Here is a 576716-nt window from a genome sequence, read left to right on the forward strand (position 1 = left end):
GCTGTGTACTTTTTATTAGACTACTTCATAAAGCTTGTTATGTGATTGTCTCAATTTTATTGATGCTAAAATTGATTAGTAGATTGTTATTAATCTGCTCACTTGATTATAAAGTTCCTCATTAACCTTTCATCTATTACTTTTAGTCTCCAATTATGATTTTTGCATAGCTCCATCATTTTATTAGAATTTGCAAAAATTGTGATTATTCTAAAGTTTTTTTTTTCTGTCTCATTTATTCATTTCAATTCTCATGAATAAGAACTTTATTAACTATTAAGTTATATTGAAATGCAGTTTGTACTGCGAGAGCGGAATAAATGCTTACATTTTTTTCTTTTTCGATGTTCAGACAGATTTGGTGCCATAGTAAGTCCTAGTGTGATTAATGTTTCTTTTTTAAAAATGCCATTACAAACTCAGATTTTAATGTGTTTTAGTGTGTGTCAGTCTACTCTAGATTTTTTTTTTCTGATTCTTAGTATTTTCCATCTTAGACTAGTGAGAGTTCCTAGAAGTTCACTTCTATGTCCTCATTAATCTCTGACAACTTCAACATTGCAGGCATAAGCTATCTTAGGCTTACCTTTTACATTTCCTGCCACAAACTTGGACCAGCTACCTTCCCTCCCTATCTTTCACATAGGAAAATAATCTAATGCATCCCCCCTTCAACATGGTAGATGTTCTTGTTTCTATGATACACCAATTCTGTAATTAGAGGTTCTAAAGCTTTATAATAAAGAACTCTAATCTCTAATGGTTACCTTCTTTGTTTTCTACTTCTTTTCCAAGATCATGACTGAGAGATTGTTAATAAAAGCATTAAGTGGTGGTAAAAACACTAAGATCATTACTTTGAATGGGAGGAAGATAACAAAGATGCCCTCAGCATTAGGAAAACTGCCTGGCCTGAAGACTCTAGCCCTTCAGAATAACCTAATCCCCAAAGTGTGCCCAGAGTTATGCAACTTAACCCAGGTGAGGAACAGTGTGTGTTTTGTTTTATTTTGTTTTGTTTTGTGATTGAAGATGGAAAACAGGAAGAGAGAAAAAAGGGGTAAGAAACAGAAAAATAACACTTTGATCTATGGAGACTTAGGTCTCTGGAGGCTTAATATGGAGTGTTGTTGGAAAGGCATCAGAAGGCTTTCTCCCTTAGGGAATTCCATGTGTTAGGGAGAGATGTTTCAATTTATTCATATGCTCTTTGGCCCATGTCTGGAATCAGGGGACTAGGTCTCGCCACACTCATCTTTCTGGAGGCTGTCATCTGGAAAGGGGTTGGAAGCCTGGATCTGCTAGTCTACCTTGAGGGCTCACATCTGGAAGTAGTTTTGAGGATCCAGGAGATGCTGTTCACCCTGGGGACTGTCCTGAAGCTTTTTGATATAGAATGAAGAGACATTTAGGATGTAGGAAGGGAGTTCCTTTTCAATTTCTTAGGGCAGGCTTAAACTTTGAAATAGAGTGTTGGCAGGGAATATGAGGAGTGGACATTTATTTCTTCTGAAATAGTCTTTAAAGGAAGGTTAATATTTTAAATAGAAAAAATTCTTTTTTAAAGAGCAATAGTTGACATGAATGAATCCCAGATGCTTGTGTTAAACCTTTCTGCCTAACAATGTGAAACTCTAGCTGCCAAAAATCTTGAAGTTGAAAGATGGCAAGGGATATTAACTTTGTAATTTTTTTTTTTTGTTCACTTCTGAATTGTCATCAGCACAGGAAGAACCTCTAAGCAGCTAAGGTATTATAGCTGATTAATTTTGAGTTTACAATTCCAAAAAATAAATTTGTATTTTCTTACTTTCACCCTACATCATTTCCTTTTAGGTTTAAGAAATTGAATTTGTAATCTGTAGTTGTATCTTTATAAGAAATAGGGTAACATTTACAAATTCCCCCCTTCTTAGTAATTTCAGAAAGTACACTTACAGTTACAGGACAACAAGGACTTGGAATTTTCTAGTAGGAAAGAGGAGTCTCTAGGCAAAAGAATTTGGGACTTGACTGAGTCATGAACCTATTCTCTCTGTCTACTTGAATTTATTTCCATTAAAGTAATACTAACCATTGGTTACAGAGAATTAAATATTAACAAAAAGCTTATAGCAAGAAGCTATCTTCTATCCCACTTACCCTCATCCCCAATCCTGATCTCCATATATAACCACTTTTAACTCATCTTTTTTCTTGATTTGTCTATTTCAGACATTATTTTTCTTCCTCTTCTAGATACAGTTATATTAATTTATCTATTGTATATTGACCCACATCTGGAAGCAGTGGATTAGGTCTACAGCTATCTTTTACAGATAATATTATTACACCTTTATTTCTTCCTTCATCAACTGTAGTCTCTTTTGACTCCCCACTTCATAAGATGACAGTATCACTCTCTGTAATCTGCCTTTAGCTGTCCTTTCCTCTCCCCCTTCACAAACTCTAAAGTTTTTACTTTTTTAAGACTTATAGCTTTTATATCCATTTCAGTTATAACCATAATTAAATTTTTGTTTTGTGTCTTGGGTAACTCTAAAGTTCTAAAAATGTTTATTGCTACTAAATATTCACATGGAGTCAATCAATCTATGATTATATTTTCTTTCTTGTATGCAATTTGTGTTCCCTTGGAGTTTCTAATCACCTTTCCTTTGTTCTTGTGCCTTAGCTTTATGGTGACATCATTTTATTTCAAACTTGACCATATTAATTTTTCTGTCAAATGTACTTTTCCTTGAGAGACTTCCCTCTAAGACCCTTCATCCTTTTGCCCCAATCTAAGTTGATTGCTATCTAGGTTTGCTGGATACTGTCAGCCAAAGACATTCTCTTTGCTGCTGTCTTAAATTGGACCCACTGTTTCCTGTATCCCATATTTTCCTTTCTTGGCTTGCTCTCTTAGTTTTCAGGAGTCTCCAGAAATCATCCTACTCTGGGTATGTGGTAGTTAAATTGTTTGATCCCTTGCATATCTGAAAATGTCTGTGTTCTTCTCTCACACTTAGTGAATAGTTGCTTAGTAAAAATTTACAGATTCCAAAATATATTTCCATAGGAAAAAGCCCCACGGGTCTGATTATCATTACATTGTTTTCTTCTTGTGGCTCCCTTCATTACTTCCCTTCTCATTCTTCTATTTAAGGGTAACCTACATGTTGACTTCTGTTTGTTCACTCTCAGTTCCTTCAACAGGGAGCTGGCTCAGCCCAGTGCTTACTTTTAAAAAAGACATTGCACTATTAAGAATTCAACTGATTTGAAACTAGGCTGCTTAGAGTTTAGTCTATCTTTAAAGTACTTTACAAGTCAGATTCAGGCCAATGGCATTATGTTTAGCTGTTCATGAGCTAGTAATTTTTCCTATACAGAGTCTTGGAGAAATTGTGGAATTTGGGGAAAAAAACCACCTATTTTCCCTATATAATGGGAGTTCTAGGAGCAAGCTAGAAACCCTCAAAGAATGGTTGTAGATTATCACACAGCTTAGATCTATAGCTCCATCCCTCTCACTGTTGGTAATAAAGATGGCCTGGTACGGTGGCTCACACCTGTAATCACAACAGTATGGGAGGCCAAGGTGGGCAGATTGATTGGGCTCAGTAGTTTGAAACCAGTCTGGGCAACATAGTGAGACCTCATCTCTACAAAAATAAAAATAAAAATTAACATGCCTGTAGTCCCAGAGGATTGTCTGAGCCTGAAGTGTAGCTGAGATCACTCCACTGTACTCCAGCCTGGTCTGCAGAGCAAATCTGTCTCAAATAAATAAATAAATAAATAAAGGAAAGGCAGATGAAGGTTTTAAAGAAAAAGACAGCTTAGGGAATTGAAAAGAGCCCTAGATGAGAGTTTAAAAGTGCTGGCACAACTTAACTGGTTCAGCAGTTACCCGCTACATACAAGGCACTTAGTTTCTTTGGACCTCAATTTCTGCCTTCATTTATTTAATTCACAAATAAATATTGACAACCATCTGTGTCTCAGGCACTCAGAACTGGTGATTCAGCAATGAGTAAAACAGATGGAAATTTCTGCCCTCATAGAGTTTATATTCTAGTCAGGAGTGATATAAGAAACAAATAAGCAAAATAGGACGTGAGGCGGTGATTAGTGTTAAGGAGAAAAAGCAGGGAGAAGGGGCAGAGTATGTTGTGACATCCAGCTGATATGACTGATACCATAGAGTGTCCTGTGGGCTTTATAACTTGGTAATGTGTATGTCAAAATTCAGTGATCATAATTCTTATTCTAACAGTTTTCTCTACAATTCCCATGTATTTTTAAAGTTAATTTGAACTCTTTCTTATGTTGCTATATGTCATACCCTTTATCAATAATGTTTAAAGCTATCTATCTACCTATGACAATTGTTTCATTTTGTTTTACTTGTACTGTGTTTACCTTTTGAAGTAACCTTTTATTATCATACAAAGTCCAGTTTCCCCAATATACTGATTTTTTGGTAATATTTTCCACAGAATGCAAAGTATTAAAATAGTCTTGATTTTTTCTTAAGTTCCTAAAACAAAAATACTACTTATAAATTTCTTCACTCACAAAATGGTAACAGAATAACAACATTAACCATTTATTGGGAGCCAGCCATAGTATCAGGAACTCATCATTCATTTTCTACAACCTTACAAGGAATGAGGTCTCCTTGGAGGTTGCGCTCAGCTGTATTATTCTATATATTTAGCATGAAATTTATCAGAGTATAGTGTTCAATTTATGGTTCTTAAAAACTGAATTACCTAAAGATGGCTGCTTTGAACACTACATGTATTGTCCGCTCCTCCCGTTTGTTTGCATATTTTTTTTTCTTTTAAGAGATGGGTATTGCTCTGTCACCCAGGCTGGAGTGTATTGGTGTGATCATAGCTCACTGCAACTTCGAACTCCTGTGCTCGAGTGATCCTTCTACTTCAGCTTCACATGTAGTTGGGGCTACAGGCATGTGCCACTACTCCTGGCTAATTAATTTTTGCGTGTGTGTGTATATGTGGAGACAGAGTCTTATTTTGTCACCCATCCTGGTTTTGAACTTCTGGCTTCAAGCAATCCTTCCACCTCAGTCTCCCAAAGTGCTGGATTATAGGTGTGAGCCAACCCACCTAGCCTAGAGTGATTCTTTTAATAAATATTTACCATTCATTGTCCTGCATCTATGCTGTTCTCAAGGTTACAGATGTGCACAAAGTACGGTCCCTGCCTTCATGTTTGGGGATTAAATTAAATGTTAATATATTTAAAGCTCCATGGCTGGCATGTAGAAGTTTTAAATACATTTTAGCTATTGTGCTTAGTGTTACCATTATGATATAACTAGCAACAATTATAAAATGAGGGGGTAGGTGTTCTTTAGTAAATATAGATCCTACTTCTGTTTTTCTTTGCTAATTTAACTAGTGAAGCTCTGGAAAATTTCAGTCACTTCTAATGACAATGAAAAAGTGGGTTAATGTCCTATAATTTATGATGAGTGCATTTGGGCTGTGACTCTTGAAATATGGGGATGTCAACAATTTTCAAAAAAGCCCTTAATGAATTTTAAGGGCAAAGATCTTGTCTTGTCTCTGTTGCTTTTTACTTACTAAACCACATAATGTCAACATGAGTGAAATGGAAGTAATTTGCAAAGTCCAGCTTAACCTAACACATGTAGGAATAAAGGTTCCTCATAGGTAAAACAAATAGCCATAACCTCTAATTGTGTGCAGCATTGTTGACATGCATCATGAAGGCCAGTGGCAGTGTGGCAAAGTTCCCCTTAAGCTGCTCATGTGTGCAGCTGCCCGGGACAAAGACATGGACTGCCATAGCTTTTTATTTGCCCTTAAACAATTGACAGTAAATAAGACCAACTCTAACCAGATTTGAGTAGTTTGTAAACGTATTGTGTCCCTAGTTTCTCCTTTTCATACTTTTGCTGTCCTTAATGACCCTCTACACATAACTAGTTGTTGAATATATGAATGAATGAAGTTGAATGAACCCAATCAACTTCATTCATTCATATATTCAACAACTAGTTATGTGTGCCTGCAGTGGAGTAGACACTCTGCTAGGTGATAGCAGTATAAAAAGCAACAAAATCATTCATACGTCTCTATTAGGTTTAGTGGGGAAAGGTAATGGAACATACAAATAAATATAATATTACAGTTGTGAAGTATTACAATTTTGCTGTAGGAGAATTGCAAAAAATGAAAAGTGCTGTGAAGGAGAATTGTGTTGTAGTATGAGCCTCTAGCCAGACAAATCTTGTGCTATGAGAGTCTCTAGTCAGAGAAGTCAGAGAAAGTGATGTGAGGAGATGCAACTTATCTAAGATCTAAAGCAAGCTTGTTCAATCTGCGGCTTGGGGGCTGCATGTGTCCCAGGACAGCTTTGAATGTGGCCCAACACAAATTCATAAACGTTTTTAAAACATTATGAGATTTTTCTGCAATTTTCTTTTTTTAGCTCATCAGCTATCATTAGTGTTAGTGCATTTCATGTGCAGCCTAAGATACTTCTTCTTCCATTGTGGCCCAGGGAAGCCAAAAGACTGGACACCCCTGATAAACAATAGTTATGCAGAGGAACAGGAAAGGAATGACCATGAGCAAAGACTTCCCCTAACTCATCCTCCCTGGGCATTCTGGTCCCATTTTCTAAACCAAGCAGAACAGAGAAGATCCATGTCATTTATACTGTTTGTCAGCCTCAAGCCTTTCTCTTTTCCTGTTCCATCCACTGGAAATCTCTTCTTCCTCCATCAATTAGGTAATGCCTCTTATTTTCTAAGCCTGGCTATCAAAATAGGGATTCATTATCCTGTTTTGTTGTGTCCTGTCCTGGTACAGGGTCATATAATGAGTACCTTCTCTCCAGGAGCCATTCATGTCTCCTTTGCCTCTGCTTTCATGCCGAGGCCTGTATTAGGTCTCCTGGACCCCTGCTGGAAATCCAGCTTCCTTCTCTGCTGGCAGGCATCTAGAAAATACCCAGCCCTCTTTTTCCCTTCACCAGTGATGTGAAACAATTCATATACTCTATCTGTACCTGCCTTGACTCATCTGAAAAGTGGGCCTCATCATTCTTAGGTCCTAAAGTTGCCATCACCATTATTTACCTAATATAGAATGCCTTGTCCATATTGGTTACATAGAAAATTCTAGCCAAACCTTCATTCAAACTTCCAAACACAAGATTTTACATTTTAATTGGATGTCATTCTGATAATTTAAAACTCTTGTCCTTCCTTCTTATTCTTTCCTTATGAAGTTTCTGATGGGATGTTAAAAGGTAATGCCTTGATAATCTTTTTACTGTTAATGCTAGTAGAGAATTCTCCTTATATTTCATGACACTGAGCTTAATTTTGGGATTTAAAGGGCCAGCACTAAGAGGTTGTGGGGGTCTCCATGAAATATCTAGAGATTAGGTACTATGCTGGCCCATGGAAACTTTCCCTCAATTTCCAGTGAAATTATAATTGTTTTGAGAAATATGACTTTGTTAGCAAGTTACTGCAACCTTAAATAGTAGCTTTGAAATTGTTAGTTATTCATATAAATAAATTCCTTCAGGAACAGCTGGACTCAGAAGCAGTGTGGCAGTTACACTAAGCAGCGGTTTTAAGAATGCCACAGATTTCTTTTAAAAAAGGTATTGATAAGAATTAGTAGATTGAACCATAAATTGAACCTTCCCCCACACCTTGGCCATATACATGCTAATTCAAAAGTATAAAAATCAGTTATTATTTTCTCATTAATTTGATTCAATTATTTTTGCAAAATAGTTTATAGAACGTTACACATATATTGTATTTGATTATAGTAAATGTGAATATTCACTCTTCTCAAGGAAGTTAAAGATTTATAATTCACATAGTAGTTCAAAGATATTTATACATCTTATAGACAAATAATCTAATAGTTTATTCCAAAATGGTATAACCATGGTTTAGTTTAGGAAGACAGTCTTCCCGATAAAGATGGACATTTGGTCATTTTTTAAATACTTAAAACAGTTTTATCTGGCCAGGCGTGGTGGCTGATGCCTGTAATCCCAGCACTTTGGGAGACTGAAGAGGTGGGTGGATCACCTGAGGTCAGGAGTTCAAGACCAGCCTGACCAACATGGTGAAACCACATCTCTACTAAAAATACAAAATTAGCTGGGCATGGTGGTGCATGCCTGTAATCCCAGCTACTTGGGAGGCTGAGGCAGGAGAATCACTTGAACTTGGGAGGTATAGTTTACAGTGATCTGAGATTGTGCCATTGCACACCAGCCTGGGCATCAAGAGCAAAACTCTGTCTAAAATAAGGGGGGAGGTTTATCTAAGTTAGTCAAAACTAAGTAATTAAGATATATAATAAATAGCTTAGAGTTGTCTAGTGATAATTAATAGCTGTAAGTGTAGAATAATTAAATATTAAGAGAGGTTGTCTGGTCCAAGTTCTAGGATTACATATAATAGGCACTACATTGAATTGAATATAGGGGTTAGTAAGAATGAGCAGAAGGCTAGAATAAAGATACCATGCAGCTCATCAGAAGGAAATAAATCAAGCTGGGCAAATTAGAACAGATTGAGCTCAAAAGATATTTGATTAAAAAAAATGTGAAGCCATAATTAATATTCCACAGTTTATTACCTTACAGAAATGATCTAAGCAGGCAGTATTCAACTAATATTTATTGAGCAACTATTCTATTCCAGATGTTGTTCTTTCAATACTAGATGAATGATACATAGACCCTGTCATTGCAAATTTTCCAATTTAATAGTAGAGGTAAAATATACACATGAATCATGAAATCAACATAAATGTCCATAAGTGATAGACTGGATTAAAAAAATGTGGTACATATATAGCATGGATTACTATGTAGTCATAGAAAAAATGAGATCATGTCCTTTGCAGGAACATGGATAAAGCTGAAGGCCATTATCCTTAGCAAACTAATGCAGGAACGGAAAACCAAATACCACATGTTGTCACTTATAAGTGGCAGCTAAATGATAAGAACACATGGATACATAGAAGAGAGTAACACACTGGGGTCTATCAGAGAGTGGAGGCTGAGAAGAGGGAGAGGAGCAGGAAAAATACCTAATGGCTACTAGTTTTGGTACCTGGGTGATGAAATAATCTGTACAACAAACCCCCATGACACAAGTTTACCTATGTAACAAACCTGAACATGTATGTACCCCTGAACTTAAAAAAAATTTTAAAAATATATGAGTCATTATAATATAAATAATAATGATAATTGATAATTGATAATAGAAAGTACACCATACTATGCACATGCAAAAGGAGGATGCCTTCATGGGGAAGATGGTAAATGTCAAGGGGAAGCATTAAACATGGAAATCCATTATATCTATTGGAGAACCAAGATATTATTAGTATTTAATGAAAACAGAATCCTGAACACATTACTACCACAGAAATGATAAATAATTTTTATCCAGCAAAACTAACAGTCCTTCTCTGGCCATTTTTCTTGTTCCATGAAAATGTCATTCAGAAGTGGCTGTGACCTGGGACCCCACAGCTGTGATCACTCTGCATGTACCTGAGCTCCAGACCCAGCTCTGTGGCTGCTCTGCATGCACTTGCATCTCAGACAGTGGCACCTCTGTGGCCCAAATACGCCCACGTGCTGAACTTAGCACCAAGGGTCATCCCCTTGGCCACAACATTCCCCATAGAGGGAAAAGAGATCAGCACTACTCCAGCACTGTTTACCACCAAGAACTCCAATATATGCAAATCAACCAATGTAATGCAACACATTAACAAAAGGAACGAAAAAAAAACCCAGATCATCATCACAATAGATGCAGAAAAAGTATTTGACAAAGTTCAGCATCCATTCATGATTAAAACTCTCAACAAAATAGGTATAGAAGAAATTTACCTTAACACAATATAGGCCACATATGAAACTCCCACAGCTAACATTATAATAATGGGGAAAAGCTGCAAGATTTTTCTCTAAGATCTGGTACAAGGGAAGAATATTTAGTCTTTTCACTTCTTTTCAACATAGTACTGGACATCCTAATCAGAGCAATTAAATAAGAAAAAAAGAAAAGGCAACCAAATCAGAAAAGAAGTAATGTTATTTCTGATTGCAGATGACATGATGGCATACATAGAAAACTCTGAAAACTCAATAAAAACCTGTTAGAACTAATAAATGAATTCAGTCAAGTTGCAGGTTATAAAAAACATACTAAAATCAATCATCTTTCTATACACACAGAAGAAAGTATCTGAAAAGGGAATTTAAAAAAATCAATCCACTTACAATAGCAATAAAAAGAATAAAATACTTATGAATAAACAACCAAAGAGGTCAGAGGTTTATACATGAAAAATTGTAAGACATTAATAAAGGAAGCTGAAGAAGATACATGTAAATGGAAAGACATTCCTTCTTCATAGACAGGAAGAATTAATATTGTTAAAATGTCTATATTACTGGAAGTAATCTACATATTCAACACAGTTCCTATAAAAATCCTAATGGTATTCTTTACAGAAATAGAAAAAACAATTCTAAAATACATAGGAACTACAAAAGAACCTGAATAGCCAAAACAATGTTGAGCAATGACATAAAAGCTAGAAGCATCATACTTCCTAATTTCAAAATATACTACAAAGCCACAGTAATCAAAACAATGTGGTTTAGGCATAAAAACAGACACATAGACCAATGGGACAGACTGGAGAGCCCAGAAATAAATCCACATGTGTATGATCAACTAATTTTGGAAAAGGGTGCCAAGAACACACATTGGGGAAGAATAATGTCTTCAATAAATGTTGTTGGGAAAATTAGACATCCACATAGTAAAGAATTAAATTGGACCCTTATCTCATATGGTATACAAAAATCAACTTAAAATGGATTAAACATAAGACTTGAAAATGGATTAACATAAGACTTGAAACTGTGAAACTACTAGAAGGAAACATAGCGAAAAATCTTCTTGACATTGATCTGGGCAATGATTTTTTGGATATGACACCAAAAGCAAAGTCAGCAACATAAAAAATGAACAAATGTGATTATATCAAACTAAAAATCTGCATAGCAAAGGAAACACTCATCAGAATAAAAAGGCATCCTACCGAATGAGAGAAAATATTTGCAAACCATATATATGGTAAGTGGTTGAAATATAAAATATATAAGGAACTCATGCAATCAATAGCAAGAAATAAACAACCTGATTTATAAATGGCTAAAGGGGACAATAGGAGGATCATTTGAGACCAGGAATTCAAGACCAGCCTATACAACATAGCAAGACCTGTCTAAAAAAAAAAAAAAGAAGAAAAAAAAAAAGAAAATGGTAAAGGACCTAAATAGCCATTTTTCAAAAGAAAACATGTAAATAGCCAATAGGTATATGAAAAGGTAGTCAACTTCACTAGTCATCAATGAAATGCAAATCAAAACGAAAATGAAATACTACTTTACACCTGTTAGAATGGTTATCAGAAAGACAAAAAGTAAGTATTCGCAAGGATGTGGCTAAAAAGAAATGTTTGCACATTGTTGGTAGGAATGTAAGTTGGTATAATCATTATGGAAAGCAGTATGAAGATTCCTCAAAAAATTAAAATAGTATGATCCAGCAATCCCACTCTGGGTATATATCCAAAGGAAAGGAAATCAGTATGTTGAAGAGCTATCTGCACTCCCAGCATTAGTCACAATAGCCAAGATGAACCACATATATGACAGTGGTCCCATAAGATTATAATATGGTATTCTTACTGTACCTTTTCTATGTTTAGATACTTTTTGATACACAAATACTTACCATTATGCTTTAATTGCCTATAGTGTTCAGTACAGTAACATGCTGTATTGCATAGGTTTGTAGCCTAAGAGCAATAGACAATACCAAATAGCATAGTAGGCTTATAGTAGGTGATTGGTAGGCTTATACCATCTAGATTTGTGTAAGTACTGTGATGTTTACACAATGACAAAATTGCCTAACGATGCATTTCTCAGAATGTGTCCCCATAGTAAAGTGACACATGACTATATACAATGGAATATTAAATTTAAAAAAGAAAATTCTGTCATTTGCAGCAACATGGATAAGCCTGTCAAACATTATACTAAGTGAAATAAACCAGATGCAGAAAGACAAATACTATGTGATTTCATTTATACATGGAATATAAAAATGTCAAACTCAGAATCAGAGAGTAGAATAGTGGCTACAAGGGTCTAGGGAGAGGGAGATAAGGGGAGATGTAGGTCAAAGGGTACAAAGTTTCAGTTATGCAAGATAAGTTTTGGAGAGCTAATGCACAATGATGTGACTAGTTAATATTGTATAATATACTTGAAATTTGCTGAAGGGGTAGATCTGAAGTGTTCTGATCATACACACACACAGAAGTTACAAGAAACAGTTTAAGATAAATGAATAAGGGAAACTGTTAAATAATAGGATGAGATTTTCTTTTGTGGAGTATCTATTTTATTCAGAGGTTGAAAACTCACATGCCTCCAGGCAGGTAACATATGAGAAAAAGGGACCAGGAAGGAACTGTGGTGAACTGGTAGCTCATATATGCATAGTCAACAGTGGCGGTCCAGCCAGTCCCCAGCACTGGTGGGTTTTTGTCACAGCAGGACTGTGTATTTAAAAGTTCTGTGGAAACAAATACTATTTTTTAAAATACTGTGTCTATTAGTCATACCCAATTTCTGAGCTAAGAGTTTAGACTTAATTCAACAAATGGGATGCATTGCTCTCTAAGCACTAAAGTATGCAGGAATATTTCTTCAAATTTTTCCAGTCTAAATGTTACTTAAATTTTTGCCCAAACATCTGGGAAGATATACCAGTTTCTTGGTTTCTATTAGATATCTCCCTTTTTGCAATTTGTAAATCAAAGTGATTTTCTAAATGCCTTCAAATAGGAGGGGACAATAGAATTGCTTTTAGTAACTGTACCTCCTCACTATGGTTAGAGAGTTCTGGGGGAAAAAACAAAGGTGACCCTGGAGTTGCTCCTTGGCACTGCCAGCAAGGCTGCTTCAGGTTCCTTGCCCATGGCTGTCCCTGCACGTGGAGATCCTGCCAATCCCACCCATATTTACGGGTATCACTCCTGCAGGTATCCTCCATGCATGACTCTTCACTGTGAGCTTGGTAATGAATATTTGTGTGTAATTTAATCATGGTTTTTAACCTATTAAATTTAGTATCCCATGCCTAATGTAAGAGTGTCTGTGAATTTAGAAATATTTGAAAAAATGAGTAAGAAATTGAGAAAATAAACAGGTTTAATTTGAAAACCAGTAAAGTGTCAATATGTATGTATGTATGTATGTATGTGTGTATGTATGTGTGTGTGTGTATCAAGTGTTTACCACATTTGTATCACCATATATGGCTAACATTTTGCCCTACAGTGTTTTCCTGGGCCTAAAAGATTAGGATTTTATAACATATGCTATTGGCCAGGCACTTTATTAAACTGTCTCTAATTCTTAGACAACCCTAAGAAGTAAATACTAGTATCCCAATTTTTATAAAGAAATAGAGGCTTAGGAATTTGAGTGAGTTGTCCAAGATCACATATCTGGACATTGCATAGCAGACAGCCTGTGCTTTGCCTCCTGCACAATACAGACTCAAGAGTGTACACATGATAGGACAAGGATATTTAAAATGAGAAATCCATGTGTTGTATTCCATTTCATTGTCTGTGTGAGCATGTGTATGTGTGTGAACATATGTGTCTGTATAGATATATATGTATCATGTGCATATGTATGACCATCTGAGCAATAGTAAATTCTTTTTAAAGATATGTAGTATGTTATTGAAGACAGCAGAGAGTAGAAGTTATGAATATAGGCCATAGAGTGAACTTATATCATTTCACCATAAATCATAACCTGGACTTCAGATCCCTTTTCTGTAAGATCAGGGTTATTGTGAGGTCCACATCAGACAGTGTTCAGCTTGGTACAGTGTTTTGTATGTTTGGCACATAATTTAAATTTAATTTAAATGTAAGTCATTAGTATTGTCATAAATAGATTAGTCAGTATATTTTCTTCTTAAATTTCTTGTCATCTTCTCTCATACTTACAAAAAATCATGTACATTGAACATAGATTCTATAATCCAAAGGCATCAGTAGACATTGAGATGCTTGCCTCATATTTAAGATGTAAGAGAAAGTGCACAGGCCTATTTTAAGGCATGCCACAGATAGACTGTAACTTTCAGGTATGAGTGGGTCAATACAATCAAACAAATGAAATAAAATTTAGTGGAGAGAGATCCAAGATGGCTGATCACTAGCAGCTTGGGCTCGTAATTCCCAGTGAAAGCGCAGAGAATGAGAGGACGTCACACTTTCAGACGAATATTTGTTGCTCATGGACTAGGAGATTCCCAGCAGAGGAGCCCCACGGGTCGCCAGGGCGACTCTTGTGGCCGGCGTGGGTTTTGCTGGCACCTTAGCGCGCCAGTTCTTGGTGCAGAATCCGGAGATTCCCGGGCAGAAAAGCACCATCAATCTTAACATCGCTGTTTTGGCCAGCACAGTGGATTGCTCAGATTTCGGCGCTGGGAATCAACAAGTTGGACGTCAGCTCAGAGACCTAGTTAGAAAGTCGGTAATTACAAAGACGACAGACGGATAAATATATAATGAAGAGAAGAAACCAGCGTAAAAAGGCAGAGAATACTCAAAATCAGAATGCCTCTCCCTCACAGGGGATCGCAATTCCTCATCAGTAATGGAACAAGGCTTAATAGATTACGAGTGTGTTCCAATAACAGAAGCAGGTTTCAAAACGTGGGTGATAAGAAACTTCTGTGAATTAAAAGAACTTGTTCTAACCCAATGCAAAGAAACTAAGAACCTTGAAAAAAGGTTTGACGAAATGTTAACGAGAATGGACAATTTAGAGAAGAATGTAAGTAAATTGATGGAGCTGAAAAACACAACATGAGAACTTCGTGAAGCATGCACAAGTTTTAACAGTCGAATTGATCAAGCAGAAGAAAGGATATCAGAAGTCGAGGACCAGCTCAGTGAAATGAAACGAGAAGACAAGAATGGAGAAAAAAGGATGAAAAGGAATGAGCAAAGTCTCCAGAAAATATGGGACTATGTGAAAAGACCTAATTTACATTTGATAGGTGTACCTGAATGTGACGAAGAGAATGAATCCAAGTTGGAAAATACTCTTCAGGATATCATTCAGGAAAACTTTCCCAACCTGGCAAGGCAGGGTAATATTCAACTCCAGGTAATACAGAGAACACCACAAAGATATTCTTCAAGAAGACCAACCCCAAGGCACATAATTGCCAGATTTATTAGGGTTGAAATGAAGGAGAAAATACTAAGGGCAGCCAGAGAGAAAGGTCAGGTTACCCATAAAGGGAAACCTATCAGACTTACAGCAGATCTCTCAGCAGAAACCCTACAAGCCAGAAAGGAGTGGGGACCAATATTTAACATCCTTAAAGAAAAGAACTTTCAACCCAGAATTTCATATCCAGCCAAACTAAGCTTTATAATCGAAGGAAAAATTAAATGTTTTGCGAACAAACAAGTACTTAGAGACTTCACCACCACCAGGCCTGCTTTACAAGAGCTTCTGAAAGAAGCACTATACATATAAAGGAACAACCAATATCAGCCTTTCCAAAAATATATCAAAAAGCAAAGAGCATTAACACAATGAAAAATTTACACTAACTAATGGGCAAAACAGCCAGCTAGCATCAAATACCAGTATTAGACCTATATATATATTCTAATTGGATAAAAAGCCAAAACCCATTGGTATGCTGCATCCAGACCCATCTCACATGCAACGATACACAAAGACTCAAAACAAAGAGAAGGAGGAAGATTTATCAGCCAATCAGAGAGTAAAAATAAACAAATAAACAAAAAGCAGGAGATGCAATTCTCGCCTCTGATAAAGTAGACTTTAAAGCAACAAAGAGCAAAAGAGGCAAAGAAGGACATTATATAATGGCAAAAGGATCAATGTAACAAGGGATTAATGTAACAAGAAGAGCTAACGATTTCATAGATCCACGAGACAGAAAATTAACAAGGACATTCAGGACTTGAACTCAGACCCGGAACGAGTAAACTTAATAAACATTTACAGAACTCTCCACTTCAAATACACAAAACATACATTACCCCCTCACACCTATTCCAAAAGTGACTACACAATTGGAAGTAAATCACTCCTCAGTAATCGCATAGCATTTCATAGGTTTAAATGAAATATTGGATAGCTGCTTGTTTGTTATTTTCTTCCCTTATTCCTTCCTGTCTACATCAAGTATAATTATTGGTATAAAAGAGGTTTTCAATACCATTACTAAACTGCATTCTAGCCTGGGCAAGAAAGCAATACTCCCATTCTCTCTTTCTCTTTCTCTTCCTTTTTCTTCCTCTTCTTCATTTTTTTCTTTCTTTCTTTCAAAAAAAAAAAAATTCTACCTTGTGAGTTTCTTTCTTTCTTTCTTCCTTTCTTTCTTTCACTTAGGAGGATCCTAAAAAAAAAAAAATTATTTAGTAAGGATAGACAGACAATATTTGGAGCAAGTATACAAAGACATAGAAAAGGCTATCTACAGCGAGGTTGGAAACATTTAGGACATATTGACTAAAGAAATTATGGGTTCATCTTTTGGGCACCTGTTTAGATATAATCTAGTAGTATTGAATAAAGGGAATTTAAGTCGTAATACATCCATTCTTTGCATCTTTTGCTATGTAATGCTATAGGCAGGCAGCAATAAGTACTAGGTTGATGAGAAAGAAATGAAAAAGGTACATCTAAAAGGATTTTTAAGACTAAAATTTGGTGACAGATTGAATTTAGGTGGAGGGAGAGAAAGAAGTTCTAGATAGCTCCAAAGTTTGGCTACCTTAGGTTTATGAGAAGTGGGAGAAGCAGAACTAGTTTGTCCAGGGGGCATTGTCCAGTTTTATGCTTTGAATTTAGAGAGATCCACTGGAGATATCTTAGAAGCCAAAACTAACAATAATTTTTTTTTTTTTTTTTACAAGGATAAATGTAAATTCCTACATTTAGGTTAAGAAAAGAATTCAATTGCACAAGTCCAGGATGTGGGATATCTGCTTGACAGTTAACTTAGGGGTTTTTATTGGCCACAGACAAAACTAATTATGCACCAACAATGTGCCCTGTTGCTGAAAGAGTACATGCCATGTTAGGCTGCATAATAGAAGTGTAATCATCTGTCTAAGGGAGACCCATGGTCCCACCAGCATATGTGCTATGAGATCTCATTTCCTGTTTCACCATAGGCCCAATGTTTTCAGAGAGGGGTGCTCACAAAAATTAGAGAGTGGTCAGGATGGTCAGGGGTCTGGAAATTACGTCCTGAGGGAAATAGTTAAGGGGAAAATGGAACAAATTTAGAGGGAATATGATAGCAGTCTTCAAAAAATTTGAAAAATTGTTATGTGAGAGAGAAGGATTACAAATATTTATTATGATTGCTGTGAGAATTGGGTAGAAATTTCAGAGAGCCTAAACATTAAAAAATTAGACAGATGGATAGATAGACAGATTTTCCTAACAAGATAAAAGTTCTACCTATTACTGGGTGTGCTCGTGGGGAAGGTATGTAATTGCCCACCTGCATTCTGTATGTTGGCCTAGGTAACTTGCAAATTTCCTTCTAGGCCGGGTGCGGTGACTCAAGCCTGTAATCCCAGCACTTTGGGAGGCTGAGGCAGGTGGATCACTTGAAGCCAGGAATTTGAGACCAGCCTGGCCAACATGGCAAAATCCCATCTCAACTGAAAATACAAAAAAAAAAAAAAAAAAAAAAAAAATTAGCCACGCATGGTAGCTCATGCCTGTAATCCCAGGTGCTTGGGAAGCTGAGACATGAGAATCGCTTGAACCCAAGAGGCAGAGGTTGCAATGAGCCAAGATTGTGCCACTGCCCTCTAGCCCAGGTGACAAAGTGAAACTGTCTCAAAAAAAAAATTCTTCTAATGGTAAGATGCTATGATTCCCTGGCTCATGGGTGTATCAGTGGCAATGGTGTCTTTCAATCTATAACCATACCAATTTCCAAGGGACAAAGAATATCAATAGAACTTGATTCAATGTAAAATTATTGAAGATATGCAAGCTTTAAAGCTTATCAAATAGTTGTCTGTCATATGACTAAAGCCTTCCTTCAGTAAGTACACATAACCATAGAGACTGTTACTAATGAAACACTGTGTACGCTTTTTCTGGATATCTGCTATTTCTGCAGCTCTTTGTTAGTAAAACACCATTTGAAAAAACTTTATCAAAGCATCCCAATTATCTTACATCAAATGTCATCTTCTCAGAGAGTCTTTCTCTAATGACTCAATCTAGCCCTGAGTTACTTTTCTTCACATTATCTTGTTTTCTGTCTTTCAGATTTCAGACTAACTACTAACAAACTATTTGTTTACTTATTTGTTGTCTGTCTCACTTCCCAACATAGAAGCATTGTAGAGAGGAAACTTGGGTGTCTTGTTCACTCTTCCTCTAGCATTCAAAATAGTACCAGGCACATAATAGACATGTCATAAACATAATTGAATTAATGAAACATTTAGGTTGGGGCTTGAGGTATTTCTCAAAGGTAACTCTTGGTACAGTGTTTCTAGACCTTTCTGTATAATTTAAGTAATCTACACTGAAGCTCTGACGTATTTGCCATGGTGACAGAGTATAAATGCTATTACCTAGTCTTTAAGAGACTTTTATGAATTTAAAGGCAATCAGTGAATCTTCCTTTGGTTATCCTGTGCTATGAAGAATAATCCCAGTCCTACTCACTTCATCTTAGTTTTGACTTTGAAATCCTTAACAATTTGAGGTTTTTATATGAACCCTTTTCCTTTTCTCCAAGCTACATTCTTTGTTGCCAAGCTCAGAATTTCATATGGTAGCCTTTTCTAGCCAAAGGGCCATATTCTTAATGCATTTTCCAGATAAAATGTCTTTTCCTAGCTCATCTATCCATTTTACAACATCTTGGGGGCTAAGTTGGATGAGATAACCAACTGTGGTTGCCAGTCACCCTACTACATTCCCCTAGATTGCCTTTCAAAGTGACTTTTTTCTTTTCCTCAGGCCTCCTAATCTCCTCCTCTCAGCAGATGACTTTGTTTCATATTTTCCTTGAGAAAACAGAAATCAGCTTTCAGGAACTCTCCCATATTTTAATCAGGAATTCATCTACTTAGCTGATCCTCACTCACCCATTCCTACCTTCCTTCCTACTACCCTTGATGAAAACCCCTTATTCTTACCTAAGGCCAGGACTCACTTGTACTTTGGACCTATCTTATCTTCTAAAGGATTTTGATTCTGTGGATGTCCCTGTATTTAGGGCATTAGTTTGCAATCCCTACAGGATTATTTCCATCAGCACATAAATAAGCTATACTATCATTTGTCTGAGGGGGGAAAAAACTCCAGTTTCTTCTTCATTTTCTAGTTTCCATTCATAGCAAAAGTTCTTATTAGAATTGTCTATTCATCATTGTCTTTTCTTTCTTACATTTTCTGCAAAGCCCACTTCAATCAGACTTTCTTCCCCAATGCTTCACCCCTATTTTCAGGGTCACTAATGACTTTCTAGTTGCTAAATCCAGTGGTTATTTCTATGCTTTAATTTTATTTAACCTTCCCCTGGGATGTGTCCCACATCTTCCTTCTTAAAATATTTTTTGTTTCTTTTTCTTTTCCCTTGGATTCTGTTACATTATGTATCTTGGAAATCCTGAAACATAGATTTTTGTAATTTATTAAGACAGTTCTCTCAGAAGAAACCTGTCTGGGAGTGAGGGAATCTGGACAGGGCAGGGAAGGAATCTGGGTAAAGAGGTGGTTCCAGGAGAAATATAGTTTCAGACCAATCCCTCCAGAGCTCTGGAAATGCCCTGCAGCACAGAGGCAAAGGGGTTGGGCAGTTATGTCCTGGCATCTGTCGTGGTCTAGGTGCTGTGTGGGAGGATGGAGCAGAGGCACGACCTTCCAGGTAAAGCCCGGAATTCCTTGCAGTTAAAGGAAATTCTTCTGAGAAGGGTGCAGGAGAAAGTCCTCACAGGAAAAATGATAGCTGAGGATGGAGCACTCCTCAGCTGTGGGATGTGGTGTCTCAGATGCTTTAAGTGGCCTGTCTTTCCCTTCTACTTCAGCCACTCCTCAGTTGTTTCCTCTGCTGGACTCACGTTCCCATATGTTACAATCCCAAATGATGCCTTTTACTTACTGAAGGCTCAAAAATTTATCCTGTGGTCTTGATTACTCTGGAGAACCCTAGAATTGCATTTACAACTCCTACTATTTTCATTTGAAGATCTAAAGGGCATCTTAATTTTAACATGGATAAAACGAAACTCTTGATTCCTTGTCCCTCCTCCAAACCTGTCCTTGTCCCGGTTTCCCCATCTCAGGTGCTTAAGTTCCAAAGTTAGATGTTATTCATGATTCTTCTATTTCTCTTACATCTTACAACCTTCTGGCTCTTCATGCAAAGCATATCCCAAACCCATCCACCTCTCTCCAGGTCCACGACCCACTTCCTAGCTCAAGCCATTGCCTCTTGCCTGTACCATTGCAGTATTGCCTCTTTAACCTCTTTGTGTTTCACTTCTTGCTGCCCCTGAAGATTCTGCTGTACAGATGCCAGAATGATCCTTTTAAAACATATGTCAAATAATGTTAACATATATGCTTAAAACCCTACCGTCATTTCTCACTGAACTTAGAGTAACATCTCAACTCCTTACCCCAGTTTATGAAACCATATGTAATCTGGCCCAAGTATACCTTTCCAACCTCTTTTTTTGCTAAGTGTTCCTCTGCCTACAGTGCTCAGCCACATCAGCTGCATCTCCTGGCCTCTTCAACCTCACCAAGAATGTGCTTGCTTTGGAGTCTTTATTTTGACCGTTTCTTCTTCTTTATTGTCACTCAGATTCAGTCTATATATCAACTTCTAAGACAGGTTTCCCTGATCAACAAATCACTTTCTTCTCACTCTTTAAATTGTCTCTAGAACACTTAATACTGTCTATTATTTTTATATTAATTGGTTTAGCCATTTATTCATTGGATCATTGCTTTCTTACTGTATAAGTACCTTAAGGGCAAAGATGTTACATGTCTTATGCATACAATGAATATTTTTAAATGAGTGAATAAATGAATGGTGACCCACCTGCTTTAAGAGATATGTATCTACTTAGAAGATGTACAGTTTAGACTGGATTTTTAAAACAATTTGTTTATGGATATATTTCTAAGCATCAAAAAACTCACACACAAAAAAAACAAAAACAAAAACTAAACCAAAACTAAAACACACCCTTCTTTACAGTCAAGATTGATTATAATCTGTGATTTCCCTTTGACATACCATGAAATCTAGTTATTATGTACCTTCATGATCTGGGCCAGTCTCTTATATTCTGTAAAACAGTGACAAAAAATGTATCTAACTCATACATAAGAACTTACCACATAACATGGAAAATGAGCACTGTACAGTATGTACCCTTAGAAATATACAGAAAAACATTGATAGTGTGGGAAATTACAAGCCGTTTCTTGTTTATTTTAAAAGTGTATGTTACCGTTTCTTCTTTTTTGGGTGATTATTCACCATGAGTCTCACACTTCTGCACATCCTGTAAACAGAGGCACTGGCTGGCTTTGTTTTGGATTAATTTTTCCAGTATAATTACGTAGCAGATAGCCTTGGAAATTAGTGTCTCCCTCTGGAGCAAAGGGCAAGGCATGGTTACTGCCCATCATAAAAGATTCAGGGTTCCTAAGCTCATTGTTCCTTTTCAGTAACACAGCCTACTTCACGTCCAGGTTATCTCTTGCATTCTTTGTATCTCCAATGCAAAAAATAGTAATATTATGGACACTTCTATTGGTCTAAGTAATAAACTGTCCCTTGTATCTTTCCCAGAGGTCTCATGTTTTCCACCAGCATTCATGAAACTGTGGCAGGTTCACTTGTTAGCTTGTAAACTGGGTAAAATCTTAGACCTTTCACAAGCCTGACACACTTTCTTGCAAGTCCTCATGGAGCTTTTGTTGGACTCTCAGCACTGCTAGGCTGCTGCACATGTTTCACCAAATTTTGGCAAAAGAATGAAATCTACCTCAATTTTGGAAAAGAGATTTTAAATAGTCACTTTGATAGGGAAATAATAAACCCCCAAAGATGCCCACACCTAATCCCCAGATCCTCTGAATGTATTAGATTATATGACAGAGGGGAATTAAGGGTGCAGCTAGAAGTAAGGTGGATAGTCAGCTGACGTGAAGATTGAGAGGTTACCCTAGAGTATACAGGTGGACCCAGTGTCCTTGAATCCTTGAACACGAGGGTTTTTAAATATGGAAGAGTCAGCATTAGTGTGATGTGATTTGAAAAAGACTCAACCGCCATTGCTGGCTTTAAAAGTGATAGGGAGGTCTACAAGCCAAGGAATGGAGACTGACTCTGAAAGTTAGGAAAGGCAAGCAAATAGATCATCCCCTGGAGTTTCCAGAAAGGAACACAGCTCTACCAGCAGCTTGATTTTAGTCAGTGAGACTGTTTCTGATTTCTGATTTCCAGAAATATAAGATGAATTTGTGTTGTTCTAAGCCACAAAGTTTGTGGTAATTTTTTATAGCAGTTATAGGAAACTAATAAAGTTACAGACCGGATAAAATTGCTACATGAATGTATTTTAACTTCACATTTACAATAGAAGAAGGCCTCCAATATGGTAGTAGATGTATTATACTTTTATAAATTAGGATAATGGTAATTCTCAGATCAAAGCACATATGCAAGTGAAATCTTTACCATGAATTCTTAGGATAAGGAATTTCATTGTAAGCATATAAATGTATATTTCTTTGTATTAACTTAAAACATTGTCTTACATCCATAACAAGTAATAGGTGACATTTAAATATAAATTGTGAATGGCTTAAATTTTCTTCTTAATTTTTTTTTTTTTAGACGGAGTTTTGCTCTTCTTGCCCCTGCTAGAGTGCAATGACGCAATCTCAGCTCACCGCAACCTCCCGGGTTCAAGCGACTTTTCTGCCTCAGCCGCCCGAGTAGCTGGGATTACAGGCATGTGTCATCATGCCTAGCTAATTTTGTATTTAGTAGAGACGGGGTTTCTCCACGTTGGTCAGGCTGATCTCGAACTCCCAACCTCAGGTGATATGCCCACCTCGACCGGCCTCCCAAAGTGCTGGGATTACAGGCATGAGCCACTGTGCCCAGCCTACTTCTTTTGGTTTTATGTAAATTCATTAGTTTGTTAAAACTTCCATGATTCCTTTTATTTTGCCCTCACTATTAAAAGTATGTAATTGGTAATTAAACCTGAATAGTAAATTATGTTTGGGAGTAAAATAAAAGACTCTGTATTTTGGAAAGTACAATTATATTTTGCAACAAAGAAAATTACTACCATTTTCTGGAACAATTCTGTATCACTGATTTATTGGATTACAACATCAAGGAGGAACTTTTTAACTTCTCTTATGTGCAGTTCTTCCTAGGCCTAACCAATCTGTCATCAGCAGGACAGATACCTATAGAGTAGATCTTTTCTACCCTCATTATACCATTTCAGTAGTTTCTTTTCTAAATTTTGTCATCACATAGAGTGACATCAAAGTTAATGCCCCCCCAGGCTGTAAACATGTAATAGAGCAGTCTTATTGGCCTACATGAGAGCTCATTTGGAAGTCGTATGTCAGGAGGACCTCAGATCTTTGGCTCTGTTTCTGTTTTCAGGAACTTATTCCCTTTGCTGAGTGTTTAATAGTTTGATTCTATGGGTCATGATGTTCGGATACTCTTAAGTTGCTCAAATGATTTATAAATGGATCATAGGTTGTGTTTTTACATATCCTTGGAATGGTTTGTAATACAATTTTAATGAACTTAAGTGCTCTAATTAAAAATTAAATTGTGCTTTAATTAACATAAAGTGAGCATGAAGCTCAAATGAGCTTTATTTATAAAGATAATTTCAGGTATAAGTGAAATCATTGTTTAAGAACATTTTGAAGTTTTATTACGTTACATAGATCTGAGCAAGGGGCTTAAATTTTTTTTTTTTTTCATTTGAAAGTGGATAAGTATGGGTCCATTAAACCTCTATATGTTTGCAGTTGACAACACTAAATCTGGGAAACAACCTTTTAGTAGAAGTTCCGGAAGAGATGAAATATCTTATATCTCTGAAGAATCTCCATTTATCTGGAAATAGGATCTGTAGATTTGCACCTGGAGCATGTGGTAAGTTAGTCAACAAGGAGCAATGTTATAGCATCAAATTTAATCTCTCATATTTAATAAGATGAGACTGAAATGAAAAAGAATTTTGCATGCTTAATCTTTTTTTTGGTTGGAGATATTTACATACTATTCTTGAAATATAGGAGGAGTTAACACTTTTATAAAGTATTGTATCATATGTTTATTTACATTTAGACCAAAGGAAATAAGTAAGAATCAGTGTAAATGAATTTTCCCCTTTGCAGAATCAGTATAAAGTCAGACTCGTGAATCTGGGGACCCTTTTCCAGAGCCAGAGAAATTCTATTTGAAAGTCAAATCGAGTAAAGCTCTACTGTAGCTTCGTTCTTTTCACTTTTTATTCTTAGATATTAAGTCACATTTTTTGATCAAAATACTAAATTTAAATCAATTTGGAAAGAATTTTAAAGAAAAGATATGAGATCCAATAAATGACACATTTTTCTTTCTTTTTCCCAGTAACTAATAATTTCTCCATTCAAGATGAGACTATTCTTATTTAATATTCCTAGAGTAAGCTTAAGGACAAATGTATGACAAGAGATCTAGATGGCTTTTATAGCTTTATCGACTAATGTAAGGTACTTCACCATTTCTATGTTGGTCCTTAGTAGTAAAATTAGAGAAATATTATAAAATTTATAAATTTCTATGAACTTTTGATGCACAGGTGCTATATATAATCATTTTCATCTTCACACAGAATTTATTAACGGCATTACTGAATGCAGCATTAAATTTGGGGTTATATTTGGCAAATAACACAAGAAGGCTCTAGTACTGTCTTTTTAAAGGTACTTTAAAATCTTAGGTCATGTATCTTGGAAAAATATTCTTTTCCAAAACAATAGATGTGACAAACAGTTATTGATACTTGAACACATTATGTATGGAAAGCCATAGATCAGAGTTCAGTTACAATTTACCTTGGAAGAAAACAGTTTATACTCAAAAAAGTTAAGGTTATGCAAATCAATAGATAATAATATTTTATGACCTATACTGAGGATACAAATTTAAGTACAACCTGATGTACATAAACAATATTGAGCATACTAATTTATACTAATTTAAGGCTCTATAAGGAACTTTTTATCATGTTGCCTTTAAATTTGAGATAGTAAGTTAGGTATATATATATATATCGTTTCTATATTTACATAGATATATTTTATATATGTATATAAAATTTGTTCAACGTGCTCTTGAATGTCTTTAGTTTTTATATTTCTTTTTAAAAATAATTATTTTTAAAAATTGACGTAACAATTGTATATACTCATGGAGTACATAGTGATATTTTGATACATATAATATATAGTGATCAGATCAGGGTAATTAGCATAGCCATCATTTCAAACTCTTATCATTTCTTTGTATTGTGAACATTCTTGATTTGGAGTTGTTGAACTTTGAAAATTCCACGATTGACATACGTTATGGTCTATGTTAGGTCCTGATGATTCAGTCAGAAGTAGTTTGATGTCAGGGAGTTTAATGCTGCCCAGCATGGATCTGAACAACCTTGCTGCATTACATGACCCTGTTTCCATGACCAGAGCATACTGATCAGGGCTGGACTTGGGTCCCAAGCTAAGTTTGTCGTATTTTCTCTTTTTTGGGGCTTGCAATAGAGTCAAAACAGTTAAATTGGTTTGAGATAATTACATGACCTGAGGCAGAAGTTGCAAACTGGTGGCCCATGGGCTGAATCTGATTAATAAGTAAGTTGATTCTATTTTGTTGACCTTTAAACAACTTTGGATTAAGTACCCACATTTTCAAATCAGGAGAGTTCACACAGAAGTCTGGATCTCTGGCTCTTTTTAAAAATCTGTTTCAAAAAAGAAAGATGTAGCAACACTGCAGTTGCATTCCCATGTGGCAATTGTTAGAGCTGGCTGAATGGTGGTGGCTCTGTCTGACCTGGCATGAGGATATCATCTTGATTCCTGTAGGCATGTGAGTTTGAAAGCTCTGTCTTCCCTGTCTGTGAACATTCAAATTCAGAAGTTATGATATGGTTATGAGTACATAGAAAAAGAGAGCAAACATGTTTAAAACAGAAAGAATGGAGGGAGGAAAGAGAGAGCAGGTAAGAGAATATAAATGTGAAAATGAGAGAAGCTGTAATGAAGAACTAACCTATATTTTCTGCAGAGATACTCGAATACGTTCTTAGGTTCTGGGTGCCTTTTAGCTTCTGATTTCAGTTTGTGATTAGCCTGGTTGCATCCTCTTTCCTCAGGCACAGTGACTTAGATATGTAACTTTGTGATAAATTACTCCTTTTTACTTGAGGTAGTTTAAGAGGGTTTCTGTTACCACCACCAAAAGACCCTTAGCCAATGCAAGAACTAGAGGGAAAACAAATGTATGTAGAAAAGTGATGAAAAATTATCTAACAGATGGCTAAAGTGACTAAAATTATTTTCTAACAGATGGCTTACAAAATTTAATCCTGCTTAATCTGAACAACAATCATCTTACGCAGCTTCCCCAAGAAGTCAGCAGGTAATTTTGTTTATAGCAAGACTTGCTTAACAATCACGCCCCCTCTCTATCCCCACCCTGGTCATCTGAAAGCATAATGCCTAACATCAAGTCTCTGTGGGGTTTATAAATAGCAAAGAGGGATCTGAAGGACTGAGGCAAGCCACTAATTTTAAGCAGATGATTCCTTAAACACTTTGGAGAAATGAGAAACAGCATGACTTGGTAGTCTTAGTGTAAACATGGGGCTTTGAAACATAAAGATCTAAAGCTGATGGTATCATTAATTTCCCAACTCTGAGGTTCTTGGAGCTTGGTCAGCCACCAAATTGGGTATATTAAATGTTATTTCACATGTGTATTGTAAACCATTTTGAGCTTGATGGAAAAGGTAATATAAAAACTAAGGATTTAAAACTGCAATGTCATTTTCATTTTTAAAAACCCCACATTTTGTTGTCAGTAACCAAAAAAAAAAAAATGCTGTTTTTCCTTATCCTGCACATCTGCATAGGCAGAATGCCTTTCTGGAGCCAGCTGAGGGCCTTGTCCTTCTGTAGGCAAAACACCTTCTTGGTCTTTTCCTCTGACAGATGGAGAGAGAACTCTGTTCAGGTTTACTTTGGAGACTCCCTTTATTGCCTGTTGAACAGAAACAGATGTATCACAGAGCAAGAGCATCCAGAGTTTTAAAAGAGAATACCAAACTTTGAAGAGTCCTCAACAAAGGGCTCTCTGCAGCACCTGTCTATTCCAATTTACTTGTCTATAACTCTAGGCAATGCATTATTTTCCCCAAATATATGGCTGTAGTGCAGTAGCACGATCTTGTCTCACTGTAATCTCTGCCTCCTGAGTTAAAGCAATTCTCCTGCCTCAGCCTCCTGAGTATCTGGGACTACAGGCGTGTGCCACCATGCCCAGCTAATTTTTTTTGTATTTAAAAATGGGGTTTCACCATGTTGACCAGGGTGGTCTTGATTCCCTGACCTCTTGATTCACCCGCCTCGGCCTCCCAAAATCCAGGGATTATAGGTATGAGCCACTACACCCAGCCTCCCAGATATATTTTTACAAGAAATCAATATTTTGAGTAAGCGTGACTAGAAAAGAATTGACTCAATCTAATTTCTTTAGAAGATAAATATTTGCAGCAGTGAAAATGCCATGCTAATAGTTGTTGGCTTGTTTTTTTACTTATTCAACTTATCAATTGATTTATGTATTGATGATGATATAATTTAAAAAAATCCCTTGGGAGATCTCATGAATGAGGTTCAGGGCATATCTCTGTGCAACTAGATTTATGCATTTGGGCAAATAATTTAACTGCTTAGGACTGCTGCTTTCTCATCTCTAAAGGAATAATTTTGAATAGATGGACCTCAAAGTTTTTGCAGCTATAACATGATTTCATAATTTCATACACTTATCTCTGTTTGGAATACACAGTACAATATTCAAGGAATCATATAAATCTAATGGAATATGTTAGAAAGATGAAAGAATGCTTTCACTGAAGTAGATTGCAAAGTGTATAGGTCTATTCCGTTTTATAGTTAATTCTGGGTTGTCTCTATTCTGGCCATATCCTAGGTGTCAACTGATTGGTAATCTCTCTAAGCAGAATTCCATTTTCTGATACTGGGAAAGTTTCTTCGCCTTCCTATGTTTTAACATTTTCATCTGCAAAATAAATATGATGATAATACTTTCTTTATTGGATCGATTTGACGGTTAAATAAGCAAATTCATACAAGATATTTAGGGTTGAGCCTGGGACATAAAAGGTATTAGGGTTGAGTAAGTGCTCAATCGATGTTAGCTTTTATTATTATTGGTTGTTATTTTTATTCTAGCTTCTTTCCGTTCTCTTTGTTCACTCATTTCCAGAGGCAAAAGAATAACTTCTCGGTGGATTTAAGCAAAGCATTGAGCACATGTAGCTTGGCATTCTCCTCTTGTCCTGCCATGAAGTAAGCAGCTGCTCAGAAGGAAAGGTTGTGAAGAGGTGGTATATTTAATTCAGAGGAGGGCTAGCAGGGACTCAGAGTGATCATGTCAGCTCTGTGCTGATGTTTGATTTCCTTCTCTCTAAATCCCATATCTTATTTCACAATTTGTTTAAAACTTAGGAGAGGGAAAAAGGAGTTTTGTTTTTTGGCTTGTTTAAACTCCAGAATATCAGTTCATGGACTTGGAGCCAAACCTGGATAGGTAAGAGTTTTACCACTAAACAACTCTGTCATGGGCAGTGCTGCCCAGGCACCGGAAGAGGAGAGCATAGGCATCCTGGTGACAGAAAGAGTCTGGAAGAAAGAGAGAGAGTAAAGGACTAGTCAGCAGGCTCAGTTCTTTTTCCAAATTTGCCAATCAGTAAAGTTGTTATTCAGTGTTCTGGGGAAGACAGATGTCAGGGAGAAGCTGCAAGTATATTTCCTGTAGATTCTCTTTGGAAAAGTAGAACATCTCCCCGCTTTGTGGAAACAGGAACAATGGCAGATACTCATTTCTCTCCCTCCTCTTTACTCAGACAAATGAATGACAGACAAATGAATGATAGGATCTGAGCTCATTTTATTGCCTTGAAATAATAAAAAAATGAAAAGCCAACTCCCATAATGTAGTAAATCAGAGTAGAGTAAATAAAAATAATGATTATGAAAATTATTAATGAGGAAAATTTCCCAACCCATTCCCCACAGGACCTGCTCCACACATTTTCACTCCATTTCAATGCTGGGTTGTCCTTCTTTGACCCACTGTACTGCAAAGGACTTTACTTCCTATTTTCCTGAAAATTTGAGCTCCCTCAATTCTCTTCTTTTCTGTCTCTTTCTCTCCATTGGTCTATTTCTTTCCTTTCTCTCTTGCTTCTTTGTTATCTCTCTCTAAAGTACCCTCTGTCTATTGCTTTTGCTTCCTGTGTAAGACACTAAATTTTTCTTCTCTCTTCTCCATTCTACCGTAGATCATTTTCAAAGGATGTTACTGTCCTTTACATCGTCAAATATAATGGCCTTTTTTTCCTGCTGAATAAAAATTACATAAAACTAATGAGCATACAATTCAATGCATTTTGATAAATGTATACACACCAATAACATGTAGAACATTTTCTTTAGCCTAGAAATTTCCTTATGCACCCTTCCAGTGAATTCTTACCTTTCATAAGCAGTCAATATTCTGATTTCTGTCTTCTTTACAAATTAGTTTTACTAGTCCTAGAACTAAATAAATGGAATCATATAGTATATACATTTTTGTGTCTGTCTTCTTTTGCTTAGCATATTTTTTGAGACTCACTTAACTGTTGCATTTATTAGCTTCACATGGTAGAAGGGGAAGGAAGCTCTCTGGGGCCTTTTGTAAGGAAATTAATCCCATTTATGAGGGTTTACCCCCTCATTATGACCTAATCATCTCCCAAAGGCCTCAGCTCCTAATATCTATCACATTGGGGATTAGATTTTAACATATGGATTTTAAGGGAACACAAATACTCAGACCATAGCACTATCATTTCTCTAGTACCATTGATCTTGATTACTGTAGCTGCATTATAAGCTTTGAAATCAGGTAATGTGAGTCTTTCGATTTTATTCCTCTTCATAATAGTTTGACTCTTCTAGGTCCTTTGAATTTCTGTATCAATTTTAAAATTGATTTTTTTTTTTAAGATGGGTTCTCACTATGTTTCCCAGGCTGGTCTCGAACTCTGGGCTCAAGCATTCCTCCTACCTTATCCTTCCAAAGTTCTGGGTTTACAGGCATGAGCCACTGCACCCAGCCCAAGTCAAGTTTTATATAAAAAAAGCTGTTGGAATTTTTATTTGACTCTATTGCTGAATCTATAGATCAGTATTAAAAAGTTGGTACTTAGCAATATTTTTCTTTTCTATACCTGAATATTATATATCTCTATTTTATTTAGAGCCCCTTTACATTCTCTCAGTCACAATTTATAGTTTTCAGTGTAGCGGTCCCTCATGTCTTTTGTTATATGTACTCATAACTACTTCATGAAGGGTTTTCTATACATTACTATAAACAAAATTCTTAAACATTTATTTTCCAGTTGTTTGTGGCTACAATATGGAAATACAATAGATACAATAGATTATTTTAAAAATCTGTTGGAGTTTGTGACCCTGCTTTTAGTTCTACTAATTTTGTTTGTTAGTTTGAATTATCTCTCTTTAACATTTAAACTTTTGACCATCTTTTTAATTTTGAAATTTTCTTCTCTTACACCTTCAGAGATTCCTTGCTAATCTGGTTCTTTTTCTACTTCTATGCTTATAACTTTGCTGGGTGCCTTTAATTTTTAATGGTCAGGTGTTTATATTTCTCAAGAATCCTTCTATTGGCATCCTCTTTCTTCTCTCTGCCCATTTTCTTTTGTTGTTCTTCCTGTCCGTCCCATGTATTCATATGGCTTATACTATGTACAGAGAAATCTGTAGAGTCCTCACAATTCCCTTTGCTAGCACTGATCACTTTCTAACCTCCAGTCTCCCATTTTAAACTAACCTAAAAATTTAGTTCCCTCATTCTGACATTACTTCAATCTTAATACACTTAAGCCTTGAGATCATTACATCTTAGCTTTGCAAAGGGACACACCTGCATTAGAATTTTGATATTGTTACCTACTAGATAGGTGACTTGGACAATTTATTTACTACCTCTGATGCTTTATTTTCCTCATTTTAAAAATAAGAGTAGTAATTCCAACCTCAGAGTTATGCTGACAATTAAATTTAATGCACAGGCATGTAGTTGTGCTTAGTAATGTTAATTCCCTTCTGCTTCCTTATTCATAATATTTTTCTTAGCTTACTATTCCCTCTTATTGCCCTATTTTATAAGTTCTTTTATTCAGGGCCAAATTCAAAATGTCAATTCTTTAGAAAAGCTTGCAATGTACTTCTGGTACCATATCTGCAATTACAGACTCAAATTTCCTTAAGCTTTTTCTCTTAGCCAATGGCAATTTCTGTTCTCAGTTTATGGCTCTTTTTAATATTTTCTTCTAAACCATGGTATCCAAAAGGGCAGAATTTGTGTCTGATTCATCTTTGAACTTCCAAAGCAATTGAGCAGTACTCATATATATGTGGTCCCGGGTGTGTTTATATCTATATGGGCTTATGCCTGTACATATATTGATCTGTATCCATGTGTGCGTATACATAGGTATGTCAGTGTCCTCCTTGTCCTCTAGCTTTCTCTTAGATATGGCCAATGAATATGTATAAAGAAAGGAAATAGAATTTTCTTTTTCTTAAATCTAACTTTTGATTACCTAACATACTTTTAACATAAGCCATCTGATTATGAAAGATCTTTAAAAATTAAATTTCAGCAAAAACTTTTTATACTTATGATTCACGATAGTTGTAAACACTTGACTGAAGTAAGCTCAGGTGAGCTACAAAAAACAAATTCACACATGGCTTCTGATAATTTGGGCCTATACAGTAGACTCTGTTATTCTTGTGTGTTTCATTTATATATTTTGGTGGTTTTTTTTAGATTAAAAAGTCTTACTTATATGAGTATAAATTATAACCAACTAGCCAGCATTCCTAGAGAACTTTATTTTCTTGAGAATCTTTCTGAACTTCAACTTAACTACAATCAGCTAATATGCATACCTGAAGAGATTAAGTTCTTGAAGAAGCTTCAGAAACTTTTGCTAGCCAGAAACAACATTGGAGTTTTGCCAAAGGGGAGCAAAACATGGAACCACACTATTGTGTTGTTGGAGAAGAACTCAACATGATGGGAGGTGGTTATAGATTAGATTTTGGTATCTGAGTATAAGCCATCACTTGCTTTTCCTCAGATTAAATGTAGTCATTTCCCAAATCCCTATGAAGGAAGGCTGTAATTTGAATTATCCCACCCAGCTAGGGCTGCCAGATTTAATAAATACAAATATAGAATGCTCACTTAAATTTGAATTCCAGATAAGCAATGATTAATTTTTTTACTGTAAATATGTTGCTAATATTACATGGAATATACTAAAAAACCTATTTATTGTTTGATATTTAAGTTTAATTGAGCATTATATCTGGTAACCAGATATACAGAACAAAATACAAGTTCATTTTGGCTTTGAAGTATGTACTGGCTCTCTTCACTTTTTCCTTCATATTCACTGTCCATCCTGCCTTCTGCTTGGGAGATTGACCTGTGTGGGCATCAGTGAACCCCTTTGTTCTCTGGTTTCCTCTTGGATATGGCAGATGAGAGACACTGGCAGGAAGTGACAGGGCAGGAGGATTGTAAGTAGTTGATGATATTCCCATGGTACCTTCTCTGACAGGGTGCTGTGGGTTGGCTGTGTGCCTTTCTGGAAGGCCACAACTAGTGAACTAATAATGTATTTAGATAGATAGATAGATAGATAACATGGGATTTATTAGGGGAATTGGCACACATAATTTTGGAGACTGAGAAGTTCTATAGCAGGCTATCTGCAAGCTGAAGACCCTGGAGTGCTGGTAGTGTGGCTGAGTCCAACTCTAAAAGCCTCAGAACCAGGGAAGCCAATGGTGTAATTCTTAGTTGGAGGTCAAAGGCCTGAGAACAGGGAGGTTCTGGTGGTGGTACTGGTGTAAATCTTAAAGTCTAAAGGCTGGAGAGCCTGGAGTTCTGAGGTCCAAGGGTAGGAGAAGTGTCCCAGCTCCAGGTGAGAGAGAAAATCACTTTTTTTTTTTTCTATCCTGGTCACTAACTGATAGGATGGTACGCAACAACACTGAAGACTAATCTTTCCCACTCCTTCTACTGACTCACATTACCCATCTCCTCTAGAAACACCCTCACAGACACACCCAAAACAAAGGGTTACCGGCATTCTAGGTATTAGTTAATCCAATCAGGTTGACACCTAAAATTAACCATCACACTAGACTTCTTATAGTTCTATCCCAAACAACTGTTTGCTCTTAATGGAACATTATTTGTTCTAAAGAACTAAGAATCTTAGCTTAAACTTCACTTTTTCCAGGAAGCCTTTTCTGACTTCCTAATATCAAATTTTCCATGTATCACCATTTCCCTAACCCTTCATAACACTTTTAATTCTCTTAGCACAACTTTGTCTTTGCCTATTTGTGAATTTTTAAATCTTCATTGAATATTTGTGAGGGGTATACACATGCAAAGATTAGAAAAAGACAGCAACAGGTATCAACAGCAATAATAGTGGCAGTCATGGCAGCAAAAACAAATGAAAACAAAAGAGTCGACAGCAACAGAAGTAATACAATCGAGTGTTTTCAAGTAGGGTGAGAGGCCCTTATATCATAACATGAGATACTGAAGGAACACATTGGAGTCTGCAAATCTCTGTAGCTCATATAATACAAAGGAGAGTATCATGGCAATGGAAGACTATGTAGGACTTAGGAAGAGGACTACGTGCATGGTAGAGGGCTCCCTTCAAGCACTTGCTGCCTAGCTGTAGGGAATGGGGATTTTAGACAGCCTTCAGCTGTTGGCTCTTTCAGAGTCTGCCTTAGCTGCAGAGAGCCTCTTTTCTCGTCCAAAGTCACATGCTCTTCCTAAAGCATTCTGGATCCTGTGACCAAACAAGGGAGGGATATAAAGGCTTGGCCATTTCTGCCTGATGGAGAATAATTTGGATGGGCAATAACCCTCTGGAGCTCCCCACCCACCCACACAAGATTCTATTGTGTCTGAATTCTACCTCAACTTCCCCATCTGCTCAGTCCTGCTTCTTGATCATGCCTTTTACAGGGGTGATCCTTAATAAATATTTAGCACCTTAAGTTCCATCTCAGCATCTGCTTCCAGAGAATGAAACCTGTGATAACATGTGATAAAACTGAGGAGGAAGAGTATTGGCATGACTGAAGAGGCATATTATCTCCCTAGGGAGAAGTTTGATTATCAATATATGAGTGACATTTTAGATATATCACTATAAGTGGTTGGGACTGTTTAGTAAGTCATACCTCTAGTTTTTAATTAAAAAAATTTTTTTTTGTTTCTACTTAAAGAGAAATACTACTTATCCTTTGCTTGCTAGTAGAAATACCAGAACCCGGATGCATCATAACAACTGTGTGGTTACCATGGTAATGAACAGTCACATTGGACATGTAGATAAAGACAGTAACAGATTTCATTTATTTTGTAGGGAAAGGGTTGTGTTAGCATAGGGCTAAGCAAAAGGTAGTTGCTTAGTAAATCCTGGCCATATGATGGCCATATGATGGCCAACAACCATATGATGTAAGGGCTTCTATTAGCATTTTCATTTTACAAATGAAGAAATTGAAGTACAAAGAAATTAAAAAATTTGCCCATAGTTGTAGTACCTGCCAGAGTTGAGATTTGAATCTAGAAGTAGCGTAACTCACAGTGGCCACATTATGTTGCTCTGGAGTGGTCAGAGGAAATGAAGAATTCAAAGATGTCTGGCAGTCCAGAATATGGGGATCTGCTTGGGAAGATGTACTGAGTAATTGGTCAGGTGATTGGAAAAGATAGCCACCTTTATCATGTTTGAGTTTTAAAAAGAAATTATGATTTTCTTTATGATTTTAATATTAGATTTTAAAAAGTATCTCTCCCTTCTGTTTTCTGACACAGGAACTTTGTGATCTTAAAAAACTCAAAATCCTAGACATAGCGGGAAATATTATTCAGATAGTTCCATCAGGAGTAAGTAGAATCAACTTCTATTATAATTGAAAAATAATTTTGTTTATGCTATTGGGAATGGAAAAAAATATGGGCAGATGGTAAAACCTGTAGTAATTGGAACCTTAAGTTATACAAATGACTCAAAGATTTGCTTTGTTTTAGAATTTCAAAACCTGTTCTCTCCTGTTTCTTTGTGTTCTGTGCCTGCTGAACTTGTTTGAACTAAGTGAACTCTGATTTCTATCATAAATATTTTAATATATCAGCTATGATTAAATTTTTTGGTTATTATATACTACTTTTGGTCACCTCTGACTTTTTGAAAATACTGCTTTTCAGAGCATAAATTTTTATCACTTGTAATTAATCCAAAGGTGACACTTTTGTTAGTTGTTTTTAAGCCATAATCAATGAAAAATGCACTTTTTTCTCATTTGAAAATGAATTTTGACCTCGTTTTATTTCAAATACTGAGCAAGAGTTTGTCTTGGCAACTCCCAACTTTTGAGAAAGAAATGTCACTTTTTCCTATTGCATTTTTATATCCAAGTGAACATGCTTGAACATTCAAGGTAATAATTAGAAATCTATCTATCCAGAAGGTATTCAATGAATAGTTGTTGACCCACTAATTATTTTTCCTGACTGATCAGTACTCTAAATTGAGGTTTCAGTCTTTTTTACTCCTAGAGCAATATTTTATACTGAAGGTAATTCAAATATAAAAAAGTGAGTATAAAGTCTATGTTTTAGAAAAATGTATACAGTTTTTAAATTGTGGCAAAATATACACAACATAAAATTTACATTCTCCCACTGAAACTCTCTATCCATTCAACTCTAGCTCCCCATTCCCTTTGTACACCTATTTTAGAAGTTTCTGTAAATACCTTGAAATAAGATATTTCCCCCCTCCATGGCAACCTACTATATGTCTCTGAATTTGACTACTCTAGGTACCTAGAGTAGTGTAAGTGGAACCAGAGATTTGTCCTTTATTACTGACTTATTTCACTTAGTAAAATACCATTAACATTCATCCATCTTATAGCATGTGTCAGAGTTTCTTTCCTTTCAAAGGCTAAATAATATTCAGTTACATGTATATATCACATTTTGTCTATCCACAGGTATCTGCCCACCTATGGGACCTTGGGCTGTTTTCTCATTTTGGCTATTGCTGCTATGAGCATGGGTATACAAACATTTGTTCTTTACTTTCAGTTCCTCTGGGAATATACTCAGATAAAATTCTTGAGTCATATGGTAATTCTATGTTTAATTTTTTAAGGAATCACCACAGTGTTTCCAAAAATGTATAGATTTGAATGTTTAGTACAAATTGGATATTGCTAATATTGACCTTGAAAATGTGACATGATTTTACTTATCCTCTGGGTCTTAATTTAACTCTCTATGTCCTGTGATGCCTCCTTGACTTCCAAAACAGCCTTTTGGTGCCACTTCTTCTATGATACCACTGGTGCCACTGCTACTTCTATGGTACCTTCTTGTGCCACTTTTTCTATGGTATTTCGATGATATGCTTGGGCAACATAATGGAGTAATTCTTTTCAAGTCTTTCTTGCCTTTGGATGGTAAGCTTCCAGAGAAAGAATACTCTTTTTTACAAATTAGTAGTTTTTTTTTTTTTTTGAAATTCACATGGCTTTTGAACATTTGAAACTATATTTTCACCAGGACTTTTCTCTAAACACTTTCCTTAAATGAATATTCTTCAATTATGTGATTTTTAATCATTGGATGTTCTTCTACCTTTTCTTTATAATATGTTCACTTTTTCTAACATTTTTATTTATTGCCAGAATTAGAATTGGATTTTGAATGAACAAGCTTTTGAGAACAATATTGATCTGAAATAAAATGTCTTTTATTTGTATCTCTCTTTAAGAGAATAATATTTCTGAAGTATGGCCTTTAGCGAACAGTGGACAATCTATGGTAACACTGCTGGTTGTTCAGTTAGTGCACGAAACACTGATGCTTGTTATATTAGTTTCCTGGGGTTGCTATAGCAAAGTATTATAAACTGGGGCTTAAAGGAGCATATCTTTGTTTTCTCTTCTTAGAATGATACCAATCCTTGGATTGTGGACCACTGTAATCCAGTATGACCTCATTTTAACTAATAATATCTGCAAAGATTCTGTTTCCAAATAAATTCATACTCTAAGGTTTAGAGTGGATATGACTCTTGGAGGACACTATTTAACCCATTATACTTTGATAGAACATTGAGTTTGTTACTCTATTTAGTGTCTGCTAGGGCAATTGATACAAATATCACTGATGAGGTTTATATGACATTTCAATTTCATAAACACTTACTGAGTACCTTCTCTGTCGCCAAGCTTTCTTCTAATCTGGGGAAGCAGGTGAACAAATATGGATGTTGCTGTCTAGAAACTTTGGAATTTGTGTTTGAAGAAATCTCTAAACATTAAAGTGGACCCTGGAGACATCATAAGAACAAGATAAATATATGATTTTTAATGACTGACAGAAATTTAAAATTAGAAAAATCAAAGAAACTGCCATTAATTAGCTTGAACAAAGAAGCAAGTCAGGTAGGTGGTTAATTTCATTGTTGAGTTCAAAATACTAAGGAGAAAGTGGCCTGTTGCCTTCATAACTTTTGACAATGGGTCAAGAAAAAACTTATTATTATTTGCTGCTAAAGGGATAGACTATCATCATGGGATTTCCGGGAAGAAAGGATTACTAATCTCTTTCTTTAGGGCAGAAAACTTGGTCTCTTAAGTAGTTGTGATTCAGTCTTTTCAACAGAAAAAAAAGCAAATTACTGAAATTTTATAGTTCCTTTGAAACAATTTTTAAAAAATCTTTTTATCACGGATCTTCTTTCTCTGGCACCTCTTTCTCTCAGGAGCCCAGTTATTTTTCAAACTGCAATCATTTGAAGAGAAAGATGACCTGACAAAAGTGAGAAAAAGTTTTAATGATCATCACCAGGGGGCATCATGAGGTTTGCCTTTGATGTGAAGTTTATAGCAAGATATCATATATAAAACATTGCAGACCAAACAGAAAACTTCACATTTCAGTAAGCTCTTGGTTAGAATCCTCCATTAGCAATCTATCTGAGGACCTGTAGTATTATATCTACTTTTCAAATTCACGAATAGTGTTCAAAGTTATCTTTCTGGATCAATACTTTGCCATTATCTAGAAATTTGCAAGTTACCAAATCTATCTGATATTGAATAATCCCTTGAAGAAGACAGATTTGTTATCATTATTCGCATTTGGAGCTGAGGATATTGAGACTCCAGAGAAGCAGTTTATCTGTAGCAGTGACCCTCAAATTTGAGTGTGCATCTGAATCCCCCGGATGGCTTTTTAAAACCCAGAAGGCTAGGCCCTCCCTCTAGGGTTCTGAGTCAGTAGGTTGGGGATCCCACAGGTTTGCATTTCTATTATGTTCTTGGGTAATGCTGAGGCTGTAAGTCTGGGAACCACACTTGGAAAACCATTGCCCTGAAGGATGGAACAGTAGCAGAGCTTGAACTTGCACTCAAGACTTTTGGCTACACTCTAAGGACTCCCACTGTCTCTGAGGAATCCATTCTTTGTCTCAGGTTGGGACAGTCCCTGTTATGCTATATAAATAAGGCCTTTCTTTAAGCTCCCTGGGAGTCTGGGTTCTGAGAATTTCACTGTGCCTTGACTAAAATGATACTCAAGGAACATTCTTTGGGCAATAGAATTCTCATATACTCTGAAAAATATTTCACATAGAAACTAGGATTTTGGTATGTGAACACAAGGAATGCCTATATGGTTGGGGGCTGAGTTTTATATGTTGTTTAATTTGGTTAGCCTTACTTCTTTTTGGTCACACTGTGGTTGTACTTGGTGCATATATGCCATTAACAAAACTTCTCGAACATTTATTCATTAGCCAATCTAAAAATTAGCATATGAATTTAACACTAAATTTTATTTCGGAGAAATTTGGGGAAGGCCAAATCTTTACCGTGTTACTTTCATTTCTGAGTTTTGTCTTTATAAAGTTTCCCCTTTGCATCAGGTGGTTATAGTTTGGAAGTGAAACTCAAGTGTAGCTAAAACATTTACAAGGATACAGATAAATGTGACAGCTTATGAGAAAGTGCTTTCTTAAGAGTAGACACTTAAGAAATATGCTTAAAAAGATGTAAATTATACCCAATGCTACATTTTCCACAGTTGCTGCTTTCTTTCAGTTTCAAAGTCATGATATTAACATTCATGTGAATCTGTAGCTTCCATAAACACATTCTGTGTCAAAGTTAAGAATCTTAAGTATTTGTATATCCCTAAGGTTTGTAGGCACACACTGTTTTTGTAAGAAAAAAAAAATATAAAGAGAGAAAGCCTCATGCAGTGATGTTGTCATAAGAAAAATTATGCTTGGACTATTTATGGGAAATCATAGTTATAACACCTATTCCATTTCATCAATGCCCCTTTTTTCCTTCAAGAGTTCTTTAGAGTTATCATAAATCAAATTTGAGAATAGTGGAAGCAGTTTCCTCTTTTACAGTATGAAAAACATAGGAGGAAAAAAAAGGAAGCAACTTTCCCAGAAACACAAATCATTTGAATAGTGAGGAGAAGATTTGAATCCATTGTTCCCAAACAAAAATTAAATATGCCTAGCTTAGCAGTGTACCCATTATGTGACATTGGACAGGTCTTGTATCATCACATTGCTAGGAAAGTGTCTCACACAACAGTTAGTGGTTAGTAATGATAGAATGAGTGAATGATTAAATGAGATAATGTATATGAATTATTATTAGTGTTTGGCACATGATAGATATTGAATGTTGTTTTCTTGTCATTTTAAGGTTTGGTCTGAGATACGTCCCCTTCAATCCACCCCAAATTTAGGGTTATGTCTGAAGGCTTTCAAAGCCATGAGATCACCCGAATGATTCTAACTTGCAACTGTTAAGGTAACCAACTGATCTTTACCCAAGGGTGTACAAGAGTGGCTGGTTTCAGCAGTACACACACACTGCTTCCTATTCCCCAGGTTGTCTTTGCCCTGTTCCAGGTTATTTTCTTCTGCAGATTCCTTTACATTCTTTAGGCTTACCTTCTTTGGGCAACAAAACAGAACCAATAAACTATCTCCCTGAAGGGGTCTCTTTTCCCTGGCTCTTTGCCTTTGGTTTTCTGTTTATTTATGTCTTATCCTTTCCTTCTCCCTCTTGGTTCATTTGGTTTCTGTTTGCCAGACCAGACCAGATTCCTCTGGAAATAGGACCTCTCATTACTGAAATCCCTGTTTCTTAGACACTTCACTTAACTTGTTGCCTACTACTTATCCTGATGTCTCTTCTTTCCTTGGATTTTTAATTTAAAAGGATTTCTCTTTTCATAGCCAATGCTGAATGATTTTGATCCACACCAGTGTAAGCTTATCTTGCTATAATGTCCTTGGGTCCAGACACTTGCCTGATGTCTAGCATGGTACATACCCTGGTTTGCTGTCACTCTCTGTCTGATACTTGTCTAATTCAAATACTCCCAGTACTCCCAGTATCATATATATATATATATCTGTGTTTGTGTGTATATATATATAATATAATATGTATACATTTGTGATTAATACAAAGTCAAGTGAAGAAAGCCATTTTATTTTTAAATGATTCTCATCATTTCCAAATGAACTCACCTGCCTTAGATAGAATGATTTCCATATATGAGCAGTAACACACAAATATGTGCACATGCAGACAAGCATTCCTAGGGAAACCATTTAGTTTTGCATTAACAAAAATATTTCTGTGAGATTGATTGAACACTTGGAGAATATCTGTTTCAAATTTAAACATGTCTATGATAAAAAAAATGTCCCTAAGTGGTCTAGAAAGTGCAATACAATTGTGGGAAAGAAACTGCTTGGGAAAGTAAAATTGTGATGTTTGCCTTCTGTCAAAACTTTTGAAACTCTTTTGCAAAATGGTAGAAAACAACCTACAAGTTTAAAAGTGATACACAGGGAAATGTCCATAAAGCTGTGGTCCAGAATATCCCTGAATATCTCCACAATCTAGTGATTTGCTTGGAAGTATCCACTTTGCTCAAATAGCATGAGAAATTCCAGTTGGCTGCCTCATCCCCTTTGTTGTTCTGCCTCTTTCAATTAGCAACATTAAAGATCCACTTTATTTTTGTTCCCATGTGAATAGTTTATTTTCTCTCTCGGTTTAAGATTAAGGAAAAGTATGCCCTATTCTTAAAGCTCATTAAATGCCTCTCTAAAATTTGACCTTGATTTGAAAATAGTATAATTTTCTTTGGTTGTCAATGCTGCCTTCAGTGGCTCAGTTTATTAGGAGACATACATTTAAAACAACATTCACTGACCTTTTAAAAAATGGGACACAAGCCAATGCTTTTCTAATGGAAACCCCTTGTGGGTTCTGTGGTTTTATGTAAGTGATGTAAGCTTAGCTAATATAGAATTCATGAGTTCCAAAACTTGACTAAATGCTTTCCCTGTCACTACTTTTATGAGAATGAGATCATGTTTTCTGCTGTTTCTTATATGGGGGTGGGCGAAGAGGAGGGTATTGAATTATATGTTATTGCTTCTTTTACCATTCTAATTCTAAAATTTCATGGGGTAGACTTTTGGAAATGAAAAGCAGAGAGAAAAAAATTATAAAATATCTTAGATGCAATAGTGATTTTGTTCAAACTCTGTTTTAAAAATTGAAGGCCTAATTAAATTAGAGAATATAACTATCTCTGTTTAAATTACATAATTTGAGTTCTGACTTTCTACTTCTATATGTGATTTTGTTAGAATTAAAGATAGGCTGGTCCTGAATGCGTATAAAGTGTATGTGCTGCAAAGGATCATGTTTCACATGGTATAGTGGTTGGTGAACACCATTTCACCAACCACTATCACTAGCTACTCTTAAAAATTTTATTCTTCTAGCCAAGTACCTGATGAAAGTGATTCAGGAGATAAAAGGGATGCCTTGCTTACCTTCAAAATGGAGATCCTCAAATTTCAGGAGCATTCACCTCTCTTGTTAAGAGGTAGGAAGGACAGGATCATAAGGTCAGAGAGCTAGAACTTCTGTGTTTTCTGGTCTTGCAGTAAAAGTGGAGTTCAAATGATTTCAAAATCAGGGCCGGTATTTTTCAGAAAGTAAACTTAAATAATTAGCAATATTATAAAGAGAGACTGATTGAAATCAAATGTGGCTCTTGTACAGACTGTTTAAACATTGATTTTCATTTAGATTATTTCTCTCTCTCTCCCTTCCCTCTCCAAGTAATCTCTATGGAGGTGGGGGACTTTGTTCCCTTTCACTGATGCATTCTAAATTTATAACAGTGCTTGGCACAGAGTAGGCACCCAATAAATAGTTGCAGAAAGGATGGGTAGACGGATAGATGGATGGGTGGGTGGATATGGATTTTACATAACAAACGTGATTGCTTTGCTCTTCTGAGAAATCAAAACTAATTTGTGACAATTAATAACAAAGTTGTTCTAAGGCAGTGATTTTCAGCTAGGGAAGATTTAGCCCTCCCTCCATGTCCCCGGGATATTTGGAAATGTCTGGAGTTATTTTTTGTTGTGAAAACTGAGAAGTGGTTCTACTGGCATTTAGTGAGTAGAGGCCAGAGATCCTGCTAAATGTTCTGTAATGCATAGGACAGTCCCCCATAACAAAGTATTACCTGGCCCAAAATGTCCATGTTGAGATTGAAAAACCTTGATTTAAGGGATTGACTATTTCTTTATGTTCTCTATGCCTTAATCCCAATAAAACATATTCTTATCAAATAGATTTTAGAATGTATAAGAATCAGCAATGTGCTTGTTAAAATGTTGATCCCTGGACCCCATGCTCATATATTGTAAATTATTGCTGATAATGCTTTTGGATTTAAAGTTTAATTTTTTTCTGATATGAATATAGCTATATTATATATAAATATATATTATATATTTTGATTCATGTTTACATGATATGTGTTTTCACTGCCTACTTTTAACCTTTCTATATCCTTATATTTTACATGTATCTTTTATAAATACCATATAATACTCCATTTAAAAAATCCATCTAACTATTCTTTCTTTCTCTTTGTTTGAGATGAGGTCTTGCTATTTTGCCCAGGCTGGTCTTGAACTCCTGAGCTCAAGCTCTCTCCCCACTTCAGCCTCCTGAGTAGTTGGGACTATAGGCATGTGCCACTTTGCCCAGCCTGCTGGGTATATGTAATTTGTTTTACTTGTTCTGTACTCCTTTTCTCTTTTTTTCTTGCCTTCTTTTGAAATAATTGGATACTTTTTATGACTCATTTTTTAAAATCTTATGAAATTTTATACCATTTTACTATTCTTTTTTAGAAAAATTCTTTTATTTTAGGTTCCGGGGTACATGTGCAGAATGTGCTGGTTTGTTACATAGGTAAACCTGTGCCATGGTGGTTTGCTGCACCTATCAACCCATCACCTAGGTATTAAGCTCCACATGCATTAGCTATTTGTTCTGATGCTCTCCCCTGCGCCATGCTCCCAATAGGCCCCAGTGTGTGTTGTTCCCTTCCCTGTGTCCATGTGTTCTCATTGTTCAGCTCCCACTTACGAGTGAGAACATATGGTGTTTGGTTTTCTGTTCCTGTGTTAGTTTGCTGAGGATGATGACTTTCAGCTTCATCTAGGTCCCTGCAAAGGACATGATCTCATTCCGTTTTATGGCTGCTTAGTATTCCGTGGTGTATATGTGCTACATTTTTTTTTTTATCCAGTCTATTATTGATCGGCATTTGGGTAGGTTCCAAGTCTTTGCTATTGGGAATAGTGTGCCAGTAAACATATGTGTGCATGTGTCTTTATAACAGAATGATTTATATCTCTTTGGGTATTATACCCAGTAATGGGATTGCTGGGTCAAATAATATTTAAGGTTCTAAATCCCTGAAGAATCACCACACTGTCTGCTACAGTGTACAGTGGTTGAACTAATTTACATTCCTACAAACAGTGTAAAAGCCCTGTTTCTCTGCAGCCTCACCAGCATCTGTTGTTTCTTGACTTTTTAATAATTGCCATTCTGACTTGTATGAAATTGTATCTCATGGTTTTGATTTGCATTTCTTTAATGATCAGTGATGCTGAGCTGGTTTTGCATATGTTTCTTGGCCACACAAATGTGTTCTTTTGAGAAGTGTCTGTTCATGTCCTTTGCCCACTTTTTGATTTTTTTTCTTGTAAATTTGTTTAAGTTCCTTGTAAATTCTGGATATTAGACCTTTGTCAGATAGGTAGTTTGCAAAAATTTTCTCCTGTTCTGTAGGTTGCCTGTTCACTCTGGTGATAGTTTCTTTTGCTGTGCAGAAACTCAGTTTAATTAGATCCTATTCGTCAATTTTTGCTTTTATTGTTATTACTTTTGGTGATTTCATTATAAAATCTTTGTTCATGCCTATTTTCTGCATAATATTGCCTAGGTTTTCTTCTAGGGTTTTTATGGTTTGGGGGTTTACATTGAAGTCTTTAATCCATCTTGAGTTAATTTTTGTATAAGGTGTAAGGAAGGGGTCCAGTTTCAGTTTTCTGCATATGGCTAGCCAGTTTTCCTAGCACCGTTTATTAAATAGGGAATTCTTTTCTCATTGCTTGTTTTGTCAGATTTGTTGAAGATCAGATGATTGTCAATTTGCAGTCTTATTTCTGAGATGCCTATTCTGTTCCTTTGGTCTGTGTTTCTGTTTTGTTACCAGTGCCATGCTGTTTTGGTTACTGTAGCCTTGTGGTACAGTTTGAAGTCAGGTAGCATGATATCTACAGCTTTGTTCTTTTTGCTTAGGATTGTCTTGGCTATTAGAGTTCTTTTTCGGCTCCATATGAATTTTAAAGTACTTTTTTTCTAATTCTGTGAAGAATGTCAATGGTAGTTTGATGGGAACAGGATTTAATCTATAAATTACTTTGGGCAGTATGGCCATTTTCACAATATTGATTCTTCCTATCCCCAAGGATGGAATGTTTTTCCAATTGTTTGTGCAGTTGGAATTTCCTTGAGCAGTGGTTTGTGAGTGTGCAAAATAAGCAGCTAGTATCATGATGACATGATCAAATTCACAGATAACAATATTAACCTTAAATGTAGATGGGTTAAATGCCCCAATTAAAAGATACATATTGGCAAACTGGATAGAGTCAAGACCCTTCATGTGCAAAGACACGCATAGGCTCAAAATAAAGAGATGGAAGACAATTTACCAAGCCAATGGAAAGCAGAAAAAAGCAAAGGTTGCAATTCTAGTTTCTGACAAAACAGACTTTAAACCAACAAAAAACAAAAAAAGACAAATAAGGGTAGTATATAATGGTAAAGGAATCAATTCAACAAGAATAGCTAACTATCCTAAATATATATGCACCCAACACAGGAGCACCCAGATTCATAAAGCAAGTCTTAGAGAACTACAAAGAAATTTAGACTCCTACACAATAATAGTGGGAGACTTTAACACCCCATTGGCAGTATTTGACAGATCATTTAGCAGAAAATTGACAAGGATATTCAGGACTTGAACTCAGCTCTGGATCAAGTGAACCTGATAGATATGTATAAAACTCTCTACCTCCAAACAACAGAATATACAGTCTTCTCAGTGCCACTTGGCACTTACTCTAAAATTGATCACATAATTAGAAGTAAAGGACTCCTCAGCAAGTGCAAAACAACTGAAATCATAGCAGTCTCTCAGACCCCTGTGCAATCAAATTAGAACTCAACATTAAGAAACTCACTCAAAACTACACAACTACATGGAAATTGAACAACCTGCTCCTGAATGACTCCTAGGTAAATAATGAAATTAAGGCAGAAATCAAAATATTCTTTGAAACCAATGAGACCAAAGAGGCAATGTACCAGAATCTCTGGGATGCAGCTAAAGCAGTGTTAAACGGGAAATTAGTAGTGCTCAATGCTCACATCGGAAAGCTATAAAGATCTCAAATTGACACGCCAACGTCACAACTAAAAGAACTAGAGAAGCAAGAGCAAACAAATCCAAAACCTAGCAGAAGACAAGAAATAACTAGATCAGAGTGGAACTGAAGGAGATAGAGACATGAAAATCCTTCAATAAAATCCATGAATCCAGGAGCCAGTTTTTTGAAAAAATTAATAAAATAGATAGACCACTAGCTAGACTAATAAAGAAGAAAATAGCGAAGAATCAAATAGGCACACTGAAAAACAATAAAGGGCATATCACCTCTGACCCCAAATAAATAGAAACTACCATCAGAGAATACTACAAATATTTCTATGCAAATAAACTAGAAAATCTAGAAAAAGTTCCTAAATTCCTAGACACATACACCCTTCCAAGACTAAACCAGGAAAAAGTCAAATCTTTGAATAGACCCATAACAAGTTTTAAAATTGAGGCAGCAATAAATAACCTACCAACCAAAAAAAAAAAGAAAAGAAAAAAAAGCCCAGGACCGGATGAATTCACAGCTGAATTCTACCAGAAGTACAAAGAGGAGCTGGTACTATTCTTTCTGAAACTATTCCAAATAATTGAAAAGGAGAGACTCTCCGCTAACTCATTTTATGAGGCAAGCATCATTCTGATGCCAAAACCTGGCAGAGACACAGTAAAGTAAGAAAACTCGAGGCCAATATCTCTGATTAATATTGATGCAAAAATCCCCAATAAAATACTGGCAAACTGAATTCAACAGCACATCACAAAGCTTATCCACTATGGTTAAGTTGTCTTCATCCCTGGGATGCAAGGCTGGTACAACATATGCAAATCAATAAACATAATTCATCACATAAATAGAACCAATGACAAAAACCCCATGATTATCTCAATAGATGCAGACAAGGTCTTTGATAAAATTCAACATCCCTTCATGTTAAAAACTCTCAAGAAACTATATATTGATGAAATATATCTCAAAATAATAAGAACTATTTACGACAAACCCACAGCCAATATCACACTGAATGGGCAAAAGCTGGAAGCATTTCCTTTGGAAACTGGCACGAGACAATCATGCCTTCTCTCACCACTCCTGTTCAACATAGTATTGAAAGTTCTGGCCAGGGCAATCAGGTAAGAGAAAGAAATAAAGGGTTTTCAAATATGAAGAAATCAAATTGTCTCTGTTTGCAGATGACATGATCCTGTATCCAGAAGACCCCATCATCTCAACCCAAAAGATCCTTAAGCTGATAAGCAACTTCAGCAAAGTTTCAAGATAGAAAATCAATGTGCAAAAAATATTACAAGCATTCTTATACACCAACAATAGACAAGCAGAGAGCCAAATCATTAATGAACTTCCATTCACAATTGCTACAAAGATAATACAATATGTAGGAATACAGCTAACAAGGGATGTGAAAAACCTCTTCAAGGAGAACCATTTTTCTATTCTTTTAACAGACTACCCTAAAAATTAAAAACTCTTGCTTGCTTATGAAAATTATTTATTGGTACTTATTCTCTCCTCTTAGACAATGCAAGAACTTTATGTTTACATACCTCCATCTTTTTTTTTTATTTTTAAGCAACACATAATAATTGTACATATTTATGGGATACAGAGTGAGATTTTTATGCATATAAACAATGTGTATTGATTGAATCAGAGTAATTAGCATACACATCACCTCAAACATTCATTATTTCTTTGTGTAGGAAACATTCAATAACTTATCTATTTGAAATTCAGCTTTTTGAAAATATACAATAAATTATTAACTATAGTCACCCTATAGTACTATAGAACTCTAGAACTTATTTCTCCTATCTAGCTGTAATTTTATATTTGTTAACTAATGTTTTTCTATCCTCACCTCTTCCCTACTCTTCCCAGCCTCTATAACCTCAATTCTATTCTCTACTTCTATGAACTCAACATTTTTAGCTCACACATGAGTGATAACATGCAGTATTTATCTTTCTATGCCTGCCTGACTTATTTTACTTAACACAATGTTCTCCAGGTTCATCCATATTGCATCAACTAACAGGATTTCATTTTTTTATGATTGAATAATGTTCTTTTTTTGTGTATATATATATGCAATATATATATATGCAATAATTTTCTTTTTGTTGCATGTATATATGCAACATTTTCTTTATTCTTTAATCTGTTGATGGATACTTCAGTTGACTAATGGGGGTGCAGATGTCTCTTTGATATACTGATTTCTTTTCCTTTGAAAATAGTAGTGGTATTGCCAGATCATATGGTATTTCTATTTATAGATTTTTGAGGAAACTTCACACTGTTTTTCATAATGGATGTGCTAATTTATGTTTCCATGACACAGTGTATGAGTGTTCTGTGTGTCCTCATCAGCATTTATTTATTTTTGTCTTTTAGACAAGAGCAATACTAACTGGGTTGAAATATGTCTTAACTGTGGTTTTGATTTGCATTTTCCTGGATGGTTAGTGATGTTGGACATGTCTTTCAGATACTTGTTGACCATTTGTGTGTCTTCATTTGAGAAAGTTCTATTCAGATCCTTCACCCATTTTTAAATCAAATTATTTGGGGTTTCCTTTTCCTGTTAAGTTCTTTTTTATTCTGTACATTAATCACTTGTAGTATGAATAGTTTGGAAATATTTTCTGCCTTTCTACAAGTTATTTCTTCACTCAGCTGATTGTTTCCTTTAATATGCAGAAACTTTTAAGTGTGATGTAATCTTGTCTGTTTTTGCTTTTGTTGTCTTTAGTTTTGAGTCTTTTTTTAATTCTGTTTTTTAAAATTATTCTTTCTATTTTGATTTTGAGTCTTACCCATAAAGTCTTTGCCCATACCAATTCCAGAAGTGCTTCCCTTATGTTTTCTTGTAGTAATTTTATAGTTTTAGGTCTTACATCTAAGTCTTTAATTCATCTTGAGTTGATTTTTATTTATGAGTCTAGTTTCAATCTTCTGTGTATGGATATTCAATTTTCCCAGCACCATTTATTGAAGAGGCTGTTCTTTCAGTATGTTCTTGGCACCTTTGTCAAAAATCAGTTGACTGTAATTATGTGGATGTATTTCTGGGTTCTCTATTCTGTTCCATTGGTCTAAGTGTCTTTTTAAAACCAGTTCTGTGCTGTTTTGGTTACTATAGCTTTGTAGTATATTTTGAAGTCAGGTAGTTTGATGACTCTAGATTTGTTCCTTTTGCTCAGAATTGCTTTGGCTATTTGGGATCTTCTGTGGTTCCATATGAATTTTAGAATTGCTTTCTCTGTTTCTGTGAAGAATGTCATTGGTATTTTGATAGGGATTGCATTGAATCTGTAGATTGCTTTGTGTAATATTATCACTTTAACAATATGAATTCTTCCAATCCATGAACATGAGATGTCTTTCCATTTTTTTGTGTGTGTTCTCTTTAATTTGTTTTATCAGTATTTTGTAAGTTTCATTGTGGAAATGTTTCACCTTTTGGGTAAATTTATTTTTAGCTTCACAAAAACTTTTGTAGCTACTGTAAATGGGATGAATTTTTTCTTGATGATTTTTTTATTACTGGTATATAGAATTACTACTTATTTTTGTTTAGTTGATTTTGTATCCTTAAATTTTATTGAATTTGTTAATTAGTTCAAACAGGTTTTTTGGTGGAATCTTTCATTTTTTTAAAATATAAGATCATGTCATCTGCAAATAGGGACAATTTGACTTCCTGTATTTTTAATTTCATTGCTTCCTATTTCTTTGTCTTGCTTAATTCCTCTCTTAGGAACTCCAGTGCTGATGTGGTTTGGCTCTGTGTCCCCACCTAAATTTGATGTTGAATTGTAATCTCCAATGTTGGAGAAGGGATGTGGTGGGAGGTGACTGGATTATAGGTACAGATTTCCCCCATACTGTTCTTGTGATAGTGAGTTTTCATGAGATCTGGTTGATTGTTTAAAAGTGCAGAGCACTTCCTCCTTCACTCTCTCTCCTGCTGGCCATGTGAAGATACACCTTGTTTCCCTTTCATCTTTTGCCGTGATTGTAAGTTTCCTGAGGACTCCCCAGCCATGCCTCATGTACAGCCTGTGGAACCATGAGTCAATTAAACTTCTTTTCTTCATATATTACCCAGCCTCAGGCAGTTCTTTATAGCAGTGTGAGAATGGACTAATATGAGTATTATACTATGTTGAATAAGAGTAGTAAAAATATAGGCATCCTTGTCTTTCTTCAGATTTCAAAATCTGTCTTCAAAAACCAAGACAGATTTTGAAATCTATCTTGCTTCAGATTTCAAAAAGTGATCTTCTTTTCCCTGCTGAAAGCTTTTCCTCACTCACTATGATTTCACTGTGGGTTTATCATATATGGCCTTTACTGTGTTGAGGCATATTCATTTAATATCTAATTTGTTGAGAATTTTTATCATGATGAGGTGTAGAATTTTATTAATTTTTTTCTGCATCTATTGAGATGATTCTGTGATTTATTTTCTTCATTCTGTTGATAGGATGTATCATATATTTACTTATCAGCATATATTGAACCATCCTTGTATCCATATCATAAATCCACTTGATCATGGTGTATAATCATTTTGATGTACTGTTCGACTCCACTTGCTAGTATTTCGTTAAGGTTTTTGCATCTATGTTCATCTGTAGTTTTTCTTGTTGTTGTGTCCTTATGTGGTTTTGGTATAAAGGAAATGCTAGCCTTGAAAAATGAGTTAGGAAGAATTTCCTCCTCTTCAATTTTTTGGAATGGTTTGAGAAAAGTGGGTGTTAGTTTATTAAAAGTTTAATAGAATTTAGCAGTGAAGCCATCCAGTCCTGGGCTTTGTTTGCTTATTTTGGGAGATTCATTACTGAGTCAATCTCATTGCTCATTATTGATCTGTTTAGGTTTTCTATTTCTTCTTGGTTCAATCTTGTTAGATTATATGTGTGCAGAAACTTACCTGTTTTCTCTAGGTTTTCTAAATTTTTTGGTGTATAGTTGTTCATAATAATCTCTAACAATCCTTTGTATTTCTGTGATATCAGTTTTAATGTGTATCCTTTTTCATTTCTAATTTTATGTATTTAAATCTTCTTTTTTTAGTCTAATGCCTTGTTGATTTTATCTTTTCAAACAACTTTTTAAATTTGCTTTTTATTCTCTATTTTGTTTATTCTGCTCTAATTTTATTTCTTTCTACTAATTTTGGGTTTAATTTGTTCTTGCTTTTCTAGATCCTTGAGGTGTATTGTTAGATTGTTTATTTAAACTCTTTCTAATTTTTGTTGTAGGTATTTATTGCTATGAACGTCTAAGTAATGCTTTTACTGTATTTAATAGGTTTTGGTATGCTGGGTGTCTATTTTCATTTGTTTTAAGAAATTTTAAAATTTTATTCATATTTATACACCCATTGGTAACTCAGGAGCACATTGTTTCAGTTCCATATATTTGTACAGTTTCCAAAGTTCCTCTTGTTATTGATTCATAGTTTTATTCCATTGTGATCTGAAAGAAACTTATGATTTTGATATTTTAACATTTGTTGAGACTTGTTTTGTGTCCTAACATATGGTTTATCCTAGAGAAAATGTTGCATCCTAGAGAATGTTCCATGTGCTCAGGAGAAGAATGTGTATTCTGCAGCTGTTGGATGAAATGTTCTACAAATATCTGTTAGGTCCATTTGATTTTGTAGTGCAGTTTAAGTCTGATGTTTCTGCATTGATTTTCTGTCTAGATAATCTGTTGAATGCTGAGAGTGGAGTGTTGAGTCCCCAACTATTATTGTCCTAGAGTCTATCTCTCCCTTCAGTTCTACTGATATTTGCTTTATATATCTGGCTGTTCCAGTGTTGGGTGCATATACATTGACAAATGTTATATCCTCTTGCTGAATTGATCACTTTATCATTATACAATGACTTTCTTTGTTCTATTTTATATTTTTTGACTTGAAGTCTATTTCATCTAATATAAGTATAGTTACTCCTGCTCACTTTTGGTTTCCAAAAGTGTTATGGAATATCTTTTTCCATCCCTTTACTTTCAGTCTATGTGTGTCAATGCAGGTGAGTGAGTTTTTGTAGGCAGAATGTAGTTGGGTCTTATGTTTTTATTCATTCAGCCTGTTTAAATCTTTTAATTGGGGAAATTTAAAATGTTTACATTCAACATTGTTATTGATAGGTGAGTACTTATCTTTTTGCATCTTATCTCCTCACCTCTGTTTTCCATTCTTTTGTCTCCTTGTGCTTTATTCTAGATATGTTCTCCCTATATATTTAACAAATTTAACAATGTTTTTAGCTTTGTCTACATGTTATCAAACCTAGCCATTAAATTATGTATTTCAGTTTTATCTATTGGTACAATTTCTTGTTGGTTCTTTTTCAGATCTACTATGTTACCTTTTGCATTTTTCATTTACCTCCTGAAAATATTAAACTTGACTTTTATTTCCCAGATTATATTAAGTGTAGTTGTTTCTATCTTATCTTCCCATGGTTAGCTCTTTTGTATCATATATATCTCAGCTTAGATATCAGCTCCTCAGGAAAGCTTTTCCTCACCACTCAGTCAAAATAGCCACTACTCTATGACATCAAATTTTAAAATTTTCCTTATGGCCCTTACTACTTTAATAAATACATGTTTATATTTGTTTACTTACGGTTTATATGTACCCACCCTCCATTTTTTTTATTCTCAATATAATGCAAATTTCCATGAAAAAAGCATCTTTGCCTGTTTATTCATTTCTATATTTTTATTGCCTTAGAGCAGTGCTTGGCAAATAATAGGCAGACAGTATATATTTATTCAATGACTGAATGACTGAATGGCCTGTCATGGCTGTTGTCTGATTTCCCTACACTTCATCTAATGTTCACAAGTCACAAACTTTGGGAGGTTCTCAAAAATCTCTGACCTTGATGTCAGAACTTGTTTCTATCTTGATCCTACCTCTCTCAACTTCCACTTTATTTGATTGCTTGTATATTACTTTCCTGTTCCACTTATTTTTCAGAAGACTTTGTGTTCTTTCTTCTAAGACCACTTTAAGGTAAATGTCTTTAATAGCCGCATTACATTCTATTAAAGTTATATTTCCTTTGAAATTTTATCAGATAGTTAAAATTATATAAACCCCTAAAAATTCTTACTGCTATGGCTGCCAAGTTAGAAAAGAATTAAAAGATTATAGTTTTAGAATCATTATTTTTTCTGTATTTTGAGCTCTAATTTTATAGGCCACAATTTTCATATCTTCTATTATAAATCACATAAAATTCTTAGAGGATAATATAATATATATTAAAATACAAGCCAAATCAAAAATAAAAACCCAACTCTTGACTGAGAAGGTATCTCAAGAGACTTCCAAAGCTCCCTATATAAAATTTAAGGGTATTTTAGTGTATTCGATTTGTTGTCAACAGTGAGAGTATAAGGCAGGGCAATCAATTTTTTCATTATTCTTAGGCTTTTTATGAGTTAGGATCAAATAAATTTATAGAAAACTACCTACAGTTTTATAAATGTTAGCTTTTACTTGCTTTTTTCTTCAAGTGCCCATATACAAAAAATCACATTGTAAATTGGGATTGTGGAGAAGAGTATTGTGAGATAGGTACAAGGAGTAGAGGCTGTAAATATGGAAGGTTCTAGAACATAATGAGGGTAAAAACTAACATCTGTGTCAAAGAAGACAACTACCCAGAGGTGTCTGGAAACTAGGCTCAGAAAATAAATAGTTCATTCTTTTGTTAGAGCCGGGGCAGCTTTCCTTTAGGAGAAGCTGGCAAGGAAATTCCATGGATTAGAAGTCTGATGATTAAGGTCAGAACCATCAAAGATGGTCAAAGTCCATTGTAGGAGGGCTTCTTTTCAGTCTGGGATATACTCAGGATGGTTAGGTATGGTTTCATCTATCTAGGTAACAGATGCTTGCTGGAAACAGTAACATGCCAAGAAACGATATGTAAAGTTGCTATATAAAAACAAACAATGCTTGGTTTTATGCTAAACACTTTAAAAAGTATCCTTTTATTTAATTTGCGTTATTGCTTTATGAGCTAGGAATCATTACCATTTTCATTTCCTCAGATGAGAAAACTGAGGCTTTCAGAAAAGATTAAGGTGTTTTTCTCAATTTCAGAGCTGAAATTCAAACCTAAATTGCTTCAAAACCAAAATTACTGGCCAGGCATGGTGGCTCACACCCGTAATCCCAGAATTTAGGGAGGTTGAGGCAGGCGGATCATGAGGTCAGGAGTTCGAGACCAGCCTGACCAACATAGTGAAACCCAGTCTCTACTAAAAATACAAAAATTAGCCAGGTGTGGTGGTGCATGCCTGTAATCCTAGCTACTCAGGAGACTGAGGCGGGAGAATTGCCTGAACCCGAAGGCAGAGGTTGCAGTGAGTTGAGATTGTGCCACTGTACTCCGGCCTGGGCGACACAGCAAGATTCCATCTCAAAAAACAGAACAAAACAAAACACAAAAACCAAACAAACAAAAATAGTCTTAATTACTAGTAGTGATTTATATAAATATGTTATGCCTGATTATCATGTATTGTTCTTGACTGTGTCAATATTGCATGTTCTTTTAATTGTTGAGGAAGACTTGGCTGAGTTGAACTAGCCAGAGAAAGTACTGATCTGTGAATTCCTTCCCTGCTGCTACATGCCTCCCTAACTTCTATAGGCTCACTTTAGAAAATATAAGTCAAGACTCCTACAAAGGTTCATTTGTAGAAAGAAGTTGGGAAGTTGGTTAATGGACATTTTGTGCCTGGTAATTAGGAGGAACAATTGGCAGCTTCTGTAGTTCCCCCACAAAAGGATATTTTTGCCTAATTTTTGAGAGGAAGAAAGGATGTTCTCAGGCACCATATCTTAGAGTCTTTACTGGCATTCCTGTAGTCCAGGATAAAATGGGAATGTCAAAGAAATTGCAGGTGTGGTTTTATAGGAGGATACAAGAAAGGAAAAGCAGAGCTGTAAGTCAAGGAAATAATTCCGAACAGAAGACACTGGGTTAGTAGAAGACTTAGGCAACTTAGCTGTGCAGTGGATGTTATGCAACAGAATCACAAAAGGGGACACACTAGAGGATGCTGAGAAAAGCTGATTGTGTCACTGTGGGGAGACCATGAGGTTTTTCTTATTGTAGTTGCTTGTTTTAGAATGCAAAAGTTTTGCTTACTTTTCCTTTCTTATGCTTGAAAGAAGGGAGTTAGTGCTAATATATTAAAATCATTCAGTGGCAAGATTTCTCAGGTGGTTTGGTGCATATGCAGACCTGAGACTTTTTTCATGTGCATCTCTGTCATGAGAATTATAACTGCTTCAAATTATATGCACAACTCTAATAAAGACATGCAGTTAATGGGTTTTCCATTTTTATGTAATAGATATATTTTAAATTTTTTCATTAATGGAAGAAGTATTTTGGGTGAAAACATCAGAGTCTGGAATCAGGAAAACTTGGGTTTCAATTCTGACTCTGACACTTATGGTTGATGTTTTATGATTCTTGCAGATAAAAGCCATTGCAAGAGATCTCTGAGTTGGCTGTAGAAGACGGCAGGTTTTTCTTGGTAGATTTATGTACAAATTAGCTTTTCCAGGGAGATCTAGTGAGCAAGATTTTGGTAGTAACCTCTTTTCTAGGTCATAATAGAATGAAGGGCAGCCAGAGTGCTGACTTAGTTAGGGCAGCATTATGTATGTAGTAGAACACACATGAATTTTCACGGCCTGCATATGAATTCCAGTTTTGCAACTTTCTAGCTGTGTGACTTCGAGAAATCAGTTGGAGGGATGAGATCCAAGATGGCCGATTAGGAGGAACTCGTGATTGCAGCTCCGAGAGAAAGCGCAGAGGGTGAGTGGACGCCGCATTTCCAGACGGATTTTTACTGCCCAGGACCAGGAGATTCACAGGGGGAAGAGCACCACAGGTTGCCAGCGCTGCTGGTTTGAGTGGCGCGGCCGCTAGGCATGCACCCTGAGGCAGGGAGCAGCGGCTCCTTCTGCAGAGTGAGTGCGACCGAGTCCCCTGTAAGCCAGCAAGGGGAGCTGAAACAGGGAGTCAAACCAGGAGATTCCCCGGGCAAAAACACGCCATGAATCTCAGAGCCACCGCTTCAACTGACGCAACGGCTTACAGGGCAGCGGATTTTTACTGCCCACAGACCAGGAGATTCACAGGCAGAAGAGCCCCATGGGTCGCCAGCGCCACTCGTTTGACTGGCGCAGTCACTTGACCTGTGCCCTGAGGCAGGGGGTGGCAGCTCCTTCTGCAGAGTGAGTGAAACCGAGTCCCATATAAGCCAGCAAGGGGAGCTGAAACAGGGAGTCAAGCCAGGAGATTCCTGGGCAAAGAAAGCACCACAGGAAACACAACTGAACCCAGGTCGGTCCAGCTCTGTGGGGGAGGGGCGTCCTCCATTAGGACACACCCTGCAGTTCCCAGGGCAATTTGCATAACCAAGGCAACCCGCCACTACAGAGACTCCGTCACTACAGGGGCGGGCCAACATAGCAGAAGCAGTTCTAACTACACCCATATAAACAGGACTGCAGGGAAGTTCACAAGGAAGCTGGGCGGAGCCCACAGCAGCTCAGTGAAGCCTCTGCAGGCTGAGTGCGACTAGGCTGCCACCTTGTGGGCAGGAAAAGCAACAACAAGACAGCAGAAAATCATAAAGCCCTAACTCCCTGGGACAGAACACCGGGAGGGAAGAAAAAGGGGGTTTATGAGTTCTGCTGCTGCAGACTTAAAATTACCAAAATCAGAAAGACAGCAACTACAAAGTCGATAGGCGGATAAATCCACAAAGATGGGAAGAAACCAGTGCAAAAAGGATGAAAACACCCAAAATCAGAACACTTCTCCTCCTACAAGGGAGCACAACTCCCCACCAGCAAGGGAACAAGACTGGATGGAAAATGAGTGTGATGAAATGACAGAATCAGCTTTCAGAAAGTGGATAATAAGAAACTTTCGTGAGCTAAAAGAACATGTTCTAACCCAATGTGAAGAAACTAAGAACCTTGAAAAAAGACTTGATGAAATGCTAACGAGAATGGACAGCTTAGAGAGGAATATGAGTGAATATCTGATGGAGCTGAAAAACACAACACGAGAACTTCGCGAAGCATGCACAAGTTTCAACAGCCGAATTGACCAAGCAGAAGAAAGGATATCAGAGGTAGAAGATCAACTCAATGAAATAAAATGAGAAGGCAAGATTAGAGAAAACAGGGTAAAAAGGAATGAACAAAGCCAACAAGAAATATGGGACTATGTGAAAAGACCTAATCTACGTTTGATAGGTGTACCTGAATGTGACGAAGAGAATGCATCCAAGCTTGAAAATACTCTCCAGGATATTATCCAGGAAAACCTCCCCAACATAGCAAGGCAGGCCAATATTCAAGTCCAGAAAATACAGAGAACACCACAAAGATATTCCTCTAGAAGAGCAACCCCAAGGCACATAATCATCAGATTCACCAGGGTTGAAATGAAGGAGAAAATACTAAGGGCAGCCAGAGAGAAAGGTCGGGTTACCCACAAAGGGAAGCCCATCAGACTCACAGCAGATCTCTCAGCAGAAACCCTACAGGCCAGAAGAGAGTGGGGGCTGATATTCAACATCCTTAAAGAAAAGAACTTTCAACCCAGAATTTCATATCCAGCCAAACTAAGCTTCATAAGTGAAGGAAAAATAAAATCCTTTGTGAACAAGCAAGCACTCAGAGAGTTCATCACCACCAGACCAGCTTTACAAGAGCTCCTGAAGGAGGCACTGCACATAGAAAAGAACAACCAGAACCAGCCACTCCAAAAACACACGAAATGGTAAAGAGCATCAACACAATGAAGAATCTGCATCAACCAATGGGCAAAACAGCCAGCTAGCATCAAAATGACAGGATCAAATTCACACAAAACAATATTAACCCTAAATGTAAACGGACTAAATGCCCCAATTAAAAGACACAGACTGGCAAATTGGATAAAAAGCCAAAACCCATCAGTGTGCTGTATCCAGGAAACCCACCTCACATGCAAGGATACACAAAGACTCAAAATAATGGAATGGAGGAAGATTTACCAAGCAAACGGAGAGCAAAAAAAAAGCAGGAGTTGCAATTCTCATCTCTGATAAAATAGACTTTAAAGCAACAAAGATCAAAAGAGACAAAGAAGGACATTACATAATGGTAAAGGGATCAATGCAACAAGAAAAGCTAACAATCCTAAATATATATGCACCTAATACAGGAGCACCCAAATACATAAGGCAAGTTCTTAAAGAATTACAAAGAGACCTAGATTCCCACACAATAATAGTGGGAGACTTCAACACCCCATTGTCAATATTAGACAGATCAACGAGACAGAAAATTAACAAGGATATCCAGGACTTGAACTCGGACCTGGAACAAGCAAACCTAATAGACATTTACAGAACTCTCCAGCCCAAATCCACAGAATATACATTCTTCTCAGCACCACATCACACCTACTCTAAAATTGACCACATAATTGGAAGTAAATCACTCCTCAGCAAATGCAAAAGAACGGAAACATAACAAACAGTCTCTCAGACCACAGTGCAATCAAGTTAGAACTCAGAATTCAGAAACCAACCCAGAACCGCACAGCTTCATGGAAAATGAACAACTTTCTCCTGAATGTAGACTGGATAAACACTGAAATGAAGGCAGAAATAAAGATGTTCTTCGAAACCAACGAGAATGAAGACACCACATACCAGAATCTCTGGGACACATTTAAAGCAGTCTCTAGAGGAAAATATATAGCAATAAGTGCCCACATGAGAAGAAAGGAGAGATCTAAAATTGACACCCTATCGTCAAAATTGAAAGAGCTAGAGGAGCAAGATCAAAAAAACTCAAAACCAAGCAGAAGACAAGAAATAACTAAGATCAAAGCAGAATTGAAGGAGATAGAGACACGAAAAACCCTACAAAAAATCAGTAAATCCAGGAGCTGGTTTTTTGAAAAGATCAACAAAATAGGCCACTAGCCAGACTAATAAAAAAGAAAAGAGAGAATAACCAAATAGATGCAATAAAAAATGATAAAGGGGATATCACCACAGATGCCACAGAAATTCAAACCATCATCGGAGATTATTACAAGCAACTCTATGCACATAAACTAGAAAACCGGGAAGAAATGGATAAATTCCTGGACAGTTGCCTCCTCCCAAGCCTAAACCAGAATGAAATTGAAACCCTGAATAGACCAATAACAAGGTCTGAAGTCGAAGCAGCAATTAAGAGCCTACCACCCAAAAAAAGCCCAGGTCCAGATGGGTTCACAGCCGAATTCTACCAGACATACAAAGAGGAACTGGTACCATTCCTACTGAAACTATTCCAAATAATCCAAAATGAGGGAATCCTTCCCAAATCATTTTATGAGACCAACATCATCCTAATACCAAAACCCGGCAGAGACTCAACAAGAAAAGAAAACTACAGGCCAATATCCATGATGAACATAGATGCAAAAATCTTCAATAAAATACTGGCAAGCTGATTGCAACAGCACATCAAAAAGCTTATCAACCATGATCAAGTAGGATTCATCCCGGGGATGCAAGGATGGTTCAATATATACAAGTCTATAAATGTAATTCACCACATAAACAGAACCAAAGACAAAAACCACATGATTATCTCAATTGATGCAGAGAAGGCCTTCGACAAAATTCAACAGCCCTTTATGCTAAAAACTCTCAATAAACTAGGTATCGACGGAACGTATCTCAAAATAATAAAAGCTATTTACGACAAACCAACAGCCAATATCATACTGAATGGGCAAAAACTGGAAGCATTCCCTTTGAAATCTGGCACTAGACAAGGATGCCCTCTCTCACCACTCCTATTCAATATAGTACTGGAAGTTCTAGCCAGAGCAATCAGGCAAGAAAAAGAAATAAAGGGTATTCAATTAGGAAAGGAGGAAGTCAAATTGTCTCTATTTGCAGACGACATGATTGTATATCTAGAAGACCCCATCATCTCAGCCCAAAATCTCCTGAAACTGATAAGCAACTTCCGCAAAGTCTCAGGATACAAAATCAATGTGCAAAAATCACAAGCATTTCTATACACCAATAACAGACTAACAGAGAGCCAAATCAAGAATGAACTGCCATTCACAATTGCTACAAAGAAAATAAAATATCTAGGAATACAACTAACAAGGAATGTAAAGGACCTCTTCAAGGAAAACTACAAACCACTGCTCAACGAAATAAGAGAGGACACAAACAGATGGAGAAACATTCCATGTTCATGGTTAGGAAGAATCAATATCGTGAAAATGGCTATACAGCCCAAAGTAATTTACAGATTCAACGCTATACCCATCAAGCTACCAATGACCTTCTTCACAGAACTGGAAAAAACCACCTTAAACTTCATATGGAACCAAAAGAGAGCCCGCATAGCCAAGTCAATTCTAAGCAAAAAGAACAAAGCGGGAGGCATCACACTACCGGACATCAAACTCTACTACAAGGCTACAGTAATCGAAACAGCATGGTACTGGTACCAAAACAGAGATATAGACCAATGGAACAGAACAGAGGCGTCGGAAGCAACACAACATATCTACAACCACCCGATCTTTGACAAACCCGACAAAAACAAGCAATGGGGAAAGGAATCCCTGTTCAATAAGTGGTGTTGGGAAAACTGGCTAGCCATATGCAGAAAGCAGAAACTCGACCCCTTCCTGACACCTTACACTAAAATTGACTCCAGATGGATTAAAGACTTAAACATAAGACCTAACACCATAAAAACCCTAGAAGAAAACCTAGGCAAAACCATTCAGGACATAGGCATGGGCACGGACTTTATGACCAAAACTCCAAAAGCATTGGCAACAAAAGCCAAAATAGACAAATGGGACCTGATCAAACTCCACAGCTTCTGCACGGCGAAAGAAACAGTCAATAGAGTGAATCAGCAACCAACAGAATGGGAAAAAATTTTTGCAGCCTACCCATCTGACAAAGGGCTGATATCCAGAATTTACAACGAGCTAAAACAGATTTACAAGAAAAAAACAAACAAGCCCATTCAAAAATGGGCGAAGGATATGAACAGGTGCTTTACAAAAGAAGACATACATGAGGCCAACAAGCATATGAAAAAATGCTCATCATCACTGGTCATTAGGGAAATGCAAATCAAAACTACATTGAGATACCATCTCACGGCAGTTAGAATGGCGATCATTAAAAAATCTGGAGACAACAGATGCTGGAGAGGATGTGGAGAAATAGGAACACTTTTACACTGTTGGTGGGAGTGTAAATTAGTTCAACCATTGTGGAAAACAGTGTGGCGATTCCTCAAGGACCTAGAAATAGAAATTCCATTTGACCCAGCAATCCCATTACTGGGTATATATCCAAAGATTATAAATCGTTCTACTATAAGGACACATGCACACGAATGTTCATTGCAGCACAGTTTACAATAGCAAAGACCTGGAACCAACCCAAATGCCCATCGATGATAGACTGGACAGGAAAAATGTGGCACATATACACCATGGAATATTATGCAGCCATCAAAAACGATGAGTTCGTGTCCTTTGTAGGGACATGGATGAACCTGGAAACCATCATTCTCAGCAAACTGACACAATAACACAAAATCAAACACCACATGTTCTCACTCATAGGTGGGTGTTGAACAATGAGAACACATGGACACAGGGAGGGGAGCACTATACACTGGGGTCTGTTGGGGGCGAGTGGGAGGGACAGAGGCGGGGTGGGGAGTTGGGGAGGGATAGCATGGGGACAAATGCCAGATATAGGTGAAGGGGAGGAAGGCAGCAAATCACACTGCCACGTATGCACCTATGCAACAACCTTGCATGATTTTCACATGTACCCCAAAACCTAAAATGCAATTAAAAATATATATATATTATCCTGTTTAGAACTGGAGGCCATCATCCTAAGCTAACTAACCCGGGAACAGAAAACTAAATACTGCATGTTCTTACTTAGAAGTAGGCACTAAACATCAAATACACATGGACACAAAGTAGGGAACAACACACATGGGCCTATTTGAGGGCAGAAAGTGGTAGGAGGGAGAGGATTTAAAAACTTACTATCAAGTACTATGCTTATTACCTGGGTGATGAAATAATCTGTATACCAACCCCCATGAAATGCAATTTACCTATTTAACAAACCTGCACATGTACCCTTGAACCTAAAATAAAAGTTAAATTTAGAAAATAATATCCTTTTTGGTATAGAAATTTCAATATAGAAGCAAATTAGGAAGAGTTTCCTGACACAAAGGAACGTGCGTACATGTACGTATGCATGTATAGTCAATTCTGAGGCACTAAGCAATGTAACAAAAACAGAATGTATGAAAAAAAGAATTTAGTTTTTTGTTCCTAAGCTGAACCGTGTTTCTCAACCATTTTTTCATTATTGTTTCCCTCCACCCAGGACACTTTTTAGACTAATAATATCCTCTAATAACCTTCTTCTATCCCCCCATGACATTTTAATATTAGAGTTATTCCATATATATATATTTATATTTATATTGTCAGGATTGAGCTTTGAAGGGTCATAAACCATTATAATATCTAAGATTTTTTCACCTCCCTCATAAACCAATTTTTACATCCTTGAGGATGATATCACCCTCTCCTGGTGTCCAATTAAAATGCATTAGCTGAACCAGCATTGAACTTGAAAAAATATTTCTTACTTTTTTACCTCATGGGCCAGATATGTGGGAGAGTTTTCAAACTTCTGAGAAAATCTTAGAATCAGCACAGATGTTGATATAGCTTATTTGAAACCCTTGAAATATTTTTAGCCCTGGGAAAATTGTTTCCATGTTGGGAAGCTGTATTTTCAGTCTTTTGAGCAAGTTTAGGAGGAGTCTATCGCCTAGTGTTCTCATTCTCAAAAATATGTCTTTAGAAAGTTATGGATTGGTAATCAGAATAAGGATGATGTACATTTAATGATTCCTGGAAAAACTTTGAAAAATGTCTTTTCACTGTAGATTATTTGGAAAATATAGATAAACAAAAAATAAAAGCCAAATTACCGATGGTCTGACCAAGGAGGTGTGAACAACATATTGGCTTATTTCTTTACTATTTTTCCATTTAAGTAACGTGTATATGAGTATAAGTGCATGTATAAACATGCACATGGAAGTTTTTTTTTCAAAAATGGAATAGTCAGACATGTTAATGTGTTACTATTATTAGTATTATTCATACATATTAATGTATTATTTATACATGTTTCATAATATATCTTTTACATTTTTTATTGTAAACATTTCCTCATGGTTTAGAGTATTTTCCTACATTGCTATTTCTACTGGCTATTTAGCCTTGATGTATGTATATATATAATTAAACAGTTCCTTATTTTTTGACAAGTAGGATTTTTCAGACTTCTTACCACAGTAAAAATGCCTCCATAAATTTCAGTGTGGCTACTCTGTACATACCATTATTTATTCCCTTAGGAAATATTTCTAGAAGTGTAATTGCTATGTCAAAAATTATGCAAACTTCTACTGATTTGATAAAGATTGTCAAATTATGCTTCAGAAAGCTTCTATGAGTCAACATTTCCAGGTTTTCTAATTGGTTATTATTTATCTCTTCTTTTTCTTGCTTTATGTAAGCAATACTTGATGTATTTCTTTGAAGATATTAATTATAGTAATTATTTTATATTCCTGTTTTATCAGCTCTATTTCCTCTGGTATAAACTCTTCCATCAATTATCTTGAATGGTTTTCATCTATTATCTTGAATGGTGTTGGCACTCAGTAATTCTCAGATCATTTCATTTTTAAATTTTCAGCTTTTTTTGAATTCTGGGCACATGAGAGTCTCTGAAAAACTGATGGCTGTATTTTCAGTTCACTTTAAAATAGAGAGGAAGATGTCTGACAGGAGATTGCTTTGGTCAGTGAGTGTGTGGAAGCAAGTATAATGCATTCTGATTCTTCTCTTGTGTTGCCAGCTACTCAGGGCTTCGTTTAATCTCTCTATGTTTCAAACACATCTCCTAACCAGGCTATAGTTGTGTAGGATGTAGGGGAAGGGGGTGAGGGATAGGAGGAATAGTATGGCTATGGGGTAGAGTAGGTGGTTGAGTCCACAGAGCTGCTTGATCCTGAGAGAGTATAGTAATTCCTGTCTATTGTTCCCTGATCCCATTATTCTCTGAAGGACTCTACTACTTCTGTGTTTGAATTCTCTTAATTATTTTTGGTGAAAGCTCTTCCTTGGCCTTCCATATTCATCCTGGGTCAATGCTTTCTTCCCCATTTGGTACTATCGATATGTGGTTTCCATTCCTATAAGAATTTATCATCCTCTATTTACATGACTATGTATTCGTTTAGAAGTTATCCTCATATGATTTCTAAGTTTTGGCATGGGAGAGACACTAAGTGTGCCAGTTTTGCCATCTTAAAACTGAAAATACTTGTATCAATTTACTAATACACTTGCGGTATATATAAACATCTTTACCTTTATCTGTTAGAGATTAATGGAACCAAGTAATTGTCTTAATCCATTTGGACTGCTAAAACAAAATACCTTAGATTGGGTAATTTATAAACAACAGAAATTGTTTATAAATTTAGGACGTTCAAGATCAAGGTGCCAGCAGATTTGATGTATGTTCAGGGCTTGCACTCTGCTTTAAAGATAGTGCCTTCTAGCTATGCCGTCATATGGTAGAAGGGTAGACAAGGTTCCTTGGGACTCTTTTATAAGGGCACTAATCTCATTTATGAGGGCTCCACCCTCACAAATTAATGGTCTTCCAAAGGCCCTACCTTGATACTATCATATTGGGGATTGTTTCAACATATGAATTTTCAGGGGACACAAATATTAAGACCATTGCGGTAATGAAAAAAAGGAAGAAAAAATAAAAGCTGATCCTAACAAGCCCTTTTTATTGAAATAAACCAAGAAATATGACTTGCCTACTTTGGAATGAACTACATGTTGGTATAGTACCTTATTTTTCTGCAATGCCTTGAAGTTATTTAAACATCGGTCATTTGATCTTCACAATTCAATGAGATGGATATTATTATTTCTATTTATACGATAAGAAACAGGCTTAGATACTCTAAATGATATGTTTAGAGAGGCTGTGTGGAAGAAATGAATTGAATCCATTCCCCAGCCTGCAAGTCCAGTGCTTTATCTAGTCTACTATTAAGTACAGATAACGTTATATGAAAAGCTAAAAAACAGTGTTCTTCTAGTTAAAATCGTGACTTTAGGAAGGTAAGCATTCAAGAACCCCTTGAAACATATAGTCTAATACAGAAGAAATACACTAAGTAAAATTAAAGGTTCTATGCCTTTGAAAGGCTTTGTTTAAAACCACACTGGGTCTTGCATGGAAACCAAGCTATAAGCTTCAAGTGACATTCTTTCTGCAATCCCCATCAAAAATCTGACCGCTCAATTTTTAATTTCCTGTCAGATAAGATAAATGGAAGACAAGATCTCACAATTAGTTTTCAAACTATAAACAGCCTTCACAAAATCTTTGAATAGCTTTTGTCTAATTCACTGCTATGACTTGTTTCCTGGTCCGAATATATTTTAAAATGGAATTCTGTAGTTTAAATCATAGACTATCCCAGGGCAGAAGTTGGGAGCTTTTATGTCTTTGGTATTCCCTAAGGAAAGTGCCTTTTGTAGAGTCTGTTAACTGCTCATTCCTGCTTTTCTTTGTAACCAGTGCTTCAAGGTTTACAAGTATGGTTGAAAGAGCATCTCTAGGTATAACCTTTCCTATCCAGTGGAGAGGTATTAATTGTATAACTGGCTTTTAAAACCTGAAAAGATTGTTTTCAAGGAAAAATGACTAAGGATTGGGAGTCTTAGACTGGGAGAAGAGAGAAGTAGAATTTGACATTTTGCAAAGGAGAATTCACTGAAAAGTACCCATGAAGGTTTTTTGGAGGAATTTAGAAACATTGGACTGACTTGTCTGTCTGCCGAAGGTGGAGCGGGAGAATTCTATGGCATGTTGAAATTGCTGTGCATGTTTTCTTTTAGTTCTTTGATCAGAACATAAATGGAATTTAGTTAAAGTTACACAGGGAGGACTAGGGAAAAGCTCATGGACACTCACACAGGAGATATGGTAAGGATGGGCAGAGCTCAGAGGTACTGGAGTTAGCATGTGGTTCTCAGTTCATGGAGGGTCAGGAATCCTCAGTTGGATAAAAATTTAAGTTATCACATCTATTAAATGCAACATATCTTATCTATATTCCAAATGCTTCTTTTGCTTATATCTTGTTTCTACCCTTTTATAACTTCAACGTGTACATAGGCTGCTATGCACTCTCTGGCCCCTGACATAATACCTGTTGTATTTCAGCTTCCAGAATGAAATGTCAAATTATTTCCATATTTATTGGTTTAAATTCCCAAAGTGTATATGATTAGGTCAGCCCTTTCACAGCTAGGTGATTGAATCAGAGTTTGTGGCCAGGCTATGTTGGCTTTCTTTGGCTCAGGAGTCAAGCTCTTGTTCTGTTATTTCAGTTCTCCAGCAGTAGAATTATATGGTGTAAAATCTGCAGGTGACAGGGTCTCTAGGTGGGTGGTTGCACTTAGAAAGGGGGGCATCAACGGAGCAGGAAAATTTGGTGGTTTCATTGTATGTTGAATGGTATTCTGGACTGATTTTTAACTATCTTGGAAAGGACTAAGTTCTGAATGAGATGTGACAACACTGGCATTTATTTATTTATTTTTTGAGCAGAGGAGTGATATAATTGGACATGCTTTAAAGAACCACTTTAGATGCTCCCTGCAGATGATCACTATTCACATTTTGCTGTATTTCCTTCTTGTACAGTATAACAACATTTCTTTCATTGAATCTTCTCTTTTCTCTCACATAAGATTACTTAACATTTTCTAGGTAATCTGTATTACTGAATTTATTTCATGGCATCCTCTATTTCATCTGCAATTGCTGTCAGATTTCCATTGCCTCTTTTCTTAGTAATTTCTTTGGCTTATGGTTTCAGGCACTATCTGTCTCTATGATATATTTTAAATAGACATATTAGGGTCTGCCAGAGAAACAGAACCAACAGGATATCTCTCTTTCTTTCTTTCTCAATATATTTATTATAATAAATTGGCTTACATGATTATGGGAGTTGAGCAGTCTCACTTCACTAACTGCTGTTCACAAGCTGAAGGCCCAGGAAAGCCAGCCATATCCTTTCAGTTCAATCATGAACGCTTTAGAAGCAAGAGAGCTGATGGCATAAGCCTCAGTCCCAGTACAGAAGGAAACTGATGTTCTAGTTCAGTCAGACAGAGTGAATTCTCCCTTCCGCCACCTTTTTGTTCTAGTCATGCCTTCAACAGATTGGATAATGGCCAATCACACTGGGGAGGGCAATCTTCTTCATTCAGTTCATCAGTTCCCTAATTTCATCTAGAAACACCCTTAAGACCCACCAAGAAATAATGTTGAGCCAAATATCTAGATACTCCATGGCCCAGTGAAGTTGACACATAAAATTAATCATCACAGTAAGTAAGTTTAAATATATTTGAAATATTATTATATTGTTCTATTTAATTAATTTATTTATGTTAATATTTAGTTAACTGGCCATTTTATTAAAAATAGGTAATCATAGTCTTTTTCAGGGGAGGAATCAGATCTGAATTACTTTATTAATAATTACAATATCCTTTAGTCAAGGACTGATTAGCACATAAAGAATGTACAGTTTAGAACCATAGATGGTAATTTTGAATGGATCATCTCAAAATTATGGTGCATATGTTTATATATAATATTTGAACATCAAGTCATTCAGGAATAGTATTAATTCTAAAAAAGGGTAAATGTTAGCAGATTTTTAAGAGACATTTTGGTGTTCTCTGCTAATTTATTTGTGAAGGTATTCTAGGAAGGATCTGACAATCAATTACTGTACTCTGTACTTTTCATCTCACCTGATTCTTAGATATAATCTCAGGCAAATATTCAATAGACTGTTCATTCTATTTTACTTTATTTCTATCAAATATGACAAGAATCAGCGATATATGTTGAAATATGTTTAAGAAGAAGTATGGTTCAACATAATTATTTAAAGGTTGTTTATTTTGTTACATTCACTTTAATATAACAAGCAAAAATGACTCTTTTGATGCCAATAATATTAGGCTCCTATATAGGTATGCCTGAGCCCTGTGCTGAAATGCTGCTGCACATGGTACTCAATAAATGATAACCAATCCATTTGGAATGCAGAAAATTTTCTTTTTAAAAGCAGAAAGGGAACGACGTGAAATGAAAATAAATAGTATCAGCTATTCTGGAGAAACAAAAGTCTGTAGGTTCTAGCAATAGAATTGTAGGGTTAAAAACCTATATTTCTTTCTCTTTTCATCTCGGTCTCTTTCCAAACCTCCTAGGTTTTATTCTCTAACAGTAAATGTTTTCTGCTTTTCAACTCCAATTCTCGTGCTATATGTTTATCAGATTTCTGTGATGGATAAAATGTGATGATATATGATAGATGATAGAGTAATAGGCTGCAGAGAGTCCAGGCCTGGAGGCCTATTTAATTTCTGTTTGCAACAGCTGAAAACTTGTGTGCTACAATTGATATGGCCCCTCTTCTTTCTGGGCCACTTAAAACAACAACTTTGATAACTTGTTATGAGTTATCTTTTATTCTATGTAATTAACTTAGATGACTTTCTTCCTAATAGATGGAAGAGCTTCAAGGGCAATCCAACAAAAAGGAAAATGTTCCTAAATGTTCAGACAATACAATTAATATATAAAGTTGAGGCAAATATTTTGTTAAGCAGGGAACTAGCATTTTGCTTTTATCTTCCTGTTTCCCTTTGTCATGTATTAGACAACATTAGGTTGGTGCTCACAAGTTTTATAGACTCCTGGTAAAGATAACAAAAGTTTCTGAAAAATGTTTGCAGAATGTTATCCTCTGATGTAAGTCTTTACATTTCAAGGAACATTCAGAAATTTCAGGGTATACATGAATCAAGACATGAGAAGTTTGTCAGCGGAGTCCTTTCACATTATTTGAAGGGACCTTAGGAACTGGCTTCTAGCAACAGATCTTTCCTTAATTGGTGCTCCTAGAAAGCAGGATTACCTGAGAGGTGATCCTCGGACAAGATTGGCAGGGGGCCATGGTAGTCTCATTCCTGGATGTCTATGGGTACACTACCCTGAATGCTTTTGCTTCTCCTCTGTGATTTCTCCTTGACTTTTAAGATTCAGATGAAGCATTTTCTCCATGTAAAGTTGGTAGAGTTCTTGTAATTCACCTAGGTCTTATATTCTGTATCTGTAAACAGAAGCTAATAATACCTTCATTGAGGATTAAATGAGACCTGGGATTGGAACCCAGGTCTAGCTAACTCCAAAGTCATTGCACTTAACACTGTATTAGGCCGTTCTTGCATTGCTATAAATAAATACCTGAAACTGGGTAATTTATAAAGAAAAGAGGTGTTATTGGCTTGCAGTTCAGCAGGCTGTACAGGAAGCATAGTGGCTTCTGTTTCTGGGGAGGCCTCAGAAAGCTTTCAATTGTGGTGGAAGGCAAAGGGGGAGCAAGTTGTCTCATGTGGTGGGAGCAGAAGCAAGAGAGAGAGAGAGCAAGAAGGAAGGTACAACATACTTTTAAACAACCAGATGTCATGAGAACTCACTATCATGAGAACAATACCAAGGGAGATGGTGCTAAACCATTCATGAGAAACATCTCCATAATCCAATCACCTCTCACCAAGTCCCACCTCCAACACTGGGGATTACAATTCTACATGAGATTTGGTCAGAGACACAGATCCATAACATATCAAACACAATGCTCAAGATGTTTTAAGCTACTACCTACTTTCTTTCTTTTTTTTTTTTGAGACAGAGTTTCGCTCTTGTTACCCAGGCTGGAGTGCAATGGCGCGATCTCGGCTCACCGCAACCTCCGCCTCCTGGGTTCAGGCAATTCTCCTGCCTCAGCCTCCTGAGTAGCTGGGATTACAGGCATGCGCCACCATGCCCAGCTAATTTTTTGTATTTATAGTAGAGACGGGGTTTCACCATGTTGACCAGGATGGTCTCGATCTCTTGACCTCGTGATCCACCCGCCTCGGCCTTCCAAAGTGCTGGGATTACAGGCGTGAGCCACCGTTGATTATTTTAAAGAAAATATCTGGAGGAAAAAAGGATAAGAATTGCTACAAGGGTTTTTTTTTATTTTTTTGTATAAATGATTCAGAAATAAAGTGGTTATCAGAGATAATTATATAACTGAAGAGTCATTTCTGGGCAAATTATGAACATATTTAGGCTATGAAAATTGAAATATAAACGTGTGATGAAATCAAGGCAAGGCAGAATTAAAATTCCATCCTCCCTCATTCCCCTCCTAATTACTTAGTGGGGAGAGAGAAAGTATTGTGGTCATTCACCTTTTTGACATACAGATATAAGGAAATTTTATTATAAACTTGTGGCATGTTTAGATATCAGAGACATAATATGTGGATCTGACATAACATACATGCAAATTAAGTGGTCAGACAGATTTAGTGCTTTAGTTGTGTAAAAGAAAGTACCTCAAGATGTTTTAAGCTACTACGCAAAGTGTGTCAATTACATAAAGACAATTTATATGACTAGGATGTTATTTAGAAGGAAAAGAGATAAAACTCATACAAATAAACTGTCAAGACTTAGTTAAGTATGAAGAGAGACATTGTAGGGTTTAGATAATGCAAAGAGGTAATAGGAAGAGGAGTACCTTAGAAATATTGATAGGAGAAAGAAGCAACTGATGGATGGAACTAGGCATATGATTTAACTTGGCAGCAATGGTCCTTATGAGAAAGGAGTGTTCAAAATAAGGAAAGTTCAGGCAATGTAACTAGATCATTAAAAAGCAGAGTACAGACTTTAAAGAGTCAGTGGAGGCCCAAAATGGAGATTTTTGTCTTATTCTTAAGCATTAACTTACCTAAGCAGGAAGAATGATGATCACCTGTAACATAAAAGATGAAAAAATAAAAGACTACCAGCTTTGATATCGACAGGCACATTTTTCTGTACATTATGAGGCCCAATTTTGGTCTATTTCCTAACACTTAAACAGGCACATTTTTCTGTACATTATGAGGCCCAATTTTGGTCTATTTCCTAACACTTAAATGAAGAAAGGGTTTTCTGGTATTTCTTTTGGTTACAAAAATAATTTTCTGAATTAGAAAATTTAGGAAAATATAAAAGTGCATAAAAAATAAATTACAACTATACAACCCATTGACAACTGTTAATATTTTAGCACATTTCTATGCTTTGTTTTAATATTTATGATTTAAAAGATATTTTTTAAAAACAGTTTTGCATACTGCTTACTTTACTCAATATAATATCAAGACAATTTTGTCATTAAAAATCTCTTGTAAACATCATTAAATTTATTACCTTTTAAATTTTGAATATATTTTATGGGCCACAGGATATTTAATCCTAATATTTACTAAAACATTATAATAAAAAATAGAAAGTAAATGATACATGTTTAAATTATTAATGGTTGAACCTGTGGACTACCTACTGTGATAATAACAGCTAATATTAATTATTTACTCTGTCATAGGAACTGTTCTAAGTACTTTATATGGATTATATCATTTAATAATCATATTAACCATTATGAGGAACCTATAATTATTAGTCCCATTTTACTTAAAGAGACTCAGTATTGTGGCTCAGGTTCTCACAGCTAGTAAGTATGGAGCTGAAATTCAAACAAGGCAATTTTACTCACAAGTCCATCTTTCTAAATCCATACATTTTGCATTTTATGTTAAGCTTTGCATTAGGAACTGGAGATAGAATAAGGGAACCATAGAGGGTCTGCTCTTTCTGAGCTGTAGTGTGTAGAGAAACAATTATTACCAAATGATTAACATCATAAATGTATAATTACAAACTGAAATCAGCACACTAAAAGAAAGGAACATAGATCCATGATAGACAGCAGGAGCCCGACTAAACAAGTAAGCTGGGGAAGGCTTCCTGGAGGAGGTGACACAAATTGAGAGCTGAAGAATGAACAACAATCAGTTAGGTAAAGGGGAAAGACACGTTCCAGACAGAGGGAATAGCACGTGGAAAGGCCCTGTGGTGGTAGGGAACATAAATGTTCAGAAAACTGGAAGAAATTCAGTGTGACTGGGGCCCAGAGATTGTGTGGGAGCAGGCTGTGGCCAAGGAATGTAGGGCATGCTAAGAATTTTGAACTATAAGGACCATGGAAATCTGGAAGAGTTTTATGTAGATGGTGACATAATCAGATTTGTTTTGAAAAGATCTTTTCATCTGAAGAATGGCAGACATACTGGTGGGAGGCCGGAGGGAATGTGGGATGGATTTCTGATAGACTTTTGGTGAAGTCAAATAAGAAATGAAGATAACCTGGTCTAAGGCAGTGCAGGAAGAGTGGAAAGACATGAACAGATTTAAGAGATATTTAACACGTAAATTTAAAAATGGTGATGGAGTCAGTATGTTTTCTATGGGCTGAGATAGACAATACTAGAAGAAGACCAAATTTTAGGAAGGCAGATCATGGGTTCAATATTGGACACAGTGAGTGAGTTTGACATGTGAAGATTTTGAGTATGTAGTTGCCTATTGAGTGTGGAACCATAGTCTTTGCCATGGAGATTTAATCAATTTCATGAATATGGCTAAAATTGGCCAGAGAAAAGAAGATAAAAGTGAAAAGAGAATGTAGTGGGCTCTGGGGAGCACCATTTCATGACTGAGCAAAGAATTATGAGCTAGCAAGAAAAATTTAGTTAGGAGACCCTGTTAACTAGATTGGAATTGTTGGCAACCACTGAGGGTATACTGGAAGCTGCTAATGATGAATTTATGGTGATTCTTGTCTGCCCTGAGGTGTGACTCTGCAAACAGCACCACAGAGGCAAGGAAACCTAGTGGCAAGAATGACCCAAAAGGTTTTGTAAGATATATGAAATGAAAAGGTTGAGTGTCAGAGGATTCAGGCATATGATAACATAATTTACCATGCATTTTTTTTAACATAGAAAAACGTTTTTTTTAAAAAAAAATTTAGGCTTGGCACAGTGGTTCATACCTGTAACCTCATCACTTTGGGAAGCCAAATTGGGTGAATCACTTGAGCTCAGGAGTTCGAGACCAGTCTGGGCAACATGACGAAACCCCATCTCTGCCAAAAATACAAAAAATTAGCTGGGCATGGTGGCATGTGCCTGTAGTTCCAACTACTCAGGAGGCTGAGGTGGGAGGATAGCTTGAGCCCAGGAGGTGGAGGCTGCAGTGAGCTAAGACTGTGCCATTGCACTCCAGCCTGAATGACAGAGTAAGACCCCACCCGCCCATCCCTCTGAAATTTAAATAATTCTGAGAAATACCTTTTATGCATAAATATTTGTCTTTGTTTTAAATACTTTTTTTTGGAGAAATTCCTATAAGAATTACTCAAAGAGTAAGAATAACTTTCAGCCTTTCAAATGGCATTGCCAATTTGTTTCTAGATTGTCCTAATCTTGTTTGCATGGGGGAAGTGGGTGTTCTAATTTTTATTCTTAGTGTTTTGACAGGCTAAAAGAATGTATCCTTCAAATTCTTGTTTCTTTCTTACTCTCTTTCAGCTGCTGGCCATAAGTAATTTTCTTTGGTTAAGTTGCATGTCTCATGAACAAATGAGAAGGTTTTTTATGTTGCTTTGGAATAACAAAGAAAACTTTCTGGTTATTGAATCTTTGGGTCATAAGCACTTCCTCTCTGAAACCACTAAAGATCTTATTCCATTTTGTTGTGATGTTTTATGATATGGCAAAACTGAGACCAAATTGTTCCTAGAAAAGGGAAATGCAAAGGCCCCAAGGTGGAGAATGCTTGTGAAGAAAACCAGTGTTACCATGGTGGGGAGAGAGAGAGAGAGAGATAGAGAAAGAGTGAGAGAGCAAGTGCTAGGAGATGAGACCAAAGAGATAGTACAGAATCCAAATCATAACCAAGTCCTATAAGCCAGGGTAGGAGTGTGCATTTCATTTTGAGTGAGATGAGAAACCACTGAGTGGTTGTGAGTGGGGGAGTGAATAGGTGTGATTTACTCTGTAAAGCAATTGCTTGGTTAAGGTTGGCACACCCAGGCAGAATGGAGGCAGAGAGACCTCTTTGGGCTACTGGTTCTCAGGTAGTTCAAAGGAAGAAGTGGGGTCTAAAACAGGCATGGGGTGGGGACTGTGTGGTGACGCAAATAAGCCCTCCCAGATCAATTATTTCTATGCTGATGTTTAAATGGAAAAGCCTGAAGAGGACTCTCCTTTCATTCTCCCTTCAGCTTTAAGGCCCAGTGTACAAAAGGCAGGGAAGGGCCTGCGCCTGGGTTTGGGGGACCTTCAACTTCTTCTCCCTGACTAGAATGAGGAAGGTCTCTCTCTCTCTGTCTCTCTCTCTCTCTGTCTCTCTGTCTCTCTGTCTCTCTCTCTCTCTCTCTCTGTGTATGTGTGTATGTGTGTGTGTGTGTGTGTGTGTGTGTGTGTGTGTGTGTGTATAGCCTGGGAGTTTAGTTATCTACTCCCCCCAGGGTTGGCTCTTAGCCTCCTCTCATCAACTCCCTCTAAGGATCTTTTCTTGGGACAAATATTCAGCAGATACTGAAGGATTATGACTCTATGTCACTTTCTGATTATTTTCCTTCCTCTTCATGCAGGGTGTGTGAGAGAGGGATTCCCAGTACAGATTTTTTGGCTTTCTTATGTTCAAATGATATTATCAGCCTAATTGCTCCACAATTCTGATTAGATATCAAGTTTATCATACAGTTTCTTGAATTTCCCATTGGTCACAAATAGTACTCATATCTTTTTTTAGAGTTATTAATTAAATCTAATTTTTGGATGCCTCAGCCCCTTATTCCTGCTCCTCAAAACATGACCTTAAGCCTATTTAGAGATCCCAGTTCTCACTAAAGAGTAACCCTCTGCGTTTTGAGCTGCTCAGAGTTCCTTGAAGAATGTACAGTAATTTGTCATACTCTACTTATTGGTTCTATTTTTGAATCCATGTGAAATCTCAGCTTCCTCCCTCACCCCTAGTTTACTTTATAAATGCTCCTGCTAAACTAGCCCCCTTCTGATTTCTCTCATTCCTTCAGACTACTTTAATCTAGTCTGAAGCAACAGAAGGACTTGCTAAATTTGTATATTCTTTCTGAGGCCTGGGGCTTTGTGGGAACAATTATAACAATTTATCAAATATGGAGAAGAAGGTCATTGCAAATCTTGAGTGTGCAGGGAGAACCGAATGTGTCTGGGTTTTCTGAGAAGATATTTGTTTATTCATAAATTATTTATTGAACATCAGCTGTGTACTAGGCATTGAAATTTAAGCTTCTGTTCGTCACTTAAGTCATAGTTTTAAAGAGACCAAAACCTAATAGATGAAGATAGACTTTTCAACCATGATTGTCTCAGAGTATTTATAGATAATACAATTAATTTATATACCAGGCCCAATGAAAAGACAAGGAAACATTACAGGCTGGGGAAGCTTAGAAGGGTGACATTTTAGTTTTGAAGAGATGATCCAGGTGTAGCATGAGTTAAAAGGGTATGGCATGAGTCATACCGGTGAGATAAGACACAGGCATGTCATGAGATCTCTAAGTACCTCTGAAAGCTAAAAGGGTAAAGATGGGGCTTACTAGGATATATGGTTGGAGAGTCAGCCAAGGAGAGCCAAGAATGACATATGAGGGGCTTTGAATTTATCCTATGAACAAAAGAGAGCATTGAAAAGTTTTTTTATTTTTTTTTGCTTGTTTGTTTTAACTTTCAGTTCCGGGGGACATGTGCAGATTATGTCTTGAAAAGTTTTAAGCAAGGTTGTTATATGACCAGATTTTCCTTTCAGAAAACCATTTCTTCAGCAAAAAGTTTGCACTGAAACTAAGTCAAGTACCATTGCTATAACTCACATAAGCAAAGACCTTATTCCATTGAAGGTGGGGTGGGTCATGGGTGGGGCCAGGAGTAGAAGATTGTGTCAGGGTGGTGAGGAGGTGGATGGGATGGAGGGTGGAAAGAGAGGTTTCCAAAAGTTTTAAGAAGGTAGACTTGACAGGACATGATGAGAGATTTTGAAGTGAGTGATGACAAAAATGAAAAAGCGGGCAGGGCACTGTGGCTCACACCTGTAATCCCAGCATTTTGAGAGGCAGAGGCAGGTGAATCACAGGGTCTGGCATTTGAGACCAGCCTGACCAACATGGTGAAACCCTGTCTCTACTAAAAATACTTAAATTAGCTGGGCAAGTTGACGCGCCTGTAATCCTAGCTGCTCCAGAGGCTAAGGCAGGAGAATCGCTTGAAGCCGGAAGGTGGAGGTTGCAGTGAGCCAAGATCACACCACTGTACTCCAGTTTGGGAAACTGAATGAGACTCCGTCTCAAAAAAAAAAAAAAAAAAAAAGAGAAAAGAAAAGAAAGGAAAAAGTGTAATTTGGGAGAAACATGAGTTTAGGCTTAGAATTTAGAAGTTTAGGTACCCATGGAACTTCCAGCTGGAGAGGTCCAGTGGACAGTAAATATTTGAGACCATCACTCAAGAAGGCAGTTAAGAAAGACATCTTAGCCTCAGAGTTCCTTGAATCCTTCATTTTAATGAGCTTCCTCAGTCTTCACTTCAGCAAACCATATCTACAGTCAAGTCTAGATCTTGACATCACCTTCACCTGCTCTAAATTTGAAGAATTAAGATCTGGTATGGCAATGTGACCACTGGTTTCTTGTATGTTCAAGCTCTCGTATGGCTTTATGTCCATATCTTTTCACTTAATGACTCGATGACATGAAGTCACTCAATGAGTCGTTAAGTCAAAGTCATTGAGACTTTATGTCCTGCCACATCTTCTTTTCTCCAAGTCCATCAGAGCTAGTATTGTTATTCCTTTCTGTAACCAGACTAGACCCTAAAGGAGCAGTCCTTCCCTTTAATATTTAGTACACACAAAGTGCTCATTCTTTTACTTTCTGACATACTCATGCTGCAAACTCTTTATATTGCATCTGGGAAGCTGAATGCTGAAGGGAAGCACATAATTGTGCAGACAGGGGCCACCACCAATGTATAGATTACAGTGCGTCTCTCAACACTTCTGTACAATATATTTGTGTGGTTCTTTTCAGATTCCTTTAGTGAAAACTGCGGGACATTTCAAACCTTCACTGCTTTCTTCCTGTCTCCATTCACACTGATACCCTGCCTCCAAACTCAACTGACATATGGTCTTATTCTCTGCTTCAAACAGTTGAAGGTACCGTGTCTGACTCTTTTAACCATCCAGTGTCTTCAAACTTATCCAGGGGTTCACTTAAATGCCTTTTCCTCTGGTCACAAAGGAGAAGATAAGTGAAAGGTATTAATGTTCTAAGATCATTCTGTGTTCTTCACCTGCTCGTTTCTGCTTTACTTATTCCTTCCTTCTCCTCTATATTAATCTCTCTGTATTGATGTTTTCTGAGAGTACTATGAGTTTAGCATAAATTATGTAATGATATCCTTTAGGACAGAAAGAAAAGAATGGTGGTTATATAGAATGAAGTGCAGGGACTACCCCTTCTCATTTCAGCCTACCAAGTACTGACTTGGAGCTAATGTTGGATTCAACTCCCTAGGTTGTGCCCTTGAGATCGTTAACATAGAAAACTGAATTAAGAAAATTAGAATGTCTGTTTTGAGACCAGGACTCAAGGTGATACTAACATAGACTTGAGCTTTGTATTTTATTTAAACATCTGCCTATGTTGTATAAGCTTTCCTGTACTTTTGAAACCTAATGACATGATATCCCAGATGTTTAAAATAAATTATTTTTAATTTGTTACATACTTGCTACATTTCAAATTCTAGGCTCAAATTATGGAAATATCTCTAATTTCCCTATAAATGTTGTGAGATGCAGTGGTTTGGAGCCACCTCACCCAAGCTAATAAGAGCTAATTTTGCACATCTCTTCACAAACTCTGTTCAGTGACTTGAATCAGCCGTAGCAGGAGTATTTACACTGTGGGGTCAACACTAACTGCAAATTTTCATTTCAGGGACCTGGTTTACCAGCTTACTACTTAAGATAGGACATATGTATCCATTTTACAGCTGAAACTTAGGCTCAGATAAATAACTCCCTAAATTAAATTTACTGTGAAACCTACATGGGTTTTTGGGAGGCAAGGCAAATATTAATAATGTCTTATTCTTTTCTCTTATTCTCTTCTTAATCTCTTCTTTTTCTACTGAAGTTGTAGAGTCCAACTGGATTTAGATTTTCTCCATAGAAGTTTAAATATCCTTGTGATCTGTGTGTGTATGTGTGTGTGTATATATATATTTTATATATATATATATTTTTGTTTGTTTGTTTGTTTGTTTTGTTTGAGACAGAGCCTCACTCTGTCGCCCAGGCTGGAGTGTAGTGGCACGATCTCGGCTTACTCCAATCTCTGCCTCTGGGTTCAAGTGATTCTTCTGCCTCAGTATCCCGAGTAGCTGAGATAATGGGCATGCACCACCACGACTGGCTAATTTTTGTATTTTTAGTAGTATTTTCACTGTCTCTAATAGGTTATAATGCTAACATTTTGATGTTCTTATATTTCTTTTACTTTCCTCATGAAACATAAACGGATCATAAGACAGTCTTTGAGATCTAGAGGTTGGTGTATGTTAGGATGTTATTTTTCATTATGCTTTGTTCTCTAACAAATATATTTGCAAAATGTTCCTAGCACTCAATTTATTAGTTCCTATTATATTACTAACCAGTTCTATAACTCTGAACAAGTTTTCTGAGTTGTTTAGGATGAGGATGTGACCAGTGACCTCTAAGGTCATGGTCATTCAGGCCAGCTTTAAAATTCTTATGTTTCTGGTAAGTAGAATATGCCCCAGTGTGCCCCTAAGTTACTTTATTTAGGACTTAAATCCACACTAATATTGACTGTGGATTTTAAGTCCTAAATAAAGTAATTTCCATTTAATTTTATTAAAGATGTAGCTTCAGAGGTAAGTTTCATTATTTTGTTATGCAATAAGGATTTTATTTTGTTTGAAAAGTTTCAGGATCTGAAGCTGAGGGAATTCTACTGTGAGGGAAACCCACTGTTCCTGCAGTGGCCAGAGATTGCTAAACAACAGGAGAATGTCTGAAGTCTACAGGTGAAGGCTTACCTCATTCACTTAAGTATTTAAACTAAAGCCACAGTTTAAGTTTTAAAGAGTTTCTTTCTTTTTTTTTTTTTTGATTCATTAGTCTCATATCTGTAGAAATATTTATTAGTTAAAAATGAGCCATATGTTCATAATATTGGCAAATAATTCTACTTGAGTTCACATTTTTTTTATTGTATTTTAAGTTCTGGGGTACATGTGCAGGTTTGTTATGTAGGTATACACGTGCAATGGTGGTTTGCTGCATTCATCCTCCATCATCTACGTTAGGTATTTCTTCTTATGCTATCTTGCCAAGCCAGCAAATAATTAATGTAACCCAACTCCATTGGCAATGTGGATCCTATACATAATCTTTTTGACTTGTTTATAGAATCCAATGTAATCCTCTACTCCCTTTTTACTTGTCTCTATCCCTAGTGGATGAATGAATGTGATCCAGAAACTACATTCACTTCAGCAAAACAAGTTAATGGTATGAAAAGAAGGAAGAGGAAAGCATATTAGAGGACTCTTTGGTAATAGACAAGTCAGAGATCACAGATCCTCCCACATTTGACTATGATTCTCCATCATGAATTTAGATTTCCAAGGTCTATTTGGGTCTATAGCTAATGTGCAGGGTTGTCATAAGACTTTTGGGATTTGTATGGAACTCAACTATCAGTCTTGTCCAGTGGCTTACTTTGTTTTTTTTTTTAATTAAATTATTATATGAGTTACCTGTTTAATTATAGAAAACTAGAAAATACAGATAAGCAATGAAGAAAATAAAAATTTCTTTATACTGACTTTTAAAAAGTTTCTTACTACAAAAGTAATACAAGCTCCTTTAGAGAAATTAGGGGGAAAAGCCAATAGAATTAATAAAAATACTAAGAAATCTAATTAATACTTATCTCTCTGACATTTATTCTTTTAGAATTTTTTATGCATTCAGAATATTTTTGTAATTAAAGATGAGTTCAAACTCTATATACTATATAGACTTGTTCTCAGTTATTGTGAATAGCTTTCCAATCAGTGAAACAAAACAAACAAACAAAACCAGGCCGTGACATCTTTTTTGATGAATACATGGTATTCTGTATATGATGATATCATGATATTTTTAACTGCTTCCCCACTGTTGGATGTTTAAAGTATTAATAGTTTTCTGGCCTTTTAGCCTTTATAAACAAAGATACAAGGCTGGGCACAGCCTGAAACCCCAGCACTTTGGCATTGTATAGCAGGAGAATTGCTTGAGCCCAGGAGTTTGAGACTTACCTGGCCAACAGAGTGAGACCTCATCTCTACAAAATTTAAAATCCTTAGCCAGGCTCAGCTACTCACGAGACTGAGGTAAGAGGATCCCTTGAACCCAGTAGGTTGAGTCTGCAATGACTTGGGATCATGCTACTGCACTCCAGCCTGGGTGACAGAGCAAGATCCCGTCTCAAAAAAACCCCCAAAGTCGAAAAACAAGAACAACAAAAAGCAAAGTGACAGTGACCATTCTCATAGTAAATTTCTAGCACTTGTGCATATTATCCCTAAAAATGAAACTGCTGGGTCAAAGAACTGGCATCTTGTAAAGTTTAATTTTGGTTTTCAAATTTTCTTTCACAGAATATTTTCACAAACATCATTATTTCCTACTCTTCTGTAACAGAAAAACATCTCATTTGAAATTTAATTGTAAATAATTTGAATAACTGTTGTATTTAATTTTATTCCTTTATAACTTATTTTTTCTCCTTTCTTCAAGTATTTCAGTATAATAGTAGTAGCTAGCACTTATTTTATGCTTATGATGGACAAGATACTATTCTAAGCACTTAATAGGAATAAACTAACTTAGTTCTCTACTAACCCTATAAAGATAGGTATCATTATTGGCCACTTTTAATAGATAAAGAAATGGAGACCCAGAGAGGTCAAATAACTTATCTGAGGTCACAGAGCTACCAAGTGTTGGGACAATGATGCTATCTTAAGCAGTTGGGTCCCAGACTCCTGGCTACAATATTGGTTCAGAAAGGGGATGTAGGGAGCTGAGGGAAATGGAGACAGGATTGCCCGGGGTTGGAGGAGATTCTGGTTTGTGGAGGAGGCTGGATGAGCAGTTAATCCAATCTGATAGCTGTCTTACATAGAGCCTTCCAGGGTAAGAACCTTGCCCTGTGACTGTTAATGAGAGAGAAATTGTTCTGATTTTCAAAACTGTAGGGTCCAGGTGCACAAAAGTTAATTTTTACAATGTATTTAGTGGAAGTAGCTATTTTTGCCTGTAATATGTAAATGATTTGGGTAGTTTTAAGAGTACTTCTTAGAATTTTTCTCAGAAAAATGGCTTAAGTTGATTTGTATTTAAGAGTTATTTATACTGGGCATTTAGTCAATGTTGCTGATTAAGCTACTTGCTATGTCAAAGAATTCTAGTAACTATGATATGAGTTATGCCTTGGTAATGATTTTTAAAACATTACCTCATCTCAGAGATTTATGAAGTAAAATGTAATGCTAACAACTATATTATAGCAAAATATTAGCCAGAATATACTTCATTAGTAGATGCCAGGCTAAATGGTTTACCATTGTTATATAATTTAATTCTCTTTGTGATAGTATTGGAAAAATCTCTATTTTACAGATGAGGTATTCAAGATAAGGGAAGTTAAGGATTCACCCAAATATGATCACACAGCAAATAAGTCATAGAGCCAGAATTTACACTTATGTATATATTTGTCTCTGACTTTGAATTTTTGCCATTAATACTATTTTTTAGTGCCTATTGTACATATAATAACACCTATTATGCAATAGTTCCAAAATGTATCACTCCTAAGGATTCATATTTGTTTTTGTATTTAATTTTTTTATATTATACAATTTTTATGTATATAATTTAATAACTCAAAAATTATATGTAAGGAAAGATAGGATATATATAAAATTAATTTCAATTTGTGATTAATTATAATATAATTAACTTATAAGTATTCTAAGAAAATAGCATATAAGCTATCTAAGAGGAGCAATTTGAATATTTTGAAATATTTTTATAGACCACTTTGGTCTATAAAAGATTTTTTGACTTTTAAATAACACTGGTATATTCTCAAAAATTGCATTGAATGTATCTCTAAGAGGTCTCCTAAAAGATACTGTTGATCATGCCAATAGTATTTTATATATACTCACATTTCCAAGTAATAACTTTATATTTTAATGACATATGTTATCCTTCCAAAGTAACACACTGGCAACAAGTAGGAGAAAAATATAAATAATGGGTGATGTAAGAGCTGTCAAATATACTGAGTGCAACAAACATGTTTGGGTCCAGAAATCATAAATGGAAAAGGTGATCTGCGTGACCTATTTTTAGGTCCCTTGTATTTCAACAAATGCTTCTATCATCTGCTGTTTTGGGTAGTGAATCCTTATCCATGAGTTTTCCACAACTTTATAATAAGACTTGGCCATTGAATTCATGTAGCTAAAAGCCTACCTATTAAATCAATATTTCTTTAAGAATCACAAGCTATGCTCTGCTTAAGTAGTTGGAGAAAGGGTGATAATAAACATCTGATTTAGGAGCCCTGGTAATATTAGTGTTAAAGCATGACCTCAGTCATGCAACTATCCAGGAGAATGAGCTTAAGTGGATAGGAGGTTGTGCTGTTGAAGGATCGGACATAAAAGAAATCCATGCTCAGGGCTGTTTATTGTATAATAGCAGCTTTCTCGGGTGCTTGTTAACTGGAAGGGATAGAGTAATAGGGAACAGAGGCACAGCAATTTATAAGATATTGCTTTTTTTTTTTTTAAGTTTTTAAAAGTTTTAATTGGGGTGAATGAGTGAAAGATTATATGTGTATATATGTATTTTCAAAAATTCCTGTCAGAGCTTTATGTGAACTGTTTTAATACTGCAGGGAAATCTTTCACTTCGGTCAGGAAAAAAATGTACCAAATAAATTATCCCCAAACGCTATTAAAATCTCAAGCAGTGTTTGTGTAACATTTATACAGGGCTTCCATGCTACTGACACAAACAATGGAGAACATTTAATGGATTCAGGCAAAAGTTTATTTATTTTCCTTGCTTGGTCAGTGAAGATTTAATTTTATGTATTATGTAATATGTTTTTATTAAGATTATGATAGCCCTAGTGAAAGGCAACTTCCATTTCCTCACTACCTCCCTTTATTATTTAGTATTTTACTATTATTATTGCAAGTCAATTTTCTGAACATATCTAGGTAGATAGGTGTAACAAAGATTAAATTCAGAGATTTGGTTCATAGAAATCGTTGCTTTTTTTTCAAGATGGCACTATTCAGGTCCTCAGTGCAGCAAGGAATTTAGACCAATGCTTCTCAAATTTCAGTATGCATGTAGATTACCCGAGGACCTTGTTAAATTGCAGATTTTGATTCAGTGGGTCTGGAGTGTGTCTGACATTCTGCATATCTAAGAAGCTCCCATGTGACGCAGTCTGTGAACCACAGTTTAAGTAGTGAGGATTTAGATCTTAGTGAGTATGACAAAATTCATTTTTGAGTCCAGTCTGAATGTTTGCAGTCTTTGCTTATTGTAATGAGAGGTACCAGCTTTAAACCTAAACTATATCTAACTTTATAAAATGTGTAATGCAAATGTATTATGACTTGGATTCCAATATGTAAGAGATATAGAATTATGACAATGTAAGAAACTTATTTTTATAATGATGAAAACCAAACTTATTTGCAATGCCAGTCATTTACAACACAATTCATTAGATGTACTGCAGAATCTTAATCTAACAGAATCTAGATAATAAGCCAAACATTTTATCTAGTGAAATGGAAATAAATGTGATGTAAAATAGTTTTGAAAATAATCTGAGGAATTATATTCCTTTTTTTTTTCAATTTAGGAAATAACATCAAGATTCGTAATTAATCATCTAGCAGAAAATAACCCTTTCCTAATGGATGCCATGGAATGATACCCAGAAATCAGAAGCATAATCTCTCAGAGAAAAACATGTGCAATATGTGGACAGTACTTTATAACTATATGACTGGAATGTGTTCAGTTTGTTCCTCCACCAAAGGTAAATGATGCTTTTTGTGTGAATACCAGCATGAGACCTATTCCTATCCTTTGTTCTTATCTAAATCTTTCAATACTAACTAGATTTGTACCTATGATTGGCTTATGGATAGTATACTGTTGATTTAGGATAGACAGATTTGGATAAGTGTCTGTAATAATCATTGTCACCTATTCTATTTATATTCATAGGCTCCCAGATTTATCAGAATACATGCATTCTAGCAAAATTTCATGGAAGTTAAAAAATTTTAATCAGCAAATCATTAAATCCTGTTTGTTTATCAATCTTAATAATAAAACCAGAACTGTATTTTGCTCAGAAGAAGAACTGGTCAGCAGTCTGTTGTGGAATTCCTGGTATAGAAAAGGTGAATGTGCTGGCTAGTTTATATAATGATGGTGTTCTAGAAAGCTAAATATGCATAAATGTGCACCTGCAACATTATGTCACCGAGGAGTTGTGAATCCCAGGGCAGTTCACAGAGCTCAGCAAACTCCCTTTTCTCTAAGTGGCCAGATAGTAAATACTTTAGGCTTTGTAGATGGTGTGAGCTGTGTGACTACTACTTGACTCTCCTTTGTAGCATGAATGCAGCTCTAGATACGTAAATGAGTGTAGCTGTGTTCTAGTAAAAATTTATTTGTGAATTTGAATATCATATGTTAACATGTCATGAAATATTTTATTTTTATTTTGTTCAACCATTTAAAAATGTGAAAACCCTTCTTAGCTTACAAGTCTTAAGAAAACAGGAGGTGGGCCAAATTCAGCCCGGGGACTATAATTTTTCTACACCTGTTCTAGACTATCCAACATTTGCTTTTAATACCAGAATTCCTTTCTGTTCTTAGTGAGCCCTTGGCCTTCCTTGGCTAGCATAATATAATATTGGAGGATAATTTTAAATAAATTACTAAAAACAGCTGCAGTTTCTGCCATTCTGAAAATTATCATCTGGTAAAGGAGACAAATAAGTAAACACAAATGTAACATAAATTGTAACTAACATGACATAAAAGAATGGTATACTGGTTTGCTAAGGCTGATATAACAAAGTACTACAAACTAGGTGGCTTAAAACAAGAGAAATGTATTGTCCCACAGTTGTAGAAGCTAGAAGTTTAAAATCAGATGTCATTTGTTGATCATCTTGGCAAAGGTCCTATTTCCAAACCAGGTGACTTCCGGAGGCACTAGATGTTAGAACTTCAACATATGAATTTTGGCAGAAACACAGTTCAGCCCATAACCAATGGGTTTCACAGGAAGAGTATCAGGGAAACCCCTCTTTAAATCTGGGATAAGGGAAGTCTTCATGGAGGAAAGGATATTTTAAAATGACGCCTCAAAGGAAAAGAAGGTCAGGTAAAATTGGAGAAGAGTGTTTCCAGGAAGCTGTTCCAGTAGGAACAGTATGTATTAATAGGAAATCACTTTCTGATTTCAGGAACTGAAAAATGGTTTGGTATGATTAGAAAGTATTAATTGACTAGGAGAGAGATACGCAGGAGATTGATCACAAAATATCATGTAGTTTCCATTGGGAATTTGGCTTTTATTCAATGTGTGATGAGACATATTTGGAGGAATTTTAAGTTAAAGAGTGACATGTCCTCATTTACATTTTAAAAAGATAACATCTGCATAGAGAATGAATTAGAGGGCAAGGAAGTGAGATTAGACAGTAGACTATTTGCACTAGACCAGCTGAGAGATGATGATTGCAGTGGCAGTGGAGAGAAATGGATGGACTGGAGATGCATCTTGGAGAAAGAAGTAATGAGACTTAGATTTCTAGGTATGTTTGGCTGACAGAACTGTGTGGAAGCAGATTTTTTTTTTTTTTTCTAAATTAGGGAAGACTAAGGGAGAATTAGGTTTGTTGGGAGGAGATAGGACTTCTGTTTTTGGATATGGTTAAATGTGAGACTCCTGCAAAATCTGGGAGCCTGGGCAACCAGAAGCCATAGACTCCTATCTAGTTTGTTAGGCGTGCTGGGAAGTCTAGGACTCAATGTTAGCTGTGAGTGTGTGTGCGGGTGGGTGGGAAGGTTTTAATAGGGAACTAGACATATAACTTCTAACATCGTATCTATCTCTAAAGAGTTTGATTCTGAGTCCTGTTGTTCGAGTGATTTAGTGTGTCATTATACTCCAGTAGTCTTTGTGCCAATAAAGGACCTGAGTTGTGAATCTGCTTAACCTATCTTAGCGTATCTTTTTTTTTTTTTTTCTCAAGACAGAGTCTGGCTCTCTCACCCAGCCTGGATCACAGGGGTGGTAATCTTGGCTTGCTGCAACCTCCACCTCCCTGGTTCAAGCAATTCTCCAGCCTCAGCATCTCAAGTAGCTGGAATTACAGGTGCCCACCACCACACCTGGCTATTTTTTTTTTTTTTATTTCTAGTAGAGATGCAGTTTTACCATGTTGACCAGGCTTGTCTCAAACTCCTGACCTCAGGTGATCTGCCCGCTTCAGCCTCCCAAAGTGCTAGGATTACAAGTGTGAGCCACTGTGCCCGGCCTCACTGTATCTTATCACCAGCCACTCACTAAATTTACCAAAGAAGCTTTTGGAAGTATACAGAATGGCTGGACACGGTGGCTCATGCCCATAATCTCAGCACTTCGGGAGGCTAAGGTGGGTGGATCACAAGGTCAGGAGTTCAAGACCAGCCTGACCAATATGGTGAAAACTTGTCTCTACTGAAAATACAAAAATTAGCTGGGTGTGCTGGTAGGTGCCTGTAATCCCAGCTACTCAGGAGGCTGAGGCAGAGAATTGCTTGAACCCGGGAGGCGGTGGTTGCAATGAGCCGAGATCACGCCATTGCACTCCAGCCTGGGCAACCAGAGTGAAACTCCATCTCAAATGACAACAACAACAACAACTAAAGGATTATCCTACCCTAGACCTACTAAATCAGTTTGTAGCAGTAGGATCCTGAGCATCCACATTTTTATAAAGATTCCTAGTTGGTTTTCATGTGCAGTCAGGCAGGCCTGGGAATCTCTGCTCTCCTTGTTTAGGGCTGTCCCAGTACCAGAGAGCAATGGCCGTGTCTTACCCACCTTAGTAAGCAAGGCCTCCTTGGTTCCTTATATATAACAAAAAGTTGAATATAGAAAAAGTTGAATGAATATTCATTGGTTGAATATATGAATTAATGAATTGTTAGTGACAAAAGTGTGGTATAGCTAATAGTAAAAAAAGAAAAGGAGGCGTTGGTGAAGGGATCAATCCACTATGGAGTATTGGAAGATGACAAACACCTTAATATGGCCTCAATGCTGGGGAGAATTCTTACTATGGCTGCTTTCAGGCACACTGTGGAGTTTGCTTTGTCAGTCTGCTTCTTGGACCCTATGCTGAAAGTCTTTCACTTTATTCCACTGCAAGCAGAGCAAAGGCTCCTGCACACAAGTATGCCACGTTCCCAAGAATCTGCAGAGCCTGGATAGGACTTTTCACAGCCCGTGGCTTCCCCAGGGACAATCGATGAGTGCATGTGAATGCTGATAATGTATTCTTACTAGCATTATTAATCACTTCGTCAGTTTACATTTCTAACTGCTGGATGAGATCATCACTACTTATGTTTCAGAGATACGTTATCTTTCTCAAAACTGTAATTGTGAAACTTTATTTCATGAACTTCACTATGTGTGTTGTTCATGATGAGGTTCAATAAGGACAACTTTTTTTTTCCACCAACTTTTTATTTTGAGAAATTGGAAGCAACACATAACTTCAATGAATAATACATTGAATATTTGCATACCCTTTACCTAGAGTTGCCAATTTTTAGTATTTTGTTCCACTGGCCTTATCTCTTACTATTTTTTGCCTTTAAGGATGCATTGTGTCTAAAACAAATTTGATATTGACACAAGTCCAGAATGTAGCCTACCTAGAAAGATTATATTAAACCTTTGTAGGAAAAAAAATAAAAGAATACATTCTAATTATTAAAAATATGAATGAATGGATAAATAAATCTATCTTTCATAGCAAGTAGAGAGCTTTTATCGAGAGTTACAATGGATAACACTATTTTTATGGGCCAGAAAATATGTAGGCTATTTTAGCTATACTATTCCATGCTTAGGACATGGAGGTTCACACTACTGGCCTGTTTACTTTCCAAGAAGGAGAGTATAGATTTTACAACAGCCACTTTCTGTAAGTCATTTATAATCCTGTAGAATGAAATCCGGAAACAGTTATCAGAGTTCACGTCACCTGTTGTCAGGTATTTACATATTACCTGATGTCAGGTATTCACACATCACCTGATGTCAGGTATTCACATCACCTGATGCCAGGCATTTACTCTGGTAGACAGGATCCATAGAGCTAGTCCATGGTAAAAGATCTAAGTCAGCTATGGTTGTGGTGTAGAGCTACTACAATTTTTCTCATAATGTCCTTTACCAGAGTTTTTGACACTGCCAAGTATTGTAAAATGATGCATGTGAATTGGGAGACTAAAAGTGTTTTTCTCTTGATCCAGTCATTTACAAATTATATTGGTACTAGACATACCCATATGTGTGCTTAAGACAAAAACTAAATGAGGAGAAAGAATCTAATCAGAGAGATTATTCTCAACTCAGTTACATGTATATTAGGCTCTAGTGTAGAGGTTGTCTATAAAAGTTCCCTATGAATAAGAAACAGCTATTTCAGTTGTTCAGCCTTTTAATACCTTGATGCTCTTGCTGTGGAAATGTCTTTGTCCAAGATGAGTTGGTGTTTATATCAGAAAGTTTTGAAGTCTTCATGACAGTTGAGTCAGTGTTTATATCAGAAAGTTTTGAAGTCTTCATGACATTTAGCAAAATTTGCAGTAATGGATTTACTTGGTGTTTGGTGTCTGTCTCTATCATTGGCTACTAAGCTTGAGGAATTTAAGGACCATTTTGGTTTTGTTCATGATTATATATAGAGAGAGCTTGGGACAATGCCTGGTAAATATTTCATTTCTATAGAATGATAAATCAGATCTAGATTTGAATACAAGCTCTTCCTTTAATTAGTTTGTCAACATATTACATCTCTGTGTATCATAAGAAAAATCTGGCAGAGGTGCTGCTAAGGAGAGCTAATGTTAGGATTTTAAGAAGCCCAGAATCTAGAACTAGCCAGGTAGCCAAAGAGAACATCAAAATAGTGGTTGAGGAGGAATTTGAAAACCAAAACCAGCTGGACCTTAAACACAAAGAGAAAAGAGACACCTCATTGGTGGGAAAATGAAGATAGAAATGTATGTTGGTCCTCAAGACGGGAGTAAATATGTAATCTTGATAACATATTTAGCTATCTGTGAATTGTTCACATTATCATCTTTAATGGATTGTTATATTCAAGAGATATTTAATGAGTACAGCATGTCAGATTACTTGGAAACGGGTTTTCAAAACATTCTGCTTTCCACTGGAGGTGTTCTGAACACCTTGGACAAGTTTTCATGTTTAATTGTGCTCTGACAGATTCCCTCTCAAAGTCATCTCATGTGCTGTTCCTCTTATTTCATGTCTCTCTTTCGGAAACTACAACCTAATACAAGTAGCCACAGCCACAATTTATTTGTTACTGTGTGTGTGTCTGGTGTTCTGCTAAATATGTCACCTGGAATACCTCAATTAATGTCCAAAGTAACCCCATGACACCAATAAGAAATCCCAGGCAAGGAGAAATCAAGTAATTTTGCCAATTTCAGAAAGCTGCCAAGTAGAGGATCTGGGCAGGGAACTCATACATGTTATTCCTGATCCTTAGCCAGAGAGTATGGGCTATGCTTCCTATGCTTTTCCAACCCAGTTATTCCCCATTTACTTCAGCTGAACTTAAGATGTTTATGTGAAAGAGTCTTCTTCTGTCATCATTTATTTATCCACTGAAACTTACTTATTTTTTTCTAACTATGTGTCAGGTTATTTGCCAGGGCTGGGAATATAGAACCCAGACCCTTGAGAAACTCACATGTTCCCCAGAGAAGTGGGATAATAAGGATTGGAATCTGAAAAGTTAGGTTTGATGTCCAGCCCTGCCACTTGCCACCTGTGTCCTCTTACTTTCCTCTTCAAGGTTAAGCTTCCTCATCTGTCAAATGGCAATAATAATAATGCCCATCTCACAGAACTGTGGTTAGGGATCATGAGGTAACGCATAAACAGTGCTTAGCACAGTGAATGCTCAACAAAGGTAGCAAATAAATAGTGCTTAATAAGTATAGTTTGTGAGTGTGTGTGTGTGCGCATGTGTGTGTGTGTGTTGTAAACCAAGGCTTTCAAACAAGAAAGAGAGAATGATTGCATTCTTGTGATAAGTAGATGTGAGGCTGCACAGGATGTTATGAGAAGAAGGCATCACCAGGAAGTGGGATATTCCCTGGTTTAACCCTGGTGCCTACCACAGTGATTGTGTTTGGAAAATCCATAATAAATGTCAAATTATTTTAAGAGGCATTTCTTAGAAATGTGCCTTGAAGGCTAGGGAGGCATTTAGAATATGTAAAGAACTAGTGGATAGGCATTTCAAGCTAGGCAATTACTTCTGCAGAGGTAATATTGTGCAAATATAAATTGCACAATGAGTACAGGGAACTCACGGAAGGTCAGGTATGCAAGATGAGGTTGGAGAGAACAGCAGTGTTGGAGAGGTTACAATGGCTCTTTTGTGTGAAGTTTGAACGTAATTTCAAAAACTACTGTATAAGTTTCTAGGGCTGCAAAACAAAGTATCACAGACTGGGTGACTTACGCAACAGAAATTGATTTATTAACAGTTCTAGAGGCTAGACGTTTGAGAGCAAGGTGCCAGAAGGGGTTGGCTTCTCCTCCAGCCTCTTTTTTTGGTTTTTACATGGCTGCCTCTTTCCTGTGTCTTCATATGGTCTTCCTTTGGTATGTGTCTGTGTCCAAATTTCCTCTTCTCATAAGGATGTCAGTCATATTGGATTAGAGCTCACTTTACTTAACTTCATTTTAACCTAAGTACCACTTTAAAGACCCTATCTCCAAATACAGTCACATTCAGAGATACTGGGGTTTAAGACACATGGATTTTGCGGGGAAACAGTTTAGCCCATAACAGCTACTTAGAGTTGTTGAAGCAGTGGAGTAGCAAGATGACATTTTTACTTGACAAAGAGAGGTTAGACCTGGTGGTGTGGATTTAGAGATTGTTTATGTAAGTGTGACACTTAAAGCCTTGGGAATAAAGATTGTGCAAGGAGACCTACCCAGTAGGATGAGAAGACCAGAAGGACAGAACCTTGGAGGACAATATCATTAAAAGGGGGCAAAAGCAGGAGTCAGCAAAGGAGAATGAAAAGAAATAATGAGGGACAGAAGGCAAAACAGGGAGAGTGGCACAAATTCTTCAGCTATAAAACACAGATGCACAATAAACAGGGCTTTCTTGCTTTTTCTTCTGCTGAACGTAGCTTTTATGTGGGCCCCCATTCTACTGGAAAGTTTACCTGGTTAATTCAAGACTTATGTGGTAATTTTAGGATTTTGTAAGTCATTTCAGATTTCATCTTGATCACTGAGAATTTGTTTCCCCTCCTTTCTCTCTATACTATCTAACTCATGGTATTAGGAGGTAGGAGCCATACATTGTGCCAGCGTGGGCAATGCGTTTCATGTGGGGCATCCTCTGGTTTATGATCTTCCTAGCTAGACCAAAGCTCCATGATGGTTTCTGATGAGTGATTTACTTCCCATTGGTCATGCTTCTCCTTCCATATACCCTGTGTTTCCTTGTGCTAACGTTTCAATCACTTCTGCACTATTCTCTGGGCATAAGAAAATTTTAGCTGCTCTCTTACTCTAATATGGGCTCAAGAATGAGCTGACTAAAGATGCCATGTTGACAGATCCGGGGCTGAGGAGAAGAAACAGCACTGAAAAATCGAAAGAGGAAGGTGTTGTCCTTTGTGTCATTAAGTGGCAGGGTTGGAAGCAGGTTGCATTGATAAGAAGCCTGATAGGGCCAGGCATGGTGGTTCCAGCCTGTAATCCCAGCACTTTGGGAGGCCGAAGCAGGCAGATCACCTGAGGTCAGGAGTTGGAGACCAGCCTGGCCAACATGGTGAAACCTTGCCTCTACTAAAAATACAAAAAATTAGCCGGGTGTGGTGGCGGACACCTGTAATCCCAGCTACTCGGGAGGCTGAGAAGGCAGGAGAATCACTTGAACCCAGGAGACGGAGGTTGCAGTGAGCCGAGATCATGCCATTGCGTTGCACTGCAGCCTGGGCAACAAGAACGAAACTATATCTCAACAACAACAACAACAAAAAAAAGCCTGATAAGAACACGGAAGTGAAGCCAGCAAGTCTTGACTAATCTCCAAGAAATGTAGTGGTAAAGGTAGGAGTGCTATAAACTATTCTTTGGAGGGTCAGGAAGGCTTGCAGAAAGATTTTGAAAATGGAAAGATATGTGCATGATTGTAGACTGTGGAAGGAGCTAGTAAGGAGGAAATGTAAAATTAGTCTGGATTGTACACCAATTCAGGAAGAATTTAATGCTGTGATTAGGTACTGCTACTTTAAAAAATAGAATTTTTTATTAGAATTTGTTACTGTGTGATGAGCCTTATCTAATCCATAATCTTAAGGGAATGAATATATCAAGAAGAGGAGATATGAAAAGTTTTAAACAACTAGAAAATGGGTAATGGTAGTGCTTTTCCACTTGATATATATTTGCTTTATATATATTTTTTTTCCTTCAACATCTTTATTGAGTTTTTACTATATTCAAGGTACTATGCTAAGCTCTGTGAATCCAAATATGAATAAGATGTGGTTCATGTCATTGAGAAGATCACAGACTATTAAAATGTAATGTTAGAAGCATTATCTTAAAGCATTATATACCCATGCTATGGAGTCACAGACAGAACAAACAACTACTTTGGTGGAGTCTTATAGGTAACTTTCCTCAGGAGGTTACATTTGAGTAATAGGAGTTCCTGGTTCTCATATTGACTTTGTGACTCAGTTTCCATTGTCTCTATTCGCAGTTGAGGTAACTAAGACTAAGCAAAGTTAAGTGGTTTGTTCACAAGTTTCAAATCTATCAAATAATAGAATTAGGACTTTAGCTTACCTGACACCTCCTGAGACCACCTTCTTCTCTTTTTGCGGCAATAGAACATGCACATTTTTATTTTGAATCATAAGAGAAAGTGCAAACAAATTTATTGATTGATAATAATACAATTACTCCCAATAGCTACCTTCATGTATTTGAAACACTGTCATATGTAAGAGAGATGAAGCTTTTCTTCTGTTGACTTGCAGAGTAGAAAACAGAACCACTGGCCATTCAGGTCAGATAGATAGAGCTCTCTTAGAGGATTTTAAACACACACACGCGCACACAGAGATTAACATCAATCATCACTGAAGAAACAACAAGCTTAGAAACAAGAGTAGGAAAATAAGGAGATTTGCTATCTACATAATTTCACTTTAAAAATTAAAAGAGAAGAATACATTTTAAATATGCCTGAAGGCATTATTTAAAAAGCAACATAATGGCATAAGAATACAGCCTGGATTGAAAACATGATGGTTAAAAGAAAAACCCATTAGCTAGGATCTGCACCCTTTAAGTGTCCTAGCTAATGGCAGAAAATGTTCAAATACTGAAAAAAGCCAATTTCAGATTTAAAAAGCACATTGAGTGCCAAGCAGAATACATAAGAACAAATCCATACATAGACATCTTTTGGTAAAACTGTATACCACCAAAGTTGAAGCATTAAGACCTAAAGAGGAAATGTTAAGAAAGGATAGATCATCTACATAGAAGCAGCAATGAATTGACATCAGATTTCTCATTGACAGTAATAGATGCCAGAAAAAACAATGGCATACCATTTTCAAAGCACTAAGGGAAAATAACTCAAAATGTAGACTTATCTGTATAGATACACTGATAAGCAAAAGGCATGGGAGTGTCAGAAAATTGTAACAAGAAAAAATTTTTAAAGGAAAATTGCTTTGAAAAGACCATTGATTCTAGCTTTATTATAATTATTTAAAAAGCTAAATTAATAATATTTAGTAAGTATATGATCATGAAAAAGTACATGACAATGGAATTAGAATAAGTGTATACAATTTGCTAGACATGCTAAATAAATTTAAGGATGCTTAAAATAGTTAAAAATTGATAAAGAAAAATGAGATTTGAATATACATTACTAGGTGTTAGCAATTAAGTTTTTTTAAATGACATTTGTAAGTTCCTTGTTTCTAGAGTTGAAACAGAGGGAAAACATGCACAGAATAAAAACATGCACAGAATACTCGGGGATGATAATCAGATTAACCACACTGGTAAACAATTGCTTTCATATATCTCTAGAGTTTTATGTTAAGTAGACAGCAATTGTACAAAAAAAATAATTTGCCTTGAAGCCTCTCTTCTGTTAAAAATTTTTTAATTTGTTAATTATCTCTTCAGAAACTAAACTTAGAGACTGCTGACCTTTATAGCAAATACTTTAACAGGAAGGGAGAACACATTTGATAATGCCAACGTCTGGTTGCCCCTGTTGTGCTTTACACCGTGTTCTGCTTCTTAACGGGGTTTACACTCGAAGGAGAGAGACACTGAATGATAAATGGGTCTTTATTCTCAACATAAAACACAGAACAACCAAATATTAAATTGTAATTGCTTCTATTCAGGTGAATGTAAAATTATGTCATGCTTGCCTTATGAAATAATGAGATGAGGATTGGAAAATAGTCAAACAATTTTCCTCAGTCTCAAATATCAACCTTGATCATAATTCATACAGATGCTTTTGTCTTTTTCTAAATGGTATAGTTCTGCCATCAAAGTTGAGTTAGTCTTTAGAAATTACAAAATGATCAATAATTTCAATGTAGTTGATATTTCATCCTCTCTTAGCTACTAATGATATAAATCTTTGAAACAGCAACAAAAAAATTATCCTTTTTAGTTACTACTAACTTGAGCCATATTTGAACGATGACTTAGACGTAACCTAAATAGTCTCATAAAGTTCTTTCCAAGCACTTGAGTGATCCTGTGCCCACGATATGCATCTGATAGTTTTCATTTCTTATAGTTTCGTTAGTTGAACTTAACATTTCCCCAGATTCCCTTAAAGTTGAATAGTTTAGGGAGGGAACAGTTTGGAACATGAACTCTCAACCCTGTATTGAATGATGTAATGTAATTAAAACTACCCTCAAAAGAGATTAGACTGAGTAGGTCTCCCTATAAATGAGTGAAAACATTCATCTACTTTATGAAAATTTGTAACTTTAATTCCTTTTTTATGACAAGCTGCCAGTAATGAAACATAAGATTACATTTAATAATTTTACTCATTACTTATAAAGTAAAATCTTACTTTGCAGTAAAAAGTTATTACTGTTAAGATACCACTGACATTCATTTATGAAACTGATCATTTCAACCAGTCAACTGTGAAAATGAATGTAGGTCTTAAAACATTTATGCCGTGGTTAGTCAATTTAACGTACATTTGGTACTAAGAGGATCAGAAAGCATCACATTTCTAATTCTAAACAGTCATGAAAGTCATAAGTATTTATTGTTTAGACAAATTAAAATGTATATATATTTCTTATTGTTTTATTCCAAAAATGGCAAAACAATTATAGTATAAATGAGCTCATATACTGTGTCTTGATTACTTTTACTCCTATGAGAACTCCTCGAGTCCTCTTACCCTTTTGGAGAACTCTCCCTTTTGTTCTTAAACTACTGGATAGAGTACCAGTTGTATTCCGTATCTATACCTTTTTTCTTCTAAATAATCTTAAATTGTGTTCGGTGTTAGTCTATTTTTCGGAAGCTGTATATATCAAAACGTTGAACATTCTTTGTGAAATTCCGAGGATATTGATTATGCAGAGGGTGCTCTGGGAGAGCAGGACCACTGTGTGGGGGAGAGAATGCTGCTTAGCTGGATGGCTGGCTGGAACATGAGTGGGATTTTCTTTCTGGTTTCTGTCCTTATCACAGTCCAAATTGCCCTAAGGGTGGAATGACCATGTAATATATCATCTAAGCCAAGATGCTTTTGAGAGTAAAAGTGGATTTTATTAATAGCTGGAAAAACAACAGGAAACCAGAACTGTCCTTGGCAAATCCCAATGTATGGCTACCCTTCCTAAATGGAGTGGTTAACATCAGAGCAGTGCTGATGTCATTTATCACTGTGGCATGACAGTGATAAATTATATTTAGTTACTCCATAAATTTTTGAGAGCCTGCTTTTTAAAGCAGGGAACTGAGTGCTAAGTACAATTCAAATAAGTAGGGTTTAAAATGTCCCAAATGGTTTAAAATCTGAGTTTAGATGCTAAAGATGTAAAAGGTATTAGCAATAAAATCTCGATGTTAAATGAATGATAGAGACCAATTGCTTTAGGATTCAAAGTGGAAGATAAGATCACTGCAGGTTGTCTGGTCTGGGAAGTGCCCAGAAAGATGCTGGGACTTGTTTATAGCCTTGAAATAGGTGGAATTCATATACATGGAGAAGGAAGCAAAGAGGAAATTTTAGGAGAAGAGAATATCAGGGAGGAGAATAAATCATGTTCATAGGGCAGTGAATCAGTTAGGTTGGTTTGTGGATGGGAGTGGTTGAAGGAGACATTATTTAAAAATTGAGGTCACATGCCATGAACCTGTCAAAGGATAAGACTAAATAAGGAGTTTGAATTTGATCTTGTTTGGAAACAGAACCCTACAGAACATGTGGGGAAAAGCTGGTTATATCAAAAAAATAAAAATAAAAATAAAGTATGTTTTAGAAAGAGTCACTTGCAATAGTGTGCTGGCTTAATTGAAGTTTGAAGAGAAGAAAAGCTGAAAGTAAGAGGCCAGATAGAGTGGTTGCCTACTGTGGGTGTAAGTTCTGGTGGTAGAAAGGCAAAGAAGGACCATATAAATTGTTGATTGATTAAGGATGGGAAACCTCTGAGGGGTATGAAGCAGAAAGAAAGAGGAGTCCAGAAACGAGCTTGTCTGAGAGGCAAGACCCCAAGTTTTATCTTAGACATGTTGAGTTTCAAGTGATGCCTGGATAATTCAAGTGAATATATTTAACCCTCAGTTGGGGACAGATTGGCATAGAAAAGAAATATACCTCTTTAGTGTGTTATTTGAAAACATATGCACTTTGCAACAACTGTTCATTCTTCCAAACCATTCTGTTGTGGTTACTAAACTATAATAGAAATCTTCATTAATGAAAGAGCCCGGAAATCAGACAATGACTAACACTAATCTATAATTTAGTAAACTTGGATTCTAATCTTGTCTCTACCTTGAACTATGAGGCCTAAGGTAAGTCATCTACCTTCTCACTATATCAGGACTAATTTCCTCATTTGGACAATGAAAGAATTAGACCAGTCTCTTCCAGCATGAAACTGCCTTGATTCCATAAACAGGAAGGGCTGCCATTGTTATGCTTTTCAAGTCCTGCTAATTTGGAACATGATGCCAGTATTAGTTTTCCTTTGAAATTGTTAACAAATTCGTCCAAACCTGGGGACTCAGCAGAAATTTTTTTTTTTTTAAGTCAAGTAGATCAGAAATTCAACATGAGTCTCACTGGGCTAAAATCAACATTTTGAAGGCTGGGTTTCATCTGGAGGCTCCTGGGGAAAACCATTTTCTGGCCCTTGACGGTTTCTAGAGGCCCCCCATATTCCTTGGCTCATGGTTGCTTTCTTCCACCTTAAAAGTCAGTATTGGCAGACCTAGGCCTTCTCACATCACTTCACTTGGGCCTTCTCTTCTGTTTCCCTCTTCCACTATAACAACTCTTGTGATTACATGGGGCCCACTGTGTAGTCCAGCATAACTTCCCTATCTCAAGGTCCTTAACATTACCCAACCTGCAGTGTCTGTTTTGCTATGTGAGGTGATATGCATATTCATAGTTTTAGGAATTGGGATGTGGACATCTTGGGGGAACATTATTTTTGCCTACCAAGATACCTTTTTCCTGAGAAAACAGGACTCCATCTTATGTTCTTTTTCTATTCCTTTTGCTTCATATAATATTGAAATCTTATCCAGACTTTTTACTGTGTCATATAAATATATATTTCAATAATTTTTAATCTCTCAAAGTTTAAAATATGGCAGTGATTGTTACCAAGTTATATGTTGAATGATTTTTAAAAATTTCTTAATCCTGCCATTCAACAAACATAAAACTTAGCAAAAAGTAATATTTGAATTTAAAGTGGAAAACTTTTTTTAAAATATGGAGAGAATATTATCATGTGTTTGCTTTAGAAAATAATGCAAATATTAATGAGTGAAAAAGTAAACTGTATTATAGCATTTTACTTTTTAAAGCTTTTTTGCTAGCATTATATTTTTTCAAAATAAAAGCATATCTAATCTTAGACCAACTCCTTTTCCTATTCACTGACTTTGGCTTGACAGAAAGAATATTACACTGAGTGTTTTGATTTCTATCTATAAACAATGACAAAAGCAGTATTTATCTTTGACAGAATCATGAGGTTTTGTTAATTGAGATTTGTGAAAAGAGGTCCTCTAGAAGAGGAAGTGTCTTTATTTCTTTGTGACATGCTCATTTCAAAGTACCAGTAGAAACAGTTGCAATAATGTCACAAATAGAAATACAAATTTAAAAGGGCAGCAAGTGGTAAGGTGGTACAAGAATTTCATTGTCACGCAAACATTACTAGAGATGATGAATCTAGATGCAAAAGTGTATTACCAAGGAATTATGCTCAGTTGTTTTTCTCAGTTGAATTTCCAGAAAACAATTCAGAGTCCTGAAAAATATTGTATAAGAAATAAAAATTATTAAGTTAGAGAATAATCACCCTCAAAGCTTCATGTTCACCATAAAACTAACAATGGGCCTTTTGTTAAATAGACTCTTAAAAATCTCACCAAAATATTCACTTTATTCTAATTAACTAAACAATGTTTCCCTCAAGAAGGGGAAAGAGGGACACAGACACTTTGCATTCCTGCTTGCAAGAAGAGCCAACCTAAACTCTGCCCATGCAATGTCTTAATGACACAAGGGAAATGGGTAAAACCACACTGAAGTAGAAAATGCCTTTAATACTTTCTTCACCTCCTGAAGAAACTGTACAAAGCAAATCAGATGTCCCACTTGTTTCTTTGGTTTATATTTGTTTCTTTCTCTAACTTCCTCCTCTTGGTTCCTGGCTCTATTAATTGTTTGGGTTTCTTAAACAGGAGCTGAGGAAAATGTATGTAGCATCGTTTATTTTCAATAGTTATTTAATTTCAGCTGAGATATGTTGCAGAAGTAGGCAGGATGGACTGGTTGGGTGAGATGGTTGTCTAATATATGGAAAAGGAAAGACCACATTTAGCTTCCGTCTTTTGTCATTTGTTCTCCAACCACAATTTCATCACTTAATCATTATAATCTAGTTAGGGAATCAATATTATATCTTACAGAGTAGATTTAAAATATTATATGTGTCTGTTATTCAAAAATACTTATGAAATCTTTTTACTTCTGGACTAATGTATTTATTGTTTATATCCCATGATTTAATATTTTATGGTCTATTTATAGTTTATACTGTATTGTTTCCCCAATACAATGTGCACATTCTTGAATTTTTGTTCACCATCCCAGAAATGTCCTTTTGCCTTCTCCCAGGCAGACACATTCCGGTCAACCTTCAAAACCCAGCTCTCCTTTTTCTTGTATTACGCAACCTTGCATAATATGCAGCCTATGGTGTCTCCTTTTTCTGCATTCATATAGAACCTATCTTTGGGCTGAGCCGTATGTTTCTATTTGTGTGTGTGTGTGTGTGTGTGTGTGTGTGTGTGTGTGTGTGTGATTATTGTCTTTCCAACTAGATGCTAAGAAGATTCTTAGAGGCAGGGATTGTTTGCGGTATATCTTTGTAACCTGACACTTTGCCTAATGTTGTGCAGATTTTAGGTTACTTATAATTTGTCAGGACTCTTGTTAAAGAAACCCAACTCATATACCAACTTAAGCAATGAAGAGGGTCCAGGGATGAATCTGGCTGAATATTTTGTCATATCTAAATTAGGTTTCCAAATTTATCATTAGAAATCTGTCCATTATTTATTATCTCTGCATTCCTTTGTTTTGGCTTTGTTTTCTAGTAGCAGCTGCCTAAATTGTGCCTTTTGGGAGTAAAGGGAGAGCTTCCTTCTCTCAATAGATGCAGAGAAAGTGCTGGGGCCAATGCTTATTGGCTCCCTTGGACTGTCTTGCATTATGTGCTTACCCCAGACTAATAATCACCATTGTCAAAGGGAAGCAATTGAGTCATTGTCTTGGCCTGAGTTACATGGTCCTATAATGAGCCAGGGAGTGAGAACAGTTGCTCTCTCATTCCCCTAACATAGGCACTAAGATTGGAGGAGCAGTAGTTGCCCAAAGGAAAAACAGGGCTTTTGTGCCAACACAATGGGAAATGGATGCCAGATAGGAAAAACCAAGATGTCCACTGAGGAGTTCAGTACCTGTTTGCTGATTGATGAACTAAACATCTTTGTAGGAAAGAAGTCAGGTTTGTAGATATTCTGTACCATTTTTCACATTCATCCAAAGTATTTTACAGTTATGATAGTGCTGTGTATCCTCTAAGTGCTTCACAGCCACTGTTGGAGGTGGATGTGAGGGGATATGACTTATGACTTTGACTCCCTCCTGATATATCACTAGGGTTAGAAAGCTGTTACTCTCTCAAGGGTGGATTAACAACTGTGCTTGCCTGTTTGAACCTTTCAATAGGATCTCTGAGTTCTTTTTGGAAGAGTGAACAGAACAGCAATCAGTCTCTCATTGTGAGTTGTGATGGTGTTGGCCAAATGGCTTCATGATAAAACTTAGCATTATCAACTAATAATATTTCTCAGTTACCAGTTGTGAGACTCTTTTGGATTCTCTCACTGAGAGCTGTGTTGATTTCAGAAGATGATTATAAAACATAGAAATGTTAAGTTTTCCAAGTTACCATTATTTCAAACATAAATTGTCAATACATGTAAACTAAATTAGCTAACAGGGTTTTTGATTGCTTATTTTGTACACTGAGAAGTAAGATCAGAGATATTTGATGTACAAAAATTTAATTCATGTATTAGGGAACCTGCCTGAGACCCAGCCAGTGAATATCTTAATGAATAGTGCAGACAGTAAACAAAGAATTTTAGGAAGATTAATTTCCATGGGAACTGCATGCTGGGCAGGTAAAACCAAGATGCCCATTAGGAAGTTCAGTAAATATTTGCTGATTGATCAATTTAATACACCTGAAGGACAAAGGTCAGGTTCATGTAGATTCTGTATCATTTCTTTCACCTTCATTTCTAACACTTTATGGTTAGACTACATAATGATATGTTTGAATAAAAGCACACGTAGTCTTCCATCATTTGAGTTTTGTTTAGCATTTGAGCATGACTTTCTTAGCTAGTTGTTTGTGTTTTTATGTGTGAGAAAAGAGCAACTCAAGCATAAATAGAATAGTGTGTCCTTTAAAAATCAATGTTCTGAAACCTCTGAGAAAGCGAATATTTATTTTAATCAAAAATATTTATTGAACACTGCCTTTTTAAAATTTTTATTGGAATATTCCTTTTATATAAAATAGCCAGAATAGGCAAATTCATCAAGACAGAAAGTAGACTAGTGGTTAACAGGGGATTTAATTATTTGGGGTGAATTTCATGGATATAGGTTGTTCTTCTGGGGTGGTGAAAACGTTTTGAAACTAGAGAGAGGTAGTTTTATTTTTAATCTTTACTTTTTAGGACTGGAAGATAAGCAAGAATCTGCAACTGGTGCCTGTCCAAGTATTAGTTTGTTCTTACAAATGTTTTACTCAGCATGACCTTAACCTCTTTGGAATTGCTTGGGTGTAGAACAGGTGAGGTGCTCATTCACAGCCTCACTCGACTTGCCCTGTCAGCTCTGCAAACACAGTCAGATTATGCCCTACTTAGGATACCATGCTGTGTCTGTTCCCTTTGACAAGGCATTAAATAAAGGAAGAAAAATAATTCTATTATAATATTCTCAATTTAATCACTATAGTCTGCCTTTAGCTTGTTTAGATTCTAGTTGTGCTTTTTTTTTTTATTGGCTTAAAAATAAAAAATAAAAAAAGGAAAAATAAGATCTGTGTGGCAAGTGAGTTATTTCTTCCTACTGTTTTATGACCACCACTCCCCTTTTTCTAGATGAGTATTGAGAGACTTTGATGGGGAAAAGTATTTATTTTATGAATGTTTTGCCATTGAAGAGGAATCACTGTTTAGTGCTAGATAATCATGTTACATTTATGTGATTTCATCTGAGGCACTATTATCTATTGACCACACAAAAAATGAGAAGAAACCTGAAAAGTCAGGTTTGGTAACTCCTAATATCACTTTGTGACTGTTTTTAATTTTTTTTTCTCTTTTTAAAACAATTTTTTACATGATAAACTGTTGAGGCAGTAATGCTGAAATGATAATTTGGCTCATTTTCTTTGAAGGACAACAGAAAAGTAGAAAAATAAGTTATGAAAATATATGGTACACTTTGCACAGACCAGTACTTCTTGAAAGTGTGTTCTATTCAGCACCATCCACATCAATTGAGAACATATTAGAAATAAAAATTATCTGGCCCCACCCCAGAACCACTGAATTAGAAACTTTGAGAGTGTGGCCCAGCAATCGCTATTTTAACAAACCCTCCACGTGATCTCTTTGCGTGCTCAAGCTTGAGAACCACAGGATAGACTCAGAAAAAGCTGCTGCATGTTCAGAAAAGTAAGAAATGTGATTATAATTTATATTTAAAACCGACCAGAAATCTATTTCTTCTTGTCACTACCTGTGATTCTTCTGGTGGAAAGCTGAGTGGAGTCTCATCTTCCAGGTAGTTACTATCAGGTTACCTTCCTAGCAAGGCCTTTTATGAGTTTAGTGCAGGTTCTTTATGCATCAGAGTTGCCTCTGGCATAACTGAGAAATAAAATCAATGAAGCACAGCAAAGAGATCCTCAACTCCAGAGAGCAAAGTTCAGGCCCCACTGAGACAGAGATGGGGCCTCAAGGTAACTTTCTAAAGGCTCCATTAAACAAGAATGCATTTTTAACAAAAATAAAAAACCAAGTACAAATAAAAGACATAGGAGCTCATCAAAAATGTATTACAGGGGTAAAGTATGTATGCTTATTGAGGGAAAATTGCTCAGTAAATTGATTTTGATTAGGAAAATAATTTCTTATAACCTAAGCTGTAGAAAAAGTATTTTCACTTTTTTTTCTTTATTTCTTCGAAAACAAAAAAAACCCAGGATACATGTGCAGATCATGCAGGTTTGTTACATAGGTATACGTGTACCATGGTGGTTTCCTGCACCTATTGATCCATCCTCTAAGTTCCCTCCCCTCATCCTCTATCCCCAACAGGCCCTGGTGTGTAATGTTCCCCTCTCTGTGTCCATGTGTTCTCAATGTTCAACTCCCACTTATGAGTGAGAACATGTGGTGTTTGGTTTTCTGTTCCTGTGTTAGTTTGCTGAGAATGATGGTTTCCAGCTTCATCCATGTCCCTGCAGAGGACATGATCTTATTCATTTTATGGCTGCATAGTATTGCATGATGTATATGTGCCACATTTTCTTTATCCAGTCTATCACTGATGGGCATTTTGGTTGGTTGCATGTCTTTGCTATTGTAAATAGTGCTGCAATAAACATACCTGTGCATGTGTCTTTATAGTAAAATGATTTATATTCCTTTGGGTATATACCCAGTAATGGGATTGCTGGGTTAGATGGTATTTTAGGTTCTAGATCCAAGAGGAATCACCACACTGTCTTCCACAGTGGTTGAACTAACTTACTTTCTCACTAACAGTGTAAAAGCATTCCGATTTTCCGGACCCTTGCCAGCATCTATTATTTCCTGACTTTTTAATAGTTGCCATTCTAAGTGGCGTGAGATGGTATCTCATTGTGGTTTTGATTTGCATTTATCTGATGATCACTGATATTGAGCTTTTCTTCATATGTTTATTGGCCACATAAATGTCTTCTTTTAAGTGTCTGTTCATATCCTTTGCCCACTTTCTGATGGATTGTTAGTCTTTTTCTTGTAAATTTGTTTAAGTTCCTTGTAAATTCTGGATATTAGCCCTTTGTGAGGTGGATAGATTACAAAAATTACTTCCCATTCTGTAGGTTGCCTGTTTACTCTGATAATAGTTACTTTTGCTATGCAGAAGCTCTTTAGTTTAATTAGATCCTGTTTGTGAATTTTGGCTTTTGTTGCACTTGCTTTTGGTGTTTTAGTTATGAAGTCCTTGCCCATGCCTATGTTCTGAATTGTACTGGCTTGGCTTTTTTCTAAGGTTTTTATGGTTTGGGGTTTTACATTTAGTTTTTAATTTATCTTGAGTTAATTTTTGTATAAGGTGTCAGGAAGGGGTTCAGTTTTAGTTTTCTGCATATGGCTACCCAGTTTTCCCAGCACCACTTACTGAATAAGAGATCTCGCTCCATTGCTTGTTTTTGTCAGGTTTGTCGAAGATCAGATGGTTGTAGATGTGTGGTGTTATTTCTGAGGTCTCTGTTCTGCTCCAGTGTTCTATATGTCTGTTTTAGTACCAGTACCATGCTGTTTTGATAACTGTAGCCTTGTAGTATTGTTTGAAGTCAGGTAGCGTGATGCCTGTAGTTTTGTTCTTTTTGTTTAGGATTGTCTTGGCTGTACAGGGTCTTCTGTGATTCCATATGAAATTAAAATTGTTTTTATAATTCTGTGAAAAATGTCAATGGTAGTTTGATGGGAATAGCATCAAATCTATAAATTACTTTAGGTAGTATGGCCATTTTCATGATTTTGATTCTTCCTGTTCATGAGGATGGAATGTTTTTCCATTTGTTTATGTCCTCTCTTTTTTCCTTGAACAGTGGTTTGTAATTCTCCTTGAAGAGGCCCTTCATGTCCCTTGTAAGTTGTATTCCTAGGTATTTTATTCTCTTTGTAGCCATTATGAATGGGAATTGACTCATGATTTGGCTCTCTGCTTGCCTATTATTGGTGTATAGGAATGCTTGTGATTTTTGCGCATTGGTTTTGTATCCTGAGACTTTCTTGAAGTTGCTTGTCAGTTCAAGAAGTTTTTGGGCTGAGATGATGGGGTTTTCTAAATATAAAATCATGTCATCTACCAACAGAGACAACTTGACTTCCTCTCTTCCTAGAATACCCTTTCTTTCTCTCTCTTTCTTTTCTTTTCTTTCTTTTTTCTTGATTGCCCTGGTCAGAACTTCTAATACTATGTTGAATAGGAGGGGTGAGAGAGGGCGTCCTTGTCTTGTACCAGTTTTCAAAGGAAATGCTTCCAGCTTTTGCTTATTCAATATGATAATTTGCTGTGGGTTTGTCATAAATAGCTCTTATTATTTTGAGATATGTTTCATGAATATCTAGTTTATTGAGAGTTTTTAACATGAAGAGATGTTGAATTTTACCAAAGGCCTTTTCTGCATCTATTGAGATAATCATGTGGTTTTTTCCATTGGTTCTGTTTATGTGATGGATTATGTTTATTGATTTGCATTTGTTTATTGATATGTTTATTGAACCAGCCTTGCATCCCAGGGATGAAGCTGATTTGATCATGGTGGATAAGTTTTTTGATGTGCTGCTGGATTCATTTTGCCAGTATTTTATTGATGATTTTCGCATCAGTGTTCATCAGGGTTATTGCTGAAGTTTTCTTTTTTTGTTGTGTCTCTTCCTGGTTTTGGTATAAAAATGATGCTGGCTTTATAAAATGAGGGAGGATTTCCTCCTTGTCAATTGTTTGGAATAGTTTCTGAAGGAATGATACCAGCTCCTCTTTGTATTTTTGGTAGAATTCAGCTGTGAATCCATTTGGTCATGGATTTTTTTTGGTTGGTAGGCTCTTAATTACTGCTTCAATTTCAGAGCTTGTCATTGGTCTATTCACGGATTCAACTTCTTTCTGGTTTAGTCTTGGTAGGGTGTATACATCCAGGAGTTTATCAAATTCTTATAGACTATTTTATTTGTGTATAGGTGTTTATAATATTCTCTAATTATAGTTTGTATTTCTGTGGGGTCAGTGGTGATATCCCCTTTATTATTTTTATTGTGTATATTTGATTCTTTTCTCTCTTCTTCTTTATTAGCCTAGCTAGTGGTCTATTTGCTTTTTTAATTTTTTAAAAAAATCAGCTCCTGGATTCATTGATTTTTTTGAAGGGTTTTTCATGTCTCTATCTCTTTCAATTCTTCTCTGATCTTAGTTATTTCTTGTCTTCTGCTAGCTTTCGGATTAGTTTGCCTTTGCCTCTCTAGCTCTTTTAATTGTGATGTTAGGGTGCCGATTTGAGATCTTTCTAGCTTTCTGATGTGGGAAGTTAGTGCTATAAATTTCCCTCTTAACACTGCTTTAGCTGTGTTCCAGAGATTCTGGTACATTGTCTCCTTATTCTCATTGGCTTTAAAGAACTGATGGACTTCCCTTTGTAAGGTGACCTGGCCTTTCTCTCTGGCTGCCCTTAACAGTTTCTCCTTCGACCTTGGAGAATCTGATGATTATGTGTCTTGGGGTTAATCTTCTCGTGGAGTATCTCAATGGTGTTCTCTGTATTTCCTGTATTTACACGTTGGCCTGTGTTGCTAGGTTGGGGAAGTTCTCCTGGATAATATTCTGAAGTGTGTTTTCCAGCTTGTTTCCATTCTCCCCGTCTCCTTCCGGTACTCAAATCAATCATAGGTTCGGTGTTTTTATGAAGCCTCATATTTCTTGAAGGCATTATTCATTCCTTTTTATTCTTTTTTCTCTATTCTTGCCTGCATGTGTTATATTAGTAAGGTGGTCTTCAAACTCTGATATCCTTTCTTCTGCTTGGTCGATTTGGCTGTTGGTAGTTATGCATGCTTCAAGAAGTTCTTGTGTTGTGTTTTTTAGCTCCATCAGGTTGTTTATGTCCTCTCTGAACTGGTTATTCTAGTTAGTAATTCCTATAACCTTTTATCAAGGTTCTTAGCTTCTTTGTAGTGGGTTAGAACATGCTTCTTTAGCTCATTGTAGTTTTTTATTACTCATCTTCTGAAGCCTACTTTTGTCAATTCATCCATCTGATCCTCCTTCCAGTTCTGTGCCCTTGATGGAGAGACGTTGCAATCATTTGGAGGAGAATGGGCACTCTGGCCTTTGAGTTTTCAGCATTTTTTCATTGATTCTCATCTTTGTGAGTTTGTCTAGTTTCAGTTTTGAAGCTGCTGACTCTTGGATGGGGTTTTTGTGGGAGATGACTTGTTGTTGTAAATGCTGCTATTGTCACTTTCTGCTTGTTTGTTTTTCTTTCAGTAGTCAAGTCTCTCTTCTGTAGGGCTGCTGCAGTTGACTGGGGGTTAACTTCAGGCCCTATTTATCTGATTCACTCCCATGCCTGGAGAGGTCACTCAAGGAGGCTGGAGAGAACCAAAGGTGGGTGCCTCCTCCTTCTTCTGGGACCTCTGACCCCGAGGGTCACCAACCCCTGATGCCAGTAGGATTGTTCCTGTATAGCATGTCTGACAACTCCTGTTGGAGGGTCTCACCCAGTTTGGTGGCACAGGGAGCAGGATCCATTTAACAAAGTACTTTGTCCCTTGGTGGAGAGGGTGTGTTTTGCTGTGGGGAAACCCATTCATTTAAGTTGCCCAGATTCCTCAGAACTGCCAGGAGGAGAGGCTAAGTCTGCTGGTCATTAGAGACTGCAAACACCCCTCCCTCTAGGGGCTCAGGCCCAGGAAGATCTGAATTCTGTCCCTGAGCCTCTGGCTGGAGGTATTGGAGATCCTCCAGGGAAGCCCCGCCCACTGAGGAAGGATGGGTCAGGGTTAGACCTGAAGAGGCATTCTGACCACAGACTGCCACAGCCCTACAACCAGTGGGCTGGACTGTGCGGACAAGCCTTGGGACAAAGCCATCCAGCTTCCCTGGCTCCAGAAGGAAAAAAGCACAGCTGGAGCTATAGAAATGGGTGTCGCCCTTCCCCCACCTAGGGAGCTTAGCATGTTAGGCAGTTGTGAGTCCCAGTGCTGACTGCTGCTCCTCCCCCAAGGAGCTCAAGCGGCTTAGACAACAGCAGGCAGTGGCAACAGGTGCTGGTTGCTCCTCCTCCTGGGAGTTGTTAGGCTTAAACAGATTCCAGCTGTGAGGTTATAAGAATCTTCGCGTTCCAGGGTTGGGACGCTAGGCTCCTGTGGCATGGGTTTGTGAGTGGGATCTTCCAATCTGTGAGTTGCACAGTTCCATGGAAAAAGCACGGTCTCCCTGACTGAGTAGCATACTCACTCACTACCTCCCTTCTCTGGGGGGATGGGATTCCGCTTCCCTGTGTGGCTCTCAGGTGGGCTGCCGCACAAACTGCTCTTCCTTCTCTCCTTGGGTCCTGCCAGCCTTCTGGTCAATTTTGATGAGAGAATCTGGATACCTTTGTTGCCAGTGAAGGATTCACATGCCTTTTATGTTTTTTTTTTTGTTTTTTTTTTTTTTTGACGGGAGCCCTCTGAACCATGCTGCTTCTAGTAAGCCACCTCCCAGAAAAGTGTTTTGTTTACCATTTTAACCCTATCATCTCAGCTACAATGTATGTGCCATCTTGGTCTTGAAGAGAAAATTCTATCCATATATTTATCTCAGGTGACACAAAAGAAAATATTGGCTCCCTAACTTCTCCTTTCTACTCCTATCCTTGTCGTATTCCAAGGTACCGCAACTTGGTTTTTGTCCCGCCATGCCATGGCAACTGGCCTTTCAGAAGTCATCAGTGACTTACCCCCAGTCCAGCTGCTCCTCCTCTGACTGGTACTCTGTGAAGGGTTGGGCTAGATTGGCTGCTTCTGCCTCTTGGAACTATATGCCTGAAGTCCAGTCCTTTACCCCATCCCTTTAATTGAATCTTCTTCTACGTAAACAAAATCTTCTTCTCAAAACCATGTGTTGAGGGAAATAAAAAATAAACAATGGGCTAACAATATAATGATAAGTACTTTGGTGAGAAGTAAAAGATGATCCAGAAAATAGAGAATTGTGGGAGTACTTTTTATATAGGGCCTGAATCCAATAAGGTAATATTTGATCAGCGATCTGAAGCAAGTGAATGAGTGACTCCTACAGATATAATGAATAGGAACCAGTTGAATATTTGAAAAGCTAAAAGCCCAGGCTAAATGCGTGCTAAAATAAATCCATGACTCTGATGGTCGGAAATTTAGTGTTACGGGTTACATGGTCATGTATTGAGTGTCACCATGGTAACCAGACTCTGGAAGGATGCATCTGCTTCTGCCCTTGGGGTCAACTCCTGTTCTGAATCACTGACTAATTAAATTTGAAACAGTCAATCTCGCTCCACCTATACATGTATGTGTTTGTGTATGATAGTGTGGTTATCTTGTCCATGTATAATCCATCTGAAACTCTCTTTTTGGGATCTGAAACTGCAAACTATTTTCTAACAATTACCACCAACTTTTTTATTCTGATGAAGTTAAAGCAACCGGAGAAATAACTTTTTGTGAATTATCTAGCTTCAGTTTTTCTCCTCTTATTGTCTCTTCTGTGGCTGCTCTTTGGAATTTTTGTTTTTCACTCACATTTGCCTCAGAAAGAGAGTAAGATGGAGAAACTGAAGTCTCTTTTACTGTTTGTTATAAACTCTTAACATCTATGTTATGGGGAAGTAGCTTCAAACAGAAGAATATATGTTATTTTAGGATTATTAATGAATTATATTTATGTCCTCAGTTATTAAGAGTAATTTAAGTATGGTCTCTGATTCTTTATATTTGTGTATCCTATTTGTAAATGCAATCAAAATGGATTTTCTCATTTAATTACTCAATATTTCTAACAACGTTTCACAATGGTTAGTTGAATCCAGTGGATAAAGAGTTGCTAAAACTAAAATATTGATATTATTTTTCTATAATGAAAGCAATAAACTATTGTGTATGTTACCTATTTTAGGACTTTTATATTAAAAAGCATTGTTTTCTTTCTTAACATATTTATTGATGGAGAATACCAAGAAAGTTTTTAATGAAGCTGGACTTAATTTTTTCATTTGAGGAAGCTTCTAACATCTCCAGAATAACATTTGAAACTCTCATTGGTATGTCTTCATAAAATATTTCTGCATATTCCTTGTTGTCTAGGTTATTTTATGGACTGCAGCTATTAGAAAATAAGTGGCTGGAAGTCACTTGCTCTTGCTAAACAACTGTTTTGCCTCGTGGCCTTGAGAATGTCCCTAGGCAGCTTAAGCTGCAAATTCACTGCTGGTACTTTGGGAGCTTTCTGTAGGCCACAGGGCTCCAAACTGCATGCAACTTCCTGACCTAAAGTTCGAAAGGAATCTGGCGACTCATAGAGCAGCCATGGCATACCAGAATTTAAGAGGGGCCTTTTAAAAGGTCCTAGTCTCATTGGAATCAGTGCTGTGAGGGGCTAGAGAAATCAGCTGAGCTGATGGGAGACAGGTGCCTTGTTTCTAGATGCATCGTTGGAATGAGTGAAGATGGTTAATACGGCAAAACAATAGTAAACATGGGTGTTGGCGAGTGAGAAAATGAGCTACAAAAACTAGAAGAGCAAGGCTGCTTTAGAAGGTGGGATGGGGAAGACAAAAGATCTAGAATCTCTTGGATTCAGGCCATCCATGGGCAGCTGAGAGTTCTGACACATTCAAAGGCAGGTGTTTGGGCCTTAAGTGAGGTGGGGCTCATCAATATCACGCAGATGGAAAGTGAGCAAGCTGGTTGGTATTAAGCCTGGATCATGAGTTGTAGGCAGACAGCCTCGGGCAGGGGCTGCATGGGCCAGGAGCTTCGCAAGGACCACTTTATGGGAAGTTACTGGCTTTTATTTCTGTAAGTAATTTGATACATATTTGAAGAGAGAGGAAGAAAGTGAGTGTATTGGAAAGTAGGGAAGCTGGATCATGGCCATCCCTCCCCTAGTAAAATTAGAAAAAGCCTCCAGTCACTTTAATTTTAACCAAAGCCTGTGATTTCTTTCTGGTGTGACTGAAGACACTGGGGGTTACTTGTGGTTTATTATTTTATCTTTCCAAACAGAGGACAAAAAAGTGCATTTAAAATGTTTTAAAACTGAACAATTAAAATGCCTCATTCAAGTAAGTAACGGTTTGAAAAAGAAAGTACTACCTCAAGGAAGAAAATATCCATATCTCATTGAAAGATTTTCGTTTTATGTTTCTAATTGCTCATCCAACAAATATTCATTGCTACTTCTCATAAGGAAGATGTTATTCAAACTTAGCAGTGGATGGACAAAGCTTCAAAGAGCTTTTATCTGTCCCTAGCACCATGACCAGAAAGGGATTCCTTTAAAATGTCAGACCAGGCTCTTTCCTGTTCGAATCTTGCCAGTCTCACTCTCCACATTCTATTTCCTCTGCTGGATCCCTGTTCCCTCAGATCTTCTGGCTCATTTCCCACAACCTTTAGGAAGTCCCTCTCTAGCCACCGTATTTAAAATTATGATGCCCACCCCAACATGCACAAAGGCCCTTCACTTATGTTTCTCATTCCTCAACACCTTCTATTTCACTCTACAATTTACTTATTTATTTATTGTCTGTCTTACTCCACTATAGTGTAAACTCCATGAGGGTAGGGCAGGAATTTTTCCCTCTAACATTTTATTATGAAAATTTTCAAACATAAAGAAAAGTTGGAAGAACTTTGCAATGAACACCCATATGCCTACCACCTAGGTTCTATAATTAACATTTTATTATATTTACCTTATTAAATAGCTGTTTATTCCTCTATTCAGTCATCAATCTTCTTTTTTATGCATTTTGAAGTTGAAAACATCAGTATATTTCCCTTCTAATATTTCAGTGTGCATATCACTAACTAGATTTAAATACTTATCTTTTTATCTTTTTTACATGAACATTCTTATGCACAAATTTATAAGACTTTGGCAAATGCTTTCCCAAACCTTTATCAAGATATGGAGCATTGCCACCACCCCCAAAAATGTTCTCATGTCCCTTCCCTGTAAGGTTGCTGTAATTTACAAATAAAAATATAGGATGCCCTGGTAAATATGAATGTTAGCAAACAATGGATGCCTTTTTATGTAATAATGTCATAAATATTGCATGGGACACATTTGTACTAAAAAATTCTTTGTTTATCTAAAATTCAAAATTCATCTGGCAACCCTGCTTTCTGGTGAATTTCATGCTTCCCCTTCACCCTTGACAAGCAATCATTTTTCTGATTTTTTTTCCACCGTAGATTTTGCCTGTTTGAGAACTTCCTGTGAAAGGAATCATACAGTTTGTATTCTTTTCTGTAAGGCTTTTTTTCCACTTAGTATAATGGTTTCAAGATTCATCCATATTGTTGCATATATCATGATTTTGTTCTTTTTTGTTACTGAATAGTATTCCATAATATAATTATAATATACTTTGTTCATCCATTCTCCAACTTGGGCTTGTCCAATTTTTGTTTAATATGAATAAGCCACTATGAACAAAAGCATACATAGAAACATTTGTTGGGTGCCAGTTATGTTCTAGACAACTCCTTGACTTGCCTCATAAGCACTTTGTGATTTAACTTTTTTTTTTAACCTCTTCCCTCTTCTCACCTCTCGCCACTCATTACTTAAGCTCAATTTCCTCCAACCTTCTTTCTTTCATTGCTCTGAAGTTCCCATGCTGTCCCCACCTGGGGTTTTCTATGCAGTTCCCTCTAATTGGAACATGGTTTCTCCCTGATGGTTCCTGGCACATTTTGCTTAGTTTCCTGTATTTACCACAGTGGGATCAGAAGCAAGTTTCCTCACTTCTCAGGGCCTCTATCAGTGACCTCTCTACCTGTAACATAAAAAAAAAAACCAAAACAGTCCCTTCTCAGGGGGTTGTTATAAATATTAAATGAATCAATTTATGAAAAGCACATGGCCTGGCATCATAGTACATGTTCAGTCAATGTTTGTAATAGATGTCATGGAAGACCTTGAATTTCTAGAAGCTTATGCTTTGCATATACTCAATACTACACAACAGAGAATGGCAAAAGGTGATGACAACAGTGCGGAAGATAAGAGGGTACAAGCAAGCAAGGAGAAAAAAGACCAAATTGAGTTTATAAAACTGGTCTGCATGAGTACACTAAATGACAGTTGAGATTACGGCAGTGGGAACTGAACATGAAATAGATTTAGAAGACCTTTATCTTAGAGACAGAATCAACTTACTATACATTAAAGAGCAAAGGAGAGGGTGGAAACATGGATAGCTTGGAGCTTTCTATCTTATCTGGGTCTTATCTGGGTATTTGGAAGAATGTAGTCTGGGCATGGTGGCTCATGCCTGTAATCCCAGGGAGGTGGGCGGATCACGAGGTCAGAATTTCAAGACCAGCCTGGGCAACACAGTGAAACCCTGTCTCTACTAAAATACAAAAACTTATCTGGGCATGGTGGCAGATGCCTGTAATCCCAGCTACTCAGGAGGCTGAGGCAGGAGAATCTCTTGAACCTGGGAGGCAGGCAGAAGTGGCAGTGAGCCAAGATTGTGCTACTGCACTCCAGCTTGGGCAACAAAGCGAGACTCCATCTCCAAAAAAAAAAGAATGCGGGTGCCAAGTAGCAAGGTAAGAGATTTGCAAAGGGGGTCTGGATGTGATGGGAAAGGATGAGTTTGATTTTACGATAGACATGAGAAATTAAGGATGCTAACTGGACATTAGTGGAAATGCTCAGCATGCCATTGGAAAGAAAAATACAAGCAAAGGCATGCATTCTGATGAGGAATGAATTATATCCTTATATCATCGGATGACTATGATTTCATTGCTGTTCCTCTACAAATTTAATTCTTCTTTTAGACTAGTCTTACATGCAGTTTTAACAAGTGAACAGTTATTTCCTTAGATGTTGTAGTCTCAGATAGCAAAGACGCAGGGACATGGATAGAAGGTTCTTGTAATGGGGAGAAGGCCAAAATCACATATGGGGAGGCTGTTGCAAAGTCAGAAGGAACACTCTTGGAAGGGGACTGACCACTTAATAAGGTGTGACTGTGTCAGCGATGAAATGCTTTTCTTTTTTTTTTCTCCTGAAGGATTAAGAGTCTGGCACTTTGAATCACTGCGTTCCAATTTGCAGCTTAGGGTGGATTATTTTAAATCCTAAAACTGTAAGGAAAAAAATAGAACCAGTAGGTTTGGTTTCTGATCTCCAGGCAAGAGGCAAATGCTGTACGACACAGGGAACTCTGTGTGTGTATGTGTATGCGTGTGTGTGTGCGCACATGTGTGTGAGTGTGCATTTGTGAGCATTGTCTTTCTTCCCTGTTTTGATTCTTTACCACTGCTAGGGAGGAACTGGAGGTCAGAGAATTAGCTGACATTACTACAATGGCTTTCCTTTGATATAATACGAACTTCATAGTCACAGTGATGGGTCTTCATGTCATTTTTTAGAAACGTAGATATATGAAGTCTTCATCTATTATTTTGTATAATGTTGGTAGTGTGTAATATAACAAAAACTACCCAAGATTTTCAACCTGACAAGTTCTTCTAAGACCAGAATGACTCATTAAGAGAAACAAAATGAATCTGAAATTAAGTTGTTTCTCTGAATGTATTTTTAAAGTACATATGCGATAAATAAAGGGTTACTTTCCTGATAGAAATTTTCATGGAACTCAATTCTTTCAATATAAGCATTTTCAAATTTCTAACCAAATAAATTTATTTCTAACCAAAATATGCTATTTTTTATTTCCCTACATATAGGGTCTGTATTATCAGAAAGATAATTCTGATATATTATGTTTTTAGAGGAATATTTACAGAAACTGAGAGAATCTGTGATGAAATGATACCAGGTATTTTACTGATGATTCCAAACTTCACTTTTCATGAAAGGGATAATTTATTGTTAAAAACAAAAAAAGTCCTTTTCCACTACACCATACTATGTTCCTTACAATATTAAGGATATTCCCGTTTGCATTTTACCAGTAGATTTTCCAGGGCATGTGCCCCATAATCAGTTTTTTGGGTTAAACATGTCTTGCTGAATTTTAGAAGCACCTAAGAAAATCCCATTGGTTTGATTTGGGGAAATCAGAGTGCCAGGATGCTTGAATAGGTGACAAGGAGTGGGTAGACCTAGTGATGATGTTTTCAGACATCCTAAATTGGCCTATTTCATGGAGCTAGTGTTTGTTGACAGACATCCAGAAGGCTGAAAGCATTATATAAAAGAGTCAGACACTGCCTATGCCTAACATGCTTGTAATACACCTCCATGAAGCTTCAAGTTAAACAAAATGTTGATTTTACTAGGGGAAAAGCATTTAGAGAATACAGATGATTGAATGAGTTGATCTCTTGGGGCTCCTGTGATTTCAAGAAAGGCTATGCATTTTTGAAAGCTGGTGATTACTGACAAATTAAGGTTTGACAATTCTAGCCAAGAATGTGCTTAATGTTCATTGGGAGAACTGAATTATATTAGGAATACTTCCAAGTTGGTGGAGAATGTGGTTCGTTTTTAAAGATGCTTCCACAGTCTTGCCTGATTCTATTTAAATTGTACTTTTTGATATCCTGGTGCGACCCTAATGAAAAAGAAACCCTCAAACAGAGGAAAATTTATTTCAGCCTAATTAAGATGCATCAGATTGATCCTTTCAATAAGGCAAAGCAGGATAAGTGCAGAAGAGAAGAGGAAACATCAGGAGAAAAAGGAGGGAAGTAGGCCACTGAAGAGACAGTGTGGAAGAACAGTAGACAGCTTTCCCCTTAGAAAATATGGCAGAGGGGCCCGGTGCTGTGGCTCATGCCTGTAATCCCAGCACTTTGGGAGGCCAAGGCAGGCAGACCACCTCAAGTCAGGAGTTTGAAACCAGCCTGGCCAACATGGCAAAACCCCATCTCTACTAAAAATAGAAAAATTATCTGGGCATGGTGGCACATGCCTGTAATCCCAGCTACTCAGGAGGCTGAGACAGGAGAATCACTTGAACCCAGGAAGCAGGGATTGTAGTGAGTGAAGATCCCACCACTGCACTCCAGCCTGGGCAGCAGAAAAGGCTCTGTCTCAAAAAAAAAAAAAAAAAAAAAAATAGAGAAAGAGCATATAGGGAAAGAAAGAAAAAGAAAATGCAGGAAAGGGGCATGGAACCCAAAAATCTCACCTTTCTGGCAAATATGTTCCTCAAAGCTGAAAAGATAAAGCAACTTGTCCCAAACCACACCTAAAACTCTCACCTACCTCTGTATAGTTCAATGTGTTTTATTTTCAGTCCACCTATGCTTTGGTCATACAGTCCTCCAGAAAGCCAGAATTGCTGCAACAATCTTTTGAACTCCCTTGTTGCTTCAGACATACTACTTTTTAGACATGTGAATGAGTTACTGTCCTCCAACCCCCGGAACAGCCTTCCATTCTCTTTACCGCCTTCACTCTGTCCCTGGGTTCTTCTCTTCTCCAAAAGTTTAAGGATGCGATTCTAATCTGGGTTTCCAAAAACATCAGCTTATTTCAAATTGATCAGGGCAGATGTAGAAAATGGAAACAAGAAGAATAGATTTAATACCAGTTTATGTGAATCTTGAAATCATTTTCCTAATTAGCTTAGTTTAATTTCTTTTTAACTAGTATAATCTTCAATTCTCTGAAAGTTCTTGTATCTGTTTTTTTTCATGCCCTTCAATGGATGACTGCCATCTTTCTGGGTGTGAAATGTTGGTTAGGAATATATTTTGGAGCTCACGAGCTCTATAATTTAATTGGCTTTAAGCAAGTCTATTGGACATATCACAAACTTTTCTTCTTAATTCTGCTCAAAATGTTAAAGCTGTTATTTTTCAGGGTGGGCCACTAACCCCTCCATTAATTAGTACATTAGGAAGTTCTTCCAGGTCTCTTAAGAGGTTGAGTAGTTGCCTACCAGTTAGCCATTACTAAAGCAATGACACGTAGTCATTGTTACTGCATGTATTAAAATGGAGTGGCCCTCTTTTTTTTTTTTTTTTTTTTTTAATGAAAGTGGGGCAGAGATTGGCAGTGAAAGACACCTGTCTTTGCCTTCTTTTCAGCTTCATAAAATACTTACTTCATTCTCAAGTCCTATGAAGGAATTCAGATATTAAATGTTGAAGTATTTGATGCTGTTAAATAAAACAGCCAAATGAGAATGAAAACCCTATATTTTTTGCAAATGGAAAAATTGAAAACAATATTCTCATTCAATGAATAGGCTTGTCATTGTTGCTAAACAGTCTTCCTTCCTTCCTTCCTTCCCTCCTTCCTTCCCTCCTTCCTTCCTCCCCTTCTCCCCTTCCCTTCCCTTCCCTTCCTTCCCTTCCTTCCTTTGCTTTCTCTCTTTCTTTCTCTCTTTCTTTTTCTTTCTTTCCTTCCTCCCTCCCTTCCTTCCTTCTTTCTCTCTCTCTCTTCTCTTCCCTCCCTTTTCTCCCTCTCCCTCCCTCTCTCCCTCTCCCTCCTTCCCTCTTTTTCTCTCTCTCCCTCCCTCCTTTTCTCCCTCTCCCCTCCCTCCCTCTTTTTCTTTCCCTCTGTCTCTTCTTCCCCCTCCTTCCCTCCCTCCTTCCTTCCTTCCTTCCTTTCTTCCTTCCTTCCTTCTCTCTGTCTGTCTTTCTTTCTTTCTCTTTTTCTTTCTTTCCTTTTTTTCGAGATAGCGTTTTCCTCTGTCACCCAGGCTGTAGTGCAGTGGTGTGATTTTGGCTCACTGCAAACCTCTGCCTCCTGGGCTCGAGTTATCATTCCACCTCAACCTCCTGACTAGCTGAGACTGCAAGTGTAAGCCACCATGTCAGGCTAATATTTTTATTTTTTATTTTTTTTTGTAGAAACTGGGTTTACCATAATGCCCAGGTCTCAAGTGATCCCTTCACCTCAGCCTCCCAAAGTGCTTAGATTACTGGCGTGAACCACCATGCCCAGTGCAAATGCCTGGAATTTCTGCAAGGTAGAATTATGTCTAAGCTCTATTCATTGAGGGCTTGAAAATAAACAGCAAGAGGAAAAGGAGAACTAGAGGAGATGGAAAGAAATATTACTGGAGGTAAATTCTCACTCATATTTAGGACTGACTTTAAGGAATCTGGCATGCAGTTTCTAATAAATTATCCATGTTCATATCTTTACTCATTCCTATCAAGAGGAAAAGAGAAAATTAAATTCCCACCAGTCTAGGAATACTGTGAAACAGTGTCAACTATGAAATATTTGAGAGATTTTGGGTGAAGGGGAGTCTGGGGGAAGAAAAAACTGAAAGGTCTGGGAGCCACAGAAATATTTGGTAATTGAAAATTATTGTCTGGGGACTTAAAAAATATACCTAAAAAAGATTGGTTCTTTAAAAGGACTGATTTCAAACTGATGTTTAAAATATATGTATTTCTCACAAACTCAGGAAATACTCCCAACAGTCATTGATTAATAACTCTTGAGCCATATCTGAGTTGATATATTACCAGTTTTAATGCCAAGTTTACTTAATTTAACCATCTTTTGACCATTAGGCCATGGGATTCTAGTTTGTGACTTCTATAATCTCATATAACAAATAGATTAAATGGGGGCAGAGTGAAATCTCCCCTAAAAGCTATTTGGGATTCTTAACTTAATTTTTCTTGACATTTCTGGAAGTGAACAAACACTGCCCTATTCATTACTTTCTGAAAATTTTACTTACATGCATAACTTTGGGAACTATAAATCTCTCATCTCTTTCAAAAGCCCTCAAGACAGAAGCTATGTAATATATCTGGAATAGACACTGGTCTCCAATTAATACAGAAACAAAAATTGTAACCAAATATTTATATCCTAATTTGTGTTTGGGGAAAATTTCTTTTCCAAAAGCAAAGCATAGATATTCTTAACTACATGAGAAAGAAAATAGAACCCTCTAACCTAAATAGAATGAAAAGCAATTTGAAGCTGGTAATTGAGAAAGCCTCAAGCTTCATATTTCCAGCTTTGCTCACTTTTCCTCCCCTTCTGCCAAAGTTCTCAGGGAATAATAGAATTAGGAGAAGGCCCGGGAAGTCCAAAGTCCATCTGAATAATTTCATAATTAAACCCTCCTGGTATGCTTCTTTAATAGAGGTAGGTAAGGACAGAAGATATCCAATGCCCTAATGTTGTAGAGCGTGCATCATTTTAATGAGACAAAATAAGATGAGTTGATGTAATAGGTTATAGAAAATATTATGATCAACATTCATCACTGGTACAAATTCAATAAATTCTGTGCAGATAAAAACGTCACAAGTTTTATCCAGGTGTTCTTAATTGTTCGTTATTGCCTTCACAGCCACTAGATGACACTGTTGCTTTAAGAGTTAGTACAAGAAGGGCCATTTAAATGTGAGTGTCCAACTTATCAGTTCTGAAACCCAACTAATACTGATTGTCATTATTATTACAAATAGTTCTGATGTTACTATTTACTACATAGAATTTATATATATGCAGAATAAAACAAACAACTACAGCCTCTACTCCCAGTGCCATTCCTCACCACACCAATGTCTACTATTTATCAATTGCTTACTCTGGGACAACCTTTGTGCTTTGTACTTTAGGTAAATTATTTCATTTAATCCTTCTGTCAACCAAACTTGCAGAAGAATACAAAGCTAAATGGCAGAATTGGAATTCAAACCCCATTTGACTGTTACTACTACCCGCCTTCATTGACAGATATGCTCCCTGGTAACACAGCAAGCTGGTGGCCAGGGGTAGAACCTGCCCTGAGCTCTGTTATGGTATTCCCAATCCAATTCACTACACCAAAATCTGCAGGATGCCCATTAAATTTATGTGTCTGATGAATGACTTTTTTGCTGTATGTCTCATGCAAAACTGTGAATTTCAGATGAACAACAACATCATTTATTATGTAAGTATATTCCAAATATTGTGTGGGACATAGTTACACTAAAATTTTTTCTTGTGTATCTGAAATTCAAATTTTACTAGGTGACCTATATTTTTATTTGCTGAATCTGGCAATGCTTAACTATTACTTCAATTAAGTTGGGGCGGTTTAACAAAACAACTCAATTTCTTTTCTCTCTCAGATTCTCTCCTTACTCGATACTTCTCTCTGAGGAATATACATTTATCTTTTTAAAGGATACTCTTGTAATTGGTGCCCTTTATCCTTTTGCTTCTTGCCTCTTCCAGACTTGCTCCATCTGGCATCATCCTGCCTGCCTCATTTTCACTCTTTTTCTCTCTACCATGTCTTTTCCTCCTCTATAGACATGATTAGGGATTGCTACCTTTAAAAACTTCAAGCTTTCTCTGCACCCTGTTTGGTTATACTTCTTGAAAGCATATCCCCTATTTCATTATCACTCATTCACTCTTCAACTGCAATCTGGTTTCTGCACCCAACATTCTAATAAAGCTCCTCTTCCAAAGGTCACTCAGCAACTTTCTAATAGCTAGATTCCATACTTTCCTAAGCCCTCAGCTTCCTTTGTTTTCTCTGTATTTGATGTTTTTCCATCTTTAATCCCATACTTTACTCTATCGGTATTATTTCCTAGGGTTTAATCATCACCTTATTGTGGTGAATTCCAAGATTCTCATTCTCTGTCTCTCTTGTAATAGTGTTAATAGTATCACTATATATGTAGTCACATGAAAACATTCCTCTGACATTTTTGGGCCCCCAGATTTTTGCTATGTTGCCTTTACCACTGCTATATTCTTGAATCTATCCATTTGATTTTCAATCTAATTACATTATCAACAAAAATAAGAGGAGTCTGTAAAGGAATTAAAAATTCATAGGAGATATATTATATTCCCTTTCTTTTTCTATTTCACTTTCCTTATCTGATGATCATCCTGGGGCTGGAAGAAATAAAAGGCATATTCTTGGTGGCATTCTTTATTTTCTTCACTATGGATAAGCTGACGAGCTCTCTGTCTTCCACTGGTTGCCATTTGACAGTGCTCATGAGAATGGAGGTGGGATATAAAAATAACCTTTATTCCATAGCCAAAGTGGCTCATCAGGTTCAGAGATTGCTTTATTAATATATATAATATAGTCACTTCTGTTACATTCACTTTTTTGTTCATTATCTACACAAGATTTGATTAGAATGTGGGAAAGGTCATATATACAATTTGCCTTATTACTGACATCAAGAATACAGTCAGGAAGGGCAGTTTAGACCTGGAACTCTTGTCTTTGCTCCTTGGTTTTAAAGACTCCTACAATCCCAGTTAAGTATCTCAAAGTATGTCTCCCCCTCAAGGAAGACCTAAGAACTCGGGTCTTCCTCGGGTATAGAAAATGTGTCAAAAAAAAATCTGATCATCCTGCATAATTTTTAAAGCAACCTATTAAGAGAGTGACTACAAATAATAAGAACATTTATAGGGTAGAAAACTTTGGACATATATATTAAATTAGATTTTATTTTAAATACAAGTTAGTAGACGACCCATAAAAATAATTTCTTCTTCATGGACATCTAAAAGGATTGATAGGCATAAGTACTGTGTACTACTAAGTATATTTATTACTTCTTATTTTGGCCCTAGTTTTAAGAGCAATAAAATTTTGTTTTTATAGATTATAACCAGAGTCAGTTTGTTTAAAATGATATATAGATGAAAATATAAGAAAATATTTCTGCTAGCTCTCATAAGGAATTGTCTTAGACTAAAAATTCCTAGAGCAGTAATGATACATTCACACTATGTTGTGGTTACATCCACTAATGCCTGTGGCAGGTATGGGTTTATGCAAACTTTCTTACTGAATGTAATGCTTCAGAATTCTTCTCAACTCTGCATTTCAGTATTTTAATTCAAGAACTAATTCATCTGTGTTGACACAGGATTGACAAGGATGGATTTGAGTTGTTTTTCTTTATATATATATATACACACACACACACACATATATATATTATTGCATTTTAGGTTTTGGGGTACATGTGAAGAACATGCAGGATTGTTGCATAGGTACATACATGGCAATGTGATTTGCTGCCTTCCTCCCCATCACCTATATCTGACATTTCTCCCCATGTTAGCCCTCACCAACTCCCAAGCCCTCACTGTCCCTCCCCTAGTTCCCCCCAACAGACCTCAGTGTGTGATGCTCCCCTCCCTGTGCTAATGTGTTCTCATTGTTCAGCGCCCGCCTATGAATGAGAACATGTGGTGTTTGGTTTTCTGTTCTTGTGTCAGTTTGCTGAGAATTATGGTTTCCAGGTTCATCCACGTCCCTACAAAGGACACAAACTCATCGTTTTTTAAGGCTGCATAGTGTTCCATGGTGTATATGTGCCACATTTTCCCTGTCCAGTCTATCATCGATGGGCATTTGGGTTGGTTGAGTTGTTTTTCAATTCAGGGGCTAAGTAGACAGGTTTGAAAGGAATTACAAAGTGGGTAAGATTGTCCATCCCAGGAAAAAGGAAAACATTCCATTCAAATTGAATAATGGCAGGAAGTAAGATATATATGGTATTATTCCTTTATGTTTTTAATGTATTAAGGCATATTAAAAACAACTCAAAGCTGCTGAAAGATTCAAACATTATAAAAATTATCTTAGCAACTAATGAATTTATGGAAGCTAACAACTAACATTTATCAGCACCTCTCCTGTGTGCCAAGCATTGTCCTTGGTACTCTACTTATCTCAATTCTTCCCTCGAAGACCTTGAAAAGTTGGCATTGAGTTTTGGCTTTGTTGGGATTGAATTTCAGCTTTGCTTGCCAATGTGCTCGTTGGTTGTCTGGTTCCATATTACTACACTTCAAATATTTATTTTTTGTTATGTTCCTTTTGACATGAATAAAAAATAAAGTTCCATAAGGATTGGTTTATCTACTCTAGTATATGTATTTTACTGCTAGTAATATACTGAATATGGTGCAAAATATCATCTCAATCTGTGTGCAATGTAAACTTTGAAACTTCTAGAGTAAATTTCAATTGTGTTACTAATTAATGGGGAGAATGAGAACTCTGGATTCCCTATATGCTATTTCTTGAAGTGAAAGAAATGCTTTGTGGGAGAGTCTAAAAAGTTTCTTAAAATTTTGAATTTTCAAGAAACTAAAATGGCTTATAAACTTGTTCTGCATCTTTCAATAAATGAGAAACTTATAATTATTCACTGTCCCTTTTCCTACAATAGTATTTTGACCCCACTGTCTGAGTTATACTTGGCCATTCAATTTGACCTCCTGAGACAAATAAGCTTGAGCACTGCAAATTTCTGAATATTATTATGTACTCTTTGGGAACAAGGCATTAACAGTAACCCATATTTAAATTAGGTTTTCAGTTGTGGAATGTCAATTATCAAGAGAAAACAAGCGCAAAAGAAAAATATATTCCCTGGCTTTAAGATCCTGGGAAAGCATGAATGCACTAAATTCTTACTGGAAATTCAGTTGATCCAGAAAACTAGACATCAGTTAAGTGTTGTGGAAGTCAATACACAACAGTGTTGAGTGAGGCCCTTAAAAGATGAGTTTTTTATAGGTCCAGGGGCATGTAAAACAGTGACCCAGAAAAGCCTCATTGGCACATAGAAACAAAAATAACATCATTAGCAATAATTGTGTAACACTTGGACCCTAATAGTTCTACTTCTAAGGAAACAATCAGAAATCTGGATAAAGATTTATTCCCAGAGATGCTTACCCTAGTGTTATCTGTAATAATAAAAAAAATTGGGAGTAACCAGTTTCTACTCCTTGGGTAAGTGAACTATGGTACATTTTTGTGAAGAAATATTGTACAGTCATTAAAAACTATTTTCTCTAAGAGTTTTTGATGATATGACAAAAGCTTATGATATAAATCTCAGTGAAATAAAAAATTGCATGTATAGTAATGCCTCAACTACATAAAGAAAGATGTTTCACATTAAAAAGCTAGAACAAATTATACCAAAATTTAAATCAACAGTGTGATTATGGAACATATTTTCTTTGTCTTTTAAAATGCTTTTCTATACGTTCTCAGATTGTCTACTTTATAACAGTAATTTGATTATTTAATCGGAAAAATGAAGAAAAATATTGAGAAAAATAAATAGCATCTGGATTCTTCTCAAAGTATGTTGTGCATTTTGCTCTATTGATCTTTGACACAGAATACAAAGCCATAAAGCTTGAAAGTAAAAGCAAAATTATAAAGTCAACTTTAAAAGTTGAGTTTTAATGTCCAATTAATATACATGAGAGTAGTTTGGTTATTTTTTAACTTTGTACATTTACTCATATTTATATGGATGCAATAATTGTCTTAAAAAACATTCCTTGTAAGGAAGAGGGAACCCTAAAATAATTATAAGCCCTCCATCTTAGAATAATTCCCCACTTTGCACATAAAAAGCTGAATGACTGTATCTTAGAACTACTGTAAAAATGATTTTCACATTACTTGCCTCCTTTTAATTAGGAATGACCTTTTGATACTATTTCAACTTGAAGAAATTTAATGAGGCGAACATTACAAGATAGAGGCTAGTTTTGAAATTTCCCCCTACATGTCAAACACTATTTGACAGTGTTCATTAAATTTGCTTGTTTGTTGTTTGTTTTTTGGGTCTTATCCCTTTGGAACAATACAGGCTCTATGGAGTATTTTAGCCATTTTTCTTCTGAGTAACACAATAGTTTTGAGTAGTCCATTTTTCCCTGCAATTATTATCCTTTCAGGTAGGAACTCGCTATCCAGGGACAGAGACTAATGAAGTTTTTAGACAGACTTCAATATCTTTTAATAGAAGTACTATATGGAAAATTTACATGATTGCTGAAGACATAATATATTTGATTTCAGTAATTAGTCTGATATGAGCTTCCATATGTTTTTGGACAACACGAAAAAATTCCATTTGATTGTTCTCAAACAATGCCTACTAAGGAATAAATTTTGATATGAAGTACAGGGACTAGAAAATATATCCGGTTTTTCTTTTTCATGAATGATTTTAATAAAGGCTTATATATAGCATTCTTAATCAGTTTTTTAGTAATGCCATGGATTAAATTGTATTCCTCCAAAATTAACATGTTGAAGGCTTAGCCCCCAGTGTGGTGGAATCTAGAGACAGGGCCTGTGGGAGGCAGTTAGACTTAGATAAGGTCATGAGAATAAGGTTATTATGGTGGCAGTCATACCCGTATAAGAGGAAGCACCAGAGAGCTTTCTTCCTCTTTCTCTCTGCCATGTGAGAATGCACAGAAACAGTGGCCATTTGCAAGCCAGTAAGAGGGCCCTCACCAGGGAGCTGAATCAGGTGACACTTTGATCTGGAACTTCTCAGCCTCCAAAACCATGAGTGATAAATTATTGTTTAAGCTACCCAGTCTATAGTATTTTGTTATAACCACCTCAGCTGACTAGTACAGATAACAGTGTTGAGAGGAATAGCTAATAGGTTAAGTGAAAAGCATAATTATCAGTATTGATAATAACAGAATCAGATTTAAAAAATTTTGATACAGTGAATTAATTGGCTAGATTCAAAATATCAGACAAAGTTTAGTAGAAAATGTTATGCTTAAATATTTATGAAAATCTACATAAAAAAGTATAGAGAATTTATCACTTAAACAGCGGTGGATATGGAAAAAGTTAAAATTTAATTATGTGGCACTGTTTATGCTTTTAAAGTCAGAACACAGCTAAAAATTGTGTTAAATTTTGGTATCACATTCTAAAATGAAAATTGGCAAGCTGTAGCAGGTCATGGGGAAGGTGATAATGTTGGACAGTTTAAAAGCCATATTATACAATGGATAGCTTCCATCTCTAGCTGATTTTGAGTAATTGGGACTAGATTTAACCTTCTGCTTGAAACAAATAAAAATAACCTGATACAATATATAAAACAATGGTGTCAAGATTTTGGACATCAGACAGTGGAGGACAGTAATCTTGGAAAGATGGAAAATAAACAAAATAAGCATTAAGACTGTTCATCTTCTTTTAGAAAAGTTTGCAGCCATGGTGCAGAAGAGTAGGGGTGGAGGAGAACTCAGGAGGAGGCTGGCAGTCTTCATAGGTTGAAGAGAAGGAGCTGAGTCTGGAGACTCCAAAGCAGCTAGATTTCACATGGCAGAGTACCAGAGAGAGGAGAGACACACCGACAGAGAGCCTCAGAAATCTGCACATGCAGAATGTTCAACTAAGTAATAATGTGTACATGAATGGGAGGAATCCGTGGACACTGGGGAATGATTAAATGTGTAATCTTTGGAACTCACATAGTTTCCATGTTTTTATCACAGTTCATGTTTAAAAAATCTCACAATCCACATGCAAAGAGGTAGCAAGATGGTAGATTTAAACCCAACCACATAAATAGTTAAATTAAGTGTAAATGGTATAAATAAGGCACAGATTGTCACAATGGACTAAAAAAGCAAGACCCAACTATACACCACTTAAACCTGCTTTAAATATAAAGACATAAATACAAGTAAAAAGATGAAAAATGTATCATATTATGAATAACTGAAGGAACTTAGTACGTGTAGTTGCAAAATGAGAATACAAAAGAGAGGCAGAATGATAGTCTTCGAATATGCGCATATTTCCTTTAGCACAGAGGTTAATGTTTTTAGAAATAGGATTGCTAAAGCAAGTTACAGACACACAATTATGTAGTCCTTAGGGAGATGAATTTCCTGCATGTCTATTGGGTAAATCTCTTTTTAAGCATCTTCAAATCTTCATAAGCCATGATGTGGCCATAGTTTATTTTACTTATTGTTTATCAGTTGTTAGTCAGAAATGAGAAAAGGCTTTTATGAATCCTCAATTAATTAATTATTTTTTACTGCTTTCTCTTTTGCTTTACCTTTTCTTCCCTGCCTTTCTCCTCTTTTTTTCTTCTTTTCCTTTTTTCTTCTTTCTCTTCTTCCTTTCCCTTTTTCAGTGTCCTCTTCTTAGAAATGCTATATATCAACTTCCTGAGGTAGGTATGAGTTTGGGGTCGATAATTTCCAATGTCTGATCCATATTTTTCATTGGAACCGGGATATAAATCAGTACCTTAGGTGTCCCAGTCTCCACAGATACCACATTCAAAGAAGCCTCATGTCAAAATCAAAAGTATTCAAAAGTGTTGTGAAAAGAATTTCACTCTTTACTTATGTCTCTCAGAAACCATTAAACATGATTCAATTTATAACCTGCACAACATTTCTTAAAAGTCTCTTTCTTCACTTAAGCCTGGCCAAATTCCCTCACACTTCATAATTGCCCAAGAGACCCTCACATGCCAACCCTCTAAAAATTCTCTCTGAAGCTCCAACCCATGAGGGCTTCTATCTGCCCTTTGTCTCCTCTGTTTCTTCTGCACTTCCCATCTGGTTTTTCTTCCCTCCATACTCCAGATTTTATAATATTAGAAAAAAGAAATGTGTTGAAAAAAGAACTTTCCTTAGATTGTAAGAGATCTGGGAGAAGTTGAGCAAAGATAAAATTTCATCTTATTTTTCTCCTAGAACATCTTTTCTCATTTTCTCTCCACCTGGTTACCTGATTCTTTAACAGCACAACCTGGAAACCAGGATGAGATAGACTAAATGATTTTTGGGTACTTTTGGGAGTAGGAACATTTGTATGTTAGTACTTACTGAGTGAATCCAATGTCTTCAGCTCCTTCTACTAGATTCTAAAAAAGAAGCAAAGAAAATTGTGTGAATAATCCTTACTCAAAAGGAATGTACAATCTCATGAGTCAGACTGGATAAAAATCACATGAAATAGATTTAAAGGAAGAAAACCAATAAATATTGAAAATGACTGCAGCTCTATACCCACAAATAAACTGAGAGTTACCTGAATGTTTATTATATAGCATGAAAAAAACTGGAGAAACCAGGGAAAGTTTCACGGAAGAGATAAACATTGAATAAATGTGCAGAAGATGTAAAAGACCATGTAACTGAGGAAATTAGTGTAGTAATAGACTAGTGTGCCTGTAATCCCAGCTACTGGGGAAGCTGAAGCAGAAGAATCACTTGAACCCAGGAGGTGGAGGTTGCAGTGAGCCGACATTGTGCCACTGCACTCCAGTCCAGCCTGGGCGATAAGAGCGAGACTACACCTCAAAAAAAAAAAAAAAAAAAAAGGAAAGAGTAAAAATAATGGGCAGGAGATCATGAGCATACTTACCTGCTGCAAGAGAGTCTTGGCAGGCTGAAATGCCTTTTTTTTCCTCAAAGGGCATGCAACGCTCCATCTTCTGAACACCTGTATGACTTATTAGGTGACTTGACTGTTATTTATCACACTCTGCCTGGAGTTAGTTATTGATTTTCTTCATAAAATAGTAACTCCTAGAATATAGAGATGCTATCTACTGCTTTCCCTTCCCTCTTCTGTAGCACTTCATACAGAGTCTATCAAATTAACATTGTTCAATAAAAACTTGCTGAATTACGATTAATGAGAAGCTAGTGGGTAGAAGGTGGGTAGGGGAGCAGAGAAGGACTGCATTTCTTCCGCTAATGAGTTTGAGTTTGATATTGGAGATAACTGAAATTCAAACATATCAGTGATGTAATAGAAATGAAGTGGAAGATAGATAACAAGTTCATCTTTTTATTTGGATAGGTATTCTCCCAGATGATTAGGAGGAGCTATTCCATATAGATGGTACATAGTATTGAACTGTAAGCTACTTTTAGTCATTGAAACTTTTGAATGAATACACTTATCCTTCTTGAATTTTACAGGCTGTTCAAGTTACTCTGAGAATCTTATGTGTGTGAATAAATTTTTTCATAATGTTTTTTCTTTCTTTCTGGCATTGTTGATTATAAATAGGAGTGATCTATGATCTGGAGTGAGATTTTTGGCATTTTTTTAAATAATACATGTGCACATGGAATTTGAAAAAAAATCTGGAATTGGAATTCTAGATTTAAGCTTCAAAAAATATTTTTAGGAAAGGTTTATTCTAATGTTAAGAAATTTTTAAATTGAGAGACTTCAGAACTATTTTATTAAACTAATTTCTACCCTTTCCTGATCTTAAAATATTTTAGAACGATTGCCGATACTATATGATTTAGGTACCTCTATACACCTTCAATTCATAAAATCCTGTTCATGTGAATTTTTTGTTACTGGAATTTAACACAAATCTTAAAATGACTGAAATTGCACATATAATAGATGTTGATTGGTTATTTCAGTTAGGCTTTCAATTATTTTTCTCATTTTGTTAACATACATTTGAATTTATGACCTAGATAGGGTTAAAAAAATCTTTAGTGCTTATTTTTATTATAAAGGTAATACATAATCAATGTATGTATAGCTTCTGAATTTATTTGAGTATATACTAAATGGAGTATATTAAACAAAAGTAAAGATTGCTTTTTGTGAAGGAAAAGCAATATAGTGTTTCAAGAGTGAATTTACAATTATTTGGTGAGTCCATCTCTCGTGCCAAGAGGATAGGATTAAAATGCTATAACTTAGTCTCTAAATGGGGCTCTCTCTACAGGCCCCAAACCTTAACTACTGAATAGTTTAGAAATTTAATATAATGTAAACAGTTGTACAAACAAAGCAGTTTCTATTTTGTAAGTACAAACAAAGCCCCCCCACCCCCCAAGTCTCTTCATTCGATTTAAAAAGAAAGGTTTTTTTTTTGCATAGATACAAAGCCAGAGATGTCATCTTTAGAAGATGGAGAGTAACTCTTCACTTTAATTTAAAAACAATAGGAAAAAGTACAGCAGGGGACCTTAGAAGTAGCCAAGGGATCCAAGTACTTTGTTATTATAAAGGCTTCCAGAAATCAGATTTCTATTCTCCAAATGGATGGGCATTAAAAAGGGCTCAACAAACTATATACATGGGATTCTTTTCCTTGGCTCCACAATTTTAGTTAGTATATTGGCTTTTTGGTTTAATTCCAATGGCACAGTTCATAGATTTAAGTCTTTTATTTTTTTCTTTTGGAGGGTAAGTGAAGTGATCATAAAAAAAGTTGTTGACTGTGTTCTATTATAAAATGTAGCACCCCTTCTTAAAAAGAGAACCCCTACCCCCAAAAGTTATGCAAAAAGAAGGCAGCACCATAAAAAAAAGCTAAGGACACTTCAAACAATAGTTTGAACCATATGCCATTCCTCAGTAAGTTTCGGTTACAATAGCATGAATTATAGGACTTAGAGAAACCACTGGAGAAAACTGAATGAACAGTTTCAGAGACAGAGAAAATCTCCCATCACAAATATTTATTCATTGTTATTCTTATTTTCTTAGCCCATGAGAGGAAATTTCAGTTTGTTTATGAGAACTAGTTACTCCTTTCCCAGACTGGGCAGTAGCTATCTTAATGTTTCTGTATGAATGAAAACCTCATCTGCCTGGGAATAAAAACGATAAGGACCTTTAGCAATGCCCTGTTATGTTTCTGAATTTTGTAGAACTGCCAGTCATCTGATAATGTGGAATATATATAGCTCCCAAAGAAATAGGGCTGGATTCTCTGAATACGTTTTGCACAACAGATCCCTCTGGCAGTTTTATGATTTTGCATAGCTTGTAGGGAGAGACTGGACTAGCTGGATGTTTCCTGGTTTCATTAGCATAGCCCAGCCCACTTCCAACACACGCCCAGAACTACCTCATTAACCATTGGGATTGCAGCCAAAAACATAAGACTACAGTGAATATAAGGGGAATTACTGGCGAGAGAGCTGTAGACCAACTTAACACTGAACCCATTACTTTTCCAAGACCAGAAAAAATATTACATGAACAGGAACTACTTCTCCTTCAGATAAGAATTCAAGGTTTTAATCTATAGTTTTTAAATCTAGAATAATTAGCTGTATTATAAAAAGACATACAGCCCAGCTGCATATATTGAAGTGCTTCTGTTAATCTCTCTCTGCCTCTCTCTCTCTCTTTTATTTACTTATTTTCTGGGTAATTTTGACATTGTAAACCACAGACGAATTGGAGCTTGGCCTTGAAAGGAGGTGTTCCGCAATGATTTTTTTTTCTTGTTTAGAGAAGTTTACTTCTTCAAGAGGAAATCTGAAAAATGACAGGAGCAAAGAGGAAAAAGAAAACCATGATTTGGAGCAAGATACATAACCCCCAGTGTGAAGATATTATACAGTGGTGTAGAAGGCGACTACCCATTTTGGATTGGGCACCGAATTACAATCTGAAAGAAAATTTGCTTCCAGACACTGTGTCTGGGATAATGTTGGCAGTTCAACAGGTGACCCAAGGTAATGTATTGCCTTTGATTTTCCTCTGTTATGCAGAGTAGATGTCACTTTGCTTTCTTGGAAGAATATTGTGACCTGAAATAAACAATTTAGATAAAGAAATGGATATTAGCTTTGGGAAGTAAGCATATTGGGTATCTTTGGACAAGAGTTTTCCTAATTGTCTTTTTTTCTCTATATTTTGATAGCTATTAAGCATTGAATGAACTTCTGAATGACATTACGTTTTCTCAGTGTTAAAATCCATACTTTTTTAGAGTGAAAGATCAGTAATTGTGGGAGAATGAGTTTTTATAACATGATCTTGCTAATATAGTTTCCTACTTTCACTGAATCAAGCTATAAAATATTCCTGGCTTGAGCACAATCGTTTTGGAACCTAATTAGCTGCACACAATTACCTGTTGTAGCCTTGAGAGTTGCTATAAACAAGGAACAAAGCTTTCTGTACATAAAGGAGGCTCTTTGCCAAGACCGGTATTTGCAAAGAGAATCCTGTGTGTCCTTAGAGCTTATGTTTTACTGTGTATGCTGATTTACTTCTGAATCACATTACCTACTACATCTATTTTCTTAATAAGAAATTTAAACTGGTAAGAAGTCTGATTTTAACTTTCCCCAAACAGACTAAGTGATATTCTGGATTTAGATAGGTGTTTTTATTGGCAAAAGCTACTGACCTAGCATGCATGTGTGTGTATGTTTGCCTTAAAGATATATCCATTGCAGGTCTTGGCTAATTCAAATAAATTTCTACCTGTAGCAAGGAAAGGAATTAATTTCTGAACCTTAAGAATTTAGAACAGTTTCCTTGGCATAGACACTGTAGGTTTATATTTCCTCTCAGTTTCACTACCTCCTTGGCTTTAACTATTATTCACACTGTTAAATTATAACCACTCTTTCAATTAAATTATTCTGTAGCTGGAACAAACTGGTTTGTGAATTTGTGTTTTTAGTATGATTAGGAACATCTGCACTAGTGGCTTTACTTTAAGATCCATAATACTGTCATACTTTATGGGATTCCATTTCACTGAATAGTCTTATATTACATTTTTAATGACCATTTTGCCAATAGCAAAGCATAGTAATCTTTCAAAAAAATGCAAAGTAAATAACAGGTTTGGGCATTTTTGGCCTTTTTTAAAATTCAGTTTTATATTCAAAATGAAACACCACCAATGTATTTTCAAAACTTAGGTGATGAACTTTTATTTTAACCAGATAGTTTCAGCATGTTATAAATTTATTTTGCTTTAATTTAATGTAAAATGAAAGAGAATTGTGTTTTAAATAATAATTCCATTTTTTAAACCTTTGGAAAGTATCAAGTTAATAAGAAAATTTGAGGATAAGGTAAAGTTATCTATGGTATATGATTAGTGATATTATTTATGCATAAGTTTTAGTAGTTAATTATATGGCTTTTATTTGGGTATAGATTTTGAGGGATTTTGTTTTATGAGTCATGTGTTTCACTGGTTATGAAGGGACACATTGGCCAGCCCCAAGACTGATGAGAAGCACAGAACACACCCAGCCCTTGTGTCTTGAGGAGTTATGAATCTGGCTGCTGGTTCTCTTGGAAGGATACCAGTGAATAGATAAGGCTACACTGTAAAAACTTAAAGGTTTTTGTTTGTGAATGATAAGTCTAATTTTTAAAAAATGTCTATTCATTTAAAAACAATTTTCTCAAACTTTTTCATGCTCATCTACTATGTATAGAGAGTTAAGAAGTGAAATGCCATAAGCTACCATGTGTTTTAAGAGACACTTCCCTAAACCCCTTACATACAAGATCTCCTGCTATCCTAACAGAATCCTGAGAGACAGCAGTCTCCTCTCCATCTTTCACAAGAGAAAATGGAGGCTTTGAAGAGTTAGAAATTTTCCCTGGACCTCATACCTGACAAGTAGTGGAGTCAGGACTTGATTCCAAAGCCAACACCCTTAACATTTTCACTTTATACTCCACACTGCCAAAATAACCAGACTTTTCATAACACCATTGTTATTAGTAATAGAAGACATTTCTTTGGAAAGGTGTGACTATTCTTCCCTTCAAATTACTTTTGCATTCAGGTTTTATCCCTGCAGTTTTTAGATTCAAAGGCAAAGTGACAAGAAAAATAACTAGAGAGGGATACAAAGTAAGGAAGGCATTTAGATATCATTACCGCTTATTTGTATGAATACAATATTGGCAGTTATTATCAACTAATTTTCTAAGGAAAATTAGAAAAGAGAAGGATAATTTTTGTTCTTGCATCATAACACAAACAATAGGATCAAGTACCTTTTTTAACTTGAAGCAGCTTTTCAGTTACTCAGCAGTTGAATTATATAAAATTGTCCAATTTAATATTTTTTTGACCTACAAAGATAGATTGTTTATATGTTTCAATCTAGTAGTTGTTTTTCATTCTTCTTTCTCAAGAACTCCATTTAAATTAAGAAGGATAATGGAAACTCATTTGTGTTTTCTATATGTCAAATATCAAGCAACTGTTTTAAATTTATTTTAATAAAGTAAATCTTTACTTTATTAAAGATTTTCTAATTGTTAAATATAGATGTTTTTCTATTATCAGTAGCATTTTCTGTGTTGACTACAGTCTTTCTAAAATCCTTTATTCTCTTGGTTTTCAGACACCACTCTTGTTTTTCTCCTGCTACCTGTATGTCCTTCCCTTCTTATGATTCTCTGCAGTTTTTTTTTTTTTGCCTCCCACTAAACAATGGTGTCCTGGAGACTCAAACCCTGGCCTTTTCTAAAAGTATAAAAGATCATAATCATCCTCTTCCTGCTAATGAAACTTTCTTCTCGACTTGAGATCTATATGTTTATTTATTAATTTTTTAAAAACCAGCCAGATTATCATTAAAATGTGATGTGTACACACTGCAAGACTACCTTTTCCAGCTTTCTTTGAGGTTAGGTGTTAACCCTGTGATTATATTTTGGCCAAGGGAAAATGAGCAGAAGTATCCTAGTCCATAAAAGTCATGTATGATCCTCATATCCCCTATGTCTTGGCAGGTATTAATGCCCAGGGAAAATTTGGAAGCTATGTATTGCAGGTAGCATTGACTCTATCAGCCTTGGTCCCTGAGTGACCTTGGAGATCCACATATTTATCTTTGCTAACTCAGGATGTTCTAAATGTACTTCAAATGCAGTGTCTTCTAAAACAAACTGAATAAAACCTCCATGTTAACCAGAATTATAATAATTAATAACAGTAATTTTTAGACACAAATGCAAGCACTATTGTAAGAACACTTGACATATATACAAAACTGAAGCTGGGAGAGGACAAAAAACTTGCCTAAAGTCACACAGCCAATGAGTGGAAGAGGTAGGATTTGAACTCAGGTACTATCTGGCTCCTGAGACTATGCCCTCACCTTTATACTAGACGACCCCTCTTAGAAAGTCCTGCACATCATTCTCAACTCTTTCCTCTCTTTTGGCACCCTGTCCATTAGCATACGATCAGCTGCCAGGTTCCTTTGTTTCTATCCCCCATCTTTTTAACCTCGTAGTCTTGTTTCATGGGCCCTGCAGCTGTTCTAATTCTCTGTCTGAACTATTGATATCATTATCATCTTGTGGGTCTTCATTCCTTATTCTGTCTCCGCCTGTAGGCCATATTCCATACTGCAGTCAGAATAATCATAAAAATCTGAATGTATTGATCCTGAATTGTTTAAAGAACCTCTATTTTCTCCAGAATAGAAGTCCAATTCTTCATCATGTCCTATTAGATTATTAAATAAACTGGGCTTCTTGATACAAAGCTCTACTCAAAGAGATCTCTCCTCTGAGAATCTCTCCCCATCTCCTGGGAAGATGTTTTATTCTCGCCTACTCCCTTTGTACTTTTTACATATCTCTTTGATAGGCCTTAACACATTGTATTATAATATCTTGCTACAACTCTTTCCACCCTAGTCTGTAAGCTCTGGAAACAAGACAGTGTCTTAATCTGCATATTATTTCCAGCTTGTGTATTGCCTGGGACATAAATGTTTGTTGGAAGAATTAAAACATTCTAGAAGCCACCAATTGTTCCATTGTAGCATGTGATCACTCTAGAGAGGAAACTGAATTTAAATTAATTCTTGTGTTTTATTATACAAACAAATGTAATAAAGATACTGATAGTAAAAACATACATTAAAATAAATGTAATTTATTTTTTCCAATTTCTCATACTTTCTTGAAGTTTACCTCCTGACAAATCTAGTAAAAGATGTTTCCTTTGTCCCAAACAATGTTAATTTTTTTCTTCAACCAATATTAACAGATATGAATAGTTTATATAAAAGTCCAGATGCCTGGCTTCTCTTGAAAAATCTAAGGAGACATGGCCATACAGGGCCCACATTCCCATGCAACAAAATCTGCAGGCCCTTAAGAGAGGCTGCTCGCTTTTGCCACAGCCCCCACCACTCACAGGTTCATGGCCACCCTTCCTGCTGGTGTGCCCGTTATCTACCTATGAATACCTACATTTGTTTCCCCTGCCAAGACACTTTCTAACATATTTTGTTTAAATGCCTCAAATTTGCCTTTGAATAAAACTTTTATAGGGAGATGACATAAGATTAGCTTCTTCACCTAGAACCACAGAACCTTCAGGTGAACCTTCATGAGTTCCACCTGGACTCATGTGTTCTAATATACTTTATTTCTTTATAATAGTATGCATTGTCTGTTACTGATTTTTACAATGTGTTCTGAGAAGGAGTCCAGCAGCTTTACCAGACTGCCAAAGGGGTGATTATCCCTCTCCAGAGTAAACAGATATAATATATAGATGTATATAATTACATATAGTTGTGTTAATTTCAAGAAAGAAAGATAAAAGAAACTTCAGGTCCTTCTTTTACTCAGTTCAAATATTTCCTAGAAAACACTTGTATTTTTTAAAATATTTTTAAAATTTTGCACTTCTCATTGGTAACATCAGGTAAGAGCCTTTATATTTAGTATCTACCATGATGTTCTTTAACTGATATCTTGAAGACCTTCACTGTCAAATATATTTTGTAGATAAGCAAACATTTGTAGAGAATGTCATTGATTTAAAACATGTCACCAACATGGATGACAAGCTAAGCAGTATTAGACTCTTGTTTCTGAAGCATTTAGTGTGCATTGCAGCCAGAATGACCACTTAGGGGAAAGAGTTTCTCTGTTTCCAACATGAAAACTCAAGCACTGAGACAGGGTGGAGACCCGAAATGCATGACTTGCCATATAAGAACCAAATCCACTGGGGTGGAATATAAGAATGTTTGGCCTTGTACTCCAAGGGATCACCTAGAATTTTTCTTCCCAAACCATGCAAATTTTAAGCTGCCATAGGGTTGGCTGGATGTTCAAACCACAAGGTTTTGGGCTGCAAACAAAAGATGGATGTTCCTTATAATTATGCAGAATGTGTGGCATTACTGGCATCAAAACTTGTGTGTGAAAGCTGAGCTTCATTGCACTTCTGAGGACAGCTTAGTGACATGCAGAACAATAAGTGGAAATTCCTGAAGCATACTGCATTGCAAAGATTAAAGGTTTGTCTGGGAATGTTTCCCTGTATGTTCTCAGCCTTGGGGATGTGGAATCCTAGCATTAGCCACATATCTTGAACTCAATTCCCTTAATCACTGTATCTTCCTGCTAGTAACTATTCTCCAAGAACAATGGCATCTAAATATTCCTAAATGAGTCTAAAGTATATTTTCCTTACCCCCAGGAAAATGTAGAGGAGCTGTGACACATTCCTGTCTTTTCCTTCTCTGCTTCCCCTCATCCCATGATCCATCCCCTCACTACAGCGCCAAGCTTCATTTGGTACTTTTCACTCCCTTTATATTTTTCTTTAATGAAAAACAATGATGGTTTAGATATTAAAGGACCCTGTATTTATTTATGCAGTTAGCATAATGCTCCATGTGACATTTAGAGCTGTCCATATGGAAGCACCATGACCTAATTTTAGATCGTTGAAAACATGGCAAGGTTTGCAACAAAATACATTGGTAGTGAGTGTCAGGATGAGGTATGTGGTCTATCTCCTGTTTTTACCTGCTATGACCCATCCCTGCTGTTTTTAGGAACTGTATCTCAGGTTAGTTTGGGGAAACAACCCCTCTTCCATATCTAGTACAAGTGATTTAGGTGAGCGTCTAGTCCTGGCACAGTGGATGGTGTCCAGGCTGATCAGGGAACCGAATGCCCCTAGACCAGGATTCTTAAACTGGAGGCCTATTGGAACCACCTTGGAGCTTAAAAGAATGCTAATACTAGGGTTCCATCTCTAACAATGAAACCAGATTTTCTGGAAATTGCGCCCAGGCGTTGAGGCATTGTCTTTCTTCTATTCTTTTAACAAATGTTGCAGTTTCTAATGCGAAACAGGTGAGAGCAGAATCTAGCTATAATGATTGGTCCAGGTGAAGTTTTGTGGGCCAAGATGTGATAATTAGCTTAATTCCATATACCTGGCCAGTGACTGATTCAAAAGTAAGATCTGACCTCTAGGCATAAGGATATGGGTTTACTATACAAGGGGCCAGCTATTTATTATTAAAATGGTAATGGCAATCTAAATGACCTGAGTGATCAGTCTGGGTCCCAGTACATGTATGAGACCTTTTAGGAAGCCAAAACTTCTTTTGTGCTGAAACTGATGACAGTAGAGATAATGTTCCTCTGTAGTTTCCCAGGACTGCCACAGCCTGAGAATGAAGCCAACCCAGCAAAATGCACAGCAAAGAGAAACTGAGTCCTAATGACAACTATTACAGCCCTGACTCTTCATTTGCATGTGCAAACACTTTTTTACTGTGCTTATATTTAAGTTGGGTTTCTTCTAGTCATCTAATGACACATTTGAGTGCTATTACAGGGTAAATGTTTCATAAATTATTTTCTTTTTCTTTTTTCTTTTTTTTTTTTGAGACGGTGTTTCACTCTTGTTGCCCAGGTTGGAGTTCAATGGAGCAATCTTGGTTCACTGCAACCTCCACCTACTGGGTTCAAGCAATTCTCCTGCCTCAGCCTCCTGAGTAGCTGGGATTACAGGCATGTACCACCATGTCCAGCTATTTTTTTGTATTTTTATTAGAGACAGGGTTTCACCATGTTGACCAGGGTGGTCTTGAACTCCTGACCTCAGGTGATCCATCCACCTCAGCCTCCCAAAGTGCTGGGATTACAGGTGTGAGCCACTGTGACTAGCATACATAAATTATTTCTGACCTTATGAAATACAGAAAGATAGATATTATTCTACTGAAGAGCGTCTCTTGAAAATAGGAGCTCTGAACATTAGATGAATTGACCCCACTTCTAGGACTGCTAAGACGGATTCAAACCTAAAACTGCACTGCTCCATTCCTCACTCTTCATTGGTATCTGTTCCCCAGCTTGCTTCTAGTGTGACAGAAATAGCCTGTGTGGGACTGGGGCTGACTTTGAGTCTTCCTTCACATCTACCCCTCAGGCTGCCCCTTCCCATGATGACATGTCACCTGCCTTGATAAAATAAAACCCAGGGTTTCTCACCAAAAGAGAGCTTTGCTGGTAAGAAGCAATACAAGGAGCTATTGCTCTTTCCCCTGAGGTCCCCTCACTGCCCCCTGCTACATAGAGTAGCTTAGGAGAGAGAGAGGGGAGACGTGCTTGAATACTGGCCTGAGCATCCATGAACACTAGATTTTACCATATAGCAGAGGTGACACACAGATGATATGTTTGAATGAAACTTTACTAAAGGCTAGAAAGCAATGAAAAGGAAAAATAACCAGGCTTACTACTGTCTACTTGATTTGATCCCTCTTGTCTCAGCTCTGTTTCTTCTATCAGGACAGGTGCCATCTCTAATGCTTACCAGTTCAGAGCACCACTGTGGACATTTAACCTCTCCCATTCTGAGTCCAAGAGGAAGGCCTGCTTTGGGCTCTTCTAACCATTTTAACATTGGAGACATCTGCACAAAGGCAAGACTTGCCTCCTATCCATAGCCTCAGCAGCGTAGTTTCTTCTCATTTAACACAATTTTTCTAAATAAAAACAGAAACAGAAAACATTTTTCCCCTTCATTCTTTGTGCTTGACTGTCTTTTCTTTCTATACAGTTTGTTTTGCATGAGCTAATCCATTTTCTTTTTTATTTTAGGTTTGGAGGTACGTGTGAAGGTTTGTTACATAGGTAAAACATATGTTATGGGGGTTTGTTGTACATATTATTAGTATGTATTAGTCCAGCACTGTATTAGTCCATTCTCATGCTGCTATGAAGAAATACCCAAGACAGGGTAATTTATTTACAAAAGAGGTTTTATTGACTCAACAGTTCCACATGGCTGGGGAGGCCTCAGGAAACTTACAGTCACAGGGGAAGGCACTTCTTCACAGGGTGGCAGGAGAGAGAATGAATGCAAGCAGGGGAAAGGCCAGACACTTATAAAACTATCAGCTCTCATGAGACTCACTCATTATCACGAGAAAGGCATGGGGGAAACTGCCCCCATGATTCAGTTACCTCCTCCTGGTCCTTCCTGCACGTGGGGATTATAGGGATTACAATTCAAGGTGAGATTTCAGTGGGGACACAGAGCCAAGCCGTATCACCCAGCTATTGATCTAATCCATTTTCAAGGCTTTACTTGCCACTTTTCTACTGGTTAATTGTAGGAATATATTTCCATCTTAAATCTTCCTTCCTAGCTCTAGATACCAATAGGCAGCTGCCTATTGGGCACAATCTCAATGTCTCCCAGGGACAAATTTTATAACTGACACATCATTTTTCCTACCAAAAGTAGTCCTTGTCCTCCATTTTTTATTATAATTAAAGTCATCCCCCACCTACCCAGTTGTTCATGCCAGAAATATGGGAGTGATCCTTCTTCCCTTGTCTCCTCAACAACTGTATTCAATTAACCGAGTTCTATAAATTCTTCCCTCTTAATGTCTGTCCAATCCACCTGATGTCCATTGTCCTCATGGCCACTTTCCTGATAATGGTAGATATAACCAACAGTTGTTAAATGTTTAAAGTGTGCCATAAACTGTACTAAACCTTCATTGTCTATTATATCAATTAATCTTCATAATAACCCTAAGAGTTTGATACTGTTATCTGTATTTAACAGACAAAGGAAAGTAGATTAATTTGCTAAGGTAATCCAGTTAACATAAGGCAGAATGAGTGTTTAAATGCAAATCTGACTCCTGAGCCTGTGCTTCTGCCTTAAGAGCCACCAAAATTTATCTTGCTGGTTAGGATGTCTCTCACATACAGTTTTGTTCCTCTATTACCTATCTTAAACTGTAACAAAACTGAATTTTGAGTTAGATAGTGGAAACCTTGTTCTTAAAATTCCTTCAGCAACACTGCGAATACTTTTCTACCTTCTCTTTCACTCTGTGTTGTTTCCCTGTTTAACATGATCTCCTTGGCCTCTCTCACATTCCTTACTGTCTTTTTCCTCATCCTTTTCTATTTCTAGCTCCTTGCTGAAACTCCAAATATTTCCCTGGGACTGAAACCACAGGCGTGCATTGACTGGCTTGTACAGCACTGGGAATCAATATTTAAATACTGGAAGACTTAATTTAAAATTAAAGGATTTCCCTCCCTTCATTTAAATATAATCATCTAACCACATTCCATATTCCCAAATGGCAACAATATGCTGAAGTTGACTTTTGCCTGCACCCTTTACATGAACATGAACTTTCTACTTTCCCATACCCCTCCACACTCCCATTTTTTGGTATATCAGCACTCCTTAACACCTGCTGTTCATTCTGCTCAGCTCTAGAACAGATGTTCTCAAACTCAGCTCAAGGACAACTTGACTGTCCAAGGTCATCAAAGCATTCAGAAGAACAACGTATTTAATATAAAAGTAAACAATATGTAGAAGGCAGTTCTGGCTATCAATTGCCAACTTTCCTCTCATTACACAGGATTAGACTTCTGAAAATGCTTTTCAAGGCCCTTTGGTATCTGAATCTCACTTACCTTTCCAGCCACACCTTTTATTATATTCCCTTCAGCATCATATGTTCTGTCTATACTGGACTGCACTTCATATTCTAAAGGATCATGCTTCTTTGCCTCAGGATATTTCCATATGCTATTTCCTTTAAAATGAATCATCATTCCCTGCCTTGTCTGTTTTACCTGATTATAACCTTCCATATTTCAGGGATGGGCTTAGTTCAGTAACTCTCAACAATGGCTATATATTAGAGTCTCTTGTGACACTGAAAAAAAAATACTCATGTCCAATCACCACCCTAGATTAATTAAATCAGAATCTCTGGGGAATTTAGGGCAAATAATTTTATGTTCTGTGCCTCAGCTTACTCAACTAATAAAAAAATAAATAAAAATGAGCAGCCAGTATTGAGAACTATAGGCTTTCAGAAAGTACTCTCGATATATCTATTTTGTTTTTCCATAGTACTTACAACCATAACTAACTTTATAGCATTTGTTTTTTATTCATATTTAATTTATCACTGTATTAGTCCATTTTCACACTGCTATAAGTACCTTAGACTGGGTAATTTATACAGGAAAGAGGTTTACTTGACTCACAGTTCCATATGACCGGGGAGGCCTCAGAAAACTTACAATCATGGCAGAAGGGGAAACAAGCACCTTCTTCACAAGGCAATATGAGAGAGAAGAGAGCAGGGGAAACTGCTACTTAGAAAACCATTAAATCTCATGAGAACCCACGAGATGGTTGTGGGGCAAACCACCACAGTGATCCAATCACCTTCCACCAGATCCCTCCCTTGACACATGGGGATTATGGAGATTATGATTTGAGATGAGATTTTGGTGAGGACACAGAGCCAAGCCATATCAATTGCCTAAGCCATCTGTTCCTTGCGGGCAGAGATTATTTATAGTCTAGGAATACCAATCACTTTGGCTTTAGCACTGAAAGTCTTGAGTTCCAGGAAACCCTTTCAGTTCCTATCCACAGTATTTGGCACAGAGTAAGTACTCAAGTATTTGTTGACAGTGAACAATCACACTTGAGGTAGCTGGATGGGGTTTTCCTATGCCCATGCTCCTTTTGGTGCCTCCTCTCTTCATGGGAACTTTGTCTCTTTCTGTTTCTATTACATAAGCTCCTGGGTATGTTGGACTTGAGGTTTCTTGATCATGGTGATTCTTTAAGTTCATGCTTGTGAGATCTCACCTTATAGCAAGTCACAGGAGGAAAGTATGATGCAATTGGCCTCAACCTCTCTGATGATTAGAAAAACTGACCTTGGATTAATAATGTTTGTCTATGAAGTAAAAGAATGTGTGTTTATAGAAGTTTGTTTTCACACAATTGTGGTTGTTGAATATATGTAAATTTACTCCGGGAGACCCACTTGTAATAACACTTAATCCTGAGCCCACTGATATTGTAAACTAGATAGCTGGTTATACTGTGGTTTGCTAATAACTATTCTAAGACCACCACAAACCAGTTACCAGAAGGAAATAACTTTCATCATTGTCCACACAATTTGGGTTGGATTTTTTTTTGTGTGTAATTCTTGGAAGTGCCTACAGCCACCTTATTATTTTGTTTTTAAGAATACTAATCCATTTTGCTAGGATTCTTTATTCATTTCTATTCAAAAATATTTGAAAGAATACAGCCTTTTTCTATGTTCTTGGAAAGTGATAGAGGAGTATAAGACAACAATCCAGCCCACAAGGGGCTTATTATTTTTTCCGTCTTCAGAAATGTGTACACGAGTATATGAGAATATGTTCTTGTTATTTTAACCTTGAAGATATCATTCTGATGTGGGTATGTAAGGGTGGGAACATTTTCTTGATGAAAGTTTGTAGAGTATTGCTTTCAGCCACTTTTTGCCTTGAGTGGATTGTATAACCCAGTTGCCAAAGAATTCTGTGTTTTTATTAAGGAACATGAAGACTAGTACAATCTCATCTACATCACATAACATGAAATGAATATTTGGTGGTGAAAATTGGATCAACAAAGTGGCAGTCTTAAAAAGCTCTCAAGGTTTGATTTGCTACAGATATATACTATATAATGTGGAATTTTAAGAAATCAGGTTCTGCTAACCACTCCTTCCCTAGAAAGGATCTCAAGGGAACTGCATACACAGGTAACATCTAGGGAAGGGCAACCATTGTCCCATTTTATCAGCTGAGTTAGTCTGCAAAGCATAGCTCTAGCAAAGCTGGAATGGAACAAAGCAGTTTAGACCTGATATCCAAGAGGAGTTTCTTTCTTTCTTTTAAAGCTAAAGTTTGAATGCACTTGTGGGAGGAAAAAAAAAAGAGAAACTTACAGCTTACTTTGAGGCAGGCCCTGGTCCTTTTATTATGCCAGTACCATGGATTAGGAAATAGTAGAAGAGAGTAAAACACCATTAAATATGAACTCCTCCTACCAGGAAATGTATCCTCTTCAGAGTGTTCGATTTTGACCCCTCCACTTAGCAGCATTCCTCTTGGAAGAGGTGGTGGACAGAAGAGGTCTGAGAATTCTTGTTCTACAGATTGAGCTGAGGTTGTGGCACTGTGCCTGGAGATGGCTGGATAGAATCAAGACATCGCTGAAGGCAGGATTTAGGCCAGGTTCAGGGAGCTTAGCTAAGACATACAAACTCAGCCTGGTGAGTGTGAAGTTAAACACCTGAATGTCAACCAGTAGGATCGGAACACAAAAAGTAAAACTGGAGAATCAAGTATCCAAGCTTAGGCAAGATGGAGAAACTAGTCAGAATTAGAACCAAGGGTCAAAGTTCTGGGTAGAAAGGGGTCTGAATTACAGTCTAGGAAGCCAGCAGCAATCACAGATCTCAGGCTTTCCTAATTCTCTACCCAGCATCTGAACAGTATTCAGATTTTGGTGGGCAAACCTGAGCCCATGGAAGGCGGGAGTTTTATTGATATTGACTTTAAGAATTACCTCGTTATTAAAAATTTATGGACTGCTGGGCGCGGTGGCTCATGCCTTTAATCCCAGCACTTTGGGAGGCCAATGCGGGCGGATCACGAGGTCAAGACATCGAGACCAGCCTAGCCAACATGGTGAAACCCTGTCTCTACTAAAATTACAAAAATTAGCTGGGCATGGTGACACACACCTGTAGTCCCAGCTACTGGGGAGACTGAGGCAGGAGAATTGCTTGAACCCGGGAGGCAGAGGTTGCAGTGAGCCGAGATCGGGCCACTGCCCTCCAGCCTGGCACCTGGCGATGGAGCGAGACTCTATCTCAAAAAAAAAAAAAATTTATGGACTACAAAATGTTTAATATTTTAATAATATATTATAAATCTTGAAGGGTGTTGAATAACATGCTTAATTTCTTAAATATTTTTATAATTTAACAATTACTAATGCTACAAAATGTTTAATATTTTAATAATACACTATAAATCTTGAAGGGTGTTAAATAACATGCTTAATTTCTTAAATATTTTTATAATTTAACAATTACTAATGTAAAACCAATATTTCAGCATTTAATAAGTAAACAAATCATTATTTAAGATAATTCTAAATAATTCTTCATAATGTAACCATGTACCACTATGCATAAATTTCACCTTGTGTGCTGTGAATCTCCTTAACTTATGAACATTATCTGTATTCAAACCAATTCTATCTTAAGTTTTTTCAATTGCAACAAAGCGATCAATAGTAATTTTAGGACTACAATTTTACAGAAAGGAAATTGGCTCTGAATGGTGATTCTCTGGTCCCAATTAGATTAATGATATATGCATCTCAGCTAAAAGTTATTTCAGTTCTACAAGTCTCTGAAGTAAAAATTGAACTATAAAGGGACAACTGTCAGGCAGATATGGATGATATCGGAAGGCAGATATTGGAAATCTGTTATTATGGTTTCTTTTCTGTACTCATCATTTTTGCTGCTTTGACTATTTATGAACATGCTACCTTGATTTTATAGCCTTGGTTCTTTATATTAATCATAGGTACAAGCACTTGCAACATTGAATCATTTCATAAAAAACTGAATAGGGGATTTCAGTGTATCTCCAATTTAAAAGAAAACACTTCTTGACTGAAAGTAACTGTAAGTGCAAATTTCTCTTAAATGTCAAATATGGCATTTAAGCCTTGAAGATACCATATTAAGAGGATGATAATGATATCTAAACCTATACAAATACTGATACTTACTTAATTCTTTCTTTCTGCCCTGTATTGGGCCATAAGCTGTTTTTCTTCTGGACTTTGTCTGGAATATCCTCTTAGTTCCCTTCCTTCCTTCCTGTCACCTTTATAAGGTTCCTCCTCCAAGAAACAACACTACCCTAATCCTTCTGAAATAGATTAAGTCTTTCATGTGATCCTGTAACTTCCAATACTTCTTTTTAAAAACTTCACATGTAAATATTTATTTACTCTGGGTATTTTCTGTTAAACTCTGAGATCTGTAGGTGCAGGGATAGTATCATGTCTACTTCATTTATCACTAAATTTCTTGTACCTAGTTAAGTGATTAGCACAAAGGAGGTATTCAATAGTTGAATAAAGGAATCATTGATAGGGATTATCACTCCATTTTTTTTAACAGTAGAAGACTAAAGTTCAGAGAGGTTAAATAACTTGTAGAAGGTCTCAGACAAAAAGCGATGAAGCTGAGATCCAAATCCATGTAGCTCTGCTTTCCTCAATGTAACTACCTCTAGAGTTTGTCCACAGTACATTTAGTTAGTACCAGATGCATTTGGCTTGGTGCTGCAAGACCAAGTAAAAGAACATGTGGAAATCCGCTTATCAGAGGAAAAGTTCCTCCCTGCTGAGATGCATGTGTCTAAAACTTTCCCTGGAATTGAAACACATGTCTCCAACAAGCCCAAGCAAATTAATTCTAACATTTTCCCCCAGCAACACCGGGAGAAAAATCAGAATCATTTAATTGAAGCACGCCTAAATGTCACATACAAGGAGGGAGGCTGTGATGTCAGGACAGATGTATTCCCAGATAGACAATGGCCCTGCCAGCCTGACACTTCAAAACAAAATAGAAACTTCATGGGAACATACAGAACAAAAGCTAGGGAAAAAGAATAAACCTGGAAAACCAAAATACTACTCACCCCACTCCTTATACCTGAGCATCCTGGAAGATCACCACGCTAGATTTGCCTACAGTCTCTCTCCAGTCCTCCCCATGATGTTTCTATTGTTGATAGCTCTCTATTATAGGTCACTTATTCTCCCAGACTAGCCCTGTCTTAGGTTCCAACACTTCCAGATTGCTTCTTTAAGAGTATTTTCTTTCATGGTTTTCCAAACCTCATTAAGTACTGTATATCTCTTCAGGAGATTACCTTCCAAAAATTTTTTTTGTTTATAATTGGCACAAAATTGTACATATTTATGAAGTACAGTGTGATGTTTTAATACATATAAACATTGTATAATGTTCAAATCAGGAGAGTTATCATGTCTATAACTTCAGATCTTTATTATTTCTTTGTCTTAATAACTTTTAGAATCGTCTTTCCCAGCTATCTTGAAACATACAGTACATTGTAGTAGCTGCATGCTACTATGTAATTGAACACCAGAATTTATTCTCCTGTCTAACTGTAACTTTGTGCCTGTTGACCAATTTCTCCCCATTCCCTCTCCATCACCCCCTCCACAGCCTCTAGTAACCACTATTTTACTCCCTACTTCTATCAACCTTTTTAGAGATCAACCTTTTTAGATTTCGCATCTAAGTGAGATTATATGGTATTTATCTTTCTGTTTCTGGCTTATTTTACTTAACATTATATCCTCCAGGTTCATCCATGTTTGTACAAATGACAAGATTTTATTCTCTTTTTCTAGATGAATAGTATTCCATAGTTTATACTGCAGTTCTTTATCCATTTGTCAGTTGATAAATACTTAGGTTGATTTCATCTCTTGGCTATTGTGAATAGTGCTACAATAAATATGGGAATGCAGATATCTCTTCAACATACTGCTTTCAGTTCCTTTGGATATATACCCACTAGTAGAATTGGTGGATCAAATGGTAGTTCTGTTTTTTTATTTTCTGAGGAAGCTCCATACAATTTTCCATAATGGCTATACTAGTTTACATTCCCACCAACAGTATCTTTCATCATCCCCACTAGCATTTGTTATTTGTTTATTTTTTGTCTTTTTGATGACAGCCATTCTAATTCAGGTAAGGTGCATCATTGTGGTTTTGATTTGCATTTCCCTGAATATCATTGATGTTAAGCATTTGTCATATACCTGCTGGCCATTTGTATGTCTTTGGAAAAATGTTTATTTAGATTTTTTGCCTATTCCTTGACTAGATTATTTGGATTTTCTTTGGGGTGTGTGTGTGTGGAGGGGTGTGTGTGTGTGCGTGCATTTCTAGTTTTTTTTTGTTGTTGTTTTTGCTATTAAGTTGTTTGAGTTCCTTTTATATTCTGAATATTAACTTCTAGTTGGATGCATGGTTTGCAAATTCTCCCTTTATGTAGGTTGTCTCTTCACTCTGTTGATTGTTTCCTTTGCTCTACAGAAGCTTTTTAGTTTGATATAATCCCATTTGTCTATTTTTGCTTGTGTTACCTGTGCTTTTGAGATCCTATCCCAAAAATCCTTCCCCAGACTGATGTCCTGAAGCATTTTATCTATGTTATTTTATAGTAGTTGTATAGTTTTGGGTATTACATTTAAGTTGTGAATTCATTTTGAGTTGATTTTTGTATATCATGTTGTTTTGGTTAGTATGGCTCTGTAGTATATTTTGAAGTTAGGTAGTGTGATGTCTCCAGATTTGTTCTTTTTGCTCAAGATTGCTTTGGCTATTCAAGGTCTTTTATGACTCCGTACACATTTTAGACTTTTTTTTTTTCTATTTCTGTGAAGAATGTCATGGATATTTTGATAGGGATTGCATTTAATCTGTAAATTTCTTTGGATAGTGTGGAATTTTAATTATACTAATTATTCTGATTTATGAACATGGGGTACCTTCTTTTTGTGTCTTCTTCAATTTATTTAATCTATGTTCTATAGTTTCCATTGTAGACATCTTTTATTCTTTGTTATATTTATTCCTCAGTATTTTATTTTATTTTTGTAGCTATTGTAAATGAGATTGCCTTCTTGAATTCTTTTTTGGATAATTATTGACATATAAAATTCTTTTGATTTTTTTGGATTAATATATATTGATTTTGTATACTGAAACTTCAATGAATTGATTTATTAATTCTAACAATTTTTTGGTGGAGACTTTAGGATTTTCTAGATATATGATCATGTCATGTGAAAATAGAGGCAATTTGACTTTTTCCTTTCCAATTTGAATGCCCTTTATTTCCTTCTCTTGCCTAATTGCTGTAGCTAGGACTATCAGTGCCATGCTGAATAAAAGTGAAAATGGGCATCCTTGTCTTGTTCCAGATTTTTGAGGAAAAGTTTTCAACTTTTGCCCATTCAGTATGATGTTAGCTGTGGGTCTGTAATATATGGCCTTTATTGTGTTGAGATATGTTTCTTCCATACCTAAATTGTTAAGAGTTTTTATCATGAAGTGATGTTGAATTTTATCGAATGCGTTTTCTGCATCTATTGAAGTGACTATTTGGTTATTTTTCTTGATTCTCGTAATGTGATGTATTCTGTTTATTGATTTGTGTATCCTCAACCTTCCTTGCATCCCTGGGATGAATCCTAATTGATCATGGTGAATGATTTTTTTTTTTTTTTTTTGGTGTGTTGTTCAATTCAGTTTGCTACTATTTTGTTGAGGACTTTTGTATTTAACTCCATTAGGCGTACTGGCCCACCTCTTTTTGTTGTTGTTGTTGCGTTCTTGTCTTATTTCGGTTTCAGGGTAATGCTAGTCTCATAGAATGAATTTGGAAGTATTCTCTCCCCTCGTTTGTTTTGGAAGACATTGAGAAGAATTGACATTTTCTTTAAATGTTTGGTAGAATTCAGCAGTGAAGCCATCAGGTCCTTGGCTTTTCCTTGATGAAAAGTGTCTTTATTATTGCTTTAATTTCATTACTAATTATTGGTCTGTTTGGGTTTTTGATTTTTTCGTGATTCAATCTTGGCAGGTTCTATGTGTTTAAAAATTTATCAATTTCTTCTAGATTTCCCAATTCATTGGTTAACAGTTGTTTACAATAGTCTGTTGTGACCCTTTGTATTTCTGTGCTGTTGATTGTTATGCCTTCTTTTTCATATCTGATTTTATTTGTTTCTCTTTTTTGCTTGGTTAGTCTAGCTAAATGTTTGTCTATCTTAAAAAAACTCTTTCTTTTGTTGATCTTTTATATTTAACAAATATATTTTTAAAAATTATTTCTGTTCTCATCTTGATTTTCTTTTACTAATTTGTGTTTTAGCTGTTTTTCTAGTTTGTTCAGGTATAACATTAGGTTGTTTACTAGTGATCTTTCTGCTTCTTGGATGTAGGGATTTATTGGTATAAACTTCTCTCTTAGAACTGCTTTTGCTGTATCCTATAGGTTTTGGTATATTGTACTTCCATTTTCATTTATCTCAAGGAATTTTTAATTACCTTTTCAATTTCTTCATTCATGCATTATTATTCGGGAGAATGTTGTTTAATTTCCCTGTATTTCTAGAGTTTCCAATATTCCTTCTGACATTGACTTCTGTTTTTATTTCAGTAGGTCAGAAAAGATACATGATACATGATTTCATTTTAAAAAATTTGTAAAGACTTGTTTTCTGTCATAATAAATGGTCTATCCTGGAGAACATTCCATGTTCTGTTGAGAAGATCTGTCTATTACTGAAAGTGAGGTGTCGAAGTCCCCCCCATCACTATATTGGAACTGATTCTCCTTTTAGATCTATTAATATTTGGTTTATATGTTTGGGTACTCCAGTATTGGGTGCATATTTATTTGAAATGGTTATATTCTCTTGGTATATTGACTCCTTTATCATTGTATAATGTCCTTGTCTTTGTTTAAACCATTCTTGTCATAATGCCTATTTTGTTTAAAATAAGTATAGCTACTCCTGCTTGCTTTGGGTTTCCATTTGCAGAGAGTATCTTTTTCTATCTTTTCACTTACAGTATATGTATGCTTTTAAAGATGTAGTGAGTTTTTTGTAGGCAAGATGTAGTTGGACCTTATTTTATTTTAATTCATTTAGCCACATTCAAAGTGTCACTAATAGTGACACACTATCTGTGTGTCTTTTCATTTGATAATTTAATCCATTTACATTTTATGTTATTATTGATGGGTAAGGATTTACTACTATCATTTTGTTTTTTGTTTCTAGTTGTTTTGTAGATTATCTTTTTTTCCTTTTGATGTTTTCATTTGTGGTTAAGTGACTTTCTCTAGTAATATGTTCTGTTTCTGTGCTATTTATTTTTAGCGTATCCATTATAGATTTTTTTCTTTGTGGTTATTATGATGCTTACAAAAATGTTTTATAGTTATAACAGGCTATTTTAAACTGATACCAACTTAATCTTCATCACAAAAAAAACTAAAAAAATGAACTTTTTACTTTTATACCATTTCCTTTCATTCTTATTTTTTGATGTTTCAGTTTACAGATTTTATGTTGTCCATCTCTTAACCCATTGTTGTAGTGATTATTGTCTTTAATAATTTGGTTTTTTTAGTTTTCATACTGAAGATATAAGTGGTTTATACACCACAATTACAGTATTAGAGTATTCTGAATTTTTTGTATGCTGACTTTTACCAGTGAGTTTTATACTTTTTGATGTTTTCTTGTTACATGTCAGCATACTTTTCTTTAAGCCTGAAGCACTTTCTTTATCATTTTGTGTAAGACAGGTTTGGTGTTGATGAATTTCCTCAGATCTTGTTTGTCTGGTAAAGTCTTTTTCTTTCATGTTTGAAGGTTAACTTTGATTGGTATAGTATTCTTGGATAACAGATTTTTGTTGTGCTTTCCTTTAGCACTTTGAATATATCATTCTACTGTCTCCTGACTTATAAGGTTTCTGCCAAAAAATCTTCTGAAAGCCATATTGAGACTCTGTTCAATGTGATATATTTCTTTTCCTGCTTTGAGTATTCTTTATTTGTCTTTGGTTTTTGCTAATTTGACCATAATTTGCCTTGGGAATTTTTTCTTTGGATTGATTTTTATTGGTTACTTCTAAGCTTCCTGTTCCTAAATGCTGCCATCTTTCTGCTGATTTGATAAATTTTCAGGCATTAATTTCTTAAATATGCTTCCCAGTCCTTTTGCTCTCTTTTTCAAGAGTGTCTAGTACATGGAGATTAGTTCACTTAATGGTTTCCCATTTTTCTTTTTCTCTTTTGATTGGGTAATTTCATATGTTCTGTTTTTGAGCTGACTTATTCTTTCCTCTGTTTCATCAGATCTATGGTTGAAGTTTTGTACTGAGATTTTCAGTTTAGTTCTTGTATTTTTGACTTCAAAGATTTCTCTTTTTTTAATTGTTTGTATTTATTTGTCAAGTTTCTCATTTTCTTTCTGGATTGTTTTCTAAATTTATTTTTTTATCCTTTTTTGTGATTTTTCTAAACTTAAAAAAATATTATTCTGAATTCTTTGTCAGTCATTTCATAAATCATCAATTTTTCTGGGTCCATTATTGGAGCTTTGTTTATTTCTTTTTGTGATCTCATATTTCCATGAGTTTTCACAGTCTTTGTATCTTTACATTGATTCCTGCACATTTGAGAAGATAATCACTTCTTCCAGCTTTTGCAGGTACTCTTTGGTGGAACTTAATCGCAGGCCTGCTATTCCTTTCCATTCTGGGGAGAACTTGTAGTGAGCAACAGAACTTAAATACTGTATCCAAACTAAATCAGTGCCTTGCCATCGTTTCCTGGTCTGGGGAAAATTTACTATGATCTCTGGAACTTAACTTAAACACTGCACTAGAACTAAAACACAGAGCTGCAGTGGTTTCCAGGCCTGGGAAAGACTTGACGCACCAGCACTTAATTGCCAGTGTTTTTGTTGTTTCCAGGACAGGGGACAGCTCCACTTGAACACCTGCAATTTGGGGGAAATGCAGCCAGGGGTTCAGGCCTCAGGTGGTTATTTTTTAAAGCTCTCAATGAACAAATACTCTTGCCTCCCACCAATCTGGTAGCCATTGACCATGTAGGATGGGTAAACTGAGTGCTTCAGGAGTCTCTCTATGGAATATCTCTTGCAGAAGAAGTTACTAAGAAACATCTGAGAAATTCAAATTTTCTAAAAATTGAGTTCCCATTCTTGGTCAAATAAATTGTTCTTTTTCTTAGTTTTAAGGACCTTTACCCTTCATGATCCCCCTGAATTTGCCAGCATTATCTTAACTTGGTAGTTGGTTAAAATAAGATGGTATTACTGGTTACCCAAAAGGTTTCTAAAGTACTAAGGATCATGGTAAGGTTTCTGCTAACCAGTACCACTGTCTGCAAGTACCATCAAGGAGAAAATCTGATATGGCTCTTCCCGGTCAAGATCTGAACCACTCAATTTTGCTGTAATCATAATGACTGTTTCCGAGGTCCACTATAACTAAGGTATTATAATTTCTTTTGCTTTGTACCACTAGCTTTTCCTGTTCTTCCATGTGCACTTCTCATCTTTAAGTTAATGCCCAAATATCATTTTCTCACTGGAGCCTACCCCAACCATCTCATTCTACATTTTGTCCCTGCTTTGCTTTCCAAACTTTCCTCACCTCTTTCATTCTGCTCTGTTTTTTTGTAGTACTAAATAATTTATATAGTTTTACATCTATTGTTTATTGTAGTATGCTGCATATTCTCTTGTATACACTATGAATGCAGGGATTGTGGCCTATTTTTAAAAAAAGATTTATCATAAGTGGCTAGAACAGTTCTGGAAAATAGTAGATAATTCTACTAGTGTTTGCTAAATGAATAAATATTGTTTTAGTTGCTTCTTACTAAGTTCAGACAACTTGGAGACCACCGTTTTCTTATATACTTTTTTCATCTGAATGCAAAGTTAGAGACAAAGGGAGAAAAATTTTTGTCCTCTGCTGCTTCCAGGGTAGGGGGTGTTCAAGAGAAATGTTATAGAAAGTTAATCCTTTAAAAAAAACACTGATACAGGACAGGAGATAATTCCTGTTTACCTTTACCTACTTATGGGTGTTCATGGGAAAAGAATGTCGGGATCTACAAGGAGCTTTTAATCCCCTAATCATGCTTTGTCCTTTGTGCTTAGTACTTCCTAAAAAACTAGCCTTCAACACTGTTGAGTTGTTACTGGCCCATGTAATGAACTTTTTAGTTTCATTCTATGTCTCATTCATGATCCTCTTGTTGGTGACTGCTTGGCCTTGCTTACACATTCATCTACCTGATAATCATGACCTTCCTTTTGTCTTTGATCCTTTTCTGCTCTCCTCATTTTATCTGTTACTCTAGGTAAATATATAATTTTCAGAATCCTTTCTGTGTTCACCTGAACTTCTTGGAAGAGACCCTGGTACTTTTCTTGATATACAATAGTTTACTGATAAATTGAAGTAATTCTTAGTATACTCTTCCTTAATAATAGATGTTTGCAATGTAATTGTACCTCTGGACATAAAAGCAACCAATTAAAATCATTTTGGTAGGTACTGCAAATGAAGACTATGTAGCATGGACTAACATCATTAAAAATACTATCAACTCTTCCTGGAATGGGGATGAAGTCAGTAGTCAGTAAAGGTTTCAAGAGAAAATTATGTTTTTACCTGATTTTGAAGACTATATGAAAGTTTACTAGATAGACCACTAAAAAAGGGCAGTATAGACAGAGGAAAAACATACAATGACAAGAAGAATGAAATTTTGTTTAAATACTTTCTAGTAATATAATTTGGTGAGAATTGAAACTGGAGAAGTTAACATAGTCTAGGTCATAAAAGTCTTGTATGACACGGAAAAAGAGTTTGGGTTGATTTTAGAAGGCAATGGAGAGCCACTGGTAGATCTTAAGGAGTGCTATGGAGGGACATGTGTTTTACAATAATTTCTCTGGCAACAGCTTACATTACATTCTTGGAATAGGCAAGAAGCTAGTTAGTAGAGACTAATTAGGATAAATTATCTCTGGAAAATAAAGCATTGCTATCTCAACAGACGAAGGCAGAAATAGTGACAGTAGGAATAGAAAAGAGGGACAAATTCCATCCGTATTAAGTGGAATAGATACATTTGGATCAGTGTTTCATGTAATACAAGGGTGAAAAAAAGAATATTTTGGTGACTTCCATGTTTCTGAATTGGGTGACTCAGAAAATGGGTTGTGATGCCATTTTCTGAGATACAGCATAAATAAACAAAACAACCGGTATTCATTTTTATTTTTAATGCATATTGTTTTCTTGTTATTGGAGGAGTTGGTGGTGAGAGGGACCAAAAACAATTTCCATTTTGTATTTGTCATGTAAGTTCCCATAGGACCTCTTGTTATCTATTTGGGTCTAGACCTTAGAAGGGATATCATTAAGATGTATATATTGTGGTTACGGTTATGGGATTGGATCAGATAATTAATGGATAGTTTGTAGAACATAAAGAGAAATCAGGATGGAAGCAACCTTGGGAATACTGACATTTAAGAGTGGTAAGGCCAGGCACAGTGGCTCACACCTGTAATCTCAGCACTTTGAGAGGCTGCAGCGAGGGGAATCACAAGGTCAGGAGATCGAGATCATCTTGGCTTACATGGTGAAACCCTGTCTCTACTAAAAATACAAAAAATTGGCCGGACATAGTGGCATGCACCTGTCATTCCAGCTACTCAGGAGGCTAAGGCAGAAGAATCACTTGACCCTAGGGGTCGGAGGTTGCAGTGAGCCGAGATTGTGCTAATGCAACAGAGCGAGACTCTGTCTCAAAAAAAGAAAAAAGAAAAAACAACAGAAAATCAAAAAAGAATGGTAAGTGGCTGCAGAGGGAGGTAAGAAGAGATGGTCTATGAATATCAGCGTGCTCAGGGAGCCAAGTGCTGAAATAGTTTAAACAAAGGTGTAGGTGACAGGGCCAAATGTAGCAGACTTAAAAAATATATATATGAAACATATAGTTCTCAGGACAGAAAAAATTAATAATTAGAAACCCAAAGAATGAAATTTAAGAAAAAGGTAACACTGAAAGATATGCTTAGTGACAAAATCAGATGTAACCAAATAAAATGCTTCATGAATATTCAGGAAGGTAGGCAACTTGGAAAGGCCATTCATTTGTGAAAGTTTGTTCACCCTTCAACCCCCAGTTCAAGTCTTACCTTCCAATAACACTTTTTGTGATTATGTTTCTCATAATTTTTCTACTTTCTTTGAATTTTGGTTACATTAATTATCCTATAAATTGCACATGTAATTGTGGAATGTTGGATGAGACTCTATGTTAGTTGAGGACCTTATAATTCATATCTTATGTCCCTTTGTATCTCTCAAGGAATTTGATATGGATTTGGAGACACAGTTAAGAGTTTTATAAGTAATTAAGAAGAATTGTCAGAAAGACCTCAGTTTTGAACTCTGGACATATCACTTGAACAAGTTCTTCAGCTGCTCTAACATTTAGTATTCCAATATGAAAAATATGGACAATAATGCCTAGTACACCAAGTTGCTTTGAAAAACAAATGAGAGAATATAAGGTGCTCAGGGCAGAATCTAGTACAAAGGAAGTGTTCCATGAGTGCTATTATTGTAACCTTATTATTATCATCTATTCCCCACTAGAACATAAACCAAGATATGACATTTATAAACACAAACTCCACAAAAACATAGATTTTTATTTGGATTTGTCTTAGTCCATTTTGTGCTGCTATAATAGAATGCTTGAGACTGGATAAATTACAATGAACAGAAATTTATTGGCTGAGAAGTCCAAGGCTGAACAGCTGTCATTTGGCAAGGGTCTTCTTTCTGTCTTATAACATGGTGATAGACAGAGAGAGAGAGAGAGCGAGAGAGAAAGAACAAGCAAGAGAATGAGAGAGAGAGAAGGAGAAAGAGAGATAGCACCAGTGAATGCAAGAGTGTGTGCAAGAGAGGGTGAACTCATTCCCTCAATAATGGCATTAGTCCATTCACAAGGGTGAAGCCCTTATAAAATTCTTAAAGGACTCACCTCTTAATATTGTTATAATGACAACTAAATTTCAACGTGAATTTGGAAGAAGCAAACATTCAAACCATAGCAGTTGTTAATTAATGTATCTCAAGTGCCTGGCACATAACTAGGTGAATTAAACATATAAGATGCTTAATTCTAGACACTTACAGAATTTTTTCTACTACTAGATTTTAGTTTTGCTACTGGAAGGCAAGAAGATAAGGAGGTGGAGAATATTAGTTTTGCAAGAAATATTTCAAAAACAATTAGGTTAGACAAATTCTAGACATCTTTTTTTAAGGCACTCTCTCACCCCAAATTTGCCAAGGATGGGTACTTTGAAACTTACTTCTAAATATTACTGATATTAATTATTTGATAGATACCATTTAACATTTGTCTATGCATAAATGTGTGCATATTCTGTCTCTCTTCCACTTCTCTAATCTCCCAACCCTCGTCTATCTAGTTAAAAAATAGAAATGGAAAAAGAAAACAAACAAATCCAAAACAGAATAGGAAGAGATGCCAGATGGCTTAATTAGCATTTTAGACTCACTCTTTAGAATACATAATTGAATATATAATTGTAATATATAACATCATAGAATATAGAAGTTTGGGTCTCTGGGAATGTGAGCCAGCACTTACACGATAACTGGGTAAAATATCATTTTTTTGAGACAGTGTCTTTTCTGTTGCTCATGTTGGAATGTAGAGGCATGTTCACAGTTCACTGCAGCCTTGACCTTCCAGTCTCAAGTGATCCTCCCACTTCAGTCTCCTGAGTAGCTGAAACTACAGGCATGCATCCTTGGCTGATTTTTTATTTTTTATTTTTTTGTAGAGATGGTGTCTCATTGTATTGCTCAGGCTGGTCTTGAAATCCTGGGCTCAAGTGATCTACCCTCCTTGATCTCTCAAGAGCTGGAACTACACTTGTGAACCACCATGCCTGGCCTAAAAGAATATTTTAATGACATTTTATATTCTTACATGATACATGTGGGTCCATGATTATTCTCTTTTAGCTTATTGTGCATACACTTTGGGAAATTGCTGGGGAAGGCACTGTGCAAAGAGAAACATCATTATTGCTTTGGTATAATATTGGGTATCTAAGCCATTTCTTCCTCTAACGGTAATTGTGTGAGAAGGGAGTGCTGGCCTGGACCATGACTGTATGCACTTGTCTGAATAGACAATTGCCTCTTGGTCTTGCTTAGAGTCAGAGATTAGTGCTGTGTGCCTCTTCCCCCGCTTGGTATTTCCTCATTTTCACGTGGGCCTTACTGTTTGCTATTGCACATTTATCCTCTTGAAGCCGTTGAGCTAACTAATCCTCTCCGAAAGTAGCTGGATTATCTGTAAGTAGTAAATTAACGCTTTCAGAGCATGACGGCTATATATAATCAATTTTGAATTGATTAAACAATCATAATCTGAAAAGTGGTATCATCCTACATGTATAGTCTGATGTTTACTTACATAGTTCTGTTGCTTTATGGCCAAGTTCCTATTGCTTATTTTTTTCCTCTCAAATTTTGAATATAGCTAAGTAATATCTCTTTTACTAAAATATCAAAAGACAGAAGTCACAAAAGAAAGACGTCATTTTGATTAGTGATCTTAAAAAAAAATTCATAGAATTTCAAAGTGTAGTTGGAGAAAACAAATTCGCTACTAACTTGAATTTGTATATTATTTTATTATTACTATTATCTTGCATTCATTTGACATTTTTTTTTTACTTTTCAAAGAAGTCATTGATTTTTAGTGTGGTACTGTGGGCCTCCTTTTTGTTTATAAATCCTTGATTCTATTAAATATTACTACAGTGAAAATTCTAGCAGATACTAGGAATAGGAGATGATGGTGTTCATAAAAATTTGCCAAATCAGGCCTCCTTGTAGCCAAGATCATTTCTTCCTTCTGGGCTGAACTGGACCTGAAGTGATCATTCTTCTTTCCTTCCTCTAAGAATTGGGCTTTATGGAGGTTAGAAACCATGTTAGGACTCTCATCAGGACTCACACTTGACTATCCCTCTTTCTACTTGGGTTAAAATTTGCTGAAGCAGAAATAATTCTTTGGCCAACAATCTATTTAAAGCTCTCAGACAAAGCCATAAATCGCTGATTTTTTTATAATGCACTTTACCTTATCATCATATCCCACAAACTTTTGGTTTTCTTCCATTTGACATCGAGACCCAGAAAACCAGGAACCACTGTTGCTGTCTCTTTCTCTTCCTAAGCTGGGGGTCTCAGAGTCTGAAGTACATATGGTAAGAAGAAACAAAGAAATGATATATTTCATATATATTTGCATTTCTGCACACATGGATGCCTCTGCTTCCTGTCATCCTTGGAATTCTTGACATGGAATCAGGTCCTTTCTCAATGAGCCCTTCTTTCCCTTGATTTCCTTCTAGTACTGTGATATGTGTCCTCCCTTGTTTCAACATCCAGTGATTTCTTCATTGCCAGTCTTTACCATTGCAATGGTAACCTTGGGAACCCCTCTTTCTTTGAGAATAAACTCCACACTTTCAAAATGTTCACATACTATTCTCTCTACCTGTTTGCCCTTCTTAAAACCTGGTTCTCTCATACAAAGGCAATATCTCCTGAGCATCTCTCTCAAGTGAAGGCTAATCATTCTCCCACTGCCTTTGGTAATTCATGTATAAAACTGCTATTTGCATGTTAATTATCTGCCCTGTTCAATACTGCATCCTCATTTTCATGTGCTCCTTTTAAAGTCAATATTTTTTCATGCTCAAATATTTTTGAAAAATTTAAAAGTAATATATTTTAACATAAATTGAGAACACTGTCTCTTCTCAACTCAACTTCATACATCTTATGTCCAGTGGGATCGAAGTGGCTGCAGATATGTTTACGATTTGGCTAAGAAAAAGTTGCCACAAAATACTAACTTTGATGGAAATAAAATAGAACTCATATAATATGACACTATAACAAGAACATTGTCAATAAACTTGTTAATTTTGGCAATTCAAATATTTATGTTTCTGTACAAGAAAACTTAAAATGCCCTAAAACTATATAGCTATCAAGAATCTTGATGGAGAGTTTTTCAATTTTATAGTCTAATTTCACATAATATTATTAACTAGGTTAAAAGCTAAAATAAAAAATTTTAATATATCAATATTAAAAAACAAATAAATAATGCTATCTGAGGCTTACTCACCCCTACCCCCCAATTAGTGACTGAGTCAGGATTTATGTGCTGCTACCATATATCATTAGGGAGTGTAAATCAAGAGGGCAGGACCTAGGAATCAGGAGGGAGAGATGAGAGGATGCTTGTCACGGAGCTGACTACTGCCAAGAGTGGCTGACTGCTATATCATTGGGATCATGACCCCCCAAAGCTATCAGTGTCACTTCTAGATCATTTTTCAGTGACAGGGAGAGGGGGGAAGTGTAAACATTTATTCTCTAGCTCACTCTCTTCTTGGTCAAAGTTTTATTCCTTGGGTGCTTCTCTGAGTTGGCATGTATGAGTCTGGGCATTAACAGAATCCCAGAGCAGGTGTCAACGGGGAAGCCCCAGGGTTCTAGAGAAAAAAAAAGGACCAATTAGATTGCATCACAGGAAGTCAGACAGAGCCCTTGCAGAGCTACAAGAGGCAGGTGAGGCCAAGAACATCTGAACTGATGCATAAGAGCTGTATGATATACAAAAGGAAAGCCAACATTATCTCTGTTCTCTCTGTAGAAAATATTACACAAATCGTTATCATATGCAGAAGTGTTCAAAGACTACACAGCCTAAAATCATAGTATATAGACATACATTATATATATATATATGTATTTATCATAGAGTAAAAGTATTATAGAGGTATATAATGCAATTAAAACAAAAATGTTATTTTTTCTGAATCATGGAATTTGTTAGCTTCTTACAATGTATAATTTGGTGTGATTTCTCATTCTAAATAAATATTTACCTTTGTAACTAATTTTATTTTTTTTTATTGAAAACAATTGTATATACTTATGAAGTACATGATATTTTGATATTTTAGCCATCATGAAATGGCTAAATCAAGCTAATTAACATATGCATTTCCTCACACTTTTTTGTGGTGAGAACACTTAAAATCTAATCTCTTAGCAATTTTCAAGTGTGCAATATATTGTTACTAACTATCATCAACATTGTGTACAATAGGTCTTTTAAACTTACTTCTCCTAAATGAAAATTTTTGCCTTTTGACCACATATCTCCATCCTCCTCCAAACTCCAAACCCTATCAGCTTCTGCTAACTATCATTTTACTTTTTACTTCAGCTTCTTTAGATTCCCTATATAATTAAGATTAGGTGGTAATTGTCTTTCTGTGCCTGGCTTGTTTCATTTAGTATGTCCTTCAAATTCATCTATGGTGTCACAAATGATAGGATCCCCTTATTTTAAGGCTGAACAGTATTCCATGGTCTATATATACAAAAGATTTTTAAAAGTTCAGTTGCCCTTTGATGGACACTCAGGTTGATACACTGTCTTGGCAATTGTGAATAGTGCTGCAATGAAAGTGAGAGTGCAGATATCTTTTTGATATACTGATTTCATTTTCTTTGGATATATACCCAGTAGTAGAATTGCTGAATCATATAGCTGTTCTATTTTTAACTTATTGAGGAACCTCCATACTGTTTTCCATAATGACTATACTAATTTACATTACCACCAACAGTATACATGGCTTCACTTTTCTTCATATCCTCATCAACACTTATCTTTTGCCTTTTTGGTAATATTCATTCTAATTGAGGTGAGGTAATATCTCATCGTGGCTTTAATTTGTATTTCCCTAATGATTAGTATAATCGAGTATTTTTAATTTTAATATACCTGTTGGTCCTTTGTGTGTCGTCTTCTGAGAAACTTCTATTCAGGTTCTCTGCCCATTTAAAAAAAATCAGGTTACTTATTTTCTTGCTCTTGAGTTGAGTTCCTTACATATTTTGAATATTGCCCTCATATTAGATGTATGGTTTGCAAATATTTTATTCCAATCTGTAGGTTGTCACTTCCCTCTGTTGATTGTTTCCTTTGCTGTGTAGAAGCTTTTTAGTTTGATGTAATGCCATTAGTCTATTTTTTTTCTTTTTTTACCTGTGCCTTTGGCATCATATAAAAAATAAATCAGTGCCCAGACCAATGTCATGGAGCTTTTCCACAATATTTTCTTCTAGTAGTTTTATAGTTTCACCTTTTATGTGGAAGGTAACTAATTCTATGTGCAATTTTATCTTTCCTGTAGGAAGTCTCCCAACATATGTACAATTTGGAACTTACAAAACCTCTGTCTGCCCCTTGACTCAAGTTTCTTCTACCTTAAAACTAGTAAGAAAACAAACGCAACTTTACTTGATCTCATGTCCCCGTTTAGCACCAAGCCTTTCTCTCCTCTTCCAAACAGGACTTTTCAAAGATGAGTTCATATTTTCTGCTGCTTCTTCCACTGAGATCCATTCAATCCTCCTTGTTCCCTACATCCTCTGTTCCCTGGGAAGCACTCTTTCTAAGGCCACCAGTAGCCTCTATTGTCAGATTCAAAGGGCGTTTCTGTTATTTGCCAGGAGTGCCATTTCAGTGGAATTACCACAGATTCTTGATCCTGGCTTTTTAAATGCTCCTCTATTTCTTTTTCTCTGTATCTGGCAATTCCCATTAGTCTATTTTTCCTTCTTTTCATCTGATCAGTCTCTTCACAGGACCTAATTCAGGGCTTTGGATCCAGTCAGCCACCTTTGGCCCTGTGGCGTATTCCGGAAAGAAAGTGTTCTGTACTCAAGCCTCAGGCAGTGACACCAGTTAGTTTTTAAAATATGTTTGTGTAACACCTATTTATATATGATGAGCTATATTTTTTTTGGAAATGCTGTCCCTTTCTTCACTGCCACCACCTGGATATCTAGGGTAGTTTTCTAACTGTTCTTTCTATCAATCTTGCTTTTCTTTTATATAACTTCTGTAGTGATCACCTAAAAAGTAAACCTCATAATTTCTCCCCTTAGAAAAAAAATTTCCTAATGGCTTCCATAAAATTCAGGATAATGTTCAGATTGCTTTAAAAAGTCTTAACCAAAAATATTTAAATTGCATAGGTTTTATAAACTCATTATACAAAGTGACAAAGATTCAAAGATATATAAAAAGCACCAGTAGCCCTCTTTTTAGATTTTTACATAAAAGTATCATAACAAAACAAATGTATAAGACTTGTTTTTCATGTGTAACCATATATAATGGACATGTCTTCCAGTTAATGGGTATAGTTCTAACTCAGTCTTTTAAAGAGCTATATAATATACCATAGTACAGTTGTGTAGAAGTGTGTCTAATGATCTTTATATTGATACAGGCATTGAATTTACAGTCAGCCCTCCATATCCATAAGCATCAAAACCCCTGAATATTGAGGGCTGCTATACTATGTCATTTTCTATAAGTGACTTGAAAATCTGCAGATTTTGGTGTCCTGGGGTGTTCTGGAAACAATTGCTGGCAAATACAAAAGGCTGCCTGGATTTTCATGTTCAATCAGTACATAAACAATTTTAAATTCATAGTATTAGGTATATATTCCTATAGGACTGTTAGACAGTTTCCCAGGCCACTGTATCAAGGTATATATGTATGTGGAGATGTTTCTTACCCACATCTTTTCTTTCTTTTTCTGGTACCTTGAAGAATCATCCCGTCCCAATCTTGGACCATTGGTTCCTATACACCAACATTATCTGCCATGAGGGATAGGAAGTTCCTCTGGCCTAATTAGAGACTGCATTTCTCTGGCCACAATGATAGTAGTATTTTGCTTTTCAGAATATTAGGCATACCTTTTCAGCTTTTTATTGATATTTTACATTGGAAAGTTGTACATCTTTTGTTGATATTCACTAGCTGATATCTCTGAGAATTCTTATTTTTTAAGTCACACTTATTAAGGTAAAATTTGCACATCACTCCTTTTTTCAACTTCTCAGTTACCTGAGGTCATCATTTTTCGTTCAAGTGTAGTCACTCTTAGATTCAGTTTGATCTTCACCCTTTGGTTATTTTGAGAACCAAAATAGAACTAACCACTTAAGTTAGTTCTAATCAGGGTATATGTTTTCTCAGCACCTACATCAACCTGGCCATTAGGCTCTCTCAAGCAGAAATGAACAAGAAGCTGTGCAAGGCAAGGCTGTTTCTGTCTTTGTGGGCAGAGGACAGTCAGCTGAGGTTTGAGAAGACCTTTTCAGGATTGAGTAGAAAACTTCTCTGACTACGGAAGTTCTATGAACTGCTGCAGTGCCTCTCTAGAGTCGCAGGATGGAACAAGCCCTCTCAGAGCCACAACAGGTCAATGGGGCAGGAATTCTCTGAGGTTCTATGCTTCTGCTGGCCAAAATCTTCCTCCTCCCCAAGCAATGCTAAAATCCTCGTTTTTGCTCAGCTCTTGAGGAGGCGCAAGCTCTTTCTTCTGTCATTAGGTCTGTTGGATTTCCTCTGGAACCAAAGAGAATGCAGCTAAGCACTTGTGATTGTGGCATCAACTTTGACTTCAGATGATCCTTCCTGGCCCTGTCTAACCTGACTGTTGTATTACAACACAGAGGAATTTGGGGAAAACAGGAGCTCTTGTATCATCTTGAATCTCAGGTAAGTTCTTAACACTGAATACAGAAGACTTTACCATCTAATTTCATCTCCTGGAACTTTGTCACATGTGTCCCTTTTGCTCAGCATACCAAATGGTTTTACATCCCAGGTGAACTGAGCAAACATTTTCAGAACTCTGTGCCTTTGAACATATTTCTTCTACCTAAATTTATCTCCTCCTCAAGCATCTACTCCTCATGCTTTTTTGTTCATCTGTTACTCCTCATTCAGTACTCAGTGTAAGCATTGCCCCTTTTTGTGAGACTACTTGGGATCCAGTCATTCATTTCCATCTTATTGTTTAGTTATCTTTAGTAGCAGAAAATTAAAAAAAAAATCATTCTTGTTTCCATGACACCATAAATGTGAGCTAAAACATTCTAGAACTTTTGTGTAAGGAAACCTCAAATTTTTTGTAGAAGATAGGGGAAATTTATCATTGTTTTTCTGAGTGGTAGTTCCTCAGTCATTGGTCACAAATAAGGTTGGTTTGATTATCTGGGAAGAGGCACTGTTATCTTATTCCCCAAAAATGTGAATACCCTAACAGCAACTCTGGTTAGAAGCAGGCTGGGAGTAGAGGCCAGGAGACTTTAGGGTTTTACATGAGCTAGTCAGCCTGGGTTCAGTCATCTTGATATTTTGCAAATATTTTCTTTCTTGTGTATCAGAAATTGGAGAGACGAATAAGACAATTAAATTGTGTTCCTTTTTGTGGAAACTTAAATCTACAAAGCTTTAAAAGACTAACCACAGTTCCAAATGTGGTTGGCCCATCTTTACTCTCATTTGTTTTAAGACATTGAACAGGCTCCGTCTCCTTAAAGTTATAGACACTGAGTCCTGAGAATATTGCCTTGAGAATCTTGTGAACACAATTTCTAGTGGTGATACTTACACCTGAGTATTAAGCAGTTCTTTAAAAGGCTGTCTTTACATTTAGCAACATAATCTCATAACCTTCTGTAGAAACTAAATTTCTTAGGTGCTACTTTTGATGATTCCTAATACAAAATTTAAATGATATTATAGATACTCATGGACTATGAATTAGAAGTATAAAAGTTGTAATATTTTTTAATCTTTATTAAGGACAAGTGATTTGATCCTGTAAAGAATGTGAGGTTGAACTCTTCAGCATCAAATGAACTCTTACTTTCTGTCTCCCTCTAAAAATTGTCACCTAAATTAGTTGGGTAGTGTGGCCATAATAAAGTACTACAAACAGGGTGGCTTACACAACAGGAACTTATTCTTGAGGCTAGAAGTCCAAAATCAAGGTGTTGACAGGTTTGGTTTCTTCCAAAGGCTATGAGGGGAGAATCTGTTCCATGCCTCTTCCCTAGCTTCTGGTGGTTTGCTGGCAACCTTTGACATTTTTTTGCATCTGGAAACAGCACCTCAGTCTTCACATGATGTTCACATGCCTGCCTCCATCCTCATGTGACACTCCATGCCTCCATCCTCACGTGACACTCCATGCCTCCATCCTCACGTGACACTCCATGCCTCCATCCTCACGTGGCACTCCATGCCTCCATCCTCACGTGGCACTCACATGCCTCCATCCTCACGTGGCACTCACATGCCTCCATCATCATGTGACTCTCCATGCCTCCATCCTCACGTGGCACTCCATGCCTTCATTCTCACGTGGTGCTCACATGCCTTCATCTTCACGTGGCATTCACATGCCTTCATCTTCACGTGGCATTCACATGCCTTCATCTTCACGTGGTGTTCACATGCCTTCATCATCACATGATGTTCTTCCTGTGTGCTTGCATGTCTCTTTGCATGGTCTTCTTTTATAAAGACACCAGTTATGTTGCGTTAGGGGCCTACTCTATTCCATTATGAGCTCATCCTAACTAATTGTATAATATATGACCTTATTTCAAATAAGATCACATTCTGAGGTACTGGGGGTTAGCACACGGTTAGTTCAACATATAAATTTTAGGGGAACACAACTCAACCTATAACAGTACTCAAAGGTGCTCTATGAAGAAAATAGACCTTCTTGGGGCAGTAAATTCTACTGTAATAGCTGCTCCATTGGGTTGTGTTAGCTGTAGTTTTCTGGATCATATTTGAAGCTCCATAACCAATGGCTATAAGTCTATAAAATATTGTTGGCCTCGTATTTACATCTGCGGGGAGCAAAACTAGTACTTCTGGGTCCTAGCTGCCCAACCTTACAATAAAAAGGTAAGGCGACTAGGCCAAGAAAACATAAAGTATCTAACAGAGGGGTTTTCTATGTGTAATTCTAGCATCTATTTTTAACTTTGGATACATTACTCAATTTCTAAACTCCATATGTGTTTCTTTGGTTTTCTGAATACTTGCTATAATATCATGTAAATATAAATAAACTAGTCTGAAACTAAAATAAAAATCTGAATCATAATATAGAAATCTTAACTGTGATAGATATCTCTCTTCTCATCACTAGTGACTGAGTCACTTTCTAGTGATCTCAGCCAAAATATTATAATAGGAGCAGAGACAGAGACTGAGCTACTTACTTGCTTTCATGGTCCTTCCTGGTCAGGGGTCAGGCACTGTGCCTAAGGAAGCCAATCTCACCGCAGTGTGGTTGGAGGGACAAGGCATACTGGTGGCAAACATTCAGGTTCACATTAAGAGCTTCTTGAAAAGTTGGTAGTGTTCACAAACCCAGAGACTACTGGTGATTTTGACATGGAAATCTAGAATCTCTTCCCCTATAACAATTATCACACCTACAAAGCATGTTTTCTTACAAATTCCATCTTTCAAAGTATTCTCATGACCATTCTTTTGTGACCATATCAGCCTAACATTACTGTTAAATAATTTTCCATCTAAAATTAATCAGCCATCTAAATATTTCAATTTTTTTTATTGTACTTTAGGTTCTGGGGTACATGTGCAGATCATGCAGGATTGTTGCATAGGTACACACACGGCAATGTGGTTTGCAGCCTCTATCGCCCCGTCTCCTACATCTGGCCTTTCTCCTCATGTTATCCCTCCCCAACCTCCCCACCCTGCCCCTGCTGTCACTCCCTTGGCCCCCCCAACAGACCCCAGTGTATGACGCTCCCCTCCCTGTGTTCATGTGTTCTCATTGTTCATCACCCGCCTATGAGTGAGAACATGCGGTGTTTGATTTTCTGTTCTTGTGTCAGTTTGCTGAGAATAATGGTTTCCAGATTCATCCATGGCCCTACAAGGGACGCAAACTCATCATTTTTTATGGCTGCATAGTATTCCATGGTGTATATGTACCACATTTTCCTTGTCCAGTCTATCATCGATGGGCATTTGGGTTGTTCTATTGTAAACAGTGCCACTATGAACATATGTGTGCATGTGTCATTATAATTGAATGATTTATAATCCTTTGGGTATATACCCAGTAATGAGATTGCTGGGTCACATGGAATTCTATTTCTAGGTCCTTGAGGAATTGCCACACTGTCTTTCACAATGGATGAACTAGTTTACACTCCCAACAGTGTAAAAGTGTTCCTATTTCTCCACATCCTTTCCAGCATCTGTTGTCTCCAGATTTTAATGATTGCCATTCTAACTGGCATGAGATGGTATCTCAGTGTGGTTTTGATTTGCATTTCTCTAATAATCAGTGATGATGACTATTTTTTCATGTGTTTGTTGGCCTCATATATGTCTTCTTTTGAAAAGTGTCTGTTCATATCCTTCACCTCTATTTTGGCTTTTGTTGCCAATGCTTTTGGTGTTTTAGTCATGAAGTCCTTGTCTATGCCTATGTCCTGAATGGTTTTGCCTAGGTTTTCTTCTAGGGTTTTTATGGTGTTAGGTTTTATGTTTAAGTCTTTAATCTATCTGGAGTTAATTTTAGTGTAAGGTGTCAGGAAGGGGTCCAGTTTCTGCTTTCTGCACACTGCTAGTTTTCCCAACACCATTTATTAAACAGGGAATCCTTTCCCCATTGCTTGTTTTTGTCAGGTTTGTCAAAGATCAGATGGTTTTAGGTGTGTGGCATTGCCTCCAAGGCCTCTGTTCTGTTCCATTGGTCTATATCTCTGTTTTGGTACCAGTATCATGGTGTTTTGATTACTGTAGCCTTGTAGTATAGTTTGAAATCAGGTATCATGATGCCTCCGGCTTTGTTCTTTTTGCTTAGGATTGTCTTGGCTATGAGGGCTCTCTTTTGGTTCCATATGAAGTTTAAGGTGGTTTTTTCTAGTTCTGTGAAGAAGATCATTGGTAGCTTGATGGGGATAGCCTTGAATCTATAAATTACTTTGGGCAGTATGGCCATGTTCACGATATTGATTCTTCCTAACGATGAGCATGGAATGTTTCTCCATCTGTTTGTGTCCTCTCTTATTTCATTGAGCAGTGGTTTGTAGTTCTCCTTGAAGAGGTCCTTTACATCCTCTGTTAGTTGCATTCCTAGGTATTTTATTCTCTTTGTAGCAATTGTGAATGAGAGTTTGCTCATGATTTGGCTCTCTGTTAGTCTGTTACTGGTGTATAGGAATGCTTGTGATTTTTGCACATTGATTTTGTATCCTGAGGCTTTGTTGAAGTTGCTTATCAGTTTAAGGTGATTTTGGACTGCAATGATAGGGTCTTCTAAATATACAATTGTGTCATCTGCAAATAGAGACAATTTGACTTCCTCTTTTCCTAATTGAATACCCTTTTTTTCTCTTGCCTAATTGCTGTGGCTAGAACTTCCAATACTATATTGAATAGGAGTGGTGAGAGAGGGCATCCTTGTGCAGTGTTGGATTTCAAAGGAAATGCTTCCAGTTTTTGCCCATTCAGTATGATATTGTCTGTAGGTTTGTCATAAATAACTTTTATTGTTTTGAGATATGTTCCTTCGATACCTAGTTTATTGAGAGTTTTTAGCATAAAGGGATGTTGAATTTTGTCAAAGGCCTTCTCTGCATCTATTGAGATAATCATGCGGTTTTTGTCTTTGGTTCTGTTTATGTGGTGAATTACATTTATAGACTTGTATATATTGAACCATCCTTGCATCCCCGGGATGAATCCTACTTGATCATGGTTGATAAGCTTTTTGATGTGCTGTTGCAATCGGTTTGCCCGTATTTTATTGAAGATTTTTGCATCTATGTTCATCATGGATATTGGCCTGAATTTTTCTTTTTTCGTTGAGTCTCTGCCGGGTTTCGGTATCAGGATGATGTTGGTCTCATAAAATGATTTGGGAAGGATACCCTCCTTTTGTATTGTTTGTAATAGTTTCAGAAGGAATGGTACCAGCTCCTCTTTGTACATCTGGTAGAAATCAGCTGTGAACCCGTCAAGATCTGTATTTTTTTTTGGTTGGTAGGCTATTAATTGCTGCCTCAACTTAAGTCCTTGTTATTGGTCTATTCAAGGTTTCAGTTTCTTCCTGGTTTAGGCTTGGGAGGCTGCAAGTGTCCAGGAATTTATCCGTTTCTTCTAGGTTTACTGGTTTATGTGCATAGAGTTGTTGGTAGTAATCTCTGATTGTAGTTTGTATTTCTGTGGAATTGGTGGTGATATCCCCTTTATCGTTTTTTATTGCATCTATTTGATTCTTCTCCCTTGTCTTTTTTATTAATCTGGCTACTGGTGTGTCTATTTTGTTGATCTTTTCAAAAAACCAACTCCTGGATTTATTGATTTTTTGAAGGATTTTTTGTGTCTCTATCTCCTTCAGTTCTGCTCTGATCTTAGTTATTTCTTGTCTTCTGCTAGCTTTTGAGTTTTTTAAATGTTGCTCCTGTAGCTCTTTCAATTTTGATGATAAGGTGTAGATTTTAGATCTTTCCTTGCTTCTCAGGTGGGCATTTTTTGCTATAAATTTCCCTCTAGAAACTGCTTTAAATGTGTCCAAGAGATTCTAGTACATTGTGTCTTCTTTCTCGTTGGTTTTGAAGCACGTTTATTTTTGCCTTCATTTCATTGTTTATCCAGTCGACATGCAGGAGCCAGTTGTTCAGTTTCAATGAAGTTTTACAGTTCTGAGTTAGTTTCTTAATCCTGAGTTCTAATTTGATTGCACTATGGTCTCAGAGACTGTTTGTTATGATTTCTGTTCTTTTGCATTTGCTGAGGAGTGATTTACTTCCAATTATGTGGTCAGTTTTAGAGTAGGTCCAATGTGGTGCTGAGAAGAATGTATATTCTGTGGATTTGGGGTGGAGAGTTCTGTAGATGTGTATTAGGTCTCCTTGGTCCAGATCTGAGTTCAAGTCCTGGATATCCTTGTTAATTTTGTGTCTCGTTGATCTGTCTAATATTGACAGTGGAGTGTTAAAGTCTCCCACTATTATTGTGTGGGAGTCTAAGTCTCTTTGTAGGTCGTTAAGAACTTGCTTTATGTATCTGGGTGCTCCTGTGTTGGGTGCATATATATTTAGGATTGTTAGCTCTTCTTGTTGCATTGATCCTTTTACCATTATGTAATGTCCTTATTTGTCTCTTTTGATCTTTGTTGGTTTAAAGTCCATTTTATCAGAGACTAGGGTTGCAACACATGCATTTTTTTGCTCTCTGTTTGCTTGGTAAATCTTCCTCCTTCCCTTTATTTTAAGCCTATATGTGTCCTTGCACATGAGATGGGTTTCCTGAATACAGCACACTGATGGGTCTTGACTTTTTGTCCAATTTGCCACTCTGTCTTTTGATTGGGGCATTTATCCCATTTACATTTAAGGTTAATATTGTTATGTGTGAATTTGATCCTGTCATCTTGATGGTAGTTGGATGTTTTGCCCGTTAGTTGATGCATTTTTTTCATTGTGTCGATGGTCTTTACCATTTGGTACATTTTTGGGGTGGCTGGAACTGTTTGTTTCTTTCCTTGTTTAGTGCTTCTTTCAGGAGCTCTTGTAAGGCAGGCCTGGTGGTGACGAAATCTCTCAGCAGTTGCTTGTCCATAAAAAATTTTCTTTCTCCTTTGCTTATGAAGCTTTGCTTGGCTGGATATGAAATTCTAGGTTGAAAGTTCTTTTCTTGAAGGATATTGAATATTGGCCGTCACTCTCTTCTGGTTTGTAGGGTTTCTGCTAAGAGATCTGCTGTGAGTCTGATGAGCTTCCCTTTGTGGGTAACCCGACCTTTCTCTCTGGCTGCCCTTAGCATTTTCTCCTTCATTTCAACCCTGGTGACTCTGAGGATTAGGTGCCTTGGAGTTGCTCTTCTTGAGGAATATCTTTGTGGTGTTCTCTGTATTTCCTGGACTTGAATATTGGCCTGGCTTGCTAGGTTGGGGAAGTTCTCCTGGATAATATCCTGAAGAGTGTTTTCCAGCTTGGATTCATTCTCTGTCTCACATTCAGGTACACCTATCAAACGTAGATTAGGTCTTTTCACATAATCCCATATTTCTTGGAGGCTTTGTTCATTTCTTTTCACTCTTTTTTCTCTAATCTTGCCTTCTCGTTTTATTTTATTGAGTTGATCTTCAATCTCTGATATCCTTTCTTCTGCTTGGTTGATTCAGCTATTGAAACTTGTGTATGCTTCTCAAAGTTCTCATGCTGTTTTTCAGCTCCATCAAGTTGTTTATATTCTTCTCTAAGATGTTTATTCTAGTTAGCATCTCATGTAACCTTTTTTCTAGGTTCTTAGTTTCTTTGCATTGGGTTAGCACATGTTCTTTTAGCTCCAAGAAGTTTATTACCCACCTTCTGAAGTCTGTTTCTGTCAATTCATTAGATTCATTCTCCATCTATCCATCTCTAGCTGGTGAGGAGTTGTGATCCTTTGGAGGAGGAGAGGCATTCTTGTTTTTGGTGTTTTCATTCTTTTTGGGCTGGTTTCTTCCCATCTTAGTGGCTTTATCTACCTGTGGTGTTTGTAGTTGGTGACTTTTGGGGTCTTTGAGTGGACATCCTTTTTGTTGATGATGAAGTTATTTTTTCTGTTTCTTACTTTTCCTTCTAACAGTCAGGCCCCTCTGCTGTAGGAGTGCTTGGGGTCCACTCCAGACCCTGCTTGCCTGAGGATCACCTGCAGGGGCTGCAGAACAGTAAGGGTTGCTGCTGGTTTCTTCTTCTGTTATCTTTGTCCCAAAAGGGTACCTGCCAGATGTCGGCCTGAGCTTTCCTTATATGGGGGTCAGAGAGCTGCTTGAGGAGACAGTCTGTCCCTTAAAGGAGCTAAAGTGCTTTGCTGGGAGCTCTGTTGTTTCATGCAGAGATGCTGGGCAGGTACTTTTAAGTCTGCTGCAGCAGAACTCATAACTGCCTCTTTTCCCAGCTGCTTTGTCCTAGGAAGGTCGTCTTTATTTATAAGTTCCTGTCATGCTGCTGCCTTTTTTCATAGATGCCCTGGCCTGCACAGGGTAGTTTAGTCACAGTCTGCCAGCAGAGGCATTGCTGAGCTGCTGCAGGCTCTGCCCAGCTGCTGTGTGAACTGCCTCTGTAGTGGCAGACTGCCTTGGTGTAGTGGTGGTCATCCTTCCCCACACTGAGCTGGACCATCCTGGGTCCAGCTGTGCTTGCTGCGAAACTCTCAATCCAGAGCATTTCAGATTGCTTGTTTTGTGGGGGTGGTACCCACCAAGCCTGATTGCCTGGCTCCCTGTCTCTGCCCGCTCCCTTTCAGTTGAATAGGCAGCTCCGTCTCCCAGGTGTTCCAGGCACAAATTGAAATGGCCGTCCAGACTTGAGTGAGTTTCTGTGTGCCAACACAGCACTGGCTGAAACCGCTGTGCTGAAAACTCTTGGTGCTTTTCAGCCCGGGAATCTCCTGGTCTGTGAGCAATGAAAATTTGTTTGGAAATGTGGTGGGCACTCACCCTCTGCGTTGTTCTTGCTGGGAACTGCACTCTGGAGATGTTCCTATTCGGCCATCTTGAATCCTCCCCTAAATATTTCAATTTTTGGATCTCTCCATCCATCCATCCCCTCATCTGCCTTTCTCCCTCTCTCTCTTTCCTCAGCCACCCTCTTTTGTGACTATTTAGCCTAATACTGTGTCTATTCCTTGATACTTTTGTTTTTGTTGCTTTTGCTGTTATCTAAACTAGATTAAGTTACACAAGTATCTATCAGCATTTGCAGTATTTTTCCTCAAAATAATAGCATGAGAGAGTTGTAATTTTGCTCTTGTTTGAATGGAATGCCATGTTTTATTACAGAGAGAGTGGAGATAATTCTGCTAATTTGTTAGTGACTTATTAAGATATTCACTATTTTAGGGGGACTTAACATATTTGAGCTTGTGTGAGTGTGTGTGTATGTGTGTGCACATGCACATGTATGAGAGAGCCTATGTATGCAGTTTATGAACCAGAATAATAAATCAATCTGAAAAAGGAAGCTTTATCCAGTGGTCTCTCCTTTTTTTGAGGTATGTATGTGGGAGATGGTCTTGAACCTCATAGTTCTTATTTAGTGGAAAGGATACTTGATGTTTGACAGTACTGTATATATGAATTAGTTCCTTCCTGCTATGTTTTGGCCATTGTTCATTGCCACATTAACAGAGAAATGGATTTCCATTGAGGGTGTATAATATTGTTGTTTAAAGTAAAAATTCAATATCAGTATAACAGGAGATAAAGGCAATGTCTATATGATTTCTGGTCTTTAAGGTTTTTCTAGTAGAATCTCATGACATAATATTTTGTATTTAATTTACAGATCTAGAAATTGTTGAAAAATTAAGTATATTTTACATGATTCCCATTTTAATTTGATAGGAGCATGAGAACTGGGCAAATCCAGTTTTTAAAGTAAGTTTGTTATGGATTTTATTTGGGATAAACACAGAGAGAGATGAGTGTTATTGTAATAAGGCAGGTAAATAAGCAAGAAGTAGCTATTCACAGGGTAAGAGAAAAGGATCCAGCTGCTTCCAGGTTTATGTTACATGTCTGTTGCAAGCAGAGCAGCCAAATGGGTCTAATTCTGAACAATTTTGATCCTGTCAGTATTGACCACATTTATCAGAATGTAATGTCCATATGATTAATCTAAGGAGCTTTTGCTAAATATGTCTTTCTTCCCCACCACTGATTTAGTCAATCTGTCTAATCTTGTAAAATGTGGGCTACATTTTTTTCTTACTCAGAAACACTCTGCATTTCTGTCTCTTAATAGATAACTTTTATCAGGTAGCTTATTCTGAAAAACGGTTGAGAAAAGTTGTTTTCTAGCTTTCCATATGGCTGATGTAAACATAATATAGTTTACAAAGTTGCTTACACTAAAAATGCCAAAACGTGCTTCTTGGTAGAGGTGGGGAAATATTTAGCCTGCCAGTGCTAACACAGCTTTAAGACCTGCCCCTTTACACCATCCTTTCTACCTCTCACCATGGCTTTATGAAATTCTAGAACAGCCTCTGCCATTGACACTTCTATAATCACTTTCATTGTACTTTCACCAAACTGTAAGAATACTTTGCCAGCAAACAAGCAACCAAGAGGTTTTTAAAAAGAAGACAGGGGTGGTCACTGGTTGACTTTTCATATATTTTAATTGCAGCTAAAATGTCTTTTACTGCTTCAAAAATATCTGAAACATAACTATGGAGTTTATTAAAAAGGGAATTTAATTTAAAAATGATAAATCTCAAAAGTAAAAATTATTGCTATTAGACAGCCAGGCTTTATAGTGTGAATAATTATCTGGCTTCATATTCAGAGACTCCAGAATCTAATGCTTCCTTCATCCTCAAGTCTCTTAATAACATGTAAAGTCCTTCATGCCCAGTTTTATTGATACATTTGAATGAATTTGTCATTCCAAGGACCAGCCACAACCCGATAATTTTATGAACCCATACTCATAGATATTTTGGTCACCTTTAAACCACCAGGAGTCATTTAGACATGTCTAAGAAAATTTTCTATGTGCATGTATCATACCTACTACGTAGGCAGTAATATCTACAAGGAATAAAAATTAACAGTTATGAATTATTTCTTTCTTACTCTTTGAATAAGAAAAGTTGCTTTTTTTTCCACTCTAAGAAGCAGTACCTGAAATACAGGCCAGGGTCCAGTTAGTTGGGAAGCACATAGGTTTATGCGTCAGCCCTACTACTGTGACTCATATCCTCAGGCTGGCTGTGCAGCTAGCCAACCAGCCAGTGTTGAGTATGCGTCCTTTTTGCTCAGCCCTAATTCACATTCCGTTTCAGGCTTCTCGTCTGTTAGAGTAAAGCTACTAATCTCATCTATCTTACAGATGCTACTGTGCAAATAAAATTATACATGTGAAATTCTTCTAAAATTTTAGTGTTCCTGGAGATATTTTGCAACGTTACTATCAAACCTAGCATTTAACAGAAAGACACTCTGAAGACCACTATTTTCTTGTGGACATCTCTGCAATTAAGGGAAAAGCATTAGTCCAAAAATAATGGTTTTTGGAATTATAACGATGAACTAAGGACTGAATTTTTTTCTATTTAGGGCAATAACGCTAGTCTCTTGTTGAGCAAGTAGAATAAAGTATGATTCATTTTGTCTGTAAGTAAACTTATACCTATTCTATTGTGTAACAGATTGTGTCTTGGGGTTCTAAGGTGGTTCTAATTACCCCAGTCTTCTTCACAGGATTGGCCTTTGCTGTTCTCTCATCTGTGCACCCAGTGTTTGGTTTATATGGGTCTCTGTTTCCTGCCATCATTTATGCCATATTTGGAATGGGACGTCATGTTGCCACAGGTAATGATTCCTATGTTTATGCTTCTAATGTTACTTGTGAAAGAGACTCAATGAATATTACTGATTACATATCTATAGCAGTGTTAACATCACTGAGGAAAACCTCAGATAATATTAGAGCAAGATATTTACTTTCCATGCACCAGATAATAAATATACACTGTGATTTATTGCTATATTACTATATAGCCAAGGTTATTGCTAAGGATTCTTTGCATTTTTGAGTTGCAAAGATTCCACGAAAGAAGAGAAATGATCTGAAATTACAATGAAATGAGAGAAAGTAAGCACTTGGGAGAAAAAAGACTATATAAAATTTATCTATTCAAAAAACAGTAAAAAATATTTTACATGTATTTGATATGCGAACTAAATGATCTTTTAGGTTTATTTTAGGCTGGTTTATACAATGCTCTTTACTTGGTATAACTCTTACCTTACCTAGCTCTATATTACCAAATAAAATACGAGGGGTGATTTGGTATTAGATAAGCCTGAGTATATGCCTTATTTGTTGTTTGCTATCTACATGGTCTTAGGCAAAATGTTAAACTCCATTGCTGCTTTCTTGATAGCAAAATTACCTTCCAAATTCTAATGATTATAGTGGAAACCAGATAATTGATGTGTAATGTCTAATTTAGTACTTGCTACAAAGTTAGCTATTATTATTACAAAAATGATATCTTAGTCTTAACTATTAAAGAAATAATAAAATAATTTTAACTAGAAATATCTATAGAGGCATTTCTATTTATTTTGGGATTATATGATCTCAGCCTCTAAGTAAATAACATTTTGCGACCATTTCTTCAATGGTCAGTTTGCGTTATTGATTGCATCAGTTTTCTATTGCTGCTGTAACAGATTACCATGAGTTCAGTGCTTAAAACAAGATAAAGGTATTATTCTGCAGTTCTGGAGCCCAGAAGTCTGAAATGTTACTCACAGGACTAAAACTGAGGTGTCAGCGGGACTGCATTCCTTTCTTGGAGGCTCTAGGAGACAATCCATTGTCTTGACTTTCCTGGTTTCTAGAGGCTTCCTGTATTCTTTGGCTCATGGACGTTTCAGCCATCTTCAAAGCCAGCATTATCGTATCTTCAAATTCTCTCTGGCTCTGATCTTTTGCCTCCATTTTCCATATTTAAAGGACCCTTGTGATTACATTGGGCACACTTGGATAATCCAGGATGCGCTCCTTAAGATCAGCTGCTTATTACTTTAATTTCATCTGCAATGTTAATTTTCTCTTACCATATAGCATAATATATTCACAGGTTCTGGGGATTAGGATGTGAACATATCTGAGAGGTCATAATTCTACCTACCACACTGATACATATATTTTCTTGTAATATAGCATTTTACTTATGTAGATTTGGCTTTTTATATCAATTAATTTTATGAGGGAAGGAACAATACTTATCAATCACTTACAACATTGCTGCCTAAAGTGTGGCTCATGAACCAGCAGGTTCAGCATTATGTGGGAACTTGTTAGAAGTGCAAAGCCTTTATTTCCACCACAGGCCTACTGCATTAGACTCAGCATTTTTATAAGTTCACTAGGTTTTATTTACACATGTAATCTGTATGTAATATATTATACTATATATATATATTTATATGTTTATGCATATTTGTGTATGTGTATATTTAAATTTGAGAACCATGGATGTTGTATTTATTAGGTGCTTTATTATAAGCTTTCCATATGTTATTTTATTTTGTTTTAGCACAAGCCTTTTAAATAGACATTATTACCTTTACATTGCAGGTGAAAGAAAACACTAAAATTCAGCAAGTTTCTGTGAGATCACAGATTAAAAGTCACAGGTGCATGGATTACAACCCAGATGTGACCAAGTCTAATGCCCAAGCTTTTAACTTTACAACCCACTGTTCAAGAATAAGCTTTTCTTATTTGTATTGATGCAAAAAAGAGAAAAGCACAATAATTAATTATAAATTGTTAAAGCCTATTTTTTCAATTATCTTACTCCCTAATTTCATAATGATTTTTTTCATTTTCAAAACATTTAAATATATCCTTAGTAATGAAAAAGATTGTTTTAATGCTGACCCCTAAAAATATTTTCTCTGTTAAACACAAATAAAAGAAAAAGGCAAAAGAAATTTGTCCAATACACCATAATTGCTTTAAGAAAACAAAAATACACAATTTGAGCGTACTTGAGTACACACACAAAGTGTTCAATGTCCTAAGGAATCACTATAAATATTTTACAGATATTTCACTGCATGATTTTGAAATTACTATTTATGTAAGACTCTGTATTTAACAAATTAACAGCTATCAGAATCTTATAGTCTACTTAATAAATAATATGCATTTAAAAATACATATAATTTACAGCCTTAAGTGCAGTCATTCAACATTAAAGCCAAAGACTAATTCTGATTTCCCTTCTGTTAAGTCGAATGTGCTACCACACAGTAAATGCTAGAGACATTTTATTTCTACATTTGTACTTTACCAAAGACAGAGCCAGCTGGGACTTTTAATTTGTTTTTTATACCAGTATTTAGAATTCCTTGGCATAGTAAAAATAAAATGATCATTTTCCCTTATGCAACATATATATGTCAAGGAAAATAGACAAACTATTTTTCGACCTTCATTTAATCTTGGACATGGGGACTGAGTGTCACCAAAAAATTCCTGCAAATTAATATACAAAACATACTTCTCTTTTAAATAATTTAATTTTGATGTATATGCATATAGAGGTATTCCCACTTCCACACTATTATTAAGATATTGATGTTACTTTCATGAAGAAAAATCACTTTATTTGGGATTTTACCTTCAATTTAGGTGGCCGGAATGCAATCCTGACTTACTAAATGCAATAATAAATTATGCTTGAGGCATCTTTAAAAGTAAACAATTCATAAAATCAGAGTATAAAGACATGAAACATACTGTTTTGCTCAACAATGTGAACTTTCTTATTTTAATTTAAAACATATTTATTTTAAAAAGGAACAAATCAGTTGATTACTTTTTGTGGCTCGCAAAGAACGTATCTTGGAATAAATATGCAACAATAAAAAACCTGGGTATTAATCTAATGAAAACAGCATTGTAGAAGAGAACCAATATGTGACAATTGGTGGATCTTAATCTTTCTCTAAATTAGAGAAATTTATTTAAAGAGCAAAGTTTCTTTGACAATTTAGAGAGGATATTGTGAAGACTGTATAAGGTACTCTTCAGAAGAAAAGAAAATAAACAATTATTTACTGATGGATTACAATATGATAGGTCTTGAGATAGTGTTTTCTAAAATTTGAAATCTCATTTATTCTCTACCAAAATTTTGTAACTAGATTAATTTTATCATCATTTTACAAATAAGGAAGCTGAGAGAGGTTAGGTAACTTGACCAAGATCACAGGCTCATATTAAGTAGAACTGGGATTTGAACTTGGGTCTGTTTAACTCTAGGGCTCATATTCACTTCCTATGAGACCCTGTGACCCACAGTACTGCTGAGCTACCAGATAGATGTAGTGGTATCTAAGGGTACCACTAATAGGCTAAGAGCCTAACCAGGGTAAAAAGTGGAGCAAATGAGGCAATGGTAGAGAATTAATAGGGAGGAGACCAAGACAAAGGCAAGACCTATAAATAGAGAAGATAGAATGTCATCCACAACAGCCACATGTATTCACTGGCAGTCCCACTTCCCTTGATTGTCCTTCACTACCTTAGAAACAGCAAAGCATTATCCTTGTAAAAGAGGCAGTACTCCCATGTCTACTTTGGTGTGGTGGATATGCCTGTACCCATTGCTGGCAAGTCCTTTCTGGAGATGTTCTTGAAATATGACTCACATGCAGGTGAAGTTTCCTTTTCTTCCCCTAACAAAGCCTTTTAGATGGCTCTTTCTCTTTTACCATTTGATTTCCTCCCATCTTCCTCCAAATCCCAGGAAACCAGGCCTAAAATAAAAAATTAACTTGTCTATTTTTTTTTTTAAATTCTGTAGTCATTTGTTCAGTGGCTTTTGTACAAAACATTTAGCTCTGTACTCTAAGAGATTTAAACACCAAAAGACACACTCCTTTACTCTCAGAAGTATTTGATTTGATCTCTGGAGCATTGTGTTGTAACATACCTTCAGAAATATGTCCTATCAAGATCACATTCTATGGTGAATGTTCTCTACTTGGTATTTCTCATCCTTGGTGCTAGAATCTTATTTCTAATAATCAGGTATATTATGTTAGTTTCTCAATGTACTCTTAATTTAGTACTTTATGATAAAGACAATGGTCATGATTTATTGATGATTTATTGAGAATGACTTAGCTCACTAAGAGAATGTTATTCAATCTGCTGTATATATTTACGTACCACCAACTCTATGGAACAGAGAAAACCATACAATGATAGACCATAACAAAGCATTCTAACTTTAGTCTTATTAATAATTATATGAATAGCTACCATTTATCAGATGTTAACCACATGTCATCTTCTGTGATATGTGCTATATTACATTATTTAATCTAAGCCTTATAACAATCCCATTGGGTGAGGAATGCTGTTTACAGACAAGAAGATTGAGGTGACAGTTCTGGGATTCTAAGTCAGGTTTTTTGGAGGCTACGATCACCATGTTGTTCTGAATCCATGGCAGGTACTACCTCTCTATGTAGTAAGACCAAGGATTGCCTGTGTTGAAGTTCCATTGAGACCTGTTTCTGTTTGACTCGTGTCTCTCTTGCCTTATGCTGCTGCCTGCATGGTTGTATTGGGATGTCTACATGTTGAACAGGCCCTTTTCACAAAGTCGCACTTATGACCTGAAGCAAAGTAAGATCTTTAAGTAGTAATGAGGGTAAATATTTGCACAGTGCTGCAGTTTGTTTCTATAACCTAAATTTGCCAACCCCTCTCTGTGAGAATCAGCATTTCCATGTTCAGAAGGCTGCATTCTCAGCATGCTATGCCAAGATGAGAGGCTTCAGAACTCTTGGCAGGAAGAGGGGAATACACTGAAAATGGTCCCACACATGTGCAAGACCATGGCAATTCTTGAGAAATACCACCAAGCCTTATCTAACAACAGAAGACAGAAATGGTATATTTAATTATTTTATGGGCCATGGTATGTTGCTATACAATAATAAAAATATACTATGCTATGAAACCACAGAGGGTGGAAAGATTAAGCCTAGTTGGGAGGATCTGGGATGGATCCTTATTAGATATGGGATTTGAACCAGACCTTGAAAGACCACAATGATTTGCACAGGTAGAACGAAGAAGCAAGCATTTCATGGAAAAAGCTGAATTTACTGAGGTCTTTATACCTATCATCTCATTTATACTCCCTTTAAACCCTGAAATGTAGGAATTATTACTCCCATTTTATGGAAGAGATGATTTATATCTAGTGTAAAGTGCTTTAGGTCACATTTTTGGTAAATGGAGTGGTTGAATTCAAATCCAGGCCATAATCTTACTTCCTGTCCCAGGACATTCTTTATGCCAGTCTGCAGAGAGGTGAGAAAATGTCTGACCCAGGAGAGAACAGCAAATAGATGAGTGGCTGTATGTCGAATGAATAAGCATATATGGAGGTAAGTTTCCATTTCATCCATGGAGCAAGGCTAAGAGTGGAGAAGCAAGGGCACAGAGGAGAGGAGAGTGTTTGTAACAGCTCTGTTTGGTTTTACGATGTGGCTTCAACTTTAATGGTGGAATCCCACAATTTTTATTGCGTCTTTTAATGGAATTACTAATAGAAGATTCCCTACACCACTTGGTTTCAGGCACCTTTGCCTTGACATCCTTAATATCAGCCAATGCCGTGGAAAGGATTGTCCCTCAGAACATCCAGAATCTCACCACACAGAGTAACACAAGTGTGCTGGGCTTATCCGACTTTGAAATGCAAAGGATCCGCGTTGCTGCAGCAGTTTCCTTCTTGGGAGGTGTGATTCAGGTGAGTAATACTGACACTTGAGCACAAGAAAAGGGAAGTAGCAGCAAAGGGAAGGAAGTTGGTGTTTTATTTTGATTCTTGTTCATGAGTTTGTCTTTGCAGATGGATAAAGGGCTGATGTGTTTTATCATTATGGAAATGCTGTCTAGAGTCATTACTCTGTAAATGCTGGTTGAATGAATGAATTAGAATCAGTAAATTGAAGTTACAGAGAAACAGTTTTTGGTTTTTTAAGACTGAACTTTCTAAAAAATGTTTTAGAAAATGGAGTGAGCTTCCGTGTAAGGCAATGAGGCCATCCTTGTGTCCACACAGTGACTACGTTGTCAATGTAAGGGAATGTTACAGAAAAATTCCTGCAATGGGAAGGAGATGTGACCAGATCTCTAGGGTCATTCCCAGTTTTCAGATTTTATGATGTTATTGCCTACATCAGTAATAAATGGTACTTGGTTTATGCTGTAGGTTTACTGATCTGAGGTCATTGGACTCAGTTCTGTACCACCAGCATCGTGTTGCTGCCAAGATTGCTAGTCTTTCTGTTTCTTCAAAATATCGGAATATGTAATTTGGTGTTTCTAATCAGTGGTCAGAATTAGAAAACTCAGAAGTGACTATAAAATAAATGTAGGCAGGCACTGAATATTAGATGTGGAATTGCCTGTTAGATAGCTATTTTCGCTTACTCTCTCATGACAACTGAATTATGCATGCATAAACTTCCTGGGTGGCTGTGATTTGGGTTGAGGAGACTCTATTTTACAGTGTAACATTATTTACAAGGTCCACGATCTTGTAAACAGCAAGAAGGGAGAAAAACAGTTGATGATTGCCTGGAATTAGATAGTAGAAGAAAACATGTGACCTAGAAGAAAGGCAGCATTAAAATTCTTGGAGTTATATTGCCTTCTAGCTATATGAAAAGGCCAGAAGAATTAAGGATGTTAAATTAAATGAGAATAGGGACTCATGTCTTCATAATGCTTGAGAGAAACAGACTATTTGAGTGGTAGCTCATTTGCTTAGGAGACTGACCAGACTAGTGGGCCAATCAGTATTTTCTATGGCTTGTATCTGAACTGTCATAAAATAAAAACTAGTTGCCTGACTACCCTGTAACATTTGGTTTATTTTTCCAACCATGGATAATGTCAGCCTATTCTGAGGCTTGCACAGGTAGGCTTAGTGGCTTTTCCTCCTTGCCTGGCCTGTGTGAGGCTCTCTGAGACCTGTCGTCTATCTCCATCTCAGAAATTATCATCCCTGTGAACTGGTAGATCAAACATGGATACGTTGCCTTGGATTTGGCATGAGTTTTCCTTAATTTCTATTCACTTAAAATAAAAAAATCTCTGTATTAACATTGCAAAGATAAGATTGCTTCTCTTTCTTGTCCCATTATTTTTTTCATACATATTTCTCTTTGAATTTATGATTTTTACTAGAGTTGGACTTTCTCTTATTCTAAAAAGCATGAAACAAGTAGTTTTAGGTTATATAATACTATACAGTATTAGGTATATATTAGTATAGTAAAAATCTAAGAGTATACATAGCAGTAAGACCCAGTGACCTTCTGCTTAGTCTCATTTTAACCATTTTCTGAAAGTTTCAAAAAAATATCAGGTATTCTGTTATTATCTAGAATATTTAGATTATGAATTAAAATGGTAACATATAAAAGTCAAAGCCAGGATTCTAATAACATAAAATATATATGTCTCATTTCTCCAAATGAAACTCCCTGAAATTATAAGAACAAAGCAGGATATTATTAAAGATAATAAAAATAATTTTGTTTTCATGGCCTTTTATTACATGTAAAATCTGATTCAGAGAGTTGCATGTTTTCTCTTATAACTCCATCAAACATCTGCTTTTCTTCCTTTTTAGCTCTGGTTCTGGATATGTGACTTATGTTTTAGCCAATTTTTAAGCAGATGGCTGGACTTTATTTGATCTCCAAACGCTTCTGTCCATTATCAACTAGAAACTTAAAAGAGTTTTGGATCTTTGGGATTGAGCTTCTCAGTTATTTTTCCTTTGATTCCTTCAGATTTGAAATCTACCGAATCAAAGTATCTAGTTCTACAAACATAAAAAGTGTGTGTTTGCCTGGTTTTATTTATTTATTTGTGTATTGTTTTGCTTTTGCTTGCATATTATTTATTTTCGAGTTGATTTTTTTTTTCTCTGAAGGACCAGCTGACGGAACTATTTAGATTAATAAGATTATATTATTAAAGTGTCTGAAACAATCATGTCTGATCTGATGATTCACAGTTAGAAATGCTCTCAGGTGCAAGTAACAGAGAACCCTTCTATCGAAGGCTTACACCATAAAGATATTTATTGCTTCTTGTATTACAAGAAGTTATAGAAGTAAGTTCTTGAGGGGCATTGGTGTCTGGCAGCATATTCAGTTGATGAACTAATCTGCTTTCTGTTATTAGGTAATAATGGCTCTGTGACTTCTTAGTGTGTTTCCTTCTTACCCTTCTTTGTAACTGACAAGTAAGCTTTTACCCCTAAAGTGTAGCTTTTATTTGTGTAATTTCCTCCCAAACAACTCTTTCTCCATTTCTTGACTTATATGCTTTAACATTATTTTAATGATTCTCTTTTGTCTATTTCTTTCATTTTAACTTATGCAATTTTAGAAGAAAGTATAGCATAGAACAATAAAGGAATTAGGGTGAAATTAAAATGTATACTTAGAGCAAACTGTCTTCATCATATAAACTTTCTGATTTTAGTTTGCTATTTGCCTTTTTTCAATTTTGGCTCTTCTTCCAGTGTTTTGTATGTCTATAATATTTTAGTTTGTTTTGTTTTGTTTTGTTTTGTTTTGTTTTTTTTTTGAGACAAAGTCTCATTTTTGTTGCTCAAGCTGGAGTGCAGTGTTGCAATCTCGGCTCACCACCACCTCTGCCTCCTGGGGTCAAGCAATTCTCTTGCCTCAGCCTCCCGAGTAGCTGAGATTACAGGCATGTGCCACCACGCCTGGCTAATTTTGTATTTTTAGTAGAGACGGGGTTTCTCCATGTTGGTCAGGCAGGTCATGAACTCCCAACACAGGTGATCCTCCCACCTGGGCCTCCCGAAGTGTTGGGTTTACAGTCGTGAGCCACTGCACCTGGCCTAGTTTGTTTTCTATATAAGACATTATTTAGAAAACAAAGTTCTTGAGGGTAATTATAGTGTCTTAACACATTTTAAAGTCGTCATCATACCTAGTATAGAACTCTACATGGTAGATTCTCAGAACATTTGTTGAATTAAAAAATTAATTTTCTATTTGGGAGTCTGAAAACCAAAAAACAGCAAACATAATGCTAGGTAATAATTTAGTGATTTTAAAATATAAACTGAGTCTGACATTTGTTAATTTTAATTATTATAACAAGCTGGAAATGTAAAAAAAAACAAAAAACAAAAACGCACACTCAAAACTGTCACTTCCCTTCCCTAATGCTGCTATATATGTATATATGAATTCTCATTTTGTTAGTAACATCTCTTCAAGATGAATTCCTAGAATGAGATTACTGAGTCAAAAGGTAAATTCAAAACAAAAACAAGTGTGGTTTTGTTAGACATTGTTAAATTCCCTTCCAAGGTTTACATTTCCACAGCAGCATATGAGAGTGCCCTCAGCCTTCCCAACAGAATGTGTTCTTAGGCTTTTTAACTTTAGCCAAACAGGTGAAAACTAGTATTCAAGGTAATTTGAGTTTTTAAAATTATGAGTGAGGTTTAACATCTTTTCATACATTTAAAATCATTTTGTGCTAAAATTTTTTCCCATTCTGTTGGTTGCCCGTTCACTTGAATGATTGTTTATTTTGCTATACAGAAGCTCTGGAGTTTAATTAGATCCCCATTTGTCTATTTTGGCTTTTGTTGCCAATGCTTTTGGTGTTTCAGTCATGAAGTCCTTGCCTATGCCTATGTCCTGAATGGTTTTGCCTAGGTTTTCTTCTAGGGTTTTTATGGTGTTAGGTCTTATGTTTAAGTCTTTAATCCTTCTGGAGTTAATTTTAGTGTAAGGTGTCAGGAAGGGGTCCAGTTTCTGCTTTCTGCACACTGCTAGCCAGTTTTCCCAACACCATTTATTAAACAGAGAATCTTTTTCCCATTATTTGTTTTTGTCAGGTTTGTCAAAAATCAGATGGTTGTAAATGTGTGGCATTGCCTTCAGGGCCTCTGTTCTGTTCCATTGGTCTATATTATATCTCTGTTTTGGTACCAGTACCATGCTGTTTTGATTACTGTAGACTTGTAGTATAGTTTGAAGTCAGGTATCATGATGCCTCCAGCTTTATTCTTTTTGCTTAGAATTGTCTTAGCTATGCAGGCTCTCTTTTGGTTCCATATGAAGTTTAAGGTGTTTTTTTCCAGTTCTGTGAAGAGGGTCACAGGTAGCTTGGTGGGGATAGCACTGAATCTATAAATTACTTTGGGCAGTATGCCATTTTCACAATATTGATTCTTCCTAACCATGAGCATGGAATGTTTTTCCATCTGTTTTTGTCCTCTCTTATTTCCTTGAGCAGTGGTTTATAGTTCTCCTTAAAGAGGTCCTTCACGTCCTTTGTTAGTTGTATTCCTAGGTATTTTATTCTCTTTGTAGCAATTATGAATGGCAGTTAATTCTTGATTTTGTTCTCTTTAAGTCTGTTATTGCTGTATAGGAATATTTGTGATTTCTGCACATTGATTTTGTATCCTGAGACCCATCTGACAAAGGGCTAATATCCAGAATCTACAAAGAACTAAAACAGATTTACAAGAAAAAAACAACCCCATTAAAAAGTGGGTGAAGGATATGAACAGACGCTTTTCAAAAGAAGACATACATGAGGCCAACAAACATATGAAAAAATGCTCATCATCACTGGTCATTAGAGAAATGCAAGTCAAAACCATATTGAGATACCATCTTACACCAGTTAGAATGGTAATCATTAAAAAATCTGGAGAAAACAGATGCTGGAGAGGATGTGGAGAAATAGGAACACTTTTACACTGTTGGTGGGAGTGTAAACTAGTTCAACCATTGTGGAAGACAGTGTGGCACTTCCTCAAGGACCTAGACATAAATTCCATTTGACCCAGCAATCCCATTGCTAGGTATATATCCAAAGGATTATAAATCATTCTATCTTAAAGACACATGCACACATATGTTCATTTCAGCACATTTACAATAGCAAAGACCTAGAACCAACCCAAATGCCCATCGATGATAGACTGGACAAGGAAAATGTGGCACATATACACCATGGAATACATTTTTTAATGCAGCCATAAAAAAATGATGTCCCTTTGTAGGGACATGAATGAATCTCAGCAAACTGACACACAGACAGAAAATCAAACACTGCATGTTCTTACTCATAGGTGGGTGTTGAACAGCGAGAACACATGGACACAGGGAGGGAAGCATCACACACTGGGGTCAGTTGGAGGGGACTAGGAGAGGGACAGTGCGGGGTAGGGAGTTGGGGAGGAATAACATGGGGAGGAATGCCAGATATAAGTGATGGGGATGGAGGCAGCAAACCACATTGCCATGTATGTACCTATGCAACAATCCTGCATGATCTGCACATGTACACCAGAACCTAAAGTGCAATAAAATATGTATATATATATATAAATTGATATAAAGTAATCTTTTATATATATTATATATATATATAAAAGATCATTTTGTGCTAATTTTGTGAATAGTCTGTTTATATTTGTCTAATTTCTCCATCAGAGTTTTTTAAATTTTTTTCTTCAAATTTTAAGGGTTCTTTATATATTATGGATATTAGCCCTTTTTCTGTGATAGATGTTGCAAATATTTCCTTCTAATTTGGCAATTGTTCTTTGACATTATTTTACTATGCAAGTTAAAAAATATGTAGTCAAATTTATCAGTCGTTTCTTTTACTGCCCATTGATTTTGAGTCAGTGTTAGCTTTTTTCAACACTGAGTTTATAGAGGAAATCACCCATTTTTTTTCTAGACTTCTGTGATTTAAGTTCATTTATTTCTTTTTATATATAGGTTCCTGATCATTGTGAAGTTTAAGCTTATATATGGTGTATGATATGGATGTAATTTTATTTTTTTCGAAGTGGCTGCCTAGTTGTGCCAGCAACATTTATTAAAAAGCCCACCTTTACCTCCATGACTTAAGATGCCACTTTTATCATTTCCAAAGGTACTTACATCAATTTTGGGACTTTCTATGCTATTCTACTGTCTTTAAATCTATTCTCATGAAAGTAGTACCCTGTTTTACGAAGACCCTATAGAATGGTTTAATGTAAGGTAGGACTAATCAACCTTTGTGGTTTTAATTTTTATGTATCTTCTTGGCTATTCTTGCATGTCTTCTTGGCTATTCTTGCATGTTTGTTTTCCTTATGAATTTTAGCACCCACTTGCATAACTGAACAAAAAAGAACTTGCTTATATTTTTACTGGGGTTGTATTAAACTGACATCTTTACTATGATGTTGAGTTGTCCTGTTTAAGAACAGAGGGTGCCTTTCCATTTGTTCAAATCAAATTTTGTGTCTTTCAGAGTGTTTTAAAATTTTCCTCCTACAGGTTTTGCACATTTTTGTCAAGTTTATTCCCAAGGATTTAATCTTCTTTGTTGCTATTATAAGTGGAGTTTCCTTTACCATTATATCCTCTGGCTGGTTATAGTTTGTGTCTTCGAAAGCTATTGATTTTTGTATCTTAATTTTGTATCCTGATATCTTACTGAGTTCTTTTATTATTTGAGTTAGTTTTAGTATTTATTAATTTGCTAGAATTTTTGAGAGATATTTTTACTTCTTCACAAACTCATATTACTGGTGATTTTTCTAATCCAGTTGCATTGGATTTTGCAACCTCTATTATGACGTTAGATAATTGTGAAAATAGTGGGCATTCTTGCCCTTTCATGAGCTTACTTAAAATGCCATTAACATCTCCACAAATTATAATGCAGTCCTCATGAAAAGTTCTATGTTTTGTCATGTTAAGAAATTATATATTGTGTTCTATTTTTGTGTTTTTAATAGAAACTAGAAAAAATGTTGAACACTGTTGAAGCTTTTTCAGCGTCTATAGAAATATCTTACTTTTTTTCTCTCAAAACTACTATTTATTATATCAGTGGGTTTCCTAATATTGAACCAACTTTAAAGTGCCAAAATAAATGCCAGTAGGTCATGGTCTATTTTATTCTTAATGTGGTGTTGGATTATGTTTATTAATTTTCTTCTTTAGTATTTTGCATCATTTTTCTTCAGTGGGACTGGGCTGTAGTTTTCTGTCTTGTGTCTTATCATATCTAAGTGCCAATATTTTATTTTCTTTTTAACATCCTTTCCCAATGCTCCAAAAGTGTTATACATGTTTAAAAGCATTGGAGGTTTTGCAGAATTCCTCTTTAAAATAGTCTGTTGCCTGGTTTTCTTTTGTAGGATAACTTCTTAATGATCTTCTCCAGTTCTTTATACAAAAATTGGTCAGTTTTAGCAGTCTAGCTCTAAACTAATCAAAATTGGCCATTTTTATTTTCTTGGAAAATTATATTTTTATCTATCTTTTCAAATTTATTTATATTTTGATCTTTAAAGTAATCTGTTATAATTTTTTAAAAATTTATTGTTTCAATGTTTTACCCTTTGATATTTTCCATTTTTACATTTGTGCTTTTTCCTTTGTTCTTGATCAAGTTAGCTAGTGTTTTTTTCTATTTTGTTACATTTTTAAGAAAACCAGGACTTTGAAATAGTAGGTCTACTTCTTTCCTATCTCTATCTCTTCTTTTATCTTTATTATTTCCTTCTATTTACCATTCTTTCATTGTTTAGTTGTTCCTCTTTTTCTATTTTTTCCATCTAGGAATTTAATTTATTTGTTATAAGTTTTTCACTTTTATTGATAAAAGCATTTAGTGCTATGAATTTTCCTATGCTAACTGAAATGTATTCTGATTTTGATATATAGTGTGTTTTGCTTGAACATTTTTTAGGAATAAAAATTCTGTGATTTCAGTTTGTATTTCCTCCTTTATCTAATAATTAAGAGTTTTTCATTTTAGGTGGTTGGGTCTTTTTGCTTTTCAGTTTTGTCAATAATTTCTAGTGTTATTTTATTGCAGTCAGGGAGTATTGTTTATAGTAGTCTATGTTACCTAATTTATTAATGTTTTCCTTGTAACCTAATGAATGATCAATTTTTGTGAGTGTTTCATGAGCACTTGAGAAAAAAGATATAGCCCTGATTATCAGAGTGTAAAGATCAGTATATCACTATTAGGTTCCTCCTTGTCACTTTTTTGTCTTTTTGATCTTTCTTGCACTGAGAAAGGGATGTTCATGACTGTAGGCTGCCTTCACTAGAATAGTGGTATTGTAGTGGTTTGATTATCTCTTAGGTAAGCTATATATGTTTGTGTCATAAATATAAGACCATCTAATGTCTCTCACTCACTGCCCCTCAGACAAAATAATTTCTGTCTCTATTCTCTGTTACCATTTGATTTATATTGCTAGTATAAATAAAGTGCACTTATACAACCACAGTAATGTAATGTGACAGTTTCTGTGTTGTACATAAATTCCACATATTTAGAATGTACAATTTGATAAGTTTTGATATATGTATATATTCATGAACCCATCATCAAGACAATAAGAATATCTGTAATTTACAAAACTTTTTCTTGTTAGATTTTTTTTTTGTACTTCTAACTAATTTTTGTAATTGTAATCCCACTCCTTTAAGTCCCCTCCTCACTCAACAGCAACTGCTGATCTGCTTTTTCTCACTATAAGTTAGTTTATATTGTCTAGAATTTTATAAAAACGAATTTACTGTCTCTTCCCCCCTCTTTTTTTTGATCTGGTTTCTTTAACTCAGTAAAACTTTATTTTCTTGATATTATAGATTTATTGCCATGATTTTGTAACAGTAGGAACTCTTGTGAAAAGAACTTAGGCAATTTCTGACAGTTGAGTATTCAGTGACTGAAATGATGGTGTGATAAACTTTTTGTTTCCAGTTCTACCGTCTATTTCTAAGGTATATTGTCTCATAAGAAAGTCTTTTAGTGGAACTGATGCAGTTTTGTACTATTAGTAATACTTTACACAAGGAAAGGAAATTTTTTCTAGCTAACAACAGTAAAAACAGTAGCAGCCAAGAAGAAATTGCTTGCACACTCACAGTAATGAAATGTTAATTTCAAGGCAAGGTGGAAACTTTTAAAATGCCAATATCAATAAGCATTTCTACTGGGGACACAAATATATAATAAAAGTCAATGCACTTCAAAAACCATTTTTTCCTTCTCCCTGTAGCTTTTATTATTCCCTGTGATGGGCAATTGCCTATTTGTTCTTCCAAGAGCTGAAAGGGTTCTGGGATTGTCCCCTGCCCATTCATCTCTGGGAAATTTTCCCAAGCTCTACTTTTCTGAAGCAACCATAGGACAAGATTTCTGCCATGGGGAAATCTAGTTTGGCTCCTTTGTTCAACAATTGTACAAGTGTGAGGTGACACAAGGTGTGATGTTTATTGACAAAGCCTTGTCTTATGACACTACTGCATTCTGGAGACACATGGTCTTATGTCTTCAAGGATATAAAAAGACAACTGCAAACCTAAATAGAAGATTCTTCACTTACTTTTGGTGTTGTGCTAAACATTTTCTTGCATATATTAAATACGAGGATCAGAAGTATAGGAAGGACACAAGGGGTAAAACTAGTTTAACCTGCCTATTCAACACATCATACTTACTCTTCTCAGAAAATCATCAACTTCATTCTTTTGTAATGCAGAAGGAGGACAATCTGAAATCTCTTTTGATGATGTCTCATTGCTTTACAACCGTTACAGAAGAAAGTCATTACTCTGTTTAATCTAAATCTTCCCAGCTGTGTTTGTACCTGGCGAAGATAAGAGGTAATAAACTTAATCAAGTTAGAACTATAACATTCTTAAAATTATAAAAAACTTTCCTCATGTGCAAAAATAATGATACAATGATATTTATTAGCCTAGTATTTGCCAAGCTCTGTTCTAAGCTTACTACATGTATTCATATATTCAATCCTCGTTGACATTTTAGGAAATAAGTGTCCTATTTTCCCTATTATACAGATAAAGATACTGAAGGTGAAGTGATTGATAGAGTTTGGCTCTGTGTTGCTACCCAAATCTTATGTTGGATTATAATCCTCAATGTTGGGAGAGAAACCTAGTGGGAAGTGATTGGATCTGGATCATAGGGGTGGATTACTCCCTTGCTGTTCCTGTGATAGTGAGTTCCCATGAGATTTGGTTGTTTAAAAGTGTGCGGCACTTCCTCCTTCATTCTCTCTGTCTCTCCTGCCACCACGTGAAAACATGTTTGCTTCCCCTTTGCCCTTTTGCCAGGATTGTAAATTTCCAGAGGCCTCATCAGCCATGCTACCTATACAGCCTGTGGAACTGTGAGTCAACTAAACCTCTTTTCTTTATAAATTACCCAGTCTCAAGTAGTTCTTTATAGCAAAGTGAGAAGAGACAAATAGAGTGACTTATTTAGAATCTTGTAATTAGGAATTAGCACAGTAGGAGCAGGACTCCAGGATACACTCTCTTAACTGCTGCTATGCAGCTTTCTAAACTAATGTTGACAAAGGAAGCGAGGAAACTTAGTATCTACTTCCAGGGCCAGGCATTGTGCTAGCTCTTTCCCGTATTTTACCTCACTAATAATAGTGGCCGCCCGTGCACCAGGCCTGTGTTATGTGGCAGGACTATGTTCTTGGCTCCATAACTGTATGCCTGTCATTCTCTAGTCACTTGTATGAATTTTCTGTGTCTTTTGAGGTTCAGCTCAAATACAGTCATCTCAGAGAAGCCTTCCCTGGTTTCTCTGGACATGCTTAAATGTGATTCCTCCTAGTGTTCCTGTAAGACATTGCTCATGTCCTACATCATAGGGCTTCTCAATCTACCAGGAAATATATATATTATTTTACATATTTGCCTCCTTTTCTAGACTGTGAGTCTCTATAGAACAGAGACTGTTTGTCTCTATAATTCCAACAGCTGGTACTTAATAGATGTGAGTTGATTAAATTGAAGAGGAAAAAGGTCAGTTAAATGTTAGTGGTGTCACTATATTAAATAACTAAAATTAAATTGGGGATTTTTTTTCATCCTTTACCAGAAGATAGGGAATGTGTCTGTATCTGTTTAAATTGTAAAACAGTTCTTGATAAACAAATAGTAATAAACTTAATACTTCTCTAATTTGCTCATGTATTTTGTTAGATGCATCTAGCTCAAGTGTGGGGACCTAGTCAATAAAGTCTCCCCACTTTTCTTATGAATACTCCCACACCTGATGAAAAACAAAAAAACAACTACTTTACAACTCCTTACACCTCTGTGTCTTTTGATAATATCATGCTTCCAATCATCCCACTTTATGACTATTGTTTTCTTTAGATCATATTTCTTAGGCAAATATGAAATCAGAGGGGTTGAATTGTCTATCCCTAGCAGTTCACCCTCATTATGTCTAGCATCAGAGGCTAGTTTTTTCTTGGGTCTGATAACTGAAAAGATTATGGTGCCCCCTTCAACCATGTAATTCCAAATAAATATGATTCTAAAGTCCAGTGAATTTCTGATACATTCCACAAAATTCAGATAAATATTTCCTGAGCATACAGTTAGTTTGTGGAGTAATGTGTACTTGGCTCATCTCTCCGCTCTCCATTCCTGCTCTGTCTAGTTTAGGTGCCTTTGTCCTTTTTTCTTTACTATTCCTGTTATACTAACACTTTAAATGGCCATTCTGTCATGAGATCAATCCTACCAAAGTGGAGCTCTGATGTTTGAGCCAGTGTGCAGCATAGTTCTTGGCAAGATCAGGTGTTTAATAAATGTATGGAAAGGTGATGTCACTCACTCCTGCAAAACTCCCTTTTCACTGCTTTTATAGTGCACTATATTCTGATTTCAAAATGTCTTGCTTTATTATCTATTACTCCCTTTTGGCTAGTTTTGTTCCTTCTCAACTTGCTCTGAACATATGTCATGCTGTCCTGTTTGATCTTCATACTCTTCCCTCTTTTTTGAATGCTTTCTAATGGTTTTCCTCCTTAAGTGTCACGCTTACAATTTTAACCCTCTCCAGCAATACTCCCTTCTCCCTCTGAAATCCAGTGGCACTTGTTCTACTTCTCTCTTTTATATGTGTGGTTTATATCTTTGTCTTGGTGTGGTTACTTGCACACATGCCATACTTCTAAAACCCAGCTGTTTGGTGCTCTTCTTAGAGTTCTTCCTTTTCCCTGTGCTGGTGTATGCAGGATCCAGAAACTCTTTGTGAATAGCACACACTTTGGTGGGAAATTTAGACTTACCTGAAGATCCTGTGGAACAGATGGAGGGGGTTTTCTTTTCTTTGTTTTTTTTTTTTTTTTTTTATAACTTTCACTTTAGGATGATTTTAGATTTGCAGAAAAGTTGCAAAAATAGTACCCAGAGTTGACATATACCCCACACAGTTTCCCCTGTTACTAACATCTTACATTAATTAGTATGGTATATTTGTCACAATTAATAAACGAGTTGATACTTTATTTCCTAAAGTCTATATGTTGCATGCAGATTCCCTTATTATTTTTTTCTTGAGACAGGTGCTCACTCTGTTGCTTAGGCTGGAGTAGAGCTACACAATCGTAACTCATAGTAAACCCGGAACTCCAGGGCTCAAGTTATCCTCTCGCCTCAGCCTCACAAGTAGCTAAGACTACAGGCACCTGCCATACCAATTTTTAAAATGATAGGCCAATTTTTAAATTTTTCACAGAAATGGGGTCTCACTATGTTACCCAGGCTGATCTCAAACTCCTGGCCTCAAGCCATCATTTCATCTTGGCCTTCCAAAGCACTGGGATTATAAGCATCAGCCACCGTGCCTGGCTGTTAATTTTTACCTAATATCCTTTTTATCCTCACGATCCCATCCAGGATGCCACTTTACATTTGGTTATCCTGTCTTTCTTAGTTTCATCATTACTGAACATTGCTGAGATTTTAAAATTTTTTAATGATCTTGACACTTTTGAGGAGTACTGGTCAGGTAGTCTACAGAAAGTCCCTCAATCAGGATATGTTTGATATTCTTACCATGATTAGATTGGGATTATATATTTTTAGGAGAAGTAGGGGTGTGTGTGTGTGTGTGTGTGTGTGTGTGTGTGTGTGTATAATTGTGATAAAATACACATAACATAAAATTTACCATCTTAACCATTTTTAAGTGTGTAGTTCAGTAGTATTGAATACGTTCACAATATTTAGCAGCCATCACCATCATCCTTCTTTACAACTCTTTTCATCTTGTAAAACTGAAACTCTTTGCTCATTAAACAAGTGACAGTCTCATCACATCATAAACTATAACAACACTTATCATTATTGATGTTAACTTGATCACCTGGTTGAGGTAGTGCTTGTCAGTTACTCTATTTTCTCCCTTTCCATACTGTATTTTATGGAAATAAGTCATTATGAATAGCCCACACTTAAGGAGTGGAAGTTATGTCAAGTGGGGAGTTAAGGAGTGGGGATTCTCTGCATAAATTACTGGAATTCTGCACAGATTTGCCTATTCTCCCCTATTTATTTAGTTAATCATTTATATGAGTATGGACTCTAAGATATTTGTTTTATTCTTTGGTTATAATCCAATACTACTTTATTTATTTTGCTCTTCAAATTGTCCTGGCTTTGGACATTGGGGACTCTTTCAGTTGGCTCTGTGTCTGTCCTTGACACCCTTATTTGTTTATTTACTATTTTAACATTTCCTTATTTTCTAGCACTACAAGATAATCCAGGTTCATATTATATATGTCCTGCTCCAGTCCTAGAATCAGCCATTTCTCTAAGGATCTCTGGTTTCTTTTATTAGAGAAAGTTGTTAGAAGATTTAAATGGTAGGTATGCTTATTGCTACCAGGATGTTGTTGCTTCTAAGGCTTTTTATCTGAGAGAGCAATAAAATATTGTATGCATATTAAACATAATATAGTTATGTTTAATTATATAGCAAATCTTATAAGGCAAATCTGTGCAAAATTCCAGTAATTTTGTCTCTTAATACACATGCTTGAGCCCACTCACTCAGAGCTGTTGAGATCATGAAATATGTTACATATATTAATTATATTATGTATAATTTATAGGTATGTAATCATATCTATATGTATTTATGTATCCATCTATGCCTATGTTAAGTTAAATATGTGTATATACTTAGATCTCCAACCTTAATGTATTACCACATTGATCATTCTAGCTTTTTGCCTTGTTTGACTGAAACCTTCCCCTCCAGCAGTGAGAATCTGGCTCCCACCACCCACCATCCATTTGCTTAAGTTTGCAATTCCAGTGTATATAATATATAACGATATATTGCAATATAATATATATTACAATTCCAGTATATTTGCAGGCAGTGGATCTTTATGAGTACAGGTCTGCAGCAACCTCAATTCTTGCCTCCTCCGAAGAAAGAATTCTACTGAGGTGCATATGGCAGGAGAGACCAAGGCAAGTTTTAGAGCATGAAAGAAAAGAAAATAAAGTACACTTAGAAGGGGTTAAGGTGGGCAACTTGAGAGACCAAGTGCACTATTTGACCTTTTGACCTGAGATTTTGTATGTTGGCATGCTTCTGGGGTCTTGCATTCCCTCTTCCCTTGGGATGGGCCATCTGCATGCATAGTGGCCTGCTAGCACTTGGTTGGGAGGGGAACATGTGCAGTGTATTTACTGGAGTCATATGCATGCTCACTTGAGGTGTTTTTCCCTTATCACTCGAATGTCCCTGGGAGGTCATAAACCAGTTATAAACACTGCCATTTTGCCTCTTGATACAGATGGTTGGGCCCACTTGCCCAACTCTTAAGATCTTAATGGGAAGCTGCTGATCATGTTTCAGATGTTTCTATCTTTTGGGGGACTTCCTTTCCCTGGTGCTGGCTGGGACCAATTATTATTTTAGAGAAACAGTTTAACAACTGCCTGACCATCACTTGATGGTCACCTGACATTCCAGGTTGGGGTGGACAGGGCCTGTTCCTGCTCTGCTCATGTCTGACTAGCTACCTATAACATTTCCCCTTACAAGGGTCCAATACTCCACTTTTTTTTTTGAGAAAATGGAGAAAGTTCAGGTGGTTCTGTGAGTCTTGGCCTTTTGCTAGCTGTCAGGGTGGGGTTGGCTCCATTGGATGGTGAAAGTGGTATCCGGCTAAGTCCAAGGGAGACAGGGGCAGGATTTTTTCTGTGTCCCACCGATGGGCAGTTTACAGGTCCCCTACAAAAGGGTGATTCTTGAATATTGGCAGGATGGTGTCCCTCACTGAGGATCTACAGCTTGATGGTCTGAAGGCAACAGGAGACAAATTGGTTTATTATATTTAGAAGAATATGTTAAAACGAAATAAGTGGGTGAGGACAGCTTCTCGATAAGATCTCAAGAGTTCAGTGAGTGGGCTCAAGCACGCCTATCAAGAGGTGAAAAGGCAGTATTTAACCGATATATGACCTTCCAGGGAAATTCAACTTGTAAGGGAAAAACACCTCGAGTGAGCACGCATACAACTCTAGTAAACATACTGTGCATGCTCCGCTCCCAAGTGCTAGCAGGCCACCATGCATGCAGACAGCCCACCCCAAGGGAAGAATCAGGGGAGAGGGAATGCAAGACCCCAGAAGCATGTTGGCATATAAAACCCCAAGTCAAAAGGTCAAACAGTGCATTTGGTCTCTCAAGTTTCCTGTTTGGGCCCCTTCTAAATGTACTTTACTTTTTCACTCCTGCTCTAAAACTTGCCTCAGTCTCTTTTTCTGCCTTATGCCCCTAAGTTGAATTCTTTCTTCTGAGGCAGCAAGAATTGTGTTGCTGCAGACCCATACCCATTCGGATTAGCTGCAACAGTGGTTTCAGAATTATTAACCCCTATTACCATGGGAAACAACTTTAACAGTTAGTCTAGTGTTTCCTTTTTGCCTTTAGTCTTCCAGACTCCAGTCATTTTCAAAATTATTTATGTTAGCACATTCTTTTTGCCACTCACTTCAGTGAGGTTGTTTCATCCATTTAGCTAGTCTGAAAAGACTATATATTATATGATTCCATTTAAATAACATTCTGTAAAAGGAAGAACTTATAAAGTCTATAGAGACAGAAAAAGCACAATCATTGCCAGATTCTTCATCATAATCTACATTTCATTCTGAGAACTCCCGACCTCCTAAATGATTTATATATACATATATAATTTATATTGCTATAATCATATTAATTATATTGTATATAATTTATATGTATGTAATCATATCTATATGAATTTATGGATATATGTATTATATATATATAATTGTAGAAAATATGCAAGCACACAATTTACCATCTTAACCATTTTTATGTATGTGATTCAGAAGTATTAAATACGTTTACAATGTTATGTAACCACCAACCACCTCCACCATTTGTAAACCAAATAGTATTTGAGACAGTTCTCAATCAACTTAGAAGTTTATTTTGCCAAGGTTAAGGATATACCCAGGTGAAAAGAACATGGCATCACAAAAATAGTCTGTGATCTGTGATATTCTCCAAAGGATTCTGTGAGAGTCATTATTTACAGGGAATAAGCAGGCTGGAGGAGGAAGAGGGAGGATATGGTAATCCACATGTAGCAAGGGAATAAGAGCAGGTAGAGGAATTATTAATTATGTATTCCTCTTGCCCTCAGTAAATCAGCACTTTACATATGATGAGGTGAACATAGAGTAGCTACCTGTGGAGATATTTAACCTTTTATCTGTAGCTATCTGCTTACAAACAAAAGGAAAGGCAGTTTCTTGTATGACTCAGTTTTCAGCTTAATTGTTTTCCTTTTGGCTTGTTGAATTGAGGTCCCAAGTTTTATTTTTCTTTATACATCTGTCTCCATAACTTTTTTCAACTTGAAAAGTTGAAACTCTATACTCATTAGATAATAACTCCCATTCCCCACTTCCTCTAGCCCTTTCTACTTTATGTCTCTGTGGTTTTGGCTATGCTAAGTATTTCATATAAGTGGAATCATACAGTATTTGCCTTTTTGAGATTGTCTTACTTCATTTAGCATAATGTCCTCAAGGTTCATCCCTATTGTTACATTTTTGGAATTTCCTTCCTTTATAAGGTAGAATAATATTTTATTGTGTTTATATGCTACATTTTGTTTATCCATTCATCTATTGATGGTCACTTGGGTATCCATGTTAGCTATCCTGAATAATGCTGCTATGAATATCAGTGTAAACATACATCTTTGAGATCCTGCTTCCAACTTTTTTTGCATTTATACCCCAAAATGGAACTGTTGGACCATATGGCAATTCTATTTTTAATATTTTGAGGAACCATCGTACTGCTTTTTGTAGTGGCTATACCATTTTACATTCCCAGCAACACAACACAAGTGTTGCAATTTCTACATATGCTTGACAAAACTTATTTTGTGTGTGTGTGTGTTTGATAGTAGTCATCCTAACAGATATGAGGTGCTCTCTCATTGTAGTTTTGATTTGCATTTTTTAAATGATGTGTGATGTTGAGCATCTTTTCATGTTCTTATTGGATGTTTGTGTATCTTCTTTGGAGATATGTCTGTGCACACTGTGAACATCCTTTGCCCATTTTTGAATCATATATTTGTTTTTGTTGAGGTTTGGGAGTTCTCTATATATTGTGGACATTAACACTTATCAGATATATAATTTGCAAATATCTTCTCCTATTCTGTGGGTTTCCTTTTTATTGTGTTGATAGTGTCTTTTGATGCACAGATTTTTAAAGTTTTCATGAAGCCCAATTTGTTTAGGTTTTGGTATCTATGCTTTTCATGTCATATTAAAAATAGCAATGCTTAATCCGATGTTATGATGCTTTTTCTCCATGTTTTCTCCTAAGAGTTTTATAGTTTTAGGTTTCATATTTAGATCTTTGAATCATTTTGATTAATTTTTGTATATGGTGTTAGGTTAGAGTCCAACTTTATTCTTTTGCATGTGGTTATACAATTTTCCCTGCACCATTTGCTGAAAAGACTGTCTTTTCCTTCATCGAATGATCTAATATGGTTGTCAAAAATCATGTGACCATGCATGCATGGGTTTATTTCTGGGCTATTTTGTTCTATTGGTTTATATATCTTTTTTTTGCCAGTACCACACTGCTTTGATTACTATAGCTTTGTAGTAAGTTTTGAAATCAGGAAGTATGAATCCTTCAGCTTTGTTCCTCTCAAGACCTCTTGTCACATAGAGGCTTTTCCTCCCACATCACTGTACATCCCTGAATTGTTTTCCTAAAGTCATCAGCAATTTAACTCTTTCCCCAAAACCTGAATTCAGTACTCAGCATACAACACAGGGCTCTTTAACATTTCATGCCCCACTCAAACAGCTTTTCCAATCACCTGTATTGTTCTTCTTTATGGTCCTGATTAACAGTCCTCTTTTCCAACATCATCATTTCACATCTCTTTATGCAATCTTTTAGGGTGTGAACTGTGTCTTTAGCTCTGTATTCTGCAATAGTGCTGTGCCTAACTCTTTAGCAGGTATTCAATAAATCTTAATTGAATGGACCAATAAGTGATTTGGTATAATGTATAAGCCAGATAGCAGACAAACCAACTTAACCTAAAATGCCTACTATATTCTATCCACTTGGCTAATATAATAGTTTTCTATGACTCTTTGTTATTCTTAAATATTTGAAGGCTACTTGCAAATAAAATGGCCTGAAATCTGAGAACATTCAATTTATGTAGAACACATGGTGTTTATACAAGCATTACCAAATAGTATCATTCTAGTGAATCTTGATAATGTATGTCAGAGGTTTTCAGCATTAGCCTGGAACAGCAGCATTATTACAAAGAGCTGAACTATATTGTGTGAAATTAATTTCCTCATGAAATATTGCATGGACAGGATTTTGGGAGTTGGCTAGGTAGATTAAAAATATTATCATCCATACTGTTAGTATAAAGAGATGATGTGGCTGTTTATTAAGTAATTAGTTTCAAAAATCCTTGACATTGCTGTAAAATTTGAATACTGGGTCTCCAACCAAAATATTCTAGTGGAGCCCCATTTCACATACTTCAGTTTGAAGATAAACGTGGTCCAATCTGCTGGCCCCTCTTGCAAAGCCTGTGTTGCTTTTGTCCTTGCTACCTTTGAGCTGTGTACACCAGCCTCTGTATGCCAGATTCCTAATTTCAGTGTGGATAATCTACTAAAACTTGAGTGGTGGGAAAAGAGGGAGTTCTTAAATCTCTCCTACCCCGTCCTCTGCTAGTTCCCCTTCCTTTCATACTTCTCTTCCTCCTTTTCTTTCTTAAGATGTCTGCCATTGTCTTGGGTTATGAGAAGTTTGTCATTCAGAAGAGAGAAATTTCTCCTCAGTTAAACCTCATATGTTTTTAATCATCCTTCATATGCCCAATGGTTTGTATCAGAAATGAAGTCTTGAGGGACTTCACTTTTCAGAGTCAAGAACTCTTCATTTTAAAGATTTATCCTTTGCTGAGAGTTTTTTTTTTTAAGTATAATAATGTATACAAGTAGAATGTTACAATAATATTTTGAGTCTTTAGATATTTTAGAAGAGGATAATTCGTCTTTTCTCAGTTTTGTTGCCAGGTAGGTTCCTATGTATTTTAACACTTGAAATGGTTGAACTCTTTCTATATCTTGAATTTTTCTGGACTCCTTTGTTTCTAACTTTTAAATTGTGTAAATGACAAAGAGGCTGCTACTAGAAGATGCTGGTTTAGCTTGAAGTGGTGTGGTAGGTGACCACTTAAGTTTAGGTAACCACTTAAGATATGTTTCCTGGGGAGGGCAAATCATTTAACCCTCTCAGTAGGGACTGGAATTTAGGAAACAAGTGATAAACAGAAGTTAAAATGATGATGGTCTATATAAGGCCTCAAGATGACTTGGCATACTGATACAAACTTTCCAACATTCCAAGTATACATAAATTCCATGTAGGCACACTGGTTTCACAACTTCAAAGATCTGGATTACTTGTATTCTACATTTAGCCAAAATAAAAATTCAACTCTGGTTTTCATTGTACCTCAGTAATATGCTAATTTCATCCTCATGGCCTGAAAGAGTTAATGTCATAAGTTGGAACTAACTTACTATTAGAGAAATACTTGAAAATAATTGGTTCAATGTTTTTCATAGCTGATTGTGTTTTCAGGATGAAAACCAATTGACCACAAATCAAGAGTTGCCCCCCTAAAAAATTACCATGTTCTACTTGTGCCCACGCAATTGATTGCTTGGATATTTCCCTCAAAGCATCTCTCTCTGACAAATACGGTTGCTAAAAAAATGTTAGTAGCAGAAACTGCGGTTTGGCATCCTGAGTTGGCAGTAACAGATTGCCTGATTTCCACGTTGGTGTCCCATATTCTTTTCTTTATTATGTATTGAATAAAAGATGGCTGCTTAACTGAAAACAATTTATATACATTTTCTTCTGCATTAGATTCTTTAAGTTTTACAGAATTAGAAAATGTAGTGTGGCCCTTTCTCCATTTTCAAAACTGGTGACTGGTTTTCTATACTAGGTAAATACGTATGACACCCCCTGTTGTTCCTGCTACCTCATAGATTAAACATTTTACAGGTTTCAAAGGTCTTGCATATATTATTTCACACTCACCTTACACAACTCTACAAAATAGGGAAAATATTACTCTAATAATTTAAAGATGATAACGAGGCTTTTAGAATTTCAGTGGTTTTCTATTGTCACAAACCTAGGATGTGGTAGAACCTGGATGAGAATATACTCTCAAATTTTCAGATTTGAGCCCAGGAAAATCCACCGTAATTCAGTTTCACAGCATTATTGCTTTTGGCTATGGGATTATTGTGTTATGATCAAAATAAAGAAATAATATATTTTGTCATTTCTGCTCTGGTGGTACCAGATATTACTTTATATTTCTCATTTTCATCACTGTGACCTCTTGATAACAGGAGATCTCATTGTTATCTTTCCCTCTGATTTCTTTATGAGTTGATTTCATTTGCCAACAAGACTTTTTTTTTTGAAACAGGGTCTCACTTTGTTGCCCAGGCTGGCGTGCAGTGGTGCAATCATGGCTCACTGCAACCTCTACTACCTGGGCTCAGGCCATCCTTCTACCTCAGCCTCCTAAGTAACTGGGACTACAGGCACTCACTGCCATACTCAGCACTAAGGCACTAATTTTGGAGGGTTTGCTTTTGTTTTTGTTTTTGTTTTTTTTTTGGAGACATGGTTTCACATGTTGCCCAGACTTGTCTCAAATTCCTGGGCTCAAGTGATCCTCCTGCCTCTACCTACCAAAGTGCTGGGATTACAGGCATGAGCCACCACACTGGACTTGCCAACAAGAATTTTAAACCTGGCCTAAGTATTATAATTAACACATTAAAAGGTTGTATCAGCATGACCTATTTTTTTTCCATATTCTAGTGCTTATACTTATGAATATAATTTAGTGTTACTTTCAAAATAGTAAATTTTACTTTTTGTGGTTTCTGTGACTGAGTTTACATGGTTGTATTAAGCTTGGACCATCTTTTAATAGCTCTCTGGCAAAGGAGGAACACTAATCATTGAGGTATCAGGAGTTAGAAGAGGCCAGGTGTGGTGGCTCACACCTGTAATCCCAGCACTTTTAAGAGGCCAAGGCAGGAGAATTGCCTGAGCCCAAGATTTTGGAACTAGCTTGGGCAACATAATGAGACCCTATCTCTACATAAAAAAAGAAAGAAAGAAAGAAAGAAAAACCAGGCATGGTGGCATGTGCCTGTAGTCCCAGCTATTCAGGAGGCTAAAATGGGAGGATCGGGAGGCATTTTAGCCTCCTGGCTAAAATGGGAGGATCACTTGAGCTGAGGGTTGGAGGTTGCAGTGATACATAGTCATGCAACTGTACTGCAGCCTAGGTGACAGAGTGAGACCTTATCAAAAAAAAAAAAAAAAGAAAGAAAAAAAGAGTTTTATTGGTTCCTATCACCTTTTGCCCATCAAAGTTCAATGCACAGCCTCACATAGAGGTGATAATTCTGTCTGGTCATGAAATAGCTTTGAGATGGAGGATGATGCTAGGAAGAGTAAGGAAATGTTGAAGGACAATGATTTTTATACTGTTATACTGATTTCTGGACTCCTTAAGACATATATCTTTATCCTATCTGTCTTTTGCTGTGCCCCATATACAAATAAGTCCTAATGCATTCTTATTAAATATTAGCTCTTAATAATTATGCCTAGTGTTCCACTATTGGAACGCAAAGTTTGTTGGAGTTATTTACATCCTACTGCTCAAGGTCATAGTCAAGGTCTGATTTTTCATAAAAATTTTGGCAACCTCCAGCATAAATGGGTTACTACTTGACCAAGTATCTGGTCAAAGAATATGTTTCCATTTCTCAGAACCTGAGAGAATCTTGAGGAATGACTTTCTTCAATGCTTTTGAGGTTTCATGCCTACTGGGTATAAAAGAGTGAATCCTGTCCTTTCCTTTTTACAATTTTTAGTTACAAATGTAGTAACACAAATTTGATTTTTCTTCCATTTAGACCCATATATTAAACTAATTTGAGTATATTTCCCTTTTTTGAAACATTCAGGATTAGAAAAGATAAAAGTCTATATTTAGAAAAAATATTGTGTTATGTTTCATTGAGATACTCACATTGTACCCAACAACATTTGGAAACTCTTGGAATCTAACATGTGCCCAGGGAAACCAAGATTTTGTATATATACAATGTAGGAAGGCTGTTACACATCAGTTCTCTATGATTCTATAAAATGAAAATGTGTCAGATATTAACCCCTCTGGGAACCTTGGAGAGTTTCATCTGAAAGTGTCATCTCACTCTTCCTTTCTCTTAGGTGGCCATGTTTGTGCTACAACTGGGCAGTGCCACCTTTGTAGTCACGGAGCCTGTGATCAGTGCAATGACAACTGGGGCTGCCACCCATGTGGTGACTTCGCAAGTCAAATATCTCTTGGGAATAAAAATGCCATATATATCCGGACCACTTGGATTCTTTTATGTGAGTTTTTCATATGTTTTCATACATATCTTTTGAATGTGCAGGTTTCACAAAGTAGAATTTGATTAATTACAATACTGAGATTTTTTTCTGTATTAAAGAAACTTGGGTATAAATAAAACCTTGTAGGATATTTTGTATGTGACTTAGGTGTGAAACTAATTTAGTGAGTACTGTCTACTAATTTTGGAAATGATTCCTTGTAACAAACAATTGAACATCAGCAAATTTTGGGGTATAATTAGAGAAAAAAATAACTTGAATTATTTTGTGAGCTAGGTATTGTTGCTAACTTCTAATGAAAGCCATCCATTGCGATTATGGCCCAGTTTAACAATAGTGCATTCCACCACATTCTTTCAGTATTGCAAACCCTGGTATGGATGAAATCAGAGGCCTGGTTGAAATTGGTGGCTGGAGCCTCAGTAGCAGACAATCAGCTATTAAAAACCACCTAAACCTGAGAAAGAGAGCAGCATCTGGTCATTTGCAACGTATTTTTCTAACAACACTTCTTTGTTCTTGTTGGTTTTTGAAGTGGACCTAAAATCTGTAACTGCTCAAGAACTCACATCCTATTTGAGGTTTATTGAGATATATATATATATATATACACCTAAAGTGCAATAATATATATATTACATTAAATATAAATATATTTATATATTTATATTTTATATATTATATAAATATTTATATATTATATATTTATATTTATATAATATATATATTATATATATATGTTACATAAAATATATATATATTATTGCACTTTGGGCTCTGGGGTACATGTGCAGAACATGCAGGATTATTGCATAGGTACATACATGGCAATGTGGTTTGCTGCCTCCATCCCCATCACCTATATCTGGCATTTCTCCCCCTGTTATCCCTCCCCAACCCCCTACCCCCTGCTGTCCCTCTCCTAGTCCCCCCCAACAGACCCCAGTGTGTGATGCTCCCCTCCCTGTGTCCACATGTTCTCGTTGTTCAACACCCGCCTATGAGTGAGAACATGCGGTGTCTGATTTTCTGTTTGTGTGTCAGTTTACTGAGATTCATCCATGTTCCTACAAAGGGACATCGTTTTTTTATGGCTGCATAGTATTCCATGGTGTATATGTACCACATTTTCCTTGTTCAGTCTATCATCGATGGGCATTTGGGTTGGTTCCAGGTTTTTGCTATTGTAAACAGTGCCGCAATGAACATACGTGTGTATGTGTCTTTAAAATAGAATGATTTATAATCCTTTGGATATATACCCAGCAACAAATGGAATTTCTATGTCTAGGTCCTTGAGGAATCACCACACTGTCTTCAACAATGGTTGAACTAATTTACACTCCCACCAACAGTGTAAAAGTGTTCCTATTTCTCCACATCCTTTCCAGCATCTGTTGTTTCCAGATTTTTTAATGATCGCCATTCTAACTGACATAAAATGGTATCTCAATGTGGTTTTGATTTGCATTTCTCTGATGACCAGTGATGATGAGCATTTTTTCATATGTTTGTTGGCCTCATGTATGTCTTCTTTTGAAAAGTGTCTGTTCATATCCTTTGCCCACTTTTGAAAGGGTTTGTTTGTTTGTTTGTAAATCTGTTTTAGTTCTTTGTAGACTCTGGATATTAGCCCTTTGTCAGATGGGTAGATTGCAAAAATTTTTTCCCATTCTGTTGGTTGCCAGTTCACTGTAATGATTGTTTCTTTTGCTGTGCAGAAGCTCTGGAGTTTGATTAGATCCCATTTGTTTATTTTGACTTTTGTTGCCAATGCTTTTGGTGTTTTAGTCATGAAGTCCTTGCCTATGCCTATGTCCTGAATGGTTTTGCCTAGGTTTCCTTCTAGGGTTTTTATGGTGGTAGGTCTTATGTTTATGTCCTTAATCCATCTGGAGTTAATTTTAGTGTAAGGTGTCAGGAAGGGATCCAATTTCTGCTTTCTGCACATGGCTAGCCAGTTTTCCCAACACCATTTATTAAACAGGGAATCCTTTCCCCATTGCTTGTTTTTGTCAGGTTTGTCAAAGATCAGCTAGTTATAGATGTGTGGCATTGCCTCTGAGGCCTCTGTTCTGTTCCATTGGTCTATATCTCTGTTTTGGTACCAGTACCATACTGTTTTGATTACTGTAGCCTTGATAGTTTTTTCCAGTTCTGTGAAGAGGGTCATAGGTAGCTTGATGGGGATAGCATTGAATCTATAAATTACTTTGGGTAGTATGGCCATTTTCACAATATTGATTCTTCCTAACCATGAGCATAGAATGTTTTTCCATCTGTTTGTGTCTTCTATTTCCTTGAGCAGTGGTTTGTTTTTTAAAAAGTCTTGTTAATGAATTTGATGCCGACCAAACTTTGTTTTGCTTAACTTTATGCATTTTTGTATATTAAATAACATGCTTTGTTCTGTAATGAAAGTATTGCCATTCTTAATTTTCTTGAATATTAATGGCTGAAAGTAGCTCAATGAGTGGAGTATGATAATTTATCGATCTGTTATTGAGGTGATTTCTGGCATTTCTCTATTATACATGGCCCCATGGGGATCCTCTTTATTTGCATATTATTCTCTGCATCATTGATTGTTTCATTAGTATAAATTCCTATAATAGAATTATTAGATCAAATGGGTATAAATTTTTATCTGAAAAGTTGTATCCGTTAATATTTTACTCTGACTTTATCATTGTCATCTCTGGTTATGGCTATTTTTTAAATGACCATTTGTTATGTGAAAAAAATGGTATCACTTGTCTAAGTGTATTTCTCTGATTAGTTGTAAAATAGTTAATAAAAAGCAATTAGCAACACGGAGCTGGAAGCTGGTTCTGAATTTTTTATTTCTTAGATAATATCCGGCTCAATGATTCATTCAGTAAAAGAAAGATTAACACTAAAACAAGAACACTGGAACTGGGCCTGGAAGCAACATAATTCCAAGCTCCAGCTCAAACAAAAGCAGATTAAAGTAGCTGTAAGCTGTCAGGTGACTGACTGCAAGTTAAGACTTTCAGTGACAGCAGGTCTACATGGTAGAACCAAATCAGTGATAGTTTCTGTCTTGACCTCTTACCTGAGAATGACCTGCTTATCCACACATGTGCAGCTTAAGGACATGACTGTATATTAGAATTCGGCCTCTTGAGTCATATCTGCATACACAAATGATCATCTTTCTTTTTTCTAGTTGTGTTAAAGAGGCAGGGTAGCCTGCTGTGAGAATGACATTGATCTTTCAGCTTGTATCTCTCGTAGCAATGTGTATAAACTACTGTATTAAAGTGTTAATGTGTGTGATTTTGTTTTTCATTTTGTTTGCTTGTGAGGTAAACTGCAAGCTGCTTTACCCTGGTCTTGTAGGTCGAACACTGTGGGACTTTTTGGAGGTCTTTCTTAAAATCTTACAGTGAAACAGAATCAGATTTGGGAATATATTTAGACTGCTAGCTTTAAATTCACATTACTCAGTTGGTGGAAATTGCTATGCTTTGTGTTGGGGGAAAAATGTTGCTCTTGCTTTTCAATGTCACAGAGCCCTGTATTGTGAGGCTGTTAGGTAGAAATGGTGCTTTGGTTCTTTGCCAAGGTTTCAAAATGAATGTTGATATTGCAATGTCAAAAATTCTGGTGATCTGAGCATTAGACTAAGAAATAAATCTTATATAACGCACAGGTTACTCTGGCATATTGGGAAGTGTGCTTTGGTATACTTAGGCTGAGAGAATCTGATGATGACTACACTTGCCCCTGGATTATTTAAGTGTTATATAAAGAAGCAGAGCTGAACTCAGCAAGTACGTGGAGCAAAGGACATCATACAGGCCTTGGCCATCATGTCAAAGAACCTACAGCAGAATGAATTGACACATTTGTGGGACTTTTCACTCTTTGACATGAATCCTGCCTCTGAGTTTTCACAATTGTTATATCCTTTTAGGAAGCTATTTAGGCTGACAAGAAATAAAGCACATGTTGTTGATATTCTTGGAACATAAATTGGTATCTAGAATATTTAAGGCTCTTGCACAATGAGCCAGTCATGATTCCTAATAGTCTCAGGTCGGCTACTCATTTGTAAAAGAATCCAAGTTTAGCCAATCAAAATGTCCTTTGATTAATTAATTACTCTTGGTTGAGGTCTGCAGACTGGGATCTCTTTTTACTGCCACTGTGTGATTTCTACAGTGTCTTTCTCCTAGGGGATGTCTGATTCTGTGCTATTCAGAGAATCTCATTACATAGTTGAATTGAGTGAATATGAATAGCTAGTATTTCTTTCTCTTTGGTTGCTGAGGTCTGGAAGGTGTCCTTGCTCAATGAAATTTTTTTAGGGAGCAATTCGAATCAGATACAGGTCGGAGTATGTGCTCAGTTTTGCCCTCTTAGATGATAGATAAAAGACCTCTAATAGGCTTGAGGGATAGACATGGCATAATGCCTTCCCCTTTTCTACATCTGGCCTGAAGTTCAGAACACACACCCCTGACTCCAGCAAAGCTCAGGTGGTTAGGATACTCTTTCTCTTCTAGCTGAAAGTTGTTAAAGAGTGTCCTCATGGGAGGGATTCTTAACCGAGTATTAAGCAATACTAAGGCTTTCCCCTGGAACTTTGAATGTCTTTCTAGAATTTCTGGGGTCCACATATTCAAAAGAATCCTCTAGAATAACTATTATGACCCTAATTTATCCCTAAGAAGAGTGAGTATAATTAGGTCTAAATTATCCTTTTATTTAGCCTTCTCAAATTCCTTCACAGCTAACTCTTTATTTTAAATTTGTTCTTCAAGTTTTATCTCTAGATTCATATACTTCTGATTAAGCTATCTTTCTTTTAGAATTATGGTTAGTTCTTAGTAAACTTGAAAGATTACCTCAATGCATTCTTTTTTCAGTTATATATTGGGGAAAAATTAATTTTTTTTCCTCTGAGTTAACTTTTGGCTCTTGTTAATTTATTAGGGCTTATACAGTCAGGTAGACACTGATTTTTTTTTTCTTAGAAAGAGACAACAGGGGAAAGAGCTTTAGAATAATAGAAGCCCAGCAGACCACAGCTTTAGCCATAACTTGAGCTAATGACCTAGTGTCTTTAATTTCCAGTCATCTTGTCTGTTTTGTACACTCATGATAATTATACTTCTTGGAATTAATTTCCAAAATGAAAAGCATGGAGCACAGGGGTTCATTAAGTGGAAGCCATTATCTCTCTTACCAGTAGCGAATACAATATAACATATTATGGATTTTTTTTTAAGTACCACTTAAGTAATAGATACTAATGCTTTTCCTCTATAGAGGACTCTTAATCAGATTAAAAAAAACCTAAACAACATTACAAAATTATATCTATTTTAATGACTTAAAAATGGCTTGAAAATTTATAAAACCTTTAGGAACAAATATATCTTCTGTTTGTGGGGGTTGGTTTTTACAATTAAAGAAAAGCTATGTTTTTTACTTTATTTTTATTCATAAGTGTTTTCAACAGTTCAGCTCAAATCTCTCTCAGCAGTTATAAACTCATTTAATAAATTATAAACAGTGTTGCAATGTATTTTAAAATAAGCAGAAACAATAATGTTATAAGGGTCACTCGTGTCTTGGGATATTGGCTCAGCAGTTAAATTGTTCTATTCATGACTTCCTTTATATTCAAATATTTGACCAGTAAGTTGATTCCTCACACAGTTATGAAGAAAAAGTTTAACTCTTCTTTATAATTTTTTTAATTGAGGAATGATGAAGTATTTTTATTAGAAAGGATGTTTTCCCCCAAAAGGCACAATAAAAAATTACAAAAATTCCTAGTTCATATTAGCACATGTGGGTTTCTTTGAGATAGTGCCAGTGTCTCAGCCTGCAGCAGCCTATGCTAAATTTGGCAAGGATACTTTCATTGGCATGGCTTTATATGAGCACTGCTCTAAATAATTATTTATAGTTATGTACATTAAACTCAAGAGCAAAAGGCAAGCTTGGCAATATATTCAGTCATCCTTTTTGGAAGTTTTTATTTTGTTCCCTAAAAATGGGTAGTTTCAGAACTAAAAAACAGTTTAAATCCCACTCCCACCCCTGAAGTACAAGCAAAGCACTTTTCTAGTTTGAACTGCAAAGACTGCAAAACAGGAACCAAGAATGTTAATAAATGGGATAGAAACGTCAGAAGGAAGTTAGAGCCAATGAAACATTTTCTTTTATAGAGAATGAGATCACAATTAAATATGTACAAATGAGGTTTATATGTGGAGAACAAATCTGCTTTGTAGACATAGGCCCTCTGGGATTTCTGAATCAAGAACACGCTTTGATGGTTTATGAAAGCTCACAGTTTCTCTGCTGATATTGTACATTTCTACTGTGAATTGCAGGAATGCTCAGTATACCCTGAAAAATGGACAGAATAAATTAAAGGGGAGAGAAAAAGAATGTTCCTCTGTAGCTTGATTCAATCAGTGATGCGGGAGATAGAAGATGTGGCAGGTTTAACCTGGATATGAAACAAGTACATGGAAATTTGTAGCCAAGGTTACTTTAGGATTCTAAATCAGAGAGCAAATATTTTTGCAACTCAACCATCTTAGGCTAAGCTCTCTCCATCCCTCACAATTCACTGAAAAAAATGTATCACCACAAAATCCAGTGCTCAAGTAATTCAAATTAAACTAATTTACTAAACAAGAGATGGCTGGATGCCACCTGGACCTTGGAATGCTTGGTTGTATGTTTGGTGCCAGTGAGTTTTGTATACTCATGATGTCTTTAGCTATTTAATATACCATACTTTCCTTAGACTATATTTGTTCTAAAACTTATTTTATTCCTTGAAGCAATAGCGAATGGATTTATTCCCAGTGTATTATATAGTTATTGATTAGAAATCGGGGTGTAATGATGTAAAAAACTACCAGAATGTTGGTTTTCCCTCTTTCTTTTGGGGTTTTGTTTGTACTGATAAAAATACAGCCTGAGGTTAATATCCAACTTAATCTTTTTCTTGTTTTTCTCTCTTTCTTACTTCCTTTCCTTTCCTTCCCCCCTTTTTTTTTTGACATAGTCTCACTCTGTCACTCAGGCTGGAGTGCAGTGGTGCCATCTTGGCCCACTGCAACCTCCACCTCCTGGATTCAAGGGTTCAAACAATTCTTGTGCCTCGGCCTCCAGAGTAGCTGAGATTACAGATGTGCACAACCATGCCTTGGCAATTTTTGTATTTTTAGTAGAAATGGGGTTTTGCCTTGTCAGCCAGGCTGGTCTTGAGCTCTGGCATCATGTGCCCACCTTGACCTCCCAAAGTGCTGGGATTACATGCATGAACCACTGCACCCAGCCTATATTTTTCTTGTTTTTCTATTTATGTTCACTACTTTGGGGAGAGGTGGGATTTGAGGGGCTTGATCTTATCAATACCTATTCTAAAATGTTTAATGTGTACAGTGACGTAGGCAAAGTTGATAGGAGACATCAAATGCTTATAAACAGGGAAAACTTGTGCTAACATCAATTTTGGAAGGATCAGACTTTAGGGATCCCTGAGCAGGAGTTTAGATCTGCTTGGAGGTAGGACTCAAATGTTATGAGCTTAAAAGCAAGTTGGGGTGGGGAGACGGTATGCCTGGGCAATCATGACTCTCATATTTAAAGGTTCCAGGGATGTGAAAGCTGCCTTAATTGTCCAACAGAATAATTAAAATAACCTAGGGGGATTTTACAAGCTAAACATGAGTAGAAGAGATCAAGGTGCATCTTTGATTAAAGAACTATTAGAACAGATTTACTCAACAAATTGACCACTTCACAGGCATTGAGGATACAGTTGGGCAATAAGATTTTTGTTCCCATGGAATTTTACTGAAACACTGAGGAGGGTTGCAAAGTATGGAGAGAGGAGACAAACAAATTGGCAAATAAAATAATCTCAGATAGTGTTGAAAGAAACAAGGAGTGTGATTGAAGGTGGGTAATGTGGTCAAGTGACAGGGGTGGGTCTGCTTGGTTAAGATGGCCTAGGAAACCTTTTCTGAGGACATGGTTTTTGAGTGGAGGCCAGAAAGATGAGAGAGACCTAGCCATAGAATGATTTGAGTTAAGAGTATTCTATGAAGAAAGAGCAGCAAAGGCTAATTCCCTAAGGTAGATACAAGCTTGGCATGTTGGAAAGACAGAATGGGTTTTCTTCTAAGATTTTTTCCAGTGGAATTTCAGAAATTTCATGATTCTACTTTATTAACTCCAAAGGTTTGGCTACAAGACTAGACCCTACTCTTGTTTTATACGTGTAGCTGGCAGATTACAGGTTTAATAGTGAGACAAGATCAAGAATTACATGCCAGCTCCATTGTTCAATTTCTGTGTAGCCTTAAGCAATTTAACTAACCTCTCTGAGTCTTATTTTCCTCGTGTGTTAAATGGAAATAAAAATGCTCATCTTGCAAATTAAGAAATTAAATGAATCACTGTATATAAGATTGCCAGAATAGAGCCTGAAAGTATTAATTCCTCTACTCTTCTAGGAAGTAATGAAGTTTAAACAGTTTCCCCATTCTTTCTTCCTGAATCCCCCCTGTACCACCCCCACCTGCCTGTGATAGGGAAAATATGAAAGTTCCCCTCACTTCAGGAACTGTGGGTGAAGGCAATGTATTGTACAGGCAGACTTTCCACCAAATATGCTTATCTTAAGAAAAGGCCATGATCTGTGTACTAACAGCTTTCAGAATCAAGTTGGAAGGCTTATTACTTTCCTTGTACTAATGTGACTCTGCCGCTGATGTTGAAGGCACAAGGCTGGAGGGTGAGAAGAGCTCGTATGCCTGAGAAGCAGCTAGGTGCCATTGAATACTACCACTAAAACCCAAAATCTAATACTTCATGCTCCATTATAGTATCCTCTTCAAAGAGGTAGTATCTTCCCTCCATAACTCAAGGGAAAAGGAAGCAGCAGGGATATTTGGAAAAATTCTTTGCTTGACTGAAAAAATCGTGAGAGAGGCATTGGTAAAATGTGTATGTGTTTGTCTAGGGTTGAGGGGACCTGTGTCAAAATCCTGATTTTGTCACTCACAAGCCACGTCAACTAGGGCAGGACACTAGTCTTTGGGAGTTTCTATTTCTACAAAATAAGTGTGTAGAACTGGTTGATTTCTAAGGTTTTTTCTGGTGCTGACAGTGTCTTCTGAACTTTTCCTTTGTTAGGCACTTCAGTTGTAATCCTCACTGCAGATATTAATCATGCCTATTTGATGTCTGGTAGATGCTCTTTCAGTTGGCCATCTCTCTTAACGGTACTGATCACTTAGTAATTATTATTGAAAACGTTCTGTTTTGTTTCTTTCTGTGTTTTAGAATACCTCTATCTCAGTTTACTTGAAAAGAGGGAAATTTGCTAGGGTTTATCTATGATTCTAAGAACAAAAGTTTGGCATCCCCTCTGCTCTATTAGCTTGCTAGGGCAGCTACAATGAACTGTCACAGACAAAGTGGCTTAAACAACAGAAATTTAATTTCCCCCAGTTCTGGAGGCTGGAAATTCATCATCCATGTGTTGGCAGGAGGGGTTTCTTTTGAGGCCTCCCTCCTTGGCTTGCAAATGACTCCCTCTTGCTGCTTCCTCACATGGTGGAGCCCCTGTGTCTGTGTGTCCTGATTCTTAGGAGGGTGCCAATCAAGAGCCCACCCTAATGGCTTCCTTTTAAGTTAATTGCTTCTTTAGAGACCCTGTCTCCAAATACAGTCACATCCTGAAGTACTGCAGGTTAGGATTTGAACATAAGAATATTGAGGGAACACAGGTCAGCCCATTATACTCTCTTTGAGTTGTCTCAGAAGTGAGCAGCATTAGATTTGGTGATGGCATCTTATGGCTACTGTAACTCATTACCACAAATCTGGTGGTTTAACAAAACAGATTTATTCTCATTTCTGGAAGACAGAAGTTCAAAATCAAGGTCTCACGTGGTCAATGCTCCCTCTGGAGGTTCTAGGGGAGGATCGAACCTTGCTTCTTCAGCTTCTGCTGGCTCCTAGCATTCGTTGGCTTGTGGCAGCATCATGCCAACTTCTGCTTCTGTCTTCACATGGCCCTCCTTGCTGTTTGTTCTTCAGCCCTGTCTCTTAAAAGGATACTGACCATGAGATTTAGGGCCCACACAAGTAATTTTAGGTGATCTCATCTTGCCATCGAACCTTTACTTAATTACATCTGCAAAGACCTTATTTTTCCAAATAAGGTCACTGTCACAGGCAGTGGAGTTTAGAATGTAGACTTTTTTTGTGGGGAGTGGGGGCTACAATTCAGTCACTACAGTAACCCAACCATGTGTGGTGAGGAGGTTTTATATTTTTGTTTGTTTGTTTTACAGTTAGAATGTGACTGAAGTTATCCATGTGACACAATCAGTAAATATAATTAACACCACATTTCAAAGCTATTTCAGGGCCGTGACTACCACTGAGTGTTCCATGTTGTGAGATGAAGCTTCTGATGGAACCATCTAACTGGATAGATTGTTAATAAATTTTATTCAACATAGGACTTTAGAGTAGATTCAATGAGTAAAATAGTTTATTCAGTGGTGCTACTGTTGTCTTATTTTAATATATACTCTTTCTGAGACATAGAAAACATTCCATATTTTTAGATACCTATCTGTATACTGATTCTGCCAAATGCACTTTCAAACCAAAGTTTGCACATGTGCTAGCTAGCTTATATGGATGTTACCATTGTTTCTGGAGATAGTTCTGGTTTTGTGGTTGATGACTGACTCAAAATTATATATTGGCAATTAAGAATTGTAGATTGCAAATTAGTAGTTTATATCTACTGTTAAAATAGTGTGCTGATAGATTTATTACAGCATGCCGATTTTACTACTGCTCTGTTGTTTCTTTAGTCAAATGCAAACTTATTTATCACAGAATCTTTAGTATCAATATACTGCAGGAATGATAAACAATGCTGCTAAAGGGTTACGTGTTTTTAGCATAGATATATTTATTCAAATAATCTTTGTGGTTCCTTTATGAATAATTGAAAAATGTATTCATCTTTACTACTGAAGAATTATTGTCAATAATATCATACTCTAAAAATGTTTTAATTTTTTTCTCATGTACATTTTATTACAGCAAAACCTAGAGCAACCAGAATGCTGAGGAAAAGAATATTTTGATTCATAGAATTTTCTGGTTAATAAAGTATTGAGCAGAAAATTTATTTAATTTTTGATACTTGTTATTCTATTTATTCAAGGTAACATCTGTGCCTACTTACAGATTTATTGTTACTATTACTATGCTAGACCCAAGTATTCATTCATTAAACAGTATTTATTGAGTATCTACTTTTTCCCAGACACCATTCTAGAAGTTGAGAATCCATTCGTGAAAAAAGAAGCTTATAAAGAAAGGCAAATCAGATAAAAACACATTATATAAATATATTGTATATGTGTGTTTATTTGTGTGTATATGTGTAAATGTCCACTAAGTACTTTAGAAAAAAGCCTCAATTCTAAAGAAAAGAATGAGAAGTAATACATGTGCTGTGGATAGGTGATTTACCTCAAGATGGATTGTTTATGCAAATCAGTATTTTTCATTTTATATCATTATAATAAATGGTCAATTTAAACAACCAGTTTTACAGTCTTCAAATGAGGTGAACTCTCAATATGTAATGAACTAATGTTACCATTTTATTAAACTGACTGGGCAGTTCTGGTTGGAGAACTTACTTATTTATCCATACAGACATAAATATTATCTTTGCTTCTCTAAGATCTGGGGAGAAAATGCTGATCCTCAATAGGAATTTTTATCTACTGGAGCTTAGTGCATGAGAGTATATTCAGATGACTGGATTTATACTAGAAATTAGAAATTTAATGAGTGCTTAGGATACCTGAAACTTTATTAAATACGCATATGTAAATACGTGTGTATGCTTGTGTGTATGTCTATCCTTAGCCCCGTTCCTATCTCTTTTTCTTTATGCCACCCATCTATCATGAGCCTGTTTTAGCTTATGATACTCTCTGTGGGTCCACATGACAGTCATTAGAATGACACTCCTCACCAGCCTCCTTTCCTATTGTGTTTTTCATGCTGCTTGTAATGAGCTATCCACCCCTGTGTTCTTCTGGAGCATCTTGTGAGACGTGCCTTGCTTGATGAACTGTAGATTAATCCAGACAGACAATAAAAACCCTGGGGGGTTTTCTCATTCTGTTCATTCTGGGGTGGTCATTTTTATTACTGCAAACACATGTTCTCAAAATGCACACTACAGCAAATTTGGTATAGCTTGAAGTTTTGCATATTTCTACTCTTTCTTATACAGGCATTCTCATGGCATACTTTTAATACCATATAAAACAGCAGAAAAGATATTCTCTAAATGCTTTAACATACTTGGATGTTTGTCTTCTTCCTGACAAATCAACTAAATAATATTCTCAATTTTATCCTCAGATCATGACAAATCATCAGAAAGCATTTGGACAATTTGTTTTTTGACATCGTCTCTATCCCCATTCCCTGTAGAATATTTTTCATTGAGTAGCATTTTGGATTTTTATCCTGGGATGGAGTAAAGGACGACTTTAAGAAATGGACTCTGTTCCTTCTGTAGTAATCCTGTGAACAGTTATCATCCACAACATAGAGACAGAGAGGAAAGATGCCATCTGCATCTAAGATAACTGTGATACTGTAGTACCTACTTTTCTTTTCACGTAGCATGGAATAAAATAGAATTATGTGAAAGAGATATAAGTAAAACTACCTGACCCCTAATTTATTAATTAATGTATCTAATTATATAACTAGTGGGGTATTTTTGTTATTGTCATTTTAACTGTATGGATAAAGGGTGGTCTGGATACCCTGCATTGTTCTAATTCTTTTCACCCAGTGAAGCTCCACTTAATTGAGTACATTTTCTTTGATCAAAAGAGTTCAAATGTTAATGATAAAATTTAACATGCAGAATTCAGGCTCAACCTGATGCACCACCTTTACATCAGGTGCATTTGATCCGTGGGCTAGATAGGCTGAGTCCTTTGATGAGAGAACCTACTAAGCAGAATTGTATGATATTCTAAGGAATATAATCCATATAAATTCTTTTGACCCATTGTCTATATAATGTTTTGACTCAATATTTTGGGTTGTGGTCAATTTATATTTAAGATGCTAAATAAAAAGGACAAAGAACACAAAAAGTTGGGCTAGTATAAGAATAACCTGTGTGCCAGAATAAAACTAATCTTTATCACCTGCAGCTAGACTTGAGAAATCCACTGAGGACAAATAGAAATGAAGTTATAAAAACCGCATCTAGCACATCCAAGAGAAGGAGCAGTTAAGAAACATATTGAAAATAAGCATATAAGGCCAATTTAGAACCCTAAAAATTATCCAAGTGATATATTTTCATAAGAGAAAACATTGAAGATACAAATAAGCTCTTATGTGGAGCTGTTAACATTCCAGAAACATTCATAGATATTTAGAAGCATAAAATTTTATTTCATCAAAAGTAATATCTATGTTAGCTTTCTAGGGCTTTCAAAACAAATATCACAGGCTGGGTGGTTTAAACAACAGAATTTTATTTCTTATAGTCCTGGAGACTGAGATTGAGAAGTCTAGATCAAGATGATGACAGTTTTGGTCTCTTCTTCAGGCCTCTCTCCTTGGCTTGCCGATGGTAGCCTTCTCCTTGTGTCCTGATGTGGCATTTCCTCTGTGCAAGCTGCATGTCTGTGTTCTAATCTCTTCTCATAAGGACATTAGTCATTTTGGGTTAGGGCCCACCCATATGACCTCATCTTACCTTAATCACCTCTTTAAAGGCCAGTATGGTCCAGTATGGTCACATTCTGAGGCACTGGGGTTTAGGACTTCAACATAGAACTTGGAGGGGGCTGCACAACTGAGCCCATAACAAAGTCAAACCATACATATTTATTTGAAACTTTATTTTCTCACTTAGCATTATAACAGGAAGGTCTTTCCATGTCACTAAATATACGTTTTGTCTAAAATAATGAATTTAATGGATGTAGACTATTATATGTATACATGTAACCTATGGAATTCAACCAGTTTTCTTTTTTTTTACACTTTAAATGGTTTCCATTTTTAATGCTGTTTTAAACAATGTTTCAGTGAATATCTTTGTAACAAGATCTTTTCACATGAGCCTAATCATGTTTATAGCTTAATGTTTTGAAGTAGAATTGCTGAGGCAAACAATAGAGCAATTAGAGACCCTATCTCTCTCTATATATATTTATTTTATATATAGTACATATGTTTAATATATATATTTAATACACACACACATGCACACATATATTAAGCTAGAGACAGTATCTTCTTCTCTAGCTTACACAGATCTCCTTCCCTAGCAACCATAGCTCACTGTAACCTAGAACTCCTGGGTTCAAGGGATCCTCCCTCAGACGACTCTTCAGTAGCTAAGACTTTAGGTGCATGCCATCATGCCCAGCTAATTTTTAAATTTTTTTGTAGGGAAAGAGTCTTGCTATGTTGCCCAGGCTGGTTTCAAATTCCTGACTTCAAGTGATCCTCCTGCCTCAGATTCCCACAGTGCTGGGATTGTAGGTGTGAGCCACCACACCTAGGCTTTTATTACATATTTTAATACTAGTATTGTATTTTGACTTATTATAAATGTTTGTTAGTATAAGCCTATAAATATTCTCTTTCAAAATTTTCTAATACATTCTATGCATTTAATATTCTATATGAATTTGAGAATCATTATGTTAAATTTCCAGACAACAAAATTCCACTTGGGTTTCCTTATATCAGACATTCTTGTAGAGGATGGATTGTATTTGGCTAGTTATTATTATTCGGCACCTAATTTAGGGTTCTTTAAAATTTTACCCTATCTTTTTTTGTGCTAGTAGATTAGATGCTTATATAACTATCAACAACATGCTAAGTTGTTGGACAAAATGTTATTGGCACTTAGTTGAAACATAGTCTTTGATTTTGAGAAGGGCTTTAATGTTTTTCTTTTGGTTGACTTTTACATTGATCCTAGTTTATCTGCCACATCAGATTATCCCAAATTACCAAGACTTAATGTTTGATATTAATATATTATACTTTCTTCCTAGGTTCAGGCAAATTCTTTGAGGTAGGTAAAACTTCAAGCAGGCCTGCATACTTTTAAAGACAAGTAGTTGTATTGATTTCTTGAACATACTTTTCAGGAAGTCAGGTACCCCTCCCCTCACATTCTATGCTCTAAGTTTTATAAACATGCCCTTTGGGCAGAATATTTCCCCTCAGGTTTCTTCTCCTTACCCACCTCTACGGTCTATAACCTGGCAAATTCCCATTTATCTGCTTTGAGAAGGGACCCCCGACTACTCAAAACCCTAAGTCATATATTTCAGCTGCCCTTTCCATATCCATAGCACTGAATGCATTAATTTATTGTTTTACTTACCAATTCCTACACTAGACCATGAGCTCTTTGAATACTGAAGCAACATCTAAATTTTTTTATTATGTAGACCCACACTGGCATGGTGCTTGGTATAAAGTAAGTGACAATAAACAAGTAAATTACTGCTAAATGACTGAGAACATGTTAATAATTTACATGAAGCCAAATATCTGATGTCAGTTAAATGTCAGCTCTTAACTCCTTTGTGTGTGATCTATATGTGTGCTTGTTTGCTTCTGGGATTTGAGGAGGGCCCCAAAGTTGGGGAACCCATGGTCCCCTGACTGCACTTAATAATGAATCTGCACATAAATAATGAGTTAAACATCTCTGCCGCTCGAAGTGTCAGGGAAGAAGCCAAAAGAGTCATTCTCTTTAGCAGTGTTCTTATGTCAGAAGGTGCAAACCCTGAGTTTGATGAAAGGAACAAGAGCAATTTTAATTGCAAATCTGTTGATGCAAATAAATATATAGCATTCGCACTGACTACCCTCCTACCTGTATCTTTCCTCTCCCTAGTCATTAAGATGGTTTTAAAAAACATCATCGAGTTTATTGGAGGCCAGCTTTTTATTTTGGTATATTATAGGTGACCCTGAATTTTGTTCACATTTTTTCTCATTACTGTAGATTTATGCATATGTTTTTGAAAACATCAAGTCTGTGCGACTGGAAGCATTGCTTTTATCCTTGCTGAGCATCGTGGTCCTTGTTCTTGTTAAAGAGCTGAATGAACAGTTTAAAAGGAAAATTAAAGTTGTTCTTCCTGTCGATTTAGTTTTGGTAAGTATGAAATCAACATTTAGCTTTTTGCCATACAAAGCTTGCCAGTTCTTAGGGAGATCTACACATGCTTGCTATATTGTCTACAGTAACCCTCAGCTACTCCTGTGTCTCATTAAAGCAGGGCTAATTTGCATGACTATACATTAATGTAGGAACAGGAAACATTTTGAGTCAATAATTTAAAAAAGAAGGCACACGTGTTTTCAATTTATACAACATTTCTCATATGCTTATAATTTTTTATATAAATAAAAGAACATATAGCTTAAGATCTTAAATAAGGAGGTACTTCTAAGGGTGAGACTCAAAAGGTCTCTGGCGTGATCTTCTGTAAAGTAATAAAATATGGTATCATATCCTATTTATATGGCACCCTGTAAGATATATATAGAAATATTAACAATTGACAAATGTTCAGTCATGACTGAGAGGTTTTTGTTACTTACCTAATCTTGCTTTATTGAAAGGATGTTCATGATTTTCATTGGCCAAGACTAGTTCTCTAAAATATTTTTTTTTGTTATACCTGGAAAAAATAATACATTATACTTTGCTCCTAAGACTCATGGCATTAGAAAATATGTTTTGAAATTTCAAGAGCATCTAATGGGAACTCTTAACTACACAAAGCATTAAGTTGAAAATAAAATCTTAACATATAACCATAGTCTACTAATTTATTATCAATTGGCTTTAGAATTTTAATGATCTTTGGGTTATAAATGTATATGACAAATATCTAAATCATTTCATCTATTAAAATATTCCTTTGAATTTTGAAATTGTGTAGGTTTATGTACAATTATAGGGCTAGCACATTGGAAATTGACTCTGGAGGCTATGACTCATTTCTATACAACTAATATGAAAGGCTTCCCTCTATGACTAGGCCATGTATGATTCTATACTCTTGATAATTGTTGAGATCTATATAACATATGTGATCTATACAATGTATATGTGTATGTATTTCAAATAAGCCATAAAAATAGAGTCCTATGATTATTAGTTTTCACAGCAACAACTTTGAAACATACCATCTTATCTCCAAGTCCTACAGATATTAAGAAATACTTATTGTATCTTGGGTAGCTATATTGCATAAGTTTCATAAAACCAAAAATTGAAAATAAACTTAGGGAGGAAGGCCGTTGAGTTAGTAGTAAAACAGTTGCTTATTCTCTGCAAAACCAGTTGCAATTATTCTTGGAATAAGATAAAAAGTATTTATTATACAGTGTTATTTCTATCATTTGTACAACCCAAGACAAAACTACAAATGCAAACTCAAATACTTTTATAGATCAAAATGTTAAATATAACAAATTCTGTTTTCTTATGTTGACAAATATCCTTTAGTGATGACTTTGAAAGCCAGGTTAGAACAATTTTCCTAGTCTTTTATGTTCTGCGAGTATGGGCAGCATGGGGAGAGCCAGCCTCTTGATCTGCTCCTTCCCTTCCTTTTCCAGCTCTATCCCACCTACCAGGGGATTCACATGTATATGTGTGGACACCTCCGTCCCCACATCCAGGCTCCAAACACATTGCCACTCCACCACCACTACGACTGACTCTTTGCCAACTTTCTTGCGCTACCCTGGGAGGGTGGACTTCCAGCAGGTGCCCTGCAAGTAGGCAGGAGGCCATTTGGGCAGGAAATTATAGATTCCTGAGTATCCAGAGTGTGGTTCAGAAAGACAGGTGCAGGTTTGAGTTGGGCACAAACTCCCTACTCCCACAGAGCTCCCTTATTGTGGGGATGTCTACAGTTGGAAGAAGCCAAATTAGAACCCTCTAAAGCATGGGTCCCCAACCTCCAGACTATGGACTAGTACCAGTCTGTGGTCTGCTAGGAACCTGGCCACACAGCAGAAGGTAAGCATTACCACCTGAGCTCTGCCTCCTCTCGGATCAGTGGCAGCATTAGATTCTCATAGGAACGGGAACCCCACTATGAACTGCGCATGCCAGGGATCTAGGTTGTGTGCTCCTATGATAATCTAGTGCCTGATAATTTGAGGTGGAACAGCTTTATCATCCCCAAACCATCTCCCATCCCCTCCCCCAACCCTGTTCATGGAAAAAATGTCTTCCACAAAACTGATCCCTGGTGCCAAAAAGTTTGGGGACTGCTGCTCTAAAGTACTAGTCATGCCTGGGGTGCAGTCTTCTCTTGCCCAGGTCTAAGGGCAGTACTGGCCTTATACACACATATTGAATTAATATTGAAGAAGGAGCAATTACTCAACTGATAAGGAAACTTTAATTTGTTAAAGAAATGCGGCGAAGAAGTAAAACACTGTCTTAAAGGCTAATTCAGTGAGTTAGAGCACTTAATTTTAATATTAGCTATGCATACCAAACACCCTATGTACTTCCATTTTCAATAAGAATCCAGTATCTAGTAGCCATGGTTTATTTTCTTTACAGCTCACAATATTTTCTGACCTAGTATAGATGTTTATTAATGATTATGAGCAATTATAATTTATTAATTGACTTAGGAATTTTTGTTTTAATATATCTGATTCTAACCTAATAGCCTGAATCTTTAGCTCCTAGTAGCTTCTTTAGAAAATGCTACTATTGTATCACAATATTTATAAAGTTTAACAATATAACCTTTATGGTTTTGTTGCTTTTTATCTTTTTCTTTAAGTCCTTAGAGTGTTTTGCTTTTTAAGCCTATTTGATGTTTTAAAAACCTCTGCAAATTCAGTTAAATATCATCACAGAGAACAGAACAACAGGAATAGGAGAAAAACCTACAAAATGATATTATTGGGCATTAATTATTAGATATTCCTTATTTTGCTAGTGTGAATTTGTTATACTTTTTTCCTGGCCATGTGTATTGTAAATTTGTATTTGAAGTGAATAATTGGTATGTTTCTTTTACAAGATGAATTATTCCAAACTGATACCATAATCGTGAAATTTTTAATATCTATTAAAATGATCAGAAAAATGAAAATCCACGGAAAACAGTAGAGTACAGTGGCAGGTGAATGGGGCTCTGACATGCATGTTAAAGATGGCTATGGGTATAGGCAGGGAACATGTAACCTTACTTAGCATATGTCATAGCAGAAGGATAGGGTATCTGAAACTCCACAGGGGTCAGTTTAAAAGCATTGAGCCCAGCAGGCTGTGAAGCAGCATATTTTACTACAAGAAATAGTAAAAGCTAAAAATTTTAAAATATTCAAGGAGACTGTAAATCATCCTTGATGACTAACATAGATTAGGAATGTGGATGCAATATCTCAAACTCTTGAAAGGCTGCTGTCATGGAGAGAAAACATGCTGTCTTACGAAGCATCCCTTCCTATCATGAGAGGCAAGTATTTAGGTTGAATTATGCTGTCTACATGCAGACACACACACACACACACACACACACACACTCCTGTATTCTGTATTTTTCCCCTTCAGACTTAGACATAATTGGGTTGACATGGGTAGAACATTAGCAAAGCCACATGAGGATACAGCAAACCACTACCATGGCATGTGTATACCTATGTAACAAACATGCACGATCTGCACATATGCCCCAGAACTTAAAGTATAATAAGTAAATAAATAAATAAATAAGAAAAGCCATATGATTGGGATGCCATCTAATTTGGAGACTGTAGTACTCTCAAAACTGAGTGACTTTTTGACTTTTAATATTTTATTAATTTTTAAAAGTCTGTGTAACTGCTAGATTATTCTTGATGATTATGAGACACGAGAACAATGTTTACTTTTAGAAATTGTTTTAAGGTGTTTGAGAGGTCGGTAATGTATATCTTTTCTTTTTCCAAATGGAACCACACAGATTATTGCTGCATCATTTGCTTGTTATTGTACCAATATGGAAAACACGTATGGATTAGAAGTAGTTGGCCATATTCCACAAGGGTAATGTAGTCTGTTTTTTAAAAATATTATTTGTTTGTTTGTTTCTGATGGAGAAAGGGACTGGGAGTGGGTGGGTATGGATATTTCACTTATTAATTCTAATTAATTTCTATTACAAAATGATAGAAATACATACTACATGTGTAGAGTAAGAGTAACTTCCTAGACTTCACCTATTGCTAAGGATGTTGATAATTGCTTTATATAGTATTGCTTCAGGTAAAAAGTTTGGGAAATATTTGCAAATATATTATTGAATAAGTAGAGGACATTGACTTTGCAAATTAGAGTTATGCTCTGGGATTTAGTCTGCCCTATCTCTTCCCCACCACACATATTTTTATGACTATTTTCATTTCACTTAAATCATAGTAAAAGTAGACAAGCATCATCTGAAATAGCAAACCCCAGGCCTGGGTAGTATATAATAGTGAGAGAGTGCAAGTGGAGAAGAAGGTGTGGTTCCCTAGCTGGCCTATAGGCTTCCTCTGGCCAATAAGAAGTTTAACAAAAGAGATGTTCACCCTAAATGAGCAAAAGGTTGTACCACATATGGGCTAAAAGAGAATGAAAATATATGAGGGAAGGAGGGCAGTGTCTTCTGGGTTATTTCCTTTGAATGGGCAGCATTACATATTCACTGATAATTATAAATTTGGGCAAAGTTACAATTGTTGAGTCCTGTAAAATTTTGTGTTCTAATCCCAAATTTTGGTTTCTAATTACATGAAAATGGAGAAAGAGTAGAAAAATTCTCACGGATTAAAAAGGGAATGTTAAAAATGCCATCTCTATCCTATACAGGTATAGCCTAATGCAGATTATATGAATCAAATTGAATTTTCTCAAGGATTTCTGCTTTTCCACATTTGAAAGTCAATTTATTGATCCTTTTATGCCAATTTGTTGTTATTAATAATTAAGCACACTCAGTCTTCATGAAACAAAGTTCTCTTACTTTGCAATGGTTTTGTATAGCATAATAACATTTAATGATACAAATCAATATGTCTTAAGGGTAAACTTAAGTCAGTACCCCTAATTCTCCGTTATTTTGAGTGACCTTTCAAGATCCATACTCTAAAGAAATTATAACAAGAACATGGCTTTGAAGAGAAATGGAGCTGAGATTGCATTCCAGCTCTGACATTCACCTTGTGATGTTAGATAAATTACCTAACTTTTCTCAAAAAGTTTTCTCTTCCATACAGTGGGCATAACGATGCTTGGTTTGGAGGTTTGTGGGAGAATTAAATAAAATAGCTAATATGAAAGGGTCAAGCATTCTGCTTACATACTGGGTATTAGATCAACATGAATTCTCTTCCAGTTTTCTTCCACTATTGCCTGAGAAATTTATTTATTTAATTACTTTTTGGGTGAGTCTCCCAAAGAATCATCAGGGATAAATAAATAATGATACTTTGGCTCAAGTGGGTTTCAAAAGACAATTAGACAAGGGCTGGGTATTATTTGAGAGAAATATTTTAAACAGCTCTTTGAAATGAAAAAACAACTATGGTCCTGTATTTTGAAACAGAGGGTTAGTTGCAGCCTTTATACATATTTTTCTTAATGGATATAAGGCATAGTTAAGTGTACTGTGAAAGGATTGAGTTAAAAACATAATTAAGATAATGAACTCAATGGCAAATTTAGGAATTAACTCAAGAATGGTAGCCCACAGTAAACCAGTGTTTGCATACAGCACTGCAGTATTCAAGGGAGGAAATACAGTGTTCAACACCAGCCAAATAAATATTTGGAAAGGTTCGAATGAAAGAACGCTCCAGATTTGCTTTTGTTCTAATACAGGAAATTTCTGTCGAGTCAGAGTTTCTGTGGTGTAATCTGAATTCCCTGGGCGTAAATGCCAGTTAAATGCATGGAGTTGTCCCTGTGGTGTTCCTTGTAATTTTGCTTTTCTGCTAAATAATGTTGAAAACAAAGGGCTTCTAAGGGCAAGACTGCTTGGTTTTCTCATGGGTATTTCACTTAGTCTATGTAAACTTCAGAGTCATTACCACAGTTAAATTCATTGCAAGTTGTTACAGAAATTACATGAAGTTTGATGACTTCAATATGGTCTTTCTTTCCACAGAATTCCTTCACCTAGAGCTCCCCCGATGAGCATCCTCTCTGCGGTTATCACCGAAGCTTTCGGAGTGGCACTTGTAGGCTATGTGGCCTCACTGGCTCTTGCTCAAGGATCTGCCAAAAAATTCAAATATTCAATTGATGACAACCAGGTGGAGTGTGCCCCCAGCCCCTCCCTACTCCATTTGTATCATTGCACTGTGTATTCCCAGATCCCAAAAATGTTGAACTTATGAAAAATAAAACTGGCCTAACTCTATAGCAAGAATGGGTTGAGCAAAACAAAGAAAAATATCTAAATCATTCATAGGAAGCTAAAAACCTGGCATTGATGTTTCATAATACTTTTTATTTTTGTTAAAATAAATGGCATCATGATGTTCTTTTTGATTTGTTTTTAGGAGAGAATTCAAACGTATTTATCATTGCATGCTAATGTTTAATAATTATGGATTTCTAAGTACAAATAAGACTAGTATTACTCTTAGTAAAAAAAGCTAAAGAAGGTGAGGGTCTATCAGAATACCAGGAGATGCAGATTATACTGATCATATTTCTGAATACACTTTTGCCCATGTCCTCTCATGGTCCTACAGAGCTCTACTGGTCTGCAGAGAAGTTGCAGTGCAGTGGTTTATGAATATCGATCTACCTGTGTGTAAATCTCAACCTCACACTTTGTGACCTTAATCTCTGTGCACCAATTTCCTCATCTTTAAAAAGTAGATTCATTCATTCCACAGATTGGTGATGAACTCTAATACATAGAAGGCCCTGGTCTAGGTATAAGGGGTGCAATGGTGAACAATGCCCACCACGTCTTTGTTCTGCTCGAAACCTCCCAGTGACTTCTGGTCACACTCAGAGTCACAGCCTCTCTCATGGCTTACAAGGCTCTACATAACCTGCTAATACCCTTTTCCTCTCTGGTCTTACACTCTTTTTTTTTTTGAGACGGAGTTTCGCTCTTGTTACCCAGGCTGGAGGGCAATGGCGCGATCTCGGCTCACCGCAACCTCCGCCTCCTGGGTTCAGGCAATTCTCCTGCCTCAGCCTCCTGAGTAGCTGGGATTACAGGCACGCACCACCGTGCCCAGCTAATTTTTTGTATTTTTAGTAGAGACGGGGTTTCACCATGTTAACCAGGATAGTCTCGATCTCTTGACCTCGTGATCCACCCGCCTCGGCCTCCCAAAGGGCTGGGATTACAGGCTTTGGTCTTACACTCTTATACTCTGTGCTAGCTACACCACCTTGTTTCTCCCTGAACCTACTAGTTATGCTTCTGGCTACAGATATTTGCACTTGTTGTTCCCTTTTCTGGGAATTCTGTTCTCTCTGATACCTGCTTATTTATTTTTAATGTTTGTTTTCTAGAGACAAGGCTCACTCTGTTGCCCAGGCTGGAGTGAGTGGCATGATCATAGCTCACTGTGGTCTCAACCTCATGGGCTCTAGCCATCCTCCCACCTCAACCTCCCCAGTAGCTGGGACTTCAAGCATGCACCACCATGCCTGGCTACTTTTTTTTTTCATTTTTAAAACATAGGGGGTCTTGCTATGTTGCTCAGGCTGGTCTCAAACTCCTGGCTTCAGGAGATCCCCCTGCCTCAGCCTCCCAAAGTGCTGAAATTGTAGGTGTGAGCCGCTGTGCTCAGCCAGCTTCTTTATTCAAATGGTCCTTTCTCAGGGAGGCCGTCTTTGGTAATCTAAAATCTTAAACTCCAGATTTACCCATGCCTTCCTCAGCTTTGCTTTCTGTACTTATCTTGTTTATTGCCAGCATTTGCTTTCCACGACCACAGCTCTATAAGGGCAGGGATATTTGTTGTGCTTACTAGCAACAGCAGACACAAAAATACTATTAAGGGGAATTTGCAATAATCCAAGTGATATTTGATGACTTGGACTAAGTTGTAGTGATGGAAGAGATGGAAGTGTATGGATTCTGGATTGGATATGGGTACCATCTGGGAAAAGAGGGAGCAGAAAAGTCAAGAATAACCCTAAAACTTTCAGTCTAAGCATTTGGAACTTGAAACAGGGAAGAACATAGGAGAACCAGGTTGGGTGTTAGAAAGCTGTAGCACAATTTAGTAAGTTGGAGATACCTGTTAGCTATCCAAAGAGAGAGGCTGAGTAGCAGATTGGCTATACAGTCTGACATTCAGAAAAATGGTCCAAGCTGCAGATAAAACATTTAGAGTTGTCAATGTGTATTTGAGTAGCTAAGAGGTAGATAGAGAAGAGAAGCGGTCCTCCAATATTTAAACTTGTTTAGATGGGAAAGAACCCCAAAGGACATTTAAAAGTGGTGGCCAGGGATGTAGGAGGAAATCAGGGACATCCTAGAAGCCAAGTGAAGGAGCCTTTAGGGAAGAACAAATGAGCAACTATGCCAAATGCCTCTTCCAGGCAAGGTCAGCCAAGAATGAATCATTGGTTTAGCATTGTAAAGGTCATTTGTGGAGTGGTGAGGAGAAAAACCTGATTGAGGTGACTTAAAAATGGAGGAGAAATTAATGGCAGAGAACATTAAAAAATAATAGAATTTCCCTATGAGGTTGTTATGAGGATTCAATGAGTAAAGTGCTTGAGAACAATTTCTTGCTTATTGTAAGCACCCAATAAATGTTAGCTATTTGTATTGTAATTGTTAAATCCCAACTGGTGGGGAGAACAAAATCTGAATACAAACAAGCCTCATTATGTGACAAATTGTACCTGTGGTCGCTAAAAGTTAATTGTGATTAAGATATTATATATTCTCTCATTATGAATCTTGCAGGAATTTTTGGCCCATGGCCTCAGCAACATAGTTTCTTCATTTTTCTTCTGCATACCAAGTGCTGCTGCCATGGGAAGGACTGCCGGCCTGTACAGCACAGGAGCAAAGACGCAGGTAACTGAATTGTTCAGCAGGGCAGAGGACTGCTGGGCCTTGGCCCCCATTCTCGGGGAGTGGGAAGAGCTAGCTTCTCTTTAAAGCCCGGAAACTATTTTCACTTCTTTAATTTTTTCTAAGTTGTTGTAAGAAAGTCCTTCTCTCTCTTGTCTCTTTCTTATAAATGACACTTCCGAAAGCTGAGGATTCAACAAGCAAACTAAAAAATTCTGTACAAATTACAGCTTTATGGTCAGCAACCTTTGAGGCCAAAGCTCCCTCTACTGGTGTCTCTTTGTTTCTTTCTTTCTAATTGAAGTGATCAATATGACGTTTTCCCATTTTTATTAATTTCCTTTAAATAAATAAAATCCATTATGTGAAAAAAATCAATCCTTGACACTGAAATTTCTGTCTGTAGAGTTGTGCAAGTATTTAAGTGTGTAATAAGATATCTGCATATTTTAGGTTAAGCAATTATATTTTTTAGGAACTCAAATCAATTTGACATGTATTGAGAGCCTGTGATATACCAGGCATTCTGATGGGTACTGGTAAGATGATGAAGACGATTACAATCATGGTGATGAAGATGTTGGTATTGACGATGATGGTGGTGGTGATGGAAAAGATATTGAGTTGTGTGTCAGGCATTGCCTGTCATACTTTTGTTGTAAATGAACTTGTTTAATCCTATGAAAAATTAAACCTTTGATGGTTTAGACAACCTTATGAAGGAAGTGTAATTATTATGCTCAGTTTCTACCTGAGAAAGTTGAGGAAAAGATTAAAGTAGCTTACCCAGGTCATAGAGGTAGTAAATGGCAGAGCTGGGATTGGAACCAGATAGATTTACTCCAAAACTTGCATCCTTAGTCACTATTTCTTATAAGAAAAACCATGTGTATCTTAGTATAAAAAATTAACATTAACAGCTAACTATTTATTAAAACAATTTATGTTTAAATAGGAATCAAATGAGAACGTCTAAAACATTATATGTGCTAATTCAAACATTCATTGGGAGTCTTCCTTATTAAATACTTTTATAGCTTGTAGAATAATTGATTTTGAAAAGTATGTGGTTCTTGACCTTGTGGGCAAGTGGTCAACAGATATTAAAATATAGCATAAAACTAATTAATAAAATTCATATCAGTGTATCACGGAGTACATGAAAGGAAGCAGTAACCAATGCTGAATGTATTGTAATTTGACAAATAATTGCCACAACTCATCAGCTGAGAAATGAAACCCTCATTCACCCTTGGTTATGTGACACAAATAATCTGATGGATTTTCATACAGCTAGGATTTTCAAGTGTAGGGTCATCTTTTGTAGTGGTATAAACAATATTTTTGCAAACTATACTCTCAAATCTTTGTGATCTAAATTTGAAGTATTTATATGCAGTGAACTTAAATATCATTCCCTACTCTGATGACTCTTCTATCTGTAAAATCCCAGAATCCTATAGCGGTTTTTGTTTTGTTTTGTTTTGTTTTGTTTAGATATATATATATATTTTTTTTAGCCAGAGTCTTGCTCTGTTGGCCAGGCTGGAGTGTAGTGGCACCACTATATCTTACTACAGCCTCAAACATGTGGGCTGAAGTGATCCTTTCACCTCAGTATCCAGAGTAGTTGGGATTACAGGCATGCACTACCACACCTGGATTTTTTTTTTCCCAATTTTTAGTACAGATAAGGGTCTTGCTTTATTTCCCAGGCTTATTTTGAACTCTTGGCTTTCAGGGATCCTCCAACCTTGGTATCCCAGTGTTGGGATTACAGCTGTGAGCTATCGTGCCAGCAGGATTCTATGGTAGTTTCTTCCCAGAGTGAATGTATTAGGTTTCTCTCTTCATTAACAGGCTCAATAAACATAGTGAGTGGTTTGCGGTTGGACTCCAGAACCTGGGCTTGTGCCTTAGCTTCAACACTAGTGAAGTGACTTTGCACAACTAACTTGACCTCTCTGGCATAAATAGGCTTGACTGTTAAAGTAGAATTATTACAACAACTAAAGGAGTTAACAATGCTTATTTAGCACGATGCGTGAGCACTAACTGTCCTTTAAATGTTAACAATGATCATTGATTTTATTATTATTAGAAAAATAATTAAATGTTTAGAACCCTTTTTTAACATTTAATTTTAAAACATCCTGGTATGGTTGAGACACAACGACACAGTTTTCTAGTCCAAGTTGCTCCTTCACCATGCGGCAGGATCTTGAACAAGTTAACATATTCACTTATCACATGGGCAGGGAAGGTTGAAATAGAATCTTTGAAGTGTTTCCACTTTGAATGTCTTCCATATCTGGGGTTTCCTTAGGCATTTTCCTGCTTTTCTAATTACTATCTTAGTAATAATAAAACTATCTGATTAATCTTTGTGACCTTTAATATCAAGTGTCTGAAAGAGAATAGTTTGAGAAAGCATATACATATTTTTTAATTCGGGATTTTTTTTTTCACTTGAGTTGGGTATACATATGTTTGAATACAGTTGGGAATAAAGAAGAGCCCCTTCTCTTCTCTATTCTGGAGGCCACACGTTTGAATGACTAGAACAACAGAACTTTTCTAAGGACATTTTATTTAATATTTTTTTTCCTGCATGGTATTCTATTCATCAGACTTCAAAAGAAATGAAAGAAATCTGACAAAACACTAGTCCAGGGAAACAAAGCTCAGTGGCAGAATGTTTTCATGCTCCTCTGCTTGTTGAGATGGTTACTAATCTTTTCAACAGCTCCCATTAAATTGCACAGGGAAAGAATCTGATTTAATGTGCATACTCAAATTGAGGATGCTTTCCCATGGTAGTCATTTCAGACCTTTAACATTGCAAGTGTTAAGTTTATGTGGGTAAAACTGATAACCGACATGTTTCTGGAAAGCACGAGGCAAGCCAAGCCTTAAAAGTTTTGTTCTAAATAGGCTATTTGTGAAAGCAATTTTCTATGTGACATGACTTCACAAAACAGCCCCTTAAATGGCTCTGACTCTCTTAGGGACTAGATTTATAGCCTGCAAATTGACTAGATGACAAACAATCTTCAATTTTTAGGCTAATGATAACCAATCAAAGGATCAGTGATGATCATCTTACATTTGTTAATGAATTTACCAACTGACTTTTATTTGGAAACATTACTGGTATTTCTATAGAAATGGTATTTCTGTGGAAAGTTATCTTTTTAAAATGCAAATTTGGTCATGTTATTTTTGCTTAAAGCCCTCATAAGACATTGCATAGGTCTTAGAATTCAGACCTTTCTGCTGTCTACCAGACGCTGAGTTCTTCCTGGCACAGCCTCCTCTTGGCCTGTTTTCCACCTCATTCTCAGACCTAGTCCTTCTCCAGCCCTTGTGGATTCCAGTGTCTGTTCCCTTTGTCTTTCCCTTCCTCTCTATGTGAATTCCTCCCATCCTTCGTGTTTCACTGCCACTTCTGGGTCAGTCGTGTTCCTCTTTGTCAGCATCCTTGGTGCTATTTGACATTAAACATTCATTAGTGTGATTACGTGATTGATGTCAGCCTTCTATGCTTGACTTAAAGTTACTGGACAACACCAAAACCTTGTCTGGTTTGGTTCACTGTATCCTCAGTGGCTAGCCCAGGACCTGGCACATGGTGGGTGGTAGATAACTACTACAGAAAAAAATGAATGATAAATTAGAGCTTCCAATAACCATAAAAGAAAACTACCGGTTTGCTGACATTAGAAGAGACTAGTCAAGCTGGACAGGTTTTTGTTTTTATTGCTACTTAATATAGTAAATTTACAGAAAATCCCATTTAAAACCTGGCTTAGGATCATATACTTTAGAGAAACTCTATTGAACAGAAACATAATGTGAGCCACACAGATAATTTAAAGTTTCTAGTAGCCACATTTTTTAAAGTAGAAGAAGTTGATAATTTTAATTTTATATTTTAATTTACTTAATGGAGTCAAAATATTATTTTAACACTAATGTTATTTCAAAATTAATAATTTATTAATGATATTTTAACATCTTTTTTTCTTGGTATAAGGCTTCAAGATCTGGTGTGCATTTTAGATTTGCAGCATACCTTAATATGGACTAGCCACATTTCAAGTGCTCAAGAGCCACACGTGGCTGTTTTGACAGTGAATTTAGAACAATTTTATATACAAGTGAGTTGATGATAAAGTCTTTCAGTGCTTTAGAAAATGAAACCAAATGTTTGGATTGGAACAAGAGTTACTGATCATTTAATACCAAGTGCCATGGTCACCAGAAACATTTCTATCCTTTACATGAAGAAACCCGTTTTACAGTGAGCCCCTTTCGATGAGACACCCAAAGCATGCATATCTAAGAAAGGCCTTTAGGAGAATAAAAACACACAGCTTAGACAAATAGCACAAATAAATGTTACATTTCTTCCTTCTCTCCTTCCCCACAAAGAACGGTAAGTGTGGGAGGGAGCTCAGTGTCCCCTGGTTTTCTTCCCTGCATGCTTCTCTTCACTTCCAACAGAGGAGATCCGATGGCGCTCTGCAGGGAGCTTGGGAGGCATGACCAGGAGGGACGAGAGACTGCGTCTGCTGCACAGGCAGCTCAGCCACAACTGAAAACAACAGCTGGCATGTTTTTCTGCAACACTGAGATTGTCTCTGCATTCCAATTTGCCAAACTGTATTCTTTTATTCTTTCAAAATTTGGTTCATTGCTTTCATCTCCTTTAAAACCTTAATCTAGCTTTAATTACCCAATGTCCTCTTTCTTCTCTTTTCTTTCTGCCTTTTCCCATCTCTTTTGCCATTCCACTACTTTCTACAAGACTGTCCATGCAGTGCGGTCAAGAACTACTTATGCATTCTCTGACAACTACTTAGGAAGTAAATTACTGGCATCTCCTTCTACTCCCAACCAAATATATCGGTATGGATAATAAAAATGCATGCACGATCATCTTTGTAAGTAACATACAGCATATAAAACAATTGTTTGAGAACATAACAAGATATTGACTATTTCATCCTCTTTTATACTGAATGAACTTTTAAATATCAGTAGTTATGAGTTTCAAGCAAAAATATATTTGGACATTTAGTTAGTATGACATTGAAAGAAAGAGTTAAGAGTAAAATCCTAGCAAGTGTTTGCCCAATGGATAATTGTGTGAAAACTTTACTAATTACAATAGAAGCCAACCTGAAACTTATTAAGAAGCTAGTTTTGTTTTGTTTTCTGAGATTAAAGGAACAAGCTTATCTGTTTTGTTCTGGTTTTAACTTGTTTTTCAAATTTTTCTTTAAGTAGATCAGAGAAATGCAAGAAAATACTACCTCATATGCAAAGTAAAAGATGTGAAGAAAGTAGACGATACTTGAAAGATAGCTTAAGTGGGTTAGAGAATCCTGAAGTTAGAGAATTCTACTTTATACATGCAAATATCTGATCTTAATTTGAGCTGTTTTTGAATTTACTGAGTTGGCCAATTATGGAATGATGGCTTCCATTGCATAATCTCAAAGATTTTTTACAAATCCAAATTTCAGTGTCCTGACTTCTTCTTTATAGAGAGAATGAATATCAGTATTTTGAGAGCTGTGAGGCCAGACACTATAATATCATTAATTTCCATGACTGAGGAGTATATATGCTGAGGAGAGCTGGTAAGAGTTTCTTGTCTCATTAGATAGATAAACTTATCTTTTGACCAAGGGCATCAGTAATGATGAGGCAAGTGCATTAAGGGAGGTAACATCACTTACTTGCTTATGGTCTATTTCATTGCATGACTTACCATTTAAGGTAAACAAATAGTCTTTTTCACCCATAGTTTGTCACACTTTGCCAAATAAGATCCATTTAACTCTTGACTTATTTTGACTACAAGACTGAAATTATGGTTTAATTGTTGTTGATGAACATGCAAAGCACCATATAAATAAAAGATAAATGTTATTTAGAGAATAGCCCAAATGTAGTTGTGATTTACTATTTTTAAATAGAATTATTTAGTTAGGTTGTAATTTCTATAACAGCTTTAGTGTAGTATACTGAATTTGGGAATCATAGAATGTATTTGGTTTTCTTGAATCTCAGTTCAGTACATATTCCATATTACCTTCATGCTTTCAAACTCCCTAGCTCTATGATCTTGGCACGTTACCTCTCTGTCTCAGATCCTTCCAAGTAGTTGCAACTGCAACTGTTCAAAGTTCGTTCCAGCTCCTAAGATTTAGGGTTTTGGTGTCAGGTACATTGTAAGAAGAGTCCCCAAAAAGGGTACGTACCATTGTCTTTTGTCTTAAAATTAACCTTAGCTGTTGGTATTTTATTCTTTTTATGTAAACACAGATTTGCTGAATCACTGACTGAGCTCTCTGCCTGGATCCTGTGAGCTGCACTCTGACACCTACATCTTTACAGTCTAGTAGAGTGACAGGCATCTTACTTTATTGATAAAAAATTCTTATGTAAAATTACCAATTACTCCTAAGTGATCAATGTAGTGACAGTTTGGTGTACTATAATTTCTTTTATGGTCAATCATTTAGTTTCCCTAGTGATTTAATTCCCAAGTAAGAATTGTTTTTCCCCTTTGTATGCTGAAGAGTGTTTGTGACAAGTTGCACAAAATATGCAAGGGAGAAGAGACTCCCTCAGCCTCTACCGAGCAGGAAAGGCCTGATCTTATGTTCATTCAGATGACTCCTTGCTTAGCAGAATAATTATAGCTACTCCCACTCCACTCTCCTTCTTCCCATATACATGTATTTTGATAGTAACAGGTTCAGGACAAATGCAAATGCTGGACTGACCCTGGGTATGAACATATGCATGTAAGCAATTGTTACACATCTCTTCCCAGGTTTCTTTTTTTATTAAAAATCCGTTTATGGAGGTATAATTTAGATATTGTAAAATTTATCCTTTTAAGTTATATGGTTCACTTTTTTGAAAAATATATTGTTGTATAACAAGTAAAATCAAGATATAGAATATTTCTATCACCCTAAAAAGTTTTCTCACACTCCTTTGTAGTCAATTCTCTGCCTCCACCTCCAACCTCTGGCATTCTATAATTTATCTTTTTTGGAATGTCATAGATATGAAATTTTATAGTATGTAGTCTTTTGTGTTTAGCTTCTTTCATTAGCTTAATAATTTTGAATTTCATCTGTGTTTTTTAATTGCTGAGTTGTATATTATTGTATGGGTGTACTGCAATTTATTCACCAATTGGTGGACATTTCAGTCATTTAAGATTTTGGTGTATATGAATAAAGATTCTGTGCATACATATTTAGGTTTCATCTGGGCATATGTTTCATTTCTCTTAGGCAGTCCTGGGTCATAAGGTAAGTGTATGTATGACTTTATAACAAACTGCCAAACTGTTTCAGAGTAGCTATACCATATTGTATTCCCACCAGCAATGCCTGAGAATTGCAGTTGCTCGGAGTTTTTGCCAGCCTTTGATATTGACTGTTTGTTTATATATATTTTTTAAATTTAAGCCATTCTACTAGGTCCAAATTCCCTTTGATATCTCCATAATGATGTTCTAGGCATCTTTGTGGCCTTGTGAAAGTCTTCTTTTTTCTTGTTAGGAAGACATTTTGGCCAAGTGTTTTTATTAAGTCCTGAACATTTGCTTATGTGAAATCAAGTTCTTCATCAAGTGGAACATGGCTATAGGAGTCAGGTGAATTGAATTGCCTTTTGTCAGCAGGCTGGTTGGTTAGAACATGATACTAATGGCTTTTCAGGATTAATAAAATTAAGTCTGTCCCACTGCCAGAGATCACTCCCATATCCAGTACAACTACTTCATAACCAGAGCCTTTACTAACAAAGAACTCCAAAGAGGGTAAATACTTCAGTGGAAATTAGCACAGAAATATCCTCAGCCACATATTGAGTTATTACTCAACCCCCTACAAAATAAGGAGGAGAGTCAGGCTAAACAACAACAGGCTAAAGAATTTTTAATTGAAATGTCACTTTCACTATTAAACACAAAAGCCATCGCTATGATGTGTGATAAAAGTTGATGGTGTCCTATTTCTTTGTGTGGAATTGCTTTTCTCTCATCACTGACTTAATTTGATTGCACTAGTTTGTCAGCTGTCACATTTGGCTTCCCTCAGCTGCAAAATATAGATAATGACAGTCTAAGCAATTTAACAGTTATGTGCCAACATTTTGTTTCTTCTAATCAAGATAAACTAAGAATTATCCCCCAACCCCATAACTTCGGAATAATAAAGAAGTTCAAGGCGTTCTTTTTTCTTTTGTCTGTCTTGTATTCTACAGGTGGCTTGTCTGGTATCTTGCATTTTCGTCCTTATAGTCATCTATGCAATCGGACCTTTGCTTTACTGGCTGCCCGTGGTACAGTAGTGCTTTTTCACTATCTACTTTTTAATTTAAAGTTTCATGACAATCATAGTATATGCAATTTCTTGGAAGTATAATCTCAACAATCCTACATCTAGAACCCATGTTACAGAGGTAAAGTTTGAATGGCGGAGGTGTGGAAAAGCTACCACATTTGAGGCAGGCATGGGAGGGGATACCATGGCTGTTTTTCTTGAGTTTTTGTCTCTCACATAAGAATGGCATTGTGGAACTAGATTTATTCTGTGCTCATCTGGAGGGTGGAACTAGGCATATTCTGTTATAAGAAGTGGACTTTGGAAACATTTTACTAAAACTTTGACTGTTAGAACTATGTGCTTGGGCAAGGAAGTAGGAAACAAAATACAGCTTCCTACTGTTGATAAATCTGTTCTACAAAGTGACTCAGAACATTAGTGCCAATGCTTCACCTTCTTCTTCATAAGCCTGAGGCACCAAAGTAATGCAAAACACCGGGCTTAGGAGAACTAGTCTCCATCTTTTGTTATTCTAATTCTTCATGTGTATAGTGAGAATAAACTATTTCCATGGGAGGATCTTCCAATAATGAAGTTCACTTTTCAAGAGCATTATAAATATCTTCAGGTGAAATCAGATAATTGACATTTAAGGCAATTACAATAAAATATATACACATTTAATTTCATGCAACAAATATAATTCCAACAAATGACTGTGAATAAGTAAAGAGGGCATTTAGCTTCACAACATTCACCCTTACAATTTACTCATTTTCTTTTTGTTCTTATTGTTTAGAATTGTACAAATATTACCTTATGAATTTCTAGAATATATATTATATTCCTAAAATACAATAATGTTTAGTTTTAAGCAAAACAAATATTTCTGTCATCTTCTAATTGGTGACTGTGTTTCTCTATTAAGTACTTTAAAAACAAAACGATAAAAATACCTCGGCCCTTTTAAATTGAACTTAAAATCCTTATGTTCCTTCTTCTTCAACTTGTATTTTATTTCTAGTGTGTCCTTGCAAGCATTATTGTTGTGGGACTGAAGGGAATGCTAATACAGTTCCGAGATTTAAAAAAATATTGGAACGTGGATAAAATCGATTGGGTAAGTAGAAATTTGACCTAAAATCATCCCTCTTTAGCTTAAGCTTATGTTACCAAATAAGCACTAATACTTTTATTTGCAGAAAATAGATTTAGCCATTTGAGACTTGTACACTTTACAAGTTACCATTTATTTTTTCCAAAGTCTTAATAAAAGCATTAAAATATAAATTGTCTTCATAGGAAACAGAAATAGAATTTGGTCAAATTTTGATGATTTAAAAGTTTAAGAACTTTTAAAGAAATGCTAATAATTTGAGTGGATTTGGAATGCCAATTTACAATATGAATTTATTTTGGCAGTAAGACTTATCAGGGAAATAGACACTAATAGAAATATGACAATTTATAACCTGTTTGAAAAACTATCATTAATCACTGAGAATATATGCTGCATGAATATACAGTGAACCTCTTAATGGTGACCACTTCCATTCTAAATACAAAAGGTCTCGTGAATTGCCTTTTAAATGGGTTATATTGAGAGGACCATTGCTTGAAACAGATTAAAATATACTGAACCATGATAAAGTGTGATTTCTACGAACATAGATAGCATCCTGATTCTAGATAATCCTATCTGTGCAAGAGCAAGCCAGGATTCTCTCCCTCTCCGATATGGAAAAAGTATTGCATGAGTACCCTCTGTTTAGATCTATTATGACAGTTACCATATTAAATGTAATTATTAATATGAAATATATATTTTAATATACATTTTCTTCAGATACTTTGAGAGAGTTTGGGATATTATTTATGTTGGTGCCTACTTTCATAATATTCCTCCTGGAGCTCAGTATTTCTGAGCTCCTACCAAAGTACAGTGCTGGGTATCATGAAGAATGTGCAGAGAACTACCCAATCTCTCCAGGCAGTTATTTGTACAGAAAGTGGACACAGAAACAATAACTTACTTTGTAAGGCAGGATAAAACATGACCTGGAAGGAAAAGGAGTAGCTTAGTTTTGGGGAAAATAGAGGCAGGAGCATTTAATTTGGACTGATTAACATGGAAGACTCTCACAGAAGAGCTGAAATATGAACTAAGATGTGAAGGAACAGGATTTTGTAGGTTGAACAAGAGACCAAAATTAACCATGACCTTCTAAAGGTGATGTATGTTAGGTGGCTCATGGAAACAAAGAAATGAGAAGATGCAAACTTATTCAACAAACTACTTGATAACCCTATGATTAAGGTGTTTCTAAGGAACTCATTGATCGTATAGGAGGCGGTGTTACCATACTGGAAAGGGTAGAGAAGATGTCAATAAGGCTTTAAGGCTTCTACTAGGAAGTGATTTCTAAGTTGAGCATTGAAGAGTGAATAGGCATTACCTGAAGAAGAAAGAAAGAGAACCACATATGCAAAGATACAGAGATGAGTGTGAAAATCTCTGTCTCTGAAAATCAAGGTATTTTGCATGGGTAGAACATATAGTGTGAGGATGGGAATAGTGACAGATGATGTTGGAAAATTAAGAATGGGTTGGATTGGGAAAGACTACTCATGTCTTACAAAGATGATTTGATTTCATTCTGAAGAGAGCGAAGCATCACTGAAAGGTGAAATAAGAATAAAATGTATGTATTAGAAAGGTCACTTGAGTAATTTGAGGAAGATGAATCAAACTGGTGAAGTATACAGCAATTGGAGCACTGCTTTAGTCATTCAGGAATACAAATGCGAAAGGCCTAGACCAAGGCTGAGACCATGAAGTGTAAGAGAGAATCAGATAAAAAATATTAAAGAGATTGCATTTGTTAGTCCTCACCACCAGTTCATTATATAAAGTGGATCAGGTGGAATAACTTCTCAGTTTCTATTTATGAACATCAGTGGGGGAAGATGATACTATTCACTGTGTTATAGTATATAGAAAATTCTATTGTCTAAATGCATTTAGTGGTTACCTTTAGTATTTTTGAAAAAAAAAAGAATTCTCATACCTGAGTTATTTATTTCATCTCATTGTTTTCTGTATGCCACCACATAGTTTTCCAAGAATCGTGTTTCATATTCCTTGAGCTATTTTATGGTCACAATATCTGCCTGTTTTCAAGCTAGAAGAAAGTTTTTCACTGAGTGTAAAATGCTTTCTCTCAGGTCTTTTTAAACTTAGCATTATCTTTAGACATTGAGGGATAAAGTAGAGAAATCACAGGTCAACATAATTTTTTTGTTGTTGTTATTTTAAATAAGGTTGTTTTTCTAAATAGACGCCCAATCAAGTTATTTCTTCTTACTCATGAAGTTTGGTAATATTATCAGAATATTACTGTGGTTGAGCACTCAGTCTCGAATTTCTGAGCATGACATAAACTTTTGACCTTGTAATCAAGAATTATTTATAAATTTTTTCTTCTAATATGAATTTTTTTTCAAATCTATGTGTTCTGCTCTCTTCTTAATGAATTTTGTGTTTATTTTTACTTTGATTTTCTTCATATCTATATATTTTCCCATGTTTATTTTGTTTTTCTGTGTAAGTGATTTCTTTGGACTAGTCATATATCTATATGTGTTTCTAGTTATAATTATCTTTTTAATTTTACGCATGGCTTTTATCTCTGTAATGCTTTTATTTTCGCTCAATTTCTTAGTCTAGCCTGCTTGCTTTTTATCGCCTTCTGTTTTTTCTTTTTTCATTGATCATTCCTTCTTTGAATTTTTATATTTATTTTTAAGATTTTTTTGTCCTGAGATTGTATTACCTATTACATATCCAAATCTATCTTTTGCCTTTCATTCATTATTTTTTTCTTTATTTTTCTTATTTCCATGAATAGGGCCCTTGTTAATTTATTTACAATTGTAATGTATTTTTTAGGGGACCTTTTTACTGGAAAACAACATAGGGAGGGCAGGAGATAGGAAATGAGGTAGAACAGCCCATAGTTCTGATTTAGATAATTGAAGCAAAGCCTCAGAAATCACAGTTTCACTGGTGATCTCAGACTGTTGTCATCTCTCCGTTCTTCATCTTGTTTTCCTTCCTGCAGTCACCTTTACTTAGGAAACCAGGGTTGTAAGTGATACAAATGGCCTTTCACTCTGCAGTTCTTTGGTAATAAATAAATCTCTGTGAGTACATTTCCTGTATCTCTTGTAGCCCATCTCTAACCTTAGAACTTAGAACCTGTTGCTCCTAATTTTTCAGATTATTATATAGAACTTTCAGGATGCTGGCATTTATGCAACAATTTATAATGGTTGAACTTGAGGATAAATTTGTTGACTTCTAGTGTCCTCCTTGATTATCATCCAAAATTTTACAGTATTTGGCAAGTCTGTGTCACATTTTGTAGTTAGGAATTTTGACCATGTTCTTGTTTCATTGATGCTGATTTTTTTTCCTTCTATATTCACATTTTATATTGTTTTGGGTAAGATTTTAAAAGAGGAGGGTTGAGTAAAAATGCTTTTAATATACTCTCTAAATCTGTTATCCAAATCGATACTCAGAACATTAATTCTAGCAGCAGTATGGCAAATGGTTTACAATGCGCATCATAAAAGCAGACAGCTAACTAGGAGACTGTCAAGAGTTGAGGAAAGGAACAGTGTGAACTAAGGTATCAATAATTTGAGAAAAAGAATATGGTTTGAGATATTTTTTCTTAACAGTTTATAGAATTTGTGAAATTATTGGACAAGTAGATTAAAGATGAGAAAAAGTAAAATATGATTCCATAGCTTCTGATTGTAGTGTATTGAAGAATATTAGTGTTATAATTGAAGGAGAACATTGGAGGAAGGACAGATTCTGGGATGAAGTTAATGAGTTTGCATTTGGGCATGTTAAGTTTGAGGGTGTTTGATAGTTGAAAAATTGTTTAAGAGCTTAGAATTTGTAGTCTCCTACTTAGAGGTAATAGTTGAATACTTGGAATAAGTCGGCAATATGGTGTTGGCAAAGAGTAATATTGAGAAAGGTGACATGGATATGGCAGGTGCATGATGATTCAGTGGTACATTGGGTTTAGCTTGACAATAGCCTTCTGTGGTTGGAGTGGCTAGGTATCTCTTAGCTGCTAAGAGATTCAACAGTGAAGAGCCATGGATTATTGGGTTGTTGGGGACAGCATTCAAAGGATTATTGGATTATTGGGCACAGCATTAAAAGTATGAATATTGCACAGACTTTTGTGGATATAGGCTATATAACCAATAGGTATAGTATGTCTAGATTACTAAATAGATGAACTATGCCTAGAATATCATGGAAGTAAAATCATATAAGATGTGTGTGTGTGTGTGTGTGTATAAATTAATTTGAAAGTTTAAAATTTGAAATATGTACATAGTCATAGCATGAAAAATCAGAAACTGTTACATCTCATATTTTTTAGCAGTTTAATACTGACTCTATTTTGAGTTGTTGGTCAAATCCCTCTTTGAAGTAATGAGAAAATAGGGATCCAAATGGAGGCTCAACTTGTTGGCTCAGAAATGAGTTTGAATAGCTGAACATTGGATATAAAATTTGGATCTAAAAATTTAATAATAGGGATCACCACAGAAACAGATGGTACAATAGATAGATTAGGGGGAAGCGAGGTAATTTAGTAGTTGTTAAACTGTGCTTTATGCTGATGTATTTTCTACAAGGACAAAGGATTGTGTCCCCTACTTAAGGTCAACACAGGGATTAGTTTGTGTTTGGGGACTGTGAGTGCCAAATAGGGAAGAGAGCAAGTAGGAACACATATCGAAAAATAAAAAAATAGGGGCCCAAGAGCCAACTAATTCTTGATAACTGTGACAACTAGCATTTGTGTCTTTAACAGGAACTATTACAAAATGCTGTTGGGATCTATTCTAACCAATGGAACTGTTTACTGGTCTATGTTAATAATTTCCATTTGATACTTTTTCAAAGCTATAAGTGTAGCCCCAGGAAATAAGTAAGCATTTGGAAAGCCAAACTTAGATGATGTTGTGGGAGAGTAAATATGCTTTAAAAATAGAACCAGATGGTACCGAAATTTCTGGTTGCTCTGATGAATTCTGGCCTCCAGGCTCTATGGTTTTCTAAGTGGTAGGGACCAGGATTCTTAGTTCCCTATGCCATATTGAATCACGGAAGATGGCCTAGAGGAATTAGACTTATAAAGCTTTTGGTGAGGTATCATTCTGCCACACTCAGGCAGATTCAGTCAGCATTTGAGAATGAGTGAGACTCAGAGTCATCATGAGAAGCCAAAGTAATGATCAAAAACTTACAGCCTTATTTGGTATATGATTAAGTATAGCATAATATACTAGAAAGAAAAAAACACACGCTATGTAAATGGAAAACTCAAATGACTGACTGACTGTTCACCTGAGTAAAGAAAAACCATCTCAGTGTCCTAACCTGAGATGACAAGCTGGGAGTGATCTCAAAATAAGTAATAACTTAGCATTACATTTGTAGATGATGGATCTTAACATGAAATTCATTTAAATTGTATTTTCTCTTTTACTCCAGAATGTTTGCTTGTCCTGCATCAAAATTTTATCCATAAAATTCCCTACATTTGCTTCCAAGGGCTCAGCTTTTCAAAACAGCCTATTAAGAATCACTCAAATTCAGTGTAGATAAATAACCCAGGCAAAGGAGAAGCATTTCAAGAAAAAAAAAAAAAGCCCTTTAGAAATATTTATTTCAGATTTGTCTGAAAAACAGTTGCACTCATTTGCTCCCCAAGATTCTATGTTATTTTTAGAATATAGAAAAGTTTCTAACTTTTTCATTTGTATATGGAATAGAATTATGTTTTCAAAGATGTTTTAAAGTGATAATATAGCTATTGGGACAGAAATAAATTTAGAATTGCATTTAGAGGCAAAGTGATGCAGGTTTTGTGGAGAAAGAGAGAGGTTAAAATGTTCTTAGTTTATTGTTTGCTAAACCCAGGATTTAGTGTTTACAAAATATAACCTGGACTTTACAGATTATTTTGCTTTTAAAGATATTTTTCAGCACTAAGTTTAGAAATGCCAACTATAGTACAATATCTTGTTGCAAATTGTAATTTTAAGTGGTGAACAAAACTGCAATAACTTTGGTATTCCAACTAAAAGAGAATTAGTGTCATGTAATCTTTTGAAATGTTCCCAAGAACTAAGTTGACTCTGATATTTTAGCTTTCACAATGAATGGCCCCTTACAATAAAATTATAACAATCTTCATAGTGATTGATCTAAAAGTGATACTGGTACTGAGTGACTCAGTCATTTTAAAATTAGGCTTCGTGAGCCTTATGTATTAATAAAGAACATTAGTTATTTTTATAGCAATCCTATAAGAGAGAATATTGTTGGGAATGACCAAAAATCTGTACACAATTGCTTATAATAATATTGCATTAAATGAGAAACAGTGGGAAATTATGGCATGCTTTTGAACCAAACACATCAACCAACTATTTACAGATCTTAAATATAATGTTTTTTGGGAATTGAACTAACGGTTGGCAGTATCTGGAAATAAAAGAAGAAACTTTTCCCCACCTTTGCTACTGAGAGTCTGATGGAACCAGGATTTGTTTCTATATTTCTCAGCTTCTGTTTACCACTTCTTAAGTAATATTTTCTTGCTGAGAGGTCTGGTCACAAGACTGTTATAGAATATGATTGTGAGAAACTTAGCAATCATGAGAAAGAAGTGATTTTCAAAGGATCAAAACTTCTGCTTCTTATTTCTCTTTCAGGGCATATGGATCAGTACATATGTATTTACAATATGCTTTGCTGCCAATGTGGGACTGCTGTTTGGTGTTGTTTGTACCATAGCTATAGTGATAGGACGCTTCCCAAGGTAGGATCCTGTCTAAATGTTCTGTTTATTCTGAGACAGCAGCAAAATATATGATTACTTGCCATATGTTACTTGCTAGTTACTTTTATTTCTGTGTAACATATAGTACTACAATCTCATGTTTTTCTTGCTGTTGGAGAATTAGGGACAAAAAGATAAGAAAATGTTTTATCCGCAAATGATATTTAACAATGTTGGTCTTAATGAAGATAAATAACTTATCAACATTATAAAATAGAATATATAAAATCTTTTAAAATAAATAAACCACTTATACGGCATTATAGAGAGATTTCTTTAAATTAAATGAAGAGAGGTAGTATCTAATGATACACAAACCATTTCACAATATAATTATTGGGAAAATCAAATGACTTCAGAAAATTTTATTTTTCAGAAGCCAGATTAATCTATGTATTTATCTATCTATTTTCTAGATAATTTATTGAGAAACACACTTTCTTTTTTTGTGATTTTACTGAAAATTTATAAATAATTCCCCAGTCTGACCAATTACTTTCTGCTTTACAAAGTATTCATCTGGGAATAATGTTTTTACTTACTTGTCATCCAGCTTTCCCTTGAAGTTATTTGTGAAATAATGTACTCTAAAAAAAAATATGAAATAATGTATTCTAAAAATATTGTTTTATCTCTATAGATTCTTTCTTTATAGAATTTGTATATTTGGATTCAATATTATCTAATCCTATCTTGCCATTGATTCTTTCTTTTCCTGCTTTTCATTAAAACAATATTTTATCAAATACTGCATACTCTCTTGCCTTTTCTCTTTTATAATTCTTCTTTACTAATCCACATCTAGTAGCTTGGAGAAATGGGGTTCTGGGTACCCAAATGGGGTAAATTAATTTTATTATTCTTTATTTAGATGCTTCTGTTGTTAACCTCTATCCCCGAATATCCAGAGATATATAGATTTACCAATGTCTTCTTATGAATAAATGGGTTATAGAATATAAATCATTTCAGATACATTCTAGTTGGTAAATGACTAATTATGGTTTCTTCATTGTTTACATAATGATTAGGAAATGACTTGTTTTATTTTCTGTCTGCTTTAATTTTAGAGCAATGACTTTGAGTATAAAAAACATGAAAGAAATGGAATTTAAAGTGAAGACAGAAATGGAGAGTGTAAGTTTAGTTTTCTTTTACCTTTATGCAATTGTTAATAATTTTGTGGGTGAGATAATTTTAGGATATCACAAAAATTAGATAAATTATGTTAGTTAAAAACATGATAGCTCTTTTTAATTAGTATAAACTTCCAATGGTATATATGTAATCACAATATATTTGGCAAACAACATGCAACAAATCCATAAAACAAAAGAAAATCTATTTGGATTCAGCATTCAGATAAAAGCATAGCATGGTTCCTAGAATGACAGTCACTGTAGAATCATGGCCGAGGTTGATTCAGGCATTTGGACACCTCTTTTCCATTATTGACTTGCATAAAATAATCAAACTAAACTGATAGTCTATTCTGAATTAAGTCATGGAGGAAGATAGGAAATAGGAAAGGGAATGAAGCAAATTTGATTCATGATATTGCTTTTTTTTAATTTTTTTTTTTTTAACTCAGTCAATGAGACTGTATGTTAGAAGAGGGTAATTCAGTCCAACAGCTACAGAATGCCAATAGCATTGGTTTCCTGCACAGTGGGTACCTTTTTAAGGAAACACCTTATATAAACAGTCTTGCCCTGTCCATGTTTAGGAGAGCCAATTGATTATGTCTGAATTCTAGTTTCTTGTTCTAAGGGATGACTAAAACAGTTAAAGCGAGGGGAAAAAATGTTGACTTGAAATATTTTTGCCAATTAAAAAAAATTGCCCTCACTTTGAACCTACTTTGTAAATGTTTGGCTAACCTTTTTCCCTTTATTTTTCACATGCACTTGTTTCAGTATCTCATAATTCCCCTAAGGACAGAGAAAACTGGCCTCCCACCAGAAGGACCAGTGTCAGGGTATTTCCAAATAGACTGGAAGTAGGAAGTAGCATCAGGAACCCTCTGCGACACCCAAGGGAATGGCTTATGTTTTTAATACTATGGAAAGATTTGTTTCACAGAGAGCTATTTGGGTTCAGAGCCTTCCAGAGTGTTCCAGGCTCAAGTTTTCCACCAACTTTGCCTTTCTTTTCTTTCCTTAATTTTTCCATGGGAATTTAGGACTTGTGCAAAGCCCCAGACTGACTCCTGGGCCCCTGAAGTCCCCTGTGTATCCACACCACAAGTACACATGTATTAGCCCCGACCTCCTTAGCTTTGAGACTGAATTTGGCTTTGGATTTGACTATTTTCAGCTGAAAAATCACTGTTTAATAAATTCTGTCTATTCCTTAACTTCTTCTTGGGCTAAACATGTAGTGAAGTAAATGAGGGGATTTAGGAAGACAAAATGCTAGAAATTTCTCCACATCTTTAAGTCTTGATTGGTTCCAGTCTAGTCACTGACCTGAATAATAACTGTTTCACATGGAGATTTTAATTTTATTAGAATATTACACCTATCTTAATTACTCAAGGTTTTGTATAAAAAATAAAAGGAAAAAGACTAATATGAAGCAAGATTTGAATATAAACTCTTAGGTGTAATTTTCAGCTAACTTAAAATAATCTGTCATTTGTCTTTTCCATATATGCATTCTTCCACCTCTTCTTCGTGTGAAGTGATCCTTCCTGATTTGAGAGCTCTCTTCCCACTCAGTGAATACCACCCCATTGATAATTTCTCTTCTAGAACAATTTGAATCTCTCTTCTTTAACAAACACATTTTTTTTTTCGTATTAACTTAAAACAACACATTGGCACAATCACGTAGTGCAGGGCGTCCAATCTTTTGGCTTCCCTGGGCCACATTGGAAGAATCATCTTGGACCACACGTAAAATACACTAACACTAATGATAGCTGATGAGCTAAAAATAATTGTGAAAAAATTCTCATAATGTTTTAAGAAAGCTTACGAATTTTTGTTGGGCTGCATTCAAAGCCATCCTAGACGGCATGTAGCTCAAGGGCTGTGGGTTGGACAAGCTTGATTTAGGGTGATTAATGGGTCAAGCTAAGCTTTGGTGCTTTGGGGTGACTAATGTGACAGTCCTAAGAATTACTTTTTATTTTTTGTTTCTAAGAGGTTTACTCTTTTTTTTTTTTTTTTTTTGAGACAGAGTTTCGCTCTTGTTACCCAGGCTGGAGTGCAATGGCGCGATCTCGGCTCACTGCAACCTCCGCCTCCTGGGTTCAGGCAATTCTCCTGCCTCAGCCTCCTGAGTAGCTGGGATTACAGGCACGCGCCACCATGCCCAGCTAATTTTTTGTATTAGTAGAGACGGGGTTTCACCATGTTGACCAGGATGGTCTCGATCTCTTGACCTCGTGATCCACCCGCCTCGGCCTCCCAAAGTGCTGGGATTACAGGCGTGAGCCACCGCGCCCGGCCAGAGGTTTACTCTTGACTGAACATTAGTCTGGCAACTTAAGGTTTGTTTGTTTTCTTGATTTATTTGTTGCAAATCTCCTCAGTTTCCAAAGTTCAATCAGTTTTGCAACTATAGGAACATGTTGAGGTTTTCTAGTTTAAACATTTACCTCATTTTTGGAAATAAGGGAGCTAGGAGAGGTTAAATGAATCGTCCAAATTAATGTACTTTATATTTTCTTTCTTTCACCATTTACCCTCTGCCTGTATACATCGCTATTCTTTGCATCTATTCTTCTATGGAAGTAAAGCCTGAAGGAGTATTGCTTTACTTAGTTGTTAAGGAGTTGTCATTTTGTAGAAGTTACCCTCCTTCTATTAGTAGGTCAAACACTTGCCCCAAAGGTCATAGAGAGGACAGTTTTAGTTGCACATCACCAAGTGATGGGGAAAATGGCCAAAGCAGACTTTTTCTTCTTCCTTTTTGCATCGCTCACCACATCTTGGGGATCCAGTGTCCTAGGCCTGCCCAAAGTGAAGTTATACTCCTAGGACTACATCTAGGTCTGCATCTTCAAAGTATGACTGTTAGTTACTTGAAAAGTTATATTTCAGCTGACGGAAAGCTATGTCATTATGAGGTAAAGAGCTGATGGTTGACCCTTTAGGATACATTTTCATTAAAAAAAAACTGATGGTTAAGTAAATTAATTTTTATTTGATCAATTGAATGAAAGAGCTACTTTTGAAAGCATAGGACTTTCTGAAACTCTTCGGATAGTCTTGACTACTGTCTGCCCAAAACCAGCCTGTAAGGAATAAGGGCCACTTTCTGAAAAGCTGCCAACTTATCTTGCTATTATTAATGTTCCTTAGTAAACAGGAGGTATATATTTCCCCTGAGGAAGTGTGATATTACATTAAGACCTCTAAATACATTTGAGTAGTAAAAATGTTAATTGAACAATTGCTCATACAACTGAGTGACATTTAGACCTGATTGTATTATTGGGTGTAATTCTCCATTATTTAATTCAGAGTTCTGAATCTGTTTCTTTTTCTTCTCTAAAAGGAAACCCTGCAGCAGGTGAAAATTATCTCAATAAACAATCCACTTGTTTTCCTGAATGCAAAAAAATTTTATACTGATTTAATGAACATAATCCAAAAGGAAAATGCCTGTGATCAGCCACTCGATGATATCAGCAAGGTAGGATCAGTGGTTTGATTAGAATATCATACTACACGTAGCCTTATATCATGACACTAAAAATGTATCAAGTAAATAATAATACATCACACAAGTGTTTTGAGACCTCTCCCTTCAGCAAAACCTATAATTATAGTTTTTATTTGATTCTTGTTTTTATCTTTTAGGTAATCACTCTCTTTCTTGTCCATTCATTCATTTATTCAGCATATATTTAATGGACATGTGTCACGGGCACTATAGCAGTGAGAAGAATAAATAAGAAAAATGATCTAATTTAATGGATCTCTTAACCAGCCTTTAAAGAATCTTTTTTTAAACCAAAAAAAGGCATTAGATCTAACTCTAAAAGTGATAGAATGTGATAAATGACTTCAGAAAAGCATAAACATTATGAAAATATTATTATAAAATTCAAGAATTCTTTATTTCATGTATAATGTCAATTAACAGAGATATTGAATCAAATGTGCATCAGTATGATTTAATGTGGAAAAGCCATCTATTGTCATTTGAATCCTTAAACATTCTGTAATGTTAGGAGTGTGGACTTTGAAGCCAAGATTAACTGCCTATGACTCCTCTAGATCACAAGGATCTTTTCTTTTCCTTGTGTCCTTGAGCTACTTATTCCCCAGTCACTCAGGTACATAGAGGATCTTGGCCCTCCCATTTCTGATGTCTTAGGAGCTGTCCTGAACCACATTCCTGTCCCTCACAGCTTCACACTTCTGCCTTTGGGCCTTATCCTAATTTGTACCATATTAGCCTAATATACAAGATCAGATATGTAATTTACAGGGGCCCAGTGCAAAATGAAAATGTGAAGTCCCTTGTTCAACAATTATTAAGAATTTCAAAATGGTGACAGAATATTATTAAACCAGATGGGAGACCCTTGTAAGTATGGGCCCCTTTTGGGAGGAAAACTATGGAGGTAAAGTGTCCTCATCACACTGTATCAAGGGTACCTACAATTAACATGATTTATCAACATGTTTACTTTACCTTGATCACCTCGATAAGGGAGTGTTTGCCAGGTTTCTCCACTGTAAAGTGACTCTTTCCCTTCTCTCTATTCTGTGCTATCTGGAAGAAAGTCACTATGTACAGCCCACACTAAAGGAATGTGGAGTTATGATCCACCACCTTAAAGGTGTGGTATCTACATATATTATTTTGAAATTCTTTTGCACGAGAGATTTCAGATGAGGTATTTTTAAGAGGAGGGAAAGGAAACTCAAATTCGTTGAATATCTCTCAGGGGACAGTCCCTTTAATCATGCTAACTTAATCATCACCAGCCCTGAGATTTAAGTGGCATTACCTGAATGTTACATTAAAAGGGAGGTACAAATAGAGAGAGGTAAAATAACCTGATGGAAATTGATTATAGCTGATAACTGTAAGAGTCAGACTTAAAACACATAAGCTGTAGCATTGGCTATCAAGAAGATAAAACAGAGGTTCTCTAGTCAGCCTTTAAGATAAAGACTGATTTCATGAGACAAACTGTGTAATGTAGTGGTTGAAAACATGAAGCTTGGAATTGGAAAGGCATGAACTTTGGTTCTAATCCATGCTCTTACTAGCTTTGTGACTTTGGTCAAGTTATTTAACCTTTCTAATCTTTGACTCTTTCATATGAAAAATAAAATTTGTAACTTCATATAATTGTTCTGAGGATTAAATGATTAGTGTAAACTCTTTGGCATATAGTGAGTACTGAAGAAATATCAATTGCTATCGTCGTGATTAACAAAAATAGCACTAATACATTATTTGAGAAGTAGATAGCACATGATCTCATTAGAGGCATCAATTATTGTCAGACAAGATTAACTGTAGGATATTATCCAATATTTTCATGTAGTAGTAACATGAAATATATGATCAGTGGCTCTCCCTCTGAAAATGCTATGTTAATAAAGGTGATTTCTGATTGCATATGCTACTTAAGAATGTTTAAATGTTTAATTTCTAATCCCAAATCAAAACAAATTCATCTTGCAGAAAATATTCTAAAGAAGACAGTCTGACTGATGACATAAATTATTCACTGAATTGCTATATACTTAGAATTAATTATTTTATTATTTCAAAGTTTGTTGTATACATTATTCTGAAAAGAAGGCTAGTGAAAAATAATTTTGGAGTCTAGTATTTTGTTATTCTTTGTAAATAAAAGAATGATATGATTTTTTTCAGGCCAAAGTAAAACTTTATAACATTTTTATTCTTTGCATTTGTTTTCATTTTAGTGTGAACAAAACACCTTGCTCAATTCCCTATCCAATGGCAACTGCAATGGTGAGTTAGCATGAAGGAAAAAGAAAATCTAAGTGTTTGAATTGAATATAGGCCAGATAATAAAATCTTCTTCCCCTTCTCCTCCTCATATGCCTCCCTCCTCTGTTCTTCTTCCTCTTTTCTCCTAATTTTCCTCTTGGCTCCACTCTCCTCCTCCCTTCTACTGGTTTTAGTTTAAGCTTATGTTACCAAATAAGCACTAATACTTTTATTTGCAGATTTAGTCATTTGGCTCCTTCTCCCTCCTCTACTCTTTCTTTCTCCCTCCTCCTCTCCACTTTTCTCTCTTCCTTGTCTCTTCTCCTTCTCCCCTTCACTCCTCCTCTTCTTTCTCTTTCTCCTCTTCTTTCCTCCTTATTTTTTCTATTTTTCCTTCTCCTTTCTCTTTCTTTTTTTTTCATTTTACTCTTTATTCCTTCCTGTTCCTTATTCTGTCTTCAATCTCCTCCTCCCATTTCTTTTTTTCTTCTTCTCTCCTCTCTCCTTTTCCTCTGCTCCCACTTCTTTACCTTTTCTCTCCTCTTTCCTCTCCTTCTTTTCATTTACTTAAATGTTTGAACCACAAATTGAAATTCCTGGCATTAGTGTAGTTTTAATATGGATCAGGATTTATCATAAAATATATCTTTGAATACATTTTGGATTTTCACCAAAAACAAACCAGCAACTTAAAGCTATTACATGTTCATATTTACCTGAAAAATCAGGTGACAGAAACAAATATTTTGATACTGGATGCTTGTTAAATTACCAGATCAATATTCTCTAGAAGTTTAATTATCTTTCTTGCAAACTCATGAACTGATGTGATCATTGTCTCAGTATAGAGAAAACTAAAAGATACAAAAGAAAATATGAATGAAAAGCATTGTGATATTATAACTAAATGATAAAAAAGTTGAATTAAAACATATTTGTATATTTATCTTTTAATTTGATATTTACTAAGATTAAAGCATCAGTGTAGTTAAATTATTCATCATTGTGACTTTTGTTTAATTTAAATGGTTATACAGAATTCTCTTTTCTTGCATCATACAATATTTGCTTATCTAATTTCTTCTAAGTAGGCAGAAAAAAAGGACTTTTTATTGGAAATCTTTGAGAAGTACTTATATATATTACTTTTTATTTTGGATTTTTGGAAATAATTTTACTTACAAATGTATTAGATTTTTTAAAAAGTGTTACTAATGGAATGACATCTATTACTTTAAATGTATGCTTCAAACTAAGTAAGTTCTTTTTAGCATGAAGTTAAAGAATTAACATGATTTTTAAAAGAATGAAACAGTACTATACATTTTTCTGTTATTAGGTCACAAGTTTGAAGAAATAGGTCGATGCTGAGAATTCAGGTGAAATCTAGATTTTTTTAAAACTTCTCATTTTCTTATTAAGAAGGGGAAGTCAATTATGAATCAAGTTTTAAAATTTACTTTAAATAATTTTTATTTGATTATAGATTCAGGGAGGACATGTGCAAGTTTATTACATTGGTATATTGAGTAATAGTGGGCTACGGGCTTCCAGTGACTCTGTCACCCAAATAGTGAACATAGGACTCAATAGGTAGTTTTTCAACTTTCTCCTCGTCTTCTGTCCTCCCCACTTTTGGAATTCCCGGTGTCTATTATTTCCATTTTTATGTCCACGTGTACTTATTGCTTAGCTCCCACTTATAAATGAGAACATGTGATATTTGGTTTTCTATTTCTGAATTAATTTGCTTTAGATAACTTCCAGCTCCAACCATGTTTCTGCAAAAGACAAAATTTCATTCTTTTCTGTGGCTAATATTCTATATTGTATATATATTACATTTTCTTTATCCAGTCCACTTAGGTTTATTCTATGACTTTTCAATTGTGAATAGTACTGTGATAAACATAAGACTGTAAGAGATTTATTTGATAAAATGATTTATTTTCCTTTGGGTAGATACCCAGTAGTGGGATTGCTAGGTTGAATAGTAGTTCTATCTTTAGTTCTTTGAGAAATCTCTGTACTGTTTTCCATGGTGGAAGGCAGGGTTTGAACTAATTTACATTCCCCCACACACAGTGTAAGCATTTCCTTTTCTCCATATACTTACCAACATCTGTTAGTTTTTGACTTTCTAATAATAGCCTTTCTGACTGGTCTGAGATGGTATCTCATTTGATTTTGATTTGCATTTCTCTGATGATTAGTAATGTTGAACATTTTTTTTTTGTATGTCTGTTGGTCATATGTGTGTCTTCTTTGTTCATGTCCTTTGCTCACTTTTTAACTGGATATTTTCTTTTTTTCATTGATGAGTTCAAATTCCTTATAGCTTCCAAATATTAGTCCTTTATTGGATGCACAGTTTGAACATATCTTTTCTCATTCTCTAGATTGTCTGTTTAATCTGTTGGTTTTTTCTTTTGCTGTGTAGAAGGCCTCTAGTCTAAGCCTCATTTGTCTACTTTTGTTTTTGTTGCATTTGCTTTTGAGATCATAGTCATAAATTTTTTGCTTATACCAATGTCCACAAGAATTATTCCTCAGTTTTCTGATAGAATTTTTATAGCTTTAGGTCTTACATTTAAGTCGTTAACCATCTTGAGTTAATTTTTGTATATGGTGAAAGAAGGGGTCCAGTTTCATTCATCTGCATATGGCTAGCCAGTTTTCCCAGCACCATCTTTGAATAAGAAGTCCTTTCTCCATTTTGAATTTTTGTTGATATTGTTGAAGATCAATTGGCTGTAGAAATGTAGATTTATTTCTGGATTATCTATTCTGTTCCATTGATCTATGTATCTGTTTATGTACCGGGACTATGCATTTTTGGTTGTTATAGCCTTGTAGTATAGTTTGAAGTTGGATAATGTGATGCTTCCAGCTTTATTCTTTTTCCTTTAGGATTACTTCACCTACTTCAGCTCTATTTTGGTTTCATATGAATTTTTGAATTATTTTTTTATATTTCTGTGAAAAATAATGTAATGTGTTAGGAATTGCTTTGGATCTGTAGATTGTTTTGGGTGGTAGTCATTTTAATGACATTGACTCTTCATTTCCATGACAATGGGTTGTTTCTCTATTTGGTTGTGGCATCTGTAATTTATTTCGTCAGTGTTTTGTAGTTCTACTTGTAAAGGTCTTTCACTTCCTTGATTAAATGTACTTCTAGGTATTTTATTTTTTCTGTGGCAGTTGTAAAGGAGATTGAGTTCTTGATTTGGTCTCTCAGCTTCAGCTTTGTTGGTGTACATAAATGCAACAGATTTTGTGCATTAATTTTGTATCCTGAAACTTTACTGAGACATTCATTAGTTTCAGAAAACTTTTGGCAGAGTCTTTAGCATTTTCTAGGTATAGAAATATTTCATTTGTGAAGAGAGACAGTTTGACTTCTTTTCCTATTTGGATATTTTTTATTTCTTTCTCATATCTGATTTCCCTGGTTAGTACTTCCGGTACTATATTGAATAGGAATGGTGAGAGTAGGCATCCTTGTCTTGTTCAAATTCTTAAGGGGAATACTATCAGTCTTTGCCCATTCAGTATGATTCTGGAGGTGGCTTTGCCATAGACTGCTCTTATTATTTTCATGTATGTTCCTTTGATACCTAATTTGTTGAGGATTTGTATCATGAAAGCATGTTGCATTTTATTGAATACTTTGTCTAAATTTATTGATATCATATGGTTTTTGTTTTTAATTCTGTTTATATGGTGAACCACATTTATTGATTTACAAATGATGACCCATCCTTGTGTTGCTGGAATGAAACCCACTTGATCATAATGAATTTTTGTTTTTGATGTGCTGCTGCATTCACTTTGCTAGCATTTTGTTGAGAATTTTTTGCCTTTGTTCATCAGGGATATTGGCCTTCAGTACTATTTTTTTGTTGTGTCCTTACCAGATTTTGGCATCAGGATGACATTGGTTTCAAAGAATGTGTTGGAGAGGACTCTATCCTCCTCAATTTTTTAAAATAGTTTTGATGAGCTTGGTACCAGCTCTTCATTGTATGTCTCATGGAATTCATCTGTGAATCCATTTGGTCCTGGACTTCTTTTTGGTTGGTAGATTTTTTTATTACTGAATAAATCTCATAACTCATCATTGGTCTGATTAGGATTTCAATGTCTTCCTGGTTCAATCTTGGGACGTTGTATGTTTCCTGGAATTTATCCATTTCCTCTTTGTTTACTAGTTTATGTGGATAGAGATGGCCATAGTAGTCTCTGAGGATCTTTTGAATTTCTGTGCTGTCAGTTATGATGTCACCTTTACCATTTCTCATTGTGCTTATTTGAACCGTCCCCCCTTTTTTTTTCTATTGGTTAATCTAGCTAGTAGTCTATCAATTTTGTTTAGCTTTTCAAAGAACCAAATTTTTCATTTGTCCTTGGTATGTTTTTTGTTGTGGGTGGGGGAGTCTCAATTTCATTTAGTTATACTCTTATTTTTGTTATTTCTTTCTTTTGGCTAGCTTTGGGTTTATTTGTTCTTATTTGTCTAGTTCCTTTAGGTATGAGGTTAGGTTGTTAATCTGAGATCTTCCTATCTTTTTGATATAGACAATACTATAAACTTTTCTCTTAACACTGTTTTTTGCTCTATCTTAGAGGTTTTGGTATATTGTATCATTATATTGATTTGTTTCAAAAATACTTTTGAATTCTACCTTAATTTTATTTTTGACTCAAGAGCCATTCTGGAGCAAGTTGTTTAGTTTCCATTTACTTGTGTGATTTTGAGAGTTCCTTTTTGTATTGATTTATACTTTTATACCACTGTGTTCCAAAAAGATGCTTGATATGATTTGAATTTTTTGAATTTATTTAGATTTGCTTTATGATCAAGTATGTGGAAAATTTTAAAGAATGTTCCATTTGCAGATGAGAAGAAATGTATATTCTGTGTTTGTTATGTGAAATGTTCTGTAGCTATCTATTAGGTCATTCCAGTCAAGAATCCAATTTAAATCCAGAGTTCCTTTTTAAGTTTTCTGCCTCAGTGATCTTTCTAGTGCTGTCAGCGGGATGTTGGAAGTCCCCTACTATTATAATTTGGCCACCTGTCCCTTTTCTTAGCTCTGGTATTATTCATTTTATAAATATGGGTGCTTCAGTGTTGGATGCATATATATTTAGGGATAGTTAAATCTTGTTGAATTGAAACCTTTATTATTATTTAAGACCCTTCTTTGTCTTTTTTTTTTTTTTTTGCCATTGTTGGTTTAAAGTCTGTTTTATTTGATACAAGAATAGAAACTCCTGTTCTTTTATGTTTTCCAGTTGTGAGATAGATCTTTCTCCACCCCCTTACTTTGTGTCTGTGAGTGTCATTATATATAAAATGAGTCTATGGAGGCAGCAGATGGTTGGGTCTTTAAAAAAAGTCCATTTTGCCAAGCTATATCTTTTAAGTGGAGCATTTAGGCCTTTTATATTCGAGGTTAATATTGATATGTGAGGTTTTGTTCCTGTCATAGTGTTGTTACCTAGTTGCTTTGTAGTCTCAAATGTGTAATTGCTTTATAAAACCTGTGAACATTGTGCAGAGTATGCTTTCATGGTAGCAAGTATTGTCCTTTCATTTTCATATTTAGAACTCTTTTGAACATTTCTCATAGGGCTGGTCGGTGGTCCTTAGCATTTCCTTGTCTGAGAAAGACTATTTCTCCTTCTTTTATGAAGCTTAATTTGACAGAATATAAAATTCTTGGCTGGCATTTTTTTCAAGAAGGTTAAATATAGGCCCCCAATCTCCATTGCCTCATAATATTCCTGCTGAGAAGTCTACTGTTAGTGTAATGGGATTTCCTTTATAGATAATTTAGCCCTTTTCTCTAGCTGCCTTTAAGTTTTTTTTTTTTTTTCATGTTGGCCTGGAGTAGTCTGATGACTCTGCTTCGGTGATGTCTTCTTCCACAGTATCTCACATGTGTTTTCTGAATTTCTTGTATCTGGATGATTACCACACCTGCAAGATGAGAAACATTTCTCTGAATTATTCACTAAAATATGTTTTTCAAGTTGCTTACTTTTTCTTCTTTTGTCTCAGGAATGCCTATAAGTTACAGGTTTAATTGTATATAATTTCAAATTTCTTGAATGCTTTGTTTGATTTTTAAAATACCTTTTTCTTTTTTTTTTTGGTCTAGGTTAATTTGAAAGACTAGTCTTCAAGGTTTAAAATTATTTATTCTGTTTTTTTCAAGTATATTATTAAAGCTTTCAACTGTGTTTTGAAATTCCTTTAGTGCGTGGTTTAATTCTAGGTGTTCTATTTGGCTTTTATAAAAAATATAGCTATCATTCATGTCCTAAATTATTTTCTGGTTTCTTTGTGTTGGTTTTCAACTTTCTCCTGGACTCCTGAATCTCACTGGGTTTCTTTGCAATCCACATTTTGAATTCCTTATCTGTCATTTCTATTTTGACTTTTTTGTTGTTGTTGTTTGTTTGTTAGGATCAATTGCTAGAGAGCTAGTTTGATCCTTCGGAGGTGTCAAGACACTGTCATTTTGTATTGCAGTAGTTCTTTCACTGATTCCTTCTCATCTGAAGGAGCTGTTGCTTATTTTTGAATTTTCTGTAATTTGGATGGGACTTTTAAATTTTGTATTCTTTTTTCCCTTGAGGGTATACTGCAGTGTATGTTTTTTACGATCCTTTGACTTCATTTCTGGCTGCTTTCAGGGCAAGGTTCCGCATGAATTCCTTGGTTGTGGATAGGGCTTTTGTGCAGTGGCTTTCTCAGATGCTGCCTATTGTACTGATATATTGAATGTAAGAGCCAAAATACTATCTTCTGCAGGGCTGAGGGTGCAGAGATCTCAAATAGCTTTTCTCCTGCACTAGCACTATGTCCTTCTAGCAGCAGGATTTTATTTTGTGGGGCAGTTCAGGCTTCAGTCCAATGGGTGGTATTTAAAAGTAAGAGCTGGCTCACTCTCCAGGAGGCTGAGGAGTGGAAGCACTTGTTCTCACAGGAGGTTGGCAAGGGGAGATCATGTTGCACTGTGAGTAGGTCTCCAGGGAAGGGGCAGTAAGGAGAAGACCAGATCCTCATGCTGAGCTGGCAGGAATGGAATTCACTTCCCTATCACACCACTGCCTCAGGGCTCATAACCTTCAGTTTATAGAGAGTTTGTCCTTTGGCTCATGGCTGCAGAGTGGCTGCAGACTGTGAATAAAGCCCTTTGTCCACTCCCACCAAAGCCAACTAAGGGCAAAGCCACCTTTCCCAGTCCAGAGCAGACAACTCTGCAGCTTATGCCCTCCACTGCAGGGCTGCTGCTGCTCTGTATAGGAAGGAGAAGTTGGTCCCTGCCCATTGTGCAATCCCAAGCAGGGTGGGCTCACTTTCAATAGTGGTGGAGCTGCCATGAAAAGCACTTTCTCCAAGTGCTTTTCTTCACATATACCAGTCCCCAGCAGGGAAAACCTCTTCTGAATTCGCAGTAGTGGATGAAGAGAGTGGGAGATGCTTACCTCTCCATGTTTGTTCCTGGCTGCTGGTGCTGCCCCCTTCAGTGATTGCCACCACATCACATTGATAATAATTAATATATAAGTATATGATATATAATTAATATTATTAATATGTAAATATATCGATTATTTTTATATTTCTATACAATTATAGTTAATTGTATTTATAATTAATTATATTTACATTTATATATTTTATAATTATTACATATATTTATATATAATTATTATATAATATAGACTATACAGTATTAATATTATATTATATATAATATATATTATTATATATTATAGATTACATATATAAATCATATATAGATATATAGAGATATATAACTAATATATAGATATTATTTATATATTTATATATTAAAATTTATGTTATTAATACCTTATGTAGTTATGTTACAATTATATAATATATAATAATATATAAATAATATGTAATATATAAATATACAATATAATTATATAATTATATAATTGTATATTTGTATAAAGCATATATAAATATATAATTACGATTATAAACATGATTATAATATATGATTATAAATTATATTAGCTATATATATGTTGTAATAAATGTGAGAATGATTTAGAAGCATCTTGCTAAAGGTCTGGAAAACAAGGAAATATTCTGAAGAACTTAATTAGGATTATCATTTTTGGCTGAAGATCTAGTTGGACACTAAGCTTGGGCTGTTGTGTTCTCTCTCAGACACCAGCTAGGAGAACCCTGAGTGTTACTGTCTCTTTGATGACCATACACTGGGTCATAATGCAAGTTTTGACACATTTCAAATAATGAAACTTATACAGGCCGGTTTCTGTCAAAAATTCAATTAAGTTGGAAATATTTAACAGAAAGAAATTTACAGCAAAAATATAACCCAAAATCTGTCGTATATTTGGAAGTTAAGAAATAGTCTTTGCAATGACCTGTTATTCAAAGAAGAAATCATTCAGAATTAAAAATTAATTAAATTATAATAAAAGTGGTGCTTATCAAAACTTATGAGATACAGATAAAGTAGTACTTGAACAAAATTTTCACACTGAACTACATATACAATATTAGAAAAAAAGACTGAAAATTAATGACTTAACAGTCTATATCAAGAAGTTAACTAATGCGAAATGAACCATATGAAAGTAGAAAGGATAAAATAATAAATATAGGAATTGAAATTAATAAAATAGAAAACAAACAAGAGGATCAACAGAGTTCAAAATGGTTCTTTGTAAAGAACAATAAAATCATTAAATATTAGCAAGACTATGAAAAGAAAGATAAAGTACAAGTAACAATATTAGGAACAAAAAGGAATATAACTACAAATCCTATGGATGTATAAAAGATGAGAGTATTATTGGTGTCTTGATATCAAAATAAATTTTAGCTGATATTAACAAATTCCTAGTAACGTATATTATTACAAAATTGACTCAAAAATAAAAACACACTATAATTTTTTTACATCCATTAAAGAAATTAAATCATTAATCCAAAATCTCCCCACAAAGAATATTCCATGTCTTCACCAGTGAATTCTACCAAAGGGAACATAATTTTAATCTAGAAAACGAAGGAGTAAATTCACACAAGTAATGTTATAAGCCTGGCATAATCTTGATACCTGTATTTGACATGATCAGAAGGAGAAAATAAAATGATTGGCTAATTTTTATCTTCTGTATGTACGTATTTATATAAGTATATATTTACATATGTGTGTATATATATAATACATAAAATGCATCATGCCCAGATTAAAGAAACATTCACTTGACAAACTCTTAAAATGTGGTAAAGCCTGCATAACCAAATTCAAATATGTGCATAATAAAAACTCTTAGCAATAGATTTAGCGTATCTACTATCATCAGTGTTATTTAGCATTGTATTAGCAGTTCTAGCCAGTGTAGTAAAGCAAGAACATTAAAACATGTAACAATTTTTATAAAAAGAAAAGAGAAAAACTCATATCATTCATGCATGAAATAATTGTATATGTAAAATATAAAAATAATACACTATATTTGAATTAATGAGAGGTAAAAAGTTTTCTGTAATTCATAAACAATATAAAATCAATTAGTTTCAGTATACTAGCATCAAAGACAAAATACATGAAAGCTACCATTTACAGTATCTTTAAAAGAATCAAATTTTAGAAGTGAATTTAAATAAAAATGTATAGACCTACACCAGATGAAGGTGTACAACTCTATTATGAGACGTTAAAAATACCTGGAGCAAGTAAATATTTATAAATAAACAGAAGGAAATGCAATATCTGTTGATTAGAATACTTGATATCAAAAAGCATAATTTCTGAAATTAATATATAGATTTAGATTTAGATTTAATATTAAGTAAAGTTACAATAGAATATTTTAATGGCTTTTTACAAGCTTATTTAAATTTTTAAATAAAAATGCAAATAGCCAAGAATAGTCAAGACACTTGAAAAATATAAACAAATGAAAGGTATGTTCTCTTGGCATCAAGATGTATTATAAAGCTCTAATAATCACCACAGTGTAGTATTGGATCAGAAATAAATAGGTCAATATGACAGAGTAGAGAGCTCAGAGGAGGAAAAACCCTCACATGTATTGTTGTTTTATTTATGACAAAAGTGACACTGTAGAGCAATGGGAAAGGATAGTCTTGTTAATAAATGATGCAGAGACAACTAGGTATCTATAATGAATGAAATTAGGCCCCTAATCCACACCATACCCACACATATGTATGAGATAGATCAATCTCAATATAGTGGGCAAGATGTAAACTTAGAAGAGCATATAGGAAAATATCTTAAAAGACCTTGGAATAAGTAAATTTTATTAAAACAAGAAATATAAAGCATTAAGCATAAGGAAAATGATTATTAAACTTCACTGTATTATTTTTAAGAACTTTTGTTTACCAGAAGGCACCATATAAAACCTGAAAAGATAAGTCAGAGTGGAAGAAGATAGATGTAACTTATAAACTGCTTTCTGCTACAAATCAGTGAGTAAAAACAGACAGGCAGGCCAGACACAGTGGCTCACACCTGTATCCCAGCACTTTGGGAAGCAGAGACAGGTGGATCATGAGGTCAAGAGATCAAGACCATCCTGGCCAACATGGTGAAACTCTGTCTCTACTAAAAATACAAAAATTAGCTGAGTGTGGTAGTGCTTGCCTGTAGTCCAGCTACTCAGGAGGCTGAGGCAGGAGAATCTCTTGAACCCAGGAGATGGAGGTTGCAGTGAGCGAGATCACACCACTGCACTCCAGCCTGGTGACAGAGCAAGACTCCATCAAAAAAGAAGAAAAGAAGGAAGGGAAGGGAAGGGAAGGGGAAGGGAAGGAGAAGGGAAGAGAAAGGGAGGGGTAAGGGAGGGGGAAGGGAAGGGGAAGGGAGGAGAAGGGAGGGGAAGGGAGGAGAAGGGAGGGGAAGGGAAGGGAAGGGAGGTGAGGGAGGGGAGGGGAAGGGAGGGGAGGGGAGCGGAGGGAGAAAGAAAGAAAGAAAGAAAAAGAAAACAAAAAGGCAGACAACCCAGTAGAAAAATGAGCAAAAGACATGAACAAGCATTTCATGAAAAGGGACATTTTTAAGTTACCAATATACATACATATAATAATATGCTTGACTTCACTATTGTTATTCACAATATTATTGGGGAAATGCAAATTAAATAATACTATTTTATGATATTGGTCAGAATGGAAAAATCTGACAATACCAAGGATTGGTGAGGATATAGGGCAACAAGTAGTCTCCTACAATGTTGGTGGTAGTATAAACTCTTACAAGTTGAGTATCACTTACCTGAAATATTTAACCAGAAGTGTTTCAGATTTTGAATTTCTTTGGATTTTGGAATATTTATTTATGCATTATAAGGTATCTTGGGAATGAGACCCAACTCTAAACTCAAAATTCATTTATATTTTATATTATACACTATACACATAGTCTGAAGGTAATTTTATATACTATTTTAAATATTTTTGTGCATGAAACAAAGTTTATGTACATTGAACCATTGGAAAGCAAATGTGTCACTATCTCAGCTACACTTGTGGACAATGATCTCCTGTTGTTTGGCATTACCATCATTCCTGACTGAATTTATATGCTACCAATAAGCAGTCATTTTCTTACATTTATCTACATATAAGTACTGAACAGTAAAAATTATGACATACCATTAATATAGTAAAAAGATGTGTTCAAGGTAACTTATGATATCATGTTGACATCCAGAAAAATTTTGATTTTGGAGCATTTCAGATTTTGCATTTTCAGATCATCATCTGTGTATTCACCTTGGGAAACAGTTTGGCAATGTCTTATAGTTGAAGATACACATATCCTATGATCAGCAATTCTGTTCCTAGTTGTACATCTGAAGAAATGATAGTTTATGTGCAGCAAAGTACACAAACAAGAATATTCACAAAAATATTGTTTGTAACTATCCAAACCTGGAAATAGCTCAGGTCTGCAACTAAAGTATCAGGTACATATAAATTGTGACATATTTATGCAATTGGGTTTTTACTTAATATATTTGTTATATGTTATACTTACATAATAATGAAAATTTTGTACATCTTATAAACAATGTTGGGAAAGAAAGCAAGACACGAAAACATATTGTAAGGTTCTAATTTCATTTCATATAAACTTAGATGAATGAAAAAACTGAATTATATTAATTTTGGAACTTCTAAAGACAATAGAAGTTTTTTTAACTTTATAAAGTTAAAAAAATCTCTAATATTTGTTTCTTGAAAAGCATATAAAATTTTTCATAGAATTGTTTATTAATCCCCCAAAACTCGAAATAAGCAAAACACCTATTAGCAATGCAATGGACAAGTAATATGTAGAATGTTTTTATAAAAGAATAAAATACCTCTTAGAATATCAATTGAATTACAGCATATAATATGTTGTAAATAAATATACAACATAATAAAATAGGATATGAACATATGAATCAACTGCATGGACCCACATCAACATGGATACATCTCAGATGTCAGCTTTTCTGGTCTTTCCTAGTTTATTGTGGTTATTTACTTTGACCTGCCTTGTGCTCTCGGAGAACACTTAATGTAGTACTAGAATAATACTTATTTAACCTCTTGAGTGCCTTACTCTCTTTCTGAAGTGAAAAATTAAGGGAGTTTCTTACTTCTGCATCCTGACCAAGGCCACTTTGCACAGACCATAGCTGATTGGCATGATCACCTTTGCTGGGTCCTCGTGAAACTCTTTGGCACCCAGTGGCCCTTCTATAGTTGAGAGACAAAGTGGATCAGAACACTTCTTCTGACATCCTCTTTTCTCCCCTCCAAAGTTTCCTCAGTCCTCTTATCTCTCTCTTGTTCAAGTAGTGCCCTGCTCTACTTCCCTATGCTTTAAATGCGGAGGTTATGTGTACAGTGTTTATTTTTTATTTCACATCTTAATTTAATCCCTAAAACCTATAACTTCGTTTCATTATCTTTACATTTTCACCTCTGTGACTGATTCTGTCCTTAATTATGTTAGAAATGAATTAGTATTATTTTCATTTGTTTTTATTTTCTGCTATGAGATAGCCTTTGTTTTATTCTATAGATAGAAAATAACCAGTATGTGTGCGCATGCCAGATGGAATAATAGATCAGGGCGTTTTATCCTATGAGCCCAAGTAGCCTCTGAATCTTCTCAGCATAATGTTGTAAGAAGTTACTACAAATGGAGTTGACATGTAGCTGCGATCTAATTGCCATTCCAGCTTTATTTCATTTTGTGACGTAATGACAGATTAATGTTAAATCACCTCTACTTTAAAAAATACCTCCTGTTCTTAATAAATTATAATAGTTTCCTTCTGAGGGTCAAGTACCTACTCCCTAGCGTGGCACATAAAATGCTTCCTTATCCTTTCAAATTGCTTTCCTTCTTACCACACATTATACAAGCCCTCCATCCCAGCCAGACAAATCCATTTATGGCTCCAGTATCTAACTTAATAATCTCTGGGTCTATGCCTTTATTTGGATTCTCATAACTAGAACCATCTTCCTTTTCGTCCAATCCAAATCTTACATGTTTTTGAGGTTTAACTGAGAAGTAAAATATATTGAAGGGACACACTTCGTTTCGATCTTGTTAGGTAGAAAAAAGTCAACTAGATCCATGCAGAGGAATGTTCGTCAAATGCAGTTTGGGATTCAGTATCTTCACCTATAAAGTGGAGTTCAGAGTAACAGTGAAACAGAAAAAATACCACATGCTTTAATCAATCACATATTGCTTATATGGCTATAGAGTCATTTTATTTATGCATATTTTCCCCCTAACTAGATTTTTAAGGTAAATAATGCATTTTTAATTTCCATTGTATTATCCTTCATTGTCCAATGAACAAAATATTTGTATAACATCTCACAGGACCTTCTTCTCAATAACTACAATAGGTAATAGGCAAATGTTCTACTCTTAATTTTAAAATAATTGCCAGAACACTCTTCATTTTACTGATGAAGATGAGGCCCATAGGGGAGACTTCACTTGCTCTGGATCGTGCAGCTAGTTAGGGGCAGAGGCAGGACCTAAGTCTCTGTTGAAAGTAGGCTGCATACATGAAAGGGTACTTAAGGTTCAGATTCAAGAGGTCTGGTCTAAATGCAGCCTGCAGGGAGGCAAGCAAGAATGGTAGGGTGATAATAATCTAGAGAAGACAAGGTGAAGGCTCTATCTTTCTCTTCTTTGGTCATCGTGAAGATGGAGAGGAAGGACTCAAAAGGGATTTCAGCAGTGTAATGAACACCAGCTCGAACTTTTTGGGAGTTGGAGTAAGGAAGAGAACAATGCAAATGATGATTCTGAAGGGTTGAAACTCTCAAACTGGGAATAATAGGGAGGTCAGGTGAACAGCTAAAAGGAAAAGTGAGTTTGGGTAGGACAATGGTAAACTTAAGTGAGGTCATCCAGAAGGCATCCTGTGGGTTTTGGGGACTACAGAAAAGATCTGCAAGTGATTAAAATAAGAAAAGACATAAACTGTGTAAGGGAATGAGCAAGAATGAAGAGAATTAAAAATAGCTCTCTCCCCTAAAAATTGTTTCAGAAGGAAAAGATTTGTAGTTGAGCATGATAGAATAATCAAAATATATGAAGCAGGGTTACATCAGTTATAAGATGGAAATCATGATATTTCTCTTAGTAAAAATAAAAATTGCTCAATTTTTAGAGAAATCTTTCATTACCACTTTTAGTAGTTTGAGTCTCCAAAACATTTTAGTCAGTTTATGCCAATACCAAGAGGCACCCTGTTAAGGGCTCTCTTAGCATTATGACTTGCTGAGTCTACCTCAACCACCTACTCATCTACTTAACTTCTAATCATTCTTCAAGTCTCAGCTCACACATCACATTCTTCCATTCACTCCTGCATTAATTCATGTTCTTGTTCACTCAGTTAATCTTTCCTATACAGATTGAACATCTAATTAATCCTGGGCACAACAATGAGTGCTGGATGGTCAAGGATGAAGAAAGTAGTCATGAATTCTGTCATCACCGACCTTGAAATCTAAACCAGTTCCCACCCTTATTACTCATTTCCCAAATAAAGGATGCAGATATATTAGTTTCCTATTGGTGCTGTAATAAATTGCCACAAATTTAGTGGCTTAAATAGCACAAATTTGTCATTTTATGGTTTTAGAGGATAGAAGTCACTGAAATGAGTTTGGACATACAGTCAAATTTTGGCAGGGCTGCATTCCTTATAGAGGCTCTAGAGGAGAGTTAATTTTCCTGCCCTTTCCAACTTTCGGAGGCCATCTATATTCCTTGGGTCATGGCCCTGTCCTCCATTTGCAAGCTGCCAGTGTGACATCTTCAAATGTCTCCTCTCTCATCTTCAAATCTTAGAAGCGATGTGGTCTCTTCTGTCACCAATCTTTTCTGACTTCAAACTTCCTGTTTCATTGCATGACACTGGGCCTACCTGAGAAATCTAGGATAACCTGCCAATCTGAACATCCTTAAATTAATCAAATCTGTTACAAAGTCCCTTTTGCCTTGTAATGCAACATATTCAGTTTCTGGAAATTAAAATGTGTACATCTTTAAGGGGGATTATTCTGTCCACCACACGAGGTCTCTTGCACCTCCATAGCATTTTCTGCACATCTTCTCTAGCCCTCATCACACTTCAAATTACTAGTTCAACTGACTAGTTTCCCTACCTGATTGTGAGTCCGATGATGGCAGGGATTGCTGTCTTCCTTCTTCATCGTTGTACTTATATTTTCTAGGACAGTGCTTAGAGTAGGCACTCAATACATCTATATTAGCTGACTGCTGGGAGAAAAGAAAGACGGAAGGAAGAAGGGAGGGAGGGAGGGAAGGAAGGATAGAAGGAAGGAACGAAGGAGGGGAAAAGGAAGGGAAGGAAAGGAAGGAAGGGAAAGAAGGAAGGAGGGAAGAAGGGAGGGAGGGAAGGAAGGAAGGAAGGAAGGGAAAGAAGGAAGGAGGGGAAAAGGAAGGAAGGGAAGGAAGGAAAAGAAGGAAGGGAGGAAGGAGGGAAGGAGGGAGGGAAGGAAGGAAGGAAGGAAGGAAGGAAATGTTCAGTAATATGTGCACATGTTTTAGAAAGGTAATGTTGTAGTTTGTCTTAAATATTTCTTATCTTCTTTTTTTCTTGAGAATTTGGGGATGCAAATCTGCTTCTCAATAGTTAATTGATATCAACAGAAAATAATTTCTTTAAAAAATTATGAGTTACTGACTGTCAAGAAACTTTTGAAGTATATAAAAAGCACTCTTAAATTATGCAACTATGAATATTTTTTAATTAAAGAAGTTAATGAATATTCCACAGGAAAAAGCTGGCTTCCACAGTCTGGAGTTAATTGCCCACCCACACCTGATGGTTAATTTCTTTCTGAAATGTTGTTGTTTTGTAGATAAAGCCTATCATTTACCACATTCCACATGGGTATAGACTAGTTGTCTCCTTTGCACATGCTCCAAGCTTACCTCATTTTGCTTAAGGCAGGATATTAGCTGTGCATTCACTTTACTCTTTTCTAGGATTATGTGATTTTTATTGCTCTGGTTGATTTACTTAGAAGCTTAGAACACAAGGTTATAGCCATAAAATTAGTGCAACGGCGGAACTGAGAGGATACTACGTAAGAGAAAACTTCACTTATTTTTGGAAAGATGTTAGAAATGTCCATTGTATTTAAATTTTCATTCGAGTGAATTGGTAACTTTACCATGAAGACAGTCTCTTTTCATTTAGAACATCATGAATTGCTTCTCTTAACATAGCTTACTTAAATTATTATCCACAACTACAAGGCATGAGTCTGTTGTTTTGCTTTATTTTATTTTTATTTTTGGATGGCCTGAAAAATACACATATTTCAATTGAAGGAATAGCAAAGAAGGAGGTTGGATTAAAAAAAAAAAAAAGATGACGTGAACAAAGGCATGAACAAGACAATGGAAGAGACATTTTTAAATCACTATTGATAAAGCCCTAGACACTTTCAGAGTTAATAATCTATCATCAAGTATATTATGAGAGAATTACAAGAAAATAAAGAAAATGGCAAGTACAATTTATAGGTGAAACAGAATAGAAAAGGAAAAAAACCTGTTCAAGAATTTTAAAAACCTTTTTATCACCATTTTCTAGTCAATTAAATGCAGTTATCAATTGCTCTAAGTAACATATATATAGATTGGTTTTCACTGTAATATTTTTTAAGTTCAGAATGACAAATACGTTTTTGATCAGCTAGTAGTGGCTTCCTAAAGCACCGAGTTGATGGAAATTTTAAGGTCTTGTCTGACCTCAGTGGCAAAAAGTATCCAAATTCCTTAGCCATGTTTGCCCTAACTGTGGAGAGGGATGATTGAACTCATGTCAGACAGTTATAGATAATAATTTATGAAGCATTTTCCAGGAAGAGCAATGCATTGACATATTTTCCAAATAAAACAACTGCTAGTATTCTTTCAGATTACAGTTTTTCTTTCTAGCAAGCCTGTCTTATAGATACTACTATTATGTTTGGTAGTAAATGAACAATAAGGCTTAAAGATCTTAGAAAAATTCATAATCTATTCTTAATTTTTAGGTTAAATATGAAAGCTAATTTTTTCTATGGAAATTTTTGAACTAATAATTTTAGATTGCAGATTATTTTGAAATATGTACTATTTATAAAAGAGGTATCATTTGGTGAGAACAATGCTGTATAAGTGGATTTTAACAAGGACAAAATTTGATATCAAATTCTGTCATTGTTATTTTAAGATGTGTTGTCAACAGTGCCACAATAAACATGTGTGCATGTGTCTTTATAATAGAATGATTTATAGTCCTTTGGGTATATACCCAGTAGTGGGATTGCTGGGTCAAATGGTATTTCTATTTCTAGATCCTTGAGGAATCACCACACTGTCTTCCACAATGGTTGAATTCATTTACACTCCCACCAACAGTGTAAAAGTGTTCCTATTTCTCCACATTCTCTCCAGCATCTGTTGTCTCCTGATTTTTTAATGATTGCCATTCTAACTGGTGTGAAGTGATATCTCAATGTGGTTTTGATTTGCATTTCTCTAATGACCAGCGATGATAAGCATTTTTTCATATGTTTGTTGGCTGCATAAATGTCTTTTTTTGAAAAGTGTTTGTTCATATCCTTTGTCCACTTTTTGATGTTTTTTTTTTTTTCTTGTAAATTTGCTTAAGTTCTCTGTAGATTCTGGATAGTAGCCCTTTGTCAGATTGCAAAAATGTTTTCCTGTTCTGTTGGCTGCCGGTTCACTCTATTGATAGTTTCTTTTGCTGTGCAGAAGCTCTTAAGTTTAATTAGATCCCATTTATCTATTTTGGCTTTTGTAGCCATTGCTTTTGGTGTTTTAGTCAGGAAGTCCTTGCCCATGTATACGTCCTGAATAATTTTGCCTAGGTTTTCTTCTAGGGTTTTTATGGTGTTAGGCCTCATGAGCAAAGACTTGGAACCAACCCTAATGCCCATCAATTATAGACTGGATAAAGAAAATGTGGCACATATACACCATGAAATACCATGCAGCCATAAAAAAGGATGAGTCCATGTACTTTGCAGGGACATGGATGAAACTGGAAACCATCATTCTCAGCAAACTGACCCAAGAACAGAAAACCAAACACTGCATGTTTTCACTCATAAGTGGATGCTGAACAATGTGAACACACGGATACAGGGAGGGGAACATCACACATTGGGGCCTGGGGGATGGGGGGCTAGGGAAGGAATAGCAGGGGTGGGGGGGATTGGGGAAGGATAGCATTAGGAGAAATACCTAATGTAGATGATGGGGTGATGGATGCAGCCAAACACACCATGGCACACGTATACCTATGTTTAACAAACCTGCACAATCTGCACATGTACCCCAGAACTTAAAGTATAATTTAAAAATAAAAGATGTATTGTCAAATATATCAGTGGTTTAAGTCATTCATTTAATCAAAGCCACTGCATTTTTAAAACTTACTGATGATTTTCTTTATATTTAATAAGAGTACCCACCTTTAAGCAGTGATATGCTGGTGAATAACAAATGATTCTTGGAGTGGGGATGTAAGGTGGGATTGTGGAGAAGTTCTGATTTGTAGAATTTGCCAATTTCCATGGTGTAAATATTTCTCCTGTGACTGATTTTAAGCTACCAACATGCTGTCATTAAGCACTGAATATATATACATGATTGACTTTCAAGAACTGGCATCATTTGGACCCAAACCATTACTGACTTGAAAGAAACCATATAAATGTTGTTTTCTTAAAAGAAAGTTTAAAAAAATTGTCATAAGAAATCTTCAAATATTAATCTCCAATATACATTGTAAACATGATCAGTCTTACTAATTTTTAAATCTTACTTTGTAAGAAAACATCTAACTCCGTTATATATATTTTTACCTATGTATATTACATAAATCTTTTATGTTTTCTCAGAAAGCTTACCTAATATTTAATTATTAGAGATTTTTATACTGTGAAAATTTAATAGAATGTTTCCAAAAATGTATTTATGACCAGTCGACATTACACTGTTGATTAGAACCAATATTCTTTGCTTAGAGTATTTTCTTTTTCCTGCAATCTTAATACTTTCCTATCTTTGATAATAAGCCAGGGCATAGTATACCTGAAAATATAAATAAAAGCCTCTGCAGTAGTAGAGGTAAATCCTATGTTTAATTTGGTAAATGAATGATAATGATTACAGTTGAGGGGTCAGTGGATGAGATATGTTGTGGCTATTTTCAATTTTGCTTGAGGTTCTAATTTTCCATTTTAGGCCTATGGAAACATAATCTGAATGTTCACTACCACTCAGCCTCCCTTGTCCTAGGAGAAACAGTGGAACAGAAGGCACTATGCTGGCATATAGTTGCTTCTCATTAAATGGTTGAATGGGAGCAGGAGTTTTGAGATGTTAAGCTGTCGTTAGTGTTTGATTAATGCTGTCCACAGGGTTAGAATGTTTACACATCTACATTGTTTCTCCTTTTTGGAATCTGATGTATCCTGCAAGGCTGCTTTTTGCATGAAGCCTTCCCTGATTACTCCAAAGAGACTACCCTTTTTTTTTGTAAATTCACATTTTAATTCATTTTTTCATTTTAATCATGTCATTTATATACCAGTGCTAGCCTTGACACTCAAAAGTATTATGAGCTCGGTAAGACCACACTCACATTTGTTATCATCCATTCCTTAAAAAAAATTACTCCTTAAAATTATTGATTATTTAATGTTATTATCCACTCCTTGAACATAATACAAACATAACATGGTTGTTATTCATTAAAGTATATTATTTGATTAATAAATATAAATACAGATTTGAAGGTGAAACTGAAAACCAAGTCTTGTACCAGACTACTACTTTTCAAATACATAGAAATTACTTTGTAGCATTTCTCCTTTTCCTAACAGTTACTGTCACATATAAATTTTCAGTGTTCGTTTATTATTTTCTGTTTTACTGTTTCTTTTTTTAATCTGTAAGCAGGAATTTTTTTTTTTTTTTGAGACGGAGTCTCACTCTGTCACCCAGGTTGGAATGCAGTGGTGCGATCTCTGCTCACTGCAACCTCCGCCTCCCAGGTTCAAGTGATTCTCCTGTCTCAGCCTCCCAAGTAGCTGGGACTACAGGCTCACTCCACCATGCCCAGCTAATTTTTTGTATTTTTAGTAGAGTTGGGGTTTCACCGTGTTAGCCAGGATGGTCTCGATCTCCTGACCTCGTGATCTGTGGCATGGCCTCCCGAAGTGCTGGGATTACAGGCATAGACCACCATGCCCAGCCCAGCAGGACTTTTTAAAATGCGGTTTCCCTCCTATTTTCTTCCAAATTGAGAACCAACCATAGTCCCACTTTTATGTAGCCACTATACAGAAAAATCTTGAACATTTTAAATGGCAACACTATTGATATTAAGAATTTAGTTTTCCAGAGACTGTAATGATAATTAATGAATTTGAGTTTACTTGATGGACTTTGCCTACAGTAGTGGGGGAGTCCGCATATGTGGTCTGCACTGCTCAGAGGGACACCAAATGTGGTTTGTCCCTGTTAAGAAACAGGTCATATTATTTAAGGAAATCATGGCCCCAGGAATGTCAATCAAAAAGAGGTCATGAAGTCCTAAGTAAAATCTTGTTTTCATCACGTAAATTCAGAGGCTGATTTACTATGAACCGAATGAAGCTTAATTTTCAGGGTCCCTCATACAGATCCCTTCCAAGGCTGTGGGACAAGTCCTAGCAATGGAGTTTTTTTTTTGAAGTTTTGATTCCAAAATTGTATAGGCTCCCAGCACCACAAAACAGGGCTCTACTCTGGGGATACCTATCATGGATACAGTGTGATATTGTAGAAAACATACTATTCAGAATGTCTAGAGACTTCGCTTTTTGTCTATGTTTAGTACTAACTTGCCAGATATCCTTTCAAAAGCATTTAAATTTGCTGAACCTCAGTTTGTCCATGTATGAAATCATACTGGTAATTAACCTATTTTGTCTTCTTCTTTGAGTCATGTCATAGTCACCGAAATTGCATTCAAGTGATACAAAGAGAGTTCAGAAATAATGATTTACTAAAAAGTGTAAAAATTAAATGTGTTCAGAATTAGTGTTGTTAAACATGAGGTCACTGTTACCCTCCCACCAGTCAAAAAATCAGAAGCAGAAATCTCTTAGAATTCTCCCTAACTCAAGTTTCTGTTTCTCCTACAGAAGAAGCTTTACAGCCCTGCCCTAATGAGAAGTATTCTTTAATCCTGGATTGCAGTGGATTTACCTTTTTTGACTATTCTGGAGTCTCCATGCTTGTTGAGGTATTTACGGAGCTTGTGTTTACAGCTGTCCTTCCCTTCTGCTCAGTAACAGGAGCTTTCACCAGTTTCTCTCTCAACTCCATAGTCTCGAGCCTGCTTATTGCAATACTCATCTCACCCTATTATTTGCAAAGTACACAGAACTTTATGCCTCCCACCACTGTAGATTTGTTTCTAGGAGATCCTATTCAGTTTCTAGTTGTATGTATGTTTTAGGGTCAGGGATAAGGATATTTGCATGGGGTAGTCAGAGAGAACAGAGCATAGACTTGAGATACAGGGAGCATAGGATCTCCTAGGCATCAATTTACCAGGATTATAGAAAGGAAAAAGCCCCCTCTAGAGCACAGGCTGCATAAGCAAGTGCCTTGGTGATGGCAGGAGATTTTGTCTCATATCACAGTTGGGTACAGTTTGGCCTAATACCATTCCTGGTCTCACACACAGTGCCCGATGCAGGGGCTTTTCTCTGTTCTCTCAGGCAATAGTGCCCTGTGATTTCCATGTGGTCTCTGTAATCCAGGTATGCAAAAAGAAAAAAAAAAAAAAAAGAAAAAACTCTATCGCTTTAAAATTGACGTAGCTTACAAGCCCCATTTCCACAGATGGAAGAATACCTAATTTTGCCAATTCACAGAAAACTCAGCTACTTCTAAGATTTTTTTCTCCTCCTTTTCTTTTCTTTTTTTTTTTGGAGTAAATACTAAGTCAAGAGGGAATTCATCTCCTTTCTGATTTGTTTTTGTTCTCTCCCTCAATGCCCCGAGTTGGTGGTGCTGGGATGTCTTGAGGGTGGGGCAGCATCTGTTCCTGGGTTTCCTCAGTCCTCTGCCCACTTCTGAGCATTTGAATTGGCTCACCTCATCTTCAGGTGTTTAATTCTGAGAAGTTTTCTTACTCAGGCCACCTAAAGCCTCCCTGTGTGGCTTGACGTTGAGTCAAATACTTAATTTAAACCTTCTGGAAATTTCTAGAGCTGTTTCCTCACCCATTGATCTCTCCCTGAACTCTGGTTCTGTCTGTGCAGCTCAAGGAAGCTGCATTTTTCTTGGGTCCCCATCGTCATGCCAGGGCCCAGAAACTGCTTTGTGGCAGACTGCCGCGATCAGAGGGCTCACCCCATTTTTTCTCCCTTTCTCAGGAAACACAGCACAGGGTTTCCTGAGAAACAGTGTTTAGACAATCAGGCAGGTGCTGATTGTCTAAACATGGTTTTTGTATATTTTTGTCCAGTTGTGCACTTCTTTGTGGAGATGGGATAGTCTTATATTAGTTACATTACACATCATGATCAGAAAGTGGAAACTAGACATTGACTTTTTTTAAAAGTTGAGATCAGTATCCTTAAAAAGGTCTCATGTTATAGATTTGGATTGTTTTCTTGTGGTGTGGCATACCTTGTGTCTCTATTCATTTGTATCTTAAATTTACTTTGAAATGTCCAGCCCTTCAAACTCAAGATAGTACAAAGGTCAACATTAGCGTTGCTCTCCTATGAAGATATGAGTGGGAGTGTATGGAGGGGAATTGCTTAGTATGTGGAAATCTCAGCACAGTCCTAGCTGCATCATACTAGCTGAGGTGTGGGGGAAATCATCTCACTTGTCTGGATCTCAGTTTATTTTGTAAAAATGAGGCAGCAATTTTGTTTCAGAATTAGCAGATATTTCAAAAATAAATAAATTGTTTAAAACAATTGAAGTTTAAGTATCAGAGGCCTGAAATAGTGGCTATTTTTAGCAAGTCGCCCTTTTCCGGTATGTAATATGTTTTTATTTTCTTGTGATTCACTATAAAACCTTTGCACACTGGACATAGGATTCAACCTGAGTACTTCATATTTTCTTCCAACTGAACCTAAATTGTAAACACGTGGTTCCTCTTCACAGGAGGGCCTCTTGTATTCGGCATTTTTATTTACTCTGTGTTGCTAAAATCTAAAAGAGTCTCTCAAAATTGTGTGTTTAAGGCTCTTCTGGGTACTCATTGAAAATGCAGTCTTCTGGGTCCTGATTCTGATCTAGGAGCTTAATTTTAAATGCCCATAGGTGATTCTGATGCAGGGGATTCAGGGATCCTATTCTGAGAAACATTAGACTAGGATTGTGTGTGTGTGTTTTTTTTTAACTGGGAAAGACCAGTATGTATGGTTTTTGCTCAACTGCATTTTAAATTGGTTTCTGAAATTAATTAACTTCCTTCTCTAGATATTACAAACAGGACTTAGGGTTAATAAAGAAAGAAGGAGAAATGGTTACCTACTCCCACTGGGTTTAGGATCCATGGCTGACAATTCAGAGAAATTCAAACAATCTGGGTGCTGGACAGGTTGAAAAAAGGCTTATTTTTTATCATTCATCTTAGTGGTTTTAAAGATCTATACACTGGAACAACAGGATCAGTCAACTGATGCAATTTATTTTTAAAGTGGCATAAAATGACATTCCCTTAGCCAGGTGTTTTTTATCTATATATACAAAACCAGCAGTTTTGTGTCAGTTTTCCCTTTTAAGTGTCCTTATTATTCCTGCTTTCTTTATTTTATTATGGTTGCAGAAACAGTATGATCTATGTTAAAAACATAGTCTTTAAAGATAGACTAAGGCTGGATCCAAATATCATCCATAGACTAGTTCTGTGATCTTGGCCTAAATATTTATTTGCTTTTCTGTAAACTGGAAGTAGAAATACCAACTTCATCAAGTTGTTGTGAAGCTTAAAAATGAAGTATTGCATATAAAGCACCTAAGAAAGTGTCTAGCAGTTATTAAGAACTCAATAATGCTAGTTCCTATTATTTTTTTCTCATTTTAAAAATGTCATTCCTTAAAGTATAAATAATATCATTGCAGCTAATATTATTTCTTAGTTCCAGCCACCCTGGAAGAAGGTTCAGAGTGAAGAGCCACAGAGACTCCTCAGCCCTGCATGGCTTCATGCTTTCTAACAACACTCCTTGTATTGTTTTCTTAGTTGCTTTAGCATAAGGAACATTCTCATGGGAGTTGCAGTTTGAAGGAAGTAGGGTGACTTCTCTTTATTCTTTTACTTGGGACACTGGTGAGGTCAGTGAACTGGAGATTATATTTATCAGCATCAACAAACCACCCATAGCAATGTGTTTATGTTTCACTCAGCTTAAGAAAAAGTCAAACACTGGGAGGTCACCTTGAATTAATCATTTTAACTTACAAAAATGGGAGCCATTTATTCAATAGCTAAGATACAGTCCATGTTTTTTGTTGTTTTCTCATTTATCCTCAGTAATGTATCTCCTATTATTTCACAATTCTTATCACATAGAAAGAACTTCTTACTGCTGGAATAATATGAATGAAATTTTGAATGTATAATGCAGACTATTAGAATGTGTTGTAAATGCAGCTTTCTATACTTTATGTGTAAGATACATCACTATTAGATAATGAAATCCACCCTCTGGAAAGTAAAGTGGCTAAACTTACTTTTACTGAAGTTCATAGACTGACTCTGATTTGGGTGAATTTAAGGTCAGAGCCTTTAATAAGTGGTTTCTGCTTGAGATTTTCTAGGACTCAAAAGAGGCAAACTCTTTAAAGAGGCCAAACAAATGAGTTAGAATTTCTCATCTTGCATTCCTTTTAAAATGGAAGTTGGGTAGTCAAACTTGGCTTGGATTATGGTGACGTTCTCAATTTGCCATTCATGCACAGGGTTTGTAGAGAGCGTGAATATGCCTAAATTATTGCAGAATATTAAAGCAAGCGGTAGGTCAGCAGCTTTCCTCACTTTCACAAATGGGTTCTTGTCTTCTAATAAGAGATTTAGAACAATCTTATATCATTCTTATAGGACAGGAAAGGCAATGTTTTTACTTTTATTAAATGATGTGAAAACGGTAAGTGGTCAAATTTAGTTGCAATAAAGGCAGTTGCCCTGCTGTATTAATCTTAGTCTTTTAGATGCTTGGCAGATTATGCCTGACTGTGTAACAATGCCTCCCTCTGGTGGTTTGACTTCATAAACATTGGCTTTTTTTTTTCTTTTTCAAGAAAGTTTGATTTCTCCTGAAGCCCATCTTACTCCCTCCTGCTGGGTATTCTGAATTAATTGTGGGTACCCTATTTTAATTCTTCCAGGTTTACATGGACTGTAAAGGCAGGAATGTGGATGTATTGTTGGCCCATTGTACGGGTAAGAGAATGTCCCTGGCTAAATGTGAATGTGATTCTTCTGCTCTTCCACATGTATTCTTATATCACCTGTGCTTTCTTGTAGCTTCCTTGATAAAAGCAATGAAGTATTATGGAAACCTAGACTCAGAGAAACCAATTTTTTTTGAATCAGTATCTGCTGCAATAAGTCATATACATGCAAATAAGGTGAGTTGATCAAGATGGCCTGAAGGGGTTATAAGAAAATCCAGAATGTAGAATTGAGGCTTCCATTGGCATCTAAAATCTATTAACACCCCGCCCCCAACTTCAGACTTTCTATTAGAAGTAAAAGGATGTTTCCATTCCTTTTTTAGGCCAGTTATGAACTGTTGTTTAATAATTTGGATCTTCTGGCCGGGCGCGGTGGCTCACGCCTGTAATTCTAGCACTTTGTGAGGCCAAGGCAGGCAGATCACAGGGTCAAGAGATCGAGACCATCCTGGCCAACATGGTGAAACCCCGTCTCTACTAAGAACACAAAAATTAGGTGGGCCTGATGGCGCACGCCTGTAGTTCCAGCTACTCAGGAGGCTGAGGCAGGAGAATCATTTGAACTCAGGAGGCAAAGGTTGCAGTGAGCCAAGATCGCACCACTGCACTCCAGCCAGGCAACAGAGTGAGACTCCATCTCAAAATATATATATAATAATTTGGATCTTCCAACAATGTCACTGCTCTGAGGATTGCAAACTGCTATCAATTGCAAACTGCTTACTTGTAAAATAAATGCTTCTTTCAGGATTTACTGATCTGGGGATTTGAATCCACCTCTCTCAAATATAAAAACTCTAAATACTCTAAATATGGCCTTTTAAGTTTTTTCTGCTCTGATATCTTGCTTCTAAGCTTATATTGCAATCTTTGGAAATATCATTTGCAGAGTCTAGCGCTCACACGATCTGAAGTTATCTTACAAATGCTGGGCTTATCGTTTAGTTTTACAGTTGTTCTTAGAGCTTTGACTTCCTGCTATTTTTCCTTGAGTTTTGAATTGTTTTGCCTTTCCTCATCCCTAGAACAACATTTGGTGCCTCGCAGAGTCATCCCTATTATGTATGATCAGATCTATATATATTTACAAAAAATAATAATAGCACTATTATTATTGTATCTAATATATATTGAGTGCTCTCACAAAATTCCAGGAATATTCTAAAATTTTTACTATGTTGTTTAACTGAATTTGCTATGACCTTATGAGGTAGATACAATGATTTAACCCATTTTTAGTAACAAGGAAACTGACCAAGGAAATTACACTATCTGTAAGTGGTAGAGCTGGTTGCAAAGTCAGAAGTTTGACTTTGAACCTGGAGCTTTGAACTGCTCTACTGTGATGCCTCATAAAATGTTCATTTTTTTTTGGCTTAACTGGACAGCTTGCCTCGGTTACTACTGTTCTTTTACTATGGTACCAACTTGAGAGTTGAGTAAATAGCACATACTTATTTTTTCCTCTTCTGTTTCAGAATTTGAGCAAACTGAATGATCACAGTGAAGTCTGAGAGCCTTTCGTCGCAGTAAAACTCTTGTCTTTAGCAACTGCCTGAAGAGGCCACATGCTGGCATTTTGCACAACTTTTTTGTTGTTTGGATTCCTACAGATGACCTCAGCTACAATAAGTATGATGTGACTTAGTAAGTGCATAACCGTTGGAAAGAACTGCCAACACTTTTTCTCATTTTTGTTAGTAAGAAGATTCACTTAATTATTTTATATAGAAATCACTATGCCTTTAGTTTTAGTGTGTCGAAGGGTAAACATGTTTTTATTTCCTTTTATCACAATATTTTGTGTTGTTTTATTTCTATTGTACTGTAAGTTGGTGTTTAAAATTGAGAAATACTTTTATCATAAGCAATGTGGAACATTTACAAGCCATTTATAAAATTTTAAGATAATCTGTAACTAATACATAAAAACAATTTAGCAAATATGCCATTTCCCCACAACATCTCTCTGCATAGGCCACTGAAATATCAATAAGGCTAGATATTCCTTTGTACAGTAAGATGTGAAATTCACAAAAAGTAAACCAAACTAAACAAATGAAAAACTGGAAATAATTTGTTTGCATATCCTTCCACACATCCATTCCTGAAGTATTCAGGAATGTTTTTGTGATCGAAAGACCAAGTTCTTGACGTTGGTCTGTTTTGCATGAATATTGGAAATGCTTAGGGTTTTCAGACCCAATAGCTCCAATTTTAACATTGCTACCCAATAAGAGGGTCTGTTTTCCACTGAAGTTTTCTTAGAGAAAAAGAATGTGAAAATTACACATTTTATATTTTTTCAAAAACATAATTTTTAGATCAGAAAATATCACTAACAGAATAGCTTTGTGCTATTCCAGTATAAGATGAACTGTAATAGTTTTTGACTTTCTTATTTCAGAGGTAGTCAATATAATATGTTTATCTGTATCCATATGGATGGATAGATATGTAGATCTTCATAGAATTTTTTCTTTTGTTAGAGGAGAGCTTGATGTGATTATCTACAAACCCACCAAACCAAAAGAGTAATTGACAAACACCATAGGCTAGACTGAACTGTGTGTTATTGTTTTCATACTTGTACGTATACTTTCAATCACATACAAGTACATAGATTTTCACATTTTAATTTAGCAAAATGATTTACCTAGGAAATAATTCCCACCTTCAAAGATAGGCATAGACACATAATTATGCTTAAGTTTTGACAGCATTTTAACTGCTAAAAATTACCAGAGCAAGAAAAAGCTAGGTACTTTAAAGTGAGTTTGAGAAACAGATTGAAAATAAAATTAAAAGACCAGCCATTTAGGATCTTTCTCTGGCATCTATAAAAGTAAATTCTAGTGCCTGCCAAGTGATGGATTAAAACGGTCTCTAGCAAATGTGTAGTAAACCTTCATATGGCCCTTAATTTTAACATTAAATCCTAGGTAAGGCAATGTAGTAAAATGAAAGAGAATTAATAGAGATTTCAAATTCTTATAACATATCCAACCATTCCAATTTTGATCGAAATGAACTATAAAAAATAGTCTTTGTCCATATGGTAGCCTCAGTCTCTTTATCACTAACTTGGATTGAAATCAGTGAGGTCAATTCACATTCCCATGAAACACTCTTCCAGGGAAAAGCAGAAGTAATAATTGGAAGTGAAGTTTCATAAGAGAAAATAATTTTATTCTGCTTTGTCCAATTAGTCCAATGGTGGATGGTAATATTTATCATCTCTAATCCATTGGTCACTAGCAGAGAAGCATGAGTCAAAGAAAGTTAAAAAATATATATTTTGATGTGTATAAATTGTTATTTTGCTATGCAACTCCTGTAATTGAATTTATATAATGCAGGCATTTTCTAATTTGTTAGAGATTATGGATCAGGTCTGACATTAAAATCATAGTTAATTGATGGATGATTTTTATAGTTTGTTGATAAAATGGGCACAGTATTGTCAGAGCAGTTGCATTTGAATGCATTTCTGTGTTTACAGTAGAAGTTCAGTGGATAAAACTTTAAACCCCATAACTTGGGTGTCAAATGCTAATGTTGTATTCAAAGTAAAGAAAGACCAAACCATATACCTTTCGAAGATCTTTGCTTTAAGACTTTCAAACACTAAGGCTACGATGACTGTTAACCTGGAAAAAGTCTCTGGTATTGAGTTCTGAGAGCTTAAGAGCAAAACATGAGTTTAGACACACAAGATTCTAAAACGCAAATGTTTATTTCGAAGTAGGCATTGACAACACAAAAACTGTATAATGGTCTTGATGCTGGACTGTTTCTAGAATCACACTGAATTATTTTTATGAGATTACCTTATTTCTATATATGACAAACTACTTCCATAATGCTTATTATGGTAAAATAAAATTGGAAAAAATTAAAACTGACCTATAAGAGTATTAAGGACCTAACTGAGTGACAAATATAAATTAAGCATAAAATATGTAACCAGGAAAAGACTGTTAACATTACATTTATGCAAATTAAATGCCCTTAAATTTCACCATTTGTCTTTCATTTTAAAGGTTATTTGCCCCCGATTATATGATTCAAGTGTTAGAAGATTTAGCTTGAACTACTTTGCAGTAATTTATTTGACAGATCTCTATTCTATAAATGTGTAATGTAATGAGGAAAGAAATCTTTCTTTTTTAATGAAAACATTAATGTGTTAATACCCTGTATGGATAATGTTTGACATTTAGTGGTTGCCAAAATAGATTAGTATATTGTTGAACATACATTATGCCTTAGAAATGCACATTCTGTATTCTGTTGGATGATAATCTAATTCAATATAGAATATGCTATTTGGCAATGAGTTTGTGGCCAGATTTCAAATAGGGAGTTAAGTGGTACTTTCACAATCCAAAGATTTTTAGTTAAAAATTATGTAGTCTAATATGCCGCACTTATTTTTTATATTTTTCAGTACATTTAATTATCTTTTTTATAATTCTTTGTACTAACTCAGCATGTAACAACCAATTTACATGGAAATAAATTGAAATATGATAACTATTATGCTTAAATGGATTTGTGTCTATTATTTCAGAGTATTTACTCTCCTGCAAAGCAAGTAATACATACTGTTTCTGGGAATGACCACAGAGTATTGTGTTGAATATTCCTGGAAGTATCCATTATTCTTGGCAATTTATTCTTACAAAATTTCAACCTAGGACTGTAAGGTATGGTGCCTTAATTTATGGACTGCTGATAAAAATACTTTTTGCTACAAAACTACATTTACACATCCTCTTTTACCAGGTTTACATCCTTTGCATTCTAATTTTAATTGATATATACATTTTATTTTTTTAATTTGCTTTGGCTCTTCATTATATACTGTTGTTTATTTGCCTTTCCTGACTTCCTAGGCTAAGTTCAATGTTCTTCAGTATATTAAAGGCTATTTTTTTTTCCAAAGATAAGAAGCTAAGGAAGTCTTCTAGGTGTTAGAGATATGGCAGATAATAAAACAGAAAAAGAATAAAAGCCCTCATGAAGTTTATTATCTAACGAGGGAAGACAAAATAAACAGAATACATTTAAAATGCATTTATTGTAAGTTAGATAATAATATGTGCCAAAATGAAAATATATTAAGGAAAGATGATAGGAAGTATGGCAGAGGGTAAAGTGTTGCCTTCCTAGATAGGGTGGCAGTAAGGTGATTAACGAGAGTGTCTTTGTTCTGGCTGCTATAACAGAATATCAGACTAGAACGCTTAAACAACCAAAAGCTATTTCTCAGTTATGGAGTGTGAGAAGTCCAAGTGGACGGTGCTAGTCAGTTTGATTTCCTGTGAGGACTCTCTTTTTGGGTTGTAAATGGCCACCTTCAAACTATGTCCTCATATGTGGGAGAGAGAAAGAGTGAAAGAGGGAGCACTCTTCTTATAAGGACACTAATCTTATTGGATCAGGACCTATCCTCATGACCTTGTTTAACCTTAATTACCTTCTTATAGGTCCTGTGTTCAAATGCAGTCACTTTGATAGTGAGGGATTAAACATATGAATTTTGGGAAAACACAGTTCAGTCCACAATATTCTAGCTTTACCAAATTCATGTCCTTATTATATGTAAAATGCTTTTATTACATCCTCAGAGCCCCAAAGGTTCTGACTCATTCCAGCATCCACCCACAAGTCTAAAGTTCGGTTTCATAAAATATCATCTAAATGATATATGGATGAGAATAGAAACATGATTAATTCTTAGGCAAAATTCCTCTCTGATTGTGAATCTGTGAAGCCAGACAAGCTATATGCTTAAAAAATACAATGGTGGAATGATCATAAAAATGATATTGCATTCCAAACAGGAGAAATAAGAAACAGGGAAGTAGTGACAGGTCCCAAACAAGTCCAAAACCTACCAAGGAAAATTCCATCAGCTCCAGATGTAAAAATAATCCCTTCTGCTTTGATCCCCTACCTCTGTGACCCTCTGGGGTATCAGTCCTCCCTCCAGAGGTCCACAGAGTTCCATGGCTTTGCAGGGACATCCCACCCCTAGAACTTGAAATTGAGGCTGTCTGACCTATTATAATTGAGGCAATGTCCCCACCCTTTGAAACGAATAAGGCAGAATGGGTGATCTCTGAGTTGCTTGTGGTGTCCTTCTTTCTTTTCTTGAAGAATAGCACATGTTTACAACTGATTAGCCTTATGGTATTGTCCTCTAGAACCTAAAAAATCTGACAGCCCTCCTTCATTTTGTCCCATCTCTGTCCCCTTCCATTCAAACTAGCAGTGGTTTGCTGACATAATTTTATCTCTATTTCTGTCTCCTGCTGAGGTGGCTAATCAGATTCATAGTTCATAACCATATTAATCTACTTATCAAATTGTTGTTTAACCACATCCTTAGTGTTCTCTTCAGAACAATGTTTCTCATTTTATACAATGAGTAGACTGATAATTTACCAAATCTTCAATTTATTGTTACTTTCTGCTTAACAATTCCTTCTTCAATTCCCCTTTGCCATCACATTTTACTAAAAGCAGTCAGAAGCAACTAAGCCACTCCTTCAATGCTTTGCCTAAAAATATTCTCAGCTAAATATCCAGTTTTTATCACTTGTGTTCCTACTTTCCAAAAAACACTAGAACATGTGTCAGCTAAGTTCTTGACCACTTTACAACAAGAGTCACCTGCCCTCCAGTTTCCAATAAGATGTTACTCATTTCTATCTGAGACAGCAGAATGGCCTGTTATGACCATATTTCTACTAACACTCAATTTATGATTACTTATTTATTCTCCACGAAGGTGGAGGCTTTCTCTCTTGTTTTCTTTTTCATTCCTTACCACAATCGCCTTAAGTTCATGACAGTCCCTTCACAGCAACCCAAGCTTTTTCTAGCATGCACCTCTAAAAGCTTCTTCCACATTTTTAGTTATTTTTTACAATAGTACTTCACTTCTCAGTACCAAAATCTGTATTAGTCTTTTTGGGCTGTCAACAACAAAATACCATGGACTGGAGGCTTAAACAACAGGAGTGTATTTCTCTCAGTTTCAGAGGCTACAAGTCCAAGACCAATGAGCTGGCCAATTTGGTTTCTAATGAGGGCTCTCTTCTTGCTAGTAGAAGGATGCCTCCTCTCTGTGTCCTCAAGGAGGAGAGAGAGAAGAAGAGCAAGCTCTCTGCCGTCTCCTCTTACAAGAACACTAATTCTATGAATCAGGGCCTGATACATATGGCCTTACTTACCCTTAATTACCACTTTATAAGTCCTATCTCCAAATATTAGTCACATTGGAGATTAGGCCTTCAACATATGAATTTTGCAGGAACACAATTTAGTCAATTGCAGGGAGTTATGCATTTCCCAGACTTTTAATGATTTTCTCTTTTTTTCAATCTGAAAACCAGGCTTACTAGAATTGTATTTTCATTTACTGTATGTCATGCTTTTATATTAAAAACATAATAATTGATCATGAACTGTCTGGTTAAAACATTCTGCCACTAGAGACAGTAGGTTAGCATAGAAATAACTAGTCATATCTGGCTACTCAGATGAGGTTATGGCCATGAAACAGAGTAATATGGTCAGGAATGGGTTTGCAACATGCCAATTGTGATTCAGAAGCTGACGCATATAATATTCTGGTGATGGTTACTAAAGTTTAGCTATCTCATTAAAGAAGATGGAATTGAATTAACTAGTTTTCTCTAAGCTATCATACTGTTTTAACCAAAATAACAGCATAGACCTGCTTAATTTCACCAGTTGTCACAGAGATAGGCACTGAACAGTTTTATTGATAACTTCCCACTTTGAGTTTTTGCTTTCTTTTGTTTTGATTTGCTTTTTTTAAAAAAGAATACTCAGTTACTCCAAATTGATTAAGTTCTCCAAAACAATCTCTTTTAAAGTACTTATTATTCAAAAATCCTTACTTTACTTTTTTTTATTGAATCAGAAACAGGAAATTGTTTTTATTTTTTCTTTCATTTTTGTTTCTTTTCTTTCTTTTCTTTTTCTTTTTTTTTTTTTTTTGAGACAGAGTCTCACTCTATCACCCAGGCTGGAGTGCACCCAGTGGTGTGATCTCGGCTCACTACAACCTCTGCCTCTCAGGTTCAAGCGAGTAACTGGGACTACAGGCGTGTACCATCATACCTGACTAATTTTTGTATTTTTTAGTAGAGATGAGGTTTCACCATGTTGGCTAGGCTGGTCTTGAACTCCTGACCTCAGGTGATCAGCCTGCCTCGGCCTCCCACAGTGCTAGGATTACAGGCATGAGCTACCGCACCTGGCCAGAAATTCATTTTGATCAAGCTTATCTCATTTTTCTTCTGTATAATAAAGAATATTCCCTATGGTAAGTGTAGGAAGTTTTCCAGTATTTTTTTTTTTTGGAGCCTCTTGTTTTAAGGAGTCATTTGGAAATTGGCTCATTAATAAGTCCTATAACTATCCATAAATTACAAGAACAGTTGTTACATTAAAAAATAAAATGCTTTGATAATGAAATAAATACAAATAAAACTAGAAATCCATCTTTATTTCCTTTGCTGCTAGAGCTGCTTTTTAAAAACTTCTTGGTTTTGAAGCAACTTATGGACCCATAGGCTAGAGAAGTGAGGAAATGCAGAGCCTGTTTTGGACTATCATGTGTCTTCCAGATCAACTTTCATATTTAATGCCTCTCTTTCTATACTTCCTTACACCTTGATTTATATCTTACAGGCTTCTCCCTATTTTCCATCCTCCCTAGTTTCTTAAATTTATATTTAGGGATGTATTATTTCAATAAGGGTACCTTTATTTATGCTAACAAAGCCTGAGAGAGCAGAAAAGGAGGAGAAGTGAATGCAGTTTCTGGGCACTGAATGTATTTTGTGGGAAGAAATAAGGACTGAAGATAAGGCCAGGTTTACAAAAGATATTTCAGGAGAAAGTTGGTCGGCATGATTGACCCTGTGGTGGTATGATTCCAGGAGTATCTAAATGTCCTCTAAGTCCAAATATCTACTTCACAGTCTTCCAAGAGGCTTGAAGTTCTCATCATTAGTTATTCACTTGGGCTGTAGTAAATAGTATATGAAAGGAAAAACACATGGATGCCATTGTAACACGTGTTAGCTTTATGAATAACTAGTTCATCTAATGAGCTTATAAGACATTGTCACCAAAGACCTGAAAGAACAAAGCATACAATAAATTTTGATGAAGAAGGATGGTTAAGAATATTGTGGGTGCTGCAGAGGGCCGGGCTTACCCCATCTCTGGGAGGCAAGACATGGCAGAACTGGGTTTCATGAAGCCAAATGCAATTCTTCCCACATTGCAACTTTTTGTGGGGCTTGGATCTATGCCTTTGCTTTGGCTCTGAGAAATTTGAGAATAATGGTGTGGTTGCCCCAAATGAGACTGACATCTAATTTTTGCCTCATGGAAACCTTTTGTTTTTCCAATTGTCCCTCTTCACTCAGCCAATGAAACATTAAAGCAGTAAGGGTCTAGCTTAACAGAGTAGAGGTTTAATCAATTAAAGTCAATCAAATGATGTCGCTAGAGTCCTCCTGACTCTTGTTTGAAATGTGATCCTTGTAATATCTACACCAGAATTGTCATTGAGTGTTTGTTTGCCAAATGCAAACAGATTCAATGGCTTACACAAGATCTAGTGAATCAGGATTTATTTGGGATGGGCTTGGGAATATTTGTCTTAAAATAATAATCCCTTTAGTTTTAGACCCTAAAGTTTAGGATCACAGTCACAAAGACTTTCTTTAGTCTGGTATTTGAAAGAAGCCCTGTACTATAATTCTTAGGTACTTATGTTTCATCACTTCATCTGTTTCAGCCTGTGCGTCAGCCATAATATACTGTGGCTGTAGAGTATCCCTATAGTGCTATTCTTAGTAACAAAAGCTGGATACGTAGTTATGTCACATTGCAAAGGACAATGTCAAATAAACCAAAGCCTTGCTCAATATGAGTATGTCAGGGCCAGAAAGTATCTAAAACATATTATTCCTATTCATATATTCCTGGGTGGCTTACAATAGTTTTCCTAAGACTGGAAGTTTGGATGTAATATCCCTTATCATGGAAAATTTAAATCTTCTTGTTTCACAAATGTATACTTTTCCAACACATATTGATGTAGTCGTATAAGAAAATGATCCCATCCTCCAGGTTGCCTCTCACACACATCCACTAGAAATACATCATAAAAGAAAAGGAGATATTTCCCTTCCAGCCTAAGGCTATATGGGTAATTATTTTCTTTCAACACCTTCATTGAAATTCCCTGTGTAATGCTACCAGAGTGAATCATAGTTAAACCTTTTATTCTGCACATATGGAGCTGGAATAAAGAGATGGTGCCAGCAATATTACTCAGCTACTTTCAGTTTGGGGATTGAGGCTGATGTAAACTATCATAACTAGAGAGAAAATGATATTCAATTATGAATCACTGCCAGATGTGTGAATCTATGTCTTCAAGTTTCATTTTCTGGAACATGCTTACTGTAGTTTATTTCTTATCCACTTTTAAAGTGATTCTCTTCCCATGGATAATAGATTTAATTGCATTAAATGTGCAGAATATCCAAAAATTAATAAAATATATATTTGGGCTCCATCTCGTAATCCAAAACAGAAATCAGAAATTGTTCTAAAGTGCATGTTAGGTAACAATGTTCTGCAGCCCAAGTTGCAGAAGAGCTGTGTGGGGACTTCACTGTGCCTCTCATGCAACACTTGCCTGGGGCAAGCCACCTAGGTCAACAGCAATGTGAAGGAAAGAGAGAGAATAAAAAAAAATAGGATACAACAATTGTTAGAAAAATTACTTGCAGTATGAGTAAAAATGGGGGTGAATTTGATATTTCTGTTCTTGAGATTCAGGATTCCAACTCTTGTGGTATATAGACTCAATTGTTTGGATCCAGATGAAGTGGCTGGAAGGTGATCCCATTTCTGCAGTTTGGTGTTCCTGAAAATTCTTTATCCTAGAGTGAAACTTTAATGCTGACAACGCTTTCACTTCTCTGTGCTTAGTAACTACCATTTCCACTTTCCAGTATTCTAAGCTGAAACTACATCTTTAATCTCCTTTCTAAGTCCTGTTCCCAAGGGCCTTCCACAGATAACCTTGTCTGTATCTTCAGGAAGTCATTATGCATTTTCTTCCTCAACTTTCTATTCATTGTGTGGCCACCTAAAGATATATACATCCAAATACACATGTACTTGTATTTTTTTAAACAATTGGTGGAATTGTCCTTCTTTTCTAATCAAGGTCAATCTGCTACTCTGTTTCCTTTAACCTTGTTTGTTAATTTGGTTTCATTAAAAAAAAAAACAAAAAACAAAACTACTATTGTGTTTTTCAAGGCACAGCTCTATCAGTTAGTTTTCTTTCCCAAGTGGCTTAAATCTGTTTTACTAGACTGGATGTAACTATAGTCTACCAGTCCTGTTCTTATTGATTTTGTTTGGTTTTATATTCTTGACCACTCTTTTTCATAAATCATATTCCTTTGGCTTCTAGCAATCACTTATGTATCAAGAAAATTGAACATCTCTTATGAGCTAGGCACCGTGCTGGTTGAAACAGGCACAAGAATGAATGATTATTTGCCCTTAAGGATGTTAGATACTTGTGGGAAAAGCAGGAAAGAAAAAGAACTATAATCCCACATATTATGTGCCCACAGTTTAAGATGCCATTAAAGCTACTGTCTATGATCACTTATTTTGTGGTCACTTTTCAGAGATGAGACAGGTACCTCCACCCAAAGTTTGGTTTGAGACTGATGATGCCACAAAGGCACCAAGAGGGTATGGAAAGTTTCATTAACTTACGTAATTTGGCCTTCTGGTAAGAGCTGGGCATGTTACTTAAGCTAGTCTAAAAGTTACTTGAACAACAATGAAAAGAGGCTAGATTAAGCTTTTTATGGTGGTTAGGGGATGAAGCTTGAAGGAAAGTCCCTGAAGTGTTTTGAACTTTACTGCACCAAAGGAGAAAGCATCCCAGCTTTCTTATCAGCTTGCTCAAATGTGGGGCAGAAGGGAAAGAGAGAGGTGTGAAGCTTAAAGGTTGTCAGGAGTAGTCAAACTTCAAAAAATTGAGTCATATTCTTTATTAAAATTGACCCAGTTAAAGTTAGATGCATACCTATGTTTTGCTAACATCTCATTCTTTCTTCTAATGTTACATACTCACCATATTTTATCATAATTATTTACTTATATACTTCTAAAGGTACTGGCAATCTAGTAATCATTGGTGTATTCCTGGTCCTTTAAATGTTATATTTCTTATGTATTTGTTGAGGGATGAATGAAATGATCAATCAATCAAAATAAAAAGATATTTAACAGTATTAAAAACCTAGAAATCAACTGAAGAAAAGAGGTTGGCATTTTCAAGAAACCGAGAAGTCTAGCATGATTGGAACGGGGGAACAATAAGTGATTTGAAGCAAATCTGAAGAGGTAAATAGAACTTGACTCATGAAAAATCTGCTGCCCCTATTGATCACTTTAAACCTGCCAGTTTTTAATCACAATTACACTGCAGTTACCTAGCTTTACTCCTTGATAACTAATCTCTACTTTCAGATGAAGTAAGCAGGCATTTCTAAGATGCCATCTGAAGGGTAATGAGAAGGTTTGATTCTCCAAATCTCTTGTCAATTTGTGACAGCTGTCAAAATTTCTACTGATAAAACTCTCTTTCATAGTTAAAGCATTAATTCAATATGTCATTGTAAGGAGACTAAAATATGATAAAGGAAAATGCAGCTATTAACTCATAATCACAATTTGCCATACATTATTGCCTATCAAGAACCCAGACGTGGGTAAATGGGACTTACAGAAAAGTAGATTTGGATTAATAGAGTAGCGGCCTTTATATCAGTCAATTATTATACTGTGTGAATTATCCATTTCTTCTTAACAAACTACTCTAAAACGTATTCGTTATTTCTCATGATTTTGAGGTTCACTGGATGCTGCTGGTCTTCCTGGGCTCACTCATGTTGTTGCATTCAGCTGCTGAATTAGCTGGGATCTGAGCTCATTTGGGACAGCAGAAATGACTGAGTTCCCTTTGTCTACATGATCTTTTTTGGGGGGCTTCTTCAAAAGCCTGGATGCCACAGGATTGTGAGAGAATGAAGGTGAAGTTGTAAGGCTTCTTGAGGCCTAAGCTAAAAAATTTAAGAATGTCACTTTCACCACATTTCTTCTACCACAGGCTAGTCCAGTTTCAAGGGGGTAGAGAAGTAGACTATGCTTCTGTATAGGAGAAGCAGCAAAGCCACTTTGCAAAGGCACAGATAAAAGGTTCTATTAAATGATTTTCTAGTGTAAAGTATGCTTAGCCCATTCAGGAGCTTCAAAGTCTCACCCCAGTTACAGCACCAGGCTTTAAGCCTAGGACCTCATGCTCAGCATCTGGTTGGGTATGGATGAGGCTCCTCAGATATCTCCTTCTCTTGATGATGAGATATGTGAACTAGAAACATGTATTAGTCAATTCTCCCATTGTTGTAAAGAACTACCTGAGACTGGATAATCTATAAAGAAAAGAGGCTTAACTGGCTCACAGTACCACATGCTATACAGAAAGCACAGGTGGGGAAACCTCTGGAAACTTACAATCATGGGGGAAGGTGAAGAGGAAGGAGGCATGCCCTGGATGGCTGGAGCAGAAGGAAAAGAGCAAAGCAGGAGGTACTACACACTTTTAAATAACCAGATATCATGAGAACTCAGGAGATAGCACTAGGGAGATGGTGCTAAACATGAGATACCACTCCCATGATCCAATCACTTCCTGCCATGTCCCACATCCAGCATTGAGGATTATAATTCAACATGAAATTTGGATGGGAACACAGAGCCAAACCATTTCAAAAAACAAGTGATCTTCAACACACTTTGGTGAGACAAGGACAGAATCGCCACAGTAGACACTCCCTTTAAAATAGTAAGAATGGAGCAATGAGCACACCCAGCTCCCAGATTTTGGTTTCTAACACTATTACCCAAGAGAAGGAAGCAGGACTCCTTGGAGAAAAATTATTCTAGGACTGGAGCAGTCTAACCATTAAAAAAAAAAAAAAATCAAGTAAACCCAGGTGGAGAGACAAATACCTTTAATGTGTCCCAAATGCCTGGCAGATACACCTCAAAATTGTCTATGTTATAAAATGCAAAAAAATAAAGTAAAACATTGCCACAGACCAGAGGAGGCTGGGAGACATGATGATTAAAGGTACTGTGGTGTTCTACAGGGTGTCCTGAAACAGAAAAAGGTTAGAGAAGATGTAGTGAAATTGGAATAAACTATACAATTTGGCTCATTAGTTGTGACAAATGCTTCATGATTATGTAAAATGTTAGTAGAGAAGCTAGATGAAGAGTATATGGGAACTCTGTATTATCTCTGCAGCTTTTCTGTAAATATAAAACTACTCTAAAATAATAATAAATTTTTAAAAAAGAGTAAAAAGAGAAGCAGTCTCAATATGGTAGCAATTCTGAGAAACAGTAGGGCACCTGTTTTCCCCTTTTTGTGGGCCAGAGATGTTATTTGGTTACATCCCAGTTCTACAACCTGGGCGTAATTCTTGAATTCATTGTTACTGGATCTTGTAACAAGTAACAGATCTTGGATCTGGCTACACTGCTTGGCCTTTTGTTTCTGTTCTCTAAGACATCTTCACTTTTTGGTCAGAAATAGCTGCTTCTTTTTCATAGAAAGTTCAAGACCCAGAGGCCTTTTTTTTTTTTTTTCTGTTTGTTTTTTTGGCCCAAAGAGGCAGGGCCTGTCAGAACCATTCCCTAAAATTGTTGCAAATTTTACCAGAGTTGATGCCATGCCCCAAAGTGGTATCCATAATTCTTTTTAGGACTGTTCTGTGTCTACTTTGGGTGTATAAAACTGCTGTTACCCAACACACTTTTGATTCTTACAAGTCTTTTTGACTCTAAGAGTGGGGAGATCAAGAGCCTGCTAGCCAGACACCATGTTTATGTCTTTCCCAGATTTTAAAGGGTTTTATAACTACATACTTAAATAAGTACTTACGATAAATGGTCTTTCCTAAGATCATTTCTTACGCTGAGTATCTTCTACAGGATGGACATGTGAATACAATTTATCTTTCAGCACAGCAATTTCTAGCTCTTCCATGTTTCTTCTAAATTCTGCTTTCAAACTGAACAGTTCTCTTTTCAACTCATCTCTCTCCTCTCAACTTATCAGATGCAGCTTAAAAAGCCCTTTCAACACTGCCTGACACCCTCCTTACAGATCCACACATTCATTTTCCATATTTCAAATTTCCACAGGCTGTATTTTCTCTGTTGTTCTGCCACTACATAACTGAGTTGCTTTTCTAGTTGTCCCCAATAGCACTTCTTCACTGCTCTCCCAGCCTTTGCCTGCTGCCCAAGAGCAAAACTAATGCCACGTTGTCTTTAGTTTTTGTGTCAGCTCCCCACACCAATACCAGTTTCTGTATCACTTATCTATGGCTACGTAAATGAACCACCCCAAAACTTAGTAGCTTTAAAATTGGCAATGTATTATCTTTCAGAATTCTGTAGTTTGGCTGGCTGACTTATCTCCTGTAATCTCACCCACGCACATTCTTGTAGTTACATGCAGCTGACGGATTGGCTAGAGACGGGCTCAGCTGTGATGGTGAAGGTTGCTGGAACTTTCTCTCCATGTGGCCTTTTATCTTAGGTTTTTCACCATAAGAGAGAAAGTGGAGAAGCTGAAAAGCATTTCGAGACCCACTCTCTGGCACTCATGAATGTCATTTCTGCCACATTCTATTGATCAAACCAAGATACACACAAGCCCAATGATTTAAGGGGACACAGAGATGGACCTCTCTGGGTGGGAAGAATTGCAAAGTTGCAGTTTAAAGGAACATGCTTATTAGAATGGGAGGAGTTTGTGGCTATTAACCTACTACATACCCAAAGTTAGAAGGAAACATTCTTTCAGTTAGGAGCAAGTTTAGCTCTAAGTAAAAGTCCCTCTCTCTACTGCCACAGGAAAAAAACTGGCTTAAACAAGATGGGTCTTTATTTCTCCTTCATGAAAGTATCTGGTCCAGAGCGGCAGGTCTTTCCCAAGAATGTCACACGGCTTGCTCCCTAACTTCAGTAAGATTTCTTCTGTTGCCCTGCAAGAGAGCACTTCATAGAAAACCCTATATCCAGAATCACATCCAGCCTCTCTAGCCATTTTCCTGATGCTTTCATAATGGTTATTCAGTGTGATATTATTAATGACATAATCATTCTATATGTCTCTGTCTATCTAATCTATCTACCTGCCTCTCCATTATTTAACTATCACCTCTCTATCTTTGTTTATCATTTATCTCTCCTACCAAAAAGCAAGTTCTATGAAGGCAGATCTGCTATGCACAATGCTTTATTGTCAGTTCCTAAAATAACAGTTCTTAGAACATAGCAGTTCGCCCTTCATGCTTGTTGAATGGACAAAAGCTGTAGATGTAGATAAAAGTCCTGATATCCAGCTTTATCTCAGCAACTCAAACATCAACTTCTTATTTCAGCCAGTTGCAGCCCCTGACAGCAATTGAGAGCTGGAAGAAGTAGGTGCCAACACAAAACTGGAGGGGAAGGAAGTGTAAGTGGAGGAGCTTGCTCACTGCCCAGAAGAGTCTTTTTCTGCCTTCCTTCCTTACCTGATAACTCCCACTTCCCAATCTATGACCTAAACAATTAGTTGTCTCTGCCTTATCCCATAGATTTCTTAACAATATTCTTTTTCCAGGATATCTATACTGCATCCCACTTCTTTCTATGATAATAAATTGAAAGATACATTAAGGAAAAATAATAAAAGGAAACAGCTTATGCAAGGCATTGTTAAATTAGCAATTTAACTTGACCAGAGACAATTCTCTCCTTCATCTTAACCAACTTCGAGAGAAGGCAAAATAAATATTGAAAGTCATAAGTAATTGAAAATATAACAAAATGAACATATTTCTAGGTTATTCGATACATGTGATTGATGCATTTTATAGCAAAATGTATAAAATATTTAAAAGTAAAATATAATAAATTATCATTCTTGATTATTTACTGTGTCAGCACTATTTTAAGTGCTTTACAAGTTGTAAGATTTGATACTTAAAGCCACTAAATAGGTAGAAAGTATAACTCCTAGTTTGTCTTAAACATTGCTTAAGATGTCCAAGTATCTGGGCACACTTTTTTGATCATTTCAGGAAAATCCACATTTTTTTTCTATATGTATCTCTATATGTAACTACCTATTCTATGGGCAAAAATCGTTGAATGTATAAACAATTTTACTAAAGCAAAAGCAGAATGTGCTTTTTCCCATCCATACAAGTGGTTTGTATCTGAGGTCAGTTACTAACAGTCATGATTTGTAGGGCTAGAAAACGTTGGTTTTCAAAGCATAATGGCAAATATGGAGAGAAAAATCTTGGATCATCAGAGGGGACAAGAGTGTGTTTAAGAATCTTTTCTGCACACTTTTCCCATAGCAATGAACTTAGAACAGGGTGAGATTTTTATTCCTTAAGCTTGTGTACAGTGAGAGCTCCATATCTAGTAGGAGGACTTTTGCCTTTTCTTTTCTTAATCTACTTGGCTGTAAATTGCAGAGCTGCTAAACTGAAGGTAGCTGATAGATGCTTGAGAAAAGCAGTACTAAAGCCACACAGAAGGATGTGCATTGGCCAAGATCACGATGGGTTCCTGAAAAAAAATAGTCCCAAGAAGTCTATATCAAACTGATATTAAGAATCTATCAAGGGCCGGGCACAGTGGTTCACGCCTGTAATCTCAGCACTTTGGGAGGCCATGACTGGCAGATCACTTGAGGTCAGGAGTGCCACGACCAGCCTGGCCAACACAGTGAAACCTCGTCTTTACTAAAAATACAAAAATTAGCTGGGAGTGGTGGCACAGGCCTGTACTCCCAACTACTTGGGAGGCTTAGGTGGGAGAATCACTTTAACCTGGGAGGTGGAGGTTGCAGTGAGCTGGTATTGAGCCGTTGCACTCCAGCCTGGGTAACAGAGCAAGACTCTGAAAAAAAAAGAAAGAAAAGAAAGAAAGAAGAAGAAAGAAAGGAAGGAAGAAGAAAGAAGGAAGGAAGGAAGGACAAGAAAAGAAAAGAAAAAAAACTATCAGATCTGTAAAATGGGAGTATAATGGTTATAATCATAGCTCTGAAGTCCTACTGGAATGGTTTTGGATCTTACCTTAGGTATTCACTACCTATGTGGCTAAGAGTCCATCCACCTCAGAAAACTCATGGGAAGATTATTTGTTAAATGAGAGAATTGATGCAAGGCACTTAGCAAATTCTTTTGTGTAATAAATATTTATTGAGTATCTACTACTTTGCTATGTGCTGAGTATAGATATCTGAATGAAAAGGAACTAGCAACTGACCTTCGATGTTTTAATACAGAGATGGAGAGACATTGCAAGGTAAATAGACACACAAATAAATGTTTATACATTGAGAAAGTGCCCTGGAAAAAAAAAGTAAGGTACCACCATGGTAGAGAATAACATAGCCAATAGGGAGATAGAGGAGGGACTGGGTGAGACCCTTGGGAACTTACTCTGGGTAAGCTGCTCAAGAAGGCTTTTTGGAGCAGGAAGTTTAAAAGTGAGACACCATGGATAAGAGGAAGACACCCAAACACAAAAGCAAGCTTGGGATAGAGAAAGCAAGCATGAGAGGACTCGAAGGGAGGAAATTTCATGCACACAATCTCAGAAACAGGAAGGAGCTCAGGTGTTCAAATGCTGAAAGGACCACAACATGGCTTGGGGACAGTGAGTACTACAGGGGGACAGAAGGGTGAGAACAGGGATTGGTACAGAGGAAACATTTACAAAAGGCAGCGGCTTTTATTCTTGTCATTTATATGAGGAATAGATGAGGTAATATGTAAAAAAAATTAATATAGTGCTTGAAACATAGTAGGTGCCAACCAGTAGTATCTCCTATTGTTTTTGTTGTTATTTTAGCAGTACTAGTGGCACTGCAATTTTCTGAAAAACAGATCGCACTTCAGGTGCCTCCTTTGTTAGTGCTCTGTTCTATCTTTGTTTCTGTCCCCGTCTTCATGACTCTCCCTGTTGCTTTTATTCTTATTTTCGGAGCACAAATATTCAGCTGTCGTATTCTCTAGATGTTCCACCCATGATTAGTGGTTCATCTGGAATCCTCGTATCTTGAGTATATTCACTTCATTTACTTCAACCAAAGCTTTTTGATCCTTTTATTTACTAAAACATTTTTAAAGAGGGAAATGTCTAAACAAAATATTTTAAAAATTGAGTCAGTTCACTAAAATACTCCACATTTGGTATCAAGAGCCATATTTTTTACTATGATTATCTGGAAAAATATCAGAGTCTTGTCCTGGTGATCGGGGTCTGGGAACCCCCGTAAATGTTTCTGCCCCTCTCCAGCCACTGGGAGGCGTTACTCTCCCCAGAAGATCATGAATGATTGATTTGAGATTCTGGACTCTTAAGAGCTTCTTCAGAAGTGAACAAAAGACGGTCATGCTCTGAGCCTTGGTGGCATTTAGTCAGCTCTTTAATGTGATTCTAATGGTTTGTGTGTGAGAGAGAATTAACAGTAAATTCATTATGAAAACCCATTTACCACAGGGTTGACACCAGCAAAAGCCCGAGGCAGCTCAGGGAATTCTGGGACACAACATCTGTTTCAGTGAACATAACTCAGACATTCCAAATCCGTGCTCGCTCATTGGTGCTTAATAGCTTCTTGCACAGTTCCTTTTCTCCTCAGGACATACGCATTCAGACAGAGAAAACCATAAAGGCCAAATGTCTTCTTTAATCCTCCCAGGCTTAGCTAACTAAAAGGAAACTGTCAAAAGCCATAGCAACTGCCTATGTGAAAAGAAAACAGAAATAATAATAGTAATAAGAGGGGAATGAATAGAAATAAAGCTAATTTGCTGATTTAATTCATTCAAGATACTCTTTTGCTCTCTTTTACCGCTTTTGTGTGAGATTTTCATGTATCTTTCAAATAGTATGTGTAATTCTAACATACCTACTTTGTTATGATTTACTGTTAATAACTTTGCTGAAGTGCAAATGGCCTCACATGCTAATTGGGTGTGCTTCCTGTGACATATGCAAACTGACTTAGAAACTAACATATGCTGTTATTACTCATAATAGATCAGCTTTGTATGAAATATTTGTGCCCAAAATTACCATTTGGCATCTCTTCAAATTCAAATCCACCTTCTGCCCTGAGACGGAATTCAAGGATTTGTTTTCTGTTTTATATATTTTGGAGAGGCTGCTTTCACTGCTACAATAAGGAATGTTCAGTGTTTACATCGTAATGACTATTTATGGGGGTTTAATATGTTGCTTGTTGCAAATCACATCCGACGGAAACTTGGCAAAGTGGCCCAGAGATGTGGGACCACATTCAAGTATATTTAACATCATATCAGGCAGTTGATCTTTTGAGATTCTATGGTGTTAAGTGGTGTTTAGCATAATCCTACAAACTCTTTTTAATTTTCTGCTTTGTAGAAGTTTAAAATGGTGTTGTCTTGTACCTTTACAGAAAAACACACACACACACACACACACACAAAACCAAAACAAAACAAAAGACGATGTTTTCTGATTGTCAACAACTTACTAAGTTCTGGGCAATCGAAGAACCTAAAACCAACCTACTCATTTTAGAACTGCTAATACTTTGTAGGTTGTTACTAGATTTTTCTATGTTTTTGTTATCCCTTAGTATGTCCTCCTGTGGCTGAGTAGAAGACAGAGGTGGAAATTTATCTCAAAAAAAAATGTAGATGCTAAAGAGTAACATGCATCCCAAATGAAGTGCTTGGTTTGTATCACATAATTTTATTCCAGTTTGAAATATTGTGCTAAATTGTAAAGGCGAATTAGCTAGATAATTCTTGTTAAGTGGGAAGAGAGGAAGCAGTTTCTTCACCATTTTGAAAACTTCAATTTTTAAAGTGGAATGTTGTAGATTTTGGCTCTCCAAATTGAATCAGAATCAGAATAGGAGTATGTGAATAGCAGCATCTATAGTTACTGTTGAACTTCAAAGGAAGATATTTTTCTTTGTTGACATTAGCATTGTTAAGGGAAGCAATTGGACATGGGCCCTGAGAATCACTGCATGTTCCTGCCATGTGTATAAACTGCAAGGTGTATCCATCTCCTGATAGCGAGCAATCTTCATAGTCACAGGGACCCTTAAGCAAGTCAGGGTTACCACAGAGTCCCTGCTATGTAACTGCTTACTCCCTAGTGGAGGGGAACTGGTTTGTTTGCTGTTTATTCAGTAACTACTGGACCCTTGGCTCTGGGTTCCTCAGCTGCAGTACAACCCACTGTATGTGTAACATCCGTCTGGGCCCATGGGATTTGGAGACAGGGATCTGGACCACTGTGCTAATGCTCCTGCTGTTGGCTGTGCTATGAGTAATAAACTGTCTTGTGTATGTTTGGCATTTATGGAATGGTTGTAACCTATTTCTCCTCTTCCTCTATGAGGTTGAAGTTATTCCCTGACAATTATATTTGAAAAAATTCTTCAAAAAGTTTCATCCTGATTATTTAAAATTTGTACATTTATAACCTTGTACATTGGCAAACAAAGTAAAATACACAATAGAAGGTATTTTACATAGATAACATATAGACCCTCTTATTTGTAAAAATCGTTGTCCAAATCTTATTTGAACAAGTTAAAAATATCTTCCAGTTATTGGTAAGTATTAAGTACATTTTTTAAGTACATTAAGTACATTTTTTTCATTTATCATCTCAATAGCCTTATGAGGTCAGTATTATTATGCCATTTTTACACATGAAGAAAGGCTGAGCTGGTTCAATAATCTGCCCATGTCATATGGCTTTTGAACCGAGATCTGTCTGATTCCCAGTCGAGTGCTTCCAATGTCTAAATCCAGCCACCTTAAGACCAATGACTGCTTTAAATATTTTACGACTGACTTTGTTTCCTGACATAAATTTTGTGTATACTAAAACATTTATTCTTGGAAGTATAGTCTCCTATCCTGAGGCATGACTCCTCTACCATTTTCATTCTACCACATAATCTTTCTAAAGTCATCAGTCATACATTTGGGATAAAAATCAGGATTTAAGTCATAACTTGAGCATTGTTGAATGTTGTGAAACTTGTGCTGTTTCTAATAAATAAGATGTTTTAAGCAAACTTGATTGTTCATACCAGTAAATAACCAGATATCTCCAGAAAAGGTTGAAATTATTTCAAATAAACTGATTCATGCTGTCTTTAATTTACTTCACTTTTTTACACAATAGAATCTAGTTTTGCCACAATCCTTGATGCTATAGATAATGAGTAGAATTTAGGCTAATGAAGAACCAGATGGCCTGAGATGGATGAAATGCGGTAGTCCTGTTGAGCCTATTTGATATGTTATGTTTAGGGTTTTTTGAGTTCTAATGCTGTTGCCTGGCTTGACTCCAATAAAATCCCTACAATAAATAAAGCAAAACCAGGTGGTTCTACAAAATGATCTGATTAAATTCACAAAACTTTACTTACTGTTGAATCTTTTAAATACATGCAAATAATTAATATGTGATTGAACATCTATTGGGGCTCTGTTATATGTAGGCTAAAAATTTACAGAAAAAAACCCCAGATACTAATATGTACTGTGGGAAAAAGAAGTGGTGGATTCTTCTGAACCAATAAGGATACATTCAGATTTGCTTTGGAGACTCTCTAATATTTGTGCTGAAAACAGGAAAGTTCTGAGCATTTCAATTACAAGCTACTGCCTAAAATAGGAGGTAGGAGTTTTAGTAATATAAGATAAATTCTGACTATGCACACAATGGTACCCCAGACCAGCCTGGTTGATTGAATTTACTGAGCTCAGTAAGTGAGTACTTTCCCTTACATTTTGTGTAAGGGAAAAGCAGGTCTAGGTTCTTTGAGATCTGGAACTTAAACTATTGGGAATACCCTCTTTAAGTTAGAATGAGATAATGGAATTATGTAGGAAAACAAATATTTAGAATGAAAAAAAGTTAAGCAAATTATATTTCAAAAAGCTGAAAAAAATCACAAACCCTCAAATTCAGAAAATTAACTTTTTTTTTTTTTTTACGGAGTCTCACTCTGTCTCCAGGCTGGAGTGCAGCAGCATGATCTTGGCTCACTCCAACCTCCACCTCCCAGATTCAAGCGAGTCTCCTGCCTCAGCCTCTCAAGTAGCTGGGACTACAGGTGTGTGCCACCACGTGCAGCTAATTTTTGTATTTTTAGTAGAGACGGGGTTTTACCATGTTGACCAGGATGGTCTCAATTTCTTGACCTCTTGATCCGCCTGCCTCAGCCTCCCAAAAGGCTGGGATAACAGGCATGAGCCACCGCGTGGGGCCAATAATTATTTTTAATTAATTAACTTATGGATTCACTTCTATAGTATTTTTATAAATATGTTTTTCCCTATGTACTCTTTATTCACTTCTTCATGTAACAATTATATAATTTTTTTAAAGGGAAAAGAAAAAAATAATTATTTCCTTTAGTATGGCTGTATAAATTTGTATTTTTTATTGGTAATTTTGAAAATATATTAGATTCCTAATTTGATATTCATAATATCATGTGAACATTTAAGATGCTTGTCAAAATTGTGAAAACCTCCATTAAAATGTCTTTCATGTACTAGCTTAGCTACTTCACAGCATTTCAAGTTTTCTCCTGCAATGTCCCTCAGAGGTCTTTGAATTGACCAATGGCATTAACCAGTTTGTCAATGTCTTTGTTGAAGTATTTGAGTATTTTATTATCATTGTCTCTACTCATGCTGGTCAAATTAACAGGTAATTTAAATCTTCTTTTTCTCAGTATTTAAATATGACTTGCTCTTTTTCATTAGCTGGATTCTCAAACAAACTAAATATCTCTTTATGATTTCCGTTTGAAAATCATCTTTTTGTATAAAGAATTACCGCTTTTGATATTATGTGAGTTTTTGTTTTGCTACAATTTATTTCTCGTTGCAGAATGATTTCCTCTTGATTTTCTTGCCTATATTTTTGATTCCATTAACTTTTATCTGAGTTTAAAAAAATTTGATTAATATATAAATCTTGAAGGAGATGAAATATAAAGCCAAATATGCTATCTCTAATTTCCATTTGTGTTATTGAAACTTTGCAAAACACTCTTCCAAATTTTACATAATATGGCACATTTTCAACTTAGCCTCCTTCTCGAGATCTCAAAAGAGAGAGCCTTGCTAAAGCCAAGCACTGAAGATGATGCATGATGGACGAGTACTAGGCATAGAAAGAGATACCGATCTTAATCAATTTGAGGTTAAATGTCTTATAAATCTTAAAAAAGAAATATTCTGTCATGTGAACATATTTTTAAGTCTTTCTCTGGGACTTTGAAAAGACTCAGGTGGGTGAGGGACTCTGAGGCTTAAGCTTCAATTGTTTTCTGGAAAAATCTCCGCTCTCGACCACATGACACATCGATACTTGAGCTCTACCAGGAGCAGGTGAGCTCTGAGGCATCAACAGCAAAGGCATCCACAGCAAAGCAGTTCAGAACGCTTTCCCAGCAACAGACAAAACAAAGGACTAGAAAAGGTAAGGTGGGCCACTTTATCAAGGACTGATTCAGATGTGAAGGCTGACAAGAGTGACACCTAGGGCCCCGCTGAATATTGCTTTATCTTCTGTTCATTACTGAAGAAACAAACGGTGCAAAGAAAAAGGGAAGTAAACGGGCATTGCTTTCCCATACTTCTCTACTTTCTTCTGAGGCAACCTAAAGTTTACTTCTCAAAGTAGTCTTAAAATTGTGTTATTCTTGAGATTGGAGGGCTGGAAGCCTCTAAGGCTTCTGACAGGGAAAAGAGTGGCCAACAGTCTTGGTTTTTGTGAGACTAAGAGGTTTTCCAGGATGCAAGTCTCAGTTAAAAACTGTCAGAGGCCCAGGATAGTTGGCTTGATAGTTTACCCTAAATCAGAAAGGCCAATCCCCTAAAGGAGATTTATATTATGATATTTCCTACAGGTGAGAACACAGACTTTAGGTAAGCTAAACTGAGTTTCTAGTCAGAGACCATGAGCAAATGGCTTACCCTTTCTGAGTCTCATTTTTCTCATCTCATTTAAACTGGAGATGACAATGCCAATATCATATAATTTTTGTAAGGAATAAATTACCTGCTAAATTTAAAGATCTCAGTATATAGTCTGCTAAGTAACAGGCATTCAAAACTGGTGGATCTCATCAATATTATTCACATCATCATCCTCTAAGGAGGTAGAGCTGTTGAGTGGAGTCAGTGGTGGTTTCCAGGTGACAGTGATATTTTCAGCCAGGCAAACTACAGCAACAGCGCTCACAGAGTCTGTCCTAATAAAAGTAGGGTCTTTGAGAATGTCTTGGGATATTGGGAAACAGTATTCAGTCTTGAAGTAGGGACCTGGTAAGGACCAGGAAGATTAGACAAGAACCAGCCAGATTAGATAAGTCCCAGCCAAATGGACTGATTTCAGGTAGCAAATCTGCCCCATCAGGGAATTAGAGCCATAATCAGAAAGCTGAAGCAGGTGGGAATCTTAGATTCATTTCCTTGGGCCACAAAAGCTTTTCTATATCTGTCCTGTAGAGAAATTTGTTCATGGAACTTGGTACTAATATTGAACTCTTAGCACTGAGCCTCGCTCCTGGTAGACACTGAACAGGTAAATACTTCAGACTTGCTTTTGGTAGAAGGGTGATACAGATGACCTACCCTCAGCCCAGTGTGCCACTCCTAAAACCTCTGACAAGTGAGTCAGTTACCCAAATGTCTTAGTGTGAGCCCTGCAGGGATCACACTTGGCCAGTTGCACATGAGTTCATCTAGTCTCGATTGCCAATCTGACTGCTAAAGTTTCTGAGTTCAGATATGTCCCCAGAGTAGGACCCTAGGATAAAGTGTCTAAATTCTAGTAATCAGTTGAACTATAAGACCCTAGTGGGAGTGGCAGCCAGAGCATTCATAAGCTCTAGACCTCAGTATGTGAGAGAGAATAAAGCAAGAGCAATGGTAGGTGATGCAGCAGGGACAGCTCAGCTCTAAGCTCCTCCATGAGAGAAGTGATGGTTTCTGTTTTTGTATCCCAACAGTGACAGTTCCATCACAAGTGGGTGATAGCTGTTTGCTGCTGCTGCTGCTGCTGCTATAAGCTGAAAGGTTAGCCAGAATCTTTTAGAAGCTAGGGAAAGAACAGGACATAACTTTTGGATTATTGGCTTCATGGAATAATCGGGGAGAGTAAATACTCAGGGCTCCACAAGATTTATTTAGAGAAGAGGGCAAATCTTTGTTTCAGTTGTGGAAACTATTCTGGGATCTGGAAGAGCAATTGGATAAGCCATATATAAAGTGACAGGACAGCTCATTTCCATAGGACAGTAGAATCATCTTTATTGTGTTGTGCTTACTGGTGTTGGGGGTGCCAGGGAACCATGCTTTTGGCAAAATTGAGGAAATCATTGGGGTTAGAGGGAGCTGAGAACTCCCAGAAAAAAGGATCCCTTTGGGAAAGGATATGTTATTACACATCCTTTGTAAAAGTAATTGTTGGTGTAAAAGTAATTGTGGTTTTTGCCACATGAACCTGTTACTTAATTATTTTAAGTTCCAGGATACATGTGCACCGTGTGCAGGTTTGTTACATAGGTAAACATGTGCCATAGTGGTTTGCTGCACCTGTCAACCCATCACCTAGGTATTAAGTCCCACATACATTAGCTATTTATCCTGATACTCTACCTCTCCACCCCACCAACAGGCCCCAGTGTGTATTGTTCCCTCCCTGTGTCCATGTGTGCTCATTGTGAACCTGTTAATTTATAAGCTTCAAGAGGATAGGAACAATTTCTGGCTTGTTTTTGATTGTTTGTTTGTTTTGTATCCATAGCTCTACTTCAAATATCTAGTACAGTGACTGTCTTGAAGAAGGGGGTCAATAAATGTTGGTTCAATTGGTTCAATAGTTGAACAAATGAATTAATGAACAAGTGAGAACCTGGTTTTCCCATGCCCTGGGAGACCTTAGGTATTGTTTCTCCATCCTGGGATCTGCTAAATACCTGGAAAATCAGAAAATAGAGTAAAAACACGAAATGTCAGAAATGAGAAGTGTATCAATCACATCCTAGTTCAAGAGGCAGACAGTGTTGCTTAGTTGTCACACCTAATTATTTGATCCAATGAAACACATCATCTAAAGCTACTACACAGATTTGGAGCTGAGGAGTGCCTTCACCTGAAATTCTTTTGGCTGATCCTATGAAGTCTTGTGTTACTTGCAAGAAAGAAAGAACTGTTGTTTTGATGTATCTAAGAGAGAAGGATGGGCCTTATATGGGGCTTGAAATAGTTTTTAAGTTTAAAATACAATAAGAGCTCCATGCAACTTACTTTTCTGTCTTTTATGAAGGCTCCTAAAGGAGTATAACAGTTATCCCCTAGAGAAAGATGCAAACTTTGTGTATTAATTTAAACTTTATGCTTTATTGTGGACCACCTTTGGCACATCATGTAGCAAATCTCTTGCCAAAAATTCTCATGGAATTAGTACAATCCACAAAACCTTTTGGAGGAAACAAACAAAAAACCCAAAACTAAAACAACCAGTAAAGAAACATCCTAAGGCATAACATGCAAACCCACTTTTCACTAATCAAAGAATCATTGCAGAGTTGGCTGACAATCCAGTAATAAATGACCTTCATTGTTGCTCAGAAACAATATGCTCTGTGAACACAGCACATTCCACATTATCTAAAACCCAGAATTGGGGATTGAGGCTTTTTTAGTTCAGCAAGGGAATGAAGGATGACTTTTCACTTAATTCCCATGCCCTAGAACATGCCCCTAGCGAAATTGTTGACCTTTCTCTGTTTACATTCATAAAACAGAAACTCTAGCCTGATTAATAAGGATGCAAAAAGAATTAGCTTGAACTTGTGATTAATTCAGCTGCACCAACTTAGTTTACATACACTAACTAAAACAGAGAAATTTAGAAAGCCTAATCTATATACTTTATTCAATTTAAGTTGACCAAGGTTTCTAAAATATGTGTGCACTTGAAATATTTTCTAAAGAGTTGAAAAATACACCCATAATCCTAGTTAATACTAGTTCTGTATTAAAGATGGAGTATATTAAATAGATTTTATTACCATAAAGCCACTGTTTTCTATTGTTACTTTTAAAAGTTAAATTAAAAAATTCCCTTGCCTGTGGTCATGATACCTGAGGAAGCTCACTCACTCAGGGGGTTATCATTTTAGATACTCAGAAATGTAACTTAATATTACTCTGAAATATTTTAAAAATTCAGAGTAACATTTGGGAGGATGTATTTTTAACAAATAATTAGTAACCAATATTATTTGTGAAAGATGAAAATGATAAGAGTGAGCTATTTTATTGTCTGGAAATCAATCAATCCCCACAATAGCCAAGCTCAAGTAAACATCTTTTCCTCATATGCCTAACCCATCAGTTCATGACTGTCTCCAACAACCCATGGAGGATTAGAGTCCATAGAACTTGAAGAGGGTGGCATCATAGCCTACAATAATAGCTAAAACCATCTTCTGCTTTAGTGTCTTCCCCCTCCGAGCACTATAGCAAGACAACATTATCTGTATTAGTCTGTTCTCATGCTGCTGTGAAGAAATACCCAAGACTGGGTAATTTATAAAGGAAAGAGGTTTAATTGACTCACAGTAGTGCAGAGGTAGAGAGGCCTAAGGAAACTAACAATTATGGTGGAGGGCACTTCTTCACAAGGTGGCAGGACAAAGAATGAAAATCAAGCTAAAGGGTAAGCCCTTTATAAAACCATCAGATCTCATGAGAACTTATTCACTATTGCAAGAACAACATGGGGGAACTGCCCCCATGAGTCAATTACCTCCCACCGAGTCCCTCCCATGGGGATTATGGGAACCACAATTCAAGATGAGCTTGGGTGGTTACACAGCCAAATCATATCAATATCAAAACCTAATTTATTGTGAGAATTGTCTTCATAAAGTAAGCAAGATGCTAGGAAAATGTTTCAGGACAATAAAGAGATTAATAGTATTTATACCTTATTTCATTATATACTTTTGGTCAAATAATTCCTCCAAAGAAGTTCCAAATCTTGGAAATATAATTCATGTTGTCTAGTTGGATGATCATTTAAAGATGATGACTGACCATTCATTCATTTAAACATTGAGAAGTAATTGAGTTAGCTAAAGGAAAGAAATATACTCTCAAGGAGCTCACAGTTCACTGCGAAGAGTTTCCCAAAGCACTAAATTGACAGGGAAACTATTGTCTGGATTTTGGGTGTGTAAACCTAGGAGTTCCATTTGTCAGTGTATCCCAAGATAATGTGATGCAGGAAGACAAACTCATGAGATAAATACATTAACCAGAATACTAATATAGTCTGGGCACAGTGGTTCACGTCTGTAATCTCAGCACTTTGGGAAGCCAAAGCGGATGGATCACCTGAGGTTGGGAGTTTGAGACCAGCCTAGCTAACATGGTGAAACCCCTTCTCTATTAAAAATACAAAATTAGCCGGGGGTGGTAGCGGGTGCCTGTAATCCCAGCTACTTGGGAGGCTGAGGGAGGAGAATTGCTTGAACTGGGGAGGCAGAGGTTGCAGTGAGCTGAGATAGCGCCACTGCACTCCAGCCTGGACCACAGAGTGAAATTGTCTCAGGAAAAAAAAAAAAAAAATGCTAACATACTGCATTAGTTAATTTATAATGAGAAAGCTGCTAACACACAGGGAGATTAGGAGCTTCATCTTTTGATTGGTGCATTCTCTTTTATAATAGCATAATCTATATGTAATGTCAAATTATATTCAGAATGGTGCACGGGAAGCAAAGAATTGAAAAAATGGAAGTCAATATTTTTGAGGACTGTTTTGACTTTTTTGTCTTACATTATAAAATTCTATACAGAGACCTAAAATCTTTAGTCTCATAGAAGCAGGTGTCATTCTCCTGGACAATGTTAGGAGACTACAAAGTTCTTGTTCTGTCACTATTGTTTCTATACTTTATGTTACTGTACTACAAAGATATAATAATCAAAACAGTGTGGTACTGACATAAAATCAGACATAGAGACCAATGAAATAAATAGTCCAGAAATAAACCTTTATATATATGGTCAAATGATTGTTGAAGAAAGATTGTAAGGCTACACAATGGGGAAAAAAATGATCTCATACATCAATGGTGTTGGGTAAACTAGATATCCACATGCAAAAGAATAGATTCAGATCCCTATCTACCCATAGACAAAAATTAACTGAAAACAAATTAAATACTTAAATGTAGGACTTGAAACTATACAACTCCTAGAAAAATACATGAAGGAAATATTTTTATAACATTTCTCTAGGCAATAATTTCTTAGAGATGACACCAAAAGCATAGAGAATAAAGTAAAAATAGATAAACTGGACTATATCAAATTTTAAAACCTCTGCACAGCAAAGAAAATAACCAACACAGTGAAATAGCAACCTATGAAATGAGAGAAAATATTTGCAAACAATGTATCTGATAAGGGGTTAACAACCAGAATATATAAGGAACTCCCACAGTCTGATTGAAAAATGGGTACATGACAAATGGACTTGAAAAGACATTTCTTCAAAGAAGGTATATAAATGGCCAACAAGCATATGAAAATATGACCAGCATCTCTAATCATTAGGGAAATGCATATCAAATCCACAATGAGATATCAATTAATAGCTGTTATGATAGACACTATTTAAGAAAATACCCAAAACAAGAAATAAGAAGTGTTAGTGAAGATGTAGAGAGAATTGAATCCTTGTGCACCATCTGCAGGAATGTATAATAAAATGGTTAAGTTGCTGTGGAAAACAGTATGGTGATTCCCGAAAAATTAAAAACGGAATTACTGTATGATGCAGAAATTCCACTTTTGAGAATATATCCAAAATAATGAAAAACAGGATCTCATACAGATATTTGCATACCCATGTTCATTGCAGCATTATTTACAGTAGCCAAGAAGCAACCTAGATGGTAGCAAGCTAAATGTTCATCAACAGGCGAAGGATAAATAAAATGTGATATATATATATGATATATATATCATATATCACATAAATGTATATATATCACATATATATATATATACACACACACCATGGAATATTATTCAGCCTTAAAAAAGAAGGAAATCCTTTTATATGCTACAACATGGATAAACCTTGAAGACATTATGCTAAGTGCAATAAGCCAGTAACAAAAAGACAAATACTACATAATTCCACTGTATGAGGGATTTAAAGTAATCAAACACTTAGAAACAGAAAGTTAGAATAGTGGTTACCAGGAGTTAGGAGGACGGGCAAAAAGGTAGTAGTGACTCAAATGAATATAGACTTCCAGTTTTGCAACATGAAAATCTAGAGATGTTATATAATATACACATAGTTAACACTATTGTACTGTACTCTTAACAGTGATTAAGAGGGTAAATATTGTTATTTTTAACACAACATAAACAAACAAAAGAATACTAACATTATCCTGAAACTACTTCTTAATCCAGTCTATCTTTAAAATTGAGCTATTTGGAAGATTAGTATATATTTATCTTTCTTCTTCTCATTTTCTATTTGGGCCATTTCCACCAGGATTCTTTCCTGATTATTCCTCTCTGCCATTACCGGAACAAATGTTGCCTATTATCATAATTGCTAAAATGCTATTTTTTTTTAATTGCTAAACCTAATGGCTAGTCTACCGATTATACTTAGTGGATTCTCTGCAGCATTTCATGTGTTACCTTTCTCCTTTGGAAAGGTCTCCTGTGGCCATTATAACCCTATGCTCCTCCTCCATCACTGACCATCATTTTCTTAAGATCTCCTTTGGTTCTTCTCTTCTTTTGCCCACTGTAGTAGATTCAATCACAGATTTAGTAGGAGATTTGTAGCTGTTTATACATGTATATATTATAGCATATATTTCAAATATATATTTGTATGTGTATATATACACACATACATAACTATATATATACACACACATATATAGTAATACATAATAATCAATATGTAAATTGATTGTGGATACTTGGTTTATGCAAGCATAAAGATTACTAAACAGCCTTTGCATCTAATGCTGAAGCCCAGTGTCCACAGGCAGGCTGTCAGCAAGGGATCACAGCAGGCTCCAACTCCATGAGCCTGAGCTGGAACCCCAGCAGGATAGACTGCAACCCATGTTCATTCTTGTTTCTTCTGACCTTGATGATGAATGCATTATACAGAAGCTGGAGTCCTTCATTATGGAGCTAAATATCTATGCACACCTGATCCAAAAGTCAGGGAAATTGAAAGCAAATCCAGGGAAAAAGAAAAGCCACCATAGGCCCCGCTGCTGCTTCCTGCACTGAGGTAAACCGGACATAAGCAACAATGTACATGTTTCAAAATAGCTCTCATTTCCCTTCTTCCTTCCAACTCTACCAAGAAACTGCCCACCCCAACCCAACTGGACAGATAAAAGAAAAGGGGATTTTGGAAAATATAGTTCAGCCTAGACAAGTGGGCACATTGCAAAGTGATCATACACACCCATTAAGTCTACAGAGTTCTGTGTTTTGTTCTCTTCTTTTTTATCTTACATATTCTTTTGGCCACCTTATACATCCCATGACTTCAACTACCATCTCTCAGAGGGTCTTCCCCAATTCCATGCACTCGGCTCAGCTGACATCTCTCTGGAGCCGTTGATTTAGATATCCAACAGCTCACTGGACATTTCCTTGATAGTTTGTGACCCTCAGCTTGTCTAAAAATGAACTCATCTCTCTCCTCTTTGTGTAGTTCTCATTCTGGTTAATGCTATCATTATTTACCTGGCAACCAAACCAGAAATCTTGTAGTCATTCCACACGATATTCCCTCTCAAACACCTATGAACAAAGAATGGTGAATATTAATTCCTACTTATTCTGTTTCTTTTACATTATCATTGCTATTGTTCTAGTTCAAGCCATTATTATCTCATACAGAGATCATTGCAACGACCTCCTAAGTGTCATCTTGCCCTCTCTCCCTTTATCCCATCATCATCCGTGTGCTAATCATGGAAATCTAATCATAAAACTCTTTGTTAGTCGCCTTTAACCTACCTGGTGAAATCCAAACTTCCTTGTGTGCCATATAAGATTCTCAATGATCTCACCCTTGCCCATCTTCATAACTATGGCATCTATTATCTTGTTATAGCTATTATATTTAACCCTCCCCCTTTCTATTTTTACCAGACTCAAACTAAACTTATTTTATTCTTGGTCTTTCCCTGGATATTTTCATTCTGGGACTGGAAGAAAAATATTCTTCCTCTCTGTTGGTGAACTGTTAGGTTGTGAATCTCTAATTCTCAGTGGTTGTGAATCTCTAATTCCCAGTGGTTGTGGTCTCTGCCCTGTAGAAAATGACCCTGTAGAAAAAAATATTTCTTCAGTGAAAAAGAAAGAGCCACAAAATGCAAAACAAAACAGAGATTAGAGACAGTGAAAAGATGGAACAGCAGAGTGCTAATGATGCTGTGTCCTTGGATCCCACTGTCTGAAAGACTACCTCTGCCTTTTCGTAGTTTGGTTATTTGAATCACTAGATTTTCCTTCTATGTGTAAGTTCATTTGAGCTATATTTCCATTGCTTGCAATCAAAGTAGTGCTGACACATACATTCCACACTGTACATTCATGCTTAGTCATACCATATTTTCCATACACATTCCTCCTCACATTTTTGTGAATGAGCTGCAGAATCACCTTTCAAGACTGTATTTAAATACCACTTCTTAAGCAGTTCTTGACACTTTCGGATAAAGCTGATATTACACTTTTGGGGGCCTCACTATAACACTCAAATTTACTACTTTGTATTTACTTATTTCCCTTATTATTTGGTACATTTTAAGAAAAGGAACCCTGCCTTATTCATCATGTGTATGTCATTGGTAACAAATCTGACACAGAGAAATGCTTAATTCATATTTGTAAATTGTGAATTTGATCTCACAATTTATGCTTAATATTTTAGAGGGAGATTATTTTTGTTCTCAGAAAGATGTCCTGTCTTAAATTTTGGTAGTACTTGATAGAACTTTCCGATTTATCACTTCATTTATGCTCTATGTGAACAAAGAAAGGAAATAATGTTATTATTTCTATTTTATAGAAGATATAAATGAGCCAGTTTATAAAGTATTTGTCAAAAGTACAGGTCAACAAATTATATGGGGATAAAACCAAAAGGAGATCTCCTTTAGGACTTGGGTTAATGAGCATTGTGATGCAGGATCAGTATTAATATGAAGCAGTCCAGTGTGGTGGAGCCAAGACTTGAGTCAATATTTTCAGAGTAATTATTTTGTGATTGTCAGTTATAAATTTGGTATGTGTAATTATCTGAGAGTTAAGATTCATGTTCTTTTTTTTTTTTCAAAAATTAACAAAGATAAATTCATTTACTTATGTGTAATTGTTCAAGGAAATTGCTGTAGCTTCCCAAATTAGATTAGTTTCTTACTATTCAAAACAAAATTTTAATTTAGTCTATATTAAATTGTATGAGACAGCCACGATATTTCCTTTCCTTTCCTTTCTTTTTTAAAACAGCATCTTGCTATATTGCCCAGACTGGTCTCAAACTCCTGGGCTCAAGCAATCTGCCAGCCTCGGCCTCCCAAAGTGCTATGATTATAGGCGTGAGCCACCCTGCCAGGCCTATACAGTCGTTGTATTTCATTTTCAAATTCTATTGTACTGTTCACTGCAATTGACCCAAAGAAATAATTTTAGTAATTTAACACTATTTTATCATACTTGAAAATGATAAATATATGTGTATAAGTCTAGCCAACTACATTGGGATCAAATAATTGTAAATGGTGTATTTTAGTTCCATTAACATTATTCTTGTATTTTTAGCATATCTGAAGATATTTTTGGCATAATAATACAATGAAATGCTAAATCTGATGGAATTATAATAGAAGATTTTCTTCATTGACTGCAGAAAACTTGACTGCACTTGATCTCATCAGTAGTCAACCACCACCATACTGCTTCTCTAATCTTTTGAGGTTTTCAACCAAGAGAAAGGTCTAAGTCCATCTGATTTTAATCCTATAGGCAAAGATGTTCATCTGAATCAATGAACTCTGATTCTTTCCTATATGAAAGCTGAAAATCTTTGGGAGAAATCTTTTACAAAACATGATGTTGAAAGGAGACATTTTGATTTTCCTTATCTCCAACTGCAATGTATCAAAGAAGAGCTATAGCAGAGCTGACTCTTTTAAACTAGACGCCACAGCTCAGAAGAGGTAGCCTTTTTTTTTTCTCTCTTTATTGCCTTTCCCTCTTCCTCTTCTCTCTCCTGATGTATATAATATGCCAATGAGCTAAAAAGAGTTAACTGAACACAACTTCTTCCTAACTTGATATTCTTGCCTTTGGCCAACCACTTCTAGTTTTCATTTTGAGTAAGTTCAGAAGGGGTAGATGAAGAATAGTGAGACAAACTTAAGAACATTCCAGGAGAAACTTAGAACAGATCCCTTTTTGTCTTTAATATTTTTTAGCAGTGATAGAATCAAATAAGAAAGAGATAGGAGTAGTAATTTGGTTTTGGTGCTAGTTATGGGAGACTGAAGGAAACAAAAAACTCACTCAAAATATTATGCTTGCAAGTTATGCAAATTGAATTTAAGTTTTATGAGGGTAAATAGAGTTCCAAAGAATCCGTAAACAAAAAAAGAAGGCTTATTTTGGTATTAACGCTTCTAAAGCTATTGTTTGATGCACTAACTTGTCCTTAGAGGTGTTTACTGAGATTTGCATATTGTAGGCATTCAATAATTATGGGTTAAATTATTTTTGATTCAGGACAGGAATTGCATCAATTTTATATGAAAAAATCATTTTACTTGAATATTAGTCACAAAACATTAAATGAAGCAGAGATATAATTATTATTTTATGATTATTATTCTCATTGGGTACCTTCAATTTGTCTACCATTGAAATGTACATATATTACTAGGAATTTGTCTGAGATAAGATAACTTTTCAAATGGCTCAATTATTTCTTAGAAACCAAAGAAATCATCTATTTGATCAGCAGACATCTGCTATCAATACTCTAAAATTTATTAAAAGAATGATGTTCTATTTTTGGTAGTATTTATCTTTATAAAATATACATATTAAAAAAAGATAAACACAAAAAGATTCTAAAACTTTCACTAAAAACTTTACTGTTTAGACAAATATATATATATATTTTTTGCTACAGTAGTGAGAAGGTAATTCGACAGTGTAGTATTTTCTGTATTGTGTTTCTTCCTATAAGTAAATTCAGAAATTTTTGCTTTCTTAATATAAATGACTTAATCTCAACTTGCAAATCCTGATTTTTAGGATATTACAATGATGGATAAGATATATAAGAGCTTTAGGGTTTTAAAATATTTTAAAATGAACTGAACCAGGAGCGGTGACTCATTCCTGTAATCCCAGCACTTTGAAAGGCTAAGGGTGAGTGGATCAGCGGAGGTCAGTAGTTCAAGACCAGCCTGGCCAACATGGTGAAATCCTGTCTTTACTAAAAATACAAAAATTAGCCAGTGTGGTGGTGGGCAGCTGTAGTCTTAAAAGGCTGAGGCCAATCACTTGATCCTAGGAGGGGGAGGTTGCAGTAAGCCAAGATCGTGCCACTATCCTTACTTCAGCCTGGGTGACAAAGCAAGACTCTGTCTCAAAAAATAAATAAAAAGTAAAATAAAATAAAATGGACTGAGAAATATGGACAGATCCTAAGTGACAAGAACAAGTCAGTTTCCATTAATCTCAGATCTAGGTGGTTCAGATGAGGAACAATGTGACCAGGAAGCAGCAACCTACCATGTTTTGAAAGTTGGACAATTTAAAATTGGCAAAGACTCAAAATATTCTTGAAGTATATAGTTTACAGGTTTGAAGACGCTTTTGTTTTGTCTATCTAATCAAATCTTCTTAAACTTTAATTAAGAGAGAATATGAGAAGGATAAAATGTGGATCACACATAATGTTATTGCATTGTAAGTTGGAATCATAGGAGCAGCCAAGACATTTATTGAAATTTAGTTTCAAAGCAGTCTACATTGATGTTCTATTCTAACAATTTCATTTCTACTGTATCAAATGATGATTGAATATGCAGTTATCTGGTCTGATGGATGTGATACTAGGCAAAGGTGTAGTGCTCTGTGATTCCTTATTTAATAATTGAGCTTACACTTTTCCCACAGAGAACAACTATATAGTACATTTTCAACTAATTTACTATCTTTAAAATTTCTATTCCGTTCACAACACAACCATGATTGCTTTATTATCAAATAAGAATGTCATAGATTGATCGTAAAACAATTGTTAGAATTTGGTCAGCAATTTGCCTTTGGTGATGGTGCTATAGAGTGGTCTGTAAAAGTACATAGGAATCCATTATGGAACGAGTTGTATCCTTCTGCCCAAATTCATGTGCTAAAGCCCTAACTTTCAATGTATTTAGAGATAGAGCCTTTAGGGAGGTAAGTTTAAGTGAGGGCATAAGAGAAGGATGCTATTCAATAGGACAGATATCTCTATAAGAAGATAAGAGGAGCAATACCAGGAATGTGCATGCATAGAGGACAGTAATGTGAGCAAACAACACAGAGGCAGCCCTCTGCAAGCCAGAAAATTTTCCTCACCAGAAACCAAGTCTCCCAACATCTTGATCTTGGACTTCCAGCCTCCAAAACTGTGAGAAAATAAATTTCTGTTGTTTAAGCCACCCAGTACGTGGTATTCTGTTGTGGTAACCTTAACAGATGAATATGGGATCTTGTAGGATATCAACTTCCGAGTGTTACCTATAGCTTCAACTCTTCCGAATTTCCCTAAGTGACTAGTTATGATGGACCTATCACAGCATGTTTATCAAGATGCTTCTTGAACTTAGGATTTTAAAATATTTAAAATGGATAGTTTAAATATTTTGAGTGCTATCTTTGAGTTAGCAAGCTCTATGCTTGTTACCCACTTTAAAATGTGTTTTATTTAATAAAATATACATAACATAAAATTTACAATTTTAATCATTGTAAGTGTATAATTCTGTGATATTAAATGCATTCCCAATATTGTGCAACTGTCACCACCATGCATCTCTAGAATGTTTTTATTTTCCTTAACTGAAACTCTATACCCATTAAATAAGTCCTCATTCTCTGTCTACTCAACCACTGGTGACCATGTAATATGGTCTGCCTCTGTGTCTCCACCAAAATCTCATGTTGAATTGTAAACTCCAATGTTCAGGAGGTGATTGAATCATGGGAGCAGACTTCCCCCTTGCTGTTCTTGCGATAGAGTTTTCATAAGATCTTGTTGTTTGAAAGTATGTAGCACCTCCCCCTTTGCTCCCTCTCTCTCCCACTGGCCATGTGGAGATGTGCCTGCTTCCCTTCTACCTTCTGCCATGATTATGTTTCCTGAGGCCTGTTTTGCCATGCCTCCCGTACAGCTTGAAGAACTGTGAGTCAATTACACTTCTTTTCTTCATGAATTATCCAGTCTCAGGTAGTTCTTTATAGCAATATGAGAATGGACTAATACACCACCCTTCTATGTTCTGTCTCTATGAATTTGACTACTGTAGATACCTGATGTAAGTGCAATTATACAATATTTATCCTTTTATGACTGGCTTATTTCACTTAGCATAACGTCTTCAAGTTCCATCTATCGGGCTATATTTTGAATACTTACAATTGATATTATATGGGCACCATGTTTTGAACCCTATAGTTGCTTCATACAGAGGTCTGGGGTTGGGGTCTCAAGATAAAGTCTAGGCCCACAAGGCGAGAAGGCACTAAGAGGCTAGAGACAAAGGCTATTTACCAGGAACTTATAGACAATCTTATTATTTTAAAAACTAGTATGGTCATAACCAGTGATACCACCTAAATCTCAATTCCCTTCTTGTGCATTAGGAGCTTTTCAAAAGAGTCATACAACATTTTATGCATGCCTGTTTGAAATATACTTACCTGTAGGAAAAAAAACTAACACATTTTTGGTTGGAGTGAATTTCTCTTCATTTACCATGAAAGGCTGGTCATGTTTAATAAAGATAGTAATAATATTTTTAAATTGCTTGCTAGAATGACCATGAAATTTTAGCTAGATTTGCAATCATTTGCCCATGGCAGCTTATTTGATCACATGATATTTTCTCTTTTGGGAAGAAGTTATCTATCCTTATAAGTTAGTAACCTCTAGACTGGATATGCATCACAATTGTCTTAATCTTATTTGTCATATGTGTCTAGCCAATGGTTTTCTCTTGATAATGTACTTTGTTCTCATGAATTCAATTTATAATATTAGCCTACATGTGCTCATTATATATTTTAATAATAGCTTTATTGAGCTATAATTCATATTCCATAGATTGCCTTTTTAAAGTTTACAATACAGAGGTCTTTGATATATTCATAGAGTTATGCAATCATTACTACTATTTAATTTTAGGTGGTTTTATCAACCCCAATACTCATTAGCAATCACTCTCTATTCCCTAGTGCCTAAAGTCACTATCCTATTTTGACAATATGGATTTGCCTATTCTAGACATTTTATATAGATAGAAACATAGAGTATGTCTTTTTAAACTTAGCTGCTTCACTTACCTGAAAGTTTTTATGGTTCATTTATATTGGCATGTATTAAGACTTCATTATGCTTTATTGCCAAGCAATATTCTGTTTTATGCACAAACTACATTTTGTTTATTCTTTTGTTTTTCCTGTTGATTTTAGTTTTCCAAAATTTCTTTTGGTTTTCCCAAAACCACTTTTGGGCTACTAAGTACAATGCTGCTATGAACATGTGTATGCAAGTTTTGTGTGGACATATGTTTTTATTTCTTTTAGGTACAGAGCTAGAAATGAAACTATTGGGTTATAGGAAGGATTTTTTTATTTCTTCAAGTTTACCCTATTTTGTATATGATTAATATAAATGTCAGTTATTTTCAGAGTGTATATGGATGCCTTTATACTTACATATATACATATATATATAGCTAGACACATAATCTATGAGTGTGCATTTATATATACAATTTCACATTTTTATAAAAGTGAATACTGAAGTTACTGAAAAAAAATATTTAGACATCCCATGTACCCACAACAATGTCATCTATGGAATATGCTAGAATCTTGGATCCTGAAACACTAACTTGAACATTTATGGGTTTAACCTATCTTTATGTTTTATAATGGTAACTTCATGAGCCTATTGACTACCATATTTAGAGTCCTCATCTCTAAAGGGCTATTAATAGAATAGAGTCAATTAAATGAACACTGAATGTAAGGATTCCAGGATATGCTTAGGAAATCTTAAGCTTTGAATACATGGCATATACCCTTATTCTTATTTCAGCCTCATTCCTGAGTTTCTTCCTTTGCTATGAAATTTTGTATAAATTGGAAAACCAGCAGTTGGTATTCAGTTTAAATGGAATAATCATTAAAGGCATTCTGTCGAGTTAGCTGTTAAAGCATTTAATTCTAATTCATATTATGCCTGATGTGTAAAGAGGCAATAAAGACAAAAAATAACTTTATGTCTGTTGCAAACTTTATTCCAAAGATAAATTGCTATCGTTATCACTAATAACATCTCTCTATATAAATTTGATTCCTTATATTTTGATAATATCAGAATGTTCTTCTGTATGCATAAATTAGGCTACCCCTCAAATGCAACTCTAATAGTACTCTTCAAAATTGAAACAATCTTTTAAAATATATTAGAGCCAAACTAAAAAGCAACCATCCTTCTTAAAAATATCATAGCCATATCGAAATCTTACTGACTTTTGAATCATTCTCAAAATTCACATTAAAACCTCTCTTCCTTGCAATGAGTTATTCCTGTTACTGTTCCTCTTCAGAGAATCGTGATAAAACAAACAAAAACCTTCAAATGTGCATTTAACCTTTCCAGTGGTTCCTGTGCAGTTTAATCAAATACCATTATTTTGTAGTTAGTGTATCTCTCCCCATCCATGCTTGGATGGGTGTTCTTTCTAAAAAGGCTTAAGTGACTTCCAAATATACCATGATTCACATTGATATTCTTTTGGGGCTTGCACATAAAGCCAACAAACAATGCAAATAAAATGTCAAACAGTAGGATGGGGCCACTGATCAACACTTGTAACTCCTACAGTATAGGGATATAAACTTTATAACACAGAAAGTACTTGTAGACTCTAAAAAAGTCAATGCCACAAGCTATGGCTTGGAGAAGTTGAGCTCAAACAGAAAGTTATTTTGGCTACATTTGTCCTGTAACTTCTTTTGTTAATTTCCCAATGGCATCACCATGAAAGAAAAGGCCGTACTCTGCAAACCACTGAAGGAGGCAACTTCTGAGAATGAGCATGGGAGTTCTGGTATTGTGGAAATCAATGGGAGATGTTAAATTCTTGTAGAAGACTCTCCTTAAAACATAAAAATTGTGAACTATTTCAGGTATATACTGAGATGCATCCCTAGTTTCTGAATTTATTCAGATACAACAAATAATGGGGAGCAGCAAAAGAGGAAGGAAGGCTTGGAATAGAGTTGACTCAAGAGTTATTCAGTGACTAGTACAGAATTTGATGAATTCAGGAGACAAAGGTAAGCTTAGGATTGATGAATTCTAACAGCCACTCCTACTAGAGGGTTTCATCATTGCTAGAGTGAGATGGCACTAAATCTAGAACCACTCTGTTAGATTTGTATATGATTTTAAAGCAGTGGAGTTCGAATTATATCTCTACTACCATAGGAAAGTATAAGCTACTCAATTTCATGGTGCCTCAGCATTCTTTACATTTTGTGTAAAATGAAGATGACAACATTACTTCATCAGCAAAGTTATGTCATCAAGGTATTTGATTTCATCAGTTTCTACACATACCCCTGCAATGCTAGAATTCCCATAATCATCCTTAAAGATTGACTGCTACAACTATTGCAAAGGACAGGGCATGGTATTGTCTCTCTGAGCAGCATCATTGAGAAGTTAGGAAAATAAATTATGCAGAATATCCTGACACTTAGTTGAAAGAAAACAAGACAATAATAACACTTCACGGGGTCAGAATTACCTTAGACTTTATATAAAGTGCACAGAACTGTACTAGAATAAAATAAGCATTTACTAAATGTTAGTAATCATACTTACCTTTTCCTTTTTTAAGTTTTATTTTTAATTGATACATAATTGTGCATATTTATGGATACAGTAAAATATTTCAATAAATGTATATATTGTGTAATGATCAAATCAGAGTATTCAGCAACTTATATTTGTGTCTAATTTTAATTACTATTTAAGAAACAACATAAATTTATTAAATGATGAGTTCATTCTTAACAAATGCAAATCATGCTGTCTTTGTAAAGTTCTGATACAAAATCCACCTAAGGTATTATCAAGAGGCATTATTCCAGTTGCTGGCTTCAAACAGATGATTGTCCTTGACATTATTGTGCTTCTAGGGCTGGCCAGGTGAGAAGTGTCCCTTAACAGATCATTGCAGCATTAAACACATTCTCTTCCTGGTTGAGTTGCACTTTATGTCAGCAAGGCCACTGGAATTGGGATTTGAGTTTATTACCTTGGCATGGCAATTTTGCCATGCATGTTTCTCTTTATGGCCCTCAATTTAAGTTTCAATCTTGATATAACATTTGTGTTGAAAAATTCTTTTTATGACTTCTAGAATATTATAAGATTATGGGCTTTGCATTCTCCAGCAAGCAACATTTCACTCACCTATACTAGACTTTCGTTTCTTCCAGGATTGACTATTTTAATTTGTTCCTGGTGGCCTTCCAGATTATTTGCTAAACTGGCTGCACATGGTTTTGAATGTGGCTGCTGCCAGCATTGTTACTAAGACATAGTCTATAGAGCATATTTCTCCAATCTTACAGTCTTTATGATGCCTGCCTCTTGGACAACATAGGGCTTTTAAGAATCCTTTTAATGACCTGTAGATCTATCCATGGCCCTGATCCTGTTTACCTTTCTGACTTGTAAACATCTTTACACTCCAACACAGACTCTTCAGTTATTCAATATGATGTTGTCATGTAGAGCATAACTGGTAGAGTGGATTGGTAATTGAGTTATCATGCATACTGGTTTCAGCCTGTCCCAGGCGCCAGAAAACAGAATGACTTGAAGAGTGCACAGAGAGCAGAAATTGTGTGGTGAATAATTTTAGATGTATTTAAGGACTAAATAATTATATTTAATTATCACCTTCTTGAGATGCCTTTAGTTATTTTTAAAGTGTTTTCTTATCTTCTGGCCAAAAAATTTTAGAAAAGATGCAATGGCCCCTCAAATAAAAGTGCTAGAAGGAGATACAGCTGTGTGTAATGACCATAGTTGTCTTGAGAAACTTTTTTTTTTTTTTAAGTAACATACGTATCTTGAGGACATACAAACCGTAAAGCCACAAACTGCAGCAAGCCATTTTTGGAGCACTGTTTGACTTTGTAGTTGGGGATCACCAAGATTTTTTCTGGATACTAGAGAAGTAAAAGGATGTAACTAGTTCTCTGTCTCATCTAAATTATCACAGCTAGGAGGCAGGATTTGTTTGTGTGTTCTTGGATTGTTTCTTTCCTATCTCTTCATAATTTCTCATATTAAATTAGCTGGAAATTAAATGGGAAACTTTTTTTTAACATATATACAGTTGTGTTTTTCTTTTTAGGGGTAGGGTTTGGTAGATAAGTAACTATTTTTTTTCCATGTTTGGGAAGCAGTTGAGAAATAAGATGTAGGAAATAGAGAGCTGGAGGTCAAGTATAAGCTTTATTATAGAAAATATGATTGAAGAATATGGCTATAGACCTGCAATCAAATAAACTGGATAATGCTTTCTCTCTCTCTAAACCAAGACTTTCGAACAGCCCACCTGAGGGAGAGTTTGCTATTCAGAGCAGTCACACCTAGAATACTGCTTCACATTGGATCAAAGGCAAGAAGAAAGAAAACAATTCTCTCATTCTCTATTATTTCTGCTTTTTTAGAAAATTAGTTCAAAACAGTTGTTTGTAGAAACAGTGTGTTAGATTATTTGGCCTTACTGCCTCTTGCTAAAAGTAGTAAGATATAGTGAAATGAGCACATATATGTGGGATACTACCATGCCAAATATTAAATATTTTGGAAAAGTTAAAACCTAGAGAAATAAGCAGAATAAGCGGAAAACGGACCACTAAAATTGTTTCTTTGTTAGTTTATTTCATGCTGAGGGTAAAAGTGACACTCTTGGACCCCTTAGGACAAGAAAAACAGAAGTTAAAACCGAAGATTTTGTTTTTCATGAAAGGTTTTCTCTATAGTTTACAGAAGATTCCCTCTCACATTCAACTCAGACCTAAAAAGTCTCATTCTGAGGAAATTAGGGTAACTGATAACTAAAGCTATCATTTTATATCTCCCCAAACTCAAAACATACACTTAGTAGGGAAGTGAGGTAGGAAGATATAGAGAAAAAAGGAAAATATATAAAAGTTGTGAAAAGAGACTAATATTCCATCTTAGTTTAGTTTGGTCCCTAGGTTTGAGATGTTCCCCAACTGGCAGTACCAACAGATGCCTCTGGTATAGGGCACATTTGTCCTGGACTTTAGGAAGTTTCTATGCAATAACAACCAAAAAAATACAATGCCTACCTTTCTGCCAAATATAAACAGGCATAAATAAGGCACTATGAGTGAGAAGCAGAAGAGGTAATAGCAGCAGAAACAGATTCCACATATTAGAATTATTTAAAGATTATAAAACATCTGTGATTTCTATGTTAAAAGAAAAGAAGATGTCTGCTTCTGATTATGAAAGGTTAGCCTCTACAGGACTCACCCTACCATTGTAAATAACTAGGAAACTGGAAAAAAGTACAAAACAACTTTTTTTAGATGTTGAAAAAATGTTGGTGCAAGCTGCTATGCTCAGAGGGAAAGGAAACAAAGGCAGTAAGCCATGCAATCACAACAGCTGTATGTCCAGTGGCAGTTTTTGAATTGATACAGAGTTTGGAAGCCCAAACAGAGCTCAGAAATTTTACCAACATGAGGAGACAAAGAATTTGCAGGCAAAGGCCAGGCTCAGTGGTTCACACTTGTAATCCCCCAGCACTTTGGGAGAACCTTGCAGGCGGATCACTTGAGATTAGGAGTTCGAGATTGGCCTGACCAACATGGAGAAACCCCATCTCTACTAAAAATACAAAATGAGCTGGGCATGGTGGCGCATGCCTGTAATCCCAGCTACTTGGGAGGCTGAGGTAGGATAATTGCTTAAACCCAGCAGGTGGAGGTTGCAGTGAGCTGAGATCACGCCATTGCACTCAGCCTGTGCAACAAGAGTGAAACTCCATTAAAAAAAAATTTGCAAGCAAATTCTGCAAGAAAGCTTCTGCATAGAAGAAAGAGCTATGCAAGAAAGAGCTGCAGAAATCTACATAGGGATTTTCTTGAAGCTTTGTCTTAATACCTATCTGCACAAGCATAGGGTAGAATCTGAAGAGTATGCAAATAACAATGACCATAAAAAGAACAATTACTAGGGAAGAGTAAATTGACCAATATTAAGAGTTCACAAAGACTGGGAATCATTTGTGTTTCCACTAGGTGGAAGAGACCATGCCGAGTATATTAAGTGGGGACTGTGAAAGGGTCACATGTTAGTAGCAAGACTAAACTTAGGTTAGAATAAAAACCTCTCTACTCAGGCCCTACAAAATTCTAAAACAAGCCCTATAAAAGATCAAGCCGATTCACAAGTACTCTAATGGCCTGCCAGAATAGCTCACAACTCTAAAGTAATACAGTAAAATCCAGTTCTCAATTATGTAAAATTTATGCTGTTTAGAATGTAATAAAAGCTACTAAACGTGAAAAAGCAGAAAATAATAACTCCTACTAACTAGGAGAAAAAGTGGTCAATAGAAACAGATCCTGAAATGACAGAAATACAAGGATTTTAGAAGCACTCTTATAAATATGATCAATATGATCCAGAATTTGAAGGAAAGTAGTAAGAAGGTACCAAATCCAAAGATACTTACAAGATAATTGGAAATCTAACTCTGAATTGTTAATGATAGTAAATATTTTTAAAATTTAATTTATGATATTATTGTAATTATTTTCAAAGAAATTCTTTCTTTCAGAAAATTACATTAAAATATTTATAGATAAAATGATACACAATAGGAATTTGCTTCTACTCTTATGGGTATGGGAGAAGTTAGATGAGATACAAATGAAGCAAGATTGGCTATGAGTAGATAATTATTTAAGCTGTGTGAGTATTAAGTGTATTCAATTACTCTCTCTGCTTGTGTATAAATAGTTAAAAAACCACAATGGAAATGTTTTTCAGCAGACAGCACAAAGAAAATGAGAATGAATAAACTGGTAAATTGGCCAGAAGAATTTAAATAACACCTGGAGAGACAAGTAGATGAAAAACAAAGAGTGAGAGAGGCGAGAGGATAATATAGGACATTAACAATATTTGATTAGAGTCCCAGCAGGAGGAGCAGAGGTAATATTTAAAAACATAATGACTGAGAAACTTCCAGAAGTGAGAAAGTTTTCAATTTACATATTCAAGTCAGCCAGAAGATTCCAACTATAATAAAATTTAAAAATCTGCACCTAGTCATAATATAAAAAAATTATGGCAAAAAAAAGAAGAAATATCTTTAGAAACTTGAAGAGACCAGACCCAAACTGTTTGAAGTACTCAAAACTGATTTCTCAACTGTAAAAGTAGAAGTTTCTAGAATGTTTCTAGAATTACTTCTAGTGGAAGTAAGTAGAATATTTTTAATTTCCCAGGGAAGTAATATCTACCTAGAATTCCACATCCATTAAAAATATTTTTCAAAGATAAGAGTAAAATAGAGATATTTTCAAAGAAATAAATCTGAAAAAAATTATTAATAGAAATCTCCCACTAAAGAATATTTTAAAGATGCTTAAGAAGGATGAAAGTGATCCCAAATGAATTGTGAAGTGCAAAAGGGATTTAAGAGAGAAAAGAGGTAATAATGTGAGCAAATGTAAATAAACATTGTTTATATAAGACAGTTATAATAATATCTAATAAAAATTATTGAATCAAAATATCTAAAAAAATATCAAGAATATCAGTTAAGAAGGATAGAGTTAAATATTCTCAGGCCCATGTGTTGTCTGAGAGGACAGTAAATGTTTTGATTAATTTAGTTTTATATGAATGTTGTAATTGCTACGATAACCACTACAAGAACAGAGCCAGAATGGAACAGAGGAAAATGCTAAAAATATCCAGCAATACAAAAGTAAGCAATAAAGAAGATAAACAACACTGGGCAAGCAGTACAAATAGATGATGCATTTAAACCTGAATATAACAGCATTTATACAAATAATAATAACATAAAGGTTAAATTAAAACATAAAGGTTTTCTGAATGAATTTTTAAAATTCTAATCACACTATTTAAAAGAGAAACATTTAAAACCTAAGAATATGGAAAAGTTGATACAGTGGAAATAGGAAATATATACTAGGAAATTATTAACCAACTGAAATATTTTGTAGATATAATAATAGACAAATTAGATTTTAGGCAGAAACATTAAGGGAAGTAAAAAGGATTACTTCACATGATTAAGGAAAATATACCAATTTAAATCTTGTATGCTCTTAGCATTGCTTCAAATATATAAAACAAAGATCACCTGTTCACTGAACCATAAAAGCTAAAAAATTTTAAAGAATTGCCATCATACAGGAGCTATTATCTGATAAATGACAAATAAAAGCTAAAACTCAATTTAAAAAGGAGAACTATAAAATTGTTAAGTATTTGGACATTAACTGTTGTGAGTTGAAAAGAAATGGAAATGAAAACAATGTTTTTCAGTAAGTGATAGCAAAAGATTACATATAGAAAATGCATGATGGAACTCTAGTTGTACTTACAGGGCAGTTTAGAGTTAAATAACTATATTTGAAACTAAGAAAGGTTAAAAATAACAAAATAAACATCTAGCTCAGCAGTTAAAAAAAGACAACAAAAGAAATCCAAGCAAAGAAGAAGAAAGGATGCAGTATTCATATCTATATCACCAGAGATTAGTGATACAGAAATGTACAATGGTAAAGATGAACAAAACCAAGCGTTGGTTCTCTGAAACAACTTATACAAATTACAAATATCTGGCAGTTATGAAATATTTAATAGTCAGGATTCAATCAGGGGAAAGAAACTTTATTACTAATTTGAAACCACTAAAGGGTGTGTCACTGGGTGTTCCTGATGCTGCTGGCCACTGTGAACCACAGGAGTGAGAAGAAAACACACTGGAACCAGAAAGGAAAGCCCCTTCTTGCAGCTTTCTTCTAGTGCTCTCTACTGCCCCAGTTTAGCATTGTGCTAGCTGACAAAGGAGAAATACATACAAAGTCTAGATCCAGTACTATAGAGGTAGGGTGATGAAGTGTAAGAGTTCAATAACTGGCACACATGGAATATTATATAATAATACAAGTATACAAATTGTAGGTGCCAGTAATATCTTACAAATATAATGTTACCTTAAAGGAGAAAATTACATAAGAATGATTATGCCATGACTCTCTTTTATACAAAGTTGAAAAAAATGGTGGTAAATTTATAAAGTATAGTAAGAACATAATTGCCATAAAGTCACTGTCATATTCCAGAGAGGGAGAAAAAAACATTGTGAGCAGTTAAAGACACTTGGTGTGTTTCAGGTAGGATCTGCCTGTGCCAGCAAAGTTCTTTCTTGATCTGCATAGTGGGTACAATATGTGTACTTTATCACAATATGTTAAATTATACTTATATGTTTAATGTTATTAATATAGATACACCAGTTTCCTGTGTCCGCCTAGAATATCTTTTTCTAGTTTTTATTTTCAACCATCTTGAGTATTTAGATGTCTCATATCCCTTTCTAGAGAGCTCAGGGGATTTACCAAGGTCATGATTGAAGAAAAAGTAGTTTCCACATGATATGGTGGTTTGGCTGTGCCCCACCCAAATCTCATCTTGAATTGTAGTTTCCATAATACACTCATGTGGTGGAAGGGACCCAGCCGGAGGTAATTGATTCATGGGGCCATTTTCCCCATGCTATTCTCATGATAACGAGTGAGTTCTCACAAGATCTGAGTTTTTTAAAAAATTTTTTATTGTACTTTAGGTTCTGGGGTACATGTGCAGATCATGCAGGATTGTTGCATAGGTACACACATGGCAATGTGGTTTGCTGCCTTCATCCCCTCGTCACCTACATCTGGCATTTCTCCCCATATTAGCCCTCCCCAATCTCCCCACCCACCTGCTATCCCTCCCTTGGCACCCCCAACAGACCCCAGTGTATGATGCTCCCCTTCCTGTGTCCTTGTGTTCTCACTGTTCAACACCCACCTATGAGTGAGAACATGCAGTGTTTGACTTTCTGTTCTTGTGTCAGTTTGCTGAGAATGATGGTTTCCAGATTCTTCCATGTCCCTACAAAGAACACAAACTCATCATTTTTTATGGCTGCATAGTATTCCATGGTGTATATGTGCCACATTTTCCTTGTTCAGTCTATTGTCGATGGGCATTTGGGTTGGTTCCAGGTCTTTGCTATTGTAAACAATGCCACTATGAACATACGTGTGCATGTCTTTATAACAGAATGACTTATAATCCTTTGGGTATATACCCACTAATGAGATTGCTGGGTCAAGTGGAATTTCTATTTCTAGGTCCTTCAGAAAGTGCCACACTGTCTTCCACAATGGTTGAACTAGTTCACACTCCAACCAACAATGTAAAAGTGTTTCTATTTCTCCACATCCTCTCCAGCATCTGTTGTCTCCATGATCACCATTCTAACTGGGTGAGATGGTATCTCAATGTGATTTTGATTTGCATTTCTCTAATAATCAATGATGATGAGCATTTGTTCATATGTTTGTTGGCCTCATATATGTCTTCTTTTGAAAAGTGTCTGTTCATATCCTTCTCCCACTTTTGGATGGGTTTGTTTTTTTCTTGTAAATCTATTTTAGTTCTTTGTAGATTCTGGATATTAGCCCTTTGTCAGATGGGCAGATTGCAAAAAATTTTTTCCCATTCTGTTAGTTGCCAGTTCATTCTAATGATTGTTTCTTTTGCTATGCAGAAGCTCTGGAGTTTAATTAGGTCCCATTTGTCTATTTTGGCTTTTGTTGCCAATGCTTTTGGTGTTTTAGTAATGAAGTCCTTGCCTATGCCTATGTCCTGAATGGTTTTGCCTAGATTTTCTACTAGGGTTTTTATGGTATTAGGTCTTATGTTTAAGTCTTTAGTGTAAGGTGTCAAGAAGGGGTCCAGTTTCTGCTTTCTGCACATGGCTAGCCAGTTTTCCCAACACCATTTATTAAACAGGGAATCCTTTCCCCATTGCTTGTTTTTGTCAGGTTTGTCAAAGATCAGATGGTTGTAGATGTATGACGTTGCCTCTGAAGCTTCTGTTCTGTTCCATTGGTCTATATCTCTGTTTTGGTACCAGTACCATGCTGTTTTGATTACTGTAGCCTTGGTGGTTTTTTCCAGTTCTGTGAAGAGGGTCATAGGTAACTTGATAGGGAGAGTGTTGAATCTATAAATTACTTCGGGTAGTATGGCCATTTTCAAATATTGATTCTTCCTAACCATGAGCATGGAATGTTTCTCCATCTGTTTGTGTCCTCTCTTATTTCCTTAAGCAGTGGAAGGAAGCATGCCAAGAAAAACTGTAGATTCTTTCACATGCAAGATGTTTTAATATTTCATTTAAAAATGAAAAAATCTTGGTCTCCTTAGGTGTTCTTAAACATTTCTGATGAAAATGTAAATTGCTATAACAATTCTAGAAAATACTTTTCCATTGTGTAACCAAACAACATAAAAGTCTGCTTCAGATTCGACCTAAGCATTTAGGTTTTAAGTTGCTTCAGGATAATTATTCTAAAGAAATAATAAGGAACGAAGATGAAGATCATGTAGAAGAATGTAAGCTACAGGGGTAGCTTACATTAGTTTCATTAAAACTAATGAAAATGAGAAACAGATTAAATGTCCTTCTCTAGGAGAATGGTAAAAGTGTGATGGCATGTCCAAATAATGGTATATTACGCAAATATATAAAATGGTTTTGAATCTAATTTCTTTTTTCTCAGAAAAAGTTTCTCAGAAAAGAGAAACTAGATTCAAAAGCATACTTTTATAATAGTTCATGTTTCATGTTTGTAAATAGTTATATTTATACAGTTACACAAAAGTATAGTTTTCTGGGGATTGAGATTATATGTGGTTTTGCATATTTATATCATTCTAATCTAAACTGATCTATCATTATAAAATTTTTAGAAAAGTCTTTGTCTACTGAAAATTATATCCTAATTAACTTTAGTGATTTTATTAGTCATAATCAATTAAGAGTTCTAGGTGCCTAGCCGGTAGCTGTGCTTCCATGACAATGTAACTGCTTTTCATAGAGCTCAGTGCAAAGTAGACCTGCTTAGAAAAGCTCCCCATCTCTGAGTACTTAAATGTGTTTGTCAACAAGCAGAGTGAAATCTGCTTTGATGCCTGGAGGGAGATGGTAGAATCAAAGTGACTGAAGAAGAAATCTGCTTTAATTATTCCCAAAGGGTGCTAAAGGATATAAGCTTCTTGAGGGCAGGGTTGATGTCCGCCGTGCCCAGCGGAATGTCTGTTGCATGGGCGATGTCCACTACATAACCGTCAAATGCATCATTTTCTCACTCACAGAAAGTAACAACTCAAGTAACAATACTAGATAGCTATGAAAACATCTCCAAACTATCTCTATCTTTGAAATATTTAAATGTTGGCATCTCTGAAGAGAGGCTTGTCAGTCAGAATTTATAGAGAAAAGCGTCATGCAATATTAGGTCTACAGCTTCTCCAGGTGACTCTCACCCTTTCTGACGGAATATGCTATGAGAAGATTGTCATGCAAACAGCCTGGGGACAAGAACTGAATAGCACTAACATCAAATAAAAGCAGCCCCTGGATTTTCTGACAAACCAGAAATAATTTGCCAGGTGCAAGCAGCATACTCAAGTTGGCATTTGTAAGTCCTTATATTTGGCAATAAATATTGGGAGGGAACCATGTCTGCAGTCTTGGGGGTGGCTGAACCGTAGTTATTTGATTTACAGCGTTCCAAATCAGAACAGAAACCCCTTCCTTACTTCAAGTACATGCTGGATTCTTGTCAATATGTATAGACCAAATGGAGCTTACCTAAACCTGCTTTCCATTGACTTTTACCCTCATATTTTCTTCTACTAAGAAATTGAAAATGACTAAAGGCAGCAAATAAAACCTGTGGCCAGGACATAGCTCTGCGGTTGTTTAGCAAAGGTTAGGCACAGTGAGTGAATAGCAAACGGAAAACAACCTAAGAATCCACAGATCGAAAAGATTTAAATACATTTGTTACAGCATGTACCTAAATACCTACCAAAGAAATTACTGTTCAGGGGTGCATGCCACAGGGATATTTTGTGTATATGACAAATAAGGAAAATGTCCCTAAATCCTTCTTGGACTAAAGCCTGATACCCATTCTCTGTATTTAACAGATTCTCAGAAGGCATGACAGAGTTGAGCTGTCTCAGCTGTTGTGTGCCAGGGAAGCATCACCTAGAGGTTTGGAACAAAATCGAGAGTGGGATCATTTGAAATCAACAGGGTACAAAGGAAGCAGAGTAGCATAGCTCCCAGTGGCACACTACTCATTGCATGACCCACATTTGAACAGCAGCATCCTGCTGAAGTCAGGCCATAAAGGGATGCCTGAAGCAATCCTGAACAGGATGGGGAGGAAAGGTGGGAAAGAGATGAAGGCACAGTGTCTAGAGTTAATAAAATTCATTTCCTCCTAAGGCTTATGGTCATGGGGTAGAGAGAAGAAGGCTGAAGGCAAAGGTAGATGTTCGTGGGCAGGTAATGAATCATGGGTGAGGGGGTAGGCATCATACCTCTCCTGTAGGAAAGCTGATTCCTGAAGGGAGCTACTGAGGACATCTGATGGATACCGGAATCCTTGTGGCATTTTTCATGCAGGGAATGCTAATACAATGACAGAAAAGCAGGCAGAATGGGGAAAAGTGAGCAAGTAAGTATGCTCACCAGTGTTCACGAGTGTTCTTTGCTTTGCTTTGCTTTGAAACTCAATCATCTTTGAAAGGTTCCCACCTTCAAAAATCTGAGTGGTTTCTTTACAGAAGTGGTTCTCAAACTTACCTGTCCATGACAATTACCTGGAAGGCTTAGTAAAGCACAAATTTCCAGGGCTCTGTACTTAAAGTTTCTGATTAAATATGTCTGGGGTTTGACTTGAGAATTTGCATTTCTATTAAGTTCAAAGGTGAGGCTGATGCTGCCAGTTTGGGCAACAAAACTGGAAACCACTGCTTTCTAGCACAGAGGCACCTGGGGAGTGTTTATAAATAACTTTGATTCAGTAAAGATTTTTCTGTTTCAGATTCCTAAACTATCAATTTCACTAAAAGACTAATAGAAAAAAAATAAGTAGAACATAAGCATATTAATGTTTAATAATTCCTTGGAGTATGACAACTGGCAGCTTTGCCTGTCATACATTTTGTTCTTTGGTTTCATTTGTCCATGGGGAATATGAACTTAGATATTCTGCCTGTCTCCCCTCTCTATTGTAACCATTTTCCTACTCTTAACTCAAATAGCAGCACCGGGTTTTAGAAGTTATGTCAAGACCCCAACCCTCCTTGTAGCACCACTGCTATGCCACTGGGGCAGGAAGGCAAATTCAAAGCGAATGACTGGCAAAGATGATACATTTCTCTGGAGACACTGATGCATTTTTTGCACAACCAGCTTAATTAAGAATCCCTGGCAATATATTAGCCACAAGCTTATGGATCTCAATATGCCAATCAAACATAATGAGATAAATGCAAATGTCAAAGCACAGACTCTGCCTAGGAATATCAGAAGGCTTAAAGCTGTATCCTCAGTCAGTTGTCAGAAAGCAATGGGAATAGCTGCGCCTAGGGAGGACAGGGTGTGCCCATTGCAATTTAAAAATCCATGGCATGACCTCCAGGACTGAGCTCTTACATATCCAGGGTATGAAAATAAAGTTAAAGGCCAGGTGCGGTGGCTAACGCCTGTAATCCCAGCACTTTGGGAGGCTGAGGTGGGCTGATCACCGGAGGTCACGAGTTCAAGACCAGCCTAGCCAACATAGTGAAACCCTGTCTCTGCTAAACATATAAAAATTAGCCAAGCATGGTGGTAGGCACCTGTAATCCCAGCTACTCGGGAGGCTGAGGCAGGAGTATTGTTTGAACCCGGAAGGTGGAGGTGGCAGTGAGCCGAGATTGCGCCATTGCACTCCAGCCTTGGCAATAAGAGCAAGACCCTGTCTCAAAAATAAATAAATAAGTAAAATAAAAAATATGGCTAAAAATGTTTAATATACAACCTCACATTAAGATGATGATGATAAATCCCAAGACATTGACCTACTTCTGTAGAATATGGCTAGAAGTCAGGAGCCAAAATCCACATTTACATCCCAGGTCTGTCACTATAGAGAAGCCAAATGATATCCCTTTGAATATCTAGTGAAGGAGGAGGGCTGATAACTGCTTGTTTTTATGATAATGCATATCAGTAAAGAAAGTAATGGATTTAATTACATTATTTTATCTTCTGAATGACTAGGTTAAAAAATAGTTAAAATAGAGGACTGTCATCTGTTTGGTGTATCTGGCTCAGGGCCAGATTTGATGAACTTATAACGGTTGAACAACTTGCAACGTAAAGCTGCCTAACAGATGGTTGTTAACTTGAAACGTGTGTTCTGGTGGCTGAAGGGCTTGGCCTTGCTAGGCTTGCTGTTGTTCACTATTTTTATTCAATGATGAATTGAAAGCACAGTTATCAAATTTATGAGTGACACAAATTTGGAGGAGACAGCTAATACCTTCTGTGAATAAATTAACAGTGAAATATATTTTCTTTCCAAGTTGGTAATAAAGTGACTTTAATAAGATATATTTTAACAGAGAAAAATGTAAGGTCCTTCACCAAGACAAAAAATGACCCAAAAAGCAAGTCCTACTCATAGGATAGGCGATTTTATATGCGAGAAAAAGATTTGCTTTTGATATTAGGTGTTTATAAGGTTTAACTTTTTCTAAGAAAGTCAATGTGATTTTTTGTTGCCTTTAATGAATTATACAGAATGATAGAAGTCATAGTTGGCTGTAAATTTGCCAGATCATATCCTGAGCATCATTTTCATTTCTGGACAACACTCTTTTGGTACAGAGAAAAGCCACCAGGTGGGGGAAGGGAAAGATTCCACATGAAGCATGGTTGAATGAACTGAAAGATTTGAGCCCTTATACATTAAAACTAAAAGGACAATTAGAGCTCTGATTTAAATTACTTAAAAGTATAGTCATGGTAAAGGAAACCATTATTTATTTTTATATGTAGAACCCTGTAGAATATAATTAGGACCAGAACTTAGAGAGGCAAATTTTAGGTCAGCATAAGAAAGAAATTCTGTCTTTAAAAAAAATGTTTATCAAAATGATACATTGTTTACAGAGACAAATAATACTGCAAAACATGTAACTAAAAACTACAGTTATCTTCTCCCTCCTCACCTTAATCCTTGCTCCCCAGAGACAGCCCCTAGGGAGTTATTTTACTTACTCTCTTGGTACTCCCTCCATTTTCCAAATGTCATGCATATTCTTTAAAAAATTAAATCTAATGGCTTCTATGGAAAATGAGAATTCGCTTCTCTATTATTCTCCCTTCTCATTCTCCATTCTCTCAATTTAGTTAAATAATGATTTCTGCTTAAATCAATATCCAGGATGCACTTTATGTAAATTGTTTATGATTGAGCCATATAAAGTATTATGATTATATTTTCTTATAGAATGATTTATCTTCCTTAGAATTCGTAACTGTTTGATTTTTGTTTCTTTTTTCCCTTAGGTAATTTGTGTTAATTCATCCCCAAACTCTCTAGGAGAGCTGCATGACTTAAATCAATACAATAAAATGCACTGGTCAGTCTCTTAGCACTATTTTTTCTTGGCAAAATCCCGTCTGAAGTCCTCAGCTCAGTGGCTTCCATTTTGATGTAGCTGTGGTCCGTGCGATTCCCTTTACTTCTTTTTTGACTCTTAACCATATCCTCTTTCTTATTCTATTCCCCTATCTGGTGGAACATTTTCTGCAGTAGTTTCTTCAGAATAAACGTGTGAAAAATAAAATTTTTGAAATGGGCATCTATTCTTTAAGTTTGTTTGAGTATATTCCTGGGCTTAGAATTCTAGATTTAAAATGACATTACTTCTAAATTTTGAAGACATTGATTTATGCTATTGTTTTTCAGCTTTCAGCATCTTTGTTAAAAAGCCTAAGCCCTACAGTCATGCTGCTCGCCCGACACCCGACCCCTTCTGGGAAGATTTCAGTAACTTCTCTTTTTTTTTTCTTTGTTATTCTGAAATTTCTTAATGATTTCCACTGGTGTAGAACCTTTTCTTTCACTTTGCGAGGCGCTTGGGAAACTCTTCATTTTCAGTTCGTAGAAAGTCTTTCATCTTCTTTATTAGTTTTTTTGAAAGCAAATTTTGCCCTTCCATTTTTTTTTGTTCTCTTTTGAGAATTCCTATTAGTCAAATGTTGTACCTTCTGAATCTTCTAATTTTTTCATATTGTTTTTCATACTCTCCCTCTCTTTGTATTTTGTTCTATGTTTTGGAGAGTTCCACAAATATGTCTTTTAATCAGTCTATCCGAGGTTTTCATTACTGTAGTTTGAATTCCAAAGGCCTCTTTTTTGTTTTTTGAAAGTTCTGTTCTTATAACGTCCTGTTCTTTATTTTATGAATACAGTATTTTTATCTCTTTAAACAGTTAATGTTGGCCGGGTGCAGTGGCTCATGCCTATAATACCAGCACTTTGGGAAGCCGAGGCAGGTGGATCACCAGAGGTCAGAAGTTCGAGACTAGTACGGCCAACATGGTGAGACCCCCGTTTCTACTAAAAATACAAAAATTAGCCAGGCATGGTGGCAGGTGCCTGTAATCCCAACTACTCAGGAGGCTGAGGCAGGAGAATCACTTGAACCTAAGAGGCAAAGGTTTCAGTGAGCCAAGATTGGGCTATTGCACTCCAGCCTAGTGGACGAGAGTGAGACTGAGTCTTAAACAATTAATATTAATATTCTCTACATTATGTATCTCTTTTAAGTTCCTTTTATTCTCCATGCATTGATTTGGACTGTCTTTCATGTTAGAGAGCTTCTTTAAAAAAATGCTGCAATGTCCTTTTATATTATTGAGTGAGTGTTTTAGATTGGGTTTCCTAGGAAATAGAGTCTGTACAGCAAGTTTACTGGAAATTTCCTTGAAATCAACACCTAAGCGGGAAAGTGTTGAGAAACTGAATGGAAATATGGTTGCGACTAGTTCACAGACAATCACATGGAAAGCTCTGGGATTTAGAAGCATCCTCACAGATGTACAAATTAAGCAAGAGGCTAGACTTACTTATGCCATACCTATACGTCATTAGATTTGGGCTATTTCCAGAGAAAGGTGTGATCTTAAGAGAGTCATCTCTTCACCTGAGAGCAATTCTCTAAGAGGGAATCAGCTATAATCCATAAGCCACTAACACCTACGCAGTAGACAATACCACCTCAGTCCTGAAGAGAATTCAGGGTGATATAGTACAGTATGTTCTATAGTTAGGCACTAAAATGCTCTCATGAGGAGGAGGTTAGGCAAATGGGAGACCTCACTACAAAGTTACCATTTAAGGAGAGGGAATACTTTGAGACAGCCTCAAATATCAGTATCAGAGGTATTTCTCTTGGGCTGGTAAATTTCCACAGATGAAATTGGGGAAGGGCCAGGCGCAGTGGCTCATACCTGTAATTCCAGTACTTCATGAGATCAGAAGATCGAAACCATCCTGGCCAACATGGTGAAACCCTGTCTCTGTTAAAAATACACAAATTAGCTGGGCATGGAGGCACGTGCCTCTAATCCCAACTACCCCAGAGCCTGAGGCAGGAGAATAGCTTGAACCAGGGAGTCAGAGATTGCAGTAGCTGGAATCATGCCATTGCACTCTAGCCTGGTGACAGAGCGAGACCCCCTCTCAAAAAGAAAGAAAGAAAGAAGAGCGAGAGAGAGAGAGAGAGAGAGAGAAAGAGAGAAAGAGATAAAGAAAAGAAAGAAAGAAAGAAAAAAAGAAAAAGAAATTGGGGAAGGAGGTGAATGGTTGCCAGTGTACTGGAAGGCCATTCAAGAAGCTCAGTGCTCACTCTACACACCTTGGCTTAATCCCCTTGTTTTCTGGAGATACTTCACCTCCACCGTCCGCTGTACCTTGGGTCTGAGTGTCCAAAATCTTCACAATTTAATATCTTTAGAAAGTAAACCAATGTGCTTCTGCCGGGATGGGAAGAACAGCTTCCTGGATTTGTGCGTGCCAGACTCTACTTATATATCCTTTCAGTAAATTCTCCCATATTTAGACTGACATTACAGATGTACCTGAGCTTTTCCATAGTTAGTCTCTCCCCCTTGCAGGCTTAAGTTTCAAGTTTCTCTATTCCTCCAAATCAGCTTCCAAAGTTTCATTGACATTCTTGGTAGATTTTTAGCAATTCCTTACTCATTTTACCTTGATTTTGGAAATGAAGAGAGGAGATACATGAACTGTTCAATCTACCATGTTTGACTTTAAGTTCCAGTAATTACCTTTTAAAAAGCAAAATGCTGGTTGGTGCGGTGGCTCACGCCTGTGATCCCAGCAATTTGGGAGGCCGAGGCTGGCAGATCACGAGGTTAAGAGATCAAGACCATCCTGGCCAACATAGTGAAACCCTGTCTCTACTAAAGTACAAAAATTAGCTGGGTGTGGTGGCACACGCTTGTAGTCCCAGCTACTCAGGAGGCTGAGGCAGGAGAATTGCTTGAACCCAGGAGGTGGAGGTTGCAGTGAGCCAAGATTGCGCCATTGCATTCCAGTCTGGCGCCTGGCGACAGAGCGAGACTCTGTCTCAAATAAATAATAAATATGTAAATAAATAATAAATATGTAAATAAATAAATAAATAAATAGCTAAATGCGCTGTCTCAAGAGGTGATGAATTCTCAATCACTGGAGGTGTTCAAGTAGAAACAAACAATCACTCAAGAGGTATGTTGACAAGATTCCTTCTCACATTGAAATGAGGAGCTAATTTTATCCAATTTTGAGTGTCGATGGTTCCATACGATGTAGGAGAAAGGGCTTTATGTCCATGAGACAAAATACTCCATGAAAGTCAGAACAGAAGTCCATATAGTACAACTTACTCATTTTGTAAATGGGCTTAATACTCAAGGCCTTTTTTGACTTAGCTTCCATGTACTACTTTAGTTCCAAACTCGCGGCATTATCCCAACACACTCGGATTCAGCTATATAGAATTTCTGGCAGTTTCCCAAATGTATGATGGTATTTCATGCCTCCTTGTGTTTCCACATGCTGCTCACACCTAGAGAGCTCTTTTCCCTTTTTTTTGTCAAAACAACTCCTATTCGTCCTTCAAAAACTTAACCCAAGCATATCGTCCTACACAAAACCTTCCCTCAGTTCCTGCTCCATGTCTTATTTCGTTGTTTCATTTCCATGTGTTCTCCACTAGGCTGTAAGTGCCTTGAATAGAGGAAATATGTCACATGCACTTCTAGGGCTAGCACGGAACTTAGTGAATGGTAACAGCTCAATAAATCATGGTTGAATGAATGCATGAGTGATGAATGGATAAGAAAACTGAGTCTGAGAAATTTCAAGTGACTTAACCAATGATACACAGTTGGTCATTGACAGAGTTAGTTGGAAACATAAGAAGGACTTTCAAGTTTCCTCTAACATCTTCTTATAACCACAAAACCTCACATATTTTCTATCCTCATATTCAGGTATGAGATGAACTGTCTCTTTTCTTCCTCCTTTTCCGTTTTTTTCTCTATTTTAATCTACTTCATTCAAAAAGTATTAAGTATCCTCTTTTTGTTAAGTTTGGAAAATACAAATCTCATTTCTCTTTCTCTAACTCCATTTTTCTGTTACAGATCTCTAGTCTTTCTCAAAACTTTATCTATTATTTCTAGACTGTCTCACATTTACTCAAGATTAAGTCCTTTCCATTACTATTTTTTTTACCTCTCATTTATGTCATGTCATCTCTTCTCTCCTTCAGTAAGACCCCATGCTTGGGCCTCTCTTGCCTTCAAAGCCATTCTGCCATTGGTTACTGTCCTGATGGTGAGGGTCTGCATGAGAATCTTGATGTCTGTGACAAGCCTATTGTTCCTTGTTGTTTCTCCTTGCTTTTTGTGATATATAATCATATTTGTTCTAAAATAGAATCATATTTGTTCTAAAATAGATTTCTTTGAACCCCATTGTCTTATGGAGTTTTAAAATATGATTGATCACATACCCTCCTTCTCAGGATTCACATAAGTCACATATGTCCGTAAGAGTTGAACTAGGGTCAAACTCAAGTGGCAGAGACCTACCTGCTTCTTTTGAGAACTCGGGCTTTGTCACTGGGCAAATTTGTCTGTGAAATTTTCTTTTTCTCTTAGGATGGGTTGTTTCCTAAGAAACTTTTCAATTCCTTACACAAATAAGCTCAAGCTGGGCCTGTTCTTCCAGTCGGCTAGAAATACCCAACCATGTTTGAATCCCAGCAGTGAACATAATTTAGGCTCAAGCTGTGATCATATCTATATAAGAAGAAAAAATGAATTACATATTCCATTTGAGTGTATATATTCATAAATAGATAAGCAAGACAAATTGATCAGGGGCCATGGAATAAGCAAACACTCTGATAATCCGTTCTGAGTTATTAACAATTTAGGAGTCAAACTTAGATCAACTTTCCCACCTGTACTCCTTAAGAGTATTTGGATGAGTAAGAGAAAAGTGCTGTTTGTTTTTTTATGTTACTTTATTATAAATAACACAGTACTAAGAGCTAACATTTATATGATTTTGCCTTGTGCCAGGCAGTGCTCTAAGGGCTTTGCATGCATTAATATATTTAATCCTCATAATAAAACCACATGAGGTAAGAGAAAATTTTGGCCTCATTTTGTAAATGATGAAACTGAGTTACAGAGAAATTAAATCACTTGCCCAAGATCAACAGTTAGTAAGTGACTGAGACAGGATTTCAACCAGATTTTGAACTGACTGTAGACCCCAAGTTCTCAACTCCTGTGTGGTTCTGACCTTACTAATGTAAAACAATGACCTCCAAGAAACTGACACAGCAATAAAGTTCACAATATGTGACACAGAGAGGGAGTAACATAACCATATCTAAAACAAGTAAGTGCCATTTTTTAGTCACTCTGCTAAAATGCTTTACCTATATTTTTAAATTAATACAACAACTCTATTTCATTTCTGGCCCTGCCATGAAACTAAGTCACTTAACCTGTTTTACCCAGCTGGTGAAACCAAGATTCTAGCTCAGATCTGTGAGAATCCAAAACTAAGATCAGAACTTACTCTCAAGACTGCCTTCCATGTGATCTAGGAGAGACCCTTGGCTTTATTTGACTTAGCATTTGCAGTTCACAATTGTTTCAAATGATCCACATTGCAGTATATGTAGTACAATTAGTAATCTTGGAACATTAATACTGGTTTCTGTGCAGACTCCAAGCCAGCCCACCATTCAGCACTGTAATTTATGGCCACTTTTTGACTCACTGTTCATATTTGTACATAATTTAATTTAAAAAATAATATGCTACCCAGGTAGTTGAAAATTTGAAATTCATGAGGATCAGGGCAAGTCTTGAACATTATAAAATGAAGTTGTACTTTCCTCCATGTTATCTGATCCCACAGGTTTATATACATATATGCATAAACATATCTATGTTTACTTCTGCGTATAGCATATGGCTTGCTGCATTCAGGTTACATTATTTAAATGGCTATAGCGGTAAAAAGACTTAAATCTTGTCACCAGTTTTTACTTCATTTTCTTTTGCTTTTTTCTAGATTTATTGCTCTGGACAGTCACTGAAAAATCTCAATTGATTTTTTTTTATAGACTTAGGGGGTAAAAATGCAGTTTCAGTACATGGATATATTGCATAGTGCTGAAGCCTGGGTTTTTAATGTAACCATTACCCAAATAGTGTACATTGTACTTGTACTCATGAGGTAATTTCTCATCTGTCACCCATTAGTCTAAAAAGGGAGTAAGTTACTAGCATTGGTACAATAAAGTAACATCATGATATATAACATATTCTAGTTTTACAAAAGTTCATTTCTTCTCTAAGGAGAATATACGTATTTCAAACACGTATTTTGAGGACTAAAAATGTTAATGATTAGACTTTAGGATAAAATTAGATGATTCCACAAGATGTCACTATTTCTCTTTCAGTGGAAATGGTTTGCCATCAAATTGTTTCTAAGATACTTTAAATAAATAGAAATAAAGTAAATAATTTCCTTTTGTACGGGTGAGTCAACCAGTATAATATACTATCTACAAAGACACATTCAAATATACAACCCAGCCCTGCATGTCAATTTAGATACTGGTGCAGTGTAGCCATCTTAGTAGAGCCTGATGTGTACAGTATTGATATGTATTTTAAAGAGCAGGACCCAAGTACAGTTCAGTGGTCTGTTTAGCTCCAAAGAAAAATATGGGTAAAAGTAAATTTCCTATTAAAAAATGAGGGTTTCAATTATAGTCTACAAAGCCTCACAACTACCTTATTACTTGCTTCTTTATTCCTATAATCATTGAACCTTCACAACTTTATTGACCCAAGTATAGAAGATTAAGTTCTAAAAACATGAGAGAATGGATTTAGAGGAATTTACTGTTCCCCCTCCATTTCAATAACTAGATCAAATATGGAAGGATCAATTTGATTTTACATAGAATAAGTATGAGGGCTAGTTTTACCTCAAACTACTTTCATTCTCACATCATGTTCTATTTTCCTGTCTTAATCTGTTCAGGCTGTATACAAGGTCCCACAGACTGGGTGGCTTAAAACACTGAAATTTATTGCTCACAGTTCTAGAGGCTGGGAAGTCCAAGATCAGGGTGCTGGGAAATTTGACATCTGGTGAGAGCCCTCTTTCGGTTTGCAGGTGGCCATGTTCTCAGTGTATGGCAAGGAACAGAGAGAGAGAGAGAGAGATTCTATTCAGAGGTTCCATCTTCAAGACCTCTCAAAGGCCCCATTTCTAAACACCATCACGTTAGGAATTAGGCTTCAAAATAAACGGTTTGGAGGGACACAAATACTCAGTCCACAGCACTGTCTAGACTACCTTAGCCATAAATCCTTGAGAGCAAATAAACAGGATGGTAATAAAATAGAAAATTTAGAATAACTTTTCATTTTCCAGAAGCCTATATTCTTTCTACCAGATATGTTTGAAGACTTCTGTTAACTCAATAAAAATGCAATTTGGTAACCTGATGTGAAAGGATGACATAGATGAATTCATCCAGCAGATGTTTGTTGAGTTTTGCTATATTTCCATTGTTTTGATAGGGAGTGAAGATGTGAACACGTGAAAGATTAGGTACCAGTCCTCAAGGAGCTTCTGGTCTAATAAGGAAGAAAGACAAAGTGTAATATACTCTCAGGGCAACAGCACATGTATTCATCAGATATAAGTTCAGTAGGCTGACAGTGAAAGTGAGAGGACCTGTAGCTCATGTTCAAGAAGCCCTAGTTGCTCATTAAGTTAGCAGTTTAACACCTGACAGTTCACCTGACATTAGAATAAACCACCCAATGAAGAACATGCTTTAAATAGATAGTTTATAAGACACATACATATACATTCACACATCTAAGATATATATTCCAAAATAATGTTTTATTCAAGTAGAAATGAGAATATCATTCTTTTTAAAGGTTTTTCTAATAAATTCTTAGGCTTAAAACTTCTATCTCAGACTGAGTTTGGAAACACATGACTTCATTTTCTCTACCCTAATAATCTATTTATTTCAATAATATAAATCTGAATGTTTTATTAGATAAACAAATTGTGAGAAAAGCCAGTATGTTGAGGCTTCTTGTCCTTTGTAGATGCCTAATAGGTCTTAATATAAAATAGAGTGCTTTATAAAATAGAATTATTGATCATCTCACTAAACTTGCATCTCTACTGGGTAATTACATAGATTGATTAGCATTTTAATCAGAAGAAATGACAATTTTTCTCTTTCAAACAGTAAAAAGTGTTTTAATTATTGTCCAAGAAATGGACAGTTGTTTGTTTGTTTGTTTTGAGATGGAGTTTCACTCTGTCACCTAGGCTGGAATGCAATGGCACAATCTTGGCTCACTGCAACATTTGCCTCCCAAGTTCAAGCGATTCTCCTGCCTCAGCTTCCTGAGCAGCTGGGACTACAGGTACACACTACCACGCCCAGCTAACTTTTGTAATTTTTGTAGAGACAGGGTTTCTCCGTATTGGCCAGGCTGATCTCAAATTCCTGACCTCGTGATCCACAAATGCTGGGATTACAGGTGTGAGCCACCACGTCCAGCCAGAGAGAACAGTTTTATTTTATTTTAAAGTTTGGCATAGTTGATTTACACAGATTAGAATTCTCCTTTAAATCTTTGGTAGTTTAAAAAACTGATAGAAAATATCAGAAGTCTTCTGGGTTAGTTATAAAGGGAATAAATAAAGAGCAGGAAGCAAGAGGAAGCCACATTTTCAACTCTGGGGATTGGTGTACAGTTATGGGATGTACATACAATGAAATAGTATGCTATTGTTAAAAATTATTTTGTGTAAGATTAATTAATAAAATAAATATATTTATGGTATGCTTTAAATGAAAAATCACATTATAAAGCTAATTATTATATGATTCAAATTTGGGTTTTAGAAACCCTATGTACTGTTTTGCTAATCTGTACTTCTTTAATTTTGTAGAATAATCTATCACATATTTGAAATAAGAGAAAAGTAGTAGAACTGGTGTTTGTGTGTCTTCTCTTTTTTCTTTTTAAGATATAACTGCTCTTTAGTCTGCCTTATTTTCCATTCTGTCATTATTTCAAAGGGAGACACTCTATCCTAGAGCCTCTGTATATAGTTATGAGTACCGTAAGCGTATTTATTAGTCATTTTTATTTCAGTGATAACAATTGTTAATTATGTTCCTAAGGGAAAGAAAAATGCCTGAGGCCTCAAGTCACAGAATTATCAAGTAGTTACATTTTCAGGAATAAATGCCGAGACTGCATGCATATTTTATTTTTCATACTAATGTTTGTCCCAAAACCTCCAGCACAGTAAAATCCATTCCCAGTAGGTGCTTCTCAAAAGCTTCTAATGCTACTTAAACCCTAAACTGCTTCCTCCTGGCCTTCTTTTCTCTAGGTCTCTGTCTCTTATTCTTACTAAAAGCTACATTCACTATGACTGTGACTTTGATATTAATTGAAGTCCATTGTCTCCTTCTGGAGTGTATAGGACCTCCTGTAAAATGTTTGAGCCTACCTTGTCAACAGTGGTGGCTGATGTCCTTCTCTGACAAGTTTATTCTCACATCTCATGATGATAAAATAGTAGCAGAGTACAAAGGCAGCCAAAATACATGGAACATGATTAATAAGAAAAGTATTACCAGCAATGCATCTTACATGTGAAAAACTCACATGCTCACACACCATTCAACTAAGCAACACGGTTCATTTGATGCAATACTGGTGAGAATTGGAGAATGTCCTAAATTAATCCTTATTTTGTTTCCTGGCTCTTATTCTTCAAATTTCAGAAGGAGTTATAATTTTCTTTGAATACTTTTTAAGATTTTATTATTTTGACTATAACACAAATTATCTGCCCTAGTGTAGTGAACCTTACTTTGGGTTTCTATGTATTGGTCCAGCCATTGTTTGATGAACTGTGATTATGAAGGGGCCATCCATTTTCTGATGTGGCCCGAGTTTATACTCTCTTTACTGAATATCACCTGAAGCCACATCCCTGGGTACCCTATGGGTCACCAATTCTACCATGATTGGTTTTAAATATGAATATACAGCAGTCATGACTTTTATAATAAGAAAGTAATTTATAAAGGTTCTAAACTTGACTGCAGTCTTCCAGATCTATAGCCTATTTTTACCATGTTTGAACACAACGGAAATTATCTTTACTCAGTGTGATCACATTTGCTTTCCACCATTTTTCTTGCTTTGTGGATTTCTATGTACATTCTTGTTTCTCTGTTCTTGTGTTTTTGTTCTGTTTTCTTATTTTGTTTTATATTGGGACATCTAAATATTTGGACGTGAATTCAGAACTATTTCACATGGAACGAATACTTCAGGTTTGGAACGTCCGTTCCTCCAGCAAAGATTTTCTGAATTGCTCTTCTCCTTTTCGGTGTGCTTTTCACACATGAATTGAGATCTTTCCCAATCTAATCACACAGAACTTTTTATCAGTTTCTGGAATATGGTCTCCTCACTTCTTGCCAACCTGTTCCCTCAGCGTGAAAATTTTTCCCTACTTCTCACTTGGCCTAACTCCTACTCTACGTTTTAATTTTGGTTCCTTTGTTAAAGCTGTCTCTCCCCATCCCTCTCTCTCTCCAAGTCCCTCCCAAAATATACAACATAGACTTAGAAACTTCCAGAAAGAGTTTCTCTATATCTGGGCCAGTTTGGCTGATCCTCTTTAGGAATCTAGACTTTTTCTCCTCTGGCTGGTGGGGCTGGAGGTGACCTCCCAAGGGTGGAAATGGGTGCAAGAAGGAGGTCTTTCCAGCATCCATCCTCCTCCTCCCTGTGGTACCCACAGGAAGCCCCTTCTCAGCCAGAAAAAATTTAAAAAAAAGGCGATTACAAGAAAGATACTTTGAAGGTGGCCAAGTCAGATAACCAGAGTAAATTTCTAACCTGGTTATCTTAGAAATACAACATGAATGTCTCTTAACTGATAATTACAGCTGTTTCAAAATTACTTTTAGATTCCTTCCCCAGTGCACTCATCATCAAATCATTAATTCCTCTTTCTGAAACACCCCTTCTTTTCCGTTCTCCAAGCCTGTGGCTTAAAACAGTCTCCTTTTACTTTTGTTTCTTTACAAACAAGCCATCATTTAAAAATATTCTAATGAGTCATTGTTCACCTTAGTGACCTTCCTCCTGAAGCTCTTTGCTATTCTTGCTCCAAGTCCTGGCTAAGTGTTCCCCAGGCCTGTGGCAAAGTCACCCCTGCAGTATCATCCAAGGATGCCCTGTTAGTGCTCTCAGTAGCTGCAGTTATTGTTTCCTCAATCTTGTGCCTTCCTTTCTCTCTAAATCTAGGTTTAACCATTAACAACAAAACATTGTTGCAGTTCACCCTCAAGTAGCTTCCTAAGAAAGAATACATTGGTAAAATTTCAGAGGCAGCACTTGTCTGTAAATGTTTTAAATTCTTTTTTTCAGACAGAGTTTCACTCTGTTGCCCAGCCTGGAGTACATTGGCACAATCTTGGCTCACTACAACCTCTACATCTGGGGTCCAAGCAATTCTCCTGCTTCAGCCTCCCAAGTAGCTGGAATTACAGGTGCCCACCACCACACCTGGCTAATTTTTTTTGGTATTTTTAGTAGATATGGGGTTTCGCCATGTTGGCCAGGCTGATTTTGTACTCCTGACCTCAGGTGATCCGCCTCGGCCTCCCAAAGTGCTGGGATTATAGGCGTGAGCCACCACACGGGGCCTGTAAATGCTTTTAATCCTGTTGTCTGCTGATTAACTATCTGACTGGGCATAGAATTCTAGGTTAAAATTTACTTCCTCTCCAAAATTTGAGAATATTCTTTATGCGCTTCTAGCATTGAAACTTGCTGTTAAAATGCTGTTTATCGTATGCCTCTCAATTCCTTTGTAGGTGGTGGTTATTTTCTCTGAAATTTTGGTTACTCCTCCTTACCCCTCTTGTGAATTTTCATTAAAAAGTATGCCCTGGCAAGATCCCCTTTCCATTGGTTGCACTGGTCACTTGCTGAGCCATTTCAATTGTTAGCCTGATGTACATGCACTCTGGGAAATGTTCTTGTATGAATGCTTTTATGAGGAATTACATTTAATGGTTAAGAGTGAGGGTTCTAGAGTTCTAAAGCATTTATATTAGGTAGTTTAAAAATCATTTCCTAATACTCAATTCTTTATCCAAGATTTAGGATAATAATATGGCCTACTTCATAGAGGTCCTCTGGATTAAATAAAAGAGGATGTGCAAAGCCCTTAGAACAATGATAGTCATCCATTTTTTATTTTAGACTTGAGTTTGAACATCATGGATTGTGTTTTGTATGGAAGATATTATAGTTCACCAAAGAGAGATTAAGCATGACAAATCAAAGAGAAATATAATATATAATAGGGAATTTGGCTAAGGAAATGAGGAAACTGTTGCAGTTTTTAATTTCCTGAGCTTTGTTTCAAAGCACAATGGATGAGTTAACCAATATTCACTGAGTGGAGGATGCCTAGACTTCCAAATCCAGCTCTTTTAGCAAATTATTTTATAGGGACTACGAAGGAAAAAAAGAGGCTTCATGTACTTCTGTTTATATGGAGTCATATTTATCTAGCTGCCATTTACCACCTTGCCTTTCATGCTCATTGCAGCTGGATAGGAACATTTTCAGGTAGTCTCATGAAACTTTTCTATGAAAGTCTCTTTTGATGCTTGGCCAAAGGGGATCCCTCATTTTACATAAGGATTTCACACATCTTTTAGCAATGCCTGAGGAAGAGAACATAAAATCCATCACTCAGGGACATCATTTGGATTTGTGACTCTCTCTGGAGGCCAATGTACCCATAAAACAGTGAATGGATCAGATGCATTCAAACATGGAGTTTTTCATTTATGACAGATGTAATATTGATAATATCCTTCATTTAATAAGTCATCCAAGTATAATTCAATGCAAGTTCCTAGTATAAATTACCAGCTATATTCATCTTGCTTGACTGTTTTATAACACCAAAGAGGAGAGAGCACAACTGCATAAAAATTCCTTGTTGAAATTCAAAAGAAGAGCTGCTCCTGCAGCAGACCCAGTTATTCCCTCTTTGAGAAGGGGCACAAATCTGGACACTGCCAGAAAGCCAGCTCATGTAAGCTCAGTTCGGTCTCACTGTGAGTGATTTGTGGCCAGACAGGTAACAGTGAGGAAAGGAAGGAATTCCTTTAAAAAGTTCTGTTGACTCTGTCCTCTTTCCTTTATCGCTACACAGCTGTTTCCCACTCTTTTCCCTGGTAATGAATTTCTGCCTGTTCTAAGTCACTGTGATTTAGAACATAGACAGCAATATCTGCCCTTTTAGAACATGTAGATACCTATGGACTAATATGACCTGAGAATAACGAAGGGAACTAGGTAGCAAGAAATCAAATGCTAAATGAAGTGAATATTTTGAAGAGAGTGTCAAATGTAGACATACATATTGTATGCAGTTATTAGATAATGTAGAAGTAGGTAGAAAAAAATCCATGTGAAATGCAGGGTTAGACCCAGTGTCCTTGTTTACATTTTTCTTTCTATTTAACCATCACAAACTGGCTCCATGTTACTAGTAGAACTGCCTCCTCTATAGTCACTATAACATCCTAATGACTAAATTTTTTTTTTCACCATTCTACCTTAATCTTTCTGTTGCATTTGACCTGAGTCATCAAATCCACCTTCTTTAAACTTCTTTCTTTTTTGTTTCTAAGATACGGTATATTTTAAACCTGCTGTGTCTAAATCCTCTATTTCTCAGTTTCCTTGTTCTGCCCGATTAGCCCCTTTTGTCTGTGTAGAATCTAATTATGGATATGGGTGCTCAGGACCTTGTTTTTTCCCCATTGTCTTTTCTCACCACATTGTTGCAACATGAGAAATGATCGATGTCTTTTTCAAAGAATCCATGATCACTTCCATATGAATGATTTAAAAATTCATATGTCTACCCCTACTTTGGAAGTTTTTGACTTTTCTACTTTCTTTAGGCCACATATGAAGTTACTCACTGAACCATGTTGGTTATGCCTCCAAAATATCTTCAGGAAGGCAGAATGATGGGAGACATCATTGTTGAGAGGATGAGTTTGATAGTTACCTGAACCTTGGCTTCACTCCCAGCCTTGGCCCTTGGTAGTTGTGGGTCTTAAGGCAAAGCTGCTAAACCAGCCTGTTAAGCCCTCCAAGGGCTGTTGTGAGGATTAAATTTGATAATATCTGTAAATCACTTATTATAATTCTTAGCCCAGAATATATCCTCTATAACTTGTTCTCCTGGGTGATATACGATATGAAAGTTATCCTGTGTGATATGCTATATTCAGAAACTCAGCATACTTTAAATGTGTACATCTAAAATAGAATATATGATACTTCCCTAGAACTGGCACCCTCACTCAAGTCTCTGTTTTAGCTAGTGGTATCACCTCCTTCCATTTCCTCACCTGAAATCTCAGTGCATGTGGCTTTCCCTCACGTCAGTTCTCCATATGGAATGCTTTTCATAGCCACCTCCTTTTCTTCAGGGCTGCTTTCCAAGCCCATTCTGACATCACCTGGACTATTCCTTTTTTTTCACGTCAGATAGGTAATGTGCTGACGTTGTAACAAGGTTTGAGGAAGGCACATCTCATACATTTGCGTGACAACCCATTCATCATGCTTATGAACTAGAAAAAAGATCGCTATTCCATTTTTTGTTTTTTTCATTTTCCCACAAGGGTGCCGGGTTTACCTTCCATCTATCCAGTGTTCACCTCTTAACTTAGAAATTAATTTTCCAGAGAGTAAAGGTGTTTGATAAAAAGTTCTCTTTTATAATTTTTTTAAAAATTTTATATTTCCATAGTTTTGGGGAACAGGTGGTATTCAGATACATGAGTAAGTTCTTTAGTGGTGATTTGTAACATTTTGGTGCACCCATCACCCAGGCAGTATTCAATGAACCTGATTTGTAGCCTTTTATCCCTCACCCCCTTCCAACCTTTTCCCCAGAGTCCGCAAAGTCCATTGTATCATTCTTATGCCTTTGCATCCTCTTAGCTTAGTTCCCACTTATGAGTCAGAACATATGATGTTTGGTTTTCCATTCCTGAATTACTTCACTTAGAATAATAGTCTCCAGTCCCATTTAGTTTGCCATGAATGCTATTAATTCTTTTTATGGCCGAGTAGTATTCCATTTATATAGATAGAAATGTAGTATTCATACACACACACACACACACACACACACACACACAAAATGCGTGTGTGTGTGTATGTGCATGTATGTTATAGATATATAGCTCTCTCTATATATACCACGCTTCCTACAGTTTCTTTGTCCACTCATTCATTGATAGGCATTTGGGTGATAAAAATGATCTCTATTTGACATTTTAACTCAGAAGTTTTATGATTCTTATTTGTTTTAGGAGTCCAATGACTACTTTTGCCAAAAATCTTAATGTCCTTCTTCTGCCCACAGAAGAAAATTCAGGCTGATTTTTTTCCAGCTTTAAAGACATTTCTTAATTTAACTACATTTTTTTGAGCAATTGTGTCTTCCCTTAAACCTGGGTCCTCCCTGTCACCCAGTCTTGCCAGTGTCTTCTGTCACATGCTTGTTCTATTGTTCATATACTTTCCTCATTGTTAATTAGCTCCTTTCTCTTCTTGCTAACCATTCGTTGTGAATCAGACAGGGAAGATTATAAGAAAGAATAATGTGTGATAGATGAAGATGAGAAAATAAAGTAACATTGGGCTAGGTCTTTTCCTACGGTTTCTGAGGCTTCCTTTCTAACGAGAGGTCTTCTCGTTCTTATGAAAGGCATTATAACCCTATGTTTACATCCTTCAAGGTGTTAAACCTCATGGAGAACCCTAATTGAATCAGGTTGGTTCATGAGCCTATTGTTGCTGTTGGAAGAATGGTCTAGTCTACTCTGAATTACTAGGCCTGGTCAATGTGTTTTTCTGTTTGTGGTAGGCATTGGGTTTTGTATCTCTAACCAAACTGAAAACAGTGTGTTACCAGAAGTGGGAAGGGCTATTGCACTAACCAAAACAATTGATGTTCACTATAGTCTCTATAGGTTCAGATGACATAATATGTCCCCCCAGTATGTGAACATGTACATAAATATACTCATTTATTGATTCAATGACTATAACATGGTCTTGTCTACCTGAGGCAAATGTGCAGCTATTGAGGAATGCAGCAGACACAGGTGGTTGTCTAGTGAATATCTGCTAAGATGCTGCTGCTTAGCCACTACAACTCCTACCATGAGATTAGCTCCTGTAAATGGAATATGAGTAGAGGTATACCACTCCCAAGCCAAGTTGATTAAGAAGCAGATGTGCCTTCTCTATTTTTAATTTTCTTTACCTTCAGTTGGAAGCAAAAGTCATGGAACCTTTAGGTGCTGGCAGCACTACACCTTGAGTCATCATGTGGAATGTTATGTGCCAAACATTCTCATTGAATTGTTGTGTAAAGAAACAATTATGCTTTTATTATTAAATCACCAATATTTGGGTATTCATCTGTTGTAGTAGCTAGTGTTACCCTAATGAAACAGGAAGAATCCACATAACTGATATCACTTAGAGAAAAAAAAAAGTGATTGTATTAAATTGACAGTAGCATCGATCTTCTTCCTTAATGCGTGATGGAATCTTCCTGAAGGCAGAGACTTTTCCTGTCCTTTTCAATGTTGTATCCAAGTGTTAGAACAGCTACTGGCACATAGTAGGTGCTCAATAAATATTTGTTAATTAACGATTTTTTTAAATTGCTACATGACAAATTAATCGTAATGTCTTAAGCAACACACATTAATTCTTTCACAGTTTCCATATGTCAGGAGTCTGAGAATGCCTGCTATAGCTTGGTCCTTTGCTCAGGATCTCACAAAGCTGTAATCAAGGCATCAGCTGCAGCTATGTCTCATCTGAGGCTCAGCAACCTCTTCCAAACTCATGTGGTTGTTGTTGGCAGTATTAATTTTCTCAGAGCAGTAGAATCTGTGGTAGCTTACTTCTTCAAAGCCAATGGGAAAGAGCGTTCCTTACCTCTAGACCCTCTTTCAATGGGATTTTTACAAGGTGAGCCAGTTTAGGTTAGGCCCACCCAGTGAAAATCTCCTTTTTAACCAATTTACAAACAACTGATTATGGACCTTAATTACATCTGAGAAGCCATTTTATTCTTGTCATAAAATGTAAGCTCATCAAAGTAGTGACTGTTCTATCACCTTTTCTGTATTTTTAGAATATGGAATTTAGAGGCAAGTTCTAGGTTCTGCCCATATTTAAAGGAGGTTATTATACAAGGATTTTGAAAATTTGCTTATACTTTAAAATATGGATATAGAACATTATTTTATTTTATTCTATTTATTTATTTTTGAGATGGAGTCTCACTCTGTCACCCAGACTGGAATGCAGTGGCATGATCTCGGCTCACTGCAACATCTACCTTTTGGGTCCAAGGGATTCTCCTGCCTAAGTCTCCCGAGTAGCTGGGATTACAGGCACGCCCAGTTAATTTTTTGTATTTTTAGTAGAGACCGGTTTTCACCATGTTGGCCAGGCTGGTCTTGAACTCCTGATCTCAAGTTGGTTCACTCGCCTCGGCCTCCAAAAGTTCTGGGATTACAGGCATAAGCCACTGCGTTCAGCCTAGAACATTATTTTAAGATAAAGATGATGACTGCTTGTAAGCTTGATATAATAAAAATCCAGTATTTTTAAAGATTACATTTAGAAAATGATTGTAAGAAATTAGCAAAGCTATGAACAGTGATAAATATTCAACTGTCTTACAGTTTTATGAACCTAGAGTAAACATAATATATTTACATGGAAACATATTCATACTATTGTAAGAATATTCTAATAAATTTTCACTAAATTATAATTAAAAAGTCATGTTCAGAGATAGTCTTCTATAGTTACTAGTATCCCAAGTATTACTAATAGTAGTAGTAGTAATAAAAAGAATAATGGAAACAAAGTATTCTGTTAATGTAGTAATTATTATATTTGCTGTGTTGCTGTTAAAACTGGAGAATCTACCATTTAAAAAGTTACTGGTACTTCATTTCTGCTTTCTAGGGTGGATTTTTCTCTTCTCCTCTTTGTGATGATCCCCCACTATACTCTGGGAATGTCTGCATTTGTGGGCTTTTATTCAGACTTATAGAAAAGCACCTACATTTTTTTTTCTTAAGAAAGTGTTAAACTCCAAAAAGTAACCCATGTGCAGACACCTAAGATGGAGATAATAAATGCTGTCCTTTGTCATTTTGTTCTGATTAAGATTGCCTTTGTTAGCATTATTGTTTCTTCATTTGTTCTCAGGGAATGTCTATGTTTGTGAGTTTTTCTATACAAGCAAGCATGTACTCGTAAAATTCTGAAAACAGAAACTGAGCTTTGTTGTTCCTTGACAACATGGAAGCTTTCTAATGCTTAACATGCTACACTGTGGGGAAAACACAAGTAATCCTGTATTTTGGGATGGCCTTGAAAGGAGCCTAGGGTGAGACCAATGCGTGTGGTAGGGGGTGGGGATCTCCCTAAAAAGAATGCATGATCCCCATGAGCCAAGCTGGGGAGAGGTCAGTCAAGGGCAGAAACTTGATTGGAAATCAATCAAGAGAATGAGGGCTCCGGAGGGAGTCAGGAGGAAGGAAAAGCCATTTCTTTTCTTTCTGACCTCAGGGAGTTGGTGTCTAGACTGCAGGAGAAGATGTATACTGTACTTAGGGAGCTCTTCTTGCCTCTTTGCCAGGAGGTAAGCTGGACTCTACAAAATGGAAGAGACAAGGAATGGCAGGAAGGTTGATTTTCACCACAGTGGGGTAGGTCAAGATCTAAACAGGACAAGGTGTGAGGAGATGACTGACATGTGGCTTGGGACTGTGGATTCTAAATGCAGCCACAACCAATTTCAAGGTTTCTGTGATACAGTTCCCATCCCTGGTTTCTTTTAGTGAAGTTGTGCTTTAGAGAATTGAGGAATGAAGTTACCATTACACTTGCAGTGAAACTTCTTAAGGGGAGAACCAACCCCACCCTGAGACATACATGAAATGAAGCTCAACTCAGAATTGGGGGGCATAGTTCAGCAACAGATCTGGGGTATTCCAAGTGACCTGTGAGTTCTGATTCAGAATATAATTTGAGAGCATGTAACAAATGATATCAGGATTCCCAGAGGTACTGGGAGAAGGAAACCTCATAAAAGAATAGTCTCCCTAAGTCAAACAGGATGAGTGCCTGTACAATAGTACATTCGTAACAAAAAAAGTAAAAAGGAAGTGCTACTTTATTTCAAAGTCTTCTGAGGCCTGGAGCATATGAATTAAAACAGCTTCCCTTTGTTCAGCTTTTCTTGTCCTTTATCCAGTTCCAGACAAAGCAAATGTGTTAAATTTCCCACCTGTAGATAGATACATTTACAGTTGTATCTTTCTGGTGAAGGCCTTGATTACACTTGAGTAAAAGGCAGTAGGACAAGAGGAAGAACAGTAATGCTAGAGCATATAAAGAATAATAGTAACTTAAAATAGGAAATACATATTTTTATAAATTAATTTCTGAACATATGTTGATACATTATACATGTGTAAATTTTATGTATAAAACAAATCCAGCTATACTTATCTATCAGAATTCTGAACAGTTTGAAAATACCTAATATAGTAAAACTATCAAAATACCTATAAAAGTTTCTATTTAATTAAAAATTATTATGAAGATATACATATGTTCCCAAGCATAGATTTTTTTTTGATTTGGGATTGTGTACATCTAACTTAGACAGAGATGACTTTTGAAAATATTTAATATGTGAAAAGTAATCTAAATAGCAGGCAGAAGAAGTTTATTTCATACCATCTATCCCTTCTTCCTTCCCTAAAAGATTCTTCTATATCTCCTCCAAGAAAAAAATCTTAAGGGACCTAGAAAAAACTGTCATGCCATTTAAGGAATGGCTGTGAGGCCAGCCAACACAAAGAAAGAAGAAAATGCTTGAATGTAGGGATGTAATGAACATGATCTGGCTGGTCATAGAGATTGCAGGAGGGATTCTCCCATGAGATGGGAGGTGAAGGATTTCATTTCCAAGCTTCCTTTCAGCACTTAAGATTCTATGAATTTGACACTCTTGTCCACCACTACTTGCTGAATTACACTGGAGTAGGTTTGTTTGTTTAGTTCTTAATGTGACTGCCATCTTTGCTTAGCACCCTTTATTCCTTGTGCATTTGTAAACCTTTTACTCGACCAAATGCAAATACATGTACTTAGATTCTGCCTATATATCAGTTAACACTCAAAAGAAAATACATGTTTAATCATGCAGGTCTTTTATCCAACATGACACTAAACATTCACAAAAAGATGAGATTCTAAACACTCATATTTTAAGGGACACTGATTGAGTTGTAGGTATACTGTATATGTGAAAGCACATGGCAGCTCGGCAATTCATTTAATCTCTGAGGATATGAATAACAACAACAAAGAAGTCAGTGAACTGGGCTGCCAATTTCTTGTTTAATTTTTACATTCTATGGCTTACAAAAATATTTATTTCATTTAACCATATCATAGAAGGGTAAAATTGGTATTAATAATCTCATGCTATAGACAGGAGAATTGAGGCTCAGGCAATTAAAGCAGACAGTTCAAGGTGACATAACTGGCTAATGATGAAGGGGAACTGGCAAATAAAGTAGAGACTTGAATTCAAGTCTTCTGACTTCAGGATTTATTTTCCTTTAGCATCAGATACTGGTTTTACTTTTCTGGAAAATAGATTTTAGAGTTTATACCTTAAGGTTTCTTTTACTTTACTTTAATTTTTTGAGACAGAGTCTCTTTCTGTCACCAGGCTGGAGTGCAGTGATGAGATCTCGGCTCACTGCAAACTTTGACTCCCTGGTTCAAGTGATTCTCCTGCCTCAGCCTCCAGAGTAGCTGGGATTACAGGCATGCACCACCACATCCAGCTAATTTTTGTATTTTTAGTAGAGACGGGGTTTCACCATGTTGGCCAGGCTGGTCTCTGTCTTCTGACCTCTGCATCTGCCCACCTCAGCCTCCTAAAGTGCTAGGATTACAGGCATGAGCCACTGTGCCTGGCCTATACCTTAATGTTTTTACACTTTAATGGAAACAGTTTGAATCAGAATTACCAAATGCAAGGAAAACAGTTATGGTGTAACTAGAATATAGCAGAACAGAATGTATGATTGCTTAGTTTCATATTATTTCTGTAGCTTTAAATAAAAGAAAAATGCTTAATGGTGTCCTTTTCTGATTAAAAGAAAAGATTTCTGTTTTCTGAATCAATTTATCATGCTTTCAGTATCACAACAGTTTTCAGCTGAGCGTTTATTTATAAAAGTAGAAGCTCCTTGAGACAATTTCTTTTTGTGATCGATAAAGCATTTACCCCTCCTCAATAGACTACTACTGGACCTGACAGTGGTAAAAACGGTCTCCCTTATGCCAGAGTCCTCTGTAGCTTCTATGAAGAGGTAAGGTACCTTTTGGCAGAGACAATATATATTTCATCATCCTCCCCATATTTTGTTAGGCTAAATTTGAGGGACTAGAATATAAATGTTTTTCAAAATATAGATTAATATGGTTGTTTCTATGTTAAAAAAGAAATTGAATCAGTTGTTTAACATCAAGTGTTCAAAAGAAATTATGTTGTATTTTTTTTCCACCCCCACATGTCAGTTGGCTGTTAAGGTAAATATTTGGCATTGTATAGACATTAACATTGTCTACATGATGCCATAATGAAGTGTTGACAAAAGAAAAATGCAAATAAACTAGTTATATAATGTTTTATAGCTACAACTGTAATTTTCCTGATGTTATGTATTTTTTTCTAAAGCAGTATAAATATATGATGTTTTATAATTTCTTTCTTATGGATATAAAATTTGAGATATTTTTCTTGATTTTAGAAGTCAGAATTATTAAGAGCCTATTTACTTATTTAGGCAGCTAATCTGAAAATTGACTCTATATAAAAGACTGACTTAAAATACAAATTTTCTTTAAAATTATGCTATGCTGGCCATAGTGAGATAAAATAAAAATAAAGGTAATAAGTAAAATATACATGTATAAAACATATCTATGATCATAGAATGAATTAATAATAGAATGTTGGCTCAGACATTCTATTTATGAGCAAAATAATAATAGATTTAAATAATAGGAAAAACAATATAATTAGATATTTGTTTAGGAGTCACTAGAATACATAAGCACAAAGATGAATCACTTAACATATCCTTAGCACAGTTATAGGGGCTGTAGGGACACCCTGCTTTGGTTGAGGAAAACTTAATATTTATTAAACAATGTTGAAAATATACAATAGAATACAAGTGCTAAAATACATGCTATAATTGCTTTAGGTGTTCCGAGGAATAAAAGATTGATGAAGGCTGTGTTGAAGAGGTGGTGTTCCAGCTGAGCCTGAAAGCAAAGGTCAACTTTGAATTGATAGAGGTGAGAAAGGAAGACATTCCAGATGAGAAGGGCAACGTGAGGGAAATGCTAAGGGTGAAAGTAAGCAGGGTGTACATTTTCACATTGTGTGTGAAAATATAATACTGAGTGCCTTTATCTTAGACATAATTCTAGAAAACATCTTGAATTTTCTACCTCCTTTCTGATTTTGCAGATCTTGTCCTTATTGAACTGTTGGAACAGTATTAGTAATAATGTTTAGTAACAGTAATGAAAAGAAGAATGATACCTCAGTGATCCCCTTGTCACATTATTTGTCTAATCTGCACTTATAGTCCTCACGGTCAACATATTTTAATAAACAACCAGTCTTAAATGCTGTTCTCCAAATCCATTACTTAAATAGTGCTTTACAATTAATACGTTTACAAGTAATAAATGCTTTACAAGAAACAAGAGATCATGGTCTTGAGATTCAAAATAATGATATAATTCAGCTAGACTTCCAGAGGTGAAGAAAGAAGGACTGTGCAAAATAGTATGATGAACTCTGGTCTTCCTGTTGGGTACTTTTGAGATTTTCTCTAGATTTCTTAAGACAAAGCTTTTTTTTTCTTTTTCTTTCTTTCTTTTTTTTTTTTTTTTACAACTAATGGGCAACTCCAAACCCCTGTATATTTATGAAACAACTAATGAGCAACCCCAAACCCCTATGCATTAATGCTGAACGTGTGGGTATGGCAAGAGATAATTTATCTGCATGCAGATAAAATTATGTGGTTAGGCTTTGTAGTCCCCACCTAAATCTCATCTTGAATTATAATCCCTAGGTGTTGAGGGAGCAACCAGGTGGAAGTGATGGGATCATGGAGGCGGTTTTCCCCTTATTGTTCTCATGATAGTGAGTTCTCACGAGATCTGATGGTTTTATAAGCATCTGGCTTTCTTCCTGCTTGCACTTCTCTCTCTCTCTCTCGCCTGCTGCCATGTTAATATGTACCTGCTTCCCCTTCCGCTATGATTGTGAGTTTCCTGAGGCCTCGGCAGCCATGTGGAACTGTGAGTCAATTGTACCTCTTTCCTTTGTAGATTACCCAGTCTTGGGCAGTTCTTTATAGCACTGTGAAACAAACTAATACATAACATTACAGTCATTGAGAGTTTTATAATCACAGAAAGAAAGTAGGGAAGAAGTAGAAATAACTAAATAAAGAATGATTTATCAGGAGAATAGAGTGACATCTACTAGAAAATTCCTTCCAAAAAAAGTGCAATAGGTGAGAACGTTTTTTGGTAGTTCACAAAGCAACCTTTTATTTTTAGTAGTTATATATTGAATATATATTACTATACTACAAAATGAGTGGGGTGTATGTGTGTGTGTGTGCATGTGCATATGTATAATAAGCACGAGAAAACCACAAAATAGTGTGTAGTTTTTACAGTGTGGTTCTCAACAGTAGCAGTATCACCTGGGAGCTTAGAAATGCAAATCATCAAGCACCACCACCCCAGATAGACTGAATCAGAAACCGCGGCTGAAGGCCAGCAATCCCTCCAGGTGATTCTAATGTGTACTAAAGTTTGAGCACCACTAATTTGATAAATATGTGATTGCTTAGGATAAGGCTAAATTAAAAATCTATTTAAATTTAATTTAAAAATGTATTTTGGTATATAAGTGGTAGTTTAAAAAGATAAATACAGTGAAAGTAGTATTTGAGTTACTGAAGTTTAAAAATAGTGCTCTTCTTTGTAGGATTGTAAAAATTGTGGTTTGGCAGAAATTATAGTGAAGCACAAATAAGAAAATAAAGAAAAATTATGAAAGAAAGAAGGGAGGAAATGGGGTTTAATGTCAACTAACATGTATCAGTAAGGAGCATGTGGAAGATCCTTTATCAAAATATTCAGTAAGTCATCTGCTGGGACTATCTTGTCTAATGTTGAATATCTGAACCTTATTATTACAAATAGTCCAGTTAAAGATAGCAGGATAGAAAAATCCTTGACTTTATGGCCCAAGCACAGAAGCACTTCCCAGATGGCCTGAATTAATGGATATTTTGTTTGTTAAAACACCAAATGTCTAAAAGCAAATTAGAGTCATTTGGGTCAAAAAACCCATCCTTATTTTTCCTTCTCTTTGGCAGTAATCCAGTTTAAATTTTTCTTGTGCCACTATCTATAATCAAGGAATTTGTGTAAACCTCCGGGGATGCCCAAGATAGGTTATTTTAGCCCCCAATGTGAAGCAAATGTAAAATTCTGGGTTTTTTTCTAGACTTACATTTAATAATCTAATACCTGAATTATGATTTTATCATGCAAGTGCTTATTGGCAAATTTTAAAAATCATATTTAATGATGTAATTTCTGGACATAGAGCATATTAACTCTAAGAAATAAATGTCTATCAGGCATTTAAAAAAAGAAACCTTATTTAGGCTTTGTCTTTAGTTTATACTAGTTCTGGATTTAGAGGTACATTTTAAATATTTAGCATCTACTTTAAATTCCATTAGCTAATCATATTCAGTGGCTATAAAACCCATTTTTGTTGGATCTTTATCATTCAAGTATTCTATTATGTGCAATAACAAACAACATACATACTAGAAATATCAGAAGAGAGTAGCAAGCATTACCAATCCTTCACTTGAGAAGAAGCAAGAGTTCACAAAGAGACTTTATGTCATGAGTAGGGCTTTAGGAAAGCTGAAGATGGAGCAGGAAAACCAAATCACCAAATAAAATCTTCAGTACTCCACACTTCACACTAAGCACAAGGAAGCTGCAGTCTATCACTGGAGAAATCTGAGGTTGGTACTGCACTGATACAACTGCAGCAACTGCAAAACTCTCATCCAGTTCAGTTAATGGTGAGACTAACTCAACTACCAACAGTAAGTCTTAGAGTAGAAAAGATATATCAATTTCTGGGTATAAATTATAGTTACCTCAGTCTCTACTGTTTCTTTACACACAATGTTTGATGTATATTTGTATCTATTTTCATTTCTGTTTTTTTTTTCTGGGGGGTGTGTGTGTGTCAGAGTCAGACAAAAAAAAAAAAATGACCCATTGGCAAGAAAACAAAATAGTAGAAATAGAGATAGCACAGATACTGCACATTTTCAGCGGTCTTTGAAATATCTATGATGATTATTTTAAAAATCTAGCAACAAGGTAGACAAAATATTAAAAGAATTTCAGTAGAAGGCTGGGAAGTATAAAAAAGCAAATTGAAAATGCTTAACAGAAACAATTCCTTTGATGCACTTATCTTCAAACTAGATAGAGAAGAGGAAAGTATCAATGAACTTGAAGATAAGTAATTTAAAATAATTCAATTAGAAATGCAAATAGGAAAAAGAGAGAAGGAAACAGAGTTAAGCATCAAGAAATGTGGGACACTATCAAACTCTACAAAATACATAGACTTGGCATCCCAGAATGAGAACAGAGAATAGTGAGAACACAACAATTCATGTAGAATTACAGGCTAAAAATTCACCAACATTTATTGAAGTCAACAAACAACAGTTCCAAAAATCTCAAAGAACCCCTAGCAGGCTAAATATACCTAGACACATCATAATCAAAACTGCTTAGAAACAAAGAAAAAAAATCTTGAAGCAACCAAAGAAAAAAGAAACATATAGAGAAGAACAAAGTTAATAACAGCAGTAGACTTTTTCATCAGAAAGCTAGTAAGAGGAAAAAAAAAAAGAAGAGAAAAAGAAGTGACATGTCAACTGAGCAAAGAAACAAAACAAAACGACTTGTCAACCAATAATTCTTTATCCAACCAAATCTCTTTTAAAAATAAAGGAAAAATATGTGTTTTCTCACATTAAAAACAAAAATGGAGAATATATCACCAGCTTACCTCTACTACAAGAAATGTTATTTAAAATAAGTCTTATACAGAAATAATATGAGGTCAGTTGGAAATCTATGTCTACCAAAAGGAATGCATATGTTCCATAAATGGCAAAACCAAAGATAAATATATAAAAGATTATTTCCCCTTTTGACTTTTTGAAAGATAAATGACACTTTATAACAAAAAGAACAGTAAAATATTTTGGGGTTAATAACCTGTGTAAAAGTAAAATTATGACAGTAGTACAAAAGATAGGAGGGAAGAAATAGAAATACACTGTTTTAAGCTTCTTGTGTTGTGCAAAAAGTGGTATACTATTAGGTAAAGGTAAGCTATGATGTTAACAATGCATATTGTAAAAGGCAGAGCAGTAACTGAAAAAATAAAACAGGTATATAGCTAATAAGCCTATAGTGGAGATGAAATGAAATTAAAGTGCTCAATTCAAAATATGGCAGAAAAGAGGAAGAAAGAAATGAAGAGCAGATGGAATACTAGACAAGTAATAGCAAAATTTAATCCCAATCATATTATAGATATAAGTCCAACCCTATCAAAAAGTATATTTGATATAAATGGTCTAAATACTACAATTTACATGTAGAAATGGCCAAATTGGATTAAAAAAACAAGACCCAAATATGCTATTTATAAGAAAATTATTTTAATACAATGAAATAGGTCAAAAGCAAAAGGATGGAAAATATATACCATGAAACACTAATCCAAAGAAAAATGGATATTAACAGAAATAAAGAAATTGCATGGTGAAAAAAAAGGTCCATTAATCAGGAAAACATAACAATCCTAAAGGTAACATTTGAATCACCTAATAATGGTACTTCAAAATACATAAAGCAGAAAAATGATAGAATTGCAAGGACAAACAGACAAATCCACAATTATGGTTTGAGATTTTCAACATTATTCTCTCAATAATAGATAGAATAAATAGGAAAAAAATAGTTAAACCTACAGTTAACATTGTATTTTTACTTGTAGTAAAAACACATTCCCATCACTTCTAGTCTACATTGTTGGAGGTCACAGTCACTTTAGTAAGTTAAGAGAATGCATACTGATTGTAAAAAAATATGCATTCTCTTGAGTTACTGAGTCTTCACTCTTTACTCAATGATGATATGATTGTTATGATAAAAAAATCCCAAATATAAATTTATAAAAACCTACTGATACTAAAAGTAGTAAATTTTATGGCTACCAAGGCCATAAAATTTAAAGATAATATTTTAAAACTCAATTGATTTCCTTTTTTAAAAAAATTATTTTACTTTAAGTTCTGGGATACATGTATAGATCCTGCATGATTGTTACATAGATATACACATGCCATGGTGGTTTGCTGCCTCCATCCCCCCATCACCTACATTAGGTATTTTTCCTAATGTTATCCCTCCCCAATCTCCCCACCCCCTGTTATCCCTCCCCTAGCCCCCTACCTCCAAACAGACCCCAGTGTGTGATGTTCCCCTCCCTGGGTCCATGTGTTCTCATTGTTCAACACCAACTTACAAGTGAGAACATGTGCTGTTTGGTTTTCTGTTCTTGTGTCAGTTTGCTGAGAATTATGGTTTCCAGATTCATCTGTGTCCTTGCAAAGGATATTAACTCTTCCTTTTTTATGGCTGCATAGTATTCCATGGTGTCTGTGCCACATTTTCTCCCTTTAAGTCTGTTATTGGTGTATAGGAATTCTTGTGATTTCTGCACATTGATTTTGTATCCTCAGGCTTTGCTGCAGTTGCTTATCATCTTAAGGAGATTTTGGGCTGAGACAATGGGGTCTTCTAAATATACAATCATGTCATCTGCCAATAGAGACGATTTAACTTCCTCTTTTCCTAAATGAATACCCTTTATTTCTTTTTCTTGCCTGATTGCTCTGGCTAGAACTTCCACACTATGTTGAATAGGAATGGTGAGAGAGGGCACCCTTGTCCAGTGCCAGTTTTCAAAGGGAATGCTTCCAGTTTTTACCCATTCAGTATAATATTGGCTGTGAGTATGTCATAAATAGCTTTTATTAATTTGAGATACATTCCATCGATACCTAGTTTATTAAGAATTGTTTAGCATAAAGTGCTGTTGAATTTTGTCGAAGGCCTTCTCTGCATCTATTGAAATAATTATGTGGTTTTTGTCTTTGGTTCTGTTTATATGGTGTATTACCTTTATGGACTTGTGTATGTTGAACCAGTGTTGCATCCCCAGGATGAAGCCTACTTGATCATGATGGATAAACTTTTTGATGTGCTGTTGCAATCAGTTTGCCAGTATTTTATTGAAGATTTTTGCATTGATGTTCATCATGGATATTGGCCTGAAATTTTCTTTTTTAGTTGTATCTCTAGATTTTGGTTTCAGGATGATGTTGGTCTCATAAAATGAGTTAGGGAGGATTCCCTCTTTTTGTATTGTTTGGAATGATTTCAGAAGGAATGGTACCAGTTCTTCTTTGTACATCTGGTAGAATTCAGCTGTCAACCTGTCTGGACCTGGACTTCTTTTGGTTGGTAGGCTATTAATTGCTGCCCCTACTTCAGACCTTGTTATTGTTCTATTCAGGGATTCACCTCTTCCTGGTTTAGGCTTGGGAGGGTGTAAGTGTCCAGGAATTTATCCATTTCTTCTAGATTTACTGATGCATAGAGTTGTTTGTAGTAACCTCAGATAGTAGTTTGTATTTCTGTGGAATAGGTGGTGATTTCCCCTTTATCATTTTTTATTGCATCTATTTGATTCTTGACTCTTTTTTTTAATTAGTCTGGCTAGCTGTCTACGTATTTTGTTGATCTTTTCAAAAAATCAGCTCCTGGATTTATCAATATTTGAAGGCTTTTTTCTGTCTCTATCTCCTTCAGTTCTGCTCTGATCTTAGTTATTTCTTGTCTTCTGCTAGCTTTTGAATTTGTCTGATCTTGCTCCTCTAGATCTTTTCATTTTGATGATAGGGTGTCAATTTTAGATCTTTCTTTTCTTCTCATATGGGCATTTAGTGCTATGAATTTCCCTCTAGACACTGCTTTAAATGTGTCCCAGAGATTCTGATACATTGTGTCTTGTTCTCATTGGTTTCAAAGAACATCTTTATTTCTGTCTTCATTTTCTTATTCATCCAGCAGTCATTCAGGAGCATGTTGTTCAGTTTTCATGAAATTGTGTGGTATTAAGTGAGTTTCTTAATCCTGAGTTCTAATTTGATTGTACTGTGGTCTGAGAGACTGTTTGTTATGTTTTCCATTCTTTTGCATTTGCTGAGGAGTGATTTACTTCCAATTATGTGGTCAATTTTAGAGTAAGTGTGATGTGGTGCTGAGAAGAATAAATATTCTGTGGATTTGGGGTGGAGAGTTCTGTAGATGACTATTAGGTCTGCTTGGTCCAGATCTGCATTCAAGTCCTGGATTTCCTTCTTAATTTTCTGTCTTGTTGATCTAATATTGACAGTGAAGTGTTAATGTCTCCCACTATTATTGTGTGGGAGCCTGAGTCTCTTTGTATGTTATTAAGAACTTGCTTTATGTATCTGAATGCTCCTGTATTGGCTGCATATGTATTTAGGATCGTTAGCTCTTCTTGTTGCATTGATCCTTTTACCATTAGGTAATGCCCTTCTTTGTCTCTTTTGATCTTTGTTGGTTTAAAGTCCTTTTTATCAGAGGCTAGAATTGAAAACCCTGCTTTTTTTTTGCTCTCCATTTGCTTGGTAAATCTTCCTCCATCCCTTTATTTTGAGTCTATGTGTGTCTTTGCAAGTGAGATGGGTCTCCTGAATACAGCACACTGATGTGTTTTGACTTTTTATCCAATTTGCAAGTCTGTGTCTTTTGATTGGGGCAGTTAGCCCATTTGCATTTAAGGTTATATTGTTATTTGTGAATTTGATCCTGTCATTTTGATGCTAGCTGGTTGTTTCGCCATTAGTTGATACAGTTTCTTCATTGTGTCAGTGGTCTTTACCATTTGGTACATTTTTGCAGTGGTCGGTACTGGTTGTTCCTTTCCATGTTTAGGACTGATGGTGATGAAATCTCTCAGCAATTGCTTGTTTGTAAAGGATTTTATTTCTCTTACAATTATGAAGCTTAATTCGGCTGGATATGAAATTCTGGGTTGAAAGTTCTTTTCTTTAAGGATGTTGAATATTGGCCCCCACTCTATTCTGGCTTGTAGGGTTTCTGCTGAGAGATCCACTATGAATCTGATGGGTTTCCCTTTGTGGGTAACCTGACCTTTTTCTCTGGCTGTCCTTAGCATATTTTCCTTCATTTCAACCCTGGTGAATCTGATGATTATTTGCCTTGGTGTTGCTTTTCTTGGGGAATATCTTTATGGTGTTCTCTTCCTGGATTTGAATGTTGACCTGCCTTGCTAGGTTGGGGAAGTTCTGGATAATATCCTGAAGAGTGTTTTCCAGCTTGGATTCATTCTCCTGTCACATTCAGGTACACCTATCAAACGTAGATTCAGTCTTTTCACATAATCCCATATTTCTTGGAGGTTTTGTTCATTTCTTTTCACTCTTTTTTCTCGAATCTTGCCTTCTCATTTTATTTATTGAGTTGGTCTTCAATCTCTGGTATCCTTTCTTCTGCTTAATCGATTTGGCTATTGAAACTTGTGTATGCTTTGCAAAGTTCTGCTGCTGTGTTTTTCAGCTCCATCAAGTCGTTTATGTTCTTCTCTAAGCTGGTTATTCTAGTTAGCATTTCATCTAACATTTTTTCAAAGTTCTTAGTTTCTTTGCATTGGGTTAGAACATGTTCCTTTAACTCAGAAAAGTTTGTTACTACCCACCTACTGAAGCCTAGTTCTGTCAATTTGTCAAACTCATTCTCCATCCAGTTGTGTTCCCTTTTTGGTAAGGAGTTGTGATCCCTTGGAGGAGGAGAGGCGTTCTGGTTTTTGGTAATTTCATTCTTTTTTTGCTGGTTTCTTCCCATCTTCACGGATTTATCTACCTTTGGTCTTTGAAGTTGGTGACTTTAGGATGAGGTCTCTGAGTGGACATCCTTTCTTTTGATGTTGAAGCTATTTCTTTCTGATTTTTTTAGTTTTCCTTCTAACAGACCTCTCTGCTGCAGGACTGCTGGAGGTCCATTCCAGACCCTGCTTGCCTGGGGATCACCCACCAGGGCTGCAAACAGGGTTGCTGCCTGTTCCTTCTTCTGGTATCTTCGTCCCAGAAGCGTACCCACCAGATGTCAGCCAGAGCTCTCCTTTATGAGGTGTCTCTCTGGATATATGGGGGTCAGGTAGCCACTTGAGGGGACAGGTCTGTCCCTTATTGGAGCTCAAGTGCTGTGCTGGGAGCTCTGTTGTTCCCTTCAGAGCTGCTGGGCAGGGCTGTTTAAGTCTGCTGCAGCAGAACTCTAAACCGCCGTTTTTCCCAGGTGCTCAGGCCTGGGAAGTTGGGGTTTTATTTAGAAGTCCCTCATATGCTGCTGCCTTTTTTCAGAGATGTCCTGCCCAGCAAGGAGGGAGTCCAGTCACAGTCTGCCTGCAAAGTGATTGCTGAGCTGCCACAGGCTCTGTCCAGCTCCTGTGTAAACATCCTTGTGGTTTTGTTTACACAGGTAAGGTTAGAACTGCCTCAGTAATGGCAGACTGCCTTGGTAATGGCGGACTGCCTCAGTAATGGCAGATGCCCTTCCCCTGGTCACCATCCTGGTTGGCCGTCCTGGTTGCACTCAAACTGCTGCACTGGCTGTGAAACTCTGAAGCCAGTGTGTTTCAGATTGCTGGTGTTTGTGGGGGTGGGACCTGCTGAGCAAGGTCACATGGCTCCCTGCCTTCAGCCCCCTGTTTTTCAGGGGAATGTGCAGCTCTGTCTGGCAGGAGTTCCAGGTACCAGTTAAAATGGCCGCCCAGATTTGTGCAGGTTTTTATGCTGTAAACCCAAGGTGCTTGTCAGCTGGTGGGAATCTCCTGGTCTGTGGGCTATAAAGACTATGGGAGAAGCACAGTATCTGAACCAGAGTGCCAGAGTGGCCTGAGAAGCCCCCAATGGCCTCCTTGTGTTGAGGGGGGGGGTCCTTTGGTCCGATACACTTCCCAGGTAAGGCAGCACCCCAGCCTGCCTTGGCTCACCCTCCTTGGGCTACACCCACTGTCCAATCAGTTCCATTGAGATGCACCTGGTACCTCAGTTGGAAATATGGCGGTCACTTGCCCTCTGTGTCGCTCTTGCTGGGACCTGTGCTCCGAAGCTGTTCCCATTTGGCTATCTTGGTGGAGCCCCTTATTTCTTTATATACTAGTGATAAATAATTTAAAGTGGAAATTGAAAAAAAAATTAATACCCTATCCAAAAGCATCAAAAAATAAGAAATTCTTCTCATCACTTCAATAGAATACATGCAAGACGTGTGCTTTGAAAATTATAAAACATTTCTGAAATTAAAGAATATGTAAAATAATGGAACTATATAGTGTATTTATTGATTTACTCAATATTGTTAAAATATTACTTTCCAAATTGATCTGCAAATCTAATGCAATCTCATTCAAATTCAAATCAGGACTACTTTATAAATTAACAAGTTTATTCTTAAATATGTATGAAAACATCAAGAATTTAGAATAGCCTATAGAATCTAGAAAAAGAAAAAATGGGCACTTACATTACACTGACTGAGTTATCAGTGAGTTAGCAGTTAGCTTTCCTTAGCACAAATCTATTTTAATAAAGATAATGTGGTATTGGCATAAGAACAATCAAATAGATCAATGGAACAGAATAGACTACAGAAATAGACTCACATATGTTAATTACTTTCAGATTAACTTGATAAAATAATTCAATGGGAAAAGAATAGTCTATTCAACAAACAATGTTGGTATAATTTGATATCTATATAACAAACTTTGACTATTAAAAAAATTAACATTATGAACCATGGACCTAAATATAAGAACCAAAGCTGTAAAACTTCTAGGAGAAAACAGAAGAAGCTCTTTGTGACTCTGTTAGCCAGTGATTTCTTGGTATGAAAGACCATTTATTATTCATCTTTGTAGGATAGAACTCTGCAGAGTGACTGATATATAGTAATATTGAAAAGAAACATACCCAATGTATAAACACATTTTCAGAAAGTTTAAAAAGCTGATTTGAATAGTACTAACCCTCAATTATGCTGGCCTCTTGCCTAGAACTTCCATAAACTTTGGCATTTTGGAAGCATAGGCCTCTAATTTGATTCTGGAAATTCAGAATTTCTATATTCATTTGATAAGTAGGACACTCTATAACAAAATATTACTCTATTTGAATGGCATGTATTTATATGGTTCCTTGAGCTCCGCAAATTTCCAGGAATGTTTTTTTCAAGTCATCCTTGACTTCATGATGGAAAATATTGGCATGTCACATAGGTCCTCTCTTACATGTGGACATGGACTTGTGTATGAGAGTCATTAGGTGGATGCCAGGCCTTCCGTGGGAATCATGTGATTTACAGATCCTGCTCTTAGTCCTTTTTCTTTCTTTTATTCTCCCGTTCATTAATCTGCTTCTACCTTGTTTTGATCACCTTCCTATTTTATAAGCATAAGAATAAAGTCAAAGTGTGAAATAGGAGAAGGGAAATAAAAGAGAAGAGAATAATTAAATGCAAGAGAATAAAGCATGTAGATAGATAGAATTCTGGAAACAGAATGATAAATCTTTCAAGGAAGAGTGAAATCCAAATAAAATTGTTAAAAGCTCCATCTGTGAACATACAAGCTAGCCAGAGGGTGGGGTTGAAGTTGGAAGTATTTGGGTTTTTAAAGTCTTCCTAACCATGAAATAATGTACAAAGTAAACTAAAATATTTTATTAGACACTGTTAAATGTCATTGAAAATCATTTTCTAGGAAAATGTTTTTTCCTCCAAACAACTTTGTAGGTAATAAAATTTCAATCTAAAATCTAGAAAAGGCTTTACAAGTTCTAAAGATTTTCATAGAACCTCAGCCATCTTTAGTTCTCCCTATTGAGGATGTTGCACATTTTTGGAATTGATTCAGAGAACAGTTAAGCACCATCTGTGTGCCATTTACAGTAGGAAAAAAAGTATCTTTAAACTATTTATGTTCTGAGATTTTTTTTATTCTTGTTGGACAAAGTAGAATCAGTTCTGGTTTCAGGAAGCAACTTGGCATTACTCAACTTAAAAGAATAAAAAACTGATATAAAAACTTTGCTGAAGAAGATATAATAAACAAATGTGCTTATTATAAAAATATTAATGCATAAAATTGCAGGTTATCTGTTTAAGTTGTATGAACCTAATTAATAGACTTGGAGTGATCATTAACCTATTGATAATCAACAGAAACTAATTCACAGGCTTCTTCTATATGACAAGAAGTATTTGTATTCAAATTGTTGTAATGATTCAAAGACATGACATGTCAGACAGTAATCACAGCATGTTCTAGATAAAAATAAAACCAGTAACATAATCCATTAAGCAAAATAAATCATTGTTGGCATATAGTCTCAACTATAAATTATAGTTATTCAAATATTTTATTTTATTTTATTTTTTTGAAGTGGAGTCTCGCTCTGTCTCCCAGGCTGGAGTGCAGTAGTGTGATCTTGGCTCACTGCAACTTCCATTTCCCGGGTTCAAGAGATTGTCCTACCTCAGCTGCCTGAGTAACTGGGATTGCAGGTGCACAACACCACATCCTGCTAATTTTTATATTTTTGGTGGAGACAGGTTTCACCAGGTTGGTAATGCTTGTCTCAAACTCCTGACTTTGTGATCTGCCAGCCTAGGCCTCCCGAAGTGCTGGGATTATAGGTGTGAGCCACCACACTCGGCTCAAATATTTTATAGTTACAATATATTTTAACATGAGTGGTTCTTTTTAAATTAAAAAATATTAGAAGCAACTTACTTTTTTTCTCTTATTTTATTATTATTATTATTATTATTTTGAGACAGGGTCTCACTCTGTAGCCCAGGCTGGAGTGTCATGGTGCGATCTTGACTTGCAAACTCCTCCTCGTGGGTTGAAGTGATTCTTCTGCCTCAGCCTCCTGAGTAGCCTGGATTACAGGGGCCGCCACCATGCCCAGCTAAGTTCTGTATTCATAGTAGAGATGGGGTTCCATCATGTTGGACAGGCTGGTCTTGAACTCCTGACATCAGGTGATCTGCCCTCCTTGGCCTCCCAGAGTGATGGGATTACAGGCATGAGTCACCACGCACAGCCTAGAAGCAACTTACTTTTTAAATGAGACACAAACCATGATAACTATACACAGACACAGACAAACTGTTTAATCAAATAACATGTATAAAAAGATAATTTGATATATTTAATATCTATCAGTATTAAATAAAAATATGGCAATTCAATTACTTGTTTCAATTATTTTTATTTATACACAGCTCATGAAAAATCTAAAATCTTCCCTTTCAGTTTTCTAGCTTTCCAGTGACTTGCATTTAATGGATGGCTTGCATGTAATGGATGGCTTGCATTTCATGAATGGATACATAAGTGGCTATATTTTTTTATTTTTTAGCATTTATATATCCTCACTATTAAAAATCATCCTTGACAATTCAAGAATATATGTAGTGCATAATACTATACATTTTCTTAAAATTGTAATGTTTTATCACAATATATCCAAAAATTATCATTTAAAAATATCACCATAACAATTATTTTTCTATTTTTTATTTTATATTTTATTGCACTTTAGGTTCTGGGGTACACGTGCAAAACATGTAGGATTGTTGCATAGGTACATACGTGGCAATGTGGTTTACTGCCTCTATCCCCCTCTCACCTATATCTGGCATTTCTCCCCCTGTTATCCCTCTCCAACCTGCCTAACCCCCCACTGTCCCTCCCCTACTTCCCTCCTCAACAGACCCCAGTGTGTGATGCTCCCCTCCCTGTGTCCATGAGTTCTCATTGTTCAACACCTGCCTATGAGTGAGAACATGTGGTGCTTGATTTTCTGTTCATGTGTCAGTTTGCTGAGAATGATGGTTTCCAGGTTCATCCATGTCCCTACAAAGGACATGAACTCATGTTTTTTTATGGCTGCATAGTATTCCATGGTGTAGATGTGCCACAGTTTCCTTGTCCAGTCTATCATTGATAGGCATTTGGGTTGGTTCCAGGTCTTTGCTATTGTAAACAGTGCCGCTATGGACATACACGTGCATGTGTCTTTATAATAGAATGATTTATAATCCTTTGGACATATACCCAGTATTGAGATTGCTGAGTAAATGGAATTTCTATTTCTAGGTCCTTGAGGAATTGCCACCTGTCTTCCACAATGGTTGAACTAATTTACACTCCCACCAACAGTATAAAAGTGTTCCTATTTCTCCACATCCTCTCCAGCATCTGTTGTCTCCAGATTTTTTAATGATCACCATTCTAACTGGCATGAGATGGTATCTCAATGTGGTTTCAATTTGCATTTCTCTTAATGACCAATCATGATGAGCATATTTTCCTATGTTTGTTGGCCTCATGAATGTCTTCTTTTGGAAAGTGTTTGTTCATATACTTCTCCCACTTTTGGATGGGTTTGTTTGTTTGTTTTTCTTGTAAATCTGTTTTAGTTCTTTGTAGATTCTGGATATTAGCCCTTTGTCAAATGGGTAGATTGCAAAATTTTTTTCCCATTCTATTGGTTGCTAGTTCACTCTAATGATTGTTTCTTTTGCTGTACAGAAGCTCTGGAGTTTAATTAGGTCCCATTTGTCTACTTTGGCTTTTGTTGCCAATGATTTTGTTGTTTTAGTAATGAAGTCCTTGCCTATGCCTATGTCCTGAATGGTTTAGCCTAGATTTTCTTCTAGGGTTTTTATGGTGTTAGGCCTTATGTTTAAGTCTTTAATCCATCTGGACTTAATTTTAGTGTAAGGTGTCAGAAAGGGGTCCAGTTTCTGCTTTCTGCACATGGCTAGCCAGTTTTCCTAACACCATTTATTAAACAGGGAATCCTTTCCCCATTGCTTGTTTTTGTCAGGTTTGTCAAAGATCAGATGGTTGTAGATGTGGAGGGTTGCCTCTGAGGCATCTGTTCTGTTCCATTGATCTATATCTCTGTTTTGGTACAAGTACCATGCTGTTTTGATTACTGTAGCCTTGTAGTATAGTTTGAAGTCAGGTAGCCTGATGCCTCTGGCTTTGTTCTTTTTGCTTAGAATTGACTTGGCTATGCGGGCTCTCTTTAGGTACCATATGAAGTTTAAGGTGGTTTTTTTCCAGTTCTGTAAAGAGGGTCATAGGTAGCTTGATGGGGATAGTGTTGAATCTATAAATTACTTTGGGCAGTATGGCCATTTTCACAGTATTGATTCTTCCTAATCATGAGCATGGAATGTTTTTCCATCTGTTTATATCCTATCTTATTTCTTTGAGCAGTGATTTGTAGTTCTCCTTGAAGAAGTCCTTTATATCCTTTGTTAGTTGTATTTCTAGGTATTCTATTCTCTTTGTAGCAATTGTGAATGGCTGTTCGTTCTTGATTTGGCTCTCTTTAAGTCTGTTATTGGTGTATAGGAATGCTCGTGATTTCTGCACATTGATTTTGTATCCTGAGACTTTGCTGAAGTTGCTTATCAGTTTCAGGAGACTTTGGGCTTAGACAGTGGGGTCTTCTAAATATACAATCGTGTTGTCTGTAAATAGAGACGATTTGACTTCCTCCTTTCCTAATTGAATATCTTTTATTTCTTTTTCTTGCCTGATTGCTCTGGCCAGAACTTCCAATACTATATTGAATAGGAGTGGTGAGAGAGGGCATCCTTTTCTAGTGCGAGATTTCAAAGGGAATGCTTCCAGTTTTTGCCCATTCAGTAAATACCATACACTTTCACTGAATCCCAGAGCCTCATCAATGGTTAGGATTCTATAACGTAAATACTGTGTCTGCCACTTTGTACTGAGTGTTGGATGCACAATCTAAACCTTAGAAGAAGCTCAAGCTTATTCATTCCTTAAAGCAATGTGCTGACTGGGTCATGGCTAAAGAGACCTAGAACCTGGGTTCTGGGGTGCATCTTTATGTGTTTAGAACAAGAAATATTTGTCTCCATATGAAATGGCATTTTGATATTTTTATCTCCTTGATTTTATTTTTATATTTGGAGTACTTTAATATATCTGATGTGGCATAATGGGCTTTGAGTGGGATGTCTATAAAAAAACAGGAAAAGAACCAAGGTGAGAAATTGTTCTGGACAAGGTACATTTTTCTTGTTTGGGAAAAATAAGTCCTTGTATATCATATAAAGTCCAACCTACTTTCTAGTGGCCAAGTATTCCACGTATGTTTATTGCAGCACTATTCACAATAGCAAACACTTGGAACCAACCCAAGTGCCCATCAGTGATAGACTGGATAAAGAAAATGTGGCACATATACACCATGGAAACTATGAAACCATAAAGAAGAATGAGTTCATGTCCTTTGCAGGGACATGGATGAAGCTGGAAACTATCATTCTTAGCAAACTAACACAAAACCAAACATTGCATGTTCTCACTCATAAATGGGAGTTGGACAATGAGAACACATGGAATATCACACACCAGGGCCTGTTGGGGCTTGGAGGCCTAGGAGAGGGATAGTATTAGGAGAAATACCTAATGTAAATGATGGGTTGATTGGTACAGCAAACCACTATGGCACGTGTATACCTATGTAACAAACCTGTATGTTCTGCACATGTAACCCAGAACTTAAAGTATAATAAAAAATAAATAAATAAACAAAGGAATCTGGTTAATTGAAAATAATAAAAGAATAGGATTATAAATCTTGTTATCTTGATGCTTTCAAGCAGACTTGAGAATAAGCAAGGGTTAGGCAAAAGACAGAGAACAGGAAAGTGAAGGGAAAGACAGGCATTTAAGAGCAGTACTGAGATATCTTAAATATACTAAAAGTGATTTTCCTTAAAGGTATTCTTAGGATATAATATTTTTCTGAAGCAGGGAGAAATTCCTGTACCTTTTCTTTCTCCTCGTCTAATAGAAATCCTATTCTACAATTTCAGTTTCCTCCAGTTGAAACTCTTCACTGGTTCTTATTGATTTTTTTTTTTATTCTTGAAGTTCATAATACAGGGCTGATATGATACATTCAAACAAATTTTGCCTTATTTTCCTTTGGACATTTATGGTATTGGTTTATAATTATTAATTATAAAATTGTTTTATAATCTCATTGCTCACATTCATGACTTAACCTGTACTCTTTCTTACAGTTTGGAAATTATCTTATTTATATTCCCAACTTGCTCAGTATCTAGCACTAGTAAGTGCTCAATAAAGTGTGATTATTGGATTTATGAATAAATGGAGAAATGAATGACTGAATAAACCTCAACATTGGTGTGAATAAGTTTATATCAAAATGTAAATGATACTTGATCACTTTGTGTTATATCTTGAAAGTTGTAGCTTGGGAGGGTAGATAGAAAAACAAGCCTTTGGAGTATCTGAAGAACAAAGGTGATTCTAAGCATAAAAACATGCCTTAAAAGGGAGTCTTTAAGCAAACGTATAGGAAACTGCTGAAGATGGCATATGTTAATTCTTGCTTTAGAGTCAAAAACTGATTCTTGTTTATTTTATTTCCAGTTTTAGCACAGTGCTTAGCATAGATAATCAATGAATCTTTGTTTATTAATTACAGATAATGTGTACTGAGTTCTTAGTGTATGCCCAAATCTGTGCCAAGTGCTTTATACTTTCTCTGCTTTATACGTTACATTGCTAATACAAGGTTTTATCATGAATGGTGATATTAATATTCATAATAAAAGATTGTCTTTGTGAATGAGAAAACAGAGGCTTACAGGGTTTTTAATATTATTAATATTCACAATAAAATAATATCTTTATTTTATGAATGAGGAATCAGAGGTGTAGAAAGTTTTGGAAGTTATGCTGAGGCCACACAGCAAGTTATGAGACCAAAATTTAAATCCAGAGGTCTTATCTATCCTTAGAACCTAAACTCATAACTTCAAGGCTTTCATAATATATCTTTCAGTTTATCTTTATTTATGTAAGTAAAAACTCCAAATATAAAACAGTACTTGAATCCTACAGAGTCATATTGTATTATCCTAGCCTATAGTTGGGCATAGGTGATGAAGAGATGCTTAAATGTTTTATAGAAATCAGGGGTCATTCATTAGGCCAGAAAGCATATTTTGTTCAATTACAGTCATGCTGTTCTATCTACATCACCTGTTTCTGTGAAGAGGATGAAAATTTAGGACACTTTGGGAGCTTGCTTTTCAAATGGCTTCTGAGAGCATTCTATATCAAATAAAAATATATATGTATGTCCATTCTCTATAGCAATTCTCAAAGTGTTATCTGGAGACAGACAGGGTCACTGAAATTATTTATTTAAATCCAAAGTAAAAATAACAATGTTAGAATGCCAAGACAATTCAATGGGGAAAAACAGTTTTTCCAGCAAATGATGCTGGGACAACTGGCTGTTCACATGCTAAATAACGAATTGCACCTCCATCTCATGCTATATACAAAGTTAATTCAAAATGGATTAAATACCTAAATGTATTGATTTTATCTAAAAGCTAAAACTATAAACTTCTTAGATAAAACCCAGGTATAAATTTTTATAACCTGTAATTAGGTAATGGTTTCTTAGATATGACACTAAAGTGACAAAAAACAAATAGATAAGTTGGACATCATGATAGTTAAAACCTTCTGTGCTTTAAAAGATATCATAAAGTGAAAAGACAACCCACAGTATGGGAGAAAATTTTTTACAAATCTTATATCTGATAAAGGACTTGTATCTAGAATATACAGTTGACCATTGAACAACACAGATTTAAACTGTGTGGGTCTACTTTTGTGTTGATTTTTTCAATAAAAGTTACACTGAGCCTGCCTGCCTCTTCTGCCTCCCCTTCTTTCTCCTCCACTTCTTTCACCTCTTCCACTCCTGAGGCAGCTTGACCAACCCATCCTTTTCCCCCTCCTCAGCTTACTTAATGTGAAGATGACAAGGATGAAGACTTTTATGATAATCCACTTTCACCTAATGAATAGTAAATATATTTTCTTTCCCTTATTTTTAAATAACATTTTCTTTAGTTTACTTCATTGCAAGCTATGTATATATACAATATATGATACATATAACATGAAATGCATATAACATAAAAAATGTTTCTGTTATCAGTAAGGCTTCCAGTAAATAACAGGCTATTAGTAGTTAAGTTTTTGAAGAGTCAAAAACTATGAGAATTTTTGATTGTGCATTAAGTTAGCACCACAAACTCTGCCCTTCAAGGGTCAACTATATAAAGAACTAACAAAACTCAATAATAAAATGATAAATAACCCAATTAACAAATGGGCAAAGTATCTGAATAGATAGATCTTCAAAGATACACAAACGAGGAGTTAAGTACATAAAAAGATGTTCATCATTAGACATCAGGAAAATACAAGTCAAAATCACAATGAGTTGTAATTTCACATCTACTAGGATGGCTATGATAAAAAAGAGCAATAATAACAAGTGTTGTCAAGGTTGTGGAGAAATTAGTACCTTCATACCCTGCTAACTAGAATGTAAAATGGTGTTACTGCTGTGGAAAACAGTGTGGTAGTTTCTAAAGTAGTTACATGACCCAGCAAAGCCACTCTTAGGTTTATACCCAAAAGAAAAACATATGTCCACACAAAACTTATGTAAGAATGCTTCTATCAACATTATTTGTAAGAATGAAAAAGGGGAAACAGCCCAGAGGTCCCTCAAATAAAGAATAGGTAAATAAAATAATGGCATAAGCCATGCAATGGAATATGAGTCATCAAAAGAAATGAATGACTGATATATGATACAACATATGATATATGATATATGATATATGATAAATCTTGAAAACATGCTAAGTTAAAGAAATCATTTACAAATGACTACATATTTTCTGATTCTTTTACATATGAAATCTCTATAAAAAGTAACTATGGAGACAGGAAGTAGGTAATTGGCTGCCTAGGGCTGGAGGGGATGAGGGTTTGTGGTGTGATGACTAAGGAAGGTGGAGCTTCTTTTTGGAGTAATGAGTGTGATCTGAGATTGATTGTGGTCATAGCTATACTACTTTCTGAATATACTAAAAGCCTTTGAATTGTATACTTTAGAAAGATAAATTGTGTAGACATAGATTACATCTCAATAAAACTTAAACAATACAGAACTTCATATGACTTTTCACGGTTGTTCTTTCAGAAATGTAGAAATTATAATATGTGTGACTGTACCTTTGTAATGATGGTTAATGGAATGTATACTTGCATATTGTGGTTTTTAGAATTTTCTAAGGTAGTTTTAAGGTATAAATATGTTTTCAGAAAGTAGTTTTGGACAGCATAACTATTTTTCATGAAAATGCATTATTCAAATTGACAAGAGAGTGGTTTATTATTGTAAAGTATGGGTGAATAAAAGTTACATCAACAATGAGCTACATACAAAATTGGTATGCATATGTTGGGCAAAGTCTTTGGCTGAATTCTACACTGGTGTCAATGAGGTTGGGCACAAAACAACTATGGTAGAATAAGAACTATGTAGAGTGTACATTTAAAAATGATCAGTGATTACAATGAGTTGGAAGACATTCACAATTTGATGATCTGAAGTAGAGAGACCTCCTTGAGTAATTGGGACATACAGGAGAAACCTCAGAAAGCCACACTTTAGGAGTAGAACTGAACTAAATCTAGAATAAAAGTAACTGTAAACCTGCCCTAGCAGGATGAAAAACAATTGTCAGAACGATCATCTAAAACACTATCTTCTAGAATAAAACATTCTTTTATAAAAGACAACATAATTTATACAACCAACAATGCCATATTACAATTCTCATCATCCAATCAAAAATAAAATTACCTGTAAAGAAGTAGAGCAATAAACTCATAGTAGATAAATTAGCAGAATTGAATTCAGAAATGGTATAAATTAAGGATCAACAATATTTTGTTAAAGGCCATAATGTAAATATTTTAGGCTTTGAAGGCTGCCTGTGGTCTTTATCATATGTTTTTCTCTGTTTTGTTTTGCCATGTATTTGTATGTGTGTGTGTATTTAACAATAATTTAAAATATGCAAACCATTCTTAACTCATAGACTGTACCAAAAAAGTTCCATGGGAGATAGTTTCTGAGCTGTTACATACTGATAGAATGAGAAGAAAAGGAATTTAAATTAGTATAAATATGTTTAAGAATTTAAAAGAAAATATGAACATAATTAGAAGAAAAAAATAAAGCCTATTTATAAGAGAAGCAAATGGAACTTCTTGAGATGGAAAATAGAATATCTGAAGCAAAAAAGTCACTAAATGAGTTTTAAGTGCATGTTAGATACCACAGAAGAAAATGTTTAGAAACAATGAGTCAGAGCACTAGAATCCACCAAAATTAAAGTACAGAGAGAAAAAAATGATTTAAAAAAGCAAACAGAGATTCAGTGACTCGTTGGACAATAATAAGCTCTCTAGCACATGTGTAATTGAAGACCTTAATGGCGAGGAAGATAGGGCATAACATACTTTTGAATAAATGAGGTTGAAAATTTCTTAAATGTGGTGATATACATACATCTACATGTTCAAAAAGCTCAGTGAAACCTAACTGAATACAAATAAATGAAACCACATCTAGTCATATCATAGTCTTAACTACTAAAACCCAGTAATGAAGAGAAAGTCCTCAGAAGAAAATGATATATTACATACAGCGTAACAAATTTAATTGACTTCCTATTATATATAATGCAAACCAAAAGGCAATGGGATGATATTCTTAGAGAGTGGAGAAAAAAGTTAATCCAGAATTCTATATCTAGCAAAAATATCCTTCAAAAATGAAAGTTAAATGAGACCTTTTTAGGATAACAGAAGCTGAGAAAATTTGTCATTGGAGACTTGTGCTAAAAGATATGTTCAAGGAAGTTCTTCAGGCTTAGAAAAGGATGATAGGTAGAAACATTTTCACAAGGGAAAGAAGAGTGTCTCAAATAGTGAATATGTGAATAAATATGAAGGCTTATTTCTCATATTAAAATTAAACTATATTTGATTAAAGCAAGGATAGTAACAGTGTATAATGGGGTATATAATATGTGGAAGTAAAATGATTTTTCAGTGAAATTAGATAATCTAGATTTTAAAGAGAATATATGCTTTCTTCCTCTTCTACTTTTATTTTAGGTTCCAGGGGCACATGTGCAGGTTTGTTACATGGGATAAACTGTGTGTCGCTGAGAGTTGGTGTACAAATGATCCCGTCACCCAGGTAAGGAGCATAATACCTAACAGGTAACCTTCCGACCTATACCCCCTTTCAAGCAGTCTCCAGTGTCTATTGTTCCCATCTTTGTGTCCATGTGTATTCAATGTTTAGCTCCCACGTGTAAGTGAGAACATGCAGTATTTGGTTTTCTATTCCTCTGTTGCTTAGAATAATGGCCTCCAGCTGCATCCATGTTATTGCAAAAGATATGATTTCATTTTTTATGGCTGTGTAGTATTCCATGGTGTATATGTACCACATTTTCTTTATCCAGTCCTTTATCGATGGGCATTGAGGTTGATTCCATGTCTTTGCTACTGTGAATAGTGTTACAAAGAACTTACAAGTGCATGTTCCTTTCTGATGGAATAATTTACTTTCCTTTGGGTGTATACCCAATAGTGGGATTGCAGAGTCAAAGAGTAGTTCTGTCTTAAGTTCTTTGAGAAATTTCCACACTGCCCTTCACAGCAGCTGAACTAATTTAAATTCCCACCAGCAGTGCATAAGTCTTTCCTTTTCACTGCAACCTTGCCAGCATCTGTTGTTTTTTACTTTTTAATATTAGCCTTTCTGACTGATGCTAGATGATATTTCATTGCGGTTTTGATTTGCATTTCTCTAATGATTAATAATGATCAGCATTTTTTCATATATTTGTTGGCTGCATGTATGTAGAAATAAAATTATTGACAGGAATAGCACAAAGGACAGGAAGGCAGAAATTGAAATATATTGTTTTAATGTTTGTACGTTATACAAAAATATGTGGCATGCCAAATAAATGATTCTAGAAAAGGGTATCTAAATAAAAATGTCTAAAGGATATTATTATTGAGAAGTATTCTATATGAAGATTTTCTTAGTTCCTCTACTGTCAGAAGTAGGTACTGTAAAAAATACACCACTCACTATTTGCCAAAGACAAATTAAGTTTGGTTCAAAAATATATATATATGAGGGAAAAAAACCCAAGTGTATTATTCTTCTTATGATGGATAGCACTAAGCAAATATACTGTATTTGATTAAAGCATACCTGGGAATGATTGGTGCTAAATATGGATATTTGAGAAACAGTGATATAGTATTTGAATCCTAAAAAGGAAGTCAGTTCGCTTTTTCCCACACATATTAAAAGAGGGAGAATAAAATTTTATCAAGGGGATGAATGCCAGGAAGATGTCTTCAACAAGTGAGAAGAGTATCTGTAAGAAAGAATATCCAGGGGAAGGAGACTTCTGGGAGAGTTTCCTTGAATTTCTATACTAGAAAATCCCAAATACGTTATGGAAGTTTTTTTTCCATGTGTGTAATAATGTAGGATTCTTCATGTACTTTTATCCCTTTGACCTTCTGGATGGATTTGGGAAATTCTTGCAAGTCGAAGTGGGATTTCACAGAATGCGTATTCCACAAGGATGTGTCTATGTATTCGTTTTGTTTACTTGTAATAAGTGATAAAATTTGCCTTAAGTGAAGTGCATAAGTGTGTGTAGAAACTTTTAATTCAAGAACCATAACATTGGATGAGAATCAATGTCTGTTCAATCTTAATGCTCACACAAATAAGATATTTCTTTAAAATCATAGGAGCAAGATATTTATTTCATAAATAGAAGACTGAAGCTTAAATACTGCTGCTAAATAGTCTGGCTAGTTAATGAAGATTTAAGAAATATTATAACAATATTCAAAGGCAAGGAGTAATATGTATATATGGCTATATTCATAGACCAGAAAATTAAACGTATTTTCTGAGAGGCATTCTGTGAGAATAATTTTACCAGCAAAGGAGTTAATAGTTTGAAGAAATGAAATTCAGCACCAGCAAATAAATGGCAAGAGACTCCATGGTTGTCTCTTTGCCAAAGTAGAAGGCTTGTTTTTAAGCTTATATAACCATTTATATTTTAAGCAGGTTTCTGAGAAATTGAAAGACAGCTTGGAAAGCTGGTGCTTTTTTCTTCAAAACAGACAAACTTTTAAAATTACTTTTTAACATGAAGCCAGAACAGATTTCCTAGTTTGAAGTATATCAAATTCATTGACTCTTAAATGTTGTTAAAGGACCTAGTATTTACTGCCCCAGTCACTGAAGATTCTCAGAGAATACAAGTCTCTGTTACTAAGGGGAATACATGATGGTGGCTGGAGAAAGACAATAAACAAAAAAAGCTGTCATGTTAGTGCTCTGGAGTACTGATAGGTTAAATAATCAAAGTAAAGAGATATGGACAGAGAATGGATGGGGTGAGATATTTAGTTAGAGTGGTCAAGGAAGGTCTCTTTTTTAAGGTTATATTTGAACATAATCTTGAATGAAGTGATGCAGAGATGCAGTGATATGTATCTATCTTATTGATACATAGCTACATAGATTTAGGTATAGATAGTTCTCCAGGTGGAAGATACAGCAATTGCAAAGGCCCTAGAATATAAGAGTATCTGGCACATTCAAAAAGCAGCAAGAAAGACAGCACAGTAATGCTCTCAAGGGCAAAGTGTAATCAGGTAGTAGGAGGTAAGTCCAGAGAAAGGAACGGGACCAGAACATGTAGGCAGCTGAAAACAATAATAAAAACTTGTGAATTCATTCTGAGTAAGATGGAATGATCTGGGAAATATTTGAGCTGAAAAGTGATGATATGAGCTTTGTTGTGGGAAATAAACAGTAGCAAGGTAATCAAGAAGGGTAATTGCTGATAACTTCAATGTCCAGGCGAAAACCAATTTTGGCTTGGATTAAGGGCTGATATTGGTGAAAAATGGCTAGATTCTCAAAGTATTTTGAAGCTAAAACCAATGTGACTTGTTAATAGATCAAATATGGGGTGTGGAAGAAAGGGGGGAACAAGGAAGACTTAAAGACTTTTGTCCTAAACTGCTGGAAAAATGGAAATCCTATTTATTGATATAGAGCAAATCAGGGCAAAACAAGATTAAGGGGAAAAGAATCAAGAATTTAGTGTTTCATTTTTAATGAATGAGAGGTACTTATGTTGCCCAGGCTGGCCTCAAATGCACAGCCTCGCCTCCTCAAGTGCCAGGACAACTGGCCTGAGCCACTGTGGCTCCAAGAATTTAGTTTTTCAAAGTTAATTTTGAGATGCCTTTTAGACATTCAAGAATTAGTGTCAAAAACAGAATTGGATATGAGTAGAAAGTGGATATATTTCCAGAAGCAAGAGTGGATTTTGAACCGGAAAGTTATTAGTGTAAAGATGGTATTTAAAACCATGGGAAGACTTTGTTGGTACATAGAGAAAAGAAATGATCCCATGACTGAGTTCTAAGATGTTCTGTTGTTTATATATTGGAAATCTGAGATGGAGATAAGAAAGAATGATGAGAATAAGTGAGCAAAGGATGAGAACCTAGAGTTAGGGTCAAGAGAAAGATGTAATTCAAGAATGGAGTGATGAGCTCTGCCAAATGCTGCCGATTATTAACTATTCATGGGCAGATGGTTAATTGGATACAGTTGCCATCCATTGCTCTTTTTCTTTGCTGATTCATCATGAGAACCTCTTGCTATGTAATCAGGAATTACCTCCTGTACGGCAATACCAATTGGTCAAAATAGGCAGTTATCCAATGTTTAAAGGTCTCAGGAGGTGAAATCTGATTTATAATATATAATGAGTACTACTTGTATACACAAAATAGTGTATTTTGGGATACTTGCTCCCTTTTTATAACAAACTTCTATCCCCTCAAAGAATATGAGTCATTAGAGAAGAAAATAAACATTGTGGAATATTAATGTATTCAAAAATATGACCAAAATTCCATTTGGGAAGGCATTACTGCTGTATCATTAGTCCAATGCTCTTCAAAAATTAACCCAGAGGAGATTTCAGTTACTCTACTCATGCACTTGAACATGGCATTCAGACATTCTACTCAGGAACTTGAAGTTAGACTTTAGGGAAGTATTAAATTATTGAATTATAACCATGCCTTTAAAAATATAGACTCTCCTTATTTATGATGTGTATCTATTTTTTTCTGATAACAATCAAGAGATTGTTATGTATTTGAGTAAACATAATCCATGTTTGACCTGCTCTAATAATCATTTTAACCTTTTGTGTTCATAAATATAACAGATAAATGCTGTCTTTTAAAGTAACATCAAGCTAATGTACTTCAATATAATATATTTGAACATTATACCATGATCATTAAAACATGGCTTTCTATAATGACATAGAACTTGTTTTAACAAGCTGTAGTTAAATTTCTATATCATTGGTATAAAGCTTACAAAATAACACGAAAACTTTTGATGACAGATAATATCTAATATTAAACTAAACCCAAGTGCTGTCGGCTCTCCATATCTTTGGGTGCCACGTCTGTAAATTCAATCAACCTCAGTTCAAAATATTTTGGAAAATAAGTGCATCTGTACTGAACATGTGCAACTTTTTTCTTGACATTATTCCCTAAACAATACAGTATAACTACATAGCATTTATATTGTATTAGCGATCATAAGTAATTTAGAGTTGATTTAAAGTATGCAGGAAGATATGTGTTGATTATATGCAAATACTATTACACTTTAGTTCGGAGACTTGATATCTGTGGATTTTGGTATACTTGGAAAGTCCTGGAACCAATCCCCTATGGATACTGAGAGATGGCTGTATTTGAGACTCTTTAAAAGTTTAAAATCAAACTTACAATGAAAAATCAAGAAAGAGAGCTCAGATAAAAAGAATGTCTTTTCTCACAGACAGACAACAAAACAAGAAAGACTGTTTCCATTGATTCTTCTTCTTTTCCTTAGAAAGTATACAGACGGTAACTAGGATATGAGTTGGATTTGGGGCTATGATGGCACACATGAGACTCAGCCAGGGACAGCCCTTTTAAAACCTCAGGCAAAGAAAAATTACAGGCTACTGTTTTCCTAAGGCAAAGAAAAATTATAGGCTAGTGTGACTCTGGGTCCCACTAATGGATTCTCTACGGGGTCTTAGCAATGTGTGTATGGGAAGGCGGAGCATGAACTGGTTTCCCACAGTAATTTGATGCCACAAGCAATTCTGTTCTAATGGAGTTATAATAGACTCTTTACTTCAAACAAACATTGATGTTAGTGGACGTTAATTTTCATGGTGTTTTCCTCTGAGAAAGGAGGGATTTTGTTCAGGACAATAAGACACTGTTTCAATTTGTGAGATGAAAGTTTTCAGAGACAGAAAAAAAGAAGAGTCTATGCTTTTATGCTTTATCTGAGATTCGTCTCAACTCTTTTCTGCTTTGTCCTCTGGCCATATCTATATTCACGATTTATTGCAGAGTAATTGATGGCTTTGCCAAATGGTGGTACACTGTAGTCTTTACAACGCATTGTGGTCTTTATAATGTTTGCAATGATATAGAAAAGAATGCAAAAAGCTATTTTTTAGTATGTCTCCTGAAATTTCATAACCCTTCAAAAGTGTACTATGTAAAGCGCAAATCAGTCTGCACTTTGCTGCTCGTTAAAAATCTTAGTTGCTTTCCCTTATCAACATAGTAAGATCCAAACTCTTTAGTATGGCAGACTAATCCTTTCTTCATCTGGCCTTTCTAGGCAAAACATCTTGCAGTTTACCTGGTCTCTGTGTTATTTCTGGCTGGTGTTTTTGTGAATTCTGTATCCTATGCCTAGAATTACTTTTCCTTTTTCTTCTTTCTCCAGTTGCCTGTCTGTGTTATAGAAACAGCCTTTACTCCTCTAGGAAGCCTTCCCCCCATCATCCAGGTTATGCTACATGTGTCTCCTGTGTTCTCGCTCTGGCATATATGTGTCAGTGTACTTGCTACATTAAATTATCATTAATTCTATTTTTTTTTCTGTGTCCTCCAAAATACTGTGGTCTCCTTAAAAGCAGAAAATGTTAACCTTTAATTCTTTGTCAATAGCAGTGGCTAGCTAAAAAATGAACAATCACAAAATAAATGTTTGTCAGGTGAATGAATGAATGAACAAATAGTGTTAGACCCTACCAGTTCTAGTATGTTTAATGCTCTTTTTTTTTCATCCAGCCTCTCCTAAACATCTTAAAACAAATACATCTTGAAGGATGCACCATGCATTCCATTATGATTTAGTTTGGAAGGAGTTTGATGTACTATAACAACTGAAGGTATTAGTGTGCCTAGAGAGAAAGCATACTTGAAGCAGAGTTGTAATCATAAGAAAAGAAGAGTCCTAGCTCGTGATTTATTGCCTGAAAATTTCCAATGTGAGTACAATTAGTGTACTCTTAGAATGGCTCCAAATGATGAAGATTTAATTACATGTGGAGCTCTACCTCCAGTACTAGAGATATAGACATAAATTTGAGTTTCTATTTAGTTTACTTGAAAAAGTTTTGATTTTAGCCACAAATTTAAATTTAAATGAATATGACTGGAAGCTATAAAGTCCATTATTCCTGAGAATCCAATGATTTGAGATAAAAATGTTTACATTTGTTTAATTCAAAGGAATAGCCTAGTTCTCATACTAAACAGCAAAGCCCACTTTCTCTTTCTTTTCAGGCAGCTGCCTCAGAGTGATTTTCATAAAACCTTCCAATCCATTTCTTTACTTTTAATGACTAAAATATCTTAGGTGTTGTAAAATCAAGAAGAATTGTATTTATGTTATTTGTTTTACTTGTAGAAGTTTGTATGTTCCTCTTGTTGCATTGACCACTTTACCATTACGTAATGCCCTTCTTTGTCTTTTTTGATCTTTGTTGGTTTAAAGTCTGTTTTATCTGAGACTAGGATTGCAACTCCTGCTTTTTTTGCTTTCCATTTGCTTGGTAATTATTCCTCCATCCCTTTATTTTGAAATTATGGTGTCTTTGCACATGACATGGGTCTCCTGAATACAGCACACCAATGAGTCTTGAGTCTTTAGCCAATTGGTCAGTCTGTGTCTTTTAACTGGGACATTTAGCCCATTTACATTTAAGGTTAATATTGTTATGTGTGAATTTTATCCTGTTATCATGATGCTAGCTGGTTATTTTGCACATTAGTTAATGCAGTTTCTTCATAGTGTCATTGGTCTTTATATTTTCATATGTTTTTGCAGGGCTGATAGCGGTTTTTCTTTACCACATGTACTGCTTCTTCAGGAACTTTTGTAAGGCAGGCCTGGTGGTGACAAAATCCCTCAGCGTTTGCTTGTCTATAAAGGATTCTACTTCTCATTGACTCTTGAAGCTTAGTTTGACTGGATATGAAATTCTGGTTTGAAAATCCTTTTTCTTAAGAATGTTGAATATTAGCCCCTGCTCTCTTCTGGCTTGTAGGGTTTCTGCAGAGAAATCTGCTCTTAGCTTGATGGGCTTCCCTTTCTAGGTGACCTGACCTTTCTCTCTGGCTGCCCTTAACATTTTTTCCTTCATTTCAACCTTGGATAATCTGATGATTGTGTATCTTGGGGTTGCTCTTCTTGAGGAGTAGCTTAGGATCTCTGTATTTCCTGAATTTGAATGTTGGCCTGTCTTGCTAGGTTGGGGAAGTTCTCCTGGATAATATCCTGAAGTGTGTTTTCCAACTTGCGTCCATTCTTCCCATCACTTTCAGGTACACCAATCAATTGTAGGTTTGGTCTTTTCACATAGTTCCATATTTATTGGAGGTTTTGTTCATTCATTTTCATTCTTTTTTCTCTAATTTTGGCTTCACACTTTAAGTTGATCTTCAATCTCTGATATCCTTTCGCTTGTTCCATTCAGCTATTGATACTTGTATATGCTTCACAAAGTTCTCTTGCTGTGTTTTTCAACTCCATCAGGTTGTATGTTCTTCTTTAACCTGGTTATTCTAGTTAGCAGTTCCTGTAACCTTTTGCCAAGGTTCTTAGCTTCCTTAAATTGGGTTAGGACATGCTCCTTTAGCTCAGAGGAGTTGTTATTACCCACCTTCTGATTATAGCATTTGTTTTACTTATAGAAATTTGTTTATCAGATATATGACTGATAAATTATCAGTTGGATAATTGGAGATATATGGCTTGCAAATATTTTTCCCATTGATGGTGGCTGTATTTTCACTTTTTTTTTTACAGTAAAGTGAAATCAAGTTTATTAATTAGCTCAGAGGAGTTTGTTATTACCCACCTTCTGAAGACTACTTCTGTTAATTCATCAAACTCTATCTCTGAAGACTACTTCTATTAATTCATCAAACTCATCTCTCCAGCCCTTGCTGGAGAGAAGTGGCAATCATTTGGAGGAAGAGAGGCATTCTAGTTTTGGGAATTTTTGGCATTTTTGTGCTGGTTTTTCCTCATCTTTGTGGATTTAGCTACCTTTGATCTTTGATGCTGATGACCTTTGGATGGGGTTTTTGTATGGGCATCCTTTTTGTCCATGTTGCTGTTATTGCTTTCTGTTTGCTCATTTTCCTTCTAACAGGCCCCTCTTCTGCAGGTCTGCTGGAGTTCTGCAAATCTGCTGGAGTTTGTTGAATAACAGGGTCTAGAGTGGCCTACTGGAGTGGCCTACTCCAGACCCTGTTTGCCTGGGTATCACTAGTGAAGGCTGCAGAATAGCAAAGATTTCTGCCTGCTCTTTCCTCCAGAAGCTTTGTCCCAGATGGGCACCCACCTGCTGCCTGCTGGAGCTCTCCTGTATGAGGTGTCTGACAACCCCTGCTGGGAAGTGTCTCCCAGTCAGGAGTCATGTGGATCAGGAACCCACTTGAGGAGGCAATCTGTCCCTTAACAGAGCTTGAGTGCTGTGCTGGGAGATGTGCTGCTGAAGCTGCACCCACAGCTGCCCCTGCCCCCAGGTGTTCTGCCCAAGGGATATGGGAGTTTTATCTATAAGCCCCTAACTGGGGCTGCAGCCTTTCTTTCAGAGATGCCCTGCTGAGTGAAGTGGGATCGAGAGTGGCAGTCTGCCCACAGCTGATTTGCCATGCTGCAGTGAGTTCTGCCCAGTTCAAACTTCCTGGTGGCTTCCTTAACACTGTGAGGGGAAAACCACCTACTCAAGCCTCAGCAATGGCGGACGACCATCCCCACACCAAGCTTGATGGTCCCAGGTCAACTTCAGACTGCTCTGCTGGCAACGAGAATTTCAAGCCAGTGGTTCTTAGCTTGTTGGGCTCTGTGGGAGTGGGACCTGCTGAGCAAGACCACTTGGCTTCCTGGCTTCAGCCCCTTTTCCAGGGGAGTGAACAGTTCTGTCTTGCTGGGGTCCAGGTGCCACTAGAGTATGAAAAAAATATATATTCCTGCAGCTAGCTCAGTGTCTGCCCAAACGGCTGCCCAGTTTTGTGCTTGAAACCCAGGGCCCTGGTGATGTAGACACATGAGGGAATCTCCTGGCCTGCGGGTTGCAAAAACTGTGGGAAGAGCATAGTATCTGGGCCAGAGAGCAGATTTCCTCACAGCTTCCCTTGGCTGGGGGAGGGAGGTCCCCAGCCCCTTGCACTTCCCGGGTGAGGCAAAACCCCACCATGTTTCTGCTTGTCCTCCATGTGCTGCACCCACTGTCTAACCAGTCCCATGAGAAAAACCAGGTACCTCAGTTGGAAATTCCAAAATCTCCACCTTCTGTGTTGAGCTCACTGAGAGCTCTGGAGAAAACTGGAGCTCTTCCTATATGGCTATCTTGCCAGATCCGTTGAGCATCTTTTCATGTGCTTACCAGCCATTCGTGTAGCTTCTTTGAAGAAATGGCTATTCAACTCTTGTCCATTTTGAAATGTATTCTTTTTGTTGCTCTTGTGTTGTTAGAGTTATTCTGAACAGGTTTTATAAAATTGAAAAAAATTATTTGTTTTACTTATAGACATTTATCAGATATATGATTAATAAATTATCAGTTGGATAATTTGAGATATATGACTTGCAAATATTTTTCTCATTTTGGTGGCTGTATTTTCACTTTTTTTTTTACAGTAAAGTGAAATCAAGTTTATTAAGAAAGTAAATGAATAAAAGAATGGTTACTCCATTTTTATGATTATTCTTGATTATATGCTAAACAAGGGGTGGATTATTCATGCCTCCCCTTTTTAGTCCATACAGGGTAATTTCCTGACATTGCCACGGCATTTGTAAACTGTCATGGCACTAGTAGAAGTGTAGCAGTGAGGATGACCAGAGGTCACTGTCATCACCATCTTGGTTTTGGTGGGTTTTAGTGGGCTCCTATAATGCAACCTGTATTATCAACAAGGTCTTTATGACCTTTATTTTGTACCTACCTCTTATCTCTTCCTGTGACTTAGAATGGCTAATCATCTGGGAATGCAGCCCAGTAGGTCTCAACCTTATTTTACTTAGCCTCTGTTCAAGATGAAGGTGCTCGGGTTCAGATGCCTCTGACATTTTCCCCCTCCCTTTTATAAGGAACCCTTAACCTTAAGTGTTATAGAGGCATGAAGATCCATCTTTTGTAACTTCTTCATGTTGGATAAGGGAGATGATATTCCTGCCTAACTATTAGGGATTCTTGTGTTCAGGTTAGAGAAGAACGCAGTCAGAAAACATCAGCATGCTGAGGGCCATTCATAATTCCTATTTTTGTTTTGGTCAGTCTGCCCAAAAGTTTGCCAATTTTGTTGATGTTGTCACAGAACATACTTTTGGTTTTCTTGATGTTCTCCATTGTTTTTGTATTTTCTATTTTGTTTATCTTTTCACTAATCATTACTACAGTTGAACCTTGAAAATCATGAATTTTTGAACTGAGTAGACCCACTCATCTTTAGATTTTTCTCAACCAACATAGATTGAAAGTATAGCATTTTCAGGATTGAAAACATGTTTCTAAGGGCTAACTTTTTGCATATTTGGGTTACACAGGGACAACTGTCAAACCTGAGTATGCTCAGACTTTTATGTATGTGGCAATCCTGAAACTAATCATTTGTGTATTCTGAGGAACAATTATATTTTCCTCTTCTCTTTGTTTTGGGTTTAGTTTGCTCTTTTCCTACTTTTTTTAAAAAGAGGTATTTAGGTTAGGCTATTAATATCAGATCTTTCTATAGCTATAAAAATCTTTCTAAGCACTGTTTTCTGATGTCCCATAACTTTGGTATTTTTCATTTTGTTTTCATTCACTTCAAAGTATATCCAAATTTCCTTTTATTGATTTCTAATTTCATTCCATTGTTGTCAGAAAACATATTTTGCATAATTTTAATCTTTTAAATGTATTGAGCCTTGTTTGTGGCATAGCAGATCATCTGTCTTAGAGAATGTTTCATGTGAACTTGAGAAGAAAGTGTATTTTGCTATCTTGAGGCGGAGTGTGCTATATATATTTGTTAGGTCTAGTTGGCTTATTGGCTTATAGTATTATTCAAGTCTAATAATTCTGATTTTTTCTTTCTTTCCTTTCCTTCTTTTTCTTTCTTTCTTTTTTTTTCTTTCTTTCTCTCTTTCTTTTTCCTTCCTTCCTTCCTTCTTCTTTCTCTTCCTCCCTCCCTCCCTCCCTTCCTTCCTTCTTTCCTTCCTTCCTTCCTTCATCTGTCTCTGTTGCCCAGACTGGAGTGCAGTGGCACAATCTCGGCTCACTGCAACCTCCACCTCCCGGGTTCAAGCTATTCTTCTGCCTCAGCCTCCTCAGTAGCTGGGATTATAGGCATATGCCACCACGCCTGGCAAATTTTTGTATTTTTAGTAGAGATGGGGTTTCCCATCTTGACCAGGCTGGTCTCACACTCCTGACCTCATGATCCTGCCTCGGCCTCCCAAAGTGCTGGGATTACAGGCCACTGCACCTGGCCTATTTCTGATATTCTTTCTAGTTGTTTATTTTTGAAAATGAGGTACTGAAATCTCAAACAATTATTTTGAATCTTCTTTTCTTCCTTTAGTAGTCTGTCTATTAGTATTTGCTTCATGTATTTTGGGCCTTGACTTTTAGGTCATATACATTTATAACTGTTATATCTTGGTAGATTGATCCTTTTTTCCTTTCTTTGTGTCTCAGAGTAATAATTGTCTTAAGATCTTTTTTTTTTTTTCTGATATTACTATAGCTATCTGGCTGTCTTTAGTTACTATTTGCATGGAATGTCTTTTCTCAACCTTTTACTTTCAACTTATGTGTGTCTTTGAATCTACAGTATTGTAGGTTCTTTTAATTTTTGTGGGTCTCTTGTAGACATCACATAGTTGAATGATATTTTTAATATCTATTCTGCCAATCTCTGTCTCTAATTTGGACAGTTGAATCTATTTATATTTAATGTAATTATAAAGAATCACTTGCTTTTGCCATTTTGCTATTCTTTTCTATATGTAATGTCTTTTTTATCCTGCAATGAATCCATTACAGCCTACTTTTGTGTTAAATAGATCTTTTTTAATGTACAGTTTTAATTCTCTTTTTCTTTTTTTACTATGTATTTTTTAGTTATTTTCTTAGTAATTGTCCTGGAGATGATACTTAACATCTTAATCTATAATATTCTAGTTTGAATGAATGCCAACTAAGTTTTAACAATATACAAAATCTTTGCTCCCATATAGTTCTATCCTCCCCTTTATACTTTTCACAAATCATGCCTGTATTCATTGTGTGCCCATCAACATAGCTTTATAATTATTGTTTTATAAAACTGTCTTTTAAATTAGATATTTTTTAAAATTATAAGCAAAAAAATTAATACTTTCATGTTTACCTATGTAGTTACTTTTACTAGTGTTCTTTCTTTTTTTTTTTTTTGGTATGGATTTGAGTTATCATCTAGCATACTTTCATTTTATCTGAAGAGCTCCATTTAGCATTTCTTGCAGGAAAGAGTTGGTAATAACAAACAACACTGTTTGCTTATCTGGGAAGGGCTTAATTTCTCCTTTATTTTTGAAGGACAGTTTTGTCAGATAGGGAATTTTCTATTGATAGTTTTTTTTTCTTTTCAGCATTTTGAGTACATCATTTTGTTGCCTTCTGGCCTCCATGGTCATTTAAAATATCTGTTTTAAGTGATAAGTTGTCTTTATCTTGCTGCTTTCATAATACTGTCTTTGTTTATATCTTTCTACAATTTGATTATAATGTATCTTGTTGTAGATCTCTTTTAGTTTATTAAGGTCCATGAATGTATAAATTATTGCTTTTTTTTCAAATTTAGGAAATTTTTGACCATTATTTTTTGAATTATTTTTCCATCCCTTTCTGTCTTTCCTCTCCTTCTAGGAATCCCATTGTGCATATGTTAATACACTTGATAACATCACATAGGGTATTGTAGGTTCTTTTAATTTTTTAAATTCTATTTTCTGTTTCTCAGATTGAATAATCTCAATTGACCCAAGTTATTGTCCACTGATACTTCTTTCTGCTCAAATTTGCTGTCGAGTGTCTCTAATAAATTTTCAATTTTTGTTATCATAATTTTCAACTCCAGAATGTCAATGATTCCTTTTATAATTTCTATCTATTTATTGACTATCCCTTTTTGATGATACATTTTTCTTGTGGCTTTTTTAGTTATTTTGGCTTGATTTTCTTTAGCTCCTTGAATATACTTAAAACATGTGATTTAAAGTCATTATCTAGTAAGTCTAGTGTATGGGCTCCTTCAGAGACAATTTCTTTCTTTTTTGTGTGTGACAGTTTACTCTCACCCTATCCTTTTCTATGTATGAGCCATACTTTTTAATTCCTTTGCATGCCTCATATTTCTGACCCTTTTAGATCTGTTTCTGTTGCATGTTGTAGTTGTTATTTGATATTTATTTGCTGAATTTTCTGAGATAATTTGGTGAGGTTTCTATTTGCTGTGAGGGGTGACTGAAATCTCTGTTAGTTAAGTGGTTAGCTAGTAGTTGAACAGAGATTACCTTAAACATCTGGAAAAAACATTTTTCATATCCTCCAGTCTTTGTAGATGGAGTGTGTGTGTTTGTGTGTGTGTTGGGAAACACCTTCTGCATTCAACTAGTTGGCTGACAATTCTGACTTAGACTTCACTTCCTACATGCACAGAGCTTAGAGGTCAGCCAGAGGTGGGAGCTTAGGGCTTTCTTTGTTGTTGTTGTTGTTGTTTTCAGAGCATGCATACAACCCTGGGCATGTACCTGGACTTCTAGATTTTCAGGAATACGTCAGAGTGTTTCAAATCTTTATTTTCCCACATAGCTAATTTCCCAACCTTTCCTTTCAAGTTTCGGTTAGTCTATTGTTGGTCCCAACTATGATCTATAACTAAAAACCACAGTAACTGATATATCTGTCCATAAATATTTTTTTGAAAAATCAGGCGAGATAAAGGAAATTCATCTAAGCTGTTCCTCAATACAGCTACAAGACAGGTCAGACAATCATAATTCTTTATAAATAAGATTGATTCTGTTCCCTCTGGTACCAGTACCTGTACCACAAATGCAGGCTGTTTCTCTCAGGGCCACCACTGAGCTGGAGATTGTGGAATGGGACCATGGTAAGCTACAATGCCATAAATACCGCTATTCTAACTAAGAGTCAGCTGCCTTTGCCTGAGATACTTTCATCCTGGTTGCTGAAGGTTTTTACTTCGTTTTCATAATTCCAAAAATGTTGTTTCTGGCATTTTTTACAGACTTTTTCATCGCTTTTATGAAGGAATGGACTTATGGATGTTCTTACTCTATCCTTTTTACTGATAAAACTCTTTCATAACTTTTTATGGCTTTTATTACTTTTTACATAATCTAATGGTGAAGTGTGGAGTCAAAATTTCAAGAAATTGTTTTCCTCTTGGGATAACTGTACTTAAGAAAATCATTTCTACTTAAAGTATTTTTTAGAGAGGAAATTAAAAGTAGTGAACCAGATTTTTTTTACTCTACAAATAAAGATATGTAGAATTAAAAAGTAAAATTTGGCCATATAAAATGGATGTAATCCGTATTAAACATTTTATACTACTTGATTTACAAATATAATAAAAATATAGAATAACTAGGCACAGTCCACCATTTTTCTCTTCTCATTCAAGTTATGACTTAAAAATTAATAAAAAAAAGTAAAGAACTCACTGTGAATTCACAATGTTCTTATATAAAAATCTTAAGCCATGCTATTTTGAATGTGACTCACAGACCCAGACTTAAAGACTATAGTCAGAGTGGAAACAATACAAAAGTAATATGTATTATAAAATAGTAGGAGAAGAAAATAAGTTGTGATGCAATCAGACTGTTAAAAGCCATTTAGAAAACTCATCTTTTCCAATACTCTCCCTCAATCCTTCACTCCAAAGTTTTTTCTTCTTCCCCCACCTGTCATACTGATTTGAAGAGTGATTCCAGAGCACAGCTGGTCTGGATGAGAGTGTTGGTAGCTGTTTCCCAGGAATTACTAGATTCAGCATAGCATCTTCAGCTTAAACAATGTACTATAGAGGTATAATCGCATTTTCCAACACCATTTTTCATTGTAATAAATTAATATTTTTATCTACATGGGCTAAAAGTGCCTCTATAGATTACCCTGAGAATTCTTTTATATATGTCTATATAGGCAGAAGGATGTAGAGATTTAGGTAATTCATGTGAGGAATAAAACATTCATATAACAGACTCACAAATGAATTTTTGGAAACTAACTTATTTATAAAACATGGAGCACCCACATATCAGATACCTTTTATGTGCCACCACAGATTCTTATAAAGCCAGAGGAGCAACCAGTTTTGCTGTGACTTCAGCCGGTTTTGTGCAGGTATATTCTGACAACATTTTCCCTCATGCCCTCCATGAAGGCCTCTGCTGACATGGCTGCTGGAGTAGGGCAACCTTCTGCATGCTCACCCAAGTACAACTTAGAAGCACTCCAAAGAACAGACCTTTGATGGATGGGACACAAAAGCTCATGAATAGATGCTTCCTTCCTTCCTACCCTATAAAGTCCTGAAATGTGCTTTAAAAGGTTCTTCAAAAGGTCTTATGAGATTTGCCAAGCAGTTGCACCATAGCAACAGCCAACTCAAGAAGGTATCTTTCTATTGGTTTTCCCTTCTTTCTTGTTTTACTCCTCCATTCTCTCCTTTATGTTTCCTGGATCACATTTTCCAAGAAAGCACATCCACTTAAGACTTTGTTTCAGGTCCTAATTTCTGGAGAATCCAGTTTTAGGAACACTGAGTTTAAAATCATCCATGAATAATATACTGAAGAATTATACTGATATAAATTAGAGGTTTAGAATAAGATGCAAATTAAAAAATAAACAAAAACATAGGCACTACCCACATTTGTTTAGCTTAACATGTATGAACAAATGTAGCATACATATACACACACACATGATCACCTGTTTATTTCATGTGAAAAGAAATTTTAATTCAAGAATATGGTATTGCTGTATTTCTCAGGTCCAGTGCTTTTGACTGGACAATAGAAAGGAAATGTTCTTTATGGAAATTATAATATTTGCTGGGATATTTCACAAGCTGAGGTTTTTTTAGCTTGCAGGTGAGAACAAATGAATCTTCAACCCTGGAGGTGCAGAGTCCACTAATAAGGGTATGGTGCTTCCTTTAAGTCTTTCCTCATGGGAAGATAAAGAGTCTTTGGTTATAAAATTCCAGAACAAGCTATCATAAAACAATTGTGAACACAATCCTACCATCAGTAGGCCCAGAACTGAAAGCTTTGCTTAATGTGTCAAGTACGAATATGATGTAGGCTCATTCTGATAGGCACTATCACATTTTATTCACACGGTGCCACATGTTCACACTGACTTATCTAAAATCCATGCACTTTAACGCTTTGGCCAGCTCTCCCTGAAGATCACACATGCTTCATTCATAGACTGAATGCTCCATATGCGTCTTAGAGGAGTCCAATGAAAGAACTAGCTAAACTGTCTCTTGTGCAATGAAAGCTCTGTCACTCCATATCATCATTGGTCCTACTTTGGCTAAGCTTAGACACTTTGTTTTTTGTTGCTGGAGGAGAATCCTGAGAAAGCTATTGAGTGACAGCTATGGTATCAGCAGATACCACTTGGCATCCTTAATTTGTCCAAATCATGCTTCAGTCTTGAATTTTAAATGTTGATTTCCTGTGGGATGTTTTTTTCCCTTCTTCTCCTGGTTTAATGCTCTCTGAATGACAAATAGCAGACTTAAAGTACAAAGCAAACATTATCAGAAAAGTTATATGTCTCTGGTAATATAACCAGGGCTGGTTAAATATGAAGGTAAAATAAATAACTGTCTTTATGCCTAATGTCTTAAGAACTGAAAAAACTTCCAAATAGATTTCTTAGAACAGAATGGGCACCTGAACTTTCACCATGAATTACGTGTTTATCAATGAATTTAGAGTAAGAAAACCTACTGTTTTAGTACTAGCAATGACACTTGCTTATTGTGTCACTCTGATAAATGACATAATCTTTTACCCCTATTTTCACCAACAATAAAATATAGATAATAACATCTGCATAACTACTTCACAAAGCTATTGCAATGAGCAAATTAGAAAATAATGGCAAAAGAGTATTGCAGACTATAAAATATATACAAAGATTATGAGTTACTCTTATTACCATTAGTAATTTCTCATCATTACTAATAGCATAAATTTATATAATAGCATAAATTTATATAATATCAATAATTTACCTCTTTATATAAATTTGAAGGATCTAAAAGTATATTTCAATACAATATGCCCCAGAATTTCTGAAGCAAGTTGGTAGATATGAGTGTGCTAAATAAGAGTGGAAGAGATCCCAAAAGAATAGTGCGAAGTTCTGAAGATAACTTTACCAATTATTTAACAAAGCTAAATTCAGTTTTGATAATAATTTTGCCTATCCCTCCTCAATCTGTGGGAATAACTGGCAGCATGCTGAGTGGGCTAACAAGCACATTGCTATAAAGAGGCAGTGCATCTATACCAGTAGAAGGAGGCTGTCTATCCAGAGCCATTCAGGTCCTACCCTCAAAGACCTGAGGAGACAAATAGAGGTAGCTATGATTTTTGCACCTCATTCTTCTGTGGAGGAAAGTTAATTTCCTTTCCTTGTAAAACAAACCTGGGTTGTACCTGAGTACTTATGCATCTTGAAGGAATTTGTTCACTATAGTCATGAAGGATGGTGGAGCTGATGATGATCTTAAATAAATACAGAGACTTCCTTTATCTACTCTGGTGAAATGACTTTATTGGTTCTCAGAACCTGCATAGCACTTTGTGTGTCTCTTGCGATACTCATCACATTCTGATGTCACTATTTTATTCAGTTTTCCATCTGTTTCACATCATTTAAATTTCAAACATTTTGTGGCCAGAAACAGTGTCCTACTCATGTCGATGTTGTCTATAGGCAACTGTAGCACAGTGCCTTGAGAGAGTTGATGATTATGAAGGAAAATAGAGAATGAATGAAAAATACAGACAAAATTATTGGTGTAAATGATTCTGATAAGATAATACTTTTCTGCTAAGAAACTGAGGCCATATGCGTTAGCGATTTGAATAAAAATTTGAAACTGGGATTCTACTTTGTAGTCAAGCCAGCCTGTCAATTGCTTTTATAAAAGTATTTCCTTTCTATAATTTCAGAATAAAAATATTGACTCAGACTTGATTCCAAACAGAGTAAGTCTAAATAGAAGGCCATGTATAAATTAGGAAAACCCTAGACTTCCTATTTTTTTAATTAAAACATATTTTAAAGGAATAAAATATGAAAATTTTATGTCAAAATAGAAAAAAATGATGTGGAATTTCCAACACATAAAAGATGAACATACCTTAAGGGTTTTCCTACAAAGAAAGGATATTACTTCAATAGTGCAGGATTTGTTTGTTTGTTTTTTCCATATATTTCCCTGCAGAGGAAAGGACTGTCGATAAGGTAAAGGGAAGAAGAAAAAGTCTAATAGTAAAAATGTGGTATTTCCACTTGAGAAAGGAAATCTGAAGTGAAACCATTAGTCTACAGATGAAATTTCTATGAGAAAGCTATTTTGCAGAAATGGAGAGGCCTCATGCTGTGTTCAGCACAATGGTACTCCTAGTTGGGGAGCCTGTGGATGAATGTGAAGTACACAATAGCCTGCTGTGTAATTAAAGAGGATGTTAGAAAGATTGAGAAACCCCATACTGTGTCCATGAAGAAACAGATACTTTTAGGGAGATGTGATAGAGTTATACAACTAGTCACCAGGTTTTCAAAATAAATTAAAGGGTACCTGTTAATCTTTAGAGGTTGATGACACTTATTTTTCTTTTCAGACTAAAAGTGCTGATTGATTGATTGCTGCTTGGTCTGTTTTTGATATTACCTTGTTTTCTTTTTTCTTTCCAAAAGCCATATAAGTTTGGGAAGAATAACAATTTTTGAAGGCATAGTATGGTTATGGTTTTGAAGAATAAAGTATCTTTAAAATAATTCAATCAAAAGCATGTCATTAAATTTTAAAAGAAAAACATATGCCAAAAGGAAAGTGTGAGGCATTAATCCAAGCTGTGACCCACATTGAAAAATCAGTGTCCTTTGGTTGAGTTTCTTTTCTTTTTTTTAGATGGAGGTCTCACTCTGTTCCCAGGCTGGAATACAGTGGCACAATCTCAGCTCACTCACTGCAACCTCCACTTCCCAGGCTCAAGTTATTCTCCTGCCTCAGCCTCCTGAGTAGCTGGGACTACAGGCACGTGCCATCACGCCCAGCTAATTTTTGTATTTTTTAGTAGAGATGGGGTTTGGTTTCACCATGTCGGCCAGGATGGTCTTGATCTCCTGATCTTGTGATCCGCCCACTTCAGCCTCGCAAAATGCTGAGATTACAGGCATGAGCCACCATGCCTAGCCTGATTTTTTTTTCTTCTCTTCTCTATTAAGGACAATGGAATTAATTTTATAAGCTTCCTGTAGGTGCTGAAGAGAAGATAGTGTAGACCATGTTAAAGTTTCCAGTGAATATTTTAAAAGTTACTGAAAATGGGATTTCTTTCCTCTTCATATTTCTTTTTTTTTTAGGATTGTGCTTTTAAACCTTCATCGTGCATGAAACTTATTTGGCTAGCTTTTTAAAAATTAGTTGTTCACCTTCCATGCATTCCCCTAACCCTGAGTTTCTAATTCAGTTGTTCTGAGTGGTACCAAAGAATCCTATTTTCAAACCCCTGTCCCCTACACCTGCTACCACCAGTTGATTCTGACATACAACCCAGATTGAGACCTACTTCTTAAGAGCCTGAGTTTTGTAAGCATTCAATGAATGCCTATCAGTTATGATTTCTCCTGCATAACTAACTTGTGAAAAATGGGTTTATTTCTCTGATTCACCAAAACTTATTTCCTGAAGTAGAAGAGTAAATAGATATGAATGGAATTCTCCTTTTTTAACTAGTAAACCAGAATTACCAAAAGAATAATTCTTTGAATAGCAAAAACCTATTCAAGGAAACGTGGAACACATAAAGACCAAAATTATAAGGAAAATATAATGATGAGAAGGTCACATGTAAATAGCAGGCTCAAATGGCCAGAGACTGAATCAGGGTTGTAGGGAAGAGGATACCAAGTCAAGTAGAGAACATCTATGAAAGACCACGATATGAACAAAAGAAAAGGTCCAGGGAAATTCCTAAATGACCTTGGGCTATCCCTAGTCCCTTTTAATGGTCCATAAGCAGAAAGGAGTTGTGCGTTTGGGTTTCCTTAAAAGACACAAGATGTTAAGCTGCTTGTGATTTTGCTTTTTGCTCATATCCTTGGTACTGTGCTTGGTATAAGTTGCCATTCAGTAAGTGTTTATTGAATGAATTAATCAATATAATAAAGAATAATTTTCAGTAACTAGTAACTATCTCATCTCTATTTCACAATATTTCATACTTAAAATTTTAGTTAATGACTTGACTCAATTTTCTCTAAAATGCTGAACTTAACTTCCAGGACTGATAGAATTTAACCAGTGGTTCTTAACTTTGCCTATGCATTTAAATTACCTAAAAGCTTTGAAACACATATTGGTGTTTGAGACTAACCTCCATATATTCTAAATTGGTTTGAGTGGAGCCCAGGGATTGGGATATTTAAAAACCAAACCAAAACCAACCGACCAACAACAACAACAATAACAACAAAACCCTACCTCTCTAGGTAAATACAATGTGCACCAGAGAATTGAATTTTCATAGGTGTTCTTAAAATTCATCACTGACTTTTTTGCTTCTTGGTTTCATATCACTCTAAACCAAGCTAGATTATTCCAAGAATTCTTATAGTTCTATTTTCTAACTATATTGGTGATGGATAAGGAAACAACTTAATGATTTGGGAGAAATAGTAGCTGCAATTTACACTGCTAAGAAATGTCAGGAGTATCAGTATATGCCCAAAGATGTGTTTACTTTAACAATTTAGCCTCTCTGACACACTCACCCTTTAACTCTACCTACATCCTTGTTAGTGTCAATTACTTTGGGAACTTTCTTATTTATTCCTGTTTCACTCATGATATGAGCCCAACTTCTCCCAATATAAACTGCTGGTTTAGTGACAAAAAACTGAATTTTTTACTTCTATACCTGTGTCTGCTAGCATTTGGAGTTGGTGATATTGAGGTTCCAATGTTGATACTTCCTGGTGGCTTTTGCCTATGACTGAATCTTAGCAACTCATGTTGTCTACAGTAGGAATCCTCCATTTCAACACCAGTAAATTATGACTGCAGATCCATAGCTAGTAACCCACCTCCCACCCCACCCTCACATACTAAGAGATGATTAGAATACCACAAGAAAGAGATGAACTAGGCCAGTGTAAATTAAAAAAAGGCAGCATAAACTTACCTAGCCAGAAAGATCATCATGATCACAAAAACAGCATTGAATGATGAATAATTATTAACTACTAAGCTCAATGTAAAGCCTTAAAATTCAAGCTAGAGTCAAGTCTACTGATATACATTAATAAAATACAAACCAAACACAAATCTACATTCAACTTTTAGAAACATTTTCTGTGTAGACACTTTTCTTATGCCCCCACAGTCTGCAGAAAATAAACATCCACTGTAAATATTTACTTCTGTGATTAAAAACAGAAGACATATGTAAATGGCACTGACACCTGCCTTGGAAAGTTGTGAAAGATGGGAGAAGATGGAATTTCTCTATGACCCACAGTCTGGTACTCCTGTCAACTGTAGTTAGGACAAAATGGGTTTTTCTTTCCCTTTCTTTTTTCTCTTTTTTTCTTTTCTTATGGTTTACTTGTGATGAGTTGTGTACTGCTGGATAAACCTTTTTTTAAAATTGAGGCAAAATGTGCCCTGCTCTTACCAATACATCATATTGACTTGTGGAAATGCATGCATAGTGCATTTAGTATATCTAAAAGATTGCTGCTGACTATCATCTAATCTGTTACTTTCCTCATCATTTATGGTAGGCAGTTAATTCATCTATAGAAAATAGACTTTGTATTAACTTTTGTGGGAGCCTGTGTTTCCTGTATGAGCCTTTCACCATTTAGTTATCTTTTGCAAAAAGCAAAAGGTAACAGACATTTTCCTGTAACTGCCCAGGTATTTGTCAAATCACAGAGAAAGTGGGATGAATGGAAACTTGCAATCTTGCACTTAGGTACAAATTTGGGTATGTTTAAGCTCTAGGAGATACTGTTGCAAAAACGGATAAAGGCTGGATAACTGTAGGCATCAAAAGAAATGGAAAGCAAGTTGGAGAATCAAGATGCACTAGACCAATAAGTGGTCACATTTTTAAAGATTCATGTATGAGATAAAAAATGTTCTGCTTAACAGCAGTGGTGCTATTCTTGCCATCAGAGTGTCACCAACTTCCTATGACCTTGCCTCAGGCAGGGACAGAAAGATGGCTCATAAAAGGACAATGCATGAAAGCTAGAGGGGTTGAAAAGAATTAGTTCTCAGAAAAGTGGATTTCCATGCCTTTTCCGTGCTTTTGTAGATATATACACATAATGTTTTATTAAAGAAACCCAGATTTTGTCCCTGCTATTTATTAATGTTGTAGGGGAAAGTGAAATCCATAAAATGAGTAAATTTACAAGATGTATTTTTAACACAATAACATTCAGATGAATCATGAGTAATCTTTTTTAACTAATTCATGCCCCTTTTAAAAATAAGAATTGGCAATTCATTACCACTGATTTGGAAAAGATTTAACATTTAAGTTATGTGGTACCTCAACCCATATTTCTAGCTTGTAGAATGCCAACCATCTCAGTGATACAACAAATTGCAGCAACATTGCATGCATTTAACCAAGCTTAAATGAAAATAATACTCCACAGTGTCCAAGCTCAAATACCAACCTATGGTTTGTAATTATAGTTTTGAGCACCAAATTTTTATTTAATTCCCCTTTTATTAAAAGGCTTGTTTTACCCTCTTTTCACTCTAGTATGATCACTATATACCAAAACATAATAAAGACATGAAAACAGACTTTTACAGCTTGAAGTCTCTAGCCAATCCTTATTTTAATGCAGCAATTCGCAGCATATTCTGTAATATGAAACATTAAACCTGGCATTTCATTGGAGCTATAAAATTTTAAAACTCACCTATAAACAGTTATTTATGAAAAGTAAGTGACATCTAAAATTCTTTCTCAATGAGTTTCGGAAGGCCTTGAGTCTCTCTTCTTTCTTCTCTCTCAGTTCCAGTTCTTTATTTTTTTAATCAACCCTCCCTCCCACTTGCTCTCAAATCCTTATGCTCACACTTGCTGCTTTCTCTTCACACCACATGCCAGGGTTATGACAGTGCTAGCCAGGCCACAGCCTTAGCAGGATAAGCTGTGTGCAAACGCAGCATCATGTTTGATTCATGTCAATTTCCCATGCCCCAGCACAGTGCCTGAAATGTAGAAGGAATTCAACTAGAGAAAGAACTAAAATGTATTGTTTTGAATTTCTCAATTCAAAAAAATTTTTTTGGAAGAAATTTTTATTGTGCTCCAGAATAACAATTTCCAATGTGGATTTTAAAATCTAATCAGATTATGCTTCATGACACTTTACTGTAGTTTATGTATTCACATAGATCAATTTGAAGGAAATACATGAAAGAGTAAGTAAAAAAATGGGCATGTTGTAGTTCAATGCTAGCATATTTGATTTTACAATATTATCTATCAAAATATATACCTTATACAAATAAAAGTAAAATGAGCCTAGGCAATACATTCAAGTGTATGTTATTTCCTATTAGGTACTAATGGACCATACTTTTTTTTCCCCTGAGGGAAGGACTCTGATGTCCTACTGAGGTCAAACTCATTAAATCTCATCCATGTAGAATTTAAAATATTTCAGAAACTCAGCTCATTCGTTGTGAAACCTACCTTTTACTCAATTGTCGGTATTTTTTTTTAGCTTACTCTATAATAATGATAGTTAACCCTATGTTAACATTTCATGGGCCACAGATAGGTTTTGGATAAAAGTAACTAAAGTGATCTGCAGGTATCTAAGCATGGTCTACTCTTAAGGTTCTGTCTTCTACCCTGATATTGTCTAATAATGCTAAACATTGACGTTTTACCCCAGGTATTTATAAAGGAAAAAAATAAATTTACTACTCTTAAGACTCACATTTACTAGTTAAGAAAACTCAAAAGTAAATTTAAATTGAATATCTAATTAAATAGTACCTTACTTTGTTTGTCTCAGCTAGAGAGTAACCAGTATATATAAGGTGTTTTAAAATTTCTTAAGCACTCTTTATTACATTATCCCATGTGATTCTTACAATAGCTGTCTGAAGTAAGAAGGACAGAGCTCTTTTTTGTAGATTGGTGAGTAATAGAATCAGGATTTACATCCAGGTCTGCAGGCTCTATACCTGTTATTCTGAGTAGAGGTAGAAAAAGTACCTGTTAAAGGAAGAGTCTGCTAGGCTACCCTGCGCATCTCCTTAGAGCCTCCCAGCCTAATTTGAGACCTCTCTCATTTCTTCCTTTGGATGTGATCTCTGTAGGCTAGCATGACTTCATAGAGACTTAGGGGTTAAAACTTCAACATGTTGCAAGGCACTGACTGCTGCTTGTTTGAAGACTGTCTCCCATAATTGAGTAGGTCATTTCTCCACTGGCAGGGGAATAATTTGGAAACTCTTTAAGGTACCTCATGTGTGTTAAAGGTTTGGATGTGAATTGAGAGTAGGTTTTGCTCTCAAAGTTTAGGGATTAAACACAGAAATACGAGCTGCTCTTGTCTAGTATTCTTGTGAACACTCAGCTCTAGCACTGCTTCTGTTTTTCCATATAGGGTTATCAGTCATCTATGTACCCACCTTACTGCTAGTGTTTTAATGATATTGATAAGAACAAAGGTGTGTGGAGTGCCTAACATGTGCCACCTGCACAGTGGCATTTTTGCATTCATTTGTTCTAAGGACTCATGAGTCCTTAGAACAAATAAGGTTGATACTTTTAAATACTCATATATACATAAAGAACTTAAGTGTCAATTAAGTAGCCCAAGTTCACTGAGTTACTAAGTAGCACAGCTGGGGTTCAAATCTAGCTGTCTTTGGCCACAAGGCTCTATTCTTTTGTTTTGCCTTTGCATTTAACATATCCTGAAGTTAATTTTGCAGTTATTCTATTGATCCCAAATTCTTCGGACCAAATGTTGCTGCTATCAGTTTTGCTTAGTTTGGAATCTATAACTCTGTTTTCCTAAATGATACCAAATAATGTTTGTTTAATCTTTGAAAGACTCACACAGGCAAGAAGAATTGGGATGAATTAGGGCAAGACAAATTATTTAAAATTGTTGGCGTTTTGCAGTCATTGTACAGCAGAGGGAAGGGGGAGAAAAGTACAAGAAAAAATACCATTAAATTTCCCTGGTTGATGAACACTCCATTTTAAACGTTGATGCTCAAATGTGAACAACATGAATAACATTGTTACCTGTAGAGCATCCATGGTGAATGGAAGATGGGAGCTCTATTTTGCAATAGTTCTGAAGCCCCACAGCCAGATTATTTGACAAACTGCACTCTGCAAGTAGCTAGTTGTCTGCAAGAGCTTCCTATTGAAAAACTGCATCAAGCTTCCTGAGTCCAAAATGCTGAAGATATCACAATCATTAAACAGTTATGCAAATATAAAAGCAGTATCTCACCTCATTAGTACTAAATATGTTGTTTATTCTTTCCCCAAGTAAAATGTTTAGAAGCCTGCATAATAAGGGTCTCGTTGACAGAGGTGTGGAATTATGAAGCTGCTAAATCCAGCACGAAGACAGAGTGATAAAATAGATTGGATTTTGCAATAGCTGTGCTTAGAGCAAACTTGGGTGGCTGGATTCCACATTAGCACATTGTTTTGACATTCATGCACTCAGAGATTTGATTTCATGGACTAGGGGGAGGTGGTTATGACATGTGGGTGGAGAAAAGAGTGTGCAGGCTGAAGTCAAAAACTATAGGCTATGGGCAGAGGAGAAAACTGGATGAGCTCTTAAAGAGACATCCTATTTTCTAATAAGGGTACTTGCATGACAAACACCATGCAAATGGTCTAAAGGCATATGGTCAGTGAAGGAACCAAATTAAACTTGGAAATGTTTCCTGTCTGGAGTAGTCTTCGTACAAGTGTATGATAAAGATAAATGTCTGTCCTTTGAACTCTGTCCTCCAGTGCACACCAACATCTAGAAGGCAGCTTCAGGTTGTAGTGAAATATGCTGTTGGCTACTAGTGAGTGATTCTTAATATGTCAATGTGCTGGGAACTTATTTTGCATCAGTTCATGAGTCTTTTGTGTTTTAGTTGGAATTGCCATACTGCCATATATTTCATACAATTAGCTACCTTAGTTTATAATGTTGATCCCAGGTTGGAAGTGCTGGTCCAACCTCACCATGGAATATCGATAAGAAAAAGAGCGTAACAATTATTAGACTGTAGGCTCCTTGAGTGCAGCAGCCTTGACTGAATCTTCCCTGACCTGGCACAGGGAATAGCACCTAGCCTGTACTCTATAAATAAGTGCAAAGTGTCTGAAAGTAAGGGGGCATTTTTCAGTTATTCTGCATGTCCACTAATCTCCTTCAAGATGCTGATTGGAATTATGGCCATTGTCTGAGAAGATTTTTTAGGAGGTTGTGTGAAAGCAAGTGTGGGAAGCACTTGTTCTGCTCAGCCAGGTTTCACCTTGTGACTTCTATCCTAGATTCTTTTTTTAAATTATTATTATTATACTTTAAGACCTGGGGTACATGTACAGAATGTGCAGGTTTGCTACGTAAACACATGCCACGGTGGTTTGCTGCATCCATCACCCCATCATCTACATTAGATATTTCTCGTAATGCTATCCCATCCCTATCCCCCAACCCCTGAAAGGTCCTGGTATGTGATGGTCCCCTCCCTATGTCCATGTGTTTTCATTGTTCAACTCCCACTTATGAGTGAGAACATGTGGTGTATGGTTTCCTGTTCTTGTGTTAGTTTGCTGAGAATGATGGTTTCCAGCTTCATCCATGTCCTTGCAAAGGACATGAACTCATCCTTTTTTATGGCTGCATAGTATTCCATGGTATATGTGTGCCACATTTTCTTCTTATTATTATATTTTAAGTTCTGGGGTACATGTGCAGGTCTTGCAGGATTGTTACGTAGGTATACACATGTCATGGTGGTCTGCTGCCTCCATCCCCCTGTCACCTACATTAGGTATTTCTCCTAATGTTATCCCTCCCCAATCTCCCCACCCCCAGCTATCTCTCCCCTAGACTCCACCCTTCAACAGACTCCTGTGTGTGATGTTCCCCTCCTGGTGTCCATGTGTTCTCGTTTTTCAACATCAACTTATGAGTGAGAACATGTGGTGTTTGGTTCCCTGTTCTTGTGTCAGTTTGCTAAGAATGATGGTTTCCAGCTTCATCCATGTTCCTGCAAAGGACAAGAACTCATCCTTTTTTATGGCCACATAGTATTCCCTGTTGTATATGTGCCACATTTTCTTTATCCAGTCTATCATTGATGGGCATTTGGTTTGGTTCCAAGTCTTTGCTATTGTAATAAACAGTGCCGCAATGAACATAGGTATGTATGTGTCTCTATAATAGAATGATATATAATCCTTTGGGCATATACCCAGTAAAGGGATTGCTGGGTCAAATGGTATTTCTATATCTAGATCCTTGAGGAATTGCCACACTGTTTTCCATAATGGTTGAACTAATTTACACTCTTACCAACAGTGTAAAAGTATTCCTATTTCTCCATATCCTCTCCAGCATCCATTGTCTCCAGATTTTTTAATGGCCACATTTTCTTTATCCAATCTATCATTGATGGGCATTTGGGTTGGTTCCAAGTCTGCTATTGTGAACAGTGCTGCAGTAAACATACATGTGCATGTGTCTTTATAATAGAATGATTTATAATCGTTTAGGTATATACCCAGTAATGGGTTTGCTGGGTCAAATGGTATTTCTAGTTCTAGATTCTTGAGGAATTGCCACACTGTCTCCCACCAACAGTGTAAAAGCATTCCTATTTCTCCACACCCTCTCCAGCATCTGTTGTCTCCTGAATTTTTAATGATTGCCATTCTAACTAGCATGAGATGGTATCTCATTGTGGTTTTGAAAAGAAAAAGAAAGAAATGGTAGCTGCAATAACGTTGATGATGTACGTTTCAAAATATAATTTTCATCTTTAAGTTACTGCTAAGTTTTACTGAGGGTCACCCCTTCTTATTCTGTGGCTCTTTAGAGATCACTGAGGAGATGATTGAGGAAGAATTTGTCTTCATGGACTGTTGGATTTTGGAAGTTTTTCTAATGGAAGATTCCCTTCAACTGGGTGCTAACCTTCTAGTCACTAGGGCCGCTGATACCCTATGTGTCCGAATACCTTTGATGTGCACTAGAGAACATGAGTACAAGGGCCCTAACAAACATCTGGACAAGTGCATCAGTAAACCTGTTATAGTAAGAAGTAGATCAGAAACAAAAAGGAAAATGAGTTTGAAAAAAGCTGAACTTCCTTTTCTTTGGATGGTTAAGAAGGTAACATGTTATACTCAGGGAAAGGGTTTGAAATGAGACAAAATTATGTTCAAATTTTGGTCTACCACTTAATTGTTGTGTAAAAAGTTTCATTAACCAAACTGAGCTTCAGTCTCTGCCTCTTTAAAATGATAATCCTTATATTAGTCATCAGGTTGCTAAAAGAAGTCAATGAACATCAAAGTACTCAGCAAAATAATGATTGCCATAATTTAGTTCAATGTTATATTCGAGTTTTAACTGAACATTCAAACTGCTTCAGTATCCATATTTGGGTGCCTCATTTATTTATTTGTTCTCAATTTTATTAGGTGTTTCTATTGTCAAGGCCCCTGAACATATGTCCACAGCAAATACTATTCTAAAAATAGAGAAAATTAGTAGGCTGTTTCATGCATTTTAATACATTGACATTCCATGCTTTTTGCTTAATGAAGCAAATATAGTGTGTGGGGGAAGAGAGAAAGAGAGAATAAGAGCACACTCTATTCTTCACGTGTGTGTGTGTGTGTGTGTGTGTGTGTGTATGTATAAACAAATAAATATATTACAACATACATTAATTATATTACGAACATGTTCCCTATTATTATCAGTGATTCTTTTTCTCATAATATGCATTTCTTTGTGACTGTTTCATTCTGTAGAAAAAGGATAACCTTAGGCAAGTGTTTTACCTTTCTGGGTGTCAGTTTCATTATCATTATCTGAGAAGTGCAGAGAGTGCGTGAAGCAATCTCTTCCAATTCTAGAAGAAAAAAACACACCTCCCACTTTCATAAAGTCAACAATGTTTAAGTTCCTGTTAAATATGCAGATGTTTGAATAATCCCTAGAACTGATATTAAATTAACTTCCTATCTCCAGAGTTAAAGGGAAGACTTTCGTTGACATAACAAGCAGAACAATACAGTGCAATGCTCAGTAAATGCTTAATAAATATTTAAGAGTACTCATTTCCTTATAAAGGATAATGTGTAAGTACAGGTACCCCTGGTTATACAAAATTTTATAATTTAAACTGAAAAATTAAGTTACTACTATTATTTAAACTGAATTTTTGTTGTCTCAGCTGAACCCTTGTACTGAGTGATAATAATCACATTTGAATTAGCCTAGCCACGCAAGTTGCCACAGCCAGGGTTCTTCGCATATCTGCATATGGTTTCAAATCCCTGTATTCATCATCAGGGCCTTTTCCTTTGCTTACTAAAAATGTATGAAAGGCAATCTTCCCATATATCTCTATAACTATCCTGGATGACCTTCTATAACTTTAGAAATTTTGCCTAGTATTTGGATTAGGTATATAGATTTAGTTCAGCTCCTGGAAGCTGTGGGTTGGTTGCCAAATCACAAAAGAAAGGAATATCTCCCAAAAAACCCAGTGTTTAAGAACATGGGGAGTGGGTAGGCAGTTTCTGCTCCCAAAATCATAGAATTAGGGGACGTTTGATCATCTTTGGATATAAATTTTATCAAATAAATGTGCAGTTAATGAGAACACAGATAAACACAGCAACCTTAAAAATTCAAATAAATTCCAGTCATCAACATTGAAGATAATTTGATTGCAATATTGAATAAATCTAAAGAAATCATGTGTTGGTCAGAATTGCAGATTAAACAAAAAAGTGCCAAGGAAGGTCACCAAGGCAGATATTGGCAAAGCTCATTTAAGCACTCTCTTGAGAAAAGTAAATATTTTTTCTTAGACTTTTAGTGTAGTTATATAGAAAGTCCTTCCTGATGCTCTATTAGAGGAGGTAAGAAGATATGATCTCCATTGAGGTTGATCTCCTCCACAACTCAAACTACCATAACTACAAGTTACCCTCTCTAACTTCCCTTCAGCCTGAAGCATCCAGTGGCCTCAGAAGGATTATGGCAATGAGAATGCAAAGAAAAATTTTCTAGGCAATGCTCAACTTTAAATTTCAAAGCATACTTTTGAAACACAAGACAAAGACTTGGGTTTCCTTAGAGAACGAGCTGGCCCTGTGCTAAATAATACCCATAAAAGAATAAATATCACCCAGGAATTTTGTAACATAAATTTAGACTAGATGAAGAATCCATGGGCTAAGGTTGGAGTATACGAGAGAAGAAGCAATACACCACTATGTATACTAGGAAGGTGTTTGCTCTCCATTTCCAGACCCCGTTTCAGAGGGGCACTGAACTGTTTTTTTTTTTTTTTTTTTTTGAGACGGAGTTTCACTCTTCTTACCCAGTCTGGAGTGTAATGGCGCGATCTCGGCTCACCGCAACCTCCGCCTCCTGGGTTCAGGCAATTCTCCTGCCTCAGCCTCCTGAGTAGCTGGGATTACAGGCACGCGCCACCATGCCCAGCTAATTTTTTGTATTTTTTTTAGTAGAGACGGGTTTTCACCATGTTGACCAGGATGGTCTCGATCTCTTGACCTCGTGATCCACTTGCCTCAGCCTCCCAAAGTTGAACTCTATTTGTTAAGGTAATTCTTGCTGCAGCAGCCAAATATGGAGATGCAATACAATAATATTTTATTTCTTACACAATAGTACAAGGATGTGGGTCTCATTGGTGGGCAGCTTTTCTCTATGTGGTGACTCAGGTACCCAGGCTCCTTCCATTTTGGAGGCTTTTCAGTTCCCTAGATCCTTGGCATCCAGTAGCTAAAAGAGAAAATAGAAATTGAAAAATTCTTATCTGCTTCTTATAAATCCTGGCATAGAAATGAGATACATCATTTTCATTAATATTCAATTGGCAAGAATTAGTCACATACCCTCAACTAGATGTAAGGGGAACTTGGAAACTCAGCCTCTGGTTATATAGCCTCATCACAGCAAGAACTCCAAACTATGGCAGGAAAAGCATGATATTTTGGTGGACAGCTGGCCGTCTCTACCACTAATGACCTTGTAGGTTTGGGCCCTCAGACATAGTCAACATGTACCCCCACTTTCCATCTGTGGCTCTGGAGGGTGATTATATTTGAGGGGGTTCCCCATATTAGAATGATGAAGTAGTAGCAATCAAGAGGAAATGGCAACGTAGCTTATCTAGGGAGAGTAGTTTAAAGATATCCCCTGGCCGCCAGCACCATCCCCTGAAGCTTCCTGTGCCTTCAGAGTGACATGGGAGAGCATGCAAAAATTGTCCTGTGTACCTACAAACCCTCCTCCAGAGGGGCACAAATGTAATGGAAAGAACGATGACAAGGTCCTGGATATGAGATGAAAGGAAGCCAGGGAATGCTGCCAGTAGCCATTCAAAGGAAACAAGTGGGAATGGGCCCATTTCAGCAGATGCCAGCAATGTAGAAAATGATGACCAAGGACCAGATAAGTCAACTTCCTTAGGTTTAGAAATAAGCAAAGGGAAAAAGAAAAAGAGAATAATATTGGATTGTTCTGAGTCTACCTTCAATTGAGTATGTTTATTCTGAATTGTCAGAAATTGATTCTGCTACCAGGTATAATGAGACTCAAGCTAGAAATTAAGGGCAATTAAATAAAGTTACTTTTTTGAGGAACATATTCAAGATTATAGTTTGAGATTTAGTCAGTACTACATGTATAATCAGTTTTCTTAGTGTGGTTGCATACTCCCCAAGAAATTTTTAGTTTTTAATATTCTTACCAAGCTTCACTGTCTACTGAATATATACAGTAGTTCAGAATGTACATAGTATAATATTTATCATGTAAAGTATCATGTAACATGCGTTATATTTATATGTTTACATGTGTATAGTTATATTTCTCCATGTAAATTAGTTAACTAAATAGACACTTTTTAAAAATTATTTGTCAATTACTATCATATGTCCAGTGGTGTTCTAGATTCTGAAGACATAGCAATGAGTTACACAGACAAAACCTCTGCCGTCATGGAATTTACCCTCTATTAAATAAGCAGAATTTGCATTCTAATAAATGAGAAAGTTGACAAAGTAAGTAAAATATAAAGTTGCATCATATGGTGATAAGGGCTATAGAAAAAGTAAAAAGCAGAGAAGGTAAGAGGTAATGGGGTCAGGTTAGGGAGACACATTTTAGTTATGTTTTTATCTATGCAATTTTTATTTTATTATAAATTGACAGATTATCATTGTATGTATTTATGAGGTACAAAGTGATATTATGATATATGAATATAAATGTGGAATGATTAAATCAAACTAATTGACATATATATTCATCACCTCAAATACTTATGTTTTTGTGGTGAGAACATTTGAAATTTACTCTTTGTAATTTTTAAATATACAATACATTATTATTAACTGTAGTCACCATGCTGTGTGATAGATCTGATAAAACTCATTTTTCTTATCTGACTGGAACTTTGTCCCCTTTGACCCCATCTCCCCAACCCTAACCCCCAGCTTCTGGTAACCACCATTCTACTCTCTACTTTTGAGTTAAATTGTTTTGGATTTCACATACAAGTGAGATCGTGTGGTATTCGTTCTTCTGTGCCTGGCTTATTTCACTTAGTGTAATATCTCTCAGGTTCATCTGTGTTGTCACAAATGACAAAATTTCCTTCCTCTTTTTTCAGGATGAACAACATTGTGTATGCATACCACGTTTTTTAAATCCATGGATCTATTGATAGACATAGGTTTATTTCATATTGATTATTAAGAATGCAGATATATCTTCAACATACTGGTTTTAAATCTTTAGTTTTTAGAGGAACCTCTATACAGTTTTCCATAAATGGCTGTACTAATTTACATTCCACCAACAGTGCTCAAGAATTCCCTTCTCTCAATGGGATCTAATTAAACTAAAGAGCTTTTACACAGCAAAAGAAGCTATCATCAGAGTGAACAGGCAACCTACAGAATGGGAGAAAAATTTTGCAATCTACCCATCTGACAAAGGTCTAATTTTCAGAATTTACAAGGAAATTAAACTTACAAGAACAAAAAGCAACCTTATCAAACAGTGGGCAAAATACATGAACAGACTTCCTAAAAGAAAACATTTATGTGGCCAAAAAACATAAAAAGAGCTCAACATCACTGATCATCAGAGACACGCAAATCAAAACCATAATCAGATATCATCTTTCACCAGTCAGAATGGTGATTATTAAAAAGTCAGAAAATAATACATGCTGGTGAGGTCATAAAGAAATAGGAACGCTTTTACACTGTTGATGGGAAGTAAAGTTTTTCAAACATTGTGGAAGACAGTATGGCAATTCCTCAAGAATCTAGAACCAGAAATACCATTTGACCCAGCAATCCCATTACTGGGTATGTACCCAAAGGAACAAAATCATTCTACTACAAAGACACATGCACATGTATGCTTATTGCGGCACTATTTGCAATAGCAAAGACATGGAACCAACCCAGATGCCCATTAATGATCCACTGGATAAAGAAAATGTGGTACATATACACCATGGAATACTACGCAGCCATAAAAAGAATTGAGATCATGTCCTTTGCAGGGACATGGATGAAACTGGAAGCCATCATTTTCAGCACACTAACATAGGAACAGAAAACCAAATACTGCACATACTCACTCATAAGTGGGAGTTGAACTATGAGAACACATGGACACAGAGAGGGAAACATCACACACCAGGACCTGTCAGTGGGTGAGGGGTAAGGGGAGGGAACTTAGAGGATGGGTTAATAGGTGCAGCAAACCACCATGACACACGTGTACCTAAGTAACCTGCAAGTTCTGTACATGTATCCTATTTTTTTTAAAAGAAATTTAAAAGAAAAAAATTCTCTTGTCTCCATGTCCTTACCAACACTGTTATCTTTTGTCATTTTGATAACAGCCACTCTGACAAGTGTAAGGTGATAGCTCATTGTGGTTTCAATTTACATTTCCCTAATTATTAGTGATGGTGAGCATTTTTTTCATATACCTGTTGGCCATTTGTATGTCTTCCCTGAAATGAGAAATTCCTATTCAGGTTCTTTGCCCAAATTTTAATTGGGTTACTTGTTTTCTTGTTGTTGAGTTGTTTAAGTGCCTTATATATTTAGGACATTAATCATTCATCAGCTATATGGCTTGTGAATATCTTCTACCATTCCCAGATTGTCTTTTTATTAATATTTTCCTTTGCTATGCAGAAGCTTTTTTGTTTGATGTAATCACATTTGTTTATTTTTTCTCGTTGTTGATTGAGCTTTTGGGGTCAAATCCCCAAAAAACCATTGCCCAGACCTATGTCATGTAAGCTTTTCTCATGATTTCTTCTAGTAGTTTTACAGTTTCAGGTCTTATGTTTCTTATTGATTTTGAGTTGATTTTTATATATAATGTGAGATAAGAGTCCAATTTCATTCTTCTACAAGTTGATTCCTAGCATCTTTTATTGAAGAGACTGTCCTTTTTCCATCTGTGTTCTTGGCACTTTTGTCAAAAATCAATTGAATGTAAATGTGTTGGTTCATTTCTGGACTCTCTATTCTGTTATATTACTTAATGTGTCGATTTGTATGTCCATATTATGCTGTTTTAATCACTATAGCTTTGAAATCTAGTTTGAAATCAGGTAGAGTGATGCTTCACCTTTGTATTTTTTTGTTCAAGATTGGCTTGTCTATTCAGGTGTGTGTATGTGTGATTCCATATGAATTTTAGGATTCTTTTTTCTATTTCTAAGAAAAATGACATTGAAATTTTGATAGGGATTGCACTGAACCTGTAGATTACTTTGGGTTGTATGGACATTTTAACAATGTTAATTATTCCAACTCATAAACATGGAATATCTTTCCATTTCTTTTGTGTTCTTCAATTTCTTTCATCCATGTTTTAGAGTTTTCAGTGTACAAGTCTTTCACCTCTGATGTGGTCTGGCTTTATGTCCCTGCCCAAATCTCATGTCCAGTTGGAATCCCTAGTGTTGGAATAGGGGCCTGGTGGAAGGTGATTGGACCATGGGGGTGGTTTCTAATGGTTTAGCACCATCTCCTGGTGCTGCCTGTTTAATGGTGTGCAGCACCTCCCCCATCTCTCTTTCTTCCCCCTGCTCTGGCCATGTGAAGACTTGCTTTGCTTCTCCTTTGCCTTCCACCATGATTGTAAGTTTCTTAAGGCCTCCCCAACTGTGCTTCCTGTATAGCCTGCAGAACTGTGAGTCAATTAAACCTTTCTTCTTCATAAATTACCGAGTCTCAGTCTCAATCTCAGATAAACCTTTTTTCTTCATAAATTACTCAGACAGCATGAGAACAAACTAATACAACCTCATTGGTTAAACTTATTCTATATATATATTATTGCATTTTAGGTTTTGGGGTACATGTGAAGAACATGCAAGATTGTTGCATAGGTACATACATGGCAATGTGGTTTGCTGCCTTCCTCCTCATCACCTATATCTGGCATTCTTCCCCATGTTATCCCTCCCCAACTCCCCACCCCACGCTGTCCCTCCTCTAGTTCCCCCCACAGACTCCAGTGTGTGATGCTCCCCTCCCTGTGTCCATGTGTTCTCATTGTTCAACACCCGCCCATGAGTGAGAACATGCGGTGTTTGATTTTCTGTTCTTGTGTCAGTTTGCTGAGAATGATGCTTTCCAGATTCATCCACGCCCCTACAAAGGACACTAACTCATCGATTTTTATGGCTGCATAGTATTTCATGATGTATATGTGCCACATTTTCCCTGTCCAGTCTGTCATCAATGGGCATTCAGGTTGGTTCCAAGTCTTTGCTATTGTAAACAGTGCTGCAGGGAACATTCGTGTGCATGTGTCCTTATAATAGAACGATTTATAATCCTTTGGATATATGCCCAGTAATGAGATTGCTGGGTCAAATGGATTTTCTATTTCTAGGTCCTTGAGGAAGCACCACACTGTCTTCCACAATGGTTGAACTAATTTACACTCCCACCAACAGTGTAAAAGTATTCCTATTTCTCCACATCCTCTCCAGCATCTGTTGTCTCCAGATTTTTTAATGATCGCCATTCTAACTGGCGTGAGATGGTATTTCAATGTGGTTTTGATTTGCATTTCTCTAATGACCAGTGATGAACATTTTTTCATATGTTTGTTGGCCTCATGTATGTCTTCTTTTGTAAAGTGTCTGTTCATATTTTCAGTAGCTATTATAAGTGGAATTGTTCTTTTGATTTCTGTTTCAAATAGTTTGTTGTTAGTGTATAAAAACAGTACTAATTCTTGTGTGTTTGTTTTGTATCCTGCAACTTTACTGTATTGATTTATTAGTTCTAGCAGCTTTATAATGCAATCTTTAGGATTATTTACATGTAAAATCATGTCATCATAAAATAGAGACAATTTCACTTCTTCCTTTTCTATTTGCATGTGTTTTAGTTCTTTCTCTTGCCCGATTGTTCTGGCAAGGACTTCCAGTACTGTGTTGAATAGAAATGGCAAGAGTGTCTTCAAGTATAATGTTAGTTACGGGCTGTCATATATAGCTTTAAATGTGTTGAGGTACATTCCTTCTATATGTACTTTGTTAAGAGTTTTTATTATGAGAAAATATTGAATTTTTTCAAATGGTTTATCTGTATTTAAATGAGATAATCATATGATTTTTGTCCTTCATTCTATTAATGTGATGTATCACATTTATTGATTTGTATATGCTGAACTATCCTTGCCTCCCTGGTATAAATCCTGCTTGATCATGGTGAATGATCCTTTTGATGTATGTGCGAATTAAATTTGCTAATATTTTGTTGAGTATTTTTGCATCTATGTTCATCAGGGATATGGCATGCAATTTTCTTTTAATGTCCTTGTCTGGCTTTGGTATCAAGGGAATGTGACCTCATGTAATGGGTTTGGAAGTATTCTTTCCTCTTTTATGTTTTGAGGATTGATACTAGTTCTGAAATACTTGATAGAATTATCCAGTTAAGCTAGTAAGTCCTGAGCTATTTCTTTGATGGAAGACTTTTTATTACAGATTCAATCTTCCTACTCAATGCTGGACTATTCAAATTTTCTATTTCTTTATAATTTAGTCTTCATAGGTTGTTTCTAAGAAGTTTTCCACTTCTTCTAGGTTACCCAATTTGTTGATGTATAGTTGTTCATAGTGATCTTTTATGATTCTTTGTATTTCTGTGGTATTAATCTTCAGAGTCATAGGGTATATTCCCTGGCTGAGCAATACTATTATATGTGTTTTTCAGGCTGTGCTTGCAGAGTTAAGCACTCTAAGGTTAGGCAGAGTCACTGCTCAAAACATGAGTCCAAAGACTATGCTCTGTAGCAATGCATATTTGAAGCTATCCTCCTTGCCTGGGTGGGGCTTTGAAATGGGCTCTGAGTCTGGGTCAGGCCACTGAACTCAGAGGTTGGGCAGGTCTGGCCCCTAAACTCTGCAGAAATGCATGTAACAGGCGTCTCCCTTCCTGGGTGGGGTCTTGGAATAGGCTTTGGAACTGAACCAAGCTACTGCTTGGTTTAGGCAAGTCTCTACAGAAAGGCACTGTAGAGGGTATCTCCTAGTTTGGGCAGAGCTTTGGGGTGGGCTCTGAGTCTGGGCCGGGCTGCTGATTAGACTCCCAGGACAGGCACTATCCCCTACGCTCTATAGAATGTGTTGTGACTGGTATCTCCTTACCTGGATAGGGATCCGGGGTAGGCTCTGAGGCTGTGGGTGGAGGCTGGCTGCTTAGGGCTCTAGCCAGGTTGAAGTTCCTGCTATATACTTCTGGAGCTACCAGCTTGGCTTTGTGGGTGAGCTATGCTGTTGGCTAGGATGCCATCGCTGGAAGAAACACAGAGCTACCATCAAGATCCTTGAGCCTCCTTTTTGGTTTTCTACCTGATCCCAGGTGGTCTAGTCCCGTTGTTAGACCCAATGTTCCCTTTGAGGTGAGATGGGGTGAGCTCCCTGAAAAGTGTCTCTGAATACTGAGAAGCTGGATGACTGCCTCTAGTGCTGTTCACTCACTATGGAAACCGTTGACTCAGGGTATCTGCTCTATGTGTTGTGTTGTCTTGAAGGTGGGAAACAGTGATGTAGTCAAAGTGAAATCATTCCTCTTACCTTCTAATACAACTTTATTTAGTTCTGTGGCTTACACTCAGTCTTAGTCCTAAGTTTTTGGGTTTTCACAAAGTTCTTTTCATCTGTGGATAATTGCTAGCTGAAATATCTGTGGGAAAAAGTGAAGCCTGGGACCTCATATTCTGTCATTTTGCTGATGTGACTCCTCTGATGTTGCATTTTAAACAGATGTGAATAAAGCCTCACTGAGAAGTCTAAAAAGAGCTGAGGGAGCAAGATGTAAGGATAAATGAGGAAAAGTACTCTGGATAGAGTGAGCATATCTGGTGTGTTTGAGGAAGAGCACAGGGTCAGGGTAGCCCAAGCAGAGTACACAAGGGGGGTTAGCAGCAGGTGAATTCAAACAGATCATGTGGAGTAGGGCAAATATTGCCAACCCTTGAAGAGAACTGAAGAGAATGAATTGGACTTCAAATTATTTTCATCAGCCTTATGAATTTATTTAATGTGAATGTGTCTCAGAAGATAGTCCTCCTCAAGCTGTAGTCAAAATCAGTTTTCTGAGGCTGCATAGATGTTGCAGGTATTAGATTACAGTACATTTTTGCACAGTGCCACCAGCCTGTGAGGACCCTGGAGGCCCTCTGACTGTGTTGTCAAGGTGATCTATCATTGGCTATGCCCTCTCCTGCTGAATGGCCCTGCACACAACATATGCAAACTGGGCCACTCCCTCAATGGTCAGCCCAGTGCCTCCTCTTCAGCACACAGTGTAGGAAAAAAGTGCAACCCACATACACACACAATAGATGCATCATCACTCCACAAAAGCAACTGGGTGGAGCAGTCATTGTTACCTTTTGACACACAACTCCCAACATACTCTTTTGTTACTTCTTTTACTCTTCAGTGTTTCCCTTGATATTCACCTTGAACTGACATAACCTGAATAAAAGTCCTGGTGGAAGCAAATAAAAAGGAGGTACATGGGGTAATTCATGACTCTACCCAATATCCTCGCTTGACTTGAGCATCCTGCCAAGGGTCCCAGAAATGTAGCTTTGAAATTTGCGTAGAGCATAGAACATGGACCTGAAAACAAACAAACTGAGAATTAAATCTTGATTTTCCCATATATGAGAATCACAATTTCTGTATGCAGTATTTTATTTCTAAAATGGGTGTAAAATATGCTTGCTAAAAAGATCCAAAGACAGATTCTATATTTCAAAATTCATTATTCTGCTTTATAATTTTCTAATTTCAAATGTAATTTGTTTATCTCATCGATACTGATGTGTTTTATATTTATGATCAAATTGTATATGTTGAGACGGGTTCCTAAATTTCTATTTACTTTCTAGAAATTTAAATCTTACCACATAAAGAATTATCTCCTTTGTGAACAAATGTGTCAAATCAACTTGGATCTGCTTGATAGTTCTCACACCTTCAGCATTCATAACACAACATTTTTATTTCACTAGATATAACCCAGATGATACATATTAATTTGTATATGGATACTGAAAAATATATGGTTTCCATTTGAGGTCTTTTAAGTATGATTTTTAAGTTGATATGAATATTTTTTTTTCAACTTGCACCATAATACAGTCAAAATATGGCTCCCAGGTGAATGAGCAATTATCTGTTTCATTTGGCATCATTCTGTATGTCTGAGCCATGACTTCTGAATGAATATATGTCTTTTCAGACCTGCTTTCCACTGGCTGAAAAGCATTTTGATAGTGTCAAGTAACTCTCATTACATTGAAAGACAGTGCTGATAAGATAAATTTAGAACATCTTTCATCTCATTTTCGATATTAACAACTGTTCTATAGTCTTGCCAGCAGACATAAATGTGTGATAACGTTTAGACATTTTAATGTTTTAGTCTCTCCTGTTTTGATAAATATTAGACATAAGGTGGTACTGAAACACCATCCCAAGATCTCTAGGTTTTTAGGAAAAAAATAGTCCATCATATGCTCATTATAAAACTATATACAAAAGAAATTGTAGGGCCAACTCAATCAACAAATCTGAGATTTTGGTCTCCTGTTATCCTTCCCTTCATTCCAGGAAGAGTCTGAGATATACTGTTCAAAAATAACAAAATGTGTGAACATTTTTAATGGTCTTTGAGTATATCTTTTAAAAGATATCTGATAAGGATTACTAAAGAAAAAAATATTTTCTTCACATTTCTCTTCCTCTGCTTCCATCTCTTCCTTTTTCTTTTCTTTATTCTTCTGCTTTATCCTATTGTTAATTAATGGACATCAATACCAGCATCGTTTCTGTGTATTTTGCTCATGCATGGATAAATAGACACACTTCAGTGGCCAGAAATTTGCTCACAAACTAGAATAGAATTAATATGCTGAGACTCCCACTTACTCATACAAAATAATATAAGAATATCATGAAGATTGTTCAAAACATGTCTTGGGATATAGAGTAGAGGTCAGTTTAGCAGCACCATCCCCCACCAACCTTCTGTTGTGAAACTTGGATAATTAATTTACATTTGGCTGTCCTTATTGTTTTTGCATACAAATTAGAATGCTTAAAGTCTCCAACAAACTTGGTCACTGAGTCAAAGGAAGAAAGCAAGATCAGAAAGTAGACAAATTGCTCAGAAAGAATTCCTTAAAAGAATTATGTGTTCAACTATGTATCCAGTATGCACAAAGCTGCCAAAACACAACAGAGTCATCCATTCCTATAATGCTTAACATTCTCTTTTATAGTTGCATAAAAACACAAGGACAACCTCCTATTTTTCCTTTCTCTGTTCTCTTGCCTCGGTGTGTGTGTGGGAGGGGTGGAACAAGCGAAAGCACAGTCTCCCAGAATTTCCCACAATTCACTCTGGAAGCAAGAAAGCTGCTGTAAACAACACAGGTGCTGGCAGGAGAAAGCAATACTGTGCTGCATGCAGAAGAGAGGAGTATATGCTTTGTCCCAATCTAGGATTGCATGCTATCACATGAGAAAGGAAATCACACCTCTGAGGTTCCACTGAATCCTTCCAGGTGCAAACAGTTCCTATTACTTTAGCCTGCTGAGGCTTTCACCACAGAACTTGTGCACAGGTCCAGAGACCAATACCAGAGTGGACACATCATGCTCCTCTGAACCCAGATCCTTTGGACTCAACCACCTGGGGACAGGCAGATACTAAGTAAACCAGTAAACCTTGCCTCTTGGGATTCATGCCCATGTGTAACATTCTCTTCCTGAATGAAGGACTTGCATCTAACCAACAGAAAATGGCAAAGGTAATGGACGTCACTTCCATGATGAGACTACAAAATATTGTGACTTCTGTTTTCTCAGCAGAGTCTTGTTTCCTTGACTTTCATGCTCCGATGAAGCAAGTTGCCATATGGAGGCACTCACATAGCAAGAAAGTGGGATGACCTCTGGTCAATAGCCAGCAAGAAACCAAGACCCTCAGCCTGATAGCCTGTAAAAAAGTGAGATCCTCAGCTAACAGCCTGTAAGAAACTGAATCCTGCCAATACCACTGAACTGGGAAAAAAGATCTTTTCTCTGTTGAGTCTCCAGGTTACACCACAGCTCTGGCTGATACTTTGATTGAAGCCTTTTTGGAGACTCTGAAGCAGTGAATCCAGAGAAGCTCTACCCCCATTTCCAACAATCAGAAACTGAGATAATAAAGGTGTATTGTTTTAAGCCATTGAATTTGTGATAATTTGTTTCACAAAAATAGATAACGAATATACCTCCCAACAGAGTACTTCCAGAATTCCTGTTCTGCATGTCAATGAAGTCCCAGCTGTCTGACTCACCAGTTAGCATAGCCCATTTCAGGCTTAGCTGGTCCCTTACAACAATACATCCACTAGCTTCTTTCGAAGAGGCAAGACTGCAGAAGATGTTTTGTATTATCTGTGGGTTTCATTTATCTACACTTCCTTTTCTCAAGAAAAACTGATAATTAAAAATGAAGAAATTTTGTTAATCTTTAATTTGTGCTGGGGTGTAGCCACAGATTTGAAAGCTTCAAGTCACAGAATAAACAAATTGCATAAAAGTCCAGATGCTATACTTCTCAAAACTATTTTATGTTCATTTTCTTTCCAGATAAAAATCACTTAAAGTTGCTTCATGAAACTAGTAATTTAAAGTGTTTATAAGGAAGAATTAATTACCTATTATCAATAAAACCTAATGGTTATGTTTACACTGGTAAAATGGGCCCTTCTATTTTAAATGTGTAACATACACATAAGATGTAACTGACAAGCTTTTTCCTCTATACTGTTTCAAATGCAGTTTTTTCAAAGTAAAAATTGATTTCCAGGGTCCAACATAAACCTCTAGAGCTATTTCTGTTGACAGCAACAGAAAACCCACCACTGACTTTATCACTTTGAAGATGGCTACTGCAGAAACAGTAACTGAATGTCAGAGGGTAGCCTGGGCACCTGGGGTGAAGTGCTTGCTGTTTAGCGCAGATCGTCAGTCTCTACACCTCCCTTAATACACTGCATGCAGGTAGTACAGTTTGGCAGCAAACAAAAGCAACAGTTTAATGGAAGTAATGAAAACTGTTTTCTACATTATTTTCTTTCTTTATCCCACAAATTAGAAAATATGCCTGGCAGTTTTGCTGACAGTTCAATAATGCACTTCATTTTGCTACTATTCTCAATGAATTTTCTCAGTTTCTTGTTTAATAAATCAATGCCAAAATAAAACTTGGAGGTAAACAGATTTTAATTGAGTCTTTGTGGTGTTATGTATCTTGGAATTTGGAAGTCCTAGAATTATACATAATTTTACTGGTTTATTTTGTATAAATATTTGGCATTGAGCGTTATAACAGCTTTTTGATGAGAAGGCAAATAGCTAAGATGCTCTCTTTGTAGGCTCTCTACGACATTGGAGGAAGAGTTGGGGACATTCAGGGAGAGCTTCTGTCAGAGTTTTTAATTTCTCTCAAGTGGTCTTAAATGTTACTTTCTTGATCAGAATTTTGGCTGCTGAGATTTAAAATCAATAACATATTAACTTGCTAGTTGGTAAACTTGTGTTTTTTTTAAATGATATTTGGTTTTTATTTGTCAAAAACGCTGCTCATCCAACCAATAGTCAGAGACCTTCATATACATTGTCATTTGTAATACCCACAGCAATTGCTATCCAAAAAGAGAGGCACTGTAGCCCTTGCTTGATGCTCTTATATCATGAAAAACAAAAGGGCATTAGGAGGAGAAGTGTTTATCAAATTGATATGAAATGTAAAGGGTGTTTTCATAAAGCAAACCTAGTCTTGATAAAAGTGCTAACTCTGTCCCACTAGCAAAGTTTACTCTAAAAGTGTGTTCTTATAAGTCAAGGCAACAACAACAAAAGAGGTGCTTTACCTGTCACTTTCCTTCCTGCCTTTCAGTTCACTAAAACACTGTGCATCCTTACTCAGGAAACCTTTACCTTACCTAAAAGATAAAAACTAAGGCCAGTAACAGTGGCTCACACCTGTAATTCCAGCAGTTTGGGAGGCCGAGGTGGGTGGATCACTTGAGTCCAGGAGTTTGAGACCAGCCTGGGCAACATAACGAAACCCTGTCTCTACTAAAAATATAAAAATTAGCTGGGCATGGTGGCTCACACCTGTAGTTCCAGTTACTTGGGAGGCTGAAGCAGGAGGATTGCTTGAGCCTGGGAGGCAGAGGTTTCAGTGATCTGAGATCATTCCAGTGTACTCCAGCCTGGGTGAGAGAACAAGATTCTGAAAATAAAAAATAAAAAGAAGGAGGGAAAGAAAGAGAAAGTAAAGGAAAGAAAAAGACGAAACTAAACTTTCAGTGTTAAGTTTCAATGTCTTTGTTATTTTGAGAAATTGATAAAAATTGTAAAAGTATGTGGGAAGACATGTAAAAAGAATCTTTTCTGGAAGAAAAAAGTGGAATAGAAATGTATGTTACATGGTAGATTTTACTATTGTGGTAGATTGTATGCTCCAAATATGGACACAGTGACTTCCTTCATCCTACACATACTTCTTATAATGTAACTGTGCCATTCCTTCCATTGAGAGATGGCTCTATGTTCCCTTCCCTCATAGCTGGATAAACTCCTGACTGTGGCAGAAGTTACAGTGTATGGCCTCAAGACTAGTCATAAAAGAGTATATACCTTCAGCACAGTTTTGTAGAAGAGTTGCTCTTGGAACATAGTCTCTGTGCCATGAGGACATTGTATCAGATGCAGTGGCTGGTGTGAAGAGAAACCAATATGTACACGCTATTGCCCCAGCTGAGTGTGGTCCACTCATCAGTCAGCAACTACCAGACATGAGTGATGAGCCTTCAGATGATTACAGCCCTTGGCTGTCAAGTAATCCATATTTTTCCTCTCACCACAGCTAATAATGCTGCATAAAACAAATGCAAGCTCTCCCTGATGGGTCTCACCTACATTAGAGATTTCTGAACAAATTAGTGATTGGGGTGACACATTTCACAGTTAGTTAACGGACAAGAATTATCTCCATTTTGTAGATGAGGCAACTGAAGTTTATAGTGGATATATGATTTAACTAGTAACACAGAACTATTAACCTATAGCGATTGACCCCAAGTTCTTTTTATAATTATTATTATACTTTAATTTCTGGGGTACATGTGCAGAATGTGCAGGTTTGTTACATAGGTATACATGTGCCAGGGTGGTTTGTTTCATCTATGCTATGCAGCCTTAAAAAAGGATGAGTTCATGTCCTTTGCAAGGACATGGATGAAGTTGGAAACCATCATTCTCAGCAAACAAGAACAGAAAACCAAACACCGCATGTTCTCACTCATAAGTGGGTGTTGAACAATGAGAACACATGGACACAGGGAGGGGAACATCACACACTGGGACCTGTCAGGTAGTCAGGGGCTAGGGGAGGGATAGCAGGGGGTGAGGGGATTGGGGAGGGATAACATTAGGAGAAATACATAATGTAGATGATAGGGGGAAAGATGCAGCAGACCCCAAGTTCTGTTCACTTTCTCTATATAGAGTTTTTCTGAAGTTTGCTCCTATTTGGTGGAATGGAAAGTTTGTCTTCAGTGGTCTTTGTTTCCTCTCAGATACACCTACAAATATTTAACGCTTGTATCTCTATTGGGAAATTACAAGTTCATGAGTAAGATGTTTCCCATGGCTTTTACAATGAAGAAAATATTTTCAGACTACCATGGTGATAAGGCAATTTCTGTTTTCTAGTTTCACATCATTCACGAGTTCATCTGGTTTAGATCTTTTGCCCCCATCCCTCAGAATGTCTGCTTAAATTATGGCAACATTCAGTTGAAAATAAAGGTTGAATACCTGATCAATTAACTATAGTGCTGCTAAAAAAGTACAAATACAAATAGAAAGGAACTACTTACTTAGCATCTCATTACAGTCTCCTTATGCACATTGATTCCACTATATTTGATTTCTTTTCTGTTACTATTGATATTACAAAATGTAACCTTGTTGAACATTTCCAGCTATGCCTCATTCTTTGTCTAATCATCTCAGGTGTTATCATAGGAGAACAGGAAGTGCTACTGAAGTGTTTCCCACAGGACTCTAAGAAAGACTGAAGGGTAAATGTCATCTTAGAACTTACAAAGGCAAGAATTCCACTCTTGACGCTTCCCCTTACCTCCTGCCTGATTGCTCAGAGACATCACACTCAGAAAGCAATTTCTTAAAGTCATTTATTGCAAATCTTCTTCCTTTGCTTCTTATTGTCAACTAATAAATATTTAATATCCATTTGATCTATTAAATTGTAGTAAAAACAAGAGTATAACCTCCTATCAGATTATAAGACAAAAACAAAAGGCACGTGGATAGAGACTTTTCAATTACCAAATTAAGATAGAAATGCCAGATGGATTCTCATATAGTTGCTAGTCCTATCTTTATCAGAGCACTGAGAAGCCCCCATTTCATTGCCCCAGAACTTTACTTTAAAGCATTTGTTTAGAAAGATAGTTTGGAAATCCTGACCCACTTCAGGTTAATAGCACCAAGATGCTTGGTAAGATGTGATAATGTAAGCAGTGGAAACAAAACTTTTTATTTGAAACATTGTCTATTAAGGACAGCAACTTGAGACAATTTTTTGAACTATACTATCAACATTTAAGTATCACAGTTTGTCTTATCTGAATGCTAGTTTGAGCTGGGTATGCAAGGTGAGATTAAATGAGGAAAAGAAAAAGAACAAACAGTTGTTATTGGGGGTTTACTATATCCAAGGCATTTAGTATATATATTTCGTCATTTAATTCACACAAAAACCCAGTGAGATGGATTGTATTGCTTGATCAATGAAAACCATGAAAACTGAAGTCTCAACATGAAGTAACTAAAATCTATTAGCTACAATGTGGCAGAGGCAGGATTCAAAACTCTCCAGGTCCAAAGTCCAAGCTCCTGCTACCAGGCCATGCCTCTCTCAATAGACGTGTACACGGGAGTAGTCTGTCAGCTAAGAATGCACTTTCAAGGCAGTTTTGGTATCACGACACTGCCATTTGATCACATATGTCACTGTTTACTCTCTGCGTATTAGTTTCTCAGTCTTTAAAATGAGGATAATTTCTGACATGGATTTAGAGATTACATAATGCCTTACAGAGTGCTCAATAATTTGTAGCTGTTATTATTTTATGTTATGAAGAATATAGCTTTTTAGTCTTCTCCCAATAATTTGTGGGAGGCAAAAGAAAAAGAACCAAGTTATTTATGTTTTAGTCACCATGGCATTGCAGGAGTTTTGCTTAAACAACACCGATTTTTCTAGATTGTCTTGTCCCATTAGCTTTTTTTCTTTAAAGCACCTGACAAACATGAGTCAATTCATTTTTCTATTTTTTTCGTTATTAGTTTTCATTGCCCTCCTTGTCAAGTTGCCTTTAATAATTTATCAATTATGCCTGATCAGGCCTGCTTGGCTGGCACAACTAAGCTATAAAGAAGAACATGAACAGATGTCAAAACTGCATTTGTTTTCTCTTTTTTGCCAAATGCCAGGCAAAGAATGGCACCGTTCTGCTTGCCTGCCCCTTTTACTGGTGAGTAGTGCAAAATGGTTCACACAACATCTGCTTTTCTAAAGACCTGCTAGCATTGCTCACGTATGTCCAGATGTTATCACACATAAACACAAATATCTGTAGGACTGAAAGTAAACAAACTCTCCTGGGATGCCAAATCCAGTGTTGTTTTGTCCTGTTTTGTTCTGGGGCCTGGGAAAATGGTAAAGAAATGATAGAATGGATCTAGTGTTTTGATTCCATTTGCAGAAGATTATTTTCCCTCTATAAATTGACTGCCATTTTAATAACACCATACTGAAGTGAATGATGCAGGTTAAGCCCCTTAGCTGTTCCCTCAACCTCTGGAAGAATGAAAAGGGATGATCCATTGCAGAAAATGTCCTACTGTTAGACAACCCAACCCACGTCAAGGCTTCAGAGAACAAAACAAGAATTTACTTCTCACCTCAGAAAAACTATGAATCCTTATTAAGGAAAGTTCAAAATATAAGGAAGTCCTTCCTGCAGTCCCGACCTCTCTTCGCCACCACAACCATCCTTCCTACAACTGTAGATCACGCTGCCTCTTTCTTACGATTCCACTTCTCTATCTTGGCCTTAGATGAGTGCTGTCAGTCATTCATTTGCCTCTGAATTCCCCCTCAGTGGAGCTTGGGTGGGTTAGGTGAGGAGCTCATTTCAGCTCTTTTATCTATGAGGAAAGAGTGAAGAAAAGTCACCCCTCCTGATTTAGTATCAGAGTAAAGGATACATAAAAGCAAAGGTTTTCCTCATTAAAAGAAATAATCTCAACATAGTTAGGTGTTTGGAGTTAAGTAGGTTAAGTAACTCTATCACTTCATGAGCGTTCTAGTTTAGTCTGGCCACCAACTCAAAGGGACAGGTATATGTCCTATGTCCCAGAAAAGTAGGAGATAAATTCTGTTACGTCATAGAAATTATGATTTGATGTTGTGTTGTTATTCATCTTCCTTTTCCTGCAGGGATCTCTAGCCTTATCCTGTGACAGCAGGTCTAGATTCACAAATGGAAGAGCATCGTCAAATAGCATTTGCATGACAGTCACTGAACATTATATTGTAGAACTGGAGTCACAAACTTTTTTCTATAAAGGACCAAATATTACAAATTCGTAGCTTTTCAGGACATGCAATCTCTGTCACAACTACTCAGATTTGCCATTGTAGCATGAAAGAAGCCATAGACCATGCAAAAATGAATGACTGTGTTCTCATAAAGCCTTATTATAAATAATAGGCGGTGCACATGCTCATGAGCACACTCTCACACAGAAGGTAGCAAACTGGATTTAGCCCATAGGTCATAGTTTGTTAAACTCTGTTGTAGAAAGTAGAAGTGAATATATATTAAAATAATAAAAAACCACAGTGACTTCTGCACCAATCTAATATTTGTAACTATTACTCTGTGGGCCAGTGAAGAATGTTTTTCTGCCCCTCTCTGGATGCTTTATTTCATGACTAGAAATTGAACACCTCACTACTCTTCTTTGATCTGTTTTCTTTATGCAATAAGCATATTTTCCAAAATGACCAAGGTGTAAACCCTGTCTTCAAGCAATAAAACAATGTGTTATTGATATTGTACATGGTAGAAACAAGGAGGAGATAAATTAGAAGAATATGAAAGCTTCATAGAGGAAGTGACATAACCTGAATCTTTGAAGTTTTACTGTGATTTACTGTATTGGATATCCCAGGCATTGTGACCTTCTAGGTATAATGTGGTCAGCCAGCAAAGTAAAAAAGGACATGAAAAAGCATGACCCATTTGGGGAAAGGCAGCATGTTCTGCAAAAGTTTAGTGAAAGGTGAAACTAGGTGGTCATGGTGAGGCAAGGTTGTAGAAGGAGGCAAAGTTATGTTATAGAAGCCCTTGCATACCATGCTAAAGCACTGTAGGTTTCACCTATGCTTATTCCCTTGATATGGAGTGGAATCATGGGCAGAGATCCCTGTTAGGTTAGCTCAGTATAAGAAGGGCTAACTACCATTCTACAGCTTGATTCCTCACACGGCCACTGCTGTGTGTCATTGTTCAACCTCTGTGCCTCAGTTCTTCTACATTTAGAAGGGAACAATGAATATAAACAATGCCTACTTCATAGAGTTATGATGATGATTAAATGAATTAATATTCACAGCACCTTTGAACAGGATCTGTAACACAGTAAGGTGGTATACTGGGATTATACTCAGGAATCACCTGAGGGGACTTCTCCCCAAAAAACATATTAACCATTTGTAAATAAAAATATTAGACAGTCCAGGAGAAAGGGTCTGAGCCTGAATTTTAGAATTAGGGGTAAAAAAGGGGAGGTAGTTAAAAGCTATAATAAAGAGGTATGTTTTTAAAAAGGTTTAATTACTGATGGAATGGCATGACATATCCTTGGAGATAACTGAACATCCCAGCAGAGAATAGTTTTAGTTTGGCCATCTGGGTGAATGGAAGTGAGGTATCTGGCATAGAGAATTCTGATGATCATAAGAGAACCATTAACATGTCCCACCTTAGAAATGGATGGAATCATCCATTTGGGGTGTGATACATGGAAGGAAAGAGGACTAGGCACAGACTAGAATACTAGGGCTTATGGCTACATTTGAGAGGATGGTTCTCAAAGGAGTGGGCTGAGGGAAAAAGAATGAGAATCAACTGAGGGGACTTTTTCCCCCCTAAAACACATGCTGTCCCCTCTGGGGCATTCTGGCATGCTACTGGACATGGAGGAGCTCAGCACAGCAGTGGGCAGAGGAAGGAGTTAATACAGAATACTGAGAAGGAAAAAACAGCTGGGCCCAGTGGCTCATGCCAGTAATCCCAGCATTTTGTGAGGCCAAGGTGGGAGAATCACTTGCGCTCAGGGATTTGATGACAGCCTGGGCAACATAGCAAGACCCCACCTCTTGCTAACACTAACAAACAAACAAACAAAAATTAACTGGGCATGGTGGAGCACATATGTGGTCTCAGCTACTTAGGAGATTGAGCCAGGAAGTTCACTTTAGCCCAGGAAGTTAAGGCTGCATTGAGTATAGCTCTGCCATTACTCTCCAGCCTGGGCAACAGAGCAAGACCCTGTCCCCAAAAATTTTAAAAGACCCAAAGGTAGAAGAAGACATTTCCTCTCTGGTTTAGTTTTTTCGTTTGAAGCAGAGAGTTTCTCCCATTTTGTGGATTCTTATTCTAATTTATTTGCTTTGGTAAGAACTGGAGTGGGAGGGGCTCTAACCAAAATGTTCCCAGCATAGATTCACCTCTTTGGCACAGTGAGCTCCTTCTACTCATTTTTGGGTCCCCTGCTCACAACACCTGTGTCTGGCTCAAATCTCTCATTTCAAGAATTGGAGCTAAGGCCGTATTAGGAGGAGATGTATTTTTAAATTCCTTAGAAAATAGCACTGACAGTAATTGGCTCTTGGATCTCAGTAATGCTTACTGGTTTGATCTATAAAAATATCTTTCCTCCCTCCACCCCTACCCATTGCCTTATTTTCTCTTCATGTTGGGAAATGATTTTTCATTTATATCCTACTTTGTTCTGTGGAGTCCTGTACTGATTTCACAAATAGGAAAGAAAAGAAAAATCTCTATATTTGTTTTCTTGCTGCTGCTTAAATATTGATCTTTAGAAATTTATGAAGGATTGCCTGAGGCCTCCTAGGAAGTTTAACTCAATTGGAATTGTGATTTTTCTTCTTGTTGCTTTGTATGAGTCATCAGGAATAAGTATTTTTGTTATTTTTGACGATTATTTTTAAAATAACACTAACACTTTTCTTGGGGCTTAATTCACTGCTGCAGAGGATGTCACCACTGCTTAAAAGCTTTTGGGCAGTCAATACTGTCTGTAATTGTTTGAAAGAAGTTCTGTGAAATTCCCTTTTCCAGTATGCTCAGCGCACACTGTTACTATGCTTCACTCTCTATAACAAATTTACAAATGCCCAAGTTAAAAGAAAACTCTTAAGTAAATGTTTTTTCCATGATTGTTTTTAAAAGTCCTTAGAGAGTCTAGAAAACTCCTGTAAGAAGGTTGTGACCTTCTGGCTCTTTGTGACCATGTGCCCAGAAGGAGATTGACTCATATATGGAGAGGAAAATTCTGACTTGGTAACTTCAAGTTGCTCTGTGAAGCAAATAAGATCTCACACAGTATCCTTCCTTTTTTCTGTTTTTGTTTCTTTTGAAAGAAAATGCTGATATTGCTTCTCAGTTTTTATGATATATACAAAATTGACGATAACTTGAAGCGATATTGCTTTCAGAAAGTGTTAAATAAAAGAATATGCCTGCAGGTGCATAGGTGATGAAGGTACTGGAATGACAAGAGCATTGAGGGGACTGTGAAAAATCAGTGGCAGTTGAAAATGTTGGAAATACTCACTATTGATTCTGCCTTCTCAGTACCATGGAGAGAAGCCTACACTAAGTGAAGGCACACTGGCTATTTGGAAGGTTAAAATAGGTTACCTATAAGTGTTCAAACAATAAATAGTCCAAAGTGTTCAAGAGACATTTTTTCTTAGTAATAAATAAGAGAAGACCTTTTCTTTCATATGATGAGACAACAAGATTGATGCTTACATAGTATACATGAATATTTGGCAATTATGCTTACTACCTATGTAAAGAACAAACACTTCCTTATGATGTGAAGACATAATTACATTGGAAGGTGGCAAAACTGGCACTGAAAGAAGGAGCATTTGATGGGCAGCTGATTCTTTATATTAGTGGGATTTTCAATTTCATCCTGGCTTCACTTCTACTTATTTCTGTACTCTGCAGTGGATAAATATTGAAAATTGACCCCTCAATCTATGTTGAAGGTAAGAAAAAAATTATAATTAGAATAACTTTCATTATTTTTAAAATCTGTCATTCATGGAACATTAACTATATAAAACCAAGAAATACAAAAATGCAAGAAGAAACCAGCATTCTTCACTGTTTTGTTTTAACGTGTGGCTCACTGTTCAATTTTCTTTCATATTATAAATATTCTCCCTCCCTGTCCATGTCTTTGTGCCATAAGAAACACTTTAGAAATTAAAAAAAAATAACAAAAATCATAAAACACTGTAAATGAATGGTTTTAGTCATCTGAATTATCTGTGACTCTTAGAATTAAAGAAAAAAACACAATATTCAAGGCCAATAATAATTCCCCCTTCTTTGAGGAAATTCAACAGCTTTAGAACGAGCTTTAAACTCTACAACTTGGCATATAAACATTAAAAACACACACACACACACAAACGTTTACTAAGCAAGAACAAGAATTCAGTAAAGAGCCATGCCAGCTACAGGAAGTTTGGGTTTGAAATGTAAAGAGAGGAGGCAATGGTACCTGACTGTTTAAATTGTGATTTATATTGGCTTCTTGCCAAAAAAGGCTTTCAAAAATATTTCATTTTATCTCTGACTCTTAGACTGAAACCGTCTTCAACTGGAAATCAGAACACCTAGGTTTTACTTTTATTTAGGCAAAAACGCATTTGGAGGCAGGCATGGTAGCTCATACCTGTAATCTCAGCACTTTGGGAGGCCAAGGTGGGCAGATAACCTGTGGTCACGAGTTCAAGATCAGCCTGGCCAACATGGAAAGACTGTGTCTCTATTAAAAATACAAAAATTAGCCATGTGCAGTAGTACGTGCCTGTGGTCCCAGCTACTTGGGAGGCTGAGGCAGGAGAATCACTTGAGCCCAGGAGGTAGAGATTGCAGTGAGCAAAGATCATACTACTGTACTGGGCGACAGAGCGAGACTCCATCTCAAAAAATAATAATAAAAATAAAAAGCACTTTTGGTTTCTATGCACTGGATAACAGGCAGGAATTACCGTGTGTTTCACAGACATGGACCATGAAGAGGATAAAATGAGATAACTTGTTAAGTGCTAAGAAATATTCTCTATAAACCCAAGCTATTATAGTTACTTAATATGAATCTCTTCTCTGGAGGCTGTCATCCTGGATTGTTTGCCAGCTTAGCCTTGAAAATGTCAGGCATCACAGACAGGGAAACCTATAAATGAGAAAGTTGGCTGCAGTCAGTCCCAGGGGCCTCTCTGGCACTGGTGCTGTGGGGACTCGCAGTTTAATCAGTTAAATCTGCGTCGGGAAGTCAGTTCCCCTTCTGCTGCACCCGCTGGTGTCACAGAGGTCCTGAGCATCAAGCCAACACCTCCTGCTGAGTAGCAAAATGCTTGTGCCACCTGCCATCCTGGGGAAAACAGCTATGTTGCTGAAGAGCGTAATCAATGGAGAGGGAGCCCGGTCACTTCTGCCATCTCACTCTCCGTCCACCTGGGAATAGAAGTGACAACTATTGAGCTAACAGAATGAAAATCTTTACTAGCCCTGCAGTGCTCCAGGTACATAGAGTGACCTGCAACAATACAGTTTTAGGAAGGATACTGACATTGTTATCTAATAGGAAAATGTGAACCTAGTTTATATTTTAGATTAACTCTGTCTCAGGCTTTCTCACTTTGGTTCTTTCACACATATTCAACAAACATCCATTGTCTGTGATGTTCCAGGCACTGTTCTAGATTATATAAAAATTAGAATTGAGCAGACATAGCCACTTACTCTCAAAGAGTATACTATTCAGTCAAAGGAAAGAAGACAAGTGCAATATAAAGTTATAATGCGAGATGGGTGTGTCTATTTGCATATATATTTATATGAAAATGAATAAAATCTTGGGGCTACTTTTATTTAATAACATCTGAGGATACTATAAGAGGTGAAGAAAAGGGTCAATGAATTGAGATTCACTAATGACTCAAGGCAAGGTATGATAATTACCATTCTCAGTTGTTTTAAAAAAGACTTTTCTTCATATAATGGTCTATAGGCATTTTTGTATGATGGGGGAATACCAAAATGACCAAAACTGACAAAAATTCATTCCGTCATGAAGCTTTCATACTAGAAGGGCACAGAGCAGAGGGTAAGAAAGTGTCCAAGGGATCTGGAGGGGCAGCAGAGAATCACAGCACAACCTGGCAAATCTTTGTAAGAATTTGACTTTGTCCTTGTGTGAGATAGAAGTCATTTGCCTTTCTCATAATTTCCTAGTAAAGAAATTATGAGAAATATGAAGACTTCAAATATGAAGACTGAAGGGGCAGAGACTGGAATTCAAAAGTGATGTGACCCTGGAAAATTATTTTGAAGAATCTCAAATGTTTAAGCTTCTAAAAATTTTGATTGAGGATATGGCTGACAGAGGTCATAGAGAGAGAAATTTAAATAAAACTTCTGATGGATTTGTTGATACCATTAGTACTTAGAATTATAATCACTTTTATAGCATTGTCAGAAAACTGTTGCAAACAGTAATCTTTTTTAAAAAAAAAGATTTATGCAAATTATACATAGCACCAAAATACATGCATACCTCCATATAGTTTTACAACAAATGACATTTATAGTTTTTGTTCTCTATAATCTCAAGAATAAACTATTAGACATATATAATCATCCATATATACTGATATTTCAGTAGGTTAAGGATGATATGTAATAATATTCAGAGAGGTATCAGGGTACCGCCTCCTGGATTAGGATGGGTCATCAATATTTCTCTGAACTGCCTCTTGAGGGCTTATAATGAGCTTTGAAACCACTTAGGACATACCACCTGCAAGATGGTGAGCAAGGGTTATGGAAAGGAAGGGTGTCCTCCCATGGAGAATCAAGAAACTAGAACGTTTTGAACTTTCTGGAGTCCTTCCTTCATCTTCATCTGGATGATTCTGCCTCATCCTTTAGTTTCAGCCTGTAAGTTCCTCCCTCTGGAATCCTTTCCTGACACAGGCTCTCCCTTCAGTTGATGCTTGGCCTTCATGTTATAACCCCTGCAGCGCTGTGAAGTCATTGAGTGAATGGCCCCTTCCCACCAGACTGCAAAGGCTGTAGGGTGGCAGGAAGACTGGGTTCTTGCTGCATATGGTTTCCACCTGCCATTCAGTGGTGCTACCTATCAGCTTTGTGACTGGCTGGCAAACTTCCTGTACGGGCAGTTCACTGCTTTCTAGGAAAGGCAGGTTCTTGTAGTTGAATGGCCATTGTTTACTCCATGGTGGGTGTGAACATGAAAGTCTGAGAGAGCTGCGGGCATTCCCCTAAATGATGTTTAAGGAAGGTGGCAGAGGTTGAGGAGCCCACTGGGGAAAGAAAGAAACCAGCAAATGTGAATGCCACTATGGGGGTAAGAAATGGGGTCCAAGGACCCCTGCGGGGGAGGGGGAAAAGAAAGCTGTAGAAGAATGATTTCAAGCAGTTTGCCGAAGTGTTTCCAGTGTAAATCCTCTTTTCCATTGCCCCTGTGAAGTCATGGGTAAATTGTAAATTGCACACCAATACTTTTGAGAGGCTCTATTATTTACGGTGATCCCAAGGGATCACCATAATTAAGGTTAAATTCTGCAATCACATTGGCTTAGGCAAGAATGGGACTGATGTAGGGATGTGGAAGCATGATGGTGACATTGCTTTGAGAGGCAGATAGAAAAATAGAGGTATGAGACAGACAGAAAGAGGAGGAAAGAAAGAGAGAGCGAATTTTGGAGGCACTTGGGGCAGAAAGAAACACCAAAACTTCTCTTTTTTCCCTACTCTGATGCCTAGAATGGAAAAAGATTCATCCAGTCAGAGGAAAATGACGTGTTTCTTGGTGGGCAAGATAATTGCTATGAGTTTGGAGGTATTGGCTGAGCAATCACCAATGTATGATCACCTGTTAAAGGATTAGGAGGATGATCCTGAAAGGTGCTGGTAACCTTGCCCTACCTAGCTTCATGCACACCCCTATTTCCCATGTCAGAAGGCTCACACCTAGTGGACTCACACAAATTTTGGAGTCAGCCAAGCCTGAGTCCAAATCTTGGAACTGCTGTGTGTGGCTATGTGGCCACTGGCCAGTCACTTAACATGTGTACCTTGGTTTCCTCACCTATAACATGGTGGTGACAGGACAACCCACAAGATTGTTAAGAAAACTGAGGATTATATTATTTATTTGATACCTGAGGCAAAAGCCGTGTTCAGCAGATGCAATTTTCCCTCCCACTCCAGAACAAGTTGCATTTTGAACTTTTCTCTTTTCTAGTGTCATAAGCAGTCACAAATAATGCTTATTCTAATTCTGTCCCACTTTTCTTCTAGGTCTCAAGTTTCCTATCTATAAAGTGAGATGATCCCTCAAAATCAGTCAGGTCCACTTTTCTTTGATAAGTCTAACATTTTTTTGTGGGAGGGGCTAGCTTATGCTAGGGACTGTTATAAGAGCTTTACTTATGGTAAAATACAACAAACAAAACAAAACTAAAAACTTTATATGGTAGACAATATTCTCACCATTCTTTTACAGAAGAGGAAATTGAGACATGGAGAGGGTAGAAAATTTGTCAAGGTCACATAGATGGTAAGTGGCAAACCTGGGATTGAACTCAGAAAGCCTGTCACAGAATCCAGTTACCAAGTAAGTGTATATTACTTCTCTCAGATGGGAATAAAGCCAGCATACCACTGAATAGCTAGGATAATTAAGTCAGTTGTCAAATACAGGCAGTAGCCATATAACTTAAAAAACATAGCAGAGGTATGCAGGGTATAGCCAAGTCCTCTTTGTTCCATTAACTAAAATGGAAAAGCATCTTTCTCTCCACTACTCCAGCGTGGCTCATGAAGCACAGTATCAGTAGCATCTGGAAGCTTGTTGGAAGCACAGAATCCTATTCCTAACCAAAACTACAAGATTGGAGGTATCATTTCAATAAGATTTTAGGATGCTTTCTGTGAACCTTAAAGTTTGAGAAATATTGCTTTTGTTTCTCTAAACATAAATGTCCTCATCTGTGACATGAGGACCTTGGACTTGAGATTGCCTGACTCCATTCTGGGGCTTGCATGCGGTCCACACTCCTGGTTGGGAGTCATGCTCTCCATGCCTGCTGAATTCACTCCCTCTTCCATCTGCATCAATCCTTAAAATCCTTCTTTAGACGAGCTAGAAAAATGAAGTTATTCTCTATGGAATCATAGAAAAACAATGGCAAAACCTTCATATTTTGCTAAATTGTGAAATTCAGGCAAACTCTTTACCTGGTTTACTAGTTGCATGATTTTTAAAAAATAAATTGATCAATTTTTTCATACTTTTATTGGGAGTACTTTTTATCACGAGTACTTTTGTAGTTAAACATGCTTCTGTCAAGGTCAATGTGGCTTTATTTAGGATGATTTAGCAGGTACTTCCTTCCTTCAACGGAGGATACAAATGGCCTTTTTACTTTTACATTTATCATAATACCCAAGAAGGGTCCTTTCATTTTCTATTCTTTAGATGTTATTTTGTCACTTTTTCTTGATCTTGTCGACAAAAGAAAGAAGCCAAGCTTTTAAAGAATTAAAGTTAGTTTTATTCGGAAGTCGTACTGAGGTCTATAGCTTAGGAGTTCTTTCACACTGCTCCAAAGCAGTGTTTGAGCTCACAGCTTATGTACAGGTGGAGGAGGGAGCGGGGTGGGGGTTCAATACACGTTAAATCACATCAAACTTTCTCAGAAGTTACATTAAAGTAGAATCACATCAAGGTTTAACTGTAAGAGTACATCTGGTTATAAATTACAGAGGCATAATCACTAACCCCATCTGACATTATCTTATGTGTAGGACAAGGCAAAGACTAAGGTCATTTATCTTTTAATGAACATAGTGACTCAGAAAAGAGACATCGGGGGCCTATGTGCTCTCTCCTGTTTTGTCTTTGAAGCATCTTTCTGGAGATCTGCACGTCATTGCAGAGTGAGGGACTTAGTAAAGCTGTGTTGGCAAGCAGAAATGAGCAAACGTAGCTTTTTATGTTACTTTGTTTCACAATCTGTACCTTAGATTCCAAATGGACAATTTTTTAAAAAAGGAGAAAAAACTGAAAATTTCACATGTGGCTTTTATTTAAACAAAATGAAGTAAGCTAAGAAATCTTCAATGTTTTCTAGCTTTCTGTGGCAAATTGGAAATTCTTTTATTGTAACTGCTAAGAGTGAACTTTTGCTAAACTTTCAGACAGGTAGAGTTGACTGGAGAGTGACACATGTCGGACAGGACTGGGTCCACATATTGTGATAAACAGAGGTAGATGGATAGGTAGATAGAGATAAATGGCTGTGTTTACTGCAGGCATCTTTAGAAGTCATGACTGTACCCAGTGCCATCAGATTTGCAGACCCTGAGACACAGGAGGTGCACCTGTACATAGTCACAAAACTTTTGTTGACCAACAGTAGACCTGGATTTCTGACAGCAGAGGCTGACCTCATTTTCTCTTCTTTTTGCAGAAAAAATGCATTTCTACAATTGAGCATTTTTATTCTTTGTACATTTCAGTGTGTGTGTGCACACACGTGTGTGTGCATACTTGAGCGATTGTTGTCACTATTTAATTTAACGTATCCTGTAATTATAAGTAAACACATAAAGAGAAGAACCAAAATTCTTTCATCCAATGTTCAAGAGCTGGTGGTTATAGCATTTTCATAACAGCATTCTTCAGAATTTTCAGTTTTACATCCTCATTGCCCTGATGTCGCCAGTGAATAGGGAGCATATTAATAATCAATGACTTCAGATTAGTGCTCTTCATCCCTTGCAACCCTATCTCAAATAAGTGATCCACAGAGTCCATTTATCTTTTCCCTCTTATTTCCAGCTAGTGGGAGGACAAGGATGTTTCTGTAAAATTGCTTGCAAATCAGCTGCAGGCACTTGTGCTGCTGGGAAAATGGCCAGTTTAACTCTGAAGACTTGAAACTCCTTCTCTAATGTGGGCTGATTTATTCTTAGATCGCCTCTCATCCCCACTTAGAAAATATTTTGGATGATATTGGAAATGGTCTTATGCTTTTGGTTATTTTTCCCTAAGTCACGTAATTTAAGTTTCTAATTTTCTAACTCCCCATTCTTTTCACAAATGTCTTATTACAGAATGAAAAAAATCAGTTTTTAAAAGGACTTCAAAACTACCCAGTACTTGAACTTCATAGATACGCTTGAAACTTCCACATAAATTGACAAAAAGTGGGCAGACAGTTTAGGTCTTAATATCTCTGGGATGACACATCAATTAACTTCCCGTGAAGACTAGCTATTCCACCTTCAAATGGAGAAAATGATGCAGTTTGTTTTTCTCCCACGACTGAATAGAAAAAATAATATAAATTGTCTTCAGATCTTACCTAAATAATTTGCAAACTATCAATGTCTTCTATTATTTCAAAAGATAGGATTATGTAATTCATTATTAATAGTTGAAATTGACATATTTCTAGAAATATGGTTGGAATCATCAGATATGACATTGTTTATTTTGCAAATACCACATAGAAATTCAAAAGTAGATTCATAGTCTCCCAGAGCTCCTAGCCTGGAACCTACTCCTCATGGGTACCAAGGAATTGTTCTGGTCACTGGATTGTTCTGTTCTTCTGGGACTGCTTTGTATACTGATTGTAAATATCCTTCCCAAAATCATTTTTCTCCCACTGTGCAGTCAAGCATGTTGTTTGTGCCTGGCAGAGGGAGCACAACGTGAGCACAGCTTTGGGAGGTGGAGCCACAGGAAGCTATGCACTTCCTCCTCAACAACACTTGATTTGGAATCTGGAGACTTCATTCCTGGTGGGGGTAACAGCAACCTTTCCCCCATAATTAATTTCTGTAAGCAGCAGTTCATTAGCGAGAAGAATGACAGCCTTGAGACACTGATGCTGGCTTGTGTGTGACTCCAAATCTCTATCACCTTATTTAAAGGTGGAGTCAGCCATTAATGGTAATAATAATTCAAACATCTTTTAATGCCAACAGCAACACAACCACCTTAAAACAATCCTGGCTGTGAGAAAACTAAGCAATTTAAAGGCAGCTCATGTTCTCTCTAAGTTTTTCATGGCTGCTACTGGGAATTCTTGATAATTTATGAAGGCTTATACCATCAAATTAATTACATTTTCTGGATGCCACATGTCTTTTTTTTTTTCTTAATACCAGCGAGCTCTGAATTATAAGTAAAAATGCTGTAGTGATTCATTCCTCTGGTTTATAAAAAATAATAGTTGAACCATCTTAGAAATGCCATTATTCCAGGCACAATCAGTTAAAGATGTGTCAGCAATTTTTTATTCTTCATCCTATGTATTTTTGTTTAAAAATCAGAAAATAGTATATTAACTGGGAAGGATATTTTTAAAGTGTGAAAAAAATTGTATTTTGCAACAAATTCAAGAGAGAAAAAGAGCTAGTTTCTGGGGTACTTGAATATCTAGTGTAATAGAATGTGAGTAGGGTTAGGGTTGAATAGCCCTGGAAAGTCAAATGTGCTAGTCCTTAGACAGAACCTGAGGAAGTGACAGTGAACCAGGGTGATGCTGCTACAGATGAGAATTCAAATAATGGAAAATAAAGCCTGTATGCTAGGGTCTGTTTGTCTCCTGTTAACTGCTGCTCTTTCTTACTATAGACTTGCCGTACCATTAAACAAGTAGACAGAGGCCTGGTGAAAATATCCCAGACTGATTAACCTTTCATTATATTTTAAATTCAGTTTAGGATAGGAATCACAAGTCCTGATTATGTGCTGACTTAATAAAATTAAACTCGACTTTTTCTCTAGTAAAGGGAATAGAATCGAATTTTTTATTTATTCAACATATGGAGCCTTACTGACTAGTGCAGTAGTTTGGTGCAGTACAGAATAGTAGTTAGGAAAAGGAATTTTGGAGTCAAACAAATCAGGTACAAAATCCTGCTCTGCCCCTTATGAGCAGTGTGAACTTGAGCTAATTACTGCACACAGCAAGCATTGGTAGCATCATCTAAGGCAGGGGTTGGCAAATTTTGACCTGTGAACCAAATCCATCCCACTGCCTGGAATGCAGCCATGCCCACTCATTTGCATATCATTTGGCTGCCTTTATATTCTATGAGTAGAGTACACATTAAGAGTCTTAACACACAATCTATGGTACACAAAGCCTAAAATATTTACCATCTGACCCCTCACAGAAAAATTTTCCTGACCCCTGATATAGAAAGCTGAAATAATAATGGTACCTACCTCATAGGTGGTTGTGACAATTAAGTGGGATAAAGAGTACATATTGTTTAGGACATTGTCTGGCACATGGTGCATTCTCACTAACTGTTAGGCATCATTAGATGTGTTTTGCCAGATATTAGGCTTGGTGCTGGGGGCACCATGACAAATAAAACATGTCTACACCTTCAGGGAACTGAAACCACCAATAACAGTGTTGTAGGGTCACAGAAAACACAAAATGCTCAATGAGGACATTTAAGACCCATATAAAATCCCTATCTTTTCCCTATATTTTAGGATCTATAATATATAAAATGATATTTATTGCTCTTTGCAAGGGTATAAAACAGCTTATAGATGACTTCTTGGTAATTAATCTTGCAGGGTTTTTTTTTTTTTTCCTCCACTTATATAATTGACAGATATTGTGATTACAAATGCTGGCATGGAGAGGCTAAATAGAGAATTTGAACAGGATTGTTGACTCACTTTTCTGGATATATAATCACATATAGAAAGTAAAATGTTTCAAGTGTTTATCTTAGAGTGATACAAGACCTAAAATTAAGGCTGAATATTGTGTGCTAACTGGACAACTGATTAAACACGGAGGGCTTCAACAGGTCTAACTGTTGAAGTTCCCTCACCACTCTACTCCCATGAATAAAGTCCCTTATCCAAACAACCCTCCTTATCAAACAGACCAGGTGGACTTCCTACTTAACCCTGAATAGGAGGTTTCAATTTCCTGTTGGCCTATGGAATCATTCAAACAAGCCAATCACACTCTCCCAGGGAGCCCGGGCACGACCTGTTGTCTTGATACTACAAAGCCTGCCTCCCACAGTCCCTGGTTCTTCATTATATTTCCACTTGCAATGTCCATGGGCTTTGTGTGATATCCTTCTCCCCTAGGTTATGAGCATATGTGACTAACGGCTGTTAATCTCACCTGTCCAGTGTCAGGCATTCATGTGTTTGGCCATCTTTGTAAACCTAGGGTGGGAGTCTCTCCTTCATCAAAGGGATGAATAGGAGAGCATTAAAACTCTTGACTCAATGAGCACCATGACATATTTGAAACTCTTGGAGCCAAGCACAGTTTAACACTCATAAGGAGCCTTGGCACTTTTAAAAAGAAGGAAAGAGCAGGACCAGAAGTCACTTAATCATGATAAAGGTATAGCATAAGAAGTACTGCTGCTTCAGACTTTGTCCAAAACAGCATAAAAATATTAGGTGAGATGAATTCATGTGGAGTAGGTGCTCAGCTGGTCTGCATAAAACAATCCCAGTGTTTAAACTGCTTGCCTGTTACAACAACATGTGTTTTTGGAGGAGGATATGTAACAACTGGTGTCTTAGACTGATTAGACAGTTAATGTCGTTATTAGCAAGTATGTTAAACCAAACTAGGGTGAAATGCTAAAAAAGAAATCTTATTTCTAATCCTTATTCTCAGCCCCTAAAATAAATAATATTTTTCCAAGTAGAGATTTTTAAAGTAAATTTAGTTGTGCAAGCATCACCCTAATCCAGTTTTAGAACTTTTCATAAACCCCCAAATTTCTCTTGTGCCCTTTTGCAATTTATCCATACTTTCATCCCTAGCCCTGGGTACTGATCTGATTTCTGTCTCTACACATTTTTCTTACCTAGACATTTTATATAAATGGAAGCATATAATATCTTGTCCTTTGTGTGTCTGAATTCTTTCACGTAAAATAATGCTTTCAAGGCTTAAGTGTAGAAGCATGGGCAAGTAGTTCATTCCTTTTATGTTGCTGAATACTATTCCATTTGTATGCATTTTATTTATCCATTAACCAATTAGATATTTGTGCTTTTTTCAGTTTGGGGCTAGTAGGAATCATGCTGTTACGAACATTCATAATGTTTTCGTGTGGACTTAAGTCTTCATTTTTCTTGGGTAGACTCCTAGGAGCAGAATTGCTGGGTTGTATGATTGCTTTATGTTTAACTTTTAAAGAAATCACCAACTATCTTCCAACTAGCTGTACAATTTTAAAGTACCCTTCTCCAGTACAGCAGTCCCCCACCTTACCTGCAGGGGATGCATTCCAGGACCCCCAGTTGGTGCTTGAAATTATAAAGAGTACTGAACCTATATATACTATATTTTTTTCCTATACACATACCTATGATAAAGTTTAACTTATAGATTAGGCACAGTAAGATATTAACAGCAATAACAAAATAGAACAATAATAATATATTGTAATAGAGGTAATGTGAATGTGGTCTGTGTCTCAAAATTTCTTATTGTACTGTACTCACCCTTCTTGTGTTGACATGAGATGATAAAATGCCTATGTGATGAGATTAAGTGAGATGAATGACATAGGCATTGTAACATAGCATTACTCTATCACTGACCTTTTGAACACTGGATGGAAAGAGGATCACTGAACCATGACCAAGTGACAATCATGGCTATGTTAGACAAGAGGATAATTCAGGTCTCAGGTAGAAGGAAGGTGCAAGATTTCATCACACTACTCAGAATGGTGCACAATTTAAAATATTTCCATTTAAAATTTTTAGTCCTTGGCTGTCCATGGGTAACTGAATCTGGAAAAAAGTGAAATTGACAATAAGTGGGGGGGGAACACTGTATTTGCAATTGACTTGTCTTTTTCATTGTAACCATTCTAAAGGGTGGATAGTAAAATGTCTATTCACATCTGCCTATTTTTAATGAAGTTGTTTGCCTTCTTTATCGAGTTCTAAGGGATCCTTAAATATTCTTGTATAAGTCTTTTATCAGCTATTTGATTTGTGAGTATTTTCTCCCATACTGTGGCTTGTCTTTTTATTTTCTTAATTGTGTTGCTGGAAGTACAAACATCTATCATTTAGACAAGCTCCCATTTATCAATTTTTCTTTTATGGGTTGTGTTTTTGATGCTGTTTCTTAAACTCTCTGCTTACTCCAAGATTAAAAAAATTCCTCCTCTGATTTATTTATTAATATTTAGTGCTTACATTTAAGTAATTAATTTTGAGTTAATTTTTATTATAGTTTGAGGTAAGGTTTTTTTTTGGAATGTAGATAAATAATTGTTTCATCACCATTTGTTGAAGCTATTGTTTCCCCTTTTAGATTGCATTAGCATTTTGTTGAAAATCAATTGACTATAAATGTAAGAGTTTATGGACTTTTTTCATTTATCTGTATGCAATAACACATCTTAACTACTATGGCTTTATAGTAAGTTTTGACATTAGTAGTGTAAGCGCTCCACCTTTGTTTTTCCTTTTAAAATTAAAAAATTTCCTTTAAAAACTATCATGACAATTCTAGGTATTATTGTTGAATTTTCCATTTCTACTTTAAGACTTCTAAGTCTTAAAATCTATTTTTGTCTATAAATATCTACTGAACACTTGATACATCCCAGGAATTTTGCCAGATGCTCAGGAGCACAAATAATAATATATAGGCCCAGCCATCAAAAAGCAAGATAAGTCATACAAATAAATGGCTGATTTCAAAATAATGTAGTAAATGTTAAAGTTGAAGCAGTCACAGGATACTTTGGAGAACAGATACTAGTCATGTGATTAAGTTTGAACTTTCAGGTAAGGCTTCTTGAGAGGGATTATGCATAAACCAAAGCATTAAAAATATCTAAGAATGAAAAATATTCCTGGTGGTTAAAAAATGACACAAGTAGAAGCATGACAGCAAAGCCCGGTGAAATTTTTTAGTGCAGTGGGTCTGACTGATTTCAGTTAGATTTTCTTTCCATGGGTCTCGTTGAAAACATTTATAGTTTTTTCTACCTTTCAGTAACTGTCATCATCGTTTTTGGTCTCAGTTGGCTAGTGCACACTATATCATGTTTTTATATGGATGAGGAGTTTCACAGGTCACATAATATAACATATGACAAAATAATGACAGTGAAGAAGTGCATGGCCTAAGGAAGCAAATGTCAGAGGTCCCAGTTCTAGAATCTGTTCTGTTTCATTACCTCATATGAGGACTTTCAGTCCTTTATTTATAGGGTTTAAATTTATTGGTTATATTATGATAGCGGGGCAGATGTATATACAGTTTTGCTGTGCAAAGTATGGTCCATGGCTAGCAACATTAACATCATGTGGGAGCTCATTAGAAATGCAAAATCTCAGGCCTCTTCAGACACACTGAATTAGAATTTATGTCTTAGCAAAGTCTTAGGCGACTTGTGTGCACATTAAAGATTGGGAACCACAGGACTTGATCCTCTTAAAGTTATTTGTAGACTTAAAATATATATAATTATAAAACCTTGGTATAATCAGTATGATTGAAAGCATTATGGAAGTTGCTCTAATTAGAAATGTGGAATTTCACATATATTTATATGATTAAGAAGAAGTGGGCCAGGCACGGTGGCTCACATCTGCAATCCCAGCACTTTGGGAGGCTGAGGTGGGCAGATCGTGAGGTCAGGAGTTTGAGACCAGCCTAGCCAACATGGTAAAACTCCATCTCTACCAAATATACAAAAAAAATTAGCCGGGCATGATGGCAGGTGCCTGTAATCCCAACTACTCAGGAGGCTGAGGCAGGAGAAGCACTTGAACCTGGGAAAGTGAAGGTTGTAGTGAGCCAAGATCATACCACTGCACACCAGCCGGGGCAACAAGAGCAAGACTCTCAAAAAATAAATAAATAAATAAATAAATAATAAAAAAGAAGAAGAAGAGAAGGAAAAGAAAAGAAATCCAACCAGATATTAAGACGATGAGTGTGATACTTATTCTTTTATCATATAATGACATACCTAGTGTATTGAGCAAACTCGATGGACTAATGGAGTATTTTCATAAAGCGACTTTATTTTGTATTCTCATTGTCCTTTTATCTTTGTTTAGTGGGGTTAGTTTTCTAGGACTCTAAAAAACTATTTAAAAGTTCCATGACACTCTAGTCAGGGACTTTCTAATCTATTCAGGTCATAAAATAGGTTTCAACTTAGAAAATAGAGCATTCAGGTCTTTCATTCAACAGCATGCCTTATTTTCTATTCCACAACTAGGTACAGCTCTTAGAGTGAGCAATCTGCCTTAGAGGACACACATGTGGGAAGCTTCTTCCCTCTTTTTGGCTTACCTCCTTCCCCATTTGATAGCTACTGACTTTGGAGGGTGGCAGGAGTAGGAAGAGGTGATCTGGAAGGTAGACAGATAAGGAAAGTAGGAGAGTTTTTGTTTCCCTGTACTACCTTAGACTGGTATTGAGGCATTCCAGTTTGGCCAAACTTCTTTAGCTCCTCTGTGCTAAGGTCTGTTTGGGCCTTTAGGTGACCCTCTTGGACAGAACCTCCCTATTTCATATGGCCTTGAAAAGTTGGCCTTGACAAATCATAGGGGACTTAAGCCATTTCTGATCCTGCAACCATTTCTCAATCTTGGAGCAGCCAGCCAGCCAGTCTACTTTTATATTTAGTAGAAAAGCATGAACATAAATCCACTGTAAATGTTCCATCTGTAGGAGACACAAATCACATAATTTGAGAGTTCTTGGGAAGCACCTTTCTCCAGGCCTCAGAATGGTGGAACCCACCGCACATCCTAACTCTCTCCAAGGTGTTCCTTTCTAAAATGCCTTTTTCCATCTTAATGCTTGACCCAAACCTCAAGCTAGGTGAAGAGATAATAGTCATGAAACTGGTTTTCATATATTTTCTTTACAGATTTGTGTCTTGATATGGTATCTGTTTGATGAATATCAAATCTATTGAATCTTCATAACTCGTTTAAATATTCAATTAAAAAACAGAGGTAGAACCAGTCTCAGTTTTAAGATAATTGTAACATATATATTGACTTGGTATGTCTGTTGTATGGAAGAGGGGACCATTTTCTAACAGAGCGCAGGATTTCCTTGACAAATCTGGTGCTCTGGTGGATCACTCAAGGAATGTCCCTTGGTAAGAGGGCCGAAGGATCTCTTAAAGGAAAAAAAAAATCATGCAGGATGAACTTGATGAATATAGAGTAGATATTTGGAAGAGAGTATGGATTTTGATTACATTGTCTGCCACATAAGTATATTTCTAGCTCCAATTTTCTGGGACATCTGAATCCTTAGAGAATTCAGTAAACAAAATTAAAATAGCACTTTCACTGAAAGCCATAGCCCACTGTGGACTAAACAACTTTATTTTCAGAATGTTTGCAACAGTGACCCAGAGAGGAAAATACCATTTTCATAATTCTGCTGCAGAAAAGGACTCAAGAAAGGACCTAGGCACTAAAGTCTCTAAGTACTTAGGGAAAGAGGAAAGAGAATAGATGTGGAGGCTCAAGGAGAAGGTTAGTGCCTGCAGGTCCCAGGAGAGTAGTAGTGTTCACACCGAGTGGTATCCTCAGAAGTGCAGAGAGACTTTATTTCTTCTTGGAGCACTGATGACTGCTATAGTATAATGGCTACCACACAAGTAGACTTGTCCATGAACCCACAGGACCCTCCCATGAACAAATGGAGTTGTAGTGGAGCAGGGAGGAACTGGAAGATCTGAAGTTCTGTTGAAGCAGATAGGGATTGTGGCTTAATGGAATTTCGGCACAAATATTTGTATGATCTCATTTGTTGTCCATGGGATAAAAAAGACTAAGAAAACTCAGGTTTCATAAAGAGAATGTTCAGAAGACAAAGGTCAGTCTCCTCCATCAAATGGAGTAGTATCGTGAACATTGAGAAGCAACTTGCAAAAATAGGATTCATTGTCATCAAGAACAGGGCCAGTCTTGCTGAGGAATCATAAAACCTTACGAAAGAGCAAGCCTGCAAATGTGCTCCTTTTTCTCTCTATTTTTCTCTCATTTTGAGTGGAGGAAACACTGAAGCAATTATTTTAGTCATAAACCACTGACATATGGTTAGCAGAACATATAGAAGCTAACGTTAACCTTTTCATCTTCTAGAAAGTTACATCTATTTCAACTGAATTAGCATTAATGCATATGTACCTTAAAAAATTCTGTTAACAACACTAACCACTCTTTCTTGTATTGTGACATTCCTTTCTCTATCCGTCAATGCCAATTTTGAATCTTCATATTTTGTTCTGCCAATTTGCAAAAATTCTCCATCCTCATTCATTCTTTCTATTTTCTTTCTCACTTCACTCACTTTTCAAAATAAAGAGGAAAGAATATTTATGAAAAAAAAAAAAAAAAAACACACGCATCTCCAAATGCTTTTCCAAATAGTGAAAATGACTTGCTTTACTGTTTCCTTGGATAAGCATGTTATTTGAGCACTGTATTGCATGGAGACTCAATCTCATGTTAATACTTTACTGTGTTTAGTTTAATATTTCTTTTTCTTTAGTTTCATAATTCTTTATCTGCATCTCTAGGCTGGGAAGATAGGGAAGGTATCCTCAGAGATGTTTGGGCTTCAGGCCAAAGATGAGAGTCAGACTGCCACATGAAACAAGATTCAAAACTGAGAGCAGGGCTCAGCTGCAAAGCATATGTTTGGGGGAGAAGAGTACATCCCTTCTTTGTAGTAACATTACCTTTGATACATTCCTCATTTGGCAGTCTTCACTAATAAAACATATTTAAAGAAAACAATCTTGTGAAAAAGACTTGGTTTTCATCTTTCCATGTTTTAATTCATCAGATTCAGCAGTGCCCTTTTCAGAGCATTAAGGTTAGTGGTCTTTAACAAAGATTTGTAAGGCACATACGTGCTGATGTCAAATCAGATGAAACAGACTTAAGTGTTTCTGGAGAATGGAGAGGGTGAGGTTAACTTCTGTCCATTTGACTAACCGTATGGTAGTGGAGCATGACGAAAATAAATGGAGCACAAGAGTCCAATCCTTAGTCAGACAACATGATTTCATTTATTACCAAGGTGAAAGCAGAGACCAGTGACTGGCCACCATGCTGCATGATTGCATTTTCTGGTACATTTGTGCTGCAGCTCTGAACTAAGGAGCTAGGTCATTCTCCTATTATGTTAGACAAAGTATGCAAGTCATTGAAGGCCTTCCAGGTAGCAACATCTGGGTGATACTTCACAGTACAAAAAGGGCCTCAAGGAACTCAGCCTCAAGTAGTTGCACAGCTGTTTCAGGTTGGAAAATATGGTGTTCTCCTTGTGAGAATGTCCTTGAAACATGTTTCGTTGCTGATTGCAAATTTCAGGTTTTTAAGAGTATTCATATAATGTTGCAAACATTTTGTGAGCAACATTTTAAGGGTTGTGTACTTCTCAGAGGAGTACTTTTTGGAACTGGTCATATAGCTCCCTAATATAAAATGTATGCTTTTGGAATGTGGGGTATATGTTTCATCATTGCTCCATAGGCAAGATCAATCGTAGCATTTTCTAGTTTCTGATGTGAGAATAATTGAAAATGTCCTCTTCCACTTCTATTCTCGTTTGGTAGTTCCTAAGAGTTTTTGTTTTGTTTTTCCCTAAAAAAAAAAAAAAAAAAAAAAAAAAAAAGGTAAAATTAATTAAACAATTGGCTTCATGAGGTTAAATTTTAAAAATGACACCAAAATATTCTATTGATATATTCAGGAAACTTGGTGCTGTCCCAGGACTGAGTCAAATATAAGTCTAAAGGTTAAATATGTGTCTTATTAATGGGTCTTTGGAAAAGTAGCTACTTAAAATAATTCATCTGGTGAATTAACTGAGCCTCAAATTAGCCCCACAAATGCTAGGTTTACGCTTTCTGACCAAATTAATTACCTCCAAATGATAGCTTGGAATTGACCAACCATTAGTATTCAGACTTGCTTCTACTTGGGCAAGAGGGACAGAAATAAAATAATAATTAAAAAAAAAAAAAAACCAGAGCAGCCAAGTACAGAATGAGAAGGGTGAATATTCTCAATGTAACAACTGCTAAACAAATTCTGAAGTCTCTGGGCACAGAGGCTGTGACCCACCTTCCATTTCTCTACAGATCCATGTATCTACACAGAGAGTAGTTAGTGCTATTGTAAGAATTTTAAAAGAGCTTGAGAGGCCATAGGTATATACCATCCTTGGCTGTGATATCTGTGTAATAGGTTTTTCAGAGTTAAAATGAAAATCGCGGTTTTTTTTTTGCTTTTATATTCATAATACACAGATATTTTGTCATGAAGAAATTTCAGGTGGTCAGAATATGGTAACAACAAGTGCCACAGGACATAGTTTCAAAAAACATCAAATAAATAATTTGTCAAAAAATGAAAGAATACTGGTGCTAAGACTAAAACACTAGTCACAATCTCAATCTAAATAGGAAGATGAAGTTAAAAATTGGCAGAGGGCTGTATGTGAGGGCGATCTGGCTGTGACATGTGTCACCCCATTGATTGCCAGGGTTGATTCAACTGATCTGGCTGGCTTGGCGGGTGTCCCCTTTCTCCCTCACCACTCCACGTGCCTCCCTCCTGAAGCCATGTGCTCGATCAAAGAGGATGGCCATCCCCGATGGAGGAGGACCAGTGTTCAGTCAAGGGTATACAAGTAGCTGTGCTCCCCTGCTAGAACCTCCAAACATGCTCTTAAAAATTGGCAGGGGGCTCAGCCTCATGACTGGGTTCCAGGGCTAGGAAGAAAACAAAAGCAGGCTCTGGAGTCAGTCAGCTCTCTCTCTGGAGACTGATTCTGCAGCTTCATTAACCTTTAGTTTCCTCACCAGCCATTATCTGACATTGTTCTTACAGTCAACCTATAATACAAGCACCCCTATTATTCAATGTTTACGGGTTAGAAAAGTGAGCTCCAGAGAGGTTATATAGTTTACTCTGGGTAACAAGGTATGATTGAGGATGGAGCAGGAGACAGACCCAGGGCAACTGATCATGATGTCCATAACTAATAGCCCATTCAGCACGGCCAGTAATCCTAGTGATGTGATGTTGAAATTCCAAGTCATATCTCAACACAGAATGGCATTTGTTATTATTAAGCTTACCAACACAAGTTCATCTAAAACTCAACCCGGGTTCCTAATTGTGCAGATTTGATTTTCAAAAGAGAAGATGTTTAGCTAGAATTATAGTTTTAATTTTTAATATCACTTGTCTTGTATTTAGTAACATTTTTTCTGATTATTGAAGTGATAAATAGAAATGTATTAATCGAATAAAATTTTCACATAATTCCTATTGATTACCGATAAATACTTTTAGCATTTTGTTGGATTGTTCTATTGTATTGTGTTAAATGTATGTGTACATGTGTGGATGTGTGCAGGCAAGATCATAGGAAACTTAATTGGTGGCAAAGGCAGGTTTACCTGATGCAGATTTTTAGTATGTAACTGTATATACATTAAAAAAACCATACCTGCTTATGTAACATGTATTAATTAGATTTTACTTCACTGCCATTGCTACTAATTTATATTGCAAATCTAGTCTTCAAAGACCATTGTCACATTTACATTGTTTTATAACTATATTGTAAGTTATGCAGACTCTTTTTAACTGATCTCACTGTTCACCTCAGATTTTTTATACCCATAGTCCCCTATTTTCAAGTTTCTTATTTTGATTTATGTCTTATTTTATGTATTAAACTTAATAAAAAGATTAGAGCTTATATTCAAATAGTTATTTTCAGGAACAACTTTCAGAAATAACTTAAATATTACATTTTCTGATCCTCTTGGATGTCTGAAATATTGGGTGCCTAAACACAGAAATGTAAGTGTTAAATCCATATTCTGTGTATTCCACTGGATCTGACTTCCTAGCCTCTCATCTTTAACATAAAATCTCTCTTTACTGTGTTCTTATGAATCCTATATTAAGATACTAAATCTGTCCTCTGCTTTTTTTTTTTAATTCTTTTATATCCAGTATGCCATGGAAAGACAACACTATAATTTTTAAACATAGAATTCTGTCTTTCACATTGTACAAAATTTCTTAACCAAGATTCCTTTCTCTTTATGATTTAATACTGCATTTTATTTGATTTAATATTCTCTTATGTGCATTTGAGAACCCAAGTGAGAATTTAAGAAAAAAAAATACTTGTCCTTGCAATAAATCTGTTTCAAAGGAAGACACCTGTCATACTCTCAGGCTTGTCCCTTTCTTTAGAACTGTGATACAGTTTCAAAAGTGTGCTAATTTCTTCTTGCTCATCCTTGCATAGGACAGTCTATGTTTACTAAAGATTGACTTAAAATAAGTTTGGAGTTGAGATTGATGTGGGCCTCTGTCCAATTCTTTTATTTTCAAGTGAAGAAGGGAAAAAAACTAGACTTACCATAATTTTATTTGACTGGCTTTGGTATTCTGAATGTGGGGGTAGTGGAAAAGAAGTCTGCCTCAGAGCACAGGACCATCATTGCAGGTAACTTTGCCTCTGATCCAAGTCAGCATTTCAGGTTCATTATGGCCGCTGCTAAGGTTCCCAGTGGCACCCTGCTCAGAAGCTCTTTGTCTAGCAGGTGTCCTGCTGCGTTGTAGAATTCACATTTTTCCATTGTGTGGTGCTTGGTCTGCTCTTGCCTCTAGCCCTTTCCTTTCTGATTTGAGGGCTGCCTGTCACATATTCCTGGGTCTCATCTATCTGCTTTCTAGTACTCTTGCACTATAGGATAAATAAAGAACTGTATGTAACTCACTTTCTTGTTCAGAAGTTCAGAATTGTGGTACACACATTTAAAAATTAAATTATAAAATATGCCTTGGGAGTCAGATAACCTGGGTCTACCTTTCTGGCTATGTGCCTTTTGGAAAATTATCTGATTTTTCTGATCTTCAGTTTACCAGTCTATAAATTGGAGAAAACAACTTTCTCCTCTGCAAAGCTGCTGTAAGGCTTTTGGGAGACACTGAGGTGAGTCTGTGGGGAAGATCTCCAGTCAGCAGCAATGGTTTCCTAGTGAGCTGGATTCCTATGAGCATCCTTGTCAACACATTCCCACAACCTACCGCTCCCAATCAACATCCATCCTCTTCCTTACAGTTACTTTTGTATTTTGTGTGATACTTTTGTATTTTGCACAGCTCTTAGTAAGCACTTAAACTTAGTTTGTTCTCAATAAACACTTAAATCTACTACGATGGCCCCAAATTTGGGTGCCTTTGGGAATGTTAGTGAATCATCTTCTGAAGTAGTTTCTCATATCCTGTTTTTAATTAGCTTCTTTCCCCCATGGATGCACTTTAATGGGAAAAGAATAAAAGAAATGACTGTGGGGAGTGAGAGCCTGGGGAGTGACTGAACTAGAGATGGACTGGGGAACACTCTGCGTGTGAACACAATGTAAACAGCAGGCCGTCTGGATGTCACCCCACGGCCTCTTTGGCACACATGCTTCATTCCTTGTGAGATTCGTAGCAATGTTGTCCTGTCCTGAGAGTTCACATTAATCCCTGTCCCAAACAGCCTTGGAAATGGGAAGCCAGAGAAGGAAAAGTTGGATTTCATGAACATGCTTCTGTCACTAAACACTTTCCTGTTGCCTTTGTGCTGTATCCTGTCAGTACTCAACCATATGGTGTTAAAACACACTCTAAAATGTGATTTTTAAGGCTACTTTGCAGTTATAATGGGTAATTGTGAGCTGCTTCACAGTTAGAAATGAGTGAAAGTGGCTCCTATGGTATCACCAAACTTCAAAATGCATTAGAAGAACAGGAAGAAGGAAGGGAGGAAGGAAGGAAGGGAGGGAGGGAGGGAGGGAGGGAGGGAGGGAGCTGATCTCTATTCCCATTTCTCTGTGAATCACAGTGGTTACCTCTAATAGTTTGATTCAGAAGGGAGCACTAAGGCAGTCGCTTCGAGTCATTATTAGTCCAGCATACTCCTGAACTGTGCTTTTATAACTGTCCCTCTCCACAGCTCCTTATTTCACCTTTAAAGATGAGTCTCTGTGTCTAGACTTCAGGGCATCTTAACTTCCTTCTAACCACAAAACTCAGCTGCTACCACAACTGGGGACTGAAGAGGCTCCTTCTGGTGACCACTCCAGGCCTGTCAATTAGGTAGGAAATAGCCAGCATTAGCTGGAGCAGTTTGAATTTGAATAACTGATGCTGTACATTAAGAAGGAAAAAAAAAAAAAGAAAACACTGCCCAAATTGACTGGGTTATCTACATACTTAAACATCCCAGGAGGTATTTCTCTATCTGTGAAGTAGTATGGGACTGCCCAACCAGATCATTTCCATAGATGTCACAACAGAACCCTATATCTGTTAACTCCTCTCCCCTAGAAGTAGAGATACGAGGATGCCAGACGGCAGTGTTTCCAAAACACCCTGGCTCAGTGCTGCTCATCCCAAGTCACATAGCTCGTTGACCTCAGCTCTCTTTAAAATGAAGAGAATAGACCAGATGTCCTTCAAAGGCCTTTCTGGCTTTGACATTTTATGACTTGATGATGCAAATTTGCTCAAACATTAGTTTGATACTACTTGCCATCTTTTTAGTGAGCAATACAAAGTTAGTACAAGTCACAGACATAACAATTACAAAGGCCCTTCATGCTAACACTTTGGAGGGGAAGCTCAGACTAAGCCCGCCCTCATGTAGAAGGAGGAGCTTTTACTCTCAGACCTGCATTTGGCTCTCACTCCTGGTTCTGCCTTTAATCAGCTAAGCAACAATGGCAAAGTTACTTAAAACTTTTAAACTGGTTTCCTCATTTGTAATGTGAGAGCCGGTTTGTTGTAAAGATTAGAATTCATGTATGACAGTGCCTGAAACACAGTAGTTCTTGATCATTCATGGACAGAAGTCTGCTCTGTGACATTGGTCAATTCTTACCCCCTCTATTCTCTGTTTCTTCCCATTTCATGAGTAGAGTAAGAGACAGATGAGCTCAGAACCAGGCCTGGTCCCTAAATTCTCCGATCATTTCAGAGCCCTAAAAGACTGCTCCTACAAAATATATTCTGTTTATTTGACACATTTCAGTCTCTTTTCCTCAATTTGTGTTCTCCTACAGTTTTACTTTCTGAAACAGTTTGTTCTGTGACAAAAGGTTTGCAAAAAACACAGGGATAATTGCTAAAGTTTCTCTCTTTTTGACAGTAATTCAATGCCTTTAACAAAATTTATAATCCTTTTGTACCTAAATGTTTATAAGTGTTGTTAAACCATAATGTAAAAGTATATAAACATTTTCACATGTTCTACCAGATCAAATATGGTACGTATGATAATAATTAGAACCACCAACCTAACATATTGTGAAAAATGCCACATATGCATTTAATTATAGTTTCTGATTTTCAAGCATGCATTCAGGGAAGGGAGGAAGTGGCTTTCTATTTAACTTCTTCACTGCTAACAGAACATGCATGTGTTTTGGCAAGTTTCCTAGGGAACATCTGTCTAAAAGGGAACATTGGGGAGTTAATCGACATCTACGGAGCTGGGCAACTGCTGTATGGCCCATGCTGTCTCCATTAAACTTCTTAACTGTGTCTCCTTTAAGCAGAGTCACAAAACATTGATTCAGCTCTTTGAATAAAAAGCAAATCACAAGCAAAACTTAAACTGGTTTATTTACAGAATAGCTTTATGAAGTTGGTAAACAATTGAGCCTCTTTTTTCCAAAAGAATTGTTTGTAGAAGATGCCAATACTGGGGTGGGGAATAGAGTTATGAGGAGGGATTTGTAAATGGCTTGTGGATACATTTCCAACTGCTCATAGCAAAGGAATGAATGGAAAAACACTCCTTGGAAGTGGGGGTGGGGATGGAGAGGTTTACAAAGACGGCAAATGAAACAAACTAGCATTTGATATTGCCTCAGTTCTGGTTGGAGGAAGCATGATGAAGAATTTGAAAAATAGCAGAGAGCCTAAAAATTTAGAGGAACTGGGTAGATGGACATAGTCATGGGTCCCTTAATGACAGGGTTATGTTCCGAGAAATGAGTCATTTGGCAATTTTGTCATTGTGCGAACGAACATCATAGAGTATGCTCACAAAAACTTAGGTGGTTGAGCCTACTATACACCTAGGTTATACAGTATATACCGCCTGTTGCTCCCAGGCTACAAACCTGTGCAGTGTGTTACTGTACCAAATACTGTAGGCAATTATAACACTAGAGTAAATAATTTTGTGTATCTAAATATATCTTATGAAACCATCCTTGTATATGCAGTTCATGTTAACTGACACATCGTTGTGCAGCTGATGATTGCAAATAGAATGGGATTAAGTCTTTCCTTTCTCAGCTAGGTCTGACAAGGAACTCGCTAATGGTTTCCAGATGAAGAAAGACTTTACATGATAGAATGAATTAATTGCCCTGTGCTACTTGGAAAGTCAGCAGAAATGAAGAATTTGAACTGAATGCTTTGCTCTAAATCCTGATACTGATTTTTTTAAAACTGCAAGAAAAATATTTTCTTCTTTTTAAAATTAATTATGCCACAACAAAGACACTGATGCCATGGTGATGGGCAAAAGGTTAGATATAGGGCAGCCAGATAATATACAGGACACTTGTTCAATGTGAATTGCAGATAAATAAGAAATAATTTTTGTTTGCTAAATCTGCTAATAGTAGTCAGACAACGATCTAAAATGAAAGCCAAAAGGCAGAATCAGGTAAGCAAGGCTAAAACAGGACTGATAAGAAAGCAAAGCTGTAGAGAGAAATCACATATGTGGGTAAAATACAGGAAGATACCAATTCTAAAGAAAGATAAAGTGATGGGAGGAGTGGGAGAATGGTTGGTTTAAAAAAAAGTCAGGAATGAAAATATTTGCAGACCCAGAAAAAGGAATCCAAAGCAGAACAGTGACTCAGATAGGGTGCATGTTAGCGGGGCACGGCCAGAGCAGCTGGATGAGTTGTTAGGGGCTGTCATAGCAAAGTGCCAGACCAAGTGGCTTAGAGGCAAGAAGTCAAAGTTCAAGGTATTGGTATGGTTGATTTCTTCTGAGGCATCTTTCCTTGGCTTGTAGATGACCATCTTTCTCCCGTGCATCCACATGGTTGTCCCTCTGAACATGTCTGTGTCCCAATTTCCTCTTCTTAGAAGGACATCAGACATAATGGGTTAGGGCCCACTTATACAACCTCACTTTACCTTACTTACTCCGGAAAGGGCCTGTCTCTAAATACAGTCACATTCTGAGGTACTAGAGGCTAAGACTTCAACAAAGGAATTTTGTAGGGATGAAGTTCAGTTTATAATGTGATGTTATACTTCCAGCTAAGGAGCCTAATTGAAATTACTGCAGTGAAATTCCACAGTTTTAACTGTAATATAGGTGATTTTTTTGGTGCCAGGCTGGGGAAAACAAAATTAATAGGGCGTGATTCTTGTCCTCAAAAGCACAATATAGTAGGGGAGCCAGACACATACACTTGACTAGTGACTTAGAGACAGCAGGGCGAGGTTAAATCCTGGCTCATCCACTTACTGGCTAAGTGAACTTGGACAGTTACCTTATTTAATAAAAAGGTATAATCCTATCTACTTGGTAGAGTAGCCTTGGGGATTAGTGAAGAGAACTAAATATGACCTGAGAAGGACTCCATACTTCCATATTTAAGTCTTTGTGGACAAACCGTATCCTAACAGGTACACAAGATTGCAGACTAACTTAGGAGTATGCTCCTGTAACAACAGCTGGGTCTTGGCCAATCCCAGCAGCCATACTTCAACCACTTGTACACTGCTAAGTGTTCAAACTGTGTTCCAATAAGACAAACATTTAGCTGTAACCAATTCAGCTGTTTCTTTACCTCACTGCTGATTTCTGTACATCATTGCCTTTTTTTTGCCTATAAGTTTGTTCAGACCACAAGGCATCCCTGGAGTCTCTCTGAATCTGTTGTGATTCTGGGGACTGCCCAATTTGTGAATCATTCATTGCTCAATTAAACTCCCTTACATTTAACTTGGCTGAAGTTTTTCTTTCAATGGTATCAAGTCCAGTTCCTGATGAATAATGGAGCTCTTACTATTATGAAGGGTTCAGAAAACATATAGGGAGATGTTAGCTGTTAAACCTAGAGGAATTTATACAGTTTCCTTAAAAAGTTGTCGTGAGAGCTGAGCCTGAAAGCACCAGGACAATTTTGCCAGGTAGAAAAAGGGGCCATATTAAAACACAAATATGAAACAGCAAGAGGCATACATAATTCAATATGCCTAGAGCATTGCAGGGCTGACGTGAGCAGCAGGAAATAAGGCAAGAAAACAAAGTTGGTGCCACGTCATGAAGTGTCTTGAATATCATGCTAAAATATCTGAAGATTATGCTATAGGCAAAGTAAAACATAGGTATTTTGTGTAGTTGTATTTGTTGTTTTCGTGTTATTTTATTTTATATATATATTTTTTACAGAGAATTAACTGCTTTTCAAAGGTGGTAATTAGGATTACCTGGCTATACTGGAAATGAGAAGAAAATTCATAAAAAGAGGCCAGGCATGGTGCCTCATGCCTGTAATCCCAGCACTTTGGGAGGCTGAGGCTGATGAATCATTTGTGGTCGGGAGTTCAAGACCAGCCTGACCATCTCTACTAAAAGTACTCCCAGCACTTTGGGAGGCTGAGGCTGATGAATCATTTGTGGTCAGGAGTTCAAGACCAGCCTGACCATCTCTACTAAAAGTACAAAAATTAGCTGGGTGTGGTGGCACATGCCTGTAGTCCCAGCTACCTGGGAGGCTGAGACAGGGGAATCACTTGAACCAGGAGACAGAGGTTGCAGTGAGCCGAGATTGCACCATTGCACTGTAGTCTAGGCCACATAGCGAGTCTCCATCTCAAAAAAACAAAAAGCAAACAACAACAACAAAAAAGAATAGCTGCTCTACAAGGCAGATTCTGGCCATCTGCCTATACTAGGACTAGATCTGTCAGTTTCATTTTGCACAGTGACAAAACAAAATAAAGATCTCTCAGCCCCTGCCTCCCTTAACTCTTTGCATTTAGTACATAAAGACAATCAGGTCTCTCATATCTTCTAAAAGAAAATTTTTCCTTTGATCTAACAATCTTTTCTTTGGCTACCGAAGGCCTGTTCTTGTCAGCAAGGATTTTTCTGATTTTCTCAATTCAAGCTCTGTCAAAGCTGAAGCTTCACTTTATTTTTTGTTATTCCTATTAATATTGTTACTATTGTTATAAATAGAAACAATTTGTTTTTTTATTGTCAAATGATACATATTTATTACAGATGAATTGGAAAATATGATCAGAGAAGTAACAAAAAATGCTAAGTAATTCCCTCTAAACCTCCACAGAGGATTCAGTTATCTGCATGGACACACACACATCTATTTTCACAATAGGAGATCAAACTGTACATTCTATTTTGTGATGTGCTTTTTTAATAAGCTTTATATATATATATAATTGTACAGCTAAGTGTTGCCAACACTTATGAAGACATAAAATATCCTGGGCCCCCTAGAAGCCTCCCTCTTCCCCATGGTAATCACTCCTTGCATTCTAACACTATAGATTTGTCCCCTTTTGGACTCTGTAAGCAGGGCATGTATTGTTCACACAGTATGCACCGTTTTCCAACTGGTCTCTTTCATTCCACATTATGTTTGTGAACTTCATCCATGCTGTTGAATATAGCAGTGGTTTATTCATTTTTCATTGCTGTATATTAAGTTACAGGATGAATCCACCATGATTTATTCTTCTGTTTCTGAACATTTTCATTGTTTTCTGTTTGGGGCTGTTGTAATTAGTGCTGCTGTGAGTGTTACTTTATACATATTTGGAGCACATTTGTAAGCATTGCTCTTAGGTATATTCTCAGGAGTAGAATTGTTAGGGTAGAGTCTGCAGATGGTTTCTAAAACTGATTATACTAATTGACAGTTCCTACAACTTTATATAAGGGTCTAATTACTCCATATACCCACCAATACAATCATCAGTCTTCTTAATTTCAGCCATTCTGATGGATGTGTAAGTGATAGTTCATTTTGCATTTTTATTTGCATTTTCTTGACTATAAATGAGACTGAACATTTTTTCATGTTTATTGACTTAGATATCCACTTTTGTGAAGTGCTTGCTTTAGTCTTGTCCATTTTTTCTATTAAATTAGTTTTGATATGATTGTAGGTATTCTTTATATTGGATGAAAGTGTTTTATCACTTATATGTAAGGTAGATATCTTCTCACATTGTATGGGTTGCTTTTTAAAGAAATCATAATGGGACTCTTAATGAATGGGTCTTTTTTAAATTTTAATGAACTTCAGTTTATCAATTGTTTTCTTTATAGCCAGTGATCTGTAAGTCCTGATTATAAAATCTTTACAAATGCCAAAGTGGCACATCCTCCTGTGTTATATTCTAGAAGTTTTATTGTTCTGCTTTTAACATTCACATATACAATCTCTAGAACTGGCTTATTTGTATGATGAGGTAGGGGCCAAGTTTAATTTTATATTTTCATTTTTAAATCCAAGTGACCCAATACCACTTATTGAAAAGTCCATCTATTTCTCACTCAGAAGTGTTCTCTGAATACTGCCACTTTTGTCATAACTCCAGTGGCCTCACATGGGTGGTCTGCTTCTACATTCCCACTTGCCTTTCTGCAAACCCAAATGTACATAAAGCTATTTAGATTTAATAAAATTAGAAATTAGTTCTGTCACATTAGGCACACTTCAATTGTTCAGTAGCTATGCATGGCTAGTGGCTACCAAGGCAGTGCAGATAGAGCATTTCCATCATCCAGAAAGTTCTGTTGGACAACATTGCTCCAGATCATTACTGTCTAATTTCATAGCTCTTCTCTGTCTGAGGCAATCTCACTTCATTTGCTTATTCCTTTTCTCCATTATTAAAATGTAACTTCCATGAATGCAGTGACCTGGTTGGGTCATCGCTGCAATTGCAATGTCCAGAACAGTTCCTGCTACAGAATGTTTGTCAAGTAAGTGAATAAAACTTGGCCGTGTCCTGTGAAGCTTGGAGCTGCTTTCTGGACCCATTATATCAAATCTCAGAGAGCCTCCTGAAGATTTAGAGCAGAGAAGAATACTTTGTCATTTTAGAGCCTTTGGTATGTGCCACATGCAACACTTACAATGGTTGTTAATAAGGACTTTTCTGTGATGTGTATGAATGATATTGTCAAAACTTCATTTGTTGAGTACTTACTTTGTACTATACACTATGCCAAAATTTACATTTATAACTCATTTAATCCTCATAATAGCTCTGTGAAATAGGTTCTATTATTATCCTCAGTATTTAAATGAGAAAACTAAGGAACAAAGAAGTTCAGGGACTTATTCAAGGACAGTCCACCAGACAATGGAGGCACCTGGATTTGAATTCAGATGTCTGCTGCAGAGCCTGAGCTCTTCATGATGGATGTTATTGCCTCTCAACATAACAGTCTAATTTTTGTTTCTTTATTCCTCTATTTTAAAAGCAATAGAATTGCTGCTCAGTGCCAGATAGTTCTCAGCTCTGTATATGTATTATGCTTTGCCACCTCTGTTCCCTCGTCAGAGTAAATACCATGTTTTGACTGATGTATAACCTCAGTGCTAATGGTGCAAATTGTTTAGATATGCCCACTGTCTTAGGTTGGGTTACCAAGAAGCAGAGCAAGAATTTGGGTACATCAGGGAATATTCTTAAGAGAAAGACAGTGAGGGAGGCAGGATAGGTCAGGGGATTTATTTAAACATGAATGTCATCTCAACTGGTGTCCAACTTTAGGCCAATCCTACAGGGAGCTCTGGGAGCGTGACTTGCTATTATCATGGGACTGGCCCTTTATACTCCTACGTTGCCCAATTACTGGAATTTGGGCTGCCCTGGTGTGTGTGTGTGCGTGTGTAACCTTCATGGAGAACACTTAGTTCAGCCTAGGGAAATTCTCCAGAGAATGAGGCAACTGTAGGCTATTAACTAGCAATATTCACAGAAACTCTGGGGTAGGTACACTGGTTAGGAAAAGGGGATCTGGCCAGACACTGACAGTATCCACTGTACTTACCCTCCATTAAAATGTTCTCGTATTATTCACTCCTCAAGATGTGTGTGAAATAGTGTTCAACTTGTTCATGCAGTTGACCAGTTATGTGTAGATTTCACAAAACATTTTTACAACCCTGATTATTATGCTGCGGAGTATCTGCTTCAGAAATACCTGTGTTGTATGCATTTAAAGACTTCCAAATGGAATGAGATCAGAATGAAATAAAAAAGTAACCCTACAAGATATTTTGAATAAAAACTAGTAAATAAAAACATCTGGTAGATGATTAAGATCCATATATTGAACCTCTGTGAAAAATATGTGATGTACCTTTAAGGTGGAGCGTACACATTAACAGCTCTTTCAGTGACTTTTGGTGTCTAACAGGGAGCTCAGGAAATGTAGGCAGGAGGATGTGGAGTCATTCAGAGAACTCAGTGGGATGAGAGGGCACTGAGCATGTCTCCCCCTGTTTTATTTATCTTTATACTGTGTTCTGTTTATGTTCTTCAGAAGAGTAGTTATGAAAACCCAGATATTACACTCATTGGCTGTGAATGTGACACTGACATCTGCTTGCCTTGGCTTGATGCCTCTGGTAGGAACCATTGGGAAAGCTTAGCCTACACCTTCTCTTTGGAAACAAACAACTTAGAAAAAAGAAAGCTTCAAAGGCCTAAAACACCTGTGTAACTTCTTCTGTGCCATAGAACAGGCATATAAGCCGATTTGAAAAATCAAGCCCTCTGCTCTCTGTCTCTCTCTGAAGATGCTGGAAAGGAGCAATCATACAAGGGCCTGATGGCCTGTGAAGTTCTTAGCTCCTGCCTGGTTCTGCTGAGACATCAGGAAAAATAAAATCTTTAGTGCCTCTAAATGCAAGAGCTAGGAGAAGGAATGTTGAGTATCATTTTCTCATCCTCACTGTAGCCTCACTTAAAAGGTCAAAGCAAATAAAATCTTTTGGTCCCATTTTAGTAATGAATATCTTAGAAACAAGCCCCGTGAAGCATTTGTGACTTTATTCTCAGTTTTCCAAAAGAGGATATAACTTGTTTTAATTGCTTAAAACACAGGAGCAAACCATGTATGATGAATGCATTCTCTTTGAAATCAATTTCCTTCGTCATTTTATTAGATTGAATGCTCTGAACTGGGAAGTATTATTTTCCCATTGTTCTTTTGCAAAACTGCCCACTCTTGGAGCTTTGTGGCTGTGAGTTAGTGACTAGTTTGTTTTCTTCTTCTGCTTTCCTAGCTATAAGGCCTTAACACTTTACTCACCTTTGAGTAGCAGGGCAGCACCACAAGGAAGGTAGAATAAACAGGATGATTAAACAACTAGCATGCAGCAAGGGGGCAATATTTCAATAGCAAATATTACCACCCATATACCTCAACAGAATGTGCTAAAGTAAACAAAATGATAGCATAATTATAGTAGTTCCAATTATGTTAATTAGACTGCATACACGCTTCATTGATAAGCAACTGTGCTGCAGAGAAATGCTGTTAAGCCTGGTACTTCAGCCTTTAGCAGCTTTGCGGCACATATGCTACTATATTCTTGGGTAACATTTAGCCTCTCACTACTTTTTTCTTTCTTCTCTAATATTTTTGTTGAAAAATAAATAAATAAAAGGGTGTGCTACCTCACATTTTAGAGAAGTTAGAGATTGCTAATCAGATTCTATGCTAAGTTCCTCAGTATTTTAGTCCCTTCTCCTGGAACCTCAAGTGAAAAATATTAACATGTCCCATTTGACTAATTAAAATCCAGCTTAAGAAAATGGATTTGCTTTCAGTCGACTCCAAATCACATCCTTTGCCTTGATATCACCCATAAAAGAGAACCCCTGAGGGAAGAGGCCATCAAAAGCTGTTGTTCACATAGCAGGTTGCATTTTGGGGGAATCTAAACACTGGGGGGTTTCTGAGATTATTGGTGTATTTTGATAGATTCACGGGACACCTGATTGTTTTAAAGAAAAATGTGAATTGCAAAGAAATAGAAACTATAAAAAGACAAATCATGAAGAAAACTATAAATGCTCAGAAAGGAAAATTACAGTTGTAAGCTAATAGACCATTTACATATTAAAAGTGATAATACAATTAAAATGATACAATGATTTAAGTATGGAACAGTTTTTAAAAAACCTCAAAAGTAAAATAAAAAATAGCTTAAAGCCTAAGCTAACCAAGGAATTCAAGAATGAAAAGGAGTCTGTTACTTAGTCCAGATATTATCTAAGAAACATTGTCATAAAAATATGTAGTAAATAATTGCTTCAAGATGAAATAAAGAGTTGTGTTTCTTCCCCCAAAACATTGCCAGGAAATTAGCAGTCTAAATAAATTGCTCACAAAATCAGAATAAAATGCAAAATGATATAGTGTTAATATAGTCATCGTGACATAGAATTTCGCTTATTGAAAAGATGCCTTGACTAGTGAAACTCCACCTTTGCACCTTTCCCCTCTCCCCACTGTCCCTTATTAGGAGTTCATTTCATCAGTTGCCTACTTTCTCTTCTTTATTTGTTATTCTCTACCTGTTTTTTTCTCATAAACTCTGCTCAGACCTCTCAAATTTAAAATAATCTTTTGTTTTTCGTATTTCTCTCCTCTCAAGACTCGCATTTCTCTTTGTCAGAGCTCTTAAAAGAATGGGTGACAATCACTCTCTCCATGTTTTCACTGTTACTATTAGTACTGAGTAAAAACTGCAGTGGATCAGATTTTAAACAAATCTGAAAAGGGACCAGCAGTCCCTTTTCAAAGCAAAGCTAAAAAAAAAAAATCTCTTTTGGGTCCTGACTTAGTTATCAATGCAATTAGGTTGACCTTTAGACCCTAAAATAGGCTTTTTATACCTAGTATCTGTCATTTGAAAATTTCAGGCTCAGTTTTTCCAGTGCACATGAGGTTTGTTTTCTGTAACGTTGAATATTGAGCAAAAAGAAACACCAAGAAAAATGAAAAGGTACTAAGAAAATCTATAACAGACAAACGTGCAAAAATATCAGGTAACAAATGCCCTGTGGAGAAAGGTTAAAAAAAATGCTGAGCTGATTTCATGTAGACAAGAAAAGCTAAGGGTTGGTAACTGACCATCTGTAATTATGTGAAAGATTATTAGGATAGAGTATGTTGCCAGCTGCTCTCCTCTCTGCTGAAAGTAGAAGGATGGGATTAAATTATAACCAGAGAGATTATGTTAGACATAAGAAGAATGCTGTAGCTTTAGGGGGATATTCTCTAAGATGGATTATTAAAGGACAGTGTAAAATCCTCAATACAGAATTGTAAAAAGTTTGAAAATGGAACAGACTCCTTTCTCTGTCTCAGTTTCAGTCATTCTTTTGTAGGTAGAATAGATATTGCCATTAAAAATTGTTTCTAGATGATTCTGCTTACAGTTATATCTGGCAATGTCATCAATGCAGACAAAATGAAAAGAGAATGTTTTAGTTTTGGATAAATATTTTATTTGCCCAGAGCTCAGTTTCTTTCACTCTTCTTGGCCTCAGCCTGGTAATTCCATATATATTTTTACTATAGGTTTAAGTACAAATGCCTCAAGGTAGAAAGGTCGATTAAATGACCTTTTCTGATTCCTTCTAAGCTTTATTGTTCTAATAATTTCTTGGCTTCCACTGTGAGATGAGAGCACAACAACAGAGAACTTGTGTTCTTTGTCCTAATTATCAAAGGATTATGAAGACACATGTTTGGACTCCCTCATTTGCTGTAGAAACACACGTGAAACACCCTCAGGATTATTGTGTCTTCTCATAAATGCATGTCTTTGGAAGTAAGCCTATGGGTGGGCTTCTCTCTTTTAGAGACATTATAAAAAGACATAGAAATCTCTATATTTCTTTTTGGATTAGGTAGGCAAAAGGTGATATATGGCATAATACTAAAGCAGCACAGGACAACTGGATGCCTCATACCCAAAATACTCAGCAATAGAGAAATCACGAGAGAGCTTGTAAATAAACATGTTCTGTAGGTAATCCACAAAGAAGTCATATATTTGCTAATATTTGTGGATTTTACTCATAATAGTGCCTCTCACATAATCTTTGCCTCTGCATTCTTTAGATACTGACACAGTATTTCAAATTTAAATGCCAGTTTCCAAAGCTTTAGCAAGATAGAGAAAACAGTCTATGGCAAGGATTCAGGCAAGTCAAAATGCTTGCCCATGAGGGGCAAGGAATCAAAACTACTGCAGAGGGCACTGCTAGAACCTAGATTCAGTCACCAGGTGTTTATTAGGGTCCTACTCTCTGCTGGGTGCTGAAGACAAAACAATGAGAAAAACAAACTTGGTGCTTGCCCTTCTCAACTTTAGAGCCTATAGAAGGATGCACATTCTAATTAAATATTATATAAAAAACATTTTAATATTGTAATAAATAATAGGAAAAAATGGGGTCTTTACAAGTTATAAATACATATTAAAAAGGATTCCTTGGGAAAGAGAGCTTTATCTGAGATTTGAAGAATGTCTAGATGTTTCAAAACTAATATTTTGGAAGATAGGGGTATAGATGGAGGGCACAGAAATGTTTCATAAAGAGAATATAACTTTTGCAAAGGCCCTGAAGTGGGAGAAACATGAGGAAATGAAGAAAAGATCACTGTAAGGAGAGTCATGAGATGAGCTGGAGAAGTAGGCTGGGGTAAGATTTTACAGAGGGTTATATGACTGATAGATGCAGGGTCTATGGATTCCATTTGAATCCCAATAAATAACAGGGAAACTACTGAAGAGTGCTTTGAAAGGGAGCAAGATAATGAAACCTGTACTTTTAAAATATCACTTTTCGGTATGAAGAATAGATTTACATGGAGCAGACTGGCTGCTGGAAAATCAGTGAAAAGGCTATTGCAATAACATAGTGGCTGAAGATGATGAAGGGTTGACTAGAATGCTGGTAGTGGAAATGGACAGAAGTAAAAAAGTTCAAAAAGCTCTTAGAAGGTAAATATTTAGGTGGTAAATAAGAGGTATTTAGAAGCACTTTATTTTCGATTGTAAATGGGGTATACTAAATGAAATTACCAAACTAACTTCCAGAGACTATCCAGTATCTCATGGAACAATAAAAAAAAGAGAACCATGCCTTAGGTAAGAGATTGGCAAATTTTTTATAAACACCCAGATAGTAAATATTTTGAGATTTAAGGAGACATACAGTCTTTGTCACAGCTACTCAACTTTTCTGGGATAGCAAGAAAACTTGTCTGTGTAAGCAGCCACAGGCAAATGTAAATGAATGGGCTTGGCTGTGTTCCAATAAAACTTTATTAACAAAAACAGGCAGTGGGCCAAATTTGGCCCCAGGGCATACTTTGCCCATTCGTTTTAGATGATGAACACTGTGATTACACAGGCTGTTGTTTACATTGATGGCACTGGAACATGCAAAATAAATTTAAATTTTGTTTAGTGTTTTCTGCTGAATGAAAGCATGAATATTTGAAATACTTTGAAAAATCTACTTAAGTCAATTTCAGTGCTTATGCCTTACCTGAATTTTTCAGACAACAAAAGCAAATATTGAACTTTATTCCCTGATAACACAAGATGAAAATGGAGTTTTAATATTAATATTATTAGCTAAGCTTCAGAAAGGTCAGCTTCAAGGCAGCTGGAGTTACATTTATTTCACTGCAAAGAACTGAGGCAGCAACAAATATTGGCATCATGATATCTCACTGTAAGTCACTGTAATATCACCTTGCTAGTGAATGACATTTTTTCTCAGCTGTTATAATTGTAGAAAGAAAAAGATATTTCTTCAAATAGTTTGTGATAATCTCTCTAAATAATTTACTCTTGGCAATGAATATTTAGGTAGATTTCAAGAACATAAACAAGAACAAATAGCATTATGTGAACTCCATAAAGACTGACTCAAATATTCTTTAATTGAAAACAATTATTTTTTAAAACAATTCCACAGAATAAATACAGAAAAATTACTAAGTTCAAAAAGTTGTTTGGAAAATGCCTACTTCTATGGCAGTTCCTTCTTAAAACCATCAGTGCATAAAGTCACCTGGGCATATTTAACCATATGTGTCCAGATTCCAAACCAGATAGTAAACCAAACTTCTCTGATACCTGGATCATAGACTCTCAGAAAGCTTGAAAAATAAAAAAGTTAAGTTCCATGATAATATAATTTTGTTTCTTACAAAAGTATTTTCTAGATATCACATGAATTTTCCTTTACTTAATATCTAATTTGATTATCTACACACATTGTTAAGATTCTTAAATTCTAGCAAGCTGTATTTTGGAAAAAAGATAAATCAGATAAATTAGTTATTTTGCAAATAATTCCTTGTCTTGTGAGCCACTTTTTAAAATGAGTTTCTTTTAAAAATCATAATTATTTGAAACATTACACTCAGAATCAATGAGTTCACATAGCAACTTATCTCCTAGAGAGCAAGCATGGAAACATTCTTATCTGAGGTAGCTGACCTAACAAATGTTTTCCTTTTCTATACAATTTTATGAAGCTGTGAAATCTTCATTAAATTGTAGGTCATAGGCATCTCTTTTGGAACCAGCTGTGATATATAAACAGAAGGGTTTTTTTTAAAAAAATATTCCAATGCTCCATAGTAAAGTGAGAACCTAAACACAAAAACCAAAAACAAAACAAAAAGGAAACACCCAGATGTTGTTTGAAACTCAGAAGCAGGCTAATGTGCTTTCCCTATTAAGACATTATTAAAATGCTATTATACGACCTAATCCTTAACTTCCATTTCTTTATCTCTTGTCCTAGCAAAAAAAGGATCAGTACTAGTTCTAGAACACTTAACTTTTTGTTTATTAATTCAATGGAAATGGTAATGCTTTCTATGTTTATATTACTAGATTATGTATAGAATGAGGGGAAATTTAAAAAATGTAAGACATAGGCCCAGCGTGGTGGCTCACGCCTGTAATCCAAGCACTTTGGGAGGCAGAGGTGAGCAGATCACAAGGTCAGGAAATCGAGAACATCCCGGCCAACATAGTGAAACCCCATCTCTACTAAAAATAAGAAACTTAGCCGGGTATGGTGGTGTAGCACTTGTAGTCTCAGCTACTCTGGAGGCTGAGGCAGGAAAATCGCTTGAACCCTGGAGGTGGAAGTTGCAGTGAGTGGAGATCGTGACACTGTACTCCAGCCCGGGCAACAAGAGCAAAACTCCATCTCAAAAAAAAAACCAAAAAAACAAAAACAAACAAAAACAGACTCTGCTGTTGCAGATATTAACCACAGAAATGGAATATGAATTTAGAGGAATTAATGATAAATGGAAGTTCATGATAGACCAAAAATAACCATTCAAAGGAGAAACTGCTTTGGGCTTGTCATGGAATGCTTCATAGAAGATGGAGAATTGGGCTCCTTTTAGAAGGATGGATAAGATTAGGAAAGATAGTCTAGTGGCAGGCAATTTATGTAGGATGCATAATATAAGCTGATGCTCGGAGTCTGAAATAAGGTGGCAGGCTTAAGGGATGGTAAAGTGACCATCCTGAAAACAAAGAAGGATTTTGCAGATCAGTGAATATAGTTAAATAGGTTCAATGACTCATCAGCAGAGGAATTTCCACTTGTTCCATGGTAGCATCAAATAAGTAATGTTCAGAAGTCAGTAAAATAAAATACATATATATATGGCTAGGAAAAAGATCAAAACGAAATGGTGCCAGAAAATCTTCGAGATAGAAGAATCTTAAAAGTAGGAAGGGATCAATAGAGTTGAACACCAATTGGAGAATAATAAATTAACACAGGTTTTGATGATTAATCAGTCAATGGGACAGTAGGGAGAGCTCAGTAGACTGCTGAGGCCACAAACCAGATTGAATTAAGTTTAGGACAAATGTGTGCCGAGTGAATTGAGAATATAAGTGAAAGCCTGGAAGCTGTAGTGTCTACAGAAGGATGGTTGACTTCCACATGTTTTATTTACACTCACATGCTCACTGAAATGACAGGAAATATATTTACAAGTAGAATTTATGGCCATGATGAAAAATAAGCATACTCAAACTCTTGTCTTATTTGGGATGAAAGTTATAAGGGCTAATACATTATCAATGTTGTGTGAATACATTTGTTAAAATGTTAATCGTCATTTCGCTGTAAATCCATATCTGCATCAATACATTTATATCTATTGATAGAGATTACTGACTGCCATTAGCAGACAAAACAAATTTGAGGTATACGAGGAAAAGGAGATAGAATTACATATACTCAGCAGAATAAAACAGTAAGACAAATCACAGAAAATTCTACTGGGTAGAACCCATTTGTCCCAACAAAACTTCTTAGTGACTCAAATCTCAGGAGCAGGACTGTGCCAAGGATTCACTCAAGGGAGAGAACCTCTTGGGAGACAGTGATACAGCTTCAGAGAAAATACAACCCAGAAAATTAAACTCACCAACCTATTCTTTCACCAGTCATTTCACAGGAAACAAAGATCACCAGACAGTCAAGAAACACAAATAAAGAAGAAAGCTAAAGATGAGCAATTGGGGGAAACAGAGATATACAGAAAAGAGACTAGAACTTAAATTCTTTTTAGTAATTTTAGAGTGATTAAAAAGACACTGAATCTACAAAAGAAAACCAACAAGATGCAATAAAATAGCAATAAAAAAGGGATTCTTGAAAATAAAAGCATGTTGGGCAAAATTAAAAAGAAGGGCTGAATAAATTAAAGGATATTGCCAAGGAATATAAAGTCAAGAGTAAAAGAAATAAAAAATAAAAACATTTCAGAGATATGGATAAGAGTTTCACTGTATCCAATATTAATACAATAGGAGAGAAGAGGAATGAAAAAATAAATAATCAAAAGATAGTTATTAGAAGAATGACCTTAACAAGATTCAAGTTTTCACATTGGAAGCATGCTGGGTATCTAGTAAAATGAAATACAAGCAAATACACTCATTCACTCATCCTTTATCAAAGATTTTATGTAATATTTACTATATGCCTGGCTTTATTAGGGACTACCATGAACAAGACAGACCAAATTCTCCCTCCATGGATCTTACATTGTAAGGATCAGAGATAAAATATATTAATTAGCAGATAAAAGTTAAAAAGAAATAAATTATCTGAAGAAAGCAATCTAGGTAATAATAAATAATGACCATGTGGAGCTACTTTATACTGGGATATCAGGGAAGGTATCTCTTTGGAAATGGCATTTGCTGTAAGAGCTGAATGGCAGGAAAATACTAGCCATGAAAAGATCGGGAGAAGACCATGCCAAGGAGAGGGAATATCAGGTGAAATTTCCAAAAGCCATAGCTTAAAAGTATATACATAGGAAACATCAATCATCCTAAAGTAAGAATGACTCTGGAATCAGAACTCTCATCTGTAAAACTACATGCTAGAAATAGAAGAAAATAATTTGAAGTCTAGGATTTTACAAAAAGTCAAACTACCATTTAAATAATTTTTAGACATGCAAAGACGCAGAGTTTATTCTCAGAGAAAAAAACCTTTAATAAATGTTTCAGCAGAATTAGAAAAAAACACAAAGAAATGGATAACATGAGATGGATTAATAAAAATAAATCAATAAAATATATGGTTACATCTAAACACTTATTGTTAATAGAACTGTAAGGATTAACTCAATTGTTGAATGTTCTCATCATAGCTGAAGAAAAACCACCCCAAATTTAGTTGTGTGAAATTATCACTTATTTTTATTATCCATAAAAGTTATGGAATTGACTCAGCTCAACTAGATGGTTCTTAATTAGGGTTGCTAATGTGATTGCGGTCAAATGATAGCTAGAGGTAGACTCATCTCCATGGCTCCCTTGCTCATATTTGAGTTGATACTGCCTAAAAATTGGGAATGTTGGCTGAAACACCTCATGTTGCCTCTCTACGTGACCTGGGCTTCCTTCTAGCATGGTAACTAGATTCCAAGAGCAACTATCCCAAGAAAGAGAAAACCAGGTAAAAGCTGTATCTCTTTTGTGATTTGGCCTCAGAAGTCACAGCATAGCTTCCACCACCTTCTATTCACTAGAAGCTAGTCACTACAGACCATGTCAAATTCAAGGAGAGAGGAATTGGACTTTAACATATTTTAAAACCACTAGACTAGGAAAGGATACGTTAAAAATAGTGCCACAATATAACACAAAATTAGCAATCCGGTGATGAGCAACAAGGAAGAAGTAAAACTATACTCAAACCCTTGTCTTATTTGGGAGGGAGTATCAAAAGCGTTAATGAATTACCAATTCCTCTCTCCTTGAATTTGACATGGTCTGTAGTGACTAGCTCTGGAGTTTAATTAGATCCCATTTGTCTATTTTGGCTTTGGTTGCCATTGCTTTTGGTGTTTGAGCCATGAAGTCCTTGCCTATGTCTATGTCCTGAATGGTTTTGCCTAGGTTTTCTTCTAGGGGTTTTATGGTGTTAGGTCTTATGTTTAAGTCTTTAATGCATGTGGAGTTAATTTTAGTGTAAGGTGTCAGGAAGGGGTCCAGTTTCTGCTTTCTATACACTACTAGCCAGTTTTCCCAACACCATTTATTAAACAGGGAATTCTTTCCCCATTGCTTGTTTTTGTCAGGTCTGTCAAAGATCAGTTGATTGTAGATGTGTGGTGTTGCTTCTGAGGCCTCTGTTCTGTTCCATTGGTCTATGTCTCTGTGTTGGTACCAGTACCATGCTGTTTTGATTACTGTAGCCTTGTAGTATAGTTTGAAGTCAGGCAGCATGATGCCTCCAGCTTTGTTCTTTTTGCTTGGGATTGTTTTGACCATACGGGCTCTCTTTCGGTTCCATATGAAGTTTGAAATGGTTTTTTCCAGTTTTGTGAAGAAGGTCATTGGTAGCTTGATGGGGACAGTGTTGACCTATAAATTACTTTGGGCAGTATGGCCATTTTCACGATGTTGATTCTTTCCAACCATGAGCATGGGATGTTTCTTCATTTGTTTGTGTCCTCTCTTATTTCATTGAGCAGTGGTTTGTAGTTCTCCTTGAAGAGGTCTTTGTTAGTTGTATTCCTAGGTATTTTATTCTCTTTGTAGCAATTGTGAATGGGAGTTCACTTTTGTTTTGGCTCTTCATTTGTCTGTTATTGGTGTATAGAAATGCTTGTGATTTCTGCACACTGATTTTGTATCCTGAGACTTTGCTAAAGTTGCTTATCAGTTTCAGGAGATTTTGGGCTGAGACGATGGGGTCTTCTAAATATACAATCATGTCATCTACAAATAGAGACAATTTGGCTTCCTCTTTTCCTAATTGAATACCCTTTATTTCTTTTTCTTGCCTGATTTCTCTGGCTAGAACTTCCAATACTATATTGAATAGGAGTGGTCAGAGAGGGCATCCTTGTCTAGTGCCAGATTTCAAAGGGAATGCTTCCAGTTTTTGCCCATTCAGTATGATATTGGCTGTGAGTTTGTCGTAAATAGCTTTTATTATTTTGTGATACATACCATCGATACCTAGTTTATTGAGGGTTTTTTAGCATAAAGGGCTGTTGAATTTTGTTGAAGGCCTTTTCTGCATCTATTGAGATAATCGTGTGGTTTATGTCTTTGGTTCTGTTTATGTGATGGATTACATTTATAGATTTACATATGTTGAAACAGCTTTGCATGCCTGGGATGAAGCCTACTTGATCATGATGAATAAGCTTTTTGATGTGCTGTTGCATTCTGTTTGCCAGTATTTTATTGAAGATTTTTGCATTGATGTTCATCGTGGATATTGGCCTGAAGTTTTCTTTTCTTGTTGAGTCTCTGCTGGGTTTTGGTATCAGGATGATGATGGTCTCATAAAATGAGTTGGGGAGGATTCCCTCTTTTTGTATTGTTTGGAATATTTTCAGAAGAAATGGTACCAGTTCCTCTTTATACGTGTGGTAGAATTTGGCTGTAAACCTGTCTGGACCTGGGCTTTTTTTAGTTGGTAGGCTATTAATTGCTGCTTCAACTTCAGCCCTTGTTTTTGGTCTATTCAGGGATTCAAATTCTTCCTGGTTTAGTATTGGGAGAGTGCAAGTGTCCAGGAATCTATCCAATTCTTCCAGGTTTACTGGTTTGTGTGCATAGAGCTGTTGGTAGTAATCTCTGATGGTAGTTTGTATTTCTGTGGAATTGGTGGTGATGTCCCCTTTATGGTTCTTTATTGCATCTATTTGATTCTTCTCTCTTTTGTATTAGTCTGGCTAATGGTCTATTTTGTTGATCTTTTCAAAAAAAACCAGCTCCTGGATTTGTTGATTTTTTTGAAGGGCTTTTTGTGTCTCTATCTCCTTCAGTTCTGCTCTGATCTTAGTTATTTCTTGTCTTTTGCTAGCTTTTGAGTTTTTTGATCTTGCTCCTCTAACTCTTTCAATTTTGATGATAGGGTGTCAATTTTAGACCTTTCCTTGATCCTCATGTGGGCATTTATTGCTATGAATTTCCCTCTAGACACTACTTTAAATGTGTCCCAGAGATTCTGGTATGTCGTGTCTTCATTCTTGTTGGTTTTGAAGAGCATCTTTATTTCTGCCTTCATTTCATTATTTATCCAGTTTACATTCAGGAGCCAGTTGTTCATTTTCCATGAAGTTGTACTTTTTTGAGTCGGTTTCTTAATCCTGAGTTCTAATTTGATTACACTGTGGTCTGAGAGACTGTTTGTTATGATTTCCATTCTTTTGCATTTGCTAAGGAATGATTTACTTCCAATTATGTGGTCAATTTTAGAGTAAGTGCGATGTGGTGCTGAGAAGAATGTATATTCTGTGGCTTTGGGGTTAAGAGTTCTGTAAGTGTCTATCAAGTTTGCTCGGTTGAGATCTGCATTCAAGTCCTGGATTTCCTTGTTGATTTTCTGTTTTGTTGGTCTGTCTAATATTGACAGTGGAGTGGTAAAGTCTCTCACTATTATTGTTCAGGAGTCTAAGTCTCTTTGTAGGTCATTAAGGACTTGCATTATGTATCTAGGTGCTCCTGTATTGGGTGCATATTTAGGATCATTAGCTTTTCTTGTTGTATTGATCCTTTTACCATTATGTAATACTCTTCTTTGTCTCTTTTGATTTTTGTTGGTTTAAAGTCCGTTTTATCAGAGACTAGGATTGCCATCCTTGCTTTTTTTTTTTTTTTTCTCTCCATTTGCTTGGTAAATCTTTTTCCATCCCTTTGAGCTTCTAAATTATATCTCAATTAATGACAAACATTTACCTGGTCAGTCAACCAAATTAAAAATACAAGTCATCCATGAATTCTCTTTCTCCCTTCTATATCCATTCAACCATTAAATCTGGCCTATTTGATATCCTCCATTCTAATTAGACTAGTTCAGACATTTCACATGGCTCCCTGACCTTCTGGAACAGCCTCCAAAGTTGTTTCTCAGCCCCCAGTTTCAAATTCCATCCTTCTTTACTTGCTGTATTGGAAAATGATAAACCATCACTTAGGACATAATGGAAATGAATATTTTCAGAGGAAACCTGGGTTTTTGTTCAAGTAGTGCTATTGAGATATGGTGCAACTCAGGGTTTAAAAGCACAGGACCTAATATCAAACAGTCTAGTAAGTTCAGGCTCATGCTGCAATATCTATCAGATGTGTGGTCTTGGGAAAATTACTTGGCCTTGCTCCCCCAGGTTCCTCACTTAAAATTGGAGACAGTTACATTACCCAGCTGACGTGACAACTGAGTGTGATACCTGTAAAATGCTTACACTATGTCAAATACACAGTGAAGACTGAATAAGTACTGTGGTGGTAGTAGTGGTGAGAGAGCCTGCTAATTTCAAAGGAGATTTTTCAGAAAATGTTGAGATAAAACAGTGGACATAGGTTGAGGAGTGGAAGGCTGGTATAGACCTTCTTGTCTCACATTTTTCCTACCGCCTGGGGATTTTTTATTTCCTTCTCTAAAAGTTCCAAAACTAATATTCTTGGCATTTCATATCAGAGGGGGAAAGAGAGATCAATTATTTCAAAATTGCTTTGGGGTTCAGCAGCTAGCCATTGGATTAAAATGAAGTCTTACCCCAAAATGAGTTCTAGATGGAGAAAAGACTTAACTGTAAAAAACAGTGAAAACCATGAAAGCATTTAAAGAACACATGGGAGGATTTATTTTTCATTTCTGATTTGAGAAAGGCTTACCATAAAAAAAGACAAAGTCATGAAAAAAATTGATAAATTTGACCAAATACAATATTTAAATTCTGCATGGTAAAAATACCTAAATAAAGTCAAAAGACAGATGATAAACTGAGAAAATATTTGCAGCACATATGGCAAAAGACTAATTTTCCTGTACTAAAATTACATTAATTAAATATACTTAAAGTCTTAAAATATATTAACTTTTTTTAAAAAATAAGGGCAAAACAGTGTATATGTGATACTTCCATTTATGTAAAAAGAAAAAGAGGGTATGTTTACAAATATTTGTCCATGCACTGAATATCTAATGGGATGCACAAGAAACTGGCAAAAGGGGTGCTTCTAGGAAAAGAAACTCAAGGCTGATTTTCACTGTTTGTCTTTTTTACTCTGAATGTTTTAACATATGTAAACATTATTTTATGATCACAAAACTGAAGCTCTTTTAAGAAACCTACCATGAAACTCTGAACAGGGTAAAAAAGAAAGGAAAGGAGGAAGAAAGTGAAGGAAGGAAGCAAGAGGAGAGGAAGGGAGGAAGAAGGGGAGGAAGAAGAAAATCTTTCTCTAATCTCTGTTTTCTTATAGTAATTAAGTCATGCTTTTAATCATTTATTATTTAAAAATATTTCATCTCCTCTACTAGAACATAGGCTTTTTAGGGCCAAAAAAAAAAAAAAATCAATATTCCTGGTGTCTTATACTGTACCAAGCATTTAATAGATGTATAAAATTAATAAGTGAATAATTATCCCATGGTCTATTTTATATGTGGTCTTTTTGCTTTGCAAAATTTGCCTCCTGTTACTTCCTGTGCTTCTGGGGTGTTACACAGACTTTCAGCATTTTAGAAAGTACAGAGTGAATATTGTATGGTAGCTAAAATTTTCTTTCCAAAGGGGAGTTTTATATCCCTGGCATTCGAGTCAGAAAAGTCCTGCAGTCCTGTCATCTTGAATAAATTCTCCACTTTTTGAGAAATACCACCACTAAAGAGTATAACATCTATAGATCTGTATATTCTTCAAGAGGGTTCCACTATGTGAAAGTGGATAACTTTGCACTAAAATCATTATATATTTGTAGAAAGTTTACTGGAAATAATTGATATGCACTGTATGTAATTTAGAGCTTTGAACTGAACACTATTTAGGCATAACTGATTGACTGAATAATTCTTGGCTACCTTATAGTCAGATTTCTTCAGCTCAGTGCTAAATGTTAAATCACTAAAATGCGGTTCTAATAATGAGAGTCCATTAACATTCTTGAGTGGTATTACATGTGGTAAAATTGCAAGCATATGAGAATGAAGACAATCCTCAAGAAAGAATGGTGTGAAATTAAAATTGGGTCCAGTTTGTTACCAGTAGGGCCAGTGTCTACCTAACCCCATTCATAGGATGAGGTCTGATTATTGTGCAACTAGGAAATCTGATTCATTACTTCCTTGACTCCACATCTGAGAACAGCTTAATTAGTTTACTCACCAGTGTCTTCAATTTCTACAGATATTTTTTGATCAAAGATCTATCTCCAAGCTTACTCTGGCCTTTTTGTGGGAAATTGTGCACAGACTTCATCCAAGAAGAAAAAGGCCCTGTCACTAAAGCATTGAAATGGCGATAAGCAACATGTTTAGTCAGAAAATTGGGCCAGAGCTCAGGGTTAGAACATCATATTATGATACTTTTACAGTAATGTACATTATGCATCACAGTTATACAATGATGTATTTATTGTGTACCTATGATGTAAATGTTGCCTATGTCTGCACAACACAAAAGTATTCATCTTCAGTTCTTAAATCTGTTTCTGAATTTTGCTCCCTGTGAAAGAGAAAGAGAGCATAGTTCAGACCACGGTCCCACCTATATTTTGAATCTGCAAAAGTCTGCCTTTTGAAAATTCCAAATAAATATCTTTCACCTATTTTGCATTTCTGTGTATGTTCCCCACCCCAATCCATCTATATTTTTGAGAGAGTGTCAGTCCAAGAGAAAGCACATATTGGGAAGAAGCAAGCCAGAAACTCTGTGGTCATGTTGAAAGGCAGGTGTAGGCAGGAGCATGTGGAGGGCAGTGACCAACTGCCCCTATTTTCCTGGCAATAAGGGGTTTCTAGGAATGCAGAACTTTTAGTTTTAAAACCAGGATGGTCCTGGGAAAACTGAGATGGATGGTCACCCCAAGTAGGTTACTTGTCATGAAAATAATCTCTTCATCCTTCTTCTGAGCCTGGCTTATGGAGCTCTCATTGGAGAATCTGATACAGTTGCTCTATCTGCAGTTGTTGGAGGTCTTCTCAATAACTGGGGCTATTGTAATCTCATGAGTCACAGAGAAAACTTCCTGGAATGGTCTAATGTAGAAAAAAAAAAACAGGAAAGAATGCCAATGTCCTTTAACGCCTTTTGCAAAACCATTTCTTCTATCTGATTTTCCCCTGGAACACATGTAATTATATGATCAGATGTGTACCATCAGCAGAATTTTTGAGAGAATTCTGTTTGACATGGGAGAATGTGACTATTATATTTTATAATTTTATAATATAAAATATACTATGAAAGTAGAAAAATTAAAAAATGAAGATAAATCCATTACCTAGAAAACTTTCTGTGCTTTACTGAGAATACTCAGAGCTAACATTTGCCACTTGCCAGATATGTGCTAACATCTTTACTGGGGTTATCTCATTTAATCCTCACAACAATTTTCAGAAACAAGCATTATCACCCTCATTTTACCTATGAGGAAACTGAACTCAGAAAAGTTGAGCCATGTGCTTACAGAACTGGTACTGGTACACCAATAGTTTCTACAGACCTCCTCTGTTTCCCAAATGCATGTCCTTAGCTGCTCTACTGCAATGCTACTCTCCTCAGCTAATGCCTACCATTCATTCAACAAGAACTTATGGATCCTGAGTGTGAGGTCTACGTAAAGAGGAGAAAAAATAGCATGGAACAAAACAGACTTGATTTCTGCCTCTTTAACGCTTTAGCTTAGTACACGTAGTCTCTATGTTTGTATATGATGTATCCTTAACATGTTTTTAAAAGCCAAACCTAAATTTTGGAAGGGAGCTTTCTTCCCAGAGAAATAAAAACATTAAACATTTTAATCTTTTCTTCTGAAGACAATTTGGACAAGCCCTTCACAATACATGCTGTAATTAGCTTAATCTTAATGAGTATCTAATTGAAAGTAAATTTGATTTCCTTGCCCTTTGAACCAGAATATTCTATAAAATTATTCCTTTTTGGATGAGTGGGGGACTCATCCAAAGTGCTGACTTAAATGCAAATCTAAGCTATAAGAAAAACATGCATATTGCTTTGAAATTGGGGGACTCAATACCCACCCCTCCCCCTGTGCATTTTACTTCATTAAATATAGGCCAGTACATAATACAATTCATCTTGTTTTCCCCTAAGTCTTCACTATTTTAAAATGGCCATAGTGTGCCCGGTTAAGTGTAAAAATTAATGGAGTCTTTCTCATACAATTTATATAGCCTTCATCCAATCCCATAATTAAATGTCGACTTGTACACTCACAGTGCTTTCTTCAGTCTTCAAAAATTATACAAGGATAAGCAACAATAAAATTCTTAAATAAATACTTCATGGAAAACAAATAAATCATATTGCTCTTAAAAGGCTAATCCAATAAACTAATTTGATCAAACCATCAGTCTTGTAAAATCAATCACATTTGTCTTCAAACAAAAAGACAGAAAAAAGTTTACAAGGGCAATATGTTTTCCATAGGGACTCAACCACAGATTGATTTATGAAAATAGTCCCTAAGAGAAAGACTAACTTCATTCTTAAAGAATTTCCACTAAAAAGCAATGACAATTCTTTTTCCTTTTTTTACTAGTTAAGCAACTGGCTGGGTACACGTAAGCCTTGCTGAAATAGAGTTGATACTGATCTTTACTGTTTGTCCTTCATTTGAACATGGAAAAGGACAACAATCCCTCTTATCCACAAAGCCTGGGCAGAACATTCTTAAAAATCATCTGGCTCCAAATCTCAGGCTGAGGTTTCATAACATTGGTGACTTCATCACCATCAGATTTTTATTTTTTTAAAATGTAGGAAAAAGTGTTGTATCCACATTTAGTTCATATTCTAATTGTGAAGGTGTTGCTGCATTAATTGCCATGCCACACATATTTTCTCTGACTAAATAGCTGAAGAACCATCCAAAGCAAGCTGCAAGAACATTTGTTTTACATCTGGGAGAGATATGGAGGATGCTGACTTTCAAATGCTTTCAGTGTGCCAACACATCACGTCCATCAAGAGGATGCCAAGGAACACTTGTATTTGTTTTTATTCACTTGAATTTAATAAAATCAATAATTTAGAATCTTATTCTAAATAAGATTATTTAGATTTTTATTCTAAATAAAATTATTCTAAATCTTATTCTAAATTATCTCTGAGGATCTCTGGATCCTCAGAGATCATTAGCTCCATGAACTTGAAAATGTTTTAGCAATCAAATCCTTTATTTCAAAAGCAAACTGATGAAAAATCCCCAGTAGTCAAAATGGACAGTAGAAAATCAATTTTACAAGTTCCAAGTGCAATACTACAATATTTACATATTAGGTTACTAAGTTCTGTCAACTTAGTAAAATATGGATGTATAGCTCACATATTGGTGCATGTTATTTTACTGAAGTTTTTATATTTTTTAAGAGAGACCCAAGTCATACCATTAGAGGCATTTTGTGGAATATGACAGCTCCTTAAAAAAAGTGTTTAATCTAGTTTCATCATCTCATTTGGCAGAGAAGGAAATTGAGGCCTAGAGGTTAAAACATTACTGCCCAAAAGTATATACTGGCAAAAGTGAAGCTCAACCCTGGGTCCCCAAAATAATATTAAACCATATTTGTTTGCATACATGGAGCACTCATCTTGTGCTAGGCACTGAACTCATTTAATGCATGTCACTACTATATGATCAATTAGTTCTATAATCTCTATTTTTGCAGAAGTTGAAAATTAGATCAAGTGATTGACCACATTTGCAGAACAAATAAAGACCAGACTCAGAGTTTTTATTAAATCCTGTTTAGTTTAACACTCGATGCCAAATTTATATCACAAAACTGAATATATGATCTAAGGATCTAGAGGTGGGTGAATCTGAGGCTAGAAACCCCAGTCCCTATCCCTGGATTGTCCTTGGTGTGCTTTCAGCTACGTAGATCCAAGAACTATCCACAGATTGGTCCTGCCTTTCAAATTCCATCTAGCCTGAGATTGGATCTCTCTAAACACTCAAATCTTCTGTGTAGGTGCCAACTCTGCCTCTGGCTGTGCCTAGAATAACTGCCAAACTGGAGAAGACACTTGTTTTAAAATTTAAACAAAGACTGTAGATTTGGACAGAGTTTCATCAATTTCTATGGTTGCATCAGCAGCAGTAATAAGAAAAAAAATGTTTCTGAACTGAAAGAAATGTGACGATTGAAAAGGAAGGGTTTTGCAGTTTTCTTTTAGTGCCAAAACCTTGAGTATATTTAAATCCTTTAAATCTACTGGGTTTCATTCTTGCTCTTACTTAATATCCATCATAAATCAAAATGCTCTGAATTTTATCAGAGCATTGACTACATGTAGTAATTAGCATTTAAAATTATTATCTGGAAGCCCTGGGGGAAATTTCATAGGTGAGATGATCCAGCTTCAGCCTCCAGCTGACTGTAGGTCAGAAGCACCAAATCACCCTCTGTAATTGTACTCTATTGGTAATCTCATCTCAGCTCATGAGAGGCTCAAGCCAAATTAGGTCATATTACCTATTGCTTCTCAGGAATACATTCCAACCCAGCACGGGTCAAACTGCATGGCCTGAGTGGTGATTACCCAGAGGCTGGCTTTGCTAGAAAGGCAGCAGGGAGCAGAGGTGTGGCAGTGAGAAGGGATGCCAGCCCTGAGGGAACTGCAACTTGACCATGAATTATCTTAAAACAGCTTTTAAAGATGAACCTGAGATTTATGTTTAAAATTTAAAATCCTGCGCAGAGGAAGAAAACCAAGAGTCTTGATGCTGTAGGAAAATCTCCACTTCTCAAAATTTAAATGACATAGATGATGATGGCATTTTAAAAACCCATGTGTTTTTAAATGTAATAGCTCATAAACAAAACTGTACACAAATGATAGAGGAGCACAAAAAAGGAGAAATCCTTATAATTCTCAAACAACTCCATAGCAAGTACTGTTGGTATCTTCAGATGAGGAGACTGAAACACAGGAAAGTTCAGTAACTGCTCAAGGCCATTAATATGTGGCAACTGGGCCTGAAACTCTGAACGTTAAGAATAACACTCCTATAATTTCTCCTGCACTTGGGAGTAAACAGCCTCAAATCTTTCTTGCGGAGAACATGGTTCCAGGCTGAACAGGTAGGATGCTCAGTCTTATGATGGATGCCCTTGGGCTCAAGTGTCTTTTCTGTGTTCATAAAGATGCCTAAGGCAAGAGCCACATTTTTCTTTCTTTCTCTTTCTTTCTTTTTCCTCCCTCCCTCCTTTCCTTTTTCATTTCTTTTCTTCTCTTTTCGGAGATGGAGTCCCACTCTGTCACCCAGGTTGGAGTGCGGTGGCACTATCTCAGCTCACTGCAAACTCCCCCTCCTGAGTTCAAGTGTTTCCTCCTGCCTCAGCCTCCCAAGTAGCTAGGAATATAGTGCCACTGTGCCCAGCTCATTTTTTAAATTTTTAGTAGAGATGGTGTTTCACCGTGTTAGCCAGGCTGGTCTTGAACTCCTGAGCTCAAGTGATCTGCCCTCCTGAGGCTCCCAAAGTGCTGGGATAACAGGCATGAGCCACCGTGCCCAGCCCCACATGTTCTTTTTCTCCAGCCAGTTGTCTTCCCCAGTAGAAGAGGGTGACATTGATGCAGGGGGCCTCCCATTTTCACCTTGCTCTCAGAGGTAAGGGAGAAACGCCGTAGTAATGCTGTTGGGGGTCCTCCACTGTGTGTAAGTGAATATAAATTATCTAGCAACTCCTTCACAAGTTCCAAACCCTGTACCGAGGAGTTTTTCTATTCAGAGAAGTAGACATCAATTTTTCCCAAGACCTTCTCCCATAGTAAAACAATTTGCTTGGCTACGTAGAGCATTTTACAGTAAAACCTTTTTTGTATTTATTATCTCATTTTAAATTCAAAGCATTGCTACGAGTATTCATAATGTTTCCATTTTATAGATGAGAAAGCTGATAGCATTGAGGTAGGTGGTTTATGTAACACACTTTGAAATACCTTGGTATAAAGCTTTGTTTCCTCTGTATTATGTACATAGTCTCATGCACAAAGGCAGATGTAAAGTCTTTATGATAGTTCTAGGATTACCTGACAGGGCATTATGACTATACAAAGTCAGAGTAGGCCAGCAGAATGCCTGTCTTAAAGACTCCCCATCCCAATGCTCAGGATCTGCTGGGCTACTCAGACCAGCATCTTTTGCAAAAAATATTTGTGGAATCATTTGTAACAAAGGAATATAAATTTTTTGATTTCAGGCATTTGAAAGCATAAGGTACAATATTAAATTTTGAGCTTGGGTGTAGATTAGCAAATTTAGTGGGTTAAAATATGAGCCTGTTGGATCTGAGGTCTTCATTCTGTCTCTTATGAATCTGCACAATTCACTCAGAAAGAAAAACATTGAATTCCAAGGACCCAGATTTATTTCATATCTCAAACAAATCAGTTGGCAAATAGTTGCCACTGGGCACTGGAAGGATGAGTGAGTTGCAGTCTGAAGCCAATCCCAGGGGTAAAAATATGCCCAAAGGGGCAGCTCCTTGTACTGTAAGTCAGCATCACATCTTCAAAAATATATCATATTGCATAGTGAGATAATTATTTAACAGGAATAAAAAATCCAAAATAATTTTAATCACAGCTAAACTTGAGATGTCTTGATTAAGAGACCAAATGGAGAAGAATTCATTTATTCCAATTTTTGGTTGCTGCTTAGGGCAATAATACTAAAGACTTTTATTTAAAGCTCTCTGGAAAAGTAATTAATATAAAAAGTGCACCCCCCACACACAAAAACACACATGTACATAGCATCATTAAGATCTCAAAAGCAGATCAGGTAAAGATGTATCATGACATAATTCATTTATAGTCAGTGTTGCAAACTTTTCTTTCAATGTCTGGCCAATCCACTGTAACTCATTTAATGATTATCGCAATACCTTGCATGTGTCCTTGTGTAATCCTTTATCCACATTTTCACCAGAATTAATTCTCCTAGGGTATAAATTGGATTAGGGCTTTATTCTGCTTAGTTTTTCACTAACTCACAACCTCCTGCAAGAAAAATCTAAGCTCTTTAAATGCATTTAAGTCATTTCACAATCAGTTCAAGCTGCCTTCTCCACCCAAATTATTTAGAGATCCCACAATACACTGTGTTGATTCATGCCCAAGAGCTTTGTGAATGCTGTTTCATTTTCCTGAAATATTATTTTCACTTTTGCTTACCTACTGAACCTAGCTGTCCCTTGTCTTAATATAATCTGCCAGTGTGAATTGCTTCCTCTGGCCTGATACCTCTGCACTTTGTTACACCTGTATTTTATTGGGCTTGTTTGATCTAGCATTGCCCGTTCAACTAACTAAACTGGGGGCTCCTTAAGAATAGGAAGTATGTCTTATTTATCTCTGTGTCCTTATCACCAAGCTCAGCACTTGGAAGTTAGAGGCACTCAGTGAATACCTATTGAACATATGAATAAGTGGATCAGCACGTTAGCACCTGAATAGAGTTCCTAATGAGGAATCAGGGAATCTAACATTCTGGTTCTGCTCTGTTTCACTCTGTCTCTGACTTGTTATAGTGTGCTTTCTTTCTGAATAGGACAATTAGCTATCATTGAGCCAGCTTTCATGAGTGTCATGCTGCCAGGGCAGGTGTTGACTGCTGTATGCTACTCCACATGCAGAGTGGCCCTCCTGACCCCAGCTGTGCTGGCTGCCTCTGCTCAATCAGCTACTCTTAAAGAGAAGAACTTTGTTTCTTCTGTAATCCCAAAATAGTGGCTAGCTCAGAGTATGATTGTCATGAAATGCATGAGAAGCACTTTGCACTGGGTCAGACCTTTGTAAGAGCTTAATAAATATCAGCTGTAAGTGTTATGTAAGTGTTTAAAGACTTCCTGAGGTGAAAGACTGTAAAGTGTTATATTGATATTCTTTTCTATTTATATTATAAATATTTTATTAATGCAAATGTAGGACCACTTTCTATATACAGCTTTTATGCCTTGGACTAGAGACTGACTCTGGGAGGTAAAAATCAGTAAAGAAAAACAAAGAAAAAATACAGGAAGTAAAACTGATGTGTTTATGCACTTGTCCCACTTTAGTTTATAGCTTAATAATTTCTCCTAAAGTTGCATTGTTAAGGTCTCTTCAAATGTATATTTTCATGTAGCATTTCTATTACATCAGCTTGGAGGTTTGGCTAACCGCTCTTATCCTCCCATTGCAGACAATGAGTTTAATTTCTAAGAAGCTTCATTTGAGTTTTAGGAATGGACATCTGCTCATCTTAGTCTCTTGTGGTCTCTTTGGTTTGCAGAAAAAATATGATGAACCTTGAATTTCTTTTTTCTTTTTACCACAGGGGAAATAATTCTGGCCACAGATATAGAACAGAAAAATAATCCATGCTTCTCCTCTGTCCTTCATTTACATTCTTCATGTTTTCTTTTCACTTGGGTATTCTCATTTGTGTGTGGTTGATTGTTGATCTAGCTCTAACTCAGATCTCCATTACTAATAACCAAAGTTTGGGCCAAAGTAACTTAGCATTTACAAAATGCAGTAAAACAAACTGTCCTTGTTAGATATATTTTTGTTTGCATTTTGCTTGACTAGTCAAACAGTAAATTGCAGAAAGTGATTTCTTTCTTTATATTTATAAATGCACCCATGCCAGTGTTAGCTTACCTATAAATATTTTTAAATTAAAATTATAAATGATTAATATAAAAGCAAAACACTAAATGACTGTAGACTCAACTGACAGTTTACTTTTGTGAAGAGAAATTTTACAGATGAAGTGGGGGGTGTTTGTAGCTCAAGTAGAAAAAGACTTGGAGTTCTAGAGATAGAGTAGGTCTGAATTAGACAATGCTGAGTTACTTTGAGTGAATAACTGAGTTTCTCTGATCTCCCATTTCTGCATTTGAAAAAAAGGAAGCAATGGAACATAATTCAAGTGGTTGCTTAAGCATTAAATAATGCACAGAAAACACTAAACCTGCAATAGGCAGTCAATTAGTAATTATTTCTCATTTATGTACCGTCTCTGAAACTTTGTCTTCTGTACAAAACAATCACATATGTGCCTATATTTGTCCATAGGCGGTTTTGCCTATTAAGTAGGCTAATGACAAGTGTCAAAAGTGAAATACTTTAATAAAATTATATGAAGATATTTATGTGACATTTATTAGCTCTGGGCAACACTATTCATGATCCTTCATTTTAATAACAAGAAAGTATGGTCAGAAATTTTCATAACAAGCAGGAATGTACGGGAATGCACTGTGGTGGTGAGTTAAGTACTCTGTCTCATTACCAGCTAATGTGACAGTAATAATGCACAGTGCCCATGGTTATGACATTGGAAAGTTATTACTTCCAATAGAAATAACTGAAGACGTTGTGGGCCATTGATACACCTCATGGGAAATTGCAGGGGATCTCCTGTAATTAACATGAGCCACCAGTGCACAAAATAAATAAGCAACACAATTATAATTTTTCCAGCAGTGAGCAGGTATTAGGGATTTTCCTTTCATCCACTTTGCTTTGGAAACTGGCTCCTTGCCATGCTCTGTCTCTGTATTCCCTTCTGAATTCTACATTTTAGTATTTTTTTCTAGGTCATAAAGTTATTTGATGCTCTGTGAGTTAGTGAGTGGATAAAAGAACCTCTACAGATGGAAGCAAAACTCTAGCAACTACAGGAAAGGAAAACTTGCCTTTGATAGCTGACTGTGCTTGGTTGCAGGGGTGACCTGCATAATGATACGGCTAATGGAAATCAGTAGCACATACTGGTTCCTAAACCCACAGTTGTTTCTCTCTGCGAAATTAGAGGAGAAAAGAATCAATAAGCAGGCCAACATGAAATCCCATCTGTTTCTAAAAGGGGCAGTTGAGAATTAGGAGCTTTGAAATGGGACAATAGAGTTTTTTTTTTTTTTTTTTTTTTTTTTGAGACAGAGTTTCGCTCTTGATACCCAGGCTGGAGCGCAATGGCGCGATCTCGGCTCACCGCAATCTCCGCCTCCTGGGTTCAGGCAATTCTCCTGCCTCAGCCTCCTGAGTAGCTGGGATTACAGGCACGTGCCACCATGCCCAGCTAATTTTTTGTATTAGTAGAGATGGGGTTTCACCATGTTGACCAGGATGGTCTCGATCTCTTGACCTCGTGATCCACCCGCCTCGGCCTCCCAAAGTGCTGGGATTACAGGCTTGAGCCACCGCGCCCGGCCGACAATAGAGTTTTTTAAAGGGCACTCACACCTCACTGTGTGGCCTATGATGAGTCTGTCAACCTCTCTGGTTATGTGCCTTCTTGTCTCGAAAGGAAGAGTTAGTAACTATTCCACAGAACACAGAGAGGACTAAATGAGGTAAAATACATAAAACACTTAGCCTAGTGCCTGGCATATATTAAATATTCAATAAATGTTAGTATGATCACTTTCTATTGATAGGCAGTTTCACATAGAGCATTTATCTTCTTTTGGTTTATTAACTTCCCAGAGGAGTAGATGAACTCAAGTAGTAGGGTAGTAAACAGAAGAGTGATAGTATGGGAAAATAAATCTCTATGGACGTAGTTTGGGGAAAGCTATTCGTCCTAGTCTATTAAATCAGTTACAGCCTAAGACGGCCCTGTTTATCCGACCACATAACTCATTTTGTCTAATTCGATTTAAGAATCATTTCTTAACAAGGCACTACGTGGCTAGGCTCACAAGCTCTAGAAAGTTGATATTGACTTGGCAAAACTTTTTAGTATAATGACAACATATGAACAGAAATTTAACTTCCTTTTATCCATCACAACTGCCTTCTCACCTCATGTACATACTCATACATCCCTCCAGATTACTATAGCAATTACCACTGGAATGCCGAAGTAGTGGGAAAGCTACATCAGTTCTGGAAACCATAAAATGTTACATCCTAATGCCAATGCCATATTGGCATGAAACATTGAGGGATTTCCACCATATAGAGTGTTAAAATGGTCTGCTGAAGGGAGCCTTGGAGGACAATGCCATGCAGTCCTCTGAAAGGCCACCATTCTAACGAATTAGGTGAAGTCCTTGAACAGCCCTTTTAACACCTACTTAATTTAGAAAGGACAAGAGCAGACAAGTGGCTCATGGGTAAGATTACCAGATAAAGTATAGGACACCTAGTTAAAGTTGACTTTCTAGTAAACAATAGATTTTGGTGGGTGAGGGGGGGAGAAGGGTAATAAGTATTTCTTGTGCAATATTTGGGGTTGGGGAAGGAGCAAGGGTAGTAAGTATGTTTCGTGCAAAATTTGCAATATTAAAAAAAACTGTTAAAAATACTACTATCAAATAGGCTAGAAACTGAGAAGAGTAAGCCATAAACAGCTTCTGTGGCCCTTTCTGGTTTCGTGTAAATGCCCAGATTCTTGCTAAAAGATTGTAGATACAGGAGCATAGGCATAGGCATGTATTTTAATTGCTAAATCAGGCAAGGGTACTCACAGGGCTACTACAAGCAAAGCTTTGGGTAGAGCTGCAGGCTGGGCTGTGGCCTGGCAACTGTGATGAACAGAAGATGGGCAGTGTTGCAGCTTGTTCTTCAGCAGGTGGCTACATGGGAACAGAAAAGAACAAAGAAGCACTGTTTCAGCATAGAGGGGCTCCCTGCTGAGGCTGCCTATTGCCTCAGCTTCCTCTCTTTTCTCCCAAGACTGCAGGCTCTCTGAACAGTTACTGTAATTTTACAGGAAACGTATTGTCTCTCTTTTCATCTGGATCTAGAGGTTTCAGACGGTCACTTGCACCAATAGAAGACAGAGTCTCTCAATGTATTGCTGTGAGCCAATACTGGGTATTTATGCCACCGACCCCCATCCCTTGAATAAGAATGAGCAACAAATCTATTTTTAAAAACTGAAATCTAAAATACAGACAGAGTTCATATTTAATATTCCCTGAATTCTATAATGAAGACAGTAACAAAATTAACACTAAAGAAAATCTAATTAGTAAAGTAGAAAATGAACTTAAATATTTCTAGAATAGAAATTTTATATTATAGAATATTATATATGTATTCTATAATACATTATAGAATATTATTTCTCATTGTCTATAGAAACTGTAAGACTTGACATACAGATTCAAGAAAATCCATACAAATAATAATCTTACAAAGAAATAACAGATTGTATGATACAAAGGTATTAATCAAAGAAAGAGTAGAAGAAAATCTTCCTGAGAGGAAACAATATTAGATCACAGAGCAGAAGGACTCATGGAACCAAAAGGAGCCTCTGTATGTGCTGATTTGTTTTTTTTTTTTCAAGAATAAAACATGAAATGTTATAAATATTTAAGCAGAGAAAACTTAACATATTACTAAACACCAAAGACACGCTACTGTTAGTTTTCTCTAGAACATTGCTTGAGGTAGTAATCATCCAAGCTCTGAGCAAAGAGGGTTTCTGTCCCCAGTGGTTCCTGTAATAGGGACAGCAGAAAGACATTCTCAGACTGCAAAGACTTCCAAAGCATATCACCTACACCCCTCTCCTGAATAGTTCATTGAAGTTATGTTACTGCTGACTAGCTGAAGAAGAGATAAAGAATTTTGAAAATCAGAAAGTTGTTATATGAGATTAAGAGTGAGCAGTGAAACTGGATAAACAGAGTTAAGTCCAATGATTGTTTCTAGTATGGTATCAAAGCTGAATGCAAATAAATACCAGACATTATTCTAGAAAAGACAATGCATAGCATCAAATCATTAATTTTATAATTATAATAGGAATCTAAATAATCTGGCATAAATAAAAATGGAGAGTTATCAGATGTAAGAAAAAGTTATTGGGATAAAATTAGGTTCCCAGAGTGGAAACCTAATTTATTATCATTGTGAAAATAACTTGATTATTTAAAAAATTATAACCATGAACATTAATAGTCTAAAAATAGGACATATATTCCAATTTAGTAAAGTAATATTAAAAATCAGAAAAAATATTTACAGGACATACATTGTCAAAATATTAATGATATTCATTACTAGATATTACTTTTATAATCTGAAAAAATAAAATTTTATTTCAAAGAAAGCTACTCTCTAATACACTAGGAACAGAGAACAGTAAGCTACAAACACCCTCTGTGGCTCTTTCTGGTTATGCTTTCAAATGCCCAGATTCTTGCTAAAGAATTTGTAGCTATAGGAGCTGTGTAGACATAGGCATGATTAAACCCTCTTCTGATACACACTGGTACACGTACCAATGATTGCAAACAGAATTGACACTGTCTGTGTAGAAGACATTGGTTTGCTGTTACTCTTGCCTCCATTTTCCAGCTTAAAACAACTATGATAAGCTTTTCAGCAATAGTGGAAAATTTCAAAAAAGATTTTGCTGTACTGGCACCCAATTCATCAGTTTAAGGTAAGACAGCAATGAGCATGCCAGGATGTGTTGTGCTAAGGTCCCTTCAAAGATGGCCACTCAGTAAAATATACATTATATAAAGTATCCTTCACTTTGACCTTGGCAACAGACTTGTAGCTGAGAGAGCAGTCATGGCTGATCACAGATAATTCATTTTATATTAAACAAGTGCTAAATTCCATTGTAGTTCTTAACAGCAAGGGACTCTTAAAGGGCAAAAGACTGAATAAACTTAAACTTCAGGGAACAGCAAGCTCTTACTTGCAACAATCAATAGCCTTTTACTATGGAGAGCAACAAAACCTTTTTGGCTTCCTGAGTGCAAGTCAAGCCTCTGATCCCCTTTCTAACCATCATTCATTTTCAGGGCACTTTGATTCTGTGTCTCTCATGTGGAGGCAACAAGGTGCTGGCCCCTGTTTGAACTCAAGTCCCGTGGAGAAAAAGATTCCCCAACAGAGAAAATAAATACTTCCCAACTTCTTTGTTTGTCTTCCAGGCTCTCAGTGGGCACAGCACTCCTGCTCCCTCTGGGTAGCACTCTTCAACTCTCCCTGCTAATTAACCTCTCCTACCGGGTTGCCAAATGAGCTGCTGACAACCAGCCCTGAGCAACTAGAAAACACCAGGACAGCAGACTGGATTGTTAAATTCTTCCATTAAGTCTAGGAGCAGAGAGCGCCTTTGGAGTTTTGCTTGGATTCAGTAGTGATAGGTTGACATCACAGTCAGAAAAGGAAAAGAATTTGTGTCACACTGACTCTTTAGCTACAATCAGGACACAATTTTTGGATTGTTTTCATGTGGCATAATAGGCTAAAGAAGTCGTAAATTAATTTTAGACTATCTTAAAACCTAGTAGGTTTTCTTGCAATGGGAAATAAAGAAGATTTCCGAGAAATGTGAGGGGCTCCCTTGAACTTTCCACCTTCCTACCTCCCCTTCCCTAACATAAATGGATCCCAAACCAAGTGGCCATTTTGTGTTGTTTCAGCTAAGGGATGAGGGTGGCTAATGTTCCTGACAAGTTGTGAGAGCTCAATAACTAATTAAGAGTTAATATACGATAAAACAAATAACCACATATCACAATTTGTGGGACTACCATAATTTATAGATTTTCAATAAGGAATTAGCTATAAATAATTCACTTAAAAGTAAAAGCTTAGTGAAACACTTTTGCTTTTTCATACATTAAAACTAATCTTACGTTCTCTGTGTGGCCAGATGGATGAATAAATTTTAGTTACCTTCAAAATTTATGTTTCTGTAAGTCAGGATCACCTTAGTACTTCAATGGGTTGAGTATCAGAATGTCAGTATATGCCAATGTATACTTTCTGAAACTCAGAAATTTTGATGTTTGTTTTCTTTTAAAACATAAGATTCTGTTCCTTTTCACCTACTTCACCTCTTTTAGTTTCAAACATTTCCACCCTGATCTACTTCTCCCCTTTTTTTGAATTTTAGATGTCAGTATTTCTAAACTCTTTTATTCCAAGACAGTTTCTTTGCTCATTTTTACCTTAAACATGACTGGTGACCAAATTCATGTTTTCTGCTTTTACCAACTTCTTCCTGCACCCTCACTGTACAGCTTACTCTTCAGGGTAAGTTTATCCACATTGTTTGACTTGAGGGATAGTGTCCAGTAAAATATTTCTCCAATTTCTGAAATTCTGATAATAATACATTCTTCTTTTGGATTAATCTCTCTGCTTATGTTACTCTCTATTTTGCATGTAATCCTTGATGGTATAATAAAGTTACAGATGCCTATTTTTATTCCTACAAATCCCCATTAATTGATATTGATGGCCTGGCATGTTACCTTGCAACAGATTCCTAGGAGGCTTCAGTGGGAATGTTGGCCATGACTGATTTAATAATGTCTGCCCTGGGCACAGGATGGGAAAGTGCTGGTGAACATCCTGTACTTTAGCCAGCTACATTGCTGACTCATTTGGATGAGGGAATTGGCCAGTCTCCTTTACTTATTGCGTGTTAGAAGAAATCTTTAAGTGCGTAGGGTGAAGAAGTTCACAAGGGAGAACATCTCAAAGTAGGTGGGATTCTAAATACAAAGTGCCTATGTGCCACAATTTTGCTCTTTATGCCCTGATCTAGCCTTCAATGTCTACTTCAAAACATCTATTCAAAATGCCATCTTTGCATTCCAAAACCAAAATTGAAAAGTGTCAACATAGATATGGGCAGTACTTATTTCTCAAAGCATATTAGGAAAAAATTTACAGGGGACTAATCTACAGACAGATTTTTGTCCATAATTTGGGGTGGCCACACTGTTTAAAAAAAAAAAAAGTAAAGCCAGAATCAGTATATTGTAGTTAATTAAACAAATAAATGGACATACTTAAAATTTTCTGAGCAGTAGCAGGGCATGAACAAAACTCTCTCACCCTTACTTTTTTTTTTTTCTGAGACAGGGTCTCACTCACTCCATTGCCCAGGCTGGATTGTAGTGGTGGGATTATGGCTCACTGCAGCCTTGACTTCCTGGACTTAGATGATCCTCCCACCTCAGCTTTCTGAGTAGCTGGGACCACAGGCATGCGCCACCATGCCCAGATAATTTTTAAAATTTTTTTGTAGAGACAGGGTTTCGCCACGTTCCCCAGGCTAGTCTCAAACTCCTGGACTCAAGCAATTTGTCAGACTCTACCTCCCAAATTGCTGGGATTTGAGGTGTGAGCCATCGTGTTTACCCCCATTTAATTTTTATGTTAATGAAACTACAACAGTTCAATTACTAACCATGTTGATTTTACCACAAATTTTTCTCTTTCCATTTGTAATGTAGAGGGGCTATTTTAGGTTCCTCTTTGTTCTATTCCAATTTCCTCCAAACTTTATCCTTCTTCTGAGATTTTTCATTTCAATCCATATTAAATATTACTATCAGATATTTCATTTTAAAGCATAGTTCTAATTATCCCCCTGTTCAGAAACCTGCAGAGAGAGTGAAGCACAGAATGTCTCAAGCTGGCATGCAGTATCCTCTGTAGATCAACGTGAGCTTAACTATCCATCCATCCCACGTGCCTCTTCTTTGCTTCCTTTCTTCCTCGGTTCTTCCCTCTTTCCTTCCTTTCACCTTTCCACAAGTAATCACCTACTGTATGTCCAGCACTGTGCGAGGCCTTGGGAACACTAAGTCAAATAACATAGAGTTGTACCTCAATCAGCCTAGTAAAACCACACATGTCTACATAGAATTACATTAAGATGTGGTGAGTGCTGTAACAGAGGTATAGACAGAGGACACTGAGAATACCAAGGAAGAAGCAACTAACTCCTGGGGGGGACGGGGCAGGAGAAGGATTGTTCAGGTAAGAGTTCACATAAAATGTGACACTGACTTTGAGTACTAATGAATGAAAAAGAGTTCCCTGTGGCCATATCTCCTACTCTTTTTCTGCATTCTTTGTACCTTCCAGACAGACCAGAAGACTCTCCTTGCTGTGGACATATGCCAAAAGTGCATTTGATTATGCTTTTTACTTTTACCCAGGTATCCCTTCCCATCTGTAGTGAGTTGAATGGTGTTCTCCATGAACTCATTTACCTGGAACTTACAATGTAAATTTAATGAAAAATAGGGTTTTTGCAGGTGTAATTTACTGAGACATCTCAAGATAAAATCATCCTGGATTTAGTGTGGGCTCTAAATTCAATGACTAGTGTTCTTAGAAGAAGAGGAAGGGACACCCAGAGACATATCAAAGATTCTGCCATGTGAAGATAGAGGCAGAAATTAGAATAATATTATCTCTGAGCCCTGGAATGCCAAGGAGAGAGGCATGAGCAGATTCTCCTTCAAGGCCTCCAGAAAGAAACAAACTGCCCACACCTTGATGCAGACTTCTGCTCTCCTGAACTGTGAGAAAAATGTCTGTTGTTTTAAACCACCCAGTTTGTGGTAATTTGTTTCGGCAGCCTAGAGAAACAAATATACTATCTTAATTTTCTGCAATTCTATCTAGTTATTAAAATTTTCTCAAATGCCACTTTTTCTGTCAAACTTTATTCCTACTGGTTTGCTCCACTAACAATTGAATAATGTGTCTGATCTCTCCTTTCTTTGACCTTTATTTGTGACTTTTCTAGAGTATTACATTTTACCTTGCATTTGTTGTCTGTGTGTATTCCGTTTACCAGATGGCAAACTTTGGATTTTGTTAACATATTCATATCTTTCATGTAGCAGTTTCAAGTACTTTCATAGCATAGGTTCTATCAAAAGCAAAACCTGAAGGAAACAAATATGTGTGAATAGTTTTAGGAATGTGGTGCATAAGAGCTGTTTAATAAAGGTATAGTTAGGAAAAACAATAAATGTTTGTTGAAGGAATATATAAGTAAAAATCCCTGAAGAACAGGCAGATTGTCTAATCAGTATAAGTCCAGTGCCTAGCATAGTGATTGGTGTATACAATATGTCCTCAATAGATATTTGTTGAATGAATGAATGAATGAATGAATGAAGTCAGGTCAGTTCAAGGGACTCTACCCAGTATGAGTACTTAGTTTCATGATTGTCCTCAGCTCCGTTGAAACATACCCTCCTCTATGGTCAGAGAGGAATAATAATAACAAAACTCCTAATAGATATGATCCTCTCTAAATTGCTATTACGTTAATGTGATTGTAATGTTCATAATCAAATTGACGTATGTATCAAATTATCGCATCTGATTGACTTACTCTATGGATAAAATGAAAAGCTCATTGTTCACTTATTTTTATTTGCTTGTTACCTTTATTTAAAATTCTGACTTGTGAATTTTGAGAGATGAAATTGAGACCCCCAAGTGAGTTGCCCAAGGTCACACATGTAGAAAACAGCAGAGCCAGAATTCAAAATTAGATTTACCAGATTCCAAAATTCACACTGTTTCACTATTCCAAGCTGACTTGGCTTCAAATCACTTGACTTTTCCTGACCTCGAAATCCCCCACTCACCAGCTCAAGTTGATTCCTTTATTTTCGTCATCCTGCTAGCTTTGAATTGTTTCTAGGCTTCCCATCATCTTGTGATAGGAATGCCACCCACTTATGCTGTGCTGACCTCCGTCTGGTCCTCGTCAATGTGATTTTTCCTTCATCATCTCTTCAGGGTACTTGCCCTTTCTTTGCCACCTTCCAACACCATATGGCACATTCTTATGCCACATGGCTTCCATACATCCTGCCTCCTTATGCTCTTCATTCTCTTAATTCCCTTTATATACACTTTGACAATTTCTCCCAGCTCTTGGATTTCTGATCTCTACTTTTATCCCAGGTTTCACTGCCATGCCCTGTTCTTTCTCATTTCATGGCAGTCTATACAGTTATGATTGCAACATATGTCTATAATTCCTTCCTAGTACTGGGAACATCCATCACTCTGCTGACACCACATAAATTCTGTGCATACATTTCAGATTTGAGAGGAAGGGAGGACACTTTCATCCAAAATGAGCTGACATTGCTTCACAAGTTGATGTGGGGGCCCACCAACCCCCTGCAAAGTGGCATCATATGAATGTACAAAGAATTCTGGGACAAAGATTTTTATTGAATTTCTAGAGATTAAATTACATACATATACACAAATAGAATCACACATACAAAACACATATGTCATTTTTCTTTTGTTTCCAAATTTGTATTATACATTTGTAAATACTAAAATGTTTAAATGAACAATGAACATCCATATGCCCGACATCTAAATTCAATAACTGTTAACTTTTGCCACATTTGCTTAATGTAGCTATAAATGTGTGTGTATTTTTTAAATGAACTATGTGAAAATCAATGAACGACATCAAGATGCTTCAGGATGTATCTCCTAAAAATGAGGACATGTTCATTTACAGCCATACTATGCCATTATCATATGTAAGAAATTAACAGTTCCATAGTATCATCTAAATAGAGGTCCATATTCAAATTTCTTTCAGTTTTTCTTAAGTGTATTCTATAACTTAAAAAAAAATCAGAATCAGGAAGCTACGGCAGGAGAATTTCTTGAACCCAGGAGACAAGACGTTGTAGCGAGCCAAGATCACACCAGTGCACTCCAGACTGGGCGACAGAGGAAGGCCCCATCTCAAAAAATAATAATAATAATCAGGATCAGAGAGCATTTTGTATAGTGCATTTGGGTATGCTGTCCTTTTAGTGTCTTTTCATTTATAGCGGTAGTCTTCCTGCCTGTATTTTATTTCTGGGCATGACCAAACAAGGCTGATTCTCTTGTAAAATAGGCATCCTTCTGGATTTGCCTGAGTAGTTTGTTGTGTTGCGACATAATTTCTTTCTCTATCCATTTATTTTCTGTAAATTGTAACTTACGTTTAAAGTATTGATTAGGTTCTGGCTAAATTTTTTTGAGAGTATTTCCTAAATGATTTTGTATACTTCAAATTGCATCACATCAGGGGACATAAATTAGTCTGTCCCACAATTCGCTCTCTTGGTTAGGGTGGGGAAAGCCAGATGTCTCCATTGTAAAGTTGCACCTTTCCCATTGCAATGGGCAAGCAGTCTGTGAACTGACACTTTGGCAGAGTGTGAATTACCTATTCCCTTGACTGCCTTGCCCATAATGATTTTAGCATCCACTGATGATCCTTCCTGAATTAATTATTGTATTGGGGGTTATAAAATGTTGATTTTTCTAATTCTGTCATTCCTTCTAGACAGAATTATTACCTGGCCTTGCTCTATAAAGAAAAACTTCTTTTTATCAACTAGGATAAAATTATATTTCCTCTAAATAAAAGGCAGGACAAGTACTTACTATTTCTCTTTAGTTATTGGTATTTAAAGTAAAGGATTTTTATAATCATTATCTCCATTGGAGTCTAATGAGCTTCCTCCTCCTTTCTTTTCTTTTAGCCTTATGGATTTTATTTACTCTATCATTATAGTTAGTAAAGTCATGATTCTTTTTATTTTTATTTTTATTGTACTTTAGATTCTGGGGTACATGTGCAGATCACGCAGGATTGTTGCATAGGTACACACATGGCAATGTGGTTTGCTACTTCCATCCCCCCGTCACCTACATCTGGCATTTGTCCCCATGTTATCCCTCTCCGAGCTCACCACCACCCCCGCTGTCATCCCCAATAGACCCCAGTGTGATGCTCCCCTCCTTGTGTCCATGTGTTCTCATTGTTCAACACCCGCCTATGAGTGAGAACATGCAGTGTTTGATTTTCTGTTCTTGTGTCAGTTTGCTGAGAATGATGGTTTGCAGATTCATCCATGTCCCTACAAAGGATGGAAACTCATCTTTTTTTATGACTGCATAGTATTCCATGGTGTATATGTGCCACATTTTCCTTGTCCAGTCTATCATGGATGGGCATTTGGGTTGATTCCAGGTCTTTTCTATTGTAGACAGTGCCACTATGAACATACATGTGCATGTGTCTTTATAATAGAATGATTTATAATCCTTTGGGTATACACCCAGTAATGGGATTGCTGGGTCAAATGGAATTTCCATTTCTAGTTCCTTAAGGAATCACCACACTGTCTTCCACAATGGTTGAACTAGTTTACACTCCCACCAACAGTGTAAAAGTGTTCCTGTTTCTCCACATCCTCTCCAGCATGTTGTCTCCATATTTTTTAATGATCGCCATTCTAACTAGTGTGAGATGGTATTACAATGTGGTTTTGATTTGCATTTCTCTAATGACCAGTGATGATGAGCATTTTTTCATATGTTTGTTGGCCTCATATATGTCTTCTTTTGAAAAGTGTCTGTTCATATCCTTCGCCCACTTTTGGATGGGTTTGTTTTCTTGTAAATCAGTTTTAGTTCTTTGTAGATTCTGGATATTAGCCCTTTGTCAGATGGGTAGATTGCAAAAATTCTTTCCCGTTCTGTTGGTTGTTGGTTCACTCTAATGATTGTTTATTTTGCTGTACAGAAACTGTGGAGTTTAACTAGGTCCCATTTGTCTATTTTGGCTTTTGTTGCCAATGCTTTTGGTATTTTAGTCATGAAGTCCTTGCCTATGCCTATGTCTTGAATGGTTTAGCCTAGGTTTTCTTCTAGGGTGTTTATGGTGTTAGGTCTTATGTTTAAGTCTTTAATCCATGTGGAGTTAGTTTTAGTGTAAGGTGTCAGGAAGGGGTCCAGTTTCTGCTTTCTGAACACTGCTAGCCAGTTTTCCCAACACCATTTATTAAACAGGGAATCCTTTCCTCATTGTTTGTTTTTGTCATGTTTGTCAAAGATCAGATGGTTGTAGATGTGTGGCATTGCCTCCAAGGCCTCTGTTCTGTTCCATTGGTCTATATCTCTATTTTGGTACCAGTACCATGGTGTTTTGATTACTGTAGCCTTGTAGTATAATTTGAAATCAGATAGCATGACGCCTCTAGCTTTGTTCTGCTTAGGATTTTCTTGGCTATGTGGGCTCTCTTTTGGTTCCATATGAAGGTTAAGGTGGCTTTTTTCCATTTCTGTGAAGAAGGTCATTGGTAGCTTGATGGGGATAGCCTTGAATCTATAAATTACTTTGGGCAGTATGACCATTTTCACAATACTGATTCCTCCTAACCATAAGCATGGAATGTTTCTCCGTTTGTTTTTGTCCTCTCTTATTTCCTTGAGCAGTGCTTTGTAGTTCTCCTTGAAGAGGTCGTTTACATCCTTTGTTAGTTGTGTTCCTAGGTATTTTATTCTCTTTGTAGCAATTGTGAATGGGAGTTTGCTCATGATTTGGCTCTCTGTTAGTCTGTTATTGGTGTATAGAAATGCTTGTGATTCCTGCACATTGAGTTTGTATCCTGAGACTTTGCTGAAGTTGCTTATCAGTTTCAGGAGATGTTGGACTGATACAATGGGGTCTTTTAAATATACACTCATGTCGTCTGCAAATAGAGACAATTTGACTTCCTCCTTTCCTAATTGCATAACTTTATTCCTTTTTCTTGCCTGACTGCTCTGCCTAGAACTTCCAAAGTTATATTGAATAGGAGTGGTAAGAGAGGGCATCCTTGTCTAGTGCCAGATTTCAAAGGGAATGCTTCCAGCTTTTGCCCATTCAGTATGATATTGGCTTTGAGTCTGTCATCAATAGCTTTTATTATTTTGAGATACATTCCATTGATACCTAGTTTATTGAGAGTTTTTAGCATAAAGTGCTGTTGAATTTTGTCGAAGGACTTCTCTGCATCTATTGAGATAATCATGTGTTTTTTTCCTTTGGTTTTGTTTATGTGGTGGATTACGTTTATAGACTTGCATATGTTGAACCAGCCTTGCATCCCTGAGATGAAGCCTACTTGATCATGATGGATAAGCTTTTTGATGTGCTGTTGCAATCAGTTTGCCAGTATTTTATTGAAGATGTTTGCATCTATGTTCATCATGGATATTGGCCAGAAGTTTTCTTTTTTTGTTGCGTCTCTGCCGGGTTTTGGTATCAAGATGATGTTGGTCTCATAAAATGATTTGGGAAGGATTCCCTCTTTTTGTATTGTTTGGAATAGTTTCAGAAGGAATGGTACCAGCTCCTCCTTGTACATCTGGTAAAATTCAGCTGTGAATCCATCAGGACCTGGACTTTTTTTGGTTGGTAGGCTCTTAATTGCTGCCTCAACTTCAGCCCTTGTTATTGGTCTCTTGAAGGTTTCAACTTCCTCCTTGTTTATGCTTGTGAGGGTGCAAGTGTCCAGGAATTTATCCATTTCTTCCAGGTTTCCTGGTTTATGTGCATAGAGTTGTTTGTAGTAATCTCTGATTGTAGTTTGTATTCCTGTGGAGTCAGTGGTGATATCCCCTTTATTGTTTTTTATTGCATGTATTTGATTCTTCTCCCTTTTCTTTTTTATTAATCTGGCTAGCAGTCTATTTCGTCGATCTTTTCAAAAAACCAGCTCCTGGATTTATTGGTTTTTTGAAGGATTTTTTGTGTCTCTATCTCCTTCCATTCTTCTCTGATCTTAGTTATTTCTTGTCTTCTGCCAGCTTTTGAGTTTTTTTGATCTTGCTTCTCTAGCTCTTCCAATTTTGATGATAGGGTGTCAATTTTAGATCTTTCCTTGCTTCTCTGGTGGGCATTTAGTGCTACAAATTTCCCTCTAGACACTGCTTTAAGTGTGTCCCAGAGATTCTGGTATATTGTATCTTCATTCTCATTGGTTTCAAAGAACATCTTTATTTCTGCCTTCATTTCATTGTTTATGCAGTCAACATTCAAAAGCCAGTTGTTCAGTATCCATGAAGTTGTGTGGCTCTGAGTTTCTTAATCCTGAGTTCTAATTTGATTGCACTGTGGTCTGAGACACTGTTTGTTATGACTTCCATTCTTTTGCATTTGCTCAGGAGTCATTTACTTCCATTTATGTGGTCAATTTTAGAGTAGGTGCCATGTGGTGCTGAGAAGAATGTATATTCTGTGGATTTGGGGTAGAGTTCCGTAGATGTTTATTAGGTCTGCTTGGTCCACAGCTGAGTTCAAGTCCTGGATATCCTTGTTAATTTTGTGTCTCGTTGATCTGTCTAATATTAACAGTGGAGTGTTAAAGTCTCCCACTATTATTGTGTGGGAGTCTAAGTCTCTTTGTAGGTAGTTAAGAACTTGCTTTACGTATCTGGGTGCTCCTGTATTGGGTGCATATATATTTAGGATCATTAGCTCTTCTTGTTGCATTGATCCTTTTACCATTATGTAATGCCCTTCTTTGTCTCTTTTGATCTTTGTTGGTTTAAATTTCATTTTATCAGAGACTAGGATTGCAACTCCTGCTTTTGTTTTTCTCTCCATTTGCTTGATAAATCTTCCTCCATCCCTTTATTTTTAGCCTAGGTGTGTCCTTGCATGTGAGATGGGTTTCCTGGATACAGCACACTGAGGGGTTTTGACTTTATATCCAATTTGCCAGTCTGTGTCTTTTGATTGAGGCATTTAGTCCATTTACATTTAAGGTTAATATTGTTATGTGTGAATTTGATCCTGCCATTTTCATGCTAGGTGGATGTTTTACCCATTAGTTGACCATTGACACAATGAAAAAATATGTCTTTACCATTTGGTATGTTTTTGGAGTGGCTGGTACTGGTTGTTCCTTTCCTTGTGTAGTGCTTCTTTCAGGAGCTCTTGTAAGGCAGGGCTGGTTGTGACGAAATCTCTCAGCAATTGGTTGTCCATAAAGAATTTTCTTTCTCCTTCACTTATGAAGCTTAGTTTGGCTGAATATGAAATTCTAGGTTGAAAGTTCTTTTCTTTAAGGATGTTCAATATTGGCCCCCACTCTCTTCTGTCTTGTAGGGTTTCTGTGGAGAGATCTGCTGTGAGTCTGATGGGCTTCCCTTTGTGGGTAACCCAACCTTTCTCTCTTGCTGCCCTTAGCATTTTTTCCTTCATTTAACCCTGGTGAAACTGACTGTTATGTGCCTTGGGGTTGCTCTTCTTGAGGAATATCTTTGTGGCATTCTCTGTATTTCCTGGACTTGAATGTTGGCCTGCCTTGCTAGGTTGGGGATGTTCTCCTGGATAAATCCTGAAGAGTGTTTTCCAGCTTGGATTCATTTTCTCTATCACATTCAGGTACACCTATCAAACGTAGATTAGGTCTTTTCACATAATCCCATATTTCTTGGAGGCTTTGTTTCTTTTCTCTCTTTTTTCTCTATTCTTGTCTTCTTGTTTTATTTCATTGAGTTGATCCTCAATCTCTGATATCCTTTCTTCTGCTTGGCCAATTCAGCTATTGAAACTTGTGCATGCTTCATGAAGTTCTCATGCTGTGTTTTTCAGCTCCATCAAGTAGTTTATATTCTTCTCTAAGCTGTTTATTCTAGTTAGCATCTCATAGGTTCTTAGTTTCTTTCAATTGGGTTAGCACATGTTCTTTTAGCTCTGAGAAGTTTGTTATTACCCACCTTCTGACACCTGTTGCTATCTATTCATCAGATTCATTGTCCATCCATCTTTGATCCCTAGCTGGTGAGGAGTTGTGTTCCCTTGGAGGAGGAGAGGTGTTCTGGTTTTTTTTTTTTTTTCTTTTTTGCACTGTTTTTTTCCCCCATCTTATTGGCTTTATCTACCTGGCGACTTTGTAGTTGGTTACCTTCGGATGGGGTCTCTGAGTGGATGTACTTTTTGTTGATGTTGAAGTTTTTTCTTTCTGCTTCTTAGTTTTCCTTCTAACAACAGTCAGGCCCCTCTGCTGCAGGACCACTGGAGGTCCCCTCCAGACCCAGCTCGCCTGGGGATCACCCACGGGGGATGCAGAACAGCAAGGGTTGCTGCCAGTTTCTTCCTCTGCTATCCTCATCCCAGAAGGGTACCGGCCAGATGTCAGCCTGAGCTCTCCTTTATGAGGTGTCTCTTTGGGTATCCAGGGGTCAGGGAGTTGCTTGAGGAGACAGTATGTCCCTTATAGGAGCTCAAGTGCTGTGCCGGGAGCTCTGTTGTTCCATGCAGACCTGCTAGGCAGGTACCTTTAAGTCTGCTGCAGCTGAACTCATAACCACCTCTTTTCCCAGGTGCTCTGTCCAGGAAGGTTGGCTTTATTTATAAGTTCCTGTCATGCTGCTGCTTTTTGTCATTGATGCCCTGCCCCACATGGAGTAGTCTAGTAACAGTTTGCCAGCAAAGGCATTGCTGAGCTGCTGCAGGCTCTGCCCAGCTTCTGTGTGAACTGCCTAGGTAGTGGCAGACTGCCTCAGTAGTGGTGGATGCCCTTTCCCACTCTGAGCTGGACCGTCCTGGGTCCAACTGCACTTGCTGGGAAACTCTCAGTCCAGAGCATTTCAGATTGCTTGTTTTGTGGGGTTGATACCCGCCGAGCCAGATCACCTTGTTCCCTTTCTCAGCCCCCTCCCTTCCAGTTGAATGGGCAGCTGTATCTCCCAGGCATTCCAGGCACCAGTCGAAAAGGCTGCCCAGACTTGTGTGAGTTTCTGTGCATCAACCTGGCACCAGCTGAAACCGCTGTGGTAAAAACTCATGGTCCTTTTTGGCCTGGGACTCTCCTGGTCTGTGGGCAGTGAAAACATGTTTGGAAATGCAGTGAGCACTCACCCTCTGCACTGTTCTCACTGGGAACTGCACTCCGGAGCTGTTCCTATTCGGTTATCTTGGATTCTCATCCCTCCTCAAATTATTTGAATTTTGGCCAGGGGGAGCTCCTTCAAGCTCACTTCTGTTTCCTTTTGACACAACTACATTAGACTTTGAATTTTTCCTTACCTCTGGCACAAGGTGCTCAGGCTCCCCTTGAACTTTTCGTCTCAGGATTATTTTAGCAAGAAAATATACTAATTTTGATGTTTAGATGAAAAAGAAAGAACACTGTGCCCATAATTTGTGACAGGTCATTCCAAAAATAAGCTTAATGTAACACAAATACATTAACTCCAGGAATCTGTTCTAACCATTAAAAGGAAGATGCTCAGAATTATAGCCTAATTTTGTGCTTCACTCCACTGATGAGAAATAAGCACATAAAAGAGACAGGAAGAGAAGAGAAAATGACATGACTCCTGCATCATATCCATGGTGTACTGATAGGCATAAACAATCAAAGAAAGAGTGAAGAGGTACCAGCACCACTATAAATTTAAAAGCTTGAATTACAAGAAAATATCAAATGTCATACTCTAACATTTATAAGCATAAAAAATTTATAAAAGATGTTTCTTCACTTACCACCATGCCAAAATTTAATACTTAAGGAACATAATAGTAGTGCTAGTGGAATATTGGTTTGGTCATAGCCAAAATCATATGGAAGCAAAGTAAAAATTTGATATGCTAGACCATAATGAAATACCTAATATTACATATAATATAAGTGCCTTGAAAATAAGTACTCTCTACAAATAACACCAATAATTAGATTCCTGCAATTTGTCATCCATGTCAGAAACTAGAATGACCCTTAGACAATTCAGTAAGTTCAGAGCTTGTATGTGCACAGTCTTTCGAAAGCCTGTAATAGCCTCAATGAGAATCCTAGTAACATTTGAGTCTGTTTATCATACTAGGGTTTCCACATACAAAAAAAAAAAAGCCTCACAAAAGAACACAAGCATCCTCCAAAGGTTAGGTGAACTGCAGGAGTTTATAACAAAAGCATTTAGACATTCCTGGTACAAAATAAAGTTAATGGATCACTCATGTATTTGGAATTCAGAGTAACAGAGCTCGCACAACTCTGAACAGATGTTAATAAGGGTAATGCCAAAAAGAAGATGTACCAGCTTGTTCTTCAGGAACAAAAACCAGTGATATTTTGGTCATTAACACCACAGCTTTGTGGTGAAATTCAATTGGTTCAAACAGTGCTACTTGTTTTCTTTCCTCTCAAAAGAGATAAGATAAACAATATCTACCACATTTCAATTATGTTTATCCTCTTACACGCATATGTATTCCTCTGCCCAATTTTAAGAAAGAGTATCAGGGAAACATACCTGTCAGTTGTCATATTCTCTGAAACAGTAACTACTTCTACCAGAGGTAGTTCCTCAGGTCATTAAGAGCATCTGTTCCACAGCTGGAGGGAAGAGGCTTACAGCTATTGAGCTGTGTACAAGACCCTTTCACAACTCTAAGTTTTGCCATTAGTTAAGGACCATTTTTCCACACAAGTATTCATAAGGCATGGGCAGGTAAAGGCCTGCTTTCCACTGTGTTTGTTTGAGATGGGAAAGAACAATGCCCAGGCACTTTTTTCCTCTCTGTTAATGGCACTTAAGTTTGTGTGTGTGTGCGCATGTGTGGGCAGGGGTGGGGGAGTGGTCAAGACTCCTTTGAATATCTGATGAAAACTATGGGCTTTCTCCCTGGAAAAATGTACCATACTTTCAGTGCAATTTGAGGCTGTTTATTGCTCCCCCTAAGTTCATTCTTGGACAGCTGTGGAATCTGTGAGCTCTAAGAAGGAAGCCTGCACCCACACAACCAAGGCTGCTAAGGAGTGAAGCACAGCATTCCACTCAACTTTTTACCAAAAGAGAACGTATTCATGTGTTACCATCACATAAATCCTATTAAATTTTTATCTCAGCTTTTTGAAAATTCACAGGAAGAGCCAAGAATAAGTCAGTGACAAAATCTGTGGCAATCCTAGGTATTTCCATAGCTTCCACAGTAGTGTGATTATGAAGGAGTTATAACACCTTTTAAAAAAACTGATAACAAGAAATTTCAGCCTGGAAAAGACAGTGGCATAAACTAGATTTCTTAAAGGCCACTACATTTCCCATGCCATTCTGATTAATAAGGGATTAGAAACAGCTCTTCGTGATAATATAAGATCTTGCTTTCTTCCCTAAAAGTTAGTTGTTCCTTTTCCTGGCAATTTAGGAAGGCATTATTATGTGCAACTGCTAATACTGTTAGTTTTTAAGTTAACAAAAGTTTAGTGGACATTTCTCTCCTACTCTAAAGTTGTTGATACTTGTTTGGTGCCTGGTTTGAGAGCCCATTTGTTTTTGAGCTCAGGCTACTTTATGAATTGATTTTGCTGTGCTTGGACACTTATGAGGAGCCAAAAAAGAATACTTAGCAAGTTTTCTTTCTGGAAAATTCCACTTGATAATGAGCCCTTCATACTGCTTTTTACCATGACCTTCAAAGCCTCTGAATCTGCCCTCCAAGTATCACCAACTTCATCTCTTATGATCACCCTCAACAGATCCCTTATCATTTTTGGCAGGGCCCTGCATCCATGTCTTTTACTACACTGTGCTAGTTCCCAGAAATGCCATCTTCTTTTCCTCTATCTAATGAAGAGCTACTTGTTCTTCAAAGTCCAACTCTGCTTGTCTCTCCACTGAGAAGCTTTTCCCCACTTGCCCAGGCACACACAGTCCCCTAGATTATCCACTGCCCTAGCTCTTTATTGGAAGACAGGAAGGAGGAAGGAAATAAAAACAAATGAATGCCCTGAGTGCCTGCCACATGAGCAAATATCATGCTTGTGTTTTCATCTATGTGATTGTTGTGCATACCACAGGGCCTGGTGTTTGACAAATAATTATTATAATTAATTAATTACTCCAATGCATTTTTTATTTTTAAATCAAAATTTACAATTAGATATTTCCTTTTTATTTAGAAATTTAACATAGATTTATCCTGTTAACCCATAAGTGCCATGAGGTGTATAGTTTTAAAATTTATTTAACAACTTTATTGAGATATAATTGATATACAAAGAACTGCACATACGTAATGTGTACAATGTGATAGGTTTGGACATATGCAAATACTTACATGCCATCACTACAATCAAGGTAACACATCCAACACCTTCCTAAGTTTCCTTGTGTCCTCTTGTTTTTTTGTTGTTTTGTGGTAAGAACACTTCAAAATATTTTAAGAGGATAGATCTCATAAGAAGTACACAATACCCTATTGTTAACTTTAAACACTATGGTGTACAGCAGATCTTGAAAACTTATTCATCTGGAATAACTGAAACTTTATTCCCACTCAACAACAACTCTCCATTTACCTCTCCCTCTAGTTTCTGTAAACGGCTATTGTATTCTCTGCTTCTGTGAGTTTGACTATTTTAGAAACTTCATGTAAGTGGAATAACGCGGTATTTGTGCTTTGGTGATGCTATTTTACTTAGCAAAATGCACTGCAGATTCACTCATATTGTCACAAATGGCAGGATTTCCTTCCTTTTTAGGCCTGAGTAATATTCTATTTTACGTAAATACCACATTGCTTTATCTATACATCTGTTGAGGGACATTTGTGTTGTTCCATGTATCTTGGCTGTTGTGAAAAATGCCGCAATGAACATAAGAGTGCAGATATGTCTTCTAGATTCCAATTTTAGTTCTTTGAGATATACACCCAGAAGTGGGATTGCTGGTTAATATAGTAGTTCTATTATTAATATTTGAGGAAACTCTGTATTTTTCTCCATAGTGATGGCACTATTTTGCATTTCCACTAACAGTATACAAGGGTTTTCATTTGTCCACATCCCCAAGACTGTGTGTGTGTGTGTGTGTGTGTGTGAGCATGCATGTACCTAGGCTGGAGTGCAATGGTGTGATCATGGTTGCAGTGAGCCATGGTTACACTATGATCACACATCCTAGGCTCAAGCAATCTTTCCAAGTAGCTGAGACTACAGGTATGTGCTATCAGGCCCGGATAATTTTTGCATTTTTAGTGAAGACAAGGTTTTGCCAGGCTGGTCTCAAACTCCTGAGCACAAGTGATCCACCTGCCTCAGTTTCCATAGGCATCAGCCACTGCGCCTGGCCCCCAACACTTTTTATCTTTTTTAAAAAAATACTAGCCATCCTAACAGTTGTGAGTTGTAATCTCGTTGTTTTGATTTGCATTTTCCAGATATTCCAAAGTATTTCAAAGTGCCTTTCACCTCTTCAAAGCAAAATCCACATTTTAAAGACCAAATGCATAGTGGGAATATATGTGAGAGTTCTGTGGAAAATGTGGAGTCTCATGTTATTTTATTTTGGTTTTCAAAAGGCAGCATCTTATAGTGATTAGGATTTCGGGCTCTACAGTCAGACACATAACAATTGATCTAAGTTGCTAGAGTACTCTGTAATAACAGAACCAGACTATCATTGATGGGCATTTGGGTTGGTTAAGAAAATATGGCACATACACACCATGGAATACTATGCAGCCATAAAAAAAAGAATGAATTCATGTCCTTTGCAGGGACATGGATGAAGCTGGAAACTATCATTCTCAGCAACTAACACAAGAACAGAAAACCAAGTACCACATGTTTTCACTCATAAGTGAGAGTTGAACAATGAAAACACATGGACACAGGGAGAGGAACATCACACACTGGGGCCTGTAGGGAGGGGCAGCACTAGGAGAAGTACCTAATATAGATGACGGGTTGATGGGTGCAGCGAATCACCATGGCACATGTATATCTATGTAACAAACCTGCACGTTCTGCACATGTACCCCAGAACTTAATACACATAACACTTTGCCATGTACATGGTACATCGCAAAGAGCTAAGGAAAATTTAGCTAGAAGTGATGACACAGGTGGTGGTGGAGGTGTTAGTGGTAATATTAATTTAAAACAATGAGATGGCAGCTATTTTTAATTTATTAGAATAATCCCTAGTCCTGTGATTGTACAAATATAGCAATAGATTGGTTTTTTATTCAAGGCTTTGTAGAATTTAGTTTTTAATGTGAGTGAATGATGAGAAATGGGGATGTGTTATCTTATTTGTAAGAATAGGCAGACTCTAGAGTAAAACATTGCCTTTTCCTTTCAGCCAAGAAGAAAGAAAGTATAAAACTTTCTGTGTACCAAGGGGCTCAAAGTGGTATAGCAAAAGCATTTAGCGGGTACAGTGAGTACATATGGAGAGGATAGTGGCTTCTTCTTTATTATCAGTGAAACAAAAACATATCCATAACCATAAATTATGAAATATGAAGAGTATTTGCCAAATACTGTGAAACTTGGACCAAAAAGAGAAATACTACTGGCATCTAATCCTATATTCTTTAGACAGGAAGAGATTTCTTAAAATTAAGTGTCCAAGTTCTTAAAAGCCCATGTGTTAAACTTTTGATTAAATAAAATAGAGAGTTTTAGAAAATTATTTAAAAAAGGGGAGAGTGTTCCTATAGTAATTAAGTTGATAAACAGTTTATCAGGAGAGATGGGTTTAAGTACACCACATACCAATGTATCTTTTTATGATGTATTATATAACATTTATAATTATATAAAATATCTGCTGGAGGTATAATAAAGGAAGAAGGGAAAGCAGTGAAAATCACACTATAAATCAGAGTGCATACTACTTAAGGGCTATATGCCACTCTGATATACTGAATGGCAAAAACTGAAGACGATAGGCAGCCAGGACAAACTTATGACAAATTTGGTTAGAGGGCATGGAATAACACAAACTTGATTACAATCTGGGTATTAACCAAGCTAAATCAATTGAATTTTCCTCTGGCTTTAATTGGAAAGTAACTGTTCTGAGATCAACACTCATTTAAAGATAGGTAGTAGGTAGGAAAAAAAAGAAAACAATAGGGGTGGGGGGCATGGCAGAAATACAAGGTTGGGGAGAGAGGAGGAAAATACATACAAAAAACAAATGATCTCAGGATACAAATCAATGGGCACAAATTACAAACATTCCTATATACCAATAATAGACAAAGAGCCAAATCATGAGTGAACTCCCATTAATGATTGCTACAAAGAGAATAAAATACCTAGGAATATAACACACAAGGAACATGAAGGACCTCTTCAAGGAGAACTACAAACCACTGCTCAAGGAAATAAGAGAGAACACAAAGAAATGGAAAAAAATTCCATGCTCATGGATAGGAAAAATCAATACCATGAAAATGGCCATAATCCCCAAAGTAATTTATGGATTCAATGCTATTCCCATTAAGCTACCATTCACTTTCTTCACAGAATTAGAAAAAAGTACTTTAAATTTCTTATGGAACTCCCCACAAAAAAAAGAAAAAGAAAAAGAAAGAAAAAACCTGTATGACCAAGACAATTCTAAGCCAAAATGCTACCTGATTTCAAACTATACTACAAGGCTACAGTAACTTAAACAGCATGGTACTGGCACCAAAACAGAGATGGAGACAAATGGAACAGAACAGAGGCCTCAGAAATAATGCCACACATCTACAACCATCTGATCTTTGACAAAGCTGACAAAAACAAGCAATGGGGAAAGGATTCCCTGGTTTTTGTTTTTTTTTTTGAGACGGAGTTTCGCTCTTGTTACCCAGGCTGGAGTGCAATGGTGCGATCTCGGCTCACCGCAACCTCCGCCTCCTGGGTTCAGGCAATTCTCCTGCCTCAGCCTCCTGAGTAGCTGGGATTACAGGCATGCGCCACCATGCCCAGCTAATTTTTTTGTATTAGTAGTAGAGATGGGGTTTCACCATGTTGACCAGGATGGTCTCGATCTCTTGACCTCGTGATCCACCCACCTCGGCCTCCCAAAGTGCTGGGATTACAGGCTTGAGCCACCGCGCCTGGCCCAGAAGAATTATTTTTTTAACTTCTATATATTCTATCATCCTCCAGAACAGTTTTGCTCATAATGAGTACTCAGGAAATAATTACTTCAATGTAATCATCGTCCCTCAAACCAAAATATTTATTCAGGGATAATATATCTGTAGGTAGAGATGAGAGTCAGAAGAAAATATGGTAAAGGTACAGGTAAATGTATTGTTCCAACAACAATTTAAAGATCCACTGCTTTTGCACCATTTAAAGTTCAAAAGAGCATTTATTTTATTTAACCAGCAAAGCTTCCACTGGAATTCCATATCTTATCTCCACTATACATGTAATTATCACTAAATTAATACTTGTTGAATGAATAGCCTTTACACTTAACTCTTGAATGTCTTCCCCAAACTGTTGTGTCATCAAACCTGATTGGTTTTCAAGGGGGAAGGACATCTTCTACAAATACTTACTCAAACTCTACATGAAACACTATTCTGAAACATCTCGGGAATAGCGTTGTGAGGATGTTACTCAAAAAACATTAACATTTTAACACAGAAGCCCTGACTACAAAGACCTGAAAAAAACTGATGAAACTATGGTTGAGTTGTAGAAAATGATAGTTATATAACTACTGGGTCTTTGAAAACAAGGGGCTGAGAAAAGAGGAGTGGGGCTGGAAAAGGGGGAGGAGGAAAGTTTAAACATTTGAGAGGTAATGAAAGGAAATGAATAAATCATGATGAGCAGTAGTAGTTATAAATGCATTTGGAGAACCATTAATTGGGTTTATAAAACTATATTGTAATATAGAACTATGTAAAAATTCTTCTATAGATTTCACAATAAATTACTCAAGAAATTAACAGCAGAATATTGTCCTGCTTTTCATTAATGTTAAATCCAGGATGCCCTTACAGCCAGCTGGTGTGCTTTTCTGAAATGACTAACTGGTGTTAAGAACACAATCTTTTATGTTAGGACAGTGCATTTCTCTTTAGACATTAGTGTGCTGAACCTTAGTGTCACATATTTGAAACTCTAACCCACTAAGTTCATTGTCCCTGATGAAAATATGAATAATATTACAACAATATAATTGCTGTTGAAGTCATTGTTTATTATAGAAAAAATGAGCAGGTAACATTGGCATTTCAAGAATAATGAGTATCTCACTCACACAATAGCAGGAGGGTTCAACAGATCCGCTGGACTGATCTGGTGTGAAATAATTGCATTGATGACTTTCTTCAGGTTGTCATCACCAAATATCGCCTGGCAATTATTTTGAACAGCTGGCTGCTGTTATTGTGCATCTATTTATAAAGCTGTTCTCTTCAGCAAAGCTGAGGTCTTATAAGCATCTGTCTGCAGCCAGTTTTTGTTTCTCATGGAAGGATGATTTTTTGCAGACCTTAGTTCTTGTCAGCGTTTCCCCCTTCCCCACCAATATTCAACATCCTTTTCTGGATCTTCTTTATTTATACGTCGTTTCTATTAACAGATCTGTCCCATCCAACCAAAATGAAAACAACCCTGAATTAATTAAGCCATGACTGGCTTCTGTCATATCATAAAACAAATGAGATTATGTCTTATCCCTGTGCTTGTAAAGTCTACTTCCAAACACATATGGGATGACAGCAATAGTTCTTCAACTTCTGATTTCCTCTTGTAGAATTTCATGATTTTATGTTATGTTTTTATAGAGGCAATTAAATGAAAAGAAATAAAAGTCATTGAAAAACTGCTTCAAATTAAAGAATAACATTTCTGGAAGAACTACCATAGAATATTTCAGCTTAAAAAATATACTGTTTAGGTGTATATCCTAAGAAAGATTAAACAAATATGAGAAGGAGATGACAGCTTGGTGGTGGCCTGTTTTCTCAGAGGACAGTCGAGCATCTGTTACAGCTTTGGTCATTTGCTGATACTATTTGAAAGATAAAGCTAAGAAAAGAAATGTTTCATGAAAACGTCCAGAAATATATCAGTAATGGGAAATATACTAAATCAGCACTGTCAAATAGAACCTTCTGCAATGTAAATACTTTATATCTGCCAGTAGCCACACGTGGCTATTAAGTACCTAAAATACTATTAGTGTAACTTAGGAAACAAACTTAAGTTTCTATTTAGCTAATTTAATTTTTTTTTTTGAAACAGGGTCTCACTCTATCTCCCAGGCTGAAGTGCAGTGGCTTGCTCTTGGCTCACTGCAACCTCTACCTCCTGGGTTCAAGCAATTCTCCTGCCTCAGCCTCCCGAGTAGCTGGGATTAAAGGCACCTGCCACCATGCCCGGCTAATTTTTGTAGAGACAGGTTTTCATCATGTTGGCCAGGATTTTGAACTCCTAGCCTCGTGATCCGCCCACCTCAGCCTCCCAAAGTAGTGGGATTACAGGCATGAGCCACCGCCCCTGGCCCCAGCCCCTTAATTTAAATGTAAAAAGCCATATGTATCTAGTGGCTACTGTATTTCCAACTCTAGGTAATTAAGTGTAATTCCATGAACAATTATAAATCATAATTTAATTTTTAAGATTACAAATAAGCCAAATAGTTAAAATGTATATAAGAAAACATTAGAGGAGTTTGTTTTTAAAAATTTTACTCACTCTTATCTGTTTTATTATTTCACCCATTTTTTAAAGTTACACTAGTGTGATAGTTACAGAATTTGGAGGTTGAATGAAACCAAAAGTAAAAAAAAAAAAAACCTAATTCCATTTTATGTGTGAGTCAAATGACTTCCAAAGAGCTTTGAAATGACTTCCCTATGGTCACCTGGCCTTGTCAGAAGCAAGGTTAAAACTAACATCTTTTTGAAGGAAATCCTGCCATTTGCAAAAACATAGATGAACCTAGAGGACATTATGCTAAACAAAATAAGTCAGACACAGAAGGACAAATGCTACATGACTCTACTTATATGTTGAAACTGAAATAGTCAAACTCACAGAAGCAGAGTTTGAAATGGTAGTTGCCAGGGGCTGGTGGGAGGGAGAAGCAGGAGGTATGAGCCAGTAAGTACAAAGTTTTGGTGATACAAGATGAAAAGTTCTAGGGATCTACTGAACATTGTGTCTGTAGTAAGTAATACTGTATTATATACTGAAACTTTTGCTAAGAGGGTAGATCTTCTGTTAAGTGATCTTATAGCAATAATAATAATAAATAAGGAGGCAGGAGGAACCTTTTGTAGGCGATGGTTAGGTTTATGGCATAGATTGTGGTGATGGTTTTGTGAATATATTCATCTCCAAACTCATCAAGTTGTATGCCTTAAATATGTACAGCTTTTTACATATCAAAAATACAACTAACTTATTTTTCTAGGTAAATATTGTTTTGGTAAAAACATACATAATATGAAATTTAACATTTTAACCATTTAGAGTGAACAATTCATTGGAATTAAGTAGACTTTACTTAAATATACATTTAAGTACCAAATGGTTGTTAAAGGTTTGTGCCTCATTGTGCAACTGTCACCAACCAGTATCTACTTCTGGATTCTTGGATTCTACAGATTGTGAAGAGTCAGTGGGAGGGATCTCCAAAAACAAATTTTAGCTACTTTAAAATTTTACCTAGTAGAATACACAAATTCATGGAGAAAGAAAATAGAATAGAGGTTACCAGGGGCTGAGAAGACAAGAAAACAGAAAAGCTGACACCTTTGAACCTCTCTCAAATACTCTTTCTTTCCCAGAGCTATGTTGTTCAATGATTGTAGTATTTTAAAAAAATGAAATACTCTGTTTCACTATCACAAATATTTTATTTTTAATTGTATATGCTACCTTAACTAATAATGTAATTCCAATTAGTGACTATTAATATTTAATATGGGTAAGACACTGCTTTTGCATATACTATTTGATTAAGTCCTCATGACAAGCCTTTGACATAGATTTCAGTATTATTCCTATTTTATAGATGAGAAAACTGAGGCATGAGGAAGCTATGTAAGTTTCCCATGGTCATAAACCTAGGAAATAGCAGAAGAGTTATCTGTAACTACCTGGGGACTGTATGTTGATAATTGCTATTACTTACACGAATTCTTCCACTGTGCAGTTATAATCTCCTGCAATCTGGTCTCACTCTTGCCTACCCAGTCTGTCACCTGCTGCTAAACAACTCTGCTACAGACATTGAACAGACCTGTCAGCCTTTCATTGTTCATAGATATCGCCTGTGCATTCCAGGCTTTGTTCTTGTTGCTTCCTCCCTTCCCATTCACTCATCAGCCAGCTCCTGTGTGCTTCAGCCATTGCTCTCTAATGAATTTGCTCTTATCAAGGTACAAATGAACTGCAAATTAATATACCCAATGAACGCTTCCTATCCACCCCTTAATAGCTCTCTCAGAAGCACTCAATAGTGTTGATCACTCCCTTCTATTTAAGTAGTTGGCCCTCTGGTTTTTGCGATAACGTTAACTTCTATTTCTTTACTGCTATCTTTGGCTTTTCCTGGATGCTTCGTTTACTGGTGTTTCTGCTCTATATGACCTTTAAATATTGCTATTGCTCAGAGTCCTTTTTCATTCTTTCTCCAATCCTTAGAGAACTTCATCCTTCTCCACCCCTTTAAATACAAGTTTTATGCTTCTGACTCCCAAATTTAATCCTCAATCCAAGTTTTCCTTAGTCTTGTGCATACAGCTCTCTATCTGATATTTCTATTCAGTAGTTTTTCAAGCATCACAGATTAAAAACAACTTAAGGAGTTTCCCTCAACCAAAATTTTCCCTAGTTTTTCCTATCATAGTATTTCATACCACCTAAAAAAAAAATCCCAGATAAGATATGATGCAAGACCTAGTTTTTCTCTCCCCTACTCAGCTCAATTTGTCCCAGTTATACTGAAACACATCAAACTCATTATCTTCCCCCGACCCTGGTCCAAATCATAACCAAACCTTTCCTGGATCTATTTCGATGATATTTCAGATTAGTCTCTCTGGGCCTTATTTTTCCTCTAAATCTATCTTCTATGTAGATATCATATTGATATTTTAAAAATATATGTCATATTTTCTTTGCTTAAATCTCTTAAATGTTACACTGAAAATGAATTCAGGACTTCTTAATTTCATCTTATCTTCAATTTCATTTTTACCTTATCGTGTACCACTTGTTCCCTCATCCATGGTAATCCAGCCACACTGGTCTTCTTCCTCTACCTCAGATATTTTATGGGCCTTCCCATGTGGGGGCATTTGTATATGTTGTTTCCTATGCCTGAAATGCTTTTGTGTTGGTTCTTCTCAGGGCTAGCTCTTTTTCCTCTTTTATTCTCAGATAAAAGATCTCCACTGTGGAAAGGCCTTCCCTGAATATCTTATCTAAAAGGGCCAACACTATTGTTCTCTATCAAAATGCACTGTTGTCTTGCTCATGGCCTTTTGCATTTTCTAATTATTTTTCTTTCTTTCTTTTCTGCAAATGATAAGATTCAGAGAAAGCAATGTTTTATTTTTCTGCTGAAGACCCAGCATCTCGGACAATGCATTGCACAGAGTAGGTTCTCAGCAAACAGTTGAATATGTTTGAAAAAATAAAATAAATTACATGAAATAGTAGAGGCATTATTTTCAGGCATTGTTCGGGCATTAAAATTTGGGCACTCTTACTCCACTTAGGGATGAATCTTTTCATGGTGGAAGGAACTGTGTGAACAATAACATAAAACCCCTAAGATTATTTTGTCCTTTATATCTTCCAAAACTTACACAGTAAATGCACTGTATTAGCCAGTTTTCACACTGCTGATACATACCAGAGCCTGGCAATTTACAAAAGAAAGAGGTTTATTGGACTTACAGTTCCACATGGCTGGGGAGGCCTCACAATCATGGTGGAAGGAGCAAGCCACATCTTACATGGATGGCAGCAGGCAAAAAGAGAGGGCTTATGCAGAGAAACTCTCATTTTTAAAATCATCAGGTCTCATGAGACTCATTCACTATCAAGAGAATAGCACTGGAAACACCCCCATGATTCAGTCAGCTCCTACCAGGTCCCTCCCACAACATATGGGAATTATGGGAGCTACAAGATAAGATTTGGGTGGGGACACAGACCGGAACCATATTATGCACACTGAATATTTACTGAATTGAAATATGCGGAATAGACTTTAGAAAAAGTTCACCTTTAGATATGACCTTGAATCATCCATCTACAGGGCTAGAGGGATCATCCCTTTAACTATATTTTTTATTTAAAGATTTTCAGCATTTTTAAGATAGTTTTAAATCTTCTTTCTACCTGTGTGATCCTCAAAGCACATGGGCCTGTCTTTTATCAATATCTCAGAACACCTGCTCTCTAGAGCCTTGCCAAAGATTACTCCTTGAAATTCTCAGCTACATGCCCTCCCCAGCAGCAAAAGGTGCCACCTGGAAGAATAACCCAGTTTGCCTTGTTCCTCACTCTTTTCCAGCACCTAATATAAAACTTGATACACAGTAGGTACTCAACAATGTGCAACAGTTGCTAAATGAATAAATGAATGCTGTTTGATTCTTATAAAAAACTCACTTGTTGAAGAAATACATTGGAAATCAGCCTAAATAATACACCTTTCATTTGTTTCTCTGGAATCTGAAGTTTTGATATTTTAGATATTTCTGCAGAGACATAATTTATAAATTATATTCTTTTTTTTTTTTTTTTTTTGAGACGGAGTTTTGCTCTTGTTACCCAGGCTGGAGTGCAATGGCGCGATCTCAGCTCACCGCAACCTCCGCCTCCTGGGTTCAAGCAATTCTCCTGCCTCAGCCTCTTAAAGTAGCTAGGATTACAGGAGCATACCACCACACCACCCCTGCTAATTTTTGTATTTTGGGTTTTTGTTGTTGTTGCTGTTTGAGATGGAGTCTCACTCTATCACCCAGGCTGGAGTGCAGTGGTGCGACCTTGGCTCACTGCAACCTCCGCTTCCCAGGTTCAAGTGATTCTTCTGCCTCAGCCTCCCAAGTAGCTGGGACTACAGGCACACACCACCATGCCCGGCTAATTCTTTTCTTTTTTTTTTTTTTTTTTTTTTAAGACGGAGTTTCGCTCTTGTTACCCAGGCTGGAGTGCAATGGCACGATCTCAGCTCACCGCAACCTCCACCTCCTGGGTTCAAGCAATTCTCCTGCCTCAGCCTCCCAAGTAGCTGGGACTACAGGTGTGTGCCACCACGCCCAGCTAATTTTTTTGTATTTTTAGTAGAGACGGGGTTTCACCATGTTGACCAGTACGGTCTTGATCTCTTGACCTCGTGATCCACCCACCTCGGCCTCCCAAAGTGCTGGGATTATAGGCGTGAGCCACTGCGCCCGGCTTATAAATTATATTCTTAAGGCAGGCCATCAAAAAACTCTAACTCTAAAATATAGTGTTTATTTTCTCATATAAATGGCTTTAATAAATTGTGTTTAAATGATGTTTTCAGGTTATACAGCATAACCTGGAAAGATTATTTATTGATATTTAGTTGAAATGAACATGTAGTTTCTGATTCGATGGAAAATTCTCTCTCTCCTTTTAGAAGAAATATGTTGATCTTTTCCATATATAATTTTATGTTGAATACACATTAAAATATAGACTATTGTGAAGACATAATTCAATTCATAATTCAGTAAGCTGATATTAAAAGCATATTCTAAATTCATATTCTAAGATCCTATGCCATATTTATATCCAAGCTTAAGAAGTATGGTCTCCTAGTTCTATGAATTTAAAGCTGATATATGCAAGTTTATTTTATAAGGTACAAGAAACCATACATAAATTGATACATCTTCCTGAATAAATTTGTTCACTAGTAATTTAAAACAGTATTTTAATATTAACACTAGCACATACAGTTTATAGAGTATAATGCAAAATTCACATGAATTTTTAAGATAAAATACAAAGACTTCAAAGAAATTCTATGCCTAGAGAAAGCATCTCTGAGCTATTCTTTTGGGACCCCCAGATGTATACATATTCCTTGTCAGGAATTCTTTGGTGGAAGAGTTTGAGATGCATTAAACAAGTTTTGAATAAAGAGCCATGTCAAAACTTAAAAAAGAGGCCCATCTAGGATTCAGAACTAAAGAAAGGCTTTAGAAAGAGGAGTAGCCCAGAATTCTTCAAGGAAGTAGGTATAAAGAAAAGCATAAGTGAAGATAAGAGAAATGAGAAAGCACAGGAAACCACAACCAATCCCAAGAGCTAATAGCTTGGCGAGATGAATCTCTGAATGCAGAATAGAACTATTCTGAAAGAGTTCATCCTCTTCAGGTTTGAATCTCCCACCCGCCAGCCCCCCACTGCCCAGATTCTCTAAGCTAGGACCCAGAGCATGATGTCTTTACTGGATACAGTATGAGATGGGGCTGGAGGAACAAGCTGGATGAGAATTCCACAACCTGGGACTTGATAGTTCACATCGAGGAGGAGCATGAGAAGGGGCAACTGTGGTAACTTGGAGATGCACTGCCCAGATGCAGACAGGGCAATCAGCATGTCTCTCCAGTTGTTAGCTCCTTTAGTGGCTGCCTCAGCTGAGGACAGCCACCTGGCCTAAAATCACACCCTTCCCAGGGCAGCCCTCATCTGCAGACTGAGCCAGGCTGGAGCAAATGTCTGCCACTTTGGCCCAACAAGAGCAATTCTGATAGGCAATATATCTTCCAGAGTTTTGAGTTAGCAAAGCCTTTTTTTAAGCCTGTACATAGTTCAGTTTCTCCTGCAAGCCAGGCACAGTGGCTTATGACTGTAATCCCAGTACTTTGGTAGCCCAAGGCAGGTGGATTCCTTGAGCCCAGGAGTTTGAGACCAGACTGAGCAACACGGTGAAACACTGTCTCTACAAAAAAATACAAAAATTAGCTGGGCATGGTGGCATGTACGTGTGGTCCCAGCTATTCCAGAGGCTGAAGTGGGAGGATCACTGAGCCTGGGAGGTTGAAGCTGCAGTGAGCTGAGATCATACCACTGCATTCCACTCTGGGTGACAGAGTGAGATCCTGTCTCAAAAAAATTTTTAAAAATATTTCTCCTGCAGCCTAATCCTATTTCCTCCCCTTCCTCTCACAGGTGTTGACCTCTCATAAACTCTGTCACAGCACGTGCTTCTGGGGAACCCAACTGAGATGGCCTGACATCCTGGCAGGGCCAGAGGCAGAGCCTGGTACTGGAGGCAGATCTGCACACATGGCAGAAAGACAGTGAATGAAGACAGGCTGGGAACAAGCAGATGAAGAGGAGGGGATGTGTGAAACAAGAGAGCTCCTGTTGAATTGCTTTGAATTTTAGCAACATTTTGAGGCTAGCTTTTCTGGGCCAGCAAATGTGTGATGGGTGGAGGACAGGTTTATACAGCCAGGGATAGGATAGACAATTCCATCTTGTTTGTTTTAGTGCTTCTTTGCTTAAACAGGAATCTCAAGTTTTTGACCCTATGTTCGTGTTGTGGGAGGAAGGTTTTTTTGACTAATTTTCAGCCCCATACTTCCAATTTTACCTGCTGCTGGAGTCAGCCTTCAGACTAATGGGAATCTAGCATTCTCCCTGCCACACATTCTTATTCTCCATTTAGCTTTCAGGGTTGGATGCAGGCCTGGGCAGTGAAGTGTGGGGCTTTGGTGAACCAGGCATGGCGGGCAGCAGTAGAAGACAAGGTGGGTGTGTGGATAGACACAGTTGAAGGGTTGATGATTCCTCTGACCTTAAATGACCCTAAGTAGCAGTTGTGCAGTATTTTGAGCAAGAGCAGATGGTCCGTGTAGATAGGAGTAGAAACAGATGGCATCTCACTGTCAGATTTTCTCTCCTGAGACCTGGTGCCTGTCGTCGTATGCTTTATACTGCTCTTTGGCATGCCAAAGGGAGTTTTTAAGAACTCCTTGAATAGCCAGTGGCTCTCCCAGGATCTTGCTGGCCTTCTGCTAGGATGATACGAGGTGGTTTGGGTAAGGGATGTAAGTAAATGCCATAGTTACGACATGAGGATAAATTCTAGCGGAAGTAGTATAGTAAGCAATAAGCAAATTCCCAGGTGGTGAGTTAGATAAACCCATGCTGTCGTCTGTGTGATGTGCAGCAATGACATGATCACAGGGAAGTGATTAAGCATGCAGACTCTGGGGCTCCACTCACAGCAATTTTACCACTGTGGTGCAACCTTGGGCAATTTACTTAGCCTTTCTGTGTTTCAGTTCCTCATTGGAAAGTGGATGTAACATCACAGCACCTACCCCTTTTAGGTTTGTGAAGATCAAATGAGTTAATACATGCAAAATGCTTGCCACAAGATAAGTACTCAGTACAGATGCTCCTTGACTAGTGATGGGGTTATGTCCCAATAAACTCATGGTAATGTGTCAGCATGGCTGACTGGGAGCTGTGGTTCTCTGCTGCTGCCTGGCATAGTAAGACAGTAAGGTACACCATATCTCTAGCCTGGGAAGAGATTAAAATTCAAAATTTGAAGTATAGTTTCTACTGAATGCTGTTGTGCCAAACGCATATTGACTCCAGTGTGGATGGCATCAGGTTTAAGAGGCTGAAGAAGAGACTCAGAGCCTGCAAATGAGACAGGGGGTTTAGAGGGGGCTTATACACAGAAGAGAGGGTCCAATGGCAATGACTTGGACAGGATAACCACATGGCCAGTGGTGATGGGCTGGACAGAAGGATACAACCGCTTAAAAAGGCATGAAGTTTTTATAGAACATTTTCACTTAGCACCCTTTCCCTTACAACCTCCACCTAGCAACCTTCATTCAGCCCAGACACAGGGGCTCCATCCCCTTTAAGGCCTGTGTTCCGTGGGATAGGCCAGGGGCTCATACGTTTCTCATAGACAAGGAACCGATCTCCAGGTTGGTCACTCCCAGATTCCCTGGCTCTGAACACACATTCAGGTGCATCTGCCACACAAGGTCATTCTCAGGGTATGCTTAAGTTATTGCTATCAGGTGTGTTTAGCATCAACTGCATATCACTTTCATACTGCACCATTGTAAAATAAAAATTAAAAGTCAAACCATCATAAGCTGAGGAGCATCTGTAAATGTTAACTATTATTATTATTGATTCATTCCACATGGCTATTGACTTGAAAGTAAAGCAGCAGATAGGTTAAACCAGAGGTGGATGAGTCAACTACTAGAATTTTGTCATGACCCTGCGCTATGTTCAGAAATGCTGTTGCTAGATAATAGACGTGTTGAAAGCATCTTTAATCAGTGGAGGATAGGGGCTTGTTGACAGAGTGTAGGCAAGGAATAAATTGTTCCCTGTGAGGGCAGCCATTATCACAATAGTGGGTGCTGGTCATAGCAGGGCTTGGCAACAAGCCATCTTGAGAGAGTTCCATGAACATCTGAAGGTTAGAAATGGGCATGAAAGTTCTCCAAGCCCCTTAAATGTGCCCTTGACTGAACATGTGTCAGAAGTGCTGATGTATCAGAAAGCATCATGCAGGACATCAGGAGTCAGGTGGCAGCACTGAGTGTGGGTTTCCCCCACAGGGAGGAACAGCTGCTGTTTCAGCAGAAGGATGCTCTCCATCCCCCAGCTCTACCCTTGCTTTCTCTTCTCATATCCCACAGCACCCAGACCCTGCCCTGGACCCCAAAATCCCCTGTAGGCACAGCTTTGTTTAGGCTTCTGTCTCTTTGTCGTGCCAGATTGCCTTGATTCTCTGCATTTAATACTGGATAAGTGGAGAGTTACCAGGGAGAGAAATTTCTTGGGAAGAGTTGTGTGTATTTCCTGATGTTCTGGTATATGTGACAGAATGTTTAATAATTGGTTTTGGCTACTCAGGACATTCATTTATTCATTCATTCACTCATTCATCTACCTCCTACGATAAAAAATATATATATTTTACCAACCAATTTTCTTAGCCAAACATTATGCATTCTAAAATTAAGTTTATCCCATGGCCTATGGCTTTATTTCACTATTTTGCCACTTTTTTTCATGGCAAATAGTGATTTGCCAGGTGATTCTAATGATTAAGACATTTTGGAAAAGCAATTGATTTTTAGGATTCAAAATTTTATTTGAATGTAAAACATTAGTTCTCAGGAAATGTTTAGGTTTTCCTGGCACTTAGGCATGAGTCCTAAGAGGGAAATTTTCCAGTGGTCCTCAGAAGGGACATACTATGAAATTCATGAACAATATCCTCAAAAACATCCACTGAAAAGCAATAATAAATGTCACACAGCTGCTCCTGATTGATCTCAGTGTAGGCAGAGGGCATAGCACCAAAACACAATGTTGTTTTGTTTATTTTAAAATTATTCTCTAAGTATAAAGATCTAAACTAATATAATATAGATTCACAGCTCTCTGGTTAAAAGCAGGAATATAGTTTTAAATAACATTTGCTTTACTAATTATGAAAGTAGAATATACATGTTGTGGAAAATTTGGAAAGGTTAGAGACACACTTTTTTAAAAAGTTAAAATAACCTGTACTTTCAATTAGGACTTAATCAGTTGCAAATAATAGAAACTGTATCTTAAGAAAAAAGGAGTATTATTGGAAGAATATCAGTAACTCACAGAATCGACACGACAAACTTAAAATGGGCAGGAACAAGGGCTGTTCCAAAGTGTCAAGAAGAACCCAATACTATTTCTACCTGGAATAGCCTCACCCAATGCCACTGCCCACTGCAGACACCACTGACATGGGGCTTCTCAGATGTTAATACTCATGCAGTTCACCTGAAGATCTGGTTAAACCCTAGGTTCTAGACTGGACAAAGTGGCTCATCCTGTAATCCCAGCACTTTGGGAGACTGGCAAGGGAGTATTGCTTGAAGCCAGAAGTTGGAGAACCTAAGCAACATAGTGAGTCCTGCATCTCTACCAAAAACACACACACACACACACCCCTCCCTAACTGGGCATGGTGATGCATGCCTGTAGTCTCAGCTATTTGAGAGGCTGAGGTGGGAAGATTGCTTGAGCCCAGGCTGCAGTGAGCTATGACTGTGCCACTGTACTCCAGCCTGGGCAACAGAATGTGACTGTCTCTAAAAATAAAGTTAGAACACACACATACACACCCAGGTTCTAATTCAGTAGGGCTGGTGTGATCATGAGTCTACCCCACTCATATAATATGAGGAAGCATCACCAGTACTAAATCAAAAAAGGGTGAAGCATCCAAGAACTTGAGCATTTTTCTGTTTACAACTTTTTTGTTTAATTGTACTTTAGGTTCTGGGGTACATGTGCAGATCATGCAGGATTGTTGCATAGGTACACACATGGCAAAGTGTTTTGCTGCCTTCATCCCCCCGTCACCTACATCTGGCATTTCTCCCCAATTATCCCTCCCTGACCTATCTACCCCCCCCGCTGTCCCTCCCTGCCCCCTGAACAGACCCCAGTGTGTGATGCTCCCCTCCCTGTGTCCATGTGTTCTCATTGTTCAACACCCGCCTATAAGTGAGAACATGTGGTGTTTGATTTTCTGTTCTTGTGTCAGGTTGCTGAGAATGATGGCTTCCAGATTTATCCATGTCCCTACAAAGGACATGAACTCATTGTTTTTTATGGCTGCATAGTATTCCATGGTGTATATGTGCCACGTTTTCCTTGTCCAGTCTATCATGGATGGGCATTTGGGATGGTTCCAGGTCTTTGCTATTGTAAACAGTGCCGCTATGGACATACATGTGCATGTGTCTTTATAATAGAATGATTTATAATCCTTTGGATATATACCCAGTAATGGAATTGCTGGGTCAAATGGAATTTCTATTTCTAGGTCCTTGAGGAAGCACACACTGTCTTCCACAATGGTTGAACTAATTTACACTCCCACCAACAGTGAGAAAGTATTCCTATTTCTCCACATCCTCTCCAGCATCTGTTGTCTCCAGATTTTTTAATGATTGCCATTCTAATTGGTGTGGGGCAATATCTCAATGTGGTTTTGATTTGCATTTCTCTAATGACCAGTGATGATGAGCATTTTTTCATGTTTGTTGGCCTGATATATGTCTTCTTTTGAAAAGTGTCTGTTCATATCCTTCTACTTTTGGATGGGTTTGTTTTTTTCTTGTAAATCAGTTTTAGCCCTTTGTCAGATGGGTAGATTGCAAAATTTTTTTCTCATTCTGTTGGTTGCCAGTTCACTCTAATGATTGTTTCCTTTGCAGTGCAGAAGCTCTGGAGTTTAATTAGATCCCATTTGTCTATTTTCGCTTTTGTTGCCAGTGCTTTTGGTGTTTTAGTCATGAAGTCCTTGCCTATGCCTATGTCCTGAATAGTTTAGCCTACGTTTTCTTCTAGGGTGTTTATGGTGTTAGGCCTTATGTTTACGTCTTTAATCCATCTGGACTTAATTTTAGTGTAAGGTGTCAGGAAGGGGTCCAGTTTCTGCTTTCTGCACACTGCTAGCCAGTTTTCCCAACACTATTTATTAAACGGGATCCTTTCCTCAATGCTTTTGTCAGGTTTGTCAAAGATCAGATGGTTGTTGACATGTGGCATTGCCTCCAAGGCTTCTGTTCTGTTCCCTTGGTCTATATCTCTGTTTTGGTACCCAGTACCATGCTCTTTTGATTACTGTAGCTTTGTAGTATAGTTTGAAATCAGGTAGTGTGATGCCTCCAGCTTTGTTCTTTTTGCTGAGGATTGTCTTGGCTATGTGGGCTCTCTTTTGGTTCCATATGAAGTTTAAAGTGGATTTTTCCAGTTCTGTGAAGAAGGTCATTGGTAGCTTGATGGGGATAGCCTTGAATCTATAAATTACTTTGGGCAGTATGGCCATTTTCACGATGTTGATTCTTCCTAACCATGAGCATGGAATGTTTTTCCATCTGTTTGTGTTCTCTCTTATTTCCTTGAGCAGTGGTTTGTAGTTCTCCTTGAAGAGATCCTTTACATCCTTTGTTAATTGTATTCCTAGGTATTTTATTCTCTTTGTAGCAATTGTGAATGGGAGTTCACTCATGATTTGGAACTTCTTGAGTTTTTATGAGTGTGTTGACCCAAAATGTTTTTGATTTAGTAACTATAAAGAAATCACTAATGGTAAGCAGCCTTTTTGTTTTAGTACTTTCCCACAGGGAGGAATGTGTTGAGAATCTGGAAGAATTTACAAGAAGGTGGCATTTGAGAGCTAAGTTAGGAAAGAGAAGTGGGAAGGATTTTAAAAAGAAGAACTTCATAGAAAGACTCGATCTTATTGGGAAGGATCTGATGTAAAGGAGAGCTAGGAGTGAAAGACGTGGAAGTTGAATATTTGTCACACATCCTGCTTAGTTTGTCCAACTTGAGACCAAAATATAGCTGCATGTTGCACAGCAAAACTTGTAAGGCACCGAAAAAGTCTTTAATAACAACATAGGCCTCAATAAGTGAGTCGCGGCACTTGATGGGACTTATTTAGAGTGATGTAAAGGAGTAATTTTTACGAATATGTACAGAAGACAGAATGATTTTACATTTCAGTATAAAAATTCAGTTATACAAAAATGCCATGGCAATATATTTACACGAAATAACAAGAAAATTATAATATCTGTATTTCTGGAAAGGGAAATGGCAGCCATCTATTTTTGTTGTTAAAACTATTCAGTGCTTGTATTCTGGAAGAATAAATAAACAGATGCAGAAATCAAATGAATGAACAAAGTTCTATAGGTACAAGATACATCAAAGATGAAGCAGCAAAAGCTTGCTATTCAAGCACTTAAAGTATGTCCTATCATCCTCAAGATGCTATGTACGGTTCTGGTTCCCCTTATTCAGGTATCATTCCAATTTTCCCATTGCTCTTACTTCCTCATGGTAGTAAATGCTTGTTTACTTACCTGTATCCCCAACTAGACAGTAAACTATAGGAACTAGGATTATGTTCAAATTATTGACAATTCATTTGATCAGTATATATTTACTGAGCATCTGCTAATTTGCCAAACACTTTCCTAGGACCTGACAATACAGCAGAACAAAGTCACAGCCTTTATTGTGCTATGTATAGCAATTAGGATTTTTTTTTAAAAGACAGTGTGTGTTGATAAGTAACTTCCAACCTAGTTGGTTTAGGAAAATATGAAAGACAGGTACATTATGTGTTCCTGTAATCAAAATTTCAATAAAATTTATAAATGAAAGGGTCATAGTTGACTTACAGAGTGGGGAAGGGTGTATATTCATGGAGAAATTTAAATTCAAGTCAAATCATGGAAGACAGCTAGCATCTTTCTTTACAGAGAGAAAAGGAGAAAGGGTGTTTTCACAGGAAAAACAGCTGCAGAAAAGCCACAGAGGGCTGAAACTGAGTATGACTTCAGGCAGGGAAAGACTGTTCCAGTCTGACACCTCAGAAGCAAAGATGGGAGGCAGGAAGCTAGATGTTTGTGCAGTTCTCTGCTTTGAGTTATTCATTCATTCAGTAAACATTGATTGAGGATTACTCTGTCCATTCACAGTGTAGTTACTGAGGGATGGAATACCAGGGTGAACAGACATAGGCATGAACCCAGCTCCTATGAAATTACCTACACAATGTAATTGGTGGCAGAGAGACTTCTATCCTCATACCAGAAAAGAGTCTAATCATGAAGGGGTTTGTGGAACCTGGTATCCTTACTCCTCCTCTAATATTTTCTCAGTAAACTTGGGAGTCCATAAGCCATTCAAGATGCTTTACATTATCAAGACTTCATCCTGACCTTTTTATTTCATAAAGGATCATATAGCACATTTGGTTTTACTTTGTGTGAGTATAAATTTCCAATCTCAAAGTTGTTTTTAAGGTTGAGACAAGGGGAAAAAAGTCTTTTTTAATCTGAGAAGCATTTTGTTCAGATGGTGAGTTTGATCACTCAGTTTGTCTTTTTGATTGATCCTACTAAGGCACACTGAGACTGAGTGCTGACATACTCCAGGTCCAATTCTCAGTCCAGAGTCACAATGCTGAAAAGTGGATCTTTTCTTAAACAGTGCTTTTAATAACCAAAAAACCTGCAGTGCGCCAAAACAGGCATTCTGTTAAAAAGCAGTTTGCATAAATCTAAATTAAGCCTATTTCATTACTAATTTAATGAATTCATAAAATATAGGAATAATTTTACCCTTATTTTAATTTGAATCAGAAAATGTTTTCATATGTGTTTGATTAATTATATCTCTAGTCTCACCATCATCTAAAAGGAAAGAAAAGAAGAGGATGATAAAGCTGAGCCTATTCTCTGAAGGAGTGCTCACAGCTTTTTCTCTGGGGTTTAAGGCACGCAAAGGACCTGTCTGTATTACAGATTTCCGTCTTGCTTCAGGAATGTTCATTGCATCACCTGGAAGTCACTCTTAAAATGCAAACATGGTAATACTAAAAATGAAAAGATATAATTATTGAATTTTAAACATTGATTTTAGTAGAAGGGAAGTACCTAGCTTCTTATCTACATGAACAGCTAAATTTTAACCAATTTTCTACATCGCCATCATAAAACAGATTCCAATGCCACAGAAGCCAAGTCTAAGAAATGTGTTATTGATGCCATGTCTAAGTCATTTCACTAGATTTTTTAAAAACACTGGACAACTTAGTACACGGAGGAGACTCTTAAGTCGCCTCCCCCTATCCCTTACAAGATCTCTCTCCAGGCTTCATATTCACAGTTGAGATAAGGAGAAGCAATGCCCTGAATACAAGTGATTAGATGTATGATTTTCTTTTCACATGTTTCAGCAGGGAGCAATTGTGTTGCCAGTAAGAAGCAATGGTGCTTAAAATCAATTATCAGGACAAAAACCTTCCAGCTGGCTGAGATGTCCAGAAAAGTTGTTTCTTAGTGAAATTAGCTCATGTCAAACATCTCCTTGCTTAACTAGGGAGCCGGCTGAGGCCCTTAGCACTAGGATGCAAGGTCTCCTGTTGAAGTAGTTAGTCATTATTGATTGATTATATGTACTTGTTGTGTATGGTTATGTTTAGAGTGTGTGTGTGGACATGTGTTAGAAAAAAGAGAAAAGGGGAAAGAGAGAGAGGGAGGATAGGAGAGAAGAAAGAGAAGATAACAAAGGAAGAAATACTACACAAAATATCAGGATTGCAGAAGTTCAAGTGGCATATTCTAACTATATAGTGTCCACAGTGGCTTAAAAATTACAGAATGGTTTTCTTATACTTTCTTGTAATCAGTGCAGAACTCCCACTTCCCCTGCTGTCTTAGGCCATCTACGTCTTCTCATTCAGCATCCATTCAGCTGCTTTACCATATTCCTTTTGCCTTCCTCCCTCCACATGCCCAAGGGGATCTTCTCCTCTTATGCTACACTGACTGTGTAAATTGTCAGTAATTGTAATACTCTTGCTGGAGATTAACTTCCTAGTTCCGATGATGGAATTGAGAACTGGTTATATTCGTTCTAAGAATATGGGTCTTTATTCAGGGAAAAAACCCATAAAAGGAGAAGAAATCTTAGCTTGAATGTTACTGACCATCTTTTCTAGACTCGATATGTAGAAAAGGAGATGATTCACACCTACATCTAAGATTAAGGTTTTCCCGAGGTTGCACTGATACTAGGAGAAGGTTAGTGGACATTATCCCAGTCCCTGTGTTTCTCTGAGAAGTGCTACATCTTTCTCCTCTAGGGAGAGGAGGAGCAAAATTCTTCCAGCAGGTACCAGAAGGTATAACAGCAAGAACAGAGACTGGAATGTATGTCCTGTCACTTCAGCTGCCATGGATTCTTCCCTTTATAGGGCTACCAAATCATAATCCAAATTTTTGCAAGAAAAAGCAGGCATGAGATAGTCTTTCAATGCTTTACAACTATCTTGCAAAAAGTCAAATCTTCTTGATTTCTGACATTACATTATCTCTGTATTAGAATGACACTGCATCATTTTCCTTCAAATATAAGTTTTGACAGATTTTAATTTAGGTCACAGTCTTCTGACCAAAGGAAGAATCTTATCCGTATAGTTACTGCTTAATGGACTCTTAAAAAGGATTGTCTTAGGGACCCCTAATAGGACGGTCATTTGTTTCTGTGGACTTTCCCTCCAGATGTGGCTACAGATCCTGAGAATGGAAGAAAAGAGTGGGAAGACACTTTGAAGGCTGAGGCGGGTGGATCACGAGGTCAAGAGATCGAGACCATCCTGGCCAACATGGTGATACTCCGTCTCTACTAAAAATACAACAAATTAGCTGGGCATGGTGGCACATGCCTGTAATCCCAGCTACTTGGGTGGCTGAGGCAGGAGAATTGCTTGAACCCAGGAGGCAGAGGTTGTGGTGAGCCAAGATTGTGCCATTGCACTCCAGCCTGGGCAACAAGAGCAAAACACTGTCTCAAAAAAAAAAAAAAAAAAAGAGTGGGAAGAACCCACAATATAGATAGGATGGTTACCTGTTATGTGAAAGAAAACTAGACCTTTAATGTAGCCAAGATTAGCCTCCAGCTAACATAGTCCTGTATCCTATTATGAAAAAGTGGCCACCTTCACTGCTCTCATTTGCTTTAGCATTGGTAAATGTCAGGCATTAGGAAGGAAGAAAGATGAAATCTATCCTGCTATACATACATTTCCTCATCTCATCTTCATAACGCTGTATGAGGTAGCTATTATAATTCTCATTTTATAGATGAAGAAAGTGAGAGAGAGTTTAAGGGGTTTGCCTTTGGCCACATAGCTAATAAATGGCAGAATCATGTTTAGACGCTGGGTCCTCTCCCTCCAAAATTAGTGCTCTTAACCACAGAAATACTGACCTTTAGAGGAGAAATGTGATATTATGTTCGTTCATTCATTCCTTCTTTTGTTCATTCAATGAGCCATCTTTTCTTGTTAGCTAATATGTGCCATTCAATATAACAATTTGGAAATATAACAGTTATGAAGCTCACATGGTCTCAGGGAATAAGGAACTCCTCTGGAACTTCAGAAACTCAACAAAAGATCTTCAAAAAAGAAATGCTTGCTGCACCCAGGCTCCTTGGAATACAGAGTCCTTGAACCCTGCAGGAGACTCCAAAGTCCTGTTCACTTAATCATTGTGTCCCAGATTAGACTAAAGATCATATGCTAGAAAAACGAGTTTGCATATAAGTTCAGTTTCCCTCAGACTTAAAGCTTATACACTGCTAAAAGCTGGTGTCTGTACCAAAGTCAGAACAAGGGCTCTTTGGGGAATTCAGGGTTATGCAGGTGGAGACTCTTGCCGCTGCTTCCCAGCCCTGTCACCTGGCATCTGAGTCCCATAAGCAACAAGTCCAGGAAAGATAAATTGAAGAGGGATGTTTCTGTTCTCCATGTCCAGGTGTGGAACAGCTGGTAAATGCCAGGGGACCCCAAAGCTGTAAGCAATAAATTCTGCTGAAACTCTGGCCACTTCACATCACTGTGGATTTCTCACATTAATAATCACTGCCCTGAGCAAAATGGAAGCTCAGGTGTGTTCTGTCGCTTTGCTTTCCAACATATCCACATAGTCACCTGGTTTGGATTCACAGGGGGGCCTTGAAAAATGACGGGCAGAGAGCTGTGATTTATACAGACAGTGGGTAATTAAGGCAAAGTGCCTGGAAGGATAGCCTTAGTTGAAATTCTTTTACAATCTTCATTAGAAGCCACAAAGTCTGAAGAGTCAATGTATGAATATCCTAAATATGCATATACGTACACACATGCACATACACATACACACACAGAGAGAGAGAGAGCTAAATGCCTGTGAGTCAATTGAGCATTTTAGGTTACTGGCATTAATTCAGGCTGTTATGAGATTATGAGCATTAGGTTACATTTTTCTTTTAAAAATTGCATAGGCAAAAATAAGGGGAAAGAAAAAATAGCAATTTATGGAACAAAATAATTTGGCAGTTTCACAGTACTGAAAATTAAGCGGTTTAATGTGTAATTAATTGAAAATATATATATTGATTAACTTCAAGTGTCTCCTGCACAAAAAATTCTTTTGCCACATTTTGATCTTCTTAGTCATATGCATCTCTGCACATAAATAGAGGGACATAGATGCAATCTATGGAGTGTAGATTTTTGTTTATTTTTTGGGTCATGACAGAGTTTGTGTACTGAAAAAAAATACTGGTTTTTCCACTGTTTTGTGTTAATTCATGATCAGCTGACATGTAGTCAGAGTACTGAAGTGTTAATGGGACTAAGTGAATTCCCTATACTTTCCTCATTTTATTTTTCTCTTTTTGTATATTCAGGAGAGAAGAGAATCACATTGAAGCAACCATTTTTAAAAGTGAAGTATAAATATAAATGACACTGGATTTCAATGAATTGTGTGTGCTCTGAATCCAAAGGTCATGAATAAAAGACAGGTCAGAGGAAACCAAGACTCAACCAATTTCATGGTCATGAACTTTGTCACTATACTTAAAATTTTCAAACCTATGCCTAGAGATGAATAATAATACTAACAACAAACAACTACCACTTGTTGAGCAGCTACTATTTTGTAAGCATTTAATCTTCATCACCACTGTAGTGTCAGCTTATCCAAATGGAACTTGAGGCTCAGAACACTTAAGTAACATGCCTAGGATTCAAATATTAGTATGTAATGAAACCAAGGTTTGAGCTTGGGTAATATGACTTCAAATGTCATGCTTGTAGTTTCTATGCCAATCTGCCTCCAAAAGAGTCAAGGGAGAGTAAAACTTTCAGATAATTAAGAACACATGTGAACATGTCAGCATTTTTCTCTGTCAGGCTATCTTTGCCAGTTGAAATCTTGCTCCTCCTTGGAGCTTCACAGCTTAACTAAAGGTTTGGGAATCCTATGGATATGAATTAAAATCCAATTGGTCTTCTATATTATGTGATCTGAAATACACTGTTTACCCTTTCTGAATCTGTTTGTTTTCTTACCTAGAAAAATGGAAACGATCATTCCTACCTTACAGGAATGTCGTGAATAATAAATACATTGGTTTATGCAGTGTTCTTCATTACAGGCACATAGTAGATCCTTAATAAACATAGTTTCTATCTGCCACTTATGCCATAAGGACTACTCTATTATTCAGAACTGAAATTCTTTTCTTACCTCATTGTCTCACAGGTTCATTGTTTTATACTCTATTATAAGAATATCATGGTTATTTGGTGTTCCATTTCCCCAAGTAACTTGTAAAGTAACTGATGTCAAGACTGACCTCTTATAATCAATCATATTTGCATACGCATTCCAGAATGTGTACTAACTTATAAAGTACCCAATGTCAAGATTGACCTCTAATAACCAATCATATTTGCACACACACATTCCAGAATTCATTAAAACTCTGGCACACAAATTCAGTGAGGTCGGGAAGAGACAATGTGAACAATTCCTTGAGTATTTTAAAACTTCAATTAGTCAAAATTAGCAGATCCCTATGAAAACTAGAAACTGAATATAAAGGATTAGAATTTGAAGAAATATACATAGAATTAGAAATGTTTCATAATCGTCCTTGCCTCTAATTGGAAATATTGTAAGTGACTTTGCTATGAAAATAACATCATCTGAAACAATGGTGAACCACTGAAATGAATGAACTAATTAGGTTATTGGGCCATAACAATGACCTGTGCACATTGCGAAACGATCCTGCTGGCTACATGACTGATACTAACATTTAACTACATTGTGACTTTAAACATTTCAAAGGCCACAACTATCACCCCAAATTACTGGTTTTAAGATGGAATAAAATGAAGATATATAGATACATTTTCATTAACACAAGAACATGTAATAATTATTTTTCCTGATGATTTTGAAAATATGGCAAATGGTACTCTTTTATCGTATAAGTAATCAAGGAATCAACATAGAGTAAAACATTAAAAGAAATCTGAGGACTCTAGTTTTGAAGTAACAGTACAATTAAAAAGGGAAAGTACTCCTAATTCTTAAGAGTCAGAAATTTATAAGAAAGTATGAAATTGTACTATTTTATTAATAAATTATTTTATGAACATGGTTCAACTAAAGGAACTTGGTCTCCTTTCAATTGTGCCTAAGAAAAATCTAACAAACCAAATGATTAAATGGGTGATTAAAAAAAATTGAAAAGCTTGATCTGAAAAAGCTTATTGAAAAAACTTTTCATATCTCAAGAGTCGTATTGCAGGAATAGCTGTAAGAATAGCCTAATATCTTCTTTAATCATTAGAAATTAGAACCCTAAAAAATATCCAGGTGACCTGAGAAAGCATAAGAAGTGATCTTAAATAGAATTCTTCTTTCATTTATTCATGCATGCATTTATTAATTTATTATGTTTATCCATTTATGCACGCATTTGGGTTAACATTTATTGAGCACATGTACACCTGGTGCTAGATGCTGGAGATAAAATATTTCAAACCAGGTCACTACCCTTAAGGTAGATTACAATTTAGTGGGGGTTCCAGGCATATAACCAACTAATTATAATACACAATTACTGTTGCTTTAATTGGGAGGTAAATAACTCTGCCTAAGGCCATCAGGAAAAGCTTCTCAAAGAATTGACATCTTATCTAAGCCCTGATAAATAAGAAGATGGGAGAGAGGGTGTTTACCATACGGAGTAGGTTCGACAGAAGGCTAATGCAGGCAGAGTATAAAATAGCATGAAGTATTTGGGAAACAACAGCGTGGCTGTATTATAAACATTAGAATAGGAATGACAGGAAAGAAAGTGAGATTAGCTTGGGAATGCCCTTTAAGGGTCTTGTTGCTAGTCTAAGAATGTTGTTGGGCTTTATCCTTTAAAGAAAATAGCTTAATATTTTTAAAAAAGAAAAAATGTTACTAGAAGATCTTTGTTTTAAGATAATTCTTGTTGAAGTGTGCAGATTGAATTGCACTTGGAAAAGACTGGGGAAAGAGAAAATTACTAAATTCAGTAATAAGATAAAATATATATTTATGAATCTAATCTGTATGCAGTGGAATAATTATTTAATTAAGTTATTTCTTGACTGCTTGACTGGTTTCAGTGAACCAGATATCATTTGAGGGCTTAAAATTATTTGATCAGAAGTTAAAATTAATTTACAAAATATAATTAATTAAAGCTCATTAAAACAGCCAAAAGGAAAACACTTTAGACAAAAATATATTGGACTGAGATATGTTAAATTATAAGTCATCATTAAAGATATTCACATGGTAAGTGATGAGATGGTAGATAATAACAAAATGCTTCACTTCAGCAAGAAAAAAACTTGCTCAAAATAATGTATTATCATTCATTCTTAGCTGACTTTATTTTTAAATTTTTAATTTTTTATTTGGAATGCTACATATATGTAAATCTCAACAGGAAAAATATTTACATAAAATAAAAATTACTGTATATAAAGAGTAATTTCAAAGAAAGACACAGAACATTAAGGTTGCTGTTTTTCTGGGGGGATACTTCAGTGGTAAGTAAAAATGTCTGTGAATTACATTAACCTAAGGAAAATGCTCAATCTCTGAATATTTGTGATAGGGTAGTATCTGATTTAAGAGAATCAATCAATTGGCTAAGCTAAGTCAATCAGCTTCTCTAGGAATTTGAAATTGGTATGCAGGGACACTAGTGGGTTGATCGGAAGTGCTGAAGCTGTAAAGGCAAGTAAATGGATGGAGTTGTTCTTTGTACCTAAGTATATAACAAAGAAGAGAAAGTCAGTTTAGAAAGGAAGTAAAAGTAGATACTCAGGAAAAAAAAAAAAAAAGAAGAGAGTATGGGACATTGAAAGGGGAAAATTGTATATGCTGGGCCAAATGTCTTCTGTGCCCTAGATTCTATGAGATTCCCATTTATTTTTCCAACATATTTTCAATGATTGTTCTACATTGTTCGAGTGAGTTTATTTTTGAAGTCAAATAATCCCTAACCATGACACGTAGGTTTCCTGTATCAATAACAACAAAATTGTATCTATGGACAGCAGACTATTTTGAAGCTAAATATACCAATATGTTAGTAGTTTGGTGCAAAAGCAATTGCAGCGTTTGCCAATTGCTTTCAAAGGATATCTATTTTTTTTTTTTTTGATAGATGCATTATGTTTTTATGGCATCTTATAGAGCTCCAAAGGAATTTTCTTTAAGCATCTTGTAGAGCCTCAGACTGGTGTCAAAAGACATTCTGCCCTGAGTGGGAAGGCTGCTGAGCATCTGGATTGAATCAGGGCTTGTTTTTCCAGAGCAGTAGTGCGTTCTCTTACTAAATCCCACTCTCCTTGTCTCAGGGTGCAGTCTATGCAGATCTATGCTCAGGCTTTTATAGGGTAACACCTTTAGGGGTGATGAGGACAAAGAGGAAAAGTAGATATGCAAATGAACACCTTTACTGACACCAATAGTGAAAAATAAAATTTTCATGCACTCAGGTGCAGGAGTCATCAAACAGTATTTTCTCTACTTTTGAGATAGATTTCAGAGCACCTGTATCATTCTGCCCTAATTATGGGCAGTGCCTCAGAAAGGTATCAATGATTTCTCCATTTAACTCACCAGATCAAGAGTGGTACTTTAACAATCCAAGGTATTTGACTGGGCTTTTTTCTTTCAGTTGAGAAGGAACATTTAATACAGTAAAAGTTTGACCATTATTTTGTAACCAAGGAGAGACTGATCCCATGGAAGCTTTTACTAAATCTGTGGGAAACCAGGTAGACAATTTCACCAGTTTTTCCTACTCAAATGTGGATAGCCATTAGAGTTCTGGAATTAATTGCGTCCCAGTTTTGAAAATAACACTATGGAAATTCTTTAGGAGTGGGGGGAATCCCTGGAAAATCTTAACCTGGTTTTTCTAAAGTTAAACCCTGGATGATAATTAACACTTATTCACATATTTATATGACTTTTGCCTTCCAAGCAACATATGAGTCTAAACAGAAGGATAGATATATTATGGCTACACAAGGGACATTCAAGAATAATTAGTAGAGTAGTATCTCCCACAAGAATGTAAAAATGACTGCCTACATTTTCATACCTCCTATACTTAGAAAACATTTCCTGGCACAAAGTAGATTCTCTCTAACTACAGTTGACCCTTCAAACAGGTTTGAACTGTGCAGGTCCACTTAGGCACAAATTTTTCTCAACAAAAGCTACAAAGAATATGCCAGCCTCTTCTGCCTCCCCTTCAATCTCCTCCACCTTTTCCTCCTCTGTCATCCCTAAGACAGCAAGTCCAACACCTCATTTTCCTCCTCCTCCTCAGCCTATTTAAAGTGAAGATGATATTTAGGATGACCCACTTCCAAATTAATGAATACTACATATCTTTTCTTATCATTTCACTATTTTCTTTTCTCTAGCTTACTTTATTGTAAGAATATAGTATATAATACATATACAATAATGCGCTAACTATGTTATCAGTAAGGCTTCCAGTCAATGGTGGCGATTAGTAGTTAAGTTTTTAGGGAGTCGAAAGTTATAGAGAAATTTTTGACTGCCTAGGGGTCAGTGTTCTAATTCCTGAGTTGCTCAGTGATCAACTGTATTTGTTAAGTGAATGATTCAATGAATGAGTGAATACACAAATCAGCGAATGTGTAAGTTCCATAAAAGCAGAAACTGTCATATTCATTATTGTAGCCTTAAATTCTAGCACTTTTTATATCATTTTTCTAGCACTTAGTATGATTAGTACAAGGAATGAATGAATGGATGACTTAAAAAAGTCTTAGGGTCTTAAAGAGCAGTGCACTACATTTTTTACCTGTAGTTACAGACTTACTGTAGCTTATTAAATAAGTGGAAGGTTTAATAACTACCCACAAAAACTTAAAAATCTCCCTGTAACCCACTCTATGATATAAAGCTGCCGCTAATAACTTACCGCCTAGCGATGAACCTGTAACAGGAGAATTGCTCTCAACCATTCTGAACAAAGAAAAGCACCTCCTGCATGTAATTGTAGGGAGGGGATAGAGAAGCCAGCAATAAGCCAAATATGGGTGATAAAGAACTGTCTTCTTCAATCAGTTCTAACAGAGGTTTGTATTTATTGCTTGTTATAAAAACTTTATTACCCTTTTTACAACTCTAGCTGTCCAGTGTTTGATTTAACCCAAAAACATGCTAGTAATTGTCTCTTTGGTATGTACCTATTTTCAAGCTCTAGAAGTAATGACTGTGACTTTGCTGTTCTGCTTTTCTTACATGAATCAAGACTTTAGAATGAAAAGTGCAGGTCACACACAAGATACTAAGGAAGAGCCTCTGTCAGGTAAGAAGGTATGCTGTTAGATTAATTTTAGATGACTTGCCCTGGGAAACTTATCTAAGTTAAATATAAAGTAAATTGCAATTTTCTATATGCAAGTAGTGATATGAAATATGCTACCTAGTTAAATAAAAATTGGAGGGATCATAATATGTTGATTTTGCTGCATGACTGGAAAAATATGCATTAGTGAGTCTCATGTAGACAGAGCCATACAATAAAAAATTCCATCATCCTTTCTTTTCTCTAGTCTATCCACTTATATCATGTATCTCCCTGAAGCCTGAATCCTCTGGAGATTTCACTTTGGCTTTGATTTAGAAATGATATTAAGGCATATGTTTTATTAGGTGCTACTGCATGTTTGTATCCCCAAATGAGGACTAGATTTAGTATTGCTCTAGAGAAACATTAATTATTTATAATTATAGAATTTGTTTCACTCTGAGAGAAGGAATTAGAACATTTACATGTAATAGAAAAATAAGCAATATATAGTCAGCTCTATCATGGATTTCTTTCCCCAATTTTATCTCAAACTGAGAAGATTCTAACAAAAACTTTCACATTCTAAAAAATGTCTATTAGCCCAAATGTGATTAAATTAGCTGTGTACCCTGTGAATGTGCTGCTGCTAGAGAAGCCCTTTGGGGTCTGAGGAAGAGACTAATGGGAAACTATAAAGCTTTTGGAATAAACAGGAGTGTAAATCATTCATGGGTTCAGTCAGTTCTAACCCCAAGAATGTACGGGCTTGGGAAAGGATTATCCAAACAATATTTCTTTTCCAGGCTGCTCTTCAGAGAAAACAGCTGGCTTGGATTAAAAGAAATGATTTCAAAAGGAACTAAATAGAAATTATGTGAGCACCTTTCCAGATTCCAGTAAGAGAGGAAAGAGGAATGCATTTCACCATGTTTCTTTATTTCTTTCCCTTTTGCTTTCCTGAAGGAAAGGGGATAGTAAAAATATTACTTGGGTTGCTTTAGCTATTGAATTACAGGTTTTTAACTCAAGATAATATATGACAGATTTATGACACCCTACTGAAAGATAAAGCTACACTTCTCTTATCCAACTATTCTGAAATCAGTCTCCATAGAAAAGGAACACAAAACAAGTAATTTGATAAGATTGTGCCAAAATACCAATTTTGTGCCTATGTAGTCTTCGTTTATTTATTCCATATTGAATCCATCTTAGAAAGTACTGCACCAAATAATAAGCTTTTTCTAAGCCCTGGTTTGGTGCCGCTTATGGAATGAATAGCTAGGAGTATCAACCAGCAAATGGAGTTAGCAGCTTAAACTATGGTTATATGAAGTTTAAAACTCAGGCAAGAGTAGAGGAGGTGAAAGGTGATGAGGCAAAAACATCTGCTTTAACAGGCTGGAAAAATTTATAACAACCAGCAAGGCTCAATTCCTCCACACCTTCAGATACCTTGCGGCAATACCACAGTTAGAGTTCATTGTGTTTGAAATATAATAATATTATTTATAGATGGCCTTTCAAAATCAGGGGTAATACCATCTCCTCATATTCCTGAAACTGAGAAGAAATGGAATTTCAGAATCTGGACTCTGTATGTAGCTGTAGTGTCTTTTTCAGCTTTACTTTTCAGGCATTCAGTGCCACGTTGTTAATAGCACTTCCTCTCTTATGCTTTCAATTAACATGAGTTACTGGACTGATGTTCCTGGAAAGAGACACCTTGTTAAATTCAATGTAGCTGCAATTATAGCTCTTTGTAAAGCTGCAAATAGGTGTACTAAGGTGGTATGGTGATAATCTAAGATGTTTTGAAAAAAATTTAGCTTCCTCCTATGTCTGAGACTATTTAATCCATTTAACAGAGGTTTCAGTGAATAAATTTTAAAAGGTTTGGGCCATTTCCTATGTCCATGGCAGTCAAGGACACATCCCAGTTTCATTGCTCTGCACCTAACAAAAAGAGCTTTGGGATTTGAGATTTAAGCCCTGGATTTATAATGCACTGATGTTTGTTATACCTATTAATGACAAAGCTGCGTGATTTAACATACAATGGTAAGACATTTAATTTTATGAACACAGTTGAAATTTTGCTTCCAAAAATAACATGACAGGTGGGTTCTTGCCTGAGAGCTAAGGAAAACTGAGAGCTGTGTCAAGATAATTGTCCTCCTCTGAATTAGCAGATATCTTTCAGCTGTTTTCAGTTCTCCTTATCTCTAACAACCCAGCAGCAGAAACCAAAACTATTTAATCCATCAAATTGCTCATCAAAAACAAACACTAGGAAAAAGAAGAAAAAAAGTACATATTGTATGTCTTTGCTTAAAAAAAAAAAAAAAAATACGAGTTAAAGCTCTTATCTACCTAGAAAACAGATTCCTCCTTTGATAAACATACCTAAATTCCAGGGAAGCTTGACCCATACTCAGCAGTCAATAATTATTAAATCATTATTTCTTAGCCAGTGGTGCACATCAGAATTATTCATTGAACTTTTAAAACCACCTCTTCCCTACTATTCCCAGTCTTAAGGTTGTGGCCCCAGTTTATAATTGTTAACATATTTACAGGAGATTCTCGTGTGTTCCATTATTCATTTATTTATACTGAGGTTTCATATACAGCAATCATGATTTTTTAGCTATCTGTACATCTTGTCTTTACTCTTAAATGAGGTCTAATTCTGTTCAGTGCCAGTGCCACCAAGACTTAACCCAGCCACGGATAGGCCAGCCAAAACGTTTCAATTGAAATCTCAGGGTCAGGAAAATTGGTCATGATAAATGCCAACAAACAGTTGGCAGGGCAGAGGACTTGGTAGAATCCGTAACCAGACTCTGAAAAAGGAAATCTGAGAGCAAAATCAGCACCACGGACAGCACCATGTGCCCCAGAGACTCTTGGACTTCACAAGCCATTCAAAATTACTACCAGGCCTGACTCTTGTACACTTCTGCAGATCTTTGATGGTGCTGAAGCAGAAGTGTTTATCATATGGAGCTTTTTAAACCAATTCACATGTCCTACTTCCGACCTCTAATTCAGAAGCTCTGGGGCAGATACAAAGACAAGTATATATATTTAACAGATGTGCACCACTGATTAAAAAGAACTTGATTCTGTGATTCTCAAACTTGAACATACATTATAATCACCTGGAGAACATATTAACATTGTATTGCTGGGCCCCACAGTTTCTGATTCAGAGGCTCTGGAATGAGATTTAAAAATGCATTTCTAATAAGTTCTATACTGCTGGTTTGGGGAGCACACTTTGAGAACCACTGAATAAAATTACAATGGTAGGTCACAGCAGGCCCAGCTCCAAATGAAATAATCTGCCTCATTTAGCATGGCGATCTCTGTGAGGGAATCAAAGGTAAAATCATATTATCATAGTAACTTTGTTATGCCTCTGGAAAACCTCTGGGGTCCTCTGAGGCCTCAAACTTATTATTATTTAATTACTGAGTGTGATGATCCTACCAGCTTCAGAACAGGTATAGAATGAGACAGAACAACCCAACAATATTCTGGTAGTAAGAATCCTGACTATCAATGAGATTCATCATAAAAGATTTTCCTTTATTATCCTGATATTACTTGATCTTTACTGCTTTCTTTCTTTTTTTTTTTTCACTCTCTTCCCTAAGCATTCCTTTTAACACTACCCCATTCTTATGGGCTGAGTTTCACTACCCCCAAACGGACACCCACAAATATGAAGTCTTAACTCCTAATAAGAAAAATGTGATCGTATCTGAAAACAGAGTCTTTACAGAGGTAATCAAGTTAAAATAGGTCATTATTATGGACTCTAATCATTATAAAAGAGAAATTTGGACACAGAGATAGACATGTACAGAAGCAAGATAATGTAAAGATACACAAAGACATCCATGTAACTGGAGTGATGTAGAGACAAGTCAAGGAATGCCAAAGATTGCTGGAAAATACAAGAAGCTGGAAAAAACAAAGAAAGATTCTCCCCTAGGGATGTTAGAAAGAGCATGTCCCTAACAACATCTTAATTTCAGACTTCTAACTTCCAGATCTATGAGACAATAAATCTCCCTTGTTTTAAGCCACCCAGTGTTTTGCTAATTTGTTATGGCAGCTGCAAGAAACAAATAGACCTGTCAGAAGCTAAATCAGTGAACCTATAAGTATTATATACAGTTTCATATTTTAGAAAGCACTCCTATTATCATAGTCAATATAAGTAGCTGAGTGAGGGAAATTTTGGTAATATGCTTATTTTACAGATAAGAACAGGCTCAGAAAAGCTGAATGAGTTGATAAATCTTATAAGAAATAGGAGAGAGTGGCATCAGCAATATGGCTTACTAGAAGCCCCTTGCATTTGTCTCCCTGACATAAACAGGCAAAGCAACAAATAATTATATTTTGATGAAAATAGCTGAAGGAGATCACCAGAGTACACAAAAAGAGTAGTATAAATCCTGTAGAGCATAAAAACCCAGGATTTCTACATAGAGAAGGGAAAAAACATCTGCCTTTGTGACTCTATCCCCCAGTTGGACTAGCATGAAATCAAGAGCAACTTCTTGCTGCAGGTAAAACTAACCCAGCAGCTCCCATCACCACTTCAGTTACCTACAGTTCTTGCCACTGTGGACTCCTGTAGTTCTCACAGGTGCTACATTCAGCTGAGGAAGTTGCTTGGAGTCCATACATTTATACTTCCTAGAAAGAAGAAGCTAACCCTATCTTGTAGGGTCAAGATAGAGTGTAACTGCAGTTTGATTCTGTGCCACCTTCCTCCAAAACACAAGCTGACAGAGTAACAGATCCCAGCTTGTGGACAATCTGCATCTACCCATGCCTCAGAGTAAACCTGCACTCAAAATCCCAGATGCCACAGTAAGTTGGTAAGACCTGATGCCAAGTCCCTGACTCCACAGCACCTGTGTCCTAGAACCTCAGTGCTGGTGTAGATTCTTGTAGCCTATGCCAGATGGAATGCAGAAGCTTCCTCTCAGCTAGGACTCTCCATCATGGGAAAAATGAGAACAAGAAGACCCCAAAAGCCCTTGTCACTGACAATGCTAACAGCGCAAGCTGCCACTGCCATAAACTCCAGAAGTCAAGGACAATAAATCACCCATAATCATTGCAGAAATTGATCACAGCTGAAGAAGCTTGCATTGAGGCTATACTACTGCATCCAGTTGGAATCAGAGCAATTGTATTCCTATCAATTGTTACCCTAAGACCCATCTGAAGGTGAAAGTCTTTTTCTAAAAAAAGATACATCATAAAGTTTGAAGACATGACAGTTTAACCAGATGCATGCACATTAACACAGTGGCTGAAAAAACATGAAAATGCAATACAAGGAAACATGACAAAATGAAAGAAACATAGTAATTTTCTTTTAACTGACCCCAAATAAATGGAAATTTATAAATGGCCTGAAAAGAAACTCAAAATACTTATTTTAAGGAAACTCCATGAGATACAAAAGAATGAACAATTCAATAAAACCAGAAAAATAATTTAAAATGTGAGATGGATATACCATTTGAACTGATTTGATCTTTATAAATAATATGAATATATTAAATGATCACATGTACCTTGAAAATATGTACATCTATTATATATTGATAAAAACAATAAAATTAAAACAAAATAAACAAGAAAACTAATGCATGATCTGAATCAGAAATTCAGCAGAAAAATAGATATCATAATGAAGAACCAAACAAAAGTCTTGGAGCTAAAGAATTCAATAAATGAGAGCAGACGATCCAAGATGGCCAAATAGGAACAGCTCTGGAGTGCATTTTCCAGCAAGAACACAGAGGGTGAGTGATCACTACATTTCCAAACAAGTTTTTACTGCCCACAGACCAAGAGATTCCCAGATGGAAAAGCACCACAAGTCTCCAGCATGACTGTTTCAGCTGGTGTAGCATGTTTCCACACAAAAACTCACACAAATCTGGGCAGCCATTTCAACTGGTGCCTGGAACACCTGGGAGACCAAGTCACCTATTCAACTGAAAAAAAGAGGGCTGAAACAGGGAGCCAGGTGATCTGGCTCAGTGGGTCCCGGCCCCACAATGACCAGCAATCTGAAATACTCTGGACTGAGAGGTTCACAGCAAGCATAGCTGGACCCAGGATGGTCCAGCTCTGTGTGGGGGAAGGGCATCCACCATTACTGAGGCAGTCCGCCTATACTGAGGCAGTTCTAACTATACCTTTATAAACAAAACCACAACGAAGTTTACACAGCAGCTGGGCAGAGCCCACGGTGGCTCAGCAATGCCTCTGCTGGCAGACTGTGACTAGGCTACCTCCTCACTGGGCAGGGCATCTCTGAAAAAAGGCAGCAGCATATCAGGAACTTATAAATAAAGCACCTAGGAAAAGAGGCAGTTACGGGTTCCACTGTAGCAGACTTAAATGTACCTGCCCAGCAGCTCTGAACGGAACAACAGAGCTCACAGCTCAGCACTTGAACTCCTATAAGGGACAGACTGTCTCCTTAAGCAGCTCCCCGACCCCCGTATATCCAAAGACACACCTCATAAAGGAGAGCTCAGGCTGACATCTGGCAGGTATCCTTCTAGGACAAAGATAACAGAAGAAGAAACTGGAAGCAACTTTACTGTTCTGCATCTGTCACAGGTGATCCCCAGGCAAGCAGCGTCTGGAGTGGACCTCCAGTAGTCCTACAGCAGAGGGGCCTAACTTTTAGAAGGAAAACTAAAACACGAAAGAAATAACTTCATCATCAACAAAAAGGACATCCACTCAGAGACCCTATCCGAAAGTCATCAACTACAAAGACCACAGGTAGATAAATCCACAAAGATGGGAAGAAACTAATGCAAAAAGGATGGAAACACCCAAAACCAGAATGACTCTTTTCCAAGGGATCACAACTCCCCACCAGCAAGGGAACAAGGCTGGATGGAGAATGAGTCTGATGAATTGACAGAAACAGGCATCAGAAGGTGGGTAATAACAAACTTCTCTGAGCTAAAAGAAAGTGTTCTAATCCAATGCAAACAAACTAAGAATCTTGAAAAAAAGGTTTGATGAAATGCTAATGAGAATAAACAGCTTAGAGAAGAATATAAATGAATTGATGGAGCTGAAAAACACAACACAAGAACTTCACGAAGCATATGCAAGTTTCAATAGGCGAATCGACCAAGCAGAAGAAAGGATATCAGATATGGAAGATCAACTCAAAGAAATAAAATGAGAAGGCAAGAACAGAGAAAAAAGAGTGAAAAGAAATAAAGCCTCCAAGAAATATGGGATTATGTGAAAAGACCTAATCTACATTTGATAGGTGTACCTGAATGTGATGGAGAGAATGAATCCAAGCTGGAAAACACTCTCCAGGATATTATCCAGGAGAACTTCCCCAACCTAGCAAGCCAGGCCACCATTCAAGTCCAGGAAATACAGAGAACACCACAAAGATATTCCTCAAGAAGAGCAACACCAAGGCACATAATCATAAGATTCACCAGGGTTGAAATGAAGGAGAAAATGCTAAGGGCAGCCAGAGAGAAAGATCGGGTTACCGACAAAGGGAAGCCCATCAGGTTCACAGTGGATCTCTAGGCAGAAATCCTACAAGCCAGAAGAGAGTGGGGGCCAATATTCAACGTCCTTAAAGAAAATGACTCCCAACCTAGAATGTCATTTGCAGACAAACTAACCTTCATAAACAAAGGAGAAATAAAATCCCTTACGAACAAGCAATTTCTAAGAGATTTCATCACCACCAGGCCTGCCTTATAAGAGCTTCTGAAAGAAGTACCAAACAAGGAGAGGAACAACTAGTACCAGTCACTCCAAAAAAGTACCAAATGGTAAAGAGCATCAACCCAATGAAGAAACTGCGTCAACTAATGAGCAAAACAGTCAGCTAGCATCAAAATGGCAGGATCAAATTCACAAAAATATTAACCTTAAATGTAAATGGGCTAAATGCCCCAATCAAAAGACACAGACTGGCAAATTGGATAAAAAGTCAAAACCCCTGTAGTCCCAGCACTTTGGGAGGCCGAGGCGGGTGGATCATGAGGTCGGGAGTTCAAGACCAGCCTGGCCAAGAAGGTGAAACCCTGTCTCTACTAAAAATACAAACATTAGCCAGGTGTAGTGGCAGGCGCCTGTAATCCCAGCCACTCCGGAGGCTGAGGCAGAGAATTGCTTGAACCTGGGAGGCAGAGGTTGCAGTGAGCTGAGATTGCATCACTGCACTCCAGCCTGGGCAACAGAGTGAGACTCTTGTCTCAAAAAAAAAAAAAAAAGTCAAAACCCATCAGTGTGCTGTATCCAGGAAACACATCTCACATGCAAGGACACACCTAGGCTAAAATAAAGGGATGGAGGAAGATTTATCAAGCAAATGGAGAGAAAAACAAAAGCAGGAGTTGCAATCCTAGTCTCATAAAATGGAATTTAAACCAACAAAGATCAAAATAGAGAAAGCAGGGCATTACATAATGGTAAAAGGATCAATGCAACAAGAAGAGCTAATGATCCTAAATATATACGCACCCAATACAGGAACACCCAGATACATAAAGCAAGTTCTTAATGACCTACAAAGAGACTTAGACTCCCACACAATAATAGTGGGAGATTTTAACACTCCACTGTCAATATTAGACAGATCAATGAGACAGAAAATTAAGAAGGATATGCAGGACTTGAACTCAGCTCTGGTCCAAGCAAACCTAACAGACATTTACAGAACCCTCTACCCCAAATCCACAGAATATACATTCTTCTCAGCACCACACTACACCTACTCTAAAATTGATCACATAATTGGAAGTAAATCACTCCTCAGCAAATGCAAAAGAACAGAAATCATAACAAACAGTCTCTCAGACCACAGTGCAATCAAATTAGAACTCAGAATTAAGAAACTCAGAACCACACAACTTCATGGAAACTGAACAACTGGCTTTTGAATGCTGACTGGATAACAAATGAAATGAAGGCAGAAATAAAGATGTTCTTTGAAACTAATGAGAATGAAGACACTATACCAGAATCTCTGGGACACATTTAAAGCAGTGTCTAGAGGAAAATTTATAGCAATAAGTGTCCACATCAGAAACAAGGAAAGATCTAAAATCGACACCCTATCATCAAAACTGAAAGAGCCAGAGGAGCAAAATAAAAAACAAAGGCTAGCAGAAGACAAGAAATAACTATGATCAGAGCAGAACTGAAGGAGGTAGAGACACAAAAAATCCTTCAAAAAATTAATGAATCCAGGAGCTTGTTTTTTGAAAAGATCAAAATAGACCACTAGCCAGATTAATAAAAAAGAAAAGAGAGAAGAATCAAATAGATGCAATAAAAAATGATAAAGGGAATTTCACCACAGATTCCACAGAAATACAAACTATCATCAGAGATCACTACAAACAACTCTATGCACATAAACCAGTAAACCTGGAAGAAATAGATAAATTCCTGGACACTTGCACCCTCCCAAGCCTAAACCAGGAAGTTGAAACCCTGAATAGACGAATAACAAGGGCTGAAGTTGAGGCAGCAATTAATAGCCTACCAACCAAAAAAAGCCCAGGTCCATATGGGGTCACACCTGAATTCTACCAGACATACAAAGAGGAGCTGGTAGCACTCCTTCTGAAACTATTTCAAACAATTCAAAAAGAGGGAATCCTTCCCAAACCATTTTGAGACCAACATCATCCTGATACCATAACCTGGCAGAGACTCAACAAAAAAGAAAGCTTCAGGCCAATATCCATGATGAACATAGATGCAAAAATCTTCTTCAATAAAATACTGGCAAACCGACTGCAACAGCACATCAAAAACCTTATCCATTATGATCAAGTAGGCTTCATCCCGAGGATTCAAGGCTGGTTCAGCATATGCAAGTCTATAAACGTAATTCACCACATAAACAGAACCAAAGACAAAAACCACATGATTATCTCAATAGAGGCAGAGAAGGCCTTCAACAAAATTCAACAGTTCTTTATGCTAAAAACTCTCAATAAACTAGGTATCGATGGAACGTATATCAAAATAATAAAAGCTATTTATGACAAACCCACAGCCAATATCATACTGAATGGGCAAAAACTGGAAGCATTCCCTTTGAAATCTGACACTAGATAAGGATGCCCTCTCTCACCACTCCTATTCAATATAGTATTGGAAGTTCTAGGCAGAGCAATCAGGCAAGAAAAAGGAATAAACGGTATGCAATTAGGAAAGGAGGAAGTCAAATTATCTCTATTTGCAGACGACATGCGTATATATTTAGAAGACCCCATTGTATCAGCCAAAGTCTCCTGAAACTGATAAGCAACTTCAGCAAAGTCTCAGGATATAATATCAATGTGCAGAAATCACAAGCATTCCTATACACCAATGACAGACTTAAAGAGAGCCAAATCAAAAACAAACTGCCATTCATAATTGCTACAAAGAGAATAAAATACCTAGGAATACATCTAACAAAGGATGTAAAGGACCTCTTCAAGAACTACAAACCACTGCTCAATGAAATAAGAGAGGACACAAACAGATGGAGAAACATTCCATGCTCATGGTTAGGAAGAATCAGTATTGTGAAAATGGCCATACTACCCAAAGTAATTTATAGATTCAACACTATCCCCATCAAGCTACCTATGACCCTCTTCACAAAACTGGAGAAAACCATCTTAAACTTCAGATGGAACCAAAAGAGAGCCCGCATAGCCAAGTCAACTCTAAGCAAAAAGATAAAGATGGAGGCATCACACTACTTGACTTCAAACTATACTACAAGGCTACAGTAATCAAAACACCATGGTACTGGTACCAAAACAGAGATATAGACCAAGGGAACAGAACAGAGGCCTCAGAGGCAATGCCACACATCTACAACCATCTGATCTTTGACCAACCTGACAAAAACAAGCAATGGGAAAAGGATTCCTTGTTTAATAAATGGTGTTGGGAAAACTGGCTAGCAGCGTGCAGAAAGCAGAAATTGGACCCCTTCCTGACACCTTACACTAAAATCAACTCCAGATGGATTAAAGACTTAAACATAAGACCTAACACCATAAAAACCCTAGAAGAAAACCTAGGCTAAACTATTCAGGATATAGGCATAGGCAAGGACTTCATGACTAAAATACCAAAAGCATTGGCAACAAAAGCCAAAATAGACAAATGGGACCTAATTAAACTCCAGAGCTTCTGTGCTGCAAAGGAAACAATCATTACAGTGAACTGGCAACCAACAGAATGTGAAAAAATTTTTGCAATCTACCTATCTGACTAAGGTCTAATATCCAGAATCCACAAAGAACTAAAACAGATTTATAAGAAAAAAAAAAAAAAACACCACAAACCCATCCAAAAGTGGGCGAAGGGTATGAACAGACACTTTTCAAAAGAAGACATATATGAGGCCAATAAACATATGAAAAAATGCTCATCATCACTGGTCATTAGAGAAATGCAAATCAAAACCACATTGAGATACCATCTCACACCAGTTAGAATGGCGATAGTTAAAAAATCTAGAGACAACAGATGCTGGAGAGGATGTGGAGAAATAGGAACACTTTTACATTGTTTGTAAGAGTATAAACTAGTTCAACCATTGTGGAAGACGGTATGGCACTTCCTCAAGGACCTAGAAATAGAAATTCCATTTGACCCAGCAATCCCATTACTGGGTATATACCAAAAGGATTATAAATCATTCTATTATAAAGACACATGCACAGGTATGTTCATTGTGGCACAGTTTACAATAGGAAATACCTGGAACCAATCCAAATGCCCATCGACAATAGACTGGACAAGGAAAATGTGGCACATATACACCATGGAATACTATGCAGCCATAAAAAACAATAAGTTCGTGTCCTTTGTAGGGACATTGATGAATCTGGAAACCATCATTCTCAGCAAACTGACACAAGAACAGAAAATCAAACACCACATGTTCTCACTCATAGGCGGTGTTGAACAATGAGAATACATGGACACAGGGAAGGGAGCATCACACACTGAGGTCTGTTCGGGGGAACGAGGGGAGGGACAGCAGGGAGTGGGGAGTTGGGGAGGGGTAACATGGAGAGAAATGCCAGATACAGGTGAAGGGGAGGAAGGCAACAAACCACATTTCCATGTATGTATCTATGCAACAATCCTGCATGTTCTTCACATGTACCCCAAAACCTAAAATGCAATAAAATATTAAAAAAAAAAACTGGGGGAATATATTTGCAAACCACATATATGATAAATTGTTAATATCCAAAATTTATAACTCAATAGCAGAAAAACAATTAACCTGATTTTTGAAATGGGCAAAGCATATGAACAGACCTTTTTTGCAGAAGACATAAACATGGTCACAGAAATAGAAAAAAGTGCTCAACATTACTAACCATTAAAAAATGCAAATTAAAACTACTGTGAGATACCATCTCACACCCATAAGCAGAGCTATTACTAAAAAGACAATTAATTACAAATGTTGGTAAGAGTGTGGAGAAAAGAGAACCTTTGTACATCGTTAATGGAAAGTTAGATTGGTACAACCATTATGGAAAACAGTATGGAGGTTCCTAAAAAAAATAAACTACCATCATGTGACCCAACAATCCTTCTCGTGGTATATACAGTAAGATGAAATCTCTACTTTGTAAAGATATCTGTACTCTCATGTTCATTCTAGCATGATTTACAGTAGCCAAGATATGAAATTTAAGTGGTCTTCAACAGATGAATAAAGAATGTATGGTGTATACACAATGGAATATTATTCAGCTTTTAAAAAGGAGGTTTTGCTATTTGCTACAAGACAAATAGTCCTGGAGGACATTATAGGAATTGAAATAAGCCAGACACAGAAAGAAAAATATTTTATGATCTCACTTACATGTGAAAGTTTTAGAAGAACACCTAATATATAGAGATAGAGAATAAAACAATGGTTACTGGAGGGAAGAAATGGAGAGATGTAGCTCAAAGAATGCAAAGTAGTATATATGTAGGATGAACCAGTCTAGAGATCTAATGAACAATATAAGGACTGTAGCCAATTGGTATTTGAGACTTCTGTTAAAGTAGATTTTAGCTGCTCTTGCCACAAAATGTAACTATGTGAGATGACAGATTTGTTAATTTTCTTCACTATAGTAACCATTTTACTATCTATATGTGTCCCATAAAGCCATATTATAAACCTCAAATATGCATAATAAAATTCATTATAAAAAAGAAATAGTTGAGTGGTAGAAGTAAGACCTAGAAGCCTGTGCTCATTATCTTTTTCCATCTTTTATTCCAATCAAAAGGATAGAACACTTACTCCTATGGTGGTAATTACTTCATAAAGCATGCATTTCAAATTTTTTAGTTTTGACTCAACGCCATTAACAACAAAATGAGCAATGTCTATTTAATGTGCTGTGGGGTTGCAGCCAGAGAAATATGAGTTTGTATCTCATCTTTGCTACTAATTGTTTGTGTCCATAAACAGGTAACTTATCTGAGTCATAGTTTCTTCATTGTTCAAAGTAGAAATGTTGGTCAGGCATGGTGGCTCATGCCTGTAATCTCAGCACTTTGGGAGGCCGAGGCAGGTGGATCACCTGAGGTCAGGCGTTCAAGACCAGCCTGACCAATTGGTGAAACCCCATCTCCATTAAAAATAAAAAAATTATCTGGGTGTGATGTCATCCACCTGTAGTCCCAGCTACTGGGGAGGCTGAGACAAAAGAATCACTTGAACCTGAGAGGCAGAGGTTGTAGTGAGCTGAGATTGTGCCACTGTACTACAGCCTGGGTGACAGAGTGAGACTCAATCTCCAAAAAAAAGTAGAAACATTAATAATTACCACATGAAGCTGTTTGGAGATGTAAATGAGACAACACATACAAAGCTGGTAGCAGAGGCCTTGCAGATGGATGTTAGTATCCTAGTTCTTCCTCTTGCTTCAGACCAATTGAATTCCACTGAAATGAGAGCTTGGATTTCAGAACACATGCCTCAGAAACGATAATGATTCACCTTCATATATAGACTATTTAGCATTAACTATTGATTAAAATCTTATTGTTGACACAAGGAAAATCCTGGGACCCTTTAGTTTTACATTCTTAGAGGCTAGGTGGGACCAGGGTTAAGCTAGAGAGACTTTTCACTTCTTGATTTGAAGACATTTAACATTTGGTTGTCATTTGGCCAAGAACACATATTCCTGCCTTTAATCTGGAAAACACAAAGGAAATAGGCAAGAGGTCAAGATTTTGATCACATTGATTACTGCCGGGTTCTTGTGCTGCAGAGAAATCACTGGGAGTGATTGTTTCATGGTGCCGCCTCATAGCACAGCATTAAGAAAAACTAAAGGTCAGAGCAACTGTCATCACCTACTTCAAGAACCAAACCATCATTTACAACCCCAGTCACAGTGGAGTCTGATGCCATAGTTGAATCACAGTTTAAGCACAATCACAGTCTCAACACAGAAAATGAGGCACGGGTTGCCTCAGATAAACTCCTGTGCTTCATTCGCTACACCTGTACCAGTTATCATAACAAAATACAAATCTTTTAATATTTAAAAATACACTCGCTTGTATAGTGAGGTACTTTGACAGCAGGAGATGGGAGATTAAATATTTCAGCAAAACAAGTTGAGACATTGCATTTCTTAAATTATGTGTGAATATAATATTTCTTAAACTTTTGTTTTCCATTGGGACATACAGTGTATAAAAGATTAGGAAGTATCATTCTACATGAGGGTGGATAATGCAGAATGAGTAATTAATAATTTAAATATAGAATTAAAATAATCCAGGGACTGGTGCTCTGTACATGAAATGATATCCTATAAGCATGGTGGTGACTGGGTTGACCCAAAAAGGGAGTATTGGCACTGGAAGACTGAATTAAGAAAATGTGAAAAAATTAAGTAGGCTTCACTTTGACGCACTGCTCTCAAACGATCTCCAGTGCAAACTCTAGGCAAAGAAAATAGATTTTAGTTACTGTGTGTAGCAAAAGCAATGTCATATTCATGGAACATGAATGGTCCATAATACTTATTTCATTATTTCTGAAAAGCTTATTTTTTTTAATTTTACTTAAAAGTTCTGGGATACATGTGTAGAACATGCGGGTCTGTTACATAGATATACATGTGCCATGATGGTTTGCTGCCCCTATAACACCAACATCTAAGTTTAAGACCTGCATGCATTAGGTATTTGTCCTAATGCTCTCCCTCCCATTACCTTCCACCCCCCAACAGGCCCTGCTTTGTGATGTTCCCCCTTCCTGTGTCCACGTGTTCTCATTGTTCAACTCCCACTTATGAGTGAGAACATGCTGTTCGGTTTTCTGTTCCTGTGTTAGTTTGCTGAGGATGATGGCTTACAGCTTCATCCATGTCCCTGTGAATAACATGAACTTATTCTTTTTTATGGATGCATAGTATTCCATAGTGTATATGTGCCACATTTTCTTTATCCAGTCTATTATTGTTGGGCATTTGGGTTGGTTCCAAGTCTTTGCCATTGTATATACTGCTGCAATAAACATACATGTGCATGTGTCTTTGTAGTAGAATGATTTATAATCCTTTGAGTATATACCCAGTAATGGAATTGCTGGATCAAATGGTATTTCTGGTTCTAGATCTTTGAGGAATTGCCAAACCGTCTTCCACAATGGTTAACTAATATACACTCCCACAAACAGTGTACAAGTGTTCCTATTTCTCCACATCCTCTCCAGAATCAATTGTTTCCTGACCTTTTAATAATCTCCATTCTCACTGGCATGAGATGATATCTCATTGTGGTTTTGATTTGCATTTCTCTAATAACAAGTGATGATAAGCTTTTTTTCATGTTTGTTGGCTGCATAAATCCCTTCTTTTGAAAGTGTCTGTTTATATTCTTTGCCCACTTTTTGATGGTTTTTTTTTTTTCTGGTAAATTTGTTTAAGTTCCTTGAAGATTCTGGATATTAGACCTTTGTCAGACGGCTGCCCCATCTGGTGTTTCAGTATATTGTGTATCCCACTGGTACACTGTCTCTGTACCTAGTTCAGCACTAAAACTTTCCAAAGAGTTGCAGTTCTTATGGCTTAGCCTGCCTTTCAAACTTACTTAGAGACCGACAGGACTTTGGCCCTCAGTGATGATTTTTAAAAATCTCTTCAATGCCTCTTTCAGCCATGTGAGTTAAAACTAAATACTATGAGTGCTCAGCTGATTTTTGGTTCTTAAAAAGGTGTTTTTTTGTGTGTCTGTGTAGACAGTTGTTAATTTGGTGACTTTGTGATGGTGTTGGGAATGATTGGTGGAACACTCTATTCCACAGTGTTGCTCTGCTTCCCCCTCAGGTGTTCTTTTCACATCAAATCCCCTCTTTCAGGTATTGCAAGGGGCAACTGAACTAACACAGAATGCAAAGTGTGCAAAGGACTATTAAATCCATTTATAAGCTGGGGCTTTCTTTGCATAGAAATAAGATGTCTTCTTATCATAAAAAAGAAAAATATCCCACAGCTGATGGGATGTCTTCAATGTTTATCCCTGAACTGGGTTTAGTGCTCCAGAAAATTTTTTAGAAAGTCAAGGGCAGCTTTTGTTTTTGTTATTTATTAGGAGTCCTTTATTCCCAAGACCACCTGGCAGTTTTAACTTCCATACATCTGCCTTGACTCTCAAAAGGGGAAGGTGGTAGAATGAGTGTTATCCTGTCAGTGCATTTACTTTAAAAAAAAAAAAAAAACTTCAAAATACATAGCCTGTGTATGTGTATAATTGAATTTTATACCCTAAAGGCATATGATAGTTCGTTTTCATGCTGTGCAAGACTGGGCAATTCATAAAACAAAGAGGTTTAATTGGACTTACAGTTCCATGTGGTTGGGGAAGCCTCACAATCATGCTGGAAGGCAAGGAGGAGCAAGTTCTGTCTTACATGGATGGCAGCAGGCAAAGAGAGAATGAGGAAGATGCAAATGTGGAAACCCCTGATAAAACCACCAGATCTCATGAGACTTATTTACTACCAGGAGAACAGTATGGGAGAAACCACCCCTATGATTCAATTATATCCCACTGGGTACCTCCCATAACACATGGGATATTATAGGAGGACAATTCAAGATGAGATTTGGGTAGGGACACAGCCAAACCATATCAGGACAGTTAGTTGTACATGAATCAAAAATCCAGAGGTGGCCATAATAAGTGCTTTTATCTAAATCTTCAACAGAGGATTTGTTAATTAATGCAAAAGATGTTAGACATAATTTTCACTGATGAAGTGAATGTTCTTTTTTAAAGATATATGGTTGACCAGATTTTATAAACTCCACTCTCCTTAAATAAACCTTCAGGACAGAGTACAAGATCTACAGTTTTACTTGGTGGTCTCTCTCTCTCTCTCTCTCTCTCTCTCTCTCTCTCTCTCTCTCTCTCTCTATATATATATATATATATATATATATATATACACACACACACACACACACACACACACATATATATCAGTGAAGAGCTCCAAAACCTAACAAAACAGAAGACTGGCTGATCAGACATCAACATATTATCAACCTTGGAGGAAACCTTCCTTTCAAGGTGCTTATCTTAATGCCTGGAGAAAGAGAACAAACAGAGACATAACCAAACTTACAAGACCAGATTAGGAGTGGTTTTTGTATACTAAAGTATATTCTTGTGCACATGCACACATATCTGGCTACTAATACATATTTGTATTTAGACAGATATCTGCTGGTGAGGTTGTAGTGAAGTATATTCCCCTACCTAGTTCTGATTGGAGATTATTAGACCTGACATTTGTTGAATGACCAAATTTACTTATGTCAGTTTACTAAAATGAGAGTTCTGTTTTATGCCAGATATCTGAAAGTTCAGGATATCTGTGAATTATGATAAGAGTGGTTGGGGAATTCTTGAATTTCTTTCATCTCTAACCTGTCTCAAGTTATTGAGATTTGTACTTAGAGACTCTTATAGTTTTGTGAGATGCAGCAGCTGCAATTGGGCTATTAAAAAGAATGGCACAGGACTTGTTCTTACTGTGTTTCCACAGCATAAAAGGAAAAAAGTTTGTTTTGGTTTTGTTTTTTAGTTCACTCAAAATCTCCCGGAAACAGTGGATTCTTGGTTAATGACATAAACCCAAACTACTTTTCTACTCTTCAGAGAACCTATTTATATAGCACAAAAAAAATTGGTCAAATCCCTTTACAGAAGTGCTGCACTGGTGAAAAGCATGGAAGAATATCACAATGGAAAGCCCCAAGTTTTTGTCAATATATCTTCTCACCAAGGCAGATGTAAATCATACCACAGGAAATGTAACAAGTTAGAATCATACAAGATTATATTTCAAGATTGAAATATTATCTAAGATTGCTTTAATAAAAATCTCCCCCAAACAAACGTCAAGTCCATGCTAATTAATGTTATTAATAAACTAAAGTATTTTGACTAGGATTGGAGAGAGGAAAAAAACATGTAAGAATGAATAAAATAGCAAAAACTCAACTGAATGCCATCTAAAATAAACTCACTTTTAATAAGAAGATGCAGACAAGTTTAAAATAAATAGATAGAAATATACCACATATAAGAAAACAAATGACATTTAATAATGGTAAAAGATGAAAACATCTGGAAAATAACAATTATAAATGTATATGTAGCATCAAAATGGAGCATTAAAACACATGAAGTAAACCTTAACAATTTAGTGAAGAAATGGAAAATTGTATAAACATTTGGGCATTTAACAAACCTCTTTCAGCAATTTATATAAGAACTATGCACACACACACAAAAGGTAATAATAATACAGCTATGGAAGATGTTTAGAGCACTATCAACCACATTGAGCTAAATAGTATATATAGAACACTGCATCCAATAATGAGAAAATACAAATTATTTTCAAGGTCACATAATATAATATTCACCAAGATAGAAGACTTGCTGGACTATAAAACAAGTCTCTATGATTTTGAAAGTCTTAAAATGATGTATTAGTTGGATTTGGAGACTTATTGAATGGCTTTGACCAAAGTGCTGATAGTGACATGGACAATAAGGTCCAGGCTGAGGTGGTCTCAGATGCAGATGAGGGACTTGGGAACTGACCAAAGTGCTGATAGTGACATGAACAATGAGGTCCAGGCTAAGGTGGTCTCAGATGGAGATGAGTCACTTGGGTGACTCTTGTTAGTTTTAGCAAAGAGACTGGCAGCATTTTTCCCTGCCCTGTGAAATCTCTGAAACTTTGAACTTAAGAGAGATGATTTAGGGTGTCTGGAAGAAATTTCTAAGCAACAAGTATTGAAGAGGAAGTAGAGCATAAAAGTTTGAAAAATTTGCAACCTACTATGTGATAGAAAAGAAAAACCCATTTGATGGTGAGAAATTCAAGCAGGCTGCAGAAATTTGCCTAAGTAATGAGGAGCCAAATGTTAATCACCAAGACAGGGGGAAAAATGTCTTCAGGGCTTGTCAGAGAACTTCACAACAGCCCCTCCTCCCATCACAGTCCTGGAGGCCTAGGAGGGAAAAAATGGTTTCATTAGCTGATCTCAGGGTCCCTGCTCTACACCTCAGGACATGGTGCTGTCCATCCCAGTTACTTCACCTCTAACTGTGGCTAAAAGGGGCCAATGTACAGCTCAGGCCATTGCTTCAGATCAGTGAACTTAACATTTGCATGACTTAGCAATAGAAACTCTTCAATCTGAAGCTACAAAGAAAAACACTGAGAAAAATAATCAGAGCCAAAATGACATATGAGAAAACATAAAGCATTCTAATATATTTGTAACCAAATATCCAGAAGGAAGGGAGTAGACAGAAAGAAAAACACAACATTTAAACAAATAAATGACCAAAATTCTTTTAATTTTCTTTTCTTTTCTTTTTTTTAAAGACAATGTCTCACCCTTGTTGCCTAGTCTGGAGTGCAATGGCACAATCTTGGCTCACCGCAACTGCTGTCTCCCAAGTTCAAGTAATTCTCCTACCTCAGCCTCCCAAGTAGCTGGGATTATAGGCATGTACCACCACACCCAGCTAATTTTTGTATTTTTTGTAGAGATAGGGTTTCACCATGTTGGCCAGGCTGGTCTTGAACTCCTGACCCCAGGTGATCTCCCCACCTCGGCCTCCCAATGTGCTGGGATTATAAGCATGAGCCACAACACATGGTCAATTTTTTTAAATTTAATAATGACTTTAGACTCATAAGTCCAAGAAGCTCAGCAAACTACCAACAGAAGAAACATAAAGAAAATCACATAAAGGCATATCACAATACAATTGTGTGATAAAGATATTTAAAGTTGCTACAAGAAACATTACAAAAATGGAAACAGAGATAAGAATGAGCACAGACTTCTTGTCAAAACTATGCAAGTCAGAACAAAATGGAGATAGAGTCTAAAAAAATCTCGCCAACTTAACTTCCTTACACATTGAAAATATTTATTAAAATTAAAATTAAGATTAATATACCATCAGACAAACAAAAGCTGAGAGAATTTATTGCCAGAAGATCTGAGTTAAAGAAATGTTGAGAGAATTTTGCCAGCAGAAGTTAAATAATACCAGGTAGAAAGTTAGGGGTATACAAAGGAATAAAGAGAGTCAATAAATGATAAATATATAAGTGAATACAAAGAATTTTTCTTACTTTTAAATGGTATTTTCAATATCAAGCTTCTATGAGAAAGCCCTTTAAATACAAAAAAAAAAATAGATTGAAGAAAAAGGATACATGGGTGCATGTGTATATAGAAACACACCATAGAAACACCAAACAAAATGACACTGGAGTGGTAATAATGATATCAAATAAAGCAGGCTTCTGAAAAACAAACATTACCAGGTAGAGAGTATAATTATATAATGCTGAAAGGGTCAATTCATCAAGAAGAAATAACAATCTTAAATATTTATGCATCCAAGAGTAGAGCTCCAAAATACAGAAAACATAGCTGATAAGTTGAAGGGAGAAATAGACAAATCCAAAAGTATCATTTGGTACATTAGAGAGAAAATCAATAAAGATATAAAGGGCTTGAGCAACCAGATTGACCTAATAAGCATACTATACATTTTAAGTGCAAAAAGTTGAATTTATACAAAGTATGTTAATTGACAGCAACAGAATTCACCTGGACATCAATAACCAAAAGAACCTGGAAGTTTTTCAAATATGTTTGTGTTAAACAATGCATTTCTAAATAGCCCATGGGTCAGAAAAAAAATCAGAGAAAAATTTAAAAATATTTCTAATGAACAAAAAAAGTTTTTATATAATTTTTTGTGAGACAAAGCTACAGCAGTGCTTAGAGGGAAATCTTGTTAGATGAGAAGAAATATCTCAAAAACAATAAACTCTGTAATCCCAGCACTTTGGGAGGCCAAGGCAGGCAGATCTCAAGGTCAAGAGATCAAGACCATCCCGGCCAACGTGGTGAAACTCTGTCTCTACTAAAAATACAAAAATTAGTTGGGTGTGGTGGCATGCGCCTATATTCCCAGCTACTTGGGAGGCTGAGGCAGGAGAATCACTTGAACCTGGGGGGCAGAGGTTGCAGTAAGCCAAGATCGTACCACTGCACTCCAGCTTGGCGAGGAAGTGAGACTATCTCAAAAAAAAAAAAAAAAAAAATCTCTTTTCACCTAAGATACTAGAAAAGTAAGAATGGAATAAATCAGAACAAGCAAGAGGGAGAAATAACAAAGATAGGAGCAAAATGTTAAAAATTTTCTGAGAACAAGTATACAATACAAAAATCAATGAAATAAAAAATTGGTTCTTTGAAGAGCTAAGTATCTCTGATAAACCTCTAGCTAGAATGATAAAGAAAATGAGAGAAATAGAAAATAAATAAATTACTATTAACAGAAATGAGAGAGAAGACATCACTATGGACTCAAAAGATACGGATAATTAGGGAATGTTATAAACTACCTTATGATAATACATTTCTTTTTTTTTTTTTTTTTTTTTTTTTTTTTTTGAGACGGAGTTTCGCTCTCGTTACCCAGGCTGGAGTGCAATGGCGCGATCTCGGCTCACCGCAACCTCCGCCTCCCGGGTTCAGGCAATTCTCCTGCCTCAGCCTCCTGAGTAGCTGGGATTACAGGCACGCGCCACCATGCCCAGCTAATTTTTTTGTATTAGTAGAGACGGGGTTTCACAATGTTGACCAGGATGGTCTGGATCTCTTGACCTCGTGATCCACCCGCCTCGGCCTCCCAAAGTGCTGGGATTACAGGCTTGAGCCACCGCGCCCGGCCGATAATACATTTCTTAACAGATGAAATAGGCCAGGCATGGTAGCTCATGCCTGTAATCCCAGCACTTTGGGAAGCCAAGGTGGGCAGATCACTTGAGGCCAGTTCAAGACTAGCTAGGTTAACATGGTGAAACCCTGTCTCTATTAAAAATACAACCATTAGCCAGATGTGGTGGTACATCTGTAATCCCAGCTACTTTTGTGTGGCCAAGACATGAGATTTGTTTGAATCTGGGAGGCAGAGGTTGCAGTGAGTCCAAATTAGGCCACTGCAGTTTAGCTTGGGTGACAAAGCAAGACTGCTTCAAAACACAAACAAACAAACAAAAACAGAAATATACAAATTATTTGAAAGACACATCCAATTCAAGAAGAAATAAACTGAATATTCCTATAGTATTAAGTAAATTAAATTTGTCATTAAAACTCTTTCCACACTCACAAAAATTTTATGCACAGATGTCACAATTGGCAAATTCTATCAAATGTTTAAAGAAGAAATTATATCAATTCTATACAAACTCTTCCATCTAAATAGGAGAAATAGCTTGTATGTTTTATAAGGTTATCATTACCCCAAGTCAAAAAAAACAAAGATGTCAGAAGAAAACTACAGACCACTATTTCCCATGAACACAAATGCAAAGATATTTTCCAAAAGTTAAATTTAGCAATACATTATGACCAAGTGGGGGTTATTCCAGGAATACACTTTAGTTCTACACTGAAAAAAAAAAATCATATAATTCACCAACTAAACTGATAGTGAGCAAAAACCATATTATCCCCACAGATACAGAAATAGCAACTGACAAAGTCAAACAACTGTTTCTGATAACGGTTCTTGAGAAGTAAATAACTTCCCACACAAAACAAAGATGCCTACCAAAAAATGTTTGTTAACTTTATATTTAACGAAGAAATGCTGAATATTTTCCCCTTAATAAAAAGCAAAGTGAAGGTGTTTGCTCTCAGTACTTCTTTTCAGCATTGTATTGGAGGGCTAAGCATTCTGAGAACGAAGAAGAGGAAAAGGAGGAAAATAAAGATATGCAGAATGGAAAGGAGAAGAGAAAGTGTCTATTGTTCCACAGATTACATGTCTGTTAGAAAAGAATTTTTAAAAATTCTACTAGAACTATTTAGTAACTTAGCAAGGTTTCAGAATGTGTAGTCAATATGCAAAAATCAATTTAAGTCTGTATTAACAACAAACAATTGGACACAGAAATTTTTAAAATAAAATTTGCAATAGCAAGAAAATATGCAATATTTTAAAAATTTAACAAATATGCAAACATTGTACATTAAAATATATAAAAATTTGAACAGAAAAATTATAGACAAAATGAAGAGAAAAAACAGATTCGTGGATTTAACTAATCAAATATTAAGATTTCTGTTTTCCCTAGATAGATTAAATATAATTACTAACAAGACCTCATCAGATTTTTTGTAAAATTTTCATAAATGTATTTATTTAATAAACTTATTTCCAACTTTATATGAAGATGTATAGGCTCTAGAATGTCCAGTTTTTTGAAAGAATACAACTGAATACTAAGGCAAGAAATATAAAATGGAAAAATGTTTGAACAGACATTTCACTGCTAAAGATACTCAACATCTGACAAAGGGCTGATATCCAGAATTTACAACGAGCTAAAAAAGATTTACAAGAAAAAAACAAACAAGCCCATTCAAAAATGGGCGAAGGATATGAACAGATACTTTACAAAGGAAGACATACAAGAGGCCAACAAACATATGAAAAAATGCTCATCATCACTGGTCATTAGAGAAACGCAAATCAAAACTACATTGAGATACCATCTCACACCAGTTAGAATGGCGATCATTAAAAAATCTGGAGAAAATAGATTCTGGAGAGGATGTGGAGAAATAGGAACACTTTTACACTGTTGGTGGGAGTGTAAATTAGTTCAACCACTGTGGAAAACAGTGTGGCGATTCCTCAAGGACCTAGAAATAGAAATTCCATTTGACCCAGCAATCCCATTACTGGGCATATATCCAAAGGATTATAAATCGTTCTACTATAAGGACACATGCACACGAATGTTCATTGCAGCACAGTTTACAATAGCAAAGACCTGGAACCAACCCAAATGCCCATCGATGATAGACTGGACAGGAAAAATGTGGCACATATACACCATGGAATATTATGCAGCCATTAAAAATGAGGAGTTCGCGTCCTTTGTAGGGACATGGATGAACCTGGAAACCATCATTCTCAGCAAACTGACACAAGAACACAAAACCAAACACCACATGTTCTCACTCATAGGAGGGTGTTGAACAAGGAGAACACATGGACACAGGGAGGGGAGCGCTATACACGGGGGTCTGTTGTGGGGGAGTGGGGGGGACAGCGGGGGGGGGGAGTTGGGGAGGGATAGCATGGGGAGAAATGCCAGATATGGGTGAGGGGGAGGGAGGCAGCAAATCACACTGCCATGAATGCACCTATGCAACAACTTTGCATGTTTTTCACATGTACCCCAAAACCTAAAATGCAATTAAAAAAAAAAAAAAAAAAAGATACTCAACATCATTACTTAGCATCATGGAAATGAAAATTAAAACCCAGGTACTGCTACCCATACACTGGAATGCTAAAATTATAAAGACTGACAGTACAAAGTTTTGTAGGGGATGTAGAGCTACTGGAAGTTTCATGCATTGCTGATGTTAATGTAAAACATTAAAAGAATTTTGGAAAATATTTGGCAGTAAAATTAATGAAAATAAACATACATGCTGCCCATTAATTTACTCCTAGGAATTTACCCAAGATAAATGAAAATATATGTCCACATAAAGACTTTCAGCTTTTCTTCAGTAGCACAGATTCTAAAGTGTGTATTTATAAGCTATATTAAAATATTTGTAGCTGCTTCATTTATATTAGCCAAAAACTATAAATAACTTAAATGTTAAACAAGAGGTGATTGGGTAAAAAAATTGTAGTATATCCATAAAGCATAATATTACTCAGGTATTAAAAGAGGCAAGCTACTTATACATGCAACAAAAATGAAAAACAAAAACATGCTGAACAAAAGAAGCCAAACCAAAAATACATTCTGGTTTATTGTATGTACATAAAATTCCATAAATGGGAAATCTAATATCTAAGGACAAAAAGCAGATCCATGATTTCTAGAGACCAAAGGTGGAGAGACAGAACTAACTGAAAAAAGGTGTGGGGAAACATTGTTGAGTGGCATTTCTGTACTTGGTGGTGGTGGTTGCACAAGTGCATGTGTTTGTCAAATCTCATGGAACTACACACTTAAAATGGGGTGTATCTGATTGAGTGTCAATTATATTTCAATAAATTTTATTAAAAACAAATTATTTTAAAATATTTTTAATGGTATTACTGCAATAGCTTTTGGGGAACAGGTGGTATTTGGTTATGTGGATTAGCTCTCTAGTGGTGATTTCTGAGATTTTGGTACACCCATCATCTGAGCAGTGTACACTGTACCCAATGTGAAAAAAAGTAAGTAAAAATTTACTCTCTCAAAAATAAAAAATAAGTGCAGAGGAAAAGAGATCTGAGTTGGTATGTTCTTGCCCTCTCACCATGTGATGCTCTCTACTGCACTATAACTCAGCAAGAAGGCCCTCCCCAGATACCAGTGCTGTGCCCTTGGACTTCCTAGTATTCAGAAACATGAGCTAAAGAAACACACTTTTCTTATAAAAATAAAATAGAAATAAAAAATGGATGTTTTAAAGCTAAGGAAAAGTCTTATAGTGGCTTATGTAATATCAAAGAACTAGGAAAGCATGATACCATATTATGTTGTAAAAACTATAATATTATCTAAACTTTAGTATCCCACTTTTCCACTTTAGTTTTTCTTAACATTTGTATTTTTCAAAAAGACAAATTGGTAAGTGTGGGCATACAGTCAAAATTCTAACACGTATTTGAATAGCTAGAAGACCAGATGATGTATCATTTTATAAATACATAGAGAGGAAGAAAGTCTGTATTAAAGGTATCATGAATTTGATAACGTGTCTAAGAAAAATGGCTGATTTCATTATCTAAGGACTCAAAACTTTTTATCACGAGCATAGCAATCATTCTTCCTGAAAACTCTCAGAGGCAAAGTACCCAAATTTAACTAAAGGCTGTCATACTTCTCATGTTTTAGAAAGATTCGAAAGTATAGATGCCATTTACAGATCTTGACTTTGACTTCAATTGTTCTAGCCTTCGCCATGATCTGGAATCTCACGGTCCTGTGTTCTAACCCATTTCTGCTCTTTGCTCTTAAAAATCAAGTTAAGTTCTGGCCAGATATCTCCAAAAACACAAATTTAGGATAAATAAGGTATATTTTTAGGAAGATGGATACACGTTAACTTTAAAGTCCTACCTTAGTACTGATCAGCAATAAACATGAATATTTAGGAGGATTGCAAATCAAACACATTTATTTTCCTGTATGATAGACATGCCTATATTTCTATGTAGAACAAACAAGGGTAGGGAGAAAAATGAGTGCATGGTTATATTACTATAAAGGTATATAAATATCTAGTCACATGTTCTCACTTGTAAATGGAACCTAAACATTCAGTACACACAGATACAAAGATGGGAACAATAAACACTGGAGATTCTGAAACCAGGGAGGGAGAGAGAGGGGTAACGGTTGAGAAACCACCTATCAAGTACTATGTTCATTGCTTGAGTGACAGGATCATTAGAAGCCCAAACTCTGGCATCATGCAAAATACCTATGTAACAAACCTGCAGATGTACTCTCTAAAATTTAAAAAATAACATAAAATAGAAAATAAATATGTAGAGATCTGTATCTACATTGAGAGAAAATATGTTTTCTAATACCTTAGAGCAAGAATTATATACTTTTTCCCCCATTTACTTAAAAATATTTGAGAAACTGCAACTTTTATTTGTGGAAATAACATGTTAGTTCAAGTTTGCTTATAAAATAGAAACATATTTCACAGAAATGAATTTCAAATAGAATAAAGTTGTATTTATAAATTTATAAATGTATCCTCCTAACATTATTTATATTCTGTAAACAGAAATTCTATGCATTCCATTCACATTAGAATCCATTTGAGATAGAAAATAGTAAAATATGAAACCTTTGGTTTCTTTAGAACCTTTAACACAGGTTCAATGGAAGAAAACATATGCATGTTAGAACAAGAGTGAAATATCCAGTAGACCTTGGAGCACTTTCACCAAAGAAAAATGTCATAGACTGTTGTAATAGTTTTAAGATGTTTGGCTTACAGGAAATATTATACTATTAATCAGTGGTAAATCATAGTGGGTAAGAGGGTGTGATTTGGACTCAAGCTACTTACATTAAATTTCGCTTGGCTACTTAGTGCTTATGACCTTGGGCAGCTTTTAACCCTCTCATCTTCAGGGATTCCCTAGGGTTTTGTGTAGCTTAAAATGAGACAATGCAAGTAAACTGCTTACCATAAAACTTGGTATCATAAGCACTTGGTAAATGTAAGCTATTAGTGGTAATAGTAGTAGCAGATTATTTTTATTAATTACAATTGATAGAAGTGACCAAAGAAAGTGAAAAAAAGAAAAGACTGGAATGATTTTTGTTATGATTCTTTTAGGAATGGAGATTGAAAAGGATTTCAGGTTTTCTCCTGTAGCAAATGACCTAAACTACAGGTTTATAAGGTGTATTGAAACATAGTGAAGGAGATTTTTTAAATTATATTTTCTCACCTTTAATGACCAGAATTTGTTCCACAGGTTCCCAGTTTCCAGTAGGAGTTGGACAGGGATAATCTAAAAAGTGGATACAAAAGAGCAGTCTTCTACATGGTAGACATTGACCTACCTGAAATCAGGGGGTGTAGACCAGATTGCCACCTGTATGGTATATTTCTTTTTAAACCCAGGGCCTTTAACATTTATTTGTATCTCTTGGGGGATAAAATCCTGCCAAATGAATTCAAAGCTGTAATTATAATGCCTCTACACAAGACAAAGGTGGCAGATTGGAGTGTGAAAATAGCTTGGGAGATCTCCTGTCAATCTATACTTGATACTGCTCTGGCAAGAATCTTTCTCAACTGGCTGCTTCCTCATGTGCTAAAATGCACTTTTACCAGAGAGCTCGCATGGCTGCAGAGGAGGAAGTGTTGCTGCCAACTTGATCTTTACTCTCCATAAGCTCCAGGAAAAGGCATGTGAAAAGTGCCATCTGTGGTACGTGGCTCTTTCTGATCTAATGCAGGTCTTTGACAGTATTAATAGAAGAATGTTACAGCAACTTCTCAGAAAATACAGATGTCCAGAAATTGTGGATGGCCTTTCTTTTTAAATTCACCATTACCAACTCTAGAAGAATTGATCCGGGTAGGATCCAGTATTGTCTTTCTTAGGTTATGTCACAGTTAGAAAGGAGGGGAGAAAACTGTGCATCTGGTTGTATTCATATCCTCCTACTTGGTCTCTAGAGATGTTGTTATTAAAACCATTCAGAGATCTTCAGATGTTTTTAGCTCTACATTTGGGATAGGTAAAAAAGCAGTAGAGGTGACGGGTATTACTAGACCTTGGGTCCACAGAATTGTGTATCTTTTTTGTATAAAAAATTTTTGGCTGTGTCAGGAAAGCAACAGTTTAATAAAGAGCCACTTTATCTAAATTAAACATCATGACAGACTAATAATTAATTGGGCATTCAAATTATATTCTGCCAGGACAATAGTGGTAAAATTTATCCTCCTACCTATCTGCTAGCAATTAGGGAGTAACAACCAGCTAAGGAGGAAAATAAATTTAATGTGCATTCATTGGTCATTTTTCCTTGACTACAGTTTATTTGTTTCACCTGGCATTACAGGCCCCTAATTGCTGAACTATTCATTTTCTGAGAGATCTCAGACACATTTCCAATTCTATGGCATTACAAGTTCTCGAGAATTTACATCAAGACATTTTATTAGCAGGGCTTTTTGGAGAAACTTAAAAACAGGATATATGGAGGAGCATAATAATGAGGTGCTAATGAGAAGTCTGGGACAATGGCACCCTAGAATGGGATATGTGGGATAATGAGGAGATAAACTTGTTATCCAAGTTTTGCTGCTAACAAAATTCTATGTCCTGTCTGTGTGTGATATACCTTTCCATGCTTTTCAACTCGGGGGCAACTGGGGGGGCGGTCAGGACAAATTGTGGGTAGAAGACCTAGAGGGAAATATTTATATACTAATTGTACAGGGAGAAAAATCCAAAAGAAACATTTGGTGAGATGTCTTAGAGCAAAAGTCATCTTAAAGGGGATTAAATTAGTGTACCCATGTTCATAGCAGAATTATCCACAATAGTCAAAATGTCAAAACAACACAAATGTTCAATGATAGACAAATAAATAAAATGGGGTATATGCATATTATAATGGACTATTATTTAGCCTAAAAAAGGAATGAAATTCTGACACAATACAACATGGATAAACTTGGAGACATTATGCTAAGTAAAATGAGTCAGACACAAAAGGACAAATATTGCATAACATAACATATCAGTAGTCAAATTCATAGAGACAAAGTAAAACAGAAGTTACTGGGAGCTGGAGAGAGGAAGGAATGCAGAATTATTATTTAATGGGTGTGGAGTTTCACTTTGAAATGATGAAAAAGTTCTGGAAATTAATGGTGGTGTTGATTGCATAATACTGTGAAAGTATAAATCAAAAAACATCTAAATGAACTTTCTCATATTGGTCCTAAAAGATTAACAAAGATGGAATGCTCCATGGGTTTTACTGTTTCTAGTTTGCACAGAAAATCATTTTGTTAAAATGCTTGCTTACTGACTTCTTTTTATAATTTCAACTTTTATTTTAGATTCAGGCACATGGGCAGGTTTATTTCATGGGTATACTTCTTTTATATTTCATGGGTATACTTCATGGGTATGCTGAGGTTTGGGGTATGATTGAATCCATCACCCAGGGTGTGAGCACAGTAGACAACAGTTTTTCAACCATTACCCCCTCAGTTCTTTCCCTCCCCACAGTTCTCAGTGTTTATTTTTGCCATTTGTAAGTCCATGCATACCCAGCAATAAACCACATTTGGGTATATCTTTGATAAGACAAAAAAAAAAAAATAACGTTGAGGAAAAATGTTAAAAAAAAACAAGATAGCAGAATTCCTTTTGAATTTCATAACACAACTGTTTGTCCTTGTCCTTACTGAGAAAACCAGCAGATAGGATTAACAAAACTCCTTATCCTTTCCAGTAGTTATTATTATTTGGGGAGGGTGGGAAATTTAGGGTGGATAAACTTTTATCAAACTGTAGCATACAGTCTTTCCATTATCTTTTCTACTGCTTCATTTATTTTCCACCCTAATCATTTTTCTCCAATCAATTAAAAGTTCTTTCAGAGATGGTCCATTCAATAACTCCTAAGACAGGTTTTCAAATGAATGTGTTCTACCACCTTATAATACTAATTTTTTAAACAACGGACAAAGCACTAAACTTTAAACCATGAAGTCATTAAATTTAAGTTCCCCATTTGTGAAGCTAAGCTATGATGAATGAGGATCTAAGTGTGTAGCAGAACATAGTACTAAACCAGTTAGAGAAGCTCCAAAGAAGTCTAGATCAGGGTTACCCTATCCTGCCAGTACTCCAAGAAAGAAGTGAAAAATAGACACATTTATATGAGAAAAGATATTAGATGCACACACACACACACACACACACAGGAAAGTTGATCAATTATATAAAAAGGGATAAATGTTTATTTATAATGCCTTATCTTAAGGCAGTGATTACCTGATCTTAAAAACATTTGGTAAAGGAAATTCAGTCACTAATCTGAAAAATAAATACACCATCATCATCCAAATGATCATCTATAGCATAATTCGAATGTTGTGGCAATTACATATCCACGCCCCCATGGTGCTGTAGAGAAATAGCCATACTCTGTGAATAAAAGTGTTAGATAACAGATGGAAAAGCAAAACATGCATATGAAAGACCTTCTCAAGAAAGAAAATAACAGAAATAGAGATTGCTTAGAATATAGGTTTTAAAACAGACCTAAACGGAAAATGATTAGTTTTTTACAAATCTTCCTTGTATCAAACAATAGCCCAGTTCTATTATTTGACACTATAAACTTTGCAAATAAATGCTATAAGGTTGTAAAGTGAATTCACTAAAATTTATGTGATATTTCTTTTGAAGCAACATGGTTGACCAACTAAGTACAGAATATGTAATTACTCTTATAGGATTAAAAGAAAAGTACAATTGTGCCCTAGGTAAAACCTTTAAAAATATTTAACTGTACAACTGACTGAATCTGATCATCAAAATAGGATGTAGCTCTAAATTGCATAATCTCTATTTAGTTATTAATAAGCAACAGTATAACAACACAAAGCCAAAATAGCTACATGAAAAGAAAAAAAGGCAATTATCTACATGCTTGCATTAATTTGTTATAACTTATGAATTAGAAAGCTACGTATCTTAAACTCATGTAGATAACACTTGCCCATAAGTTTTAAGTGCCATCTTTCTCCCTCCTCCCTTTTTTGGTCTTTACCTGACATGCATTTCCAGGAATATTCTAGTTTATAGATTTCTGAACTCTGGTATGTATGTACCTGAGATTATTGTTCTTAATATTGGTGATCCATGGTATCACTCTTCATGATAATCTGTTCTCCTGTCATGGTAATATTTAAAGATTTTCTCTTTTTTTTAAAGTGGGTTTTAATTGTGTTGACAAAAAGAGTACAACTGTAAAATATTTAAAGTGAGTCATTCTGAGCAAATTATGAGTGACCAAGGTCCAAGGCACAATCTCAAGAGGTTCCAAGAACATATGCCTAGAGTGGGGGTTACAGCTTGGTTTTGTGACGTAGGGAGACATAATACATGTAAGGTAGGCAGTGATTCAGTCCAGAAAAGTGGGAAAACTCAAAATGGGGGTCTTGCAGGTCATTGGTAGATTCAAAAGTTTTCTGACTGGCCATTAGTTGATAAAGTTATTATCTAAAGACCCAGAATCAATAGAAAGAAGTGTCTGGGTTAAGATAAGGGGTCGAGGAGACCAAGGTTCTTATTATGTAGAATAGGTGGTAAATGTCTCTTACCAGGCATTAAAATGTTCCAGGCTTCTAGTTAAATCTATCATGAAAAGGGGAGGGGATTCTCTAAAGAATGAAGATATTCCTCCCGAGACAACTTTACAGGGCCATTTAAAAATATGTCAAAGATCGAGACCATCCTGGTCAACATGGTGAAACCCCGTCTCTACTAATACAAAAAAATTAGCTGGGCACGGTGGCGCGTGCCTGTAATCCCAGCTACTCAGGAGGCTGAGGCAGGAGAATTGCCTGAACCCAGGAGGCGGAGATTGCGGTGAGCCGAGATCGCGCCATTGCACTCCAGCCTGGGTATCAAGAGCGAAACTCCGTCTCAAAAAAAAAAAAAAAAAAAAAAAAAAAAATATGTCAAAGAAATATATTTTGGGGTAAAAATACTTCAATTTCTTTCAAGGCCTGCAATCTGTCAAGTGATCCTATATTAAAGTCAGGTTGGAATTGGGTATCTTACAGCTCCCAAAGCATCTGTTTTGTCAGTCTTAAGATCTCTGTTTTAATGTTAATGGTGGTCTTTTGTGCCTAAATTCCAAAGGGAGAGGGGTAGAATGAGGCATATCCAAACCCTTCTTCCCATCATGGCCTGAACTACTATTTCATGTTTACTTTGAATTCCCCTTAACCCAGAGGAGGAGATTCTCTTGATTGGAGGGCTCAGAATTTTGTTTTTGGTTTACAACTGGCTTGAGGTAGGTTATGTCAATTTTTCCTTGATTTGAGGTAATGTTCTTCCTAAATATATCCTAATAATTCCTTCCATGGGGAGGGAGCTTCATTCTCCTGTTTCTTTTGGTACCTCCCTGTCATTTCCTTTGGGTAGGAGATATGACATATTTGATTTGTGTGTTGGAGAGATTAATCAGGCTTGCATGTCTCAACCCTTGCTGCCCACTTTTTCTTTGGGCAATAGCTGCCTATAGGAAGCAAGTTTTCTCCTATAATCCTTCATCCTGCTAGAAACACAGAGTAGGCTCCTGCTGGAGGAGACCAGGAGTTGTCAACACTACCTGTGCCTGGAAGACTATACCTAGCAGGTTATATTAGGTTGGTGCAAAATAATTGCAGTTTTTGCCATTTTTGGCAAAAACATAATTTCTTTTGCACCAACCTAATATTATGAAACCTTCTGTGGCCAGAAACCTAAATCATGTTCTCCAATGTCAGCTTTATGAGCAATAAGGGCTCTCCATCTGATATGTTTCTATCTTATCTTTCAAATGATTTGGAAAGTAGGCAGGAAAAGGGGATGTTATAATTTATTTATTCCCCTCATGATTCCATTTCTGAACCTTCAATTCGTTTTTGTTTGTTTCAGGGTTGTTTTTAAACTGCCTCTGCGAAAGTTCTAATGTGAGAAAATCATGACAGTGAGAGAGATCTGACCTAACACACTTCATCATCCCTCTAACTCCAAATTGCCCTTCATCATTCCTGGGTGTGGACCTAGCTAACTTTAGGAGAAATGTAGTTTATAGTTTAAATAACAATAGTCCTTCCAAAAACTAAATTGTCTTTAAAAAAATAAATAAAAGGCCACATTTAGAATTTTGAGAGGAGCCTGAATTTTGATAAGATGTAGGCATAAGCAACAGCCATTTTTCCAGAAGTCACTAGATTTGTAACTTCCCCTATCATACCTATAAATAACATCATTATTATAGAACCTAAGAGTGACCTTTTAAGGTTCCTTTTCAGACTTTTGCATCACTGAGGACCAAATGACTCCACTGGGACCCAAGACAAGACTCAACCAGTCCTGTAGCCCTACCCAGAATCAGATTCAGTGCAGAAGGACCATTTTCTATACCTCTGTGATTGTACCCTCAACCAATCAGAAGCACCCATTCTCTAGCCCCTGCCTTCCAAACCATCTTTAAAACACCTTAGCCTCCAAATTTTCAGGGAGGCTGATTTAAGTAATAATAAAAGTTTGGTTTTCCATTTAGTGGGCTCTCTATTACACTTTTTCTCTATTGCAATTTCCTTGTCTTGATAGACTGGGTGCATCTGAGCAGTGGCAGAGATGAACCCATCAGCTGCTTACATTTTCAGCAAGAGGAAAAAGAGACTCAAGAAATTACTTTTTTCACCAAGTAGATTTTAAAAGTTCCAGAAATAAAAGAAAATTCTAAACACGTAAGGGTCATGAGTGAGGGAAAAATAGAAATTCACTTTTAGTGTCAAATTCATTTATGTCATAGAATTTGATTTTAAGACAATAGTACCTTTCTTAAATAAACCAATATGATAATATTTATTAAGCAACTCCTACACATTATTATGTTTGTAAAGCTAACTTGTTATTTAAGTACAAGGGTGTCAAAGGTACTTGGTAGAGGCTGTTTTCACTAGAAATTCATTTTATCCTGTAAAAACTCCATCAGATATTTTAACAAATATACACTGATTATGAATTTTTCATTAAATCCCATTAGCAAAATTACCATATTTCTTAATAAGAAAATGTATTTTGGTTACAAAAGCTAAAAGGTTAGTTCTTCTCTGATGCAATGAACCCAGGAACTTGACTTGAAAGGCCAGAGAGCCTCACAGGGGGAG

At 36.4% G+C, this 576716-nt stretch overlaps 2 protein-coding genes, 1 long non-coding RNA gene and 1 other non-coding gene across 8 annotated transcripts; 2 read left to right on the top strand and 2 right to left on the bottom strand.

The window, feature by feature from the left end:
* The first annotated feature begins 798 nt into the window (after nucleotides 1-798).
* LRRC69 (leucine rich repeat containing 69) lies at nucleotides 799-103131 on the top strand. Its single transcript, XM_021675786.2, is given in 8 exon segments — nucleotides 799-981; nucleotides 24280-24406; nucleotides 26869-26941; nucleotides 32459-32649; nucleotides 35550-35626; nucleotides 79946-80047; nucleotides 84973-85152; nucleotides 103021-103131. Coding segments are annotated over 8 exon segments (1044 nt in total).
* On the top strand, nucleotides 78101-285423 carry SLC26A7 (solute carrier family 26 member 7). Of its 4 annotated transcripts, XM_064384356.1 has the most exons (20): nucleotides 78101-78146; nucleotides 84973-85152; nucleotides 132370-132595; nucleotides 176998-177120; nucleotides 182932-183104; nucleotides 206163-206327; nucleotides 222457-222609; nucleotides 226442-226524; nucleotides 228626-228773; nucleotides 231410-231523; nucleotides 239819-239896; nucleotides 240905-241000; nucleotides 247699-247805; nucleotides 248897-248963; nucleotides 252333-252470; nucleotides 254732-254780; nucleotides 276592-276692; nucleotides 280811-280865; nucleotides 280950-281053; nucleotides 282358-285423. In XM_064384356.1, exons 3-20 carry the CDS (start codon nucleotides 132403-132405, stop codon nucleotides 282391-282393), a joined length of 1983 nt encoding a protein of 660 aa, XP_064240426.1. In that variant the 5' UTR covers nucleotides 78101-78146; nucleotides 84973-85152; nucleotides 132370-132402; the 3' UTR covers nucleotides 282394-285423. The 4 variants fall into 4 exon arrangements, with proteins under 4 accessions (XP_064240426.1, XP_012320526.1, XP_012320527.1 ...); XM_012465103.2 differs by lacking the exons at nucleotides 78101-78146; nucleotides 84973-85152 and adding an exon at nucleotides 132044-132148; XM_012465104.2 differs by lacking the exons at nucleotides 78101-78146; nucleotides 84973-85152 and adding an exon at nucleotides 132044-132148 and having other exon boundaries at nucleotides 177010-177120.
* Nucleotides 285424-352022: 66599 nt separating this feature from the next.
* On the bottom strand, nucleotides 352023-352127 carry LOC135278182 (small nucleolar RNA U13). Its single transcript, XR_010345734.1, has one exon. It is a non-coding gene; the product is annotated as a small nucleolar RNA U13 (small nucleolar RNA).
* A 60210-nt stretch (nucleotides 352128-412337) lies between these two features.
* Nucleotides 412338-422605, bottom strand: LOC105725888 (uncharacterized). 2 transcript variants are annotated; one of them, XR_001109386.2, is made up of 3 exons: nucleotides 422179-422605; nucleotides 420781-420927; nucleotides 412338-413849 (listed from the first exon to the last, which is right to left on the bottom strand). It is a non-coding gene; the product is annotated as an uncharacterized LOC105725888 (long non-coding RNA). The 2 variants fall into 2 exon arrangements; XR_001109385.2 differs by having other exon boundaries at nucleotides 422028-422605.
* Nucleotides 422606-576716: the final 154111 nt, after the last annotated feature.

Source organism: Aotus nancymaae, unplaced genomic scaffold, assembly GCF_030222135.1.
Source record: "Aotus nancymaae isolate 86718 unplaced genomic scaffold, 86718_ANA_hifiasm-v0.15.2.pri h1tg000036l, whole genome shotgun sequence".
In the NCBI taxonomy this organism is placed as follows: domain Eukaryota; kingdom Metazoa; phylum Chordata; class Mammalia; order Primates; family Aotidae; genus Aotus; species Aotus nancymaae.

Bases quoted from the DNA above. Each gene is read 5' to 3' on its own strand.
- SLC26A7 (XM_064384356.1), top strand. From the start codon at position 132,403: ATGACAGGAGCAAAGAGGAAAAAGAAAACCATGATTTGGAGCAAGATA. The intron at 247,806-248,896 runs GTAGGATCCTGT...CTTTAATTTTAG, and splicing joins GTGATAGGACGCTTCCCAAG to AGCAATGACTTTGAGTATAA. The intron at 252,471-254,731 runs GTAGGATCAGTG...TTTTCATTTTAG, and splicing joins CACTCGATGATATCAGCAAG to TGTGAACAAAACACCTTGCT.